The sequence below is a fragment of the Dama dama genome, chromosome 9 (genome assembly GCF_033118175.1).
Source record: "Dama dama isolate Ldn47 chromosome 9, ASM3311817v1, whole genome shotgun sequence".
In the NCBI taxonomy this organism is placed as follows: Eukaryota; Metazoa; Chordata; class Mammalia; order Artiodactyla; family Cervidae; genus Dama; species Dama dama.
Window position 1 is genome coordinate 2,092,347 of NC_083689.1, and position 571,245 is coordinate 2,663,591.

Below are 571,245 nucleotides of genomic sequence, written 5' to 3' on the forward strand. Positions count from 1 at the left end.
CCTGCATTCAATTCACTGCAGGGATATCCGGCCTTACTTCGAGTCAGAGCATCTCGGTGTCCATTCCACTTCAGGCCACAAACTCAGGGGCCCTCTCACATACCTGTAGCTGAGAGAAGCCTCCTCTTGAGGGGCTTGTGGAAAGTTGGTATTCCTCTTGAGTCGAAGCCAGAGACTAAGCTCTCATCTCAAGTTGATTTGGGGTCCACGGAGCCCTTTCGTGTTGCTCCAGTGACCTCAGGATCCCTCTAGACTTGAGACAGTGATCTTGGGTTTTCTCTGGAGTGCCATCAAGGAAATCAAGGCTCCTTTCACGTTTGATGTGGAACACGGAATTGCTCTACACGCAGTGCAGGGGAATCGGGCCTCATGTCGTGGCGAGGGGGAAGTCTCATGGTTTTTCTCGAGTTCCGGCCGGAACCTGGGGTATATTCTCGAGTTTCGACGGGGAGGGCCCTTCCAGACACGTGTTTGTTCAGCGACGTCAGGACTCCTGCCTAGGTGCGAGGGACACCTCGGGATTCTCCTCGAGTCTTGGCATGGCAATTGGGACGCGTCTCCACGTGAGGCGGGAGACCCAGGGTCCCTTTCCACGTGCCACAGGGATCCTGGGACTCCTATCCATTTTCAAGAGGAGTCAGGCATCATATCCTTCGGAAGCATTGATCTCCGCGGACCTCTCGAGCTTTCAAAGATGTGAGGCCTCCGGTCGCGATGAGGTGGAGGACTAGTTCTTTCTCTGTGGTCTCCACAGGGGATTCAGACAACCCTTCGTCTTGGGAGATGCAAGACGAGCCTGCATCACTTCACTGCAGGGATATCCGGCATTACTTCGAGTCAGAGCATCTCGGTGTCCATTCCACTTGAGGCCACAAACTCAGGGTCCTTCTCACATACCTGTTGCTGAGAGAAGCCTCCTCTTGAGGTTCTTGTGGAAAGTTGGTATTCCTCTTGAGTCGAAGCCAGGGACTAAGCTCTCATTTCGAGTTGATTTGGGGCCCACGGAGCCCTTTAGTGTTGCTCCAGTGACCTCAGGATCCCTCTAGACTTGAGACAGTGATCTTGGGTTTTCTCTGGAGTGCCATCAAGGAAATCAAGGCTCCTTTCACGTTTGATGTGGAACACGGAATTGCTCTGCACGCAGTGCAGGGGAATCGGACCTCATCTCGCGGCGAGGGGGAAGTCTCATGGTTTTTCTCGAGTTGCGGCCGGAACCTGGGTATATTCTCGAGTTACGACGGGGAGAGCCCTTCCAGACACGTGTTTGTTCAGCGACGTCAGGACTCCTGCCTAGGTGCGAGGGACACCTCGGGATTCTCCTCGAGTCTTGGCATGGCAATTGGGACGCGTCTCCACGTGAGGCGGGAGACCCAGGGTCCCTTTCCACGTGCCACAGGGATCCTGGGACTCCTATCCATTTTCAAGAGGAGCCAGGCATCGTCTCCTTTGGAAGCATTGATCTGCGCAGACCTCTCGAATTTTCAAAGGATGTGAGGCCTCCGGTCGAGATGAGGCGGGGGACTAGGTCTTTCTCTGTGGTCTCCACAGCGGATTCAGACATCTCTTCGCCTTGGGAGATGCAAGACGAGCCTGCATTCACTTCACTGCAGGGATATCCGGCCTTACTTCGAGTCAGAGCATCTCGGTGTCCATTCCACTTGAGGCCACAAACTCAGGGTCCCACTCACATAACTGTAGCTGAGAGAATCCTCCTCTTGAGGTTCTTGTGGAAAGTTGGTATTCCTCTTGAGTCAAAGCCAGGGACTAAGCTCTCATCTCGAGTTGATTTGGGGTCCACGGAGCCCTTTCGTGTTGCTCCAGTGACCTCAGGATCCCTCTAGACCTGAGACAGTGATCTTGGGTTTTCTCTGGAGTGCCATCAAGGAAATCAAGGCTCCTTTCACGTTTGATGTGGAACACGGAATTGCTCTGCACGCAGTGCAGGGGAATCGCGCCTCATGTCGCGGCGAGGGGGAAGTCTCATGGTTTTTCTCGAGTTGCGGCCGGAACCTGGGTTATATTCTTGAGTTACGACGGGGAGGGCCCTTCCAGACACGTGTTTGTTCAGCGACGTCAGGACTCCTGCCTAGGTGCGAGGGACACCTCGGTATTCTCCTCGAGTCTTGGCATGGCAATTGGGACGCGTCTCCACGTGAGGCGGGAGACCAAGGGTCCCTTTCCACGTGCCACAGGGATCCTGGGACTCCTATCCATTTTCAAGAGGAGTCAGAAATGGTCTCCTTTGGAAGCATTGATCTCCGCGGACCTCTCGAGTTTTCAAAGGATGTGAGGCCTCCGCTCGCGGTTAGGCGGAGAATTATGGCTTTCCCTGTGGTCTCCACAGGGGATTCAGACATCCCTTCGTCTTGGGAGATGCAAGACGAGCCTGCATTCAATTCACTGCAGCAATATCCGGCCTTACTTCGAGTCAGAGCATCTCGGTGTCCATTCCACTTGAGGCCACATACTCAGGGGCCCTCTCACATACCTGTAGCTGAGAGAAGCCTCCTCTTGAGGTGCTTGTGGAAAGTTGGTATTCCTCTTGAGTCGAAACCAGGGACTAAGCTCTCATCTCGAGTTGATTTGGGGTGCACGGAGCCCTTTCGTGTTGCTACAGTTACCTCAGGATCCCTCTAGACTTGAGACAGAGATCTTGGGTTTTCTCTGGAGTGCCATCAAGGAAATCAAGGCTCCTTTCACTTTTGATGTGGAACATGGAATTGCTCTGCACGCAGGGCAGGGGAATCAGGCCTCATCTCGCGGCGAGGGGGAAGTCTCATGGTTTTTCTCGAGTTGCAGCCGGAACCTGGGGTATATTCTCGAGTTACGACGGGGAGGGCCCTTCCAGACACGTGTTTGTTCAGCGACGTCAGGACTCCTGCCTAGGTGCGAGGGACACCTCGGGATTCTCCTCGAGTCTTGTCATGGCAATTGGGACGCGTCTCCACATGAGGCGGGAGACCCAGGGTCCCTCTCCACGTGCCACAGGGATCCTGGGACTCCTATCCATTTTCAAGAGGAGTCAGGCATCGTCTCCTTTGGAAGCATTGATCTCCGCGGACCTCTCAAGCTTTCAAAGATGTGAGGCCTCCGGTCGCGATGATGCGGAGAACTCGGTCTTTCTCTGTGGTCTCCACAGGGGATTCAGACATCCCTTCGTCTTGGGAGATGCAAGACGAGCCTGCATTCACTTCACTGCAGGGATATCCGGCCTTACTTCGAGTCAGAGCATCTCGGTGTCCATTCCATTTTAGGACACAAACTCAGGGTTCCTCTCACATACCTGCAGCTGAGAGAAGCCTCCTCTAGGTGCTTGTGGAAAGTTGGTATTCCTCTTGAGTCGAAGCCAGGGACTAAGCTCTCATCACGAGTTGATTTCGGGTCCACGGAGCCCTTTCTTGTTGCTCCAGTGACCTCAGGATCCCTCTAGACTTGAGACAGTGATCTTGGGTTTTCTCTGGAGTGCCATCAATGAAATCAAGGCTCCTTTCATTTTTGATGTGGAAGACGGAATTGCTCTGCACGCAGTGCAGGGGAATCGGGCCTCATCTCGCGGCGAGGGGGAAGTCTCATGGTTTTTCTCGAGTTGCGGCCGGAACTTGGGGTATATTCTCGAGTTACGACGGGGAGGGCCTTTCCAGACACCTGTTTGTTCAGCGACGTCAGGACTCCTGCCAAGGTGCGAGGGACACCTCGGGATTCTCCTTGAGTCTTGGCATGGCAATTGGGAAGCGTCTCCACGTGAGGCGGGAGACCCAGGGTCCCTTTCCACGTGCCACAGGGATCCTGGGACTCCTATCCATTTTCAAGAGGAGTCAGGCATCGTCGCCTTTGGAAGCATTGATCTCCGCGGACCTCTCGAGTTTTCAAAGATGTGAGGCCTCCGGTTGCGATGAGGCAGAGGACTAGGTCTTTCTCTGTGGTCTCCACAGCGGATTCAGACATCTCTTCGCCTTGGGAGATGCAAGACGAGCCTGCATTCACTTCACTGCAGGGATATCCGGCCTTACTTCGAGTCAGAGCATCTCGGTGTCCATTGCACTTGAGGCCACAAACTCAGGGTCCCACTCACATAACTCTAGCTGAGAGAAGCCTCCTCTTGAGGTTCTTGTGGAAAGTTGGTATTCCTCTTGAGTCGAAGCCAGGGACTAAGCTCTCATCTCGAGTTGATTTGGGGTCCACGGAGCCCTTTCGTGTTGCTCCAGTGACCTCAGGATCCCTCTAGACTTGAGACAGTGATCTTGGGTTTTCTCTGGAGTGCCATCAAGGAAATCAAGGCTCCTTTCACGTTTGATGTGGAACACGGAATTGCTCTGCACGCAGTACAGGGGAATCGCGCCTCATGTCGCGGCGAGGGGGAAGTCTCATGGTTTTTCTCGAGTTGCGGCCGGAACCTGGGTTATATTCTCGAGTTAGAAGGGGAGGGCCCTTCCAGACACGTGTTTGTTCAGCGACGTCAGGACTCCTGCCTAGGTGCGAGGGACACCTCGGTATTCTCCTCGAGTCTTGGCATGGCAATTGGGACACGTCTCCCGTGAGGCGGGAGACCAAGGGTCCCTTTCCACGTGCCACAGGGATCCTGGGACTCATATCCATTTTCAAGAGGAGTCAGAAATGGTCTCCTTTGGAAGCATTGATCTCCGCGGACCTCTCGAGTTTTCAAAGGATGTGAGGCCTCCGCTCGCGGTTAGGCGGAGAATTACGTCTTTCCCTGTGGTCTACACAGGGGATTCAGACATCCCTTCGTCTTGGGAGATGCAAGACGAGCCTGCATTCAATTCACTGCAGCGATATCCGGCCTTACTTCGAGTCAGAGCATCTCGGTGTCCATTCCACTTGAGGCCACATACTCAGGGGCCCTCTCACATAGCTGTAGCTGAGAGAAGCCTCCTCTTGAGGTGCTTGTGGAAAGTTGGTATTCCTCTTGAGTCGAAGCCAGGGACTAAGTTCTCATCTCGAGTTGATTTGGGGTGCACGGAGCCCTTTCGTGTTGCTACAGTTACCTCAGGATCCCTCTAGACTTGAGACAGTGATCTTGGGTTTTCTCTGGAGTGCCATCAAGGAAATCAAGGCTCCTTTCACTTTTGATGTGGAACATGGAATTGCTCTGCACGCAGGGCAGGGGAATCGGGCCTCATCTTGCGGCGAGGGGGAAGTCTCATGGTTTTTCTCGAGTTGCAGCCGGAACCTGTGGTATATTCTTGAGTTACGACGGGGAGGGCCCTTCCAGACACGTGTTTGTTCAGCGACGTCAGGACTCCTGCCTAGGTGCGAGGGACACCTCGGGATTCTCCTCGAGTCTTGGCATGGCAATTGGGACGCGTCTCCACATGAGGCGGGAGACCCAGGGTCCCTCTCCACGTGCCACAGGGATCCTGTTACTCCTATCCATTTTCAAGAGGAGTCAGGCATCGTCTCCTTTGGAAGCATTGATCTCCGCGGACCTCTCGAGCTTTCAAAGATGTGAGGCCTCCGGTCGCGATGATGCGGAGAACTCGGTCTTTCTCTGTGGTCTCCACAGGGGATTCAGACATCCCTTCGTCTTGGGAGATGCAAGACGAGCCTGCATTCAATTCACTGCAGGGATATCCGGCCTTACTTCGAGTCAGAGCATCTCGGTGTCCATTCCACTTGAGGCCACAAACTCAGGGTCCTTCTCACATATCTGTTGCTTAGAGAAGCCTCCTCTTGAGGTGATTGTGGAAAGTTGGTATTCCTCTTGAGTCGAAGACAGGGACTAAGCTCTCATTTCGAGTTGATTTGGGGCCCACGGAGCCCTTTAGTGTTGCTCCAGTGACCTCAGGATCCCTCTAGACTTGAGACAGTGATCTTGGGTTTTCTCTGGAGTGCCATCAAGGAAATCAAGGCTCCTTTCACGTTTGATGTGGAACACGGAATTGCTCTGCACGCAGTGCAGGGGAATCGGGCCTCATCTCGCGGCGAGGGGGAAGTCTCATGGTTTTTCTCGAGTTGCGGCCGGAACCTGGGTATATTCTCGAGTTACGACGGGGAGAGCCCTTCCAGACACTTGTTTGTTCAGCGACGTCAGGACTCCTGCCTAGGTGCGACGGATACCTCGGGATTCTCCTCGAGTCTTGGCATGGCAATTGGGACGCATCTCCACGTGAGGCGGGAGACCCAGGGTCCCTTTCCCCGTGCCACAGGGATCCTGGGACTCCTATCCATTTTCAAGAGGAGTCAGGCATCGTCTCCTTTGGAAGCATTGATCTCCGCAGACCTCTTGAGTTTTCAAAGAATGTGAGGCCTCCGGTCACGAAGAGGCGGAGAACTCGGTCTTTCTCTGTTGTCTCCACAGGGGATTCAGACATCCCTTCGTCTTGGGAGATAGAAGACGAGCCTGCATTCAATTCACTGCAGGGATATCAGGCCTTACTTCGAGTCAGAGCATCTCTGTGTCCATTGCACTTGAGGCCACAAACTCAGGGTCCCTCTCACATACCTGTAGCTGAGAGAAGCCTCCTCTTGAGGTGTTTATGGAAAGTTGGTATTTCTCTTGAGTCGAAGCCAGGGACTAAGCTCTCATCTCGAGTTGATTTGGTGTCCACGCAGCCCTTTCGTGTTGCTCCAGTGACCTCAGGATCCCTCTAGACTTATGACAGTGATCTTGGGTTTTCTCTGGAGTGCCATCAAGGAAATCGAGGCTCCTTTCACGTTTGATGTGGAACACGGATTTGCTCGGCATGCAGTGCAGGGGAATCGGGCCTCAACTCGCGGCGAGGGGGAAATCTCATGGTTTTTCGCGAGTTGCGGCCGGAACCTGGGATATATTCTCGATTTACGACGGGGAGGGCCCTTCCAGACACGTGTTTGTTCAGCGACGTCAGGACTCCTGCCTAGGTGCGAGGGATACCTCGGAATTCTCGTCAAGTCTTGGCATGGCAATTGGGACGCATCTCCACGTGAGGCGGGAGTCCCAGGGTTCCTTTCCACGTGCCACAGGGATCCTGGAACTCCTATCCATTTTCAAGAGGATTCAGACATCGTCTCCTTTGGAAGCATTGATCACCGCGGACCACTTGAGTTTTCAAAGGATGTGAGGCTTCCGGTCGCGAAGAGGCGGAAAACTAGGTCTTTCTCTGTGGTCTCCAAAGGGGATTCAGACATCCCTTCGTCTTGGGAGATGCAAGACGAGCCTGCATTCAACTCACTGCAGGGATATCCGACCTTACTTCGAGTCAGAGCATCTCGGTGTCCATTCCACTTGAGGCACAAACTCAGGGTCCTTCTCACATACCTGTGGCTGAGAGAACCCTCCTCTTGAGGGGCTTGTGGAAAGTTGGTATTTCTCTTGAGTCGAAGCCAGGGACTAAGCTCTCATCTCGAGTTGATTTGGGGTCCACGGAGCCCTTTCGTGTTGCTCCAGTGACCTCAGGATCCCTCTAGACTTGAGACAGTGATCTTGGGTTTTCTCTGGAGTGCCATCAAGGAAATCAAGGCTCCTTTCCCGTTTGATGTGGAACACGGAATTGCTCTGCACGCAGTCCAGGGGAATCGGGCCTCATCTCGCGGCGAGGGGGAAGTATCATGGTTTTTCTCCAGTTGCGGCCGGAACCTGGGGTATATTCTCGAGTTACCACGGGGAGGCCCCTTCCAGACACGTGTTTCTTCAGCGACGTCAGGACTCCTGCCTAGGTGCGAGGGACACCTCGGGATTCTCCTCGAGTCTTGGCATGGCAATTGGGACACGTCTCCACGTGAGGCGGGAGACCCAGGGTTCTTTCCACGTGCCACAGGTATCCTGGGACTCCTATCCATTTTCAAGAGGAGTCAGGCATTGTCTCCTTTGGAAGCATTGATCTCCGCAGGCCTCTCGAGTTTTAAAAGGATGTGAGGCCTCCGGTCGCGATGAGGCGGAGGACTACGTCTTTCTCTGTCGTCTCCACAGGGGATTCAGACATCCCTTCGTCTTGGGAGATGCAAGACGAGCCTGCATTCAATTCACTGCAGGGATATCCGGCCTTACTTTGAGTCAGAGCATCTCGGTGTACATTCCACTTGAGGCCACAAATTCAGGGTCCCTCTCACATACCTGTAGCTGAGAGAAGCCTCCTCTTGAGGTGCTTGTGGAAAGTTGGTATTCCTCTTGAGTCGAAGCCAGGGACTAAGCTCTCATCTCGAGTTGATTTGGGGTCCACGGAGCCCTTTCGTGTTGCTCCAGTGACCTCAGGATCCCTCTAGTCTTGAGACAGTGATCTTGGGTTTTCTCTGGAGTGCCATCAAGGAAATCAAGGCTCCTTTCAAGTTTGATGTGGAACACGGAATTGCTCTGCACGCAGGGCAGAGGAATCGGGCCTCATCTCGCGGCGAGGGGGAAGTCTCATTGTTTTTCTCGAGTTGCGGCCGGAACCTGGGGTATATTCTAGAGTTACGACAGGGAGGGCCATTCCAGACACGTGTTTGTTCAGCGACGTCAGGACACCTGCCTAGGTGCTAGGGACACCCGGGATTCTCCTCGAGTCTCGGCATGGCAATAGGGACGCGTCTCCACGTGAGGCGGGAGACCCATGGTCCCTTTCCACGTGCCACAGGGATCCTGGGACTCCTATCCATTTTCAATAGGACTCAGGCATCGTCTCCTTTGAAAGCATTGATCTCCGCGGACCTCTCGAGTTTTCAAAGCATGTGAGGATTCCGGTCGAGATGAGGCGGAGAACTAGGTCTTTCTCTGTGGTCTCCACAGGGGATTCAGACATCACTTCGTCTTGGGAGATGCAAGACGAGCCTGCATTCAATTTACTGCAGGGATATCTGGCCTTACTTCGAGTCAGAGCATCTCGATGTCCATTTCACTTCAGGCCACAAACTCAGGGTCCCTCTCACATACCTGCAGCTGAGAGAAGCCTCCTCTTGAGGTGCTTGTGGAACGTTGGTATACCTCTTGAGTCGAAGTCAGGGACTAAGCTCTCATCTCGTGTTGATTTCGGGTCCACGGAGCCCTTTCATGTTGCTCCAATGACCTCAGGATCCCTCTAGACTTGAGACAGTGATCTTGGGTTTTCTCTGGAGTGCCATCAAGGAAATCAAGGCTCCTTTCACGTTTGATGTGGAACACGGAATTGCTCTGCACGCAGTGCAGGGGAATCGGGCCTCATGTCGCGGCGAGGGGGAAGTCTCATGGTTTTTCTCGAGTTGCGGCCGGAACCTGGGGTATATTCTCGAGTAACGACGGGGAGGTCCCTTCCAGACACGTGTTTGTTCAGGGACGTCAGGACTCCTGCCTAGGTGCGAGGGACACCTCGGTATTCTCCTCGAGTCTTGGCATGGCAATTGCAAGGCGTCTCCACGTGAAAGGGAGACCCAGGGTCCCTTTCCCCGTGCCACAGGGATCCTGGGACTCCTATCAATTTTAAAGAGGAGTCAGGCATCCTCTCCTTTGGAAGCATTGATCTCCGCGGACCTCTCGAGTTTTCAAAGGATGTGAGTCCTCCGCTCACGATGTGGCGAGAACTAGTTCTTTCTCTGTGGTATCCTCAGGGGATTCAGACATCCCTTCATCTTGGGAGATGCAAGACGAGCCTGCATTCAATTCACTGCAGGGATATCGGGCCTTACTTCGAGTCACAGCGTCTCGGTGTCCATTCCACTTGAGGCCACAAACTCAGGGTCCCTCTCACATACCTGTAGCTGAGAGAAGCCTCCTCTTGAGCTGCTTGTGGAAAGTTGGTATTCCCCTTGAGTCGAAGCCAGGGACTAAGCTCTCATCTCGAGTTGACTTGGGGTCCACGGAGCGCTTTCTTGTTGCTACAGTGACCTCAGGATCCCTCTAGACTTTAGACAGTGATCTTGGGTTTTGTATGGAGTGCCATCAAGGAAATCAAGGCTCCTTTCACGTTTGATGTGGAACACGGAATTGCTCTGCACGCAGTGCAGAGGAATCGGGCCTCATCTCGCGGCGAGTGGGAATTCTCATGGTTGTTCTCGAGTTGCGGCCGGAACCTGCGGTATATTCTCGATTTACGACGGGGAGGGTCTTTCCAGACACGTGTTTGTTCAGCGACCTCAGGTCCCCTGCCTAGGGGCGAGGGACACCTCGGGATTCTCCTCGAGTCTTGGCATGGCAATTGGGATGCGTCTCCACGTGAGGCGGGAGCCCCAGAGTCCCTTTCCACGTGCCACAGGGATCCTGGGACTCCTATCCATTTTCAAGAATAGTCAGGAATCGTCTCCTTTGAAAGCATTGATCTCTGTGGACCTCTTGAATTTTCAAAGGATGTGAGGCCTCCGGTCGCAATGAGAGGGAGAACTAGGTCTTTCTCTGTGGTCTCCACAGGGGATTCAGACATCCCTTCATCTTGGGAGATGCAAGACGAGCCTGCATTCAATTCACTGCAGGGATAACCGGCCTTACTTCGAGTCAGAGCATCTCGGTGTCCATTCCACTTGAGGCCACAAACTGCGGGTCCCTCTCACATACCTGTAGCTGAGAGAAGCCTCCTCTTGAGGTGCTTGTGGAAGCGTGGTATTCCTCTTGAGTCGAAGCCAGGGACTAAGCTCTCATCTCGAGTTGATTTTGGGTCCACGGAGCCCTTTCGTGTTGCTACAGTGACCTCAGGATCCCTCTAGACTTGAGACAGTGATCTTGGGTTTTCTCTGGAATGCCATCAAGGAAATCAAGGCTCCTTTCACGTTTGATGTGGAACACCGAATTGCTCTGCATGCATTGCAGGGGAATCGGGCCTCATCTCGCGGCGAGGGGGAAGTATCATGCTTTTTCTCGAGTTGCGGCCGGAACCTGGGGTATATTCTCGAGTTACGACGGGGAGGGCCCTTCCAGAAACGTGTTTGTTCAGCGACGTCAGGACTCCTGCCTAGGGGCGAGGGACACCTCGGGATTCTCCTCGAGTCTTGGCATGGCAATTGGGGCGCGTCTCCACATGAGGCGGGAGACCCAGGGTCCCTTTCCACGTGCCACAGGGATCCTGGGACTCCTATCCATTTTCAAGAGGAGTCAGGCATCGTCTCCTTTGGAAGCATTGATCTCCGCGGACCTCTCGAGTTTTCAAAGGATGTGGGCCTCCGCTCGCGATGAGGTGGAGGACTAGGTCTTTCTCTGTGGTCTCCACAGGGGATTCAGACAACCCTTCGTCTTGGGAGATGCAAGACGAGCCTGCATTCAATTCACTGCAGGGATATCCGGCCTTACTTCGAGTCAGAGCATCTCGGTGTCCATTCCACTTGAGGCCACAAACTCAGGGTCCCTCTCACATACCTGTAGCTGAGAGAAGCCTCCTCTTGAGGTGCTTGTGGAAAGTTGGTATTCCTCTTGAGTCGAAGCCAGGGACTAAGCTCTCATCTCGAGTTGATTTGGGGTCCACGGAGCCCTTTTGTGTTGCTCCAGTGACCTCAGGATCCCTCTAGACTTGAGACAGTGATCTTGGGTTTGCTCTGGAGTGCCATCAAGGAAATCAAGGCTCCTTTCACGTTTGATGTGGAACACGGAATTGCTCTGCACGCAGTGCAGGGGATTAGGGCCTCATCTCGCGGCGAGGGGGAATTTCACGGTTTGTCTCGAGTTGCGGACAGAACCTGGGGTATATTCTCGAGTTACGACGGGGAGGGCCCTTCCAGACACGTGTTTGTTCAGCGACGTCAGGACCCCTGCCTAGGTGCGAGGGACACCTCGGGATTCTCCTCGATTCTTGGCATGGCAATTGGGACGCGTCTCCACGTGAGGCGGGAGACCCAGGGTCCCTTTCCACGTGCCACAGGGATCCTGGGACTCCTATCCATTTTGAAGAGGAGTCAGGCATGGTCTCCTTTGGAAGGATTGATCTCCGCGGACCTCTCGAGTTTTCAAAGGATGTGAGGCCTCCGGTCGCGATGAGGCAGAGAACTAGGTCTTTCTCTGTGGTCTCCACAGGGGATTCAGACATCCCTTCGTCTTGGGAGATGCAAGATGAGCCTGCTTTCAATTCACTGCAGGGATATCCGGCCTTACTTCGAGTCAGAGCATCTCCGTGTCCATTCTACTTGAGGCCACAACCTCAGGGTCCCTCTCACTTTCCTGTAGCTGAGAGAAGCCTCCTCTTGAGGTGCTTGTGGAAAGTTGGTATTCCTCTTGAGTCGAAGCCAGGGACTAAGCTCTCATCTCGAGTTGATTTGGGGTCCACGGAGCCCTTTCGTGTTGCTCCAGTGACCTCAGGATCCCTCTAGACTTGAGACAGTGATCTTGGGTTTTCTCTGGAGTGCCATCAAGGAAATCAAGCCTCCTTTCACGTTTGATGTGGAACACGGAATTGCTATGCATGCAGTGCAGGGGAATCGGACCTCAACTCGCGGCGAGGAAGAAATCTCATGGTTTTTCTCGAGTTGCGGCCGGAACCTTGGGTATATTCTCGAGTTACGATGGGGAGGGCCCTTCCAGACACGTGTTTGTTCAGCGACGTCAGGACTCCTGCCTTGGTGCGAGGGACACCTCGGGATTCTCCTCGAGTCTTGGCATGGCAATTGGGACGCGTTTCCACGTGAGGCGGGAGACCCAGGGTCCCTTTCCACGTGCCACAGGGATCCTGGGACTCCTATCCATTTTCAAGAGGAGTCAGGCATCCTCTCCTTTGGAAGCATTGATCTCCGCTGACCTCTTGAGTTTTCAAAGGATGTGAGGCCTCCGGTCGCAATGAGGCGGAGAACTAGGTCTTTCTCTGTGGTCTCCACAGGGGATTCAGACATCCCTTCGTCTTGGGAGATGCAAGAAGAGCCTGCATTCAATTCACTGCAGGGATATCTGGCCTTACTTCGAGTCAGAGCATCTCGGTGTCCATTCCACTTGAGGCCACAAACTCAGGGTCCTTCTCACATACCTTTGGCTGAGAGAACCCTCCTCTTGAGGTGCTTGTCGAAAGTTGGCATTCCTCTTGAGTCGAATCCAGGTACTAAGCTCTCATCTCGAGTTGATTTGGGGTCCACGGAGCCCTTTCGTGTTGCTCCAGTGACCTCAGGATCCCTCTAGACTTGAGACAGTGATCCTGGGTTTTATCTGGAGTGCCATCAAGGAAATCAAGGCTCCTTTCAGGTTGGATGTGGAACACGGAATTGCTCTGCACGCAGTCCAGGGGAATCGGGCCTCATCTCGCGGCGAAGGGGAAGTCTCCTGGTTTTTCTCGAGTTGCGGCCGGAACCTGGGGTATATTCTCGAGTTACGACGGGGAGGGCCCTTCCAGACACGTGTTTGTTCAGCGACGTCAGGACTCCTGCCTAGGTGCGAGGGACACCTCGGGATTCTCCTCGAGTCTTGGCATGGCAATTGGGATGCGTATCCACGTGAGGCGGGAGACCCATGGTCCCTTTCCACGTGCCACAGGGATCCTGGGACTCCTATCCATTTTCAAGAGGAGTCAGGCATCGTCTCCTTTGGAAGAATTGATCTCCGCGGATCTCTCGAGTTTTCTAAGGATGTGAGGCCTCCGGTCGCGAAGAGGCGGAGGACTAGGTCTTTCTCTGTGGTCTCCACAGCGGATTCAGACATCCCTTCGTCTTGGGAGATGCAAGACGAGCCTGCATTCAATTCACTGCAGGGATATCCGGCCTTACTTCGAGTCAGAGCATCTCGGTATCCATTCCACTTGAGGCCACAAACTCAGGGTCCCTCTCACATACCTGTAGCTGAGAGAAGCCTCCTCTTGAGGTGCTTTTGGAAAGTTGGTATTCCTCTTGACTCGAAGCCAGGGACTAAGCTCTCATCTCGAGTTGATTTGGGGTCCACGGAGAACTTTCTTGTTGCTCCAGTGACCTCAGGATCCCTCTAGGCTTGAGACAGTGATCTTGGGTTTTCTCTGGAGTGCCATCAAGGAAATCAAGGCTCCTTTCACGTTTGATGTGGAACTCAGAATTGCTCTGCACGCAGTGCAGGGGAATCGGGCTTCATCTCGCGGCGAGGGGGAAGTCTCATGGTTTTTCTGGAGTTGCGGCCGGAACCTGGGGTATATTCTCGAGTTACGACGGGGAGGGCCCTTCCAGAAACGTGTTTGTTCAGCGACGTCAGGACTCCTGCCTAGGTGCGAGGGACACCCCGGGATTGTCCTCGAGTCTTGGCATGGCAATTGGGACGCGTCTCCACGTGAGGCGGGAGACCCAGGGTCCCTTTCCACGTGCCACAGGTATCCTGGGACTCCTATCCTTTTTCAAGAGGTGTCAGGCATCGTCTCCTTTGGAAGCATTGATCTCCGCGGACCTCTCGAGTTTTCAAAGATGGGAGGCCTCCGGTCACAATGAGGAGGAGAACTAGGTATTTCTCTGTGGTCTCCACAGGGGATTCAGACATCCCTTCGTCTTGGGAGATGCAAGACGAGCCTGCACTCAATTCACTACACGAATATCTGGCCTTACTTCGAGTCAGAGCATCTCGGTGTCCATTCCACCTGAGGCCACAAACTCAGGCTCCCTCTCACATACCTGTAGCTGAGAGAAGCCTCGTCTTGATGTGCTTGTGGAAACACGGTATTCCTCTTGACTCGAAGCCAGGGACTAAGCTCTCATCTCGAGGTGATTTGGGGTCCACGGAGCCCTGTCGTGGTGCTCCAGTGACCTCAGGATCCCTCTAGACTTGAGACAGTGATCTTGGGTTTTCTCTGGAGTGCCATCAAGGAAATCAAGGCTCCTTTCACGTTCGATGTGGTTCACGGAATTGCTCTGCACGCACTGCAGGGGAATCGGGCCTCATCTCGCGGCGAGGGAGAAGTCTCATGGTTGTTCTCGAGTTGCGGCCAAAACCTGCGGTATATTCTCGATTTATGACGGGGAGGGTCTTTCCAGACACGTGTTTGTTCAGCGACGTCAGGACCCCTGCCAAGGTGCGAGGGACAACTCGGGATACTCCTCGAGTCTTGGCATGGCAATTGGGACGCGTCTCCACGTGAGGCGGGAGACCCAGGGTCCCTTTCGACGTGCCACAGGGATCCTGGGACTACTATCCATTTTCAAGAGGAGTCAGGCATCGTCTCCTTTGGAAGCATTGATCTCCGTGGACCTCTCGAGTTTTCAAAGGATGTGAGGCCTCCGGTCGCGATGAGAGTGAGAACTAGGTCTTTCTCTGTGGTCTCCACAGGGGATTCAGACATCCCTTCGTCTTGGGAGATGCAAGACGAGCCTGCATTCTATTCACTGCAGGGATAACCGGCCTTACTTCGAGTCAGAGCCTCTCGGTGTCCATTCCAATTGTGGCCACAAATTCAGGGTAACTCTCACATACTTGTAGCTGAGAGAAGCCTCCTCTTGAGGTGCTTGTGGACAGTTGGTATTCCTCTTGAGTCGAAGCCAGGGACTAAGCTCTCATCTCGAGTTCATTTGGGGTCCACGGAGCCCTTTCGTATTGATCCAGTGACCTCAGCATCCCTCTAGACTTGAGACAGTGATCTTGGGTTTTCTCTGGAGTGCCATCAAGGAAATCAAGGGTCCTTTCTCATTTGATGTGGAACACGGAATTGCTCTGCATGCATTGCAGGGGAATCGGGCCTCATCTCGCGGCGAGGGGGAAGTCTCATGGTTTTTCTCGAGTTGCGGCCGGAACCTGGGGTATATTCTCGAGTTACGACGGGGAGGGCCCTTCCAGACACGTGTTTGTTCAGCGACGTCAGGACTCCTGCCTAGGTGCGAGGGACACCTCGGGATTCTCCTCGAGTCTTGGCATGGAAATTGGGACGCGTCTCCACATGAGGCGGGAGACTCAGGGTCCCTTTCCACGTGCCACAGGGATCCTGGGACTCCTATCCATTTTCAAGAGGAGTCAGGCATCGTCTCCTTTGGAAGCATTGATCTCCGCGGACCTCTCGAGTTTTCAAAGGATGTGAGGCGTCCGCTCGCGATGAGGCGGAGGACTAGGTCTTTCTCTGTGGTCTCCAGAGGGGATTCAGACAACCCTTCGTCTTGGGAGATGCAAGACGAGCCTGCATTCAATTCACTGCAGGGATATCCGGCCTTACTTCGAGTCAGCGCATCTCGGTGTCCATTCCACTTGAGGCCACAAACTCAGGGTCCCTCTCACATACCTGTAGCTGAGAGAAGCCTCCTCTTGAGGTGATTGTGGAAAGTTGGTATTCCTCTTGAGTCGAAGCCAGGGACTAAACTCTCATCTCGAGTTGATTTGGGGTCCACGGAGCCCTTTCGTGTTGCAACAGTGACCTCAGGATCCCTCTAGACTTGAGACAGTGATGTTTGGTTTGCTCTGGAGTGCCATCAAGGAAATCAAGGCTCCTTTCACGTTCGATGTGGTACACGGAATTGCTCTGCACGCAGTGCAGGGGATTCGGGCCTCATCTCGCGGCGAGGGGGAATTTCATAGTTTGTCTCGAGTTGCGGACAGAACCTGGTGTATATTCTCGAGTTACGACGGGGAGGGCCCTTCCAGACACGTGTTTGTTCAGCGACGTCAGGACCCCTGCCTAGGTGCGAGGGTCACCTCGGGATTCTCCTCGATTCTTGGCATGGCAATTGGGACGTGTCTCCACGTGAGGCGGGAGACCCAGGTTCCCTTTCCACATGCCACAGGGATCCTGGGACTCCTATCCATTTTCAAGAGGAGTCAGGCATCGTCTCCTTTGGAAGCATTTATTTCCGCGGACCTCTCGAATTTTCAAAGGACGTGAGGCCTCCGGTCGCGATGAGGCAGAGAACTAGGTCTTTCTCTGTGGTCTCCACAGGGGATTCAGACATCCCTTCATCTTGCGAGATGCAAGACAAGCCTGCATTCAATTCACTGCAGGGATATCCGGCCTTACTTCGAGTCAGAGCATCTCGGTGTCCATTTCACTTGAGGCCACAAACTCAGGGTCCCTCTCACATACCTGTAGCTGAGAGAAGCCTCCTCTTGAGGTGCTTGTGGAAAGTTGGTATTCCTCTTGAGTCGAAGCCAGCGACAAAGCTCTCATCTCGAGGTGATATCGGGTCCATGGAGCCCTTTGGTCTTCCTCCAGTAACCTCAAGATCCCTCTAGACTTGAGACAGTGTTCTTCGGTTTTCTCTGCAGCGCCATGAAGGAAATCAAGGCTCCTTTCACGTGTGATGTGGAACACGGAATTGCTCTGCACGCAGTGCAGGGGAATCGGGCCTCATCTCGCGGCGAGGGGGAAGTCTCATGGTTTTTCTCGAGTTGCGGCCGGAACCTGGGGTATATTCTCGAGTTACGACGGCGACGACCCTTCCAGACACGTGTTTGTTCAGCGATGTCAGGACTCGGGCCTAGGTGCGAGGGACACCTCGGGATTCTCCTCGAGTCTTGGCATGGCAATTGGGACTCGTCTCCACGTGTGGCGGGAAACCCAGTGTCCCTTTCCACATGTCACAGGGATCCTGGGACTCCTATCCATTTTCAAGAGGAGTCAGGCATCGTCTCCTATGAAAGCATTGATCTCCTCGGACCTCTCGAGTTTTCAAAGGATGTGAGGCCTCTGCTCGCGATGAAGCAGAGAACTAGGTCTTTCTCTGTGGTCCCCACAGGGGATTCAGACATCCCTTCGTCTTGGGAGCCGCAAGATGAGCCTGCATTCAATTCACTGTTGGGATATCCGGCTTACTTCGAGTCAGAGCATCTCGGTGTAAATTCCACTTGAGGCCACAAACTCAGTGTATCTCTCAGATACCTGTAGCTGAGAGAAGCCTCCTCTAGAGGTGCTTGTGGAAAGTTGGTATTCCTCTTTAGTCGAAGCCAGGGACTAAGCTCTCATCTCGAGTTGATTTCTGGTCCACGGAGCCCTTTCGTGTTGCTCCAGTGACCTCAGGATCCCTCTAGACTTGAGACAGTGATCTTGGGTTTCCTCTGGAGTGCCATCAAGGAAATCAAGGCTCCTTTCACGTTTGATGTGGAACACGGAATTGCTCTGCACGCAGTGCATGGGAATCGGGCCTCATCTCGCAGCGAGGGGGAAGTCTCATGGTTTTTTTCGAGTTGCGGCCGGAACCTGGGGTATATTCTCGAGTTAGAAGGGGAGGGCCCTTCCAGACACGTGTTTTTTTCAGCGAAGTCAGGACTCCTGCCTTGGTGCAAGGGACACCTCGGGATTCTCTTCGAGTCTTTGCATGGCAATTATGACGCGTCTCCAAGTGAGTCGGGAGACCCAGTGTCCCTTTCCAAGTTCCACAGGTGTCCTGGAACTCCTATCCATTTTCAAGAGGAGTCAGGCATCGTCTGCTTTGGAGGCATTGATCTCCGCGGACCTCTCGAGTTTTCAAAGGATGTGAGGCCTCCGGTCGCGATGAGGCGGAGACCTAGGTCTTTTTCTGTGGTCTCCACAGGGGATTCAGACATCCCTTCGTCTTGGGAGATGCAAGACGAGCCTGCATTCAATTCACTGCAGGGATATCCGGCCTTACTTCGAGTCAGAGCATCTCGGTGTCCATTCCACTTGAAGCCACAAACTCAGGGGCCCTCTCACATACCTGTAGCTGAGAGAAGCCTCCTCTTGAGGTGCTTGTGGAAAGTTGGTATTCCTCTTGAGTCGAAGCCAGGGACTAAGCTCTCATCTCGAGTTGATTTGGCGTCCACGGAGCCCTTTCCTGTTGCTCCAGTGACCTCAGGTTCCCTCTATACTTGAGACAGTGATCTTGGGTTTTGTCTGGAGTGCCATCAAGGAAATCAAGGCTCCTTTCACGTTTGATGTGGAACACGGAATTGCTCTGCACGCAGTGCAGGGGAATCGGGCCTCATCTCGCGGCGAGAGGGAAGTCTCATGATTTTTCTCGTGTAGCGGCCGGAACCTGGGGTATATTCTCGAGTTACGACGGGGAGGGCCCTTCCAGACACGTGTTTGTTCAGCGACGTCAGGACTCCTGCCTAGGTGCGAGGGACACCTCGGGATTCTCCTCGAGTTTTGGCATGGCTATTGGGACGCGTCTCCTCGTGAGGCGGCAGACCCAGGGTCCCTTTCCACATGCCACAGGGATCCTGGGACTCCTATCCATTTTCAAGAGGAGTCAGGCATCGTCTCCTTTGGAAGCATTGATCTCCGCGGACCTCTCGAATTTTCAAAGGATGGGAGGCCTCCGGATGCGATGAGGCGGAGAACTAGGTCTTTCTCTGTGGTCTCCACAGGGGATTCAGACATCCCTTCGTCTTGGGAGATGCAAGAGGTGCCTGCTTTAAATTCACTGCAGGGATATCCGGCCTTACTTCGAGTCAGAGCATCTCTGTGTCCATTCCACTTGAGGCCAAAAACTCAGGGTCCCTCTCACATACCTGTAGCTGAGAGAAGCCTCCTCTTGAGCTGCTTGTGGAAAGTTGGTATTCCTCTTGAGTCGAAGCCAGCGACGAAGCTCTCATCTCGAGGTGATATGGGGTCCATGGAGCCCTTTCGTCTTGCTCCAGTAAGCTCAAGATTCCTCTAGACTTGAGACAGTGATCTTCGGTTTTCTCTGCAGCGCCATGAAGGAAATCAAGGCTCCTTTCACGTGTGATGTGGAACACGGAATTGCTCTGCACGCAGTGCAGGTGAATCGGGCCTCATCTCGCGGCGAGGGGGAAGTCTCATGGTTTTTCTCGAGTTGCGGCCGGAACCTGGGGTATATTCTCGAGTTACGACGGGGATGACCCTTCCAGACACGTGTTTGTTCAGCGATGTCAGGACTCGGGCCTAGGTGCGAGGGACACCTCGGGATTCTCCTCGAGTCTTGGCATGGCAATTGGGACTCGTCTCTACGTGTGGCGGGAAACCCAGTGTCCCTTTCCACATGCCACAGGGATCCTGGGACTCCTATCCATTTTCAAGAGGAGTCAGGCATCGTCTCCTTTGGAAGCATTGATCTCCTCGTCCCTCTCGAGTTTTCAAATGATGTGAGGCCTCTGCTCGCGATGAAGCAGAGAACTAGGTCTTTCTCTGTGGTCCCCACAGGGGATTCAGACATCCCTTCGTCTTGGGAGATGCAAGATGAGCCTGCATTCAATTCACTGTTGGGATATCACGCTTACTTCGAGTCAGAGCATCTCGGTGTAAATTCCACTTGAGGCCACAAACTCAGTGTCCCTCTCAGATACCTCTAGCTGAGAGAAGCCTCCTCTAGAGGTGCTTGTGGAAAGTTGGTATTCCTCTTTAGTCGAAGCCAGGGACTAAGCTCTCATCTCGAGTTGATTTCGGGTCCACGGAGCCCTTTCGTGTTGCTACAGTGACCTCAGGATCCCTCTAGACTTGAGACAGTGATCTTGGGTTTCCTCTGGAGTGCCATCAAGGAAATCAAGGCTCCTTTCACGTTTGATGTGGAACACGGAATTGCTCTGCACGCAGTGCATGGGAATCGGGCCTCATCTCGCAGCGAGGGTGAAGTCTCATGGTTTTTTTCGAGTTGCGGCCGGAACCTGGGGTATATTCTCGAGTTAGAGGGGGTGGGCCCTTCCAGACATGTGTTTTTTCAGCGAAGTCAGGACTCCTGCGTTGGTGCGAGGGACACCTCGGGATTCTCTTCGAGTCTTTGCATGGCAATTATGACGCGTCTCCAAGTGAGTCGGGAGACCCAGTGTCCCTTTCCAAGTTCCACAGTTGTCCTGGAACTCCTATCCATTTTCAAGAGGAGTCAGGCATCGTCTCCTTTGGAAGCATTGATCTCCGCGGACCTCTCGAGTTTTCAAAGGATGTGAGGCCTCCGCTCGCGATGAGGCGGAGACCTAGGTCTTTCTCTGTGGTCTCCACAGGGGATTCAGACATCCCTTCGTCTTGGGAGATGCAAGACGAGCCTGCATTCAATTCACTGCAGGGATATCCGCCCTTACTTCGAGTCAGAGCATCTCGGTGTCCATTCCACTTGAAGCCACAAACTCAGGGTCCCTCTCACATACCTGTAGCTGAGAGAAGCCTCCTCTTGAGGTGCTTGTGGAAAGTTGGTATTCCTCTTGAGTCGAAGCCAGGGACTAAGCTCTCATCTCGAGTTGATTTGGGGTCCACGGAGCCCTTTCCTGTTGCTCCAGTGACCTCAGGTTCCCTCTAGACTTTAGACAGTGATCTTGGGTTTTCTCTGGAGTGCCATCAAGGAAATCAAGGCTCCTTTCACGTTTGATGTGGAACACGGAATTGCTCTGCACGCAGTGTAGGAAAATCGGGCCTCATCTCGCGGCGAGGGGGAAGTCTCATGTTTTTTCTCCAGTTGCGGAAGGACCTGGGGTATATTCTCGAGTTACGACGGGGAGGGTCCTTCCAGACTCGTGTTTGTTCAGGGACTTCAGGACTCGGGCCTAGGTGCGAGGGACACCTACGGATTCTCCTCGAGTCTTGGCATGGCAATTGGGACGCGTCTCCACGTGAGGCGGGAGACCCAGGGTCCCTTTCCACGTGCCACAGGGATCCTGGGACTCCTATCCAATTTCAAGAGGAGTCAGGCATCGTCTCCTTTGGAAGCATTGATCTCCGCGGACCTCTCGAGTTTTCAAAGGATGTGAGGCCTCCGGTCGCGATGAGGCGGAGCACTAGGTCTTTCTCTGTCGTCTCCACAGGGGATTCAGACATCCCTTCGTCTTGGGAGATGCAAGACGAGCCTGCATTCAATTCACTGCAGGGATATCCGGCCTTACTTCGAGTCAGAGCATCTCGGTGTCCATTCCACTTGAGGCCACAAACTCAGGGTCCCTCTCACATACCTGTAGCTGAGAGAAGCCTCCTCTTGAGGTGCTTGTGAAAAGTTGGTATTCCTCTTGAGTCGAAGCCAGGGACTAAGCTCTCATCTCGAGTTGATTTGGGGTCCACGGAGCCCTTTCGTGTTGCTCCAGTCACCTCAGGATCCCTCTAGACTTGAGAGTGTGATCTTGGGTTTTCTCTGGAGTGCCATCAAGGAAATCAAGGCTCCTTTCACGTTTGATGTGGAACACGGAATTACTCTGCACGCAGTACATGGGAATCAGGCCTCATCTCGCGCCGAGGGGAAAGTCTCATGGTTTTTCTCGAGTAGGGGCCAGAACCTGGGGTATCTTCTCGAGTTATGATGGAGAGGGCCCTTCCAGACACGTGTTTGTTCACCGACGTCAGGACTCCTGCCTAGGTGCGAGGGACAACTCAGGATTCTCCTCGAGTCTTGGCATGGCAATTGGGACGCGTCTCCACGTGAGGCGTGAGACCCAGGGTCCCTTTCCACGTGCCACAGGGATCCTGGGACTCCTATCCATTTTCAAGTCATCGTCTCCTTTGAAAGCATTGATCTCCGTGGACCTCTCTAATTTTCAAAGGACGTGAGGCCTCCGTTCGCGTTGAGGCTGAGAACTATGTCTTTCTCTGTGGACTCAACAGGTGATTCAGACAAACCTTCGTCTTGTGAGATGCAAGACGAGCCTGCATTCAATTCACTGCAGGGATATCCGGCTTTACTTCGAGTCAGAGCATCTCGGTGTCCATTCCACTTGAGGCCACAAACTCAGGGGCCCTCTCACATACCTGTAGCTGAGAGAAGCCTCCTCTTGAAGTGCTTGTGGAAAGTTGGTATTCCTCTTGAGTCGAAGCCAGGGACTAAGCTCTCATCTCGAGTTGATTTGGGGTCCACTGAGCCCTTTGGTGTTGCTCCAGTGACCTCAGGATCCCTCTAGAATTGAGACAGTGATCTTGGGTTTTCTCTGGAGTGCCATCAAGGAAATCAAGGTTCCTTTCACGTTTCATGTGGAACACGGAATTGCTCTGCATGCAGTGCAGGGGAATCGGGCCTCATCTCGCGGCGAGGGGGAAGTCTCATGGTTTTTCTTGAGTTGCGGCCAAAACCTGGGGTATATTCTCGAGTTACGACGGGGATGACCCTTCCAGACACGTGTTTGTTCAGCGATGTCAGGACTCGGGCCTAGGTGCGAGGGACACCTCGGGATTCTCCTCGAGTCTTGGCATGGCAATTGGGACTCGTCTCCACGTGTGGCGGGAAACCCAGTGTCCCTTTCCACATGCCACAGGGATCCTGGGACTCCTATCCATTTTCAAGAGGAGTCAGGCATCGTCTCCTTTGGAAGCATTGATCTCCTCGTCCCTCTCGAGTTTTCAAATGATGTGAGGCCTCTGCTCGCGATGAAGCAGAGAACTAGGTCTTTCTCTGTGGTCCCCACAGGGGATTCAGACATCCCTTCGTCTTGGGAGCCGCAAGATGAGCCTGCATTCAATTCACTGTTGGGATATCACGCTTACTTCGAGTCAGAGCATCTCGGTGTAAATTCCACTTGAGGCCACAAACTCAGTGTCCCTCTCAGATACCTCTAGCTGAGAGAAGCCTCCTCTAGAGGTGCTTGTGGAAAGTTGGTATTCCTCTTTAGTCGAAGCCAGGGACTAAGCTCTCATCTCGAGTTGATTTCGGGTCCACGGAGCCCTTTCGTGTTGCTACAGTGACCTCAGGATCCCTCTAGACTTGAGACAGTGATCTTGGGTTTCCTCTGGAGTGCCATCAAGGAAATCAAGGCTCCTTTCACGTTTGATGTGGAACACGGAATTGCTCTGCACGCAGTGCATGGGAATCGGGCCTCATCTCGCAGCGAGGGTGAAGTCTCATGGTTTTTTTCGAGTTGCGGCCGGAACCTGGGGTATATTCTCGAGTTAGAGGGGGTGGGCCCTTCCAGACATGTGTTTTTTCAGCGAAGTCAGGACTCCTGCGTTGGTGCGAGGGACACCTCGGGATTCTCTTCGAGTCTTTGCATGGCAATTATGACGCGTCTCCAAGTGAGTCGGGAGACCCAGTGTCCCTTTCCAAGTTCCACAGTTGTCCTGGAACTCCTATCCATTTTCAAGAGGAGTCAGGCATCGTCTCCTTTGGAAGCATTGATCTCCGCGGACCTCTCGAGTTTTCAAAGGATGTGAGGCCTCCGGTCGCGATGAGGCGGAGACCTAGGTCTTTCTCTGTGGTCTCCACAGGGGATTCAGACATCCCTTCGTCTTGGGAGATGCAAGACGAGCCTGCATTCAATTCACTGCAGGGATATCCGCCCTTACTTCGAGTCAGAGCATCTCGGTGTCCATTCCACTTGAAGCCACAAACTCAGGGTCCCTCTCACATACCTGTAGCTGAGAGAAGCCTCCTCTTGAGGTGCTTGTGGAAAGTTGGTATTCCTCTTGAGTCGAAGCCAGGGACTAAGCTCTCATCTCGAGTTGATTTGGGGTCCACGGAGCCCTTTCCTGTTGCTCCAGTGACCTCAGGTTCCCTCTAGACTTTAGACAGTGATCTTGGGTTTTCTCCGGAGTGCCATCAAGGAAATCAAGGCTCCTTTCACGTTTGATGTGGAACACGGAATTGCTCTGCACGCAGTGTAGGAAAATCGGGCCTCATCTCGCGGCGAGGGGGAAGTCTCATGTTTTTTCTCCAGTTGCGGAAGGACCTGGGGTATATTCTCGAGTTACGACGGGGAGGGTCCTTCCAGACTCGTGTTTGTTCAGGGACTTCAGGACTCGGGCCTAGGTGCGAGGGACACCTACGGATTCTCCTCGAGTCTTGGCATGGCAATTGGGACGCGTCTCCACGTGATGCGGGAGACCCAGGGTCCCTTTCCACGTGCCACAGGGATCCTGGGACTCCTATCCAATTTCAAGAGGAGTCAGGCATCGTCTCCTTTGGAAGCATTGATCTCCGCGGACCTCTCGAGTTTTCAAAGGATGTGAGGCCTCCGGTCGCGATGAGGCGGAGCACTAGGTCTTTCTCTGTCGTCTCCACAGGGGATTCAGACATCCCTTCGTCTTGGGAGATGCAAGACGAGCCTGCATTCAATTCACTGCAGGGATATCCGGCCTTACTTCGAGTCAGAGCATCTCGGTGTCCATTCCACTTGAGGCCACAAACTCAGGGGCCCTCTCACATACCTGTAGCTGAGAGAAGCCTCCTCTTGAGGTGCTTGTGAAAAGTTGGTATTCCTCTTGAGTCGAAGCCAGGGACTAAGCTCTCATCTCGAGTTGATTTGGGGTCCACGGAGCCCTTTCGTGTTGCTCCAGTCACCTCAGGATCCCTCTAGACTTGAGAGTGTGATCTTGGGTTTTCTCTGGAGTGCCATCAAGGAAATCAAGGCTCCTTTCACGTTTGATGTGGAACACGGAATTACTCTGCACGCAGTACACGGGAATCAGGCCTCATCTCGCGCCGAGGGGAAAGTCTCATGGTTTTTCTCGAGTAGGGGCCAGAACCTGGGGTATCTTCTCGAGTTATGATGGAGAGGGCCCTTCCAGACACGTGTTTGTTCACCGACGTCAGGACTCCTGCCTAGGTGCGAGGGACAACTCAGGATTCTCCTCGAGTCTTGGCATGGCAATTGGGACGCGTCTCCACGTGAGGCGTGAGACCCAGGGTCCCTTTCCACGTGCCACAGGGATCCTGGGACTCCTATCCATTTTCAAGTCATCGTCTCCTTTGAAAGCATTGATCTCCGTGGACCTCTCTAATTTTCAAAGGACGTGAGGCCTCCGTTCACGTTGAGGCTGAGAACTATGTCTTTCTCTGTGGACTCAACAGGTGATTCAGACAAACCTTCGTCTTGTGAGATGCAAGACGAGCCTGCATTCAATTCACTGCAGGGATATCCGGCTTTACTTCGAGTCAGAGCATCTCGGTGTCCATTCCACTTGAGGCCACAAACTCAGGGGCCCTCTCACATACCTGTAGCTGAGAGAAGCCTCCTCTTGAGGTGCTTGTGAAAAGTTGGTATTCCTCTTGAGTCGAAGCCAGGGACTAAGCTCTCATCTCGAGTTGACTTGGGGTCCACTGAGCCCTTTGGTGTTGCTCCAGTGACCTCAGGATCCCTCTAGAATTGAGACAGTGATCTTGGGTTTTCTCTGGAGTGCCATCAAGGAAATCAAGGTTCCTTTCACGTTTCATGTGGAACACGGAATTGCTCTGCATGCAGTGCAGGCGAATCGGGCCTCATCTCGCGGCGAGGGGGAAGTCTCATGGTTTTTCTTGAGTTGCGGCCAAAACCTGGGGTATATTCTCGAGTTACGACGGGGAGGGCCCTTCCATACACGTGTTTGTTCAGCGACGTCAGGACTCCTGCCTACGTGCGAGGGACACCTCGGGATTCTCCTCGAGTCGTAGCATGGCAATTGGGACGCGTCTCCCCGTGAGGCGGGAGACCCAGGGTCCCTTTCCATGTGCCACAGGGATCCTGGGACTCCTATCCATTTTCGAGAGGAGTCAGGCATCGTCTCCTTTGGGAGCATTGATCTCCGCGGACCTCTCGAGTTTTCAAAGGATGTGAGGCCTCCGGTCGCGTTGAGGCGGCGGACTCAGTCTTTCTCTGTGGTCTAGACAGGGGATTCAAACCTCCCTTCGTCTTGGGAGATGAAAGACGAACCTGCATTCAATTCACTGCAGGGATATCCGGCCTTACTTCGAGTCAGAGCATCTCGGTGTCCATTCCACTTGAGGCCACAAACTCAGGGTCCCTCTCACATACCTGTAGCTGAGAGAAGCCTCCTCTTGAGGTGCTTGTGGAAAGTTGGTATTCCTCTTGAGTAGAAGCCAGGGACTAAGCTCTCATCTCGAGTTGATTTGGGGTCCACGGAGCCCTTTCCTGTTGCTCCAGTGACCTCAGGATCCCTCTAGACTTGGGACAGTGATCTTGGGTTTTCTCTGGAGTGCCATCAAGGAAATCAAGGCTCCTTTCACGTTTGATGTGGAACTCGGAATTGCTCTGCACGCAGTGCAGGTGAATCGGGCCTCATCTCGCGGCGAGGGGGAAGTCTCATGGTTTTTCTCGAGTTGCGGCCGGAACCTGAGGTATATTCTCGAGTTACGACGGGGAGGGCCCTTCCAGAAACGTGTTTGTTCAGCGACTTCAGGACTCCTGCCTAGGTGCGAGGGACACCTCGGGATTCTCCTCGAGTCTTGGCATGGCAATTGGGACGCGTCTCCACGTGAGGCGGGAGACCCAGGGTCCCTTTGCACATGCCACAGGGATCCTGGGACTCCTATCCATTTTCAAGAAGAGTCAGGCATTGTCTCCTTTGGAAGCATTGATCTCCGCAGATCTCTCGAGTTTTCAAAGGATGTCAGGCCTCCGGTCGCGATGAGGCGGAGGACTAGGTCTTTCTCTGTGGTCTAGACAGGGGATTCAGACCTCCCTTCGTCTTGGGAGATGCAAGATGAGCCTGCATTCAATTCACTGCAGGGATATCCGGCCTTACTTCGAGTCAGAGCATCTCGGTGTCCATTCCACTTGAGGCCAAAAACGCAGGGTCCCTCTCACATACCTGTAGCTGAGAGAAGCCTCCTCTTGAGGTGCTTGTGAAAAGTTGGTATTCCTCTGGAGTCGAAGCCAGGGACTAAACTCTCATCTCGAGTTGATTTGGTTTCCACGGAGCCCTTTCGTGTTGCTACAGTGACCTCAGGATCCCTCTAGACTTGAGACAGGGATCTTGGGTTTTCTCTGGATTGCCATCAAGGAAATCAAGGCTCCTTTCACGTTTGATGTGGAACACGGATTTGCTCTGCACGCAGTTCAGTTGAATCGGGTCTCATCTCGCGGCGAGGGGGAAGTCTCATGGTTGTTCTCGAGTTGCGGTCGGAAACTGGGTTATATTCTCGAGTAACGACGGGGAGGGCCCTTCCAGAAACGTGTTTGTTCAGCGACGTCAGGACTCCTGCCTATGTGCGAGGGACTCCTCGGGATTCTCCTCGAGTCTTGGCATGGCAATTGGGACGCGTATCAACGTGAGGCGGGAGACCCAGGGTCCATTTACACGTGCCATAGGGATCCTGGGACTCCTATCTATTTTCAAGAGAGTCAGGCATCGTCTCCTTTGGAAGCATTGATCTGCGTGGACCTCTCGAGTTGTCAAAGGATGTGAGGCCTACGGTCGCGATGAGGCGGAGGACTAGGTCTTTCTCTGTGGTCTCCACAGGGGATTCAGACATCCCTTCGTCTTGGGAGATGCAAGACGAGCCTGCATTCAATTCACTGCAGGGATATCCGGCCTTACTTCGATTCAGAGCATCTCGTTGTCCATTCGACTTGAGGCCACAAACTCAGGGTCCCTCTCACATACCTGTAGCTGAGAGAAGCCTCCTCTTGAGGTGCTTGTGGAAAGTTGGTATTCCTCTTGAGTCGAAGCCAGGGACTAAGCTCTCATCTCGAGTTGATTTGGGGTCCACGGAGCCCTTTCGTGTTGCTCCAGTGACCTCAGGATCCCTCTAGACTTGAGACAGTGATCTTGGGTTTTCTCTGGAGTGCCATCAAGAAATCAAGGCTCCTTTCAAGTTTGATGTGGAACACGGAATTGCCCTGCATGCAGTGCAGGGGAATCGGGCCTCATCTCGTGGCAAGGGGGATGTCTTATGGATTTTCTCAAGTTGTTGCCGGAACATGGGGTATATTCTCGAGTTACGACGGGGAGGGCCCTTCCAGACACGTGTTTGTTCAGTGACGTCAGGACTCCTACCTAGGTGTGAGGGACAACTCAGGATTCTCCTCGAGTCTCGGCATGGCCATAGGGACGCGTCTCCACGTGAGGCGGGAGACCCAGGGTCCCTTTCCACGTGCCACAGGGATCCTGGGACTCCTATCCATTTTCAAGTCATCGTCTCCTTTGGAAGCATTGATCTCCGCCGACCTCTCTAGTTTTCAAAGGACGTGAGGCCTCCGTTCGCTTTGAGGCGGAGGACTAGGTCTTTCTCTGTGGACTCCACAGGGGATTCAGACAACCCTTCGTCTTGGGAGATGCAAGACGAGCCTGCATTCAATTCACTGCAGGGATATTCGGCTTTACTTCGTGTCAGATCATCTCGGTGTCCATTCCACTTGAGACCACAAACTCAGGGGCCCTCTCACATACCTGTAGCTGAGAGAAGCCTCCTCTTGAGGTGCTTGTGGAAAGTTGGTATTCCTCTTGAGTCGAAGCCAGGGACTAAGCTCTCATCTCGAGTTGATTTGGGGTCCACTGAGCCCTTTGGTGTTGCTCCAGTGACCTCAGGATCCCTCTAGACTTCAGAGTGTGATCTTGGGTTTTCTCTGGAGTGCCATCAAGGAAATCAAGGCTCCTTTCACGTTTGATGTGAAACACGGAATTGCTCTGCATGCAGTGCAGGTGAATCGGGCCTCATCTCGCGGCCAGGGGGAAGTCTCATGGTTTTTCTCGAGTTGCGGCCGGAGCCTGGGATATATTCTCGAGTTACGACGGGGAGGGCCCTTCCAGACACGTGTTTGTTCAGCGACGTCAGGAATCCTGCCTAGGTGCGAGGGACACCTCGGGATTCTCCTTGAGTCTTGGCATGGCAATTGGGACGCGTCTCCACGTGAGGCGGGAGACCCAGGGACACTTTCCATGGGCCACAGGGATCCTGGGACTCCTATCCATTTTCAAGAGGAGTCAGGCATCGTCTCCTTTGGAAGCATTGATCTCCGCAGACCTCTCGAGTTTTCAAAGGATGTGAGGCCTCCGGTCGCGTTGAGACGGAGGACTAGGTCTTTCTTGTGGTCTCCACAGGAGATTCAGACATCCCTTCGTCTTGGGAGATGCAAGACGAGCCTGCATTCAATTCACTGAAGGGATATCCGGCCTTACTTCTAGTCAGAGCATCTCGGTGTCCATTCAACTTGAGGCCACAAACTCAGGGTCCCTCTCACATACATGTATCTGAGAGAAGCCTTCTCTTGAGGGGCTTGTGGAAAGTTGGTATTCCTCTTGAGTCGAAGCCAAGGAATAAGCTCTCATCTCAAGTTGATTTGGGGTCCACGGAGCCCTTTCGTGTTGGTACAGTGACCTTAGGATCCCTCTAGACTTGAGAAAGTGATCTTGGGTTTTCTCTGGAGTGCCATCAAGGAAATCAAGGCTCCTTTCATGTTTGATGTGGAACACGGCATTGCTCTGCACACAGTGCAGGGGAATCGGGCCTCATCTCGCGGCGAGGGGGAAGTCTCATGGTTTTTCTCGAGTTGCGGTCGGAACCTGGGGTATATTCTCGAGTTACGACGGGGAGGGCCCTTCCAGCCATGTGTTTGTTCAGCGACGTCAGGACTCCTGCCTAGGTGCGAGGGACACCTCGGGATTCTCCTCGAGTCTTGGCATGGCAATTGGGACGCGTCCCCACGTGAGGCGGGAGCCCCAGAGTCCCTTTCCATGTGCCACAGGGATCCTGGGACTCCTATCCATTTTCAAGAGGAGTCATTCATGGTCTCCTTTGGAAGCATTGATCTCCGCTGACCTCTCGAATTTTCAAAGGATGTGAGGACTCCGGTCCTGATGAGGCGGAGGACTAGGTCTTTCTCTGTCGTCTCCACAGGGGATTCAGACATCCCTTCGTCTTGGGAGATGCAAGACGAGCCTGCATTCAATTCACTGCAGGGATATCCAGCCTTACTTCGAGTCAGAGCATCTCGGTGTCCATTCCACTTGAGGCCACAAACTCAGGGTCCCTCTCACATTCCTGTAGCTGAGAGAAGCCTCCTCTTGAGGTGCTTGTGGAAAGTTGATATTCCTCTTGAGTCAAAGCCAGGGACTAAGCTCTCATCTCGAGTTGATTTGGGGTCCCAGGAGCCCTTTAGTGATGCTCCAGTGACCTCAGGATCCCTCTAGACTTGAAACAGTGATCTTGGGTTTTCTCTGGAGTGCCATCAAGGAAATCAAGGCTCCTTTCACGTTTGATGTGGAACACGGAATTGCTCTGCACGCAGTACACGGGAATCGGGCCTCATCTTGCGCCGAGGGGAAATTCTCATGGTTTTTCTCGAGTTGAGGCCAGAACCTGGGGTATCTTCTCGAGTTATGACGGGGAGGGCCCTTCCAGACACGTGTTTGTTCAGCGACGTCAGGACTCCTGCCTAGGTGCGAGGGACAACTCAGGATTCTCCTCGAGTCTTGGCATGGCAATTGGGACGCGTCTCCACGTGAGGCGGGAGACCCAGGGTCCCTTTCCACGTGCCACAGGGATCCTGGGACTCCTATCCATTTTCAAGTCATCGTCTCCTTTGGAAGCATTGATCTCCGCGGACCTCTCTAATTTTCAAAGGACGTGAGACCTCCGTTCGCGTTGAGGCTGAGAACTATGTCTTTCTCTGTGGACTCCACAGGGGATTCAGCAAACCTTCGTCTTGGAAGATGCAAGACGAGCCTGCATTCAATTCACTGCAGGGATATCCGGCTTTACTTCGAGTCAGAGCATCTCGGTGTCCATTGCACTTGAGGCCACAAAATCACGGACCCTCTCACATACCTGTAGCTGAGAGAAGCCTCCTCTTGAGGTGCTTGTGGAAAGTTGGTATTCCTCTTGAGTCGAAGCCAGGGACGAAGCTCTCATCTCGAGTTGATTTGGGGTCCACTGAGCCCTTTGGTGTTGCTCCAGTGACCTCAGGATCCCTCTAGAATTGAGACAGTGATCTTGGGTTTTCTCTGGAGTGCCATCAAGGAAATCAAGGTTCCTTTCACGTTCCATGTGGAACACGGAATTGCTCTGCACGCAGCGCAGGGGAATCGGGCCTCATCTCGCGGCGAGGGGGAAGTCTCATGGTTTTTCTCGAGTTGCGGCCGGAACCTGGGGTATATTCTCGAGTTACGACGGGGAGGGCCCTTCCATACACGTGTTTGTTCAGCGACGTCAGGACTCCTGCCTAGGTGCGAGGGACACCTCGGGATTCTCCTCTAGTCTTGCCATGGCAATTGAGACGCGTCTCCACGTGAGGCGGGAGACCCAGGGTCCCTTTCCATATGCCACAGGGATCCTGGGACTCCTATCCATTTTCAAGAGGAGTCAGGCAACGTCTCCTTTGGAAGCATTGATCTCCGCAGACCTCTCGAATTTTCAAAGGGTGTGAGGCCTCCGGTCGCAATGAGGCGGAGGACTTGGTCTTTCTCTGTGGTCTCGACAGGGAATTCAGACATCCCTTCGTCTTGGGAGATGCAAGACGAGCCTGCATTCAATTCACTGCAGGGATATCCGGCCTTACTTCGAGTCAGAGCATCTCGGTGTCCATTCCACTTGAGCCCACAAACTCAGGGTCCCTCTCACATACCTGTAGCTGAGAGAAGCCTCCTCTTGAGGTGCTTGTGGAAAGTTGGTATTCCTCTTGAGTCGAAGCCAGGGACTAAGTTCGCATCTCGAGTTGATTTGGGGTCCACGGATCTCTTTCGTGTTGCTCCAATGACCTCAGGATCCCTCTAGACTTGAGACAGTGATCTTGGGTTTTCTCTGGAGTGCCGTCAAGGAAATCAAGGCTCCTTTCACGTTTGATGTGGAACACGGAATTGCTCTGCACGCAGTGCAGGGGAATCGGGCCTCATCTCGCGGCGAGGGGGAAGTCTCATGGTTTTTCTCGAGTTGCGGCCGGAACCTGGGGTATATTCTCGAGTTACGACGGGGAGGGCCCTTCCAGACACGTGTTTGTTCAGCGACGTTAGAACTCCTGCCTAGGTGCGAGGGAAACCTCGGGATTCTCCTCGAGTCTTGGCATGGCAATTGGGACGCGTCTCCACGTCAGGCGGGAGACCCAGGGTCCCTTTCCACGTGCCACAGGGATCCTGGGACTCCTATCCATTTTCGAGAGGAGTCAGGCATCGTCTCCTTTGGAAGCATTGATCTCCGCGGACTTCTCGAGTTTTCAAAGGATGTGAGGCCTCCGTTCGCGTTGAGGCGGAGGACTAGGTCTTTCTCTGTGGTCTGAACAGGGGATTCAGACAACCCTTCCTCTTGGGAGATGCAAGACGAGCCTGCATTCAATTCACTGCAGGGATATCCGGCCTTACTTCGAGTCAGAGCATCTCGGTGTCCATTCCACTTGAGGCCAAAAACTCAGGGTCCCTCTCACATACCTGTAGCTGAGAGAAGCCTCCTCTAGAGGTGCTTGTGGAAAGTTGGTTTTCCTCTTGAGTCGAAGCCAGGGACTAAGCTCTCATCTCGAGTTGATTTGGGGTCCACAAATCTCTTTCGTGTTGCTCCAATGACCTCAGGATCCCTCTAGACTTGAGACAGTGATCTTGGGTTTTCTCTGGAGTGCCATCAAGGAAATCAAGGCTCCTTTCACGTTTGATGTGGAACACAGAATTGCTCTGCACGCAGTTCAGAGGAATCGGGCCTCATCTCGCGGCGAGGGGGAAGTCTCATGGTTTTTCTCGAGTTGTGGCCGGAACCTGTGGTGTATTGTCGAGTTACGACGGGGAGGGCCCTTCCAGACACGTGTTTGTTCAGCGACGTCAGGACTCCTGCCTAGGTGCGAGGGACACTTCGGGATTCTCCTCGAGTCCTGGCATGGCAATTGGGACGCGTCTCCACGTGAGGCGAGAGACCCAGGGTCCCTTTCGACGTGCCACAGGGATCCTGGGACTCCTATCCATTTTCAAGAGGAGTCAGGCATCGCCTCCTTTGGAAGCATTGATCTCCGCGGACTTCTCGAGTTTTCAAAGGATGTGAGGCCTCCGCTCGCGTTGAGGCGGAGGACTAGGTCTTTCTCTGTGGTCTCCACAGGGGATCAGACATCCCTTCGTCCTGGGAGATGCAAGACGAGCCTGCATTCAATTCACTGCAGGGATATTCGGCCTTACTTCGAGTCAGAGCATCTCCGTGTCCATTCCACTTGAGGCCACAAACACAGGGTCCCTCTCACATGCCTGTAGCTGAGAGAAGCCTCCTCTTGAGGTGCTTGTGGAAAGTTGGTATTCCTCTTGAGTCGAAGCCAGGGACTAAGCTCTCATCTCGAGTTGATTTGGGGTCCACGGAGCCTTTCGTGTTGCTCCAGTGACCTCACGATCCCTCTAGACTTGAGACAGTGATCTTGGGTTTTCTCTGGAGTGCCATCAAGGAAATCAAGGCTCCTTTCACGTTTGATGTGGAACACGGAATTGCTCTGCACGCAGTGAAGGGGAATCGGGCCTCATCTCGCAGCGAGGGGGAAGGCTCATGGTTTTTCTCGAGTTGCGGCCGGAACCTGGGGTATACTCTCGAGTTACGACGGGGGGGGCCCTTCCAGACACGTGTTTGTTCAGCGACGTCAGGACTCCTGCCTAGGTGCGAGGGACACCTCGGGATTCTCCTCGAGTCTTGGCATGGCAATTGAGAAGCGTCTCCACGTGAGGCGGGAGACCCAGGGTCCCTTTCCACGTGCCACAGTGATCCTGGGGCTCCTAGCCATTTTCAAGAGGAGTCAGGCATCGTCTCCTTTGGAAGCATTGATCTCCGCGGACCTCTCGAGTTTACAAATGGTTTGAGGTCTCCGGTCGCAATGGGGCGGAGGACTAGGTCTTTCTCTGTGGTCTCCACAGGGGATTCAGACATCCCTTCGTCTTGGGAGATGCAAGACGAGCCTGCATTCAATTCACTGCAGGGATATCTGGCCTTACTTCGAGTCAGAGCATCTCGGTGTCCATTCCACTTGAGGCCACAAACTCAGGGTCCCTCTCACATACCTGTAGCTGAGAGAAGCCTCCTCTTGAGGAGCTTTTGGAAAGTTGGTATTCTTCTTGAGTCGAAGCCAGGGACTAAGCTCTCATCTCGAGTTGATTTGGGGTCCACGGAGCCCTTTCGTGTTGCTCCAGTGACCTCAGGATCCCTCTAGACTTGAGACAGTGATCTTGGGTTTTCCCTGGAGTGCCGTCAAGGAAATCAAGGCTCCTTTCACGTTTGATGTGGAACACGGAATTGCTCTGCACGCAGTGCAGGGGAATCGGGCCTCATCTCGCGGCGAGGGGGAAGTCTCATGGTTTTTCTCGAGTTGCGGCCGGAACCTGGGGTATATTCTCGAGTTACGACGGGGAGGGCCCTTCCTGACACGTGTTTGTTCATCCACGTCAGGACTCCTGCCTAGGTGCGAGGGACACCTCGTGATTCTCCTCGAGTCTTGGCATGGCAATTGGGACGCGTCTCCACGTGAGGCGGGAGACCCAGGGTCCCTTTCCACGTGCCACAGGGATCCTGGGACTCCTATCCATTTTCAAGAGGAGTCAGGCAACGTCTCCTTTGGAAGCATTGATCTCCGCGGACCTCTCGAATTTTCAAAGGGTGTGAGGCCTCCGGTCGCAATGAGGCGGAGGACTTGGTCTTTCTCTGTGGTCTCGACAGGGAATTCAGACATCCCTTCGTCTTGGGAGATGCAAGACGAGCCTGCATTCAATTCACTGCAGGGATATCCGGCCTTACTTCGAGTCAGAGCATCTCGGTGTCCATTCCACTTGAGGCCACAAATTCAGGGGCCCTCTCACATACCTGTAGCTGAGAGAAGCCCCCTCTTGAGGTGCTTGTGGAAAGTTAGTATTCCTCTTGAGTCGAAGCCAGGGACTAAGCTCTCATCTCGAGTTGATTTGGGGTCCACGGAGCCCTTTCTTGTTGCTCCAGTGACCTCAGGATCCCTCTAGACTTGAGACAGTGATCTTGGGTTTTCTCTGGAGTGCCATCAAGGAAATCAAGGCTCCTTTCTTTTTTGATGTGGATTACGGAATTTCTCTGCACGCAGTCCAGGGGAATCGGGCCTCATCTCACGGCGAGGGGGAAGTCTCATGGTTTTTCTCGAGTTGCGGCTGGAACCTGGGGTATATTCTCGAGTTACGACGGGGAGGGCCCTTCCAGACATGTGTTTGTTCAGCGACCTCAGGACTCCTGCCTAGGTGCGAGGGACACCTCGGGATTCTCCTCGAGTCTTGGCATGGCAATTGGGACGCGTCTCCACGTGAGGCGGGAGACCCAGGGTATCTTTCCACGTGCCACAGGGATCCTGGGACTCCTATCCATTTTCAAGAGGAGTCAGGCATCGTCTCCTTTGGAAGTATTGATCTCCGCGGACCTCTCGAGTTTTCAAAGGATGTGAGCCCTCCGCTCACGATGAGGCGGAGAATTAGGTCTTTCTCTGTGGTCTCCACAGGGGATTCAGACATCCCTTCGTCTTGGGAGATGCAAGACGAGCCTGCATTCAATTCACTGCAGGGATATCCGGCCTTACTTCGAGTCAGAGCATCTCGGTGTCCATTCCACTTGAGGCCACAAAATCAGGGGCCCTCTCACATACCTGTAGCTGAGAGAAGCCTCCTCTTGAGGTGCTTGTGGAAAGTTGGTATTCCTCTTGAGTCGAAGGCAGGGACTAAGCTATCATCTCGAGTTGATTGGGGGTCCACGGAGACTTTTAGTGTTGCTCCAGTGACCTCAGGATCCCTCTAGACTTGAGACACTGATCTTGGGTTTTCTCTGGAGTGCCATCAAGGAAATCAAGGCTCCTTTCACGTTTGATGTGGAACACGGAATTGCTCTGCACGCAGTGCAGGGGTATTGGGCCTCATCTCGCGGCGAGGGGGAAGTCTCATGGTTTTTCTCGAGTTGCGGCCAGAACCTGGGGTATATTCTCGAGTTACGACAGGGAGGGCCCATCCAAACACGTGTTTGTTCAGCGACGTCAGGACTCCTGCCTAGGTGCGAGGGACACCTCGGGATTCTCCTCAAGTCTTGGCATAGCAATTGGGACGCGACTCCACGTGAGGCGGGAGACCCAGGTTACCTTTCCACGTGCAACAGGGATCCTCGGACTCCTATCCATTTTCAAGAGGAGTCAGTCATCGTCTCCTTTGGAAGCATTGATCTCCGCGGACCTCTCCATTTTTCAAAGGATGTGAGGACTCCAGTGGCGATGATACGGAGAACTAGGTCTTTCTCTGTGGTCTCCACAGGGGATTCAGACATGCCTTCGTCTTGGGAGATGCAAGACGAGCCTGCATTCAATTCACTGCAGGGATATCTGGCCTTACTTCGAGTCAGAACACCTCGATGTCCATTCCACTTGAGGCCACAAACTCAGGGTCCCTCTCACATACCTGCAGCTGAGAGAAGCCTCCTCTTGAGGTGCTTGTGGAAAGTTGGTATTGCTCTTGAGTCGAAGCCAGGGACTAAGCTCTCATCTCGAGTTGATTTCGGGTCCTCGGAGCCCTTTCATGTTGCTACAGTGACCTCAGGATCCCTCTAGACTTGAGACAGTGATCTTGGGTTTTCTCTGGAGTGCCATCAAGGAAATCAAGGCTCCTTTCACGTTTGATGTGGAACACGGAATTGCTCTGCAGCCAGTCCAGGGAAATCGGGCCTCATCTCGCGGCGAGGGGGAAGTCTCATGGTTTTTCTCGAGTTGCGGCCGGATCCTGGGGTATATTCTCGAGTTACGACGGGGAGGGCCCTTCCAGACACGTGTTTGTTCAGCGACGTCAGGACTCCGGCCTTGGTGTGAGGGACACCTCGGGATTCACCTCGAGTCTTGGCATGGCAATTGCCTCGCGTCTCCACGTGAGGCGGGAGACCCAGGGTCCCTTTACACGTGCCACAGGGATCCTGGGACTCCTATACATTTTCAAGAGGAGTCAGGCATCATCTCCTTTGGAAGCATTGAACTCCACGGACCTCTCCAGTTTTCAAAGGATGTGAGACCTCCGGTCGCGATGTGGCGAGAACTAGGTCTTTCTCTGTGGTCTCCACAGGGGATTCAGACATCCCTTCGTTTTGGGAGATGCAAGTCGAGCCTGCACTCAATTCACTGCAGGGATATACGGCCTTACTTCGAGTCAGAGCATCTCGGTGTCCATTCCAATTGAGGCCACAAACTCAGGGTCCCTCTCACATACATGTAGCTGAAAAAAGCCTCCTCTTGAGGTGCTTGTAGAAAGTTGGTATTCCTCTTGACTCGAAGCCAGGGACTAAGCTCTCATCTCGAGTTGATTTGGGGTCCACGGAGCCCTTTCGTGTTGCTACAGTGACCTCAGGATCCCTCTAGACTTGAAACAGTGATCTTGGGTTTTCTCTGGAGTGCCATCAAGGAAATCAAGGCTCCTTTCACGTTTGATGTGGAACACAGAATTGCTCTGCCCGCAGTGCAGGGGAATCGGGCCTCATCTCGCGGCGAGGCGGAAGTCTCATGGTTTTACTCCACTTGTGGCCGGAACCTGGGGTATATTCTCGAGTTACGACGTGGGTGGCCCTTCCAGAAACGTGTTTGTTTAACGACGTCAGAACTCCTGCCTTGGTTCGATGGACAACTCGGGATTCTCCCCGAGTCTTGGCATGGCAATTTGGACGTGTCTCCACGTGTGGCGGGAGACCCAGGTTCCCTTTCCACGTGCCAAAGGGATCCTGGGACTCCTATCCATTTTCAAGAGGAGTCAGGCATCGTCTCCTTTGGAAGCATTGATCTCCGCGGACCTCTCGAATTTTCAAAGGATGTGAGGCCTCCAGTCGCGATGTGGCGAGAACTAGGTCTTTCTCTGTGGTCTCCACAGGGGATTCAGACATCCAGTCTTCTTGGGAGATTCAAGACGAGCCTGCATTCAATTCACTGCAGGGATATCCGGCCTTACTTCGAGGCAGAGTATCTCGGTGTCCATTCCACTTGAGGCCACAAACTCAGGGTCCGTCTCACATACCTGTAGCTGAGAGAAGCCTCCTCTTGAGGTGCTTGTGGAAAGTTGGTATTCCTCTTGAGTCGAAGCCAGGGACTTAGCTCTCATCTCGAGGTGATTTGGGGTCCACGAAGCCCTTTCGAGTTGCTACAGTGACCTGAGTATACCTCTAGACTTGAGACAGTGATCTTGGGTTTTCTCTGGAGTGCCATCAAGGATATCAAGGCTCCTTTCACGTTTGATGTGGAACACGGAATTGCTCCGCACGCAGTGCAGGGGAATCGGGCCTCATCTCGCGGCGAGGGGGAACTCTCATGGTTGTTCTCGAGTTGCGGCCGGAACCTGCGGTATATTCTCGATTTACAACGGGGAGGGTCTTTCCAGACACGTGTTTGTTCAGCGACCTCAGGGCCCCTGCCTAGGGGCGAGGGACACCTCGGGATTCTCCTCGAGTCTTGGCATGGCAATTGGGATGCGTCTCCACGTGAGGCGGGAGCCCCAGAGTCGCTTTCCACGTGCCACAGTGATCCTGGGACTCCTATCCATTTTCAAGAGGAGTCAGGAATCGTCTCCTTTGAAAGCATTGATCTCTGTGGACCTCTTGAATTTTCAAAGGATGTGAGGCCTCCGGTCGCAATGAGAGGGAGAACTAGGTCTTTCTCTGTGGTCTCCACAGGGGATTCAGACATCCCTTCGTCTTGGGAGATGCAAGACGAGCCTGCATTCAATTCACTGCAGGGATAACCGGCCTTACTTCGAGTCAGAGCATCTCGGTGTCCATTCCACTTGAGGCCACAAACTGCGGGTCCCTCTCACATACCTGTAGCTGAGAGAAGCCTCCTCTTGAGGTGCTTGTGGAAACGTGGTATTCCTCTTGAGTCGAAGCCAGGGACTAAGCTCTCATCTCGAATTGATTTTGGGTCCACGGAGCCCTTTCGTGTTGCTACAGTGACCTCAGGATCCCTCTAGACTTGAGACAGTGATCTTGGGTTTTCTCTGGAGTGCCATCAAGGAAATCAAGGCTCCTTTCACGTTTGATGTGGAACACGGAATTGCTCTGCACACAGTGCAGGGGAATCGGGCCTCATCTCGCGGCGAGGGGGAAGTCTCATGGTTTTTCTCTAGTTGCAGCCGGAACCTGGGGTATATTCTCGAGTTACGACGGGGAGGGCCCTCCCAGATACGTGTTTGTTCAGCGACGTCAGAACTCCTGCCTAGGTGCGAGGGACACATCGGGATTCTCGTCGAGTCTTGCCATGGCAATTGGGACGCGTCTCCACGTGAGGCGGGAGACCAAGGGTCCCTTTCCACGTGCCACAGGGATCCTGGGACTCCTATCCATTTTCAAGAGGAGTCAGGCATCGTCTCCTTTGGAAGCATTGATGTCCGCGGACCTCTCGAGTTTTCAAAGGATGTGAGGCCTCCGGTCGCGATGAGGCGGAAACTAGGTCTTTCTCTGTGGTCTCCAGAGGGGTTTCAGACATCCCTTCGTCTTGGGAGATGCAAGACGAGCCTGCATTCAATTCACTGCAGGGATATCCGGCCTTACTTCGAGTCACAGCGCGTTGGTGTCCATTCCACTTGAGGCCACAAACTCAGGGTCCCTCTCACATACGTGTAGCTGAGAGAAGCCTCCTCTTGAGGTGCTTGGGGAAAGTTGGTTTTCCACTTGAGTCGAAGCCAGGGACTAAGCTCTCATCTCGAGTTGATTTGGGGTCCACGGAGCCCTTTCGAGTTGCTACAGTGACTTCAGGATCCCTCTAGACTTGAGACAGTGATCTTGGTTTTCTCTGGAGTGCCATCAAGGAAATCACGGCTCCTTTCATATTTGATTTGGAACACGGAATTGCTCTGCATGCAGTGCAGGGGAATCGTGGCTCATCTCACGGCGAGGGGGAAGTCTCATAGTTTTTCTCGAGTTGCGGCCGGAACCTGGGGTATATTCTCGAGTTACGATGGCGAGGGCCCTTCCAGACACGTGTTTGTTCAGCGACATCAGGACTCCTGCCTAGGTGCAAGGGACACCTCGGGATTTTCCACGAGTATTGGCATGGCAATGGGGACGCGTCTCCACGTGAGGCGTGAGACCCAGGGTCCCTTTCCACGTGCCACAGGGATCCTGGGACTCCTATCCATTTTCAGGAGGAGTTAGGCATCGTCTCCTTTGGAAGCATTGATCTCCGCGCACCTCTCGAATTTTCAAAGGATGTGAGGCCTCCGGAGGCGATGAGGCGGAGGACTAGTTCTTTCTGAGTCGTCTCCACAGGGGATTCAGACATCCCTTCGTCTTGGGAGATGCAAGACGAGCCTGCATTCAATTCACTGCAGGGATATCCGGCCTTACTTCGAGTCAGAGCATCTCTGTGTCCATTCCACATGAGGCCGCAAACTCAGGGTCCCTATCACTTACCTGTAGCTGAAAGAAGCCTCCTCTTGAGGTGCTTGTCAAAAGCTAGTATTCCTCCAGAGTCGAAGCCAGGGACTAAGCTCTCATCTCGATTCGATTTGGGGTCCACGGAGCCCTTTTGTGTTGCTACAGTGACCTCAGGATCCCTCTAGACTTGAGAGAGTGATCTTGGGTTTCCTCTGGAGTGCCATCAAGGAAATCAAGGCTCCTTTCACGTTTGATGTGGAACACGGAATTGCTCTGCACGCAGTGCATGGGAGTCGGGCCTCATCTCGCAGCGAGGGGGAAGTCTCATGGTTTTTCGCGAGTTGCGGCCGGAACCTGGGGTATATTCTCAAGTTACGACGGGGATGGCCCTTCCAGACACGTGTTTGTTCAGCGACGTCAGGACTCCTGCCTAGGTGCGAGGGACACCTCAGGATTCTCCTCGAGTCTTGCCATGGCAAATGGGATGCGTCTCCACGTGAGGCGGGAGACCAGGGTCCCTTTCCACGTGCCACAGGGATCCTGGGACTCCTATCCATTTTCAAGAGGAGTCAGGCATTGGCTCCTTTGGAAGCATTGATCTCCGCGCACCTCTCGAATTTTCAAAGGATGTGAGGCCTCTGGTCGCGATGAGGCGGGGGACTAGGTCTTTCTCTGTGGTCTACACAGCGGATTCAGACATCTCTTCGTCTTGGGAGATGCAAGACGAGGCTGCATTCACTTCACTGCAGGGATATCCGGCCTTACTTCGAGTCAGAGCATCTCGGTGTCCATTCCCCTTGAGGCCACAAACTCAGGGTCCCTCTCACATACCTGTAGCTGAGAGAAGCCTCCTCTTGAGGTGCTTGTGGAAAGTTGGTATTCCTCTTGAGTCGAAGCCAGGGACTAAGCTCTCATCTCGAGTTGATTTGGGGTCCAAGGAGCCCTTTCGGGTTGCTCCAGTGTCGTCAGGATACCTCTAGACTTGTGACAGTGATCTTGGGTTTTCTCTGGAGTGCCATCAAGGAAATCAAGGCTCCTTTCACGTTTGATGTGGAACACGGAATTGCTCGGCATGCAGTGCAGGGGAATCGGGCCTCACATCGCGGCGAGGGGGAAATCTCATGGTTTTTCTCGAGTTGCGGCAGGAACCTGGGGTATATTCTCGATTTACGACGGGGAGGGCCCTTCCAGACACGTGTTTGTTCAGCGACGTCAGGACTCCTGCCTAGGTGCGAGGGACACCTCGGGATTCTCGTCAAGTCTTGGCATGGCAATTGGGACGCGTCTCCACGTGAGGCGGGAGTCCCAGGGTCCCTTTCCACGTGCCACAGGGATCCTGGGACTCCTATCCATTTTCAAGAGGAGTCAGACATCGTCTCCTTTGGAAGCATTGATCTCCACGGACCTCTCGAGTTTTCAAAGGATGTGAGGCCTCCGGTCGCGATGAGGCGAAGAACTAGGACTTTCTCTGTGGTGTCCACAGGGGATTCAGACATCCCTTCGTCTTGGGAGATGCAAGACGAGCCTGCATTCAATTCACTGCAGGGATATCCGGCCTTACTTCGAGTCAGAGCATCTCGGTGTCCATTCCACTTGAGGCCACAAACTCAGGGGCCCTCTCACATACCTGTAGCTGAGAGAACCCTCCTCTTCAGGTGCTTGTGGAAAGTTGGTATTCCTCTTGTGTCGAAGCCAGGTACTAAGCTCTCATCTCGAGTTGATTTGGGGTCTGAGGAGCCCTTTCGTGTTGCTCCAGTGACCTCAGGATCCCTCTAGACTTGAGACAGTGATCTTGGGTTTTCTCTGGAGTGCCATCAAGGAAATCAAGGCTCCTTTCACGTTTGATGTGGAACACGGAATTGCTCTGCACGCAGTGCAGGGGAATCGGGCCTCATCTCGCGGCGAGGGGGAAGTCTCATGGTTTTTCTCGAGTTGCGGCCGGAACCTGGGGTATATTCTCGATTTACGACGGGGAGAGCCCTTCCAGACACGTGTTTGTTCAGCGACGTCGGGACTCCTGCCTAGGTGCGAGGGACAACTCGGGATTCTCCACGAGTCTTGGCATGGCAACTGGGACGCGTCTCCACGTGAGGCGGGAGACCCAGGGTCCCTTTCCACGTGCCACAGGGATCCTGGGACTCCTATCCATTTTCAAGAGGAGTCAGGCATCGTCTCCTTTGGAAGCATTGATCTCCAAGGACCTTTCGAGTTTTCAAAGGATGTGAAGACTCCGCTCGCGGTTAGGCGGAAAATTATGTCTTTCTCTGTGGTCTCCACAGGGGATTCAGACATCCCTTCGTCTTGGGAAATGCAAGACGAGCCTGCATTCAATTCACTGCAGGGATATCCGGCCTTACTTCGAGTCAGAGCATCTCGGCGTCCATTCCACTTGAGGCCACAAACTCAGGGGCCCGCTCACATACCTGTAGCTGAGAGAAGCCTCCTTTTGAGGTCCTTGTGGAAAGTTGGTATTCCTCTTGAGTCGAAGCCAGGGACTAAGCTCTCATCTCGAGTTGATTTGGGGTCCATGGAGCCCTTTCGAGTTGCTACAGTGACTTCAGGATCCCTCTAGACTTGAGACAGTGATCTTGGGTTTTCTCTAGAGTGCCATTAAGGAAATCAAGGCTCCTTTCACGTTTGATGTGGAACACGGAATTGCTCTGCACGCAGTGCAGGGGAATCGGGCCTCATCTCGCGGGGTAGGTGAAGAGTCATGGTTTTTCTCGAGTTGCGGCCGGAACTTGGGGATATTCTCGAGTTACGACGGGGAGGGCCCTTCCAGACACGTGTTTGTTCAGCGACGTCAGGACTCCTGCCTAGGTGCGAGGGACACCTCGGGATTCTCCTCGAGTCTTGGCATGGCAATTGGGACGCGTCTCCACGTGAGGCGGGAGACCCAGGGTCCCTTTCCACGTGCCACAGGGATCCTGGGACACCTATCCATTTTCAAGAGGAGTCAGGCATCGTCTCCTTTGGAAGCATTGATCTCCGCGGACCTCTCGAGTTTTCAAAGGATGTGAGGCCTCCGGTCGCGATGAGGCGGAGAATTAGGTCTTTCTCTGTGGTCTCCACAGCGGATTCAGACATCCCTTCTTCTTGGGAGATGCAAGACGAGCCTGCATTCAATTCACTATTGGGATATCCGGCCTTACTTCTAGTCAGAGCATCTCGGTGTCCATTCCACTTGATGCCACAAACTCAGTGTCCCTCTCACATACCTGTAGCTGAGAGAAGCCTCCTCTTGAGGTGCTTGTGGAAAGTTGGTACTACTCTTGAGTCGAGGCCAGGGACTAAGCTCTCATCTCGAGTTGATTTGGGGTCCACGGAGACCTTTCGGGTTGCTCCAGTGACCTCAGGATCCCTCTAGACTTGAGACAGTGATCTTGGGTTTTCTCTGGAGTGCCATCAAGGAAATCAAGGCTCCTTTCACTTTTGATGTCGAACACGGAATTGCTCTGCACGCAGTGCAGGGGAATTGGGCCTCATCTCGCGGCGAAGGGGAAGTCTCGTGGTTTTTCTCGAGTTGCGGCCGGAACCTGGGGTATATTCGAGAGTTACGACGGGGAGGGCCCTTCCAGACACGTGTTGTTCAGCGACGTCAGGACTCCTGCCTAGGTGCGAGGTACACCTCGGGATTCTCCTCGAGTCTTGGCATGGCAATTGGGACCCGTCTCCACGTGAGGCGGGAGACCCAGTGTCCCTTTCCACGTGCCACAGGGATCCCGGGACTCCTATCCATTTTCAAGAGGAGTCAGGCATCGTCTCCTTTGGAAGCATTGATCTCCGCAGACATCTCGAATTTTCAAAGGATGTGAGGCCTCCGGTCGCGATGAGGCGGAGGACTAGGTCTTTCTCTGTCGTCTCCACAGGGCATTCAGACATCACTTCGTCTTGGGAATTGCAAGACGAGCCTGCATTCAATTCACTGCAGGGATATCCGGCCTTACTTCGAGTCAGAGCATCTCCGTGTCCATTCCACTTGAGGCCACAAACTCAGGGTCCCTCTCACATACCTGTAGCTGAGAGAAGCCTCATCTTGAGGTGCTTGTGGAAATTGGTATTCCTCTTGAGTCGAAGCCAGGGACTAAGCTCTCATCTCGAGTTGATTTGGGGTCCACGGAGCCCTTTCTTGTTGCTCCAGTGACCTCAGGATCCCTCTAGACTTGAGACAGTGATCTTGTGTTTTCTCTGGGGTGCCATCAAGGAAATCAAGGCTCCTTTCAGCTTTGATGTGGAACACGGAATTGCTCTGCATGCACTGCAGGGGAATCGGGCCTCATCTCGCGGCGAGGGGGAAATCTCATGGTTTTTCTCGAGTTGCGGCCAGAACCTCGGTTATATTCTCGAGTTACGACTGGGAGGGCCCTTCCTGACACCTGTTTGTTCAGCGACGTCAGGACTCCTGCCTAGGTGCGAGGGACACCTCGGGATTCTCCTCGAGTCTTGGCATGGCAATTGGGACGCGTCTCCACGTGAGGCGGGAGACCCAGGGTCCCTTTCCACGTGCCACAGGGATCCTGGGACACCTATCCATTTTCAAGAGGAGTCAGGCATCGTCTCCTTTGGAAGCATTGATCTCCGCAGACATCTCGAATTTTCAAAGAATGTGAGGCCTCCGGTCGCGATGAGGCGGAGGACTAGGTCTTTCTCTGTCGTCTCCACAGGGCATTCAGACATCCCTTCGTCTTGGGAGATGCAAGACGAGCCTGCATTCAATTCACTGCAGGGATATCCGGCCTTACTTCGAGTCAGAGCATCTCGGTGTCCATTGCATTTGAGGCCACAAATTCAGGGTTCCTCTCACATACCTGTAGCTGAGAGAAGCCTCCTCTTGAGGTGCTTGTGGAAAGTTGGTATTCCTCTTGAGTCGAAACCAGGGACTAAGCTCTCATCTCGAGTTGATTTTGGGTCCTTGGAGCCCTTTCGTGTTGCTCCAGTGACCTCAGGATCCCTCTAGACTTGAGAAACTGATCTTGGGTTTTCTCTGGAGTGCCATCAAGGAAATCAAGGCTCCTTTCATTTTTGATGTGGAATACGGAATTGCTCTGCACGCAGTGCAGGGGAATCGGGCCTCATCTCGCGGCGAGGGGGAAGTCTCATGGTTTTTCTCGAGTTGCGGCCGGAACCTGGGGTATATTCTCGAGTTACGACGGGGAGGTCCCTTCCAGACATGTGTTTGTTCAGCGACGTCAGGACTCCTGCCTAGGTGCGAGGGACACCTCGGGATTCTCCTCGAGTCTGGCATGGCAATTGGGACGTGTCTCCATGTGAGGCGGGAGACCCAGGTTCCCTTTCCAAGTGCGACAGAGATCCTGGGACTCCTATCCATTTTCAAGAAGAGTCAGGCATCGTCTCCTTTAGAAGCATTGATCTCTTCAGACCTCTCGAGTTTTCAAAGGATGTGAGGCCTCCGGTCGCAATGAGGCGGAGGAGTAGGTCTTTCTCTGTGGTCTCCACAGGGGATTCAGACAACCCTTCGTCTTGGGAGATGCAAGACGAGCCTGCATTCAATTCACTGCAGGGATATCCGGTCTTACTTCGAGTCAGAGCATCTCGGTGTCCTTTCCACTTGAGGCCACAAACTCAGGGTCCCTCAAATATACCTGTAGCTGAGAGAAGCCTCCTCTTGAGGTGCTTGTGGAAAGTTGGTATTCCTCTTGAGTCTAAGCCAGGAACTAAGCTCTCATCTCGAGTTGATTTGGGGTCCACGGAGCCATTTCATGTTGCTCCAGTGACCTCAGGATCCCTCTAGACTTGAGACAGTGATCTTGGGTTTTCTCTGGAGTGCCATCAAGGAAATCAAGGCTCCTTTCACGTTTGATGTGGAACACGGAATTGCTCTGCATGCAGTGCAGGGGAATCGGGCCTCAACTCGCGGCGAGGGGAAAATCTCATGGTTTTTCTCGAGTTGCGGCCGGAACCTGGGGTATATTCTCGAGTTACGACGGGGAGGTCCCTTCCAGACACGTGTTTGTACAGCGACGTCAGGACTCCTGCCTAGGTGCGAGGGACACCTCGGGATTCTCCTCGAGTCTGGCATGGCAATTGGGACGTGTTCCACGTGAGGCGGGAGACCCAGGGTCCCTTTCAAAGTGCCACAGTGATCCTGGAACTCCTATCCATTTTCAAGAAGAGTCAGGCATCGTCTCCTTTAGAAGCATTGATCTCTGCAGACCTCTCGAGTTTTCAAAGGATGTGAGGCCTCCGGTCGCGATGAGGCGGAGGAGTAGGTCTTTCTCTGTGGTCTCCACAGGGGATTCAGACATCCCTTCGTCTTGGGAGATGCAAGACGAGCCTGCATTCAATTCACTGCAGGGATATCCGGCCTTACTTCGAGTCAGAGCATCTCGGTGTCCATTCCACTTGAGGCCACAAACTCAGGGTCCCTCTCACATACCTGTAGCTGAGAGAAGCCTCCTCTTGAGTTGCTTGTGGAAAGTTGGTATTCCACTTGTGTCGAAGCCAGGGACTAAGCTCTCATCTCGAGTTGATTTGGGGTCCATGGAGCCCTTTCATGTTGCTCCAGTGACCTCAGGATCCCTCTAGACTTGAGACAGTGATCTTGCGTTTTCTCTGGAGTGCCATCAAGGAAATCAAGGCTACTTTCACGTTTGATGTGGAAGACGGAATTGCTCTGCATGCAGTGCAGGGGAATCGGGCCTCAACTCGCGGCGAGGGGGAAATCTCATGGTTTTTCTCGAGTTGCGGCCAGAACCTGGGGTATATTCTCGAGTTACGACGGGGAGGGCCCTTCCAGACACGTGTTTGTTCAGCGACGTCAGGACTCCTGCCTAAGTGCGAGGGACACTTCGGGATTCTCCTCGAGTCTTGGCATGGCAATTGGGACGTGTTCCACGTGAGGCGGGAGACCCAGGGTCCCTTTCAAAGTGCCACAGTGATCCTGGAACTCCTATCCATTTTCAAGAAGAGTCAGGCATCGTCTCCTTTAGAAGCATTGATCTCTGCAGACCTCTGGAGTTTTCAAAGGATGTGAGGCCTCCGGTCGCGATGAGGCGGAGGAGTAGGTCTTTCTCTGTGGTCTCCACAGGGGATTCAGACATCCCTTCGTCTTGGGAGATGCAAGACGAGCCTGCATTCAATTCACTGCAGGGATATCCGGCCTTACTTCGAGTCAGAGCATCTCGGTGTCCATTCCACTTGAGGCCACAAACTCAGGGTCCCTCTCACATACGTGTAGCTGAGAGAAGCCTCCTCTTGAGTTGCTTGTGGAAAGTTGGTATTCCACTTGTGTCGAAGCCAGGGACTAAGCTCTCATCTCGAGTTGATTTGGGGACCATGGAGCCCTTTCATGTTGCTCCAGTGACCTCAGGATCCCTCTAGACTTGAGACAGTGATCTTGCGTTTTCTCTGGAGTGCAATCAAGGAAATCAAGGCTCCTTTCACGTTTGATGTGGAAGACGGAATTGCTCTGCATGCAGTGCAGGGGAATCGGGCCTCAACTCGCGGTGAGGGGGAAATCTCATGGTTTTTCTCGAGTTGCGGCCAGAACCTGGGGTATATTGTCGAGTTACCACGGGGAGGGCCCTTCCAGACACGTGTTTGTTCAGAGACGTCAGGACTCCTGCCTAAGTGCGAGGGACACTTCGGGATTCTCCTCGAGTCTTGGCATGGCAATTGGGACGCGTCTCCACGTGAGGCGGGAGACCCAGTGTCCCTTTCCACGTGCCACAGGGATCCTGGGACTCCTATCCATTTTCAAGAGGAGTCAGGCATCGTCTCCTTTGGAAGCATTGATCTCCGCAGACCTCTCGAGTTTTCAAAGGATGTGAGGCCTCTGGTCGCGATGAGGCGGAGAACTCGGTCTTTCTCTGTGGTCTCCACAGGGGATTCAGACATCCCTTCTTCTTGGGAGATGCAAGACGAGCCTGCATTCAATTCACTGCAGGGATATCCGGCCTTACTTCGAGTCAGAGCATCTCGGTGTCCTTTCCACTTGAGGCCACAAACTCAGGGTCCCTCAAATATACCTGAAGCTGAGAGAAGCCTCCTCTTGAGATGCTTGTGGAAAGTTGGTATTCCTCTTGAGTCTAAGCCAGGGACTAAGCTCTCATCTCGAGTTGGTTTGGGGTCCAAGGAGCCATTTCATGTTGCTCCAGTGACCTCAGGATCCCTCTAGACTTGAGACAGTGATCTTGCGTTTTCTCTGGAGTGCCATCAAGGAAATCAAGGCTCCTTTCACGTTTGATGTCGAACACGGAATTGCTCTGCATGCAGTGCAGGGGAATCGGGCCTCAACTCGCGGCGAGGGGTAAATCTCATGGTATTTTTCAGTTGCGGCCGGAACCTGGGATATATTCTCGAGTTACGACAAGGAGGGCCCTTCCAGACACGTGTTTGTTGAGCGACGTCAGGACTCCTGCCTAGGTGCGAGGGACACCTCGGGATTCTCCTCGAGTCTTGCCATGGCAATGGGGACGCGTCTCCACGTGAGGCGGGAGACCCAGGGTCCCTTTTCACGTGCCACAGATATCCTGGGACTCCTATCCATTTTCAAGAGGAGTCAGGCATCGTCTCCTTTGGAAGCATTGATCTCCGGGGACCTCTCGAGTTTTCAAAGGATGTGAGGCCTCCGGTCGCGATGAGGCGGAGAACTCGTTCTTTCTCTGTGGTCTCCACAGGGGATTCACACATCCCTTCGTCTTGGGAGAGGCAAGACGAGCCTGCATTCAATTCACTGCAGGAATATCCGGCCTTATTTCGAGTCAGAGCATCTCGGTGTCCATTCCACTTGAGGCCACAAACTCAGGGTCCCTCTCACATACCTGTAGCTGAAAGAAGGCTCCTCTTGAGGTGCTTGTAGAAAGTTGGCATTTCTCTTTTGTCGAAGCCAGGGACTAAGCTCTCATCTCGAGTTGACTTGGGGTCCACGGAGCCCTTTCGTGTTGCTACAGTGACCTCAGGATCCCTCTAGACTTGAGACAGTTATCTTGCGTTTTCTCTGGAGTGCCATCAAGGAAATCAAGGCTCCTTTCACGTTTGATGTGGAACACGGAATTTCTCTGCACGCAGTGCAGGGGAATCGAGCCTCATCTCGCGGTGAGGGGGAAGTCTCATGGTTTTTCTCGAGTTGCGGCCGGAACCTGGGGTATATTCTCGAGTTACGACGGGGAGGGCCCTTCCAGACACGTGTTTGTTCAGCGACGTCAGGACTCCTGCCTAGGTGCGAGGGACACCTCGGGATTCTCCTCGAGTCTTGGCATGGCAATTGGGACGCTCTCCACTTGAGGCGGGAGACCCAGGGTCCCTTTCCACGTGCCACAGGGATCCTGGGACTGCTATCCATTTTCAAGAGGAGTCAGGCATTGTCTCCTTTGGAAGCATTGATCTCCGCAGACCTCTCGAGTTTTCAAGGGATGTGAGGCCTCCGGTCGCTATGAGGCGGAGGACTAGGTCTTTCTCTGTTGTCTCCACAGGGGATTCAGACATCCCTTCGTCTTCGGAGATGCAAGACGAGCCTGCATTCAATTCACTGCAGGGATATCCGGCCTTACTTCGAGTCAGAGCATCTCGGTGTCCATTCCATTTGAGGCCACAAACTCAGGGTCCCTCTCACATACCTGTAGCTGAGAGAAGCCTCCTCTTGAGGTGCTTGTGGAAAGTTGGTATTCCTCTTGAGTCGAGGCCAGGGACTAAGCTCTCATCTCGAGTTGATTTGGGGTCCACGGAGCCCTTTCGTGTTGCTACAGTGACCTCAGGATCCCTCTAGACCTGAGACAGTGATCTTGGGTTTTCTCTGGAGTGCCATCAAGGAAATCAAGGCTCCTTTCACGTTTGATGTCGAACACGGAATTTCTCTGCACGCAGTGCAGGGGAATCGGGCCTCATCTCGCGGCGAGCGGGAAGTCTCAGGGTTTTTCTCGAGTTGCGGCCGGAATCTGGGTTATATTCTCGAGTTACGACGGGGAGGGCCCTTCCAGACACCTGTTTGTTCAGCAACGTCAGGACTCGGGCCTAGGTGCGAGGGACACCTCGGGATTCTCCTCGAGCCTTGGCATGGCAATTTGGACGCGTCTACACGTGAGGCGGGAGATCCAGGTTCTCTTTCCACGTGCCACAGGGATCCTGGGACTCCTATCCATTTTCAAGAGGAGTCAGGCATCGTCTCCTTTGGAAGCATTGATCTCCGAGGACCTCTCGAGTTTTCAAAGGATGTGAGGTCTCCGGTCACTGTGTGGCGAGAACTAGGTCTTTCTCTGTGGTCTCCTCAGGGGATTCAGACATCGCTTCGTCTTGGGAGAGGCAAGAAGAGCCTGCACTCAATTCACTGCATGGATATCCGGCCTTACTTCGAATGAGAGCATCTCGGTGTCCATTACACTTGAGGCCACAAACACAGGGTCCCTCTCACATACCTGTAGCTGAGAGAAGCCTCCTCTTGAGGTGCTTGGGGAAAGTTGGTATTCCAGTTGAGTCGAACACAGGGACTAAGCTCTCATCTCGAGTTGATTTGGGGTCCACGGAGACCTTTCGTGTTGCTACAGTCACCTGAGGATCCCTCTAGACTTGAGACAGTGATCTTGGGTTTTCTCTGGAGTGCCATCAAGGAAATCAAGGCTCCTTTCACGTTTGATGTGGAACACGGAATTGCTCTGCACGCAGTGCAGGGGATTCGGGCGTCATCTCGCAGCGAAGCGGATGTCTCATGGTTTTTCTCCACTTGTGGCCGGAACATGGGGTATATTCTCGAGTTACGACGAGGGGGGCCCTTCCAGACACGTGATTGTTCAGCGACGTCAGGACTCCTGCCTAGGTGCGAGGGACACCTCAGGATTCTCCTCGAGTCTTGGCATGGCAATTGGGACGCTTCTCTACGTGAGGCGGGAGACCCAGGGTCCGTTTCCACGTGCCACAGGGATTCTGGGACTCATATCCATTTTCAAGAGGAGTCAGGCATCGTCTCCTTTGGAAGCATTGATGTCCGTGGACCTCTCGAGTTTTCAAAGGATGTGAGGCCTCCGGTCGCATTGAGGCGGAGGACTAGGTCATTCTTTGTGGTCTCCACAGGGGATTCAGACATCCCTTCGTCTTGGGAGATGCAAGACGAGCCTGCACTGAATTCACTGCAGGGCTATCCGGCCTTACTTCGAGTCAGAACATCTCGGTGTCCATTCCATTTGAGGCCACAAACTCAGGGTCCCTCTCACATACCTGTAGCTGAGAGAAGCCTCCTCTTGAGGTGCTTGTGGAAAGTTGGTATTCCACTTGAGTCGAAGCCAGGAACTAAGCTCTCATCTCGAGTTGATTTGGGGTCCACGGAGCCCTTTCGTGTTGCTCCAGTGACGTCAGGATCCCTCTAGACTTGAGACAGTGATCTTGGGTTTTCTCTGGAGTGCCATCAAGGAAATCAAGGCTCCTTTCACGTTTGATGTGGAACACGGAATTGCTCTGCACGCAGTGCAGGGGAATCGGGCCTCATCTCGCGGCGAGGGGGAAGTCTCATGGTTTTTCTCGAGTTGCGGCCGGAACCTGGGGTATATTCTCGATTTACGATGGGGAGGGCCCTTCCAGACATGTGTTTGTTCAGCGACGTCAGGACTCCTGCCTAGGTGCGAGGGACACCTCGGGATTCTGCTCGAGTCTTGGCATGGCAATTCGGACGCGTCTCCACGTGTGGCGGGAGACCCAGTGTCCCTTTCAACGTGCCACAGGGATCCTGGGACTCCTATCCATTTTCAAGAGGAGCCAGGCTTCGTCTCCTTTGGAAGCATTGATCTCCGCGGACCTCTCGAGTTTCCAAAGGACGTGAGGCCTCCGGTCGCATTGAGGCGGAGGGCTAGGTCTTTCTCTCTGGTCTCCACAGGAGATTCAGACATCCCTTCGTCTTGGGAGATGCAAGACGAGCCTGCATTCAATTCACTGCAGGGATATCCAGCCATACTTCGAGTCAGAGCATCTCGGTGTCCATTCCACTTGAGGAAACAAACTCAGGGTCCCTCTCACATAACTGTAGCTGAGAGAAGCCTCCTCTTGAGGTGCTTGTGGAAAGTTGGTATTCCTCTTGAGTCGAAGCCAGGGACTAAGCTATCATCTCGAGTTAATTGTGGGTCCACGGAGCCTTTTAGTGTTGCTCCAGTGACCTCAGGATCCCTCTAGACTTGAAACAGTGATCTTGGGTTTTCTCTGGAGTGCCATCAAGGAAATCAAGGCTCCTTTCACGTTTGATGTGGAACACGGAACTGCTCTGCACGCAGTGCAGGGGAATCGGGCCTCATCTCGCGGTGAAGGGGAAATCTCATGGTTTATCTCGAGTTGTGGCCGGAACCTGCGGTATATTCTCGAGTTACAACGGGGAGGGCCGTTCCAGACAAGTGTTTGTTCAGCGATGTCAGGACTCCTGCCTAGGTGCGAGGGACACCTCGGGATTCTCCTCGAGTCTTGGCATGGCAATTGGGACGCGTCTCCACGTGAGGCGGGAGACCCAGTGTCCCTTTCCACGTGCCACAGGGATCCTGGGACTGCTATCTATTTTCAAGAACAGTCAGGCATCGTCTCCTTTGGAAGCATTCATCTCTGCAGACCTCTCGAGTTTTCAAAGGATGTGAGTCCTCCGGACGCGATGAGGCAGAGTACTAGTTCTTTCTCTGTCCTCTCCACAGGGGATTCAGACATCCCTTCGTCTTGGGAGATGCAAGACGAGGCTGCATTCAATTCACTGCAGGGATATCCGGGCTTACTTCGAGTCAAAGCATCTCGGTGTCCATTGCACTTGAGGCCACAAACTCAGGGTCCCTCTCACATACCTGTAGCTGAGAGAAGCCTCCTCTTGAGGTGCTTGTGGAAAGTTGGTATTCCTCTTGAGTCGAAGCCAGGGACTAAGCTCTCATCTCGAGTTGATTTGGGGTCCACGGAGCCCTTTCGTGTTGCTAAAGTGACATCAGGATCCCTCTCGACTTGAGACAGTGATCTTGGGTTTTCTCTAGAGTGCCATCAAGGAAATCAAGGCTCCTTTCACGTTTGATGTGGAACACGGAATTGCTCTGCATGCAGTGCAGGGGAATCGGGCCTCATCTTGCAGCGAGGGGGAAGGCTCATGGTTTTTCTCGAGTTACGGCCGGAACCTGGGGTATATTCTCGAGTTACGACGGGGAGGGCCCTTCCAGACACGTGTTTGTTCAGCGACGTCAGGACTCCTGCCTAGGTGCGAGGGACACCTCGGGATTCTCCTCGAGTTTTGGCATGGCAATTGGGTCGCATGTCCACGTGAGGCGGGAGACCCAGGGTCCCTTTCCACATGCCACAGGGATCCTGGGACTCATATCCATTTTCAAGAGGAGTCAGGCATCGTCTCCTTTGGAAGCATTGATCTCCGCGGACCTCTCGAGTTTTCAAAGGATGTGAGGCCTCCGGTCGAGATGAGGCGGAGAACTAGGTCTTTCTCTGTGGTCTTCACAGGGGATTCAGACATCCCTTCGTCTTCGGAGATGCAATACGAGCCTGCATTCAATACCCTGCAGGGATATCCGGGCTTACTTCAAGTCAGAGCATCTCGGTGTCCATTCCACTTGAGGCCACAAACTCAGGGTCCCTCTCACATACCTGTAGCTGAGAAAAGCCTCCTCTTGAGGTGCTTGTAGAAAGTTGGCATTTCTCTTTTGTCGAAGCCAGGGACTAAGCTCTCATCTCGAGTTGATTTGGGGTCCACGGAGCCCTTTCGTGTTGCTACAGTGACCTCAGGATCCCTCTAGACTTGAGACAGTGATCTTGGGTTTTCTCTTTAATGCCATCAAGGAAATCAAGGCTCCTTTCACGTTTGATGTGGAACACGGAATTGCTCTGCATGCAGTGCAGGGGAATCGGGCCTCAACTCGCGGCTAGGTGGAAATCTCATGGTTTTTCTCGAGTTGCGGCCCGAACCTGGGGTATATTCTCGAGTTACGATTGGGAGGACCCTTCCAGACACGTGTTTGTTCAGCGACGTCAGGACTCCTACCTAGGTGCGAAGGACACCTCGGGATTCTCCTCGAGTCTTGGCATGGCAATTGGTACGCGTCTCCACGTGAGGCGGGAGACCCAGGGTCCCTTTCCACGTGCCACAGGGATCCTGGGACTCCTATCCATTTTCAAGAGGAGTCAGGCATCGTCTCCTTTGGAAGCATTGATCTCCGCGGACCTCTCGAGTTTTCAAAGGATGTGAGGCCTCCGGTCGCGTTGAGGCGGAGGACTAGGTCTTTATCTGTGGTCTCCACAGGGGCTTCAGACATCCCTTTGTCTTGGGAGATGCAAGACGAGCCTGCATTCAATTCACTGCAGGGATATCCGGCCTAACTGCGAGTCAGAGCATCTCGGTTTCCTTTCCACTTGAGGCCACAAACTCAGGGTCCCTCTCACATACTTGTAGCTGAGAGAAGCCTCCTCTTGAGGGGCTTGTGGAAAGTTGGTATTCCTCTTGAGTCGATGCCAGGGACTAAGCTCTCATCTCGAGTTGATTTGGGGTCCACGGAGCCCTTTCGTGTTGCTCCAGTGACCACAGGATCCCTCTAGACTTGAGACAGTGATCTTGGGTTTTCTCTGGAATGCCATCAAGGAAATCAAGGCTCCTTTCACTTTTGATGTGGAACACGGAATTGCTCTGCACGCAGTGCAGGGTAATCGGGACTCATCTCGCAGCGAGGGGGAAGTCTCATGGTTTTTCTCGAGTTGCTGCGGAACCTGGGGTATATTCTCGAGTTACAACAGGGAGGGCCCTTCCAGACACTTGTTTGTTCAGCGACGTCAGGACTCCTGCCTAGGTGCGAGGGACACCTCGGGATTCTCCTCGAGTCTTGGCATGGCAATTGGGACGCGTCTCCACGTGAGGCGGGAGACCCAGGGTCCCTTTCCACGTGCCACAGGGATCCTGGGACTCCTATCCATTTTCAAGAGGAGTCAGGCATCGTCTCCTTTGGAAGCATTGATCTCCGCGGACCTCTCGAGTTTTCAAAGGATATGAGGCCTCCGGTCGCGATGAGGCGGAGAACTCGGTCTTTCTCTGTGGTCTTCACAGGGGATTCAGACATCCCTTCGACTTGGGAGATGCAAGACGAGCCTGCATTCAATTCACTGCAGGGATATCCAGCCTTACTTCGAGTCAGAGCATCTCGGTGTCCATTGCACTTGAGGCCACAAACTCAGGGTCCCTCTCACATACTTGTAGCTGAGAGAAGCCTTCTCTTGAGGTGCTTGTGGAAAGTTGGTATTCCTCTTGAGTCGAAGCCAGGGACTAAGCTCTCATCTCGAGTTGATTTGCGGTCCACGGAGACCTTTCGTGTTGGTCCAGTGACCTCAGGATCCCTCTAGAATTGAGACAGTGATCTTGGGTTTTCTCTGGAGTGCCATCAAGGAAATCAAGGCTCCTATCACTTTTGATGTGGAACACGGAATTGCTCTGCACGCAGTGCAGGGGTATTGGGCCTCATCTCGCGGCGAGGGGGAAGTCTCATGGTTTTTCTCGAGTTGCGGCCAGAACCTGGGGTATATTCTCGAGTTACGACAGGGAGGGCCCTTCCAAACACGTGTTTGTTCAGCGACGTCAGGACTCCTCCCTAGGTGCGAGGGACACCTCGGGATTCTCCTCAAGTCTTGGCATAGCAATTGGGACGCGACTCCACGTGAGGCGGGAGGCCCAGGGTCCCTTTCCACGTGCCAGAGGGATCCTGGGACTCCTATCCATTTTCAAGAGTAGTCAGGCATCGTCTCCTTTGGAAATATTGATCTCCGCGGACCTCTCGAGTTTTCAAAGGATGTGAGGCCTGCGGTCGCGATGAGGCGGAGAACTAGGACTTTCTCTGTCGTCTCCACAGGGGATTCAGACATCCCTTCGTCTTGGGAGATGCAAGACGAGCCTGCATTCAATTCACTGCAGGGATATCCAGCCATACTTCGAGTCAGAGCATCTCGGTGTCCATTCCACTTGAAGCCACAAACTCAGGGTCCCTCTCACATACCTGTAGCTGAGAGAAGCCTCCTCTTGAGGTGCTTGTGGAAAGTTGGTATTCCTCTTGAGTCGAAGCCAGGGACTAAGCTCTCATCTCGAGATGATTTGGGGTCCACGGATCCCTTTCTTTTTGCACCAGTGACCTCAGGATCCCTCTAGACTAGAGACAGTGACTTTGCGTTTTCTCTGGAGTGCCATCAAGGAAATCAAGGCTCCTTTCACGTTTGATGTGGAACACGGAATTGCTCTGCACGCAGTGCAGGGGAATCGGGCCTCATCTCGCAGCGAGGGCGAAGTCTCATGGTTTTTCTCGAGTTGCGACCGCAACCTGGGGTATATTCTCGAGTTACGACGGGGAGGGCCCTTCCAGAAACGTGTTTGTTCAGCGACGTCAGGACTCCTGCCTAGGTGGGAGGGACACCCGGGATTCTCCGCGAGTCTCGTCATGGCAATTGGCTCGCGTCTCCACGTGAGGCGGGAGACCCAGGTTACCTTTCCACGTGCAACAGGGATCCTCGGACTCCTATCCATTTTCAAGAGGAGTCAGTCATCGTCTCCTTTGGAAGCATTGAACTCCGCGGACCTCTCCATTTTTCAAAGGATGTGAGGACTCCAGTGGCGATGATGCGGAGAACTAGGTCTTTCTCTGTGGTCTCCACAGGGGATTCAGACATGCCTTCGTCTTGGGAGATGCAAGACGAGCCTGCATTCAATTCACTGCAGGGATATCTGGCCTTACTTCGAGTCAGAACACCTCGATGTCCATTCCACTTGAAGCCACAAACTCAGGGTCCCTCTCACATACCTGTAGCTGAGAGAAGCCTCCTCTTGAGGTGCTTGTGGAAAGTTGGTATTGCTCTTGAGTCGAAGCCAGGGACTAAGCTCTCATCTCGAGTTGATTTCGGGTCCTCGGAGCCCTTTCATGTTGCTACAGTGACCTCAGGATCCCTCTAGACTTGAGACAGTGATCTTGGGTTTTCTCTGGAGGGCCATCAAGGAAATCAAGGCTCCTTTCACGTTTCATGTGGAACACGGAATTGCTCTGCAGCAAGTCCAGGGAAATCGGGCCTCATCTCGCGGCGAGGGGGAAGTCTCATGGTTTTTCTCGAGTTGCGGCCGGATCCTGGGGTATATTCTCGAGTTACGACGGGGAGGGCCCTTCCAGACACGTGTTTGTTCAGCAACGTCAGGACTCCGGCCTTGGTGTGAGGGACACCTCGGGATTCACCTCGAGTCTTGGCATGGCAATTGGCTCGCGTCTCCACGTGAGGCGGGAGACCCAGGGTCCCTTTACACGTGCCACAGGGATCCTGGGACTCCTATCCATTTTCAAGAGGAGTCAGGCATCATCTCCTTTGAAAGCATTGAACTCCACGGACCTCTCCAGTTTTCAAAGGATGTGAGGCCTCCTGTCGCGATGAGGAGGAGAACTAGGTCTTTCTCTGTGGTCTCCACAGGGGATTCAGACATCCCTTCGTTTTGGGAGATGCAAGTCGAGCCTGCACTCAATTCACTGCAGGGATATACGGCCTTACTTCGAGTCAGAGCATCTCGGTGTCCATTCCAATTGAGGCCACAAACTCAGGGTCCCTCTCACATACATGTAGCTGAGAAAAGCCTCCTCTTGAGGTGCTTGTAGAAAGTTGGTATTCCTCTTGACTCGAAGCCAGGGACTAAGCTCTCATCTCGAGTTGATTTGGGGTCCATGGAGCCCTTTCGTGTTGCTACAGTTTCCTCAGGATCCCTCTAGACTTGAAACAGTTATCTTGGGTTTTCTCTGGAGTGCCATCAAGGAAATCAAGGCTCCTTTCACGTTTGATGTGGAACACAGAATTGCTCTGCCCGCAGTGCAGGGGAATCGGGCCTCATCTCGCGGCGAGGCGGAAGTCTCATGGTTTTACTCCACTTGTGGCCGGAACCTGGGGTATATTCTCGAGTTACGACGTGGGTGGCCCTTCCAGAAACGTGTTTGTTTAACGACGTCAGAACTCCTGCCTTGGTTCGATGGACAACTCGGGATTCTCCCCGAGTCTTGGCATGGCAATTTGGACGCGTCTCCACGTGTGGCGGGAGACCCAGGTTTCCTTTCCACGTGCCAAAGGGATCCTGGGACTCCTATCCATTTTCAAGAGGAGTCAGGAATCGTCTCCTTTGGAAGCATTGATCTCCGCGGACCTCTCGAATTTTCAAAGGATGTGAGGCCTCCAGTCGCGATGTGGCGAGAACTAGGTCTTTCTCTGTGGTCTCCACAGGGGATTCAGACATCCAGTCTTCTTGGGAGATGCAAGACGAGCCTGCATTCAATTCACTGCAGGGATAGACGGCCTTACTTCGAGGCAGAGTATCTCGGTGTCCATTCCACTTGAGGCCACAAACTCAGGGTCCCTCTCACATACCTGTAGCTGAGAGAAGCCTCCTCTTGAGGTGCTTGTGGAAAGTTGGTATTCCTCTTGAGTCGAAGCCAGGGACTAAGCTCTCATCTCGAGGTGATTTGGGGTCCACGAAGCCCTTTCGAGTTGCTACAGTGACCTGAGTATACCTCTAGACTTGAGACAGTGATCTTGGGTTTTCTCTGGAGTGCCATCACGGATATCAAGGCTCCTTTCACGTTTGATGTGGAACACGGAATTGCTCCGCACGCAGTGCAGGGGAATCGGGCCTCATCTCGCGGCGAGGGGGAACTCTCATGGTTGTTCTCGAGTTGCGGCCGGAACCTGCGGTATATTCTCGATTTACGACGGGGAGGGTCTTTCCAGACACGTGTTTGTTCAGCGACCTCAGGACCCCTGCCTAGGGGCGAGGGACACCTCGGGATTCTCCTCGAGTCTTGGCATGGCAATTGGGATGCGTCTCCACGTGAGGCGGGAGCCCCAGAGTCCCTTTCCACGTGCCACAGTGATGCTGGGACTCCTATCCATTTTCAAGAGGAGTCAGGAATCGTCTCCTTTGAAAGCATTGATCTCTGTGTACCTCTTGAATTTTCAAAGGATGTGAGGCCTCCGGTCGCAATGAGAGGGAGAACTAGGTCTTTCTCTGTGGTCTCCACAGGGGATTCAGACATCCCTTCGTCTTGGGAGATGCAAGACGAGCCTGCATTCAATTCACTGCAGGGATAACCGGCCTTACTTCGAGTCAGAGCATCTCGGTGTCCATTCCACTTGAGGCCACAAACTGCGGGTCCCTCTCACATACCTGTAGCTGAGAGAAGCCTCCTCTTGAGTTGCTTGTGGAAACATGGTATTCCTCTTGAGTCGATGCCAGGGACTAAGCTCTCATCTCGAATTGATTTTGGGTCCACGGAGCCCTTTCGTGTTGCTACAGTGACCTAAGGATCCCTCTAGACTTGAGACAGTGATCTTGGGTTTTCTCTGGAGTGCCATCAAGGAAATCAAGGCTCCTTTCACGTTTGATGTGGAACACGGAATTGCTCTGCACACAGTGCAGGGGAATCGGGCCTCATCTCGCGGCGAGGGGGAAGTCTCATGGTTTTTCTCTAGTTGCAGCCGGAACCTGGGGTATATTCTCGAGTTACGACGGGGAGGGCGCTCCCAGATACGTGTTTGTTCAGCGACGTCAGAACTCCTGCCTAGGTGCGAGGGACACATCGGGATTCTCGTCGAGTCTTGCCATGGCAATTGGGACGCGTCTCCACGTGAGACGGGAGACCAAGGGCCCCTTTCCACCTTCCACAGGGATCCTGGGACTCCTACCCATTTTCAAGAGGAGTCAGGCATCGTCTCCTTTGGAAGCATTGATCTCCGTGGACCTCTCGAGTTTTCAAAGGATGTGAGGCCTCTGGTCGCGATGAGGCGGAGAACTAGTTCTTTCTCTGTGGTCTCCACAGTGGATTCAGACATCCCTTCGTCTTGGGAGATGCAAGACGAGCCTGCATTCAATTCACTGCAGGGATATCCGGCCTTACTTCGAGTCAGAGCCTCTCGGTGTCCATTCCACTTGTGGCCACAAACTCAGGGTAACTCTCACATACTTGTAGCTGAGAGAAGCCTCCTCTTGAGGTGCTTGTGGAAAGTTGGTATTCCTCTTGAGTCGAAGCCAGGGACTAAGCTCGCATCTCGAGTTCATTTGGGGTCCACGGAGCCCTTTCGTGTTCCTCCAGTGACCTCAGGATCCCTCTAGACTTGAGACAGTGATCTTGGGTTTTCTCTGGAGTTCCATCAAGGAAATCAAGGGTCCTTTCTCATTTAATGTGGAATTCGGAATTGCTCTGCACGCACTGCAGTGAAATCTGGCCTCATCTCGCGGCGAGTGGGAAGTCTCATAATTTTTCTAGATTTGTGGCCAGAACTTGGGGTATATTCTTTAGTTACGATGGGGAGGGCCCTTCCAGACACGTGTTTGTTCAGCGACATCAGGACTCCTGCCTAGGTGCGAGGGACACCTCGGGATTCTCCTCGAGTCTTGCCATGGCAATTGGGAGGCGTCTACACATGAGGCGGGAGACCCAGGGCCCCTTTCCACGTGCCACAGGGATCCTGGGACTCCTATCCATTTTCAAGAGGAGTCAGGCATCGTCCTCTTTGGAAGCATTAATCTCTGTGGACCTCTCGAATTTTCAAAGGATGTGAGGCCTCCGGTTGCGATGAGGGGAAGAATTAGGTCTTTCTCTGTGGTCTCCACAGGGGATTCAGACATCCCTTCGTCTTGGGAGATGCAAGACGAGCGTGCATTCAATTCCCTGCAGGGATATCCGGCCTTACATCGAGTCAGAGCATCTCAGTGTCCATTCCACTTGAAGCCACAAAATCATGGTCGCTATCACATACCTGTAGCTCAGAGAAGCCTCCTCTTGAGGTGCTTGTGGAAACTTGGTATTCCTCTTCAGTTAAAGCCAGGGACTAAGATCTCATCTCGAGTTGATTTGGGGTCCACGGAGCCCTTTCGTGTTACTCCAGGGACCTCAGGATCCCTCTAGACTTGAGACAGTCATCTTGAGTTTTCTCTGGAGTGCCATCAAGGAAATCAAGGCTCCTTTCACGTTTGATGTCGAACACGGAATTGTGCTGCACGCAGTGCAAGGGAAGCGGGCCTCATCTCGGGGCGAGGGGGAAGTCTCATGGTTTTTCTCGAGTTGCGGCCGGAACCTGGGGTATATTCTTGAGTTACGACGGGGAGGGCCCTTCCAGACACGTGTTTGTTCAGCGACGTCAGGACTCCTGCCTAGGTGCGAGGGACACCTCGGGGTTCTCCTCGAGTCTTGGCATGGCAATTGGGACGCGTCCCCACGTGAGGCGGGAGACCCAGGGACCCTTTCCACGTGCCACAGGGATCCTGGGTCTCCTATCAATTTTCAAGAGGAGTCAGGCATCCTCTCCTTTGGAAGCATTGATCTAAGCGGACCTCTCGAGTTTTCAAAGGATGCGAGACCTCCGGTCGCGATGAGGCGGAGAAGTAGGTCTTTCTCTGTGGTCTCCACAGGGGATTCAGACATCCCTTCGTCTTGGGAGATGCAAGACGAGCCTGCATTCAATTCACTACAGCGATATCCGGCCTTACTTCAAGTCAGAGCATCTCGGTGTACATTCCACTTGAGGCCACAGACTCAGGGTCCCTCTCACATACCTGTAGCTGAGAGAGGCCTCCTCTTGAGGTGCTTGTGGAAAGTTGGTATTCCTCTTGAGTCGAAGCCAGGGACTAAAGCTCTCATCTCGTGTTGATTTGGGGTCACGGAGCCCTTTCATGTTGCTCCAGTGACCTCAGGATCCCTCTAGTCTTGAGACAGTGATCTTGGGTTTTCTCTGGAGTGCCATCAAGGAAATCAAGGCTCCTCTCATGTTTGATGTGGAACACGGATATGCTCTGCACGCAGTGCAGGGGAATCGGGCCTCATCTCGCGGCAAGGGGGAAGTCTCATGGTTTTTCTCGAGTTGCGGCCGGAACCTGGGGTATATTCTCGAGTTACGACGGGGAGGGCCCTTCCAGACACATGTTTATTCAGCGACGTCAGGACTCCTGCCTAGGTGCGAGGCACACCTTGGTATTCTCCTCGAGTCTTGGCATGGCAATTGGGACGCGTCTCCAAGTGAGGCGGGAGACCCAGGGTCCCTTTCCACGTGCCACAGGGGTCCTGGGACTCCTATCCATGTTCAAGAGGAGTCAGGCATCGTCTCCTTTGGAAGCATTGATGTCCGCGGACCTCTCGAGTTTTCAAAGGATGTGAGGCCTCTGGTCGCGATGAGGCGGAGAACTAGGTCTTTCTCTGTGGTCTCCAGAGGGGTTTCAGACATCCCTTCGTCTTGGGAGATGCAAGAAGAGCCTGCATTCAATTCACTGCAGGGATATCCGGCCTTACTTCGAGTCACAGCGCGTCGGTGTCCATTCCACTTGAGGCCACAAACTCAGGGTCCCTCTCACATACGTGTAGCTGAGAGAAGCCTCCTCTTGAGGTGCTTGGGGAAAGTTGTTATTCCACTTGAGTCGAAGCCAGGGACTAAGCTCTCATCTCGAGTTGATTTGGGGTCCACGGAGACCTTTCATGTTGCTACAGTCACCTGAGGATCCCTCTAGACTTGAGACAGTGATCTTGGGTTTTCTCTGGAGTGCCATCAAGGAAATCAAGGCTCCTTTCACGTTTGATGTGGAACACGGAATTGCTCTGCACGCAGTGCAGGGGATTCGGGCCTCATCTCGCAGCGAAGCGGATGTCTCATGGTTTTTCTCCACTTGTGGCCGGAACCTGGGGTATATTCTCGAGTTACGACGTGGGGGGCCCTTCCAGACACGTGATTGTTCAGCGACGTCAGGATTCCTGCCTAGGTGCGAGGGACACCTCAGGATTCTCCTCGAGTCTTGGCATGGCAATTGGGACACTTCTCTACGTGAGGCGGGAGACCCAGGGTCCGTTTCCACGTGCCACAGGGATCCTGGGACTCCTATCCATTTTCAAGAGGAGTCAGGCATCGTCTCCTTTGGAAGCATTGATGTCCGCGGACCTCTCGAGTTTTCAAAGGAAGTGAGGCCTCCGGTCGCGATGAGGCGGAGAACTATGTCTTTCTTTGTGGTCTCCACAGGGGATTCAGACATCCCTTCGTCTTGGGAGATGCAAGACGAGCCTGCACTCAATTCACTGCAGGGCTATCCAGCCTTACTTCGAGTCAGAACATCTCACTGTCCATTCCATTTGAGGCCACAAACTCAGGGTCCCTCTCACATACCTGTAGCTGAGAGAAGCCTCCTCTTGAGGTGCTTGTGGAAAGTTGGTATTCCACTTGAGGCGAAGCCAGGGACTAAGCTATCATCTCGAGTTGATTGGGGGTCCACGGAGCCTTTTAGTGTTGCTCCAGTGACCTCAGGATCCCTCTAGACTTGAGACACTGATCTTGGGTTTTCTCTGGAGTGCCATCAAGGAAATCAAGGCTCCTTTCACGTTTGATGTGGAATACGGAATTGCTCTGCACGCAGTGCAGGGGAATCGGGCCTCATCTCGCGGTGAAGGGGAAATCTCATGGTTTATCTCGAGTTGTTGCCAGAACCTGGGGTATATTCTCGATTTACGACGGGGAGGACCCTTCCAGACACGTGATAGGTGCGAGGGACACCTCGGGATTCTCCTAAAGTCTTGGCATGGCAATTGGAACGCGTCTCCACATGAGTCGGGAGACCCAGGGTCCCTTTCCACGTGCCACAGGGATCCTGGGACTCCTATCCATTTTCAAGAGGAGTCAGGCATCGTCTCTTTGTAAGCAATGATCTCCGCGGACCTCTCGAGTTTTCAAAGGATGTGAGGCCTCCGGTCGCGATGAGGCGGAGGACTTGGTCTTTCTCTGCGGTCTCCGCAGGGGATTCAGACATCCCTTCGTCTTGGGAGATGCAAGACGAGCCTGCATTCAATTCACTGCAGGGATATGCGGCCTTACTTCGAGTCAGAGCATCTCGGTGTCTATTCCACCTGAGGCCACAAACTCAGGGTCCCTCTCACATACTTTTAGCAGAGAGAAGCCTCCTCTTGAGGTGCTTGTGGAAAGTTAGTATTCCTCTTGACTCGAAACCAGGATCTAAGCTCTCATCTCGAGTTGATTTGTGGTCCATGGAGCCCTTTCGTGTTGCTCCAGTGACATCAGGATCCCTCTAGACTTGATACAGTGATCTTGGGTTTTCTCTGGAGTGCCATCAAGGAAATCAAGGCTCCTTTCCCATTTGATGTGGAACACGGAATTGCTCTGCACGCAGTGCAGGGGAATCGGGCCTCATCTCGCGGCGAGGGGGAAGTCTCATGGTTTTTCTCGAGTTGCGGCCGGAACCTTTGGTATATTTTCGAGTTACAACGGGGAGGGCCCTTCCAGACACGTGTTTGTTCAGCGATGTCAGGACTCCTGCCTAGGTGCGAGGGACATCTCGGGATTCTCCTCGAGTCTTGGCATGGCAATTGGGACGCGTCTCCACGTGAGGCGGGAGACCCAGGGTACCTTTCCACGTGCCACAGGGATCCTGGGACTCCTATCCATTTTCAAGAGGAGTCAGGCATCGCCTCCTTTGAAAGCATTGATCTCCACGGACCTCTCGAGTTTTCAAAGAATGTGAGGCCTTCGCTCGCGATGAGGCGAGAACTAGGTCTTTCTTGTGGTCTCCACAGGGGATTCAGACATCCCTTCGTCTTGGGAGATGCAAGACGAGCCTGCATTTAATTCACTGCAGGGATATCCGGCCTTACTTAAGTCAGAGCATCTCGGTGTACATTCCACTTGAGGCCAAAAACTCAGGGTCCCTCTCACATACATGTAGCTGAGAGAAACCTCCTCTTGAGGTGCTTGTGGAAACTAGGTATTCCTCTTGAGTCGAAGCCAGGGACTAAGCTCTCATCTCGAGCAGATTTGGGGTCCACGGAGCCCTTTGGTGTTGCTCCAGTGACCGCAGGATCCCTCTAGACTTGAGACAGTGATCTTGTGTTTTCTCTGGAGTGCCATCAAGGAAATCAAGGCTCCTTTCACTTTTGATGTGGAACACGGAATTGCTCTGCACGCAGTGTAGGGGAATCAGGCCTCATCTCGCGGCGAGGGGGAAGTCTCATTTTTTTTTCTCGAGTTGCGGCCGGAACCTGGGGTATATTCTCGAGTTACGACGGGGAGGGCCCTTCCAGACACGTGTTTGTTCAGCGACGTCAGTACTCCTGCCTAGGTGCGAGGGACACCTCGGGATTCTCCTCGAGTCTTGGCATGGCAATTGGGACGCGTCTCCACGTGAGGCGGGAGACCCAGGCTCCCTTTCCACGTGCCACAGGGATCCTGGGACTCCTATCCATTTTCAAGAGGAGTCAGGCATCGTCTCCTGTGGAAGCATTGATCTCCGCGGACCTCTCCAGTTTTCAAAAGATGTGAGGCCTCCGGTCGCGATTAGGCGGAGAACTAGGTCTTTCTCTGTGGTCTCCACAGTGGATTCAGACATCCCTTCGTCTTGGGAGATGCAAGACCCGCCGGCATTCAATTCTCTGCAGGGATATCCGGCCTTACTTCGAGTCACAGCATCTCAGGGTCCATTCCACCTGAGGCCACAAACTCACGGACCCACTCACATACCTGTAGCTGAGAGAAACCTCCTCTTGATGTGCTTGTGGAAAGTTGGTATTCCTCTTGAGTCGAAGCCAGGGACTAAGCTCTCATCACGAGTTGATTTGGGGTCCACGGAGCCTTTTCGTGTTGCTCCAGTGACCTCAGGATCCCTCTAGACTTGAGACAGTGATCTTGGGTTTTCTCTGGAGTGCCATCAAGGAAATCAAGGCTCCTTTCACGCTTAATGTGAAACACGGAATTGCTCTGCACGCAGTGCAGGGGAATCGGGCCTCATCTCTTGGTGAGGGGGAAGTCTCATGGTTTTTCTCGAGTTGCGGCCGGAACCTGGGGTATATTATCGAGTTACGACTGGGAGGGCCCTTCCAGACACGTGTTTGTTCAGCGACGTCAGGACTCCTGCCTAGGTGTGAGGGACACCTCGGGATTCTCCTCGAGTCTTGGCATGGCAATTGGGACGCGTCTCCACGTGAGGCGGGAAACCCAGGGTCCCTTTCCACGTGCCACAGGGATCCTGGGACTGCTATCCATTTTCAAGAGGAGTCAGGCATCGTCTCCTTTGGAAGCATTGATCTCCGCGGACCTCTCGAGTTTTCAAAGGATGTGAGGCCTCCGGTCGCGATGGGGGGAGAACTAAGTCTTTCTCTGTGGTCTCCACAGGAGATTCAGACCCCCCTTCGTCTTGGGAGATGCAAGACGAGCCTGCATTCAATTCACTGCAGGGATATCCGGCCTTATTTCGAGTCAGAGCATCTCGGTGTCCATTCCACTTGAGGCCACAAACTCAGGGTCCCTCTCACATACCTGTAGCTCAGAGAAGCCTCCTATTGAGGTGCTTGTGGAAAGTTGGTATTCCTCTTGAGTCGAAGCCAGGGACTAAGCTCTCATCTCGAGTTGATTTGGGGTGCACGGAGCCCTTTCGTGTTGCTCCAGTGACCTCAGGATCCCTCTTGACTTGAGACAGTGATCTTGGGTTTTCTCTGGGGTGCCATCAAAGAAGTCAAGGCTCCTTTCACGTTTGATGTGGAACACGGAATTGCTCTGCACGCAGTCCAGGGGAATCGGGCCTCATCTCGCGGCGAAGGGGAAGTCTCATCATTTTTCTCGAGTTGCGGCCGGAACCTGGGGTATATTCTCGAGTTACGACGGGGAGGGCCCTTCCAGACACGTGTTTGTTCAGCGACGTCAGGACCCCTGCCTAGGTGCGAGGGAGAACTCGGGATTCTCCTCGAGTCTTGGCATGGCAATTGGGACGCTTTTCCACATGAGGCGGGAGACCCAGGGTCCCTTTCCACGTGCCAGAGATATCCTGGGACTCCTATCCATTTTCAAGAGGAGTCAGGCAACGTCTCCTTTGGAAGCATTGATCCCCGTGGACCTCTCGAGTTTTCAAAGGATGTGAGGCCTCTGGTCGCGATGAGGCGGAGAACTCGGTCTTTCTCTGTGGTCTCCACAGGGGATTCAGACATCCCTTCTTCTTGGGAGATGCAAGACGAGCCTGCATTCAATTCACTGCAGGGATATCCAGCCTTACTTCGAGTCAGAGCATCTCGGTGTCCATTCCACTTGAGGCCACAATCTCAGGGTCCCTCTCACATACCTGTAGTTGAGAGAAGCTTCCACTTGAGGTGCTTGTGGAAAGTTGGTATTCCTCTTGAGTCTAAGCCAGGGACTAAGCTCTCATCTCGAGTTGATTTGGGGTCCACGAAGCCCTTTCCTGTTGGTCCACTGACCTCTGGATACCTCTAGACTTCAGACAGTCATCTTGAGTTTTCTCTGGAGTGCCATCAAGGAAATCAAGGCTCCTTTCACGTTTGATGTGGAACACGGCATTGCTCTGCATGCAGTGCAGGGGAATCGGGCCTCAACTCGCGGCGAACGGGAAATCTCATGGTTTTTCTCGAGTTGCGGCCGGAAACTTGGGTATATTCTCGAGTTACGATGGGGAGGGCCCTTCCAGACACGTGTTTGTTCAGCGACGTCAGGACTCCTGCCTAGGTGCGAGGGACACCTCGTGATTCTCCTCGAGTCTTGGCATGGCAATTGGGACGCGTCTCCACGTGAGGCGGGAGACCCAGGGTCCCTTCCCACGTGCCACAGGGATCCTGGGACTCCTATCCATTTTCAAGAGGAGTCAGGCATCGTCTCCTTTGGAAGCATTGATCTCCGCAGACCTCTTGAGTTTTCAAAGGATGTGAGGCCTCCGGTCGCAATGAGGCGGTGAACTAGGTCTTTCTCTGTGGTCTCCACAGGGGATTCAGACATCCCTTCGTCTTGGGAGATGCAAGACGAGCCTGCATTCCATTCACAGCAGGGATATCCGGCCTTTCTTCGAGTAAGAGCATCTCGGTGTCCATTCCACTTGAGGCCACAAACTCAGGGTCCCTCTCACATACCTGTAGCTGAGAGAAGCCTCCTCTTGAGGTGCTTGTGGAAAGTTGGTATTCCTCTTGAGTCGAAGCCAGGGACTAAGCTCTCATCTCGAGTTGATTTGGGGTCGATGGAGCCCTTTCGTGTTGCTCCAGTGACCTCAGGATCCCTCTAGAGTTGAGACAGTGATCTTGGGTTTTCTCTGGAGTGCCATCAAGGAAATCAAGGCTCCTTTCACGTTTGATGTGGAACACGGAATTGCTCTGCATGCAGTGCAGGGGAATCAGGCCTCATCTCGCTGCGAGGGGGAAGTCTCATGGTTTTTCTTGAGTTGCGGCCGGAACCTGGGGTATATTCTCGAGTTACGACGGGGAGGGCCCTTCCAGAAACGTGTTTGTTCAGCGACGTCAGGACTCCTTCCTAGGTGCGAGGGACACCTCGGGATTCTCCTCGAGTCTTGGCATGGCAATTGGGACGGGTCTCCACGTGAGGCGGGAGACACAGGGTCCCTTTCCACGTGCCACAGGGATCCTGGGACTCCTATCCATTTTCAGGAGGAGTCAGGCATCTTCTCCTTTGGAAGCATTGATCTCCGCATACCTCTCGAATTTCCAAAGATGTGAGGCCTCCGGTCGCGTTGAGGCGGAGAACTAAGTCTTTCTCTGTGGTCTCCACAGCGGATTCAGACATCTCTTCGTCTTGGGAGATGCAAGACGAGCCTGCATTCACTTCACTGCAGGGATATCCGGCCTTACTTCGAGTCAGAGCATCTCGGTGTCCATTCCACTTGAGGCCACAAACTCAGGGTCCCTCTCACATACCTGTAGCTGAGAGAAGCCTCCTAATGAGGTGCTTGTGGAAAGTTGGTATTTCTCTTGAGTCGAAACCAGGGACTAAGCTCTCATCTCGAGTTGATTTGAGGTCCACAGAGCCCTTTCGTGTTGCTCCAGTGACCTCAGGATCCCTCTAGACTTGAGACAGTGATCTTGGGTTTTCTCTGGAGTGCCATCAAGGAAATCAAGGCTCCTTTCACGTTTGATTTGGAACACGGAATTGCTCTGCACGCAGTGCAGGGGAATCGGGCCTCATCTTTCGGCGAGGGGGAAGTCTCATGGTTTTTCTCGAGTTTCGGCCGGAACCTCGGGTATATTTTCGAGTTATGACGAGGAGGGCCCTTCCAGACACGTGTTTGTTCAGCGACGTCAGGACTCCTGCCTAGGTGCGAGGGACACCTCGGGATTCACCTCAAGTCTTGGAATAGCAATTGGGACGCGTCTTCACGTGAGGCGCGAGACCCAGGGTCCCTTTCCACGTGCCACAGCGATCCTGGGACTCCTATCCATTTTCAAGAGGAGTCAGGCATCGTCTCCTTTGGAAGCATTGATCTCCGCTGACTTGTTAAGTTTTCAAAGAATGTGAGGCCACAGGTCGCGATGAGGCGGAGAACTAGGTCTTTCTCTGTGGTCTACACAGGGGATTCAGACATGCCTTCGTCTTGGGAGATGCAAGACGAGCCTGCATTCCATTCACTGCAGGGATATCCGGCCTTATTTCGAGTCAGAGCATCTCGGTGTCCATTCCACTTGAGGCCACAAACTCAGGGTCCCTGTCACATACATGTAGCTGAGAGAAGCCTCCTCTTGAGGTGCTTGTGGAAAGTTGGTATTCTTCTTGAGTCGAAGCCAGGGACTAAGCTCTCATCTCGAGTTGATTTGGGGTCCCGGAGCCGTTTCGTGTTGCTCCAGTGACCTCAGGATCCCTCTAGACTTGAGACAGTGATCTTGGGTTTTCTCTGGAGTGCCATCAAGGAAATCAAGGCTCCTTTCACGTTTGATGTGGAACACGGAATTGCTCTGCATGCAGTGCAGGGGAATCGGGCCTCATCTCGCGGCGAGGAGTAAGTCTAATGGTTTTTCTCGAGTTGCGGCCGGAACCTGGGGTATATTCTCGAGTTATGACGGGGAGGGCCCTTCCAGACACGTGTTTGTTCAGCGACGTCAGGACTCCTGCCTAGGTGCGAGGGACACCTCGGGATTCTCCAAGAGTCTTGGCATGGTAATTGGGACGTGTCTCCACATGATGCGGGAGACCCAGGGTCCCTTTCCACGTGCCACAGGGATCCTGGGAGTCCTATCCATTTTCAAGAGGAGTCAGGCAACGTCTCATTTGGAATCATTGATCTCCGCGCACCTCTCGAGTTTTCAAAGGATGTGAGGCCTCCGCTCGCGGTGAGGCGGAGAATTATGTCTTTCTCTGTGGTCTCCACAGGGGATTCAGACATCCCTTCGTCTTGGGAGATGCAAGACGAGCCTGCATTCAATTCACTGCAGGGATATCCGGCCTTTCTTCGAGTCAGAGCATCTCGGTGTCCATTCCACTTGAGGCCACAAACTCAGGGGCCCTCTCACATACCTGTAGCTGAGAGAAGCCTCCTCTTGAGGTGCTTGTGGAAAGTTGGTATTCCTCTTGAGTCGAAGCCAGGGACTAAGCTCTCATCTCGAGTTGATGTGGGGTCCACGCAGCCCTTTCTTGTTGCTCCAGTGACCTCAGGATCCCTCTAGACTTGAGACAGTGATCTTGGGTTTTCTCTGGAGTGCCATCAAGGAAATCAAGGCTCCTTTCACGTTTGATGTGGAACTCGGAATTGCTCTGCACGCAGTGCAGGGGAATCGGGCCTCATCTCGCGGCGAGGGGGAAGTCTCATGGTTTTTCTCGAGTTGCGGCCGGAACCTGGGTATATTCTCGAGTTACGACGGGGAGGGCCCTTCCAGACACGTGTTTCTTCAGCGACATCAGGACTCATGCCTAGGTGCTAGGGACACCTCGGGATTCTCCTCGAGTCTTGGCATGGCAATTGGGACGCGTCTCCACGTGAGGCGGGAGACCCAGGCTCCCTTTCCACGTGCCACAGGGATCCTGGGACTCCTATCCATTTTCAAGAGGAGTCAGGCATCGTCTCCTTTGGAAGCATTGATCACCGCGGACCTCTCGAGTTTTCAAAGAATTTGAGGCCTCCGGTCGTTAAGAGGCGGAGAACTCGGTCTTTCTCTGTGGTCTCCACAGGGGATTCAGACATCCCTTTGTCTTGGGAGATAGAAGACGAGCCTGCATTCAATTCACTGCAGGGATATCTGGCCTTACTTCGAGTCAGAGCATCTCGGTGTCCATTCCACTTGAGGCCACAAACTCAGGGTCCCTTTCACATACCTGTAGCTGAGAGAAGCCTCCTCTTGAGGTGCTTGTGGAAAGTTGATATTCCTCTTGAGTCGAAGCCAGGGACTAAGCTCTCATCTCGAGTTGATGTGGGGTCCACGGAGACCTTTCGTGTGGCTCCAGTGACCTCAGGATCCCTCTAGACTTGAGACAGTGATCTTGGGTTTTCTCTGGAGTGCCATCAAGGAAATCAAGGCTCCTTTCACGTTTGATGTGGAACACGGAATTGCTCTGCACGCAGTGCAAGGGAATCGCGCCTCATCTCGCGGCGAGGGGGAAGTCTCATGGTTTTTCTCGAGTTGCGGCCGGAACCTGGGGTATATTCTCGAGTTACGACGGGGAGGGCCCTTCCAGACACGTGTTTGTTCAGCGACGTCAGGACTCCTGCCTAGGTGCGAGGGACACCTCAGGATTCTCCTCGAGTCTTGCCATGGCAATTGGGACGCGTCTCCACGTGAGGCGGGAGACCCAGGGTCCCTTTCCACGTGCCACAGGGATCCTGGGACTCCTATCCATTTTCAGGAGGAGTCAGGCATCGTCTCCTTTGGAAGCATTGATCTCCGCACACCTCTCGAGTTTTCAAAGGATGTGAGGACTCAGGTCACGTTGAGGCAGAGGACTAGGTCTTTCTCTGTCGTCTGCACAGGGGATTCAGACATCCCTTCGTCTTGGGAGATGCAAGACGAGCCTGCATTCAATTCACTGCAGGGATATCCGGGCTTACTTCGAGTCAAAGCATCTCGGTGTCCATTCCACTTGAGGCCACAAACTCAGGGGCCCTCTCACATACCTGTAGCTGAGAGAAGCCTCCTCTTGAGGTGCTTGTGGAAACTTGGTATTCCTCTTGAGTCGAAGCCAGGGACTAAGCTCTCATCTCGAGTTGATTTGGGGTCCACGCAGCCCTTTCTTGTTGCTCCAGTGACCTCAGGTTCCCTCTAGACTTGAGACAGTGATCTTGGGTTTTCTCTGGAGTGCCATCAAGGAAATCAAGGCTCCTTTCACGTTTGATGTGGAACACGGAATTGCTCTGCACGCAGTGCAAAGGAATCGGGGCTCATCTCTCGGCGAGTGGCAAGTCTCATGGTTTTTCTCGTGTTGCGGCCAGAACCTAGGGTATATTCTCGAGTTACGACGGGGAGGGCCCTTCCAGACACGTGTTTGTTCAGCGACGTCAGGACTCCTGCCTAGGTGCGAGGGACACCTCGATTTTCTCCTCGAGTCTTGGCATGGCAATTGGGACGCGTCTCCACGTGAGGCGGGAGACGCAGGGTCCCTTTCCACGTGCCACAGGGATCCTGGTACTCCTTTCCATTTTCAAGAGGAGTCAGGCATCGTCTCCTTTGGAAGCATTGATCTCTGTGGACCTCTCGAATTTTCAAAGGATGTGAGGCCTCCGGTCGCGATGAGGCGGGGGACTAGGTCTTTCTCTGTGGTCTCCACAGCAGATTCAGACATCTCTTCGTCTTGGGAGATGCAAGACGAGCCTGCATTCACTTCACTGCAGGGATATCCGGCCTTACTTCGAGTTAGAGCATCTCGGTGTCCATTCCCCTTGAGGCCACAAACTCAGGGTCCCTCTCACATACCTGTAGCTGAGAGAAGCCTCCTCTTGAGGTGCTTGTGGAAAGTTGGTATTCCTCTTGAGTCGAAGCCAGGGACTAAGCTCTCATCTCGAGTTGACTTGGGGTCCACGGAGCCCTTTCGTGTTGCTCCAGTGACCTCAGGATACCTCTAGACTTGTGACAGTGATCTTGGGTTTTCTCTGGAGTGCCATCAAGGAAATCAAGGTTCCTTTCACGTTTGATGTGGAACACGGAATTGCTCGGCATGCAGTGCAGGGGAATCGGGCCTCAAATCGCGGCGAGGGGGAAATCTCATGGTTTTTCTCGAGTTGCGGCCGGAACCTGGGGTATATTCTCGATTTACGATGGGGAGGGCCCTTCCAGACACGTGTTTGTTCAGCGACGTCAGGACTCCTGCCTAGGTGCGAGGGACAACTCGGGATTTTCCACGAGTCTTGGCATGGCAATTGGGACGCGTCTCCACGTGAGGCGGGAGACCCAGGGTCCCTTTCCACGTGCCACAGGGATCCTGGGACTCCTATCCATTTTCAAGAGGAGTCAGGCATCGTCTCCTTTGGAAGCATTGATCTCCGAGGACCTCTCGAGTTTTCAAAGGATGTGAGGCCTCTGCTCGCGGTGAGGCGGAAAATTATGTCTTTCTCTGTGGTCTCCACAGGGGATTCAGACATCCCTTCGTCTTGGGAAATGCAAGACGAGCCTGCATTCAATTCACTGCAGGGATATCCGGCCTTACTTCGAGTCAGAGCATCTCGGTGTCCATTCCACTTGAGGCCACAAATTCAGGGTCCCTCTCACATACCTGTAGCTGAGAGAAGCCTCCTCTTGAGGTGCTTGTGGAAAGTTGGTATTCCTCTTGAGTCGAAGCCAGGGACTAAGCTCTCATCTCGAGTTGATTTGGGGTCCAGGGAGCCCTTTCGAGTTGCTACAGTGACCTCAGGATCCCTCTAGACTTGAGACAGTGATCTTGGGTTTTCTCTGGAGTGCCATTAAGGAAATCAAGGCTCCTTTCACGTTTGATGTGGAACACGGAATTGCTCTGCACGCAGTGCAGGGGAATCGGGCCTCATCTCGCGGCGTTGGGGAAGTCTCATGGTTTTTCTCGTGTTGCGGCCGGAACTTGGGTATATTCACGAGTTACGACGGGGAGGGCCCTTCCAGACACGTGTTTGTTCAGCGACGTCAGGACTCCTGCCTAGGTGTGAGGGACACCTCGGGATTCTCCTCGAGTCTTGGCATGGCAATTGGGACGCGTCTCCACGTGAGGCGGGAGACCCAGGGTCCCTTTCCACGTGCCACAGGGATCCTGGGACTCCTATCCATTTTCAAGAGGGTCAGGCATCGTCTCCTTTGGAAGCATTGATCTCCGCGGACCTCTCGAGTTTTCAAAGAATGTGAGGCCTCCGGTCGCGAAGAGGCGGAGAACTCGGTCTTTCTCTGTGGTCTCCACAAGGGATTCAGACATCACTTTGTCTTGGGAGATAGAAGACGAGCCTGCATTCAATTCACTGCAGGGATATCTGGCCTTACTTCGAGTCAGAGCATCTCGGTGTCCATTCCACTTGAGGCCACAAACTCAGGGTCCCTCTCACATACCTGTAGCTGAGAGAAGCCTCCTCTTGAGGTGCTTGTGGAAAGTTGGTATTCCTCTTGAGTCGAAGCCAGGGACTAAGCTCTCATCTCGAGTTGATGTGGGGTCCACGGAGACCTTTCGTGTTGCTCCAGTGACCTCAGGATCCCTCTAGACTTGAGACAGTGATCTTGGGTTTTCTCTGGAGTGCCATCAAGGAAATCAAGGCTCCTTTCACGTTTGATGTGGAACACGGAATTGCTCTGCACGCAGTGCAGGGGAATCGGGCCTCATCTCGCGGCGAGGGGGAAGTCTCATGGTTTTTCTCGAGTTGCGGCCGGAACCTGGGGTATATTCTCGAGTTACGACGGGGAGGGCCCTTCGAGACACGTGTTTGTTCAGCGATATCAGGACTCATGCCTAGGTGCTAGGGACACCTCGGGATTCTCCTCGAGTCTTGGCATGGCAATTGGGACGCGTCTCCACGTGAGGCGGGAGACCCAGGGTCCCTTTCCACGTGCCACAGGGATCCTGGGACTACTATCCATTTTCAAGAGGAGTCAGGCATCGTCTCCTTTGGAAGCATTGATCTCCGCGCACCTCTCGAGTTTTCAAAGGATGTGAGGCCTCCGGACGCGATGAGGCGGAGGACTAGTTCTTTCTCAGTCGTCTCCACAGGGGATTCAGACATCCCTTCGTCTTGGGAGATGCAAGACGAGCCTGCATTCAATTCACTGCAGGGATATCCGGCCTTACTTCGAGTCAGAGCATCTCCGTGTCCATTCCACTTGTGGCCACAAACTCAGGGGCCCTCTCACATACCTGTAGCTGAGAGAAGCCTCCTCTTGAGGTGCTTGTGGAAACTTGGTATTCCTCTTGAGTCGAAGCCAGGGACTAAGCTCTCATCTCGAGTTGATTTGGGGTCCACGCAGCCCTTTCTTGTTGCTCCAGTGACCTCAGGTTCCCTCTAGACTTGAGACAGTGATCTTGGGTTTTCTCTGGAGTGCCATCAAGGAAATCAAGGCTCCTTTCACGTTTGATGTGGAACACGGAATTGCTCTGCACGCAGTGCAAAGGAATCGGGGCTCATCTCTCGGCGAGTGGCAAGTCTCATGGTTTTTCTCGTGTTGCGGCCAGAACCTAGGGTATATTCTCGAGTTACGACGGGGAGGGCCCTTCCAGACACGTGTTTGTTCAGCGACGTCAGGACTCCTGCCTAGGTGCGAGGGACACCTCGATTTTCTCCTCGAGTCTTGGCATGGCAATTGGGACGCGTCTCCACGTGAGGCGGGAGACGCAGGGTCCCTTTCCACGTGCCACAGGGATCCTGGTACTCCTTTCCATTTTCAAGAGGAGTCAGGCATCGTCTCCTTTGGAAGCATTGATCTCCGCGCACCTCTCGAATTTTCAAAGGATGTGAGGCCTCCGGTCGCGATGAGGCGGGGGACTAGGTCTTTCTCTGTGGTCTCCACAGCAGATTCAGACATCTCTTCGTCTTGGGAGATGCAAGACGAGCCTGCATTCACTTCACTGCAGGGATATCCGGCCTTACTTCGAGTTAGAGCATCTCGGTGTCCATTCCCCTTGAGGCCACAAACTCAGGGTCCCTCTCACATACCTGTAGCTGAGAGAAGCCTCCTCTTGAGGTGCTTGTGGAAAGTTGGTATTCCTCTTGAGTCGAAGCCAGGGACTAAGCTCTCATCTCGAGTTGACTTGGGGTCCACGGAGCCCTTTCGTGTTGCTCCAGTGACCTCAGGATACCTCTAGACTTGTGACAGTGATCTTGGGTTTTCTCTGGAGTGCCATCAAGGAAATCAAGGTTCCTTTCACGTTTGATGTGGAACACGGAATTGCTCGGCATGCAGTGCAGGGGAATCGGGCCTCAAATCGCGGCGAGTGGGAAATCTCATGGTTTTTCTCGAGTTGCGGCCGGAACCTGGGGTATATTCTCGATTTACGATGGGGAGGGCCCTTCCAGACACGTGTTTGTTCAGCGACGTCAGGACTCCTGCCTAGGTGCGAGGGACAACTCGGGATTTTCCACGAGTCTTGGCATGGCAATTGGGACGCGTCTCCACGTGAGGCGGGAGACCCAGGGTCCCTTTCCACGTGCCACAGGGATCCTGGGACTCCTATCCATTTTCAAGAGGAGTCAGGCATCGTCTCCTTTGGAAGCATTGATCTCCGAGGACCTCTCGAGTTTTCAAAGGATGTGAGGCCTCTGCTCGCGGTGAGGCGGAAAATTATGTCTTTCTCTGTGGTCTCCACAGGGGATTCAGACATCCCTTCGTCTTGGGAAATGCAAGACGAGCCTGCATTCAATTCACTGCAGGGATATCCGGCCTTACTTCGAGTCAGAGCATCTCGGTGTCCATTCCACTTGAGGCCACAAATTCAGGGTCCCTCTCACATACCTGTAGCTGAGAGAAGCCTCCTCTTGAGGTGCTTGTGGAAAGTTGGTATTCCTCTTGAGTCGAAGCCAGGGACTAAGCTCTCATCTCGAGTTGATTTGGGGTCCAGGGAGCCCTTTCGAGTTGCTACAGTGACCTCAGGATCCCTCTAGACTTGAGACAGTGATCTTGGGTTTTCTCTGGAGTGCCATTAAGGAAATCAAGGCTCCTTTCACGTTTGATGTGGAACACGGAATTGCTCTGCACGCAGTGCAGGGGAATCGGGCCTCATCTCGCGGCGTTGGGGAAGTCTCATGGTTTTTCTCGTGTTGCGGCCGGAACTTGGGTATATTCACGAGTTACGACGGGGAGGGCCCTTCCAGACACGTGTTTGTTCAGCGACGTCAGGACTCCTGCCTAGGTGTGAGGGACACCTCGGGATTCTCCTCGAGTCTTGGCATGGCAATTGGGACGCGTCTCCACGTGAGGCGGGAGACCCAGGGTCCCTTTCCACGTGCCACAGGGATCCTGGGACTCCTATCCATTTTCAAGAGGGTCAGGCATCGTCTCCTTTGGAAGCATTGATCTCCGCGGACCTCTCGAGTTTTCAAAGAATGTGAGGCCTCCGGTCGCGAAGAGGCGGAGAACTCGGTCTTTCTCTGTGGTCTCCACAGGGGATTCAGACATCACTTTGTCTTGGGAGATAGAAGACGAGCCTGCATTCAATTCACTGCAGGGATATCTGGCCTTACTTCGAGTCAGAGCATCTCGGTGTCCATTCCACTTGAGGCCACAAACTCAGGGTCCCTCTCACATACCTGTAGCTGAGAGAAGCCTCCTCTTGAGGTGCTTGTGGAAAGTTGGTATTCCTCTTGAGTCGAAGCCAGGGACTAAGCTCTCATCTCGAGTTGATGTGGGGTCCACGGAGACCTTTCGTGTTGCTCCAGTGACCTCAGGATCCCTCTAGACTTGAGACAGTGATCTTGGGTTTTCTCTGGAGTGCCATCAAGGAAATCAAGGCTCCTTTCACGTTTGATGTGGAACACGGAATTGCTCTGCACGCAGTGCAGGGGAATCGGGCCTCATCTCGCGGCGAGGGGGAAGTCTCATGGTTTTTCTCGAGTTGCGGCCGGAACCTGGGGTATATTCTCGAGTTACGACGGGGAGGGCCCTTCGAGACACGTGTTTGTTCAGCGATATCAGGACTCATGCCTAGGTGCTAGGGACACCTCGGGATTCTCCTCGAGTCTTGGCATGGCAATTGGGACGCGTCTCCACGTGAGGCGGGAGACCCAGGGTCCCTTTCCACGTGCCACAGGGATCCTGGGACTACTATCCATTTTCAAGAGGAGTCAGGCATCGTCTCCTTTGGAAGCATTGATCTCTGCGCACCTCTCGAGTTTTCAAAGGATGTGAGGCCTCCGGACGCGATGAGGCGGAGGACTAGTTCTTTCTCAGTCGTCTCCACAGGGGATTCAGACATCCCTTCGTCTTGGGAGATGCAAGACGAGCCTGCATTCAATTCACTGCAGGGATATCCGGCCTTACTTCGAGTCAGAGCATCTCCGTGTCCATTCCACTTGAGGCCACAAACTCAGGGTCCCTATCACATACCTGTAGCTGAGAGAACCCTCCTCTTCAGGTGCTTGTGGAAAGTTGGTATTCCTCTTGAGTCGAAGCCAGGGACTAAGCTCTCATCTCGAGTTGATTTGGGGTCCACGGAGCCCTTTCGAGTTGCTACAGTGACCTCAGGATCCCTCTAGACTTGAGACAGTGATCTTGGGTTTTCTCTAGAGTGCCATTCAGGAAATCAAGGCTCCTTTCACGTTTGATGTGGAACACGGAATTGCTCTGCACGCAGTGCAGGGGAATCGGGCCTCATCTCGCGGCGTAGGGGAAGTCTCATGGTTTTTCTCGAGTTGCGGCCGGAACTTGGGGATATTCTCGAGTTACGACGGGGAGAGCCCTTCCAGACACGTGTTTGTTCAGCGACGTCAGGACTCCTCCCTAGGTGCGAGGGACACCTCGGGATTCTCCTCGAGTCTTGGCATGGCAATTGGGACGCGTCTCCATGTGAGGCGGGAGACCCAGGGTCCCTTTCCACGTGCCACAGGGATCCTGGGACACCTATCTATTTTCAAGAGGAGTCAGGCATCGTCTCCTTTGGAAGCATTGATCTCCGCGGACCTCTCGAGTTTTCAAAGGATGTGAGGCCTCCGGTCGCGATGAGGCCGAGAATTAGGTCTTTCTCTGTGGTCTCCACAGGGATTTCAGACATCCCTTCGTCTTGGGAGATGCAAGACGAGCCTGCATTCAATTCACTGCAGGGATATCAGGCCTTACTTCGAGTCAGAGCATCTCGGTGTCCATTACACTTGAGGCCACAAATTCAGGGTCACTCTCACATACCTGTAGCTGAGAGAAGCCTCCTCTTGAGGTGCTTATGGAAAGTTGGTATTCCACTTGAGTCGAAGCCAGGGACTAAGCTCTCATCTCGAGTTGATTTGGGGTCCACGGAGCCCTTTCGTGTTGGTACAGTGACCTCAGGATCCCTCTAGACTTGAGACAGTTATCTTGTGTTTTGTCTGGAGTGCCCTCAAGGAAATCAAGGCTCCTTTCAGCTTTGATGTGGAACACGGAATTGCTCTGCACGCAGTGCAGGGGAATTGGGCCTCATCTCGCGGCGAAGGGGAAGTCTCATGGTTTTTCTCGAGTTGCGGCCGGAACCTGGGGTATATACTCGAGTTACGACGGGGAGGGCCCTTCCAGACACGTGTTTGCTCAGCGACGTCAGGACTCCTGCCTAGGTGCGAGGTACACCTCGGGATTCTCCACGAGTCTTGGCAAGGCAACTGGGACGCGTCTCCACGTGAGGCGGGAAACCCAGGGTCCCTTTCCCCGTGCCACAGGGATCCTGGGACTCCTATCCATTTTCAAGAGGAGTCAGGCATCATCTCCTTTGGATGCATTGATCTCCGCAGACCTCTCGAGTTTTCAAAGGATGTGAGGCCTCCGGTCTTGATGAGGCGGAGGACTAAGTCTTTCTCTGTCGTCTCCACAGGGGATTCAGACATCCCTTTGTCTTGGGAGATGCAAGACGAGCCTGCATTCAATTCACTGCAGGGATATCCGGCCTTACTTCGAGTCAGAGCATCTCGGTGTCCATTCCACTTGAGGCCACAAACTCAGGGTCACTCTCACATTCCTGTAGCTGAGAGAAGCCTCCTCTTGAGGTGCTTGTGGAAAGTTGGTATTCCTCTTGAGTCGAAGCCAGGGACTAAGCTCTCATCTCGAGTGGATTTGGGGTCCGAGGAGCCCTTTAGTGTTGCTCCAGTGACCTCAGGATCCCTCTAGACTTGAAACAGTGATCTTGGGTTTTCTCTGGAGTGCCATCAAGGAAATCAAGGCTCCTTTCACGTTTGATGTGGAACACGGAATTGCTCTGCACGCAGTACACGGGAATCGGGCCTAATCTCGCGCCGAGGGGAAAGTCTCATGGTTTTTCTCGATTTGCGGCCAGAACCTGGGGTATCTTCTCGAGTTTTGACGGAGAGGGCCCTTCCAGACACGTGTTTGTTCAGCGACGTCAGGACTCCTGCCTAGGTGCGAGGGACAACTCAGGATTCTCCTCGAGTCTTGGCATGGCAATTGGGACGCGTCTCCAGGTGAGGCGGGAGACCCAGGGTCCCTTTCCACGTGCCACAGGGATCCTGGGACTCCTATCCATTTTCAAGTCATCGTCTCCTTTGGAAGCATTGATCTCCGCGTACCTCTCTAATTTTCAAAGGACGTGAGGCCTCCGTTCGCGTTGAGGCTGAGAACTATGTCTTTCTCTGTGGACTCCACAGGGGATTCAGACAAACCTTCGTCTTGGAAGATGCAAGACGATCCTGCATTCAATTCACTGCAGGGATATCCGGCTTTACTTCGAGTCAGAGCATCTCGGTGTCCATTCCACTTGAGGCCAAAAACTCAGGGTCCCTCTCACATACCTGTAGCTGAGAGAAGCCTCCTCTTCAGGTGCTTGTGGAAAGTTGGCATTCCTCTTGAGTCGAAGCCAGACACTAAGCTCTCATCTCGAGTTGATTTGGGGTCCACGGAGCCCTTTCGTGTTGCTCCAGTGACCTCAGGATCCCTCTAGACTTGAGACAGTGATCTTGGGTTTTCTCTGGAGTGCCATCAAGGAAATCAAGGCTCTTTTCACGTTTGATGTGGAACACGGAATTGCTCTGCACGCAGTGCAGGGGAATCGGGCCTCATCTCGCGGCGAGGGGGAAGTCTCATGGTTTTTCTCGAGTTGCGGCAGGAACCTGGGGTATATTCTCGAGTTACGACAGGGAGGGCCCTTCCAGACACGTGTTTGTTCAGTGACGTCAGGACTCCTGCCTAGGTGCGAGGGACCTCGGGATTCTCCTCGAGTCTTGGCATGGCAATTGGGACGCGTCTCCACGTGAGGCGGGAGACCCAGAGTCCCTTTCCACGTGGCACAGGGATCCTGGGGCTCCTATCCATTTTCAAGAGGAGTCAGGCATCGTCTCCTTTGGAAGCATTGATCTCCGCGGACCTCTCGAGTTTTCAAAGGATGTGAGGCCTCCGGTCGCAATGAGGCGGAGGACTAGGTTTTTCTCTGTGGTCTCCACAGGGGATTCAGACATCCCTTCGCCTTGGGAGACGCAAGACGAGCCGGCATTCAATTCACTGCAGGGATATCCGGCCTTACTTCGAGTCAGAGCATCTCAGTGTCCATTCCACTTGAGGCCACAAACTCAGGGTCCCTCTCACATATCTGTAGGGGAGAGAAGCCTCCTCTTGAGGTGCTTATGGAAATTTGGTATTCCTCTTGAGTCGAAGCCAGCGACGAAGCTCTCATCTCGAGTTGATTTGGGGTCCACGGAGCCCTTTCGGGTTGCTCCAGTGACCTCAGGATCCCTCTAGACTTGAGACAGTGATCTTGGGTTTTCTCTGGAGTGCCATCAAGGAAATCAAGGCTCCTTTCACTTTTGATGTGGAACACGGAATTGCTCTGCACGCAGTGCAGGGGAATCGGGCCTCATCTCGCGGCGAGGGGGAAGTCTCATGGTTTTTCTCGAGTTGCGGCCGGAACCTGGGGTATATTCTCGAGTTAGAAGGGGAGTTTCCTTCCATAGACGTGTTTGTTCAGCGACGTCAGGACTCCTGCCTAGGTGCGAGGGACACCTCGGGATTCTGCTCGAGTCTTGGCATGGCAATTGGGACACGTCTCCACGTGAGGCGGGAGACCCAGTGTCCCTTTCGACGTGCCACAGGGATCCTGGGACTCCTATCCATTTTCAAGAGGAGTCAGGCATCGTCTCCTTTGGAAGCATTGATCTCCGCGGACTTCTCGAGTTTTCAAAGGATGTGAGGCCTCCGTTTGCGTTGAGGCGGAGGACTAGGTCTTTCTCTGTGGCCTCCACAGGGGATTCAGACATCCCTTCGTCTTGGGAGATGCAAGACGAGCCTGCATTCAATTCACTGCAGGGATATCCGGACTTACTTCGAGTCAGAGCATCTCGGTGTCCATTGCACTTGAGGCCACAAACTCAGGGTCCCTCTCACATACCTGTAGCTGAGAGAAGCCTCCTCTTGAGGTGCTTGTGGAAAGTTGGTATTCCTCTTGCGTCGAAGCCAGGGACTAAGCTCTCATCTCGAGTTGATTTGGGGTCCACGGAGCCTTTCATGTTGCTCCAGTGACCTCAGGATCCCTCTAGACTTGAGACAGTGATCTTGGGTTTTCTATGGAGTGCCATCAGGGAAATCAAGGCTCCTTTCACTTTTGATGTCGAACACGGAATTGCTCTGCACGCAGTACAGGGGAATAGGGCCTCATCTCGCCGTGAGGGGGAAGTCTCATGGTTTTTCTCGAGTTGCGGCCGGAACCTGGGGTATATTCTCGAGTTACGACGGGGAGGGCCCTTCCAGACACGTGTTTGTTCAGCGACATCAGGACTCCTGCCTAGGTGCGAGGGACACCTCGGGATTCTCCTCGAGTCTTGGCATGGCAATTGGGATGCGTCTCCACATGAGGCGGGAGACCCAGGGTCCCTTTCCACGTGCCACAGTGATCCTGGGACTCCTATGCATTTTCAAGAGGAGCCAGGCAACGTATCCTTTGGAAGCATTGATCTCTGCAGACCTCTCGAGTTTTCAAAGGATGTGAGGCCTCCGCTCGCGATGAGGCGGAGGACTAGGTTTTTCTCTGTGGTCTCCACAGGGGATTCAGACATCCCTTCGTCTTGGGAGATGCAAGACGAGCCTGCATTCAATTCACTGCAGGGATATCCGGACTTACTTCGAGTCAGAGCATCTCGGTGTCCATTGCACTTGAGGCCACAAACTCAGGGTCCCTCTCACATACCTGTAGCTGAGAGAAGCCTCCTCTTGAGGTGCTTGTGGAAAGTTGGTATTCCTCTTGCGTCGAAGCCAGGGACTAAGCTCTCATCTCGAGTTGATTTGGGGTCCACGGAGCCCTTTCATGTTGCTCCAGTGACCTCAGGATCCCTCTAGACTTGAGACAGTGATCTTGGGTTTTCTCTGGAGTGCCATCAGGGAAATCAAGGCTCCTTTCACGTTTGATGTGGAACACGGAATTGCTCTGCACGCAGTGCACGGGAATCGGGCCTCATGTCGCGGCCAGTGGGAAGTCTCATGGTTTTTCTCGAGTTGCGGCCGGAACCTGGGGTATATTCTCGAGTTACGACGGCGAGGGCCCTTCCAGACATTTGGTTGTTCAGCGACATCAGGACTCCTGCCTAGGTGCGAGGGACACCTCGGGATTCTCCTCGAGTCTTGGCATGGCAATTGGGACTCGTCTCCACGTGAGGCGGGAGACCCAGTGTCGCTTTCCACGTGCCACAGGGATCCTGGGACTCCTATCCATTTTCAAGAGGAGTCAGGCATAGTCTCCTTTGGAAGCATTGATCTCCGCGGACGTCTTGAGTTTTCAAAGGATGTGAGGCCTCCGGTCGCGATAAGGCGGAGAACTAGGTCTTTCTCTGTGGTCTCCACAGGGGATTCAGACATCCCTTCGTCTTGGGAGATGCAAGACGAGCCTGCATTCAATTCACTGCAGGGATATCCGGCCTTACTTCGAGTCAGAGCATCTCGGTGTCCATTCCACTTGAGTCCACAAACTCAGGGGCCCTCTCACATACCTGTAGCTGAGGGAACCCTCCTCTTGAGGTGCTTGTGGAAAGTTGGTATTCCTCTTGAGTCTAAGCCAGGGACTAAGTTCTCATCTCGAGTTAATTTGGGGTCCACGGAGACGTTTCGTGTTTCCCCAGTGACCTCAGGATCCCTCTAGACTTGAGACAGTGATCTTGGGTTTTCTTTGGAGTGCTATCAAGGAAATCAAGGCTCCTTTCACTTTTGATGTCGAACACGGAATGCTCTGCACGCAGTACAGGGGAATCGGGCCTCATCTCGCGGCGAGGGGGAAGTCTCATGGTTTTTCTCGAGTTGCGGCCGGAACCTGGGTTATATTCCCGAGTTACGACGGGGAGGGCCCTTCCAGACACGTGTTTGTTCAGCGACGTCAGGACCCCTGCCTAGGTGCGAGGGAAACCTCGGGATTCTCCTCGAGTCTTGGCATGGCAATTGGGACGCGTCTCCACGTGAGGCGGGAGACACAGGGTCCCTTTCCTCGTGCCACAGGGATCCTGGTACTCCTATCCATTTTCAAGAGGAGTCAGTCATCGTCTCCTTTGGAAGCATTGATCTCCGCGGACCTCTCGAGTTTTCAAAGGATGTGAGGCCTCCGGTCGCGATGAGGCGGAGAACTAGGTCTTTCTCTGTGGTCTCTGCAGGGGATTCAGACATCCCTTCGTCTTGGGAGATGCAAGACGAGCCTGCATTCAATTCACTGCAGGGATATCCGGCCTTACATCGAGTCAGAGCATCTCCGTGTCCATTCCACTTGAGGCCACAAACTCAGGGTCCCTCTCACATACCTGTAGCTGAGAGAAGCCTCCTCTTGAGGAGCTTGTGGAAAGTTGGTATTCCTCTTGAGTCGAAGCCAGGGTCTAAGCTCTCATCTCGAGTTGATTTGGGGTCCACGGAGCCCTTTCGTGTTGCTCCAGTGACCTCAGGATCCCTCTAGACTTGAGACAGTGATCTTGGGTTTTCTCTGGAGTGCCATAAAGGAAATCAAGGCCCCTTTCACGTTTGATGTGGAACACGGAATTGCTCTGCACGCAGTGCCAGGGAATCGGGCCTCATCTTCCAGCGAGGGGGAAGTCTCATGGTTTTTCTCGCGTTGCGGCGGGAAACTGGGTTACATTCTCGAGTTACGACAGGGAGGGCCTTTCCAGACACGTGTTTGTTCAGCGACGTCAGGACTCCTGCCTAGGTGCGAGGGACACCTCGGGATTCTCCTCAAGTCTTGGCATGGCAATTGGGACGCGTCTCCACGTGAGGCGGGAGACCCAGTGTCCCTTTCCACGTGCCACAGGGATCCTGGAACTCCTATACATTTTCAAGAGGAGTCAGGCATCGTCTCCTTTGGGAGCATTGATCTCCGCGGACCTCTCGAGTTTTCAAAGGATGTGAGGCCTCCGGTCGCGTTGAGGCGGCGGACTCGGTCTTTCTCTTTTGTCTCCACAGGGGATTCAGACATCCCTTCGTCTTGGGAGATGCAAGAAGAGCCTGCATTCAATTCACTGTTGGGATATCCGGCCTTACTTCGAGTCAGAGCATCTCGGTGTCCATTGCACTTGAGGCAACAAATTCAGGGTCCCTCTCACATTCCTGTAGCTGAGAGAAGCCTCCTCTTGAGGTGCTTGTGGAAAGTTGGTATTCCTCTTGAGTCGAAGCCAGGGACTAAGCTCTCATCTCGAGTTGATTTGGGTTCCACGGAGCCCTTTCCTGTTGCTCCAGTGACCTCAGGATCCCTCTAGACTTGAGACACTGATCTTGGGTTTTCTCTGGAGTGCAATCAAGGAAATCAAGGCTCCTTTCACGTTTGATGTGGAACGCGGAATTGCTCTGCACGCAGTGCAGGGGAATCGGGCCTCATCTCGCGGCGAGGGGGAAGTCTCATGGTTTTTCTCGAGTTGCGGCCGGAACCTGGGGTATATTCTCGAGTTACGACGGGGAGGGCCCTTCCAGAAACGTGTTTGTTCAGCGACGTCAGGACTCCTGCCTAGGTGCGAGGGACACCTCGGGATTCTCCTCGAGTCTTGGCATGTCAATTGGGACGCGGCTCCACGTGAGGCGGGAGACCCAGGGTCCCTTTGCACGTGCCACAGGGATCCTGGGACTCCTATCCATTTTCAAGAAGAGTCAGGCATTGTCTCCTTTGGAAGCATTGATCTCCGCAGATCTCTCAAGTTTTCAAAGGATGTCAGGCGTCCGGTCGCGATGAGGCGGAGGACTAGGTCTTTCTCTGTGGTCTAGACAGGGGATTCAGACCTCCCTTCGTCTTGGGAGATGCAAGACGAGCCTGCATTCAATTCACTGCAGGGATATCCGGCCTTACTTCGAGTCAGAGCATCTCGGTGTCCATTCCACTTGAGGCCACAAACTCAGGGTCCCTCTCACATACCTGTAGCTGAGAGAAGCCTCCTCTTGAGTTGCTTGTGGAAAGTTGGTATTCCTCTTGAGTCGAAGCCAGGGACTAAGCTCTCATCTCGAGTTGATTTGGGTTCCACGGAGCCCTTTCGTGTTGCTCCAGTGACCTCAGGATCCCTCTAGACTTGAGACAGTGATTTTGGGTTTTCTCTGGAGTGCCATCAAGGAAATCAAGGCCCCTTTCACGTTTGATGTGGAACACGGAATTGCTCTGCACGCAGTGCCAGGGAATCGGGCCTCATCTTGCAGCGAGGGGGAAGTCTCATGGTTTTTCTCGCGTTGCGGCGGGAACCTGGGTTACATTCTCGAGTTACGACGGGGAGGGCCCTTCCAGACACGTGTTTGTTCAGCGACGTCAGGACTCCTGCCTAGGTGCGAGGGACACCTCGGGATTATCCACGAGTCTTGGCATGGTAATTGGGACACGTCTCCACGTGATGCGGTAGACCCAGGGTCCCTTTCCACGTGCCACAGGGATTCTGGGACTCCTATCCATTTTCAAGAGGAGTCAGGCATCGTCTCCTTTGGAAGCATTGATCTCCGCGGACCTCTCGAGTTTTCAAAGGATGTGAGGCCTCCGCTCGCGGTGAGGCGGAGAATTATGTCTTTCCCTGTGGTCTCCACAGGGGATTCGGACATCCCTTCGTCTTGGGAGATGCAAGACGAGCCTGCATTCAATTCACTGCAGGGATATCCGGCCTCACTTCGAGTCAGAGCATCTCGGTGTCCATTCCACTTGAGGCCACAAACTCAGGGTCCCTCTCACATACCTGTACCTGAGAGAAGCCTCCTCTTGAGGTGCTTGTGGAAAGTTGGTATTCCTCTTGCGTCGAAGCCAGGGAGTAAGTTCTCATCTCGAGTTGATTTGGGGTCCACGGAGCCCTTTCGTGTTGCTCCAGTGACCTCAGGATCCCTCTAGACTTGAGACAGTGATCTTGGGTTTTCTCTGGACTGCCATCAAGGAAATCAAGGCTCCTTTCACTTTTGATGTCGAACACGGAATTGCTCTGCACGCAGTACAGGGTAATCGGGCCTCATCTCGCCGTGAGGGGGAAGTCTCATGGTTTTTCTCTAGTTGCGGCCGGAACCTGGGGTATATTCTCGAGTTACGACGGGGAGGGCCCTTCCACACACGTGTTTGTTCAGCGACGTCAGGACTCCTGCCTAGGTGCGAGGGACACCTCGGGATTCTCCTCGAGTCTTGGCATGGCAATTGGGACGCGTCTCCACGTGAGGCGGGAGACCCAGGGTCCCTTTCCACGTGGCACAGGGATCCTGGGACTCCTATCCATCTTCAAGAGGAGTCAGGCATCGTCTCCTTTGGAAGCATTGATCTCCGCTGACCTCTCGAGTTTTCAAAGAATGTGAGGCCTCCGTTTGCGTTGAGGCGGAGAACTAGGTCTTTCTCTGTGGTCTCCACAGGGGATTCAGATATCCCTTCGTCTTGGGAGATGCAAGACGAGCCTGCATTCCATTCACTGCAGGGATATCCGGCCTTACTTCGAGTCAGAGCATCTCGGTGTCCATTCCACTTGAGGCCACAAACTCAGGGTCCCTCTCACATACCTGTAGCTGAGAGAGGTGCTTGTGGAAAGTTGGTATTCCTCTTGAGTCGAAGCCAGGGACTAAGCTCTCATCTCGAGTTGATTTGGGGTCCACGGAGCCCTTTCCTGTGGCTCCAGTGACCTCAGGATCCCTCTAGACTTGAGACAGTGATCTTGGGTTTTCTCTGGAGTGCCATCAAGGAAATCAAGGCTCCTTTCACGTTTGATGTGGAACACGGTATTGCTCTGCACGCAGTGCAGGGGAATCGGGCCTCTTCTCGCAGCGAGGGGGAAGTCTCATGGTTTTTCTCGAGTTGCGGCCGGAACCTGGGGTATAATCTCGAGTTATGACGGGGAGGGCCCATCCAGACACGTGTTTGTTCAGCGACGTCAGGACTCCTGCATAGGTGCGAGGGACACCTGGAATTCTCCTCGAGTCTTGGCATGGCAATTGGGACACGTCTCCACGTGAGGCGGGAGACCCAGGGTCCCTTTCCACGTGCCACAGGGATCCTGGTACTCCTATCAATTTTCAAGAGGAGTCAGGCATCGTCTCCATTGGAAGCATTGATCTCTGCGGATCTCTCGAGTTTTCAAAGGATGTGAGGCTTGCCGTGGCGATGAGGCGGAGAACTATGTCTTTCTCTGTGGTCTCCACAGGGGATTCAGACCGCCTTTCGTCTTGGGAGATGCAAGACGAGCCTGCATTCAATTCACTGCAGGGATATCCGGCCTTTCTTAAGTCAGAGCATCTCGGTGTCCATTTCACTTGAGGCCACAAACTCAGGGTCCCTGTCACATACATGTAGCTGAGAGAAGCCTCCTCTTGATGTACTTGTGGAAAGTTGGCATTCCTCTTGAGTCGAAGACAGGGAATTAGCTCTCATCTCGAGTTGATTTGGGGTCCACGGAGCCCTTTCCTGTGGCTCCAGTGACCTCAGGATCCCTCTAGACTTGAGACAGTGATCTTGGGGTTCTCTGGAGTGCCATCAAGGAAATCAAGGCTCCTTTCACGTTTGATGTGGAACACGGAATTGCTCTGCATGCAGTGCAGGGAAATCGGGCCTCATCTCGCGGCGAGGAGGAAATCTCATGGTTTTTCTCGAGGTGCGGCTGGAACCTGGGGTATATTCTCGAGTTACAACGTGTAGGGCCCTTCCAGACACGTGTTTGTTCAGCGACGTCAGGACTGCTGCCTAGGTGCGAGGGACACCTCCGGATTCTCCTCGAGTCTTGGCATGGCAATTGGGATGCGTCTCCACGTGAGGCGGGAGACCCAGGGTCCCTTTCCACGTTCCACAGGCATCCTGGGACTCCTATCCATTTTCAAGAGGAGTCAGGCATCGTCTCCTTTGGAAGCATTGATATTCGCGGACCTCTCGAGTTTTCAAAGGATGTGAGGCCTCCGGTCGCGATGATGCGGAGAACTAGGTCTTTCTCTGTGGTCTCCACAGGGGATTCAGACATCCCTTCGTCTTGGGAGATGCAAGACGAGCTTGCATTCAATTCACTGCCGGGATATCCGGCCTTACTTCGAGTCAGGGCATCTCGGTGTCCATTCCACTTGAGGCCACAAAGTCAGGGTACCTCTCACATCCATGTAGCTGGGAGAAGCCTCCTATTGAGGTGCTTGTGGAAACTTGGTATTCCTTTTGAGTCGAAGCCAGGGACGAAGCTCTCATCTCGAGTTGATTTGTGGTCCACGGAGCCCTTTCTTGTTGCTCCAGTGACCTCAGGATCCCTCTAGACTTGAGACAGTGATCTTGGGTTTTCTCTGGAATGCCATCAAGGAAATCAAGGCTCCTTTCACGTTTGATGTGGAACACGGAATTGCTCTGCACGCATTGCAGGGGAGTCGGGCCTCATCTCGCGGCGAGTGGGAAGTCTCATGGTTTTTCGCGAGTTGAGGCCGGAACCTGGTGGATATTCTCGAGTTACGACGGGGAGGGCCCTTCCAGACACGTGTTTGTTCAGCGACGTCAGGACTCCTGCCTAGGTGCGAGGGACACCTCGGAATTCTCCTCTAGTCTTGGCATGGCAATTGGGACGCGTCTCTACGTGAGGCGGGAGACCCAGGGTCCCTTTAAACGTGCCACAGGGATCCTGGGACTCCTATCCATTTTCAAGAGGAGTCAGGCATCGTCTCCTTTGGAAGCATTGATCTCCGCGGACCTCTCGACTTTTCAAAGGATGTGAGTCCTCCGGACACGATGTGGCGAGAACTAGGTCTTTCTCTGTGGTCTCCACAGGGGATTCAGACATCCCTTCGTCTTGGGAGATGCAAGACGAGCCTGCATTCAATTCACTGCAGGGATATCCGGCCTTACTTCGAGTCAGAGCATCTCGGTGTCCATTCCACTTGAGGCCACAAACTCAGGGTCCCTCTCACATACCTGTAGCTGAGAGAAGCCTCCTCTTGAGGTGCTTGTGGAAAGTTGGTATTCCTCTTGAGTCGAAGCCAGGGACTAAGCTCTCATCTCGAGTTGATTTGGGGTCCACGGAGCCGTTTCGAGTTGCTACAGTGACCTCAGAATCCCTCTAGACTTGAGACAGTGATCTTGGGTTTTCTCTGGAGTGCCATTAAGGAAATAAAGTCTCCTTTCACGTTTGATGTGGAACACGGAATTGCTCTGCACGCAGTCCAGGGGAATCGGGCCTCATGTCGCGGCCAGGGGGAAGTCTCATGGTTTTTCTCGAGTTGCGGCCGGAACCTGGGTATATTCTCGAGTTACGAAGGGGAGGGCCCTTCCAGACACGTGTTTCTTCAGCGACGTCAGGACTCCTGCCTAGGTGCGAGGGACACCTCGGGATTCTCCTCGAGTCTTGGCATGGCATTTGGGACGCGTCTCCACGTGAGGCGGGAGACCCAGGGTCCCATTCCACGTGCCACAGGGATCCTGGGACTCCTATCCATTTTCAAGAAGAGTCAGGCATCGTCTCCTTTGGAAGCATTGATCTCCGCGGACCTCTCGAGTTTTCAAAGAATGTGAGGCCTCCGGTCGCGAAGAGGCGGAGAACTCGGTCTTTCTCTGTGGTCTCCACAGGGGATTCAGACATCCCTTCGTCTTGGGAGATGCAAGACGAGCCTGCATTCAATTCACTGCAGGGATATCCGGCCTTACTTCGAGTCAGAGCATCTCGGTGTCCATTCCACTTGAGGCCACAAACTCAGGGTCCCTCTCACATACCTGTAGCTGAGAGAAGCCTCCTCTTGCGGTGCTTGTAGAAAGTTGGGATTCCTCTTGAGTCTAAGCCAGGGACTAAGCTCTCATCTCGAGTTGATTTCAGGTCCACGGAGCCCTTTCGTGTTGCTACAGTGACTTCAGGATCCCTCTAGACTTGAGACAGTCATCTTGGGTTTTCTCTGGAGTGCCATCAAGGAAATCAAGGCTCCTTTCACGTTTGATGTGGAACACGGAATTGCTCTGCACGCAGTGCAGGGGAGTCGGGCCTCATCTCGTAGCGAGAGGGAAGTCTCATGGTTTTTCGCGAGTTGCGGCCGGAACCTGGGGTATATTCTCGAGTTACGACGGGAAGGGTCCTTCCAGACACGTGTTTGTTCAGCGACGTCAGGACTCCTGCCTAGGTGCGAGGGATACCTCGGGATTCTCCTCGAGTCTTGGCATGGCAATTGGAACGCGTCTCCACATGAGGCGGGAGACCCAGGCTCCCTTTCCACGTGCCACAGTGATCCTGGGACTCCTATCCATTTTCAAGAGGAGTCAGGCATCGGCTCCTTTGGAAGCATTGATCTCCGCAGACCTCTCGAGTTTTCAAAGGATGTGAGGCCTCAGGTCGCGTTGAGGCGGAGGACTAGGTCTTTCTCTGTGGTCTGCACAGGGGTTTCAGACATCCCTTCGTCTTGGGAGATGCAAGACGAGCCTGCATTCAATTCACTGCAGGGATATCCGGCCTTACTTCGAGTCAGAGCATCTCGGTGTCCATTCCACTTGAGGCCACAAACTCAGGGTCCCTCTCACATACCTGTAGATGAGAGAAGCCTCCTCTTGAGGTGCTTGTGGAAAGTTCGTATTCCTCTTGAGTCGAAGCCAGGGACTAAGCTCTCATCTCGAGTTGATTTGGGGTCCCGGAGCCCTTTCCTGTTGCTACAGTGACCTCAGGATCCCTCTAGACTTGAGACAGTGATCTTGGGTTTTCTCTGGAGTGCCATCAAGGAAATCAAGGCTCCTTTCACGTTTGATGTGAAACACGGAATTGCTCTGCACGCACTGCAGGGGAATCGGGCCTCATCTCGCGGCGAGGAGTAATTCTCATGGTTTTTCTCGAGTTGCGGCCGGAACCTGGAGTATATTCTCGAGTTACGACGGGGAGGGCCCCTCCAGACACGTGTTTGTTCAGCGACGTCAGGACTCCTGCCTAGGTGCGAGGGACACCTCGGGATTCTCCACGAGTCTTGGCATGGTAATTGGGACGCGTCTCCACATGAGACGGGAGACCCAGGGTCCCTTTGGACGTGCCACAGGGATCCTGGAACTCCTATCCATTTTCAAGAGGAGTCAGACATCGTCTCCTTTGGAAGCATTGATCTCCGCGGACCTTTCGAGTTTTCAAAGGATGTGAGGCCTCCGTTCCCGTTGAGGCGGAGAACTCGGTCTTTCTCTGTGGTCTCCACAGGGGATTCAGATATTCCTTCGCCTTCGGAGATGCAAGACGAGCCTGCATTCAATTCACTGCAGGGATATCCGGCCTTACTTCGAGTCAGAGCATCTCGGTGTCCATTCCACTTGAGGCCACAAACTCAGGGTCCCTCTCACATACCTGTAGCTGAGAGAGGTGCTTGTGGAAAGTTGGTATTCCTCTTGAGTCGAAGCCAGGGACTAAGCTCTCATCTCGACTTGATTTGGGGTCCACGGAGCCCTTTCCTGTTGGTACAGTGACCTCAGGATCCCTCTAGACTTGAGACAGTGATCTTGGGGTTTCTCTGGAGTGCCATCAAGGAAATCAAGGCTCCTTTCCCTTTTGATGTGGAATAGGGAATTGCTCTGCACGCAGGGCAGCTGAATCGGGCCTCATCTCGCGGCGAGGGGGAAGTCTCATGGTTTTTCTAGAGTTGCGGCCGGAACATGGGGTATATTCTCGAGTTACGACGGCGAGGGCCCTTCCAGACACGTGTTTGTTCAGCGACCTCAGGACTCCTGCCTAGGTGCGAGGGACACCTCGGGATTCTCCTCGAGTCTTGGCATGGCAACTGGGACGCGTCTCCACGGGAGGCGGGAGACCCAGTGTCCCTTTCCACGTGCCACAGGGATCCTGGGACTCCTATCCATTTTCAAGAGGAGTCAGACATCGTCTCCTTTGGAAGCATTGATCTCCGCGGACCTCTCGAGTTTTCAAAGGATGTGAGGCCTCCGGTCGCGATGAGGCGGAGAACTAGGTCTTTCTCTGTGGTCTCCACAGGGGATTCAGACATCCCTTCGTCTTGGGAGATGCAAGCCGAGCCTGCATTCAATTCACTGCAGGGATATCCGGCCTTACTTCGAGTCAGAGCATCTCGGTGTCCATTCCACTTGAGGCCACAAACTCAGGGTCCCTCTCACATACCTGTAGCTGAGAGAAGCTTCCTCTTGAAGTGCTTGTGGAAAGTTGGTATTCCTCTTGAGTCGAAGCCAGGGACTAAGCTCTCATCTCGAGTTGATTTGGGGTCCACGGAGCCCTTTCCTGTGGCTCCAGTGACCTCAGGATCCCTCTAGACTTGAGACAGTGATCTTGGGTTTTCTCTGGAGTGCCATCAAGGAAATCAAGGCTCCTTTCACGTTTGATGTGGAACACGGTATTGCTCTGCACGCAGTGCAGGGGAATCGGGCCTCTTCTCGCAGCGAGGGGGAAGTCTCATGGTTTTTCTCGAGTTGCAGCCGGAACCTGGGGTATAATCTCGAGTTATGACGGGGAGGGCCCATCCAACACGTGTTTGTTCAGCGACGTCAGGACTCCTGCATAGGTGCGAGGGACACCTGGAAATCTCCTCGAGTCTTGGCATGGCAATTGGGACACGTCTCCACGTGAGGCGGGAGACCCAGGTTCCCTTTCCACGTGCCACAGGGATCCTGGTACTCCTATCCATTTTCAAGAGGAGTCAGGCATCGTCTCCATTGGAAGCATTGATCTCCGCGGACCTCTCGAGTTTTCAAAGGATGTGAGGCTTGCCGTGGCGATGAGGCGGAGAACTATGTCTTTCTCTGTGGTCTCCAATGGGGATTCAGACCGCCTTTCGTCTTGGGAGATGCAAGACGAGCCTGCATTCAATTCACTGCAGGGATATCCGGCCTTTCTTAAGTCAGAGCATCTCGGTGTCCATTTCACTTGAGGCCACAAACTCAGGGTCCCTGTCACATACATGTAGCTGAGAGAAGCCTCCTCTTGATGTACTTGTGGAAAGTTGGCATTCCTCTTGAGTCGAAGACAGGGAATAAGCTCTCATCTCGAGTTGATTTGGGGTCCACGGAGCCCTTTCCTGTGGCTCCAGTGTCCTCAGGATCCCTCTAGACTTGAGACAGTGATCTTGTGGTTCTCTGGAGTGCCATCAAGGAAATCAAGGCTCCTTTCACGTTTGATGTGGAACACGGAATTGCTCTGCGTGCAGTGCAGGGGAATCGGGCCTCATCTCGCGGCGAGGAGTAATTCTCATGGTTTTTCTCGAGGTGCGGCTGGAACCTGGGGTATATTCTCGAGTTACAACGTGTAGGGCCCTTCCAGAAACGTGTTTGTTCAGCGACGTCAGGACTCCTGCCTAGGTGTGAGGGACACCTCCGGATTCTCCTCGAGTCTTGGCATGGCAATTGGGACACGTCTCCACGTGAGGCGGGAGACCCAGGGTCCCTTTCCACGTTCTGCAGGCATCCTGGGACTCCTATCCATTTTCAAGAGGAATCAGGCATCGTCTCCTTTGGAAGCATTGATATTCGCGGACCTCTCGAGTTTTCAAAGGATGTGAGGCCTCCGGTCGCGATGATGCGGAGAACTAGGTCTTTCTCTGTGGTCTCCACAGGGGATTCAGACATCCCTTCGTCTTGGGAGATGCAAGACGAGCTTGCATTCAATTCACTGCTGGGATATCCGGCCTTACTTCGAGTCAGGGCATCTCGGTGTCCATTCGACTTGATGCCACAAACTCAGGGTACCTCTCACATCCATGTAGCTGGGAGAAGCCTCCTATTGAGGTGCTTGTGGAAACTTGGTATTCCTCTTGAGTCGAAGCCAGGGACGAAGCTCTCATCTCGAGTTGATTTGGGGTCCACGGAGCCCTTTCTTGTTGCTCCAGTGACCTCAGGATCCCTCTAGACTTGAGACAGTGATCTTGGGTTTTCTCTGGAGTGCCATCAAGGAAATCAAGGTTTCTTTCACTTTTGATGTGGAATAGGGAATTGCTCTGCACGCAGGGCAGGTGAATCGGGCCTCATCTCGCGGCGAGGGGGAAGTCTCATGGTTTTTCTAGAGTTGCGGCCGGAACCTGGGGTATATTCTCGAGTTACGACGGCGAGGGCCCTTCCAGACACGTGTCTGTTCAGCAACGTCAGGACTCCTGCCTAGGTGCGAGGGACACCTCGGGATTCTCCTCGAGTCTTGGCATGGCAACTGGGACGCGTCTCCAGGTGAGGCGGGAGACCCAGTGTCCCTTTCCACGTGCCACAGGGATCCTGGGACTCCTATCCATTTTCAAGAGGAGTCAGGCATCGTCTCCTTTGGAAGCATTGATCTCCGCGGACCTCTCGAGTTTTCAAAGGATGTGAGGCCTCCGGTCGCGATGAGGCGGAGAACTAGGTCTTTCTCTGTGGTCTCCACAGGGGATTCAGACAACCCTTCGTCTTGGGAGATGCAAGCCGAGCCTGCATTCAATTCACTGCAGGGATATCCGGCCTTACTTCGAGTCAGAGCATCTCGGTGTCCATTCCACTTGAGGGCACAAACTCAGGGTCCCTCTCACATACCTGTAGCTGAGAGAAGCCTCCTCTTGAGGTGCTTGTGGAAAGTTGGTATTCCTCTTGAGTCGAAGCCAGGGACTAAGCTCTCATCTCGAGTTGATTTGGGTTCCACTGAGCCCTTTCGTGTTGCTCCAGTGACCTCAGGATCCCTCTAGACTTGAGACAGTGATCTTTGGTATTCTCTAGAGTGCCATCAAGGAAATCAAGGCTCCTTTCACGTTTGATGTGGAACACGGAATTACTCTGCACGCAGTGCAGGGGAATCGGGCCTCATGTCGCGGCCAGGGGGAATTCTCATGGTTTTTCTCGAGTTGCGGCCGGAACCTGGGGTATATTCTCGAGTTACGACGGGGAGGGCCCTTCCAGACACGTGTTTGTTCAGCGACGTCAGGACTCCTGCCTAGGTGCGAGGGACACCTCGGGATTCTCCTCGAGTCTTGGCATGGCAATTGGGACGCGTCTCCACATGAGGCGGGAGACCCAGGGTCCCTTTTCATGTGCCACAGGGATCCTGGGACTCCTATCCATTTTCAAGAGGAGTCAGGCATCGTCTCCTTTGGAAGCATTGATCTCCGCGGACCTCTCGAGTTTTCAAAGGATGTGAGGCCTCCGGTCGCGATGAGGCGGAGGACCAGGTCTTACTCTGTGGTCTGCACAGCGGATTCAGACATCCCTTTGTCTTGGGAGAGGCAAGACGAGCCTGCATTCAATTCACTGTAGGGATATCTGGCCTTACTTCGAGTCAGAGCATCTCAGTGTCCATTCCACTTGAGGCCACAAACTCAGGGTCCCTCTCACATACCTGTAGCTGAGAGAAGCCTCCTCTTGAAGTGCTTGTGGAAAGTTGGTATTCCTCTTGAGTCGAAGCCAGGGACTAAGCTCTCATCTCCAGTTGATTTGGGGTCCACGGAGCCCTTTCCTGTGGCTCCAGTGACCTCAGGATCCCTCTAGACTTGAGACAGTGATCTTGGGTTTTCTCTGGAGTGCCATCAAAGAAATCAAGGCTCCTTTCACGTTTGATGTGGAACACGGTATTGCTCTGCACGCAGTGCAGGGGAATCGGGCCTCTTCTCGCAGCGAGGAGGAAATCTCATGGTTTTTCTCGAGGTGCGGCTGGAACCTGGGGTATATTCTCGAGTTACAACGTGTAGGGCCCTTCCAGACACGTGTTTGTTCAGCGACGTCAGGACTGCTGCCTAGGTGCGAGGGACACCTCCGGATTCTACTCGAGTCTTGGCATGGCAATTGGGACGCGTCTCCACGTGAGGCGGGAGACCCAGGGTCCCTTTAAACGTGCCACAGGGATCCTGGGACTCCTATCCATTTTCAAGAGGAGTCAGGCATCGTCTCCTTTGGAAGCATTGATCTCCGCGGACCTCTCGACTTTTCAAAGGATGTGAGTCCTCCGGACACGATGTGGCGAGAACTAGGTCTTTCTCTGTGGTCTCCACAGGGGATTCAGACATCCCTTCGTCTTGGGAGATGCAAGACGAGCCTGCATTCAATTCACTGCAGGGATATCCGGCCTTACTTCGAGTCAGAGCATCTCGGTGTCCATTCCACTTGAGGCCACAAACTCAGGGTCCCTCTCACATACCTGTAGCTGAGAGAAGCCTCCTCTTGAGGTGCTTGTGGAAAGTTGGTATTCCTCTTGAGTCGAAGCCAGGGACTAAGCTCTCATCTCGAGTTGATTTGGGGTCCACGGAGCCGTTTCGGGTTGCTACAGTGACCTCAGGATACCTCTAGACTTGAGACAGTGATCTTGGGTTTTCTCTGGAGTGCCATTAAGGAAATAAAGTCTCCTTTCACGTTTGATGTGGAACACGGAATTGCTCTGCACGCAGTCCAGGGGAATCGGGCCTCATGTCGCGGCCAGGGGGAAGTCTCATGGTTTTTCTCGAGTTGCGGCTGGAACCTGGGTATATTCTCGAGTTACGAAGGGGAGGGCCCTTCCAGACACGTGTTTGTTCAGCGACGGCAGGACTCCTGCCTAGGTGCGAGGGACATCTCGGGATTCTCCTCGAGTCTTGGCATGGCATTTGGGACGCGTCTCCACGTGAGGCGGGAGACCCAGGGTCCCATTCCACGTGCTACAGGAATCCTGGGACTCCTATCCATTTTCAAGAGGAGTCAGGCATCGTCTCCTTTGGAAGCATTGATCTCCGCGGACCTCTCGAGTTTTCAAAGAATGTGAGGCCTCCGGTCGCGAAGAGGCGGAGAACTCGGTCTTTCTCTGTGGTCTCCACAGGGGATTCAGACATCCCTTCGTCTTGGGAGATGCAAGACGAGCCTGCATTCAATTCACTGCAGGGATATCCGGCCTTACTTCGAGTCAGAGCATCTCGGTGTCCATTCCACTTGAGGCCACAAACTCAGGGTCCCTCTCACATACCTGTAGCTGAGAGAAGCCTCCTCTTGCGGTGCTTGTAGAAAGTTGGGATTCCTCTTGAGTCTAAGCCAGGGACTAAGCTCTCATCTCGAGTTGATTTCAGGTCCAGGGAGCCCTTTCGTGTTGCTACAGTGACTTCAGGATCCCTCTAGACTTGAGACAGTCATCTTGGGTTTTCTCTGGAGTGCCATCAAGGAAATCAAGGCTCCTTTCACGTTTGATGTGGAACACGGAATTGCTCTGCACGCAGTGCAGGGGAGTCGGGCCTCATCTCGTAGCGAGAAGGAAGTCTCATTGTTTTTCGCGAGTTGCGGCCGGAACCTGGGGTATATTCTCGAGTTACGACGGGGAGGGCCCTTCCAGACACGTGTTTGTTCAGCGACGTCAGGACTCCTGCCTAGGTGCGAGGGACACCTCGGGATTCTCCACGAGTCTTGGCATGGTAATTGGGACGCGTCTCCACATGAGACGGGAGACCCAGGGTCCCTTTGGACGTGCCACAGGGATCCTGGAACTCCTATCCATTTTCAAGAGGAGTCAGACATCGTCTCCTTTGGAAGCATTGATCTCCGCGGACCTTTCGAGTTTTCAAAGGATGTGAGGCCTCCGTTCCCGTTGAGGCGGAGAACTCGGTCTTTCTCTGTGGTCTCCACAGGGGATTCAGACATTCCTTCGCCTTCGGAGATGCAAGACGAGCCTGCATTCAATTCACTGCAGGGATATCCGGCCTTACTTCGAGTCAGAGCATCTCGGTGTCCATTCCACTTGAGGCCACAAACTCAGGGTCCCTCTCACCTACCTGTAGCTGAGAGAGGTGCTTGTGGAAAGTTGGTATTCCTCTTGAGTCGAAGCCAGGGACTAAGCTCTTATCTCGACTTGATTTGGGGTCCACGGAGCCCTTTCGTGTTGGTACAGTGACCTCAGGATCCCTCTAGACATGAGACAGTGATCTTGGGTTTTCTCTGGAGTGCCATCAAGGAAATCAAGGCTCCTTTCACTTTTGATGTGGAATAGGGAATTGCTCTGCACGCAGGGCAGGTGAATCGGGCCTCATCTCGCGGCGAGGGGGAAGTCTCATGGTTTTTCTAGAGTTGCGGCCGGAACATGGGGTATATTCTCGAGTTACGACGGCGAGGGCCCTTCCAGACACGTGTTTGTTCAGCGACCTCAGGACTCCTGCCTAGGTGCGAGGGACACCTCGGGATTCTCCTCGAGTCTTGGCATGGCAACTGGGACGCGTCTCCACGGGAGGCGGGAGACCCAGTGTCCCTTTCCACGTGCCACAGGGATCCTGGGACTCCTATCCATTTTCAAGAGGAGTCAGGCATCGTCTCCTTTGGAAGCATTGATCTCCGCGGACCTCTCGAGTTTTCAATGGATGTGAGGCCTCCGGTCGCGATGAGGCGGAGAACTAGGTCTTTCTCTGTGGTCTCCACAGGGGATTCAGACATCCCTTCGTCTTGGGAGATGCAAGCCGAGCCTGCATTCAATTCACTGCAGGGATATCCGGCCTTACTTCGAGTCAGAGCATCTCGGTGTCCATTCCACTTGAGGCCACAAACTCAGGGTCCCTCTCACATACCTGTAGCTGAGAGAAGCTTCCTCTTGAAGTGCTTGTGGAAAGTTGGTATTCCTCTTGAGTCGAAGCCAGGGACTAAGCTCTCATCTCGAGTTGATTTGGGGTCCACGGAGCCCTTTCCTGTGGCTCCAGTGACCTCAGGATCCCTCTAGACTTGAGACAGTGATCTTGGGTTTTCTCTGGAGTGCCATCAAGGAAATCAAGGCTCCTTTCACGTTTGATGTGGAACACGGTATTGCTCTGCACGCAGTGCAGGGGAATCGGGCCTCTTCTCGCAGCGAGGGGGAAGTCTCATGGTTTTTCTCGAGTTGCAGCCGGAACCTGGGGTATAATCTCGAGTTATGACGGGGAGGGCCCATCCAACACGTGTTTGTTCAGCGACGTCAGGACTCCTGCATAGGTGCGAGGGACACCTGGAAATCTCCTCGAGTCTTGGCATGGCAATTGGGACACGTCTCCACGTGAGGCGGGAGACCCAGGGTCCCTTTCCACGTGCCACAGGGATCCTGGTACTCCTATCCATTTTCAAGAGGAGTCAGGCATCGTCTCCATTGGAAGCATTGATCTCCGCGGACCTCTCGAGTTTTCAAAGGATGTGAGGCTTGCCGTGGCGATGAGGCGCAGAACTATGTCTTTCTCTGTGGTCTCCAAAGGGGATTCAGACCGCCTTTCGTCTTGGGAGATGCAAGACGAGCCTGCATTCAATTCACTGCAGGGATATCCGGCCTTTCTTAAGTCAGAGCATCTCGGTGTCCATTTCACTTGAGGCCACAAACTCAGGGTCCCTGTCACATACATGTAGCTGAGAGAAGCCTCCTCTTGATGTACTTGTGGAAAGTTGGCATTCCTCTTGAGTCGAAGACAGGGAATAAGCTCTCATCTCGAGTTGATTTGGGGTCCACGGAGCCCTTTCCTGTGGCTCCAGTGTCCTCAGGATCCCTCTAGACTTGAGACAGTGATCTTGTGGTTCTCTGGAGTGCCATCAAGGAAATCAAGGCTCCTTTCACGTTTGATGTGGAACACGGAATTGCTGTGCATGCAGTGCAGGGGAATCGGGCCTCATCTCGCGGCGAGGAGGAAATCTCATGGTTTTTCTCGAGGTGCGGCTGGAACCTGGGGTATATTCTCGAGTTACGACGGGGAGGGCCCTTCCAGACACGTGTTTGTTCAGCGACCTCAGGACTCCTGCCTAGGTGTGAGGGACACCTCCGGATTCTCCTCGAGTCTTGGCATGGCAATTGGGACACGTCTCCACGTGAGGCGGGAGACCCAGGGTCCCTTTCCACGTTCTGCAGGCATCCTGGGACTCCTATCCATTTTCAAGAGGAATCAGGCATCGTCTCCTTTGGAAGCATTGATATTCGCGGACCTCTCGAGTTTTCAAAGGATGTGAGGCCTCCGGTCGCGATGATGCGGAGAACTAGGTCTTTCTCTGTGGTCTCCACAGGGGATTCAGACATCCCTTCGTCTTGGGAGATGCAAGACGAGCTTGCATTCAATTCACTGCCGGGATATCCGGCCTTACTTCGAGTCAGGGCATCTCGGTGTCCATTCGACTTGATGCCACAAACTCAGGGTACCTCTCACATCCATGTAGCTGGGAGAAGCCTCCTATTGAGGTGCTTGTGGAAACTTGGTATTCCTCTTGAGTCGAAGCCAGGGACTAAGCTCTCATCTCGAGTTGATTTGGGGTCCACGGAGCCCTTTCTTGTTGCTCCAGTGACCTCAGGATCCCTCTAGACTTGAGACAGTGATCTTGGGTTTTCTCTGGAATGCCATCAAGGAAATCAAGGCTCCTTTCACGTTTGATGTGGAACACGGAATTGCTCTGCACGCAGTGCAGGGGAATCGGGCCTCATGTCAGGGCGAGGGGGAAGTCTCATGGTTTTTCTCGAGTTGCGGCCGGAACCTGGTGTATATTCTCGAGTTAAGACGGGGAGGGCCCTTCCAGACACGTGTTTCTTCAGCGACGTCAGGACTCCTGCCTAGGTGCGAGGGACACCTCGGGATTCTCCTCGAGTCTTGGCATGGCAATTGGGACGCGTCTCCACGTGAGGCCGGAGACCCAGGGTCCCTTTCCACGTGCCACAGGGATCCTGGGACTCCTATCCATTTTCAAGAGGAGTCAGGCATCGTCTCCTTTGGAAGCATTGATATCCGCAGACCTCTCGAGTTTTCAAAGGATGTGAGGCCTCCGGTCGCGTTGAAGCGGAGGACTAGGTCATTCTCTGTCGTCTCCACAGGGGACTCAGACATCCCTTCGTGTTGGGAGATGCAAGACGAGCCTGCATTCAATTCACTGCTGGGATATCCGGCCTTACTTCGAGTCAGAGCATCTCGGTGTCCATTCCACTTGAGGCCACAAACTCAGGGTCCCTCTCACATACCTGTAGCTGAGAGAAGCCTCCTCTTGAGGTGCTTGTGGAAAGTTGGTATTGCTCTTGAGTCGAAGCCAAGGACTAAGCTCTCATCTCGAGTTGATTTGGGGTCCACGGAGCCCTTTCGTGTTGCTCCAGTGACCTCAGGAACCCTCTAGACTTGAGACAGTGATCTTGGGTTTTCTCTGGAGTGCCATCAAGGAAAGCAAGGCTCCTTTCACGTTTGATGTGGAACACGGAATTGCTCTGCACGCAGTGCAGGGGAATCGGGCCTCATCTTGCGGCGAGGGGGAAGTCCTATGTTTTTTTTTCGAGTTGCGGCCGGGACCTGGGGTATATTCTCGAGTTACGACGGCGAGGGCCCTTCCAGACACGTGTTTGTTCAGCGACGTCAGGACTCCTGCCTAGGAGCGAGGGACACCTCGGGATTCTGCTCGAGTCTTGGCATGGCAATTGGGAGGCGTCTCCACGTGAGGCGGGAGACCCAGGTTCCCTTTCCACGTGCCACAGGGATCCTGGGACTCCTATCCATTTTCAAGAGGAGTCAGGCATCGTCTCCTTTGGAAGAATTGATCTCCCCGGACCTCTCGAGTTTTCAAAGGATGTGAGGCCTCCGCTCGCGATGAGGCGGAGAACTCGGTCTTTCTCTGTGGTCTCCACAGGGGATTCAGACATCCCTTCGTCCTGGGAGATGCAAGACGAGCCTGCATTCAATTCACTGCAGGGATATCCGGCCTTACTACGAGTCAAAGCATCTCGGTGTCCATTCCACTTGAGGCCACAAACTCAGGGTCCCTCTCACATACCTGTAGCTGAGAGAAGCCTCCTCTTGAGGTGCTTGTGGAAAGTTCGTATTCCTCTTGAGTCGAAACCAGGGACTAAGCTCTCATCTCGAGTTGATTTGGGGTCCATGGAGCCCTTTCCTTTTGCTCCAGTGACCTCAGGATCCCTCTAGACTTGAGACAGTGATCTTGAGTTTTCTCTGGAGTGCCATCAAGGAAATCAAGGCTCCTTTCAAGTTTGATGTGGAACACGGAATTGCTCTGTACGCAGTGCAGTGGATTCGGCCTCATCTCGCGGCAAGGGGGATGTCTCATGGTTTTTCTCAAGTTGCGGCCGGAACCTGGGGTATATTCTCGAGTTACGACGGGGAGAGCCCTTCCAGACACGTGTTTGTTCAGCGACGTCAGGACTCCTGCCTAGGTGCGAGGGACACCTCGGGATTCTCCTCGAGTCTTGACATGGCAATTGGGACGCGTCTCCACGTGAGGCGGGATACCCAGGGTCCCTTTCCACGTGCCACAGGGATCCTGGGACTCCTATCCATTTTCAAGAAGAGTCAGGCATCTTCTCCTTTGGAAGCATTGATCTCCGCGGACCTCTCGAGTTTTCAAATGATGTGAGGCCTCCGGTCTCGATGAGGCAGAGAACTAGGTCTTTCTCTGTGGTCTCCACAGGGGATTCAGGCATCCCTTCGTGTGGGAGATGCAAGACGAGCCTGCATTCAATTCACTGCAGGGATATCCGGCCTTACTTCGAGTCAGAGCATCTCGGCGTCCATTCCACTAGAGGCCACAAACTCGGGGTCCCTCAAATATACCTGTAGCTGAGAGAAGCCTCCTCTTGAGGTGCTTGTGGAAAGTTGGTATTCCTCTTGACTCAAAGCCAGGGACTAAGCTCTCATCTCGAGTTGATTTGGGGTCCACGGAGCCCTTTCCTGTTGGTCCAGTGACCTCAGGATCCCTCTAGACTTGAGACAGTGATCTTGGGTTTTCTCTGAAGTGCCATCAAGGAAATCAAGGCTCCTTTCACGTTTGATGTGGAACACGGAATTGCTCTGCACCCAGTCCAGAGGAATCGGGCCTCATGTCGCGGCGAGGGGGAAGTCTCATGGTTTTTCTCGAGTTGCGGCCGGAACCTGCGGTATATTCTCGAGTTACGACGGGGAGGGCCCTTCCAGACACGTGTTTGTTCAGCGACGTCAGGACTCCTGCCTAGGAGCGGGGGACACCTCGGGATTCTCCTCGAGTCTTGGCATGGCAATTGGGAGGCATCTCCACGTGAGGCGGGAGACCCAGGGTCCCTTTCCACGTGCCACAGGGATCCTGTGACTCCTATCCATTTTCAAGAGGAGTCAGGCATTCTCTCCTTTGGAAGCATTGATCTCCGCGGACCACTCGAGTTTTCAAAGGATGTGAGGCCTCCGCTCGCGATGAGGCGGAGAACTCGGTCTTTCTCTGTCATCTCCACAGGGGATTCAGACATCCCTTCGTCTTGGGAGATTTAAGACGAGCCTGCATTCAATTCACTGCAGGGATATCCGGCCTTACTTCGAGTCAGAGCATCTCGGTGTCCATTCCACTTGAGGCAACAAACTCAAGGACCCTCTCACATACCTGTAGCTGAGAGAAGCCTCCTCTTGAGGTGCTTGTGGAAGTTGGTATTCCTCTTGAGTCGAAGCCAGGGACTAAGCTCTCATCTCGAGTTGATTTGTGGTCCACGGAGCCCTTTCGTGTTACTCCAGTGACCTCAGGATCCCTCTAGACTTCAGACAGTTAACTTGGGTTTTCTCTGGAGTGCCATCAATGAAATCAAGGCTCCTTTCACGTTTGATGTGGAAAACGGAATTGCTCTGCATGCAGGGCAGGGGAACAGGGCCTCATCTCGCGGCGAGGGGGAAGTCTCATGGTTTTTCTCGAGTTGCGGCCGGAACCTGGGGTATATTCTCGAGTTACGACGGGGAGGGCCCTTCCAGACACGTGTTTGTTCAGCGACGTCAGGACTCCTGCCTAGGTGCGAGGGACACCTCGGGATTCTCCTCGAGTCTTGGCATGGCAATTGGGACGTGTCTCCACGTGAGGCGGGAGACCCAGGGTCCCTTTCCACGTGCCACAGGGATCCTGGGACTCCTATCCATTTTCAAGAGGAGTCAGGCATCGTCTCCTTCGGAAGTATTGATCTCTGCGGACCTCTCGAGTTTTCAAAGGATATGAGGCCTCCGGTTGCGTTGAGGTGGAGGACTAGGTCTTTCTCTGTGGTCTCCACAGGGGATTCAGACATCCCTTCGTCTTGGGAGATGCAAGACGAGCCTGCATTCAATTCACTGCAGGGATATCCGGCCTTACTTCGAGTCAGAGCATCTCGGTGTCCATTCCACTTGAGGCCACAAACTCAGGGTCCCTCTCACATACCTGTAGCTGAGAGAACCCTCCTCTTGAGGTGCTTGTGGAAAGTTGGTATTCCTCTTGAGTCGAAGCTAGGGACTAAGCTCTCATCTCGAGTTGATTTGGGGTCCACGGAGTCCTTTCGTGTTGCTACAGTGACCTCAGGATCCCTCTAGACTTGAGACAGTGATCTTGGGTTTTCTCTGGAGTGCCATCAAGGAAATCAAGGCTCCTTTCACTTTTGATGTGGAACATGGAATTGCTCTGCATGCAGTGCAGGGGAATCCGGCCTCCACTCGCGGCGAGGGGGAAATCTCATGGTTTTTCTCGAGTTGTGGCCCGAACCTGGGGTATATTCTCGTGTTACGACGGGGAGGGCCCTTCCAGACACGTGTTTGTTCAGCGACGTCAGGACTCCTGCCTAGGTGCGAGGGACACCTCGGGATTCTCCTCGAGTCTTGGCATGGCAATTGGGACACGTCTCCACGTGAGGCGGGAGACCCAGGGTCCTTTTCCACGTGCCACAGGGATTCTGGGACTCCTATCCATTTTCAAGAGGAGTCAGGCATCCTCTCCTTTGGAAGAATTGATCTCCGCGGACCTCTCGAGTTTTCAAAGGATGTGAGGCCTCCGGTCGTGATGAGGCAGAGAACTCGGTCTTTCTCTGTGGTCTCCACAGGGGATTCAGACATCCCTTCGTCTTGGGAGATGCAAGACGAGCCTGCATTCAATTCCCTGCAGGGATATCCGGCCTTACTTCGAGTCAGAGCATCTCGGTGTCCATTCCACTTGAGGCCACAAACTCAGGGTCCCTCTCACATACCTGTAGCTGAGAGAAGCCTCCTCTTGAGTTGCTTGTGGAAAGTTGGTATTCCTCTTGAGTCGAAGCCAGGGACTAAGCTCTCATCTCGAGTTGATTTGGGGTCCACGGAGCCCTTTCGTGATGCTCCAGTGACCTCAGGATCCCTCTAGACTTGAGACAGTGATCTTGAGTTTTCTCTGGAGTGCCATCAAGGAAATCAAGGCTCCTTTCAAGTTTGATGTGGAACAGGGAATTGCTCTGCACGCAGTGCAGGGGAATCGAGCCTCAACTCCTGGCGAGGGGAATGTCTCATGGTTTTTCTCAAGTTGCGGCCGAAACCTGGGGTATATTCTCGAGTTACGATGCGGAGGGCCCTTCCAGACACTTGTTTGTTCAGCGACATCAGGACTCCTGCCAAGGTGCGAGGGACACCTCGGGATTCTCCTCGAGTCTTGGCATGGCAATTGGGACGCGTCTCCAGGTGACGAAGGAGACCCAGGTACCCTTTCCACGTGCCACAGGGATCCTGAGACTCCTATCCATTTTCAAGAGTAATCAGGCATCGTCTCCTTTGGAAGCATTCATCTCCGCGGACCTCTCGAGTTCTCAAAGGATGTGAGGCCTCCGCTCGCGATGAGGCGGAGAACTCGGTCTTTCTCTGTGGTCTCCACAGGGGATTCAGACATCCCTTCGTCTTGGGAGATGCAAGACGAGCCTGCATTCAATTCACTGCAGGGATATCCGGCCTGACGTAGAGTCAGAGCATCTCGGTGTCCATTCCACTTGAGGCCACAAACTCAGGGTCCCTCTCACATACCCGTAGCTGAGAGAAGCCTCCCCTTGAGGTGCATGTGGAAAGTTGGTATTCCTCTTGAGTCGAAGCCAGGGACTAAGCTCTCATCTCGAGTTGATTTGGGGTCCACGGAGCCCTTTCGTGTTGCTCCAGTGACCTCAGGATCCCTCTAGACTTGAGACAGTGATCTTGGGTTTTCTCTGGAGTGCCATCAAGGAAATCAAGGCTCCTTTCACGTTTGATGTGGAACACGGAATTGTTCTGCACGCAGTGCAGGGGAATCGGGTCTCATCTCGAGGCGAGGGGGAGATCTCATTGTTTTTCTCGAGTTGCGGCTGGAACCAGGGGTATATTCTTGAGTAACGACGGGGAGGGCCCTTCCAGACACGTGTTTGTTCAGCGACGTCAGGACTCCTGCCTAGCTGCGGGGACAGCTCGGGATTCTCCTCGAGTCCCGGCATGGCAATTGGGACGCGTCTCCACGTGAGGCGGGAGACCCAGGGTCCCTTTCCACGTGCCACAGGGATCCTGGGACTCCTATCCATTTTCAAGAGGAGTCAGGCATCGTCTCCTTTGGAAGCATTGATCTCCGCGGACCTCTTGAGTTTTCAAAGGATGTGAGGCCTCCGCTCGCGATGAGGCGGAGAATTAGGTTTTTCTCTGTGGTCTCCACAGGGGATTCAGACATCCCTTCGTCATGGGAGATTCAAGACGAGCCTGCATTCAATTCACTGCAGGGATATCCGGCCTTACTTCGAGTCAGAGCATCTCGGTGTCCATTCCACTTGAGGCCACAAACTCAGGGGCCCTCTCACGTACCTGTAGCTGAGAGAAGCCTCCTCTTGAGCTGCTTGTGGAAATTTGGTATTCCTCTTGAGTCGAAGCCAGGGACTACGCTCTCATTTCGAGTTGATTTGGGGTCCACGGAGCCCTTTCGTGTTGCTACAGTGACCTCAGGATCCTTCTAGACTAGGGACAGTGATCTTGGGTTTTCTCTGGAGTGCCATCAAGGAAATCAAGGCTCCTTTCACATTCGATGTGGAATACGGAATTGCCCTGCACGCAGGGCAGGGGAATCGGGCCTCATCTCGCGGCGATGGGGAAGGCTCATGGTTTTACTCGAGTTGCGGCCAGAACCTGGGGTATATTCTCGAGTTACGACGGGGAGGTCCCTTCCAGACACGTGTTTGTTCAGCGACGTCAGGACTCCTGCCTAGGTTTCGAGGGACACCTCGGGATTCTCCTCGAGTCTTGGCATGGCAATTGGGATTCGTCTCCACGTGAGGCATGAGACCCAGGGTCCCTTTCCACGTGCCACAGGGATCCTGGGACTCCTATCCATTTTCAAGAGGAGTCAGGCATCGTCTCCTTTGGAAGCATTGATCTCCGCGGACCTCTCGAGTTCTCAAAGGATGTGAGGCCTCCCCTCGCGATGAGGCGGAGAACACGGTCTTTCTCTGTGGTCTCCACAGGGGATTCAGACATCCCTTCGTCTTGGGAGATGCAAGACGAGCCTGCATTCAATTCACTGCAGGGATATCCGGCCTGACTTAGAGTTAGAGCATCTCGGTGTCCATTCCACTTGAGGCCACAAACTCAGGGTCCCTCTCACATACCTGTAGCTGAGAGAAGCCTCCCCCTGAGGTGCTTGTGGAAAGTTGGTATTCCTCTTGAGTCGAAGCCAGGGACTAAGCTCTCATCTCGAGTTGATTTGGGGTCCACGGAGCCCTTTCGTGTTGCTCCAGTGACCTCAGGATCCCTCTAGACTTGAGACAGTGATCTTGGGTTTTCTCTGGAGTGCCATCAAGGAAATCAAGGCTCCTTTCCCGTTTGATGTGGAACACGGAATTGTTCTGCACGCAGTGCAGGGGAATCGGGCTTCATCCAGTGGCGAGGGGGAAGTCTCATGGTTTTTCTCGAGTTGCGGCCGGAACCTGGGTTATATTCTCAAGTTACGACAGGGAGAGCCCTTCCAGACACGTGTTTGTTCAGCGACGTCAGGACTCCTGCCTAGGTGCAAGGGACACCTTGGGATTCTCCTCAAATCTTGGCATGGCAAAGGGGACGCGTCTCCACGGGAGGCGGGTGACCCAGGGTCCCTTTCCACGTGCCACAGGGATCCTGGGACTCCTCTCCATTTTCAAGAGGAGTCAGGCATCGTCTCCTTTAGAAGCATTGATCTCCGCGGACCTCTCGAATTTTCAAAGCATGTGAGGCCTCTGGTCGCGATGAGGCAGAAAATTAGGGCTTTCTCTGTGGTCTCCACAGGGGATTCAGACATCCCTTCGTCTTGGGAGATGCAAGACGAGCCTGCATTCAATTCACTGCAGGGATATCCGGCCTTACTTCGAGTCAGAGCATCTCGGTGTCCATTCCACTTGAGGCCACAAACTCAGGGTCCCTCTCACATACTTGTAGCTGAGAGAAGCCTCCTCTTGAGGTGCTTGTGGAAAGTTGATATTCCTCTTGAGTCTAAGCCAGGGACTAAGCTCTCATCTCGAGTTGATTTGGGGTCCACGGAGGCCTTTCTTGTTGCTCCAGTGACCTCAGGATCCCTCTAGACTTGAGACAGTGATCTTGGGTTTTCTCTGGAGTGCCATCAAGTAAATCAAGGCTCCTTTCACGTTTGATGTGGAACACGGAATTGCTCTGCATGCAGTGCAGGGGAATCGGGCCTCAACTCGCGGCGAGGGGGAAATCTCATGGTTTTTCTCGAGTTGCGGCCCAAACTTGGGGTGTACTCTCGAGTTACGACGGGGAGGGCCCTTCCAGACACGTGTTTGTTCAGCGAGTTCAGGACTCCTGCCTAGGTGCGAGGGACACCTCGGGATTCTCCTCGAGTCTTGGCATGGCAATTGTGACGCGTCTCCACGTGAGGCGGTTGACCCAGGGTCCCTTTCCACGTGCCACAGGGATCCTGGGACTCCTATCCATTTCAAGAGGAGTCAGCCATCGTCTCCTTTGGAAGCATTGATCTCCGCGAACCTCTCAAGTTTTCAAAGGATGTGAGGCCTCCGCTCGCAATGAGGCGGAGAATTAGGTTTTGCTCTGTGGTCTCCACAGGGGATTCAGACATCCCTTCGTCATGGGAGATGCAAGACGAGCCTGCATTCAATTCATTGCAGGGATATCCGGCCTTACGTCGAGTCAGAGCATCTCGGTGTCCATTCCACTTGAGGCCACAAACTCTGGGGCCCACTCACATACCTGTAGCTGAGAGAAGCCTCCTCTTGAGCTGCTTGTGGAAAGTTGGTATTCCTCTTGAGTCGAAGCCAGGGACTAGGCTCTCATCTCGAGTTGATTTGGGGTCCATGGAGCCCTTTCGTGTTGCTACAGTGACCTCAGGATCCCTCTAAACTAGGGACAGTGATCTTGGGTTTTCTCTGGAGTGCCATCAAGGAAATCAAAGCTCCTTTCACTTTTGATGTGGAATACGGAATTGCTCTGCACGCAGGGCAGGGGAATCGGGCCTCATCTCGCGGCAAGGGGGAAGGCTCATGGTTTTACTCGAGTTGCGGCCAGAACCTGGGGTATATTCTCGAGTTACGACGAGGAGGTCCCTTCCAGACACGTGTTTGTTCAGTGACGTCAGGACTCCTGCCTAGGTGCGAGGGACACCTCGGGATTCTCCTCGAGTCTTGGCATGGCAATTTGGACGCGTCTCCACGAGAGGCGGGAGACCCAGTGTCCCTTTCCACGTGCCACAGGGATCCTGGGACTCCTGTCAATTTTCAAGAGGATTCAGGCATCGTCCCCTTCGGAAGCATTGATCTCCGCGGACCTCTCGATTTTCAAAGGATGTGAGGCCTCTGGTCGCGATGAGGCGGAGGACTAGGTCTTTCACTGTCGTCTCCACAGGGGATTCAGACATCCCTTCGTCTTGGGAGATGCAAGACGAGCCTGCATTCAATTCACTGCAGGGATATCCGGCCTTACTTGGAGTCAGAGCAACTCGGTGTCCATTCCACTTGAGGCCACAAACTCAGGGGCCCTCTCACCTACCTGTAGCTGAGAGAAGCCTCCTCTTGAGGTGCTTTTGGAAAGTTGGTATTCCTCTTGAGTGGAAGCCAGGGACTAAGATCTCATCTCGAGTTGATTTGGGGTCCACGGAGGACTTTCGTGTTGCTCCAGTGACCTCAGGATCCCTCTAGGCTTGAGACAGTGATCTTGGGTTTTCTCTGGAGTGCCATCAAGGAAATCAAGGCTCCTTTCACGTTTGATGTGGAACTCGGAATTGCTCTGCACGCAGTGCAGGGGAATCGGGCCTCATCTCGCGGCGAGGGGGAAGCCTCATGGTTTTTCTCGAGTTGCGGCCCGAACCTGGGGTATATTCTCGAGTTACGACGGGGAGGGACCTTCCAGACACGTGTTTGTTCAGCGACGTCAGGACTCCTGCCTAGGTGTGAGGGACACCTCGGGATTCTCCTCGAGTCTTGGCATGGCAATTTGGACGCGTATCCACGTGAGGCGGGAGACCCAGGGTCCCTTTCCACGTGCCACAGGGATCCTGGGACTCCTATCCATTTTCAAGAGGAGTCAGGCATCGTCTCCTTTGGAAGCATTGATCTCCGCGGACCTCTCGAGTTTTCAAAGGATGTGAGACCTCCGGTCGCGATGAGGCGGAGAACTCGGTCTTTCTCTGTGGTCTCCACAGGGGATTCAGACATCCCTTCGTCTTGGGAGACGCAAGACGAGCCTGCATTCAATTCACTGCAGGGATATCCGGCCTTACTTCGAGTCAGAGCATCTCGGTGTACATTCCACTTGAGGCCACAAACTCAGGGTCCCTCTCACATACCTGTAGCTGAGAGAAGCCTCCTCTTGAGGTGCTTGTGGAAAGTTGGTATTCCTCTTGAGTCGAAGCCAGGGACTAAGCTCTCATCTCGAGTTGATTTGGGGTCCACGGAGAACTTTCATGTTGCTCCAGTGACCTCAGGATCCCTCTAGACTTGAGACAGTGATCTTGGGTTTTCTCTGGAGTGCCATCAAGGAAATCAAGGCTCCTTTCACGTTTGATGTGGAACACGGAATTGTTCTGCACGCAGTGCAGGGGAATCGGGCCTCATCTCGCGGCGAGGGGGAAGTCTCATGGTTTTTCTCGAGTTGCGGCCGGAATCTGGGGTATATTCTCGAGTTACGACGGGGAGGGCCCTTCCAGACACGTGTTTGTTCAGCGACGTTAGGACTCCTGCCTAGGTGCGAGGGACACCTCGGGATTCTCCTCGAGTCTTGGCAAGGCAATGGGGACGTGTCTCCACGTGAGGCGGGAGACCCAGGGTCCCTTTCCACGTGCCACAGGGATCCTGGGACTCCTATCCATTTTCAAGAGGAGTCAGGCATCGTCTCCTTTGGAAGCATTGATCTCCGCGGACCTCTCGAGTTTTCAAAGGATGTGAGGCCTCCGCTCGCGATGAGGCGGAGAATTAGGTTTTTCTCTGTGGTGTCCACAGGGGATTCAGACATCCCTTCGTCTTGGGAGATGCAAGACGAGCCTGCATTCAATTCACTGCAGGGATATCCGGCCTTACATCGAGTCAGAGCATTTCGGTGTCCATTCCACTTGAGGCCACAAACTCAGGGGCCCTCTCACATACCTGTAGTTGAGAGAAGCCTCCTCTTGAGGTGCTTGTGGAAAGTTGGTATTCCTCTTGAGTCGAAGCCAGGGACTAAGCTCTCATCTCGAGTTGATTTGGGGTCCACGGAGCACTTTCGTGTTGCTACAGTGACCTCAGGATCCCTCTAGACTAGAAAAAGTGATCTTGGGTTTTCTCTGGAGTGCCATCAAGGAAATCAAGGCTCCTTTCACTTTTGATGTGGAATACGGAATTGCTCTGCACGCAGGGCAGGGGAATCGGGCCTCATCTCGCGGCGAGGGGGAAGTCTCATGGTTTTTCTCGAGTTGCGGCCGGAACCTTGGGTATATTCTCGAGTTACGACGGGGAGGGACCTTCCAGACACGTGTTTGTTCAGCGACATCAGGACTCCTGCCTAGGTGCGAGGGACACCTCGGGATTCTCCTCGAGTCTTGGCATGGCAATTGGGACGCGTCTCCACGTGAGGCGGGAGACCCAGGGTCCCATTCCACGTGCCACAGGGATCCTGGGACTCCTATCCATTTTCAAGAGGAGTCAGGCATCGTCTCCTTTGGAAGCATTGATCTCTGCGGACCTCTCGAGTTTTCAAAGGATGTGAGACCTCTGGTCACGATGAGGCGGAGAACTCGGTCTTTCTCTGTGGTCTCCACAGGGGATTCAGACATCCCTTCGTCTTGGGAGACGCAAGACGAGCCTGCATTCAATTCACTGCAGGGATATCCGGCCTGACTTAGAGTCACAGCATCTCGGTGTCCATTCCACTTGAGGCCACAAACTCAGGGTCCCTCTCACATACCTGTAGCTGAGAGAAGCCTCCTCTTGAGGTGCTTGTGGAAAGTTGGTATTCCTCTTGAGTCGAAGCCAGGGACTAAGCTCTCATCTCGAGTTGATTTGGGGTCCACGGAGAACTTTCATGTTGCTCCAGTGACCTCAGGATCCCTCTAGACTTGAGACAGTGATCTTGGGTTTTCTCTAGAGTGCCATCAAGGAAATCAAGGTTCCTTTCACGTTTGATGTAGAACACGGAATTGCTCTGCACGCAGTGCAGGGGAATCGGGCCTCATCTCGCGGCTAGGTGGAAGTCTCATGGTTTTTCTCGAGTTGAGGCCGGAACCTGGGGTATATTCTCGAGTTACAACGACGAGGGCCCTTCCAGACACGTGTTTGTTCAGCGACGTCAGGACTCCTGCCTAGGTGTGAGGGACACCTCGGGATTCTCCTCGAGTCTTGGCATGGCAATTGGGACGCGTCTCCACGTGAGGCGGGAGACCCAGGGTCCCTTTCCACGTGCCACAGGGATCCTGAGACTCCTATCCATTTTCAAGAGGAGTCAGGCATCGTCTCCGTTGGAAGCATTGATCTCCGCGGACCTCTCGAGTTTTCAAAGGATGTGAGGCCTCCGCTCGCGATGGGGCGGAGAATTAGGTTTTTCTCTGTGGTCTCCACAGGGGATTCAGATATCCCTTCGTCATGGGAGATGCAAGACGAGCCTGCATTCAATTCCCTGTAGGGATATCCGGCCTTACTTCGAGTCAGAGCATCTCGGTGTCCATTCCACTTGAGGCCACAAACTCAGGGGCCCTCTCACATACCTGTAGCTGAGAGAAGCCTCCTCTTGAGGTGCTTGTGGAAAGTTGGTATTCCTCTTGAGTCGAAGCCAGGGACTAAGCTCTCATCTCGAGTTGATTTGGGGTCCATGGAGCCCATTCGTGTTGCTACAGTGACCTCAGGATCCCTCTAGACTAGGGACAGTGATTTTGGGTTTTCTCTGGAGTGCCATCAAGGAAATCAAGGCTCCTTTCACTTTTGATGTGGAACACGGAATTGCTCTGCACGCAGTGCAGGGGAATCGGGCCTCATCTCGCGGCGAGGGGGAAGTCTCATGGTTTTTCTCGAGTTGCGGGCGGAACCTGGGGTATATTCTCGAGTTACGACGGGGAGGGCCCTTCCAGACACGTGGTGTTAAGCGACATCAGGACTCCTGCCTAGGTGCGAGGGACACCTCGGGATTCTCCTCGAGTCTTGGCATGGCAATTTGGACGCGTCTCCACGTGAGGCGGGAGACCCAGGGTCGCTTTCCACGTGCCACAGGGATCCTGGGACTCCTATCCATTTTCAAGAGGAGTCAGGCATCGTCTCCTTTGGAAGCATTGATCTCCGCGGACTTCTCGAATTTTCAAAGGATGTGAGGCCTCTGGTCGCGATGAGGCGGAGGACTAGGTCTTTCACTGTCGTCTCCACAGGGGATTCAGACATCCCTTCGTCTTGGGAGATGCAAGACGAGCCTACATTCAATTCACTGCAGGGATATCCGGCCTTACTTCGAGTCAGAGCATCTCGGTGTGTTTCCACTTGAGGCCACAAACTCAGGGTCCCTCTCACATACCTGTAGCTGAGAGAAGACTCCTCTTGAGGTGCTTGTGGAAAGTTGGTATTCCTATTGAGTCGAAGCCAGGGACTAAGCTCTCATCTCGAGTTGATTTGGGGTCCACGGAGCCCTTTCGTGTTGCTCCAGTGACCTCAGGATCCCTCTAGACTTGAGACAGTGATCTTGGGTTTTCTCTGGAGTGCCATCAAGGAAATCAAGTCTCCTTTCACGTTTGATGTGGAACACGGAATTGCTCTGCACGCAGTGCAGGGGAATCCGGCCTCATCTCGCGGCGAGGGGGAAGTCTCATGGTTTTTCTCAAGTTGCGGCCGGAGCCTGGGGTATATTCTCGAGTTACGACGGGAAGGGCCCTTCCAGACACGTGTTTGTTCAGCGACGTCAGGACTACTCCCTAGGTGGGAGGGACACCCGGGATTCTCCTCGAGTCTTGGCATTGCAATTGGCACGCGTCTACACGTGAGGCGGGAGACCCAAGTTCCCTTTCCCCGTGCCACAGTGATCCTGGGACTCCTATCCATTTTCAAGAGGAGTCAGGCATCGTCTCCTTTGGAAGCATTGATCTCCGCGGACCTCTTGAGTTTTCAAAATATGTGAGGCCTCCGTTCGCGATGAGGCGGAGAACTAGGTCTTTCTTTGTGGTCTCCACTGGGGATTCAGACATCCCTTCACCTTCGGAGATGCAAGGCGAGCCTGCATTCAATTCACTGCAGGGATATCAGGCCTTACTTCGAGCTAGAACATCTCGGTGTCCATTCTACTTGAGGCCACAAACTCAGGGTAACTCTCACATACTTGTACCTGAGAGAAGCCTCCTCTCGAGGTGCTTGTGGAAAGTTGGTATTCCTCTTGAGTCAAAGCCAGGGACTAAGCTCTCATCTCGAGTTGATTTGGGGTCCACGGAGCACTTTCGTGTTGCTACAGTGACCTCAGGGTCCCTCTAGACTTGAGACAGTGATCTTGGGTTTTCTCCGGAGTGCCATCAAGGAAATCAAGGCTCCTTTCTCGTTTGATGTGGAACACGGAATTGCTCTGCACAGAGTGCAGGGGAATCGGGCCTCATCTCGCGGCGAGGGGGAAGTCTCATGGTTTTTCTCGAGTTGCGGCCGGAACCTGGGGTATATTCTCGAGGTACGACGCGGAGGGCCCTTCCAGACACGTGTTTGTTCAGCGACGTCAGGACTCCTCCCTAGGTGGGAGGGACACCCGGGATTCTCCTCGAGTCTTGGCATTGAAATTGGCACGCGTCTACACGTGAAGCGGGAGACCCAGGGACCCTTTCCACGTGCCACAGGGATCCTGGGACTCCTATCCATTTTCAAGAGGAGTCAGGCATCGTCTCCTTTGGAAGCATTGATCTCCGCGGACCTCTCGAGTTTTCAAAGGATGTGAGGCCTCCGGGCGCAATGAGGCCGAGAATTAGGTTTTTCTCTGTGGTCTCCACAGGAGATTCAGACATACCTTCGTCTTGTGAGATGCAAGACGAGCCTGCATTCAATTCACTGCAGGGATATCCGGCCTTACTTCGAGTCAGAGCATCTCGGTGTCCATTCCACTTGAGGCCACAAACTCAGGGGCCCTCTCACATACCTGTAGCTGAGAGAATCCTCCTCTTGAGGTGCTTGTGGAAAGTTGGTATTCCTCTTGAGTCGAAGCCAGGGACTAAGCTCTCATCTCGAGTTGATTTGGGGTCCATGGAGCCCTTTCGTGTTGCTACAGTGAGCTCAGGATCCCTCTAGACTAGGGACAGTGATCTTGGGTTTTCTCTGGAGTGCCATCAAGGAAATCAAGGCTCCTTTCACTTTTGATGTGGAATACGGAATTGCTCTGCATGCAGGGCAGGGGAATCGGGCCTCATCTCGCGGCGAGGGGGAAGTCTCATGGTTTTTCTCGAGTTGCGGCCGGAACCTGGGGTATATTCTCGAGTTACGACGGGGAGGGCCCTTCCAGACACGTGTTTGTTCAGCGACGTCAGGACTCCTGCCTAGGTGCGAGGGACACCTCGGGATTCTCCTCGAGTCTTGGCATGGCAATTGGGACGCGTCTCCACGTGAGGCGGGAGACCCAGGGTCCCATTCCACGTGCCACAGGGATCCTGGGACTCCTATCCATTTTCAAGAGGAGTCAGTCATCATCTCCTTTGGAAGCAATGATCTCCGCCGACCTCTCGAGTTTTCAAAGGATGTGAGGCCTCCGCTCACGATGAGGCGGAGAATTAGGTTTTTCTCTGTGTTCTGCACAGGGGATTCAGACATCCCTTCGTCTTGGGAGATGCAAGACGAGCCTGCATTCAATTCACTGCAGGGATATCCGGCCTTACTTCGAGTCTGAGCATCCCGGTGTCCATTCCACTTGAGGCCACAAACTCGGGGTCCCTCAAATATACATGTAGCTGAGAGAAGCCTCCTCTTGAGGTGCTTGTGGAAAGTTGGTATGACTCTTGAGTCTAAGCCAGGGACTAAGCTCTCATCTCTAGTTGATTTCGGTCCACGGAGCCCCTTCCTGTTGGTCCAGTGACCTCAGGATCCCGCTAGACTTAAGACAGTGATCTTGGGTTTTGTATGGAGTGTCATCAAGGAAATCAAGGCTCCTTTCACGTTTGATGTGGAACACGGAATTGCTCTGCATGCAGTGCAGGGGAATCGAGCCTCAACTCGCGGCGAGGGGGAAATCTCATGGTTTTTCTCGAGTTGCGGCCCGAACCTGGGGTATATTCTCGAGTTACGACGGGGAGGGCCCTTCCAGACATGTGTTTGTTCAGCGACGTCAGGACTCCTGCCTAGGTGCGAGGGACACCTCGGGATTCTCCTCGAGTCTTGGCATGGCAATTTGGACGCGTCTCCACGTTAGGCGGGAGACCCAGGGTCCCTTTCCACGTGCCACAGGGATCCTGGGACTCCTATCCATTTTCAAGAAGAGTCAGGCATCGTCTCCTTTGGAAGCATTGATTTCCGCGGACCTCTCGAGTTTTCAAAGGATGTGAGTCCTCCGGTCGCGATGAGGCGGAGAACTAGGTATTTTTCTGTGGTCTCCACAGGGGATTCAGACAACCCTTCGTCTTGGGAGATGCAAGACGAGCCTGCATTCAATTCACTGCAGGGATATCCGGCCTTACTTCGAGTCAGAGCATCTCGGTGTCCATTCCACTTGAGGCCACAAACTCAGGGTCCCTCTCACATACCTGTAGCTGAGAGAAGCCTCCTCTTGAGGTGCTTGTGGAAAGTTGGTATTCCTCTTGAGTCGAAGCCAGGGAATAAGCTCTCATCCTGAGTTGATTTGGGGTCCACGGAGCCCTGTCATGTTGTTCCAGTGACCTCAGGATCCCTCTAGACTTGAGACAGTGATCTTGGGTTTTCTCTGGAGTGCCATCAAGGAAATCAAGTCTGCGTTCACGTTTGATGTGGAACTCGGAACTGCTCTGCACGCAGTGCAGGGGAATCGGGCCTCATTTCATGGCGTGGGGAAGTCTCATGGTTTTTCTCGATTTGCGGCCCGATCCTGGGGTATATTCTCGAGTTACGACGGGGAGGGCCCTTCAAGACACGTGTTTGTTCACCGACATCATCACTCCTGCCTAGGTGCGAGTGACACCTCGGGATTCGCCAGCAGTATTGGCATGGCAATTTGGACGCGTCTCCACGTGAGGTGGGAGACCCAGGGACCCTTTCCACGTGCACAGGGATCCTCGGACTCCTATCCACTTTCAAGAGGAGTCAGGAATCGTCTCCTTTGGAAGCATTGATCTCCGCGGACCTCTCGAGTTTTCAAAGGATGTGAGGCCTCCGCTCACGATGAGGCGGAGAATTAGGTTTTTCTCTGTGTTCTGCACAGGGGATTCAGACATCCCTTCGTCTTGGGAGATGCAAGGCGAGCCTGCATTCAATTCACTGCAGGGATATCAGGCCTTACTTCGAGCTAGAACATCTCGGTGTCCATTCTACTTGAGGCCACAAACTCAGGGTAACTCTCACATACTTGTAGCTGAGAGAAGCCTCCTCTCGAGGTGCTTGTGGAAAGTTGGTATTCCTCTTGAGTCAAAGCCAGGGACTAAGCTCTCATCTCGAGTTGATTTGGGGTCCACGGAGCACTTTCGTGTTGCTACAGTGACCTCAGGGTCCCTCTAGACTTGAGACAGTGATCTTGGGTTTTCTCCGGAGTGCCATCAAGGAAATCAAGGCTCTTTTCTCGTTTGATGTGGAACACGGAATTGCTCTGCACAGAGTGCAGGGGAATCGGGCCTCATCTCGCGGCGAGGGGGAAGTCTCATGGTTTTTCTCGAGTTGCGGCCGGAACCTGGGGTATATTCTCGAGGTACGACGCGGAGGGCCCTTCCAGACACGTGTTTGTTCAGCGACGTCAGGACTCCTCCCTAGGTGGGAGGGACACCCGGGATTCTCCTCGAGTCTTGGCATTGAAATTGGCACGCGTCTACACGTGAAGCGGGAGACCCAGGGACCCTTTCCACGTGCCACAGGGATCCTGGGACTCCTATCCATTTTCAAGAGGAGTCAGGCATCGTCTCCTTTGGAAGCATTGATCTCCGCGGACCTCTCGAGTTTTCAAAGGATGTGAGGCCTCCGGGCGCAATGAGGCCGAGAATTAGGTTTTTCTCTGTGGTCTCCACAGGAGATTCAGACATACCTTCGTCTTGCGAGATGCAAGACGAGCCTGCATTCAATTCACTGCAGGGATATCCGGCCTTACTTCGAGTCAGAGCATCTCGGTGTCCATTCCACTTGAGGCCACAAACTCAGGGGCCCTCTCACATACCTGTAGCTGAGAGAAGCCTCCTCTTGAGGTGCTTGTGGAAAGTTGGTATTCCTCTTGAGTCGAAGCCAGGGACTAAGCTCTCATCTCGAGTTGATTTGGGGTCCATGGAGCCCTTTCGTGTTGCTACAGTGAGCTCAGGATCCCTCTAGACTAGGGACAGTGATCTTGGGTTTTCTCTGGAGTGCCATCAAGGAAATCAAGGCTCCTTTCACTTTTGATGTGGAATACGGAATTGCTCTGCATGCAGGGCAGGGGAATCGGGCCTCATCTCGCGGCGAGGGGGAAGTCTCATGGTTTTTCTCGAGTTGCGGCCGGAACCTGGGGTATATTCTCGAGTTACGACGGGGAGGGCCCTTCCAGACACGTGTTTGTTCAGCGACGTCAGGACTCCTGCCTAGGTGCGAGGGACACCTCGGGATTCTCCTCGAGTCTTGGCATGGCAATTGGGACGCGTCTCCACGTGAGGCGGGAGACCCAGGGTCCCTTTCCACGTGCCACAGGGATCCTGGGACTCCTATCCATTTTCAAGAGGAGTCAGTCATCATCTCCTTTGGAAGCAATGATCTCCGCCGACCTCTCGAGTTTTCAAAGGATGTGAGGCCTCCGCTCACGATGAGGCGGAGAATTAGGTTTTTCTCTGTGTTCTGCACAGGGGATTCAGACATCCCTTCGTCTTGGGAGATGCAAGACGAGCCTGCATTCAATTCACTGCAGGGATATCCGGCCTTACTTCGAGTCTGAGCATCCCGGTGTCCATTCCACTTGAGGCCACAAACTCGGGGTCCCTCAAATATACATGTAGCTGAGAGAAGCCTCCTCTTGAGGTGCTTGTGGAAAGTTGGTATGACTCTTGAGTCTAAGCCAGGGACTAAGCTCTCATCTCTAGTTGATTTCGGTCCACGGAGCCCCTTCCTGTTGGTCCAGTGACCTCAGGATCCCGCTAGACTTAAGACAGTGATCTTGGGTTTTGTATGGAGTGTCATCAAGGAAATCAAGGCTCCTTTCACGTTTGATGTGGAACACGGAATTGCTCTGCATGCAGTGCAGGGGAATCGAGCCTCAACTCGCGGCGAGGGGGAAATCTCATGGTTTTTCTCGAGTTGCGGCCCGAACCTGGGGTATATTCTCGAGTTACGACGGGGAGGGCCCTTCCAGACATGTGTTTGTTCAGCGACGTCAGGACTCCTGCCTAGGTGCGAGGGACACCTCGGGATTCTCCTCGAGTCTTGGCATGGCAATTTGGACGCGTCTCCACGTGAGGCGGGAGACCCAGGGTCCCTTTCCACGTGCCACAGGGATCCTGGGACTCCTATCCATTTTCAAGAAGAGTCAGGCATCGTCTCCTTTGGAAGCATTGATTTCCGCGGACCTCTCGAGTTTTCAAAGGATGTGAGTCCTCCGGTCGCGATGAGGCGGAGAACTAGGTATTTTTCTGTGGTCTCCACAGGGGATTCAGACAACCCTTCGTCTTGGGAGATGCAAGACGAGCCTGCATTCAATTCACTGCAGGGATATCCGGCCTTACTTCGAGTCAGAGCATCTCGGTGTCCATTCCACTTGAGTCCACAAACTCAGGGTCCCTCTCACATACCTGTAGCTGAGAGAAGCCTCCTCTTGAGGTGCTTGTGGAAAGTTGGTATTCCTCTTGAGTCGAAGCCAGGGAATAAGCTCTCATCCTGAGTTGATTTGGGGTCCACGGAGCCCTGTCATGTTGTTCCAGTGACCTCAGGATCCCTCTAGACTTGAGACAGTGATCTTGGGTTTTCTCTGGAGTGCCATCAAGGAAATCAAGTCTGCGTTCACGTTTGATGTGGAACTCGGAACTGCTCTGCACGCAGTGCAGGGGAATCGGGCCTCATTTCATGGCGTGGGGAAGTCTCATGGTTTTTCTCGATTTGCGGCCCGATCCTGGGGTATATTCTCGAGTTACGACGGGGAGGGCCCTTCAAGACACGTGTTTGTTCACCGACATCATCACTCCTGCCTAGGTGCGAGTGACACCTCGGGATTCGCCAGCAGTATTGGCATGGCAATTTGGACGCGTCTCCACGTGAGGTGGGAGACCCAGGGACCCTTTCCACGTGCACAGGGATCCTCGGACTCCTATCCACTTTCAAGAGGAGTCAGGAATCGTCTCCTTTGGAAGCATTGATCTCCGCGGACCTCTCGAGTTTTCAAAGGATGTGAGGCCTCCGGTCCCGATGAGGCGGAGAACAAGGTCTTTCTCTGTGGTCTCCACAGGGGATTCAGACATCCCTTCGTTTTGGGAGATGCAAGACGAGCCTGCATTCAATTCACTGCAGGGATATCTGGCCTTACTTCGAGTCAGAGAATCTTGGTGTCCATTCCATTTGAGGCCACAAACTCAGGGTCCCTTTCACATACCTGTAGCTGAGAGAAGCCTCCTCTTGAGGTGCTTGTGGAAAGTTGGTATTCCTCTTGATTCGAATCCAGGGACTAAGCTCTCATCTCGAGTTGATTTGGGGTCAACGGAGCCCTGTCATGTTGCTCCAGTGACCTCAGGATCCCTCTAGACTTGAGACAGTGATCTTGGGTTTTCTCTGGAGTGCCATCAAGGAAATCAAGGCTCCTTTCACATTTGATGGGGAACACGGAATTGCTCTGCACGCAGTGCAAGGGAATCGGGCCTCATCTCCCGGCGAGGGGGAAGTCTCATGGTTTTACTCGAGTTGCGGCTGGAACCTGATGTATATTCTCGAGTTACAACGGGGAGGGACCTTGCAGACACGTGTTTGTTCAGCGACGTCAGGATTCATGCCTAGGTGCGAAGGACACCTCGGGATTCTCCCCGAGTCTTGGCATGGCAATTGGGACACGTCTCCACATGAGGCGGGAGACCAAGTGTCCCTTTCCACGTGCCACAGGGATCCTGGGACTCCTATCCATTTTCAAGAGGAGTCAGGCATCGTCTCTTTTGGAAGCATTGATCTCCGCATACCTCTCGAGTTTTCAAAGGATGTGAGACCTCCGGTCTCGATGTGGCGAGAACTAGGTCTTTCTCTGTGGTCTCCACAGGTGATTCAGACATCCCATCTTCTTGGGAGATGCAAGACGAGCCTGCATTGAATTCACTGCAGGGATATCCGGCCTTACTTCGAGGCAGTGTATCTCGGTGTCCATTCCACTTGAGGCCACAAACTCAGGGTCCCTCTCTCATACCTGTAGCTGAGAGAAGCCTCCTCCTGAGGTGCTTGAGGAAAGTTGGAATTCCTCTTGAGTCGAAGCCAGGGACTAAGCTCTCTTCTTGAGTTGTTTTGGGGTCCACGGTGCCTTTTCGTGTTCCTACAGTTACCTCAGGATCCCTCTAGACTTGAGACAGTGATATTGGGTTTTCTTTGGAGTGCCATCAAGGAAATCAAGGCTCCTTTCACGTTTGATGTGGAACACGGAATTGCTCTGCACGCAGTGCAGGGTAATCAGGTCTCATCTCACGGCGAGGGGGAAGTCTCATGGTTTTTCTCGAGTTGCGGCCGGAACCTGGGGTATATTCTCGAGTTACGACGGGGAGGGCCCTTCCAGACACGTGTTTGTTCAGCGACGTCAGGACTCCTGCCTAGGAGCGAGGGACACCTCGGGATTCTCCTCGAGTCTTGGCATGGCAATTGGGACACGTCTCCACATGAGGCGGGAGACCAAGTGTCCCTTTCCACGTGCCACAGGGATCCTGGGACTGCTATCCATTTTCAAGAAGAGTCAGGCATCGTCTCCTTTGGAAGCATTGATCTCCGCGGACCTCTTGAGTTTTCAAAATATGTGAGGCCTCCGTTCGCGATGAGGCGGAGAACTAGGTCTTTCTCTGTGGTCTCCACTGGGGATTCAGACATCCCTTCACCTTCAGAGATGCAAGGCGAGCCTGCATTCAATTCACTGCAGGGATATCAGGCCTTACTTCGAGCTAGAACATCTCGGTGTCCATTCTACTTGAGGCCACAAACTCAGGGTAACTCTCACATACCTGTAGCTGAGAGAAGCCTCCTCTCGAGGTGCTTGTGGAAAGTTGATATTCCTCTTGAGTCGAAGCCAGGGACTAAGCTCTCATCTCGAGTTGATTTGGGGTCCACGGAGCCCTTTCGTGTTGCTCCAGTGACCTCAGGATCCCTCTAGACTTGAGACAGTGATCTTGGGTTTTCTCTGGAGTGCCATCAAGGAAATCAAGGCTCCTTTCCCGTTTGAGTTGGAACACGGAATTGCTCTGCATGCAGTGCAGGGGAATCGGGCCTCAACTAGCGGCGAGGGGGAAATGTCATGCTTTTACTCGAGTTGCGGCCGGAACCTGGGGTATATTCTCGAGTTACCACGGGGAGGGCCCTTCGAGACACGTGTTTGTTCAGCGACGTCAGGACCCCTGCCTAGGTGCGAGGGACAACTCGGGATTCTCCTCGAGTCTTTGCATTGCAATTGGGACGCGTCTCCACGTGAGGCGGGAGACCCAGGGTCCCTTTCCACGTGCCACAGATATCCTGGGACTCCTATCCATTTTCGAGAGGAGTCAGGCATCGTCTCCTTCGGAAGTATTGATCCTAGCGGACCTCTCGAGTTTTCAAAGGTTATGACGCCTCCGGTCGCGAGGAGGTGGAGGACTAGGTCTTTCTCTGCGGTCTCCACAGGGGATTCAGACAACCCTTCGTCTTGGGAGATGCAAGACGAGCCTGCATTCAATTCACTGCAGGGATATCTGGCCTTACTTCGAGTCAGAGCATCTCGGGGTCCATTCCACTTGAGGCCACAAACTCAGGGTCCCTCTCACATACCTGTAGCTGAGAAAAGCCTCCTCTTGAGGTGCTTGAGGAAAGTTGGCATTCCTCTTGAGTCGAAGCCAGGGACTAAGCTCTCATCTCGAGTTGATTTGGGGTCCACAGAGCCCTTTCGTGTTGCTACAGTGACCTCAGGATCCCTCTAGACTTGAGACAGTGATCTTGGGTTTTCTCTGGAGTGCCATCAAGGAAATCAAGGCTCCTTTCACGTTTGATGTGGAACACGGAATTGCTCTGCATGCAGTCCAGGGGAATCGGGCCTCATCTCGCGGCGAGGGGGAAGTCTCATGGGTTTTCTCGAGTTGCGGCCGGAACCTGGGGTATATTCTCGAGTTACGACGGGGAGGGCCCTTCCAGACACGTGTTTGTTCAGCGACGTCAGGACTCCTGCCTAGGAGCGAGGGACACCTCGGGATTCTCCTCGAGTCTTGGCATGGCAATTGGGAGGCGTCTCCACGTGAGGCGGTAGACCCAGGGTCCCTTTCCACGTGCCACAGGGATCCTGGGACTCCTATCCATTTTCAAGAGGAGTCAGGCATCGTCTCCTTTGGAAGCATTGATCTCCGCGGACCTCTCGAGTTTTCAAAGATGTGATGCCTCCGGTCGCGATGAGGCGGAGAACTAGGTCTTTCTCTGTGGTCTCCACAGGGGATTCAGACATCCCTTCGTCTTGGGAGATGCAAGACGAGCCTGCATTCAATTCACTGCACGGATATCCAGCCTTACATCGAGTCAGAGCATCTCGGTGTCTATTCCACTTGAGGCCACAAACTCAGGGTCCCTCTCACATACCTGTAGCTGAGAGAAGCCTCCTCTTGAGGTGCTTGTGGAAAGTTGATATTCCTCTTGAGTCGAAGCCAGGTACTAAGCTCTCATCTCGAGTTGATTTGGGGTCCACGGAGCCCTTTCCTGTTGCTCCATTGACCTCAGGATCCCTCTAGACTTGAGACAGTGATCTTGGGTTTTCTCTGGAGTGCCATCAAGGAAATCAAGGCTCCTTTCACTTTTGATGTGGAAAACGGAATTGCTTTGCACGCAGTGCAGGGGAATCAGGCCTCATCTCGCGGCGAGGGGGAAGTCTCATGGTTTTTCTCGAGTTGCGGCCCGAACCTGGGGTATATTCTCGAGTTACGACGGGGAGGGCCCTTCCAGACACGTGTTTGTTCAGCGACGTCAGGACTCCTGCCTAGGTGCGAGGGACACCTCGGGATTCTCCTCGAGTCTTGGCATGGCAATTGGGACGCGTCTCCACGTGAGGCGGGAGACCCAGGGTCCCTTTCCACGTGCCACAGGGATCCTGGGACTCCTATCCATTTTCAAGAAGAGTCAGGCATCGTCTCCTTTGGAAGCAATGATCTCCGCGGACCTCTCGAGTTTTCAAAGGATGTGAGACCTCTGCTCGTGATGAGGCGGAGAATTAGGTTTTTCTCTGTGGTCTCCACAGGAGATTCAGACATCCCTTTGTCTTGGGAGATGCAAGACGAGCCTGCATTCAATTCACTGCAGGAATATCCGGCCTTACTTCGAGTCAGAGCATCTCGGTGTCCATCCACTTGAGGCCACAAACTCAGGGGCCCTCTCACATACCTGTAGCTGAGAGAAGCCTCCTCTTGAGGTGCTTGTCGAAAGTTGGTATTCGTCTTGAGCCGCAGCCAGGGACTAAGCTCTCATCTCGAGTTGATTTGGGGTGCACGGAGCCCTTTCCTGTTGCTCCAGTGACCTCAGGATCCCTCTAGACTTGAGACAGTGATCTTGGGTTTTGTACGGAGTGCCATCAAGGAAATCAAGGCTCCTTTCACGTTTGATGTGGAACACGGAATTGTTCTGCACGCAGTGCAGGGGAATCGGGCTTCATCCAGGGGCGAGGGGGAAGTCTCATGGTTTTTCTCGAGTTGCGGCCGGAACCTGGGGTATATTCTCGAGTTACGACGGGGAGGGCCCTTCCAGACACGTGTTTGTTCAGCGACGTCAGGACTCCTGCCTAGGTGCGAGGGACACCTCGGGATTCTCCTCGAGTCTTGGCATGGCAATGCGGACGCGTCTCCACGTGAGGCGGGGACCTAGGGTCCCTTTCCACGTGCCACAGGGATCCTGGGACTCCTATCCATTTTCAAGAGGAGTCAGGCATCGTCACCTTTGGAAGCATTGATCTCTGTGGACCTCTCGAATTTTCAAAGATGTGAGGCCTCCGGTCGCGATGAGGGGGAGAATTAGGTCTTTCTCTGTGGTCTCCACAGGGTATTCAGACATCCCTTCATCTTGGGAGATGCAAAACGAGCCTGCATTCAATTCACTGCAGGAATATCCGGCCTTACTTCGAGTCAGAGAATCTTGGTGTCCATTCCATTTGAGGCCACAAACTCAGGGTCACTCTCACATACCTGTAGCTGAGAGAAGCCTCCTCGTGAGGTGCTTGTGGAAAGTTGGTATTCCTCTTGATTCGAATCCAGGGACTAAGCTCTCATCTCGAGTTGATTTGGGGTCAACGGAGCCCTGTCATGTTGCTCCAGTGACCTCAGGATCCCTCTAGACTTGAGACAGTGATCTTGGGTTTTCTCTGGAGTGCCATCAAGGAAATCAAGGCTCCTTTCACATTTGATGGGGAACACGGAATTGCTCTGCACGCAGTGCAGGGGAATCGGGCCTCATTTCGCGGCGAGGGGGAAGTCTCATGGTTTTTCTCGAGTTGCGGCTGGAACCTGATGTATATTCTCGAGTTACAACGGGGAGGGACCTTACAGACACGTGTTTGTTCAGCGACGTCAGGATTCATGCCTAGGTGCGAAGGACACCTCGGGATTCTCCCCGAGTCTTGGCATGGCAATTGGGACGCGTCTCCACATGAGGCGGGAGACCAAGTGTCCCTTTCCACGTGCCACAGGGATCCTGGAACTCCTGTCCATTTTCAAGAGGAGTCAGGCATCGTCCCTTTTGGAAGCATTGATCTCCACGGTCCTCTCGAGTTTTCAAAGGATGTGAGACCTCCGGTCGCGATGTGGCGAGAACTAGGTCTTTCTCTGTGGTCTCCACAGGTGATTCAGACATCCCATCTTCTTGGGAGATGCAAGACGAGCCTGCATTCAATTCACTGCAGGGATATCCGGCCTTACTTCGAGGCAGTGTATCTCGGTGTCCATTCCACTTGAGGCCACAAACTCAGGGTCCCTCTCTCATACCTGTAGCTGAGAGAAGCCTCCTCCTGAGGTGCTTGAGGAAAGTTGGAATTCCTCTTGAGTCGAAGCCAGGGACTAAGCTCTCATCTTGAGTTGTTTTGGGGTCCACGGTGCCTTTTCGTGTTCCTACAGTTACCTCAGGATCCCTCTAGACTTGAGACAGTGATCTTGGGTTTTCTTTGGAGTGCCATCAAGGAAATCAAGGCTCCTTTCACGTTTGATGTGGAACACGGAATTGCTCTGCACGCAGTGCAGGGGAATCGGGTCTCATCTCACGGCGAGGGGGAAGTCTCATGGTTTTTCTCCACTTGTGGCCGGAATCTGGGGTATATTCTCGAGTTATGACGGGGAGGGCCCTTCAAGACACGTGTTTGTTCAGCGACGTCAGGACTCCTGCCTTGGTGTGAGGGACACCTCGTGATTCTCCTCGAGTCTTGGCATGGCAATTGGGATGCGTCTCCTCGTGAAGCGGGAGACCCAGGGTCCCTTTCCACGTGCCACAGTGATCCTGGGACTCTTATCCATTTTCAAGAGGAGTCAGTCATCGTCTCCTTTGGAAGCATTGATCTCCGCGGACCTCTCGAGTTTTCAAAGGATGTGAGGGCTCCGGTCGCGATGAGGCGGAGAATTAGGTCTTTCTCTGTGGTCTCCACAGGGGAATCACACATCCCTTCGTCTTGGGAGATGCAAGACGAGCCTGCATTCAATTCACTGCAGGGATATCCGGCCTTACTTCGAGTCAGAGCATCTCGGTGTCCATTCCACTTCAGGCCACAAACTCAGGGTCCCTCTCACATACCTGTAGCTGAGAGAAGCCACCTCTTGAGGTGCTTGTGGAAAGTTGGTATTCCTCTTGAGTCGAGGCCAGGAACTAAGCTCTCATCTCGAGTTGATTTGGGGTCCCCGGACACCTTTCGTGTTACTCCAGTGACCTCAGGATCCCTCTAGACTTGAGACAGTGATGTTGGGTTTTCTCTGGAGTGCCATCAAGGAAATCAAGGCTCCTTTCACTTTTGATGATGAACACGGAATTGCTCTGCACGCAGTGCAGGGGAATCGGGCCTCATCTCGCGGCGAGGGGGAAGTCTCATGGTTTTTCTCGAGTTGCGGCTGGAACCTGGGGTATATTCTCGAGTTACGACGGGGAGGGCCCTTCCAGACACGTGTTTGTTCAGCGACGTCAGGACTCCTGCCTAGGTGCGAGGGACACCTTGGGATTCTCCTCGAGTCTTGGCATGGCAATTGGGACACGTCTCCACTTGAGGCGGGAGACCCAGGGTCCCTTTCCACGTGCGACAGGGATCCTGGGACTCCTATCCATTTTCAAGAGGAGTCAGGCATTGTCTCCTTTGGAAGCATTGATCTCCGCAGACCTCTCGAGTTTTCAAAGGATGTGAGGCCTCCGGTCGCGATGAGGCAGAGAACTAGGTCTTTCTCTGTCGTCTCCACAGGGCTTTCAGACATCCCTTCGTCTTGGGAGATGCAAGACGAGCCTGCATTCAATTCACTGCAGGGATATCCGGCCTTACTTCGAGTCAGAGCATCTCGGTGTCCATTACACTTGAGGCCACAAATTCAGGGTCACTCTCACATACCTGTAGCTGAGAGAAGCCTCCTCTTGAGGTGCTTATGGAAAGTTGGTATTCCTCTTGATTTGAAGCCAGGGACTAAGCTCTCATCTCGAGTTGATTTGGGGTCCACGGAGCCCTTTCGAGTTGCTCCAGTGACCTCAGGATCCCTCTAGACTTGAGACAGTGATCTTGGGTTTTCTCTGGAGTGCCATCAAGGAAATCAAGGCTCCTTTCACGTTGAATGTGGAACACGGAATTGCTCTGCATGCAGTGCAGGGGAATCGGGCCTCATCTCACGGCGAGGGGGAAGTCTCATGGTTTTTCTCGAGTTGCGGCCGGAACCTGGGGTATATTCTCGAGTTACGACGGGGAGGGCCCTTCCAGACACGTGTTTGTTCAGCGACGTCAGCACTCCCGCCTAGGTGCGAGGGACACCTCGGGATTCTCCTAGAGTCTTGGCATGGCAATTGGTACCCGTCTCCACGTGAGGCGGGAGACACAGGGTCCCTTTCCACGTGCCACAGGGATCCTGGGACTCCTATCCATTTTCAAGAGGAGTCAGGCATCGTCTCCTTTGGAAGCATTGATCTCCGCAGACATCTCTAGTTTTCAAAGGATGTGAGGCCTCCGGTCGCGATGAGGCGGAGGACTAGGACTTTCTCTGTGGTCTCCACAGGGGATTCAGACATCCCTTCGTCTACGGAGATGCAAGACGAGCCTGCATTCAATTCACTGCAGGGATATCCGGCCTTACTTCGAGTCAGAGCATCACGGTGTCCATTCCACTTGAGGCCACAAACTCAGGGTCCCTCTCACATACCTGTAGCTGAGAGAAGCCTCCTCTTGAGGTGCTTGTGGAAAGGTGGTATTCCTCTTGAGTCGAAGCCAGGAACTAAGCTCTCATCACGAGTTGATATGGGGTCCATGGAGCCCTTTGCTGTTGCTCCAGTGACCTCAGGATCCATCTAGACTTGAGACAGTGATCTTGGGTTTTCTCTGGAGTGCCATCAAGGAAATCAAGGCTCCTTTCACGTTTCATGTGGAACACGGAATTGCTCTGCACGCAGTGCAGGGGAATCGGGCCTCATCTCGCGGAGAGGGGGATGTCTCATGGTGTTTCTCGAGTTGCGGCCGAAACCTGGGGTATATTCTCGAGTTACGACGGGGAGGGCCCTTCCAGACACGTGTTTGTTCAGCGACGTCAGGACTCCTGCCTAGGTGCGAGGGACAGCTCGGGATTCTCCTCGAGTCTTGGCATGGCAATTGGGCCGCGTCTCCACGTGAGGCGGGAGACCCAGGGTCCCTTTCCACGTGCCACAGGGATCCTGGGACTCCTATCCATTTTCAAGAGTAGTCAGGCATCTTCTCCTTTGGAAGCATTGATCTCCGCGGACCTCTCGAGTTTTCAAAGGATGTGAGGCCTCCGGTCGCGATGAGGCGGAGGACTAGGTCTTTCTCTGTCGTCTCCACAAGGGATTCAGACATCCCTTCATCTTGGGAGATGCAAGACGAGCCTGCATTCAATTCACTGCAGGGATATCCGGCCTTACGTCGAGTCAGAGCATCTCGGTGTCCATTCCACTTGAGGCCACAAACTCAGGGTCACTCTCACATACCTGTAGCTGAGAGAAGCCTCCTCTTGAGGTGCTTATGGAAAGTTGGTATTCCTCTTGAGTCGAAGCCAGGGACTAAGCTCTCATCTCGAGTTGATTTGGGGTCCACGGAGCCCTTTCTTGTTGCTCCAGTGACCTCAGGATACCTCTAGACATGAGACAGTGATCTTGGGTTTTCTCTGGAGTGCCATCAAGGAAATCAAGGCTCCTTTCAAGTTTGATGTGGAACACGGAATTGCTCTGCACACAGTGCATGGGAATCGGGCCTCATCTCGCGGCAAGGGGGATGGCTCATGGTTTTTCTCAAGTTACGGTCGGAACCTAGGGTACATTCTCGAGTTACGACGGGGAGGGCCCTTCCAGACACGTGTTTGTTCAGCGACGTCAGGACTCCTGCCTAGGTGCGAGGGACACCTCGGGATTCTCCTCGAGTCTTGGCATGGCAATTGGGCCGCGTCTCCACGTGAGGCGGGAGACCCAGGGTCCCTTTCCACGTGCCACAGGGATCCTGGGACTCCTATCCATTTTCAGGAGGAGTCAGGCATCTTCTCCTTTGGAAGCATTGATCTCCGCATACCTCTCGAATTTCCAAAGATGTGAGGCCTCCGGTCGCGTTGAGGCGGAGAACTAAGTCTTTCTCTGTGGTCTCCACAGGGGATTCAGACATCCCTTCGTCTTGGGAGATGCAAGACGAGCCTGCATTCAATTCACTGCAGGGATATCCGGCCTTACTTCGAGTCAGAGCATCTCGGTGTCCATTCCACTTGAGGCCACAAACTCAGGGGCCCTCTCACATACCTGTAGCTGAGAGAAGCCTCCTCTTGAGGTGCTTGTGGAAAGTTGGTATTCCTCGTGAGTCGAAGCCAGGGACTAGCTCTCATCACGAGTTGATTTGGGGTCCATGGAGCCCTTTGGTGTTGCTCCAGTGACGTCAGGATCCCTCTAGACTTGAGACAGTGATCTTGGGTTTCTCTGGAGTGCCATCAAGGAAATCAAGGCTCCTTTCACGTTTGATGTGGAACACGGAATTGCTCTGCACGAAATGCAGGGGAATCGGGCCTCATCTCGCGGCGAGGGGGAAATCTCATGGTTTTTCTCGAGTTGCGGCCGGAACCAGGGGTATATTCTCGAGTTAAGACGGGGAGGGCCCTTCCAGACACGTGTTTGTTGAGCGACGTCAGGACTCCTGCCTAGGTGCAAAGGACATCTCGGGATTCTCCTCGAGTCTTGGCATGGCAATTGGGACTCGTCTCCACGTGAGGCGGGAGACCCAGGGTCCCTACCACGTGCCACAGGAATCCTGGGACTCCTATCCATTTTCAAGAAGAGTCAGGCATCGTCTCCTTTGGAAGTATTGACCTCCGCAGACCTCTCGACTTTTTAAAGGATGTGAGGCCTCCGGCCTCGATGAGGCGGAGGACAGGTCTTTCTCTGTCGTCTCCACAGGGGATTCAGACATCTCTTCATCTTGGGAGATGCAAGACGAGCCTGCATTCAATTCACTATTGGGATATCCGGCCTTACTTCGAGTCAGAGCATCTCGGTGTCCATTCCACTTGAGGCCACAAACTCAGGGTCCCTCTCACATACTTGTAGCTGAGAGAAGCCTCCTCTTGAGGTGCTTGTGGAAAGTTGGTATTCCTCTTGAGTCGAAACCACGGACTAAGCTCTCATCTCGAGTTGATTTGGGGTCTACGGAACCCTTTCGTGTTGCTCCAGTGACCTCAGGATTCCTCTAGACTTGAGACAGTGATCTTGGGTTTTCTCTGGAGTGCCATCAAGGAAATCAAGGCTCCTTTCAAGTTTGATGTGGAACACGGAATTGCTCTGCACGCAGTGCAGGGGAATCGGGACTCATCTCGCGGCGAGGGGGAAGTCCCATGGTTTTATTCGAGTTGCGGCCGGAACCTGGGGTATATTCTCGAGTTACGACGGGGAGGGCCCTTCCAGACACGTGTTTGTTCAGCACGTCAAGACTCCTGCCTAGGTGCGAGGGACTTCTCGGGATTCTCCTCGAGTCTTGGCATGGCAATTGGGACGCGTCTCCACGTGAGGCGGGAGACCCAGGGTCCCTTTCCACGTGCCACAGGGATCCTGGGACTCCTATCCATTTTCAAGAGGAGTCAGGCATCGTCTCCTTTGGAAGCATTGATCTCCGTGGACCTCTCGAGTTTTCAAAGGATGTGAGGCCTCCGGTCTCGATGAGGCGGAGAACTCGGTCTTTCTCTGTGGTCTCCACAGGGTATTCAGACATCCCTTCATCTTGCGAGATGCAAGACGAGCCTGCATTCAATTCACTGCAGGAATATCCGGCCTTACTTCGAGTCAGAGCATCACGGTGTCCATTCCATTTGAGGCCACAAACTCAGGGTCGCTCTCACATACCTGTAGCTGAGAGAAGCCTCCTCTTGAGGTGCTTGTGGAAAGTTGGTATTCCTCTTGACTCCAAGCGACGGACTAAGCTCTCATCTCGAGTTGATTTGGGGTCCACGGAGCCCTTTCGTGTTGCTCCAGTGACCTCAGGATCCCTCTAGACTTGAGACAGTGATCTTGGGTTTTCTCTGGAGTGCCATCAAGGAAATCAAGGCTCCTTTCACGTTTGATGTGGAACACGTAATTGCTCTGCACGCTGTGCAGGGGAATCGGGCCTCATCACGCGGCGAAGGGTAAGTCTCATGGTTTTTCTCGAGTTGCGGCTAGAACCTGGGGTATATTCTCGAGTTACGATGGGGAGGTCCCTTCCTGCCACGTGTTTGTTCAGCGACGTCAGGACTCCTGTCTAGGTGTGAGGGACACCTCGGGATTCTCCTTGAGTCTTGGCATGGCAACTGGGACGCGTCTCCACGTGAGGCGGGAGACCCAGTGTCCCTTTCCACGTGCCACAGGGATCCTGGGACTCCTATCCATTTTCAAGAGGAGTCAGGCATCGTCTCCTTTGGAAGCACTGATCTCCGCGGACCTCTCGAGTTTTCAAAGGATGTGAGGCCTCCGGTCGCGATGAGGCGGAGAACTAGTTCTTTCTCTGTGGTCTCCACAGGGGATTCAGACATCCCTTCGTCTTCGGAGATGCAAGACGAGCCTGCATTCAATTCACTGCAGGGATATCCGGCCTTACTTCGAGTCAGAGCATCACGGTGTCCATTCCACTTGAGGCCACAAACTCAGGGTCCCTCTCACATACCTGTAGCTGAGAGAAGCCTCCTCTTGAGGTGCTTGTGGAAAGGTGGTATTCCTCTTGAGTCGAAGCCAGGAACTAAGCTCTCATCACGAGTTGATATGGGGTCCATGGAGCCCTTTGCTGTTGCTCCAGTGACCTCAGGATCCCTCTAGACTTGAGACAGTGATCTTGGGTTTTCTCTGGAGTGCCATCAAGGAAATCAAGGCTCCTTTCACGTTTCATGTGGAACACGGAATTGCTCTGCACGCAGTGCAGGGGAATCGGGCCTCATCTCGCGGAGAAGGGGATGTCTCATGGTGTTTCTCGAGTTGCGGCCGAAACCTGGGGTATATTCTCGAGTTACGACGGGGAGGGCCCTTCCAGACACGTGTTTGTTCAGCGACGTCAGGACTCCTGCCTAGGTGCGAGGGACAGCTCGGGATTCTCCTCGAGACTTGGCATGGCAATTGGGCCGCGTCTCCACGTGAGGCGGGAGACCCAGGGTCCCTTTCCACGTGCCACAGGGATCCTGGGACTCCTATCCATTTTCAAGAGTAGTCAGGCATCTTCTCCTTTGGAAGCATTGATCTCCGCAGACCTCTCGAGTTTTCAAAGGATGTGAGGCCTCCGGTCGCGATGAGGCGGAGGACTAGGTCTTTCTCTGTCGTCTCCACAAGGGATTCAGACATCCCTTCATCTTGGGAGATGCAAGACGAGCCTGCATTCAATTCACTGCAGGGATATCCGGCCTTACGTCGAGTCAGAGCATCTCGGTGTCCATTCCACTTGAGGCCACAAACTCAGGGTCACTCTCACATACCTGTAGCTGAGAGAAGCCTCCTCTTGAGGTGCTTATGGAAAGTTGGTATTCCTCTTGAGTCGAAGCCAGGGACTAAGCTCTCATCTCGAGTTGATTTGGGGTCCACGGAGCCCTTTCTTGTTGCTCCAGTGACCTCAGGATACCTCTAGACATGAGACAGTGATCTTGGGTTTTCTCTGGAGTGCCATCAAGGAAATCAAGGCTCCTTTCAAGTTTGATGTGGAACACGGAATTGCTCTGCACACAGTGCATGGGAATCGGGCCTCATCTCGCGGCAAGGGGGATGGCTCATGGTTTTTCTCAAGTTACGGTCGAAACCTAGGGTACATTCTCGAGTTACGACGGGGAGGGCCCTTCCAGAAACGTGTTTGTTCAGCGACGTCAGGACTCCTGCCTAGGTGCGAGGGACACCTCGGGATTCTCCTCGAGTCTTGGCATGGCAATTGGGACGCGTCTCCACGTGAGGCGGGAGACCCAGGGTCCCTTTCCACGTGCCACAGGGATCCTGGGACTCCTATCCATTTTCAGGAGGAGTCAGGCATCTTCTCCTTTGGAAGCATTGATCTCCGCATACCTCTCGAATTTCCAAAGATGTGAGGCCTCCGGTCGCGTTGAGGCGGAGAACTAAGTCTTTCTCTGTGGTCTCCACAGGGGATTCAGACATCCCTTCGTCTTGGGAGATGCAAGACGAGCCTGCATTCAATTCACTGCAGGGATATCCGGCCTTACTTCGAGTCAGAGCATCTCGGTGTCCATTCCACTTGAGGCCACAAACTCAGGGGCCCTCTCACATACCTGTAGCTGAGAGAAGCCTCCTCTTGAGGTGCTTGTGGAAAGTTGGTATTCCTCGTGAGTCGAAGCCAGGGACTAGCTCTCATCACGAGTTGATTTGTGGTCCATGGAGCCCTTTGGTGTTGCTCCAGTGACGTCAGGATCCCTCTAGACTTGAGACAGTGATCTTGGGTTTCTCTGGAGTGCCATCAAGGAAATCAAGGCTCCTTTCACGTTTGATGTAGAACACGGAATTGCTCTGCACACAGTGCAGGGGAATCGGGCCTCATCTCGCGGTGAAGGGGAAATCTCATGGTTTTTCTCGAGTTGCGGACGGAACCAGGGGTATATTCTCGAGTTACGACGGGGAGGGCCCTGCCAGACACGTATTTGTTCACCGAAGTCAGGACTCCTGCCTAGGTGCGAGGGACACCTCGGGATTCTCCTCGAGTCTTGGCATGGCAATTGGGACGCGTCTTCACGTGAGGCGGGAGACCCACGGTCCCTTTCCACGTGCCACAGGGATCCTGGGACTCCTATCCATTTTCAAGAGGAGTCAGGCATTGTATCCTTTGGAAGCATTGATCTCCGCAGACCTCTCGAATTTTCAAAGGATGTGAGGCCTCCGGTCGCGATGAGGCGGAGGACTAGGTCTTTCTCTGTGGTCTGCACAGGTGTTTCAGACATCCCTTCGTCTTGGGAGATGCAAGACGAGCCTGCATTCAATTCACTGCAGGGATATCCGTTCTTCCTTCAAGTCATAGCATCTCGGTGTCCAATACACTTGAGGCCACAAATTCAGGGTCACTCTCACATACCTGTAGCTGAGAGAAACCTCCTCTTGAGGTGCTTATGGAAAGTTGTTATTCCTCTTGAGTCAAAGCCAGGGACTAAGCTCTCATCTCGAGTTGATTTGGGGTCCACGGAGCCCTTTCTTGTTGCTCCAGTTACCTCAGGATACCTCTAAACTTGAGACAGTGATCTTGGGTTTTCTCTGGAGTGCCATCAAGGAAATCAAGGCTCCTTTCAAGTTTGATGTGGAACACGGAATTGCTCTGCACACAGTGCATGGGAATCGGGCCTCATCTCGCGGCAAGGGGGATGTCTCATGGTTTTTCTTAAGTTACGGTCGGAACCTGGGGTATATTCTCGAGTTACGACGGGGAGGGCCCTTCCAGACACGTGTTTGTTCAGCGACGTCAGGACTCCTGCCTAGGTGCGAGGGACACCTCGGGATTCTCCTCGAGTCTTGGCGTGGCAATTGGGACGCGTCTCCACGTTAGGAGGGAGACCCAGTGTCCCTTTCCACGTGCCACAGGGATCCTAGGACACCTATCCATTTTGAAGAGGAGTCAGGCATCGTCTCCTTTGGAAGCATTGATCTCCGCGGACCTCTCGAGTTTTCAAAGGATGTGAGGCCTCCGGTCGCGAGGAGGCGGAGAACTAGGTCTTTCTCTGTGGTTTCCACAGGGGATTCAGACATCCCTTCGTCTTGGGAGATGCAAGACGAGCCTGCATTCAATTCACTGCAGGGATATCCGGCCTTACTTCGAGTCAGAGCATCTCGGTGTCCATTCCACTTGAGGCCACAAACTCAGGGTCCCTCTCACATACCTGTAGCTGAGAGAAGCCTCCTCTTGAGGTGCTTGTGGAAAGTTGGTATTCCTCTTGAGTCGAAGCCAGGGACTAAGCTCTCATCTCCAGGTGATTTGGGGTCCACGGAGCCCTTTCGTGTTGCTCCAGTGACCTCAGGATCCCTCTAGACTTGAGACAGTTATCTTGGGTTTTCTCTGGAGTGCCATCAAGGAAATCAAGGCTCCTTTCACGTTTGATGTGGAACACGGAATTGCTCTGCACGAAATGCAGGGGAATCGGGCCTCATCTCGCGGCGAGGGGGAAATCTCATGGTTTTTCTCGAGTTGCGGCCGGAACCAGGGGTATATTCTCGAGTTAAGACGGGGAGGGCCCTTCCAGACACGTGTTTGTTGAGCGACGTCAGGACTCCTGCCTAGGTGCAAAGGACACCTCGGGATTCTCCTCGAGTCTTGGCATGGCAATTGGGACTCGTCTCCACGTGAGGCGGGAGACCCAGGGTCCCTTTCCACGTGCCACAGGAATCCTGGGACTCCTATCCATTTTCAAGAAGAGTCAGGCATCGTCTCCTTTGGAAGTATTGACCTCCGCAGAACTCTCGACTTTTTAAAGGATGTGAGGCCTCCGGTCTCGATGAGGCGGAGGACAGGTCTTTCTCTGTCGTCTCCACAGGGGATTCAGACATCTCTTCATCTTGGGAGATGCAAGACGAGCCTGCATTCAATTCACTGCAGGGATATCCGGCCTTACTTCGAGTCAGAGCATCTCGGTGTCCATTCCACTTGAGGCCACAAACTCAGGGTCCCTCTCACATACTTGTAGCTGAGAGAAGCCTCCTCTTGAGGTGCTTGTGGAAAGTTGGTATTCCTCTTGAGTCGAGCCAGGGACTAAGCTCTCATCTCGAGTTGATTTGCGGTCCACGGAGACCTTTCGTGTTGCTCCAGTGACCTCAGGATCCCTCTAGACTTGAGACAGTGATCTTGGGTTTTCTCTGGAGTGCCATCAAGGAAATCAAGGCTCCTTTCACGTTTGTTTTGGAACACGAAATTGCTCTGCACGCAGTGCAGGGGAATCGGGACTCATCTCGCGGCGAGGGGGAAGTCTCATGGTTTTATTCGAGTTGCGGCCGGAACCTGGGGTATATTCTCGAGTTACGACGGGGAGGGCCCGTCCAGACACGTGTTTGTTCAGCACGTCAAGACTCCTGCCTAGGTGCGAGGGACTTCTCGGGATTCTCCTCGAGTCTTGGCATGGCAATTGGGACGCGTCTCCACGTGAGGCGGGAGACCCAGTGTCCCTTTCCACGAGCCACAGGAATCCTGGGACTCCTATCCATTTTCAAGAAGAGTCAGGCATCGTCTCCTTTGGAATCATTGATCTCCTCGGACCTCTCGAGTTTTCAAAGGATGTGAGGCCTCCGGTCGCGATGAGGCGGAGGACTAGGTCTTTCTCTGTCGTCTCCACAGGGGATTCAGACATCCCTTCGTCTTGGGAGATGCAAGACGCGCCTGCATTCAATTCACTGCAGGGATATCCGGCCTTACTTCGAGTCAGACCATCTCGGTGTCCATTCCACTTGAGGCCACAAACTCAGGGTCCCTCTCACATACCTGTAGCTGAGAGAAGCCTCCTCTTGAGGTGCTTGTGGAAAGTTGGTATTCCTCTTGAGTCGAAACCACGGACTAAGCTCTCATCTCGAGTTGATTTGGGGTCTACGGAACCCTTTCGTGTTGCTCCAGTGACCTCAGGATCCCTCTAGACTTGAGACAGTGATCTTGGGTTTTCTCTGGAGTGCCATCAAGGAAATCAAGGCTCCTTTCAAGTTTGATGTGGAACACGGAATTGCACTGCACGCAGTGCAGGGGAATCGGGCCTCATCTCGCGGCGAGGGGGAAATCTCATGGTTTTTCTCGAGTTGCGGCCGGAACCTGGGGTATATTCTCGAGTTACGACGGGGAGGGCCCTTCCAGACACGTGTTTGTTCAGCGACGTCAGGACTCCTGCCTAGGTGCGAGGGACACCTCGGGATTCTCCTCGAGTCTTGGCATGGCAATTGGGACGCGTCTCCACGTGAGGCGGGAGACCCAGGGTCCCTTTCCACGTGCCACAGGGATCCTGGGACTCCTATCCATTTTCAAGAGGAGTCAGGCATCGTCTCCTTTCGAAGCATTGATCTCCGTGGACCTCTCGAGTTTTCAAAGGATGTGAGGCCTCCGGTCTCGATGAGGCGGAGAACTCGGTCTTTCTCTGTGGTCTCCACAGGGTATTCAGACATCCCTTCATCTTGCGAGATGCAAGACGAGCCTGCATTCAATTCACTGCAGGAATATCCGGCCTTACTTCGAGTCAGAGCATCTCGGTGTCCATTCCATTTGAGGCCACAAACTCAGGGTCGCTCTCACATACCTGTAGCTGAGAGAAGCCTCCTCTTGAGGTGCTTGTGGAAAGTTGGTATTCCTCTTGACTCCAAGCGACGGACTAAGCTCTCATCTCGAGTTGATTTGGGGTCCACGGAGCCCTTTCGTGTTGCTCCAGTGACCTCAGGATCCCTCTAGACTTGAGACAGTGATCTTGGGTTTTCTCTGGAGTGCCATCAAGGAAATCAAGGCTCCTTTCACGTTTGATGTGGAACACGTAATTGCTCTGCACGCTGTGCAGGGGAATCGGGCCTCATCACGCGGCGAAGGGTAAGTCTCATGGTTTTTCTCGAGTTGCGGCTAGAACCTGGGGTATATTCTCGAGTTACGATGGGGAGGTCCCTTCCAGCCACGTGTTTGTTCAGCGACGTCAGGACTCCTGTCTAGGTGCGAGGGACACCTCGGGATTCTCCTTGAGTCTTGGCATGGCAACTGGGACGCGTCTCCACGTGAGGCGGGAGACCCAGTGTCCCTTTCCACGTGCCACAGGGATCCTGGGACTCCTATCCATTTTCAAGAGGAGTCAGGCATCGTCTCCTTTGGAAGCACTGATCTCCGCGGACCTCTCGAGTTTTCAAAGGATGTGAGGCCTCCGGTCGCGATGAGGCGGAGAACTAGTTCTTTCTCTGTGGTCTCCACAGGGGATTCAGACATCCCTTCGTCTTCGGAGATGCAAGACGAGCCTGCATTCAATTCACTGCAGGGATATCCGGCCTTACTTCGAGTCAGAGCATCTCGGTGTCTATTCCACTTGAGGCCACAAACTCAGGGTCCCTCTCACATACCTGTAGCTGAGAGAAGCCTCCTCTTGAGGTGCTTGTGGAAATTTGGTATTCCTCTTGAGTCGAAGCCAGGGACTAAGCTCTCATCTCGAGTTGATTTGGGCTCCAGGGAGCCCTTTCGTGTTGCTCCAATGACCTCAGGATCCCTCTAGACTTGAGACAGTGATCTTGGGTTTTCTCTGGAGTGCCATCAAGGAAATCAAGGCTCCTTTCACGTTTGATGTGGAACACGGAATTGCTCTGCATGCAGTGCAGGGGAATCGGGCCTCATTTCACGGCGAGGGGAAGTCTCATGTTTTTTCTCGAATGTGGCCGGAACCTGGGGTATATTCTCGAGTTACGACGGGGAGGGCCCTTCAAGACAAGTGTTTGTTCACCGACATCATCACTCCTGCCTAGGTGCGAGGGACACCTCGGGATTCGCCTGGAGTCTTGGCATGGCAATTGGGACGCGTCTCCACGTGAGACGGGAAACCCAGGGACCCTTTCCACGTGCCACAGGGATCCTGGGACTCCTATCCACTTTCAAGAGGAGTCAGGCATCGTCTCCTTTGGAAGCATTGTTCTCCGCGGACCTCTTGAGTTTTCAAAATATGTGAGGCCTCCGTTCGCGATGAGGCGGAGAACTAGGTCTTTCTTTGTGGTCTCCACTGGGGATTCAGACATCCCTTCACCTTCGGAGATGCAAGGCGAGCCTGCATTCAATTCACTGCAGGGATATCAGGCCTTACTTCGAGCTAGAACATCTCGGTGTCCATTCTACTTGAGGCCACAAACTCAGGGTAACTCTCACATACTTGTAGCTGAGAGAAGCCTCCTCTCGAGGTGCTTGTGGAAAGTTGGTATTCCTCTTGAGTCAAAGCCAGGGACTAAGCTCTCATCTCGAGTGGATTTGGGGTCCACGGAGCACTTTCGTGTTGCTACAGTGACCTCAGGGTCCCTCTAGACTTGAGACAGTGATGTTGGGTTTTCTCCGGAGTGCCATCAAGGAAATCAAGGCTCCTTTCTCGTTTGATGTGGAACACGGAATTGCTCTGCACGCAGTGCAGGGGAATCGGGCCTCATCTCGCGGCGAGGGGGAAGTCTCATGGTTTTTCTCGAGTTGCGGCCGGAACCTGGGGTATATTCTCGAGGTACGACGCGGAGGGCCCTTCCAGACACGTGTTTGTTCAGCGACGTCAGGACTCCTCCCTAGGTGGGAGGGACACCCGGGATTCTCCTCGAGTCTTGGCATTGAAATTGGCACGCGTCTACACGTGAAGCGGGAGACCCAGGGACCCTTTCCACGTGCCACAGGGATCCTGGGACTCCTATCCATTTTCAAGAGGAGTCAGGCATCGTCTCCTTTGGAAGCATTGATCTCCGCGGACCTCTCGAGTTTTCAAAGGATGTGAGGCCTCCGGGCGCAATGAGGCCGAGAATTAGGTTTTTCTCTGTGGTCTCCACAGGAGATTCAGACATACCTTCGTCTTGCGAGATGCAAGACGAGCCTGCATTCAATTCACTGCAGGGATATCCGGCCTTACTTCGAGTCAGAGCATCTCGGTGTCCATTCCACTTGAGGCCACAAACTCAGGGGCCCTCTCACATACCTGTAGCTGAGAGAAGCCTCCTCTTGAGGTGCTTGTGGAAATTTGGTATTCCTCTTGAGTCGAAGCCAGGGACTAAGCTCTCATCTCGAGTTGATTTGGGGTCCATGGAGCCCTTTCGTGTTGCTACAGTGAGCTCAGGATCCCTCTAGACTAGGGACAGTGATCTTGGGTTTTCTCTGGAGTGCCATCAAGGAAATCAAGGCTCCTTTCACTTTTGATGTGGAATACGGAATTGCTCTGCATGCAGGGCAGGGGAATCGGGCCTCATCTCGCGGCGAGGGGGAAGTCTCATGGTTTTTCTCGAGTTGCGGCCGGAACCTGGGGTATATTCTCGAGTTACGACGGGGAGGGCCCTTCCAGACACGTGTTTGTTCAGCGACGTCAGGACTCCTGCCTAGGTGCGAGGGACACCTCGGGATTCTCCTCGAGTCTTGGCATGGCAATTGGGACGCGTCTCCACGTGAGGCGGGAGACCCAGGGTCCCTTTCCACGTGCCACAGGGATCCTGGGACTCCTATCCATTTTCAAGAGGAGTCAGGCATCGTCTCCTTTCGAAGCATTGATCTCCGTGGACCTCTCGAGTTTTCAAAGGATGTGAGGCCTCCGGTCTCGATGAGGCGGAGAACTCGGTCTTTCTCTGTGGTCTCCACAGGGTATTCAGACATCCCTTCATCTTGCGAGATGCAAGACGAGCCTGCATTCAATTCACTGCAGGAATATCCGGCCTTACTTCGAGTCAGAGCATCTCGGTGTCCATTCCATTTGAGGCCACAAACTCAGGGTCGCTCTCACATACCTGTAGCTGAGAGAAGCCTCCTCTTGAGGTGCTTGTGGAAAGTTGGTATTCCTCTTGACTCCAAGCGACGGACTAAGCTCTCATCTCGAGTTGATTTGGGGTCCACGGAGCCCTTTCGTGTTGCTCCAGTGACCTCAGGATCCCTCTAGACTTGAGACAGTGATCTTGGGTTTTCTCTGGAGTGCCATCAAGGAAATCAAGGCTCCTTTCACGTTTGATGTGGAACACGTAATTGCTCTGCACGCTGTGCAGGGGAATCGGGCCTCATCACGCGGCGAAGGGTAAGTCTCATGGTTTTTCTCGAGTTGCGGCTAGAACCTGGGGTATATTCTCGAGTTACGATGGGGAGGTCCCTTCCAGCCACGTGTTTGTTCAGCGACGTCAGGACTCCTGTCTAGGTGCGAGGGACACCTCGGGATTCTCCTTGAGTCTTGGCATGGCAACTGGGACGCGTCTCCACGTGAGGCGGGAGACCCAGTGTCCCTTTCCACGTGCCACAGGGATCCTGGGACTCCTATCCATTTTCAAGAGGAGTCAGGCATCGTCTCCTTTGGAAGCACTGATCTCCGCGGACCTCTCGAGTTTTCAAAGGATGTGAGGCCTCCGGTCGCGATGAGGCGGAGAACTAGTTCTTTCTCTGTGGTCTCCACAGGGGATTCAGACATCCCTTCGTCTTCGGAGATGCAAGACGAGCCTGCATTCAATTCACTGCAGGGATATCCGGCCTTACTTCGAGTCAGAGCATCTCGGTGTCTATTCCACTTGAGGCCACAAACTCAGGGTCCCTCTCACATACCTGTAGCTGAGAGAAGCCTCCTCTTGAGGTGCTTGTGGAAATTTGGTATTCCTCTTGAGTCGAAGCCAGGGACTAAGCTCTCATCTCGAGTTGATTTGGGCTCCAGGGAGCCCTTTCGTGTTGCTCCAATGACCTCAGGATCCCTCTAGACTTGAGACAGTGATCTTGGGTTTTCTCTGGAGTGCCATCAAGGAAATCAAGGCTCCTTTCACGTTTGATGTGGAACACGGAATTGCTCTGCATGCAGTGCAGGGGAATCGGGCCTCATTTCACGGCGAGGGGAAGTCTCATGTTTTTTCTCGAATGTGGCCGGAACCTGGGGTATATTCTCGAGTTACGACGGGGAGGGCCCTTCAAGACAAGTGTTTGTTCACCGACATCATCACTCCTGCCTAGGTGCGAGGGACACCTCGGGATTCGCCTGGAGTCTTGGCATGGCAATTGGGACGCGTCTCCACGTGAGACGGGAAACCCAGGGACCCTTTCCACGTGCCACAGGGATCCTGGGACTCCTATCCACTTTCAAGAGGAGTCAGGCATCGTCTCCTTTGGAAGCATTGTTCTCCGCGGACCTCTTGAGTTTTCAAAATATGTGAGGCCTCCGTTCGCGATGAGGCGGAGAACTAGGTCTTTCTTTGTGGTCTCCACTGGGGATTCAGACATCCCTTCACCTTCGGAGATGCAAGGCGAGCCTGCATTCAATTCACTGCAGGGATATCAGGCCTTACTTCGAGCTAGAACATCTCGGTGTCCATTCTACTTGAGGCCACAAACTCAGGGTAACTCTCACATACTTGTAGCTGAGAGAAGCCTCCTCTCGAGGTGCTTGTGGAAAGTTGGTATTCCTCTTGAGTCAAAGCCAGGGACTAAGCTCTCATCTCGAGTGGATTTGGGGTCCACGGAGCACTTTCGTGTTGCTACAGTGACCTCAGGGTCCCTCTAGACTTGAGACAGTGATGTTGGGTTTTCTCCGGAGTGCCATCAAGGAAATCAAGGCTCCTTTCTCGTTTGATGTGGAACACGGAATTGCTCTGCACGCAGTGCAGGGGAATCGGGCCTCATCTCGCGGCGAGGGGGAAGTCTCATGGTTTTTCTCGAGTTGCGGCCGGAACCTGGGGTATATTCTCGAGGTACGACGCGGAGGGCCCTTCCAGACACGTGTTTGTTCAGCGACGTCAGGACTCCTCCCTAGGTGGGAGGGACACCCGGGATTCTCCTCGAGTCTTGGCATTGAAATTGGCACGCGTCTACACGTGAAGCGGGAGACCCAGGGACCCTTTCCACGTGCCACAGGGATCCTGGGACTCCTATCCATTTTCAAGAGGAGTCAGGCATCGTCTCCTTTGGAAGCATTGATCTCCGTGGACCTCTCGAGTTTTCAAAGGATGTGAGGCCTCCGGGCGCAATGAGGCCGAGAATTAGGTTTTTCTCTGTGGTCTCCACAGGAGATTCAGACATACCTTCGTCTTGCGAGATGCAAGACGAGCCTGCATTCAATTCACTGCAGGGATATCCGGCCTTACTTCGAGTCAGAGCATCTCGGTGTCCATTCCACTTGAGGCCACAAACTCAGGGGCCCTCTCACATACCTGTAGCTGAGAGAAGCCTCCTCTTGAGGTGCTTGTGGAAAGTTGGTATTCCTCTTGAGTCGAAGCCAGGGACTAAGCTCTCATCTCGAGTTGATTTGGGGTCCATGGAGCCCTTTCGTGTTGCTACAGTGAGCTCAGGATCCCTCTAGACTAGGGACAGTGATCTTGGGTTTTCTCTGGAGTGCCATCAAGGAAATCAAGGCTCCTTTCACTTTTGATGTGGAATACGGAATTGCTCTGCATGCAGGGCAGGGGAATCGGGCCTCATCTCGCGGCGAGGGGGAAGTCTCATGGTTTTTCTCGAGTTGCGGCCGGAACCTGGGGTATATTCTCGAGTTACGACGGGGAGGGCCCTTCCAGACTCGTGTTTGTTCAGCGACGTCAGGACTCCTGCATAGGTGCGAGGGACACCTCGGGATTCTCCTCGAGTCTTGGCATGGCAATTGGGACGCGTCTCCACGTGAGGCGGGAGACCCAGGGTCCCTTTCCACGTGCCACAGGGATCCTGGGACTCCTATCCATTTTCAAGAGGAGTCAGTCATCATCTCCTTTGGAAGCAATGATCTCCGCCGACCTCTCGAGTTTTCAAAGGATGTGAGGCCTCCGCTCACGATGAGGCGGAGAATTAGGTTTTTCTCTGTGTTCTGCACAGGGGATTCAGACATCCCTTCGTCTTGGGAGATGCAAGACGAGCCTGCATTCAATTCACTGCAGGGATATCCGGCCTTACTTCGAGTCTGAGCATCCCGGTGTCCATTCCACTTGAGGCCACAAACTCGGGGTCCCTCAAATATACATGTAGCTGAGAGAAGCCTCCTCTTGAGGTGCTTGTGGAAAGTTGGTATGACTCTTGAGTCTAAGCCAGGGACTAAGCTCTCATCTCTAGTTGATTTCGGTCCACGGAGCCCCTTCCTGTTGGTCCAGTGACCTCAGGATCCCGCTAGACTTAAGACAGTGATCTTGGGTTTTGTATGGAGTGTCATCAAGGAAATCAAGGCTCCTTTCACGTTTGATGTGGAACACGGAATTGCTCTGCATGCAGTGCAGGGGAATCGAGCCTCAACTCGCGGCGAGGGGGAAATCTCATGGTTTTTCTCGAGTTGCGGCCCGAACCTGGGGTATATTCTCGAGTTACGACGGGGAGGGCCCTTCCAGACATGTGTTTGTTCAGCGACGTCAGGACTCCTGCCTAGGTGCGAGGGACACCTCGGGATTCTCCTCGAGTCTTGGCATGGCAATTTGGACGCGTCTCCACGTTAGGCGGGAGACCCAGGGTCCCTTTCCACGTGCCACAGGGATCCTGGGACTCCTATCCATTTTCAAGAAGAGTCAGGCATCGTCTCCTTTGGAAGCATTGATTTCCGCGGACCTCTCGAGTTTTCAAAGGATGTGAGTCCTCCGGTCGCGATGAGGCGGAGAACTAGGTATTTTTCTGTGGTCTCCACAGGGGATTCAGACAACCCTTCGTCTTGGGAGATGCAAGACGAGCCTGCATTCAATTCACTGCAGGGATATCCGGCCTTACTTCGAGTCAGAGCATCTCGGTGTCCATTCCACTTGAGGCCACAAACTCAGGGTCCCTCTCACATACCTGTAGCTGAGAGAAGCCTCCTCTTGAGGTGCTTGTGGAAAGTTGGTATTCCTCTTGAGTCGAAGCCAGGGACTAAGCTCTCATCCTGAGTTGATTTGGGGTCCACGGAGCCCTGTCATGTTGTTCCAGTGACCTCAGGATCCCTCTAGACTTGAGACAGTGATCTTGGGTTTTCTCTGGAGTGCCATCAAGGAAATCAAGTCTGCGTTCACGTTTGATGTGGAACTCGGAACTGCTCTGCACGCAGTGCAGGGGAATCGGGCCTCATTTCATGGCGTGGGGAAGTCTCATGGTTTTTCTCGATTTGCGGCCCGATCCTGGGGTATATTCTCGAGTTACGACGGGGAGGGCCCTTCAAGACACGTGTTTGTTCACCGACATCATCACTCCTGCCTAGGTGCGAGTGACACCTCGGGATTCGCCTGCAGTATTGGCATGGCAATTTGGACGCGTCTCCACGTGAGGTGGGAGACCCAGGGACCCTTTCCACGTGCACAGGGATCCTCGGACTCCTATCCACTTTCAAGAGGAGTCAGGAATCGTCTCCTTTGGAAGCATTGATCTCCGCGGACCTCTCGAGTTTTCAAAGGATGTGAGGCCTCCGGTCCCGATGAGGCGGAGAACAAGGTCTTTCTCTGTGGTCTCCACAGGGGATTCAGACATCCCTTCGTTTTGGGAGATGCAAGACGAGCCTGCATTCAATTCACTGCAGGGATATCTGGCCTTACTTCGAGTCAGAGAATCTTGGTGTCCATTCCATTTGAGGCCACAAACTCAGGGTCCCTTTCACATACCTGTAGCTGAGAGAAGCCTCCTCTTGAGGTGCTTGTGGAAAGTTGGTATTCCTCTTGATTCGAATCCAGGGACTAAGCTCTCATCTCGAGTTGATTTGGGGTCAACGGAGCCCTGTCATGTTGCTCCAGTGACCTCAGGATCCCTCTAGACTTGAGACAGTGATCTTGGGTTTTCTCTGGAGTGCCATCAAGGAAATCAAGGCTCCTTTCACATTTGATGGGGAACACGGAATTGCTCTGCACGCAGGGCAGGGGAATCGGGCCTCATCTCCCGGCGAGGGGGAAGTCTCATGGTTTTACTCGAGTTGCGGCTGGAACCTGATGTATATTCTCGAGTTACAACGGGGAGGGACCTTGCAGACACGTGTTTGTTCAGCGACGTCAGGATTCATGCCTAGGTGCGAAGGACACCTCGGGATTCTCCCCGAGTCTTGGCATGGCAATTGGGACTCGTCTCCACATGAGGCGGGAGACCAAGTGTCCCTTTCCACGTGCCACAGGGATCCTGGGACTCCTATCCATTTTCAAGAGGAGTCAGGCATCGTCTCTTTTGGAAGCATTGATCTCCCCGGACCTCTCGAGTTTTCAAAGGATGTGAGACCTCCGGTCTCGATGTGGCGAGAACTAGCTCTTTCTCTGTGGTCTCCACAGGTGATTCAGACATCCCATCTTCTTGGGAGATGCAAGACGAGCCTGCATTGAATTCACTGCAGGGATATCCGGCCTTACTTCGAGGCAGTGTATCTCGGTGTCCATTCCACTTGAGGCCACAAACTCAGGGTCCCTCTCTCATACCTGTAGCTGAGAGAAGCCTCCTCCTGAGGTGCTTGAGGAAAGTTGGAATTCCTCTTGAGTCGAAGCCAGGGACTAAGCTCTCATCTTGAGTTGTTTTGGGGTCCACGGTGCCTTTTCGTGTTCCTACAGTTACCTCAGGATCCCTCTAGACTTGAGACAGTGATATTGGGTTTTCTTTGGAGTGCCATCAAGGAAATCAAGGCTCCTTTCACGTTTGATGTGGAACACGGAATTGCTCTGCACGCAGTGCAGGGTAATCAGGTCTCATCTCACGGCGAGGGGGAAGTCTCATGGTTTTTCTCGAGTTGCGGCCGGAACCTGGGGTATATTCTCGAGTTACGACGGGGAGGGCCCTTCCAGACACGTGTTTGTTCAGCGACGTCAGGACTCCTGCCTAGGAGCGAGGGACACCTCGGGATTCTCCTCGAGTCTTTGCATGGCAATTGGGACACGTCTCCACATGAGGCGGGAGACCAAGTGTCCCTTTCAACGTGCCACAGGGATCCTGGGACTGCTATCCATTTTCAAGAAGAGTCAGGCATCGTCTCCTTTGGAAGCATTGATCTCCGCGGACCTCTTGAGTTTTCAAAATATGTGAGGCCTCCGTTCGCGATGAGGCGGAGAACTAGGTCTTTCTTTGTGGTCTCCACTGGGGATTCAGACATCCCTTCACCTTCGGAGATGCAAGGCGAGCCTGCATTCAATTCACTGCAGGGATATCAGGCCTTACTTCGAGCTAGAACATCTCGGTGTCCATTCTACTTGAGGCCACAAACTCAGGGTAACTCTCACATACTTGTAGCTGAGAGAAGCCTCCTCTCGAGGTGCTTGTGGAAAGTTGATATTCCTCTTGAGTCGAAGCCAGGGACTAAGCTCTCATCTCGAGTTGATTTGGGGTCCACGGAGCCCTTTCGTGTTGCTCCAGTGACCTCAGGATCCCTCTAGACTTGAGACAGTGATCTTGGGTTTTCTCTGGAGTGCCATCAAGGAAATCAAGGCTCCTTTCCCGTTTGAGGTGGAACACGGAATTGCTCTGCATGCAGTGCAGGGGAATCGGGCCTCAACTAGCGGCGAGGGGGAAATGTCATGCTTTTTCTCGAGTTGCGGCCGGAACCTGGGGTATATTCTCGAGTTACCACGGGGAGGGCCCTTCGAGACACGTGTTTGTTCAGCGACGTCAGGACCCCTGCCTAGGTGCGAGGGACAACTCGGGATTCTCCTCGAGTCTTTGCATTGCAATTGGGACGCGTCTCCACGTGAGGCGGGAGACCCAGGGTCCCTTTCCACGTGCCACAGATATCCTGGGACTCCTATCCATTTTCGAGAGGAGTCAGGCATCGTCTCCTTCGGAAGTATTGATCCTAGCGGACCTCTCGAGTTTTCAAAGGTTATGACGCCTCCGGTCGCGAGGAGGTGGAGGACTAGGTCTTTCTCTGTGGTCTCCACAGGGGATTCAGACAACCCTTCGTCTTGGGAGATGCAAGACGAGCCTGCATTCAATTCACTGCAGGGATATCTGGCCTTACTTCGAGTCAGAGCATCTCGGGGTCCATTCCACTTGAGGCCACAAACTCAGGGTCCCTCTCACATACCTGTAGCTGAGAAAAGCCTCCTCTTGAGGTGCTTGAGGAAAGTTGGCATTCCTCTTGAGTCGAAGCCAGGGACTAAGCTCTCATCTCGAGTTGATTTGGGGTCCACAGAGCCCTTTCGTGTTGCTACAGTGACCTCAGGATCCCTCTAGACTTGAGACAGTGATCTTGGGTTTTCTCTGGAGTGCCATCAAGGAAATCAAGGCTCCTTTCACGTTTGATGTGGAACACGGAATTGCTCTGCATGCAGTCCAGGGGAATCGGGCCTCATCTCGCGGCGAGGGGGAAGTCTCATGGGTTTTCTCGAGTTGCGGCCGGAACCTGGGGTATATTCTCGAGTTACGACGGGGAGGGCCCTTCCAGACACGTGTTTGTTCAGCGACGTCAGGACTCCTGCCTAGGAGCGAGGGACACCTCGGGATTCTCCTAGAGTCTTGGCATGGCAATTGGGACCCGTCTCCACGTGAGGCGGGAGACACAGGGTCCCTTTCCACGTGCCACAGGGATCCTGGGACTCCTATCCATTTTCAAGAGGAGTCAGGCATCGTCTCCTTTGGAAGCATTGATCTCCGCGGACCTCTCGAGTTTTCAAAGGATGTGAGGCCTCCGGTCGCGATGAGGCGGAGAACTAGGTCTTTCTCTGTGGTCTCCACAGGGGATTCAGACATCCCTTCGTCTTGGGAGATGCAAGACGAGCCTGCATTCAATTCACTGCACGGATATCCAGCCTTACATCGAGTCAGAGCATCTCGGTGTCTATTCCACTTGAGGCCACAAACTCAGGGTCCCTCTCACATACCTGTAGCTGAGAGAAGCCTCCTCTTGAGGTGCTTGTGGAAAGTTGATATTCCTCTTGAGTCGAAGCCAGGTACTAAGCTCTCATCTCGAGTTGATTTGGGGTCCACGGAGCCCTTTCCTGTTGCTCCATTGACCTCAGGATCCCTCTAGACTTGAGACAGTGATCTTGGGTTTTCTCTGGAGTGCCATCAAGGAAATCAAGGCTCCTTTCACTTTTGATGTGGAAAACGGAATTGCTTTGCACGCAGTGCAGGGAAATCAGGCCTCATCTCGCGGCGAGGGGGAAGTCTCATGGTTTTTCTCGAGTTGCGGCCCGAACCTGGGGTATATTCTCGAGTTACGACGGGGAGGGCCCTTCCAGACACGTGTTTGTTCAGCGACGTCAGGACTCCTGCCTAGGTGCGAGGTACACCTCGGGATTCTCCTCGAGTCTTGGCATGGCAATTGGGACGCGTCTCCACGTGAGGCGGGAGACCCAGGGTCCCTTTCCACGTGCCACAGGGATCCTGGGACTCCTATCCATTTTCAAGAAGAGTCAGGCATCGTCTCCTTTGGAAGCAATGATCTCCGCGGACCTCTCGAGTTTTCAAAGGATGTGAGACCTCTGCTCGTGATGAGGCGGAGAATTAGGTTTTTCTCTGTGGTCTCCACAGGAGATTCAGACATCCCTTTGTCTTGGGAGATGCAAGACGAGCCTGCATTCAATTCACTGCAGGAATATCCGGCCTTACTTCGAGTCAGAGCATCTCGGTGTCCATCCACTTGAGGCCACAAACTCAGGGGCCCTCTCACATACCTGTAGCTGAGAGAAGCCTCCTCTTGAGGTGCTTGTCGAAAGTTGGTATTCCTCTTGAGCCGCAGCCAGGGACTAAGCTCTCATCTCGAGTTGATTTGGGGTGCACGGAGCCCTTTCCTGTTGCTCCAGTGACCTCAGGATCCCTCTAGACTTGAGACAGTGATCTTGGGTTTTGTACGGAGTGCCATCAAGGAAATCAAGGCTCCTTTCACGTTTGATGTGGAACACGGAATTGTTCTGCACGCAGTGCAGGGGAATCGGGCTTCATCCAGGGGCGAGGGGGAAGTCTCATGGTTTTTCTCGAGTTGCGGCCGGAACCTGGGGTATATTCTCGAGTTACGACGGGGAGGGCCCTTCCAGACACGTGTTTGTTCAGCGACGTCAGGACTCCTGCCTAGGTGCGAGGGACACCTCGGGATTCTCCTCGAGTCTTGGCATGGCAATGCGGACGCGTCTCCACGTGAGGCGGGGACCCAGGGTCCCTTTCCACGTGCCACAGGGATCCTGGGACTCCTATCCATTTTCAAGAGGAGTCAGGCATCGTCACCTTTGGAAGCATTGATCTCTGTGGACCTCTCGAATTTTCAAAGATGTGAGGCCTCCGGTCGCGATGAGGGGGAGGACTAGGTCTTTCTCTGTGGTCTCCACAGGGTATTCAGACATCCCTTCATCTTGGGAGATGCAAAACGAGCCTGCATTCAATTCACTGCAGGAATATCCGGCCTTACTTCGAGTCAGAGAATCTTGGTGTCCATTCCATTTGAGGCCACAAACTCAGGGTCACTCTCACATACCTGTAGCTGAGAGAAGCCTCCTCGTGAGGTGCTTGTGGAAAGTTGGTATTCCTCTTGATTCGAATCCAGGGACTAAGCTCTCATCTCGAGTTGATTTGGGGTCAACGGAGCCCTGTCATGTTGCTCCAGTGACCTCAGGATCCCTCTAGACTTGAGACAGTGATCTTGGGTTTTCTCTGGAGTGCCATCAAGGAAATCAAGGCTCCTTTCACGTTTCATGTGGAACACGGAATTGCTCTGCACGCAGTGCAGGGGAATCGGGCCTCATCTCGCGGAGAGGGGGATGTCTCATGGTGTTTCTCGAGTTGCGGCCGAAACCTGGGGTATATTCTCGAGTTACGACGGGGAGGGCCCTTCCAGACACGTGTTTGTTCAGCGACGTCAGGACTCCTGCCTAGGTGCGAGGGACAGCTCGGGATTCTCCTCGAGTCTTGGCATGGCAATTGGGCCGCGTCTCCACGTGAGGCGGGAGACCCAGGGTCCCTTTCCACGTGCCACAGGGATCCTGGGACTCCTATCCATTTTCAAGAGTAGTCTGGCATCTTCTCCTTTGGAAGCATTGATCTCCGCGGACCTCTCGAGTTTTCAAAGGATGTGAGGCCTCCGGTCGCGATGAGGCGGAGGACTAGGTCTTTCTCTGTCATCTCCACAAGGGATTCAGACATCCCTTCATCTTGGGAGATGCAAGACGAGCCTGCATTCAATTCACTGCAGGGATATCCGGCCTTACGTCGAGTCAGAGCATCTCGGTGTCCATTCCACTTGAGGCCACAAACTCAGGGTCACTCTCACATACCTGTAGCTGAGAGAAGCCTCCTCTTGAGGTGCTTATGGAAAGTTGGTATTCCTCTTGAGTCGAAGCCAGGGACTAAGCTCTCATCTCGAGTTGATTTGGGGTCCACGGAGCCCTTTCTTGTTGCTCCAGTGACCTCAGGATCCCTCTAGACATGAGACAGTGATCTTGGGTTTTCTCTGGAGTGCCATCAAGGAAATCAAGGCTCCTTTCAAGTTTGATGTGGAACACGGAATTGCTCTGCACACAGTGCATGGGAATCGGGCCTCATCTCGCGGCAAGGGGGATGGCTCATGGTTTTTCTCAAGTTACGGTCGGAACCTAGGGTACATTCTCGAGTTACGTCGGGGAGGGCCCTTCCAGACACGTGTTTGTTCAGCGACGTCAGGACTCCTGCCTAGGTGCGAGGGACACCTCGGGATTCTCCTCGAGTCTTGGCATGGCAATTGGGACGCGTCTCCACGTGAGGCGGGAGACCCAGGGTCTCTTTCCACGTGCCACAGGGATCCTGGGACTGCTATCCATTTTCAAGAAGAGTCAGGCATCGTCTCCTTGGGAAGCATTGATCTCCGCGGACCTTTCGAGTTTTCAAAGGATGGGAAGACTCCGGACTCGATGACGCGGAGAACTAGGTCTTTCTCTGTGGTCTCCACAGGGGATTCAGACATCCCTTCGTCTTGGGAGATGCAAGACGAGCCTGCATTCAATTCACTGCAGGGATATCCGGCCTTACTTCGAGTCAGAGCATCTCGGTGTCCATTCCACTTGAGGCCACAAACTCAGGGGCCCTCTCACATACCTGTAGCTGAGAGAAGCCTCCTCTTGAGGTGCTTGTGGAAAGTTGGTATTCCTCGTGAGTCGAAGCCAGGGACTAGCTCTCATCACGAGTTGATTTGGGGTCCATGGAGCCCTTTAGTATTGCTCCAGTGACGTCAGGATCCCTCTAGACTTGAGACAGTGATCTTGGGTTTCTCTGGAGTGCCATCAAGGAAATCAAGGCTCCTTTCACGTTTGATGTAGAACACGGAATTGCTCTGCACACAGTGCAGGGGAATCGGGCCTCATCTCGCGGTGAAGGGGAAATCTCATGGTTTTTCTCGAGTTGCGGCCGGAACCAGGGGTATATTCTCGAGTTACGACGGGGAGGGCCCTGCCAGACACGTATTTGTTCACCGAAGTCAGGACTCCTGCCTAGGTGCGAGGGACACCTCGGGATTCTCCTCGAGTCTTGGCATGGCAATTGGGACGCGTCTTCACGTGAGGCGGGAGACCCAGGGTCCCTTTCCACGTGCCACAGGGATCCTGGGACTCCTATCCATTTTCAAGAAGAGTCAGGCATCGTCTCCTTTGGAAGCATTGATCTCCGCGGACCTCTCGAGTTTTCAAAGGATGTGAGGCCTCCGGTCGCGAGGAGGCGGAGAACTAGGTCTTTCTCTGTGGTTTCCACAGGGGATTCAGACATCCCTTCGTCTTGGGAGATGCAAGACGAGCCTGCATTCAATTCACTGCAGGGATATCCGGCCTTACTTCGAGTCAGAGCATCTCGGTGTCCATTCCACTTGAGGCCACAAACTCAGGGTCCCTCTCACATACCTGTAGCTGAGAGAAGCCTCCTCTTGAGGTGCTTGTGGAAAGTTGGTATTCCTCTTGAGTCGAAGCCAGGGACTAAGCTCTCATCTCCAGGTGATTTGGGGTCCACGGAGCCCTTTCGTGTTGCTCCAGTGACCTCAGGATCCCTCTAGACTTGAGACAGTTATCTTGGGTTTTCTCTGGAGTGCCATCAAGGAAATCAAGGCTCCTTTCACGTTTGATGTGGAACACGGAATTGCTCTGCACGAAATGCAGGGGAATCGGGCCTCATCTCGCGGCGAGGGGGAAATCTCATGGTTTTTCTCGAGTTGCGGCCGGAACCAGGGGTATATTCTCGAGTTAAGACGGGGAGGGCCCTTCCAGACACGTGTTTGTTGAGCGACGTCAGGACTCCTGCCTAGGTGCAAAGGACACCTCGGGATTCTCCTCGAGTCTTGGCATGGCAATTGGGACTCGTCTCCACGTGAGGCGGGAGACCCAGGGTCCCTTTCCACGTGCCACAGGAATCCTGGGACTCCTATCCATTTTCAAGAAGAGTCAGGCATCGTCTCCTTTGGAAGTATTGACCTCCGCAGACCTCTCGACTTTTTAAAGGATGTGAGGCCTCCGGTCTCGATGAGGCGGAGGACAGGTCTTTCTCTGTCATCTCCACAGGGGATTCAGACATCTCTTCATCTTGGGAGATGCAAGACGAGCCTGCATTCAATTCACTATTGGGATATCCGGCCTTACTTCGAGTCAGAGCATCTCGGTGTCCATTCCACTTGAGGCCACAAACTCAGGGTCCCTCTCACATACTTGTAGCTGAGAGAAGCCTCCTCTTGAGGTGCTTGTGGAAAGTTGGTATTCCTCTTGAGTCGAGCCAGGGACTAAGCTCTCATCTCGAGTTGATTTGCGGTCCACGGAGACCTTTCGTGTTGCTCCAGTGACCTCAGGATCCCTCTAGACTTGAGACAGTGATCTTGGGTTTTCTCTGGAGTGCCATCAAGGAAATCAAGGCTCCTTTCACGTTTGTTTTGGAACACGAAATTGCTCTGCACGCAGTGCAGGGGAATCGGGACTCATCTCGCGGCGAGGGGGAAGTCTCATGGTTTTATTCGAGTTGCGGCCGGAACCTGGGGTATATTCTCGAGTTACGACGGGGAGGGCCCTTCCAGACACGTGTTTGTTCAGGGACGTCAGGACTCGGGCCTAGATGCGAGGGACACCTACGGATTCTCCTCGAGTCTTGGCATGGCAATTGGGACGCGTCTCCACGTGAGGCGGGAGACCCAGGGTCCCTTTCCACGTGCCACAGGGATCCTGGGACTCCTATCTATTTTCAAGAGAGTCAGGCATCGTCTCCTTTGGAAGCATTGATCTCCGTGGACCTCTCGAGTTGTCAAAGGATGTGAGGGCTACGGTCGCGATGATGCGGAGGACTAGGTCTTTTTCTGTGGTCTCCACAGCGGATTCAGACATCCCTTCGTCTTGGGAGATGCAGGACGAGCCTGCATTCAATTCACTGCAGGGATATCCGGCCTTATTTCGAGTCAGAGCATCTCGGTGTCCATTCCACTTGAGGCCACAAACTCAGGGTCCCTCTCACACACCTGTAGCTGAGAGAAGCCTCCTCTTGAGGTGCTTGTGGAAAGTTGGTATTCCTCTTGAGTCGAAGCCAGACACTAAGTTCTCATCTCCAGTTGATTTGGGGTCCACTGAGCCCTTTCTCTTGCTCCAGTGACCTCAGAATCCCTCTAGACTTCAGAGTGTGATCTTGGGTTTTCTCTGGAGTGCCATCAAGGAAATCAAGGCTCCTTTCACGTTTGATGTGAAACACGGAATTGCTCTGCATGCAGTGAAGGTGAATCGGGCCTCATCTCGCGGCCAGGGGGAAGTCTCATGATTTTTCTCGAGTTGCGGCCGGAACCTGGGATATATTCTCGAGTTACGACGGGGAGGGCCCTTCCAGACACGTGTTTGTTCAGCGACGTCAGGAATCCTGCCTAGGTGCGAGGGACACCTCGGGATTCTCCTCGAGTCTTGGCATGGCAATTGGGACGCGTCCCCACGAGAGGCGGGAGACCCAGTGTCCCTTTCGACGTGCCACAGGGATCCTGGGACTCCTATCCATTTTGAAGAGGAGTCAGGCATGGTCTCCTTTGGAAGCAATGATCTCCGCTGACCTCTCGAGTTTTCAAAGGATTTGAGGCCTCCGGTCGCTATGAGGCGGAGGACTAGGTCTTTCTCTGTCGTCTCCACAGGGGATTCAGACATCCCTTCGTCTTGGAACATGCAAGACGAGCCTGCTTTCAATTCACTGCAGGGATATCCGGCCTTACTTCGAGTCAGAGCATCTCGGTTTCCATTCCACTTGAGGCCACAAACTCAGGGTCCCTCTCACATACCTGTAGCTGAGAGAAGCCTCCTCTTGAGGTGCTTGTGGAAAGTTGGTATTCCTCTTGAGTCGAAGCCAGGGACTAAGCTCTCAATTCGAGTTGATTTGGGGTCCACGGAGCCCTTTCGTGTTGCTCCATTGACCTCAGGATCCCTCTAGACTTGAGAGTGTGATCTTGGGTTTTCTCTGGAGTGCCATCAAGGAAATCAAGGCTCCTTTCACGTTTGATGTGGAACACGGAATTGCTCTGCACGCAGTACACGGGAATCGGGCCTCATCTCGTGCCGAGGGGAAAGTCTCATGGTTTTTCTCGAGTTGCGGCCAGAACCTGGGGTATCTTCTCGAGTTATGACGGAGAAGGCCCTTCCAGACACGTGTTTGTTCAGCGACGTCAGGACTCCTGCCTAGGTGCGAGGGACAACTCAGGATTCTCCTCGAGTCTTGGCATGGCAATTGGGACGTGTCTCCACGTGAGGCGGGAGACCCAGGGTCCCTTTCCACATGCCACAGGGATCGTGGAACTCCTATCCATTTTCAAGAGGAGTCAGGCATCGTCTCCTTTGGAAGCATTGATCTCCACGGACCTCTCGAGTTTTCAAAGGATGTGTGGCCTCTGCTCACGATGAGGTGGAGAATTAGGTCTTTCTCTGTGGTCTACACAGGGGATTCAGACATCCCTTCGTCTTGGGAGATGCAAGACGAGCCTGCATTCAATTCACTGCAGGGATATCCAGCCTTACTTCGAGTCAGAGCATCTCGGTGTCCATTCCACTTGAGGCCACAAACTCAGGGGCCCTCTCACATACCTGTAGCTGATAGAAGCCTCCTCTTGAGGTGCTTGTGGAAAGTTGGTATTCCTCTTGAGTCGAAGACAGGGACTAAGCTCTCATCTCGAGTTGATTTGCAGTCCACGGAGCCCTTTCTTGTTGTTCCTGTGACCTCAGGATCCCTCTACACTTGAGACAGTGTTCTTGGGTTTTCACTGGAGTGCCATCAAGGAAATCAAGGCTCCTTTCACGTTTGATGTGGAACACTGAATTGCTCTACACGCAGTGCAGGGGAATCGGGACTCATGTCGCGGCGAGGGGGAAGTCTCATGGTTTTTCTCGAGTTGCGGCCAGAACCTGGGGTATATTCTCGAGTTACGATGGGGAGGGCCCTTCCAGACACCTGTTTGTTCAGCGACATCAGGACTCCTGCCTAGGTGCGAGGGACACCTCGGGATACTCCTCGAGTATTGGCGTGGCAATTGGGACGCGTCTCCACTCGAGGTGGGAGACCCAGGGTCCCTTTCCACGTGCCACAGAGATCCTGGGACTCCTATCCATTTTCAAGAGGAGTCAGGCATCCTCTCCTTCAGAAGTATTGATCTCCGCGGACCTCTCGAATTTTCAAAGGATATGAGGCCTCCGATTGCGTTGAGGCGGAGGACTAGGTCTTTCTCTGTGGTCTGCACAGGGGATTCAGACAACCCTTCGTCTTGAGAGATGCAAGACGAGCCTGCATTCAATTCACTGCAGGGATATCCAGCCTTACTTCATGTCAGAGCATCTCGGTGTCCATTCCACTTGAGGCCACAAACTCAGGGTCCCTCTCACATACCTGTAGCTGAGAGAAGCCTCCTTTTGAGGTGCTTGTCGAAAGTTGTTATTCCTCTTGAGTCTAAGCCAGGGACTAAGCTCTCATCTCGAATTGATTTGGGGTCCACGGAGCCCTTTCATGTTGCTACAGTGACCTCAGGATCCCTCTAGACTTGAGACAGTGATCTTGGGTTTTCTCTGCAGTGCCATCAAGGAAATCAAGGCTCCTTTCACGTTTGATGTGGAACACGGAATTGCTCTGCATGCAGTCCAGGGGAATCGGTCCTCAACTCGCGGCGAGGGGGAAATCTCATGGTTTTTCTCGAGTTTCGGCCGGAACCAGGGGTATATTCTCGAGTTACGACGGGGAGGGCCCTTCCAGACACGTGTTTGTTCAGCGACGTGAGGACTCCTGCCGAGGTGCGAGGGACACCTCGGGATTCTCCTCGAGTCTTGGCATGGCAATTGGGATGCGTCTCCACGTGAGGCGGGAGACCCAGTGTCCCTCTCCACGTGCCAAAGGGATCCGGGGACTCCTATCCATTGTCAACAAGAGTCAGGTATCGTTTCCTTTGGAAGCATTGATTTCCCCGGACCTCTCGAGTTTTCAAAGGATGTGAAGCCTCCGGTCTCGATGAGGCGGAGAACTAGGTCTTTCTCTGCTGTCTCCACAGGGGATCCAGACATCCCTTCGTCTTGGGAGATGCAAGACGAGCCTGCTTTCTATTCACTGCAGGGATATCCGGCCTTACTTCGAGTCAGAGCATCTCGGTGTCCATTCCACTTGAGGCCACACACTCAGGGTCCATCTCACATACTTATAGCTGAGGGAAGCCTTCTCTTGAGGTGCTTGTGGAAAGTTGGTATTTCTCTTGAGTCGAACCCAGGGACTAAGCTCTCATCTCGAGTTGATTTCGGGTCCACGGAGCCCTTTCGTGTTGCTACAATGACCTCAGGTTCCCTCTAGACTTGAGACAGTGATCTTGGGTTTTCTCTGGAGTGCCATCAAGGAAATCAAGGCTCCTTTCAGGTTTGATGTGGAACACGGAATTGCTCTGCACGCAGTGCAGGGGAATCGGGCCTCATCTCGCGGCGAGGGGGAAGTCTCATGGTTTTTCTCGAGTTGCGGCCGGAACCTGGGATATATTCTCGAGTTACGACGGGGAGGTCCCTTCCAGACACGTGTTTGTTCAGGGAGGTCAGGACTCCTCCCTAGGTGCGAGGGACACCTCTGTATTCTCCTCGAGTCTTGGCATGGCAATTGCGAGGCGTCTCCACGTGAAAGGGAGACCCAGGTTCCCTTTCCCCGTGCCACAGGGATCCTGGGACTCCTATCAATTTTCAAGAGGAGTCAGGCATCCTCTCCTTTGGAAGCATTGATCTCCGCGGACCTCTCGAGTTTTCAAAGGATGTGAGTTCTCCGCTCACGATGTGGCGAGAACTAGGTCTTTCTCTGTGGTGTCCTCAGGGGATTCAGACATCCCTTCATCTTGGGAGATGCAAGACGAGCCTGCATTCAATTCACTGCAGGGATATCCGGCCTTACTTCGAGTCACAGCGTCTCGGTGTCCATTCCACTTGAGGCCACAAACTCAGGGTCCCTCTCACATACCTGTAGCTGAGAGAAGCCTCCTCTTGAGGTGCTTGTGGAAAGTTGGTATTCCCCTTGAGTCGAAGCCAGGGACTAAGCTCTCATCTCGAGTTGATTTGGGGTACACGGAGCCCTTTCTTGTTGCTACAGTGACCTCAGGATCCCTCTAGACTTTAGACAGTGATCTTGGGTTTTCTCTGGAGTGCCATCAAGGAAATCAAGGCTCCTTTCACGTTTGATGTGGAACACGGAATTGCTCTGCACGCAGTGCAGGGGAATCGGGTCTCATCTCCCGGCGAGTGGGAAGTCTCATGGTTGTTCTCGAGTTGTGGCCGGAACCTGCGGTATATTCTCGATTTACAACGGGGAGGGTCTTTCCAGACACGTGTTTGTTCAGCGACCTCAGGACCCCTGCCTAGGTGCGAGGGACACCTCGGGATTCTCCTCGAGTCTTGGCATGGCAATTGGGAAGCGTCTCCACGTGAGGCGGGAGACGCAGGGTCCCTTTCCACGTGCCACAAGGATCCTGGGACTCCTATCCATTTTCAAGAGGAGTCAGGCATCGTCTCCTTTGGAAGCATTGATCTCCGTGGACCTCTCGAGTTTTCAAAGGATGTGAGGCCTCCGGTCGCGATAAGGCGGAGAACTAGGTCTTTTTCTGCGGTCTCCACAGGGGATTCAGACATCCCTTCGTCTTCGGAGATGCAAGACGAGCCTGCATTCAATTCACTGCAGGGATATCCGGCCTTACTTCGAGTCAGAGCATCTCGGTATACATTCCACTTGAGGCCAGAAACTCAGGGTCCCTCTCACATACCTGTAGCTGAGAGAAGCCTCCTCTTGAGGTACTTGTGGAAAGTTGGTATGACTCTTGAATCGAAGCCAGGAACTAAGCTCTCATCTCGAGTTGATTTGGGGTCCACGGAGCCCTTTCCTGTTGCTCCAGTGACCTCAGGATCCCTCTAGACTTGAGACAGTGATTTTGGGTTTTATCTGGAGTGCCATCAAGGAAATCAAGGCTCCTTTCACGTTTGATGTGGAACACGGAATTGCTCTGCACGCAGTGCAGGGGAATCGGGCCTCATCTCGAGGAGAGGCGGAAGTCTCATGGTTTTTCTCGAGTTGCGGCCGGAACCTGGGGTATATTCTCGAGTTACGACGGGGAGGGCTCTTCCAGACACGTGTTTGTTCAGCGACGTCAGGACTCCTGCCTAGGTGCGAGGGACACCTCGGGATTCTCCTCGAGTCTTGGCATGGCAATTGGGACGCGTCTCCACGTGAGGCCGGAGACCCAGGGTCCCTTTCCACGTGCCAGAGGGATCCTGGGTCTCCTATCAATTTTCAAGAGCAGTCAGGCATCGTCTCCTTTGGAAGCATTGATCTCCGCGGACCTCTCGAGTTTTCAAAGGATGCGAGGCCGCCGCTCGCGATGTGGCAGAGAAGTAGGTCTTTCTCTGTGGTCTCCACAGGGGATTCAGACATCCCTTCGTCTTGGGAGATGCAAGACGAGCCTGCATTCCATTCACTGCCAGGATATCCGGCCTTACTTCAAGTCAGAGCATCTCGGTGTACATTCCACTTGAGGCCACAAACTCAGCGTCCCTCTCACATACCTGTAACTGAGAGAGGCCTCCTCTTGAGGTGCTTGTGGAAAGTTGGTATTCCTCTTGAGTCGAAGCCAGGGACTAAAGCTCTCATCTCGTGTTGATTTGGGTTCCACGGAGCCCTTTCATGTTGCTCCAGTGACCTCAGGATCCCTCTAGTCTTGAGACAGTGATCTTGGGTTTTCTCTGGAATGCCATCAAGGAAATCAAGGCTCCTCTCATGTTTGATGTGGAACACGGATATGCTCTACACGCAGTGCAGGGGAATCGGGCCTCATCTCGCGGCGAGTGGGAAGTCTCATGGTTTTTCTCGAGTTGCGGCCGGAACCTGGGGTATATTCTCGAGTTACGACGTGGAGGGCCCTTCCAGACACGTGTTTGTTCAGCGACGTCAGGACTCCTGCCTAGGTGTGAGGGACACCTCGGGATTCTCCTCGAGTCTTCGCATGGCAATTGGGACGCGTCTCCACGTGAGGCGGGAGACCCAGGGTCCCTTTCCACGTGCCACAGGGATCCTGGGACTCCTATCCATTTTCAAGAGGAGTCAGGCATCGTCTCCGTTGGAAGCATTGATGTCCTCGGAGCTCTCGAGTTTTCAAAGGATGTGAGGCCTCCGGTCGCGATGAGGTGGAGAACTAGGTCTTTATCTGTGGTTTCCACAGGGGATTCAGACATCCTTTCGTCTTCGGAGATGCAAGACGAGCCTGAATTCAATTCACTGCAGGGATATCCGGCCTAACTTCGAGTCAGAGCTTCTCGGTGTCCATTCCACTTGAGGCCACAAACTCAGGGTCCCTCTCACATACCTGTAGCTGAGAGAAGCCTCCTCTTGAGGTGCTTGTGGAAAGTTGGTATTCCTCTTGAGTCGAAGCCAGGGACTAAGCTCTCATCTCGAGTTGATTTGTGGTCCACGGAGCCCTTTCTTGTTGCTACAGTGACCTCAGGATCCCTCTAGACTTTAGACAGTGATTTTGGGTTTTCTCTGGAGTGTCATCAAGGAAATCAAGGCTCCTTTCACGTTTGAGGTGGAACACGGATTTGACCTGCACGCAGTGCAGGGGAATCGGGCCTCATCTCGCGGCAAGGCCGAAGTCTCATGGTTTTTCTCGAGTTGCGGCCGGAACCTGGGGTATATTCTAGAGTTACGACGGGGAGGGCCCTTCCAGACACGTGTTTGTTCAGCGACGTCAGCACTCCTGCCTAGGTGCGAGGGACACCTCGGGATTCTCCTAGAGTCTTGACATGGAAATTGGGACGCGTCTCCACGTGAGGTGGGAGACCCAGGGTCCCTGTCCACGTGCGACAGGGATCCTGGGACTCCTATCCCTTTTCAAGAGGAGTCAGGCATCGTCTCCTTTGGAAGCATTGATCTCCGCGGACCTCTCGAGTTTTCAAAGGATGTGAGGCCTCCGGTCGCGATGAGGCGGAGAACTAGGTCTTTCTCTGTGGTCTCCACAGGGGATTCAGACATCCCTTCGCCTTGGGAGATGCAAGACAAGCCTGCATTCAATTCACTGCAGGGATATCCGGCCTTACTTCGAGTCAGAGCATCTCGGTGTCCATTCCACTTTAGGCCACAAACTCAGGGTCCCTCTCACATACCTGTAGCTGAGAGAAGCCTCCTCTTGAGGTGCTTGTGGAAAGTTGGTATTCCTCTTGAGTCGAATCCAGGGACTAAGCTCTCATCTCGAGTTGATTTGGGGTCCATGGAGCCCTTTCGTGTTGCTCCAGTGACCTCAGGATCCCTCTAGTCTTGAGACAGTGATCTTGGGTTTTCTCTGGAGTGCCATCAAGGAAATCAAGGCTCCTTTCACGTTTGATGTGGAACACGGAATTTCTCTGCACGCAGTGCAGGGGAATCGGGCCTCATCTCGCGGCGAGCGGGAAGTCTCAGGGTTTTTCTCGAGTTGGGGCCGGAACCTGGGGTATATTCTCGAGTTACGACCGGGAGGGCCCTTCCAGACACCTGTTTGTTCAGCAACGTCAGGACTCGGGCCTAGGTGCGAGGGACACCTCGGGATTCTCCTCGAGTCTTGGCATGGCAATTTGGAAGCGTCTCCACATGAGGCGGGAGATCAAGGGTCTCTTTCCACGGGCCAGAGTGATCCTGGGACTCCTATCCATTTTCAAGAGGAGTCAGGCATCGTCTCCTTTGGAAGCATTGATCTCCGCCGACCTCTCGAGTTTTCAAAGGATGTGAGGTCTCCGATCGCGTTGAGGCGGACAACTAGGTCTTTCTCTGTGGTCTCCACAGGGGATTCAGACATCCCTTCGTCTTCGGAGATGCAAGACGAGCCTGCATTCAATTCACTGCAGGGATATCCGGCCTTACTTCGAGTCAGAGCATCTCAGTGTCCATTCCACTTGAGGCCGCAAACTCAGGGTCCCTCTCACATACCTGTAGCTGAGAGAAGCCTCTTCTTGAGGTGCTTGTGGAAAGTTGGCATTCCTCTTGATTCGAAGCCGGGGACTAAGCTCTCATCTCGAGTTGATTTGGGCTCCAGGGAGCCCTTTCGTTTTGCTCCAATGACCTCAGGTCCCTGTAGACTTGAGACAGTGATCTTGGGTTTTCTCTGGAGTGCCATCAAGGAAATCAAGGCTCCGTTCACGTTTGATGTGGAACACGGAATTGCTCGGCACGCAGTGCAGGGGACTAGGGCCTCATTTCACGGCGAGGGGAAGTCTCATGGTTTTTCTCGAGTTGCGGCCGGAACCTGGGGTATATTCTCGAGTTACGACGGGGAGGGCCGTACAAGAAAAGTGTTTGTTCACTGACATCATCACTCCTGCCTAGGTGCGAGGGACACCTCGGGATTCGCCTGGAGTCTTGGCATGGCAATTGGGACGGGTCTCCACGTGAGGCGGGAGACCCAGGGACCCTTTCCACGTGCCACAGGGATCCTGGGACTCCTATTCACTTTCAAGAGGAGTCAGGCATCGTCTCCTTTGGAAGCATTAATCTCCGCGGACCTCTCGAGTTTTCAAAAGATGTGAGGCCTCCGGTCGCGATGAGGCGAGGACTATGTCTCTCTGTGGTCTCCACAGGGGATTCAGACATGCCTTCGTCTTGGGAGATGCAAGACCAGCCTGCATTCAATTCACTGCAGGGATATCCGGCCTTACTTCGAATCAGAGTATCTCGGTGTATATTCCACTTGAGGCCACAAATTCAGGGTCCCTCTCACATACCTGTATCAGAGAGAAGCCTCTTCTTGAGGTGCTTGTGGAAAGTTGGTATTCCTCTTGAGTCAAAGCCAGGGACTAAGCTATCATCTCGAGTTGATTTGGGGTCCACAGAGCCCTTTCGTGTTGCTACAGTGACCTCAGGGTCCCTCTAGACTTGAGACAGTGATCTTGGGTTTTCTCTGGAGTGCCATCAAGGAAATCAAGGCTCCTTTCACGTTTGATGTGGAACACAGAATTGCTCTGCACGCAGTGCAGGGAAATCGGGCCTCATCTCGCGGCGAGGTGGATCTCATGGTTTTTCTCGAGTTGCGGCCGGAACCTGGGGTATATTCTTGAGTTACGACAGGAAGGGCCCTTCCAGACACGTGTTTGTTCAGCGACGTCAGGACTCCTGCCTAGGTGCGAGGGACACCTCGGGATTCTCCTCGAGTCTTGGCATGGCAATTGGGACACGTCTCCACGTGCGGCGGGAGACCCAGGCTCCCTTTCCACGTGCCACACGGATCCTGGGACTGCTATCCATTTTCAAGAGTAGTCAGGCATCTTCTCCTTTATAAGCATTGATCTCCGAGGACCCCTCGAATTTTCAAAGGATGTGAGGCCTCCAGTCGCGATGTGGCGAGAACTAGGTCTTTCTTATGGTCTCCACAGGGGACTCAGACATCCCTTCGTCTTGGGAGATGCAAGACGATCCTGCATTCAATTCACTGCAGGAATATCCGGCCTTACTTCGAGTCAGAGCATCTCGGTGTCCATTCCACTTGAGGCCACAAACTCAGGGTCCCTCTCACATACCTGTAGCTGAGAGAAGCCTCCTCTTGAGGTGCTTGTGGAAAGTTGGTATTCCTCTTGAGTCGAAGCCAGGGACTAAGCTCTCATCTCGAGTTGATTTGGGGTCCACGGAGCCCTTTCGTGTTGCTACAGTGACCTCAGGATCCCTCTAGACTTGAGACAGTGATCTTGGGTTTTCTCTGGAGTGCCATCAAGGAAATCAAGGCTTTTTTCTGGTTTGATGTGGAACACAGAATTGCTCTACACGCAGTGCAGGGGAATCGGGCCTCATCTCGCGGCAAGGGGGATGTCTCATGGTTTTTCTCAAGTTGCGGCCGGAACCTGGGGTAAATTCTCGAGTTACGACGGGGAGGGCCCTTCCAGACACCTGTTTGTTCAGCAACGTCAGGACTCCTGCCTAGGTGGGAGGGACACCTCGGGATTCTCCTCGAGTCTTGGAATGGCAATTGGGACGCGTCTCCACGTGAGGCCGGAGACCCAGGGTCCCTTTCCACATGCCACAGGGATCCTGGAATTCCTATCCATTTTCAAGAAGAGTCAGGAATCTTCTCCTTTGGAAGCATTGATCTCCGCGGACCTCTCGAGTTTTCAAAGGATGTGAGGTCTCCGGTCTCGATGAGGCGGAGAACTAGGTCTTTCTCTGTGGTCTCCACAGGGGATTCAGACATCACTTCGTCTTGGGAGATGCAAGACGAGCCTGCATTCAATTTACTGCAGGGATATCTGGCCTTACTTCGAGTCAGAGCATCTCGATGTCCATTTCACTTCAGGCCACAAACTCAGGGTCCCTCTCACATACCTGCAGCTGAGAGAAGCCTCCTCTTGAGGTGCTTGTGGAACGTTGGTATACCTCTTGAGTCGAAGTCAGGGACTAAGCTCTCATCTCGTGTTGATTTCGGGTCCACGGAGCCCTTTCATGTTGCTCCAATGACCTCAGGATCCCTCTAGACTTGAGACAGTGATCTTGGGTTTTCTCTGGAGTGCCATCAAGGAAATCAAGGCTCCTTTCACGTTTGATGTGGAACACGGAATTGCTCTGCACGCAGTGCAGGGGAATCGGGCCTCATGTCGCGGCGAGGGGGAAGTCTCATGGTTTTTCTCGAGTTGCGGCCGGAACCTGGGGTATAATCTCGAGTAACGACGGGGAGGTCCCTTCCAGACACGTGTTTGTTCAGGGACGTCAGGACTCCTGCCTAGGTGCGAGGGACACCTCGGTATTCTCCTCGAGTCTTGGCATGGCAATTGCAAGGCGTCTCCACGTGAAAGGGAGACCCAGGGTCCCTTTCCCCGTGCCACAGGGATCCTGGGACTCCTATCAATTTTAAAGAGGAGTCAGGCATCCTCTCCTTTGGAAGCATTGATCTCCGCGGACCTCTCGAGTTTTCAAAGGATGTGAGGCGTCCGCTCGCGATGAGGCGGAGGACTAGGTCTTTCTCTGTGGTCTCCAGAGGGGATTCAGACAACCCTTCGTCTTGGGAGATGCAAGACGAGCCTGCATTCAATTCACTGCAGGGATATCCGGCCTTACTTCGAGTCAGAGCATCTCGGTGTCCATTCCACTTGAGGCCACAAACTCAGGGTCCTTCTCACATACCTGTAGCTGAGAGAAGCCTCCTCTTGAGGTGATTGTGGAAAGTTGGTATTCCTCTTGAGTCGAAGCCAGGGACTAAGCTCTCATCTCGAGTTGATTTGGGGTCCACGGAGCCCTTTCGTGTTGCAACAGTGACCTCAGGATCCCTCTAGACTTGAGACAGTGATGTTTGGTTTGCTCTGGAGTGCCATCAAGGAAATCAAGGCTCCTTTCACGTTCGATGTGGTACACGGAATTGCTCTGCACGCAGTGCAGGGGATTCGGGCCTCATCTCGCGGCGAGGGGGAATTTCATGGTTTGTCTCGAGTTGCGGACAGAACCTGGTGTATATTCTCGAGTTACGACGGGGAGGGCCCTTCCAGACACGTGTTTTTTCAGCGACGTCAGGACCCCTGCCTAGGTGCGAGGGTCACCTCGGGATTCTCCTCGATTCTTGGCATGGCAATTGGGACGTGTCTCCACGTGAGGCGGGAGACCCAGGTTCCCTTTCCACATGCCACAGGGATCCTGGGACTCCTATCCATTTTCAAGAGGAGTCAGGCATCGTCTCCTTTGGAAGCATTTATTTCCGCGGACCTCTCGAATTTTCAAAGGACGTGAGGCCTCCGGTCGCGATGAGGCAGAGAACTAGGTCTTTCTCTGTGGTCTCCACAGGGGATTCAGACATCCCTTCATCTTGCGAGATGCAAGACAAGCCTGCATTCAATTCACTGCAGGGATATCCGGCCTTACTTCGAGTCAGAGCATCTCGGTGTCCATTTCACTTGAGGCCACAAACTCAGGGTCCCTCTCACATACCTGTAGCTGAGAGAAGCCTCCTCTTGAGGTGCTTGTGGAAAGTTGGTATTCCTCTTGAGTCGAAGCCAGCGACGAAGCTCTCATCTCGAGGTGATATCGGGTCCATGGAGCCCTTTGGTCTTCCTCCAGTAACCTCAAGATCCCTCTAGACTTGAGACAGTGTTCTTCGGTTTTCTCTGCAGCGCCATGAAGGAAATCAAGGCTCCTTTCACGTGTGATGTGGAACACGGAATTGCTCTGCACGCAGTGCAGGGGAATCGGGCCTCATCTCGCGGCGAGGGGGAAGTCTCATGGTTTTTCTCGAGTTGCGGCCGGAACCTGGGGTATATTCTCGAGTTACGACGGCGACGACCCTTCCAGACACGTGTTTGTTCAGCGATGTCAGGACTCGGGCCTAGGTGCGAGGGACACCTCGGGATTCTCCTCGAGTCTTGGCATGGCAATTGGGACTCGTCTCCACGTGTGGCGGGAAACCCAGTGTCCCTTTCCACATGTCACAGGGATCCTGGGACTCCTATCCATTTTCAAGAGGAGTCAGGCATCGTCTCCTATGAAAGCATTGATCTCCTCGGACCTCTCGAGTTTTCAAAGGATGTGAGGCCTCTGCTCGCGATGAAGCAGAGAACTAGGTCTTTCTCTGTGGTCCCCACAGGGGATTCAGACATCCCTTCGTCTTGGGAGCCGCAAGATGAGCCTGCATTCAATTCACTGTTGGGATATCCGGCTTACTTCGAGTCAGAGCATCTCGGTGTAAATTCCACTTGAGGCCACAAACTCAGTGTATCTCTCAGATACCTGTAGCTGAGAGAAGCCTCCTCTAGAGGTGCTTGTGGAAAGTTGGTATTCCTCTTTAGTCGAAGCCAGGGACTAAGCTCTCATCTCGAGTTGATTTCTGGTCCACGGAGCCCTTTCGTGTTGCTCCAGTGACCTCAGGATCCCTCTAGACTTGAGACAGTGATCTTGGGTTTCCTCTGGAGTGCCATCAAGGAAATCAAGGCTCCTTTCACGTTTGATGTGGAACACGGAATTGCTCTGCACGCAGTGCATGGGAATCGGGCCTCATCTCGCAGCGAGGGGGAAGTCTCATGGTTTTTTTCGAGTTGCGGCCGGAACCTGGGGTATATTCTCGAGTTAGAAGGGGAGGGCCCTTCCAGACACGTGTTTTTTTCAGCGAAGTCAGGACTCCTGCCTTGGTGCAAGGGACACCTCGGGATTCTCTTCGAGTCTTTGCATGGCAATTATGACGCGTCTCCAAGTGAGTCGGGAGACCCAGTGTCCCTTTCCAAGTTCCACAGGTGTCCTGGAACTCCTATCCATTTTCAAGAGGAGTCAGGCATCGTCTGCTTTGGAGGCATTGATCTCCGCGGACCTCTCGAGTTTTCAAAGGATGTGAGGCCTCCGGTCGCGATGAGGCGGAGACCTAGGTCTTTTTCTGTGGTCTCCACAGGGGATTCAGACATCCCTTCGTCTTGGGAGATGCAAGACGAGCCTGCATTCAATTCACTGCAGGGATATCCGGCCTTACTTCGAGTCAGAGCATCTCGGTGTCCATTCCACTTGAAGCCACAAACTCAGGGGCCCTCTCACATACCTGTAGCTGAGAGAAGCCTCCTCTTGAGGTGCTTGTGGAAAGTTGGTATTCCTCTTGAGTCGAAGCCAGGGACTAAGCTCTCATCTCGAGTTGATTTGGCGTCCACGGAGCCCTTTCCTGTTGCTCCAGTGACCTCAGGTTCCCTCTATACTTGAGACAGTGATCTTGGGTTTTGTCTGGAGTGCCATCAAGGAAATCAAGGCTCCTTTCACGTTTGATGTGGAACACGGAATTGCTCTGCACGCAGTGCAGGGGAATCGGGCCTCATCTCGCGGCGAGAGGGAAGTCTCATGATTTTTCTCGTGTAGCGGCCGGAACCTGGGGTATATTCTCGAGTTACGACGGGGAGGGCCCTTCCAGACACGTGTTTGTTCAGCGACGTCAGGACTCCTGCCTAGGTGCGAGGGACACCTCGGGATTCTCCTCGAGTTTTGGCATGGCTATTGGGACGCGTCTCCTCGTGAGGCGGCAGACCCAGGGTCCCTTTCCACATGCCACAGGGATCCTGGGACTCCTATCCATTTTCAAGAGGAGTCAGGCATCGTCTCCTTTGGAAGCATTGATCTCCGCGGACCTCTCGAATTTTCAAAGGATGGGAGGCCTCCGGATGCGATGAGGCGGAGAACTAGGTCTTTCTCTGTGGTCTCCACAGGGGATTCAGACATCCCTTCGTCTTGGGAGATGCAAGAGGTGCCTGCTTTAAATTCACTGCAGGGATATCCGGCCTTACTTCGAGTCAGAGCATCTCTGTGTCCATTCCACTTGAGGCCAAAAACTCAGGGTCCCTCTCACATACCTGTAGCTGAGAGAAGCCTCCTCTTGAGCTGCTTGTGGAAAGTTGGTATTCCTCTTGAGTCGAAGCCAGCGACGAAGCTCTCATCTCGAGGTGATATGGGGTCCATGGAGCCCTTTCGTCTTGCTCCAGTAACCTCAAGATTCCTCTAGACTTGAGACAGTGATCTTCGGTTTTCTCTGCAGCGCCATGAAGGAAATCAAGGCTCCTTTCACGTGTGATGTGGAACACGGAATTGCTCTGCACGCAGTGCAGGTGAATCGGGCCTCATCTCGCGGCGAGGGGGAAGTCTCATGGTTTTTCTCGAGTTGCGGCCGGAACCTGGGGTATATTCTCGAGTTACGACGGGGATGACCCTTCCAGACACGTGTTTGTTCAGCGATGTCAGGACTCGGGCCTAGGTGCGAGGGACACCTCGGGATTCTCCTCGAGTCTTGGCATGGCAATTGGGACTCGTCTCCACGTGTGGCGGGAAACCCAGTGTCCCTTTCCACATGCCACAGGGATCCTGGGACTCCTATCCATTTTCAAGAGGAGTCAGGCATCGTCTCCTTTGGAAGCATTGATCTCCTCGTCCCTCTCGAGTTTTCAAATGATGTGAGGCCTCTGCTCGCGATGAAGCAGAGAACTAGGTCTTTCTCTGTGGTCCCCACAGGGGATTCAGACATCCCTTCGTCTTGGGAGCCGCAAGATGAGCCTGCATTCAATTCACTGTTGGGATATCACGCTTACTTCGAGTCAGAGCATCTCGGTGTAAATTCCACTTGAGGCCACAAACTCAGTGTCCCTCTCAGATACCTCTAGCTGAGAGAAGCCTCCTCTAGAGGTGCTTGTGGAAAGTTGGTATTCCTCTTTAGTCGAAGCCAGGGACTAAGCTCTCATCTCGAGTTGATTTCGGGTCCACGGAGCCCTTTCGTGTTGCTACAGTGACCTCAGGATCCCTCTAGACTTGAGACAGTGATCTTGGGTTTCCTCTGGAGTGCCATCAAGGAAATCAAGGCTCCTTTCACGTTTGATGTGGAACACGGAATTGCTCTGCACGCAGTGCATGGGAATCGGGCCTCATCTCGCAGCGAGGGTGAAGTCTCATGGTTTTTTTCGAGTTGCGGCCGGAACCTGGGGTATATTCTCGAGTTAGAGGGGGTGGGCCCTTCCAGACATGTGTTTTTTCAGCGAAGTCAGGACTCCTGCGTTGGTGCGAGGGACACCTCGGGATTCTCTTCGAGTCTTTGCATGGCAATTATGACGCGTCTCCAAGTGAGTCGGGAGACCCAGTGTCCCTTTCCAAGTTCCACAGTTGTCCTGGAACTCCTATCCATTTTCAAGAGGAGTCAGGCATCGTCTCCTTTGGAAGCATTGATCTCCGCGGACCTCTCGAGTTTTCAAAGGATGTGAGGCCTCCGCTCGCGATGAGGCGGAGACCTAGGTCTTTCTCTGTGGTCTCCACAGGGGATTCAGACATCCCTTCGTCTTGGGAGATGCAAGACGAGCCTGCATTCAATTCACTGCAGGGATATCCGCCCTTACTTCGAGTCAGAGCATCTCGGTGTCCATTCCACTTGAAGCCACAAACTCAGGGTCCCTCTCACATACCTGTAGCTGAGAGAAGCCTCCTCTTGAGGTGCTTGTGGAAAGTTGGTATTCCTCTTGAGTCGAAGCCAGGGACTAAGCTCTCATCTCGAGTTGATTTGGGGTCCACGGAGCCCTTTCCTGTTGCTCCAGTGACCTCAGGTTCCCTCTAGACTTTAGACAGTGATCTTGGGTTTTCTCTGGAGTGCCATCAAGGAAATCAAGGCTCCTTTCACGTTTGATGTGGAACACGGAATTGCTCTGCACGCAGTGTAGGAAAATCGGGCCTCATCTCGCGGCGAGGGGGAAGTCTCATGTTTTTTCTCCAGTTGCGGAAGGACCTGGGGTATATTCTCGAGTTACGACGGGGAGGGTCCTTCCAGACTCGTGTTTGTTCAGGGACTTCAGGACTCGGGCCTAGGTGCGAGGGACACCTACGGATTCTCCTCGAGTCTTGGCATGGCAATTGGGACGCGTCTCCACGTGAGGCGGGAGACCCAGGGTCCCTTTCCACGTGCCACAGGGATCCTGGGACTCCTATCCAATTTCAAGAGGAGTCAGGCATCGTCTCCTTTGGAAGCATTGATCTCCGCGGACCTCTCGAGTTTTCAAAGGATGTGAGGCCTCCGGTCGCGATGAGGCGGAGCACTAGGTCTTTCTCTGTCGTCTCCACAGGGGATTCAGACATCCCTTCGTCTTGGGAGATGCAAGACGAGCCTGCATTCAATTCACTGCAGGGATATCCGGCCTTACTTCGAGTCAGAGCATCTCGGTGTCCATTCCACTTGAGGCCACAAACTCAGGGGCCCTCTCACATACCTGTAGCTGAGAGAAGCCTCCTCTTGAGGTGCTTGTGAAAAGTTGGTATTCCTCTTGAGTCGAAGCCAGGGACTAAGCTCTCATCTCGAGTTGATTTGGGGTCCACGGAGCCCTTTCGTGTTGCTCCAGTCACCTCAGGATCCCTCTATACTTGAGAGTGTGATCTTGGGTTTTCTCTGGAGTGCCATCAAGGAAATCAAGGCTCCTTTCACGTTTGATGTGGAACACGGAATTACTCTGCACGCAGTACACGGGAATCAGGCCTCATCTCGCGCCGAGGGGAAAGTCTCATGGTTTTTCTCGAGTAGGGGCCAGAACCTGGGGTATCTTCTCGAGTTATGATGGAGAGGGCCCTTCCAGACACGTGTTTGTTCACCGACGTCAGGACTCCTGCCTAGGTGCGAGGGACAACTCAGGATTCTCCTCGAGTCTTGGCATGGCAATTGGGACGCGTCTCCACGTGAGGCGTGAGACCCAGGGTCCCTTTCCACGTGCCACAGGGATCCTGGGACTCCTATCCATTTTCAAGTCATCGTCTCCTTTGAAAGCATTGATCTCCGTGGACCTCTCTAATTTTCAAAGGACGTGAGGCCTCCGTTCACGTTGAGGCTGAGAACTATGTCTTTCTCTGTGGACTCAACAGGTGATTCAGACAAACCTTCGTCTTGTGAGATGCAAGACGAGCCTGCATTCAATTCACTGCAGGGATATCCGGCTTTACTTCGAGTCAGAGCATCTCGGTGTCCATTCCACTTGAGGCCACAAACTCAGGGTCCCTCTCACATACCTGTAGCTGAGAGAAGCCTCCTCTTGAGGTGCTTGTGGAAAGTTGGTATTCCTCTTGAGTAGAAGCCAGGGACTAAGCTCTCATCTCGAGTTGATTTGGGGTCCACGGAGCCCTTTCCTGTTGCTCCAGTGACCTCAGGATCCCTCTAGACTTGGGACAGTGATCTTGGGTTTTCTCTGGAGTGCCATCAAGGAAATCAAGGCTCCTTTCACGTTTGATGTGGAACTCGGAATTGCTCTGCACGCAGTGCAGGTGAATCGGGCCTCATCTCGCGGCGAGGGGGAAGTCTCATGGTTTTTCTCGAGTTGCGGCCGGAACCTGAGGTATATTCTCGAGTTACGACGGGGAGGGCCCTTCCAGAAACGTGTTTGTTCAGCGACTTCAGGACTCCTGCCTAGGTGCGAGGGACACCTCGGGATTCTCCTCGAGTCTTGGCATGGCAATTGGGACGCGTCTCCACGTGAGGCGGGAGACCCAGGGTCCCTTTGCACATGCCACAGGGATCCTGGGACTCCTATCCATTTTCAAGAAGAGTCAGGCATTGTCTCCTTTGGAAGCATTGATCTCCGCAGATCTCTCGAGTTTTCAAAGGATGTCAGGCCTCCGGTCGCGATGAGGCGGAGGACTAGGTCTTTCTCTGTGGTCTAGACAGGGGATTCAGACCTCCCTTCGTCTTGGGAGATGCAAGATGAGCCTGCATTCAATTCACTGCAGGGATATCCGGCCTTACTTCGAGTCAGAGCATCTCGGTGTCCATTCCACTTGAGGCCAAAAACTCAGGGTCCCTCTCACATACCTGTAGCTGAGAGAAGCCTCCTCTTGAGGTGCTTGTGAAAAGTTGGTATTCCTCTGGAGTCGAAGCCAGGGACTAAACTCTCATCTCGAGTTGATTTGGCTTCCACGGAGCCCTTTCGTGTTGCTACAGTGACCTCAGGATCCCTCTAAACTTGAGACAGGGATCTTGGGTTTTCTCTGGATTGCCATCAAGGAAATCAAGGCTCCTTTCACGTTTGATGTGGAACACGGATTTGCTCTGCACGCAGTTCAGTTGAATCGGGTCTCATCTCGCGGCGAGGGGGAAGTCTCATGGTTGTTCTCGAGTTGCGGTCGGAAACTGGGTTATATTCTCGAGTAACGACGGGGAGGGCCCTTCCAGAAACGTGTTTGTTCAGCGACGTCAGGACTCCTGCCTATGTGCGAGGGACTCCTCGGGATTCTCCTCGAGTCTTGGCATGGCAATTGGGACGCGTATCAACGTGAGGCGGGAGACCCAGGGTCCATTTACACGTGCCATAGGGATCCTGGGACTCCTATCTATTTTCAAGAGAGTCAGGCATCGTCTCCTTTGGAAGCATTGATCTGCGTGGACCTCTCGAGTTGTCAAAGGATGTGAGGCCTACGGTCGCGATGAGGCGGAGGACTAGGTCTTTCTCTGTGGTCTCCACAGGGGATTCAGACATCCCTTCGTCTTGGGAGATGCAAGACGAGCCTGCATTCAATTCACTGCAGGGATATCCGGCCTTACTTCGATTCAGAGCATCTCGTTGTCCATTCGACTTGAGGCCACAAACTCAGAGTCCCTCTCACATACCTGTAGCTGAGAGAAGCCTCCTCTTGAGGTGCTTGTGGAAAGTTGGTATTCCTCTTGAGTCGAAGCCAGGGACTAAGCTCTCATCTCGAGTTGATTTGGGGTCCACGGAGCCCTTTCGTGTTGCTCCAGTGACCTCAGGATCCCTCTAGACTTGAGACAGTGATCTTGGGTTTTCTCTGGAGTGCCATCAAGAAATCAAGGCTCCTTTCAAGTTTGATGTGGAACACGGAATTGCCCTGCACGCAGTGCAGGGGAATCGGGCCTCATCTCGTGGCAAGGGGGATGTCTTATGGATTTTCTCAAGTTGTTGCCGGAACATGGGGTATATTCTCGAGTTACGACGGGGAGGGCCCTTCCAGACACGTGTTTGTTCAGTGACGTCAGGACTCCTACCTAGGTGTGAGGGACAACTCAGGATTCTCCTCGAGTCTCGGCATGGCAATAGGGACGCGTCTCCACGTGAGGCGGGAGACCCAGGGTCCCTTTCCACGTGCCACAGGGATCCTGGGACTCCTATCCATTTTCAAGTCATCGTCTCCTTTGGAAGCATTGATCTCCGCCGACCTCTCTAGTTTTCAAAGGACGTGAGGCCTCCGTTCGCTTTGAGGCGGAGGACTAGGTCTTTCTCTGTGGACTCCACAGGGGATTCAGACAACCCTTCGTCTTGGGAGATGCAAGACGAGCCTGCATTCAATTCACTGCAGGGATATTCGGCTTTACTTCGTGTCAGATCATCTCGGTGTCCATTCCACTTGAGACCACAAACTCAGGGGCCCTCTCACATACCTGTAGCTGAGAGAAGCCTCCTCTTGAGGTGCTTGTGGAAAGTTGGTATTCCTCTTGAGTCGAAGCCAGGGACTAAGCTCTCATCTCGAGTTGATTTGGGGTCCACTGAGCCCTTTGGTGTTGCTCCAGTGACCTCAGGATCCCTCTAGACTTCAGAGTGTGATCTTGGGTTTTCTCTGGAGTGCCATCAAGGAAATCAAGGCTCCTTTCACGTTTGATGTGAAACACGGAATTGCTCTGCATGCAGTGCAGGTGAATCGGGCCTCATCTCGCGGCCAGGGGGAAGTCTCATGGTTTTTCTCGAGTTGCGGCCGGAGCCTGGGATATATTCTCGAGTTACGACGGGGAGGGCCCTTCCAGACACGTGTTTGTTCAGCGACGTCAGGAATCCTGCCTAGGTGCGAGGGACACCTCGGGATTCTCCTCGAGTCTTGGCATGGCAATTGGGACGCGTCTCCACGTGAGGCGGGAGACCCAGGGACACTTTCCATGGGCCACAGGGATCCTGGGACTCCTATCCATTTTCAAGAGGAGTCAGGCATCGTCTCCTTTGGAAGCATTGATCTCCGCAGACCTCTCGAGTTTTCAAAGGATGTGAGGCCTCCGGTCGCGTTGAGACGGAGGACTAGGTCTTTCTTGTGGTCTCCACAGGAGATTCAGACATCCCTTCGTCTTGGGAGATGCAAGACGAGCCTGCATTCAATTCACTGAAGGGATATCCGGCCTTACTTCTAGTCAGAGCATCTCGGTGTCCATTCAACTTGAGGCCACAAACTCAGGGTCCCTCTCACATACATGTATCTGAGAGAAGCCTTCTCTTGAGGGGCTTGTGGAAAGTTGGTATTCCTCTTGAGTCGAAGCCAAGGAATAAGCTCTCATCTCAAGTTGATTTGGGGTCCACGGAGCCCTTTCGTGTTGGTACAGTGACCTTAGGATCCCTCTAGACTTGAGAAAGTGATCTTGGGTTTTCTCTGGAGTGCCATCAAGGAAATCAAGGCTCCTTTCATGTTTGATGTGGAACACGGCATTGCTCTGCACACAGTGCAGGGGAATCGGGCCTCATCTCGCGGCGAGGGGGAAGTCTCATGGTTTTTCTCGAGTTGCGGTCGGAACCTGGGGTATATTCTCGAGTTACGACGGGGAGGGCCCTTCCAGCCATGTGTTTGTTCAGCGACGTCAGGACTCCTGCCTAGGTGCGAGGGACACCTCGGGATTCTCCTCGAGTCTTGGCATGGCAATTGGGACGCGTCCCCACGTGAGGCGGGAGCCCCAGAGTCCCTTTCCATGTGCCACAGGGATCCTGGAACTCCTATCCATTTTCAAGAGGAGTCATTCATGGTCTCCTTTGGAAGCATTGATCTCCGCTGACCTCTCGAATTTTCAAAGGATGTGAGGACTCCGGTCCTGATGAGGCGGAGGACTAGGTCTTTCTCTGTCGTCTCCACAGGGGATTCAGACATCCCTTCGTCTTGGGAGATGCAAGACGAGCCTGCATTCAATTCACTGCAGGGATATCCAGCCTTACTTCGAGTCAGAGCATCTCGGTGTCCATTCCACTTGAGGCCACAAACTCAGGGTCCCTCTCACATTCCTGTAGCTGAGAGAAGCCTCCTCTTGAGGTGCTTGTGGAAAGTTGGTATTCCTCTTGAGTCAAAGCCAGGGACTAAGCTCTCATCTCGAGTTGATTTGGGGTCCCAGGAGCCCTTTAGTGATGCTCCAGTGACCTCAGGATCCCTCTAGACTTGAAACAGTGATCTTGGGTTTTCTCTGGAGTGCCATCAAGGAAATCAAGGCTCCTTTCACGTTTGATGTGGAACACGGAATTGCTCTGCACGCAGTACACGGGAATCGGGCCTCATCTTGCGCCGAGGGGAAATTCTCATGGTTTTTCTCGAGTTGAGGCCAGAACCTGGGGTATCTTCTCGAGTTATGACGGGGAGGGCCCTTCCAGACACGTGTTTGTTCAGCGACGTCAGGACTCCTGCCTAGGTGCGAGGGACAACTCAGGATTCTCCTCGAGTCTTGGCATGGCAATTGGGACGCGTCTCCACGTGAGGCGGGAGACCCAGGGTCCCTTTCCACGTGCCACAGGGATCCTGGGACTCCTATCCATTTTCAAGTCATCGTCTCCTTTGGAAGCATTGATCTCCGCGGACCTCTCTAATTTTCAAAGGACGTGAGACCTCCGTTCGCGTTGAGGCTGAGAACTATGTCTTTCTCTGTGGACTCCACAGGGGATTCAGCAAACCTTCGTCTTGGAAGATGCAAGACCCGCCGGCATTCAATTCTCTGCAGGGATATCCGGCCTTACTTCGAGTCACAGCATCTCAGGGTCCATTCCACCTGAGGCCACAAACTCACGGACCCACTCACATACCTGTAGCTGAGAGAAACCTCCTCTTGATGTGCTTGTGGAAAGTTGGTATTCCTCTTGAGTCGAAGCCAGGGACTAAGCTCTCATCACGAGTTGATTTGGGGTCCACGGAGCCTTTTCGTGTTGCTCCAGTGACCTCAGGATCCCTCTAGACTTGAGACAGTGATCTTGGGTTTTCTCTGGAGTGCCATCAAGGAAATCAAGGCTCCTTTCACGTTTAATGTGAAACACGGAATTGCTCTGCACGCAGTGCAGGGGAATCGGGCCTCATCTCTTGGTGAGGGGGAAGTCTCATGGTTTTTCTCGAGTTGCGGCCGGAACCTGGGGTATATTCTCGAGTTACGACTGGGAGGGCCCTTCCAGACACGTGTTTGTTCAGCGACGTCAGGACTCCTGCCTAGGTGTGAGGGACACCTCGGGATTCTCCTCGAGTCTTGGCATGGCAATTGGGACGCGTCTCCACGTGAGGCGGGAAACCCAGGGTCCCTTTCCACGTGCCACAGGGATCCTGGGACTGCTATCCATTTTCAAGAGGAGTCAGGCATCGTCTCCTTTGGAAGCATTGATCTCCGCGGACCTCTCGAGTTTTCAAAGGATGTGAGGCCTCCGGTCGCGATGGGGGGAGAACTAAGTCTTTCTCTGTGGTCTCCACAGGAGATTCAGACCCCCCTTCGTCTTGGGAGATGCAAGACAAGCCTGCATTCAATTCACTGCAGGGATATCCGGCCTTATTTCGAGTCAGAGCATCTCGGTGTCCATTCCACTTGAGGCCACAAACTCAGGGTCCCTCTCACATACCTGTAGCTCAGAGAAGCCTCCTATTGAGGTGCTTGTGGAAAGTTGGTATTCCTCTTGAGTCGAAGCCAGGGACTAAGCTCTCATCTCGAGTTGATTTGGGGTGCACGGAGCCCTTTCGTGTTGCTCCAGTGACCTCAGGATCCCTCTTGACTTGAGACAGTGATCTTGGGTTTTCTCTGGGGTGCCATCAAAGAAATCAAGGCTCCTTTCACGTTTGATGTGGAACACGGAATTGCTCTGCACGCAGTCCAGGGGAATCGGGCCTCATCTCGCGGCGAAGGGGAAGTCTCATCATTTTTCTCGAGTTGCGGCCGGAACCTGGGGTATATTCTCGAGTTACGACGGGGAGGGCCCTTCCAGACACGTGTTTGTTCAGCGACGTCAGGACCCCTGCCTAGGTGCGAGGGAGAACTCGGGATTCTCCTCGAGTCTTGGCATGGCAATTGGGACGCTTTTCCACATGAGGCGGGAGACCCAGGGTCCCTTTCCACGTGCCAGAGATATCCTGGGACTCCTATCCATTTTCAAGAGGAGTCAGGCAACGTCTCCTTTGGAAGCATTGATCGCCGTGGACCTCTCGAGTTTTCAAAGGATGTGAGGCCTCTGGTCGCGATGAGGCGGAGAACTCGGTCTTTCTCTGTGGTCTCCACAGGGGATTCAGACATCCCTTCTTCTTGGGAGATGCAAGACGAGCCTGCATTCAATTCACTGCAGGGATATCCAGCCTTACTTCGAGTCAGAGCATCTCGGTGTCCATTCCACTTGAGGCCACAATCTCAGGGTCCCTCTCACATACCTGTAGTTGAGAGAAGCTTCCACTTGAGGTGCTTGTGGAAAGTTGGTATTCCTCTTGAGTCTAAGCCAGGGACTAAGCTCTCATCTCGAGTTGATTTGGGGTCCACGAAGCCCTTTCCTGTTGGTCCACTGACCTCTGGATACCTCTAGACTTCAGACAGTCATCTTGAGTTTTCTCTGGAGTGCCATCAAGGAAATCAAGGCTCCTTTCACGTTTGATGTGGAACACGGCATTGCTCTGCATGCAGTGCAGGGGAATCGGGCCTCAACTCGCGGCGAACGGGAAATCTCATGGTTTTTCTCGAGTTGCGGCCGGAAACTTGGGTATATTCTCGAGTTACGATGGGGAGGGCCCTTCCAGACACGTGTTTGTTCAGCGACGTCAGGACTCCTGCCTAGGTGCGAGGGACACCTCGTGATTCTCCTCGAGTCTTGGCATGGCAATTGGGACGCGTCTCCACGTGAGGCGGGAGACCCAGGGTCCCTTCCCACGTGCCACAGGGATCCTGGGACTCCTATCCATTTTCAAGAGGAGTCAGGCATCGTCTCCTTTGGAAGCATTGATCTCCGCAGACCTCTTGAGTTTTCAAAGGATGTGAGGCCTCCGGTCGCAATGAGGCGGTGAACTACGTCTTTCTCTGTGGTCTCCACAGGGGATTCAGACATCCCTTCGTCTTGGGAGATGCAAGACGAGCCTGCATTCCATTCACAGCAGGGATATCCGGCCTTTCTTCGAGTAAGAGCATCTCGGTGTCCATTCCACTTGAGGCCACAAACTCAGGGTCCCTCTCACATACCTGTAGCTGAGAGAAGCCTCCTCTTGAGGTGCTTGTGGAAAGTTGGTATTCCTCTTGAGTCGAAGCCAGGGACTAAGCTCTCATCTCGAGTTGATTTGGGGTCGATGGAGCCCTTTCGTGTTGCTCCAGTGACCTCAGGATCCCTCTAGAGTTGAGACAGTGATCTTGGGTTTTCTCTGGAGTGCCATCAAGGAAATCAAGGCTCCTTTCACGTTTGATGTGGAACACGGAATTGCTCTGCATGCAGTGCAGGGGAATCAGGCCTCATCTCGCGGCGAGGGGGAAGTCTCATGGTTTTTCTTGAGTTGCGGCCGGAACCTGGGGTATATTCTCGAGTTACGACGGGGAGGGCCCTTCCAGAAACGTGTTTGTTCAGCGACGTCAGGACTCCTTCCTAGGTGCGAGGGACACCTCGGGATTCTCCTCGAGTCTTGGCATGGCAATTGGGACGGGTCTCCACGTGAGGCGGGAGACACAGGGTCCCTTTCCACGTGCCACAGGGATCCTGGGACTCCTATCCATTTTCAGGAGGAGTCAGGCATCTTCTCCTTTGGAAGCATTGATCTCCGCATACCTCTCGAATTTCCAAAGATGTGAGGCCTCCGGTCGCGTTGAGGCGGAGAACTAAGTCTTTCTCTGTGGTCTCCACAGCGGATTCAGACATCTCTTCGTCTTGGGAGATGCAAGACGAGCCTGCATTCACTTCACTGCAGGGATATCCGGCCTTACTTCGAGTCAGAGCATCTCGGTGTCCATTCCACTTGAGGCCACAAACTCAGGGTCCCTCTCACATACCTGTAGCTGAGAGAAGCCTCCTAATGAGGTGCTTGTGGAAAGTTGGTATTTCTCTTGAGTCGAAACCAGGGACTAAGCTCTCATCTCGAGTTGATTTGAGGTCCACAGAGCCCTTTCGTGTTGCTCCAGTGACCTCAGGATCCCTCTAGACTTGAGACAGTGATCTTGGGTTTTCTCTGGAGTGCCATCAAGGAAATCAAGGCTCCTTTCACGTTTGATTTGGAACACGGAATTGCTCTGCACGCAGTGCAGGGGAATCGGGCCTCATCTTTCGGCGAGGGGGAAGTCTCATGGTTTTTCTCGAGTTTCGGCCGGAACCTCGGGTATATTTTCGAGTTATGACGAGGAGGGCCCTTCCAGACACGTGTTTGTTCAGCGACGTCAGGACTCCTGCCTAGGTGCGAGGGACACCTCGGGATTCACCTCAAGTCTTGGAATAGCAATTGGGACGCGTCTTCACGTGAGGCGCGAGACCCAGGGTCCCTTTCCACGTGCCACAGCGATCCTGGGACTCCTATCCATTTTCAAGAGGAGTCAGGCATCGTCTCCTTTGGAAGCATTGATCTCCGCTGACTTGTTAAGTTTTCAAAGAATGTGAGGCCACAGGTCGCGATGAGGCGGAGAACTAGGTCTTTCTCTGTGGTCTACACAGGGGATTCAGACATGCCTTCGTCTTGGGAGATGCAAGACGAGCCTGCATTCCATTCACTGCAGGGATATCCGGCCTTATTTCGAGTCAGAGCATCTCGGTGTCCATTCCACTTGAGGCCACAAACTCAGGGTCCCTGTCACATACATGTAGCTGAGAGAAGCCTCCTCTTGAGGTGCTTGTGGAAAGTTGGTATTCTTCTTGAGTCGAAGCCAGGGACTAAGCTCTCATCTCGAGTTGATTTGGGGTCCCGGAGCCGTTTCGTGTTGCTCCAGTGACCTCAGGATCCCTCTAGACTTGAGACAGTGATCTTGGGTTTTCTCTGGAGTGCCATCAAGGAAATCAAGGCTCCTTTCACGTTTGATGTGGAACACGGAATTGCTCTGCATGCAGTGCAGGGGAATCGGGCCTCATCTCGCGGCGAGGAGTAAGTCTAATGGTTTTTCTCGAGTTGCGGCCGGAACCTGGGGTATATTCTCGAGTTATGACGGGGAGGGCCCTTCCAGACACGTGTTTGTTCAGCGACGTCAGGACTCCTGCCTAGGTGCGAGGGACACCTCGGGATTCTCCAAGAGTCTTGGCATGGTAATTGGGACGTGTCTCCACATGATGCGGGAGACCCAGGGTCCCTTTCCACGTGCCACAGGGATCCTGGGAGTCCTATCCATTTTCAAGAGGAGTCAGGCAACGTCTCATTTGGAAGCATTGATCTCCGCGCACCTCTCGAGTTTTCAAAGGATGTGAGGCCTCCGCTCGCGGTGAGGCGGAGAATTATGTCTTTCTCTGTGGTCTCCACAGGGGATTCAGACATCCCTTCGTCTTGGGAGATGCAAGACGAGCCTGCATTCAATTCACTGCAGGGATATCCGGCCTTTCTTCGAGTCAGAGCATCTCGGTGTCCATTCCACTTGAGGCCACAAACTCAGGGGCCCTCTCACATACCTGTAGCTGAGAGAAGCCTCCTCTTGAGGTGCTTGTGGAAAGTTGGTATTCCTCTTGAGTCGAAGCCAGGGACTAAGCTCTCATCTCGAGTTGATGTGGGGTCCACGCAGCCCTTTCTTGTTGCTCCAGTGACCTCAGGATCCCTCTAGACTTGAGACAGTGATCTTGGGTTTTCTCTGGAGTGCCATCAAGGAAATCAAGCCTCCTTTCACGTTTGATGTGGAACTCGGAATTGCTCTGCACGCAGTGCAGGGGAATCGGGCCTCATCTCGCGGCGAGGGGGAAGTCTCATGGTTTTTCTCGAGTTGCGGCCGGAACCTGGGTATATTCTCGAGTTACGACGGGGAGGGCCCTTCCAGACACGTGTTTCTTCAGCGACATCAGGACTCATGCCTAGGTGCTAGGGACACCTCGGGATTCTCCTCGAGTCTTGGCATGGCAATTGGGACGCGTCTCCACGTGAGGCGGGAGACCCAGGCTCCCTTTCCACGTGCCACAGGGATCCTGGGACTCCTATCCATTTTCAAGAGGAGTCAGGCATCGTCTCCTTTGGAAGCATTGATCTCCGCGGACCTCTCGAGTTTTCAAAGAATTTGAGGCCTCCGGTCGTTAAGAGGCGGAGAACTCGGTCTTTCTCTGTGGTCTCCACAGGGGATTCAGACATCCCTTTGTCTTGGGAGATAGAAGACGAGCCTGCATTCAATTCACTGCAGGGATATCTGGCCTTACTTCGAGTCAGAGCATCTCGGTGTCCATTCCACTTGAGGCCACAAACTCAGGGTCCCTTTCACATACCTGTAGCTGAGAGAAGCCTCCTCTTGAGGTGCTTGTGGAAAGTTGATATTCCTCTTGAGTCGAAGCCAGGGACTAAGCTCTCATCTCGAGTTGATGTGGGGTCCACGGAGACCTTTCGTGTGGCTCCAGTGACCTCAGGATCCCTCTAGACTTGAGACAGTGATCTTGGGTTTTCTCTGGAGTGCCATCAAGGAAATCAAGGCTCCTTTCACGTTTGATGTGGAACACGGAATTGCTCTGCACGCAGTGCAAGGGAATCGCGCCTCATCTCGCGGCGAGGGGGAAGTCTCATGGTTTTTCTCGAGTTGCGGCCGGAACCTGGGGTATATTCTCGAGTTACGACGGGGAGGGCCCTTCCAGACACGTGTTTGTTCAGCGACGTCAGGACTCCTGCCTAGGTGCGAGGGACACCTCAGGATTCTCCTCGAGTCTTGCCATGGCAATTGGGACGCGTCTCCACGTGAGGCGGGAGACCCAGGGTCCCTTTCCACGTGCCACAGGGATCCTGGGACTCCTATCCATTTTCAGGAGGAGTCAGGCATCGTCTCCTTTGGAAGCATTGATCTCCGCACACCTCTCGAGTTTTCAAAGGATGTGAGGACTCAGGTCACGTTGAGGCAGAGGACTAGGTCTTTCTCTGTCGTCTGCACAGGGGATTCAGACATCCCTTCGTCTTGGGAGATGCAAGACGAGCCTGCATTCAATTCACTGCAGGGATATCCGGGCTTACTTCGAGTCAAAGCATCTCGGTGTCCATTCCACTTGAGGCCACAAACTCAGGGGCCCTCTCACATACCTGTAGCTGAGAGAAGCCTCCTCTTGAGGTGCTTGTGGAAACTTGGTATTCCTCTTGAGTCGAAGCCAGGGACTAAGCTCTCATCTCGAGTTGACTTGGGGTCCACGGAGCCCTTTCGTGTTGCTCCAGTGACCTCAGGATACCTCTAGACTTGTGACAGTGATCTTGGGTTTTCTCTGGAGTGCCATCAAGGAAATCAAGGTTCCTTTCACGTTTGATGTGGAACACGGAATTGCTCGGCATGCAGTGCAGGGGAATCGGGCCTCAAATCGCGGCGAGGGGGAAATCTCATGGTTTTTCTCGAGTTGCGGCCGGAACCTGGGGTATATTCTCGATTTACGATGGGGAGGGCCCTTCCAGACACGTGTTTGTTCAGCGACGTCAGGACTCCTGCCTAGGTGCGAGGGACAACTCGGGATTTTCCACGAGTCTTGGCATGGCAATTGGGACGCGTCTCCACGTGAGGCGGGAGACCCAGGGTCCCTTTCCACGTGCCACAGGGATCCTGGGACTCCTATCCATTTTCAAGAGGAGTCAGGCATCGTCTCCTTTGGAAGCATTGATCTCCGAGGACCTCTCGAGTTTTCAAAGGATGTGAGGCCTCTGCTCGCGGTGAGGCGGAAAATTATGTCTTTCTCTGTGGTCTCCACAGGGGATTCAGACATCCCTTCGTCTTGGGAAATGCAAGACGAGCCTGCATTCAATTCACTGCAGGGATATCCGGCCTTACTTCGAGTCAGAGCATCTCGGTGTCCATTCCACTTGAGGCCACAAATTCAGGGTCCCTCTCACATACCTGTAGCTGAGAGAAGCCTCCTCTTGAGGTGCTTGTGGAAAGTTGGTATTCCTCTTGAGTCGAAGCCAGGGACTAAGCTCTCATCTCGAGTTGATTTGGGGTCCAGGGAGCCCTTTCGAGTTGCTACAGTGACCTCAGGATCCCTCTAGACTTGAGACAGTGATCTTGGGTTTTCTCTGGAGTGCCATTAAGGAAATCAAGGCTCCTTTCACGTTTGATGTGGAACACGGAATTGCTCTGCACGCAGTGCAGGGGAATCGGGCCTCATCTCGCGGCGTTGGGGAAGTCTCATGGTTTTTCTCGTGTTGCGGCCGGAACTTGGGTATATTCACGAGTTACGACGGGGAGGGCCCTTCCAGACACGTGTTTGTTCAGCGACGTCAGGACTCCTGCCTAGGTGTGAGGGACACCTCGGGATTCTCCTCGAGTCTTGGCATGGCAATTGGGACGCGTCTCCACGTGAGGCGGGAGACCCAGGGTCCCTTTCCACGTGCCACAGGGATCCTGGGACTCCTATCCATTTTCAAGAGGGTCAGGCATCGTCTCCTTTGGAAGCATTGATCTCCGCGGACCTCTCGAGTTTTCAAAGAATGTGAGGCCTCCGGTCGCGAAGAGGCGGAGAACTCGGTCTTTCTCTGTGGTCTCCACAGGGGATTCAGACATCACTTTGTCTTGGGAGATAGAAGACGAGCCTGCATTCAATTCACTGCAGGGATATCTGGCCTTACTTCGAGTCAGAGCATCTCGGTGTCCATTCCACTTGAGGCCACAAACTCAGGGTCCCTCTCACATACCTGTAGCTGAGAGAAGCCTCCTCTTGCCGTGCTTGTGGAAAGTTGGTATTCCTCTTGAGTCGAAGCCAGGGACTAAGCTCTCATCTCGAGTTGATGTGGGGTCCACGGAGACCTTTCGTGTTGCTCCAGTGACCTCAGGATCCCTCTAGACTTGAGACAGTGATCTTGGGTTTTCTCTGGAGTGCCATCAAGGAAATCAAGGCTCCTTTCACGTTTGATGTGGAACACGGAATTGCTCTGCACGCAGTGCAGGGGAATCGGGCCTCATCTCGCGGCGAGGGGGAAGTCTCATGGTTTTTCTCGAGTTGCGGCCGGAACCTGGGGTATATTCTCGAGTTACGACGGGGAGGGCCCTTCGAGACACGTGTTTGTTCAGCGATATCAGGACTCATGCCTAGGTGCTAGGGACACCTCGGGATTCTCCTCGAGTCTTGGCATGGCAATTGGGACGCGTCTCCACGTGAGGCGGGAGACCCAGGGTCCCTTTCCACGTGCCACAGGGATCCTGGGACTACTATCCATTTTCAAGAGGAGTCAGGCATCGTCTCCTTTGGAAGCATTGATCTCCGCGCACCTCTCGAGTTTTCAAAGGATGTGAGGCCTCCGGACGCGATGAGGCGGAGGACTAGTTCTTTCTCAGTCGTCTCCACAGGGGATTCAGACATCCCTTCGTCTTGGGAGATGCAAGACGAGCCTGCATTCAATTCACTGCAGGGATATCCGGCCTTACTTCGAGTCAGAGCATCTCCGTGTCCATTCCACTTGAGGCCACAAACTCAGGGGCCCTCTCACATACCTGTAGCTGAGAGAAGCCTCCTCTTGAGGTGCTTGTGGAAACTTGGTATTCCTCTTGAGTCGAAGCCAGGGACTAAGCTCTCATCTCGAGTTGATTTGGGGTCCACGCAGCCCTTTCTTGTTGCTCCAGTGACCTCAGGTTCCCTCTAGACTTGAGACAGTGATCTTGGGTTTTCTCTGGAGTGCCATCAAGGAAATCAAGGCTCCTTTCACGTTTGATGTGGAACACGGAATTGCTCTGCACGCAGTGCAAAGGAATCGGGGCTCATCTCTCGGCGAGTGGCAAGTCTCATGGTTTTTCTCGTGTTGCGGCCAGAACCTAGGGTATATTCTCGAGTTACGACGGGGAGGGCCCTTCCAGACACGTGTTTGTTCAGCGACGTCAGGACTCCTGCCTAGGTGCGAGGGACACCTCGATTTTCTCCTCGAGTCTTGGCATGGCAATTGGGACGCGTCTCCACGTGAGGCGGGAGACGCAGGGTCCCTTTCCACGTGCCACAGGGATCCTGGTACTCCTTTCCATTTTCAAGAGGAGTCAGGCATCGTCTCCTTTGGAAGCATTGATCTCCGCGCACCTCTCGAATTTTCAAAGGATGTGAGGCCTCCGGTCGCGATGAGGCGGGGGACTAGGTCTTTCTCTGTGGTCTCCACAGCAGATTCAGACATCTCTTCGTCTTGGGAGATGCAAGACGAGCCTGCATTCACTTCACTGCAGGGATATCCGGCCTTACTTCGAGTTAGAGCATCTCGGTGTCCATTCCCCTTGAGGCCACAAACTCAGGGTCCCTCTCACATACCTGTAGCTGAGAGAAGCCTCCTCTTGAGGTGCTTGTGGAAAGTTGGTATTCCTCTTGAGTCGAAGCCAGGGACTAAGCTCTCATCTCGAGTTGACTTGGGGTCCACGGAGCCCTTTCGTGTTGCTCCAGTGACCTCAGGATACCTCTAGACTTGTGACAGTGATCTTGGGTTTTCTCTGGAGTGCCATCAAGGAAATCAAGGTTCCTTTCACGTTTGATGTGGAACACGGAATTGCTCGGCATGCAGTGCAGGGGAATCGGGCCTCAAATCGCGGCGAGGGGGAAATCTCATGGTTTTTCTCGAGTTGCGGCCGGAACCTGGGGTATATTCTCGATTTACGATGGGGAGGGCCCTTCCAGACACGTGTTTGTTCAGCGACGTCAGGACTCCTGCCTAGGTGCGAGGGACAACTCGGGATTTTCCACGAGTCTTGGCATGGCAATTGGGACGCGTCTCCACGTGAGGCGGGAGACCCAGGGTCCCTTTCCACGTGCCACAGGGATCCTGGGACTCCTATCCATTTTCAAGAGGAGTCAGGCATCGTCTCCTTTGGAAGCATTGATCTCCGAGGACCTCTCGAGTTTTCAAAGGATGTGAGGCCTCTGCTCGCGGTGAGGCGGAAAATTATGTCTTTCTCTGTGGTCTCCACAGGGGATTCAGACATCCCTTCGTCTTGGGAAATGCAAGACGAGCCTGCATTCAATTCACTGCAGGGATATCCGGCCTTACTTCGAGTCAGAGCATCTCGGTGTCCATTCCACTTGAGGCCACAAATTCAGGGTCCCTCTCACATACCTGTAGCTGAGAGAAGCCTCCTCTTGAGGTGCTTGTGGAAAGTTGGTATTCCTCTTGAGTCGAAGCCAGGGACTAAGCTCTCATCTCGAGTTGATTTGGGGTCCAGGGAGCCCTTTCGAGTTGCTACAGTGACCTCAGGATCCCTCTAGACTTGAGACAGTGATCTTGGGTTTTCTCTGGAGTGCCATTAAGGAAATCAAGGCTCCTTTCACGTTTGATGTGGAACACGGAATTGCTCTGCACGCAGTGCAGGGGAATCGGGCCTCATCTCGCGGCGTTGGGGAAGTCTCATGGTTTTTCTCGTGTTGCGGCCGGAACTTGGGTATATTCACGAGTTACGACGGGGAGGGCCCTTCCAGACACGTGTTTGTTCAGCGACGTCAGGACTCCTGCCTAGGTGTGAGGGACACCTCGGGATTCTCCTCGAGTCTTGGCATGGCAATTGGGACGCGTCTCCACGTGAGGCGGGAGACCCAGGGTCCCTTTCCACGTGCCACAGGGATCCTGGGACTCCTATCCATTTTCAAGAGGGTCAGGCATCGTCTCCTTTGGAAGCATTGATCTCCGCGGACCTCTCGAGTTTTCAAAGAATGTGAGGCCTCCGGTCGCGAAGAGGCGGAGAACTCGGTCTTTCTCTGTGGTCTCCACAGGGGATTCAGACATCACTTTGTCTTGGGAGATAGAAGACGAGCCTGCATTCAATTCACTGCAGGGATATCTGGCCTTACTTCGAGTCAGAGCATCTCGGTGTCCATTCCACTTGAGGCCACAAACTCAGGGTCCCTCTCACATACCTGTAGCTGAGAGAAGCCTCCTCTTGAGGTGCTTGTGGAAAGTTGGTATTCCTCTTGAGTCGAAGCCAGGGACTAAGCTCTCATCTCGAGTTGATGTGGGGTCCACGGAGACCTTTCGTGTTGCTCCAGTGACCTCAGGATCCCTCTAGACTTGAGACAGTGATCTTGGGTTTTCTCTGGAGTGCCATCAAGGAAATCAAGGCTCCTTTCACGTTTGATGTGGAACACGGAATTGCTCTGCACGCAGTGCAGGGGAATCGGGCCTCATCTCGCGGCGAGGGGGAAGTCTCATGGTTTTTCTCGAGTTGCGGCCGGAACCTGGGGTATATTCTCGAGTTACGACGGGGAGGGCCCTTCGAGACACGTGTTTGTTCAGCGATATCAGGACTCATGCCTAGGTGCTAGGGACACCTCGGGATTCTCCTCGAGTCTTGGCATGGCAATTGGGACGCGTCTCCACGTGAGGCGGGAGACCCAGGGTCCCTTTCCACGTGCCACAGGGATCCTGGGACTACTATCCATTTTCAAGAGGAGTCAGGCATCGTCTCCTTTGGAAGCATTGATCTCCGCGCACCTCTCGAGTTTTCAAAGGATGTGAGGCCTCCGGACGCGATGAGGCGGAGGACTAGTTCTTTCTCAGTCGTCTCCACAGGGGATTCAGACATCCCTTCGTCTTGGGAGATGCAAGACGAGCCTGCATTCAATTCACTGCAGGGATATCCGGCCTTACTTCGAGTCAGAGCATCTCCATGTCCATTCCACTTGAGGCCACAAACTCAGGGTCCCTATCACATACCTGTAGCTGAGAGAACCCTCCTCTTCAGGTGCTTGTGGAAAGTTGGTATTCCTCTTGAGTCGAAGCCAGGGACTAAGCTCTCATCTCGAGTTGATTTGGGGTCCACGGAGCCCTTTCGAGTTGCTACAGTGACCTCAGGATCCCTCTAGACTTGAGACAGTGATCTTGGGTTTTCTCTAGAGTGCCATTCAGGAAATCAAGGCTCCTTTCACGTTTGATGTGGAACACGGAATTGCTCTGCACGCAGTGCAGGGGAATCGGGCCTCATCTCGCGGCGTAGGGGAAGTCTCATGGTTTTTCTCGAGTTGCGGCCGGAACTTGGGGATATTCTCGAGTTACGACGGGGAGAGCCCTTCCAGACACGTGTTTGTTCAGCGACGTCAGGACTCCTCCCTAGGTGCGAGGGACACCTCGGGATTCTCCTCGAGTCTTGGCATGGCAATTGGGACGCGTCTCCATGTGAGGCGGGAGACCCAGGGTCCCTTTCCACGTGCCACAGGGATCCTGGGACACCTATCTATTTTCAAGAGGAGTCAGGCATCGTCTCCTTTGGAAGCATTGATCTCCGCGGACCTCTTGAGTTTTCAAAGGATGTGAGGCCTCCGGTCGCGATGAGGCCGAGAATTAGGTCTTTCTCTGTGGTCTCCACAGGGATTTCAGACATCCCTTCGTCTTGGGAGATGCAAGACGAGCCTGCATTCAATTCACTGCAGGGATATCAGGCCTTACTTCGAGTCAGAGCATCTCGGTGTCCATTACACTTGAGGCCACAAATTCAGGGTCACTCTCACATACCTGTAGCTGAGAGAAGCCTCCTCTTGAGGTGCTTATGGAAAGTTGGTATTCCACTTGAGTCGAAGCCAGGGACTAAGCTCTCATCTCGAGTTGATTTGGGGTCCACGGAGCCCTTTCGTGTTGGTACAGTGACCTCAGGATCCCTCTAGACTTGAGACAGTTATCTTGTGTTTTGTCTGGAGTGCCCTCAAGGAAATCAAGGCTCCTTTCAGCTTTGATGTGGAACACGGAATTGCTCTGCACGCAGTGCAGGGGAATTGGGCCTCATCTCGCGGCGAAGGGGAAGTCTCATGGTTTTTCTCGAGTTGCGGCCGGAACCTGGGGTATATACTCGAGTTACGACGGGGAGGGCCCTTCCAGACACGTGTTTGCTCAGCGACGTCAGGACTCCTGCCTAGGTGCGAGGTACACCTCGGGATTCTCCACGAGTCTTGGCAAGGCAACTGGGACGCGTCTCCACGTGAGGCGGGAAACCCAGGGTCCCTTTCCCCGTGCCACAGGGATCCTGGGACTCCTATCCATTTTCAAGAGGAGTCAGGCATCATCTCCTTTGGATGCATTGATCTCCGCAGACCTCTCGAGTTTTCAAAGGATGTGAGGCCTCCGGTCTTGATGAGGCGGAGGACTAAGTCTTTCTCTGTCGTCTCCACAGGGGATTCAGACATCCCTTTGTCTTGGGAGATGCAAGACGAGCCTGCATTCAATTCACTGCAGGGATATCCGGCCTTACTTCGAGTCAGAGCATCTCGGTGTCCATTCCACTTGAGGCCACAAACTCAGGGTCACTCTCACATTCCTGTAGCTGAGAGAAGCCTCCTCTTGAGGTGCTTGTGGAAAGTTGGTATTCCTCTTGAGTCGAAGCCAGGGACTAAGCTCTCATCTCGAGTGGATTTGGGGTCCGAGGAGCCCTTTAGTGTTGCTCCAGTGACCTCAGGATCCCTCTAGACTTGAAACAGTGATCTTGGGTTTTCTCTGGAGTGCCATCAAGGAAATCAAGGCTCCTTTCACGTTTGATGTGGAACACGGAATTGCTCTGCACGCAGTACACGGGAATCGGGCCTAATCTCGCGCCGAGGGGAAAGTCTCATGGTTTTTCTCGATTTGCGGCCAGAACCTGGGGTATCTTCTCGAGTTTTGACGGAGAGGGCCCTTCCAGACACGTGTTTGTTCAGCGACGTCAGGACTCCTGCCTAGGTGCGAGGGACAACTCAGGATTCTCCTCGAGTCTTGGCATGGCAATTGGGACGCGTCTCCAGGTGAGGCGGGAGACCCAGGGTCCCTTTCCACGTGCCACAGGGATCCTGGGACTCCTATCCATTTTCAAGTCATCGTCTCCTTTGGAAGCATTGATCTCCGCGGACCTCTCTAATTTTCAAAGGACGTGAGGCCTCCGTTCGCGTTGAGGCTGAGAACTATGTCTTTCTCTGTGGACTCCACAGGGGATTCAGACAAACCTTCGTCTTGGAAGATGCAAGACGATCCTGCATTCAATTCACTGCAGGGATATCCGGCTTTACTTCGAGTCAGAGCATCTCGGTGTCCATTCCACTTGAGGCCAAAAACTCAGGGTCCCTCTCACATACCTGTAGCTGAGAGAAGCCTCCTCTTCAGGTGCTTGTGGAAAGTTGGCATTCCTCTTGAGTCGAAGCCAGACACTAAGCTCTCATCTCGAGTTGATTTGGGGTCCACGGAGCCCTTTCGTGTTGCTCCAGTGACCTCAGGATCCCTCTAGACTTGAGACAGTGATCTTGGGTTTTCTCTGGAGTGCCATCAAGGAAATCAAGGCTCTTTTCACGTTTGATGTGGAACACGGAATTGCTCTGCACGCAGTGCAGGGGAATCGGGCCTCATCTCGCGGCGAGGGGGAAGTCTCATGGTTTTTCTCGAGTTGCGGCAGGAACCTGGGGTATATTCTCGAGTTACGACGGGGAGGGCCCTTCCAGACACGTGTTTGTTCAGTGACGTCAGGACTCCTGCCTAGGTGCGAGGGACCTCGGGATTCTCCTCGAGTCTTGGCATGGCAATTGGGACGCGTCTCCACGTGAGGCGGGAGACCCAGAGTCCCTTTCCACGTGGCACAGGGATCCTGGGGCTCCTATCCATTTTCAAGAGGAGTCAGGCATCGTCTCCTTTGGAAGCATTGATCTCCGCGGACCTCTCGAGTTTTCAAAGGATGTGAGGCCTCCGGTCGCAATGAGGCGGAGGACTAGGTTTTTCTCTGTGGTCTCCACAGGGGATTCAGACATCCCTTCGCCTTGGGAGACGCAAGACGAGCCGGCATTCAATTCACTGCAGGGATATCCGGCCTTACTTCGAGTCAGAGCATCTCAGTGTCCATTCCACTTGAGGCCACAAACTCAGGGTCCCTCTCACATATCTGTAGGGGAGAGAAGCCTCCTCTTGAGGTGCTTATGGAAATTTGGTATTCCTCTTGAGTCGAAGCCAGCGACGAAGCTCTCATCTCGAGTTGATTTGGGGTCCACGGAGCCCTTTCGGGTTGCTCCAGTGACCTCAGGATCCCTCTAGACTTGAGACAGTGATCTTGGGTTTTCTCTGGAGTGCCATCAAGGAAATCAAGGCTCCTTTCACTTTTGATGTGGAACACGGAATTGCTCTGCACGCAGTGCAGGGGAATCGGGCCTCATCTCGCGGCGAGGGGGAAGTCTCATGGTTTTTCTCGAGTTGCGGCCGGAACCTGGGGTATATTCTCGAGTTAGAAGGGGAGTTTCCTTCCATAGACGTGTTTGTTCAGCGACGTCAGGACTCCTGCCTAGGTGCGAGGGACACCTCGGGATTCTGCTCGAGTCTTGGCATGGCAATTGGGACACGTCTCCACGTGAGGCGGGAGACCCAGTGTCCCTTTCGACGTGCCACAGGGATCCTGGGACTCCTATCCATTTTCAAGAGGAGTCAGGCATCGTCTCCTTTGGAAGCATTGATCTCCGCGGACTTCTCGAGTTTTCAAAGGATGTGAGGCCTCCGTTTGCGTTGAGGCGGAGGACTAGGTCTTTCTCTGTGGCCTCCACAGGGGATTCAGACATCCCTTCGTCTTGGGAGATGCAAGACGAGCCTGCATTCAATTCACTGCAGGGATATCCGGACTTACTTCGAGTCAGAGCATCTCGGTGTCCATTGCACTTGAGGCCACAAACTCAGGGTCCCTCTCACATACCTGTAGCTGAGAGAAGCCTCCTCTTGAGGTGCTTGTGGAAAGTTGGTATTCCTCTTGCGTCGAAGCCAGGGACTAAGCTCTCATCTCGAGTTGATTTGGGGTCCACGGAGCCTTTCATGTTGCTCCAGTGACCTCAGGATCCCTCTAGACTTGAGACAGTGATCTTGGGTTTTCTATGGAGTGCCATCAGGGAAATCAAGGCTCCTTTCACTTTTGATGTCGAACACGGAATTGCTCTGCACGCAGTACAGGGGAATAGGGCCTCATCTCGCCGTGAGGGGGAAGTCTCATGGTTTTTCTCGAGTTGCGGCCGGAACCTGGGGTATATTCTCGAGTTACGACGGGGAGGGCCCTTCCAGACACGTGTTTGTTCAGCGACGTCAGGACTCCTGCCTAGGTGCGAGGGACACCTCGGGATTCTCCTCGAGTCTTGGCATGGCAATTGGGATGCGTCTCCACATGAGGCGGGAGACCCAGGGTCCCTTTCCACGTGCCACAGTGATCCTGGGACTCCTATGCATTTTCAAGAGGAGCCAGGCAACGTATCCTTTGGAAGCATTGATCTCTGCAGACCTCTCGAGTTTTCAAAGGATGTGAGGCCTCCGCTCGCGATGAGGCGGAGGACTAGGTTTTTCTCTGTGGTCTCCACAGGGGATTCAGACATCCCTTCGTCTTGGGAGATGCAAGACGAGCCTGCATTCAATTCACTGCAGGGATATCCGGACTTACTTCGAGTCAGAGCATCTCGGTGTCCATTGCACTTGAGGCCACAAACTCAGGGTCCCTCTCACATACCTGTAGCTGAGAGAAGCCTCCTCTTGAGGTGCTTGTGGAAAGTTGGTATTCCTCTTGCGTCGAAGCCAGGGACTAAGCTCTCATCTCGAGTTGATTTGGGGTCCACGGAGCCCTTTCATGTTGCTCCAGTGACCTCAGGATCCCTCTAGACTTGAGACAGTGATCTTGGGTTTTCTCTGGAGTGCCATCAGGGAAATCAAGGCTCCTTTCACGTTTGATGTGGAACACGGAATTGCTCTGCACGCAGTGCACGGGAATCGGGCCTCATGTCGCGGCCAGTGGGAAGTCTCATGGTTTTTCTCGAGTTGCGGCCGGAACCTGGGGTATATTCTCGAGTTACGACGGCGAGGGCCCTTCCAGACATGTGGTTGTTCAGCGACATCAGGACTCCTGCCTAGGTGCGAGGGACACCTCGGGATTCTCCTCGAGTCTTGGCATGGCAATTGGGACTCGTCTCCACGTGAGGCGGGAGACCCAGTGTCGCTTTCCACGTGCCACAGGGATCCTGGGACTCCTATCCATTTTCAAGAGGAGTCAGGCATAGTCTCCTTTGGAAGCATTGATCTCCGCGGACGTCTTGAGTTTTCAAAGGATGTGAGGCCTCCGGTCGCGATAAGGCGGAGAACTAGGTCTTTCTCTGTGGTCTCCACAGGGGATTCAGACATCCCTTCGTCTTGGGAGATGCAAGACGAGCCTGCATTCAATTCACTGCAGGGATATCCGGCCTTACTTCGAGTCAGAGCATCTCGGTGTCCATTCCACTTGAGTCCACAAACTCAGGGGCCCTCTCACATACCTGTAGCTGAGGGAACCCTCCTCTTGAGGTGCTTGTGGAAAGTTGGTATTCCTCTTGAGTCTAAGCCAGGGACTAAGTTCTCATCTCGAGTTAATTTGGGGTCCACGGAGACCTTTCGTGTTTCCCCAGTGACCTCAGGATCCCTCTAGACTTGAGACAGTGATCTTGGGTTTTCTTTGGAGTGCTATCAAGGAAATCAAGGCTCCTTTCACTTTTGATGTCGAACACGGAATGCTCTGCACGCAGTACAGGGGAATCGGGCCTCATCTCGCGGCGAGGGGGAAGTCTCATGGTTTTTCTCGAGTTGCGGCCGGAACCTGGGTTATATTCCCGAGTTACGACGGGGAGGGCCCTTCCAGACACGTGTTTGTTCAGCGACGTCAGGACCCCTGCCTAGGTGCGAGGGAAACCTCGGGATTCTCCTCGAGTCTTGGCATGGCAATTGGGACGCGTCTCCACGTGAGGCGGGAGACACAGGGTCCCTTTCCTCGTGCCACAGGGATCCTGGTACTCCTATCCATTTTCAAGAGGAGTCAGTCATCGTCTCCTTTGGAAGCATTGATCTCCGCGGACCTCTCGAGTTTTCAAAGGATGTGAGGCCTCCGGTCGCGATGAGGCGGAGAACTAGGTCTTTCTCTGTGGTCTCTGCAGGGGATTCAGACATCCCTTCGTCTTGGGAGATGCAAGACGAGCCTGCATTCAATTCACTGCAGGGATATCCGGCCTTACATCGAGTCAGAGCATCTCCGTGTCCATTCCACTTGAGGCCACAAACTCAGGGTCCCTCTCACATACCTGTAGCTGAGAGAAGCCTCCTCTTGAGGAGCTTGTGGAAAGTTGGTATTCCTCTTGAGTCGAAGCCAGGGTCTAAGCTCTCATCTCGTGTTGATTTGGGGTCCACGGAGCCCTTTCGTGTTGCTCCAGTGACCTCAGGATCCCTCTAGACTTGAGACAGTGATCTTGGGTTTTCTCTGGAGTGCCATAAAGGAAATCAAGGCCCCTTTCACGTTTGATGTGGAACACGGAATTGCTCTGCACGCAGTGCCAGGGAATCGGGCCTCATCTTGCAGCGAGGGGGAAGTCTCATGGTTTTTCTCGCGTTGCGGCGGGAAACTGGGTTACATTCTCGAGTTACGACAGGGAGGGCCTTTCCAGACACGTGTTTGTTCAGCGACGTCAGGACTCCTGCCTAGGTGCGAGGGACACCTCGGGATTCTCCTCAAGTCTTGGCATGGCAATTGGGACGCGTCTCCACGTGAGGCGGGAGACCCAGTGTCCCTTTCCACGTGCCACAGGGATCCTGGAACTCCTATACATTTTCAAGAGGAGTCAGGCATCGTCTCCTTTGGGAGCATTGATCTCCGCGGACCTCTCGAGTTTTCAAAGGATGTGAGGCCTCCGGTCGCGTTGAGGCGGCGGACTCGGTCTTTCTCTTTTGTCTCCACAGGGGATTCAGACATCCCTTCGTCTTGGGAGATGCAAGAAGAGCCTGCATTCAATTCACTGTTGGGATATCCGGCCTTACTTCGAGTCAGAGCATCTCGGTGTCCATTGCACTTGAGGCAACAAATTCAGGGTCCCTCTCACATTCCTGTAGCTGAGAGAAGCCTCCTCTTGAGGTGCTTGTGGAAAGTTGGTATTCCTCTTGAGTCGAAGCCAGGGACTAAGCTCTCATCTCGAGTTGATTTGGGTTCCACGGAGCCCTTTCCTGTTGCTCCAGTGACCTCAGGATCCCTCTAGACTTGAGACACTGATCTTGGGTTTTCTCTGGAGTGCAATCAAGGAAATCAAGGCTCCTTTCACGTTTGATGTGGAACGCGGAATTGCTCTGCACGCAGTGCAGGGGAATCGGGCCTCATCTCGCGGCGAGGGGGAAGTCTCATGGTTTTTCTCGAGTTGCGGCCGGAACCTGGGGTATATTCTCGAGTTACGACGGGGAGGGCCCTTCCAGAAACGTGTTTGTTCAGCGACGTCAGGACTCCTGCCTAGGTGCGAGGGACACCTCGGGATTCTCCTCGAGTCTTGGCATGTCAATTGGGACGCGGCTCCACGTGAGGCGGGAGACCCAGGGTCCCTTTGCACGTGCCACAGGGATCCTGGGACTCCTATCCATTTTCAAGAAGAGTCAGGCATTGTCTCCTTTGGAAGCATTGATCTCCGCAGATCTCTCAAGTTTTCAAAGGATGTCAGGCGTCCGGTCGCGATGAGGCGGAGGACTAGGTCTTTCTCTGTGGTCTAGACAGGGGATTCAGACCTCCCTTCGTCTTGGGAGATGCAAGACGAGCCTGCATTCAATTCACTGCAGGGATATCCGGCCTTACTTCGAGTCAGAGCATCTCGGTGTCCATTCCACTTGAGGCCACAAACTCAGGGTCCCTCTCACATACCTGTAGCTGAGAGAAGCCTCCTCTTGAGTTGCTTGTGGAAAGTTGGTATTCCTCTTGAGTCGAAGCCAGGGACTAAGCTCTCATCTCGAGTTGATTTGGGTTCCACGGAGCCCTTTCGTGTTGCTCCAGTGACCTCAGGATCCCTCTAGACTTGAGACAGTGATTTTGGGTTTTCTCTGGAGTGCCATCAAGGAAATCAAGGCCCCTTTCACGTTTGATGTGGAACACGGAATTGCTCTGCACGCAGTGCCAGGGAATCGGGCCTCATCTTGCAGCGAGGGGGAAGTCTCATGGTTTTTCTCGCGTTGCGGCGGGAACCTGGGTTACATTCTCGAGTTACGACGGGGAGGGCCCTTCCAGACACGTGTTTGTTCAGCGACGTCAGGACTCCTGCCTAGGTGCGAGGGACACCTCGGGATTATCCACGAGTCTTGGCATGGTAATTGGGACACGTCTCCACGTGATGCGGTAGACCCAGGGTCCCTTTCCACGTGCCACAGGGATCCTGGGACTCCTATCCATTTTCAAGAGGAGTCAGGCATCGTCTCCTTTGGAAGCATTGATCTCCGCGGACCTCTCGAGTTTTCAAAGGATGTGAGGCCTCCGCTCGCGGTGAGGCGGAGAATTATGTCTTTCCCTGTGGTCTCCACAGGGGATTCGGACATCCCTTCGTCTTGGGAGATGCAAGACGAGCCTGCATTCAATTCACTGCAGGGATATCCGGCCTCACTTCGAGTCAGAGCATCTCGGTGTCCATTCCACTTGAGGCCACAAACTCAGGGTCCCTCTCACATACCTGTACCTGAGAGAAGCCTCCTCTTGAGGTGCTTGTGGAAAGTTGGTATTCCTCTTGCGTCGAAGCCAGGGAGTAAGTTCTCATCTCGAGTTGATTTGGGGTCCACGGAGCCCTTTCGTGTTGCTCCAGTGACCTCAGGATCCCTCTAGACTTGAGACAGTGATCTTGGGTTTTCTCTGGACTGCCATCAAGGAAATCAAGGCTCCTTTCACTTTTGATGTCGAACACGGAATTGCTCTGCACGCAGTACAGGGTAATCGGGCCTCATCTCGCCGTGAGGGGGAAGTCTCATGGTTTTTCTCTAGTTGCGGCCGGAACCTGGGGTATATTCTCGAGTTACGACGGGGAGGGCCCTTCCACACACGTGTTTGTTCAGCGACGTCAGGACTCCTGCCTAGGTGCGAGGGACACCTCGGGATTCTCCTCGAGTCTTGGCATGGCAATTGGGACGCGTCTCCACGTGAGGCGGGAGACCCAGGGTCCCTTTCCACGTGGCACAGGGATCCTGGGACTCCTATCCATCTTCAAGAGGAGTCAGGCATCGTCTCCTTTGGAAGCATTGATCTCCGCTGACCTCTCGAGTTTTCAAAGAATGTGAGGCCTCCGTTTGCGTTGAGGCGGAGAACTAGGTCTTTCTCTGTGGTCTCCACAGGGGATTCAGATATCCCTTCGTCTTGGGAGATGCAAGACGAGCCTGCATTCCATTCACTGCAGGGATATCCGGCCTTACTTCGAGTCAGAGCATCTCGGTGTCCATTCCACTTGAGGCCACAAACTCAGGGTCCCTCTCACATACCTGTAGCTGAGAGAGGTGCTTGTGGAAAGTTGGTATTCCTCTTGAGTCGAAGCCAGGGACTAAGCTCTCATCTCGAGTTGATTTGGGGTCCACGGAGCCCTTTCCTGTGGCTCCAGTGACCTCAGGATCCCTCTAGACTTGAGACAGTGATCTTGGGTTTTCTCTGGAGTGCCATCAAGGAAATCAAGGCTCCTTTCACGTTTGATGTGGAACACGGTATTGCTCTGCACGCAGTGCAGGGGAATCGGGCCTCTTCTCGCAGCGAGGGGGAAGTCTCATGGTTTTTCTCGAGTTGCGGCCGGAACCTGGGGTATAATCTCGAGTTATGACGGGGAGGGCCCATCCAGACACGTGTTTGTTCAGCGACGTCAGGACTCCTGCATAGGTGCGAGGGACACCTGGAATTCTCCTCGAGTCTTGGCATGGCAATTGGGACACGTCTCCACGTGAGGCGGGAGACCCAGGGTCCCTTTCCACGTGCCACAGGGATCCTGGTACTCCTATCAATTTTCAAGAGGAGTCAGGCATCGTCTCCATTGGAAGCATTGATCTCTGCGGATCTCTCGAGTTTTCAAAGGATGTGAGGCTTGCCGTGGCGATGAGGCGGAGAACTATGTCTTTCTCTGTGGTCTCCACAGGGGATTCAGACCGCCTTTCGTCTTGGGAGATGCAAGACGAGCCTGCATTCAATTCACTGCAGGGATATCCGGCCTTTCTTAAGTCAGAGCATCTCGGTGTCCATTTCACTTGAGGCCACAAACTCAGGGTCCCTGTCACATACATGTAGCTGAGAGAAGCCTCCTCTTGATGTACTTGTGGAAAGTTGGCATTCCTCTTGAGTCGAAGCCAGGGACTAAGCTCTCATCTCGAGTTGATTTGGGGTCCACGGAGCCCTTTCCTGTGGCTCCAGTGACCTCAGGATCCCTCTAGACTTGAGACAGTGATCTTGGGTTTTCTCTGGAGTGCCATAAAGGAAATCAAGGCCCCTTTCACGTTTGATGTGGAACACGGAATTGCTCTGCACGCAGTGCCAGGGAATCGGGCCTCATCTTGCAGCGAGGGGGAAGTCTCATGGTTTTTCTCGCGTTGCGGCGGGAAACTGGGTTACATTCTCGAGTTACGACAGGGAGGGCCTTTCCAGACACGTGTTTGTTCAGCGACGTCAGGACTCCTGCCTAGGTGCGAGGGACACCTCGGGATTCTCCTCAAGTCTTGGCATGGCAATTGGGACGCGTCTCCACGTGAGGCGGGAGACCCAGTGTCCCTTTCCACGTGCCACAGGGATCCTGGAACTCCTATACATTTTCAAGAGGAGTCAGGCATCGTCTCCTTTGGGAGCATTGATCTCCGCGGACCTCTCGAGTTTTCAAAGGATGTGAGGCCTCCGGTCGCGTTGAGGCGGCGGACTCGGTCTTTCTCTTTTGTCTCCACAGGGGATTCAGACATCCCTTCGTCTTGGGAGATGCAAGAAGAGCCTGCATTCAATTCACTGTTGGGATATCCGGCCTTACTTCGAGTCAGAGCATCTCGGTGTCCATTGCACTTGAGGCAACAAATTCAGGGTCCCTCTCACATTCCTGTAGCTGAGAGAAGCCTCCTCTTGAGGTGCTTGTGGAAAGTTGGTATTCCTCTTGAGTCGAAGCCAGGGACTAAGCTCTCATCTCGAGTTGATTTGGGTTCCACGGAGCCCTTTCCTGTTGCTCCAGTGACCTCAGGATCCCTCTAGACTTGAGACACTGATCTTGGGTTTTCTCTGGAGTGCAATCAAGGAAATCAAGGCTCCTTTCACGTTTGATGTGGAACGCGGAATTGCTCTGCACGCAGTGCAGGGGAATCGGGCCTCATCTCGCGGCGAGGGGGAAGTCTCATGGTTTTTCTCGAGTTGCGGCCGGAACCTGGGGTATATTCTCGAGTTACGACGGGGAGGGCCCTTCCAGAAACGTGTTTGTTCAGCGACGTCAGGACTCCTGCCTAGGTGCGAGGGACACCTCGGGATTCTCCTCGAGTCTTGGCATGTCAATTGGGACGCGGCTCCACGTGAGGCGGGAGACCCAGGGTCCCTTTGCACGTGCCACAGGGATCCTGGGACTCCTATCCATTTTCAAGAAGAGTCAGGCATTGTCTCCTTTGGAAGCATTGATCTCCGCAGATCTCTCAAGTTTTCAAAGGATGTCAGGCGTCCGGTCGCGATGAGGCGGAGGACTAGGTCTTTCTCTGTGGTCTAGACAGGGGATTCAGACCTCCCTTCGTCTTGGGAGATGCAAGACGAGCCTGCATTCAATTCACTGCAGGGATATCCGGCCTTACTTCGAGTCAGAGCATCTCGGTGTCCATTCCACTTGAGGCCACAAACTCAGGGTCCCTCTCACATACCTGTAGCTGAGAGAAGCCTCCTCTTGAGTTGCTTGTGGAAAGTTGGTATTCCTCTTGAGTCGAAGCCAGGGACTAAGCTCTCATCTCGAGTTGATTTGGGTTCCACGGAGCCCTTTCGTGTTGCTCCAGTGACCTCAGGATCCCTCTAGACTTGAGACAGTGATTTTGGGTTTTCTCTGGAGTGCCATCAAGGAAATCAAGGCCCCTTTCACGTTTGATGTGGAACACGGAATTGCTCTGCACGCAGTGCCAGGGAATCGGGCCTCATCTTGCAGCGAGGGGGAAGTCTCATGGTTTTTCTCGCGTTGCGGCGGGAACCTGGGTTACATTCTCGAGTTACGACGGGGAGGGCCCTTCCAGACACGTGTTTGTTCAGCGACGTCAGGACTCCTGCCTAGGTGCGAGGGACACCTCGGGATTATCCACGAGTCTTGGCATGGTAATTGGGACACGTCTCCACGTGATGCGGTAGACCCAGGGTCCCTTTCCACGTGCCACAGGGATCCTGGGACTCCTATCCATTTTCAAGAGGAGTCAGGCATCGTCTCCTTTGGAAGCATTGATCTCCGCGGACCTCTCGAGTTTTCAAAGGATGTGAGGCCTCCGCTCGCGGTGAGGCGGAGAATTATGTCTTTCCCTGTGGTCTCCACAGGGGATTCGGACATCCCTTCGTCTTGGGAGATGCAAGACGAGCCTGCATTCAATTCACTGCAGGGATATCCGGCCTCACTTCGAGTCAGAGCATCTCGGTGTCCATTCCACTTGAGGCCACAAACTCAGGGTCCCTCTCACATACCTGTACCTGAGAGAAGCCTCCTCTTGAGGTGCTTGTGGAAAGTTGGTATTCCTCTTGCGTCGAAGCCAGGGAGTAAGTTCTCATCTCGAGTTGATTTGGGGTCCACGGAGCCCTTTCGTGTTGCTCCAGTGACCTCAGGATCCCTCTAGACTTGAGACAGTGATCTTGGGTTTTCTCTGGACTGCCATCAAGGAAATCAAGGCTCCTTTCACTTTTGATGTCGAACACGGAATTGCTCTGCACGCAGTACAGGGTAATCGGGCCTCATCTCGCCGTGAGGGGGAAGTCTCATGGTTTTTCTCTAGTTGCGGCCGGAACCTGGGGTATATTCTCGAGTTACGACGGGGAGGGCCCTTCCACACACGTGTTTGTTCAGCGACGTCAGGACTCCTGCCTAGGTGCGAGGGACACCTCGGGATTCTCCTCGAGTCTTGGCATGGCAATTGGGACGCGTCTCCACGTGAGGCGGGAGACCCAGGGTCCCTTTCCACGTGGCACAGGGATCCTGGGACTCCTATCCATCTTCAAGAGGAGTCAGGCATCGTCTCCTTTGGAAGCATTGATCTCCGCTGACCTCTCGAGTTTTCAAAGAATGTGAGGCCTCCGTTTGCGTTGAGGCGGAGAACTAGGTCTTTCTCTGTGGTCTCCACAGGGGATTCAGATATCCCTTCGTCTTGGGAGATGCAAGACGAGCCTGCATTCCATTCACTGCAGGGATATCCGGCCTTACTTCGAGTCAGAGCATCTCGGTGTCCATTCCACTTGAGGCCACAAACTCAGGGTCCCTCTCACATACCTGTAGCTGAGAGAGGTGCTTGTGGAAAGTTGGTATTCCTCTTGAGTCGAAGCCAGGGACTAAGCTCTCATCTCGAGTTGATTTGGGGTCCACGGAGCCCTTTCCTGTGGCTCCAGTGACCTCAGGATCCCTCTAGACTTGAGACAGTGATCTTGGGTTTTCTCTGGAGTGCCATCAAGGAAATCAAGGCTCCTTTCACGTTTGATGTGGAACACGGTATTGCTCTGCACGCAGTGCAGGGGAATCGGGCCTCTTCTCGCAGCGAGGGGGAAGTCTCATGGTTTTTCTCGAGTTGCGGCCGGAACCTGGGGTATAATCTCGAGTTATGACGGGGAGGGCCCATCCAGACACGTGTTTGTTCAGCGACGTCAGGACTCCTGCATAGGTGCGAGGGACACCTGGAATTCTCCTCGAGTCTTGGCATGGCAATTGGGACACGTCTCCACGTGAGGCGGGAGACCCAGGGTCCCTTTCCACGTGCCACAGGGATCCTGGTACTCCTATCAATTTTCAAGAGGAGTCAGGCATCGTCTCCATTGGAAGCATTGATCTCTGCGGATCTCTCGAGTTTTCAAAGGATGTGAGGCTTGCCGTGGCGATGAGGCGGAGAACTATGTCTTTCTCTGTGGTCTCCACAGGGGATTCAGACCGCCTTTCGTCTTGGGAGATGCAAGACGAGCCTGCATTCAATTCACTGCAGGGATATCCGGCCTTTCTTAAGTCAGAGCATCTCGGTGTCCATTTCACTTGAGGCCACAAACTCAGGGTCCCTGTCACATACATGTAGCTGAGAGAAGCCTCCTCTTGATGTACTTGTGGAAAGTTGGCATTCCTCTTGAGTCGAAGACAGGGAATTAGCTCTCATCTCGAGTTGATTTGGGGTCCACGGAGCCCTTTCCTGTGGCTCCAGTGACCTCAGGATCCCTCTAGACTTGAGACAGTGATCTTGGGGTTCTCTGGAGTGCCATCAAGGAAATCAAGGCTCCTTTCACGTTTGATGTGGAACACGGAATTGCTCTGCATGCAGTGCAGGGAAATCGGGCCTCATCTCGCGGCGAGGAGGAAATCTCATGGTTTTTCTCGAGGTGCGGCTGGAACCTGGGGTATATTCTCGAGTTACAACGTGTAGGGCCCTTCCAGACACGTGTTTGTTCAGCGACGTCAGGACTGCTGCCTAGGTGCGAGGGACACCTCCGGATTCTCCTCGAGTCTTGGCATGGCAATTGGGATGCGTCTCCACGTGAGGCGGGAGACCCAGGGTCCCTTTCCACGTTCCACAGGCATCCTGGGACTCCTATCCATTTTCAAGAGGAGTCAGGCATCGTCTCCTTTGGAAGCATTGATATTCGCGGACCTCTCGAGTTTTCAAAGGATGTGAGGCCTCCGGTCGCGATGATGCGGAGAACTAGGTCTTTCTCTGTGGTCTCCACAGGGGATTCAGACATCCCTTCGTCTTGGGAGATGCAAGACGAGCTTGCATTCAATTCACTGCCGGGATATCCGGCCTTACTTCGAGTCAGGGCATCTCGGTGTCCATTCCACTTGAGGCCACAAAGTCAGGGTACCTCTCACATCCATGTAGCTGGGAGAAGCCTCCTATTGAGGTGCTTGTGGAAACTTGGTATTCCTTTTGAGTCGAAGCCAGGGACGAAGCTCTCATCTCGAGTTGATTTGTGGTCCACGGAGCCCTTTCTTGTTGCTCCAGTGACCTCAGGATCCCTCTAGACTTGAGACAGTGATCTTGGGTTTTCTCTGGAATGCCATCAAGGAAATCAAGGCTCCTTTCACGTTTGATGTGGAACACGGAATTGCTCTGCACGCATTGCAGGGGAGTCGGGCCTCATCTCGCGGCGAGTGGGAAGTCTCATGGTTTTTCGCGAGTTGAGGCCGGAACCTGGTGGATATTCTCGAGTTACGACGGGGAGGGCCCTTCCAGACACGTGTTTGTTCAGCGACGTCAGGACTCCTGCCTAGGTGCGAGGGACACCTCGGAATTCTCCTCTAGTCTTGGCATGGCAATTGGGACGCGTCTCTACGTGAGGCGGGAGACCCAGGGTCCCTTTAAACGTGCCACAGGGATCCTGGGACTCCTATCCATTTTCAAGAGGAGTCAGGCATCGTCTCCTTTGGAAGCATTGATCTCCGCGGACCTCTCGACTTTTCAAAGGATGTGAGTCCTCCGGACACGATGTGGCGAGAACTAGGTCTTTCTCTGTGGTTTCCACAGGGGATTCAGACATCCCTTCGTCTTGGGAGATGCAAGACGAGCCTGCATTCAATTCACTGCAGGGATATCCGGCCTTACTTCGAGTCAGAACATCTCGGTGTCCATTCCACTTGAGGCCACAAACTCAGGGTCCCTCTCACATACCTGTAGCTGAGAGAAGCCTCCTCTTGAGGTGCTTGTGGAAAGTTGGTATTCCTCTTGAGTCGAAGCCAGGGACTAAGCTCTCATCTCGAGTTGATTTGGGGTCCACGGAGCCGTTTCGAGTTGCTACAGTGACCTCAGGATCCCTCTAGACTTGAGACAGTGATCTTGGGTTTTCTCTGGAGTGCCATTAAGGAAATAAAGTCGCCTTTCACGTTTGATGTGGAACACGGAATTGCTCTGCACGCAGTCCAGGGGAATCGGGCCTCATGTCGCGGCCAGGGGGAAGTCTCATGGTTTTTCTCGAGTTGCGGCCGGAACCTGGGTATATTCTCGAGTTACGAAGGGGAGGGCCCTTCCAGACACGTGTTTCTTCAGCGACGTCAGGACTCCTGCCTAGGTGCGAGGGACACCTCGGGATTCTCCTCGAGTCTTGGCATGGCATTTGGGACGCGTCTCCACGTGAGGCGGGAGACCCAGGGTCCCATTCCACGTGCCACAGGGATCCTGGGACTCCTATCCATTTTCAAGAGGAGTCAGGCATCGTCTCCTTTGGAAGCATTGATCTCCGCGGACCTCTCGAGTTTTCAAAGAATGTGAGGCCTCCGGTCGCGAAGAGGCGGAGAACTCGGTCTTTCTCTGTGGTCTCCACAGGGGATTCAGACATCCCTTCGTCTTGGGAGATGCAAGACGAGCCTGCATTCAATTCACTGCAGGGATATCCGGCCTTACTTCGAGTCAGAGCATCTCGGTGTCCATTCCACTTGAGGCCACAAACTCAGGGTCCCTCTCACATACCTGTAGCTGAGAGAAGCCTCCTCTTGCGGTGCTTGTAGAAAGTTGGGATTCCTCTTGAGTCTAAGCCAGGGACTAAGCTCTCATCTCGAGTTGATTTCAGGTCCACGGAGCCCTTTCGTGTTGCTACAGTGACTTCAGGATCCCTCTAGACTTGAGACAGTCATCTTGGGTTTTCTCTGGAGTGCCATCAAGGAAATCAAGGCTCCTTTCACGTTTGATGTGGAACACGGAATTGCTCTGCACGCAGTGCAGGGGAGTCGGGCCTCATCTCGTAGCGAGAGGGAAGTCTCATGGTTTTTCGCGAGTTGCGGCCGGAACCTGGGGTATATTCTCGAGTTACGACGGGGAGGGCCCTTCCAGACACGTGTTTGTTCAGCGACGTCAGGACTCCTGCCTAGGTGCGAGGGATACCTCGGGATTCTCCTCGAGTCTTGGCATGGCAATTGGAACGCGTCTCCACATGAGGCGGGAGACCCAGGCTCCCTTTCCACGTGCCACAGTGATCCTGGGACTCCTATCCATTTTCAAGAGGAGTCAGGCATCGGCTCCTTTGGAAGCATTGATCTCCGCAGACCTCTCGAGTTTTCAAAGGATGTGAGGCCTCAGGTCGCGTTGAGGCGGAGGACTAGGTCTTTCTCTGTGGTCTGCACAGGGGTTTCAGACATCCCTTCGTCTTGGGAGATGCAAGACGAGCCTGCATTCAATTCACTGCAGGGATATCCGGCCTTACTTCGAGTCAGAGCATCTCGGTGTCCATTCCACTTGAGGCCACAAACTCAGGGTCCCTCTCACATACCTGTAGATGAGAGAAGCCTCCTCTTGAGGTGCTTGTGGAAAGTTCGTATTCCTCTTGAGTCGAAGCCAGGGACTAAGCTCTCATCTCGAGTTGATTTGGGGTCCCGGAGCCCTTTCCTGTTGCTACAGTGACCTCAGGATCCCTCTAGACTTGAGACAGTGATCTTGGGTTTTCTCTGGAGTGCCATCAAGGAAATCAAGGCTCCTTTCACGTTTGATGTGAAACACGGAATTGCTCTGCACGCACTGCAGGGGAATCGGGCCTCATCTCGCGGCGAGGAGTAATTCTCATGGTTTTTCTCGAGTTGCGGCCGGAACCTGGAGTATATTCTCGAGTTACGACGGGGAGGGCCCCTCCAGACACGTGTTTGTTCAGCGACGTCAGGACTCCTGCCTAGGTGCGAGGGACACCTCGGGATTCTCCACGAGTCTTGGCATGGTAATTGGGACGCGTCTCCACATGAGACGGGAGACCCAGGGTCCCTTTGGACGTGCCACAGGGATCCTGGAACTCCTATCCATTTTCAAGAGGAGTCAGACATCGTCTCCTTTGGAAGCATTGATCTCCGCGGACCTTTCGAGTTTTCAAAGGATGTGAGGCCTCCGTTCCCGTTGAGGCGGAGAACTCGGTCTTTCTCTGTGGTCTCCACAGGGGATTCAGATATTCCTTCGCCTTCGGAGATGCAAGACGAGCCTGCATTCAATGCACTGCAGGGATATCCGGCCTTACTTCGAGTCAGAGCATCTCGGTGTCCATTCCACTTGAGGCCACAAACTCAGGGTGCCTCTCACATACCTGTAGCTGAGAGAGGTGCTTGTGGAAAGTTGGTATTCCTCTTGAGTCGAAGCCAGGGACTAAGCTCTCATCTCGACTTGATTTGGGGTCCACGGAGCCCTTTCCTGTTGGTACAGTGACCTCAGGATCCCTCTAGACTTGAGACAGTGATCTTGGGGTTTCTCTGGAGTGCCATCAAGGAAATCAAGGCTCCTTTCCCTTTTGATGTGGAATAGGGAATTGCTCTGCACGCAGGGCAGCTGAATCGGGCCTCATCTCGCGGCGAGGGGGAAGTCTCATGGTTTTTCTAGAGTTGCGGCCGGAACATGGGGTATATTCTCGAGTTACGACGGCGAGGGCCCTTCCAGACACGTGTTTGTTCAGCGACCTCAGGACTCCTGCCTAGGTGCGAGGGACACCTCGGGATTCTCCTCGAGTCTTGGCATGGCAACTGGGACGCGTCTCCACGTGAGGCGGGAGACCCAGTGTCCCTTTCCACGTGCCACAGGGATCCTGGGACTCCTATCCATTTTCAAGAGGAGTCAGACATCGTCTCCTTTGGAAGCATTGATCTCCGCGGACCTCTCGAGTTTTCAAAGGATGTGAGGCCTCCGGTCGCGATGAGGCGGAGGACTAGGTCTTTCTCTGTGGTCTCCACAGGGGATTCAGACATCCCTTCGTCTTGGGAGATGCAAGCCGAGCCTGCATTCAATTCACTGCAGGGATATCCGGCCTTACTTCGAGTCAGAGCATCTCGGTGTCCATTCCACTTGAGGCCACAAACTCAGGGTCCCTCTCACATACCTGTAGCTGAGAGAAGCTTCCTCTTGAAGTGCTTGTGGAAAGTTGGTATTCCTCTTGAGTCGAAGCCAGGGACTAAGCTCTCATCTCGAGTTGATTTGGGGTCCACGGAGCCCTTTCCTGTGGCTCCAGTGACCTCAGGATCCCTCTAGACTTGAGACAGTGATCTTGGGTTTTCTCTGGAGTGCCATCAAGGAAATCAAGGCTCCTTTCACGTTTGATGTGGAACACGGTATTGCTCTGCACGCAGTGCAGGGGAATCGGGCCTCTTCTCGCAGCGAGGGGGAAGTCTCATGGTTTTTCTCGAGTTGCAGCCGGAACCTGGGGTATAATCTCGAGTTATGACGGGGAGGGCCCATCCAACACGTGTTTGTTCAGCGACGTCAGGACTCCTGCATAGGTGCGAGGGACACCTGGAAATCTCCTCGAGTCTTGGCATGGCAATTGGGACACGTCTCCACGTGAGGCGGGAGACCCAGGTTCCCTTTCCACGTGCCACAGGGATCCTGGTACTCCTATCCATTTTCAAGAGGAGTCAGGCATCGTCTCCATTGGAAGCATTGATCTCCGCGGACCTCTCGAGTTTTCAAAGGATGTGAGGCTTGCCGTGGCGATGAGGCGGAGAACTATGTCTTTCTCTGTGGTCTCCAAAGGGGATTCAGACCGCCTTTCGTCTTGGGAGATGCAAGACGAGCCTGCATTCAATTCACTGCAGGGATATCCGGCCTTTCTTAAGTCAGAGCATCTCGGTGTCCATTTCACTTGAGGCCACAAACTCAGGGTCCCTGTCACATACATGTAGCTGAGAGAAGCCTCCTCTTGATGTACTTGTGGAAAGTTGGCATTCCTCTTGAGTCGAAGACAGGGAATAAGCTCTCATCTCGAGTTGATTTGGGGTCCACGGAGCCCTTTCCTGTGGCTCCAGTGTCCTCAGGATCCCTCTAGACTTGAGACAGTGATCTTGTGGTTCTCTGGAGTGCCATCAAGGAAATCAAGGCTCCTTTCACGTTTGATGTGGAACACGGAATTGCTCTGCGTGCAGTGCAGGGGAATCGGGCCTCATCTCGCGGCGAGGAGTAATTCTCATGGTTTTTCTCGAGGTGCGGCTGGAACCTGGGGTATATTCTCGAGTTACAACGTGTAGGGCCCTTCCAGAAACGTGTTTGTTCAGCGACGTCAGGACTCCTGCCTAGGTGTGAGGGACACCTCCGGATTCTCCTCGAGTCTTGGCATGGCAATTGGGACACGTCTCCACGTGAGGCGGGAGACCCAGGGTCCCTTTCCACGTTCTGCAGGCATCCTGGGACTCCTATCCATTTTCAAGAGGAATCAGGCATCGTCTCCTTTGGAAGCATTGATATTCGCGGACCTCTCGAGTTTTCAAAGGATGTGAGGCCTCCGGTCGCGATGATGTGGAGAACTAGGTCTTTCTCTGTGGTCTCCACAGGGGATTCAGACATCCCTTCGTCTTGGGAGATGCAAGACGAGCTTGCATTCAATTCACTGCAGGGATATCCGGCCTTACTTCGAGTCAGGGCATCTCGGTGTCCATTCGACTTGATGCCACAAACTCAGGGTACCTCTCACATCCATGTAGCTGGGAGAAGCCTCCTATTGAGGTGCTTGTGGAAACTTGGTATTCCTTTTGAGTCGAAGCCAGGGACGAAGCTCTCATCTCGAGTTGATTTGGGGTCCACGGAGCCCTTTCTTGTTGCTCCAGTGACCTCAGGATCCCTCTAGACTTGAGACAGTGATCTTGGGTTTTCTCTGGAGTGCCATCAAGGAAATCAAGGCTTCTTTCACTTTTGATGTGGAATAGGGAATTGCTCTGCACGCAGGGCAGGTGAATCGGGCCTCATCTCGCGGCGAGGGGGAAGTCTCATGGTTTTTCTAGAGTTGCGGCCGGAACCTGGGGTATATTCTCGAGTTACGACGGCGAGGGCCCTTCCAGACACGTGTCTGTTCAGCAACGTCAGGACTCCTGCCTAGGTGCGAGGGACACCTCGGGATTCTCCTCGAGTCTTGGCATGGCAACTGGGACGCGTCTCCAGGTGAGGCGGGAGACCCAGTGTCCCTTTCCACGTGCCACAGGGATCCTGGGACTCCTATCCATTTTCAAGAGGAGTCAGGCATCGTCTCCTTTGGAAGCATTGATCTCCGCGGACCTCTCGAGTTTTCAAAGGATGTGAGGCCTCCGGTCGCGATGAGGCGGAGAACTAGGTCTTTCTCTGTGGTCTCCACAGGGGATTCAGACAACCCTTCGTCTTGGGAGATGCAAGCCGAGCCTGCATTCAATTCACTGCAGGGATATCCGGCCTTACTTCGAGTCAGAGCATCTCGGTGTCCATTCCACTTGAGGGCACAAACTCAGGGTCCCTCTCACATACCTGTAGCTGAGAGAAGCCTCCTCTTGAGGTGCTTGTGGAAAGTTGGTATTCCTCTTGAGTCGAAGCCAGGGACTAAGCTCTCATCTCGAGTTGATTTGGGTTCCACTGAGCCCTTTCGTGTTGCTCCAGTGACCTCAGGATCCCTCTAGACTTGAGACAGTGATCTTTGGTATTCTCTAGAGTGCCATCAAGGAAATCAAGGCTCCTTTCACGTTTGATGTGGAACACGGAATTGCTCTGCACGCAGTGCAGGGGAATCGGGCCTCATGTCGCGGCCAGGGGGAATTCTCATGGTTTTTCTAGAGTTGCGGCCGGAACCTGGGGTATATTCTCGAGTTACGACGGGGAGGGCCCTTCCAGACACGTGTTTGTTCAGCGACGTCAGGACTCCTGCCTAGGTGCGAGGGACACCTCGGGATTCTCCTCGAGTCTTGGCATGGCAATTGGGACGCGTCTCCACATGAGGCGGGAGACCCAGGGTCCCTTTTCATGTGCCACAGGGATCCTGGGACTCCTATCCATTTTCAAGAGGAGTCAGGCATCGTCTCCTTTGGAAGCATTGATCTCCGCGGACCTCTCGAGTTTTCAAAGGATGTGAGGCCTCCGGTCGCGATGAGGCGGAGGACCAGGTCTTACTCTGTGGTCTGCACAGCGGATTCAGACATCCCTTTGTCTTGGGAGAGGCAAGACGAGCCTGCATTCAATTCACTGTAGGGATATCTGGCCTTACTTCGAGTCAGAGCATCTCAGTGTCCATTCCACTTGAGGCCACAAACTCAGGGTCCCTCTCACATACCTGTAGCTGAGAGAAGCCTCCTCTTGAAGTGCTTGTGGAAAGTTGGTATTCCTCTTGAGTCGAAGCCAGGGACTAAGCTCTCATCTCCAGTTGATTTGGGGTCCACGGAGCCCTTTCCTGTGGCTCCAGTGACCTCAGGATCCCTCTAGACTTGAGACAGTGATCTTGGGTTTTCTCTGGAGTGCCATCAAAGAAATCAAGGCTCCTTTCACGTTTGATGTGGAACACGGTATTGCTCTGCACGCAGTGCAGGGGAATCGGGCCTCTTCTCGCAGCGAGGAGGAAATCTCATGGTTTTTCTCGAGGTGCGGCTGGAACCTGGGGTATATTCTCGAGTTACAACGTGTAGGGCCCTTCCAGACACGTGTTTGTTCAGCGACGTCAGGACTGCTGCCTAGGTGCGAGGGACACCTCCGGATTCTACTCGAGTCTTGGCATGGCAATTGGGACGCGTCTCCACGTGAGGCGGGAGACCCAGGGTCCCTTTAAACGTGCCACAGGGATCCTGGGACTCCTATCCATTTTCAAGAGGAGTCAGGCATCGTCTCCTTTGGAAGCATTGATCTCCGCGGACCTCTCGACTTTTCAAAGGATGTGAGTCCTCCGGACACGATGTGGCGAGAACTAGGTCTTTCTCTGTGGTCTCCACAGGGGATTCAGACATCCCTTCGTCTTGGGAGATGCAAGACGAGCCTGCATTCAATTCACTGCAGGGATATCCGGCCTTACTTCGAGTCAGAGCATCTCGGTGTCCATTCCACTTGAGGCCACAAACTCAGGGTCCCTCTCACATACCTGTAGCTGAGAGAAGCCTCCTCTTGAGGTGCTTGTGGAAAGTTGGTATTCCTCTTGAGTCGAAGCCAGGGACTAAGCTCTCATCTCGAGTTGATTTGGGGTCCACGGAGCCGTTTCGGGTTGCTACAGTGACCTCAGGATACCTCTAGACTTGAGACAGTGATCTTGGGTTTTCTCTGGAGTGCCATTAAGGAAATAAAGTCTCCTTTCACGTTTGATGTGGAACACGGAATTGCTCTGCACGCAGTCCAGGGGAATCGGGCCTCATGTCGCGGCCAGGGGGAAGTCTCATGGTTTTTCTCGAGTTGCGGCTGGAACCTGGGTATATTCTCGAGTTACGAAGGGGAGGGCCCTTCCAGACACGTGTTTGTTCAGCAACGGCAGGACTCCTGCCTAGGTGCGAGGGACATCTCGGGATTCTCCTCGAGTCTTGGCATGGCATTTGGGACGCGTCTCCACGTGAGGCGGGAGACCCAGGGTCCCATTCCACGTGCTACAGGAATCCTGGGACTCCTATCCATTTTCAAGAGGAGTCAGGCATCGTCTCCTTTGGAAGCATTGATCTCCGCGGACCTCTCGAGTTTTCAAAGAATGTGAGGCCTCCGGTCGCGAAGAGGCGGAGAACTCGGTCTTTCTCTGTGGTCTCCACAGGGGATTCAGACATCCCTTCGTCTTGGGAGATGCAAGACGAGCCTGCATTCAATTCACTGCAGGGATATCCGGCCTTACTTCGAGTCAGAGCATCTCGGTGTCCATTCCACTTGAGGCCACAAACTCAGGGTCCCTCTCACATACCTGTAGCTGAGAGAAGCCTCCTCTTGCGGTGCTTGTAGAAAGTTGGGATTCCTCTTGAGTCTAAGCCAGGGACTAAGCTCTCATCTCGAGTTGATTTCAGGTCCACGGAGCCCTTTCGTGTTGCTACAGTGACTTCAGGATCCCTCTAGACTTGAGACAGTCATCTTGGGTTTTCTCTGGAGTGCCATCAAGGAAATCAAGGCTCCTTTCACGTTTGATGTGGAACACGGAATTGCTCTGCACGCAGTGCAGGGGAGTCGGGCCTCATCTCGTAGCGAGAAGGAAGTCTCATTGTTTTTCGCGAGTTGCGGCCGGAACCTGGGGTATATTCTCGAGTTACGACGGGGAGGGCCCTTCCAGACACGTGTTTGTTCAGCGACGTCAGGACTCCTGCCTAGGTGCGAGGGACACCTCGGGATTCTCCTCGAGTCTTGGCATGGCAATTGGAACGCGTCTCCACATGAGGCGGGAGACCCAGGCTCCCTTTCCACGTGCCACAGTGATCCTGGGACTCCTATCCATTTTCAAGAGGAGTCAGGCATCGGCTCCTTTGGAAGCATTGATCTCCGCAGACCTCTCGAGTTTTCAAAGGATGTGAGGCCTCAGGTCGCGTTGAGGCGGAGGACTAGGTCTTTCTCTGTAGTCTGCACAGGGGTTTCAGACATCCCTTCGTCTTGGGAGATGCAAGACGAGCCTGCATTCAATTCACTGCAGGGATATCCGGCCTTACTTCGAGTCAGAGCATCTCGGTGTCCATTCCACTTGAGGCCACAAACTCAGGGTCCCTCTCACATACCTGTAGATGAGAGAAGCCTCCTCTTGAGGTGCTTGTGGAAAGTTCGTATTCCTCTTGAGTCGAAGCCAGGGACTAAGCTCTCATCTCGAGTTGATTTGGGGTCCCGGAGCCCTTTCCTGTTGCTACAGTGACCTCAGGATCCCTCTAGACTTGAGACAGTGATCTTGGGTTTTCTATGGAGTGCCATCAAGGAAATCAAGGCTCCTTTCACGTTTGATGTGAAACACGGAATTGCTCTGCACGCACTGCAGGGGAATCGGGCCTCATCTCGCGGCGTGGAGTAATTCTCATGGTTTTTCTCGAGTTGCGGCCGGAACCTGGAGTATATTCTCGAGTTACGACGGGGAGGGCCCTTCCAGACACGTGTTTGTTCAGCGACGTCAGGACTCCTGCCTAGGTGCGAGGGACACCTCGGGATTCTCCACGAGTCTTGGCATGGTAATTGGGACGCGTCTCCACATGAGACGGGAGACCCAGGGTCCCTTTGGACGTGCCACAGGGATCCTGGAACTCCTATCCATTTTCAAGAGGAGTCAGACATCGTCTCCTTTGGAAGCATTGATCTCCGCGGACCTTTCGAGTTTTCAAAGGATGTGAGGCCTCCGTTCCCGTTGAGGCGGAGAACTCGGTCTTTCTCTGTGGTCTCCACAGGGGATTCAGACATTCCTTCGCCTTCGGAGATGCAAGACGAGCCTGCATTCAATTCACTGCAGGGATATCCGGCCTTACTTCGAGTCAGAGCATCTCGGTGTCCATTCCACTTGAGGCCACAAACTCAGGGTCCCTCTCACCTACCTGTAGCTGAGAGAGGTGCTTGTGGAAAGTTGGTATTCCTCTTGAGTCGAAGCCAGGGACTAAGCTCTTATCTCGACTTGATTTGGGGTCCACGGAGCCCTTTCGTGTTGGTACAGTGACCTCAGGATCCCTCTAGACATGAGACAGTGATCTTGGGTTTTCTCTGGAGTGCCATCAAGGAAATCAAGGCTCCTTTCACTTTTGATGTGGAATAGGGAATTGCTCTGCACGCAGGGCAGGTGAATCGGGCCTCATCTCGCGGCGAGGGGGAAGTCTCATGGTTTTTCTAGAGTTGCGGCCGGAACATGGGGTATATTCTCGAGTTACGACGGCGAGGGCCCTTCCAGACACGTGTTTGTTCAGCGACCTCAGGACTCCTGCCTAGGTGCGAGGGACACCTCGGGATTCTCCTCGAGTCTTGGCATGGCAACTGGGACGCGTCTCCACGGGAGGCGGGAGACCCAGTGTCCCTTTCCACGTGCCACAGGGATCCTGGTACTCCTATCCATTTTCAAGAGGAGTCAGGCATCGTCTCCATTGGAAGCATTGATCTCCGCGGACCTCTCGAGTTTTCAAAGGATGTGAGGCTTGCCGTGGCGATGAGGCGGAGAACTATGTCTTTCTCTGTGGTCTCCAAAGGGGATTCAGACCGCCTTTCGTCTTGGGAGATGCAAGACGAGCCTGCATTCAATTCACTGCAGGGATATCCGGCCTTTCTTAAGTCAGAGCATCTCGGTGTCCATTTCACTTGAGGCCACAAACTCAGGGTCCCTGTCACATACATGTAGCTGAGAGAAGCCTCCTCTTGATGTACTTGTGGAAAGTTGGCATTCCTCTTGAGTCGAAGACAGGGAATAAGCTCTCATCTCGAGTTGATTTGGGGTCCACGGAGCCCTTTCCTGTGGCTCCAGTGTCCTCAGGATCCCTCTAGACTTGAGACAGTGATCTTGTGGTTCTCTGGAGTGCCATCAAGGAAATCAAGGCTCCTTTCACGTTTGATGTGGAACACGGAATTGCTGTGCATGCAGTGCAGGGGAATCGGGCCTCATCTCGCGGCGAGGAGGAAATCTCATGGTTTTTCTCGAGGTGCGGCTGGAACCTGGGGTATATTCTCGAGTTACGACGGGGAGGGCCCTTCCAGACACGTGTTTGTTCAGCGACCTCAGGACTCCTGCCTAGGTGTGAGGGACACCTCCGGATTCTCCTCGAGTCTTGGCATGGCAATTGGGACACGTCTCCACGTGAGGCGGGAGACCCAGGGTCCCTTTCCACGTTCTGCAGGCATCCTGGGACTCCTATCCATTTTCAAGAGGAATCAGGCATCGTCTCCTTTGGAAGCATTGATATTCGCGGACCTCTCGAGTTTTCAAAGGATGTGAGGCCTCCGGTCGCGATGATGCGGAGAACTAGGTCTTTCTCTGTGGTCTCCACAGGGGATTCAGACATCCCTTCGTCTTGGGAGATGCAAGACGAGCTTGCATTCAATTCACTGCCGGGATATCCGGCCTTACTTCGAGTCAGGGCATCTCGGTGTCCATTCGACTTGATGCCACAAACTCAGGGTACCTCTCACATCCATGTAGCTGGGAGAAGCCTCCTATTGAGGTGCTTGTGGAAACTTGGTATTCCTCTTGAGTCGAAGCCAGGGACTAAGCTCTCATCTCGAGTTGATTTGGGGTCCACGGAGCCCTTTCTTGTTGCTCCAGTGACCTCAGGATCCCTCTAGACTTGAGACAGTGATCTTGGGTTTTCTCTGGAATGCCATCAAGGAAATCAAGGCTCCTTTCACGTTTGATGTGGAACACGGAATTGCTCTGCACGCAGTGCAGGGGAATCGGGCCTCATGTCAGGGCGAGGGGGAAGTCTCATGGTTTTTCTCGAGTTGCGGCCGGAACCTGGTGTATATTCTCGAGTTAAGACGGGGAGGGCCCTTCCAGACACGTGTTTCTTCAGCGACGTCAGGACTCCTGCCTAGGTGCGAGGGACACCTCGGGATTCTCCTCGAGTCTTGGCATGGCAATTGGGACGCGTCTCCACGTGAGGCCGGAGACCCAGGGTCCCTTTCCACGTGCCACAGGGATCCTGGGACTCCTATCCATTTTCAAGAGGAGTCAGGCATCGTCTCCTTTGGAAGCATTGATATCCGCAGACCTCTCGAGTTTTCAAAGGATGTGAGGCCTCCGGTCGCGTTGAAGCGGAGGACTAGGTCATTCTCTGTCGTCTCCACAGGGGACTCAGACATCCCTTCGTGTTGGGAGATGCAAGACGAGCCTGCATTCAATTCACTGCTGGGATATCCGGCCTTACTTCGAGTCAGAGCATCTCGGTGTCCATTCCACTTGAGGCCACAAACTCAGGGTCCCTCTCACATACCTGTAGCTGAGAGAAGCCTCCTCTTGAGGTGCTTGTGGAAAGTTGGTATTGCTCTTGAGTCGAAGCCAAGGACTAAGCTCTCATCTCGAGTTGATTTGGGGTCCACGGAGCCCTTTCGTGTTGCTCCAGTGACCTCAGGAACCCTCTAGACTTGAGACAGTGATCTTGGGTTTTCTCTGGAGTGCCATCAAGGAAAGCAAGGCTCCTTTCACGTTTGATGTGGAACACGGAATTGCTCTGCACGCAGTGCAGGGGAATCGGGCCTCATCTTGCGGCGAGGGGGAAGTCCTATGTTTTTTTTTCGAGTTGCGGCCGGGACCTGGGGTATATTCTCGAGTTACGACGGCGAGGGCCCTTCCAGACACGTGTTTGTTCAGCGACGTCAGGACTCCTGCCTAGGAGCGAGGGACACCTCGGGATTCTGCTCGAGTCTTGGCATGGCAATTGGGAGGCGTCTCCACGTGAGGCGGGAGACCCAGGTTCCCTTTCCACGTGCCACAGGGATCCTGGGACTCCTATCCATTTTCAAGAGGAGTCAGGCATCGTCTCCTTTGGAAGAATTGATCTCCCCGGACCTCTCGAGTTTTCAAAGGATGTGAGGCCTCCGCTCGCGATGAGGCGGAGAACTCGGTCTTTCTCTGTGGTCTCCACAGGGGATTCAGACATCCCTTCGTCCTGGGAGATGCAAGACGAGCCTGCATTCAATTCACTGCAGGGATATCCGGCCTTACTACGAGTCAAAGCATCTCGGTGTCCATTCCACTTGAGGCCACAAACTCAGGGTCCCTCTCACATACCTGTAGCTGAGAGAAGCCTCCTCTTGAGGTGCTTGTGGAAAGTTCGTATTCCTCTTGAGTCGAAACCAGGGACTAAGCTCTCATCTCGAGTTGATTTGGGGTCCATGGAGCCCTTTCCTTTTGCTCCAGTGACCTCAGGATCCCTCTAGACTTGAGACAGTGATCTTGAGTTTTCTCTGGAGTGCCATCAAGGAAATCAAGGCTCCTTTCAAGTTTGATGTGGAACACGGAATTGCTCTGTACGCAGTGCAGTGGATTCGGCCTCATCTCGCGGCAAGGGGGATGTCTCATGGTTTTTCTCAAGTTGCGGCCGGAACCTGGGGTATATTCTCGAGTTACGACGGGGAGAGCCCTTCCAGACACGTGTTTGTTCAGCGACGTCAGGACTCCTGCCTAGGTGCGAGGGACACCTCGGGATTCTCCTCGAGTCTTGACATGGCAATTGGGACGCGTCTCCACGTGAGGCGGGAGACCCAGGGTCCCTTTCCACGTGCCACAGGGATCCTGGGACTCCTATCCATTTTCAAGAAGAGTCAGGCATCTTCTCCTTTGGAAGCATTGATCTCCGCGGACCTCTCGAGTTTTCAAATGATGTGAGGCCTCCGGTCTCGATGAGGCAGAGAACTAGGTCTTTCTCTGTGGTCTCCACAGGGGATTCAGGCATCCCTTCGTGTGGGAGATGCAAGACGAGCCTGCATTCAATTCACTGCAGGGATATCCGGCCTTACTTCGAGTCAGAGCATCTCGGCGTCCATTCCACTAGAGGCCACAAACTCGGGGTCCCTCAAATATACCTGTAGCTGAGAGAAGCCTCCTCTTGAGGTGCTTGTGGAAAGTTGGTATTCCTCTTGACTCAAAGCCAGGGACTAAGCTCTCATCTCGAGTTGATTTGGGGTCCACGGAGCCCTTTCCTGTTGGTCCAGTGACCTCAGGATCCCTCTAGACTTGAGACAGTGATCTTGGGTTTTCTCTGAAGTGCCATCAAGGAAATCAAGGCTCCTTTCACGTTTGATGTGGAACACGGAATTGCTCTGCACCCAGTCCAGAGGAATCGGGCCTCATGTCGCGGCGAGGGGGAAGTCTCATGGTTTTTCTCGAGTTGCGGCCGGAACCTGCGGTATATTCTCGAGTTACGACGGGGAGGGCCCTTCCAGACACGTGTTTGTTCAGCGACGTCAGGACTCCTGCCTAGGAGCGGGGGACACCTCGGGATTCTCCTCGAGTCTTGGCATGGCAATTGGGAGGCATCTCCACGTGAGGCGGGAGACCCAGGGTCCCTTTCCACGTGCCACAGGGATCCTGTGACTCCTATCCATTTTCAAGAGGAGTCAGGCATTCTCTCCTTTGGAAGCATTGATCTCCGCGGACCACTCGAGTTTTCAAAGGATGTGAGGCCTCCGCTCGCGATGAGGCGGAGAACTCGGTCTTTCTCTGTCATCTCCACAGGGGATTCAGACATCCCTTCGTCTTGGGAGATTTAAGACGAGCCTGCATTCAATTCACTGCAGGGATATCCGGCCTTACTTCGAGTCAGAGCATCTCGGTGTCCATTCCACTTGAGGCAACAAACTCAAGGACCCTCTCACATACCTGTAGCTGAGAGAAGCCTCCTCTTGAGGTGCTTGTGGAAGTTGGTATTCCTCTTGAGTCGAAGCCAGGGACTAAGCTCTCATCTCGAGTTGATTTGTGGTCCACGGAGCCCTTTCGTGTTACTCCAGTGACCTCAGGATCCCTCTAGACTTCAGACAGTTAACTTGGGTTTTCTCTGGAGTGCCATCAATGAAATCAAGGCTCCTTTCACGTTTGATGTGGAAAACGGAATTGCTCTGCATGCAGGGCAGGGGAACAGGGCCTCATCTCGCGGCGAGGGGGAAGTCTCATGGTTTTTCTCGAGTTGCGGCCGGAACCTGGGGTATATTCTCGAGTTACGACGGGGAGGGCCCTTCCAGACACGTGTTTGTTCAGCGACGTCAGGACTCCTGCCTAGGTGCGAGGGACACCTCGGGATTCTCCTCGAGTCTTGGCATGGCAATTGGGACGTGTCTCCACGTGAGGCGGGAGACCCAGGGTCCCTTTCCACGTGCCACAGGGATCCTGGGACTCCTATCCATTTTCAAGAGGAGTCAGGCATCGTCTCCTTCGGAAGTATTGATCTCTGCGGACCTCTCGAGTTTTCAAAGGATATGAGGCCTCCGGTTGCGTTGAGGTGGAGGACTAGGTCTTTCTCTGTGGTCTCCACAGGGGATTCAGACATCCCTTCGTCTTGGGAGATGCAAGACGAGCCTGCATTCAATTCACTGCAGGGATATCCGGCCTTACTTCGAGTCAGAGCATCTCGGTGTCCATTCCACTTGAGGCCACAAACTCAGGGTCCCTCTCACATACCTGTAGCTGAGAGAACCCTCCTCTTGAGGTGCTTGTGGAAAGTTGGTATTCCTCTTGAGTCGAAGCTAGGGACTAAGCTCTCATCTCGAGTTGATTTGGGGTCCACGGAGTCCTTTCGTGTTGCTACAGTGACCTCAGGATCCCTCTAGACTTGAGACAGTGATCTTGGGTTTTCTCTGGAGTGCCATCAAGGAAATCAAGGCTCCTTTCACTTTTGATGTGGAACATGGAATTGCTCTGCATGCAGTGCAGGGGAATCCGGCCTCCACTCGCGGCGAGGGGGAAATCTCATGGTTTTTCTCGAGTTGTGGCCCGAACCTGGGGTATATTCTCGTGTTACGACGGGGAGGGCCCTTCCAGACACGTGTTTGTTCAGCGACGTCAGGACTCCTGCCTAGGTGCGAGGGACACCTCGGGATTCTCCTCGAGTCTTGGCATGGCAATTGGGACACGTCTCCACGTGAGGCGGGAGACCCAGGGTCCTTTTCCACGTGCCACAGGGATTCTGGGACTCCTATCCATTTTCAAGAGGAGTCAGGCATCCTCTCCTTTGGAAGAATTGATCTCCGCGGACCTCTCGAGTTTTCAAAGGATGTGAGGCCTCCGGTCGCGATGAGGCAGAGAACTCGGTCTTTCTCTGTGGTCTCCACAGGGGATTCAGACATCCCTTCGTCTTGGGAGATGCAAGACGAGCCTGCATTCAATTCCCTGCAGGGATATCCGGCCTTACTTCGAGTCAGAGCATCTCGGTGTCCATTCCACTTGAGGCCACAAACTCAGGGTCCCTCTCACATACCTGTAGCTGAGAGAAGCCTCCTCTTGAGTTGCTTGTGGAAAGTTGGTATTCCTCTTGAGTCGAAGCCAGGGACTAAGCTCTCATCTCGAGTTGATTTGGGGTCCACGGAGCCCTTTCGTGATGCTCCAGTGACCTCAGGATCCCTCTAGACTTGAGACAGTGATCTTGAGTTTTCTCTGGAGTGCCATCAAGGAAATCAAGGCTCCTTTCAAGTTTGATGTGGAACAGGGAATTGCTCTGCACGCAGTGCAGGGGAATCGAGCCTCAACTCCTGGCGAGGGGAATGTCTCATGGTTTTTCTCAAGTTGCGGCCGAAACCTGGGGTATATTCTCGAGTTACGATGCGGAGGGCCCTTCCAGACACGTGTTTGTTCAGCGACATCAGGACTCCTGCCAAGGTGCGAGGGACACCTCGGGATTCTCCTCGAGTCTTGGCATGGCAATTGGGACGCGTCTCCAGGTGACGAAGGAGACCCAGGTACCCTTTCCACGTGCCACAGGGATCCTGGGACTCCTATCCATTTTCAAGAGTAATCAGGCATCGTCTCCTTTGGAAGCATTCATCTCCGCGGACCTCTCGAGTTCTCAAAGGATGTGAGGCCTCCGCTCGCGATGAGGCGGAGAACTCGGTCTTTCTCTGTGGTCTCCACAGGGGATTCAGACATCCCTTCGTCTTGGGAGATGCAAGACGAGCCTGCATTCAATTCACTGCAGGGATATCCGGCCTGACGTAGAGTCAGAGCATCTCGGTGTCCATTCCACTTGAGGCCACAAACTCAGGGTCCCTCTCACATACCCGTAGCTGAGAGAAGCCTCCCCTTGAGGTGCATGTGGAAAGTTGGTATTCCTCTTGAGTCGAAGCCAGGGACTAAGCTCTCATCTCGAGTTGATTTGGGGTCCACGGAGCCCTTTCGTGTTGCTCCAGTGACCTCAGGATCCCTCTAGACTTGAGACAGTGATCTTGGGTTTTCTCTGGAGTGCCATCAAGGAAATCAAGGCTCCTTTCACGTTTGATGTGGAACACGGAATTGTTCTGCACGCAGTGCAGGGGAATCGGGTCTCATCTCGAGGCGAGGGGGAGATCTCATTGTTTTTCTCGAGTTGCGGCTGGAACCAGGGGTATATTCTTGAGTAACGACGGGGAGGGCCCTTCCAGACACGTGTTTGTTCAGCGACGTCAGGACTCCTGCCTAGCTGCGGGGACAGCTCGGGATTCTCCTCGAGTCCCGGCATGGCAATTGGGACGCGTCTCCACGTGAGGCGGGAGACCCAGGGTCCCTTTCCACGTGCCACAGGGATCCTGGGACTCCTATCCATTTTCAAGAGGAGTCAGGCATCGTCTCCTTTGGAAGCATTGATCTCCGCGGACCTCTTGAGTTTTCAAAGGATGTGAGGCCTCCGCTCGCGATGAGGCGGAGAATTAGGTTTTTCTCTGTGGTCTCCACAGGGGATTCAGACATCCCTTCGTCATGGGAGATTCAAGACGAGCCTGCATTCAATTCACTGCAGGGATATCCGGCCTTACTTCGAGTCAGAGCATCTCGGTGTCCATTCCACTTGAGGCCACAAACTCAGGGGCCCTCTCACGTACCTGTAGCTGAGAGAAGCCTCCTCTTGAGCTGCTTGTGGAAATTTGGTATTCCTCTTGAGTCGAAGCCAGGGACTACGCTCTCATTTCGAGTTGATTTGGGGTCCACGGAGCCCTTTCGTGTTGCTACAGTGACCTCAGGATCCTTCTAGACTAGGGACAGTGATCTTGGGTTTTCTCTGGAGTGCCATCAAGGAAATCAAGGCTCCTTTCACATTCGATGTGGAATACGGAATTGCCCTGCACGCAGGGCAGGGGAATCGGGCCTCATCTCGCGGCGATGGGGAAGGCTCATGGTTTTACTCGAGTTGCGGCCAGAACCTGGGGTATATTCTCGAGTTACGACGGGGAGGTCCCTTCCAGACACGTGTTTGTTCAGCGACGTCAGGACTCCTGCCTAGGTTTCGAGGGACACCTCGGGATTCTCCTCGAGTCTTGGCATGGCAATTGGGATTCGTCTCCACATGAGGCATGAGACCCAGGGTCCCTTTCCACGTGCCACAGGGATCCTGGGACTCCTATCCATTTTCAAGAGGAGTCAGGCATCGTCTCCTTTGGAAGCATTGATCTCCGCGGACCTCTCGAGTTCTCAAAGGATGTGAGGCCTCCGCTCGCGATGAGGCGGAGAACACGGTCTTTCTCTGTGGTCTCCACAGGGGATTCAGACATCCCTTCGTCTTGGGAGATGCAAGACGAGCCTGCATTCAATTCACTGCAGGGATATCCGGCCTGACTTAGAGTTAGAGCATCTCGGTGTCCATTCCACTTGAGGCCACAAACTCAGGGTCCCTCTCACATACCTGTAGCTGAGAGAAGCCTCCCCCTGAGGTGCTTGTGGAAAGTTGGTATTCCTCTTGAGTCGAAGCCAGGGACTAAGCTCTCATCTCGAGTTGATTTGGGGTCCACGGAGCCCTTTCGTGTTGCTCCAGTGACCTCAGGATCCCTCTAGACTTGAGACAGTGATCTTGGGTTTTCTCTGGAGTGCCATCAAGGAAATCAAGGCTCCTTTCACGTTTGATGTGGAACACGGAATTGTTCTGCACGCAGTGCAGGGGAATCGGGCTTCATCCAGTGGCGAGGGGGAAGTCTCATGGTTTTTCTCGAGTTGCGGCCGGAACCTGGGTTATATTCTCAAGTTACGACAGGGAGAGCCCTTCCAGACACGTGTTTGTTCAGCGACGTCAGGACTCCTGCCTAGGTGCAAGGGACACCTTGGGATTCTCCTCAAATCTTGGCATGGCAAAGGGGACGCGTCTCCACGGGAGGCGGGTGACCCAGGGTCCCTTTCCACGTGCCACAGGGATCCTGGGACTCCTCTCCATTTTCAAGAGGAGTCAGGCATCGTCTCCTTTAGAAGCATTGATCTCCGCGGACCTCTCGAATTTTCAAAGCATGTGAGGCCTCTGGTCGCGATGAGGCAGAAAATTAGGGCTTTCTCTGTGGTCTCCACAGGGGATTCAGACATCCCTTCGTCTTGGGAGATGCAAGACGAGCCTGCATTCAATTCACTGCAGGGATATCCGGCCTTACTTCGAGTCAGAGCATCTCGGTGTCCATTCCACTTGAGGCCACAAACTCAGGGTCCCTCTCACATACTTGTAGCTGAGAGAAGCCTCCTCTTGAGGTGCTTGTGGAAAGTTGATATTCCTCTTGAGTCTAAGCCAGGGACTAAGCTCTCATCTCGAGTTGATTTGGGGTCCACGGAGCCCTTTCTTGTTGCTCCAGTGACCTCAGGATCCCTCTAGACTTGAGACAGTGATCTTGGGTTTTCTCTGGAGTGCCATCAAGTAAATCAAGGCTCCTTTCACGTTTGATGTGGAACACGGAATTGCTCTGCATGCAGTGCAGGGGAATCGGGCCTCAACTCGCGGCGAGGGGGAAATCTCATGGTTTTTCTCGAGTTGCGGCCCAAACTTGGGGTGTACTCTCGAGTTACGACGGGGAGGGCCCTTCCAGACACGTGTTTGTTCAGCGAGTTCAGGACTCCTGCCTACGTGCGAGGGACATCTCGGGATTCTCCACGAGTCTTGGCATGGCAATTTGGACGCATCTCCACGTGAGGCGGGAGACCCAGGGTCCCTTTCCACGTGCCACAGGGATCCTGGGACTCCTATCCATTTTCAAGAGGAGTCAGGCATCGTCTCCTTTGGAAGCATTGATCTCCCTGGACCTCTCGAGTTTTCAAAGGATGTGAGACCTCCGGTCGCGATGAGGCGGAGAACTCGGTCTTTCTCTGTGGTCTCCACAGGGGATTCAGACATCCCTTCGTCATGGGAGATGCAAGACGAGCCTGCATTCAATTCATTGCAGGGATATCCGGCCTTACTTCGAGTCAGAGCATCTCGGTGTCCATTCCACTTGAGGCCACAAACTCTGGGGCCCACTCACATACCTGTAGCTGAGAGAAGCCTCCTCTTGAGCTGCTTGTGGAAAGTTGGTATTCCTCTTGAGTCGAAGCCAGGGACTAGGCTCTCATCTCGAGTTGATTTGGGGTCCATGGAGCCCTTTCGTGTTGCTACAGTGACCTCAGGATCCCTCTAAACTAGGGACAGTGATCTTGGGTTTTCTCTGGAGTGCCATCAAGGAAATCAAAGCTCCTTTCACTTTTGATGTGGAATACGGAATTGCTCTGCACGCAGGGCAGGGGAATCGGGCCTCATCTCGCGGCAAGGGGGAAGGCTCATGGTTTTACTCGAGTTGCGGCCAGAACCTGGGGTATATTCTCGAGTTACGACGAGGAGGTCCCTTCCAGACACGTGTTTGTTCAGTGACGTCAGGACTCCTGCCTAGGTGCGAGGGACACCTCGGGATTCTCCTCGAGTCTTGGCATGGCAATTTGGACGCGTCTCCACGAGAGGCGGGAGACCCAGTGTCCATTTCCACGTGCCACAGGGATCCTGGGACTCCTGTCAATTTTCAAGAGGATTCAGGCATCGTCCCCTTCGGAAGCATTGATCTCCGCGGACCTCTCGATTTTCAAAGGATGTGAGGCCTCTGGTCGCGATGAGGCGGAGGACTAGGTCTTTCACTGTCGTCTCCACAGGGGATTCAGACATCCCTTCGTCTTGGGAGATGCAAGACGAGCCTGCATTCAATTCACTGCAGGGATATCCGGCCTTACTTGGAGTCAGAGCAACTCGGTGTCCATTCCACTTGAGGCCACAAACTCAGGGGCCCTCTCACCTACCTGTAGCTGAGAGAAGCCTCCTCTTGAGGTGCTTTTGGAAAGTTGGTATTCCTCTTGAGTGGAAGCCAGGGACTAAGATCTCATCTCGAGTTGATTTGGGGTCCACGGAGGACTTTCGTGTTGCTCCAGTGACCTCAGGATCCCTCTAGGCTTGAGACAGTGATCTTGGGTTTTCTCTGGAGTGCCATCAAGGAAATCAAGGCTCCTTTCACGTTTGATGTGGAACTCGGAATTGCTCTGCACGCAGTGCAGGGGAATCGGGCCTCATCTCGCGGCGAGGGGGAAGCCTCATGGTTTTTCTCGAGTTGCGGCCCGAACCTGGGGTATATTCTCGAGTTACGACGGGGAGGGACCTTCCAGACACGTGTTTGTTCAGCGACGTTAGGACTCCTGCCTAGGTGCGAGGGACACCTCGGGATTCTCCTCGAGTCTTGGCAAGGCAATGGGGACGTGTCTCCACGTGAGGCGGGAGACCCAGGGTCCCTTTCCACGTGCCACAGGGATCCTGGGACTCCTATCCATTTTCAAGAGGAGTCAGGCATCGTCTCCTTTGGAAGCATTGATCTCCGCGGACCTCTCGAGTTTTCAAAGGATGTGAGGCCTCCGCTCGCGATGAGGCGGAGAATTAGGTTTTTCTCTGTGGTGTCCACAGGGGATTCAGACATCCCTTCGTCTTGGGAGATGCAAGACGAGCCTGCATTCAATTCACTGCAGGGATATCCGGCCTTACATCGAGTCAGAGCATTTCGGTGTCCATTCCACTTGAGGCCACAAACTCAGGGGCCCTCTCACATACCTGTAGTTGAGAGAAGCCTCCTCTTGAGGTGCTTGTGGAAAGTTGGTATTCCTCTTGAGTCGAAGCCAGGGACTAAGCTCTCATCTCGAGTTGATTTGGGGTCCACGGAGCACTTTCGTGTTGCTACAGTGACCTCAGGATCCCTCTAGACTAGAAACAGTGATCTTGGGTTTTCTCTGGAGTGCCATCAAGGAAATCAAGGCTCCTTTCACTTTTGATGTGGAATACGGAATTGCTCTGCACGCAGGGCAGGGGAATCGGGCCTCATCTCGCGGCGAGGGGGAAGTCTCATGGTTTTTCTCGAGTTGCGGCCGGAACCTTGGGTATATTCTCGAGTTACGACGGGGAGGGACCTTCCAGACACGTGTTTGTTCAGCGACATCAGGACTCCTGCCTAGGTGCGAGGGACACCTCGGGATTCTCCTCGAGTCTTGGCATGGCAATTGGGACGCGTCTCCACGTGAGGCGGGAGACCCAGGGTCCCATTCCACGTGCCACAGGGATCCTGGGACTCCTATCCATTTTCAAGAGGAGTCAGGCATCGTCTCCTTTGGAAGCATTGATCTCTGCGGACCTCTCGAGTTTTCAAAGGATGTGAGACCTCTGGTCACGATGAGGCGGAGAACTCGGTCTTTCTCTGTGGTCTCCACAGGGGATTCAGACATCCCTTCGTCTTGGGAGACGCAAGACGAGCCTGCATTCAATTCACTGCAGGGATATCCGGCCTGACTTAGAGTCACAGCATCTCGGTGTCCATTCCACTTGAGGCCACAAACTCAGGGTCCCTCTCACATACCTGTAGCTGAGAGAAGCCTCCTCTTGAGGTGCTTGTGGAAAGTTGGTATTCCTCTTGAGTCGAAGCCAGGGACTAAGCTCTCATCTCGAGTTGATTTGGGGTCCACGGAGAACTTTCATGTTGCTCCAGTGACCTCAGGATCCCTCTAGACTTGAGACAGTGATCTTGGGTTTTCTCTGGAGTGCCATCAAGGAAATCAAGGTTCCTTTCACGTTTGATGTAGAACACGGAATTGCTCTGCACGCAGTGCAGGGGAATCGGGCCTCATCTCGCGGCTAGGTGGAAGTCTCATGGTTTTTCTCGAGTTGAGGCCGGAACCTGGGGTATATTCTCGAGTTACAACGACGAGGGCCCTTCCAGACACGTGTTTGTTCAGCGACGTCAGGACTCCTGCCTAGGTGTGAGGGACACCTCGGGATTCTCCTCGAGTCTTGGCATGGCAATTGGGACGCGTCTCCACGTGAGGCGGGAGACCCAGGGTCCCTTTCCACGTGCCACAGGGATCCTGAGACTCCTATCCATTTTCAAGAGGAGTCAGGCATCGTCTCCGTTGGAAGCATTGATCTCCGCGGACCTCTCGAGTTTTCAAAGGATGTGAGGCCTCCGCTCGCGATGGGGCGGAGAATTAGGTTTTTCTCTGTGGTCTCCACAGGGGATTCAGATATCCCTTCGTCATGGGAGATGCAAGACGAGCCTGCATTCAATTCCCTGTAGGGATATCCGGCCTTACTTCGAGTCAGAGCATCTCGGTGTCCATTCCACTTGAGGCCACAAACTCAGGGGCCCTCTCACATACCTGTAGCTGAGAGAAGCCTCCTCTTGAGGTGCTTGTGGAAAGTTGGTATTCCTCTTGAGTCGAAGCCAGGGACTAAGCTCTCATCTCGAGTTGATTTGGGGTCCATGGAGCCCATTCGTGTTGCTACAGTGACCTCAGGATCCCTCTAGACTAGGGACAGTGATTTTGGGTTTTCTCTGGAGTGCCATCAAGGAAATCAAGGCTCCTTTCACTTTTGATGTGGAACACGGAATTGCTCTGCACGCAGTGCAGGGGAATCGGGCCTCATCTCGCGGCGAGGGGGAAGTCTTATGGTTTTTCTCGAGTTGCGGGCGGAACCTGGGGTATATTCTCGAGTTACGACGGGGAGGGCCCTTCCAGACACGTGGTGTTAAGCGACATCAGGACTCCTGCCTAGGTGCGAGGGACACCTCGGGATTCTCCTCGAGTCTTGGCATGGCAATTTGGACGCGTCTCCACGTGAGGCGGGAGACCCAGGGTCGCTTTCCACGTGCCACAGGGATCCTGGGACTCCTATCCATTTTCAAGAGGAGTCAGGCATCGTCTCCTTCGGAAGCATTGATCTCCGCGGACTTCTCGAATTTTCAAAGGATGTGAGGCCTCTGGTCGCGATGAGGCGGAGGACTAGGTCTTTCACTGTCGTCTCCACAGGGGATTCAGACATCCCTTCGTCTTGGGAGATGCAAGACGAGCCTACATTCAATTCACTGCAGGGATATCCGGCCTTACTTCGAGTCAGAGCATCTCGGTGTCCTTTCCACTTGAGGCCACAAACTCAGGGTCCCTCTCACATACCTGTAGCTGAGAGAAGACTCCTCTTGAGGTGCTTGTGGAAAGTTGGTATTCCTATTGAGTCGAAGCCAGGGACTAAGCTCTCATCTCGAGTTGATTTGGGGTCCACGGAGCCCTTTCGTGTTGCTCCAGTGACCTCAGGATCCCTCTAGACTTGAGACAGTGATCTTGGGTTTTCTCTGGAGTGCCATCAAGGAAATCAAGTCTCCTTTCACGTTTGATGTGGAACACGGAATTGCTCTGCACGCAGTGCAGGGGAATCCGGCCTCATCTTGCGGCGAGGGGGAAGTCTCATGGTTTTTCTCAAGTTGCGGCCGGAGCCTGGGGTATATTCTCGAGTTACGACGGGAAGGGCCCTTCCAGACACGTGTTTGTTCAGCGACGTCAGGACTACTCCCTAGGTGGGAGGGACACCCGGGATTCTCCTCGAGTCTTGGCATTGCAATTGGCACGCGTCTACACGTGAGGCGGGAGACCCAAGTTCCCTTTCCCCGTGCCACAGGGATCCTGGGACTCCTATCCATTTTCAAGAGGAGTCAGGCATCGTCTCCTTTGGAAGCATTGATCTCCGCGGACCTCTTGAGTTTTCAAAATATGTGAGGCCTCCGTTCGCGATGAGGCGGAGAACTAGGTCTTTCTTTGTGGTCTCCACTGGGGATTCAGACATCCCTTCACCTTCGGAGATGCAAGGCGAGCCTGCATTCAATTCACTGCAGGGATATCAGGCCTTACTTCGAGCTAGAACATCTCGGTGTCCATTCTACTTGAGGCCACAAACTCAGGGTAACTCTCACATACTTGTAGCTGAGAGAAGCCTCCTCTCGAGGTGCTTGTGGAAAGTTGGTATTCCTCTTGAGTCAAAGCCAGGGACTAAGCTCTCATCTCGAGTTGATTTGGGGTCCACGGAGCACTTTCGTGTTGCTACAGTGACCTCAGGGTCCCTCTAGACTTGAGACAGTGATCTTGGGTTTTCTCCGGAGTGCCATCAAGGAAATCAAGGCTCCTTTCTCGTTTGATGTGGAACACGGAATTGCTCTGCACAGAGTGCAGGGGAATCGGGCCTCATCTCGCGGCGAGGGGGAAGTCTCATGGTTTTTCTCGAGTTGCGGCCGGAACCTGGGGTATATTCTCGAGTTACGACGGGGAGGGCCCTTCCAGACACGTGTTTGTTCAGCGACGTCAGGACTCCTCCCTAGGTGGGAGGGACACCCGGGATTCTCCTCGAGTCTTGGCATTGAAATTGGCACGCGTCTACACGTGAAGCGGGAGACCCAGGGACCCTTTCCACGTGCCACAGGGATCCTGGGACTCCTATCCATTTTCAAGAGGAGTCAGGCATCGTCTCCTTTGGAAGCATTGATCTCCGCGGACCTCTCGAGTTTTCAAAGGATGTGAGGCCTCCGGGCGCAATGAGGCCGAGAATTAGGTTTTTCTCTGTGGTCTCCACAGGAGATTCAGACATACCTTCGTCTTGCGAGATGCAAGACGAGCCTGCATTCAATTCACTGCAGGGATATCCGGCCTTACTTCGAGTCAGAGCATCTCGGTGTCCATTCCACTTGAGGCCACAAACTCAGGGGCCCTCTCACATACCTGTAGCTGAGAGAAGCCTCCTCTTGAGGTGCTTGTGGAAAGTTGGTATTCCTCTTGAGTCGAAGCCAGGGACTAAGCTCTCATCTCGAGTTGATTTGGGGTCCATGGAGCCCTTTCGTGTTGCTACAGTGAGCTCAGGATCCCTCTAGACTAGGGACAGTGATCTTGGGTTTTCTCTGGAGTGCCATCAAGGAAATCAAGGCTCCTTTCACTTTTGATGTGGAATACGGAATTGCTCTGCATGCAGGGCAGGGGAATCGGGCCTCATCTCGCGGCGAGGGGGAAGTCTCATGGTTTTTCTCGAGTTGCGGCCGGAACCTGGGGTATATTCTCGAGTTACGACGGGGAGGGCCCTTCCAGACACGTGTTTGTTCAGCGACGTCAGGACTCCTGCCTAGGTGCGAGGGACACCTCGGGATTCTCCTCGAGTCTTGGCATGGCAATTGGGACGCGTCTCCACGTGAGGCGGGAGACCCAGGGTCCCTTTCCACGTGCCACAGGGATCCTGGGACTCCTATCCATTTTCAAGAGGAGTCAGTCATCATCTCCTTTGGAAGCAATGATCTCCGCCGACCTCACGAGTTTTCAAAGGATGTGAGGCCTCCGCTCACGATGAGGCGGAGAATTAGGTTTTTCTCTGTGTTCTGCACAGGGGATTCAGACATCCCTTCGTCTTGGGAGATGCAAGACGAGCCTGCATTCAATTCACTGCAGGGATATCCGGCCTTACTTCGAGTCTGAGCATCCCGGTGTCCATTCCACTTGAGGCCACAAACTCGGGGTCCCTCAAATATACATGTAGCTGAGAGAAGCCTCCTCTTGAGGTGCTTGTGGAAAGTTGGTATGACTCTTGAGTCTAAGCCAGGGACTAAGCTCTCATCTCTAGTTGATTTCGGTCCACGGAGCCCCTTCCTGTTGGTCCAGTGACCTCAGGATCCCGCTAGACTTAAGACAGTGATCTTGGGTTTTGTATGGAGTGTCATCAAGGAAATCAAGGCTCCTTTCACGTTTGATGTGGAACACGGAATTGCTCTGGATGCAGTGCAGGGGAATCGAGCCTCAACTCGCGGCGAGGGGGAAATCTCATGGTTTTTCTCGAGTTGCGGCCCGAACCTGGGGTATATTCTCGAGTTACGACGGGGAGGGCCCTTCCAGACATGTGTTTGTTCAGCGACGTCAGGACTCCTGCCTAGGTGCGAGGGACACCTCGGGATTCTCCTCGAGTCTTGGCATGGCAATTTGGACGCGTCTCCACGTTAGGCGGGAGACCCAGGGTCCCTTTCCACGTGCCACAGGGATCCTGGGACTCCTATCCATTTTCAAGAAGAGTCAGGCATCGTCTCCTTTGGAAGCATTGATTTCCGCGGACCTCTCGAGTTTTCAAAGGATGTGAGTCCTCCGGTCGCGATGAGGCGGAGAACTAGGTATTTTTCTGTGGTCTCCACAGGGGATTCAGACAACCCTTCGTCTTGGGAGATGCAAGACGAGCCTGCATTCAATTCACTGCAGGGATATCCGGCCTTACTTCGAGTCAGAGCATCTCGGTGTCCATTCCACTTGAGGCCACAAACTCAGGGTCCCTCTCACATACCTGTAGCTGAGAGAAGCCTCCTCTTGAGGTGCTTGTGGAAAGTTGGTATTCCTCTTGAGTCGAAGCCAGGGAATAAGCTCTCATCCTGAGTTGATTTGGGGTCCACGGAGCCCTGTCATGTTGTTCCAGTGACCTCAGGATCCCTCTAGACTTGAGATAGTGATCTTGGGTTTTCTCTGGAGTGCCATCAAGGAAATCAAGTCTGCGTTCACGTTTGATGTGGAACTCGGAACTGCTCTGCACGCAGTGCAGGGGAATCGGGCCTCATTTCATGGCGTGGGGAAGTCTCATGGTTTTTCTCGATTTGCGGCCCGATCCTGGGGTATATTCTCGAGTTACGACGGGGAGGGCCCTTCAAGACACGTGTTTGTTCACCGACATCATCACTCCTGCCTAGGTGCGAGTGACACTTCGGGATTCGCCTGCAGTATTGGCATGGCAATTTGGACGCGTCTCCACGTGAGGTGGGAGACCCAGGGACCCTTTCCACGTGCACAGGGATCCTCGGACTCCTATCCACTTTCAAGAGGAGTCAGGAATCGTCTCCTTTGGAAGCATTGATCTCCGCGGACCTCTCGAGTTTTCAAAGGATGTGAGGCCTCCGGTCCCGATGAGGCGGAGAACAAGGTCTTTCTCTGTGGTCTCCACAGGGGATTCAGACATCCCTTCGTTTTGGGAGATGCAAGACGAGCCTGCATTCAATTCACTGCAGGGATATCTGGCCTTACTTCGAGTCAGAGAATCTTGGTGTCCATTCCATTTGAGGCCACAAACTCAGGGTCCCTTTCACATACCTGTAGCTGAGAGAAGCCTCCTCTTGAGGTGCTTGTGGAAAGTTGGTATTCCTCTTGATTCGAATCCAGGGACTAAGCTCTCATCTCGAGTTGATTTGGGGTCAACGGAGCCCTGTCATGTTGCTCCAGTGACCTCAGGATCCCTCTAGACTTGAGACAGTGATCTTGGGTTTTCTCTGGAGTGCCATCAAGGAAATCAAGGCTCCTTTCACATTTGATGGGGAACACGGAATTGCTCTGCACGCAGTGCAAGGGAATCGGGCCTCATCTCCCGGCGAGGGGGAAGTCTCATGGTTTTACTCGAGTTGCGGCTGGAACCTGATGTATATTCTCGAGTTACAACGGGGAGGGACCTTGCAGACACGTGTTTGTTCAGCGACGTCAGGATTCATGCCTAGGTGCGAAGGACACCTCGGGATTCTCCCCGAGTCTTGGCATGGCAATTGGGACACGTCTCCACATGAGGCGGGAGACCAAGTGTCCCTTTCCACGTGCCACAGGGATCCTGGGACTCCTATCCATTTTCAAGAGGAGTCAGGCATCGTCTCTTTTGGAAGCATTGATCTCCCCGGACCTCTCGAGTTTTCAAAGGATGTGAGACCTCCGGTCTCGATGTGGCGAGAACTAGGTCTTTCTCTGTGGTCTCCACAGGTGATTCAGACATCCCATCTTCTTGGGAGATGCAAGACGAGCCTGCATTGAATTCACTGCAGGGATATCCGGCCTTACTTCGAGGCAGTGTATCTCGGTGTCCATTCCACTTGAGGCCACAAACTCAGGGTCCCTCTCTCATACCTGTAGCTGAGAGAAGCCTCCTCCTGAGGTGCTTGAGGAAAGTTGGAATTCCTCTTGAGTCGAAGCCAGGGACTAAGCTCTCTTCTTGAGTTGTTTTGGGGTCCACGGTGCCTTTTCGTGTTCCTACAGTTACCTCAGGATCCCTCTAGACTTGAGACAGTGATATTGGGTTTTCTTTGGAGTGCCATCAAGGAAATCAAGGCTCCTTTCACGTTTGATGTGGAACACGGAATTGCTCTGCACGCAGTGCAGGGTAATCAGGTCTCATCTCACGGCGAGGGGGAAGTCTCATGGTTTTTCTCGAGTTGCGGCCGGAACCTGGGGTATATTCTCGAGTTACGACGGGGAGGGCCCTTCCAGACACGTGTTTGTTCAGCGACGTCAGGACTCCTGCCTAGGAGCGAGGGACACCTCGGGATTCTCCTCGAGTCTTGGCATGGCAATTGGGACACGTCTCCACATGAGGCGGGAGACCAAGTGTCCCTTTCCACGTGCCACAGGGATCCTGGGACTGCTATCCATTTTCAAGAAGAGTCAGGCATCGTCTCCTTTGGAAGCATTGATCTCCGCGGACCTCTTGAGTTTTCAAAATATGTGAGGCCTCCGTTCGCGATGAGGCGGAGAACTAGGTCTTTCTTTGTGGTCTCCACTGGGGATTCAGACATCCCTTCACCTTCAGAGATGCAAGGCGAGCCTGCATTCAATTCACTGCAGGGATATCAGGCCTTACTTCGAGCTAGAACATCTCGGTGTCCATTCTACTTGAGGCCACAAACTCAGGGTAACTCTCACATACCTGTAGCTGAGAGAAGCCTCCTCTCGAGGTGCTTGTGGAAAGTTGATATTCCTCTTGAGTCGAAGCCAGGGACTAAGCTCTCATCTCGAGTTGATTTGGGGTCCACGGAGCCCTTTCGTGTTGCTCCAGTGACCTCAGGATCCCTCTAGACTTGAGACAGTGATCTTGGGTTTTCTCTGGAGTGCCATCAAGGAAATCAAGGCTCCTTTCCCGTTTGAGGTGGAACACGGAATTGCTCTGCATGCAGTGCAGGGGAATCGGGCCTCAACTAGCGGCGAGGGGGAAATGTCATGCTTTTTCTCGAGTTGCGGCCGGAACCTGGGGTATATTCTCGAGTTACCACGGGGAGGGCCCTTCGAGACACGTGTTTGTTCAGCGACGTCAGGACCCCTGCCTAGGTGCGAGGGACAACTCGGGATTCTCCTCGAGTCTTTGCATTGCAATTGGGACGCGTCTCCACGTGAGGCGGGAGACCCAGGGTCCCTTTCCACGTGCCACAGATATCCTGGGACTCCTATCCATTTTCGAGAGGAGTCAGGCATCGTCTCCTTCGGAAGTATTGATCCTAGCGGACCTCTCGAGTTTTCAAAGGTTATGACGCCTCCGGTCGCGAGGAGGTGGAGGACTAGGTCTTTCTCTGCGGTCTCCACAGGGGATTCAGACAACCCTTCGTCTTGGGAGATGCAAGACGAGCCTGCATTCAATTCACTGCAGGGATATCTGGCCTTACTTCGAGTCAGAGCATCTCGGGGACCATTCCACTTGAGGCCACAAACTCAGGGTCCCTCTCACATACCTGTAGCTGAGAAAAGCCTCCTCTTGAGGTGCTTGAGGAAAGTTGGCATTCCTCTTGAGTCGAAGCCAGGGACTAAGCTCTCATCTCGAGTTGATTTGGGGTCCACAGAGCCCTTTCGTGTTGCTACAGTGACCTCAGGATCCCTCTAGACTTGAGACAGTGATCTTGGGTTTTCTCTGGAGTGCCATCAAGGAAATCAAGGCTCCTTTCACGTTTGATGTGGAACACGGAATTGCTCTGCATGCAGTCCAGGGGAATCGGGCCTCATCTCGCGGCGAGGGGGAAGTCTCATGGGTTTTCTCGAGTTGCGGCCGGAACCTGGGGTATATTCTCGAGTTACGACGGGGAGGGCCCTTCCAGACACGTGTTTGTTCAGCGACGTCAGGACTCCTGCCTAGGAGCGAGGGACACCTCGGGATTCTCCTCGAGTCTTGGCATGGCAATTGGGAGGCGTCTCCACGTGAGGCGGTAGACCCAGGGTCCCTTTCCACGTGCCACAGGGATCCTGGGACTCCTATCCATTTTCAAGAGGAGTCAGGCATCGTCTCCTTTGGAAGCATTGATCTCCGCGGACCTCTCGAGTTTTCAAAGGATGTGATGCCTCCGGTCGCGATGAGGCGGAGAACTAGGTCTTTCTCTGTGGTCTCCACAGGGGATTCAGACATCCCTTCGTCTTGGGAGATGCAAGACGAGCCTGCATTCAATTCACTGCACGGATATCCAGCCTTACATCGAGTCAGAGCATCTCGGTGTCTATTCCACTTGAGGCCACAAACTCAGGGTCCCTCTCACATACCTGTAGCTGAGAGAAGCCTCCTCTTGAGGTGCTTGTGGAAAGTTGATATTCCTCTTGAGTCGAAGCCAGGTACTAAGCTCTCATCTCGAGTTGATTTGGGGTCCACGGAGCCCTTTCCTGTTGCTCCATTGACCTCAGGATCCCTCTAGACTTGAGACAGTGATCTTGGGTTTTCTCTGGAGTGCCATCAAGGAAATCAAGGCTCCTTTCACTTTTGATGTGGAAAACGGAATTGCTTTGCACGCAGTGCAGGGGAATCAGGCCTCATCTCGCGGCGAGGGGGAAGTCTCATGGTTTTTCTCGAGTTGCGGCCCGAACCTGGGGTATATTCTCGAGTTACGACGGGGAGGGCCCTTCCAGACACGTGTTTGTTCAGCGACGTCAGGACTCCTGCCTAGGTGCGAGGGACACCTCGGGATTCTCCTCGAGTCTTGGCATGGCAATTGGGACGCGTCTCCACGTGAGGCGGGAGACCCAGGGTCCCTTTCCACGTGCCACAGGGATCCTGGGACTCCTATCCATTTTCAAGAAGAGTCAGGCATCGTCTCCTTTGGAAGCAATGATCTCCGCGGACCTCTCGAGTTTTCAAAGGATGTGAGACCTCTGCTCGTGATGAGGCGGAGAATTAGGTTTTTCTCTGTGGTCTCCACAGGAGATTCAGACATCCCTTTGTCTTGGGAGATGCAAGACGAGCCTGCATTCAATTCACTGCAGGAATATCCGGCCTTACTTCGAGTCAGAGCATCTCGGTGTCCATCCACTTGAGGCCACAAACTCAGGGGCCCTCTCACATACCTGTAGCTGAGAGAAGCCTCCTCTTGAGGTGCTTGTCGAAAGTTGGTATTCCTCTTGAGCCGCAGCCAGGGACTAAGCTCTCATCTCGAGTTGATTTGGGGTGCACGGAGCCCTTTCCTGTTGCTCCAGTGACCTCAGGATCCCTCTAGACTTGAGACAGTGATCTTGGGTTTTGTACGGAGTGCCATCAAGGAAATCAAGGCTCCTTTCACGTTTGATGTGGAACACGGAATTGTTCTGCACGCAGTGCAGGGGAATCGGGCTTCATCCAGGGGCGAGGGGGAAGTCTCATGGTTTTTCTCGAGTTGCGGCCGGAACCTGGGGTATATTCTCGAGTTACGACGGGGAGGGCCCTTCCAGACACGTGTTTGTTCAGCGACGTCAGGACTCCTGCCTAGGTGCGAGGGACACCTCGGGATTCTCCTCGAGTCTTGGCATGGCAATGCGGACGCGTCTCCACATGAGGCGGGGACCTAGGGTCCCTTTCCACGTGCCACAGGGATCCTGGGACTCCTATCCATTTTCAAGAGGAGTCAGGCATCGTCACCTTTGGAAGCATTGATCTCTGTGGACCTCTCGAATTTTCAAAGATGTGAGGCCTCCGGTCGCGATGAGGGGGAGAATTAGGTCTTTCTCTGTGGTCTCCACAGGGTATTCAGACATCCCTTCATCTTGGGAGATGCAAAACGAGCCTGCATTCAATTCACTGCAGGAATATCCGGCCTTACTTCGAGTCAGAGAATCTTGGTGTCCATTCCATTTGAGGCCACAAACTCAGGGTCACTCTCACATACCTGTAGCTGAGAGAAGCCTCCTCGTGAGGTGCTTGTGGAAAGTTGGTATTCCTCTTGATTCGAATCCAGGGACTAAGCTCTCATCTCGAGTTGATTTGGGGTCAACGGAGCCCTGTCATGTTGCTCCAGTGACCTCAGGATCCCTCTAGACTTGAGACAGTGATCTTGGGTTTTCTCTGGAGTGCCATCAAGGAAATCAAGGCTCCTTTCACATTTGATGGGGAACACGGAATTGCTCTGCACGCAGTGCAGGGGAATCGGGCCTCATTTCGCGGCGAGGGGGAAGTCTCATGGTTTTTCTCGAGTTGCGGCTGGAACCTGATGTATATTCTCGAGTTACAACGGGGAGGGACCTTACAGACACGTGTTTGTTCAGCGACGTCAGGATTCATGCCTAGGTGCGAAGGACACCTCGGGATTCTCCCCGAGTCTTGGCATGGCAATTGGGACGCGTCTCCACATGAGGCGGGAGACCAAGTGTCCCTTTCCACGTGCCACAGGGATCCTGGAACTCCTGTCCATTTTCAAGAGGAGTCAGGCATCGTCCCTTTTGGAAGCATTGATCTCCACGGTCCTCTCGAGTTTTCAAAGGATGTGAGACCTCCGGTCGCGATGTGGCGAGAACTAGGTCTTTCTCTGTGGTCTCCACAGGTGATTCAGACATCCCATCTTCTTGGGAGATGCAAGACGAGCCTGCATTCAATTCACTGCAGGGATATCCGGCCTTACTTCGAGGCAGTGTATCTCGGTGTCCATTCCACTTGAGGCCACAAACTCAGGGTCCCTCTCTCATACCTGTAGCTGAGAGAAGCCTCCTCCTGAGGTGCTTGAGGAAAGTTGGAATTCCTCTTGAGTCGAAGCCAGGGACTAAGCTCTCATCTTGAGTTGTTTTGGGGTCCACGGTGCCTTTTCGTGTTCCTACAGTTACCTCAGGATCCCTCTAGACTTGAGACAGTGATCTTGGGTTTTCTTTGGAGTGCCATCAAGGAAATCAAGGCTCCTTTCACGTTTGATGTGGAACACGGAATTGCTCTGCACGCAGTGCAGGGGAATCGGGTCTCATCTCACGGCGAGGGGGAAGTCTCATGGTTTTTCTCCACTTGTGGCCGGAATCTGGGGTATATTCTCGAGTTATGACGGGGAGGGCCCTTCAAGACACGTGTTTGTTCAGCGACGTCAGGACTCCTGCCTTGGTGTGAGGGACACCTCGGGATTCTCCTCGAGTCTTGGCATGGCAATTGGGATGCGTCTCCTCGTGAAGCGGGAGACCCAGGGTCCCTTTCCACGTGCCACAGTGATCCTGGGACTCTTATCCATTTTCAAGAGGAGTCAGTCATCGTCTCCTTTGGAAGCATTGATCTCCGCGGACCTCTCGAGTTTTCAAAGGATGTGAGGGCTCCGGTCGCGATGAGGCGGAGAATTAGGTCTTTCTCTGTGGTCTCCACAGGGGAATCACACATCCCTTCGTCTTGGGAGATGCAAGACGAGCCTGCATTCAATTCACTGCAGGGATATCCGGCCTTACTTCGAGTCAGAGCATCTCGGTGTCCATTCCACTTCAGGCCACAAACTCAGGGTCCCTCTCACATACCTGTAGCTGAGAGAAGCCACCTCTTGAGGTGCTTGTGGAAAGTTGGTATTCCTCTTGAGTCGAGGCCAGGAACTAAGCTCTCATCTCGAGTTGATTTGGGGTCCCCGGACACCTTTCGTGTTACTCCAGTGACCTCAGGATCCCTCTAGACTTGAGACAGTGATGTTGGGTTTTCTCTGGAGTGCCATCAAGGAAATCAAGGCTCCTTTCACTTTTGATGATGAACACGGAATTGCTCTGCACGCAGTGCAGGGGAATCGGGCCTCATCTCGCGGCGAGGGGGAAGTCTCATGGTTTTTCTCGAGTTGCGGCTGGAACCTGGGGTATATTCTCGAGTTACGACGGGGAGGGCCCTTCCAGACACGTGTTTGTTCAGCGACGTCAGGACTCCTGCCTAGGTGCGAGGGACACCTTGGGATTCTCCTCGAGTCTTGGCATGGCAATTGGGACGCGTCTCCACTTGAGGCGGGAGACCCAGGGTCCCTTTCCACGTGCGACAGGGATCCTGGGACTCCTATCCATTTTCAAGAGGAGTCAGGCATTGTCTCCTTTGGAAGCATTGATCTCCGCAGACCTCTCGAGTTTTCAAAGGATGTGAGGCCTCCGGTCGCGATGAGGCAGAGAACTAGGTCTTTCTCTGTCGTCTCCACAGGGCTTTCAGACATCCCTTCGTCTTGGGAGATGCAAGACGAGCCTGCATTCAATTCACTGCAGGGATATCCGGCCTTACTTCGAGTCAGAGCATCTCGGTGTCCATTACACTTGAGGCCACAAATTCAGGGTCACTCTCACATACCTGTAGCTGAGAGAAGCCTCCTCTTGAGGTGCTTATGGAAAGTTGGTATTCCTCTTGATTTGAAGCCAGGGACTAAGCTCTCATCTCGAGTTGATTTGGGGTCCACGGAGCCCTTTCGAGTTGCTCCAGTGACCTCAGGATCCCTCTAGACTTGAGACAGTGATCTTGGGTTTTCTCTGGAGTGCCATCAAGGAAATCAAGGCTCCTTTCACGTTGAATGTGGAACACGGAATTGCTCTGCATGCAGTGCAGGGGAATCGGGCCTCATATCACGGCGAGGGGGAAGTCTCATGGTTTTTCTCGAGTTGCGGCCGGAACCTGGGGTATATTCTCGAGTTACGACGGGGAGGGCCCTTCCAGACACGTGTTTGTTCAGCGACGTCAGCACTCCCGCCTAGGTGCGAGGGACACCTCGGGATTCTCCTAGAGTCTTGGCATGGCAATTGGTACCCGTCTCCACGTGAGGCGGGAGACACAGGGTCCCTTTCCACGTGCCACAGGGATCCTGGGACTCCTATCCATTTTCAAGAGGAGTCAGGCATCGTCTCCTTTGGAAGCATTGATCTCCGCAGACATCTCTAGTTTTCAAAGGATGTGAGGCCTCCGGTCGCGATGAGGCGGAGGACTAGGACTTTCTCTGTGGTCTCCACAGGGGATTCAGACATCCCTTCGTCTACGGAGATGCAAGACGAGCCTGCATTCAATTCACTGCAGGGATATCCGGCCTTACTTCGAGTCAGAGCATCACGGTGTCCATTCCACTTGAGGCCACAAACTCAGGGTCCCTCTCACATACCTGTAGCTGAGAGAAGCCTCCTCTTGAGGTGCTTGTGGAAAGGTGGTATTCCTCTTGAGTCGAAGCCAGGAACTAAGCTCTCATCACGAGTTGATATGGGGTCCATGGAGCCCTTTGCTGTTGCTCCAGTGACCTCAGGATCCATCTAGACTTGAGACAGTGATCTTGGGTTTTCTCTGGAGTGCCATCAAGGAAATCAAGGCTCCTTTCACGTTTCATGTGGAACACGGAATTGCTCTGCACGCAGTGCAGGGGAATCGGGCCTCATCTCGCGGAGAGGGGGATGTCTCATGGTGTTTCTCGAGTTGCGGCCGAAACCTGGGGTATATTCTCGAGTTACGACGGGGAGGGCCCTTCCAGACACGTGTTTGTTCAGCGACGTCAGGACTCCTGCCTAGGTGCGAGGGACAGCTCGGGATTCTCCTCGAGTCTTGGCATGGCAATTGGGCCGCGTCTCCACGTGAGGCGGGAGACCCAGGGTCCCTTTCCACGTGCCACAGGGATCCTGGGACTCCTATCCATTTTCAAGAGTAGTCAGGCATCTTCTCCTTTGGAAGCATTGATCTCCGCGGACCTCTCGAGTTTTCAAAGGATGTGAGGCCTCCGGTCGCGATGAGGCGGAGGACTAGGTCTTTCTCTGTCGTCTCCACAAGGGATTCAGACATCCCTTCATCTTGGGAGATGCAAGACGAGCCTGCATTCAATTCACTGCAGGGATATCCGGCCTTACGTCGAGTCAGAGCATCTCGGTGTCCATTCCACTTGAGGCCACAAACTCAGGGTCACTCTCACATACCTGTAGCTGAGAGAAGCCTCCTCTTGAGGTGCTTATGGAAAGTTGGTATTCCTCTTGAGTCGAAGCCAGGGACTAAGCTCTCATCTCGAGTTGATTTGGGGTCCACGGAGTCCTTTCTTGTTGCTCCAGTGACCTCAGGATACCTCTAGACATGAGACAGTGATCTTGGGTTTTCTCTGGAGTGCCATCAAGGAAATCAAGGCTCCTTTCAAGTTTGATGTGGAACACGGAATTGCTCTGCACACAGTGCATGGGAATCGGGCCTCATCTCGCGGCAAGGGGGATGGCTCATGGTTTTTCTCAAGTTACGGTCGGAACCTAGGGTACATTCTCGAGTTACGACGGGGAGGGCCCTTCCAGACACGTGTTTGTTCAGCGACGTCAGGACTCCTGCCTAGGTGCGAGGGACACCTCGGGATTCTCCTCGAGTCTTGGCATGGCAATTGGGACGCGTCTCCACGTGAGGCGGGAGACCCAGGCTCCCTTTCCACGTGCCACAGGGATCCTGGGACTCCTATCCATTTTCAGGAGGAGTCAGGCATCTTCTCCTTTGGAAGCATTGATCTCCGCATACCTCTCGAATTTCCAAAGATGTGAGGCCTCCGGTCGCGTTGAGGCGGAGAACTAAGTCTTTCTCTGTGGTCTCCACAGGGGATTCAGACATCCCTTCGTCTTGGGAGATGCAAGACGAGCCTGCATTCAATTCACTGCAGGGATATCCGGCCTTACTTCGAGTCAGAGCATCTCGGTGTCCATTCCACTTGAGGCCACAAACTCAGGGGCCCTCTCACATACCTGTAGCTGAGAGAAGCCTCCTCTTGAGGTGCTTGTGGAAAGTTGGTATTCCTCGTGAGTCGAAGCCAGGGACTAGCTCTCATCACGAGTTGATTTGGGGTCCATGGAGCCCTTTGGTGTTGCTCCAGTGACGTCAGGATCCCTCTAGACTTGAGACAGTGATCTCGGGTTTCTCTGGAGTGCCATCAAGGAAATCAAGGCTCCTTTCACGTTTGATGTGGAACACGGAATTGCTCTGCACGAAATGCAGGGGAATCGGGCCTCATCTCGCGGCGAGGGGGAAATCTCATGGTTTTTCTCGAGTTGCGGCCGGAACCAGGGGTATATTCTCGAGTTAAGACGGGGAGGGCCCTTCCAGACACGTGTTTGTTGAGCGACGTCAGGACTCCTGCCTAGGTGCAAAGGACACCTCGGGATTCTCCTCGAGTCTTGGCATGGCAATTGGGACTCGTCTCCACGTGAGGCGGGAGACCCAGGGTCCCTTTCCACGTGCCACAGGAATCCTGGGACTCCTATCCATTTTCAAGAAGAGTCAGGCATCGTCTCCTTTGGAAGTATTGACCTCCGCAGACCTCTCGACTTTTTAAAGGATGTGAGGCCTCCGGCCTCGATGAGGCGGAGGACAGGTCTTTCTCTGTCGTCTCCACAGGGGATTCAGACATCTCTTCATCTTGGGAGATGCAAGACGAGCCTGCATTCAATTCACTATTGGGATATCCGGCCTTACTTCGAGTCAGAGCATCTCGGTGTCCATTCCACTTGAGGCCACAAACTCAGGGTCCCTCTCACATACTTGTAGCTGAGAGAAGCCTCCTCTTGAGGTGCTTGTGGAAAGTTGGTATTCCTCTTGAGTCGAGCCAGGGACTAAGCTCTCATCTCGAGTTGATTTGCGGTCCACGGAGACCTTTCGTGTTGCTCCAGTGACCTCAGGATCCCTCTAGACTTGAGACAGTGATCTTGGGTTTTCTCTGGAGTGCCATCAAGGAAATCAAGGCTCCTTTCACGTTTGTTTTGGAACACGAAATTGCTCTGCACGCAGTGCAGGGGAATCGGGACTCATCTCGCGGCGAGGGGGAAGTCCCATGGTTTTATTCGAGTTGCGGCCGGAACCTGGGGTATATTCTCGAGTTACGACGGGGAGGGCCCTTCCAGACACGTGTTTGTTCAGCACGTCAAGACTCCTGCCTAGGTGCGAGGGACTTCTCGGGATTCTCCTCGAGTCTTGGCATGGCAATTGGGACGCGTCTCCACGTGAGGCGGGAGACCCAGTGTCCCTTTCCACGAGCCACAGGAATCCTGGGACTCCTATCCATTTTCAAGAAGAGTCAGGCATCGTCTCCTTTGGAATCATTGATCTCCTCGGACCTCTCGAGTTTTCAAAGAATGTGAGGCCTCCGGTCGCGATGAGGCGGAGGACTAGGTCTTTCTCTGTCGTCTCCACAGGGGATTCAGACATCCCTTCGTCTTGGGAGATGCAAGACGCGCCTGCATTCAATTCACTGCAGGGATATCCGGCCTTACTTCGAGTCAGACCATCTCGGTGTCCATTCCACTTGAGGCCACAAACTCAGGGTCCCTCTCACATACCTGTAGCTGAGAGAAGCCTCCTCTTGAGGTGCTTGTGGAAAGTTGGTATTCCTCTTGAGTCGAAACCACGGACTAAGCTCTCATCTCGAGTTGATTTGGGGTCTACGGAACCCTTTCGTGTTGCTCCAGTGACCTCAGGATTCCTCTAGACTTGAGACAGTGATCTTGGGTTTTCTCTGGAGTGCCATCAAGGAAATCAAGGCTCCTTTCAAGTTTGATGTGGAACACGGAATTGCTCTGCACGCAGTGCAGGGGAATCGGGCCTCATCTCGCGGCGAGGGGGAAATCTCATGGTTTTTCTCGAGTTGCGGCCGGAACCTGGGGTATATTCTCGAGTTACGACGGGGAGGGCCCTTCCAGACACGTGTTTGTTCAGCGACGTCAGGACTCCTGCCTAGGTGCGAGGGACACCTCGGGATTCTCCTCGAGTCTTGGCATGGCAATTGGGACGCGTCTCCACGTGAGGCGGGAGACCCAGGGTCCCTTTCCACGTGCCACAGGGATCCTGGGACTCCTATCCATTTTCAAGAGGAGTCAGGCATCGTCTCCTTTGGAAGCATTGATCTCCGTGGACCTCTCGAGTTTTCAAAGGATGTGAGGCCTCCGGTCTCGATGAGGCGGAGGACTAGGTCTTTCTCTGTCGTCTCCACAGGGTATTCAGACATCCCTTCATCTTGCGAGATGCAAGACGAGCCTGCATTCAATTCACTGCAGGAATATCCGGCCTTACTTCGAGTCAGAGCATCACGGTGTCCATTCCATTTGAGGCCACAAACTCAGGGTCGCTCTCACATACCTGTAGCTGAGAGAAGCCTCCTCTTGAGGTGCTTGTGGAAAGTTGGTATTCCTCTTGACTCCAAGCGACGGACTAAGCTCTCATCTCGAGTTGATTTGGGGTCCACGGAGCCCTTTCGTGTTGCTCCAGTGACCTCAGGATCCCTCTAGACTTGAGACAGTGATCTTGGGTTTTCTCTGGAGTGCCATCAAGGAAATCAAGGCTCCTTTCACGTTTGATGTGGAACACGTAATTGCTCTGCACGCTGTGCAGGGGAATCGGGCCTCATCACGCGGCGAAGGGTAAGTCTCATGGTTTTTCTCGAGTTGCGGCTAGAACCTGGGGTATATTCTCGAGTTACGATGGGGAGGTCCCTTCCTGCCACGTGTTTGTTCAGCGACGTCAGGACTCCTGTCTAGGTGTGAGGGACACCTCGGGATTCTCCTTGAGTCTTGGCATGGCAACTGGGACGCGTCTCCACGTGAGGCGGGAGACCCAGTGTCCCTTTCCACGTGCCACAGGGATCCTGGGACTCCTATCCATTTTCAAGAGGAGTCAGGCATCGTCTCCTTTCGAAGCACTGATCTCCGCGGACCTCTCGAGTTTTCAAAGGATGTGAGGCCTCCGGTCGCGATGAGGCGGAGAACTAGTTCTTTCTCTGTGGTCTCCACAGGGGATTCAGACATCCCTTCGTCTTCGGAGATGCAAGACGAGCCTGCATTCAATTCACTGCAGGGATATCCGGCCTTACTTCGAGTCAGAGCATCACGGTGTCCATTCCACTTGAGGCCACAAACTCAGGGTCCCTCTCACATACCTGTAGCTGAGAGAAGCCTCCTCTTGAGGTGCTTGTGGAAAGGTGGTATTCCTCTTGAGTCGAAGCCAGGAACTAAGCTCTCATCACGAGTTGATATGGGGTCCATGGAGCCCTTTGCTGTTGCTCCAGTGACCTCAGGATCCCTCTAGACTTGAGACAGTGATCTTGGGTTTTCTCTGGAGTGCCATCAAGGAAATCAAGGCTCCTTTCACGTTTCATGTGGAACACGGAATTGCTCTGCACGCAGTGCAGGGGAATCGGGCCTCATCTCGCGGAGAGGGGGATGTCTCATGGTGTTTCTCGAGTTGCGGCCGAAACCTGGGGTATATTCTCGAGTTACGACGGGGAGGGCCCTTCCAGACACGTGTTTGTTCAGCGACGTCAGGACTCCTGCCTAGGTGCGAGGGACAGCTCGGGATTCTCCTCGAGACTTGGCATGGCAATTGGGCCGCGTCTCCACGTGAGGCGGGAGACCCAGGGTCCCTTTCCACGTGCCACAGGGATCCTGGGACTCCTATCCATTTTCAAGAGTAGTCAGGCATCTTCTCCTTTGGAAGCATTGATCTCCGCAGACCTCTCGAGTTTTCAAAGGATGTGAGGCCTCCGGTCGCGATGAGGCGGAGGACTAGGTCTTTCTCTGTCGTCTCCACAAGGGATTCAGACATCCCTTCATCTTGGGAGATGCAAGACGAGCCTGCATTCAATTCACTGCAGGGATATCCGGCCTTACGTCGAGTCAGAGCATCTCGGTGTCCATTCCACTTGAGGCCACAAACTCAGGGTCACTCTCACATACCTGTAGCTGAGAGAAGCCTCCTCTTGAGGTGCTTATGGAAAGTTGGTATTCCTCTTGAGTCGAAGCCAGGGACTAAGCTCTCATCTCGAGTTGATTTGGGTTCCACGGAGCCCTTTCTTGTTGCTCCAGTGACCTCAGGATACCTCTAGACATGAGACAGTGATCTTGGGTTTTCTCTGGAGTGCCATCAAGGAAATCAAGGCTCCTTTCAAGTTTGATGTGGAACACGGAATTGCTCTGCACACAGTGCATGGGAATCGGGCCTCATCTCGCGGCAAGGGGGATGGCTCATGGTTTTTCTCAAGTTACGGTCGGAACCTAGGGTACATTCTCGAGTTACGACGGGGAGGGCCCTTCCAGAAACGTGTTTGTTCAGCGACGTCAGGACTCCTGCCTAGGTGCGAGGGACACCTCGGGATTCTCCTCGAGTCTTGGCATGGCAATTGGGACGCGTCTCCACGTGAGGCGGGAGACCCAGGGTCCCTTTCCACGTGCCACAGGGATCCTGGGACTCCTATCCATTTTCAGGAGGAGTCAGGCATCTTCTCCTTTGGAAGCATTGATCTCCGCATACCTCTCGAATTTCCAAAGATGTGAGGCCTCCGGTCGCGTTGAGGCGGAGAACTAAGTCTTTCTCTGTGGTCTCCACAGGGGATTCAGACATCCCTTCGTCTTGGGAGATGCAAGACGAGCCTGCATTCAATTCACTGCAGGGATATCCGGCCTTACTTCGAGTCAGAGCATCTCGGTGTCCATTCCACTTGAGGCCACAAACTCAGGGGCCCTCTCACATACCTGTAGCTGAGAGAAGCCTCCTCTTGAGGTGCTTGTGGAAAGTTGGTATTCCTCGTGAGTCGAAGCCAGGGACTAGCTCTCATCACGAGTTGATTTGTGGTCCATGGAGCCCTTTGGTGTTGCTCCAGTGACGTCAGGATCCCTCTAGACTTGAGACAGTGATCTTGGGTTTCTCTGGAGTGCCATCAAGGAAATCAAGGCTCCTTTCACGTTTGATGTAGAACACGGAATTGCTCTGCACACAGTGCAGGGGAATCGGGCCTCATCTCGCGGTGAAGGGGAAATCTCATGGTTTTTCTCGAGTTGCGGACGGAACCAGGGGTATATTCTCGAGTTACGACGGGGAGGGCCCTGCCAGACACGTATTTGTTCACCGAAGTCAGGACTCCTGCCTAGGTGCGAGGGACACCTCGGGATTCTCCTCGAGTCTTGGCATGGCAATTGGGACGCGTCTTCACGTGAGGCGGGAGACCCACGGTCCCTTTCCACGTGCCACAGGGATCCTGGGACTCCTATCCATTTTCAAGAGGAGTCAGGCATTGTATCCTTTGGAAGCATTGATCTCCGCAGACCTCTCGAATTTTCAAAGGATGTGAGGCCTCCGGTCGCGATGAGGCGGAGGACTAGGTCTTTCTCTGTGGTCTGCACAGGTGTTTCAGACATCCCTTCGTCTTGGGAGATGCAAGACGAGCCTGCATTCAATTCACTGCAGGGATATCCGTTCTTCCTTCGAGTCATAGCATCTCGGTGTCCAATACACTTGAGGCCACAAATTCAGGGTCACTCTCACATACCTGTAGCTGAGAGAAACCTCCTCTTGAGGTGCTTATGGAAAGTTGTTATTCCTCTTGAGTCAAAGCCAGGGACTAAGCTCTCATCTCGAGTTGATTTGGGGTCCACGGAGCCCTTTCTTGTTGCTCCAGTTACCTCAGGATACCTCTAAACTTGAGACAGTGATCTTGGGTTTTCTCTGGAGTGCCATCAAGGAAATCAAGGCTCCTTTCAAGTTTGATGTGGAACACGGAATTGCTCTGCACACAGTGCATGGGAATCGGGCCTCATCTCGCGGCAAGGGGGATGTCTCATGGTTTTTCTTAAGTTACGGTCGGAACCTGGGGTATATTCTCGAGTTACGACGGGGAGGGCCCTTCCAGACACGTGTTTGTTCAGCGACGTCAGGACTCCTGCCTAGGTGCGAGGGACACCTCGGGATTCTCCTCGAGTCTTGGCGTGGCAATTGGGACGCGTCTCCACGTTAGGAGGGAGACCCAGTGTCCCTTTCCACGTGCCACAGGGATCCTAGGACACCTATCCATTTTGAAGAGGAGTCAGGCATCGTCTCCTTTGGAAGCATTGATCTCCGCGGACCTCTCGAGTTTTCAAAGGATGTGAGGCCTCCGGTCGCGAGGAGGCGGAGAACTAGGTCTTTCTCTGTGGTTTCCACAGGGGATTCAGACATCCCTTCGTCTTGGGAGATGCAAGACGAGCCTGCATTCAATTCACTGCAGGGATATCCGGCCTTACTTCGAGTCAGAGCATCTCGGTGTCCATTCCACTTGAGGCCACAAACTCAGGGTCCCTCTCACATACCTGTAGCTGAGAGAAGCCTCCTCTTGAGGTGCTTGTGGAAAGTTGGTATTCCTCTTGAGTCGAAGCCAGGGACTAAGCTCTCATCTCCAGGTGATTTGGGGTCCACGGAGCCCTTTCGTGTTGCTCCAGTGACCTCAGGATCCCTCTAGACTTGAGACAGTTATCTTGGGTTTTCTCTGGAGTGCCATCAAGGAAATCAAGGCTCCTTTCACGTTTGATGTGGAACACGGAATTGCTCTGCACGAAATGCAGGGGAATCGGGCCTCATCTCGCGGCGAGGGGGAAATCTCATGGTTTTTCTCGAGTTGCGGCCGGAACCAGGGGTATATTCTCGAGTTAAGACGGGGAGGGCCCTTCCAGACACGTGTTTGTTGAGCGACGTCAGGACTCCTGCCTAGGTGCAAAGGACACCTCGGGATTCTCCTCGAGTCTTGGCATGGCAATTGGGACTCGTCTCCACGTGAGGCGGGAGACCCAGGGTCCCTTTCCACGTGCCACAGGAATCCTGGGACTCCTATCCATTTTCAAGAAGAGTCAGGCATCGTCTCCTTTGGAAGTATTGACCTCCGCAGAACTCTCGACTTTTTAAAGGATGTGAGGCCTCCGGTCTCGATGAGGCGGAGGACAGGTCTTTCTCTGTCGTCTCCACAGGGGATTCAGACATCTCTTCATCTTGGGAGATGCAAGACGAGCCTGCATTCAATTCACTGCAGGGATATCCGGCCTTACTTCGAGTCAGAGCATCTCGGTGTCCATTCCACTTGAGGCCACAAACTCAGGGTCCCTCTCACATACTTGTAGCTGAGAGAAGCCTCCTCTTGAGGTGCTTGTGGAAAGTTGGTATTCCTCTTGAGTCGAGCCAGGGACTAAGCTCTCATCTCGAGTTGATTTGCGGTCCACGGAGACCTTTCGTGTTGCTCCAGTGACCTCAGGATCCCTCTAGACTTGAGACAGTGATCTTGGGTTTTCTCTGGAGTGCCATCAAGGAAATCAAGGCTCCTTTCACGTTTGTTTTGGAACACGAAATTGCTCTGCACGCAGTGCAGGGGAATCGGGACTCATCTCGCGGCGAGGGGGAAGTCTCATGGTTTTATTCGAGTTGCGGCCGGAACCTGGGGTATATTCTCGAGTTACGACGGGGAGGGCCCGTCCAGACACGTGTTTGTTCAGCACGTCAAGACTCCTGCCTAGGTGCGAGGGACTTCTCGGGATTCTCCTCGAGTCTTGGCATGGCAATTGGGACGCGTCTCCACGTGAGGCGGGAGACCCAGTGTCCCTTTCCACGAGCCACAGGAATCCTGGGACTCCTATCCATTTTCAAGAAGAGTCAGGCATCGTCTCCTTTGGAATCATTGATCTCCTCGGACCTCTCGAGTTTTCAAAGGATGTGAGGCCTCCGGTCGCGATGAGGCGGAGGACTAGGTCTTTCTCTGTCGTCTCCACAGGGGATTCAGACATCCCTTCGTCTTGGGAGATGCAAGACGCGCCTGCATTCAATTCACTGCAGGGATATCCGGCCTTACTTCGAGTCAGACCATCTCGGTGTCCATTCCACTTGAGGCCACAAACTCAGGGTCCCTCTCACATACCTGTAGCTGAGAGAAGCCTCCTCTTGAGGTGCTTGTGGAAAGTTGGTATTCCTCTTGAGTCGAAACCACGGACTAAGCTCTCATCTCGAGTTGATTTGGGGTCTACGGAACCCTTTCGTGTTGCTCCAGTGACCTCAGGATCCCTCTAGACTTGAGACAGTGATCTTGGGTTTTCTCTGGAGTGCCATCAAGGAAATCAAGGCTCCTTTCAAGTTTGATGTGGAACACGGAATTGCTCTGCACGCAGTGCAGGGGAATCGGGCCTCATCTCGCGGCGAGGGGGAAATCTCATGGTTTTTCTCGAGTTGCGGCCGGAACCTGGGGTATATTCTCGAGTTACGACGGGGAGGGCCCTTCCAGACACGTGTTTGTTCAGCGACGTCAGGACTCCTGCCTAGGTGCGAGGGACACCTCGGGATTCTCCTCGAGTCTTGGCATGGCAATTGGGACGCATCTCCACGTGAGGCGGGAGACCCAGGGTCCCTTTCCACGTGCCACAGGGATCCTGGGACTCCTATCCATTTCCAAGAGGAGTCAGGCATCGTCTCCTTTCGAAGCATTGATCTCCGTGGACCTCTCGAGTTTTCAAAGGATGTGAGGCCTCCGGTCTCGATGAGGCGGAGAACTCGGTCTTTCTCTGTGGTCTCCACAGGGTATTCAGACATCCCTTCATCTTGCGAGATGCAAGACGAGCCTGCATTCAATTCACTGCAGGAATATCCGGCCTTACTTCGAGTCAGAGCATCTCGGTGTCCATTCCATTTGAGGCCACAAACTCAGGGTCGCTCTCACATACCTGTAGCTGAGAGAAGCCTCCTCTTGAGGTGCTTGTGGAAAGTTGGTATTCCTCTTGACTCCAAGCGACGGACTAAGCTCTCATCTCGAGTTGATTTGGGGTCCACGGAGCCCTTTCGTGTTGCTCCAGTGACCTCAGGATCCCTCTAGACTTGAGTCAGTGATCTTGGGTTTTCTCTGGAGTGCCATCAAGGAAATCAAGGCTCCTTTCACGTTTGATGTGGAACACGTAATTGCTCTGCACGCTGTGCAGGGGAATCGGGCCTCATCACGCGGCGAAGGGTAAGTCTCATGGTTTTTCTCGAGTTGCGGCTAGAACCTGGGGTATATTCTCGAGTTACGATGGGGAGGTCCCTTCCAGCCACGTGTTTGTTCAGCGACGTCAGGACTCCTGTCTAGGTGCGAGGGACACCTCGGGATTCTCCTTGAGTCTTGGCATGGCAACTGGGACGCGTCTCCACGTGAGGCGGGAGACCCAGTGTCCCTTTCCACGTGCCACAGGGATCCTGGGACTCCTATCCATTTTCAAGAGGAGTCAGGCATCGTCTCCTTTGGAAGCACTGATCTCCGCGGACCTCTCGAGTTTTCAAAGGATGTGAGGCCTCCGGTCGCGATGAGGCGGAGAACTAGTTCTTTCTCTGTGGTCTCCACAGGGGATTCAGACATCCCTTCGTCTTCGGAGATGCAAGACGAGCCTGCATTCAATTCACTGCAGGGATATCCGGCCTTACTTCGAGTCAGAGCATCTCGGTGTCTATTCCACTTGAGGCCACAAACTCAGGGTCCCTCTCACATACCTGTAGCTGAGAGAAGCCTCCTCTTGAGGTGCTTGTGGAAATTTGGTATTCCACTTGAGTCGAAGCCAGGGACTAAGCTCTCATCTCGAGTTGATTTGGGCTCCAGGGAGCCCTTTCGTGTTGCTCCAATGACCTCAGGATCCCTCTAGACTTGAGACAGTGATCTTGGGTTTTCTCTGGAGTGCCATCAAGGAAATCAAGGCTCCTTTCACGTTTGATGTGGAACACGGAATTGCTCTGCATGCAGTGCAGGGGAATCGGGCCTCATTTCACGGCGAGGGGAAGTCTCATGTTTTTTCTCGAATGTGGCCGGAACCTGGGGTATATTCTCGAGTTACGACGGGGAGGGCCCTTCAAGACAAGTGTTTGTTCACCGACATCATCACTCCTGCCTAGGTGCGAGGGACACCTCGGGATTCGCCTGGAGTCTTGGCATGGCAATTGGGACGCGTCTCCACGTGAGACGGGAAACCCAGGGACCCTTTCCACGTGCCACAGGGATCCTGGGACTCCTATCCACTTTCAAGAGGAGTCAGGCATCGTCTCCTTTGGAAGCATTGTTCTCCGCGGACCTCTTGAGTTTTCAAAATATGTGAGGCCTCCGTTCGCGATGAGGCGGAGAACTAGGTCTTTCTTTGTGGTCTCCACTGGGGATTCAGCCATCCCTTCACCTTCGGAGATGCAAGGCGAGCCTGCATTCAATTCACTGCAGGGATATCAGGCCTTACTTCGAGCTAGAACATCTCGGTGTCCATTCTACTTGAGGCCACAAACTCAGGGTAACTCTCACATACTTGTAGCTGAGAGAAGCCTCCTCTCGAGGTGCTTGTGGAAAGTTGGTATTCCTCTTGAGTCAAAGCCAGGGACTAAGCTCTCATCTCGAGTTGATTTGGGGTCCACGGAGCACTTTCGTGTTGCTACAGTGACCTCAGGGTCCCTCTAGACTTGAGACAGTGATGTTGGGTTTTCTCCGGAGTGCCATCAAGGAAATCAAGGCTCCTTTCTCGTTTGATGTGGAACACGGAATTGCTCTGCACGCAGTGCAGGGGAATCGGGCCTCATCTCGCGGCGAGGGGGAAGTCTCATGGTTTTTCTCGAGTTGCGGCCGGAACCTGGGGTATATTCTCGAGGTACGACGCGGAGGGCCCTTCCAGACACGTGTTTGTTCAGCGACGTCAGGACTCCTCCCTAGGTGGGAGGGACACCCGGGATTCTCCTCGAGTCTTGGCATTGAAATTGGCACGCGTCTACACGTGAAGCGGGAGACCCAGGGACCCTTTCCACGTGCCACAGGGATCCTGGGACTCCTATCCATTTTCAAGAGGAGTCAGGCATCGTCTCCTTTGGAAGCATTGATCTCCGCGGACCTCTCGAGTTTTCAAAGGATGTGAGGCCTCCGGGCGCAATGAGGCCGAGAATTAGGTTTTTCTCTGTGGTCTCCACAGGAGATTCAGACATACCTTCGTCTTGCGAGATGCAAGACGAGCCTGCATTCAATTCACTGCAGGGATATCCGGCCTTACTTCGAGTCAGAGCATCTCGGTGTCCATTCCACTTGAGGCCACAAACTCAGGGGCCCTCTCACATACCTGTAGCTGAGAGAAGCCTCCTCTTGAGGTGCTTGTGGAAAGTTGGTATTCCTCTTGAGTCGAAGCCAGGGACTAAGCTCTCATCTCGAGTTGATTTGGGGTCCATGGAGCCCTTTCGTGTTGCTACAGTGAGCTCAGGATCCCTCTAGACTAGGGACAGTGATCTTGGGTTTTCTCTGGAGTGCCATCAAGGAAATCAAGGCTCCTTTCACTTTTGATGTGGAATACGGAATTGCTCTGCATGCAGGGCAGGGGAATCGGGCCTCATCTCGCGGCGAGGGGGAAGTCTCATGGTTTTTCTCGAGTTGCGGCCGGAACCTGGGGTATATTCTCGAGTTACGACGGGGAGGGCCCTTCCAGACTCGTGTTTGTTCAGCGACGTCAGGACTCCTGCCTAGGTGCGAGGGACACCTCGGGATTCTCCTCGAGTCTTGGCATGGCAATTGGGACGCGTCTCCACGTGAGGCGGGAGACCCAGGGTCCCTTTCCACGTGCCACAGGGATCCTGGGACTCCTATCCATTTTCAAGAGGAGTCAGGCATCGTCTCCTTTCGAAGCATTGATCTCCGTGGACCTCTCGAGTTTTCAAAGGATGTGAGGCCTCCGGTCTCGATGAGGCGGAGAACTCGGTCTTTCTCTGTGGTCTCCACAGGGTATTCAGACATCCCTTCATCTTGCGAGATGCAAGACGAGCCTGCATTCAATTCACTGCAGGAATATCCGGCCTTACTTCGAGTCAGAGCATCTCGGTGTCCATTCCATTTGAGGCCACAAACTCAGGGTCGCTCTCACATACCTGTAGCTGAGAGAAGCCTCCTCTTGAGGTGCTTGTGGAAAGTTGGTATTCCTCTTGACTCCAAGCGACGGACTAAGCTCTCATCTCGAGTTGATTTGGGGTCCACGGAGCCCTTTCGTGTTGCTCCAGTGACCTCAGGATCCCTCTAGACTTGAGACAGTGATCTTGGGTTTTCTCTGGAGTGCCATCAAGGAAATCAAGGCTCCTTTCACGTTTGATGTGGAACACGTAATTGCTCTGCACGCTGTGCAGGGGAATCGGGCCTCATCACGCGGCGAAGGGTAAGTCTCATGGTTTTTCTCGAGTTGCGGCTAGAACCTGGGGTATATTCTCGAGTTACGATGGGGAGGTCCCTTCCAGCCACGTGTTTGTTCAGCGACGTCAGGACTCCTGTCTAGGTGCGAGGGACACCTCGGGATTCTCCTTGAGTCTTGGCATGGCAACTGGGACGCGTCTCCACGTGAGGCGGGAGACCCAGTGTCCCTTTCCACGTGCCACAGGGATCCTGGGACTCCTATCCATTTTCAAGAGGAGTCAGGCATCGTCTCCTTTGGAAGCACTGATCTCCGCGGACCTCTCGAGTTTTCAAAGGATGTGAGGCCTCCGGTCGCGATGAGGCGGAGAACTAGTTCTTTCTCTGTGGTCTCCACAGGGGATTCAGACATCCGTTCGTCTTCGGAGATGCAAGACGAGCCTGCATTCAATTCACTGCAGGGATATCCGGCCTTACTTCGAGTCAGAGCATCTCGGTGTCTATTCCACTTGAGGCCACAAACTCAGGGTCCCTCTCACATACCTGTAGCTGAGAGAAGCCTCCTCTTGAGGTGCTTGTGGAAATTTGGTATTCCTCTTGAGTCGAAGCCAGGGACTAAGCTCTCATCTCGAGTTGATTTGGGCTCCAGGGAGCCCTTTCGTGTTGCTCCAATGACCTCAGGATCCCTCTAGACTTGAGACAGTGATCTTGGGTTTTCTCTGGAGTGCCATCAAGGAAATCAAGGCTCCTTTCACGTTTGATGTGGAACACGGAATTGCTCTGCATGCAGTGCAGGGGAATCGGGCCTCATTTCACGGCGAGGGGAAGTCTCATGTTTTTTCTCGAATGTGGCCGGAACCTGGGGTATATTCTCGAGTTACGACGGGGAGGGCCCTTCAAGACAAGTGTTTGTTCACCGACATCATCACTCCTGCCTAGGTGCGAGGGACACCTCGGGATTCGCCTGGAGTCTTGGCATGGCAATTGGGACGCGTCTCCACGTGAGACGGGAAACCCAGGGACCCTTTCCACGTGCCACAGGGATCCTGGGACTCCTATCCACTTTCAAGAGGAGTCAGGCATCGTCTCCTTTGGAAGCATTGTTCTCCGCGGACCTCTTGAGTTTTCAAAATATGTGAGGCCTCCGTTCGCGATGAGGCGGAGAACTAGGTCTTTCTTTGTGGTCTCCACTGGGGATTCAGACATCCCTTCACCTTCGGAGATGCAAGGCGAGCCTGCATTCAATTCACTGCAGGGATATCAGGCCTTACTTCGAGCTAGAACATCTCGGTGTCCATTCTACTTGAGGCCACAAACTCAGGGTAACTCTCACATACTTGTAGCTGAGAGAAGCCTCCTCTCGAGGTGCTTGTGGAAAGTTGGTATTCCTCTTGAGTCAAAGCCAGGGACTAAGCTCTCATCTCGAGTTGATTTGGGGTCCACGGAGCACTTTCGTGTTGCTACAGTGACCTCAGGGTCCCTCTAGACTTGAGACAGTGATGTTGGGTTTTCTCCGGAGTGCCATCAAGGAAATCAAGGCTCCTTTCTCGTTTGATGTGGAACACGGAATTGCTCTGCACGCAGTGCAGGGGAATCGGGCCTCATCTCGCGGCGAGGGGGAAGTCTCATGGTTTTTCTCGAGTTGCGGCCGGAACCTGGGGTATATTCTCGAGGTACGACGCGGAGGGCCCTTCCAGACACGTGTTTGTTCAGCGACGTCAGGACTCCTCCCTAGGTGGGAGGGACACCCGGGATTCTCCTCGAGTCTTGGCATTGAAATTGGCACGCGTCTACACGTGAAGCGGGAGACCGAGGGACCCTTTCCACGTGCCACAGGGATCCTGGGACTCCTATCCATTTTCAAGAGGAGTCAGGCATCGTCTCCTTTGGAAGCATTGATCTCCGCGGACCTCTCGAGTTTTCAAAGGATGTGAGGCCTCCGGGCGCAATGAGGCCGAGAATTAGGTTTTTCTCTGTGGTCTCCACAGGAGATTCAGACATACCTTCGTCTTGCGAGATGCAAGACGAGCCTGCATTCAATTCACTGCAGGGATATCCGGCCTTACTTCGAGTCAGAGCATCTCGGTGTCCATTCCACTTGAGGCCACAAACTCAGGGGCCCTCTCACATACCTGTAGCTGAGAGAAGCCTCCTCTTGAGGTGCTTGTGGAAAGTTGGTATTCCTCTTGAGTCGAAGCCAGGGACTAAGCTCTCATCTCGAGTTGATTTGGGGTCCATGGAGCCCTTTCGTGTTGCTACAGTGAGCTCAGGATCCCTCTAGACTAGGGACAGTGATCTTGGGTTTTCTCTGGAGTGCCATCAAGGAAATCAAGGCTCCTTTCACTTTTGATGTGGAATACGGAATTGCTCTGCATGCAGGGCAGGGGAATCGGGCCTCATCTCGCGGCGAGGGGGAAGTCTCATGGTTTTTCTCGAGTTGCGGCCGGAACCTGGGGTATATTCTCGAGTTACGACGGGGAGGGCCCTTCCAGACTCGTGTTTGTTCAGCGACGTCAGGACTCCTGCATAGGTGCGAGGGACACCTCGGGATTCTCCTCGAGTCTTGGCATGGCAATTGGGACGCGTCTCCACGTGAGGCGGGAGACCCAGGGTCCCTTTCCACGTGCCACAGGGATCCTGGGACTCCTATCCATTTTCAAGAGGAGTCAGTCATCATCTCCTTTGGAAGCAATGATCTCCGCCGACCTCTCGAGTTTTCAAAGGATGTGAGGCCTCCGCTCACGATGAGGCGGAGAATTAGGTTTTTCTCTGTGTTCTGCACAGGGGATTCAGACATCCCTTCGTCTTGGGAGATGCAAGACGAGCCTGCATTCAATTCACTGCAGGGATATCCGGCCTTACTTCGAGTCTGAGCATCCCGGTGTCCATTCCACTTGAGGCCACAAACTCGGGGTCCCTCAAATATACATGTAGCTGAGAGAAGCCTCCTCTTGAGGTGCTTGTGGAAAGTTGGTATGACTCTTGAGTCTAAGCCAGGGACTAAGCTCTCATCTCTAGTTGATTTCGGTCCACGGAGCCCCTTCCTGTTGGTCCAGTGACCTCAGGATCCCGCTAGACTTAAGACAGTGATCTTGGGTTTTGTATGGAGTGTCATCAAGGAAATCAAGGCTCCTTTCACGTTTGATGTGGAACACGGAATTGCTCTGCATGCAGTGCAGGGGAATCGAGCCTCAACTCGCGGCGAGGGGGAAATCTCATGGTTTTTCTCGAGTTGCGGCCCGAACCTGGGGTATATTCTCGAGTTACGACGGGGAGGGCCCTTCCAGACATGTGTTTGTTCAGCGACGTCAGGACTCCTGCCTAGGTGCGAGGGACACCTCGGGATTCTCCTCGAGTCTTGGCATGGCAATTTGGACGCGTCTCCACGTTAGGCGGGAGACCCAGGGTCCCTTTCCACGTGTCACAGGGATCCTGGGACTCCTATCCATTTTCAAGAAGAGTCAGGCATCGTCTCCTTTGGAAGCATTGATTTCCGCGGACCTCTCGAGTTTTCAAAGGATGTGAGTCCTCCGGTCGCGATGAGGCGGAGAACTAGGTATTTTTCTGTGGTCTCCACAGGGGATTCAGACAACCCTTCGTCTTGGGAGATGCAAGACGAGCCTGCATTCAATTCACTGCAGGGATATCCGGCCTTACTTCGAGTCAGAGCATCTCGGTGTCCATTCCACTTGAGGCCACAAACTCAGGGTCCCTCTCACATACCTGTAGCTGAGAGAAGCCTCCTCTTGAGGTGCTTGTGGAAAGTTGGTATTCCTCTTGAGTCGAAGCCAGGGACTAAGCTCTCATCCTGAGTTGATTTGGGGTCCACGGAGCCCTGTCATGTTGTTCCAGTGACCTCAGGATCCCTCTAGACTTGAGACAGTGATCTTGGGTTTTCTCTGGAGTGCCATCAAGGAAATCAAGTCTGCGTTCACGTTTGATGTGGAACTCGGAACTGCTCTGCACGCAGTGCAGGGGAATCGGGCCTCATTTCATGGCGTGGGGAAGTCTCATGGTTTTTCTCGATTTGCGGCCCGATCCTGGGGTATATTCTCGAGTTACGACGGGGAGGGCCCTTCAAGACACGTGTTTGTTCACCGACATCATCACTCCTGCCTAGGTGCGAGTGACACCTCGGGATTCGCCTGCAGTATTGGCATGGCAATTTGGACGCGTCTCCACGTGAGGTGGGAGACCCAGGGACCCTTTCCACGTGCACAGGGATCCTCGGACTCCTATCCACTTTCAAGAGGAGTCAGGAATCGTCTCCTTTGGAAGCATTGATCTCCGCGGACCTCTCGAGTTTTCAAAGGATGTGAGGCCTCCGGTCCCGATGAGGCGGAGAACAAGGTCTTTCTCTGTGGTCTCCACAGGGGATTCAGACATCCCTTCGTTTTGGGAGATGCAAGACGAGCCTGCATTCAATTCACTGCAGGGATATCTGGCCTTACTTCGAGTCAGAGAATCTTGGTGTCCATTCCATTTGAGGCCACAAACTCAGGGTCCCTTTCACATACCTGTAGCTGAGAGAAGCCTCCTCTTGAGGTGCTTGTGGAAAGTTGGTATTCCTCTTGATTCGAATCCAGGGACTAAGCTCTCATCTCGAGTTGATTTGGGGTCAACGGAGCCCTGTCATGTTGCTCCAGTGACCTCAGGATCCCTCTAGACTTGAGACAGTGATCTTGGGTTTTCTCTGGAGTGCCATCAAGGAAATCAAGGCTCCTTTCACATTTGATGGGGAACACGGAATTGCTCTGCACGCAGGGCAGGGGAATCGGGCCTCATCTCCCGGCGAGGGGGAAGTCTCATGGTTTTACTCGAGTTGCGGCTGGAACCTGATGTATATTCTCGAGTTACAACGGGGAGGGACCTTGCAGACACGTGTTTGTTCAGCGACGTCAGGATTCATGCCTAGGTGCGAAGGACACCTCGGGATTCTCCCCGAGTCTTGGCATGGCAATTGGGACTCGTCTCCACATGAGGCGGGAGACCAAGTGTCCCTTTCCACGTGCCACAGGGATCCTGGGACTCCTATCCATTTTCAAGAGGAGTCAGGCATCGTCTCTTTTGGAAGCATTGATCTCCCCGGACCTCTCGAGTTTTCAAAGGATGTGAGACCTCCGGTCTCGATGTGGCGAGAACTAGCTCTTTCTCTGTGGTCTCCACAGGTGATTCAGACATCCCATCTTCTTGGGAGATGCAAGACGAGCCTGCATTGAATTCACTGCAGGGATATCCGGCCTTACTTCGAGGCAGTGTATCTCGGTGTCCATTCCACTTGAGGCCACAAACTCAGGGTCCCTCTCTCATACCTGTAGCTGAGAGAAGCCTCCTCCTGAGGTGCTTGAGGAAAGTTGGAATTCCTCTTGAGTCGAAGCCAGGGACTAAGCTCTCATCTTGAGTTGTTTTGGGGTCCACGGTGCCTTTTCGTGTTCCTACAGTTACCTCAGGATCCCTCTAGACTTGAGACAGTGATATTGGGTTTTCTTTGGAGTGCCATCAAGGAAATCAAGGCTCCTTTCACGTTTGATGTGGAACACGGAATTGCTCTGCACGCAGTGCAGGGTAATCAGGTCTCATCTCACGGCGAGGGGGAAGTCTCATGGTTTTTCTCGAGTTGCGGCCGGAACCTGGGGTATATTCTCGAGTTACGACGGGGAGGGCCCTTCCAGACACGTGTTTGTTCAGCGACGTCAGGACTCCTGCCTAGGAGCGAGGGACACCTCGGGATTCTCCTCGAGTCTTTGCATGGCAATTGGGACACGTCTCCACATGAGGCGGGAGACCAAGTGTCCCTTTCAACGTGCCACAGGGATCCTGGGACTGCTATCCATTTTCAAGAAGAGTCAGGCATCGTCTCCTTTGGAAGCATTGATCTCCGCGGACCTCTTGAGTTTTCAAAATATGTGAGGCCTCCGTTCGCGATGAGGCGGAGAACTAGGTCTTTCTTTGTGGTCTCCACTGGGGATTCAGACATCCCTTCACCTTAGGAGATGCAAGGCGAGCCTGCATTCAATTCACTGCAGGGATATCAGGCCTTACTTCGAGCTAGAACATCTCGGTGTCCATTCTACTTGAGGCCACAAACTCAGGGTAACTCTCACATACTTGTAGCTGAGAGAAGCCTCCTCTCGAGGTGCTTGTGGAAAGTTGATATTCCTCTTGAGTCGAAGCCAGGGACTAAGCTCTCATCTCGAGTTGATTTGGGGTCCACGGAGCCCTTTCGTGTTGCTCCAGTGACCTCAGGATCCCTCTAGACTTGAGACAGTGATCTTGGGTTTTCTCTGGAGTGCCATCAAGGAAATCAAGGCTCCTTTCCCGTTTGAGGTGGAACACGGAATTGCTCTGCATGCAGTGCAGGGGAATCGGGCCTCAACTAGCGGCGAGGGGGAAATGTCATGCTTTTTCTCGAGTTGCGGCCGGAACCTGGGGTATATTCTCGAGTTACCACGGGGAGGGCCCTTCGAGACACGTGTTTGTTCAGCGACGTCAGGACCCCTGCCTAGGTGCGAGGGACAACTCGGGATTCTCCTCGAGTCTTTGCATTGCAATTGGGACGCGTCTCCACGTGAGGCGGGAGACCCAGGGTCCCTTTCCACGTGCCACAGATATCCTGGGACTCCTATCCATTTTCGAGAGGAGTCAGGCATCGTCTCCTTCGGAAGTATTGATCCTAGCGGACCTCTCGAGTTTTCAAAGGTTATGACGCCTCCGGTCGCGAGGAGGTGGAGGACTAGGTCTTTCTCTGTGGTCTCCACAGGGGATTCAGACAACCCTTCGTCTTGGGAGATGCAAGACGAGCCTGCATTCAATTCACTGCAGGGATATCTGGCCTTACTTCGAGTCAGAGCATCTCGGGGTCCATTCCACTTGAGGCCACAAACTCAGGGTCCCTCTCACATACCTGTAGCTGAGAAAAGCCTCCTCTTGAGGTGCTTGAGGAAAGTTGGCATTCTTCTTGAGTCGAAGCCAGGGACTAAGCTCTCATCTCGAGTTGATTTGGGGTCCACGGAGCCCTTTCGAGTTGCTCCAGTGACCTCAGGATCCCTCTAGACTTGAGACAGTGATCTTGGGTTTTCTCTGGAGTGCCATCAAGGAAATCAAGGCTCCTTTCACGTTGAATGTGGAACACGGAATTGCTCTCCATGCAGTGCAGGGGAATCGGGCCTCATCTCACGGCGAGGGGGAAGTCTCATGGTTTTTCTCGAGTTGCGGCCGGAACCTGGGGTATATTCTCGAGTTACGACGGGGAGGGCCCTTCCAGACACGTGTTTGTTCAGCGACGTCAGCACTCCCGCCTAGGTGAGAGGGACACCTCGGGATTCTCCTAGAGTCTTGGCATGGCAATTGGGACCCGTCTCCACGTGAGGCGGGAGACACAGGGTCCCTTTCCACGTGCCACAGGGATCCTGGGACTCCTATCCATTTTCAAGAGGAGTCAGGCATCGTCTCCTTTGGAAGCATTGATCTCCGCAGACATCTCTAGTTTTCAAAGGATGTGAGGCCTCCGGTCGCGATGAGGCGGAGGACTAGGACTTTCTCTGTGGTCTCCACAGGGGATTCAGACATCCCTTCGTCTACGGAGATGCAAGACGAGCCTGCATTCAATTCACTGCAGGGATATCCGGCCTTACTTCGAGTCAGAGCATCACGGTGTCCATTCCACTTGAGGCCACAAACTCAGGGTCCCTCTCACATACCTGTAGCTGAGAGAAGCCTCCTCTTGAGGTGCTTGTGGAAAGGTGGTATTCCTCTTGAGTCGAAGCCAGGAACTAAGCTCTCATCACGAGTTGATATGGGGTCCATGGAGCCCTTTGCTGTTGCTCCAGTGACCTCAGGATCCCTCTAGACTTGAGACAGTGATCTTGGGTTTTCTCTGGAGTGCCATCAAGGAAATCAAGGCTCCTTTCAAGTTTGATGTGGAACACGGAATTGCTCTGCACGCAGTGCAGGGGAATCGGGCCTCATCTCGCGGAGAGGGGGATGTCTCATGGTGTTTCTCGAGTTGCGGCCGAAACCTGGGGTATATTCTCGAGTTACGACGGGGAGGGCCCTTCCAGACACGTGTTTGTTCAGCGACGTCAGGACTCCTGCCTAGGTGCGAGGGACAGCTCGGGATTCTCCTCGAGTCTTGGCATGGCAATTGGGCCGCGTCTCCACGTGAGGCGGGAGACCCAGGGTCCCTTTCCACGTGCCACAGGGATCCTGGGACTCCTATCCATTTTCAAGAGTAGTCAGGCATCTTCTCCTTTGGAAGCATTGATCTCCGCGGACCTCTCGTGTTTTCAAAGGATGTGAGGCCTCCGGTCGCGATGAGGCGGAGGACTAGGTCTTTCTCTGTCGTCTCCACAAGGGATTCAGACATCCCTTCATCTTGGGAGATGCAAGACGAGCCTGCATTCAATTCACTGCAGGGATATCCGGCCTTACGTCGAGTCAGAGCATCTCGGTGTCCATTCCACTTGAGGCCACAAACTCAGGGTCACTCTCACATACCTGTAGCTGAGAGAAGCCTCCTCTTGAGGTGCTTATGGAAAGTTGGTATTCCTCTTGAGTCGAAGCCAGGGACTAAGCTCTCATCTCGAGTTGATTTGGGGTCCACGGAGCCCTTTCTTGTTGCTCCAGTGACCTCAGGATACCTCTAGACATGAGACAGTGATCTTGGGTTTTCTCTGGAGTGCCATCAAGGAAATCAAGGCTCCTTTCAAGTTTGATGTGGAACACGGAATTGCTCTGCACACAGTGCATGGGAATCGGGCCTCATCTCGCGGCAAGGGGGATGGCTCATGGTTTTTCTCAAGTTACGGTCGGAACCTAGGGTACATTCTCGAGTTACGACGGGGAGGGCCCTTCCAGACACGTGTTTGTTCAGCGACGTCAGGACTCCTGCCTAGGTGCGAGGGACACCTCGGGATTCTCCTCGAGTCTTGGCATGGCAATTGGGACGCGTCTCCACGTGAGGCGGGAGACCCAGGGTCCCTTTCCACGTGCCACAGGGATCCTGGGACTGCTATCCATTTTCAAGAAGAGTCAGGCATCGTCTCCTTTGGAAGCATTGATCTCCGCGGACCTTTCGAGTTTTCAAAGGATGGGAAGCCTCCGGTCTCGATGACGCGGAGAACTAGGTCTTTCTCTGTGGTCTCCACAGGGGATTCAGACATCCCTTCGTCTTGGGAGATGCAAGACGAGCCTGCATTCAATTCACTGCAGGGATATCCGGCCTTACTTCGAGTCAGAGCATCTCGGTGTCCATTCCACTTGAGGCCACAAACTCAGGGGCCCTCTCACATACCTGTAGCTGAGAGAAGCCTCCTCTTGAGGTGCTTGTGGAAAGTTGGTATTCCTCGTGAGTCGAAGCCAGGGACTAGCTCTCATCACGAGTTGATTTGGGGTCCATGGAGCCCTTTGGTGTTGCTCCAGTGACGTCAGGATCCCTCTAGACTTGAGACAGTGATCTTGGGTTTCTCTGGAGTGCCATCAAGGAAATCAAGGCTCCTTTCACGTTTGATGTAGAACACGGAATTGCTCTGCACACAGTGCAGGGGAATCGGGCCTCATCTCGCGGTGAAGGGGAAATCTCATGGTTTTTCTCGAGTTGCGGCCGGAACCAGGGGTATATTCTCGAGTTACGACGGGGAGGGCCCTGCCAGACACGTATTTGTTCACCGAAGTCAGGACTCCTGCCTAGGTGCGAGGGACACCTCGGGATTCTCCTCGAGTCTTGGCATGGCAATTGGGACGCGTCTTCACGTGAGGCGGGAGACCCACGGTCCCTTTCCACGTGCCACAGGGATCCTGGGACTCCTATCCATTTTCAAGAGGAGTCAGGCATTGTATCCTTTGGAAGCATTGATCTCCGCAGACCTCTCGAATTTTCAAAGGATGTGAGGCCTCCGGTCGCGATGAGGCGGAGGACTAGGTCTTTCTCTGTGGTCTGCACAGGTGTTTCAGACATCCCTTCGTCTTGGGAGATGCAAGACGAGCCTGCATTCAATTCACTGCAGGGATATCCGTCCTTCCTTCGAGTCATAGCATCTCGGTGTCCAATACACTTGAGGCCACAAATTCAGGGTCACTCTCACATACCTGAAGCTGAGAGAAACCTCCTCTTGAGGTGCTTATGGAAAGTTGTTATTCCTCTTGAGTCAAAGCCAGGGACTAAGCTCTCATCTCGAGTTGATTTGGGGTCCACGGAGCCCTTTCTTGTTGCTCCAGTTACCTCAGGATACCTCTAAACTTGAGACAGTGATCTTGGGTTTTCTCTGGAGTGCCATCAAGGAAATCAAGGCTCCTTTCAAGTTTGATGTGGAACACGCAATTGCTCTGCACACAGTGCATGGGAATCGGGCCTCATCTCGCGGCAAGGGGGATGTCTCATGGTTTTTCTTAAGTTACGGTCGGAACCTGGGGTATATTCTCGAGTTACGACGGGGAGGGCCCTTCCAGACACGTGTTTGTTCAGCGACGTCAGGACTCCTGCCTAGGTGCAAAGGACACCTCGGGATTCTCCTCGAGTCTTGGCATGGCAATTGGGACTCGTCTCCACGTGAGGCGGGAGACCCAGGGTCCCTTTCCACGTGCCACAGGGATCCTGGGACTCCTATCCATTTTCAAGAAGAGTCAGGCATCGTCTCCTTTGGAAGTATTGACCTCCGCAGACCTCTCGACTTTTTAAAGGATGTGAGGCCTCCGGTCTCGATGAGGCGGAGGACAGGTCTTTCTCTGTCGTCTCCACAGGGGATTCAGACATCTCTTCATCTTGGGAGATGCAAGACGAGCCTGCATTCAATTCACTATTGGGATATCCGGCCTTACTTCGAGGCAGAGCATCTCGGTGTCCATTCCACTTGAGGCCACAAACTCAGGGTCCCTCTCACATACTTGTAGCTGAGAGAAGCCTCCTCTTGAGGTGCTTGTGGAAAGTTGGTATTCCTCTTGAGTCGAGCCAGGGACTAAGCTCTCATCTCGAGTTGATTTGCGGTCCACGGAGACCTTTCGTGTTGCTCCAGTGACCTCAGGATCCCTCTAGACTTGAGACAGTGATCTTGGGTTTTCTCTGGAGTGCCATCAAGGAAATCAAGGCTCCTTTCACGTTTGTTTTGGAACACGAAATTGCTCTGCACGCAGTGCAGGGGAATCGGGACTCATCTCGCGGCGAGGGGGAAGTCTCATGGTTTTATTCGAGTTGCGGCCGGAACCTGGGGTATATTCTCGAGTTACGACGGGGAGGGCCCTTCCAGACACGTGTTTGTTCAGCACGTCAAGACTCCTGCCTAGGTGCGAGGGACTTCTCGGGATTCTCCTCGAGTCTTGGCATGGCAATTGGGACGCGTCTCCACGTGAGGCGGGAGACCCAGTGTCCCTTTCCACGAGCCACAGGAATCCTGGGACTCCTATCCATTTTCAAGAAGAGTCAGGCATCGTCTCCTTTGGAATCATTGATCTCCTCGGACCTCTCGAGTTTTCAAAGGATGTGAGGCCTCCGGTCGCGATGAGGCGGAGGACTAGGTCTTTCTCTGTCGTCTCCACAGGGGATTCAGACATCCCTTCGTCTTGGGAGATGCAAGACGCGCCTGCATTCAATTCACTGCAGGGATATCCGGCCTTACTTCGAGTCAGACCATCTCGGTGTCCATTCCACTTGAGGCCACAAACTCATGGTCCCTCTCACATACCTGTAGCTGAGAGAAGCCTCCTCTTGAGGTGCTTGTGGAAAGTTGGTATTCCTCTTGAGTCGAAACCACGGACTAAGCTCTCATCTCGAGTTGATTTGGGGTCTACGGAACCCTTTCGTGTTGCTCCAGTGACCTCAGGATCCCTCTAGACTTGAGACAGTGATCTTGGGTTTTCTCTGGAGTGCCATCAAGGAAATCAAGGCTCCTTTCAAGTTTGATGTGGAACACGGAATTGCTCTGCACGCAGTGCAGGGGAATCGGGCCTCATCTCGCGGCGAGGGGGAAATCTCATGGTTTTTCTCGAGTTGCGGCCGGAACCTGGGGTATATTCTCAAGTTACGACGGGGAGGGCCCTTCCAGACACGTGTTTGTTGAGCGACGTCAGGACTCCTGCCTAGGTGCAAGGGACACCTCGGGATTCTCCTCGAGTCTTGGCATGGCAATTGGGACTCGTCTCCACGTGAGGCGGGAGACCCAGAGTCCCTTTCCACGTGCCACAGGGATCCTGGGACTCCTATCCATTTTCAAGAGGAGTCAGGCATCGTCTCCTTTGGAATTATTGATCTCCGCAGACCTCTCGAGTTTTCAAAGGATATGAGGTCTCCGGTTGCGTTGAGGCGGAGGACTAGATCTTTCTCTGTGGTCTCCATAGGGGATTCAGACAACCCTTCGTCTTGGGAGATGCAAGACAAGCCTGCATTCAATTCACTGCAGGCATATCCAGCCTTACTTCGAGTCAGAGCATCTCGGTTTCCATTCCACTTGAGGCCACAAATTCAGGGTCCCTCTCACATACCTGTAGCTGAGAGAAGCCTCCTCTTGAGGTGCTTGTGGAAAGTTGGTATTCCTCTTGAGTCGAAGCCAGGGACTAAGCTCTCATCTCGAGTTAATTGGGGTCCACGAAGCCCTTTCTTGTTGCTGCAGTGACCTCAGGATCCCTCTAGACTTGAGACAGTGGTCTTGGGTTTCTCTGGAGTGCCATCAAGGAAATCAAGGCTCCTTTCCCGTTTGATGTGGAACACGGAATTGCTCTGCACGCAGTGCAGGGGAATCGGGCCTCAACTCGCGGCGAGGGGGAAGTCTCATGGTTTTTCGCGAGTTGCGGCCGGAACCTGGGGTATATTATCGAGTTACGACGTGGAGGGCCCTTCCAGACACGTGTTTGTTCAGCGACGTCAGGACTCCTGCCTAGGTGCGAGGGACACCTCGGGATTCTCCTCGAGTATTGGCATGGCAATTGGGACGCGTTTCCACGTGAGGCGGGAGACCCAGGGTCCCTTTCCACGTGCCACAGGGATCCTGGGACTCCTATCCATTTTCAAGAGGAGTCAGGCATCGTCTCCTTTGGAAGCATTGATCTCCGCGGACCTCTCGAGTTTTCAAAGGATGTGAGGCCTCTGGTCGCGATGAGGCGGAGAACTAGGTCTTTCTCTGTGGTCTCCACAGGGGATTCAGTCATCCCTTCGCCTTGGGAGATGCAAGACGAGCCTGCATTCAATTCCCTGCAGGGATATCCGGCCTTACTTCGAGTCAGAGCATCTCGGTGTCCATTCCACTTGAGGCCACAAACTCAGGGTCCCTCTCACATTCCTGTAGCTGAGAGAAACCTCCTCTTGAGTTGCTTGTGGAAAGTTGGTATGACTCTTGAGTCGAAGCCAGGGACTAAGCTCTCATCTCGAGTTGATTTGGGGTCCACGGAGCCCTTTCATGGTGCTCCAGTGACCTCAGGATCCCTCTAGACTTGAGACAGTGATCTTGGGTTCTCTCTGGAGTGCCATCAAGGAAATCAAGGCTCCTTTCACGTTTGATGTGGAACACGGAATTGCTCTGCAAGCAGTGCAGGGGAATCGGGCCTCATCTCGCGGCGAGGGGGAAGTCTCATGGTTTTTCTCGAGTTGCGGCCGGAACCTGGGGTATATTCTCGAGTTACGATGGGGAGGGCCCTTCCAGACACGTGTTTGTTCAGCGACGTCAGAACTCCTTCCTAGGTGCGAGGGACACTTCGGGATTCTCCTCGAGTCTTGGCATGGCAATTGGGACGCGTCTCCACGTGAGGCGGGAGACCCAGGGTCCCTTTCCACGTTCCACAGAGATCCTGGGACTCCTATCCATTTTCAAGAGGAGTCAGGCATCGTCTCCTTTGGAAGCATTTATCTCTGCAGACCTCTCGAGTTTTCAAATGATGTGAGGCCTCCGGTCACGATGAGGCGGATGACTTGGTCTTTCTCTGTGGTCTCCACAGGGGATTCAGACATCCCTTCGTCTTGGGAGATGCAAGATGAGCCTGCATTCAATTCACTGCAGGGATATCCGGCCTTACTTCGAGTCAGAGCATCTCGGTGTCCATTGCACTTGAGGCCACAAACTCAGGGTCCCTCTCACATACCTGTAGCTGAGAGAAGCCTCCTCTTGAGGTGCTTGTGGAAAGTTGGTATTCCTCTCGAGTCGAAGCCGGGGACTAAGCTCTCATCTCGAGTTGATTTGGGGTCCACGGAGCACTTTCGTGTTGCTCCAGTGACCTCAGGATCCCTCTAGACTTGAGACAGTGATCTTGGGTTTTCTCTGGAGTGCCATCAAGGAAATCAAGGCTCCTTTCCCGTTTGATGTGGAACACGGAATTGTTCTGCACGCAGTGCAGGGGAATCGGGCCTCATCTCGCAGCGAGGGGGAATTCTCATGGTTTTTCTCGAGTTGCGGCCGGAACCTGGGGTATATTTTCGAGTTATGATGGGGAGGGCCCTTCCAGACACGTGTTTGTTCAGCGACGTCAGGACTCCTGCCTAGGTGCGAGGGACACCTCGGGATTCTCCTCGAGTCTTGGCATGGCAATTGGGACGCGTCTCCACGTGAGGCGGGAGACCCAGGGTCCCTTTCCACGTGCCACAGGGATCCTGGGACTCCTATCCATTTTCAAGAGGAGTCAGGCATCGTCTCCTTTGGAAGCATTGATCTCCGCTGACCTCTCGAGTTTTCAAAGAATGTGAGGCCACAGGTCGCGATGAGGAGGAGGACTATGTCTTTCTCTGTGGTCTGCACAGGGGTTTCAGACATCCCTTCATCTTGGGAGATGCAAGACGAGCCTGCATTCAATTCACTGCAGGGATATCTGGACTTACTTCGAGTCAGAGCATCTCGGTGTCCATTCCACTTGAGGCCACAAACTCAGGGTCCCTCTCACATACCATTAGTTGAGAGTAGCCTCCTCTTGAGGTGCTTGTGGAAAGTTGGTATTCCTCTTGAGTCGAAGCCAGGGACTAAGCTCTCATCTCGAGTTGATTTGGGGTCCACGGAGCCCTTTCTTGTTGCTCCAGTGACCTCAGGATCCCTCTAGACTTGAGACAGTGATCTTGGCTTTTCTCTGGAGTGCCATCAAGGAAATCAAGGCTCCTTTCCCTTTTGATATGGAACACGGAATTGCTCTGCATGCAGTGCAGGGGAATGGGCCTCAACTCGCGGCGAGGGGGAAATCTCATGGTTTTTCTCAAGTTGCGGCCCGAACCTGGGGTATATTCTCGAGTTACGACGGGGAGGGCCCTTCCAGACACGTGTTTGTTCAGCGACGTCAGGACTCCTGCCTAGGTGCGAGGGACACCTCGGGATTCTCCTCGAGTCTTGGCATGGCAATTGGGACGCGTCTCCACGTGAGGCGGGAGACCCAGGGTCCCTTTCCACGTGCCACAGGGATCCTGGGACTCCTATCCATTTTCAAGAGGAGTCAGGCATCGTCTCCTTTGGAAGCATTGATCTCCGCAGACCTCTCGAGTTTTCAAAGGATGTGAGGCCTACGTTCACGATGAGGCGGAGAACTAGGTCTTTCTCTGTGGTCTCCACATGGGATTCAGACATCCCTTCGTCTTGGGAGATGCAAGACGAGCCTGCATTCAATTCACTGCAGGGATATCTGGACTTACTTCGAGTCAGAGCATCTCGGTGTCCATTCCACTTGAGGCCACAAACTCAGGGTCCTTCTCACATACCATTAGTTGAGAGTAGCCTCCTCTTGAGGTGCTTGTGGAAAGTTGGTATTCCTCTTGAGTCGAAGCCAGGGACTAAGCTCTCATCTCGAGTTGATTTGGGGTCCACGGAGCCCTTTCTTGTTGCTCCAGTGACCTCAGGATCCCTCTAGACTTGAGACAGTGATCTTGGCTTTTCTCTGGAGTGCCATCAAGGAAATCAAGGCTCCTTTCCCGTTTGATGTGGAACACGGAATTGCTCTGCATGCAGTGCAGGGGAATGGGCCTCAACTCGCGGCGAGGGGGAAATCTCATGGTTTTTCTCAAGTTGCGGCCCGAACCTGGGGTATATTCTCGAGTTACGACGGGGAGGGCCCTTCCAGACACGTGTTTGTTCAGCGACGTCAGGACTCCTGCCTAGGTGCGAGGGACACCTCGGGATTCTCCTCGAGTCTTGGCATGGCAATTGGGACGCGTCTCCACGTGAGGCGGGAGACCCAGGGTCCCTTTCCACGTGCCACAGGGATCCTGGGACTCCTATCCATTTTCAAGAGGAGTCAGGCATCGTCTCCTTTGGAAGCATTGATCTCCGTGGACCTCTCGAGTTTTCAAAGGATGTGAGGCCTCCGGTCGCGATGAGACGGAGAACTCGGTCTTTCTCTGTGGTCTCCACAGGGGATTCAGACATCCCTTCATCTTGGGAGATGCAAGACGAGCCTGCATTCAATTCACTGCAGGGATATCAGGCCTTACTTCGAGTCAGAGCATCTCGGTGTCCATTCCACTTGAGGCCACAAACTCAGGGTCCCTCTCACATACCTGTAGCCGAGAGAAGCCTCCCCTTGAGGTGCTTGTGGAAAGTTGGTATTCCTCTTGAGTCGAAGCCAGGGACTAAGCTCTCATCTCGAGTTGATTTGGGGTCCACGGAGCCCTTTCGTGTTGCTGCAGTGACCTCAGGATACCTCTAGACTTGAGACAGTGATCTTGGGTTTTCTCTGGAGTGCCATCAAGGAAATCAAGGCTTCTTTCACGTTTGATGTGGAACACGGAATTGTTCTGCACGCAGTGCAGGGGAATCGGGCTTCATCCAGCGGCGAGGGTGAAGTCTCATGGTTTTTCTCGAGTTGCGGCCGGAACCTGGGGTATATTCTCGAGTTACGACAGGGAGGGCCCTTCCAGACACGTGTTTGTTCAGCGACGTCAGGACTCCTTCCTAGGTGCGAGGGACACCTCGGGATTCTCCTCGAGTCTTGGCATGGCAATTGGGAAGCGTCTCCACGTGAGGCGGGAGACCCAGGGTCCCTTTCCATGTGCCACAGGGATCCTGGGACTCCCATCCATTTTCAAGAGGAGTCAGGCATCGTCTCCTTTGGAAGCATTGATCTCCGCGGACCTCTCGAATTTTCAAAGGATGTGAGGCCTTTGGTCGCGATGAGGCGGAGGACTAGGTCTTTCTCTGTGGTCTCCACAGGGGATTCAGACATCCCTTCGTCTTGGGAGATGCAAGACGAGCCTGCATTCAATTCACTGCAGGGATATCCGGCCTTACTTCGAGTCAGAGCATCTCGGTGTCCATTCCACTTGAGGCCACAAACTCAGGGGCCCTCTCACATACCTGTAGCTGAGAGAAGCCTCCTCTTGAGGTGCTTGTGGAAAGTTGATATTCCTCTTGAGTCGAAGCCAGGGACTAAGCTCTCATCTCGAGTTGATTTGGGGTCCACGGAGCCCTTTCGTGTTGCTCCAGTGACCTCAGGATCCCTCTAGACTTGAGACAGTGATCTTGGGTTTTCTCTGGAGTGCCATCAAGGAAATCAAGGCTCCTTTCCCGTTTGAGGTGGAACACGGAATTGCTCTGCATGCAGTGCAGGGGAATCGGGCCTCAACTAGCGGCGAGGGGGAAATGTCATGCTTTTTCTCGAGTTGCGGCCAGAACCTGGGGTATATTCTCGAGTTACCACGGGGAGGGCCCTTCGAGACACGTGTTTGTTCAGCGACGTCAGGACCCCTGCCTAGGTGCGAGGGACAACTCGGGATTCTCCTCGAGTCTTTGCATTGCAATTGGGACGCGTCTCCACGTGAGGCGGGAGACCCAGGGTCCATTTCCACGTGCCACAGATATCCTGGGACTCCTATCCATTTTCGAGAGGAGTCAGGCATCGTCTCCTTCGGAAGTATTGATCCTAGCGGACCTCTCGAGTTTTCAAAGGTTATGACGCCTCCGGTCGCGAGGAGGTGGAGGACTAGGTCTTTCTCTGTGGTCTCCACAGGGGATTCAGACAACCCTTCGTCTTGGGAGATGCAAGACGAGCCTGCATTCAATTCACTGCAGGGATATCTGGCCTTACTTCGAGTCAGAGCATCTCGGGGTCCATTCCACTTGAGGCCACAAACACAGGGTCCCTCTCACATACCTGTAGCTGAGAAAAGCCTCCTCTTGAGGTGCTTGAGGAAAGTTGGCATTCCTCTTGAGTCGAAGCCAGGGACTAAGCTCTCATCTCGAGTTGATTTGGGGTCCACAGAGCCCTTTCGTGTTGCTACAGTGACCTCAGGATCCCTCTAGACTTGAGACAGTGATCTTGGGTTTTCTCTGGAGTGCCATCAAGGAAATCAAGGCTCCTTTCACGTTTGATGTGGAACACGGAATTGCTCTGCATGCAGTCCAGGGGAATCGGGCCTCATCTCGCGGCGAGGGGGAAGTCTCATGGGTTTTCTCGAGTTGCGGCCGGAACCTGGGGTATATTCTCGAGTTACGACGGGGAGGGCCCTTCCAGACACGTGTTTGTTCAGCGACGTCAGGACTCCTGCCTAGGAGCGAGGGACACCTCGGGATTCTCCTCGAGTCTTGGCATGGCAATTGGGAGGCGTCTCCACGTGAGGCGGTAGACCCAGGGTCCCTTTCCACGTGCCACAGGGATCCTGGGACTCCTATCCATTTTCAAGAGGAGTCAGGCATCGTCTCCTTTGGAAGCATTGATCTCCGCGGACCTCTCGAGTTTTCAAAGGATGTGAGGCCTCCGGTCGCGATGAGGCGGAGAACTAGGTCTTTCTCTGTGGTCTCCACAGGGGATTCAGACATCCCTTCGTCTTGGGAGATGCAAGACGAGCCTGCATTCAATTCACTGCACGGATATCCAGCCTTACATCGAGTCAGAGCATCTCGGTGTCTATTCCACTTGAGGCCACAAACTCAGGGTCCCTCTCACATACCTGTAGCTGAGAGAAGCCTCCTCTTGAGGTGCTTGTGGAAAGTTGATATTCCTCTTGAGTCGAAGCCAGGTACTAAGCTCTCATCTCGAGTTGATTTGGGGTCCACGGAGCCCTTTCCTGTTGCTCCATTGACCTCAGGATCCCTCTAGACTTGAGACAGTGATCTTGGGTTTTCTCTGGAGTGCCATCAAGGAAATCAAGGCTCCTTTCACTTTTGATGTGGAAAACGGAATTGCTTTGCACGCAGTGCAGGGAAATCAGGCCTCATCTCGCGGCGAGGGGGAAGTCTCATGGTTTTTCTCGAGTTGCGGCCCGAACCTGGGGTATATTCTCGAGTTACGACGGGGAGGGCCCTTCCAGACACGTGTTTGTTCAGCGACGTCAGGACTCCTGCCTAGGTGCGAGGTACACCTCGGGATTCTCCTCGAGTCTTGGCATGGCAATTGGGACGCGTCTCCACGTGAGGCGGGAGACCCAGGGTCCCTTTCCACGTGCCACAGGGATCCTGGGACTCCTATCCATTTTCAAGAAGAGTCAGGCATCGTCTCCTTTGGAAGCAATGATCTCCGCGGACCTCTCGAGTTTTCAAAGGATGTGAGACCTCTGCTCGTGATGAGGCGGAGAATTAGGTTTTTCTCTGTGGTCTCCACAGGAGATTCAGACATCCCTTTGTCTTGGGAGATGCAAGACGAGCCTGCATTCAATTCACTGCAGGAATATCCGGCCTTACTTCGAGTCAGAGCATCTCGGTGTCCATCCACTTGAGGCCACAAACTCAGGGGCCCTCTCACATACCTGTAGCTGAGAGAAGCCTCCTCTTGAGGTGCTTGTCGAAAGTTGGTATTCCTCTTGAGCCGCAGCCAGGGACTAAGCTCTCATCTCGAGTTGATTTGGGGTGCACGGAGCCCTTTCCTGTTGCTCCAGTGACCTCAGGATCCCTCTAGACTTGAGACAGTGATCTTGGGTTTTGTACGGAGTGCCATCAAGGAAATCAAGGCTCCTTTCACGTTTGATGTGGAACACGGAATTGTTCTGCACGCAGTGCAGGGGAATCGGGCTTCATCCAGGGGCGAGGGGGAAGTCTCATGGTTTTTCTCGAGTTGCGGCCGGAACCTGGGGTATATTCTCGAGTTACGACGGGGAGGGCCCTTCCAGACACGTGTTTGTTCAGCGACGTCAGGACTCCTGCCTAGGTGCGAGGGACACCTCGGGATTCTCCTCGAGTCTTGGCATGGCAATGCGGACGCGTCTCCACGTGAGGCGGGGACCCAGGGTCCCTTTCCACGTGCCACAGGGATCCTGGGACTCCTATCCATTTTCAAGAGGAGTCAGGCATCGTCACCTTTGGAAGCATTGATCTCTGTGGACCTCTCGAATTTTCAAAGATGTGAGGCCTCCGGTCGCGATGAGGGGGAGGACTAGGTCTTTCTCTGTGGTCTCCACAGGGTATTCAGACATCCCTTCATCTTGGGAGATGCAAAACGAGCCTGCATTCAATTCACTGCAGGAATATCCGGCCTTACTTCGAGTCAGAGAATCTTGGTGTCCATTCCATTTGAGGCCACAAACTCAGGGTCACTCTCACATACCTGTAGCTGAGAGAAGCCTCCTCGTGAGGTGCTTGTGGAAAGTTGGTATTCCTCTTGATTCGAATCCAGGGACTAAGCTCTCATCTCGAGTTGATTTGGGGTCAACGGAGCCCTGTCATGTTGCTCCAGTGACCTCAGGATCCCTCTAGACTTGAGACAGTGATCTTGGGTTTTCTCTGGAGTGCCATCAAGGAAATCAAGGCTCCTTTCACATTTGATGGGGAACACGGAATTGCTCTGCACGCAGTGCAGGGGAATCGGGCCTCATTTCGCGGCGAGGGGGAAGTCTCATGGTTTTTCTCGAGTTGCGGCTGGAACCTGATGTATATTCTCGAGTTACAACGGGGAGGGACCTTACAGACACGTGTTTGTTCAGCGACGTCAGGATTCATGCCTAGGTGCGAAGGACACCTCGGGATTCTCCCCGAGTCTTGGCATGGCAATTGGGACGCGTCTCCACATGAGGCGGGAGACCAAGTGTCCCTTTCCACGTGCCACAGGGATCCTGGAACTCCTGTCCATTTTCAAGAGGAGTCAGGCATCGTCCCTTTTGGAAGCATTGATCTCCACGGTCCTCTCGAGTTTTCAAAGGATGTGAGACCTCCGGTCGCGATGTGGCGAGAACTAGGTCTTTCTCTGTGGTCTCCACAGGTGATTCAGACATCCCATCTTCTTGGGAGATGCAAGACGAGCCTGCATTCAATTCACTGCAGGGATATCCGGCCTTACTTCGAGGCAGTGTATCTCGGTGTCCATTCCACTTGAGGCCACAAACTCAGGCTCCCTCTCTCATACCTGTAGCTGAGAGAAGCCTCCTCCTGAGGTGCTTGAGGAAAGTTGGAATTCCTCTTGAGTCGAAGCCAGGGACTAAGCTCTCATCTTGAGTTGTTTTGGGGTCCACGGTGCCTTTTCCTGTTCCTACAGTTACCTCAGGATCCCTCTAGACTTGAGACAGTGATCTTGGGTTTTCTTTGGAGTGCCATTAAGGAAATCAAGGCTCCTTTCACGTTTGATGTGGAACACGGAATTGCTCTGCACGCAGTCCAGGGGAATCGGGTCTCATCTCACGGCGAGGGGGAAGTCTCATGGTTTTTCTCCACTTGTGGCCGGAATCTGGGGTATATTCTCGAGTTATGACGGGGAGGGCCCTTCAAGACACGTGTTTGTTCAGCGACGTCAGGACTCCTGCCTTGGTGTGAGGGACACCTCGGGATTCTCCTCGAGTCTTGGCATGGCAATTGGGATGCGTCTCCTCGTGAAGCGGGAGACCCAGGGTCCCTTTCCACGTGCCACAGTGATCCTGGGACTCTTATCCATTTTCAAGAGGAGTCAGTCATCGTCTCCTTTGGAAGCATTGATCTCCGCGGACCTCTCGAGTTTTCAAAGGATGTGAGGGCTCCGGTCGCGATGAGGCGGAGAATTAGGTCTTTCTCTGTGGTCTCCACAGGGGAATCACACATCCCTTCGTCTTGGGAGATGCAAGACGAGCCTGCATTCAATTCACTGCAGGGATATCCGGCCTTACTTCGAGTCAGAGCATCTCGGTGTCCATTCCACTTGAGGCCACAAACTCAGGGTCCCTCTCACATACCTGTAGCTGAGAGAAGCCACCTCTTGAGGTGCTTGTGGAAAGTTGGTATTCCTCTTGAGTCGAGGCCAGGAACTAAGCTCTCATCTCGAGTTGATTTGGGGTCCCCGGACACCTTTCGTGTTACTCCAGTGACCTCAGGATCCCTCTAGACTTGAGACAGTGATCTTGGGTTTTCTCTGGAGTGCCATCAAGGAAATCAAGGCTCCTTTCACTTTTGATGTCGAACACGGAATTGCTCTGCACGCAGTGCAGGGGAATCGGGCCTCATCTCGCGGCGAGGGGGAAGTCTCATGGTTTTTCTCGAGTTGCGGCTGGACCCTGGGGTATATTCTCGAGTTACGACGGGGAGGGCCCTTCCAGACACGTGTTTGTTCAGCGACGTCAGGACTCCTGCCTAGGTGCGAGGGACACCTTGGGATTCTCCTCGAGTCTTGGCATGGCAATTGGGACGCGTCTCCACTTGAGGCGGGAGACCCAGGGTCCCTTTCCACGTGCGACAGGGATCCTGGGACTCCTATCCATTTTCAAGAGGAGTCAGGCATTGTCTCCTTTGGAAGCATTGATCTCCGCAGACCTCTCGAGTTTTCAAAGGATGTGAGGCCTCCGGTCGCGATGAGGCAGAGAACTAGGTCTTTCTCTGTCGTCTCCACAGGGCTTTCAGACATCCCTTCGTCTTGGGAGATGCAAGACGAGCCTGCATTCAATTCACTGCAGGGATATCCGGCCTTACTTCGAGTCAGAGCATCTCGGTGTCCATTACACTTGAGGCCACAAATTCAGGGTCACTCTCACATACCTGTAGCTGAGAGAAGCCTCCTCTTGAGGTGCTTATGGAAAGTTGGTATTCCTCTTGATTTGAAGCCAGGAACTAAGCTCTCATCTCGAGTTGATTTGGGGTCCACGGAGCCCTTTCGAGTTGCTCCAGTGACCTCAGGATCCCTCTAGACTTGAGACAGTGATCTTGGGTTTTCTCTGGAGTGCCATCAAGGAAATCAAGGCTCCTTTCACGTTGAATGTGGAACACGGAATTGCTCTGCATGCAGTGCAGGGGAATCAGGCCTCATCTCACGGCGAGGGGGAAGTCTCATGGTTTTTCTCGAGTTGCGGCCGGAACCTGGGGTATATTCTCGAGTTACGACGGGGAGGGCCCTTCCAGACACGTGTTTGTTCAGCGACGTCAGCACTCCCGCCTAGGTGCGAGGGACACCTCGGGATTCTCCTAGAGTCTTGGCATGGCAATTGGGACCCGTCTCCACGTGAGGCGGGAGACACAGGGTCCCTTTCCACGTGCCACAGGGATCCTGGGACTCCTATCCATTTTCAAGAGGAGTCAGGCATCGTCTCCTTTGGAAGCATTGATCTCCGCAGACATCTCTAGTTTTCAAAGGATGTGAGGCCTCCGGTCGCGATGAGGCGGAGGACTAGGACTTTCTCTGTGGTCTCCACAGGGGATTCAGACATCCCTTCGTCTACGGAGATGCAAGACGAGCCTGCATTCAATTCACTGCAGGGATATCCGGCCTTACTTCGAGTCAGAGCATCACGGTGTCCATTCCACTTGAGGCCACAAACTCAGGGTCCCTCTCACATACCTGTAGCTGAGAGAAGCCTCCTCTTGAGGTGCTTGTGGAAAGGTGGTATTCCTCTTGAGTCGAAGCCAGGAACTAAGCTCTCATCACGAGTTGATATGGGGTCCATGGAGCCCTTTGCTGTTGCTCCAGTGACCTCAGGATCCCTCTAGACTTGAGACAGTGATCTTGGGTTTTCTCTGGAGTGCCATCAAGGAAATCAAGGCTCCTTTCACGTTTCATGTGGAACACGGAATTGCTCTGCACGCAGTGCAGGGGAATCGGGCCTCATCTCGCGGAGAGGGGGATGTCTCATGGTGTTTCTCGAGTTGCGGCCGAAACCTGGGGTATATTCTCGAGTTACGACGGGGAGGGCCCTTCCAGACACGTGTTTGTTCAGCGACGTCAGGACTCCTGCCTAGGTGCGAGGGACAGCTCGGGATTCTCCTCGAGTCTTGGCATGGCAATTGGGCCGCGTCTCCACGTGAGGCGGGAGACCCAGGTTCCCTTTCCACGTGCCACAGGGATCCTGGGACTCCTATCCATTTTCAAGAGTAGTCTGGCATCTTCTCCTTTGGAAGCATTGATCTCCGCGGACCTCTCGAGTTTTCAAAGGATGTGAGGCCTCCGGTCGCGATGAGGCGGAGGACTAGGTCTTTCTCTGTCATCTCCACAAGGGATTCAGACATCCCTTCATCTTGGGAGATGCAAGACGAGCCTGCATTCAATTCACTGCAGGGATATCCGGCCTTACGTCGAGTCAGAGCATCTCGGTGTCCATTCCACTTGAGGCCACAAACTCAGGGTCACTCTCACATACCTGTAGCTGAGAGAAGCCTCTTCTTGAGGTGCTTATGGAAAGTTGGTATTCCTCTTGAGTCGAAGCCAGGGACTAAGCTCTCATCTCGAGTTGATTTGGGGTCCACGGAGCCCTTTCTTGTTGCTCCAGTGACCTCAGGATCCCTCTAGACATGAGACAGTGATCTTGGGTTTTCTCTGGAGTGCCATCAAGGAAATCAAGGCTCCTTTCAAGTTTGATGTGGAACACGGAATTGCTCTGCACACAGTGCATGGGAATCGGGCCTCATCTCGCGGCAAGGGGGATGGCTCATGGTTTTTCTCAAGTTACGGTCGGAACCTAGGGTACATTCTCGAGTTACGTCGGGGAGGGCCCTTCCAGACACGTGTTTGTTCAGCGACGTCAGGACTCCTGCCTAGGTGCGAGGGACACCTCGGGATTCTCCTCGAGTCTTGGCATGGCAATTGGGACGCGTCTCCTCGTGAGGCGGGAGACCCAGGGTCTCTTTCCACGTGCCACAGGGATCCTGGGACTGCTATCCATTTTCAAGAAGAGTCAGGCATCGTCTCCTTTGGAAGCATTGATCTCCGCGGACCTTTCGAGTTTTCAAAGGATGGGAAGACTCCGGACTCGATGACGCGGAGAACTAGGTCTTTCTCTGTGGTCTCCACAGGGGATTCAGACATCCCTTCGTCTTGGGAGATGCAAGACGAGCCTGCATTCAATTCACTGCAGGGATATCCGGCCTTACTTCGAGTCAGAGCATCTCGGTGTCCATTCCACTTGAGGCCACAAACTCAGGGGCCCTCTCACATACCTGTAGCTGAGAGAAGCCTCCTCTTGAGGTGCTTGTGGAAAGTTGGTATTCCTCGTGAGTCGAAGCCAGGGACTAGCTCTCATCACGAGTTGATTTGGGGTCCATGGAGCCCTTTAGTATTGCTCCAGTGACGTCAGGATCCCTCTAGACTTGAGACAGTGATCTTGGGTTTCTCTGGAGTGCCATCAAGGAAATCAAGGCTCCTTTCACGTTTGATGTAGAACACGGAATTGCTCTGCACACAGTGCAGGGGAATCGGGCCTCATCTCGCGGTGAAGGGGAAATCTCATGGTTTTTCTCGAGTTGCGGCCGGAACCAGGGGTATATTCTCGAGTAACGACGGGGAGGGCCCTGCCAGACACGTATTTGTTCACCGAAGTCAGGACTCCTGCCTAGGTGCGAGGGACACCTCGGGATTCTCCTCGAGTCTTGGCATGGCAATTGGGACGCGTCTTCACGTGAGGCGGGAGACCCAGGGTCCCTTTCCACGTGCCACAGGGATCCTGGGACTCCTATCCATTTTCAAGAAGAGTCAGGCATCGTCTCCTTTGGAAGCATTGATCTCCGCGGACCTCTCGAGTTTTCAAAGGATGTGAGGCCTCCGGTCGCGAGGAGGCGGAGAACTAGGTCTTTCTCTGTGGTTTCCACAGGGGATTCAGACATCCCTTCGTCTTGGGAGATGCAAGACGAGCCTGCATTCAATTCACTGCAGGGATATCCGGCCTTACTTCGAGTCAGAGCATCTCGGTGTCCATTCCACTTGAGGCCACAAACTCAGGGTCCCTCTCACATACCTGTAGCTGAGAGAAGCCTCCTCTTGAGGTGCTTGTGGAAAGTTGGTATTCCTCTTGAGTCGAAGCCAGGGACTAAGCTCTCATCTCCAGGTGATTTGGGGTCCACGGAGCCCTTTCGTGTTGCTCCAGTGACCTCAGGATCCCTCTAGACTTGAGACAGTTATCTTGGGTTTTCTCTGGAGTGCCATCAAGGAAATCAAGGCTCCTTTCACGTTTGATGTGGAACACGGAATTTCTCTGCACGAAATGCAGGGGAATCGGGCCTCATCTCGCGGCGAGGGGGAAATCTCATGGTTTTTCTCGAGTTGCGGCCGGAACCAGGGGTATATTCTCGAGTTAAGACGGGGAGGGCCCTTCCAGACACGTGTTTGTTGAGCGACGTCAGGACTCCTGCCTAGGTGCAAAGGACACCTCGGGATCTCCTCGAGTCTTGGCATGGCAATTGGGACTCGTCTCCACGTGAGGCGGGAGACCCAGGGTCCCTTTCCACGTGCCACAGGAATCCTGGGACTCCTATCCATTTTCAAGAAGAGTCAGGCATCGTCTCCTTTGGAAGTATTGACCTCCGCAGACCTCTCGACTTTTTAAAGGATGTGAGGCCTCCGGTCTCGATGAGGCGGAGGACAGGTCTTTCTCTGTCGTCTCCACAGGGGATTCAGACATCTCTTCATCTTGGGAGATGCAAGACGAGCCTGCATTCAATTCACTATTGGGATATCCGGCCTTACTTCGAGTCAGAGCATCTCGGTGTCCATTCCACTTGAGGCCACAAACTCAGGGTCCCTCTCACATACTTGTAGCTGAGAGAAGCCTCCTCTTGAGGTGCTTGTGGAAAGTTGGTATTCCTCTTGAGTCGAGCCAGGGACTAAGCTCTCATCTCGAGTTGATTTGCGGTCCACGGAGACCTTTCGTGTTGCTCCAGTGACCTCAGGATCCCTCTAGACTTGAGACAGTGATCTTGGGTTTTCTCTGGAGTGCCATCAAGGAAATCAAGGCTCCTTTCACGTTTGTTTTGGAACACGAAATTGCTCTGCACGCAGTGCAGGGGAATCGGGACTCATCTCGCGGCGAGGGGGAAGTCTCATGGTTTTATTCGAGTTGCGGCCGGAACCTGGGGTATATTCTCGAGTTACGACGGGGAGGGCCCTTCCAGACACGTGTTTGTTCAGGGACGTCAGGACTCGGGCCTAGATGCGAGGGACACCTACGGATTCTCCTCGAGTCTTGGCATGGCAATTGGGACGCGTCTCCACGTGAGGCGGGAGACCCAGGGTCCCTTTCCACGTGCCACAGGGATCCTGGGACTCCTATCTATTTTCAAGAGAGTCAGGCATCGTCTCCTTTGGAAGCATTGATCTCCGTGGACCTCTCGAGTTGTCAAAGGATGTGAGGGCTACGGTCGCGATGATGCGGAGGACTAGGTCTTTTTCTGTGGTCTCCACAGCGGATTCAGACATCCCTTCGTCTTGGGAGATGCAGGACGAGCCTGCATTCAATTCACTGCAGGGATATCCGGCCTTATTTCGAGTCAGAGCATCTCGGTGTCCATTCCACTTGAGGCCACAAACTCAGGGTCCCTCTCACACACCTGTAGCTGAGAGAAGCCTCCTCTTGAGGTGCTTGTGGAAAGTTGGTATTCCTCTTGAGTCGAAGCCAGACACTAAGTTCTCATCTCCAGTTGATTTGGGGTCCACTGAGCCCTTTCTCTTGCTCCAGTGACCTCAGAATCCCTCTAGACTTCAGAGTGTGATCTTGGGTTTTCTCTGGAGTGCCATCAAGGAAATCAAGGCTCCTTTCACGTTTGATGTGAAACACGGAATTGCTCTGCATGCAGTGAAGGTGAATCGGGCCTCATCTCGCGGCCAGGGGGAAGTCTCATGATTTTTCTCGAGTTGCGGCCGGAACCTGGGATATATTCTCGAGTTACGACGGGGAGGGCCCTTCCAGACACGTGTTTGTTCAGCGACGTCAGGAATCCTGCCTAGGTGCGAGGGACACCTCGGGATTCTCCTCGAGTCTTGGCATGGCAATTGGGACGCGTCCCCACGAGAGGCGGGAGACCCAGTGTCCCTTTCGACGTGCCACAGGGATCCTGGGACTCCTATCCATTTTGAAGAGGAGTCAGGCATGGTCTCCTTTGGAAGCAATGATCTCCGCTGACCTCTCGAGTTTTCAAAGGATTTGAGGCCTCCGGTCGCTATGAGGCGGAGGACTAGGTCTTTCTCTGTCGTCTCCACAGGGGATTCAGACATCCCTTCGTCTTGGAACATGCAAGACGAGCCTGCTTTCAATTCACTGCAGGGATATCCGGCCTTACTTCGAGTCAGAGCATCTCGGTTTCCATTCCACTTGAGGCCACAAACTCAGGGTCCCTCTCACATACCTGTAGCTGAGAGAAGCCTCCTCTTGAGGTGCTTGTGGAAAGTTGGTATTCCTCTTGAGTCGAAGCCAGGGACTAAGCTCTCAATTCGAGTTGATTTGGGGTCCACGGAGCCCTTTCGTGTTGCTCCATTGACCTCAGGATCCCTCTAGACTTGAGAGTGTGATCTTGGGTTTTCTCTGGAGTGCCATCAAGGAAATCAAGGCTCCTTTCACGTTTGATGTGGAACACGGAATTGCTCTGCACACAGTACACGGGAATCGGGCCTCATCTCGTGCCGAGGGGAAAGTCTCATGGTTTTTCTCGAGTTGCGGCCAGAACCTGGGGTATCTTCTCGAGTTATGACGGAGAAGGCCCTTCCAGACACGTGTTTGTTCAGCGACGTCAGGACTCCTGCCTAGGTGTGAGGGACAACTCAGGATTCTCCTCGAGTCTTGGCATGGCAATTGGGACGTGTCTCCACGTGAGGCGGGAGACCCAGGGTCCCTTTCCACATGCCACAGGGATCGTGGAACTCCTATCCATTTTCAAGAGGAGTCAGGCATCGTCTCCTTTGGAAGCATTGATCTCCACGGACCTCTCGAGTTTTCAAAGGATGTGTGGCCTCTGCTCACGATGAGGTGGAGAATTAGGTCTTTCTCTGTGGTCTACACAGGGGATTCAGACATCCCTTCGTCTTGGGAGATGCAAGACGAGCCTGCATTCAATTCACTGCAGGGATATCCAGCCTTACTTCGAGTCAGAGCATCTCGGTGTCCATTCCACTTGAGGCCACAAACTCAGGGGCCCTCTCACATACCTGTAGCTGATAGAAGCCTCCTCTTGAGGTGCTTGTGGAAAGTTGGTATTCCTCTTGAGTCGAAGACAGGGACTAAGCTCTCATCTCGAGTTGATTTGCGGTCCACGGAGCCCTTTCTTGTTGTTCCTGTGACCTCAGGATCCCTCTACACTTGAGACAGTGTTCTTGGGTTTTCACTGGAGTGCCATCAAGGAAATCAAGGCTCCTTTCACGTTTGATGTGGAACACTGAATTGCTCTACACGCAGTGCAGGGGAATCGGGACTCATGTCGCGGCGAGGGGGAAGTCTCATGGTTTTTCTCGAGTTGCGGCCAGAACCTGGGGTATATTCTCGAGTTACGATGGGGAGGGCCCTTCCAGACACCTGTTTGTTCAGCGACATCAGAACTCCTCCCTAGGTGCGAGGGACACCTCGGGATACTCCTCGAGTATTGGCGTGGCAATTGGGACGCGTCTCCACTCGAGGTGGGAGACCCAGGGTCCCTTTCCACGTGCCACAGAGATCCTGGGACTCCTATCCATTTTCAAGAGGAGTCAGGCATCCTCTCCTTCAGAAGTATTGATCTCCGCGGACCTCTCGAATTTTCAAAGGATATGAGGCCTCCGATTGCGTTGAGGCGGAGGACTAGGTCTTTCTCTGTGGTCTGCACAGGGGATTCAGACAACCCTTCGTCTTGAGAGATGCAAGACGAGCCTGCATTCAATTCACTGCAGGGATATCCAGCCTTACTTCATGTCAGAGCATCTCGGTGTCCATTCCACTTGAGGCCACAAACTCAGGGTCCCTCTCACATACCTGTAGCTGAGAGAAGCCTCCTTTTGAGGTGCTTGTCGAAAGTTGTTATTCCTCTTGAGTCTAAGCCAGGGACTAAGCTCTCATCTCGAATTGATTTGGGGTCCACGGAGCCCTTTCATGTTGCTACAGTGACCTCAGGATCCCTCTAGACTTGAGACAGTGATCTTGGGTTTTCTCTGCAGTGCCATCAAGGAAATCAAGGCTCCTTTCACGTTTGATGTGGAACACGGAATTGCTCTGCATGCAGTCCAGGGGAATCGGTCCTCAACTCGCGGCGAGGGGGAAATCTCATGGTTTTTCTCGAGTTTCGGCCGGAACCAGGGGTATATTCTCGAGTTACGACGGGGAGGGCCCTTCCAGACACGTGTTTGTTCAGCGACGTCAGGACTCCTGCCGAGGTGCGAGGGACACCTCGGGATTCTCCTCGAGTCTTGGCATGGCAATTGGGATGCGTCTCCACGTGAGGCGGGAGACCCAGTGTCCCTCTCCACGTGCCAAAGGGATCCGGGGACTCCTATCCATTGTCAACAAGAGTCAGGTATCGTTTCCTTTGGAAGCATTGATTTCCCCGGACCTCTCGAGTTTTCAAAGGATGTGAAGCCTCCGGTCTCGATGAGGCGGAGAACTAGGTCTTTCTCTGCTGTCTCCACAGGGGATCCAGACATCCCTTCGTCTTGGGAGATGCAAGACGAGCCTGCTTTCTATTCACTGCAGGGATATCCGGCCTTACTTCGAGTCAGAGCATCTCGGTGTCCATTCCACTTGAGGCCACACACTCAGGGTCCATCTCACATACTTATAGCTGAGGGAAGCCTTCTCTTGAGGTGCTTGTGGAAAGTTGGTATTTCTCTTGAGTCGAACCCAGGGACTAAGCTCTCATCTCGAGTTGATTTCGGGTCCACGGAGCCCTTTCGTGTTGCTACAATGACCTCAGGTTCCCTCTAGACTTGAGACAGTGATCTTGGGTTTTCTCTGGAGTGCCATCAAGGAAATCAAGGCTCCTTTCAGGTTTGATGTGGAACACGGAATTGCTCTGCACGCAGTGCAGGGGAATCGGGCCTCATCTCGCGGCGAGGGGGAAGTCTCATGGTTGTTCTCGAGTTGCGGCCGGAACCTGCGGTATATTCTCGATTTACAACGGGGAGGGTCTTTCCAGACACGTGTTTGTTCAGCGACCTCAGGACCCCTGCCTAGGTGCGAGGGACACCTCGGGATTCTCCTCGAGTCTTGGCATGGCAATTGGGAAGCGTCTCCACGTGAGGCGGGAGACCCAGGGTCCCTTTCCACGTGCCACAAGGATCCTGGGACTCCTATCCATTTTCAAGAGGAGTCAGGCATCGTCTCCTTTGGAAGCATTGATCTCCGTGGACCTCTCGAGTTTTCAAAGGATGTGAGGCCTCCGGTCGCGATAAGGCGGAGAACTAGGTCTTTTTCTGCGGTCTCCACAGGGGATTCAGACATCCCTTCGTCTTCGGAGATGCAAGACGAGCCTGCATTCAATTCACTGCAGGGATATCCGGCCTTACTTCGAGTCAGAGCATCTCGGTATACATTCCACTTGAGGCCAGAAACTCAGGGTCCCTCTCACATACCTGTAGCTGAGAGAAGCCTCCTCTTGAGGTACTTGTGGAAAGTTGGTATGACTCTTGAATCGAAGCCAGGAACTAAGCTCTCATCTAGAGTTGATTTGGGGTCCACGGAGCCCTTTCCTGTTGCTCCAGTGACCTCAGGATCCCTCTAGACTTGAGACAGTGATTTTGGGTTTTATCTGGAGTGCCATCAAGGAAATCAAGGCTCCTTTCACGTTTGATGTGGAACACGGAATTGCTCTGCACGCAGTGCAGGGGAATCGGGCCTCATCTCGAGGAGAGGCGGAAGTCTCATGGTTTTTCTCGAGTTGCGGCCGGAACCTGGGGTATATTCTCGAGTTACGACGGGGAGGGCTCTTCCAGACACGTGTTTGTTCAGCGACGTCAGGACTCCTGCCTAGGTGCGAGGGACACCTCGGGATTCTCCTCGAGTCTTGGCATGGCAATTGGGACGCGTCTCCACGTGAGGCCGGAGACCCAGGGTCCCTTTCCACGTGCCAGAGGGATCCTGGGTCTCCTATCAATTTTCAAGAGCAGTCAGGCATCGTCTCCTTTGGAAGCATTGATCTCCGCGGACCTCTCGAGTTTTCAAAGGATGCGAGGCCGCCGCTCGCGATGTGGCAGAGAAGTAGGTCTTTCTCTGTGGTCTCCACAGGGGATTCAGACATCCCTTCGTCTTGGGAGATGCAAGACGAGCCTGCATTCCATTCACTGCCAGGATATCCGGCCTTACTTCAAGTCAGAGCATCTCGGTGTACATTCCACTTGAGGCCACAAACTCAGCGTCCCTCTCACATACCTGTAACTGAGAGAGGCCTCCTCTTGAGGTGCTTGTGGAAAGTTGGTATTCCTCTTGAGTCGAAGCCAGGGACTAAAGCTCTCATCTCGTGTTGATTTGGGTTCCACGGAGCCCTTTCATGTTGCTCCAGTGACCTCAGGATCCCTCTAGTCTTGAGACAGTGATCTTGGGTTTTCTCTGGAATGCCATCAAGGAAATCAAGGCTCCTCTCATGTTTGATGTGGAACACGGATATGCTCTACACGCAGTGCAGGGGAATCGGGCCTCATCTCGCGGCGAGTGGGAAGTCTCATGGTTTTTCTCGAGTTGCGGCCGGAACCTGGGGTATATTCTCGAGTTACGACGTGGAGGGCCCTTCCAGACACGTGTTTGTTCAGCGACGTCAGGACTCCTGCCTAGGTGTGAGGGACACCTCGGGATTCTCCTCGAGTCTTCGCATGGCAATTGGGACGCGTCTCCACGTGAGGCGGGAGACCCAGGGTCCCTTTCCACGTGCCACAGGGATCCTGGGACTCCTATCCATTTTCAAGAGGAGTCAGGCATCGTCTCCGTTGGAAGCATTGATGTCCTCGGAGCTCTCGAGTTTTCAAAGGATGTGAGGCCTCCGGTCGCGATGAGGTGGAGAACTAGGTCTTTATCTGTGGTTTCCACAGGGGATTCAGACATCCTTTCGTCTTCGGAGATGCAAGACGAGCCTGAATTCAATTCACTGCAGGGATATCCGGCCTAACTTCGAGTCAGAGCTTCTCGGTGTCCATTCCACTTGAGGCCACAAACTCAGGGTCCCTCTCACATACCTGTAGCTGAGAGAAGCCTCCTCTTGAGGTGCTTGTGGAAAGTTGGTATTCCTCTTGAGTCGAAGCCAGGGACTAAGCTCTCATCTCGAGTTGATTTGTGGTCCACGGAGCCCTTTCTTGTTGCTATAGTGACCTCAGGATCCCTCTAGACTTTAGACAGTGATTTTGGGTTTTCTCTGGAGTGTCATCAAGGAAATCAAGGCTCCTTTCACGTTTGAGGTGGAACACGGATTTGACCTGCACGCAGTGCAGGGGAATCGGGCCTCATCTCGCGGCAAGGCCGAAGTCTCATGGTTTTTCTCGAGTTGCGGCCGGAACCTGGGGTATATTCTAGAGTTACGACGGGGAGGGCCCTTCCAGACACGTGTTTGTTCAGCGACGTCAGCACTCCTGCCTAGGTGCGAGGGACACCTCGGGATTCTCCTAGAGTCTTGACATGGAAATTGGGACGCGTCTCCACGTGAGGTGGGAGACCCAGGGTCCCTGTCCACGTGCGACAGGGATCCTGGGACTCCTATCCCTTTTCAAGAGGAGTCAGGCATCGTCTCCTTTGGAAGCATTGATCTCCGCGGACCTCTCGAGTTTTCAAAGGATGTGAGGCCTCCGGTCGCGATGAGGCGGAGAACTAGGTCTTTCTCTGTGGTCTCCACAGGGGATTCAGACATCCCTTCGCCTTGGGAGATGCAAGACAAGCCTGCATTCAATTCACTGCAGGGATATCCGGCCTTACTTCGAGTCAGAGCATCTCGGTGTCCATTCCACTTTAGGCCACAAACTCAGGGTCCCTCTCACATACCTGTAGCTGAGAGAAGCCTCCTCTTGAGGTGCTTGTGGAAAGTTGGTATTCCTCTTGAGTCGAATCCAGGGACTAAGCTCTCATCTCGAGTTGATTTGGGGTCCATGGAGCCCTTTCGTGTTGCTCCAGTGACCTCAGGATCCCTCTAGTCTTGAGACAGTGATCTTGGGTTTTCTCTGGAGTGCCATCAAGGAAATCAAGGCTCCTTTCACGTTTGATGTGGAACACGGAATTTCTCTGCACGCAGTGCAGGGGAATCGGGCCTCATCTCGCGGCGAGCGGGAAGTCTCAGGGTTTTTCTCGAGTTGGGGCCGGAACCTGGGGTATATTCTCGAGTTACGACGGGGAGGGCCCTTCCAGACACCTGTTTGTTCAGCAACGTCAGGACTCGGGCCTAGGTGCGAGGGACACCTCGGGATTCTCCTCGAGTCTTGGCATGGCAATTTGGAAGCGTCTCCACATGAGGCGGGAGATCAAGGGTCTCTTTCCACGGGCCAGAGTGATCCTGGGACTCCTATCCATTTTCAAGAGGAGTCAGGCATCGTCTCCTTTGGAAGCATTGATCTCCGCCGACCTCTCGAGTTTTCAAAGGATGTGAGGTCTCCGATCGCGTTGAGGCGGACTACTAGGTCTTTCTCTGTGGTCTCCACAGGGGATTCAGACATCCCTTCGTCTTCGGAGATGCAAGACGAGCCTGCATTCAATTCACTGCAGGGATATCCGGCCTTACTTCGAGTCAGAGCATCTCAGTGTCCATTCCACTTGAGGCCGCAAACTCAGGGTCCCTCTCACATACCTGTAGCTGAGAGAAGCCTCCTCTTGAGGTGCTTGTGGAAAGTTGGTATTCCTCTTGATTCGAAGCCGGGGACTAAGCTCTCATCTCGAGTTGATTTGGGCTCCATGGAGCCCTTTCGTTTTGCTCCAATGACCTCAGGTCCCTGTAGACTTGAGACAGTGATCTTGGGTTTTCTCTGGAGTGCCATCAAGGAAATCAAGGCTCCGTTCACGTTTGATGTGGAACACGGAATTGCTCGGCACGCAGTGCAGGGGACTAGGGCCTCATTTCACGGCGAGGGGAAGTCTCATGGTTTTTCTCGAGTTGCGGCCGGAACCTGGGGTATATTCTCGAGTTACGACGGGGAGGGCCGTACAAGAAAAGTGTTTGTTCACTGACATCATCACTCCTGCCTAGGTGCGAGGGACACCTCGGGATTCGCCTGGAGTCTTGGCATGGCAATTGGGACGGGTCTCCACGTGAGGCGGGAGACCCAGGGACCCTTTCCACGTGCCACAGGGATCCTGGGACTCCTATTCACTTTCAAGAGGAGTCAGGCATCGTCTCCTTTGGAAGCATTAATCTCCGCGGACCTCTCGAGTTTTCAAAAGATGTGAGGCCTCCGGTCGCGATGAGGCGAGGACTATGTCTCTCTGTGGTCTCCACAGGGGATTCAGACATGCCTTCGTCTTGGGAGATGCAAGACCAGCCTGCATTCAATTCACTGCAGGGATATCCGGCCTTACTTCGAATCAGAGTATCTCGGTGTATATTCCACTTGAGGCCACAAATTCAGGGTCCCTCTCACATACCTGTATCAGAGAGAAGCCTCTTCTTGAGGTGCTTGTGGAAAGTTGGTATTCCTCTTGAGTCAAAGCCAGGGACTAAGCTATCATCTCGAGTTGATTTGGGGTCCACAGAGCCCTTTCGTGTTGCTACAGTGACCTCAGGGTCCCTCTAGACTTGAGACAGTGATCTTGGGTTTTCTCTGGAGTGCCATCAAGGAAATCAAGGCTCCTTTCACGTTTGATGTGGAACACAGAATTGCTCTGCACGCAGTGCAGGGAAATCGGGCCTCATCTCGCGGCGAGGTGGATCTCATGGTTTTTCTCGAGTTGCGGCCGGAACCTGGGGTATATTCTTGAGTTACGACAGGAAGGGCCCTTCCAGACACGTGTTTGTTCAGCGACGTCAGGACTCCTGCCTAGGTGCGAGGGACACCTCGGGATTCTCCTCGAGTCTTGGCATGGCAATTGGGACACGTCTCCACGTGCGGCGGGAGACCCAGGCTCCCTTTCCACGTGCCACACGGATCCTGGGACTGCTATCCATTTTCAAGAGTAGTCAGGCATCTTCTCCTTTATAAGCATTGATCTCCGAGGACCCCTCGAATTTTCAAAGGATGTGAGGCCTCCAGTCGCGATGTGGCGAGAACTAGGTCTTTCTTATGGTCTCCACAGGGGACTCAGACATCCCTTCGTCTTGGGAGATGCAAGACGATCCTGCATTCAATTCACTGCAGGAATATCCGGCCTTACTTCGAGTCAGAGCATCTCGGTGTCCATTCCACTTGAGGCCACAAACTCAGGGTCCCTCTCACATACCTGTAGCTGAGAGAAGCCTCCTCTTGAGGTGCTTGTGGAAAGTTGGTATTCCTCTTGAGTCGAAGCCAGGGACTAAGCTCTCATCTCGAGTTGATTTGGGGTCCACGGAGCCCTTTCGTGTTGCTACAGTGACCTCAGGATCCCTCTAGACTTGAGACAGTGATCTTGGGTTTTCTCTGGAGTGCCATCAAGGAAATCAAGGCTTTTTTCTGGTTTGATGTGGAACACAGAATTGCTCTACACGCAGTGCAGGGGAATCGGGCCTCATCTCGCGGCAAGGGGGATGTCTCATGGTTTTTCTCAAGTTGCGGCCGGAACCTGGGGTAAATTCTCGAGTTACGACGGGGAGGGCCCTTCCAGACACCTGTTTGTTCAGCAACGTCAGGACTCCTGCCTAGGTGGGAGGGACACCTCGGGATTCTCCTCGAGTCTTGGAATGGCAATTGGGACGCGTCTCCACGTGAGGCCGGAGACCCAGGGTCCCTTTCCACATGCCACAGGGATCCTGGAATTCCTATCCATTTTCAAGAAGAGTCAGGAATCTTCTCCTTTGGAAGCATTGATCTCCGCGGACCTCTCGAGTTTTCAAAGGATGTGAGGTCTCCGGTCTCGATGAGGCGGAGAACTAGGTCTTTCTCTGTGGTCTCCACAGGGGATTCAGACAACCCTTCGTCTTGGGAGATGCAAGACGAGCCTGCTTTCAATTCACTGCAGGGATATCCTGCCTTACTTCAAGTCAGAGCATCTCGGTGTCCATTCCACTTGAGGCCACAAACTCAGGGTCCCTCTCACATACCTGTAGCTGAGAGAAGCCTCCTCTTGAGGTGCTTGTGGAAAGTTGGTATTCCTCTTGAGTCGAAGCCAGGGACTAAGCTCTCATCTCGAGTTGATTTGGGGTCCACGGAGCCCTTTCGTGTTGCTACATTGACCTCAGTATCCCTCGACACTTGAGACAGTGATCTTCGGTATTCTCTGGAGTGCCATCACGGAAATCAAGGCTCCTTTCACGTTTGATGTGGAACACGGAATTGCTCTGCACGCAGTGCAGGGGAATCGGGCCTCATCTCGCGTCGAGGGGGAAGTCTCATGGTTTTTCTCGAGTTGCGGCCCGAACATGGGGAATATTCCCGAGTTACGACGGGGAGGGCCCTTCCAGACACATGTTTGTTCAGCGACGTCAGCACTCCTGCCTAGGTGCGAGGGACACCTCGGGATTCTCCTCGAGTCTTGGCATGGCAATTGGGACGCGTCTCCACGTGAGGCGGGAGACCCAGTGTCCCTTTCCACGTGCCACAGGGATCCTGGGACTCCTATCCATTTTCAAGAGTAGTCAGGCATCGTCTCCTTTATAAGCATTGATCTCCGAGGACCCCTCGAATTTTCAAAGGATGTGAGGCCTCCGGTCACGATGTGGCGAGAACTAGGTCTTTCTTACGGTCTCCACAGGGGACTCAGACATCCCTTCGTCTTGGGAGATGCAAGACGAGCCTGCATTCAATTCACTGCAGGGATATCCGGCCTTACTTCGAGTCAGAGCATCTCGGTGTCCATTCCACTTGAGGCCACAAACTCAGGGTCCCTCTCACATACCTGTAGCTGAGAGAAGCCTCCTCTTGAGGTGCTTGAGGAAAGTTGGTATTCCTCTTGAGTCGAAGCCAGGGACTAAGCTCTCATCTCGAGTTGATTTGGGGTCCACGGAGCACTTTCGTGTTGCTACAGTGACCTCAGGATCCCTCTAGACTTGAGACAGTGATCTTGGGTTTTCTCTGGAGTGCCATCAAGGAAATCAAGGCTTTTTTCTCGTTTGATGTGGAACACAGAATTGCTCTACACGCAGTGCATGGGAATCGGGCCTCATCTCGCGGCAAGGGGGATGTCTCATGGTTTTTCTTAAGTTGCGGCCGGAACCTGGGGTATATTCTCGATTTTCGACGGGGAGGGCCCTTCCAGACACCTGTTTGTTCAGCGACGTCAGGACTCCTGCCTAGGTGCGAGGGACACCTCGGGATTCTCCTCGAGTCTTGGCATGGCAATTGGGACGCGTCTCCACGTGAGGCGGGAGACCCAGGGTCACTTTCCACATGCCACAGGGATCCTGGGATTCCTATCCATTTTCAAGAAGAGTCAGGAATCTTCTCCTTTGGAAGCATTGATCTCCGTGGACCTCTCGAGTTTTCAAAGGATGTGAGGTCTCCGGTCTCGATGAGGCGGAGAACTAGGTTTTTCTCTGTGGTCTCCACAGGGGATTCAGACATCCCTTCGTCGTGGGAGATGCAAGACGAGCCTGCTTTCAATTCACTGCAGGGATATCCGGCCTTACTTCGAGTCAGAGCATCTCGGTGTCCATTCCACTTGAGGCCACCATATCAGGGTCCCTCTAACATACCTGTAGCTGAGAGAAGCCTCATCTTGAGGTGCTTGTGGAAAGTTGGTATTTCTCTTGAGTCGAAGCCAGGGACTAAGCTCGCATCTCGAGTTGATTTGGGGTCCACGGAGACCTTTCGTGTTTCTACAGTGACCTCAGGATCCCTCTAGACTAGAGAGAGTGATCTTGGGTTTTCTCTGGAGTACCATCAAGGAAATCAAGGCTCACATCATGTTTGATGTGGAACACGGAATTGCTCTGCACGCAGTGCAGGGAAATTGGGCCTCATCTCACGGCGAGTTGGAAGTCTCATGGTTTTTCTCGAGTTGCGCCCGGAACCTGGGGTATATTCTAGAGTTACGACGGGGAGGGCCCTTCCAGACACGTGTTTGTTCAGCGACGTCAGGACTCCTGCCTAGGTGCGAGGGACACCTTGGGATTCTCCTCGAGTCTTGGCATGGCCATTGGGACCCGTCTCCACGTGAGGCGGGAGACCCAGTGTCCCTTTCCACGTGCCACAGGGATCCTGGGACTCCTATCCCTTTTCAAGAGGAGTCAGGCATCGTCTCCTTTGGAAGCATTGATCTCCGCGGACCTCTTGAGTTTTCAAAGGATGTGAGGCCTCCGGTCGAGATGAGGCGGAGAATTAGGTCTTTCTCTGTGGTCTCCACAGGGGATTCAGACATCCCTTCATCTTGGGAGATGCAAGACGAGCCTGCATTCAATTCACTGCAGGGATATCCTGCCTTACTTCGAGTCAGAGCATCTCGGTGTCCATTCCACTTGAGGCCACAAACTCAGGGTACCTCTCACATACCTGTAGCTGAGAGAAGCCTCCTCTTGAGGTGCTTGTGGAAAGTTGGTATTCCTCTTGAGTCGAATCCAGGGACTAAGCTCTCATCTCGAGTTGATTTGGGGTCCACGAACACTTTCGTGTTGCTCCAGTGACCTCAGGATCCCTCTAGACTTGAGACAGTGATCTTGGGTATTCTCTGGAGTGCCATCAAGGAAATCAAGGCTCCTTTCACGTTTGATGTGGAACACGGAATTGCTCTGCACGCAGTGCAGGGGAATCGGGCCTCATCTCGCGGTGAGGGGGAAGTCTCATGGTTTTTCTCGAGTTGCGGCCGGAACCTGGGGTATATTCTCGAGTTACGACGGGGAGGGCCCTTCCAGACACCTGTTTGTTCAGCGACGTCAGGACTCCTGCCTAGGTGCGAGGGACACCTCGGGATTCTCCTCGAGTCTTGGTATGGCAATTGGGACGCGTCTCCACGTGAGGCGGGAGACCCAGGGTCCCTTTCCACGTGCCTCAGGGATCCTGGGACTCTTATCCATTTTCAAGAAGAGTCAGGCATCGTCTCCTTTGGAAACATTGATCTCCGCAGACCTCTCGAGTTTTCAAAGGATGTGAGGCGTCCGTTCGCGATGAGGCGGAGAACTAGGTCTTTCTCTGTGGTCTCCACAGGGATTCAGACATCCCTTCGTCTTGGGAGATGCAAGACGAGCCTGCATTCAATTCACTGCAGGGATATCCGGCCTTATTTCGAGTCAGAGCATCCCGGTGTCCATTCAACTTGAGGCCACAACCTCAGGGCCCTCTCACAAACATGTAGCTGAGAGAAGCCTCCTCTTGAGGTGCTTGTGGAAAGTTGGTATTCCTCTTGAGTCGAAGCCAGGGACTAAGCTCTCATCTCGAGTTGATTTGGGGTCCACGGAGCCCTTTCGTATTGCTACAGTGACCTCAGGATCCCGCTAGACTTGAGACAGTGATCTTGGCTTTTCTCTGGAGTACCACCAAGGAAATCGAGGCTCCTTTCACGTTTGATGTGGAACACGGAATTGCTCTGCACGCAGTGCAGGGGAATCGGGCCTCATCTCGCGGCAAGTGGGAAGTTTCATGTTTTAAATAAAGTTGCGTTCGGAACCTGGGGTATATTCTCGAGTTATGACGGGGAGGGCCCTTCCAGAAACGTGTTTGTTCACCGACGTCAGGACTCCTGCTTAGGTGCGAGGGACACCTCGGGATTCCCCTCGAGTCTTGGCATGGCAATTGGGACGCGTATCCACGTGAGGCGTGAGACCCAGGGTCCCTTTCCATGTGCCACAGGGATCCTGGGACTCCTATCCATTTTCAAGAGGAGTCAGGCATCCTCTCCTTTGGAAGCATTGATCTCCGTGGACCTCTCGAGTTTTCAAAGGATGTGAGGCCTCTGGTCGCGATGAGGCGGAGGACTAGGTCTGATTCTGTGGTCGCCCCAGCGGATTCAGACATTCCTTCGTCATGGGAGATGCAAGACGAGCCTGCTTTCAATTCACTGCAGGGATATCCGGCGTTACTTGGAGTCAGAGCATCTCGGTGTCCATTCCACTTGAGGCCACAAACTCAGGGTCCCTCTCACATACCTGTAGCTGAGATAAGCCTCCTCTTGAGGAGCTTGTGAAAAGTTGGTATTCCTCTTGAGTCGAAGCCAGGGACTAAGCTCTCATCTCGAGTTGATTTGGCGTCCACGGAGCCCTTTTGTATTTCCCCAGTGACCTCAGGATCCCTCTAGACTTGAGACAGTGATCTTGGGTTTTCTCTGGAGTGCCATCAAGGAAATCAAGTCTCCTTTGATGTTTGATGTGGATCACGGAATTGCTCTGCACGCAGTGCAGGGGAATCGGGTCTCATCTCGCGGCGAGGGGGAAGTCTCATGGTTTTTCTCGAGTTGCGGCCGGAACCTGGGGTATATTCTCGAGTTACGACGGGGAGGGCCCTTCCAGACACGTGTTTGTTCAGCGACGTCAGGACTCCTGCCTAGGTGCGAGGGACACCTCGGGATTCTCCTCGAGTCTTGGCATGGCAATTGGGACGCGTCTCCACGTGAGGCGGGAGACCCAGTGTCCCTTGCCACGTGCCACAGGGATCCTGGGACTCCTATCCATTTTCAAGAAGAGTGAGGCATCATCTCCCTTGGAAGCATTGATCTCCGCAGACGTCTCGAGTTTTCAAAGGAAGTGAGGCCTCCGGTCACGATGAGGCGGAGGACTAGGTCTTTCTCTGTCGTCTCCACAGGGGATTCAGACATCCCTTCGTCTTGGGAGATGCAAGGCGAGCCTGCATTCAATTCACTGTTGGGATATCCGGCCTTACTTCGAGTCAGAGCATCTCGGTGTCCATTCCACTTGAGGCCACAAACTCAGGGTCCCTCTCACATACCTGTAGCTGAGAGAAGCCTCCTCTTGAGGTGCTTGTGGAAAGTTGGTATTCCTCTTGAGTCGAAACCAGGGACTAAGCTCTCATCTCGAGTTGATTTGGGGTCCACAGAGCCCTTTCGTGTTGCTCCAGTGACCTCAGGATCCCTCTAGACTTGAGACAGTGATCTTGGGTTTTCTCTGGAGTGCCATCAAGGAAATCAAGGCTCCTTTCCCGTTTGATGTAGAACACGGAATTGCTCTGCACTCAGTGCAGGGGAATCGGGCCATATCTTTCGGCGAGGGGAAAGTCTCATGGTGAAAGACTTGCGGCCGGAACCTGGGGTATATTCTCGAGTTACGACGGGGAGGGCCCTTCCAGACACTTGTTTGATCAGCGACGTCAGGACTCCTGCCTAGGTGCGAGGGACACCTCGGGATTCTCCTCGAGTCTTGGCATGGCAATTGGGACGCATATCCACGTGAGGCGGGAGACCCAGGGTCCCTGTCCACGTGCCACAGGGATCCTGGGACTCCTATCCCTTTTCAAGAGGAGTCAGGCATCGTCTACTTTGGAAGCATTGATCTCCGCGGACCTCTCGAGTTTTCAAAGGATGTGAGGCCTCCGGACGCGATGAGGCGGAGAACTAGGTCTTTCTCTGTGGTCTCCACAGGGGATTCAGACATCCCTTCGCCTTGGAAGATACAAGACAAGCCTGCATTCAATTCACTGCAGGGATATCCGGCCTTACTTCGAGTCAGAGCATCTCGGTGTCCATTCCACTTGAGGCCACAAACTCAGGGTCCCTCTCACATACCTGTAGCTGAGAGAAGCCTCCTCTTGAGGTGCTTGTGGAAAGTTGGTATTCCTCTTGAGTCGAATCCAGGGACTAAGCTCTCATCTCGAGTTGATTTGGGGTCCATGGAGCCCTTTCGTGTTGCTCCAGTGACCTCAGGATCCCTCTAGTCTTGAGACAGTGATCTTGGGTTTTCTCTGGAGTGCCATCAAGGAAATCAAGGCTCCTTTCACGTTTGATGTGGAACACGGAATTTCTCTGCACGCAGTGCAGGGGAATCGGGCCTCATCTCGCGGCGAGCGGGAAGTCTCAGGGTTTTTCTCGAGTTGGGGCCGGAACCTGGGGTATATTCTCGAGTTACGACGGGGAGGGCCCTTCCAGACACCTGTTTGTTCAGCAACGTCAGGACTCGGGCCTAGGTGCGAGGGACACCTCGGGATTCTCCTCGAGTCTTGGCAAGGCAATTTGGAAGCGTCTCCACGGGAGGCGGGAGATCAAGGGTCTCTTTCCACGGGCCAGAGTGATCCTGGGACTCCTATCCATTTTCAAGAGGTGTCAGGCATCGTCTCCTTTGGAAGCATTGATCTCCGCCGACCTCTCGAGTTTTCAAAGGATGTGAGGTCTCCGATCGCGTTGAGGCGGACGACTAGGTCTTTCTCTGTGGTCTCCACAGGGGATTCAGACATCCCTTCGTCTTCGGAGATGCAAGACAAGCCTGCATTCAATTCACTGCAGGGATATCCGGCCTTACTTCGAGTCAGAGCATCTCAGTGTCCATTCCACTTGAGGCCGCAAACTCAGGGTCCCTCTCACATACCTGTAGCTGAGAGAAGCCTATTCTTGAGGTGCTTGTGGAAAGTTGGTATTCCTCTTGATTCGAAGCCAGGGACTAAGCTCTCATCTCGAGTTGATTTGGGCTCCAGGGAGCCCTTTCGTTTTGCTCCAATGACCTCAGGTCCCTGTAGACTTGAGACAGTGATCTTGGGTTTTCTCTGGAGTGCCATCAAGGAAATCAAGGCTCCGTTCACGTTTGATGGGGAACACGGAATTGCTCGGCACGCAGTGCAGGGGAATAGGGCCTCATTTCACGGCGAGGGGAAGTGTCATGGTTTTTCTCGAGTTGCGGCCGGAACCTGGGGTATATTCTCGAGTTACGACGGGGAGGGCCGTGCAAGAAAAGTGTTTGTTCACTGACATCATCACTCCTGCCTAGGTGCGAGGGACACCTCGGGATTCGCCTAGAGTCTTGGCATGGCAATTGGGACGGGTCTCCACGTGAGGCGGGAGACCCAGGGACCCTTTCCACGTGCCACAGGGATCCTGGGACTCCTATTCACTTTCAAGAGGAGTCAGGCATCGTCTCCTTTGGAAGCATTAATCTCCGCGGACCTCTCGAGTTTTCAAAGGATGTGAGGCCTCCGGTCGCGATGAGGCGAGGACTATGTCTCTCTGTGGTCTCCACAGGGGATTCAGACATGCCTTCGTCTTGGGAGATGCAAGACCAGCCTGCATTCAATTCACTGCAGGGATATCCGGCCTTACTTCGAATCAGAGTATCTCGGTGTATATTCCACTTGAGGCCACAAATTCAGGGTCCCTCTCACATACCTGTATCAGAGAGAAGCCTCCTCTTGAGGTGCTTGTGGAAAGTTGTTATTCCTCTTGAGTCAAATCCAGGGACTAAGCTATCATCTCGAGTTGATTTGGGGTCCACAGAGCCCTTTCGTGTTGCTACAGTGACCTCAGGGTCCCTCTAGACTTGAGACAGTGATCTTGGATTTTCTCTGGAGTGCCATCAAGGAAATCAAGGCTCCTTTCACGTTTGAGGTGGAACACGGATTTGACCTGCACGCAGTGCAGGGAAATCGGGCCTCATCTCGCGGCGAGGTGGAAGTCTCATGGTTTTTCTCGAGTTGCGGCCGGAACCTGGGGTATATTCTTGAGTTACGACAGGAAGGGCCCTTCCAGACACGTGTTTGTTCAGCGACGTCAGGACTCCTGCCTAGGTGCGAGGGACACCTCGGGATTCTCCTCGAGTCTTGGCATGGCAATTGGGACACGTCTCCACGTGCGGCGGGAGACCCAGGCTCCCTTTCCACGTGCCACACGGATCCTGGGACTGCTATCCATTTTCAAGAGTAGTCAGGCATCTTCTCCTTTATAAGCATTGATCTCCGAGGACCCCTCGAATTTTCAAAGGATGTGAGGCCTCCAGTCGCGATGTGGCGAGAACTAGGTCTTTCTTATGGTCTCCACAGGGGACTCAGACATCCCTTCGTCTTGGGAGATGCAAGACGATCCTGCATTCAATTCACTGCAGGAATATCCAGCCTTACTTCGAGTCAGAGCATCTCGGTGTCCATTCCACTTGAGGCCACAAACTCAGGGTCCCTCTCACATACCTGTAGCTGAGAGAAGCCTCCTCTTGAGGTGCTTGTGGAAAGTTGGTATTCCTCTTGAGTCGAAGCCAGGGACTAAGCTCTCATCTCGAGTTGTTTTGGGGTCCACGGAGCCCTTTCGTGTTGCTACAGTGACCTCAGGATCCCTGTAGACTTGAGACAGTGATCTTGGGTTTTCTCTGGAGTGCCATCAAGGAAATCAAGGCTTTTTTCTGGTTTGATGTGGAACACAGAATTGCTCTACACGCAGTGCAGGGGAATCGGGCCTCATCTCGCGGCAAGGGGGATGTCTCATGGTTTTTCTCAAGTTGCGGCCGGAACCTGGGGTAAATTCTCGAGTTACGACGGGGAGGGCCCTTCCAGACACCTGTTTGTTCAGCAACGTCAGGACTCCTGCCTAGGTGGGAGGGACACCTCGGGATTCTCCTCGAGTCTTGGAATGGCAATTGGGACGCGTCTCCACGTGAGGCCGGAGACCCAGGGTCCCTTTCCACATGCCACAGGGATCCTGGGATTCCTATCCATTTTCAAGAAGAGTCAGGAATCTTCTCCTTTGGAAGCATTGATCTCCGCGGACCTCTCGAGTTTTCAAAGGATGTGAGGTCTCCGGTCTCGATGAGGCGGAGAACTAGGTCTTTCTCTGTGGTCTCCACAGGGGATTCAGACAACCCTTCGTCTTGGGAGATGCAAGACGAGCCTGCTTTCAATTCACTGCAGGGATATCCTGCCTTACTTCAAGTCAGAGCATCTCGGTGTCCATTCCACTTGAGGCCACAAACTCAGGGTCCCTCTCACATACCTGTAGCTGAGAGAAGCCTCCTCTTGAGGTGCTTGTGGAAAGTTGGTATTCCTCTTGAGTCGAAGCCAGGGACTAAGCTCTCATCTCGAGTTGATTTGGGGTCCACGGAGCCCTTTCGTGTTGCTACATTGACCTCAGTATCCCTCGACACTTGAGACAGTGATCTTCGGTATTCTCTGGAGTGCCATCACGGAAATCAAGGCTCCTTTCACGTTTGATGTGGAACACGGAATTGCTCTGCACGCAGTGCAGGGGAATCGGGCCTCATCTCGCGTCGAGGGGGAAGTCTCATGGTTTTTCTCGAGTTGCGGCCCGAACATGGGGAATATTCCCGAGTTACGACGGGGAGGGCCCTTCCAGACACATGTTTGTTCAGCGACGTCAGCACTCCTGCCTAGGTGCGAGGGACACCTCGGGATTCTCCTCGAGTCTTGGCATGGCAATTGGGACGCGTCTCCACGTGAGGCGGGAGACCCAGTGTCCCTTTCCACGTGCCACAGGGATCCTGGGACTCCTATCCATTTTCAAGAGTAGTCAGGCATCGTCTCCTTTATAAGCATTGATCTCCGAGGACCCCTCGAATTTTCAAAGGATGTGAGGCCTCCGGTAACGATGTGGCGAGAACTAGGTCTTTCTTACGGTCTCCACAGGGGACTCAGACATCCCTTCGTCTTGGGAGATGCAAGACGAGCCTGCATTCAATTCACTGCAGGGATATCCGGCCTTACTTCGAGTCAGAGCATCTCAGTGTCCATTCCACTTGAGGCCACAAACTCAGGGTCCCTCTCACATACCTGTAGCTGAGAGAAGCCTCCTCTTGAGGTGCTTGAGGAAAGTTGGTATTCCTCTTGAGTCGAAGCCAGGGACTAAGCTCTCATCTCGAGTTGATTTGGGGTCCACGGAGCACTTTCGTGTTGCTACAGTGACCTCAGGATCCCTCTAGACTTGAGACAGTGATCTTGGGTTTTCTCTGGAGTGCCATCAAGGAAATCAAGGCTTTTTTCTCGTTTGATGTGGAACACAGAATTGCTCTACACGCAGTGCATGGGAATCGGGCCTCATCTCGCGGCAAGGGGGATGTCTCATGGTTTTTCTTAAGTTGCGGCCGGAACCTGGGGTATATTCTCGATTTTTGACGGGGAGGGCCCTTCCAGACACCTGTTTGTTCAGCGACGTCAGGACTCCTGCCTAGGTGCGAGGGACACCTCGGGATTCTCCTCGAGTCTTGGCATGGCAATTGGGACGCGTCTCCACGTGAGGCGGGAGACCCAGGGTCACTTTCCACATGCCACAGGGATCCTGGGATTCCTATCCATTTTCAAGAAGAGTCAGGAATCTTCTCCTTTGGAAGCATTGATCTCCGTGGACCTCTCGAGTTTTCAAAGGATGTGAGGTCTCCCGTCTCGATGAGGCGGAGAACTAGGTTTTTCTCTGTGGTCTCCACAGGGGATTCAGACATCCCTTCGTCGTGGGAGATGCAAGACGAGCCTGCTTTCAATTCACTGCAGGGATATCCGGCCTTACTTCGAGTCAGAGCATCTCGGTGTCCATTCCACTTGAGGCCACCATATCAGGGTCCCTCTAACATACCTGTAGCTGAGAGAAGCCTCATCTTGAGGTGCTTGTGGAAAGTTGGTATTTCTCTTGAGTCGAAGCCAGGGACTAAGCTCGCATCTCGAGTTGATTTGGGGTCCACGGAGACCTTTCGTGTTTCTACAGTGACCTCAGGATCCCTCTAGACTAGAGAGAGTGATCTTGGGTTTTCTCTGGAGTACCATCAAGGAAATCAAGGCTCACATCATGTTTGATGTGGAACACGGAATTGCTCTGCACGCAGTGCAGGGAAATTGGGCCTCATCTCACGGCGAGTTGGAAGTCTCATGGTTTTTCTCGAGTTGCGCCCGGAACCTGGGGTATATTCTAGAGTTACGACGGGGAGGGCCCTTCCAGACACGTGTTTGTTCAGCGACGTCAGGACTCCTGCCTAGGTGCGAGGGACACCTTGGGATTCTCCTCGAGTCTTGGCATGGCCATTGGGACCCGTCTCCACGTGAGGCGGGAGACCCAGTGTCCCTTTCCACGTGCCACAGGGATCCTGGGACTCCTATCCCTTTTCAAGAGGAGTCAGGCATCGTCTCCTTTGGAAGCATTGATCTCCGTGGACCTCTTGAGTTTTCAAAGGATGTGAGGCCTCCGGTCGAGATGAGGCGGAGAATTAGGTCTTTCTCTGTGGTCTCCACAGGGGATTCAGACATCCCTTCATCTTGGGAGATGCAAGACGAGCCTGCATTCAATTCACTGCAGGGATATCCTGCCTTACTTCGAGTCAGAGCATCTCGGTGTCCATTCCACTTGAGGCCACAAACTCAGGGTACCTCTCACATACCTGTAGCTGAGAGAAGCCTCCTCTTGAGGTGCTTGTGGAAAGTTGGTATTCCTCTTGAGTCGAATCCAGGGACTAAGCTCTCATCTCGAGTTGATTTGGGGTCCACGAACACTTTCGTGTTGCTCCAGTGACCTCAGGATCCCTCTAGACTTGAGACAGTGATCTTGGGTTTTCTCTGGAGTGCCATCAAGGAAATCAAGGCTCCTTTCACGTTTGATGTGGAACACGGAATTGCTCTGCACGCAGTGCAGGGGAATCGGGCCTCATCTCGCGGTGAGGGGGAAGTCTCATGGTTTTTCGCGAGTTGCGGCCGGAACCTGGGGTATATTCTCGAGTTACGACGGGGAGGGCCCTTCCAGACACCTGTTTGTTCAGCGACGTCAGGACTCCTGCCTAGGTGCGAGGGACACCTCGGGATTCTCCTCGAGTCTTGGTATGGCAATTGGGACGCGTCTCCACGTGAGGCGGGAACCCAGGGTCCCTTTCCACGTGCCTCAGGGATCCTGGGACTCTTATCCATTTTCAAGAAGAGTCAGGCATCGTCTCCTTTGGAAACATTGATCTCCGCAGACCTCTCGAGTTTTCAAAGGATGTGAGGCGTCCGGTCGCGATGAGGCGGAGAACTAGGTCTTTCTCTGTGGTCTCCACAGGGATTCAGACATCCCTTCGTCTTGGGAGATGCAAGACGAGCCTGCATTCAATTCACTGCAGGGATATCCGGCCTTATTTCGAGTCAGAGCATCCCGGTGTCCATTCAACTTGAGGCCACAACCTCAGGGCCCTCTCACAAACATGTAGCTGAGAGAAGCCTCCTCTTGAGGTGCTTGTGGAAAGTTGGTATTCCTCTTGAGTCGAAGCCAGGGACTAAGCTCTCATCTCGAGTTGATTTGGGGTCCACGGAGCCCTTTCGTATTGCTACAGTGACCTCAGGATCCCGCTAGACTTGAGACAGTGATCTTGGCTTTTCTCTGGAGTACCACCAAGGAAATCGAGGCTCCTTTCACGTTTGATGTGGAACACGGAATTGCTCTGCACGCAGTGCAGGGGAATCGGGCCTCATCTCGCGGCAAGTGGGAAGTTTCATGTTTTTAATAAAGTTGCGTTCGGAACCTGGGGTATATTCTCGAGTTATGACGGGGAGGGCCCTTCCAGAAACGTGTTTGTTCACCGACGTCAGGACTCCTGCTTAGGTGCGAGGGACACCTCGGGATTCCCCTCGAGTCTTGGCATGGCAATTGGGACGCGTATCCACGTGAGGCGTGAGACCCAGGGTCCCTTTCCATGTGCCACAGGGATCCTGGGACTCCTATCCATTTTCAAGAGGAGTCAGGCATCCTCTCCTTTGGAAGCATTGATCTCCGTGGACCTCTCGAGTTTTCAAAGGATGTGAGGCCTCTGGTCGCGATGAGGCGGAGGACTAGGTCTGATTCTGTGGTCGCCCCAGCGGATTCAGACATTCCTTCGTCATGGGAGATGCAAGACGAGCCTGCTTTCAATTCACTGCAGGGATATCCGGCGTTACTTGGAGTCAGAGCATCTCGGTGTCCATTCCACTTGAGGCCACAAACTCAGGGTCCCTCTCACATACCTGTAGCTGAGAGAAGCCTCCTCTTGAGGAGCTTGTGAAAAGTTGGTATTCCTCTTGAGTCGAAGCCAGGGACTAAGCTCTCATCTCGAGTTGATTTGGCGTCCACGGAGCCCTTTTGTATTTCCCCAGTGACCTCAGGATCCCTCTAGACTTGAGACAGTGATCTTGGGTTTTCTCTGGAGTGCCATCAAGGAAATCAAGTCTCCTTTGATGTTTGATGTGGATCACGGAATTGCTCTGCACGCAGTGCAGGGGAATCGGGTCTCATCTCGAGGCGAGGGGGAAGTCTCATGGTTTTTCTCGAGTTGCGGCCGGAACCTGGGGTATATTCTCGAGTTACGACGGGGAGGGCCCTTCCAGACACGTGTTTGTTCAGCGACGTCAGGACTCCTGCCTAGGTGCGAGGGACACCTCGGGATTCTCCTCGAGTCTTGGCATGGCAATTGGGACGCGTCTCCACGTGAGGCGGGAGACCCAGTGTCCCTTGCCACGTGCCACAGGGATCCTGGGACTCCTATCCATTTTCAAGAAGAGTGAGGCATCATCTCCCTTGGAAGCATTGATCTCCGCAGACGTCTCGAGTTTTCAAAGGAAGTGAGGCCTCCGGTCACGATGAGGCGGAGGACTAGGTCTTTCTCTGTCGTCTCCACAGGGGATTCAGACATCCCTTCGTCTTGGGAGATGCAAGGCGAGCCTGCATTCAATTCACTGTTGGGATATCCGGCCTTACTTCGAGTCAGAGCATCTCGGTGTCCATTCCACTTGAGGCCACAAACTCAGGGTCCCTCTCACATACCTGTAGCTGAGAGAAGCCTCCTCTTGAGGTGCTTGTGGAAAGTTGGTATTCCTCTTGAGTCGAAACCAGGGACTAAGCTCTCATCTCGAGTTGATTTGGGGTCCACAGAGCCCTTTCGTGTTGCTCCAGTGACCTCAGGATCCCTCTAGACTTGAGACAGTGATCTTGGGTTTTCTCTGGAGTGCCATCAAGGAAATCAAGGCTCCTTTCCCGTTTGATGTGGAACACGGAATTGCTCTGCACTCAGTGCAGGGGAATCGGGCCATATCTTTCGGCGAGGGGGAAGTCTCATGGTGAAAGACTTGCGGCCGGAACCTGGGGTATATTCTCTAGTTACGACGGGGAGGGCCCTTCCAGACACGTGTTTGATCAGCGACGTCAGGACTCCTGCCTAGGTGCGAGGGACACCTCGGGATTCTCCTCGAGTCTTGGCATGGCAATTGGGACGCATATCCACGTGAGGCGGGAGACCCAGGGTCCCTGTCCACGTGCCACAGGGATCCTGGGACTCCTATCCCTTTTCAAGAGGAGTCAGGCATCGTCTACTTTGGAAGCATTGATCTCCGCGGACCTCTCGAGTTTTCAAAGGATGTGAGGCCTCCGGACGCGATGAGGCGGAGAACTAGGTCTTTCTCTGTGGTCTCCACAGGGGATTCAGACATCCCTTCGCCTTGGGAGATGCAAGACAAGCCTGCATTCAATTCACTGCAGGGATATCCGGCCTTACTTCGAGTCAGAGCATCTCGGTGTCCATTCCACTTGAGGCCACAAACTCAGGGTCCCTCTCACATACCTGTAGCTGAGAGAAGCCTCCTCTTGAGGTGCTTGTGGAAAGTTGGTATTCCTCTTGAGTCGAATCCAGGGACTAAGCTCTCATCTCGAGTTGATTTGGGGTCCATGGAGCCCTTTCGTGTTGCTCCAGTGACCTCAGGATCCCTCTAGTCTTGAGAAAGTGATCTTGGGTTTTCTCTGGAGTGCCATCAAGGAAATCAAGGCTCCTTTCACGTTTGATGTGGAACACGGAATTTCTCTGCACGCAGTGCAGGGGAATCGGGCCTCATCTCGCGGCGAGCGGGAAGTCTCAGGGTTTTTCTCGAGTTGCGGCCGGAACCTGGGGTATATTCTCGAGTTACGACGGGGAGGGCCCTTCCAGACACCTGTTTGTTCAGCAACGTCAGGACTCGGGCCTAGGTGCGAGGGACACCTCGGGATTCTCCTCGAGTCTTGGCAAGGCAATTTGGAAGCGTCTCCACGGGAGGCGGGAGATCAAGGGTCTCTTTCCACGGGCCAGAGTGATCCTGGGACTCCTATCCATTTTCAAGAGGAGTCAGGCATCGTCTCCTTTGGAAGCATTGATCTCCGCCGACCTCTCGAGTTTTCAAAGGATGTGAGGTCTCCGATCGCGTTGAGGCGGACGACTAGGTCTTTCTCTGTGGTCTCCACAGGGGATTCAGACATCCCTTCGTCTTCGGAGATGCAAGACAAGCCTGCATTCAATTCACTGCAGGGATATCCGGCCTTACTTCGAGTCAGAGCATCTCAGTGTCCATTCCACTTGAGGCCGCAAACTCAGGGTCCCTCTCACATACCTGTAGCTGAGAGAAGCCTATTCTTGAGGTGCTTGTGGAAAGTTGGTATTCCTCTTGATTCGAAGCCAGGGACTAAGCTCTCATCTCGAGTTGATTTGGGCTCCAGGGAGCCCTTTCGTTTTGCTCCAATGACCTCAGGTCCCTGTAGACTTGAGACAGTGATCTTGGGTTTTCTCTGGAGTGCCATCAAGGAAATCAAGGCTCCGTTCACGTTTGATGGGGAACACGGAATTGCTCGGCACGCAGTGCAGGGGAATAGGGCCTCATTTCACGGCGAGGGGAAGTCTCATGGTTTTTCTCGAGTTGCGGCCGGAACCTGGGGTATATTCTCGAGTTACGACGGGGAGGGCCGTGCAAGAAAAGTGTTTGTTCACTGACATCATCACTCCTGCCTAGGTGCGAGGGACACCTCGGGATTCGCCTAGAGTCTTGGCATGGCAATTGGGACGGGTCTCCACGTGAGGCGGGAGACCCAGGGACCCTTTCCACGTGCCACAGGGATCCTGGGACTCCTATTCACTTTCAAGAGGAGTCAGGCATCGTCTCCTTTGGAAGCATTAATCTCCGCGGACCTCTCGAGTTTTCAAAGGATGTGAGGCCTCCGGTCGCGATGAGGCGAGGACTATGTCTCTCTGTGGTCTCCACAGGGGATTCAGACATGCCTTCGTCTTGGGAGATGCAAGACCAGCCTGCATTCAATTCACTGCAGGGATATCCGGCCTTATTTCGAATCAGAGTATCTCGGTGTATATTCCACTTGAGGCCACAAATTCAGGGTCCCTCTCACATACCTGTATCAGAGAGAAGCCTCCTCTTGAGGTGCTTGTGGAAAGTTGGTATTCCTCTTGAGTCAAAGCCAGGGACTAAGCTATCATCTCGAGTTGATTTGGGGTCCACAGAGCCCTTTCGTGTTGCTACAGTGACCTCAGGGTCCCTCTAGACTTGAGACAGTGATCTTGGGTTTTCTCTGGAGTGCCATCAAGGAAATCAAGGCTCCTTTCACGTTTGAGGTGGAACACGGATTTGACCTGCACGCAGTGCAGGGAAATCGGGCCTCATCTCGCGGCGAGGTGGAAGTCTCATGGTTTTTCTCGAGTTGCGGCCGGAACCTGGGGTATATTCTTGAGTTACGACAGGAAGGGCCCTTCCAGACACGTGTTTGTTCAGCGACGTCAGGACTCCTGCCTAAGTGCGAGGGACACCTCGGGATTCTCCTCGAGTCTTGGCATGGCAATTGGGACACGTCTCCACGTGCGGCGGGAGACCCAGGCTCCCTTTCCACGTGCCACACGGATCCTGGGACTGCTATCCATTTTCAAGAGTAGTCAGGCATCTTCTCCTTTATAAGCATTGATCTCCGAGGACCCCTCGAATTTTCAAAGGATGTGAGGCCTCCAGTCGCGATGTGGCGAGAACTAGGTCTTTCTTATGGTCTCCACAGGGGACTCAGACATCCCTTCGTCTTGGGAGATGCAAGACGATCCTGCATTCAATTCACTGCAGGAATATCCAGCCTTACTTCGAGTCAGAGCATCTCGGTGTCCATTCCACTTGAGGCCACAAACTCAGGGTCCCTCTCACATACCTGTAGCTGAGAGAAGCCTCCTCTTGAGGTGCTTGTGGAAAGTTGGTATTCCTCTTGAGTCGAAGCCAGGGACTAAGCTCTCATCTCGAGTTGATTTGGGGTCCACGGAGCCCTTTCGTGTTGCTACAGTGACCTCAGGATCCCTCTAGACTTGAGACAGTGATCTTGGGTTTTCTCTGGAGTGCCATCAAGGAAATCAAGGCTTTTTTCTGGTTTGATGTGGAACACAGAATTGCTCTATACGCAGTGCAGGGGAATCGGACCTCATCTCGCGGCAGGGGGATGTCTCATGGTTTTTCTCAAGTTGCGGCCGGAACCTGGGGTAAATTCTCGAGTTACGACGGGGAGGGCCCTTCCAGACACCTGTTTGTTCAGCAACGTTAGGACTCCTGCCTAGGTGGGAGGGACACCTCGGGATTCTCCTCGAGTCTTGGAATGGCAATTGGGACGCGTCTCCACGTGAGGCGGGAGACCCAGGGTCCCTTTCCACATGCCACAGGGATCCTGGGATTCCTATCCATTTTCAAGAAGAGTCAGGAATCTTCTCCTTTGGAAGCATTGATCTCCGCGGACCTCTCGAGTTTTCAAAGGATGTGAGGTCTCCGGTCTCGATGAGGCGGAGAACTAGGTCTTTCTCTGTGGTCTCCACAGGGGATTCAGACAACCCTTCGTCTTGGGAGATGCAAGACGTGCCTGCTTTCAATTCACTGCAGGGATATCCTGCCTTACTTCGAGTCAGAGCATCTCGGTGTCCATTCCACTTGAGGCCACAAACTCAGGGTCCCTCTCACATACCTGTAGCTGAGAGAAGCCTCCTCTTGAGGTGCTTGTGGAAAGTTGGTATTCCTCTTGAGTCGAAGCCAGGGACTAAGCTCTCATCTCGAGTTGATTTGGGGTCCACGGAGCCCTTTCGTGTTGCTACATTGACCTCAGGATCCCTCGACACTTGAGACAGTGATCTTCGGTATTCTCTGGAGTGCCATCACGGAAATCAAGGCTCCTTTCACGTTTGATGTGGAACACGGAATTGCTCTGCACGCAGTGCAGGGGAATCGGGCCTCATCTCGCGTCGAGTGGGAAGTCTCATGGTTTTTCTCGAGTTGCGGCCCGAACATGGGGTATATTCTCGAGTTACGACGGGGAGGGCCCTTCCAGACACATGTTTGTTCAGCGACGTCAGCACTCCTGCCTAGGTGCGAGGGACACCTCGGGATTATCCTCGAGTCTTGGCATGGCAATTGGGACGCGTCTCCACGTGAGGCGGGAGACCCAGTGTCCCTTTCCACGTGCCACAGGGATCCTGGGACTTCTATCCATTTTCAAGAGTAGTCAGGCATCGTCTCCTTTATAAGCATTGATCTCCGAGGACCCCTCGAATTTTCAAAGGATGTGAGGCCTCCGGTCACGATGTGGCGAGAACTAGGTCTTTCTTACGGTCTCCACAGGGGACTCAGACATCCCTTCGTCTTGGGAGATGCAAGGCGAGCCTGCATTCAATTCACTGTTGGGATATCCGGCCTTACTTCGAGTCAGAGCATCTCGGTGTCCATTCCACTTGAGGCCACAAACTCAGGGACCCTCTCACATACCTGTAGCTGAGAGAAGCCTCCTCTTGAGGTGCTTGTGGAAAGTTGGTATTCCTCTCGAGTCGAAGCCGGGGACTAAGCTCTCATCTCGAGTTGATTTGGGGTCGACGGAGCCCTTTCGTGTTGCTCCAGTGACCTCAGGATCCCTCTAGACTTGAGACAGTGATCTTGGGTTTTCTCTGGAGTGCCATCAAGGAAATCAAGGCTCCTTTCTTTTTTAATGTGTAATACGGAATTCCTCTGCACGCAGGGCTGGGGAATCGGGCCTCATCTCGCGGCGAGCGGGAAGTCTCATGGTTTTTCTCGAGTTGCGGCCGGAACTTGGGGTATATTCTCGAGTTACGACGGGGAGGGCCCTTCCAGACATGTGTTTGTTCAGCGACGTCAGGACTCCTGCCTAGGTGCGAGGGACACCTCGGGATTCTCCTCTAGTCTTGGCATATCAATTGGGCCGCGTCTCCACGTGTTCCGGGAGACCCAGTGTCCCTTTCCACGTTCCACAGTAATCCTGGGACTCCTATCCATTTTCAAGAGGAGTCAGGCATCGTCTCCTTTGGAAGCATTGATCTCCGCAGACCTCTCGAGTTTTCAAAGGATGTGAGGCCTCCGTTCACGATGAGGCGGAGGACTAGGTCTTTCTCTGTGGTCTCCAAAGGGGATTCAGACATCCCTCCTTCTTGGGAGATGCAAGAGGAGCCTGCATTCAATTCACTGCAGGGATATCCGGCCTTACTTCGAGTCAGAGCATCTCGGTGTCCTTTCCACTTGAGGCCACAAACTCGGGGTCCCTCAAATATACCTGTAGCTGAGAGAAGCCTCCTCTTGAGGTGCTTGTGGAAAGTTGGTATTCCTCTTGAGTCGAAGCCAGGGACTAAGCTCTCATCTCGAGTTGATTTGGGGTCCACGGAGCCATTTCATGTTGCTCCAGTGACCTCAGGATCCCTCTAGACTTGAGACAGTGATCTTGGGTTTTCTCTGGAGTGCCATCAAGGAAATCAAGGCTCCTTTCACGTTTGATGAGGAACACGGAATTGCTCTGCATGCAGTGCAGGGGAATCGGGCCTCAACTCGCGGCGAGGGGGAAATCTCATGGTTTTTCTCGAGTTGCGGCCGGAACCTGAGGTATATTCTCGAGTTACGAGGGGGAGGGCCCTTCCAGACACGTGTTTGTTCAGCGACGTCAGGATTCCTGCCTAGGTGCGAGGGACACTTCGGGATTCTCCTCGAGTTTTGGCATGGCAATTGAGACGCGTCTCCACGTGAGGCGGGAGACCCAGTGTCCCTTTCCACGTGCCACATCGATCCTGGGACTCCTATCCATTTTCAAGAGGAGTCAGGCATCGTCTCCTTTGGAAGCATTGATCTCCGAGGACCTCTTGAGTTTTCAAAGGATGTGAGGCCTCTGCTCGCGATGAGGCGGAGAACTAGGTCTTTCTCTGTGGTCTCCACAGGGGATTCAGACATCCCTTCGTCTTGGGAGATTCAAGACGGGCCGGCATTCAATTCACTGAAGGGATATCCGGCCTTACTTCGAGTCAGAGCATCTCGGTGTCCATTCCACATGAGGCCACAAATACAGGGTCCCTCTCACATACCTGTAGCTGAGAGAAGCCTCCTCTTGAGGTGCTTGTGGAAACTTGGTATTCCTCTTGAGTCGAAGCCAGGGACTAAGCTCTCATCTCGAGTTGATTTGGGTTCCATGGAGCCCTTTGGTGTTGCAACAGTGACCTCAGGATCCCTCTAGACTTGAGACAGTGATCTTGGGTTTTCTCTGGAGTGCCACCAAGGAAATCAAGTCTCCTTTCACGTTTGATGTGGAACACGGAATTGCTCTGCACGCAGTGCAGGGGCATCGGGCCTGATCTCGCGCCGAGGGGGAAGTCTCATGGTTTTTCTCGAGTTGCGGCCGGAACCTGGGGTATATTCTCGAGTTACGACGGGGAGGGCCCTTCCAGACAAGTGTTTGTTCAGCGACGTCAGGACTCCTGCCTAGGTGCCAGGGACACCTCTGGATTCTCCTCGAGTCTTGACATGGCAATTGGGACGCGTCTCCACGTGAGGCGGGAGACCCAGGGTCCCTTTCCACGTGCCACACGGATCCTGGGACTCCTATCCATTTTCACGAGGAGTCAGGAATTGTCTCCTTTGGAAGCATTGATCTCCGCGGTCCTCACGAGTTTTCAAAGGATGTGAGGCTTCCCGTCGCGATGAGGCGGAGAACTGGGTCTTTCTCTGTGGTCTCCACAGGGGATTCAGATATCCCTTCGTCTTGGGAGATGCAAGACGAGCCTGCATTCAATTCACTGCAGGGATATCCGGCCTAACTTCGAGTCAGAGCTTCTCGGTGTCCATTCCACTTGAGGTCACAAACTCAGGGTCCCTCTCACATACCTGTAGCTGAGAGAAGCCTCCTCTTGAGGTGCTTGTGGAAAATTGGTATTCCTCTTGAGTCTAAGCCAGGGACTAAGCTCTCATCTCAAGTTGATTTGGGGTCCACGGAGCCATTTCGTGTTGCTACAGTGACCTCAGGATCCCTCTAGACTTGAGACAGTGATCTTGGGTTTTCCCTGGAGTGCCATCAAGGAAATCAAGGCTCCTTTCATTTTTGATGTGGAATACGGAATTGCTCTGCACGCAGGGCAGGGGAATTGGGCCTCATGTCGGGGCGAGGGGGAAGTCTCATGGTTTTTCTCGAGTTGCGGCCGGAACCTGGGGTATATTCTCGAGTTACGACGGGGAGGTCCCTTCCAGACACGTGTTTGTTCAGCGACGTCAGGACTCCTGCCTAGGTGCGAGGGACACCTCGGGATTCTCCTCGAGTCTGGCATGGCAATTGGGACGTGTCTCCACGTGAGGCGGGAGACCCAGGGTCCCTTTCCAAGTGCCACAGTGATCCTGGGACTCCTATCCATTTTCAAGAAGAGTCAGGCATCGTATCCTTTAGAAGCATTGATCTCTGCAGACCTCTCGAGGTTTCAAAGGATGTGAGGCCTCCGGTCGCGATGAGGCGGAGGAGTAGGTCTTTCTCTGTGGTCTCCACAGGGGATTCAGACATCCCTTCGTCTTGGGAGATGCAAGACGAGCCTGCATTCAATTCACTGCAGGGATATCCGGCCTTACTTCGAGTCAGAGCATCTCGGTGTCCATTCCACTTGAGGCCACAAACTCAGAGTCCCTCTCACATACCTGTAGCTGAGAGAAGCCTCCTCTTGAGTTTCTTGTGGAAAGTTGGTATTCCACTTGTGTCGAAGCCAGGGACTAAGCTCTCATCTCGAGTTGATTTGGGGTCCATGGAGCCCTTTCATGTTGCTCCAGTGACCTCAGGATCCCTCTAGACTTGAGACAGTGATCTTGGGTTTTCTCTGGAGTTCCATAAAGAAAATCAAGTCTACTTTCACGTTTGATGTGGAAAACGGAATTGCTCTGCATGCAGTGCAGGGGAATCGGGCCTCAACTCGCGGCGAGGGGGAAATCTCATGGTTTTTCTCGAGTTGCGCCCGGAACCTGGGGTATATTCTCGAGTTACGACGGGGAGGGCCCTTCCAGACACGTGTTTGTTCAGTGACGTCAGGACTCCTGCCTAAGTGCGAGGGACACTTCGGGATTCTCCTCAGTCTTGGCATGGCAATTGGGACGCGTCTCCACGTGAGGCGGGAGACCCAGTGTCCCTTTCCACGTGCCACAGGGATCCTGGGACTCCTATCCATTTTCAAGAGGAGTCAGGCATCGTCTCCTTTGGAAGCATTGATCTCCGCAGACCTCTCGAGTTTTCAAAGGATGTGAGGCCTCTGGTCGCGATGAGGCGGAGAACTCGGTCTTTCTCTGTGGTCTCCACAGGGGATTCAGACATCCCTTCTTCTTGGGAGATGCAAGACGAGCCTGCATTCAATTCACTGCAGGGATATCCGGCCTTACTTCGAGTCAGAGCATCTCGGTGTCCTTTCCACTTGAGGCCACAAACTCGGGGTCCCTCAAATATACCTGAAGCTGAGAGAAGCCTCCTCTTCAGATGCTTGTGGAAAGTTGGTATTCCTCTTGAGTCTAAGCCAGGGACTCAGCTCTCATCTCGAGTTGATTTGGGGTCCACGGAGCCATTTCATGTTGCTCCAGTGACCTCAGGATCCCTCTAGACTTGAGTCAGTGATCTTGGGTTTTCTCTGGAGTGCCATCATGCAAGTCAATGCTCCTTTCACGTTTGATGTGGAAAACGGAATTGCTCTGCATGCAGTGCAGGGGAATCGGGCCTCATCTCGCGGCGAGGGGGAAGTCTCATGGTTTTCCTCGAGTTGCGGCCGGAACTTGGGGTATATTCTCGAGTTACGACGGGGAGGGCCCTTCCAGACATGTGTTTGTTCAGCGACGTCAGGACTCCTGCCTAGGTGCGAGGGACACCTCGGGATTCTCCTCGAGTCTTGGCATGGCAATTGGGCCGCGTCTCCACGTGTGGCGGGAGACCCAGTGTCCCTTTCCACGTGCCACAGTAATCCTGGGAATCCTATCCATTTTCAAGAGGAGTCAGGCATCGTCTCCTTTGGAAGCATTGATCTCTGCAGACCTCTCGAGTTTTCAAAGGATGTGAGGCCTCCGGTCACGATGAGGCGGAGGACTAGGTCTTTCTCTGTGGTCTCCACAGGGGATTCAGACATCCCTTCGTCTTGGGAGATGCAAGACGAGCCGGCATTCAATTCACTGCAGGGATATCCGGCCTTACTTCGAGTCAGAGCATCTCGGTGTCCATTGCACTTGAGGCCACAAATTCAGGGTTCCTCTCACATACCTGTAGCTGAGAGAAGCTTCCTCTTGAGGTGCTTGTGGAAAGTTGGTATTCCTCTTGAGTCTAAGCCAGGGACTAAGCTCTCATCTCGAGTTGATTTGGGGTCCTTGGAGCCCTTTCGTGTTGCTCCAGTGACCTCAGGATCCCTCTAGACTTGAGACACTGATCTTGGGTTTTCTCTGGAGTGCCATCAAGGAAATCAAGGCTCCTTTCATTTTTGATGTGGAATACGGAATTGCTGTGCACGCAGGGCAGGGGAATCGGCCCTCATCTCGCGTCGAGGGGGAAGTCTCATGGTTTTTCTCGAGTTGCGGCCGGAACCTGGGGTATATTCTCGAGTTAAGATGGGGAGGGCCCTTCCAGACACGTGTTTGTTCAGCGACGTCAGGACTCCTGCCTAGGTGCGAGGGACACCTCGGGATTCTCCTCGAGTCTTGCATGGCAATTGGGATGTGTCTCCACGTGAGGCGGGAGACCCAGGGTCCCTTTCCAAGTGTCACATTGATCCTGGGACCCCTATCCATTTTCAAGAAGAGTCAGGCATCGTCTCCTTTATAAGCATTGATCTCTTCAGACCTCTCGAGTTTTCAAAGGATGTGAGGCCTCCGGTCGCGATGAGGCGGAGGAGTAGGTCTTTCTCTGTGGTCTCCACAGGGGATTCAGACAACCCTTCGTCTTGGGAGATGCAAGACGAGCCTGCATTCAATTCACTGCAGGGATATCCGGCCTTACTTCGAGTCAGAGCATCTCGGTGTCCATTCCACTTGAGGCCACAAACTCAGGGTCCCTCTCACATACCTGTAGCTGAGAGAAGCCTCCTCTTGAGTTGCTTGTGGAAAGTTGGTATTCCTCTTGTGTCGAAGCCAGGGACTAAGCTCTCATCTCGAGTTGATTTGGGGTCCATGGAGCCCTTTCATTTTGCTCCAGTGACCTCAGGATCCCTCTAGACTTGAGACAGTGATCTTGGGTTTTCTCTGGAGTGCCATCAAGGAAATCAAGGCTACTTTCACGTTTGATGTGGAAAACGGAATTGCTCTGCATGCAGTGCAGGGGAATCGGGCCTCATGTCGCGTCGAGGGGGAAGTCTCATGGTTTTTCTCGAGTTGCGGCCGGAAACTGGGGTATATTCTCGAGTTACGACGGGGAGGGCCCTTCCAGACACGTGTTTGTTCAGCGACGTCAGGACTCCTGCCTAGGTGCGATGGACACCTCGGGATTCTCCTCGAGTCTTGGCATGGCAATTGGGACGCGTCTCCACGTGAGGCGGGAGACCCAGTGTCCCTTTCCACGTGCCACAGGGATCCTGGGACTCCTATCCATTTTCAAGAGGAGTCAGGCATCGTCTCCTTTGGAAGCATTGATCTCCGCAGACCTCTCGAGTTTTCAAAGGATGTGAGGCCTCTGGTCGCGATGAGGCGGAGAACTCGGTCTTTCTCTGTGGTCTCCACAGGGGATTCAGACATCCCTTCTTCTTGGGAGATGCAAGACGAGCCTGCATTCAATTCACTGCAGGGATATCCGGCCTTACTTCGAGTCAGAGCATCTCGGTGTCCTTTCCACTTGAGGCCACAAACTCGGGTTCCCTCAAATATACCTCTTGCTGAGAGAAGCCTCCTCTTGAGGTGCTTGTGGAAAGTTGGTATTCCTCTTGAGTCGAAGCCAGGGACTAAGCTCTCATCTCGAGTTGATTTGGGGTCCACGGAGCCATTTCATGTTGCTCCAGTGACCTCAGGATCCCTCTAGACTTGAGACAGTGATCTTGGGTTTTCTCTGGTGTGCCATCAAGGAAATCAAGGCTCCTTTCACGTTTGATGTGGAACACGGAATTGCTCTGTATGCTGTGCAGGGGAATCGGGTCTCAACTCGCGGCGAGGGGGAAATCTCATGGTTTTTCTCGAGTTGCGGCCGGAACCTGGGGTATATACTCGAGTTACGATGGGGAGGGCCCTTCCTGACACGTGTTTGTTCAGCGACGTCAGGACTCCTGCCTAGGTGCGAGGGACACCTCGGGATTCTGCTCGAGTCTTGGCATGGCAATTGGGACGCCTCTCCACGTGAGGCGGGAGACCCAGTGTCCCTTTCCACGTGCCACAGGGATCCTGGGACTCCTATCCATTTTCAAGAGGAGTCAGGCATCGTTTCCTTTGGAAGCATTGATCTCCGTGGACCTCTCGAGTTTTCAAAGGATGTGAGGCCTCCGCTCGCGATGAGGCGGAGAATTAGGTCTTTCTCTGTGATCTCCACAGGGGATTCAGACATCCCTTCGTCTTGGGAGATGCAAGATGAGCCTGCATTCAATTCACTGCAGGGATATCCGGTCTTACTTCGAGTCAGAGCATCTCGGGGTCCATTCCACTTGATGCCACAAACTCAGGGTCCCTCTCACATACCTGTAGCTGAGAGAAACCTCCTCTTGAGGGGCTTGTGGAAAGTTCGTATTCCTCTTGAGTTGAAGCCAGGGACTAAGCTCTCATCTCGAGTTGATTTGGGGTCCACGGAGCCATTTCCTGTTGGTCCAGTGACCTCAGGATCCCTCTAGACTTGAAACAGTGATCTTGGGTTTTCTCTGGAGTGCCATCAAGGAAATCAAGGCTCCTTTCACGTTTGATGTCGAACACGGAATTTCTCTGCATGCAGTGCAGGGGAATCGGGCCTCAACTCGCGGCGAGGGGTAAATCTAATGGTATTTTTCAGTTGCGGCCGGAACCTGGGATATATTCTCGAGTTACGACAGGGAGGGCCCTTCCAGACACGTGTTTGTTGAGCGACATTAGGACTCCTGCCTAGGTGCGAGGGACACCTCGGGATTCTCCTCGAGTCTTGCCCTGGCAATGGGGACGCGTGTCCACGTGAGGCGGGAGACCCAGGATCCCTTTTCACGTGCCACAGGAATCCTGGGACTCCTATCCATTTTCAAGTGGAGTCAGGCATCGTCTCCTTTGGAAGCATTGATCTCCGGGGACCTCTCAAGTTTTCAAAGGATGTGAGGCCTCCGGTCGCGATGAGGCGGAGAACTCGGTCTTTCTCTGTGGTCTCCACAGGGGATTCACACATCCCTTCGTCTTGGGAGATGCAAGACGAGCCTGCATTCAATTCACTGCAGGAATATCCGGCCTTACTTCGAGTCAGAGCATCTCGGTGTCCATTCCACTTGAGGCCACTAACTCAGGGTCCCTCAAATATACATGTAGCTGAGAGAAGCCTCCTCTTGAGGTGCTTGTGGAAAGTTGGTATTCCTCTTGAGTCAAAGCCAGGGACTAAGCTCTCATCTCGAGTTGATTTGGGGTCCACGGAGCCCTTTCTTGTTGCTCCAGTGACCTCAGGATCCCTCTAGACTTGACACAGTGATCTTGGGTTTTCTCTGGAGTGCCATCAAGGAAATCAAGGCTCCTTTCTTTTTTGATGTGGAACACGGAATTGCTCTGCACGCAGGGCAGGGGAAATGGGCCTCATCCCACGGCGAGGGGGATGTCTCATGGTTTTTCTCGAGTTGCGGCCGGAACCTGGGGTATATTCTCGAGTTACGACGGGGAGGGCCCTTCCAGACACGTGTTTGTTCAGCGACGTCAGGACTCCTGCCTAGGTGCGAGGGACACCTCGGGATTCTCCTGGAGTTTTGGCATGGCAATTGAGACGCGTCTCCACGTGAGGCGGGAGACCCAGGGTCCCTTTCCACGTGCCACACGGATCCTGGGACTCCTATCCATTTTCAAGAGGAGTCAGGCATCGTCTCCTTTGGAAGCATTGATCTCCGAGGACCTCTTGAGTTTTCAAAGGATCCGAGGCCTCCGTTCGCAATTAGGCGGAGAACTAGGTCTTTCTCTGTGGTCTCCACAGGGGATTCAGACATCCCTTCGTCTTGGGAGATGCAAGACGGGCCGGCATTCAATTCACTGAAGGGATATCCGGCCTTACTTCGAGTCAGAGCATCTCGGTGTCCATTCCACATGAGGCCACAAATTCAGGGTCCCTCTCACTTTCCTGTAGCTGAGAGAAGCCTCCTCTTGAGGTGCTTGTGGAAACTTGGTATTCCTCTTGAGTCGAAGCCAGGGACTAAGCTCTCATCTCGAGTTGATTTGGGTTCCACGGAGCCCTTTGGTGTTGCAACAGTGACCTCAGGATCCCTCTAGACTTGAGACAGTGATCTTGGGTTTTCTCTGGAGTGCCACCAAGGAAATCAAGTCTCCTTTCACGTTTGATGTGGAACACGGAATTGCTCTGCACGCAGTGCAGGGGCATCGGGCCTCATCTCGCGCCGAGGGGGAAGTCTCATGGTTTTTCTCGAGTTGCGGCCGGAACCTGGGGTATATTCTCGAGTTACGACGGGGAGGGCCCTTCCAGACAAGTGTTTGTTCAGCGACGTCAGGACTCCTGCCTAGGTGCCAGGGACACCTCTGGATTCTCCTCGAGTCTTGACATGGCAATTGAGACGCGTCTCCACGTGAGGCGGGAGACCCAGGGTCACTTTCCACGTGCCACACGGATCCTGGGACTCCTATCCATTTTCAAGAGGAGTCAGGCATCGTCTCCTTTGGAAGCATTGATCTCCGCGGTCCTCTCGAGTTTTCAAAGGATGTGAGGCTTCCCGTCGTGATGAGGCGGAGAACTGGGTCTTTCTCTGTGGTCTCCACAGGGGATTCAGATATCCCTTCGTCTTGGGAGATGCAAGACGAGCCTGCATTCAATTCACTGCAGGGATATCCGGCCTAACTTCGAGTCAGAGCTTCTCGGTGTCCATTCCACTTGAGGTCACAAACTCAGGGTCCCTCTCACATACCTGTAGCTGAGAGAAGCCTCCTCTTGAGGTGCTTGTGGAAAATTGGTATTCCTCTTGAGTCGAAGCCAGGGACTAAGCTCTCATCTCGAGTTGATTTGGGGTCCACGGAGCCATTTCGTGTTGCTACAGTGACCTCAGGATCCCTCTAGACTTGAGACACTGATCTTGGGTTTTCTCTGGAGTGCCATCAAGGAAATCAAGGCTCCTTTCATTTTTGATGTGGAATACGGAATTGCTCTGCACGCAGGGCAGGGGAATTGGGCCTCATCTCGCGGCGAGGGGGAAGTCTCATGGTTTTTCTGGGGTTGCGGCCGGAACCTGGGGTATATTCTCGAGTTACGACGGGGAGGTCCCTTCCAGACACGTGTTTGTTCAGCGACGTCAGGACTCCTGCATAGGTGCGAGGGACACCTCGGGATTCTCCTCGAGTCTGTCATGGCAATTGGGACGTGTCTCCACGTGAGGCGGGAGACCCAGGGTCCCTTTCCAAGTGCCACAGTGATCCTGGGACTCCTATCCATTTTCAAGAAGAGTCAGGCATCGTATCCTTTAGAAGCATTGATCTCTGCAGACCTCTCGAGTTTTCAAAGGATGTGAGGCCTCCGGTCGCGATGAGGCGGAGGAGTAGGTCTTTCTCTGTGGTCTCCACAGGGGATTCAGACATCCCTTCGTCTTGGGAGATGCAAGACGAGCCTGCATTCAATTCACTGCAGGGATATCCGGCCTTACTTCGAGTCAGAGCATCTCGGTGTCCATTCCACTTGAGGCCACAAACTCAGGGTCCCTCTCACATACCTGTAGCTGAGAGAAGCCTCCTCTTGAGTTGCTTGTGGAAAGTTGGTATTCCACTTGTGTCGAAGCCAGGGACTAAGCTCTCATCTCGAGTTGATTTGGGGTCCATGGAGCCCTTTCATGTTGCTCCAGTGACCTCAGGATCCCTCTAGACTTGAGACAGTGATCTTGGGTTTTCTCTGGAGTTCCATCCAGGGAATCAAGGCTACTTTCACGTTTGATGTGGAAAACGGAATTGCTCTGCATGCAGTGCAGGGGAATCGGGCCTCAACTCGCGGCGAGGGGGAAATCTCATGGTTTTTCTCGAGGTGCGCCCGGAACCTGGGGTATATGCTCGAGTTACGACGGGGAGGGCCCTTCCAGACACGTGTTTGTTCAGCGACGTCAGGACTCCTGCCTAAGTGAGAGGGACACTTCGGGATTCTCCTCGAGTCATGGCATGGCAATTGGGACGCGTCTCCACGTGAGGCGGGAGACCCAGTGTCCCTTTCCACGTGCCACAGGGATCCTGGGACTCCTATCCATTTTCAGGAGGAGTCAGGCATCGTCTCCTTTGGAAGCATTGATCTCCGCAGACCTCTCGAGTTTTCAAAGGATGTGAGGCCTCTGGTCGCGATGAGGCGGAGAACTCGGTCTTTCTCTGTGGTCTCCACAGGGGATTCAGACATCCCTTCTTCTTGGGAGATGCAAGACGAGCCTGCATTCAATTCACTGCAGGGATATCTGGCCTTACTTCGAGTCAGAGCATCTCGGTGTCCTTTCCACTTGAGGCCACAAACTCGGGGTCCCTCAAATATACCTGAAGCTGAGAGAAGCCTCCTCTTGAGATGCTTGTGGAAAGTTGGTATTCCTCTTGAGTCTAAGCCAGGGACTAAGCTCTCATCTCGAGTTGATTTGGGGTCCACGGAGCCATTTCATGTTGCTCCAGTGACCTCAGGATCCCTCTAGACTTGAGACAGTGATCTTGGGTTTTCTCTGGAGTGCCATCATGCAAGTCAAGGCTCCTTTCACGTTTGATGTGGAAAACGGAATTGCTCTGCATGCAGTGCAGGGGAATCGGGCCTCATCTCGCGGCGAGGGGGAAGTCTCATGGTTTTCCTCGAGTTGCGGCCGGAACTTGGGGTATATTCTCGAGTTACGACGGGGAGGACCCTTCCAGACATGTGTTTGTTCAGCGACGTCAGGACTCCTGCCTAGGTGCGAGGGACACCTCGGGATTCTCCTCGAGTCTTGGCATGGCAATTGGGCCGCGTCTCCACGTGTGGCGGGAGACCCAGTGTCCCTTTTCACGTGCCACAGTAATCCTGGGAATCCTATCCATTTTCAAGAGGAGTCAGGCATCGTCTCCTTTGGAAGCATTGATCTCTGCAGACCTCTCGAGTTTTCAAAGGATGTGAGGCCTCCGGTCACGAAGGGGCGGAGGACTAGGTCTTTCTCTGTGGTCTCCACAGGGGATTCAGACATCCCTTCGTCTTGGGAGATGCAAGACGAGCCTGCATTCAATTCACTGCCGGGATATCCGGCCTTACTTCGAGTCAGAGCATCTCGGTGTCCATTGCACTTGAGGCCACAAATTCAGGGTTCCTCTCACATACCTGTAGCTGAGAGAAGCTTCCTCTTGAGGTGCTTGTTCAAAGTTGGTATTCCTCTTGATTCTAAGCCAGGGACTAAGCTTTCATCTCGAGTTGATTTGGGGTCCTTGGAGCCCTTTCGTGTTGCTCCAGTGACCTCAGGATCCCTCTAGACTTGAGACACTGATCTTGGGTTTTCTCTGGAGTGCCATCAAGGAAATCAAGGCTCCTTTCATTTTTGATGTGGAATACGGAATTGCTCTGCCGCAGGGCAGGGGAATCGGGCCTCATCTCGCGGCGAGGGGGAAGTCTCATGGTTTTTCTCGAGTTGCGGCCGGAACCTGGGGTATATTCTCGAGTTAAGATGGGGAGGGCCCTTCCAGACACGTGTTTGTTCAGCGACGTCAGGACTCCTGCCTAGGTGCGAGGGACACCTCGGGATTCTCCTCGAGTCTTGCATGGCAATTGGGACGTGTCTCCACGTGAGGCGGGAGACCCAGGGTCCCTTTCCAAGTGTCACAGTGATCCTGGAACCCCTATACATTTTCAAGAAGAGTCAGGCATCGTCTCCTTTATAAGCATTGATCTTTTCAGACCTCTCGAGTTTTCAAAGGATGTGAGGCCTCCGGTCGCGATGAGGCGGAGGAGTAGGTCTTTCTCTGTGGTCTCCACAGGGGATTCAGACAACCCTTCGTCTTGGGAGATGCAAGACGAGCCTGCATTCAATTCACTGCAGGGATATCCGGCCTTACTTCGAGTCAGAGCATCTCGGTGTCCATTCCACTTGAGGCCACAAACTCAGGGTCCCTCTCACATACATGTAGCTGAGAGAAGCCTCCTCTTGAGTTGCTTGTGGAAAGTTGGTATTCCTCTTGTGTCGAAGCCAGGGACTAAGCTCTCATCTCGAGTTGATTTGGGGTCCATGGAGCCCTTTCGTGTTGCTCCAGTGACCTCAGGATCCCTCTAGACTTGAGACAGTGATCTTGGGTTTTCTCTGGAGTGTCATCAAGGAAATCAAGGCTACTTTCACGTTTGATGTGGAAAACGGAATTGCTCTGCATGCAGTGCAGGGGAATCGGGCCTCATGTCGCGTCGAGGGGGAAGTCTCATGGTTTTTCTCGATTTGCGGCCGGAATCTGGGGTATATTCTCGAGTTACGACGGGGAGGGCCCTTCCAGACACGTGTTTGTTCAGCAACGTCAGGACTCCTGCCTAGGTGCGTCGGACACCTCGGGATTCTCCTCGAGTCTTGGCATGGCAATTGGGTCGCGTCTCCACGTGAGGCGGGAGACCCAGTGTCCCTTTCCACGTGCCACAGGGATCCTGGGACTCCTATCCATTTTCAAGAGGAGTCAGGCTTCGTCTCCTTTGGAAGCATTGATCTCCGCAGACCTCTCGAGTTTTCAAAGGATGTGAGGCCTCTGGTCGCGATGAGGCGGAGAACTCGGTCTTTCTCTGTGGTCTCCACAGGGGATTCAGACAACCCTTCTTCTTGGGAGATGCAAGACGAGCCTGCATTCAATTCACTGCAGGGATATCCGGCCTTACTTCGAGTCAGAGCATCTCGGTGTCCTTTCCACTTGAGGCCACACACTCGGGGTCCCTCAAATATACCTGTAGCTGAGAGAAGCCTCCTCTTGAGGTGCTTGTGGAAAGTTGGTATTCCTCTTGAGTCGAAGCCAGGGACTAAGCTCTCATCTCGAGTTGATTTGGGGTCCACGGAGCCCTTTCGTGTTGCTCCAGTGACCTCAGGATCCCTCTAGACTTGAGACAGTGATCTTGGGTTTTCTCTGGAGTGCCATCAAGGAAATCAAGGCTCCTTTCACGTTTGATGTGGAACACGGAATTGCTCTGCATGCAGTGCAGGGGAATCGGGCCTCAACTCGCGGCGAGGGGGAAATCTCATGGTTTTTCTCGAGTTGCGGCCGGAACCTGGGGTATATTCTCGAGTTACGATTGGGAGGACCCTTCCAGACACGTGTTTGTTCAGCGACGTCAGGACTCCTGCCTAGGTGCGAGGGACACCGCGGGATTCTCCTCGAGTTTTGGCATGGCAATTGGGTCGCGTCTCCACGTGAGGTGGGAGACCCAGGGTCCCTTTCCATGTGCCACAGGGATCCTGGGACTCCTATCCATTTTCAAGAGGATTCAGGCATCGTATCCTTTGGAAGCATTTATCTCCGCGGACCTCTCGAGTTTTCAAAGGATGTGAGGCCTCCGGTCGCGAGTTGGCAGAGAACTAGGTCTTTCTCTGTGGTCTCCACAGGGGATTCAGACATCCCTTCGTCTTGGGAGATGCAAGACGAGCCTGCATTCAATTCACTGAAGGGATATCCGGCCTTACTTCGAGTCAGAGCATCTCGGTGTCCATTCCATTTGAGGCCACAAACTCAGGGTGCTTCTCACATACCTGTAGCTGAGAGAAGCCTCCTCTTGAGGTGCTTGTGGAAAGTTGGTATTCCTCTTGAGTCGAAGCCAGGGACTAAGCTCTCATCTCGAGTTGATTTGGGGTCCACGGAGCCCTTTCGTGTTGCTCCAGTGACCTCAGGATCCCTCTAGACTTGATACAGTGATCTTGGGTTTTCTCTGGAGTGCCATCAAGGAAATCAAGTCTCCTTTCACGTTTCATGTGGAACACGGAATTGCTCTGCAGGCAGTGCAGGGAAATCGGGCCTCAACTCCCGGCGAGGCGGAAATCTCATGGTTTTTCTCGATTTGCGGCCGGACCCTGGGGTATATTCTCGAGTTACGATTGGGAGGACCCTTCCAGACACGTGTTTTTTCAGCGACCTCAGGACTCCTGCCTAGGTGCGAGGGAAACCTCGGGATTCTCCCCGAGTCTTGGCATGACAAATGGGACGCGTCTCCACGTGAGGCGGGAGACCCAGGGTCCCTTTCCACGTGCAACAGGGATCCTGGGACTCCATTCCATTTTCAAGAGGAGTCAGGCATCGTTTCCTTTGGAAGCATTCATCTCCGCGGACCTCTCGAGTTTTCAAAGGTTGTGAGGCCTCCGGTCGCGATGAGGCGGAGGACTAGGACTTTCTCTGTGGTCTCCACAGGGGATTCAGACATCCCTTCGTCTTGGGAGATGCAAGACGAGCCTGCATTCAATTCACTGCAGGGATATCCGGCCTTACTTTGAGTCAGAGCATCTCGGTGTACATTACACTTGAGGCCACAAATTCAGGGTCCCTCTCACATACCTGTAGCTGAGAGAAGCCTCCTCTTGAGGTGCTTGTGGAAATTGGTATTCCTCTTGAGTCGAAGCCAGGGACTAAGCTCTCATCTCGAGTTGATTTGGGGTCCACGGAGCCCTTTCGTGTTGCTCCAGTGACCTCAGGATCCCTCTAGACTTGAGACAGTGATCTTGGGTTTTCTCTGGAGTGCCATCAAGGAAATCAAGGCTCCTTTCAAGTTTGATGTGGAACACGGAATTGCTCTGCACGCAGGGCAGGGGAATCGGGCCTCATCTCGCGGCGAGGGGGAAGTCTCATTGTTTTTCTCAAGTTGCGGCCGGAACCTGGGGTATATTCTCGAGTTACGACGGGGAGGGCTCTTCGAGAGACGTGTTTGTTCAGCGACGTCAGGACTCCTGCCTAGGTGTGAGGGACACATCGGGATTCTCCTCGAGTCTTGCCATGGCAATTGGGACGCGTCTCCACGTGAGGCGGGAGACCAAGGACCCCTTTCCACCTTCCACAGGGATCCTGGGACTCCTATCCATTTTCAAGAGGAGTCAGGCATCGTCTCCTTTGGAAGCATTGATCTCCGCGGACCTCTCGAGTTTTCAAAGGATGTGAGGCCTCTGGTCGCGATGAGGCGGAGAACTAGTTCTTTCTCTGTGGTCTCCACTGTGGATTCAGACATCCCTTCGTCTTGGGAGATGCAAGACGAGCCTGCATTCAAGTCACTGCAGGGATATCCGGCCTTACTTCGAGTCAGAGCCTCTCGGTGTCCATTCCACTTGTGGCCACAAACTCAGGGTAACTCTCACATACTTGTAGCTGAGAGAAGCCTCCTCTTGAGTTGCTTGTGGAAAGTTGGTATTCCTCTTGAGTCGAAGCCAGGGACTAAGCTCGCATCGCGAGTTCATTTGCGGTCCACGAAGCCCTTTCGTGTTGCTCCAGTGACCTCAGGATCCCTCTAGACTTGAGACAGTGATCTTGGGTTTTCTCTGGAGTTCAATCAAGGAAATCAAGTGTCCTTTCTCATTTGATGTGGAACACGGAATTGCTCTGCACGCACTGCAGTGAAATCTGGCCTCATCTCGCGGCGAGGGGGAAGTCTCATAATTTTTCTAGAGTTGTGGCCAGAACCTGGGGTATATTCTTGAGTTACGACGGGGAGGGCCCTTCCAGACACGTGTTTGTTCAGCGACATCAGGACTCCTGCCTAGGTGCGAGGGACACCTCGGGATTCTCCTCGAGTCTTGCCATGGCAATTGGGAGGCGTCTACACGTGAGGCGGGAGACCCAGGGCCCCTTTCCACGTGCCACAGGGATCCTGGGACTCCTATCCATTTTCAAAGGAGTCAGGCATCGTCCTCTTTGGAAGCATTAATCTCTGTGGACCTCTCGAATGTTCAAAGGATGTGAGGCCTCCGGTTGCGATGAGGGGAGAATTAGGACTTTCTCTGTGGTCTCCACAGGGGATTCAGACATCCCTTCGTCTTGGGAGATGCAAGACGAGCGTGCATTCAATTCCCTGCAGGGATATCCGGCCTTACATCGAGTCAGAGCATCTCGGTGTCCATTCCACTTGAGGCCACAAACTCAGGGTCGCTATCACATACCTGTAGCTGAGAGAAGCCTCCTCTTGAGGTGCTTGTGGAAATTTGGTATTCCTCTTGAGTCGAAGCCAGGGACTAAGCTCTCATCTCGAGTTGATTTGGGGTCCACGGAGCCCTTTCGTGTTGCTCCAGTGACCTCAGGATCCCTCTAGACTTGAGACAGTCATCTTGAGTTTTCTCTGGAGTGCCATCAAGGAAATCAAGGCTCCTTTCACTTTTGATGTCGAACACGGAATTGTGCTGCACGCAGTGCAAGGGAATCGGGCCTCATCTCGGGGCGAGGGGGAAGTCTCATGGTTTATCTCGAGTTGCGGCCGGAACCTGGGGTATATTCTTGAGTTACGACGGGGAGGGCCCTTCCAGACACGTGTTTGTACAGCGACGTCAGGACTCCTGCCTAGGTGCGAGGGACACCTCGGGTTTCTCCTCGAGTCTTGGCATGACAAATTGGACGCGTCTCCACGTGAGGCGGGAGACCCAGGGTCCCTTTCCACGTGCCACAGGGATCCTGGGACTCCATTCCATTTTCAAGAGGAGTCAGGCATCGTTTCCTTTGGAAGCATTGATCTCCGCGGACCTCTCGAGTTTTCAAAGGTTGTGAGGCCTACGGTCGCGATGAGGCAGAGGACTAGGACTTTCTCTGTGGTCTCCACAGGGGATTCAGACATCCCTTCGTCTTGGGAGATGCAAGACGAGCCTGCATTCAATTCACTGCTGGGATATCCGGCCTTACTTCGAGTCAGAGCATCTCGGTGTCCATTCCATTTGAGGCCACAAACTCAGGGTCCCTCTCACATACCTGTAGCTGAGAGAAGCCTCCTCTTGAGGTGCTTGTGGAAAGTTGGTATTCCTCTTGAGTCGAGGCCAGGGACTAAGCTCTCATCTCGAGTTGATTTGGGGTCCACGGAGCCCTTTCGTGTTGCTACAGTGACCTCAGGATCCCTCTTGACTTGAGACAGTGGTCTTGGGTTTTCTCGGGAGTGCCATCAAGGAAATCAAGGCTCCTTTCACTTTTGATGTGGAACACGGAATTGCTCTGCACGCAGGGCAGGGGAATCGGGCCTCATCTCGCGGTGAGGGGGAAGTCTCATGGTTTTTCTCGAGTTGCGGCCGGAACCTGGGGTATATTCTCGAGTTACGACAGGGAGGGCCCTTCCAGACACATCTTTGTTCAGCGACGTCAGGACTCCTGCCTAGGTGCGAGGGACACCTCGGGATTCTCCTCGAGTCTTGGCATGGAAATTGGGACGCGTCTCCACGTGAGGCGGGAGACCCAGGGTCCCTTTCCACGTGCTACAGGGATCCTGGGACTCCTAACCATTTTCAAGAGGAGTCAGGCATGGTCTCCTTTGGAAGCATTGATCTTCGCAGACCTCTCGAGTTTTCAAAGGATGTGAGGCCTCCGGTCGCGATGAGGCGGAGGACTAGGACTTTCTCTGTGGTCTCCACAGGGGATTCAGACATCCCTTCGTCTTGGGAGATGCAAGACAAGCCTGCATTCAATTCACTGCAGGGATATCCGGCCTTACTTCGAGTCAGAGCATCTCGATGTCCATTCCATTTGAGGCCACAAACTCAGGGTCCCTCTCACATACCTGTAGCTGAGAGAAGCCTCCTATTGAGGTGCTTGTGGAAAGTTGGTATTCTTCTTGAGTCGAAGCCAAGGACTAATCTCTCATCACGAGTTGATTTGGGGACCACGGAGCCCTTTGGTGTTGCTCCAGTGACCTCAGGATCCCTCTAGACTTGAGACAGTGATCTTGGGTTTTCTCTGGAGTGCCATCAAGGAAATCAAGGCTCCTTTCACGTTTAATGTGGAACACGGAATTGCTCTGCACGCAGTGCAGGGGAATCGGGCCTCATGTATTGGCGAGGGGGAAGTCTCATGGTTTTTCTCGAGTTGTGGCCGGAACCTGGCCTATATTCTCGAGTTACGACGGGCAGGGCCCTTCCAGACACGTGTTTGTTCAGCGACGTCAGGACTCCTGCCTAGGTGCGAGGGACAACTCGAGATTCTCCTCGAGTCTTGGCATGGCAATTGGGACGCGTCTCCACGTGTGGCGGGAGACCCAGTGTCCCTTTCAATGTGCCACAGGGATCCTGGGACTCCTATCCATTTTCAAGAGGAGCCAGGCTTCGTCTCCTTTGGAAGCATTGATCTCCGCGGACCTATCGAGTTTTCAAAGGATTTGAGGCCTCCGGTCGCGTTGAGGCGGAGGACTTGGTCTTTCTCTGTGGTCTCCACAGGAGATTCAGACATCCCTTCGTCTTGGGAGATGCAAGACGAGCCTCCATTCAATTCACTGCAGGGATATCCAGCCATACTTCGAGTCAGAGCATCTCGGTGTCCATTCCACTTGAGGACACAAACTCAGGGTCCCTCTCACATAACTGTAGCTGAGAGAAGCCTCCTCTTGAGGTGCTTGTGGAAAGTTGGTATTCCTCTTGAGTCGAAGCCAGGGACTAAGCTATCATCTCGAGTTGATTGGGGGTCCACAGAGCCTTTTAGTGTTGCTCCAGTGACCTCAGGATCCCTCTACACTTGAGACACTGATCTTGGGTTTTCTCTGGAGTGCCATCAAGGAAATCAAGGCTCCTTTCACTTTTGATGTCGAACACGGAATTGCTCTGCACGCACTGCAGTGAAATCTGGCCTCATCTCGCGGCGAGGGGGAAGTCTCATAATTTTTCTAGAGTTGTGGCCAGAACCTGGGGTATATTCTTGAGTTACGACGGGGAGGGCCCTTCCAGACACGTGTTTGTTCAGCGACATCAGGACTCCTGCCTAGGTGCGAGGGACACCTCGGGATTCTCCTCGAGTCTTGCCATGGCAATTGGGAGGCGTCTACACGTGAGGCGGGAGACCCAGGGCCCCTTTCCACGTGCCACAGGGATCCTGGGACTCCTATCCATTTTCAAGAGTAGTCAGGCATCATCTCCTTTGGAAGCATTGAACTCCACGGACCTCTCCAGTTTTCAAAGGATGTGAGGCCTCCTGTCGCGATGAGGAGGAGAACTAAGTCTTTCTCTGTGGTCTCCACAGGGGATTCAGACATCCCTTCGTTTTGGGAGATGCAAGTCGAGCCTGCGCTCAATTCACTGCAGGGATATCCGGCCTTACTTCGAGTCAGAGCATCTCGGTGTCCATTCCACTTGAGGCCACAAACTCAGGGTCCCTCTCACATACATGTAGCTGAAGAAAGCCTCCTCTTGAGGTTCTTGGGGAAAGTTGGTATTCCTCTTGACTCGAAGCCAGGGACTAAGCTCTCATCTCGAGTTGATTTGGGGTCCACGGAGCCCTTTCGTGTTGCTACAGTGACCTGAGTATACCTCTAGACTTGAGACAGCGATCTTGGGTTTTCTCTGGAGTGCCATCAAGGATATCAAGGCTCCTTTCACGTTTGATGTGGAACACGGAAAGCTCCGCACGCAGTGCAGGGGAATCGGGCCTCATCTCGCGGCGAGGGGTAACTCTCATGGTTGTTCTCGAGTTGCGGCCGGAACCTGCGGTATATTCTCGATTTACGACGGGGAGGGTCTTCCAGACACGTGTTTGTTCAGCGACCTCAGGACCCCTGCCTAGGGGCGAGGGACACCTCGGGATTCTCCTCGAGTCTTGGCATGGCAATTGGGATGTGTCTCCACGTGAGGCGGGAGCCCCAGAGTCCCTTTCCACGTGCCACAGGGATCCAGGGACTCCTATCCATTTTCAAGAGGAGTCAGGAATCGTCTCCTTTGGAAGCATTGATCTCTGTGGACCTCTTGAATTTTCAAAGGATGTGAGGCCTCCGGTCGCAATGAGAGGGAGAACTAGGTCTTTCTCTGTGGTCTCCACAGGGGATTCAGACATCCCTTCATCTTGGGAGATGCAAGACGAGCCTGCATTCAATTCACTGCAGGGATAACCGGCCTTACTTCGAGTCAGAGCATCTCGGTGTCCATTCCACTTGAGGCCACAAACTGCGGGTCCCTCTCACATACCTGTAGCTGAGAGAAGCCTCCTCTTGAGGTGCTTGTGGAAACGTGGCATTCCCCTTGAGTCGAAGCCAGGGACTAAGCTCTCATCTCGAATTGATTTTGGGTCCACGGAGCCCTTTCGTGTTGCTCCAGTGACCTCAGGATCCCTCTAGACTTGAGACAGTGATCTTGGGTTTTCTCTGGAGTGCCATCAAGGAAATCAGGGCTCCTCTCATGTTTGATGTGGAACACGGATATGCTCTGCACGCAGTGCAGGGGAATCGGGCCTCATCTCGCGGCGAGGGGCAAGTCTCATGGTTTTTCTCCACTTGTGGCCGGAACCTTGGGTATATTCTCGAGTTACGATGGGGAGGGCCCTTCCAGACACGTGTTTGTTCAGCGACGTCAGGACTCCTGCCTAGGTGCGAGGGACACCTCGGGATTCTCCTCGAGTCTTGGCATGGCAATTGGGACGCGTCTCCACGTGAGGCGGGAGACCCAGGGCACCTTCCCACGTGCCACAGGGATCCTGGGACTCCTATCCATTTTCAAGAGGAGTCAGGCATCGTCTCCTTTGGAAGCATTGATCTCCGCGGACCTCTTGAGTTTTCAAAGGATGTGAGGCCTCCGGTCGCAATGAGGCGGGGAACTAGGTCTTTCTCTGTGGTCTCCACAGGGGATTCAGACATCCCGTCTTCTTGGGAGATCCAAGACGAGCCTCCCTTCAATTCACTGCAGGGATATCCGGCCTTACTTCGAGGCAGAGTATCTCGGTGTCCATTCCACTTGAGGCCACAAACTCAGGGTCCCTCTCACATACCTGTAGCTGAGAGAAGCCTCCTCTTGAGGTGCTTGTGGAAAGTTGGTATTCCTCTTGAGTCGAAGCCAGGGACTTAGCTCTCATCTCGAGTTGATTTGGGGTCCACGAAGCCCTTTCGAGTTGCTACAGTGACCTGAGTATACCTCTAGATTTGAGACAGTGATCTTGGGTTTTCTCTGGAGTGCCATCAAGGATATCAAGGCTCCTTTCACGTTTGATGTGGAACACGGAATTGCTCCGCATGCAGTGCAGGGGAATCGGGCCTCATCTCGCGGCGAGGGGGAACTCTCATGGTTTTTCTCGAGTTGCGGCCGGAACCTGGGGTATATTCTCGAGTTACGACCGGGAGGGCCCTTCCAGACACGTGTTTGTTCAGCGACGTCAGGACTCCTGCCTTGGTGCGAGGGACACCTCGGGATTCTCCTCGAGTCATGGCATTGCAATTGGGATGCGTCTCCACGTGAGGCGGGAGACCCAGGGTCCCGGTCCACGTGCCACAGGGATCCTGGGACTCCTATCCATTTTCAAGAGGAGTCAGGCATCGTCTCCTTTGGAAGCATTGATCTCCTTGGACCTCTCGAGTTTTCAAAGGATGTGAGGCCTCCGGTCTCGATGAGGCGGAGAACTAGGTCTTTATCTGTGGTCTCCACATGGGATTCAGACATCCGTTCGTCTTGGGAGATGCAAGACGAGCCTGCATTCAATTCACTGCAGGGATATCCGGCCTTACTTCGAGTCAGAGCATCTCGGTGTCCATTCCACTTGAGGCCACAAACTCATGGTCCCTCTCACATACTTGTAGCTGAGAGAAGCCTCCTATAGATGCTTATGGAAATTTGGTATTCCTCTTGAGTCGAAGCCAGGGACTAAGCTCCCATCTCGGGTTGATTTGGGGTCCACGGAGCCCTTTCGTGTTGCTCCAGTGACCTCAGGATCCCTCTAGACTTGAGACAGTGATCTTGGGTTTTATCTGGAGTGCCATTAAGTAAATCAAGGCTCCTTTCACGTTTGATGTGGAACACGGAATTGCTCTACACACAGTTCAGGGGAATCAGGCCTCATCTCGCGGCGAGGCGGAAGTCTCATGGTTTTTCTCGACTTGCGGTCGGAACCTGCGGTATATTCTCGAGTTACGACAGGGAGGGCCCTTCCAGACCCGTGTTTGTTCAGCGACGTCAGGACTCCTGCCTAGGTGCTAGGGACACCCGGGATTCTCCTCGAGTCTCGGCATGGCAATTGGGAAGCGTCTCCACGTGAGGCGGGAGACCCATGGTCCCTTTCCAAGTGCCACAGGGATCCTGGGACTCCTATCCATTTTCAAGAGGACTCAGGCATCGTCTCCTTTGAAAGCATTGATCTCCGCGGACCTCTCGAGTTTTCAAAGGATGCGAGGCCTCCGGTCGCGATGAGGCAGAGAAGTAGGTCTTTCTCGGTGGTCTCCACAGGGGATTCAGACATCCCTTCGCCTTGGGAGATGCAAGACGAGCCTGCATTCTATTCACTGCAGGGATATCCGGCCATACTTCGAGTCAGAGCATCTCGGCGTCCATTCCACTTGAGGCCACATTCTCAGGGTCCCTCTCACATACCTGTAGCTGAGAGAAGCCTCCTCTTGAGGTGCTTGTGGAAAGTTGGTATTCCTCTTAAGTTGAAGCCAGGGACTAAGCTCTCATCTCGAGTTGATTTGGGGTCCACGGAACCCTTTCGTGTTGCTCCAGTGACCTCAGGATCCCTCTAGACTTGAGACAGTGATCTTGGGTATTCTCTGGAGTGCCATCAAGGAAATCAAGGCTCCTTTCATTTTTGATGTGGAACACGGAATTGCTCTGCACGCAGTGCAGGGGAATCGGGCCTCATCTCGCGGCGAGGGGGAAGTCTCATGGTTTTTCTCGAGTTGCGGCCGGAACCTGGGGTATATTCTCGAGTTACGACGGGGAGGGCCCTTCCAGACACGTGTTTGTTCAGCGACGTCAGGACTCCTGCCTAGGTGCGAGGGACACCTCGGGATTCTCCTCGAGTCTTGGCATGGCATTTGGGACGCGTCTCCACGTGAGGCGGGAGACCCAGGGTCCATTTCCACGTGCCACAGGGATCCTGAGACACCTATCCATTTTCAAGAGGAGTCAGGCATCGTCTCCTTTGGAAGCATTGATCTCCGCGGACCTCTCGAGTTTTTAAAGGATGTGAGGCCTCCGGTCGCGATGAGGCGGAGGACTAGGACTTTCTCTGTGGTCTCCACAGGGGATTCAGACATCCCTTCGTCTTGGGAGATGCAAGACGAGCCTGCATTCAATTCACTGCAGGGATATCCGGCCTTATTTCGAGTCAGAGCATCTCGTTGTCCATTCCACTTGAGGCCACAAACTTAGGGTCCCTCTCACATACCTGTAGCTCAGAGAAGCCTCCTATTGAGGTGCTTGTGGAAAGTTGGTATGACTCTTGAGTCGAAGCCAGGGACTAAGCTCTCATCTCGAGTTGATTTGGGGTCCACGGAGCCCTTTCGTGTTGCTACAGTGACCTCAGGATCCCTCTAGACTTGAGACAGTGATCTTGGGTTTCCTCTGGAGTGCCATCAAGGAAATCAAGGCTCCTTTCACGTTTGATGTGGAACACGGAATTGCTCTGCACGCAGTGCAGGGGATTCGGGCCTCATCTCGCGGCGAGGGGGTAGTCTCATGGTTTTTCTCGAGTTGCGGCCGGAACATGGGGTATATTCTCGAGTTACGACGGGAAGGGCCCTTCCAGACACGTGTTTGTTCAGCGACGTCAGGACTCCTGCCTAGGTGCGAGGGACACCTCGGGTTTCTCCTCGAGTCTTGGCATGGCAATTGGGACGCGTCTCCACGTGAGGCGGGAGACCCACTGTCCCTTTCCACATGTCACAGGGATCCTGGGACTCCTATCCATTTTCAAGAGTAGTCAGGCATCGTCTCCTTTGGAAACATTGATCTCTGCGAACCTCTCGAGTTTTCAAAGGATGTGAGTCCACCGGTCGCGATGAAGCGGAGAACTAGGTCTTTCTCTGTTGTCTCCACAGGGGATTCAGATATCCCTTCGTCTTGGGAGATGCAAGACGAGCCTGCATTCAATTCACTGCAGGGATATCCGGCCTTATTTTGAGTCAGAGCATCACGGTGTCCATTCCACTTGAGGCCACAAACTCAGGGTCCCGCTCTCATACCTGTAACTGAGAGAAACCTCCTCTTCAGGTGCTTTTGGAAAGTTGGTATTTCTCCTGAGTCAAAGCCAGGGACTAGGCTCTCATCTCGAGTTGATTTGGGGTCCACGGAGCCCTTTCGTGTTGCTACAGTGTCCTCAGAATGCCTCTAGACTTGAGACAGTGATCTTGGGTTTTCATTGAAGTGCCATCAAGGATATCAAGGCTCTTTCACGTTTGATGTTTAACACGGAATTGCTCTGCACGCAGTGCTGGGGAATCCGGCCTCATCTCGCGGCGAGGGGGAAGTCTCATGGTTTTTCTCAACTTGCGGCCAGAAACTGGGGTATATTCTCGAGTTACGACGGGTAGGGCCCTTCCAGACACATGTTTGTTCAGCGACGTCAGGACTCCTGCCTAGGTGCGAGGGACACCTCGGGATTCTCCTCGAGTCTTGGCATGGCAATTGGGAGGCGTCTCCACGTGAGGCGGGAGACCCAGGGTCCCTTTCCACGTGCCACAAATATCCTGGGACTCCTATCCATTTTCAAGAGGAGTCAGGCATCGTCTCCGTTGGAAGCATTGATCTCCGCGGACCTCTCGAGTTTTCAAAGGATGTGAGGCCTCCTGTCGCGATGAGGCGGAGAACTAGGTCTTTCTCTGTGGTCTCCACAGGGGATTCAGACATCCCTTCGTCTTGGGAGATGCGAGACGAGCCTGCATTCTATTCACTGCAGGGATATCCGGCCTTATTTCGAGTCAGAGCATCTCGGTGTCCATTCCACTTGAGGACACAAACTCAGGGTGCTTCTCACATACCTGTAGCTGAGAGAAGCCTCCTCTTGAGGTGCTTGTGGAAAGTTGGTATGCCTGTTGAGTCGAAGCCATGGACTAAGCTCTCACCTCGAGTTGATTGGGGGTTCACGGAGCCCTTTCGTGTTGCTCCAGTGACCTCAGGATCTAGACTTGAGACAGTGATCTTGGGTTTGCTCTGGAGTGCCATCAAGGAAATCAAGGCTCCTTTCACGTTTGATGTGGAACACGGAATTGCTCTGCATGCAGTGCAGGGGAATCGGGCCTCAACTCGCGGCGAGGGGGAAATCTCATGGTTTTTCTCGAGTTGCGGCCGGAACCTTGGGTATATTCACGAGTTACGATGGGGAAGGCCATTCCAGACACGTGTTTTTTCAGCGACCTCAGGACTCCTGCCTAGGTGCGAGGGACACCTCGGGATTCTCCTCGAGTCTTGGCATGACAAATGGGACGCGTCTCCACGTGAGGCGGGAGACGCAGGGTCCCTTTCCACGTGCCACAGGGATCCTGGGACTCCATTCCATTTTCAAGAGGAGTCAGGCATCGTTTCCTTTGGAAGCATTGATCTCCGCGGACCTCTCGAGTTTTCAAAGGTTGTGAGGCCTCCGGTCGCGATGAGGCAGAGGACTAGGTCTTTCTCTGTGGTCTCCACAGGGGATTCAGACATTCCTTCGTCTTGGGAGATGCAAGACGAGCCTGCATTCAATTCACTGCAGGGATATCCGGCCTTACTTCGAGTCAGAACATCTCGGTGTCCATTCCATTTGAGGCCACAAACTCAGGGTCCCTCTCACATACCTGTAGCTGAGAGAAGCCTCCTCTTGAGGTGCTTGTGGAAAGTTGGTATTCCTCTTGAGTCGAGGCCAGGGACTAAGCTCTCATCTCGAGTTGATTTGGGGTCCACGGAGCCCTTTCGTGTTGCTACAGTGACCTCAGGATCCCTCTAGACTTGAGACAGTGATCTTGGGTTTTCTCTGGAGTGCCATCAAGGAAATCAAGGCTCCTTTCACTTTTGATATCGAACACGGAATTGCTCTGCACGCAGGGCAGAGGAATCCGTCCTCTTCTCGCGGCGAGGGGTAGTCTCATGGTTTTTCTCGAGTTGCGGCCGGAACCTGGGGTATATTCTCGAGTTACGACGGGCAGGGCCCTTCCAGACACGTGTTTGTTCAGCGACGTCAGGACTCCTGCCTAGGTGCGAGGGACAACTCGAGATTCTCCTCGAGTCTTGGCATGGCAATTGGGACGCGTCTCCATGTGTGGCGGGAGACCCAGTGTCCCTTTCAACGTGCCACAGGGATCCTGGGACTCCTATCCATTTTCAAGAGGAGCCAGGCTTCGTCTCCTTTGGAAGCAGTGATCTCCGCGGACCTATCGAGTTTTCAAAGGATGTGAGGCCTCCGGTCGCGTTGAGGCGGAGGACTAGGTCTTTCTCTGTGGTCTCCACAGGAGATTCAGACATCCCTTCGTCTTGGGAGATGCAAGACGAGCCTGCATTCAATTCACTGCAGGGATATCCAGCCATACTTCGAGTCAGATCATCTCGGTGTCCATTCCACTTGAGGACACAAACTCAGGGTCCCTCTCACATAACTGTAGCTGAGAGAAGCCTCCTCTTGAGGTGCTTGTGGAAATTGGTATTCCTCTTGAGTCGAAGCCAGGGACTAAGCTCTCATCTCGAGATGATTTGGGGTCCACGGATCCCTTTCTTTTTGCACCTGTGACCTCAGGATCCCTCTAGACTAGAGACAGTGGCTTTGGGTTTTCTCTGGAGTGCCATCAAGGAAATCAAGGCTCCTTTCACGTTTGATGTGGAACACGGAATTGCTCTGCACGCAGTGCAGGGGAATCGGGCCTCATCTCGCGGCGAGGGCGAAGTCTCATGGTTTTTCTCGAGTTGCGACCGCAACCTGGGGTATATTCTCGAGTTACGACGGGGAGGGCCCTTCCAGACACGTGTTTGTTCAGCGACGTCAGGACTCCTGCCTAGGTGGGAGGGACACCCGGGATTCTCCTCGAGTCTCGTCATGGCAATTGGCTCGCGTCTCCACGTGAGGCGGGAGACCCAGGGTCCCTTTCCACGTGCAACAGGGATCCTCGGACTCTTATCCATTTTCAAGAGGAGTCAGTCATCGTCTCCTTTGGAAGCATTGATCTCCGCGGACCTTTCCATTTTTCAAAGGATGTGAGGCCTCCAGTGGCGATGATGCGGAGAACTAGGTCTTTCTCTGTGGTCTCCACAGGGGATTCAGACATTGCCTTCGTCTTGGGAGATGCAAGACGAGCCTGCATTCAATTCACTGCAGCGAAATCCAGCCTTACTTCGAGTCAGAGCATCTCGGTGTCCATTCCACTTGAGGCCACAAACTCAGGGTCCCTCTCACATACATGTAGCTGAGAGAAGCTTCCTCTTGAGGTTCTTGGGGAAAGTTGGTATTCCTCTTGACTCGAAGCCAGGGACTAAGCTCTCATCTCGAGTTGATTTGGGGTCCACGGAGCCCTTTCGTGTTGCTACTGTGACCTCAGGATCCCTCTAGACTTGAAACAGTGATCTTGGGTTTTCTCTGGAGTGCCATCAAGGAAATCAAGGCTCCTTTCACGTTTGATGTGGAACACAGAATTGCTCTGCCCGCAGTGCAGGGGAATCGGGCCTCATCTCGCGGCGAGGCGGAAGTCTCATGGTTTTACTCCACTTGTGGCCGGAACCTGGGGTATATTCTCGAGTTACGACGTGGGTGGCCCTTCCAGACACGTGATTGTTCAGCGACGTCAGGACTCCTGCCTCGGTGCGAGGGACACCTCGGGATTCTCCTCGAGTCTTGGCATGGCAATTGGGACGCATCTCCACGTGAGGCGGGAGACCCAGGGTCCCTTTCCACGTGCCACATTGATCCTGGGACTCCTATCCATTTTCAGAGGAGTCAGGCATCGTCTCCTTTGGAAGCATTGATCTCTGCAGACCTCTCGAGTTTTCAAAGGATGTGAGGCCTCCGGTCGCGATGAGGCGGAGGACTAGTTCTTTCTCTGTGGTCTCCACAGGGGATTCAGACATCCCTTCATCTTGGGAGATGCAAGACGAGCCTGCATTCAATTCACTGCAGGGATATCCGGCCTTACTTCGAGTCAGAGCATCTCGGTGTCCATTCCACTTGAGGCCACAAACTCAGGGTCCTTCTCACATACCTGTGGTTGAGAGAACCCACCTCTTGAGGTGCTTGTGGAAAGTTGGTATTCCTCTTGAGTCGAATCCAGGTACTAAGCTCTCATCTCGAGTTGATTTGGGGTCCACGGAACCCTTTCTTGTTGCTCCAGTGACCTCTGGATCCCTCTAGACTTGAGACAGTGATCTTGGGTTTTCTCTGGAGTGCCATCAAGGAAATCAAGGCTCCTTTCACGTTTGATGTGGAACACGGAATTGCTCTGCACCCAGTGCAGGGGAATCGGGCCTCATCTCGCGGCGAGGGGGAAGTCTCATGGTTTTTCTCGAGTTGCGGCCGGAACCTGGGGTATATTCTCGAGTTACGACGGGGAGGGCCCTTCCAGACACGTGTTTCTTCAGCGACGTCAGGACTCCTGCCTAGGTGCGAGGGACAACTTGGGATTCTCCTCGAGTCTTGGCATGGAAATTGGGACGCGTCTCCACGTGAGGCGGGAGACCCAGGGTCCCTTTCCACGTGCCACAGGGATCCTGGGACTCCTGTCCATTTTCAAGAGGAGTCAGGCAGCGTCTGCTTTGGAAGCATTGATCTCAGCGGACCTCTAGAGTTTTCAAAGGATGTGAGGCCTCCGGTCGCGATGAGGCGGAGAACGAGGTCTTTCTCTGTGGTCTCCACAGGGGATTCAGACATCCCTTCGTCTTGGGAGATGCAAGACGAGCCTGCATTCAATTCACTGCAGGGATATCCGGCCTTACTTCGAGTCAGAGCATCTCGGTGTCCCTTCCACTTGAGGCCACAAACTCAGGGTCCCTCTCACATACCTGTAGCTGAGAGAAGCCTCCTCTTAAGGGGCTTGTGGAAAGTTCATATTCCTCTTGAGTTGAAGCCAGGGACTAATCTCTCATCTCGAGTTGATTTGGGGTTCACGGAGCCCTTTCCTGTTGCTCCAGTGACCTCAGGATCCCTCTAGGCTTGAGACAGTGATCTTGGGTTTTCTCTTGAGTGCCATCAAGGAAATCAAGGCTCCTTTCAGGTTTGATGTGGAACACGGAATTGCTCTGCATGCATTGCAGGGGAATCGGGCCTCATCTCGCGGCGAGGGGGAAGTCTCATGGTTTTTCTCGAGTTGCGGCCGGAACCTGGGGTATATTCGAGAGTTACGTCGGGGAGGGCCCTTCCAGACACCTGTTTGTTCAGCGACGTCAGGACTCCTGCCTAGGTGCGAAGGACACCTCGGGATTCTCCTCGAGTCTTGGCATAGCAATTGGGATGCGTCTCCACGTGAGGCGGGAGACCCAGGGTCCCTTTCCACGTGCCATAGGGATCCTGCGACTCCTGTCCATTTTCAAGAGGAGTCAGGCATCGTCTCCTGTGGAAGCATTGATCTCCGCGGACCTCTCCAGTTTTCAAAAGATGTGAGGCCTCCGGTCGCGATGAGGCGGAGAACTAGGTCTTTCTCTGTGGTCTGCACAGGTGATTAAGATATCCCTTCGTCTTGGGAGATGCAAGACTCGCCTGCATTCAATTCACTGCAGGGATATCCGGCCTTACTTCGAGTCACAGCATCTCAGGGTCCATTCCAATTGAGGCCACAAACTCAGGGACCCTCTCACATACCTGTAGCTGAGAGAAACCTCCTCTTGAGGTGATTGTGGATAGTTGGTATGACCCTTGAGTCGAAGGAAGGGACTAAGCTCTCATCTCGAGTTGATTTGGGGTTCATGGAGCCATTTCGTTTTGCCACAGTGACCTCAGGATCCCTCTAGACTTGAGACAGTGATCTTGAGTTTTCTCTGGAGTGCCATCAAGGAAATCAAGGCTCCTTTCACGTTTGATGTGGAACACGGAATTGCTCTGCACGCATTGCAGGAGAATGGGGCCTCATCTCGCGGCGAGGGGGAAGTCTCATGATTTTTCTCGAGTTGCGGCCAGAACCTGGGGTATATTCTCGAGTTACGACGGGGAGGGCCCTTCCAGACACGTGTTTGTTCAGCGACGTCAGGACTCCTGCCTAGGTGCGAGGGACACATCGGGATTCTCCTCGAGTCTTGGCATGGCAATTGGGACGCGTCTCCACGTGAGGCGGGAGACCCAGAGTCCCTTTCCACGTGCCACAGGGATCCTGGGACTCCTATCCATTTTCAAGAGGAGTCAGGCATCGTCTCCTTCGAAAGCATTGATATCTGCGGACCTCTCGACTTTTCAAAGGATGTGAGGACTCCGGTTGCGATGAGGCGCAGAACTAGGTCTTTCTCTGTGGTCTCCACAGGGGATTCAGACATCCTTTCGTCTTGGGAGATGCAAGACGAGCCTGCATTCAATTCACTGCAGGGATATCCGGCCTTAATTCGAGTCAGAGCATCTCGGTGTCCATTCCACTTGAGGCCACAAACTCAGGGTCCCTCTCACATTCCTGTAGCTGAGAGAAGCCTGCTATTGAGGTGCTTATGGAAAGTTGGTATTCCTCTTGAGTCGAAGCCAGGGACGAAGCTCTCATCTCTAGTTGATTTGGGGTCCACGCAGCCCTTTTGTGTTGCTACAGTGACCTCAGGATCCCTCTCGACTTGAGACAGTGATCTTGGGTTTTCTCTGGAGTGCCATCAAGGAAATCAAGGCTCCTTTCACGTTTGCTGTGCAACACGGAATTGCTCTGCACGCAGTGCAGGGGAATTGGGCCTCATCTCGCGGCGAGGGGGAAGTCTCATGGTTTTTCTCGAGTTGCGGCCAGAACCTGGGGTATATTCTCGAGTTACGACGGGGAGGGCCCTTCCAGACACGTGTTTGTTCAGCGACGTCAGGACTCCGCCTAGGTGCGAGGGACACCTCGGGATTCTTCTCGAGTCTTGACATGGCAATTGGGACGTGTCTCCACGTGAGGCGGGAGACCCAGGGTCCCTTTCCTCGTGCCACAAGTATGCTGGGACTCCTATCCATTTTCAAGAGGAGTCAGGCATCGTCTCCTTTGGAAGCATTGATCTCCGCGGACCTCTCGAATTTTCAAAGGATGTGAGGGCTCCGGTCGCGATGAGGCGGAGAACTAGATCTTTCTCTGTGTTCTCCACAGGGGATTCAGACATCCTTTCTTCTTGGGAGATGCAAGACGAGCCTGCATTCAATTCACTGCAGGGATATCTGGCCTTACTTCGAGTCAGAGCATCTCGGTGTCCATTCCACTTGAGGCCACAAACTCAGGGTCCTTCTCACATACCTGAAGCTGAGAGAAGCCTCCTCTTGAGGTGCTTGTGGAAAGTTGGTATTCCTCTTGATTCGAAGCCAGGTACTAAGCTCTCATCTTGAGTTGATTTGGGGTCCACGGAGCCCTTTCGTGTTGCTCCTGTGACCTCAGGATCCCTCTAGACTTGAGACAGTGATCCTGGGTTTTCTCTGGAGTGCCATCAAGGAAATCAAGGCTCCTTTCAGTTTGGATGTGGAACACGGAATTGCTCTGCACGCAGTCCAGGGGAATCGGGCCTCATCTCGCGGCGAAGGGGAAGTCTCATGGTTTTTCTCGAGTTGCGACCGGAACCTGGGTTATATTCTCGAGTTAGGACGGGGAGGGCCCTTCCAGACACGTGTTTGTTCAGCGACGTCAGGACCCCTGCCTAGGTGCGAGGGAGAACTCGGGATTCTCCTCGAGTCTTGGCATGGCAATTGGGACGCTTTTCCACATGAGGCGGGAGACCCAGTGTCCCTTTCCACGTGCCACAGATATCCTGGGACTCCTATCCATTTTCAAGAGGAGTCAGGCATCGTCTCCTTTGGAAGCATTGATCCCAGTGGACCTCTCGAGTTTTCAAAGGATGTGAGGCCTCTGGTCGCGATGAGGCGGAGAACTCGGTCTTTCTCTGTGGTCTCCACAGGGGATTCAGACATCCCTTCTTCTTGGGAGATGCAAGACGAGCCTGCATTCAATTCACTGCAGGGATATCCGGCCTTACTTCGAGTCAGAGCATCTCGGTGTCCATTCCACTTGAGGCCACAAACTCAGGGTCCCTCTCACATACCTGTAGTTGAGAGAAGCTTCCACTTGAGGTGCTTGTGGAAAGTTGGTATTCCTCTTGAGTCTAAGCCAGGGACTAAGCTCTCATCTTGAGTTGATTTGGAGTCCACGAAGCCCTTTCCTGTTGGTCCAGTGACCTCAGGATACCTCTAGACTTGAGACAGTCATCTTGAGTTTTCTCTGGAGTGCCATCAAGGAAATCAAGGCTCTTTTCACGTTTGATGTGGAACACGGAATTGCTCTGCATGCAGTGCAGGGGAATCGGGCCTCAACTCGCGGCGAACGGGAAATCTCATGGTTTTTCTCGAGTTGCGGCCCGAACCTGGGGTATATTCTCGAGTTACGACGGGGAAGGCCCTTCCAGACACGTGTTTGTTCAGCGACGTCAGGACTCCTGCCTAGGTGCCAGGGACACCTCGGGATTCTCCTCGAGTCTTGGCATGGCAATTGGGACGCGTCTCCACGTGAGGCGGGAGACCCAGGGTCCCTTTCCACGTGCCACAGGGATCCTGGGACTCCTATCCATTTTCAAGAGGAGTCAGGCATCGTCTCCTTTGGAAGTATTGATCTCCGCGGACCTCTCGAGTTTTCAAACGATGTGAGGCCTCCGGTCGCGATGAGGCGGAGAACTCGGTCTTTCTCTGTGGTCTCCACAGGGGATTCAGACATCCCATCGTCTTGGGAGATGCAAGACGAGCCTGCATTCAATTCACTGCAGGGATATCCGGCCTTACTTCGAGTCATAGCATCTCGGTTTCCATTCCACTTGAGGCCACAAACTCAGGGTCCCTCTCACATACCTGTACCTGAGAGAAGCCTCCTATTGAGGTGCTTGTGGAAACTTGGTATTCCTCTTGACTCGAAGCCAGGGACTAAGCTCTCATCTCGAGTTGATTTGGGGTCCACGGAGCCCTTTCGTGGTGCTCCAGTGACCTCAGGATCCCTCTAGACTTGAGACAGTGATCTTGGGTTTTCTCTGGAGTGCCATCAAGGAAATCAAGGCTCCTTTCACGTTTGATGTGGAACACGGAACTGCTCTGCACGCAGTGCAGGGAAATCGGCCCTCATCTCGCGGCGAGGGGGAAGTCTCATGGTTTTTCTCGAGTTGCAGCCAGGACCTGGGGTATATTCTCGAGTTACAACGGGGAGGGCCCTTCCAGACACGTGTTTGTTCAGCGACGTCAGGACTCCTGCCAAGTGCCAGGGACACCTCGGGATTCTCCTCGAGTCTTGGCATGGCAATTGGGACGCGTCTCCACGTGAGGCGGGAGACCCAGGGTCCCTTTCCACGTGCCACAGGGATCCTGGGACTCCTATCCATTTTCCAGAGTAGTCAGGCATCGTCTCCTTTGGAAGCATTGATCTCTGCAGGCCTCTCGAGTTTTCAAAGGATATGAGGCCTCCGGTCACAAAGAGGCGGAGGACTAGGTCTTTCTCTGTGGTCTCCACAGGGGATTCAGACATCCCTTTGTCTTGGGAGATGCAAGACGAGCCTGCATTCAATTCACTGCAGGGATATCCGGCCTTACTTCGAGTCAGAGCATCTCGGTGTCCATTCCACTTGAGGCCACAAACTCAGGGTCCTTCTCACATAACTGTAGCTGAGAGAACCCACCTCTTGAGGTGCTTGTGGAAAGTTGGTATTCCTCTTGAGTCGAAGCCAGGGACTAAGCTCTCATCACGAGTTGATTTGGGGTCCACGGAGCCCTTTCATATTGCTCCAGTGACCTCAGGATCCGTCTAGACTTGAGACAGTGATCTTGGGTTTTCTCTGGAGTGCCATCAAGGAAATAAAGGCTCCTTTCACGTTTGATGTGGAACACGGAATTGCTCTGCACGCAGTGCAGGGGAATCGGGCCTCATCTCGCGGCGAGGGGGAAGTCTCATGGTTTTTCTCGAGTTGCGGACGGAACCTGGGGTATATTCTCGAGTTACGACGGGGAGGGCCCTTCCAGACACGTGTTTCTTCAGCGACGTCAGGACTCCTTCCTAGGTGGGAGGGACACTTCGGGATTCTCCTCGAGTCTTGGCATGGCAATTGGGACGCGTCTCCCCGTGAGGCGGGAGACCCAGGCTCCCTTTCCACGTGCCACAGGGATCCTGGGTCTCCTATCCATTTTCAAGAGGAGTCAGGCATCGTCTCCTGTGGAAGCATTGATCTCCGCGGACCTCTCCAGTTTTCAAAAGATGTGAGGCCTCCGGTCGCGATGAGGCGGAGAACTAGGTCTTTCTCTGTGGTCTCCACAGGGGATTCAGACATCCCTTCGTCTTGGGAGATGAAGACGAGCCTGCATTCAATTCTCTGCAGGGATATCCGGCCTTCCTTCGAGTCAGAGCATCTCGGTGTCCATTGCACTTGAGGCCACAAACTCAGGGTCCCTCTCACATACCTGTAGCTGAGAGAAGCCTCCTCTTGAGGTGCTTGTGGAAAGTTGGTATTCCTCTCGAGTCGAAGCTGGGGACTAAGCTCTCATCTCGAGTTGATTTGGGGTCCACGGAGCCCTTTCGTGTTGCTCCAGTGACCTCAGGATCCCTCTAGACTTGAGACAGTGATCTTGGGTTTTCTCTGGAGTGCCATCAAGGAAATCAAGGCTCCTTTCCCGTTTGATGTGGAACACGGAATTGCTCTGCACGCAGTGCAGGGGAATCGGGCCTCATCTCGCGGCGAGGAGGAAGTCTCATGGTTTTTCTCGAGTTGCGGCCGGAACCTGGGGTATATTCTCGAGTTATGACGGGGAGGGCCCTTCCAGACACGTGTTTGTTCAGCGACGTCAGCACTCCTGCCTAGGTGCGAGGGACACCTCGGGATTTTCCTCGAGTCTTGGCATGGCAATTGGGACGCGTCTCCACGTGAGGCGGAAGACCCAGGGTCCCTTTCCACGTGCCACAAATATCCTGGGACTCCTATCCATTTTCAAGAGGAGTCAGGCATCGCCTCCTTTGAAAGCATTGATCTCCACGGACCTCTCGAGTTTTCAAAGAATGTGAGGCCTTCGCTCGCGATGAGGCGGAGAACTAGGTCTTTCTTGTGGTCTCCACAGGGGATTCAGACATCCCTTCGTCTTGGGAGATGCAAGACGAGCCTGCATTCAATTCACTGCAAGCATATCCGGCCTTACTTAAGTCAGAGCATCTCGGTGTCCATTCCACTTGAGGCCAAAAATTCAGGGTCCCTCTCACATACATGTAGCTGAGAGAAACCTCCTCTTGAGGTGCTTGTGGAAACTAGGTATTCCTCTTGAGTCGAAGCCAGGGATTAAGCTCTCATCTCGATCAGATTTGGGGTCCACGGAGCCCTTTGGTGTTGCTCCAGTGACCGCAGGATCCCTCTAGACTTGAGACAGTGGTCTTGCGTTTTCTCTGGAGTGCCATCAAGGAAATCAAGGCTCCTTTCCCGTCTGATGTGGAACACGGAATTGCTCTGCACGCAGTGCAGGGGAATCGGGCCTCATCTCGCGGCGAGGGGGAAGTCTCATGGTTTTTCTCGAGTTGCGGCCGGAACCTGGGGTATATTCTCGAGTTATGACGGGGAGGGCCCTTCCAGACACGTGTTTGTTCAGCGACGTCAGCACTCCTGCCTAGGTGCGAGGGACACCTCGGGATTTTCCTCGAGTCTTGGCATGGCAATTGGGACGCGTCTCCACGTGAGGTGGAAGACCCAGGGTCCCTTTCCACGTGCCACAGGGATCCTGGGACTCCTATCCATTTTCAAGAGGAGTCAGGCATCGTCTCCTTTGGAAGCATTGATCTCCGCTGACCTCTCGAGTTTTCAAAGAATGTGAGGCCACAGGTCGCGATGAGGAGGAGGACTAGGTCTTTCTCTGTCGTCTCCACAGGGGATTCAGACATCCCTTCGTCTTGGGAGATGCAAGACGAGCCTGCATTCTATTCACTGCAGGGATATCCGGCCTTATTTCGAGTCAGAGCATCTCAGTGTCCATTCCACTTGAGGCCACAAACTCAGGGTCCCTCTCACATACCATTAGCTGAGAGAAGCCTCCTCTTGAGGTGCTTGTGGAAAGTTGGTATTCCTCTTGAGTCGAAGCCAGGGACTAAGCTCTCATCTCGAGTTGATTTGGGGTCCGCGGAGCCCTTTCGTGTTGCTCCAGTGACCTCAGGATCCCTCTAGACTTGAGACAGTGATCTTGGGTTTTCTCTGGAGTTCCATCAAAGAAATCAAGGCTCCTTTCATTTTTGATGTGGAATACGGAATTGCTCTGCATGCAGTTCAGGGGAATCGGGCCTCATCTCTCGGCGAGGGGGAAGTCTCATGGTTTTTCTCGAGTTGCGGTCGGAACCTGGGGTATATTCTCGAGTTACGACGGGGAGGGCCCTTCCAGACACGTGTTTGTTCAGCAACGTCAGGACTCCTGCCTAGGTGCGAGGGACACCTCGGGATTCACCTCGAGTCTTGGCATGGCAATTGGGACGCGTCTCCACGTGAGGCGGGAGACCCAGGGTACCTTTCCACGTGCCACAGGGATCCTGGGACTCCTATCCATTTTCAAGAGGAGTCAGGCATCGTCTCCTTTGGAAGCATTGATCTCCGCGGACCTCTCGAGTTTTCAAAGGATGTGAGGCCTCCGGTAGCGATGAGGCAGAGAACTAGGTCTTTCTCTGTGGTGTGCACAGTGGTTTCAGACATCCCTTCGTCTTGGCAGATGCAAGGCGAGCCTGCATTCCATTCACTGCAGGGATATCCGGCCTTATTTCGAGTCAGAGCATCTCGGTGTCCATTCCACTTGAGGCCACAAACTCAGGGTCCCTCTCACATACCATTAGCTGAGAGAAGCCTCCTCTTGAGGTGCTTGTGGAAAGTTGGTATTCCTCTTGAGTCGAAGCCAGGGACTAAGCCCTCATCTCGAGTTGATTTGGGGTCCACGGAGCCCTTTCGTGTTGCTCCAGTGACCTCAGGTTCCCTCTAGACTTGAGACAGTGATCTTGGGTTTTCTCTGGAGTGCCATCAAAGAAATCAAGGCTCCTTTCATTTTTGATGTGGAATACGGAATTGCTCTGCATGCAGTGCAGGGGAATCGGGCCTCATCTCTCGGCGAGGGGGAAGTCTCATGGTTTTTCTCGAGTTGCGGCCGGAACCTGGGGTATATTCTCGAGTTACGACGGGGAGGGCCCTTCCAGACACGTGTTTGTTCAGCAACGTCAGGACTCCTGCCTAGGTGCGAGGGACACCTCGGGATTCTCCTCGAGTCTTGGCATGGCAATTGGGACGCGTCTCCACGTGAGGCGGGAGACCCAGGGTACCTTTCCACGTGCCACAGGGATCCTGGGACTCCTATCCATTTTCAAGAGGAGTCAGGCATCGTCTCCTTTGGAAGCATTGATCTCCGCGGACCTCTTGAGTTTTCAAAGGATGTGAGGCCTCCGGTCGCGATGAGGCGGAGAACTAGGTCTTTCTCTGTGGTCTCCACACGGGATTCATACATCCCTTCGTCTTGGGAGATGCAAGACGAGCCTGCATTCAATTCACTGCAGGGATATCCGGCCTTACTTCGAGTCAGAGCATCTCGGTGTCCATTCCATTTGAGGCCACAAACTCAGGGTCCCTCTCACATACCTGTAGCTGAGAGAAGCCTCCTCTTGAGGTGCTTGTGGAAAGTTGGTATTCCTCTTGAGTCGAGGCCAGGGACTAAGCTCTCATCTCGAGTTGATTTGGGGTCCACGGAGCCCTTTCGTGTTGCTCCAGTGACCTCAGGATCCCTCTAGACTTGAGACAGTGATCTTGGGTTTTCTCTGGAGTGCCATCAAGGAAATCAAGGCTCCTTTCAATTTTGATGTCGAACACGGAATTGCTCTGCACGCAGGGCAGGGGAATCGGGCCTCATCTCTCGGCGAGGGGGAAGTCTCATGGTTTTTCTCGAGTTGCGGCCGGAACCTGGGGTATATTCTCGAATTACAACGGGGAGGGCCCTTCCAGACACATGTTCGTTCAGCGACGTCAGGACTCCTGCCTCGGTGCGAGGGACACCTCGGGATTCTCCTCGAGTGTTGGCATGGCAATTGGGACGCGTCTCCACGTGAGGCGGTAGACCCAGGGTCCCTTTCCACGTGCTACAGGGATCCTGGGACTCCTATCCATTTTCAAGAGGAGTCAGGCATCGTCTCCTTTGGAAGCATTGATCTTCGCAGACCTCTCGAGTTTTCAAAGGATGTGAGGCCTCCGGTCGCGATGAGGCGGAGGACTAGGACTTTCTCTGTGGTCTCCACAGGGGATTCAGACATCCCTTCGTCTTGGGAGATGCAAGACGAGCCTGCATTCAATTCACTGCAGGGATATCCGGCCTTACTTCGAGTCAGAGCATCTCGATGTCCATTCCACATGAGGCCACAAACTCAGGGTCCCTCTCACATACCTGTAGCTGAGAGAAGCCTCCTATTAAGGTGCTTGTGGAAAGTTGGTATTCCTCTTGAGTCGAAGCCAAGGACTAATCTCTCATCACGAGTTGATTTGTGGACCACGGAGCCCTTTGGTGTTGCTCCAGTGACCTCAGGATCCCTCTAGACTTGAGACAGTGATCTTGGGTTTTCTCTGGAGTGCCATCAAGGAAATCAAGGCTCCTTTCACGTTTGATGTGGAACACGGAATTGCTCTGCATGCAGTGCAGGGGAATCGGGCCTCAACTCGCGGCGAGGGGGAAATCTCATGGTTTTTCTCGAGTTGCGGCCAGAACCTTGGGTATATTCTCGAGTTACGATGGGGAGGGACCTTCCAGACACGTGTTTGTTCAGGGACGTCAGGACTCCTGCCTAGGTGCGAGGGACACCTCGGGATTCTCCTCGAGTCTTGGTATGGCAATTGGGACGCGTCTCCACGTGAGGCGGGAGACCCAGGGTCCCTTTCCACGTGCCACAGGGATCCTGGGACTCCTATCCATTTTCAAGAGGAGTCAGGCATCGTCTCCTTTGGAAGCATTGATCTCCGCGGACCTCTTGAGTTTTCAAAGGATGTGAGGCCTCCGGTCGCAATAAGGCGGAGAACTAGGTCTTTCTCTGTGGTCTCCACAGGGTGTTCAGACATCCCTTCGTCTTGGGAGATGCAAGACGAGCCTGCATTCAATTCACTGCAGGGATATCTGGCCTTACTTCGAGTCAGAGCATCTCGGTGTCCATTCCACTTGAGGCCACAAACTCAGGGTCCTTCTCACATACCTGTGGCTGAGAGAAGCCTCCTCTTGAGGTGCTTGTGGAAAGTTGGTATTCCTCTTGAGTCGAAGCCAGGGACTAAGCTCTCATCTTGAGCTGATTTGGGGTCCACGGAGCCCTTTCGTGTTGCTCCAGTAACCTCAGGATCCCTCTAGACTTGAGACAGTGATCCTGGGTTTTCTCTGGAGTGCCATCAAGGAAATCAAGGCTCCTTTCATGTTTGATGTGGAACACGGAATTGCTCTGCACGCAGTCCAGGGGAATCGGGCCTCATCTCGCGGCGAAGGGGAAGTCTCATGGTTTTTCTCGAGTTGCGGCCGGAACCTGGGGTATATTCTCGAGTTACGACGGGGAGGGCCCTTCCAGACACGTGCTTCTTCAGCGACGTCAGGACCCCTGCCTAGGTGCGAGGGAGAATTCGGGATTCTTCTCGAGTCTTGGCATGGCAATTGGGACGCTATTCCACATGAGGCGGGAGACCCAGGGTCCCTTTCCACGTGCCACAGATATCCTGGGACTCCTATCCATTTTCAAGAGGAGTCAGCCATCCTCTCCTTTGGAAGCATTGATCCCCGTGGAACTCTCGAGTTTTCAAAGGATGTGAGGCTTCTGTTCGCGATGAGGCGGAGAACTCGGTCTTTCTCTGTGGTCTCCACAGGGGATTCAGACACCCCTTCTTCTTGGGAGATGCAAGACGAGCCTGCATTCAATTCACTGCAGCGATATCCGGCCTTACTTCGAGTCAGAGCATCTCGGTGTCCATTCCACTTGAGGCCACAAACTCAGGGTCCCTCTCACATACCTGTAGTTGAGAGAAGCTTCCTCTTGAGGTGCTTGTGGAAAGTTGGTATTCCTCTTGAGTCTAAGCCAGGGACTAAGCTCTCATCTCGTGTTGATTTTGGGTCCACGAAGCCCTTTCCTGTTGGTCCAGTGACCTCAGGATACCTCTAGACTTGAGACAGTTATCTTGGGTTTTCTCTGGAGTGCCATCAAGGAAATCAAGGCCCCTTTCACGTTTGATGTGGAACACGGAATTGCTCTGCAGGCAGTGCAGGGGAATCGGGCTTCAACTCGCGGCGAACGGGAAATCTCATGGTTTTTCTTGAGTTGCGGCCCGAACCTGGGGTATATTCTCGAGTTACGACGGGGAAGGCCCTTCCAGACACGTGTTTGTTCAGCGACGTCAGGACTCCTGCCTAGGTGCGAGGGACACCCCGGGATTCTCCTTGAGTCTTGGCATGGCAATTGGGACGCGTCTCCACGTGAGGCGGGAGACCCAGAGTCCCTTTCCATGTGCCACAGGCATCCTGGGACTCCTATCCTTTTTCAAGAGGAGTCAGGCATCGTCTCCTTTGGAAGCATTGATCTCCGCGGACCTCTCGAGTTTTCAAAGATGGGAGGCCTCCGGTCGCAATGAGGAGGAGAACTAGGTATTTCTCTGTGGTCTCCACAGGGGATTCAGACATCCCTTCGTCTTGGGAGATGCAAGACGAGCCTGCATTCAATTCACTGCAGGGATATCCGGCCTTATTTCGAGTCAGAGCATCTCGGTGTCCATTCCACTTGAGGCCACAAATTCAGGGTCCCTCTCACATACCTGTAGCTCAGAGAAGCCTCCTATTGAGGTGCTTGTGGAAAGTTGGTATTCCTCTTGAGTCAAAGCCAGGGACTAAGCTCTCATCTCGAGTTGATTTGGGGTCCACGGAGCCCTTTCGTGTTGCTCCAGTGACCTCAGGATCCCTCTAGACTTGAGACAGTGATCTTGGGTTTTCTCTGGAGTGCCATCAAGGAAATCAAGGCTCCTTTCAATTTTGATGTCGAACACGGAATTGCTCTGCACGCAGTGCAGGGGAATTGGGCCTCATCTCGCAGCGAGGGGGAAGTCTCATGGTTTTTCGCGAGTTGTGGCCGGAACCTGGGGTATATTCTCGAGTTACGACGGGCAGGGCCCTCCCAGACACGTGTTTGTTCAGCGACGTCAGGACTCCTGCCTAGGTGCGAGGGACAACTCGAGATTCTCCTCGAGTCTTGGCATGGCAATTGGGACGCGTCTCCACGTGTGGCGGGAGACCCAGTGTCCCTTTCAACGTGCCACAGGGATCCTGGGACTCCTATCCATTTTCAAGAGGAGCCAGGCTTCCTCTCCTTTGGAAGCATTGATCTCCGCGGACCTCTCGAGTTTTCAAAGGATGTGAGGCCTCCGGTCGCGTTGAGGCGGAGGACTAGGTCTTTCTCTGTGGTCTCCACAGGAGATTCAGACATCCCTTCGTCTTGGGAGATGCAAGACGAGCCTGCATTCAATTCACTGCAGGGATATCCAGCCATACTTCGAGTCAGAGCATCTCGGTGTCCATTCCACTTGAGGACACAAACTCAGGGTCCCTCTCACATAACTGTGGCTGAGAGAAGCCTCCTCTTGAGGTGCTTGTGGAAAGTTGGTATTCCTCTTGAGTTGAAGCCAGGGACTAAGCTATCATCTCGAGTTGATTTGGGGTCCACGGAGCCCTTTCGTGTTGCTCCAGTGACCTCAGGATCCCTCTAGTCTTGAGACAGTGATCTTGGGTTTTCTCTGGAGTGCCATCAAGAAAATCAAGGCTCCTTTCAAGTTTGATGTGGAACACGGAATTGCTCTGCACGCAGTGCAGGGGGTTCGGGCCTCATCTCGCGGCGAGGGGGAAGTCTCATTGTTTTTCTCGAGTTGCGGCCGGAACATGGGGTATATTCTCGAGTTACGACGGGAAGGGCCCTTCCAGACACGTGTTTGTTCAGCGACGTCAGGACTCCGGCCTAGGTGCGAGGGACACCACGGGTTTCTCCTCGAGTCTTGGCATGGCAATTGGGACGCATCTCCACGTGAGGCGGGAGACCCACTGTCCCTTTCCACATGTCACAGGGATCCTGGGACTCCTATCCATTTTCAAGAGTAGTCATGCATCGTCTCCTTTGGAAACATTGATCTCCGCGGACCTCTCTAGTTTTCAAAGGATGTGAGTCCACCGGTCGCGATGAAGCGGAGAACTAGGTCTTTCTCTGTTGTCTCCACAGGGGATTCAGATATCCCTTCGTCGTGGGAGATGCAAGACAAGCCTGCATTCAATTCACTGCAGGGATATCCGGCCTTATTTCGAGTCAGAGCATCTCGGTGTCCATTCCACTTGAGGCCACAAACTCAGGGTCCCGCTCTCATACCTGTAGCTGAGAGAAACCTCCTCTTCAGGTGCTTGTGGAAAGTTGGTATTTCTCCTGAGTCAAAGCCAGGGACTAGGCTCTCATCTCGAGTTGATTTGGCGTCCACGGAGCCCTTTCGTGTTGCTACAGTGACCTCAGAATGCCTCTAGACTTGAGACAGTGATCTTGGGTTTTCTCTGGAGTGCCATTAAGGATATCAAGGCTCCTTTCACGTTTGATGTTTAACACGGAATTGCTCTGCACGCAGTGCTGGGGAATCGGGCCTAATCTCGCGGCGAGGGGGAAGTCTCATGGTTTTTCTCAACTTGCGGCCAGAAACTGGGGTATATTCTCGAGTTACGACGGGTAGGGCCCTTCCAGACACATGTTTGTTCAGCGACGTCAGGACTCCTGCCTAGGTGCCAGGGACACCTCGGGATTCTCCTCGAGTCTTGGCATGGCAATTGGGAGGCGTCTCCAAGTGAGGCGGGAGACCCAGGGTCCCTTTCCACGTGCCACAAATATCCTGGGACTCCTATCCATTTTCAAGAGGAGTCAGGCATCGTCTCCGTTGGAAGCATTGATCTCCGCGGACCTCTCGAGTTTTCAAAGGATGTGAGGCCTCCAGTCGCGATGAGGCGGAGAACTAGGTCTTTCTCTGTGGTCTCCACAGGGGATTCAGACATCCCTTCGTCTTGGGAGATGCAAGACGAGCCTGCATTCAATTCACTGCAGGGATATCCGGCCTTACTTCGAGTCAGAGCATCTCGGTGTCCATTCCACTTGAGGACACAAACTCAGGGTGCTTCTCACATACCTGTAGCTGAGAGAAGCCTCCTGTTGAGGTGCTTGTGGAAAGTTGGTATGCCTGTTGAGTCGAAGCCATGGACTAAGCTCTCATCTCGAGTTGATAGGGGGTTCACGGAGCCCTTTCGTGTTGCTCCAGTGACCTCAGGATCTAGACTTGAGACAGTGATCTTGGGTTTGCTCTGGAGTGCCATCAAGGAAATCAAGGCTCCTTTCACGTTCGATGTGGAACACGGAATTGCTCAGCACGCAGTGCAGGGGATTCGGGCCTCATCTCGGGGCGAGGGGGAATTTCATGGTTTGTCTCGAGTTGCGGACAGAACCTGGGGTATATTCTCGAGTTACGACGGGGAGGGCCCTTCCAGACACGTGTTTGTTCAGCGACGTCAGGAATCCTGCCTAGGTGCGAGGGACACCTCGGGATTCTCCTCGAGTCTTGGCATGGCAATTGGGACTTGTCTCCACGTGAGGCGGGAGACCCAGTGTCCCTTTCGACGTGCCACAGGGATGCTGGGACTCCTATCCATTTTGAAGAGGAGTCAGGCATGGTCTCCTTTGGAAGCATTGATCTCCGCTGACCTCTCGAGTTTTCAAAGGATGTGAGGCCTCCGGTCGCGATGAGGCAGAGAACTAGGTCTTTCTCTGTGGTCTACACAGGGGATTCAGACATCCCTTCGTCTTGGGAGATGCAAGACGAGCCTGCATTCAATTCACTGCAGGGATATCCGGCCTTACGTGGAGTCAGAGCATCTCGGTGTCCATTCCACTTGAGGCCACAAACTCAGGGTCCCTCTCACTTTCCTGTAGCTGAGAGAAGCCTCCTCTTGAGGTGCTTGTGGAAAGTTGGTATTCCTCTTGAGTCGAAGCCAGGGACTAAGCTCTCATCTCGAGTTGATTTGGGGTCCACGGAGCCCTTTCGTGTTGCTCCAGTGACCTCAGGATCCCTCTAGACTTGAGACAGTGATCTTGGGTTTTCTCTGGAGTGCCATCAAGGAAATCAAGGCTCCTTTCACGTTTGATGTGGAACACGGAATTGCTCTGCATGCAGTGCAGGGGAATCGGGCCTCAACTCGCGGCGAGGGGGAAATCTCATGGTTTTTCTCGAGTTGCGGCTGGAACCTTGGGTATATTCTCGAGTTACGATGGGGAGGGCCCTTCCAGACACGTGTTTGTTCAGCGACGTCAGGACGCCTGCCTAGGTGCGAGGGACACCTCGGGATTCTCCTCGAGTCTTGACATGGCAATTGGGACGCGTCTCCACGTGAGGCGCGAGACCCAGGGTCCCTTTCCACGTGCCACAGGGATCCTGGGACTCCTATCCATTTTCAAGAGGAGTCAGGCATCGTCTCCTTTGGAAGCATTGATCTCCGCGGACCTCTGTGAGTTTTCAAAGGATGTGAGGCCTCCGGTCGCAATGAGGCGGAGAACTAGGTCTTTCTCTGTGGTCTCCACAGGGTGTTCAGAAATCCCTTCGTCTTGGGAGATGCAAGACGAGCCTGCATTCAATTCACTGCAGGGATATCTGGCCTTACTTCGAGTCAGAGCATCTCGGTGTCCATTCCACTTAAGGCCACAAACTCAGGGTCCTTCTCACATACCTGTGGCTGAGAGAAGCCTCCTCTTGAGGTGCTTGTGGAAAGTTGGTATTCCTCTTGAGTCGAAGCCAGGTACTAAGCTCTCATCTTGAGCTGATTTGGGGTCCACGGAGCCCTTTCGTGTTGCTCCAGTGACCTCAGGATCCCTCTAGACTTGAGACAGTGATCCTGGGTTTTCTCTGGAGTGCCATCAAGGAAATCAAGTCTCCTTTCAGGTTGGATGTGGAACACGGAATTGTTCTGGACGCATTGCAGGGGAATCGGGCTTCATCTCGCGGCGAGGGGGAAGTCTCATGGTTTTTCTCGAGTTGCGGCCGGAACCTGGGGTATATTCTCGAGTTACGACGGGGAGGGCCCTTCCAGACACGTGTTTCTTCAGCGACGTCAGGACCCCTGCCTAAGTGCGAGGGAGAAGTCGGGATTCTTCTCGAGTCTTGGCATGGCAATTGGGACGCGTCTCCACGTGAGGCGGGAGACCCAGGGTCCCTTTCCACGTGCCACAGGGATCCTGGGACTCCTATCCATTTTCAAGAGGAGTCAGGCATCGTCTCCTTTGGAAGCATTGATCTCCGCGGACCTCTCGAGTTTTCAAACGATGTGAGGCCTCCGGTCGCGATGAGGCGGAGAACTCGGTCTTTCTCTGTGGTCTCCACAGGGGATTCAGACATCCCTTCGTCTTGGGAGATGCAAGACGAACCTGCACTCAATTCACTGCACGGATATCCGGCCTTACTTCGAGTCAGAGCATCTCGGTGTCCATTCCATTTGAGGCGACAAACTCAGGGTCCCTCTCACATACCTGTAGCTGAGAGAAGCCTCCTCTTGAGGTGCTTGTGGAAAGTTGGTATTCCTCTTGAGTCGAAGCCAGGGACTAAGCTCTCATCTCGAGTTGATTTGGGGTCCACGGAGCCCTTTCGTGTTGCTCCAGTGACCTCAGGATCCCTCTAGACTTGAGACAGTGATCTTGGGTATTCTCTGGAGTGCCATCAAGGAAATCATTGCTCCTTTCACGTTTAATGTGGAACACGGAATTGCTCTGCACGCAGTGCAGGGGAATCGGGCATCATCTCTTGGTGAGGGTGAAGTCTCATGGTTTTTCTCGAGTTGTGGCCAGAACCTGGGGTATATTCTCGAGTTACGATGGGGAGGGCCCTTCCAGACACGTGTTTGTTCAGCGACGTCAGGACTCCTGCCTAGGTGCGAGGGACACCTCGGGATTCTCCTCGAGTCTTGGCATGGCAATTGGGACGCGTCTCCACGTGAGGCGGGAAACCCAGGGTCCCTTTCCACGTGCCACAGGGATCCTGGGACTCCTATCCATTTTCAAGAGGAGTCAGGCATCGTCTCCTTTGGAAGCATTGATCTCCGCGGACCTCTCGAGTTTTCAAAATATGTGAGGCCTCCGGTCGCGATGAAGGGGAGAACTAAGTCTTTCTCTGTGGTCTCCACAGGAGATTCAGACCTCCCTTCCTCTTGGGAGATGCAAGACGAGCCTGCATTCAATTCACTGCAGGGATATCCGGCCTTATTTCGAGTCAGAGCATCTCGGTGTCCATTCCACTTGAGGCCACAAATTCAGGGTCCCTCTCACATACCTGTAGCTCAGAGAAGCCTCCTATTGAGGTGCTTGTGGAAAGTTGGTATTCCTCTTGAGTCGAAGCCAGGGACTAAGCTCTCATCTCGAGTTGATTTGGGGTCCACGGAGCCCTTTCGTGTTGCTCCAGTGACCTCAGGATCCCTCTAGACTTGAGACAGTGATCTTGGGTTTTCTCTGGAGTGCCATCAAGGAAATCAAGGCTCCTTTCACTTTTGATGTGGAACACGGAATTGCTCTGCAGGCAGTGCAGGGTAATCGGCCTCATCTCGGGGCGAGGGGGAAGTCTCATGGTTTTTCTCGAGTTGCTGCGGAACCTGGGGTATATTCTCGAGTTACGACGGGGAGGGCCCTTCCAGACACGTGTTTGTTCAGCGACGTCAGGACTCCTGCCTAGGTACGAGGGACACCTCGGGATTCTCCTCGAGTCTTCGGATGGCAATTGGGAGGCGTCTCCACGTGAGGCGGGAGACCCAGGGTCCCTTTCCACGTGCCACAGGGATCCTGGGACTCCTATCCATTTTCAAGAGGAGTCAGGCATCGTCTCCTTTGGAAGCATTGATCTCCGCGGACCTCTCGAGTTTTCAAAGGATGTGAGGCCTCCGGTCGCGATGAGGCGGAGAACTCGGTCTTTCTCTGTGGTCTCACCAGCGGATTCAGACATCCCTTCGTCTTGGGAGATGCAAGATGAGTCTGCATTCAATTCACTGCAGGGATATCCAGCCTTACTTCGAGTCAGAGCATCTCGGTGTCCATTCCACTTGAGGCCACAAACTCAGGGACCCTCTCACATACCTGTAGCTGAGAGAAGCCTCCTCTTGAGGTGCTTGTGGAAAGTTGGTATTCCTCTTGAGTCGAAGCCAGGGACTAAGCTCTCATCTCGAGTTGATTTGGGGTCCACGGAGCCCTTTCTTGTTGCTCCAGTGACCACAGGATCCCTCTAGACTTGAGACAGTGATCTTGGGTTTTCTCTGGAGTGCCATCAAGGAAATCAAGGCTCCTTTCTTTTTTGATGTGGAATACGGAATTCCTCTGCACGCAGGGCAGGGGAATCGGGCCTCATCTCGCGGCGAGGGGGAAGTCTCATGGTTTTTCTCAAGTTGCGGCCGGAACTTGGGGTATATTCTCGAGTTACGACGGGGAGGGCCCTTCCAGACACGTGTTTGTTCAGCGACGTCAGGACTCCTGCCTAGGTGCGAGGGACACCTCGGGATTCTCCTCGAGTCTTGGCATGGCAATTAGGCCGCGTCTCCACGTGTGGCGGGAGACCCAGTGTCCCTTTCCACGTGCCACAGTAATCCTGGGACTCCTATCCATTTTCAAGAGGAGTCAGGCATCGTCTCCTTTGGAAGCATTGATCTCTGCAGACCTCTCGAGTTTTCAAAGGATGTGAGGCCTCCGGTCACGATGAGGCGGAGGACTAGGTCTTTCTCTGTGGTCTCCACAGGGGATTCAGACATCCCTTCGTCTTAGGAGATGCACGACGAGCCTGAATTCAATTCACTGCAGGGATATCCGGGCTTACTTCGAGTCAGAGCATCTCGGTGTCCATTCCACTTGAGGCCACAAACTCAGGGTCCCTCAAATATACCTGTAGCTGAGAGAAGCCTCCTCTTGTGGTGCTTGTGGAAAGTTGGTATTCCACTTGAGTTGAAGCCAGGTACTAAGCTCTCATCTCGAGTTGATTTGGGGTCCACGGAGCCCTTTCGTGTTGCTCCAGTGACCTCAGGATCCCTCTAGACTTGAGACAGTGATCTTGGGTTTTCTCTGGAGTGCCATCAAGGAAATCAAGGCTCCTTTCAAGTTTGATGTGGAACACGGAATTGCTCTGCACACAGTGCAGGGGAATAGGGCATCATCTCGTGGCAAGGGGGATTACTCATGGTTTTTCTCAAGTTGCGGCTGAAACCTGGGGTATATTCTCGAGTTACCACGAGGAGGGCCCTTCCAGACACGTGTTTGTTCAGGGACGTCAGGACTCCTGCCTAGGTGCGAGGGACACCTCGGGATTCCCCTCGAGTCTTGGCATGGCAATTGGGATGCGTCTCCACGTGAGGCGGGAGACCCAGGGTCCCTTTCCACGTGCCACAGGGATCCTGGGACTCCTATCCATTTTCAAGAAGAGTCAGGCATCTTCTCCTTTGGAAGCATTGATCTCCGCGGACCTCTCGAGTTTTCAAAGGATGTGAGGCCTTCGGTCTCGATGAGGCGGAGAATGAGGTCTTTCTCTGTGGTCTCCACAGGGGATTCAGACAACCCTTCGTCTTGGGAGATGCAAGACGATCCTGCATTCAATTCACTGCAGGGATATCCGGCCTTACTTCGAGTCAGAGCATCTCGGTGTCCATTCCACTTGAGGCCACAAACTCAGGGTCCCTCTCACATACCTGTAGCTGAGAGAAGCCTCCTCTTGAGGTGCTTGTGGAAAGTTGGTATTCCTCTTGAGTCGAAGCCAGGGACTAAGCTCTCATCTCGAGTTGATTTGGGGTCCACGGAGCCCTTTCTTGTTGCTCCAGTGACCTCAGGATCCCTCTAGACTTGAGACAGTGATCTTGGGTTTTCTCTGGAGTGCCATCAAGGAAATCAAGGTTCCTTTCACGTTTGATGTGGAACACGGAATTGCTCTGTATGCAGTGCAGGGGAATCGGGTCTCAACTCGCGGCGAGGGGGAAATCTCATGGTTTTTCTCGAGTTGCGGCCGGAACCTGGGGTATATACTCGAGTTACGATGGGGAGGGCCCTTCCAGACACGTGTTTGTTCAGCGACGTCAGGACTCCTGCCTAGGTGCGAGGGACACCTCGGGATTCTGCTCGAGTCTTGGCATGGCAATTGGGACGCGTCTCCACGTGAGGCGGGAGACCCAGGGTCCCTTTCCACGTGCCACAGGGATCCTGGGACTCCTATCCATTTTCAAGAGGAGTCAGGCATCGTCTCCTTTGGAAGCATTGATCTCCGTGGACCTCTCGAGTTTTCAAAGGATGTGAGGCCTCCGCTCGCGATGAGGCGGAGAATTAGGTCTTTCTCTGTGGTCTCCACAGGGGATTCAGACATCCCTTCGTCTTGGGAGATGCAAGATGAGCCTGCATTCAATTCACTGCAGGGATATCCGGTCTTACTTCGAGTCAGAGCATCTCGGGGTCCATTCCACTTGATGCCACAAACTCAGGGTCCCTCTCACATACCTGTAGCTGAGAGAAGCCTCCTCTTGAGGGGCTTGTGGAAAGTTCGTATTCCTCTTGAGTTGAAGCCAGGGACTAAGCTCTCATCTCGAGTTGATTTGGGGTCCACGGAGCCATTTCCTGTTGGTCCAGTGACCTCAGGATCCCTCTAGACTTGAAACAGTGATCTTGGGTTTTCTCTGGAGTGCCATCAAGGAAATCAAGGCTCCTTTCACGTTTGATGTCGAACACGGAATTTCTCTGCATGCAGTGCAGGGGAATCGGGCCTCAACTCGCGGCGAGGGGTAAATCTAATGGTATTTTTCAGTTGCGGCCGGAACCTGGGATATATTCTCGAGTTACGACAGGGAGGGCCCTTCCAGACACGTGTTTGTTGAGCGACATCAGGACTCCTGCCTAGGTGCGAGGGACACCTCGGGATTCTCCTCGAGTCTTGCCCTGGCAATGGGGACGCGTCTCCACGTGAGGCGGGAGACCCAGGGTCCCTTTTCACGTGCCACAGGAATCCTGGGACTCCTATCCATTTTCAAGTGGAGTCAGGCATCGTCTCCTTTGGAAACATTGATCTCCGGGGACCTCTCGAGTTTTCAAAGGATGTGAGGCCTCCGGTCGCGATGAGGCGGAGAACTCGGTCTTTCTCTGTGGTCTCCACAGGGGATTCACACATCCCTTCGTCTTGGGAGATGCAAGACGAGCCTGCATTCAATTCACTGCAGGAATATCCGGCCTTACTTCGAGTCAGAGCATCTCGGTGTCCATTCCACTTGAGGCCACTAACTCAGGGTCCCTCAAATATACCTGTAGCTGAGAGAAGCCTCCTCTTGAGGTGCTTGTGGAAAGTTGGTATTCCTCTTGAGTCAAAGCCAGGGACTAAGCTCTCATCTCGAGTTGATTTGGGGTCCACGGAGCCCTTTCTTGTTACTCCAGTGACCTCAGGATCCCTCTAGACTTGAGACAGTGATCTTGGGTTTTCTCTGGAGTGCCATCAAGGAAATCAAGGCTCCTTTCTTTTTTGATGTGGAATACGGAATTGCTCTGCACGCAGGGCAGGGGAATCGGGCCTCATCTCGCGGCGAGGGGGAAGTCTCATGGTTTTTCTCGAGTTGCGGCCGGAACCTGGGGTATATTCTCGAGTTACGACGGGGAGGGCCCTTCCAGACACGTGTTTGTTCAGTGACGTCAGGACTCCTGCCTAGGTGCGAGGGACACCTCGGGATTCTCCTCGAGTCTTGGCATGGCAATTGGGACGCCTCTCCACGTGAGGCGGGAGACCCAGTGTCCCTTTCCACGTGCCACAGGGATCCTGGGACTCCTATCCATTTTCAAGAGGAGTCAGGCATCGTTTCCTTTGGAAGCATTGATTTCCGCGGACCTCTCGAGTTTTCAAAGGATATGAGGCCTCCGCTCGCGATGAGGCGGAGAATTAGGTCTTTCTCTGTGGTCTCCACAGGGGATTCAGACATCCCTTCGCCTTGGGAGATGCAAGACGAGCCTGCATTAAATTCACTGCAGGGATATCCGGCCTTACTTCGAGTCAGAGCATCTCGGTGTCCATTCCATTTGAGGCCACAAACTCAGGGGCCCTCTCACATACCTGTAGCTGAGAGAAGCCTCCTCTTGAGGTGCTTGTGGAAAGTTGGTATTCTTCTTGAGTCGAAGCCAGGGACTAAACTCTCAACTCGAGTTGATTTCGGGTCCACAGAGCCCTTTCGTGTTGCTCCAGTGACCTCAGGATCCCTCTAGACTTGAGACAGTGATCTTGGGTTTTCTCTGGAGTGCCATCAAGGAAATCAAGGCTCCTTTCACGTTTGATGTGGAACACGGAATTGCTCTGCACGCAGGGCAGGGGAAATGGGCCTCATCCCGCGGCGAGGGGGAAGTCTCATGGTTTTTCTCGAGTTGCGGCCGGAACCTGGGGTATATTCTCGAGTTACGACGGGCAGGGCCCTTCCAGACACGTGTTTGTTCAGCGACGTCAGGACTCCTGCCTAGGTGCGACGGACAACTCGGGATTCTCCTCGAGTTTTGGCATGGCAATTGAGACGCGTCTCCACGTGAGGCGGGAGACCCAGTGTCCCTTTCCACGTGCCACACGGATCCTGGGACTCCTATCCATTTTCAAGAGGAGTCAGGCATCGTATCCTTTGGAAGCATTGATCTCCGAGGACCTCTTGAGTTTTCAAAGGATCCGAGGCCTCCGTTCGCGATTAGGCGGAGAACTAGGTCTTTCTCTGTGGTCTCCACAGGGGATTCAGACATCCCTTCGTCTTGGGAGATGCAAGACGGGCCGGCATTCAATTCACTGAAGGGATATCCGGCCTTACTTCGAGTCAGAGCATCTCGGTGTCCATTCCACATGAGGCCACAAATTCAGGGTCCCTCTCACATACCTGTAGCTGAGAGAAGCCTCCTCTTGAGGTGCTTGTGGAAACTTGGTATTCCTCTTGAGTCGAAGCCAGGGACTAAGCTCTCATCTCGAGTTGATTTGGGTTCCACGGAGCCCTTTGGTGTTGCAACAGTGACCTCAGGATCCCTCTAGACTTGAGACAGTGATCTTGGGTTTTCTCTGGAGTGCCACCAAGGAAATCAAGTCTCCTTTCACGTTTGATGTGGAACACGGAATTGCTCTGCACGCAGTGCAGGGGCATCGGGCCTCATCTCGCGCCGAGGGGGAAGTCTCATGGTTTTTCTCGAGTTGCGGCCGGAACCTGGGGTATATTCTCGAGTTACGACGGGGAGGGCCCTTCCAGACAAGTGTTTGTTCAGCGACGTCAGGACTCCTGCCTAGGTGCCAGGGACACCTCTGGATTCTCCTCGAGTCTTGACATGGCAATTGGGACGCGTATCCACGTGAGGCGGGAGACCCAGGGTCCCTTTCCACGTGCCACAGGGATCCTGGGACTCCTATCCATTTTAAAGAGGAGTCAGGATTCGTCTCCTTTGGAAGCATTGATCTCCGCGGACCTCTCGAGTTTTCAAAGGATGTGAGGCCTCCGGTCGTGAAGAGGTGGAGAACTAGGTCTTCTCTGTAGTCTCCACAGGGGATTCAGACATCCCTTCATCTTGGGAGATGGAAGACGAGCCTGCATTCAATTCACTGCAGGGATATCCGGACTTACTTAGAGTCAGAGCATCTCGGTGTCCATTCCACTTGAGGCCACAAACTCAGGGTCCCTCTCACATACCTGTAGCTGAGAGAAGCCTCCTCTTGAGGTGCTTGTGGAAAGTTGGTATTCCTCTTGAGTCGAAGCCAGGGACTAAGCTCTCATCTCGAGTTGATTTGGGGTCCACGGAGGCCTTTCCTGTTGCTCCAGTGAACTCAGGATCCCTCTAGACTTGAGACAGTGATCTTGGGTTTTCTCTGGAGTGCCATCAAGGAAATCAAGACTCCTTTCAAGTTTGATGTGGAACACGGAATTGCTCTGCAAGCAGTGCAGGGGAATCGGGCCTCATCTCGCGGCGAGGGGTAAGTCTCATGGTTTTTCTCGAGTTGCGGCCGGAACCTGGGGTATATTCTCGAGTTACGACTGGGAGGGCCCTTCCAGACTCGTGTTTGTTCAGCGACGTCAGGACTCCTGCCTAGGTGCGAGGGACACCTCGGGATTCTCTTCGATTCTTGGCATGGCAATTGAGACGCGTCTCCACATGAGGCGGGAGACCCAGGGTCCCTTTCCACGTGCCACAGGGATCCTGGGACTCCTATCCATTTTCAAGAGGAGTCAGGCATCGTCTCCTTTGGAAGCATTGATCTCCGCGGACCTCTCGAGTTTTCAAAGGATGTGAGGTCTCCGATCGCGATGAGGCGGAGAACTCGGTCTATCTCTGAGATCTCCACAGGTGATTCAGACATCCCTTCGTCTTGGGAGATGCAAGAAGAGCCTGCATTCAATTCACTGCAAGGATATCCGGCCTTTCTTCGAGTCAGAGCATCTCGGTGTCCATTCCACTTGAGACCACAAACTCAGGGTCCCTCTCACATACATGTAGCTGAGAGAAGCCTCCTATTGAGGTGCTAGTGGAAAGTTGGTATTCCTCTTGAGTCGAAGCCCGGGAATAAGCCCTCATCTCGAGTTGATTTGGGGTCCACGGAGCCCTTTCGTGTTGCTCCAGTGACCTGAGGATCCCTCTAGACTTGAGACAGTGATCTTGGGTTTTCTCTGGAGTGCCATCAAGGAAATCAAGGCTCCTTTCTTTTTTGATGTGTAATACGGAATTCCTCTGCACGCAGGGCAGGGGAATCGGGCCTCATCTCGCGGCGAGGGGGAAGTCTCATGGTTTTTCTCGAGTTGCGGCCGGAACTTGGGGTATATTCTCGAGTTACGACGGGGAGGGCCCTTCCAGACACGTGTTTGTTCAGCGACGTCAGGACTCCTGCCTAGGTGCGAGGGACACCTCGGGATTCTCCTCTAGTCTTGGCAGGGCAATTGGGTCGCGTCTCCACGTGTTGTGGGAGACCCAGTGTCCCTTTCCACGTGCCACAGTAATCCTGGGACTCCTATCCATTTTCAAGAAGAGTCAGGCATCGTCTCCTTTGGAAGCATTGATCTCTGCAGACCTCTCGAGTTTTCAAAGGATGTGAGGCCTCCGGTCACGATGAGGCGGAGGACTAGGTCTTTCTCTGTGGTCTCCACAGGGGATTCAGACATCCCTTCTTCATGGGAGATGCAAGACGAGCCTGCATTCAATTCACTGCAGGGATATCCGGCCTTACTTCGAGTCAGAGCATCTCGGTGTCCTTTCCACTTGAGGCCACAAACTCGGGGTCCCTCAAATATACCTGTAGCTGAGAGAAGCCTCCTCTTGAGGTGCTTGTGGAAAGTTGGTATTCCTCTTGAGTCGAAGCCAGGGACTAAGATCTCATCTCGAGTTGATTTGGGGTCCACGGAGCCATTTCATGTTGCTCCAGTGACCTCAGGATCCCTCTAGACTTGAGACAGTGATCTTGGGTTTTCTCTGGAGTGCCATCAAGGAAATCAAGGTTCCTTTCACGTTTGATGAGGAACACGGAATTGCTCTGCATGCAGTGCAGGGGAATCGGGCCTCAACTCGCGGCGAGGGGGAAATCTCATGGTTTTTCTCGAGTTGCGGCCGGAACCTGGGGTATATTCTCGAGTTACGACGGGGAGGGCCCTTCCAGACACGTGTTTGTTCAGCGACGTCAGGACTCCTGCCTAGGTGCGAGGGACACCTCGGGATTTTCCTCGAGTCTTGGCATGGCAATTGGGACGCGTCTCCACGTGAGGCGGGAGACCCAGGTTCCCTTTCCACGTGCCACAGGGATCCTGGGACTCCTATCCATTTTCAAGAGGAGTCAGGCATCGTCTCCTTTGGAAGCATTGATCTCCGCGGACCTCTCGAGTTTTCAAAGGATGTGAGGCCTCCGGTCGCGATGAGGCGGAGAACTCGGTCTTTCTCTGTGGTCTCACCAGCGGATTCAGACATCCCTTCGTCTTGGGAGATGCAAGATGAGTCTGCATTCAATTCACTGCAGGGATGTCCAGCCTTACTTCGAGTCAGAGCATCTCGGTGTCCATTCCACTTGAGGCCACAAACTCAGGGACCCTCTCACATACCTGTAGCTGAGAGAAGCCTCCTCTTGAGGTGCTTGTGGAAAGTTGGTATTCCTCTTGAGTCGAAGCCAGGGACTAAGCTCTCATCTCGAGTTGATTTGGGGTCCACGGAGCCCTTTCTTGTTGCTCCAGTGACCACAGGATCCCTCTAGACTTGAGACAGTGATCTTGGGTTTTCTCTGGAGTGCCATCAAGGAAATCAAGGCTCCTTTCTTTTTTGATGTGGAATACGGAATTCCTCTGCACGCAGGGCAGGGGAATCGGGCCTCATCTCGCGGCGAGGGGGAAGTCTCATGGTTTTTCTCAAGTTGCGGCCGGAACTTGGGGTATATTCTCGAGTTACGACGGGGAGGGCCCTTCCAGACACGTGTTTGTTCAGCGACGTCAGGACTCCTGCCTAGGTGCGAGGGACACCTCGGGATTCTCCTCGAGTCTTGGCATGGCAATTAGGCCGCGTCTCCACGTGTGGCGGGAGACCCAGTGTCCCTTTCCACGTGCCACAGTAATCCTGGGACTCCTATCCATTTTCAAGAGGAGTCAGGCATCGTCTCCTTTGGAAGCATTGATCTCTGCAGACCTCTCGAGTTTTCAAAGGATGTGAGGCCTCCGGTCACGATGAGGCGGAGGACTAGGTCTTTCTCTGTGGTCTCCACAGGGGATTCAGACATCCCTTCGTCTTAGGAGATGCACGACGAGCCTGAATTCAATTCACTGCAGGGATATCCGGGCTTACTTCGAGTCAGAGCATCTCGGTGTCCATTCCACTTGAGGCCACAAACTCAGGGTCCCTCAAATATACCTGTAGCTGAGAGAAGCCTCCTCTTGAGGTGCTTGTGGAAAGTTGGTATTCCACTTGAGTTGAAGCCAGGTACTAAGCTCTCATCTCGAGTTGATTTGGGGTCCACGGAGCCCTTTCGTGTTGCTCCAGTGACCTCAGGATCCCTCTAGACTTGAGACAGTGATCTTGGGTTTTCTCTGGAGTGCCATCAAGGAAATCAAGGCTCCTTTCAAGTTTGATGTGGAACACGGAATTGCTCTGCACACAGTGCAGGGGAATAGGGCATCATCTCGTGGCAAGGGGGATTACTCATGGTTTTTCTCAAGTTGCGGCTGAAACCTGGGGTATATTCTCGAGTTACCACGAGGAGGGCCCTTCCAGACACGTGTTTGTTCAGGGACGTCAGGATTCCTGCCTAGGTGCGAGGGACACCTCGGGATTCTCCTCGAGTCTTGGCATGGCAATTGGGATGCGTCTCCACGTGAGGCGGGAGACCCAGGGTCCCTTTCCACGTGCCACAGGGATCCTGGGACTCCTATCCATTTTCAAGAAGAGTCAGGCATCTTCTCCTTTGGAAGCATTGATATCCGCGGACCTCTCGAGTTTTCAAAGGATGTGAGGCCTTCGGTCTCGATGAGGCGGAGAATGAGGTCTTTCTCTGTGGTCTCCACAGGGGATTCAGACAACCCTTCGTCTTGGGAGATGCAAGACGATCCTGCATTCAATTCACTGCAGGGATATCCGGCCTTACTTCGAGTCAGAGCATCTCGGTGTCCATTCCACTTGAGGCCACAAACTCAGGGTCCCTCTCACATACCTGTAGCTGAGAGAAGCCTCCTCTTGAGGTGCTTGTGGAAAGTTGGTATTCCTCTTGAGTCGAAGCCAGGGACTAAGCTCTCATCTCGAGTTGATTTGGGGTCCACGGAGCCCTTTCTTGTTGCTCCAGTGACCTCAGGATCCCTCTAGACTTGAGACAGTGATCTTGGGTTTTCTCTGGAGTGCCATCAAGGAAATCAAGGTTCCTTTCACGTTTGATGTGGAACACGGAATTGCTCTGTATGCAGTGCAGGGGAATCGGGTCTCAACTCGCGGCGAGGGGGAAATCTCATGGTTTTTCTCGAGTTGCGGCCGGAACCTGGGGTATATACTCGAGTTACGATGGGGAGGGCCCTTCCAGACACGTGTTTGTTCAGCGACGTCAGGACTCCTGCCTAGGTGCGAGGGACACCTCGGGATTCTGCTCGAGTCTTGGCATGGCAATTGGGACGCGTCTCCACGTGAGGCGGGAGACCCAGGGTCCCTTTCCACGTGCCACAGGGATCCTGGGACTCCTATCCATTTTCAAGAGGAGTCAGGCATCGTCTCCTTTGGAAGCATTGATCTCCGTGGACCTCTCGAGTTTTCAAAGGATGTGAGGCCTCCGCTCGCGATGAGGCGGAGAATTAGGTCTTTCTCTGTGGTCTCCACAGGGGATTCAGACATCCCTTCGTCTTGGGAGATGCAAGATGAGCCTGCATTCAATTTACTGCAGGGATATCCGGTCTTACTTCGAGTCAGAGCATCTCGGGGTCCATTCCACTTGATGCCACAAACTCAGGGGCCCTCTCACATACCTGTAGCTGAGAGAAGCCTCCTCTTGAGGGGCTTGTGGAAAGTTCGTATTCCTCTTGAGTTGAAGCCAGGGACTAAGCTCTCATCTCGAGTTGATTTGGGGTCCACGGAGCCATTTCCTGTTGGTCCAGTGACCTCAGGATCCCTCTAGACTTGAAACAGTGATCTTGGGTTTTCTCTGGAGTGCCATCAAGGAAATCAAGGCTCCTTTCACGTTTGATGTCGAACACGGAATTTCTCTGCATGCAGTGCAGGGGAATCGGGCCTCAACTCGCGGCGAGGGGTAAATCTAATGGTATTTTTCAGTTGCGGCCGGAACCTGGGATATATTCTCGAGTTACGACAGGGAGGGCCCTTCCAGACACGTGTTTTTTGAGCGACATCAGGACTCCTGCCTAGGTGCGAGGGACACCTCGGGATTCTCCTCGAGTCTTGCCCTGGCAATGGGGACGCGTCTCCACGTGAGGCGGGAGACCCAGGGTCCCTTTTCACGTGCCACAGGAATCCTGGGACTCCTATCCATTTTCAAGTGGAGTCAGGCATCGTCTCCTTTGGAAACATTGATCTCCGGGGACCTCTCGAGTTTTCAAAGGATGTGAGGCCTCCGGTCGCGATGAGGCGGAGAACTCGGTCTTTCTCTGTGGTCTCCACAGGGGATTCACACATCCCTTCGTCTTGGGAGATGCAAGACGAGCCTGCATTCAATTCACTGCAGGAATATCCGGCCTTACTTCGAGTCAGAGCATCTCGGTGTCCATTCCACTTGAGGCCACTAACTCAGGGTCCCTCAAATATACCTGTAGCTGAGAGAAGCCTCCTCTTGAGATGCTTGTGGAAAGTTGGTATTCCTCTTGAGTCAAAGCCAGGGACTAAGCTCTCATCTCGAGTTGATTTGGGGTCCACGGAGCCCTTTCTTGTTGCTCCAGTGACCTCAGGATCCCTCTAGACTTGAGACAGTGATCTTGGGTTTTCTCTGGAGTGCCATCAAGGAAATCAAGGCTCCTTTCTTTTTTGATGTGGAATACGGAATTGCTCTGCACGCAGGGCAGGGGAATCGGGCCTCATCTCGCGGCGAGGGGGAAGTCTCATGGTTTTTCTCGAGTTGCGGCCGGAACCTGGGGTATATTCTCGAGTTACGACGGGGAGGGCCCTTCCAGACACGTGTTTGTTCAGTGACGTCAGGACTCCTGCCTAGGTGCGAGGGACACCTCGGGATTCTCCTCGAGTCTTGGCATGGCAATTGGGACGCCTCTCCACGTGAGGCGGGAGACCCAGTGTCCCTTTCCACGTGCCACAGGGATCCTGGGACTCCTATCCATTTTCAAGAGGAGTCAGGCATCGTTTCCTTTGGAAGCATTGATCTCCGCGGACCTCTCGAGTTTTCAAAGGATGTGAGGCCTCCGCTCGCGATGAGGCGGAGCATTAGGTCTTTCTCTGTGGTCTCCACAGGGGATTCAGACATCCCTTCGCCTTGGGAGATGCAAGACGAGCCTGCATTAAATTCACTGCAGGGATATCCGGCCTTACTTCGAGTCAGAGCATCTCGGTGTCCATTCCATTTGAGGCCACAAACTCAGGGGCCCTCTCACATACCTGTAGCTGAGAGAAGCCTCCTCTTGAGGTGCTTGTGGAAAGTTGGTATTCTTCTTGAGTCGAAGCCAGGGACTAAACTCTCAACTCGAGTTGATTTCGGGTCCACAGAGCCCTTTCGTGTTGCTCCAGTGACCTCAGGATCCCTCTAGACTTGAGACAGTGATCTTGGGTTTTCTCTGGAGTGCCATCAAGGAAATCAAGGCTCCTTTCACGTTTGATGTGGAACACGGAATTGCTCTGCACGCAGGGCAGGGGAAATGGGCCTCATCCCGCGGCGAGGGGGAAGTCTCATGGTTTTTCTCGAGTTGCGGCCGGAACCTGGGGTATATTCTCGAGTTACGACGGGCAGGGCCCTTCCAGACACGTGTTTGTTCAGCGACGTCAGGACTCCTGCCTAGGTGCGACGGACAACTCGGGATTCTCCTCGAGTTTTGGCATGGCAATTGAGACGCGTCTCCACGTGAGGCGGGAGACCCAGTGTCCCTTTCCACGTGCCACACGGATCCTGGGACTCCTATCCATTTTCAAGAGGAGTCAGGCATCGTATCCTTTGGAAGCATTGATCTCCGAGGACCTCTTGAGTTTTCAAAGGATCCGAGGCCTCCGTTCGCGATTAGGCGGAGAACTAGGTCTTTCTCTGTGGTCTCCACAGGGGATTCAGACATCCCTTCGTCTTGGGAGATGCAAGACGGGCCGGCATTCAATTCACTGAAGGGATATCCGGCCTTACTTCGAGTCAGAGCATCTCGGTGTCCATTCCACATGAGGCCACAAATTCAGGGTCCCTCTCACATACCTGTAGCTGAGAGAAGCCTCCTCTTGAGGTGCTTGTGGAAACTTGGTATTCCTCTTGAGTCGAAGCCAGGGACTAAGCTCTCATCTCGAGTTGATTTGGGTTCCACGGAGCCCTTTGGTGTTGCAACAGTGACCTCAGGATCCCTCTAGACTTGAGACAGTGATCTTGGGTTTTCTCTGGAGTGCCACCAAGGAAATCAAGTCTCCTTTCACGTTTGATGTGGAACACGGAATTGCTCTGCACGCAGTGCAGGGGCATCGGGCCTCATCTCGCGCCGAGGGGGAAGTCTCATGGTTTTTCTCGAGTTGCGGCCGGAACCTGGGGTATATTCTCGAGTTACGACGGGGAGGGCCCTTCCAGACAAGTGTTTGTTCAGCGACGTCAGGACTCCTGCCTAGGTGCCAGGGACACCTCTGGATTCTCCTCGAGTCTTGACATGGCAATTGGGACGCGTCTCCACGTGAGGCGGGAAACCCAGGGTGCCTTTCCACGTGCCACACGGATCCTGGGACTCCTATCCATTTTCAAGAGGAGTCAGGCATCGTCTCCTTTGGAAGCATTGATCTCCGCGGTTCTCTCGAGTGTTCAAAGGATGTGAGGCTTCCCGTCGTGATGAGGCGGAGAACTGGGTCTTTCTCTGTGGTCTCCACAGGGGATTCAGATATCCCTTCGTCTTGGGAGATGCAAGACGAGCCTGCATTCAATTCACTGCAGGGATATCCGGCCTAACTTCGAGTCAGAGCTTCTCGGTGTCCATTCCACTTGAGGTCACAAACTCAGGGTCCCTCTCACATACCTGTAGCTGAGAGAAGCCTCCTCTTGAGGTGCTTGTGGAAAATTGGTATTTCTCTTGAGTCGAAGCCAGGGACTAAGCTCTCATCTCGAGTTGATTTGGGGTCCACGGAGCCATTTCGTGTTGCTACAGTGACCTCAGGATCCCTCTAGACTTGAGACACCGATCTTGGGTTTTCTCTGGAGTGCCATCAAGGAAATCAAGGCTCCTTTCATTTTTGATGTGGAATACGGAATTGCTCTGCACGCAGGGCAGGGGAATTGGGCCTCATCTCGCGGCGAGGGGGAAGTCTCATGGTTTTTCTCGAGTTGCGGCCGGAACCTGGGGTATATTCTCGAGTTATGACGGGGAGGTCCCTTCCAGACACGTGTTTGTTCAGCGACGTCAGGACTCCTGCCTAGGTGCGAGGGACACCTCGGGATTCTCCTCGAGTCTGGCATGGCAATTGGGACGTGTCTCCACGTGAGGCGGGAGACAAAGGGTCCCTTTCCAAGTGCCACAGTGATCCTGGGACTCCTATCCATTTTCAAGAAGAGTCAGGCATCGTATCCTTTAGAAGCATTGATCTCTGCAGACCTCTCGAGTTTTCAAAGGATGTGAGGCCTCCGGTCGCGATGAGGCGGAGGAGTAGGTCTTTCTCTGTGGTCTCCACAGGGGATTCAGACATCCCTTCGTCTTGGGAGATGCAAGACGAGCCTGCATTCAATTCACTGCAGGGATATCCGGCCTTACTTCGAGTCAGAGCATCTCGGTGTCCATTCCACTTGAGGCCACAAACTCAGGGTCCCTCTCACATACCTGTAGCTGAGAGAAGCCTCCTCTTGAGTTGCTTGTGGAAAGTTGGTATTCCACTTGTGTCGAAGCCAGGGACTAAGCTCTCATCTCGAGTTGATTTGGGGTCCATGGAGCCCTTTCATGTTGCTCCAGTGACCTCAGGATCCCTCTAGACTTGAGACAGTGATCTTGGGTTTTCTCTGGAGTTCCATCCAGGAAATCAAGGCTACTTTCACGTTTGACGTGGAAAACGGAATTGCTCTGCATGCAGTGCAGGGGAATCGGGCCTCAACTCGCGGCGAGGGGGAAATCTCATGGTTTTTCTCGAGTTGCGCCCGGAACCTGGGGTTTATTCTCGAGTTACGACGGGGAGGGCCCTTCCAGACACGTGTTTGTTCAGCGACGTCAGGACTCCTGCCTAAGTGCGAGGGACACTTCGGGATTCTCCTTGAGTCTTGGCATGGCAATTGGGATGCGTCTCCACGTGAGGCGGGAGACCCAGTGTCCCTTTCCACGTGCCACAGGGATCCTGGGACTCCTATCCATTTTCAAGAGGAGTCAGGCATCGTCTCCTTTGGAAGCATTGATCTCCGCAGACCTCTCGAGTTTTCAAAGGATGTGAGGCCTCTGGTCGCGATGAGGCGGAGAACTCGGTCTTTCTCTGTGGTCTCCACAGGGGATTCAGACATCCCTTCTTCTTGGGAGTTGCAAGACGAGCCTGCATTCAATTCACTGCAGGGATATCCGGCCTTACTTCGAGTCAGAGCATCTCGGTGTCCTTTCCACTTGAGGCCACAAACTCGGGGTCCCTCAAATATACCTGAAGCTGAGAGAAGCCTCCTCTTGAGATGCTTGTGGAAAGTTGGTATTCCTCTTGAGTCTAAGCCAGGGACTAAGCTCTCATCTCGAGTTGATTTGGGGTCCACGGAGCCATTTCATGTTGCTCCAGTGACCTCAGGATCCCTCTAGACTTGAGTCAGTGATCTTGGGTTTTCTCTGGAGTGCCATCATGCAAGTCAAGGCTCCTTTCGCGTTTGATGTGGAAAACGGAATTGCTCTGCATGCAGTGCAGGGGAATCGGGCCTCATCTCGCGGCGAGGGGGAAGTCTCATGGTTTTCCTCGAGTTGCGGCCGGAACCTGGGGTATATTCTCGAGTTAAGATGGGGAGGGCCCTTCCAGACACGTGTTTGTTCAGCGACGTCAGGACTCCTGCCTAGGTGCGAGGGACACCTCGGGATTCTCCTCGAGTCTTGCATGGCAATTGGGACGTGTCTCCACGTGAGGCGGGAGACCCAGGGTCCCTTTCCAAGTGTCACATTGATCCTGGGACCCCTATCCATTTTCAAGAAGAGTCAGGCATCGTCTCCTTTGGAAGCATTGATCTCCGCAGACCTCTCGAGTTTTCAAAGGATGTGAGGCCTCTGGTCGCGATGAGGCGGAGAACTCGGTCTTTCTCTGTGGTCTCCACAGGGGATTCAGACATCCCTTCTTCTTGGGAGATGCAAGACGATCCTGCATTCAATTCACTGCAGGGATATCCGGCCTTATTTCGAGTCAGAGCATCTCGGTGTCCTTTCCACTTGAGGCCAAAAACTCGGGGTCCTTCAAATATACCTGTAGCTGAGAGAAGCCTCCTCTTGAGGTGCTTGTGGAAAATTGGTATTCCTCTTGAGTCGAAGCCAGGGACTAAGCTCTCATCTCGAGTTGATTTGGGGTCCACGGAGCCATTTCATGTTGCTCCAGTGACCTCAGGATCCCTCTAGACTTGAGACAGTGATCTTGGGTTTTCTCTGGAGTGCCATCAAGGAAATCAAGGCTCCTTTCACGTTTGATGTGGAACACGGAATTGCTCTGTATGCCATGCAGGGGAATCGGGTCTCAACTCGCGGCGAGGGGGAAATCTCATGGTTTTTCTCGAGTTGCGGCCGGAACCTGGGGTATATACTCGAGTTACGATGGGGAGGGCCCTTCCAGACACGTGTTTGTTCAGCGACGTCAGGACTCCTGCCTAGGTGCGAGGGACACCTCGGGATTCTGCTCGAGTCTTGGCTAGGCAATTGGGACGCGTCTCCACATGAGGCGGGAGATCCAGTGTCCCTTTCCACGTGCCACAGGGATCCTGGGACTCCTATCCATTTTCAAGAGGAGTCAGGCATCGTCTCCTTTGGAAGCATTGATCTCCGTGGACCTCTCGAGTTTTCAAAGGATGTGAGGCCTCCGCGCGCGATGCGGCGGAGAATTAGGTCTTTCTCTGTGGTCTCCACAGGGGATTCAGACATCCCTTCGTCTTGGGAGATGCAAGATGAGCCTGCATTCAATTCACTGCAGGGATATCCGGTCTTACTTCGAGTCAGAGCATCTCGGGGTCCATTCCACTTGATGCCACAAACTCAGGGTCCCTCTCACATACCTGTAGCTGAGAGAAGCCTCCTCTTGAGGGGCTTGTGGAAAGTTCGTATTCCTCTTGAGTTGAAGCCAGGGACTAAGCTCTCATCTCGAGTTGATTTGGGGTCCACGGAGCCATTTCCTGTTGGTCCAGTGACCTCAGGATCCCTCTAGACTTGAAACAGTGATCTTGGGTTTTCTCTGGAGTGCCATCAAGGAAATCAAGGCTCCTTTCACGTTTGATGTCGAACACGGAATTTCTCTGCATGCAGTGCAGGGGAATCGGGCCTCAACTCGCGGCGAGGGGTAAGTCTAATGGTATTTTTCAGTTGCGGCCGGAACCTGGGATATATTCTCGAGTTACGACAGGGAGGGCCCTTCTAGACACGTGTTTGTTGAGCGACATCAGGACTCCTGCCTAGGTGCGAGGGACACCTCGGGATTCTCCTCGAGTCTTGCCCTGGCAATGGGGATGGGTCTCCACGTGAGGCGGGAGACCCAGGGTCCCTTTTCACGTGCCACAGGAATCCTGGGACTCCTATCCATTTTCAAGAGGAGTCAGGCATCGTCTCCTTTGGAAGCATTGATCTCCGGGGACCTCTCGAGTTTTCAAAGGATGTGAGGCCTCCGGTCGCGATGAGCGGAGAACTCGGTCTTTCTCTGTGGTCTCCACAGGGGATTCACACATCCCTTCGTCTTGGGAGATGCAAGACGAGCCTGCATTCAATTCACTGCAGGAATATCCGGCCTTACTTCGAGTCAGAGCATCTCGGTGTCCATTCCACTTGAGGCCACTAACTCAGGGTCCCTCAAATATACCTGTAGCTGAGAGAAGCCTCCTCTTGAGGTGCTTGTGGAAAGTTGGTATTCCTCTTGAGTCAAAGCCAGGGACTAAGCTCTTATCTCGAGTTGATTTGGGGTCCACGGAGCCCTTTCTTGTTGCTCCAGTGACCTCAGGATCCCTCTAGACTTGAGACAGTGATCTTGGGTTTTCTCTGGAGTGCCATCAAGGAAATCAAGGCTCCTTTCTTTTTTGATGTGGAATACGGAATTGCTCTGCACGCAGGGCAGGGGAATCGGGCCTCATCTCGCGGCGAGGGGGAAGTCTCATGGTTTTTCTCGAGTTGCGGCCGGAACCTGGGGTATATTCTCGAGTTACGACGGGGAGGGGCCTTCCAGACACGTGTTTGTTCAGTGACGTCAGGACTCCTGCCTAGGTGCGAGGGACACCTCGGGATTCTCCTCGAGTCTTGGCATGGCAATTGGGACGCCTCTCCACGTGAGGCGGGAGACCCAGTGTCCCTTTCCACGTGCCACAGGGATCCTGGGACTCCTATCCATTTTCAAGAGGAGTCAGGCATCGTTTCCTTTGGAAGCATTGATCTCCGCTGACCTCTCGAGTTTTCAAAGGATGTGAGGCCTCCGGTCGCGATGAGGCGGAGAATTAGGTCTTTCTCTGTGGTCTCCACAGGGGATTCAGACATCCCTTCGCCTTGGGAGATGCAAGACGAGCCTGCATTCAATTCACTGCAGGGATATCCGGCCTTACTTCGAGTCAGAGCATCTCGGTGTCCATTCCATTTGAGGCCACAAACTCAGGGGCCCTCTCACATACCTGTAGCTGAGAGAAGCCTCCTCTTGAGGTGCTTGTGGAAAGTTGGTATTCTTCTTGAGTCGAAGCCAGGGACTAAACTCTCATCTCGAGTTGATTTCGGGTCCACAGAGCCCTTTCGTGTTGCTCCAGTGACCTCAGGATCCCTCTAGACTTGAGACAGTGATCTTGGGTTTTCTCTGGAGTGCCATCAAGGAAATCAAGGCTCCTTTCACGTTTGATGTGGAACACGGAATTGCTCTGCACGCAGGGCAGGGGAAATGGGCCTCATCCCGCGGCGAGGGGGATGTCTCATGGTTTTTCTCGAGTTGCGGCCGGAACCTGGGGTATATTCTCGAGTTACGACGGGGAGGGTCCTTCCAGACACGTGTTTGTTCAGCGACGTCAGGACTCCTGCCTAGGTGCGAGGGACAACTCGGGATTCTCCTCGAGTTTTGGCATGGCAATTGAGACGCGTCTCCACGTGAGGCGGGAGACCCAGTGTCCCTTTCCACGTGCCACACGGATCCTGGGACTCCTATCCATTTTCAAGTGGAGTCAGGCATCGTCTCCTTTGGAAGCATTGATCTCCGAGGACCTCTTGAGTTTTCAAAGGATCCGAGGCCTCCGTTCGCGATTAGGCGGAGAACTAGGTCTTTCTCTGTGGTCTCCACAGGGGATTCAGACATCCCTTCGTCTTGGGAGATGTAAGACGGGCCGGCATTCAATTCACTGAAGGGATATCCGGCCTTACTTCGAGTCAGAGCATCTCGGTGTCCATTCCACATGAGGCCACAAATTCAGGGTCCCTCTCACATACCTGTAGCTGAGAGAAGCCTCCTCTTGAGGTGCTTGTGGAAACTTGGTATTCCTCTTGAGTCGAAGCCAGGGACTAAGCTCTCATCTCGAGTTGATTTGGGTTCCACGGAGCCCTTTGGTGTTGCAACAGTGACCTCAGGATCCCTCTAGACTTGAGACAGTGATCTTGGGTTTTCTCTGGAGTGCCACCAAGGAAATCAAGTCTCCTTTCACGTTTGATGTGGAACGCGGAATTGCTCTGCACGCAGTGCAGGGGCATCGGGCCTCATCTCGCGCCGAGGGGGAAGTCTCATGGTTTTTCTCGAGTTGCGGCCGGAACCTGGGGTATATTCTCGAGTTACGACGGGGAGGTCCCTTCCAGACAAGTGTTTGTTCAGCGACGTCAGGACTCCTGCCTAGGTGCCAGGGACACCTCTGGATTCTCCTCGAGTCTTGACATGGCAATTGGGACGCGTCTCCACGTGAGGCGGGAGACCCAGGGTCCCTTTCCACGTGCCACACGGATCCTGGGACTCCTATCCATTTTCAAGAGGAGTCAGGCATCGTCTCCTTTGGAAGCATTGATCTCCGCGGTCCTCTCGAGTTTTCAAAGGATGTGAGGCTTCCCGTCGTGATGAGGCGGAGAACTGGGTCTTTCTCTGTCGTCTCCACAGGGGATTCAGATATCCCTTCGTCTTGGGAGATGCAAGACGAGCCTGCATTCAATTCACTGCAGGGATATCCGGCCTAACTTCGAGTCAGAGCTTCTCGGTGTCCATTCCACTTGAAGTCACAAACTCAGGGTCCCTCTCACATACCTGTAGCTGAGAGAAGCCTCCTCTTGAGGTGCTTGTGGAAAATTGGTATTCCTCTTGAGTCGAAGCCAGGGACTAAGCTCTCATCTCGAGTTGATTTGGGGTCCACGGAGCCATTTCGTGTTGCTACAGTGACCTCAGGATCCCTCTAGACTTGAGACACTGATCTTGGGTTTTCTCTGGAGTGCCATCAAGGAAATCAAGGCTCCTTTCATTTTTGATGTGGAATACGGAATTGCTCTGCACGCAGGGCAGGGGAATTGGGCCTCATCTCGCGGCGAGGGGGAAGTCTCATGGTTTTTCTCGAGTTGCGGCCGGAACCTGGGGTATATTCTCGAGTTACGACGGGGAGGTCCCTTCCAGACACGTGTTTGTTCAGCGACGTCAGGACTCCTGCCTAGGTGCGAGGGACACCTCGGTATTCTCCTCGAGTCTGTCATGGCAATTGGGACGTGTCTCCACGTGAGGCGGGAGACCCAGGGTCCCTTTCCAAGTGCCACAGTGATCCTGGGACTCCTATCCATTTTCAAGAAGAGTCAGGCATCGTATCCTTTAGAAGCATTGATCTCTGCAGACCTCTCGAGTTTTCAAAGGATGTGAGGCCTCCGGTCGCGATGAGGCGGAGGAGTAGGTCTTTCTCTGTGGTCTCCACAGGGGATTCAGACATCCCTTCGTCTTGGGAGATGCAAGACGAGCCTGCATTCAATTCACTGCAGGGATATCCGGCCTTACTTCGAGTCAGAGCATCTCGGTGTCCATTCCACTTGAGGCCACAAACTCAGGGTCCCTCTCACATACCTGTAGCTGAGAGAAGCCTCCTCTTGAGTTGCTTGTGGAAAGTTGGTATTCCACTTGTGTCGAAGCCAGGGACTAAGCTCTCATCTCGAGTTGATTTGGGGTCCATGGAGCCCTTTCATGTTGCTCCAGTGACCTCAGGATCCCTCTAGACTTGAGACAGTGATCTTGGGTTTTCTCTGGAGTTCCATCCAGGAAATCAAGGCTACTTTCACGTTTGATGTGGAAAACGGAATTGCTCTGCATGCAGTGCAGGGGAATCGGGCCTCAACTCGCGGCGAGAGGGAAATCTCATGGTTTTTCTCGAGTTGCGCCCGGAACCTGGGGTATATTCTCGAGTTACGACGGGGAGGGCCCTTCCAGACACGTGTTTGTTCAGCGACGTCAGGACTCCTGCCTAAGTGCGAGGGAAACTTCGGGATTCTCCTCGAGTCTTGGCATGGCAATTGGGACGCGTCTCCACGTGAGGCGGGAGACCCAGTGTCCCTTTCCACGTGCCACAGGGATCCTGGGACTCCTATCCATTTTCAGGAGGAGTCAGGCATCGTCTCCTTTGGAAGCATTGATCTCCGCAGACCTCTCGAGTTTTCAAAGGATGTGAGGCCTCTGGTCGCGATGAGGCGGAGAACTCGGTCTTTCTCTGTGGTCTCCACAGGGGATTCAGACATCCCTTCTTCTTGGGAGATGCAAGACGAGCCTGCATTCAATTCACTGCAGGGATATCTGGCCTTACTTCGAGTCAGAGCATCTCGGTGTCCTTTCCACTTGAGGCCACAAACTCGGGGTCCCTCAAATATACCTGAAGCTGAGAGAAGCCTCCTCTTGAGATGCTTGTGGAAAGTTGGTATTCCTCTTGAGTCTAAGCCAGGGACTAAGCTGTCATCTCGAGTTGATTTGGGGTCCACGGAGCCATTTCATGTTGCTCCAGTGACCTCAGGATCCCTCTAGACTTGAGACAGTGATCTTGGGTTTTCTCTGGAGTGCCATCATGCAAGTCAAGGCTCCTTTCACGTTTGATGTGGAAAACGGAATTGCTCTGCATGCAGTGCAGTGGTATCGGGCCTCATCTCGCGGCGAGGGGGAAGTCTCATGGTTTTCCTCGAGTTGCGGCCGGAACTTGGGGTATATTCTCGAGTTACGACGGGGAGGGCCCTTCCAGACATGTGTTTGTTCAGCGACGTCAGGACTCCTGCCTAGGTGCGAGGGACACCTCGGGATTCTCCTCGAGTCTTGACATGGCAATTGGGCCGCGTCTCCACGTGTGGCGGGAGACCCAGTGTCCCTTTCCACGTGCCACAGTAATCCTGGGAATCCTATCCAATTTCAAGAGGAGTCAGGCATCGTCTCCTTTGGAAGCATTGATCTCTGCAGACCTCTCGAGTTTTCAAAGGATGTGAGGCCTCCGGTCACGATGAGGCGGAGGACTAGGTCTTTCTCTGTGGTCTCCACAGGGGATTCAGACATCCCTTCGTCTTGGGAGATGCAAGACGAGCCTGCATTCAATTCACTGCCGGGATATCCGGCCTTACTTCGAGTCAGAGCATCTCGGTGTCCATTGCACTTGAGGCCACAAATTCAGGGTTCCTCTCACATACCTGTAGCTGAGAGAAGCTTCCTCTTGAGGTGCTTGTTCAAAGTTGGTATTCCTCTTGATTCTAAGCCAGGGACTAAGCTCTCATCTCGAGTTGATTTGGGGTCCTTGGAGCCCTTTCGTGTTGCTCCAGTGACCTCAGGATCCCTCTAGACTTGAGACACTGATCTTGGGTTTTCTCTGGAGTGCCATCAAGGAAATCTAGGCTCCTTTCATTTTTGATGTGGAATACGGAATTGCTCTGCCGCAGGGCAGGGGAATCGGGCCTCATCTCGCGGCGAGGGGGAAGTCTCATGGTTTTTCTCGAGTTGCGGCCGGAACCTGGGGTATATTCTCGAGTTAAGATGGGGAGGCCCCTTCCAGACACGTGTTTGTTCAGCGACGTCAGGACTCCTGCCTAGGTGCGAGGGACACCTCGGGATTCTCCTCGAGTCTTGCATGGCAATTGGGACGTGTCTCCACGTGAGGCGGGAGACCCAGGGTCCCTTTCCAAGTGTCACAGTGATCCTGGGACCCCTATCCATTTTCAAGAAGAGTCAGGCATCGTCTCCTTTATAAGCATTGATCTTTTCAGACCTCTCGAGTTTTCAAAGGATGTGAGGCCTCCGGTCGCGATGAGGCGGAGGAGTAGGTCTTTCTCTGTGGTCTCCACAGGGGATTCAGACAACCCTTCGTCTTGGGAGATGCAAGACGAGCCTGCATTCAATTCACTGCAGGGATATGCGGCCTTACTTCGAGTCAGAGCATCTCGGTGTCCATTCCACTTGAGGCCACAAACTCAGGGTCCCTCTCACATACCTGTAGCTGAGAGAAGCCTCCTCTTGAGTTGCTTGTGGAAAGTTGGTATTCCTCTTGTGTCGAAGCCAGGGACTAAGCTCTCATCTCGAGTTGATTTGGGGTCCACGGAGACCTTTCGTGTTGCTCCAGTGACCTCAGGATCCCTCTAGACTTGAGACAGTGATCTTGGGTTTTCTCTGGAGTGCCATCAAGGAAATCAAGGCTACTTTCACGTTTGATGTGGAAAACGGAATTGCTCTGCATGCAGTGCAGGGGAATCGGGACTCATGTCGCGTCGAGGGGGAAGTCTCATGGTTTTTCTCGAGTTGCGGCCGGAACCTGGGGTATATTCTCGAGTTACGACGGGGAGGGCCCTTCCAGACACGTGTTTGTTCAGCAACGTCAGGACTCCTGCCTAGGTGCGTCGGACACCTCGGGATTCTCCTCGAGTCTTGGCATGGCAATTGGGACGCGTCTCCACGTGAGGCGGGAGACCCAGGGTCCCTTTCCACGTGCCACAGGGATCCTGGGACTCCTATCCATTTTCAAGAGGAGTCAGGCTTCGTCTCCTTTGGAAGCATTGATCTCCGCAGACCTCTCGAGTTTTCAAAGGATGTGAGGCCTCTGGTCGCGATGAGGCGGAGAACTCGGTCTTTCTCTGTGGTCTCCACAGGGGATTCAGACAACCCTTCTTCTTGGGAGATGCAAGACGAGCCTGCATTCAATTCACTGCAGGGATATCCGGCCTTACTTCGAGTCAGAGCATCTCGGTGTCCTTTCCACTTGAGGCCACACACTCGGGGTCCCTCAAATATACCTGTAGCTGAAGAAGCCTCCTCTTGAGGTGCTTGTGGAAAGTTGGTATTCCTCTTGAGTCGAAGCCAGGGACTAAGCTCTCATCTGGAGTTGATTTGGGGTCCACGGAGCCCTTTCGTGTTGCTCCAGTGACCTCAGGATCCCTCTAGACTTGAGACAGTGATCTTGGGTTTTCTCTGGAGTACCATCAAGGAAATCAAGGCTCCTTTCACGTTTGATGTGGAACACGGAATTGCTCTGCATGCAGTGCAGGGGAATCGGGCCTCAACTCGCGGCGAGGGGGAAATCTCATGGTTTTTCTCGAGTTGCGGCCGGAACCTGGGGTATATTCTCGAGTTACGATTGGGAGGACCCTTCCAGACACGTGTTTGTTCAGCGACGTCAGGACTCCTTCCTAGGTGCGAGGGACACCTCGGGATTCTCCTCGAGTTTTGGCATGGCAATTGGGTCGCGTCTCCACGTGAGGTGGGAGACCCAGGGTCCCTTTCCATGTGCCACAGGGATCCTGGGACTCCTATCCATTTTCAAGAGGATTCAGGCATCGTATCCTTTGGAAGCATTTATCTCCGCGGACCTCTCGAGTTTTCAAAGGATGTGAGGCCTCCGGTCGCGAGTTGGCAGAGAACTAGGTCTTTCTCTGTGGTCTCCACAGGGGATTCAGGCATCCCTTCGTCTTGGGAGATGCAAGACGAGCCTGCATTCAATTCACTGAAGGGATATCCGGCCTTACTTCGAGTCAGAGCATCTCGGTGTCCATTCCATTTGAGGCCACAAACTCAGGGACCCTCTCACATACCTGTAGCTGAGAGAAGCCTCCTCTTGAGGTGCTTGTGGAAAGTTGGTATTCCTCTTGAGTCGAAGCCAGGGACTAAGCTCTCATCTCGAGTTGATTTGGGGTCCACGGAGCCATTTCATGTTGCTCCAGTTACCTCAGGATCCCTCTAGACTTGAGACAGTGATCTTGGGTTTTCTCTGGAGTGCCATCAAGGAAATCAAGGCTCCTTTCACGTTTGATGAGGAACACGGAATTGCTCTGCATGCAGTGCAGGGGAATCGGGCCTCAACTCGCGGCGAGGGGGAAATCTCATGGTTTTTCTCGAGTTGCGGCCGGAACCTGGGGTATATTCTCGAGTTACGACGGGGAGGGCCCTTCCAGACACGTGTTTGTTCAGCGACGTCAGGACTCCTGCCTAGGTGCGAGGGACACCTCGGGATTTTCCTCGAGTCTTGGCATGGCAATTGGGACGCGTCTCCACGTGAGGCGGGAGACCCAGGTTCCCTTTCCACGTGCCACAGGGATCCTGGGACTCCTATCCATTTTCAAGAGGAGTCAGGCATCGTCTCCTTTGGAAGCATTGATCTCCGCGGACCTCTCGAGTTTTCAAAGGATGTGAGGCCTCCGGTCGCGATGAGGCGGAGAACTCGGTCTTTCTCTGTGGTCTCACCAGCGGATTCAGACATCCCTTCGTCTTGGGAGATGCAAGATGAGTCTGCATTCAATTCACTGCAGGGATATCCAGCCTTACTTCGAGTCAGAGCATCTCGGTGTCCATTCCACTTGAGGCCACAAACTAGGGACCCTCTCACATACCTGTAGCTGAGAGAAGCCTCCTCTTGAGGTGCTTGTGGAAAGTTGGTATTCCTCTTGAGTCGAAGCCAGGGACTAAACTCTCATCTCGAGTTGATTTGGGGTCCACGGAGCCCTTTCTTGTTGCTCCAGTGACCACAGGATCCCTCTAGACTTGAGACAGTGATCTTGGGTTTTCTCTGGAGTGCCATCAAGGAAATCAAGGCTCCTTTCTTTTTTGATGTGGAATACGGAATTCCTCTGCACGCAGGGCAGGGGAATCGGGCCTCATCTCGCGGCGAGGGGGAAGTCTCATGGTTTTTCTCAAGTTGCGGCCGGAACTTGGGGTATATTCTCGAGTTACGACGGGGAGGGCCCTTCCAGACACGTGTTTGTTCAGCGACGTCAGGACTCCTGCCTAGGTGCGAGGGACACCTCGGGATTCTCCTCGAGTCTTGGCATGGCAATTAGGCCGCGTCTCCACGTCTGGCGGGAGACCCAGTGTCCCTTTCCACGTGCCACAGTAATCCTGGGACTCCTATCCATTTTCAAGAGGAGTCAGGCATCGTCTCCTTTGGAAGCATTGATCTCTGCAGACCTCTCGAGTTTTCAAAGGATGTGAGGCCTCCGGTCACGATGAGGCGGAGGACTAGGTCTTTCTCTGTGGTCTCCACAGGGGATTCAGACATCCCTTCGTCTTAGGAGATGCACGACGAGCCTGAATTCAATTCACTGCAGGGATATCCGGGCTTACTTCGATTCAGAGCATCTCGGTGTCCATTCCACTTGAGGCCACAAACTCAGGGTCCCTCAAATATACCTGTAGCTGAGAGAAGCCTCCTCTTGAGGTGCTTGTGGAAAGTTGGTATTCCACTTGAGTTGAAGCCAGGTACTAAGCTCTCATCTCGAGTTGATTTGGGGTCCACGGAGCCCTTTCGTGTTGCTCCAGTGACCTCAGGATCCCTCTAGACTTGAGACAGTGATCTTGGGTTTTCTCTGGAGTGCCATCAAGGAAATCAAGGCTCCTTTCAAGTTTGATGTGGAACACGGAATTGCTCTGCACACAGTGCAGGGGAATAGGGCATCATCTCGTGGCAAGGGGGATGACTCATGGTTTTTCTCAAGTTGCGGCTGAAACCTGGGGTATATTCTCGAGTTACCACGAGGAGGGCCCTTCCAGACACGTGTTTGTTCAGGGACGTCAGGATTCCTGCCTAGGTGCGAGGGACACCTCGGGATTCTCCTCGAGTCTTGGCATGGCAATTGGGATGCGTCTCCACGTGAGGCGGGAGACCCAGGGTCCCTTTCCACGTGCCACAGGGATCCTGGGACTCCTATCCATTTTCAAGAAGAGTCAAGCATCTTCTCCTTAGGAAGCATTGATCTCCGCGGACCTCTCGAGTTTTCAAAGGATGTGAGGCCTTCGGTCTCGATGAGGCGGAGAATGAGGTCTTTCTCTGTGGTCTCCACAGGGGATTCAGACATCCCTTCGCCTTGGGAGATGCAAGACGATCCTGCATTCAATTCACTGCAGGGATATCCGGCCTTACTTCGAGTCAGAGCATCTCGGTGTCCATTCCACTTGAGGCCACAAACTCAGGGTCCCTCTCACATACCTGTAGCTGAGAGAAGCCTCCTCTTGAGGTGCTTGTGGAAAGTTGGTATTCCTCTTGAGTCGAAGCCAGGGACTAAGCTCTCATCTCGAGTTGATTTGGGGTCCACGGAGCCCTTTCTTGTTGCTCCAGTGACCTCAGGATCCCTCTAGACTTGAGACAGTGATCTTGGGTTTTCTCTGGAGTGCCATCAAGGAAATCAAGGTTCCTTTCACGTTTGATGTGGAACACGGAATTGCTCTGTATGCAGTGCAGGGGAATCGGGCCTCAACTCGCGGCGAGGGGTAAATCTAATGGTATTTTTCAGTTGCGGCCGGAACCTGGGATATATTCTCGAGTTACGACAGGGAGGGCCCTTCCAGACACGTGTTTGTTGAGCGACATCAGGACTCCTGCCTAGGTGCGAGGGACACCTCGGGATTCTCCTCGAGTCTTGCCCTGGCAATGGGGACGCGTCTCCACGTGAGGCGGGAGACCCAGGGTCCCTTTTCACGTGCCACAGGAATCCTGGGACTCCTATCCATTTTCAAGTGGAGTCAGGCATCGTCTCCTTTGGAAGCATTGATCTCCGGGGACCTCTCGAGTTTTCAAAGGATGTGAGGCCTCCTGTCGCGATGAGGCGGAGAACTCGGTCTTTCTCTGTGGTCTCCACAGGGGATTCACACATCCCTTCGTCTTGGGAGATGCAAGACGAGCCTGCATTCAATTCACTGCAGGAATATCCGGCCTTACTTCGAGTCAGAGCATCTCGGTGTCCATTCCACTTGAGGCCACTAACTCAGGGTCCCTCAAATATACCTGTAGCTGAGAGAAGCCTCCTCTTGAGGTGCTTGTGGAAAGTTGGTATTCCTCTTGAGTCAAAGCCAGGGACTAAGCTCTCATCTCGAGTTGATTTGGGGTCCACGGAGCCCTTTCTTGTTGCTCCAGTGACCTCAGGATCCCTCTAGACTTGAGACAGTGATCTTGGGTTTTCTCTGGAGTGCCATCAAGGAAATCAAGGCTCCTTTCTTTTTTGATGTGGAATACGGAATTGCTCTGCACGCAGGGCAGGGGAATCGGGCCTCATCTCGCGGCGAGGGGGAAGTCTCATGGTTTTTCTCGAGTTGCGGCCGGAACCTGGGGTATATTCTCGAGTTACGACGGGGAGGGCCCTTCCAGACACGTGTTTGTTCAGCGACGTCAGGACTCCTGCCTAGGTGCGACGGACAACTCGGGATTCTCCTCGAGTTTTGGCATGGCAATTGAGACGCGTCTCCACGTGAGGCGGGAGACCCAGTGTCCCTTTCCACGTGCCACACGGATCCTGGGACTCCTATCCATTTTCAAGAGGAGTCAGGCATCGTATCCTTTGGAAGCATTGATCTCCGAGGACCTCTTGAGTTTTCAAAGGATCCGAGGCCTCCGTTCGCGATTAGGCGGAGAACTAGGTCTTTCTCTGTGGTCTCCACAGGGGATTCAGACATCCCTTCGTCTTGGGAGATGCAAGACGGGCCGGCATTCAATTCACTGAAGGGATATCCGGCCTTACTTCGAGTCAGAGCATCTCGGTGTCCATTCCACATGAGGCCACAAATTCAGGGTCCCTCTCACATACCTGTAGCTGAGAGAAGCCTCCTCTTGAGGTGCTTGTGGAAACTTGGTATTCCTCTTGAGTCGAAGCCAGGGACTAAGCTCTCATCTCGAGTTGATTTGGGTTCCACGGAGCCCTTTGGTGTTGCAACAGTGACCTCAGGATCCCTCTAGACTTGAGACAGTGATCTTGGGTTTTCTCTGCAGTGCCACCAAGGAAATCAAGTCTCCTTTCACGTTTGATGTGGAACACGGAATTGCTCTGCACGCAGTGCAGGGGCATCGGGCCTCATCTCGCGCCGAGGGGGAAGTCTCATGGTTTTTCTCGAGTTGCGGCCGGAACCTGGGGTATATTCTCGAGTTACGACGGGGAGGGCCCTTCCAGACAAGTGTTTGTTCAGCGACGTCAGGACTCCTGCCTAGGTGCCAGGGACACCTCTGGATTCTCCTCGAGTCTTGACATGGCAATTGGGACGCGTCTCCACGTGAGGCGGGAAACCCAGGGTGCCTTTCCACGTGCCACACGGATCCTGGGACTCCTATCCATTTTCAAGAGGAGTCAGGCATCGTCTCCTTTGGAAGCATTGATCTCCGCGGTCCTCTCGAGTGTTCAAAGGATGTGAGGCTTCCCGTCGTGATGAGGCGGAGAACTGGGTCTTTCTCTGTGGTCTTCACAGGGGATTCAGATATCCCTTCGTCTTGGGAGATGCAAGACGAGCCTGCATTCAATTCACTGCAGGGATATCCGGCCTAACTTCGAGTCAGAGCTTCTCGGTGTCCATTCCACTTGAGGTCACAAACTCAGGGTCCCTCTCACATACCTGTAGCTGAGAGAAGCCTCCTCTTGAGTTGCTTGTGGAAAGTTGGTATTCCACTTGTGTCGAAGCCAGGGACTAAGCTCTCATCTCGAGTTGATTTGGGGTCCATGGAGCCCTTTCATGTTGCTCCAGTGACCTCAGGATCCCTCTAGACTTGAGACAGTGATCTTGGGTTTTCTCTGGAGTTCCATCCAGGAAATCAAGGCTACTTTCACGTTTGACGTGGAAAACGGAATTGCTCTGCATGCAGTGCAGGGGAATCGGGCCTCAACTCGCGGCGAGGGGGAAATCTCATGGTTTTTCTCGAGGTGCGCCCGGAACCTGGGGTTTATTCTCGAGTTACGACGGGGAGGGCCCTTCCAGACACGTGTTTGTTCAGCGACGTCAGGACTCCTGCCTAAGTGCGAGGGACACTTCGGGATTCTCCTTGAGTCTTGGCATGGCAATTGGGACGCGTCTCCACGTGAGGCGGGAGACCCAGTGTCCCTTTCCACGTGCCACAGGGATCCTGGGACTCCTATCCATTTTCAAGAGGAGTCAGGCATCGTCTCCTTTGGAAGCATTGATCTCCGCAGACCTCTCGAGTTTTCAAAGGATGTGAGGCCTCTGGTCGCGATGAGGCGGAGAACTCGGTCTTTCTCTGTGGTCTCCACAGGGGATTCAGACATCCCTTCTTCTTGGGAGATGCAAGACGAGCCTGCATTCAATTCACTGCAGGGATATCCGGCCTTACTTCGAGTCAGAGCATCTCGGTGTCCTTTCCACTTGAGGCCACAAACTCGGGGTCCCTCAAATATACCTGAAGCTGAGAGAAGCCTCCTCTTGAGATGCTTGTGGAAAGTTGGTATTCCTCTTGAGTCTAAGCCAGGGACTAAGCTCTCATCTCGAGTTGATTTGGGGTCCACGGAGCCATTTCATGTTGCTCCAGTGACCTCAGGATCCCTCTAGACTTGAGTCAGTGATCTTGGGTTTTCTCTGGAGTGCCATCATGCAAGTCAAGGCTCCTTTCGCGTTTGATGTGGAAAACGGAATTGCTCTGCATGCAGTGCAGGGGAATCGGGCCTCATCTCGCGGCGAGGGGGAAGTCTCATGGTTTTCCTCGAGTTGCGGCCGGAACCTGGGGTATATTCTCGAGTTAAGATGGGGAGGGCCCTTCCAGACACGTGTTTGTTCAGCGACGTCAGGACTCCTGCCTAGGTGCGAGGGACACCTCGGGATTCTCCTCGAGTCTTGCATGGCAATTGCGACGTGTCTCCACGTGAGGCGGGAGACCCAGGGTCCCTTTCCAAGTGTCACATTGATCCTGGGACCCCTATCCATTTTCAAGAAGAGTCAGGCATCGTCTCCTTTGGAAGCATTGATCTCCGCAGACCTCTCGAGTTTTCAAAGGATGTGAGGCCTCTGGTCGCGATGAGGCGGAGAACTCGGTCTTTCTCTGTGGTCTCCACAGGGGATTCACACATCCCTTCTTCTTGGGAGATGCAAGACGAGCCTGCATTCAATTCACTGCAGGGATATCCGGCCTTACTTCGAGTCAGAGCATCTCGGTGTCCTTTCCACTTGAGGCCAAAAACTCGGGGTCCTTCAAATATACCTGTAGCTGAGAGAAGCCTCCTCTTGAGGTGCTTGTGGAAAATTGGTATTCCTCTTGAGTCGAAGCCAGGGACTAAGCTCTCATCTCGAGTTGATTTGGGGTCCACGGAGCCATTTCATGTTGCTCCAGTGACCTCAGGATCCCTCTAGACTTGAGACAGTGATCTTGGGTTTTCTCTGGAGTGCCATCAAGGAAATCAAGGCTCCTTTCACGTTTGATGTGGAACACGGAATTGCTCTGTATGCCATGCAGGGGAATCGGGTCTCAACTCGCGGCGAGGGGGAAATCTCATGGTTTTTCTCGAGTTGCGGCCGGAACCTGGGGTATATACTCGAGTTACGATGGGGAGGGCCCTTCCAGACACGTGTTTGTTCAGCGACGTCAGGACTCCTGCCTAGGTGCGAGGGACACCTCGGGATTCTGCTCGAGTCTTGGCATGGCAATTGGGACGCGTCTCCACGTGAGGCGGGAGACCCAGTGTCCCTTTCCACGTGCCACAGGGATCCTGGGACTCCTATCCATTTTCAAGAGGAGTCAGGCATCGTCTCCTTTGGAAGCATTGATCTCCGTGGACCTCTCGAGTTTTCAAAGGATGTGAGGCCTCCGCGCGCGATGAGGCGGAGAATTAGGTCTTTCTCTGTGGTCTCCACAGGGGATTCAGACACCCCTTCGTCTTGGGAGATGCAAGATGAGCCTGCATTCAATTCACTGCAGGGATATCCGGTCTTACTTCGAGTCAGAGCATCTCGGGGTCCATTCCACTTGATGCCACAAACTCAGGGTCCCTCTCACATACCTGTAGCTGAGAGAAGCCTCCTCTTGAGGGGCTTGTGGAAAGTTCGTATTCCTCTTGAGTTGAAGCCAGGGACTAAGCTCTCATCTCGAGTTGATTTGGGGTCCACGGAGCCATTTCCTGTTGGTCCAGTGACCTCAGGATCCCTCTAGACTTGAAACAGTGATCTTGGGTTTTCTCTGGAGTGCCATCAAGGAAATCAAGGCTCCTTTCACGTTTGATGTCGAACACGGAATTTCTCTGCATGCAGTGCAGGGGAATCGGGCCTCAACTCGCGGCGAGGGGTAAGTCTAATGGTATTTTTCAGTTGCGGCCGGAACCTGGGATATATTCTCGAGTTACGACAGGGAGGGCCCTTCTAGACACGTGTTTGTTGAGCGACATCAGGACTCCTGCCTAGGTGCGAGGGACACCTCGGGATTCTCCTCGAGTCTTGCCCTGTCAATGGGGATGGGTCTCCACGTGAGGCGGGAGACCCAGGGTCCCTTTTCACGTGCCACAGGAATCCTGGGACTCCTATCCATTTTCAAGAGGAGTCAGGCATCCTCTCCTTTGGAAGCATTGATCTCCAGGGACCTCTCGAGTTTTCAAAGGATGTGAGGCCTCCGGTCGCGATGAGGCGGAGAACTCGGTCTTTCTCTGTGGTCTCCACAGGGGATTCACACATCCCTTCGTCTTGGGAGATGCAAGACGAGCCTGCATTCAATTCACTGCAGGAATATCCGGCCTTACTTCGAGTCAGAGCATCTCGGTGTCCATTCCACTTGAGGCCACTAACTCAGGGTCCCTCAAATATACCTGTAGCTGAGAGAAGCCTCCTCTTGAGGTGCTTGTGGAAAGTTGGTATTCCTCTTGAGTCAAAGCCAGGGACTAAGCTCTTATCTCGAGTTGATTTGGGGTCCAAGGAGCCCTTTCTTGTTGCTCCAGTGACCTCAGGATCCCTCTAGACTTGAGACAGTGATCTTGGGTTTTCTCTGGAGTGCCATCAAGGAAATCAAGGCTCCTTTCTTTTTTGATGTGGAATACGGAATTGCTCTGCACGCAGGGCAGGGGAATCGGGCCTCATCTCGCGGCGAGGGGGAAGTCTCATGGTTTTTCTCGAGTTGCGGCCGGAACCTGGGGTATATTCTCGAGTTACGACGGGGAGGGGCCTTCCAGACACGTGTTTGTTCAGTGACGTCAGGACTCCTGCCTAGGTGCGAGGGACACCTCGGGATTCTCCTCGAGTCTTGGCATGGCAATTGGGACGCCTCTCCACGTGAGGCGGGAGACCCAGTGTCCCTTTCCACGTGCCACAGGGATCCTGGGACTCCTATCCATTTTCAAGAGGAGTCAGGCATCGTTTCCTTTGGAAGCATTGATCTCCGCTGACCTCTCGAGTTTTCAAAGGATGTGAGGCCTCCGGTCGCGATGAGGCGGAGAATTAGGTCTTTCTCTGTGGTCTCCACAGGGGATTCAGACATCCCTTCGCCTTGGGAGATGCAAGACGAGCCTGCATTCAATTCACTGCAGGGATATCCGGCCTTACTTCGAGTCAGAGCATCTCGGTGTCCATTCCATTTGAGGCCACAAACTCAGGGGCCCTCTCACATACCTGTAGCTGAGAGAAGCCTCCTCTTGAGGTGCTTGTGGAAAGTTGGTATTCTTCTTGAGTCGAAGCCAGGGACTAAACTCTCATCTCGAGTTGATTTCGGGTCCACAGAGCCCTTTCGTGTTGTTCCAGTGACCTCAGGATCCCTCTAGACTTGAGACAGTGATCTTGGGTTTTCTCTGGAGTGCCATCAAGGAAATCAAGGCTCCTTTCACGTTTGATGTGGAACACGGAATTGCTCTGCACGCAGGGCAGGGGAAATGGGCCTCATCCCGCGGCGAGGGGGATGTCTCATGGTTTTTCTCGAGTTGCGGCCGGAACCTGGGGTATATTCTCGAGTTACGACGGGGAGGGTCCTTCCAGACACGTGTTTGTTCAGCGACGTCAGGACTCCTGCCTAGGTGCGAGGGACAACTCGGGATTCTCCTCGAGTTTTGGCATGGCAATTGAGACGCGTCTCCACGTGAGGCGGGAGACCCAGTGTCCCTTTCCACGTGCCACACGGATCCTGGGACTCCTATCCATTTTCAAGTGGAGTCAGGCATCGTCTCCTTTGGAAGCATTGATCTCCGAGGACCTCTTGAGTTTTCAAAGGATCCGAGGCCTCCGTTCGCGATTAGGCGGAGAACTAGGTCTTTCTCTGTGGTCTCCACAGGGGATTCAGACATCCCTTCGTCTTGGGAGATGCAAGACGGGCCGGCATTCAATTCACTGAAGGGATATCCGGCCTTACTTCGAGTCAGAGCATCTCGGTGTCCATTCCACATGAGGCCACAAATTCAGGGTCCCTCTCACATACCTGTAGCTGAGAGAAGCCTCCTCTTGAGGTGCTTGTGGAAACTTGGTATTCCTCTTGAGTCGAAGCCAGGGACTAAGCTCTCATCTCGAGTTGATTTGGGTTCCACGGAGCCCTTTGGTGTTGCAACAGTGACCTCAGGATCCCTCTAGACTTGAGACAGTGATCTTGGGTTTTCTCTGGAGTGCCACCAAGGAAATCAAGTCTCCTTTCACGTTTGATGTGGAACACGGAATTGCTCTGCACGCAGTGCAGGGGCATCCGGCCTCATCTCGCGCCGAGGGGGAAGTCTCATGGTTTTTCTCGAGTTGCGGCCGGAACCTGGGGTATATTCTCGAGTTACGACGGGGAGGTCCCTTCCAGACAAGTGTTTGTTCAGCGACGTCAGGACTCCTGCCTAGGTGCCAGGGACACCTCTGGATTCTCCTCGAGTCTTGACATGGCAATTGGGACGCGTCTCCACGTGAGGCGGGAGACCCAGGGTCCCTTTCCACGTGCCACACGGATCCTGGGACTCCTATCCATTTTCAAGAGGAGTCAGGCATCGTCTCCTTTGGAAGCATTGATCTCCGCGGTCCTCTCGAGTTTTCAAAGGATGTGAGGCTTCCCGTCGTGATGAGGCGGAGAACTGGGTCTTTCTCTGTGGTCTCCACAGGGGATTCAGATATCCCTTCGTCTTGGGAGATGCAAGACGAGCCTGCATTCAATTCACTGCAGGGATATCCGGCCTAACTTCGAGTCAGAGCTTCTCGGTGTCCATTCCACTTGAGGTCACAAACTCAGGGTCCCTCTCACATACCTGTAGCTGAGAGAAGCCTCCTCTTGAGGTGCTTGTGGAAAATTGGTATTCCTCTTGAGTCGAAGCCAGGGACTAAGCTCTCATCTCGAGTTGATTTGGGGTCCACGGAGCCATTTCGTGTTGCTACAGTGACCTCAGGATCCCTCTAGACTTGAGACACTGATCTTGGGTTTTCTCTGGAGTGCCATCAAGGAAATCAAGGCTCCTTTCATTTTTGATGTGGAATACGGAATTGCTCTGCACGCAGGGCAGGGGAATTGGGCCTCATCTCGCGGCGAGGGGGAAGTCTCATGGTTTTTCTCGAGTTGCGGCCGGAACCTGGGGTATATTCTCGAGTTACGACGGGGAGGTCCCTTCCAGACACGTGTTTGTTCAGCGACGTCAGGACTCCTGCCTAGGTGCGAGGGACACCTCGGTATTCTCCTCGAGTCTGTCATGGCAATTGGGACGTGTCTCCACGTGAGGCGGGAGACCCAGGGTCCCTTTCCAAGTGCCACAGTGATCCTGGGACTCCTATCCATTTTCAAGAAGAGTCAGGCATCGTATCCTTTAGAAGCATTGATCTCTGCAGACCTCTCGAGTTTTCAAAGGATGTGAGGCCTCCGGTCGCGATGAGGCGGAGGAGTAGGTCTTTCTCTGTGGTCTCACAGGGGATTCAGACATCCCTTCGTCTTGGGAGATGCAAGACGAGCCTGCATTTAATTCACTGCAGGGATATCCGGCCTTACTTCGAGTCAGAGCATCTCGGTGTCCATTCCACTTGAGGCCACAAACTCAGGGTCCCTCTCACATACCTGTAGCTGAGAGAAGCCTCCTCTTGAGTTGCTTGTGGAAAGTTGGTATTCCACTTGTGTCGAAGCCAGGGACTAAGCTCTCATCTCGAGTTGATTTGGGGTCCATGGAGCCCTTTCATGTTGCTCCAGTGACCTCAGGATCCCTCTAGACTTGAGACAGTGATCTTGGGTTTTCTCTGGAGTTCCATCCAGGAAATCAAGGCTACTTTCACGTTTGATGTGGAAAACGGAATTGCTCTGCATGCAGTGCAGGGGAATCGGGCCTCAACTCGCGGCGAGAGGGAAATCTCATGGTTTTTCTCGAGTTGCGCCCGGAACCTGGGGTATATTCTCGAGTTACGACGGGGAGGGCCCTTCCAGACACGTGTTTGTTCAGCGACGTCAGGACTCCTGCCTAAGGGCGAGGGAAACTTCGGGATTCTCCTCGAGTCTTGGCATGGCAATTGGGACGCGTCTCCACGTGAGGCGGGAGACCCAGTGTCCCTTTCCACGTGCCACAGGGATCCTGGGACTCCTATCCATTTTCAGGAGGAGTCAGGCATCGTCTCCTTTGGAAGCATTGATCTCCGCAGACCTCTCGAGTTTTCAAAGGATGTGAGGCCTCTGGTCGCGATGAGGCGGAGAACTCGGTCTTTCTCTGTGGTCTCCACAGGGGATTCAGACATCCCTTCTTCTTGGGAGATGCAAGACGAGCCTGCATTCAATTCACTGCAGGGATATCTGGCCTTACTTCGAGTCAGAGCATCTCGGTGTCCTTTCCACTTGTGGCCACAAACTCGGGGTCCCTCAAATATACCTGAAGCTGAGAGAAGCCTCCTCTTGAGATGCTTGTGGAAAGTTGGTATTCCTCTTGAGTCTAAGCCAGGGACTAAGCTCTCATCTCGAGTTGATTTGGGGTCCACGGAGCCATTTCATGTTGCTCCAGTGACCTCAGGATCCCTCTAGACTTGAGACAGTGATCTTGGGTTTTCTCTGGAGTGCCATCATGCAAGTCAAGGCTCCTTTCACGTTTGATGTGGAAAACGGAATTGCTCTGCATGCAGTGCAGTGGTATCGGGCCTCATCTCGCGGCGAGGGGGAAGTCTCATGGTTTTTCTCAAGTTGCGGCCGGAACGTGGGGTATATTCTCGAGTTACGACGGGGAGGGCCCTTCCAGACACGTGTTTGTTAAGCGACGTCAGGACTCCTGCCTAGGTGCGAGGGACACCTCGGGATTCTCCTCGAGTCTTGACATGGCAATTGGGCCGCGTCTCCACGTGTGGCGGGAGACCCAGTGTCCCTTTCCACGTGCCACAGTAATCCTGGGAATCCTATACATTTTCAAGAGGAGTCAGGCATCGTCTCCTTTGGAAGCATTGATCTCTGCAGACCTCTCGAGTTTTCAAAGGATGTGAGGCCTCCGGTCACGATGAGGCGGAGGACTAGGTCTTTCTCTGTGGTCTCCACAGGGGATTCAGACATCCCTTCGTCTTGGGAGATGCAAGACGAGCCTGCATTCAATTCACTGCCGGGATATCCGGCCTTACTTCGAGTCAGAGCATCTCGGTGTCCATTGCACTTGAGGCCACAAATTCAGGGTTCCTCTCACATACCTGTAGCTGAGAGAAGCTTCCTCTTGAGGTGCTTGTTTAAAGTTGGTATTCCTCTTGATTCTAAGCCAGGGACTAAGCTCTCATCTCGAGTTGATTTGGGGTCCTTGGAGCCCTTTCGTGTTGTTCCAGTGACCTCAGGATCCCTCTAGACTTGAGACACTGATCTTGGGTTTTCTCTGGAGTGCCATCAAGGAAATCTAGGCTCCTTTCATTTTTGATGTGGAATACGGAATTGCTCTGCCGCAGGGCAGGGGAATCGGGCCTCATCTCGCGGCGAGGGGGAAGTCTCATGGTTTTTCTCGAGTTGCGGCCGGAACCTGGGGTATATTCTCGAGTTAAGATGGGGAGGACCCTTCCAGACACGTGTTTGTTCAGCGACGTCAGGACTCCTGCCTAGGTGCGAGGGACACCTCGGGATTCTCCTCGAGTCTTGCATGGCAATTGGGACGTGTCTCCACGTGAGGCGGGAGACCCAGGGTCCCTTTCCAAGTGTCACAGTGATCCTGGGACCCCTATCCATTTTCAAGAAGAGTCAGGCATCGTCTCCTTTATAAGCATTGATCTTTTCAGACCTCTCGAGTTTTCAAAGGATGTGAGGCCTCCGGTCGCGATGAGGCGGAGGAGTAGGTCTTTCTCTGTGGTCTCCACAGGGGATTCAGACAACCCTTCGTCTTGGGAGATGCAAGACGAGCCTGCATTCAATTCACTGCAGGGATATCCGGCCTTACTTCGAGTCAGAGCATCTCGGTGTCCATTCCACTTGAGGCCACAAACTCAGGGTCCCTCTCACATACCTGTAGCTGAGAGAAGCCTCCTCTTGAGTTGCTTGTGGAAAGTTGGTATTCCTCTTGTGTCGAAGCCAGGGACTAAGCTCTCATCTCGAGTTGATTTGGGGTCCACGGAGACCTTTCGTGTTGCTCCAGTGACCTCAGGATCCCTCTGACTTGAGACAGTGATCTTGGGTTTTCTCTGGAGTGCCATCAAGGAAATCAAGGCTACTTTCACGTTTGATGTGGAAAACGGAATTGCTCTGCATGCAGTGCAGGGGAATCGGGACTCATGTCGCGTCGAGGGGGAAGTCTCATGGTATTTCTCGAGTTGCGGCCGGAACCTGGGGTATATTCTCGAGTTACGACGGGGAGGGCCCTTCCAGACACGTGTTTGTTCAGCAACGTCAGGACTCCTGCCTAGGTGCGTCGGACACCTCGGGATTCTCCTCGAGTCTTGGCATGGCAATTGGGACGCGTCTCCCCGTGAGGCGGGAGACCCAGGGTCCCTTTCCACGTGCCACAGGGATCCTGGGACTCCTATCCATTTTCAAGAGGAGTCAGGCTTCGTCTCCTTTGGAAGCATTGATCTCCGCAGACCTCTCGTGTTTTCAAAGGATGTGAGGCCTCTGGTCGCGATGAGGCGGAGAACTCGGTCTTTCTCTGTGGTCTCCACAGGGGATTCAGACAACCCTTCTTCTTGGGAGATGCAAGACGAGCCTGCATTCAATTCACTGCAGGGATATCCGGCCTTACTTCGAGTCAGAGCATCTCGGTGTCCTTTCCACTTGAGGCCACACACTCGGGGTCCCTCAAATATACCTGTAGCTGAAGAAGCCTCCTCTTGAGGTGCTTGTGGAAAGTTGGTATTCCTCTTGAGTCGAAGCCAGGGACTAAGCTCTCATCTCGAGTTGATTTGGGGTCCACGGAGCCCTTTCGTGTTGCTCCAGTGACCTCAGGATCCCTCTAGACTTGAGACAGTGATCTTGGGTTTTCTCTGGAGTGCCATCAAGGAAATCAAGGCTCCTTTCACGTTTGATGTGGAACACGGAATTGCTCTGCATGCAGTGCAGGGGAATCGGGCCTCAACTCGCGGCGAGGGGGAAATCTCATGGTTTTTCTCGAGTTGCGGCCGGAACCTGGGGTATATTCTCGAGTTACGATTGGGAGGACCCTTCCAGACACGTGTTTGTTCAGCGACGTCAGGACTCCTGCCTAGGTTGGAGGGACACCTCGGGATTCTCCTCGAGTTTTGGCATGGCAATTGGGTCGCGTCTCCACGTGAGGTGGGAGACCCAGGGTCCCTTTCCATGTGCCACAGGGATCCTGGGACTCCTATCCATTTTCAAGAGGATTCAGGCATCGTATCCTTTGGAAGCATTTATCTCCGCGGACCTCTCGAGTTTTCAAAGGATGTGAGGCCTCCGGTCGCGAGTTGGCAGAGAACTAGGTCTTTCTCTGTGGTCTCCACAGGGGATTCAGGCATCCCTTCGTCTTGGGAGATGCAAGACGAGCCTGCATTCAATTCACTGAAGGGATATCCGGCCTTACTTCGAGTCAGAGCATCTCGGTGTCCATTCCATTTGAGGCCACAAACTCAGGGTGCTTCTCACATACCTGTAGCTGAGAGAAGCCTCCTCTTGAGGTGCTTGTGGAAAGTTGGTATTCCTCTTGAGTCGAAGCCAGGGACTAAGCTCTCATCTCGAGTTGATTTGGGGTCCACGGAGCCATTTCGTGTTGCTCCAGTGACCTCAGGATCCCTCTAGACTTGAGACAGTGATCTTGGGTTTTCTCTGGAGTGCCATCAAGGAAATCAAGTCTCCTTTCACGTTTCATGTGGAACACGGAATTGCTCTGCATGCAGTGCAGGGAAATCGGGCCTCAACTCGCGGCGAGGTGGAAATCTCATGGTTTTTCTCGATTTGCGGCCGGACCCTGGGGTATATTCTCGAGTTACGATTGGGAGGACCCTTCCAGACACGTGTTTTTTCAGCTACCTCAGGACTCCTGCCTAGGTGCGAGGGAAACCTCGGGATTCTCCTCGAGTCTTGGCATGACAAATGGGACGCGTCTCCACGTGAGGCGGGAGACCCAGGGTCCCTTTCCACGTGCAACAGGAATCCTGGGACTCCATTCCATTTTCAAGAGGAGTCAGGAATCGTTTCCTTTGGAAGCATTCATCTCCGCGGACCTCTCGAGTTTTCAAAGGTTGTGAGGCCTCCGGTCGCGATGAGGCGGAGGACTAGGACTTTCTCTGTGGTCTCCACAGGGGATTCAGACATCCCTTCGTCTTGGGAGATGCAAGACGAGCCTGCATTCAATTCCCTGCAGGGATATCCGGCCTTACTTCAAGTCAGAGCATCTCGGTGTCCATTCCACTTGAGGCCACAAACTCAGGGTCCCTCTCATATACCTGTAGCTGAGAGAAGACTCCTCTTGAGGTGCTTGTAGAAAGTTGGCATTTCTCTTTTGTCGAAGCCAGGGACTAAGCTCTCATCTCGAGTTGATTTGGGGTCCACGGAGCCCTTTCGTGTTGCTACAGTGACCTCAGGATCCCTCTAGACTTGAGACAGTTATCTTGGGTTTTCTCTTGAATGCCATCAAGGAAATCAAGGCTCCTTTCACGTTTGATGTGGAACACGGAATTGCTCTGCATGCAGTGCAGGGGAATCGGGCCTCAACTCGCGGCGAGGGGGAAATCTCATGGTTTTTCTCGATTTGCGGCCGGAACCTGGGGTATATTCTCGAGTTACGATTGGGAGGACCCTTCCAGACACGTGTTTGTTCAGCGACGTCAGGACTCCTGCCTAGGTGCGAAGGACACCTCGGGATTCTCCTCGAGTCTTGGCATGGCAATTGGGACGCGTCTCCACGTGAGGCGGGAGACCCAGGGTCCCTTTCCACGTGCCACAGGGATCCTGGGACTCCTATCCATTTTCAAGAGGAGTCAGGCATCGTCTCCTTTGGAAGCATTGAACTCCGCGGACCTCTCGAGTTTTCAAAGGATGTGAGGCCTCTGGTCGCAATGAGGCGGAGGACTAGGTTTTTCTCTGTGGTCTCCACAGGGGAATCAGACATCCCTTCGTCTTGGGAGATGCAAGACGTGCCTGCATTCAATTCACTGCAGGGATATCCGGCCTTACTTCGAGTCAGAGCATCTCGGTGTCCATTCCACTTGAGGCCACAAACTCAGGGTCCCTCTCACATACCTGTAGCTGAGAGAAGCCTCCTCTTGAGGTGCTTGTGGCAAGTTGGTATTCCACTTGAGTCGAAGCCAGGGACTAAGCTCTCATCTTGAGTTGATTTGGGGTGCACGGAGCCCTTTCGTGTTGCTCCAGTGACCTCAGGATCCCTCTAGACTTGAGACAGTGATCTTGGGTTTTCTCTGGAGTGCCATCAAGGAAATCAAGGCTCCTTTCAGGTTTGATGTGGAACACGGAATTGCTCTGCACGCAGTGCAGGGGAATCGGGCCTCATGTCGCGGCGAGGGGGAAGTCTCATGGTTTTTCTCGAGTTGCGGCCGGAACCTGGGGTATATTCTCGAGTTACGAGGGGGAGGGCCCTTCCAGACACGTGTTTGTTCAGCGACGTCAGGACTCCTGCCTAGGTGCGAGGGACCTCGGGATTCTCCTCGAGTCTTGGCATGGCAATTGGGACGCGGCTCCACGTGAAGCGGGAGACCCAGGATCCCTTTCCACGTGCCACAGGGATCCTGGGACTCCTATCCATTTTCAAGAGGAGTCAGGCATCGTATCCTTCATAAGTAGTGATCTCCGCGTACCCCTCGAGTTTTCAAAGGATGTGAGGCCTCCGGTCGCATTGAGGCGGAGGACTAGGTCTTTCATTGTCGTCTCCACAGGGGATTCAGATAACCCTTCGTCTTGGGAGATGCAAGACGAGCCTGCATTCAATTCACTGCAGGGATATCCGGCCTTACTTCAAGTCAGACCATCTCGGTGTCCATTCCACTTGAGGTCAGCAAATCAGGGTCCCTCTCACATACCTGTAGCTGAGAGAAGCCTCCTCTTGAGGTGCTTGTGGAAATTTGGTATTCCTCTTGACTCGAAGCCAGGGACTAAGCTCTCATCTCGAGTTGATTTGGCGTCCACTGAGCCCTTTCGTGTTGCTCCAGTGACCTCAGGATCCCTCTAGTCTTGAGACAGTGATCTTGGGTTTTCTCTGGAGTGTCATCAAGGAAATCAAGGCTCCTTTCACGTTTGATGTGGAACACGGAATTGTTCTGGATGCAGTGCAGGGTAATCGGGCCTCATCTGGCGGCGAGGGTAAGTCTCATGGTTTTTCTCGAGTTGCGGCCGGAACCTGGGTTATATTCTCGAGTTACGACGGGGAGGTCCCTTCCATACACGTGTTTGTTCAGCGACTTAAGGACTCCAGCCTAGGTGCGAGGGACACCTCGGGATTTTCCTCGAGTCTTGGCATGGCAATTGAGACGCGTCTCCACGTGAGGCGGGAGACCCAGTGTCCCTTTCCATGTGCAACAGTGATCCTGGGACTCCTATCCATTTTCAAGAGGAGTCAGGCATCGTCTCCTTTGGAAGCATTGATCTCCGCAGAACTCTCGAGTTTTCAAAGGATGTGAGGCCTCTGGTCGCGTTGAGGCGGAGGACTAGGTCTTTCTCTGTGGTCTCCACAGGGGATTCAGACAACCCTTCGTCTTGGGAGATGCAAGACGAGCCTGCATTCAATTCACTGCAGGGATATCTGGCCTTTCTTCGAGTCAGAGCATCTCGGTGTCCATTCCACTTGAGGTCACAAACTCAGGGTCCCTCTCACATACCTGTAGCTGAGAGAAGCCTCCTGTTGAGGTGCTTTTGGAAAGTTGGTATTCCTCTTGAGTCGAAGCCAGGGACTAAGCTCTCATCTCGAGTTGATTTGGGGTCCACGGAGCCCTTTCGTGTTGCTCCAGTGACCTCAGGATCCCTCTAGACTTGAGACAGTGATCTTGGGTTTTCTCTGGAGTGCCATCAAGGAAATCAAGGCTCCTTTCACGTTTGATGTGGAACACGGAATTGCTCTGCACGCAGTGCAGGGGAATCGGGCCTCATCTCGCGGCGAGGGGGAAGTCTCATGGTTATTCTCGAGTTGCGACCGGAACCTGGGGTGTATTCTCGAGTTACGACGGGGAGGGCCCTTCCAGACACGTGTTTGTTCAGCGACGTCAGGACTCCAGCCTAGGTGCGAGGGACACCTCGGGATTCTCCTCGAGTCTTCGCATGGCAATTGGGACGCGTCTCCACGTGAGGCGGGAGATGCAGGGTCCCTTTCCACGTGCCACAGGGATCCTGGGACTCCTATCCATTTTCAAGAGGAGTCAGGCATCGTCTGCTTTGGAAGCATTGATCTCCGCGGACGTCTCGAGTTTTCAAAGGATGTGAGGCCTCCGGTCGCGTTGAGGCGGAGGACTAGGTCTTTCTCTGTGGTCTCCACAGGGGATTCAGACAACCCTTCGTCTTGGGAGATGCAAGACGAGCCTGCATTCAATTCACTGCAGGGATATCCGGCCTTACTTCGAGTCAGAGCATCTCGGTGTCCATTCGACTTGAGGCCACAAACTCAGGGTCCCTCTCACATACATGTAGTTGAGAGAAGCCTCCTCTTGAGGTGCTTGTGGAAAGTTGGTATTCCTCTTGAGTCGAAGCCAGGGACTAAGCTCTCATCTCGAGTTGATTTGGGGTCCACGGAGCCCTTTCGTGTTGCTCTAGTGACCTCAGGATCCCTCTAGACTTGAGACAGTGACCTTGGGTTTTCTCTGGAGTGCCATCAAGGAAATCAAGGCTCCTTTCACGTTTGATGTGGAACACGGAATTGCTCTGCACGCAGTGCAGGGGAATCGGACCTCATCTCGCTGCGAGGGGGAAGTCTCATGGTTTATCTCGAGTTGCGGCTGGAACCTGGGGTATATTCTCGAGTTACGACGGGGAGGGCCCTTCCTTACACGTGTTTGTTCAGCGATGTCAGGACTCCTGCCTAGGTGCGAGGGACACCTCGGGATTCTCCTCGAGTCTTGGCATGGCAATTGGGACGTGTCTCCACGTGAGGCGGGAGACCCAGGGTCCCTTTCCACGTGCCACAGGGATCCTGGGACTCCTATCCATTTTCAAGAGGAGTCAGGCATCGTCTCCTTTGGAAGCATTGATCTCCGCGGACCTCTCGAGTTTTCAAAGGATGTGAGGCCTCCGGTCGCGATGAGGCGGAGGACTAGGTCTTTCTCTGTGGACTCCACAGGGGATTCAGACATCCCTTCGTCTTGGGAGATGCAAGATGAGCCTGCATTCAATTCACTGCAGGGAAATCCGGCCTTACTTCGAGTCAGAGCATCTCGGTGTCCATTCCACTTGAGGCCACAAACTCAGGGTCCCTCTCACATACCTGTAGCTGAGAGAAGCCTCCTCTTGAGGTGCTTGTGGGAAGTTGGTATTCCTCTTCAGTCGAAGCCAGGGACTAAGCTCTCATCTCGAGTTGACTTGGGGTCCACGGAGCCCTTTCGTGTTGCTCCAGTGACCTCAGGATCCCTCTAGACTTGAGACAGTGATCTTGGGTTTTCTGTGGAGTGCCATCAAGAAAATCAAGGCTCCTTTCACGTTTGATGTGGAACACAGAATTGCTGTGCACGCAGTGCAGGGGAATCGGGCCTCATCTCGCGGCGAGGGGGAAGTCTCATGGTTTTTCTCGAGTTGCGGCCGGAACCTGGGGTATATTCTCGAGTTATGTCGGGGAGGGCCCTTCCAGACACGTGTTTGTTCAGCGACGTCAGGACTCCTGCCTAGGTGCGAGGGACATCTCGGGATTCTCCTCGAGCCTTGGCATGGCAATTGGGACGCGTCTCCACGTGAGGCGGGAGACCCAGTGTCCCTTTCCACGAGCCACAGGGATCCTGGGACTCCTATCCATTTTCAAGAGGAGTCAGGCATCGTCTCCTTTGGAAGCATTGATCTCCGCGGACCTCTCGAGTTTTCAAAGGATGTGAGGCCCCCGGTCGCGATGAGGCGGAGGACTAGGTTTTTCTCTGTGGACTCCACAGGGGATTCAGACATCCCTTCGTCTTGGGAGATGCAAGACGAGCCTGCATTCAATTCACTGCAGGGATATCCGGCCTTACTTCGAGTCAGAGCATCTCGGTGTCCATTCCACTTGAGGCCACAAACTCAGGGTCCCTCTCACATACCTGTAGCTGTGAGAAGCCTCCTCTTGAGGTGCTTGTGGAAAGTTGGTATTCCTCTTGAGTCGAAGCCAGGGACTAAGCTCTCATCTCGAGTTGATTTGGTGTCCACGAATCCCTTTCATGTTGCTCCAGTGACCTCAGGATCCCTCTAGACTTGAGACAGTGATCTTGGGTTTTCTCTTGAGTGCCATCAAGGAAATCAAGGCTCCTATCACGTTTGATGTGGAATACGGAATTGCTCTGCACGCAGTGCAGGGGAATCGGGGCTCATCTCGCGTCGAGGGGGAAGTCTCATGGTTTTTCTCGAGTTGCGGCCGGAACCTGAGGTAAAATCTCGAGTTACGACGGGGAGGGCCCTTCCAGACACGTGTTTGTTCAGCGACGTCAGGACTCCTGCCTAGGTGCGAGGGACAACTCGGGATTCTCCTCGAGTCTTGGCATGGCAATTGGGACGCGTCTCCACGTGAGGCGGGAGATCCAGGGTCCCTTCCCACGTGCCACAGGGATCCTGGGACTCCTATCCATTTTCAAGAGGAGTCAGGCATCGTCTCCTTTGGAAGCATTGATCTCCGCGGACGTCTCGAGTTTTCAAAGGATGTGAGGCCTCCAGTCGTGAAGAGGTGGAGAACTAGGTCTTCTCTGTGGTCTCCACAGGGGATTCAGACATCCCTTCATCTTGGGAGATGGAAGACGAGTCTGCATTCAATTCACTGCAGGGATATCCGGCCTTACTTCGAGTCACAGCATCTCGCTGTCCATTCCACATGAGGCCACAAACTCAGGGTCCCTCTCACATACCTGTAGCTGAGAGAAGACTCCTCTTGAGGTGCTTGTGGAAAGTTGGTATTCCTCTTGAGTCGAAGCCAGGGACTAAGCTCTCATCTCGAGTTGATTTGGGGTCCACGGAGCCCTTTCGTGTTGCTCCAGTGACCTCAGGATCCCTCTAGACTTGAGACAGTGATCTTGGGTTTTCTCTGGAGTGCCATCAAGGAAATCAAGGCTCCTTTCATGTTTGATGTGGAACACGGAATTGCTCTGCACGCAGTGCAGGGGAATCGGGCCTCATCTCGCGGCGAGGGGGAAGTCTCATGGTTTTTCTCGAGTTGCGGCCGGAACCTGGTGTATATTCTAGAGTTACGACGGGGAGGGCCCTCCCAGACACGTGTTTGTTCAGCGACGTCAGGACTCCTGCCTAGGTGCGAGGGACACCTCGGGATTCTTCTCGAGTCTTGGCATGGCAATTGCGACGCCTCTCCATGTGAGGCGGGAGACCCAGGGTCCCTTTCCACGTGCCACAGGGATCCTGGGACTCCTATCCATTTTCAAGAGGAGTCAGGCATCGTCTCCTTTGGAAGCATTGATTTCCGCGGACGTCTCGATTTTTCAAAGGATGTGGGGCCTTCGGGCTCGATGACGCGGAGAACGATGTCTTTCTCTGTGGTCTCCACAGGGGATTCAGACAACCCTTCGTCTTGGGAGATGCAAGACGATCCTGCATTCAATTCACTGCAGGGATATCCGGCCTTACTTCGAGTCAGAGCATCTCGGTGTCCATTCCACTTGAGGCCACAAACTCAGGGTCCCTCTCACATACCTGTAGCTGAGAGAAGCCTCCTCTTGAGGTGCTTGTGGAAAGTTGGTATTCCTCTTGAGTCGAAGCCAGGGACTAAGCTCTCATCTCGAGTTGATTTGGGGTCCACGGAGCCCTTTCTTGTTGCTCCAGTGACCACAGGATCCCTCTAGACTTGAGACAGTGATCTTGGGTTTTCTCTGGAGTGCCATCAAGGAAATCAAAGCTCCTTTCTTTTTTGATGTGGAATACGGAATTCCTCTGCACGCAGGGCAGGGGAATCGGGCCTCATCTCGCAGCGAGGGCGAAGTCTCATGGTTTTTCTCAAGTTGCGGCCGGAACTTGGGGTATATGCTCGAGTTACGACGGGGAGGGCCCTTCCAGACACGTGTTTGTTCAGCGACGTCAGGACTCCTGCCTAGGTGCGAGGGACACCTCGGGATTCTCCTCGAGTCTTGGCATGGCAATTGGGCCGCGTCTCTACGTGTGGCGGGAGACCCAGTGTCCCTTTCCACGTGCCACAGTAATCCTGGGACTCCTATCCATTTTCAAGAGGAGTCAGGCATCGTCTCCTTTGGAAGCATTGATCTCTGAAGACCTCTCGAGTTTTCAAAGGATGTGAGGCCTCCGGTCACGATGAGGCGGTGGACTAGGTCTTTCTCTGTGGTCTCCACAGGGGATTCAGACATCCCTTCGTCTTGGGAGATGCACGACGAGCCTGCATTCAATTCACTGCAGGGATATCCGGCCTTACTTCGAGTCAGAGCATCTCGGTGTCCATTGCATTTGAGGCCACAAATTCAGGGTTCCTCTCACATACCTGTAGCTGAGAGAAGCCTCCTCTTGAGGTGCTTGTGGAAAGTTGGTATTCCTCTTGAGTCTAAGCCAGGGACTAAGCTCTCATCTCGAGTTGATTTGGGGTCCTTGGAGCCCTTTCGTGTTGCTCCAGTGACCTCAGGATCCCTCTAGACTTGAGACACTGATCTTGGGTTTTCTCTGGAGTGCCATCAATTAAATCAAGGCTCCTTTCATTTTTGATGTGGAATACGGAATTGCTCTGAACGCAGGGCAGGGGAATCGGGCCTCATCTCGCGGCAAGGGGGAAGTCTCATGGTTTTTCTCGAGTTGCGGCCGGAACCTGGGGTATATTCTCGAGTTACGACGGGGAGGTCCCTTCCAGACATGTGTTTGTTCAGCGACGTCAGGATTCCTGCCTAGGTGCGAGGGAGACCTCGGGATTCTCCTCGAGTCTGGCATGGCAATTGGGACGTGTCTCCATGTGAGGCGGGAGACCCAGGTTCCCTTTCCAAGTGCCACAGAGATCCTGGGACTCCTATCCATTTTCAAGAAGAGTCAGGCACCGTCTCCTTTAGAAGCATTGATCTCTTCAGACCTCTCCAGTTTTCAAAGGATGTGAGGCCTCCGGTCGCGATGAGGCGGAGGAGTAGGTCTTTCTCTGTGGTCTCCACAGGGGATTCAGACAACCCTTCGTCTTGGGAGATGCAAGACGAGCCTGCATTCAATTCACTGCAGGGATATCCGGTCTTACTTCGAGTCAGAGCATCTCGGTGTCCATTCCATTTGAGGCCACAAAATCCGGGGCCCTCTCACATACCTGTAGCTGAGAGAAGCCTCCTCTTGAGGTGCTTGTGGAAAGTTGGTATTCTTCTTGAGACGAAGCCAGGGACTAAACTCTCATCTCGAGTTGATTTCGGGTCCACAGAGCCCTTTCGTGTTGCTACAGTGACCTCAGGATCCCTCTAGACTTGAAACAGTGATCTTGGGTTTTCTCTGGAGTGCCATCAAGGAAATCAAGGCTCCTTTCACGTTTGATGTCGAACACGGAATTGCTCTGCATGCAGTGCAGGGGAATCGGGCCTCAACTCGCGGCGAGGGGTAAATCTCATGGTTTTGTTCAGTTGCGGCCGGAACCTGGAATACATTCTCGAGTTACGACGGGGAGGGCCCTTCCAGACACGTGTTTGTTGAGCGACGTCAGGACTCCTGCCTAGGTGCGAGGGACACCTCGGGATTCTCCTCGAGTCTTGGCATGGCATTTCGGACGCGTCTCCACGTGAGGCGGGAGACCCAGGGTGCCTTTTCACGTGCCACAGAGAACCTGGGACTGCTATCCATTTTCAATAGGAGTCAGGCATCGTCTCCTTTGGAAGCATTGATCTCCTCGGACCTCTCGAGTTTTCAAAGGATGTGAGGCCTCCGGTCGCGATGAGGCGGAGAACTCGGTCTTTCTCTGTGGTCTCCCCAGCGGATTCAGACATCCCTTCGTCTTGGGAGATGCAAGATGAGCCTGCATTCAATTCACTGCAGGGATATCCGGCCTTACTTCGAGTCAGAGCATCTCGGTGTCCATTCCACTTGAGGCAACAAACTCAGGGTCCCTCTCACATACCTTTAGCTGAGAGAAGCCTCCTCTTGAGGTGCTTGAGAAAGTTCGTATTCCTCTTGAGTCGAAGCCAGGGACTAAGCTCTCATCTCGAGTTGATTTGGGGTCCATGGAGCCCTTTGGTGTTGCTCCAGTGACCTCAGGATCCCTCTAGACTTGAGACAGTGATCTTGGGTTTTCTCTGGAGTGCCATCAAGGAAATCAAGGCTCCTTTCACGTTTGATGTGGAACACGGAATTGCTCTGCACGCAGGGCAGGGGAAATGGGCCTCATCCCGCGGCGAGGGGGAAGTCTCATGGTTTTTCTCGAGTTGCGGCCGGAACCTGGGGTATATTCTCGAGTTACGACGGGGAGGGCCCTTCCAGACACGTGTTTGTTCAGCGACGTCAGGACTCCTGCCTAGGTGCGAGGGACAACTCGGGATTCTCCTCGAGTTTTGGCATGGCAATTGAGACGCGTCTCCACGTGAGGCGGGAGACCCAGTGTCCCTTTCCACGGGCCACACGGATCCTGGGACTCCTATCCATTTTCAAGAGGAGTCAGGCATCGTCTCCTTTGGAAGCATTGATCTCCGAGGACCTCTTGAGTTTTCAAAGGATCCGAGGCCTCCGTTCGCGATGAGGCGGAGAACTAGGTCTTTCTCTGTGGTCTCCACAGGGGATTCAGACATCCCTTCGTCTTGGGAGATTCAAGACGGGCCGGCATTCAATTCACTGAAGGGATATCCGGCCTTACTTCGAGTCAGAGCATCTCGGTGGCCATTCCACATGAGGCCACAAATTCAGGGTCCCTCTCACATACCTGTAGCTGAGAGAAGCCTCCTCTTGAGGTGCTTGTGGAAACTTGGTATTCCTCTTGATTCGAAGCCAGGGACTAAGCTCTCATCTCGAGTTGATTTGGGTTCCACGGAGCCCTTTGGTGTTGCAACAGTGACCTCAGGATCCCTCTAGACTTGAGACAGTGATCTTGGGTTTTCTCTGGAGTGCCACCAAGGAAATCAAGTCTCCTTTCACGTTTGATGTGGAACACGGAATTGCTCTGCACGCAGTGCAGGGGCATCGGGCCTCATCTCGCGGCGAGGGGGAAGTCTCATGGTTTTTCTCGAGTTGCGGCCGGAAACTGGGGTATATACTCGAGTTACGACGGGGAGGGCCCTTCCAGACAAGTGTTTGTTCTGCGACGTCAGGACTCCTGCCTAGGTGCCAGGGACACCTCTGGATTCTCCTCGAGTCTTGACATGGCAATTGGGACGTGTCTCCACGTGAGGCGGGAGACCCAGGGTCCCTTTCCACGTGCCACACGGATCCTGGGACTCCTATCCATTTTCAAGAGGAGTCAGGCATCGTCTCCTTTGGAAGCATTGATCTCCGCGGTCCTCTCGAGTTTTCAAAGGATGTGAGGCTTCCCGTCGCGATGAGGCGGAGAACTGGGTGTTTCTCTGTGGTCTCCACAGGGGATTCAGACATCCCTTCGTCTTGGGAGATGCAAGACGAGCCTGCATTCAATTCACTGCAGGGATATCCGGCCTAACTTCGAGTCAGAGCTTCTCGGTGTCCATTCCACTTGAGGTCACAAACTCAGGGTCCCTCTCACATACCTGTAGCTGAGAGAAGCCTCCTCTTGAGGTGCTTGTGGAAAATTGGTATTCCTCTTGAGTCGAAGCCAGGGACTAAGCTCTCATCTCGAGTTGATTTGGGGTCCACGGAGCCATTTCGTGTTGCTACAGTGACCTCAGGATTCCTCTAGACTTGAGACACTGATCTTGGGTTTTCTCTGGAGTGCCATCAAGGAAATCAAGGCTCCTTTCATTTTTGATGTGGAATACGGAATTGCTCTGCACGCAGGGCAGGGGAATTGGGCCTCATCTCGCAGCGATGGGGAAGTCTCATGGTTTTTCTCGAGTTGCGGCCGGAACCTGGGGTATATTCTCGAGTTACGATGGGGAGGGCCCTTCCAGACACGTGTTTGTACAGCGACGTCAGGACTCCTGCCTAGGTGCGAGGGACACCTCGGGATTCTCCTCGAGTCTGGCATGGCAATTGGGACGTGTCTCCACGTGAGGCGGGAGACCCAGGGTCCCTTTCCAAGTGCCACAGTGATCCTGGGACACCTATCCATTTTCAAGAAGAGTCAGGCATCGTCTCCTTTAGAAGCATTGATCTCTGCAGACCTCTCGAGTTTTCAAAGGATGTGAGGCCTCCGGTCGCGATGAGGCGGAGGAGTAGGTCTTTCTCTGTGGTCTCCACAGGGGATTCAGACATCCCTTCGTCTTGGGAGATGCAAGACGAGCCTGCATTCAATTCACTGCAGGGATATCCGGCCTTACTTCGAGTCAGAGCATCTCGGTGTCCATTCCACTTGAGGCCACAAACTCAGGGTCCCTCTCACATACCTGTAGCTGAGAGAAGCCTCCTCTTGAGTTGCTTGTGGAAAGTTGGTATTCCACTTGTGTCGAAGCCAGGGACTAAGCTCTCATCTCGAGTTTATTTGGGGTCCATGGAGCCCTTTCATGTTGCTCCAGTGACCTCAGGATCCCTCTAGACTTGAGACAGTGATCTTGCGTTTTCTCTGGAGTGCCATCAAGGAAATCAAGGCTACTTTCACGTTTGATGTGGAAGACGGAATTGCTCTGCATGCAGTGCAGGGGAATCGGGCCTCATCTCGCGGCGAGGGAGAAATCTCATGGTTTTTCTCGAGTTGCGGCCGGAACCTGGGGTATATTCTCGAGTTACGACGGGGAGGTCCCTTCCAGACATGTGTTTGTTCAGCGACGTCAGGACTCCTGCCTAAGTGCGAGGGAATCTTCGGGATTCTCCTCGAGTCTTGGCATGGCAATTGGGACGCGTCTCCACGTGAGGCGGGAGACCCAGTGTCCCTTTCCACGTGCCACAGGGATCCTGGGACTCCTATCCATTTTCAAGACGAGTCAGGCATCGTCTCCTTTGGAAACATTGATCTCCGCAGACCTCTCGAGTTTTCAAAGGATGTGAGGCCTCTGGTCGCGTTGAGGCGGAGAACTCGGTCTTTCTCTGTGGTCTCCACAGGGGATTCAGACATCCCTTCTTCTTGGGAGATGCAAGACGAGCCTGCATTCAATTCACTGCAGGGATATCCGGCCTTACTTCGAGTCAGAGCATCTCGGTGTCCTTTCCACTTGAGGCCGCAAACTCGGGGTCCCTCAAATATACCTGAAGCTGAGAGAAGCCTCCTCTTGAGATGCTTGTGGAAAGTTGGTATTCTTCTTGAGTCTAAGCCAGGGACTAAGCTCTCATCTCGAGTTGATTTGGGGTCCACGGAGCCATTTCTTGTTGCTCCAGTGACCTCAGGATCCCTCTAGACTTGAGTCAGTGATCTTGGGTTTTCTCTGGAGTGCCATCAAGGAAATCAAGGCTCCTTTCACGTTTGATGTGGAAAACGGAATTGCTCTGCACGCAGTGCAGGGTAATCGGGCCTCATCTCGCGGCGAGGGGGAAGTCTCATGGTTTTCCTCGAGTTGCGGCCGGAACTTGGGGTATATTCTCGAGTTACGACGGGGAGGGCCCTTCCAGACATGTGTTTGTTCAGCGACGTCAGGACTCCTGCCTAGTTGCGAGGGACACCTCGGGATTCTCCTCGAGTCTTGGCATGGCAATTGGGCCGCGTCTCCACGTGTGGCGGGAGACCCAGTGTCCCTTTCCACGTGCCACAGTAATCCTGGGACTCCTATCCATTTTCAAGAGGAGTCAGGCATCGTCTCCTTTGGAAGCATTGATCTCTGCAGACCTCTCGAGTTTTCAAAGGATGTGAGGCCTCCGGTCACGATGAGGCGGAGGACTAGGTCTTTCTCTGTGGTCTCCACAGGGGATTCAGACATCCCTTCGTCTTGGGAGATGCAAGACGAGCCTGCATTCAATTCACTGCAAGGATATCCGGCCTTACTTCGAGTCAGAGCATCTCGGTGTCCATTGCACTTGAGGCCACAAATTCAGGGTTCCTCTCACATAACTGTAGCAGAGAAGATTCCTCTTGAGGTGCTTGTGCAAAGTTGGTATTCCTCTTGAGTCTAAGCCAGGGACTAAGCTCTCATCTCGAGTTGATTTGGGGTCCTTGGAGCCCTTTCGTGTTGCTCCAGTGACCTCAGGATCCCTCTAGACTTGAGACACTGATCTTGGGTTTTCTCTGGAGTGCCATCAAGGAAATCAAGGCTCCTTTCATTTTTGATGTGGAATACGGAATTGCTCTGCCCGCAGGGCAGGGGAATCGGGCCTCATCTCGCGGCGAGGGGGAAGTCTCATGGTTTTTCTCGAGTTGCGGCCGGAACCTGGGGTATATTCTCGAGTTACGATTGGGAGGACCCTTCCAGACACGTGTTTGTTCAGCGACGTCAGGACTCCTACCTAGGTGCGAGGGACACCTCGGGATTCTCCTCGAGTCTTGGCATGGCAACTGGGATGCGTATCCACGTGAGGCGGGAGACGCAGGGTCCCTTTCCACGTGCCACAGGGATCCTGGGACTCCTCTCCATTTTCAAGAGGAGTCAGGCATCGTCTCCTTTGGAAGCATTGATCTCCGCAGGCCTCTCGAGTTTTCAAAGGATGTGAGGCCTCCGGTCGCGATGAGGCGGAGGACTAGGACTTTCTCTGTGGTCTCCACAGGGGATTCAGACATCCCTTCGTCTTGGGAGATGCAAGACGAGCCTGCATTCAATTCACTGCAGGGATATCCAGCCTAACTTCGAGTCAGAGCACATCGATGTCCATTCCACTTGAGGCCACAAACTCAGGGTCCCTCACACATACCTGTAGCTGAGAGAAGCCTCCTATTGAGGTGCTTGTGGAAAGTTTGTATCCCTCTTGAGTCGAAGCCAGGGACTAATCTCTCATCACGAGTTGATTTGGGGACCACGGAGCCCTTTGGTGTTGCTCCAGTGACCTCAGGATCCCTCTAGACTTGAGACAGTGATCTTGGGTTTTCTCTGGAGTGCCATCAAGGAAATCAAGGCTCCTTTCACGTTTAATGTGGAACACGGAATTGCTCTGCACGCAGTGCAGGGGAATTGGGCCTCATCTCACGGCGCGGGGGAAGTCTCATGGTTTTTCTCGAGTTGTGGCCGGAACCTGGGGTATATTCTCGAGTTACGACGGACAGGGCCCTTCCAGACACGTGTTTGTTCAGCGACGTCAGGACTCCTGCCTAGGTGCGAGGGACAACTCTAGATTCTCCTCGAGTCTTGGCATGGCAATTGGGACGCGTCTCCACGTGAGGCGGGAGACCCACTGTCCCTTTCCACATGTCACAGGGATCCTGGGACTCCTATCCATTTTCAAGAGTAGTCAGGCATCGTCTCCTTTGGAAACATTGATCTCCGCGGACCTCTCGAGTTTTCAAAGGATGTGAGGCCACCGGTCGCGATGAAGCGGAGATCTAGGTCTTTCTCTGTTGTCTCCACAGGGGATTCAGATATCCCTTCGTCTTGGGAGATGCAAGACGAGCCTGCATTCAATTCACTGCAGGGATATCCGGCCTTACTTCGAGTCAGAGCATCTCGGTGTCCATTCCACTTGAGGCCACAAACTCAGGGTCCCTCTCACATACCTGTAGTTGAGAGAAGCTTCCACTTGAGGTGCTTGTGGAAAGTTGGTATTCCTCTTGAGTCTAAGCCAGGGACTAAGCTCTCATCTTGAGTTGATTTGGGGTCCACGAAGCCCTTTCCTGTTGGTCCAGTGACCTCTGGATACCTCTAGACTTGAGACAGTCATCTTGAGTTTTCTCTGGAGTGCCATCAAGGAAATCAAGGCTCCTTTCACGTTTGATGTGGAACACGGCATTGCTCTGCATGCAGTGCAGGGGAATCGGGCCTCAACTCGCGGCGAACGGGAAATCTCATGGTTTTTCTCGAGTTGCGGCCCGAACCTGGGGTATATTCTCGAGTTACGACGGGGAAGGCCCTTCCAGACACGTGTTTGTTCAGCGACGTCAGCACTCCTGCCTAGGTGCGAGGGACACCTCGGGATTCTCCTCGAGTCTTGGCATGGCAATTGGGACGCGTCTCCACGTGAGGCGGGAGACCCAGTGTCCCTTTCCACGTGCCACAGGGATCCTGGGACTCCTATCCATTTTCAAGAGTAGTCAGGCATCGTCTCCTTTGGAAACATTGATCTCCGCGGACCTCTCGAGTTTTCAAAGGATGTGAGGCCACCGGTCGCGATGAAGCGGAGAACTAGGTCTTTCTCTGTTGTCTCCACAGGGGATTCAGATATCCCTTCGTCTTGGGAGATGCAAGACGAGCCTGCATTCAATTCACTGCAGGGATATCCGGCCTTATTTCGAGTCAGAGCATCTCGGTGTCCATTCCACTTGAGGCCACAAACTCAGGGTCCCGCTCTCATACCTGTAGCTGAGAGAAACCTCCTCTTCAGGTGCTTGTGGAAAGTTGGTATTTCTCCTGAGTCAAAGCCAGGGACTAGGCTCTCATCTAGAGTTGATTTGTGGTCCACGGAGCCCTTTCGTGTTGCTACAGTGACCTCAGAATGCCTCTAGACTTGAGACAGTGATCTTGGGTTTTCTCTGGAGTGCCATCAAGGATATCAAGGCTCCTTTCACGTTTGATGTTTAACACGGAAATGCTCTGCACGCAGTGCTGGGGAATCGGGCCTCATCTCGCGGCGAGGGAGAATTCTCATGGTTTTTCTCAACTTGCGGCCAGAAACTGGGGTATATTCTCGAGTTACGACGGGTAGGGCCCTTCCAGACACATGTTTGTTCAGCGACGTCAGGACTCCTGCCTAGGTGCGAGGGACACCTCGGGATTCTCCTCGAGTCTTGGCATGGCAATTGGGAGGCGTCTCCACGTGAGGCGGGAGACCCAGGGTCCCTTTCCACGTGCCACAAATATCCTGGGACTCCTATCCATTTTCAAGAGGAGTCAGGCAACGTCTCCTTTGGAAGCATTGATCCCCGTGGACCTCTCGAGTTTTCAAAGGATGTGAGGCCTCTGGTCGCGATGAGGCGGAGAACTCGGTCTTTCTCTGTGGTCTCCACAGGGGATTCAGACATCCCTTCTTCTTGGGAGATGCAAGACGAGCCTGCATTCAATTCACTGCAGGGATATCAGGCCTTACTTCGAGTCAGAGCATCTCGGTGTCCATTCCACTTGAGGCCACAAACTCAGGGTCCCTCTCACATACCTGTAGCTGAGAGAAGCCTCCTCTTGAGGTGCTTGTGGAAAGTTGGTATGCCTGTTGAGTCGAAGCCATGGACTAAGCTCTCATCTCGAGTTGATTGGGGGTTCACGGAGCCCTTTCGTGTTGCTCCAGTGACCTCTGAATCTAGACTTGAGACAGTGATCTTGGGTTTGCTCTGGAGTGCCATCAAGGAAATCAAGGCTCCTTTCACGTTCGATGTGGAACACGGAATTGCTCAGCACGCAGTGCAGGGGATTCGGGCCTCATCTCGCGGCGAGGGGGAATTTCATGTTTTGTCTCGAGTTGCGGACAGAACCTGGTGTATATTCTCGAGTTACGACGGGGAGGGCCCTTCCAGACATGTGTTTGTTCAGCGACGTCAGGACTCCTGCCTAGTTGCGAGGGACACCTCGGGATTCTCCTCGAGTCTTGGCATGGCAATTGGGCCGCGTCTCCACGTGTGGCGGGAGACCCAGTGTCCCTTTCCACGTGCCACAGTAATCCTGGGACTCCTATCCATTTTCAAGAGGAGTCAGGCATCGTCTCCTTTGGAAGCATTGATCTCTGCAGACCTCTCGAGTTTTCAAAGGATGTGAGGCCTCCGGTCACGATGAGGCGGAGGACTAGGTCTTTCTCTGTGGTCTCCACAGGGGATTCAGACATCCCTTCGTCTTGGGAGATGCAAGACGAGCCTGCATTCAATTCACTGCAAGGATATCCGGCCTTACTTCGAGTCAGAGCATCTCGGTGTCCATTGCACTTGAGGCCACAAATTCAGGGTTCCTCTCACATAACTGTAGCAGAGAAGATTCCTCTTGAGGTGCTTGTGCAAAGTTGGTATTCCTCTTGAGTCTAAGCCAGGGACTAAGCTCTCATCTCGAGTTGATTTGGGGTCCTTGGAGCCCTTTCGTGTTGCTCCAGTGACCTCAGGATCCCTCTAGACTTGAGACACTGATTTTGGGTTTTCTCTGGAGTGCCATCAAGGAAATCAAGGCTCCTTTCATTTTTGATGTGGAATACGGAATTGCTGTGCCCGCAGGGCAGGGGAATCGGGCCTCATCTCGCGGCGAGGGGGAAGTCTCATGGTTTTTCTCGAGTTGCGGCCGGAACCTGGGGTATATTCTCGAGTTACGATTGGGAGGACCCTTCCAGACACGTGTTTGTTCAGCGACGTCAGGACTCCTACCTAGGTGCGAGGGACACCTCGGGATTCTCCTCGAGTCTTGGCATGGCAACTGGGATGCGTATCCACGTGAGGCGGGAGACGCAGGGTCCCTTTCCACGTGCCACAGGGATCCTGGGACTCCTCTCCATTTTCAAGAGGAGTCAGGCATCGTCTCCTTTGGAAGCATTGATCTCCGCAGGCCTCTCGAGTTTTCAAAGGATGTGAGGCCTCCGGTCGCGATGAGGCGGAGGACTAGGACTTTCTCTGTGGTCTCCACAGGGGATTCAGACATCCCTTCGTCTTGGGAGATGCAAGACGAGCCTGCATTCAATTCACTGCAGGGATATCCAGCCTAACTTCGAGTCAGAGCACATCGATGTCCATTCCACTTGAGGCCACAAACTCAGGGTCCCTCACACATACCTGTAGCTGAGAGAAGCCTCCTATTGAGGTGCTTGTGGAAAGTTTGTATCCCTCTTGAGTCGAAGCCAGGGACTAATCTCTCATCACGAGTTGATTTGGGGACCACGGAGCCCTTTGGTGTTGCTCCAGTGACCTCAGGATCCCTCTAGACTTGAGACAGTGATCTTGGGTTTTCTCTGGAGTGCCATCAAGGAAATCAAGGCTCCTTTCACGTTTAATGTGGAACACGGAATTGCTCTGCACGCAGTGCAGGGGAATTGGGCCTCATCTCACGGCGCGGGGGAAGTCTCATGGTTTTTCTCGAGTTGTGGCCGGAACCTGGGGTATATTCTCGAGTTACGACGGACAGGGCCCTTCCAGACACGTGTTTGTTCAGCGACGTCAGGACTCCTGCCTAGGTGCGAGGGACAACTCTAGATTCTCCTCGAGTCTTGGCATGGCAATTGGGACGCGTCTCCACGTGAGGCGGGAGACCCACTGTCCCTTTCCACATGTCACAGGGATCCTGGGACTCCTATCCATTTTCAAGAGTAGTCAGGCATCGTCTCCTTTGGAAACATTGATCTCCGCGGACCTCTCGAGTTTTCAAAGGATGTGAGGCCACCGGTCGCGATGAAGCGGAGATCTAGGTCTTTCTCTGTTGTCTCCACAGGGGATTCAGATATCCCTTCGTCTTGGGAGATGCAAGACGAGCCTGCATTCAATTCACTGCAGGGATATCCGGCCTTACTTCGAGTCAGAGCATCTCGGTGTCCATTCCACTTGAGGCCACAAACTCAGGGTCCCTCTCACATACCTGTAGTTGAGAGAAGCTTCCACTTGAGGTGCTTGTGGAAAGTTGGTATTCCTCTTGAGTCTAAGCCAGGGACTAAGCTCTCATCTTGAGTTGATTTGGGGTCCACGAAGCCCTTTCCTGTTGGTCCAGTGACCTCTGGATACCTCTAGACTTGAGACAGTCATCTTGAGTTTTCTCTGGAGTGCCATCAAGGAAATCAAGGCTCCTTTCACGTTTGATGTGGAACACGGCATTGCTCTGCATGCAGTGCAGGGGAATCGGGCCTCAACTCGCGGCGAACGGGAAATCTCATGGTTTTTCTCGAGTTGCGGCCCGAACCTGGGGTATATTCTCGAGTTACGACGGGGAAGGCCCTTCCAGACACGTGTTTGTTCAGCGACGTCAGCACTCCTGCCTAGGTGCGAGGGACACCTCGGGATTCTCCTCGAGTCTTGGCATGGCAATTGGGACGCGTCTCCACGTGAGGCGGGAGACCCAGTGTCCCTTTCCACGTGCCACAGGGATCCTGGGACTCCTATCCATTTTCAAGAGTAGTCAGGCATCGTCTCCTTTGGAAACATTGATCTCCGCGGACCTCTCGAGTTTTCAAAGGATGTGAGGCCACCGGTCGCGATGAAGCGGAGAACTAGGTCTTTCTCTGTTGTCTCCACAGGGGATTCAGATATCCCTTCGTCTTGGGAGATGCAAGACGAGCCTGCATTCAATTCACTGCAGGGATATCCGGCCTTATTTCGAGTCAGAGCATCTCGGTGTCCATTCCACTTGAGGCCACAAACTCAGGGTCCCGCTCTCATACCTGTAGCTGAGAGAAACCTCCTCTTCAGGTGCTTGTGGAAAGTTGGTATTTCTCCTGAGTCAAAGCCAGGGACTAGGCTCTCATCTAGAGTTGATTTGTGGTCTACGGAGCCCTTTCCTGTTGCTACAGTGACCTCAGAATGCCTCTAGACTTGAGACAGTGATCTTGGGTTTTCTCTGGAGTGCCATCAAGGATATCAAGGCTCCTTTCACGTTTGATGTTTAACACGGAAATGCTCTGCACGCAGTGGTGGGGAATCGGGCCTCATCTCGCGGCGAGGGAGAATTCTCATGGTTTTTCTCAACTTGCGGCCAGAAACTGGGGTATATTCTCGAGTTACGACGGGTAGGGCCCTTCCAGACACATGTTTGTTCAGCGACGTCAGGACTCCTGCCTAGGTGCGAGGGACACCTCGGGATTCTCCTCGAGTCTTGGCATGGCAATTGGGAGGCGTCTCCACGTGAGGCGGGAGACCCAGGGTCCCTTTCCACGTGCCACAAATATCCTGGGACTCCTATCCATTTTCAAGAGGAGTCAGGCAACGTCTCCTTTGGAAGCATTGATCCCCGTGGACCTCTCGAGTTTTCAAAGGTTGTGAGGCCTCTGGTCGCGATGAGGCGGAGAACTCGGTCTTTCTCTGTGGTCTCCACAGGGGATTCAGACATCCCTTCTTCTTGGGAGATGCAAGACGAGCCTGCATTCAATTCACTGCAGGGATATCCGGCCTTACTTCGAGTCAGAGCATCTCGGTGTCCATTCCACTTGAGGCCACAAACTCAGGGTCCCTCTCACATACCTGTAGCTGAGAGAAGCCTCCTCTTGAGGTGCTTGTGGAAAGTTGGTATGCCTGTTGAGTCGAAGCCATGGACTAAGCTCTCATCTCGAGTTGATTGGGGGTTCACGGAGCCCTTTCGTGTTGCTCCAGTGACCTCTGAATCTAGACTTGAGACAGTGATCTTGGGTTTGCTCTGGAGTGCCATCAAGGAAATCAAGGCTCCTTTCACGTTCGATGTGGAATACGGAATTGCTCAGCACGCAGTGCAGGGGATTCGGGCCTCATCTCGCGGCGAGGGGGAATTTCATGTTTTGTCTCGAGTTGCGGACAGAACCTGGTGTATATTCTCGAGTTACGACGGGGAGGGCCCTTCCAGACACGTGTTTGTTCAGCGACGTCAGGACTCCTGCCTAGGTGCGAGGAACACCTCGGGATTCTCCTCGATTCTTGGCATGGCAATTGGGACTCGTCTCCACGTGAGGCGGGAGACCCAGGGTCCCTTTCCACGTTCCACAGGGATCCTGGGACTCCTCTCCATTTTCAAGAGGAGTCAGGCATCGTCTCCTTTGGACGCATTGATCTCCGCTGACCTCTCGAGTTTTCAAAGAATGTGAGGCTACAGGTCGCGATGAGGAGGAGGACTATGTCTTTCTCTGTGGTCTGCACAGGGGTTTCAGACATCCCTTCGTCTTGGGAGATGCAAGACGAGCCTGCATTCCATTCACTGCAGGGATATCCGGCCTTATTTCGAGTCAGAGCATCTCGGTGTCCATTCCACTTGAGGCCACAAACTCAGGGTCCCTCTCACATACCTGTAGCTGAGAGAAGCCTCCTCTTGAGGTGCTTGTGGAAAGTTGGTATTCCTCTTGAGTCGAAGCCAGGGACTAAGCTCTCATCTCGAGTTGATTTATGGTCCACGGAGCCCTTTCCTGTTGCTCCAGTGACCTCAGGATCCCTCTAGACTTGAGACAGTGATCTTGGGTTTTCTCTGGAGTGCCATCAAGGAAATCAAGGCTACTTTCACGTTTGATGTGGAACACAGAATTGCTCTGCACGCAGTGCAGGGGAATCGGGCCTCATCTCGCGGCCAGGGGGAAGTCTCATGGTTTTTCTCGAGTTGCGGCCGGAACATGGGGTATATTCTCGAGTTACGACGGGAAGGGCCCTTCCAGACACGTGTTTGTTCAGCGACGTCAGGACTCCTGCCTAGGTGCGAGGGACAAGTCGGGTTTCTCCTCGAGTCTTGGCATGGCAATTGGGACGCGTCTCCACGTGAGGCGGGAGACCCACTGTCCCTTTCCACATGTCACAGGGATCCTGGGACTCCTATCCATTTTCAAGAGTAGTCAGGCATCGTCTCCTTTGGAAACATTGATCTCCGCGGACCTCTCGAGTTTTCAAAGGATGTGAGGCCACCGTTCGCGATGAAGCGGAGAACAAGGTTTTTCTCTGTTGTCTCCACAGGGGATTCAGATATCCCTTCGTCTTGGGAGATGCAAGACGAGCCTGCATTCAATTCACTGCAGGGATATCCGGCCTTATTTCGAGTCAGAGCATCTCGGTGTCCATTCCACTTGAGGCCACAAACTCAGGGTCCCGCTCTCATACCTGTAGCTGAGAGAAACCTCCTCTTCAGGTGCTTGTGGAAAGTTGGTATTTCTCCTGAGTCAAAGCCAGGGACTAGGCTCTCATCTCGAGTTGATTTGTGGTCCACGGAGCCCTTTCGTGTTGCTACAGTGACCTCAGAATGCCTCTAGACTTGAGACAGTGATCTTGGGTTTTCTTTGGAGTGCCATCAAGGAAATCAAGGCTCCTTTCACGTTTGATGTTTAACACGGAATTGCTCTGCACGCAGTGCTGGGGAATCGGGCCTCATCTCACGGCGAGGGAGAAGTCTCATGGTTTTTCTCAACTTGCGGCCAGAAACTGGGGTATATTCTCGAGTTACGACGGGTAGGGCCCTTCCAGACACATGTTTGTTCAGCGACGTCAGGACTCCTGCCTAGGTGCGAGGGACACCTCGGGATTCTCCTCGAGTCTTGGCATGGCAATTGGGAGGCGTCTCCACGTGAGGCGGGAGACCCAGGGTCCCTTTCCACGTGCCACAAATATCCTGGGACTCCTATCCATTTTCAAGTGGAGTCAGGCATCGTCTCCTTTGGAAGCATTGATCTCCGCGGACCTCTCGAGTTTTCAAAGGATGTGAGGCCTCCGGTCGCGATGAGGCAGAGAACTAGGTCTTTCTCTGTGGTCTACACAGGGGATTCAGACATCCCTTCGTCTTGGGAGATGCAAGACGAGCCTGCATTCAATTCACTGCAGGGATATCCGGCCTTACTTCGAGTCAGAGCATCTCGGTGTCCATTCCACTTGAGGCCACAACCTCAGGGTCCCTCTCACTTTCCTGTAGCTGAGAGAAGCCTCCTCTTGAGGTGCTTGTGGAAAGTTGGTATTCCTCTTGAGTCGAAGCCAGGGACTAAGCTCTCATCTCGAGTTGATTTGGGGTCCACGGAGCCCTTTCGTGTTGGTCCAGTGACCTCAGGATCCCTCTAGACTTGAGACAGTGATCTTGGGTTTTCTCTGGAGTGCCATCAAGGAAATCAAGGCTCCTTTCACGTTTGATGTGGAACACGGAATTGCTCTGCATGCAGTGCAGGGGAATCGGGCCTCAACTCGCGGCGAGGGGGAAATCTCATGGTTTTTCTCTAGTTGCGGCCGGAACCTTGGGTATATTCTCGAGTTACGATGGGGAGGGCCCTTCCAGACACGTGTTTGTTCAGCGACGTCAGGACTCCTGCCTAGGTGCGAGGGACACCTCGGGATTCTCCTCGAGTCTTGCCATGGCAATTGGGACGCGTCTCCACGTGAGGCGGGAGACCCAGGTTCCCTTTCCACGTGCCACAGGGATCCTGGAACTCCTATCCATTTTCAAGAGGAGTCAGGCATCGTCTCCTTTGGAAGCATTGATCTCCGCGGACCTCTTGAGTTTTCAAAGGATGTGAGGACTCCGGTCGCAATGAGGCGGAGAACTAGGTCTTTCTCTGTGGTCTCCACAGGGTGTTCAGACATCCCTTCGTCTTGGTAGATGCAAGACGAGCCTGCATTCAATTCACTGCAGGGATATCTGGCCTTACTTCGAGTCAGAGCATCTCGGTGTCCATTCCACTTGAGGCCACAAACTCAGGGTCCTTCTCACATACCTGTGGCTGAGAGAAGCCTCCTCTTGAGGTGCTTGTGGAAAGTTGGTATTCCTCTTGAGTCGAAGCCAGGTACTAAGCTCTCTTCTTGAGTTGATTTGGGGTCCACGGAGCCCTTTCGTGTTGCTCCAGTGACCTCAGGATCCCTCTAGACTTGAGACAATGATCCTGGGTTTTCTCTGGAGTGCCATCAAGGAAATCAAGGCTCCTTTCAGGTTGGATGTGGAACACGGAATTGCTCTGCACGCAGTCCAGGGGAATCGGGCCTCATCTCGCGGCGAAGGGGAAGTCTCATCGTTTTTCTCGAGTTGCGGCCGGAACCTGGGGTATATTCTCGAGTTACGACGGGGAGGGCCCTTCCAGACACGTGTTTGTTCAGCGACGTCAGGACCCCTGCCTAGGTGCGAGGGAGAACTCGGGATTCTCCTCGAGTCTTGGCATGGCAACTGGGAGGCTTTTCCACATGAGGCGGGAGACCCAGGGTGCCTTTCCACGTGCCAGAGATATCCTGGGACTCCTATCCATTTTCAAGAGGAGTCAGGCAACGTCTCCTTTGGAAGCATTGATCCCCGTGGACCTCTCGAGTTTTCAAAGGATGTGAGGCCTCTGGTCGCGATGAGGCGGAGAACTCGGTCTTTCTCTGTGGTCTCCACAGGGGACTCAGACATCCCTTCTTCTTGGGAGATGCAAGACGAGCCTGCATTCAATTCACTGCAGGGATATCCGGCCTTACTTCGAGTCAGAGCATCTCGGTGTCCATTCCACTTGAGGCCACAAACTCAGGGTCCCTCTCACATACCTGTAGTTGAGAGAAGTTTCCACTTGAGGTGCTTGTGGAAAGTTGGTATTCCTCTTGAGTCTAAGCCAGGGACTAAGCTCTCATCTCGAGTTGATTTGGGGTCCACGAAGCCCTTTCCTGTTGGTCCAGTGACCTCTGGATACCTCTAGACTTGAGACAGTCATCTTGAGTTTTCTCTGGAGTGCCATCAAGGAAATCAAGGCTCCTTTCACGTTTGATGTGGAACACGGCATTGCTCTGCATGCAGTGCAGGGGAATCGGGCCTCAACTCGCGGCGAACGGGAAATCTCATGGTTTTTCTCGAGTTGCGGCCCGAACCTGGGGTATATTCTCGAGTTACGACGGGGAAGGCCCTTCCAGACACGTGTTTGTTCAGCGACGTCAGCACTCCTGCCTAGGTGCGAGGGACACCTCGGGATTCTCCTCGAGTCTTGGCATGGCAATTGGGACGCGTCTCCACGTGAGGCGGGAGACCCAGGGTCCCTTTCCACGTGCCACAGGGATCCTGGGACTCCTATCCATTTTCAAGAGGAGTCAGGCATCGTCTCCTTTGGAAGCATTGATCTCCGCGGACTTCTCGAGTTTTCAAAGGACGTGAGGCCTCCGGTCGCGATGAGGCGGAGAACTAGGTCTTTCTCTGTGGTCTCCACAGGGGATTCAGACATTCCTTCGTCTTGAGAGATGCAAGACGAGCCTGCATTCAATTCATTGCAGGGATATCTGGCCTTACTTCGAGTCAGAGCATCTCGGTGTCCATTCCACTGGAGGCCACAAACTCAGGGTCCTTCTCACATACCTGTGGCTGAGAGAACCCTCCACTTGGGGTGCTTGAGGAGAGTTGGTATTCCTCTTGAGTTGAAGCCAGGGACTAAGCTCCCATCTCGAGTTGATTTGGGGTCCACGGAGCCATTTCGTGTTGCTCCAGTGACCTCAGGATCCCTCTAGACTTGAGACAGTGATCCTGGGTTTTCTCTGGAGTGCCATCAAGGAAATCAAGTCTCCTTTCAGGTTTGATGTGGAACACGGAATTGCTCTGCACGCAGTCCAGGGGAATCGGGCCTCATCTCGCGTCGAGGGGAAAGTCTCATGGTTTTTCTCGAGTTGCGGCCGGAACCTGGGGTATATTCTCGATTTACGACGGGGAGGACCCTTCCAGACACGTAATAGGTGCGAGGGACACCTCGGGATTCTCCTCGAGTCTTGGCATGGCAATTGGGAGGCGTCTCCAAGTGAGGCGGGAGACCCAGGGTCCCTTTCCACGTGCCACAGATATCCTGGGACTCCTATCCATTTTCAAGAGGAGTCAGGCAACGTCTCCTTTGGAAGCATTGATCCCCGTGGACCTCTCGAGTTTTCAAAGGATGTGAGGCCTCTGGTCGCGATGAGGCGGAGAACTCGGTCTTTCTCTGTGGTCTCCACAGGGGATTCAGACATCCCTTCTTCTTGGGAGATGCAAGACGAGCCTGCATTCAATTCACTGCAGGGATATTCGGCCTTACTTCGAGTCAGAGCATCTCGGTGTCCATTCCACTTGAGGCCACAAACTCAGGGTCCCTCTCACATACCTGTAGTTGAGAGAAGCTTCCACTTGAGGTGCTTGTGGAAAGTTGGTATTCCTCTTGAGTCTAAGCCAGGGACTAAGCTCTCATCTTGAGTTGATTTGGGGTCCACGAAGCCCTTTCCTGTTGGTCCAGTGACCTCTGGATACCTCTAGACTTGAGACAGTCATCTTGAGTTTTCTCTGGAGTGCCATCAAGGAAATCAAGGCTCCTTTCACGTTTGATGTGGAACACGGCATTGCTCTGCATGCAGTGCAGGGGAATCGGGCCTCAACTCGCGGCGAACGGGAAATCTCATGGTTTTTCTCGAGTTGCGGCCCGAACCTGGGGTATATTCTCGAGTTACGACGGGGAAGGCCCTTCCAGACACGTGTTTGTTCAGCGACGTCAGCACTCCTGCCTAGGTGCGAGGGACACCTCGGGATTCTCCTCGAGTCTTGGCATGGCAATTGGGACGCGTCTCCACGTGAGGCGGGAGACCCAGGGTCCCTTTCCACGTGCCACAGGGATCCTGGGACTCCTATCCATTTTCAAGAGTAGTCAGGCATCGTCTCCTTTGGAAACATTGATCTCCGCGGACCTCTCGAGTTTTCAAAGGATGTGAGGCCACCGGTCGCGATGAAGCGGAGAACTAGGTCTTTCTCTGTTGTCTCCACAGGGGATTCAGATATCCCTTCGTCTTGGGAGATGCAAGACGAGCCTGCATTCAATTCACTGCAGGGATATCCGGCCTTATTTCGAGTCAGAGCATCTCGGTGTCCATTCCACTTGAGGCCACAAACTCAGGGTCCCGCTCTCATACCTGTAGCTGAGAGAAACCTCCTCTTCAGGTGCTTGTGGAAAGTTGGTATTTCTCCTGAGTCAAAGCCAGGGACTAGGCTCTCATCTAGAGTTGATTTGTGGTCCACGGAGCCCTTTCGTGTTGCTACAGTGACCTCAGAATGCCTCTAGACTTGAGACAGTGATCTTGGGTTTTCTCTGGAGTGCCATCAAGGATATCAAGGCTCCTTTCACGTTTGATGTTTAACACGGAATTGCTCTGCACGCAGTGCTGGGGAATCGGGCCTCATCTCGCGGTGAGGGAGAATTCTCATGGTTTTTCTCAACTTGCGGCCAGAAACTGGGGTATATTCTCGAGTTACGACGGGTAGGGCCCTTCCAGACACATGTTTGTTCAGCGACGTCAGGACTCCTGCCTAGGTGCGAGGGACACCTCGGGATTCTCCTCGAGTCTTGGCATGGCAATTGGGAGGCGTCTCCACGTGAGGCGGGAGACCCAGGGTCCCTTTCCACGTGCCACAAATATCCTGGGACTCCTATCCATTTTCAAGAGGAGTCAGGCATCGTCTCCTTTGGAAGCATTGATCTCCGCGGACCTCTCGAGTTTTCAAAGGATGTGAGGCCTCCGGTCGCGATGAGGCGGAGAACTAGGTCTTTCTCTGTGGTCTCCACAGGGGATTCAGACATCCCTTCGACTTGGGAGATGCGAGACGAGCCTGCATTCAATTCACTGCAGGGATATCCGGCCTTACTTCGAGTCAGAGCATCTCGGTGTCCATTCCACTTGAGGACACAAACTCAGGGTCCCTCTCACATACCTGTAGCTGAGAGAAGCCTCCTCTTGAGGTGCTTGTGGAAAGTTGGTATGCCTGTTGAGTCGAAGCCATGGACTAAGCTCTCATCTCGAGCTGATTGGGGGTTCACGGAGCCCTTTCGTGTTGCTCCAGTGACCTCTGGATCTAGACTTGAGACAGTGATCTTGGGTTTGCTCTGGAGTGCCATCAAGGAAATCAAGGCTCCTTTCACGTTCGATGTGGAACACGGAATTGCTCAGCACGCAGTGCAGGGGATTCGGGCCTCATCTCGCGGCGAGGGGGAATTTCATGTTTTGTCTCGAGTTGCGGACAGAACCTGGTGTATATTCTCGAGTTACGACGGGGAGGGCCCTTCCAGACACGTGTTTGTTCAGCGACGTCAGGACTCCTGCCTAGGTGCGAGGAACACCTCGGGATTCTCCTCGATTCATGGCATGGCAATTGGGACTCGTCTCCACGTGAGGCGGGAGACCCAGGGTCCCTTTCCACGTGCCACAGGGATCCTGGGACTCCTATCCATTTTCAAGAGGAGTCAGGCATCGTCTCCTTTGGACGCATTGATCTCCGCTGACCTCTCGAGTTTTCAAAGAATGTGAGGCCACAGGTCGCGATGAGGAGGAGGACTATGTCTTTCTCTGTGGTCTGCACAGGGGTTTCAGACATCCCTTCGTCTTGGGAGATGCAAGACGAGCCTGCATTCCATTCACTGCAGGGATATCCGGCCTTATTTCGAGTCAGAGCATCTCGGTGTCCATTCCACTTGAGGCCACAAACTCAGGGTCCCTCTCACATACCTGTAGCTGAGAGAAGCCTCCTCTTGAGGTGCTTGTGGAAAGTTGGTATTCCTCTTGAGTCGAAGCCAGGGACTAAGCTCTCATCTCGAGTTGATTTGTGGTCCACGGAGCCCTTTCCTGTTGCTCCAGTGACCTCAGGATCCCTCTAGACTTGAGACAGTGATCTTGGGTTTTCTCTGGAGTGCCATCAAGGAAATCAAGGCTACTTTCACGTTTGATGTGGAACACGGAATTACTCTGCACGCAGTGCAGGGGAATCGGGCCTCATCTCGCGGCCAGGGGGAAGTCTCATGGTTTTTCTCGAGTTGCGGCCGGAACATGGGGTATATTCTCGAGTTACGACGGGAAGGGCCCTTCCAGACACGTGTTTGTTCAGCGACGTCAGGACTCCTGCCTAGGTGCGAGGGACAAGTCGGGTTTCTCCTCGAGTCTTGGCATGGCAATTGGGACGCGTCTCCACGTGAGGCGGGAGACCCACTGTCCCTTTCCACATGTCACAGGGATCCTGGGACTCCTATCCATTTTCAAGAGTAGTCAGGCATCGTCTCCTTTGGAAACATTGATCTCCGCGGACCTCTCGAGTTTTCAAAGGATGTGAGGCCACCGTTCGCGATGAAGCGGAGAACTAGGTTTTTCTCTGTTGTCTCCACAGGGGATTCAGATATCCCTTCGTCTTGGGAGATGCAAGACGAGCCTGCATTCAATTCACTGCAGGGATATCCGGCCTTATTTCGAGTCAGAGCATCTCGGTGTCCATTCCACTTGAGGCCACAAACTCAGGGTCCCGCTCTCATACCTGTAGCTGAGAGAAACCTCCTCTTCAGGTGCTTGTGGAAAGTTGGTATTTCTCCTGAGTCAAAGCCAGGGACTAGGCTCTCATCTCGAGTTGATTTGTGGTCCACGGAGCCCTTTCGTGTTGCTACAGTGACCTCAGAATGCCTCTAGACTTGAGACAGTGATCTTGGGTTTTCTTTGGAGTGCCATCAAGGAAATCAAGGCTCCTTTCACGTTTGATGTTTAACACGGAATTGCTCTGCACGCAGTGCTGGGGAATCGGGCCTCATCTCACGGCGAGGGAGAAGTCTCATGGTTTTTCTCAACTTGCGGCCAGAAACTGGGGTATATTCTCGAGTTACGACGGGTAGGGCCCTTCCAGACACATGTTTGTTCAGCGACGTCAGGACTCCTGCCTAGGTGCGAGGGACACCTCGGGATTCTCCTCGAGTCTTGGCATGGCAATTGGGAGGCGTCTCCACGTGAGGCGGGAGACCCAGGGTCCCTTTCCACGTGCCACAAATATCCTGGGACTCCTATCCATTTTCAAGTGGAGTCAGGCATCGTCTCCTTTGGAAGCATTGATCTCCGCGGACCTCTCGAGTTTTCAAAGGATGTGAGGCCTCCGGTCGCGATGAGGCGGAGAACTAGGTCTTTCTCTGTGGTCTCCACAGGGGATTCAGACATCCCTTCGTCTTGGGAGATGCAACACGAGCCTGCATTCAATTCACTGCAGGGATATCCGGCCTTACTTCGAGTCAGAGCATCTCGGTGTCCATTCCACTTGAGGACACAAACTCAGGGTCCCTCTCACATACCTGTAGCTGAGAAAAGCCTCCTCTTGAGGTGCTTGTGGAAAGTTGGTATGCCTGTTGAGTCGAAGCCATGGACTAAGCTCTCATCTCGAGTTGATTGGGGGTTCACGGAGCCCTTTCGTGTTGCTCCAGTGACCTCAGGATCTAGACTTGAGACAGTGATCTTGGGTTTGCTCTGGAGTGCCATCAAGGAAATCAAGGCTCCTTTCACGTTTGATGTGGAACACGCAATTGCTCTGCACGCAGTGCAGGGGAATCGGGCCTCATGTCGCGGCGAGGGGGAAGTCTCATGGTTTTTCTCGAGTTGCGGCCGGAACCTGGGTTATATTCTCGAGTTACGATGGGGAGGGCCCTTCTAGACACGTGTTTGTTCAGTGATGTCATGACACCTGCCTAGGTGCGAGGGACACCTTGGGATTCTCCTCGAGTCTTGGCATGGCAATTGGGACGCGTCTCCACGTGAGGCGGGAGACCCAGGGTCCCTTTCCACGTGCCACAGGGATCCTGGGACTCCTATCCATTTTCAAGAGGAGGGAGGCATCGTCTCCTTTGGAAGCATTGATCTACGCGGACCTCTCGAGTTTTCAAAGGTTGAGGCCTCAGGTCGCGATGAAGTGGAGGACTAGGTCTTTCTCTGTGGTCTCCACAGGGGATTCAGACATCCCTTCGTCTTGGGAGATGCAAGAAGAACCTGCATTCAATTCACTGCAGGGATATCCAGCCTTAGTTCGAGTCAGAGCATTTCGGTGTCCATTCCACTTGAGGCCACAAACTCAGGGTCCCTCTCACATACCTGTAGCTGAGAGAAGCCTCCTCTTGAGGTGCTTGTGGAAAGTTGGTATTCCTCTTGAGTCGAAGCCAGGGACTAAGCTCTCATCTCGAGTTGATTTGGGGTCCACGGAGCCCTTTCGTGTTGCTCCAGTGACCTCAGGATCCCTCTAGACTTGAGACAGTGATCTTGGGTTTTCTCTGGAGTACCATCAAGGAAATCAAGGCTCCTTTCACGTTTGATGTGGAACACTAAATTGCTCTGCACTCAGTGCAGGGGAATCAGGCCTCATCTCGCGGCGAGAGGGAAGTCTCATGGTTTTTCTCGAGTTGCGGCCGGAACCTGGGGTATATTCTCGAGTTACGACGGGGAGGGCCCTTCCTGACAAGTGTTTGTTCAGCGACGTCAGGACTCCTGCCTAGGTGCGAGGGACACCTCGGGATTCTCCTCGAGTCTTGGCATGGCAATTGGGACGCGTCTCCACGTGAGGCGGGAGACCCAGGGTCCCTTTCCACTTGCCACAGGGATCCTGGGACTCCTATCCATTTTCAAGAGGAGTCAGGCATCGTCTCCTTTGGAAGCATTGATCTCCGCATACCTCTCGAATTTTCAAAGGATGTGAGGCCTCCGGTCGCGATGAGGAGGAGGACTAGGTCTTACTCTGTGGTCTCCACAGCAGATTCAGACATCTCTTCGTCTTGGGAGATGCAGGACGAGCCTGCATTCACTTCACTGCAGGGATATCCGGCCTTACTTCCAGTCAGAGCATCTCGATGTCCATTCCACTTGAGGCCACAAACTCAGGGTCCCTCTCACATACGTGTAGCTGAGAGAAGCCTCCTCTTGAGGTGCTTGTGGAAAGTTGGTATTCGTCTTGAGTCGAAGCCAGGGACTAAGCTCTCATCTCGAGTTGATTTGGGGTCCACGGAGCCCTTTCGTGTTGCTACAGTGACCTCAGGATCCCTCTAGACTTGAGACAGTGATCTTGGGTTTTCTCTGGAGTGCCATCAAGGAAATCAAGGCTCCTTTCACGTTTGATGTGGAACAGGGAATTGCTCTGCACGCAGTGCAGGGGAATCGGGCCTCATCTCGCGGCGAGGGGGAAGTCTCATGGTTTTTCTCGAGTTGCGGCCGGAACCTGGGTTATATTCTCGAGTTACGACGGAGAGGGACCATCCAGACACGTGTTTGTTCAGCGACGTCAGGACTCCTGCCTAGGTGCGAGGGACACCTCGGGATTCTCCTCGAGTCTTGGCATGGCAATTGGGACGCGTCTACACGCGAGGAGGGAGACCCAGGGTCCCTTTCCACGTGCCACAGGGATCCTGGGACTCCTATGCATTTTCAAGAGGAGTCAGGCATCCTCTCCTTCGGAAGTATTGATCTCCGCCGACCTCTCGAGTTTTCAAAGGATATGAGGCTTCCGGTTGCGTTGAGGCGGAGGACTAGGTCTTTCTCTGTGGTCTCCACAGGGGATTCAGACAACCCTTCGTCTTGGGAGACGCAAGATGACCTGTATTCAATTCACTGCAGGGATATCCGGCCTTACTTCGAGTCAGAGCATCACGGTGTCCATTCCACTTGAGGCCACAAACTCAGGGTCCCTTTCACATACCTGTAGCTGAGAGAAGCCTACTCTTGAGGTGATTGTGGAAAGTTGGGATTCCTCTTGAGTCGAAGCCAGGGACTAAGATCCCATCTCGAGTTGATTTGGGCTCCACGGAGCCGTTTCGTGTTGCTCCAGTGACGTCAGGATCCCTCTAGACTTGAGACAGTGATCTTGGGTTTTCTCTGGAGTGCCATGAAGGAAATCAAGGCTCCTTTCACGTTTGATGTGGAACACTAAATTGCTCTGCACTCAGTGCAGGGGAATCAGGACTCATCTCGCGGCGAGAGGGAAGTCTCATGGTTTTTCTCGAGTTGCGGCCGGAACCTGGGGTATATTCTCGAGTTACGACGGGGAGGGCCCTTCCTGACACGTGTTTCTTCAGCGACGTCAGGACTCCTGCCTAGGTGCGAGGGACACCTCGGGATTCTCCTCGAGTCTTGGCATGGCAATTGGGACTCGTCTCCACGTGAGGCGGGAGACCCAGGGTCCCTTTCCACGTGCCACAGGGATCCTGGGACTCCTATTCATTTTCAAGAAGAGTCAGGCATCGTCTCCTTTGGAAGCATTGATCTCCGCAGACCTCTCGAGTTTTCAAAGGATGTGATGCCTCCGGTCTCGATGAGGCGGAGGACTAGGTCTTTCTCTGTCGTCTCCACAGGGGATTCAGACATCCCTTCGTCTTGGGAGATGCAAGACGAGCCTGCATTCAATTCACTGCAGGGATATCCGGCCTTACTTCGAGTCAGAGCATCTCGGTGTCCATTCCACTTGAGGCCACAAACTCAGGGTCCCTCAAATATACCTGGAGATGAGAGAAGCCTCCTCTTGAGTTGCTTGTGGAAAGTTGGTATTCCTCTTGAGTCTAAGCCAGGGACTAAGCTCTCATCTCGAGTTGATTTGGGGTCGACGGAGCCCTTTCATGTTGGTCCAGTGACCTCAGGATCCCTCTAGACTTGAGACAGTGATCTTGGGTTTTCTCTGGAGTGCCATCAAGGAAATCAAGGCTCCTTTCACGTTTGATGTCGAACACGGAATTGCTCTGCACGCAGTGCAGGGGAATCGGGCCTCATCTCGCGGCGAGGGGAAGTCTAATGATTTTTCTCGAGTTGCGTTCAGAACCTGGGGTATATTCTCGAGTTATGACGGGGAGGGCCCTTCCAGACACGCGTTTGTTCAGCGACGTCAGGACTCCTGCCTAGGTGCGAGGGACAACTCGGGATTCTCCTCGAGTCTTGTCATGGCAATTGGGACGCGTCTCCACGTGAGGCGAGAGACCCAGGGTCCCTTTCCACGTGCCACAGGGATCCTGGGACTCCTATCCATTTTCAAGAGGAGTCAGGCATCCTCTCCTTCGGAAGTATTGATCTCCGCGGACCTCTCGAGTTTTCAAATTATATGAGGCCTCCGGTTGCGTTGAGGCGGAGGACTAGGTCTTTCTCTGTGGTCTCCACAGGGGATTCAGACAACCCTTCGTCTTGGGAGATGCAAGACGAGCCTGCATTCAATTCACTGCAGGGATATCCGGCCTTACTTCGAGTCAGAGAATCTCGGTGTCCATTCGACTTGAGGCCACTAACTCAGGGTCCCTCAAATATACCTGTAGCTGAGAGAAGCCTCCTCTTGAGGTGCTTGTGGAAAGTTGGTATTCCTCTTGAGTCTAAGCCAGGGACTAAGCTCTCATCTCGAGTTGATTTGGGGTCGACGGAGCCCTTTCATGTTGGTCCAGTGACCTCAGGATCCCTCTAGACTTGAGACAGTGATCTTGGGTTTTCTCTAGAGTGCCATCAAAGAAATCAAGGCTCCTTTCACGTTTGATGTGGAACACGGAATTGCTCTGAACGCAGTGCAGGTGAATCGGGCCTCATCTCGCGGCGAGGGGGAAGTCTCATGGTTTTTCTCGAGTTGCGGCCGGAACCTGGGGTATATTCTCGAGTTACGACGGGGAGGGCCCTTCCAGACACGTGTTTGTTGAGCGACGTCAGGACTCCTGCCTAGGTGCGAGGGACACCTCGGGATTCTCCTCGAGTCTTGGCATAGCATTTTGGACGCGTCTCCACGTGAGGCGGGAGACCCAGGGTCCCTTTTCACGTGCCACAGGGATCCTGGGACTCCTATCCATTTTCAAGAGGAGTCAGGCATCGTCTCCTTTGGAAGCATTGATCTCCTCGGACCTCTCGAGTTTTCAAAGGATGTGAGGCCACCGGTCGCGATGAGGCGGAGAACTCGGTCTTTCTCTGTGGTCTCCCCAGCGGATTCAGACATCCCTTCGTCTTGGGAGATGCAAGATGACCTGTATTCAATTCACTGCAGGGATATCCAGCCTTACTTCGAGTCAGAGCATCTCGGTGTCCTTTCCACTTGAGGCCACAAACTCAGGGTCCCTCTCACATACCTGTAGCTGAGAGAAGCCTACTCTTGAGGTGCTTGTGGAAAGTTGGGATTCCTCTTGAGTCGAAGCCAGGGACTAAGATCTCATCTCGAGTTGATTTGGGCTCCACGGAGCCGTTTCTTGTTGCTCCAGTGACGTCAGGATCCCTCTAGACTTGAGACAGTGATCTTGGGTTTTCTCTGGAGTGCCATGAAGGAAATCAATGCTCCTTTCACGTTTGATGTGGAACACGGAATTGCTCTGCACGCAGTGCAGGGGCATCGGGCCTCATCTCGCGCCAAGGGGGAAGTCTCATGGTTTTTCTCGAGTTGCGGCCGGAACCTGGGGTATATACTCGAGTTACGACGGGGAGGGCCCTTCCAGACAAGTGTTTGTTCAGCGACGTCAGGACTCCTGCCTAGGTGCCAGGGACACCTCTGGATTCTCCTCGAGTCTTGACATGGCATTTGGGACGCGTCTCCACGTGAGGCGGGAGACCCAGGGTCCCTTTCCAAGTGCCACAGTGATCCTGGGACTCCTATCCATTTTCAAGAAGAGTCAGGCATCGTCTCCTTTAGAAGCATTGATCTCTGCAGACCTCTCGAGTTTTGAAAGGATGTGAGGCCACCGGTCGCGATGAGGCGGAGGAGTAGGTCTTTCTCTGTGGTCTCCACAGGGGTTTCAGACATCCCTTCGTCTTGGGAGATGCAAGACGAGCCTGCATTCAATTCACTGCAGGGATATCCGGCCTTACTTCGAGTCAGAGCATCTCGGTGTCCATTCCACTTGAGGCCACAAACTCAGGGTCCCTCTCACATACCTGTAGCTGAGAGAAACCTCCTCTTGAGTTGCTTGTGGAAAGTTGCTATTCCACTTGTGTCGAAGCCAGGGACTAAGCTCTCATCTCGAGTTGATTTGGGGTCCATGGAGCCCTTTCGTGTTGCTCCAGTGACCTCAGGATCCCTCTAGACTTGAGACAGTGATCTTGCGTTTTCTCTGGAGTGCCATCAAGGAAATCAAGGCTCCTTTCACGTTTGATGTGGAAAACGGAATTGCTCTGCATGCAGTGCAGGGGAATCGGGCCTCAACTCGCGGCGAGGGGGAAATCTCATGGTTTTTCTCGAGTTGCGGCCGGATCCTTGGGTATATTCTCGAGTTGCGACGGGGAGGGCCCTTCCAGACACGTGTTTGTTCAGCGACGTCAGGACTCCTGCCTAAGTGCGAGGGACACCTCGGGATTCTCCTCGAGTCTTGGCATGGCAATTGGGACGCGTCTCCACGTGAGCCGGGAGACCCAGTGTCCCTTTCCACGTGCCAGAGGGATCCTGGGAATCCTATCCATTTTCAAGAGGAGTCAGGCATCGTCTCCTTTGGAAGCATTGATCTCCACAGACCTCTCGAGTTTTCAAAGGATGTGAGGCCTATGGTCGTGATGAGGCGGAGAACTCGGTCTTTCTCTGTGGTCTCCACAGGGGATTCAGACATCCCTTCGTCTTGGGAGATGCAAGACGAGCCTGCATTCAATTCACTGCAGGGATATCCGGCCTTACTTCGAGTCAGAGCATCTCGGTGTCCTTTCCACTTGAGGCCACAAACTCGGGGTCCCTCAAATATACCTGAAGCTGAGAGAAGCCTCCTCTTGAGATGCTTGTGGAAAGTTGGTATTCCTCTTGAGTCTAAGCCAGGGACTAAGCTCTCATCTCGAGTTGATTTGGGGTCCACGGAGCCATTTCATGTTGCTCCAGTGACCTCAGGATCCCTCTAGACTTGAGTCAGTGATCTTGGGTTTTCTCTGGAGTGCCATCAAGGAAATCAAGGCTCCTTTCACGTTTGATGTGGAAAACGGAATTGCTCTGCACGCAGTGCAGGGGAATCGGGCCTCATCTCGCGGCGAGGGGGAAGTCTCATGGTTTTCCTCGAATTGCGGCCGGAACTTGGGGTATATTCTCGAGTTACGACGGGGAGGGCCCTTCCAGACATGTGTTAGTTCAGCGACGTCAGGACTCCTGCCTAGGTGCGAGGGACACCTTGGGATTCTCCTCGAGTCTTGGCATGGCAATTGGGCCGCGTCTCCACGTGTGGCGGGAGACCCAGTGTCCCTTTCCAAGTGCCACAGTAATCCTGGGACTCCTATCCATTTTCAAGAGGAGTCAGGCATCGTCTCCTTTGGAAGCATTGATCTCTGCAGACCTCTCGAGTTTTCAAAGGATGTGAGGCCTCCGGTCACGATGAGGCGGAGGACTAGGTCTTTCTCTGTGGTCTCCACAGGGGATTCAGACATCCCTTCGTCTTGGGAGATGCAAGACGAGCCTGCATTCAATTCACTGCAGGGATATCCGGCCTTACTTCGAGTCAGAGCATCTCGGTGTCCATTGCACTTGAGGCCACAAATTCAGGGTTCCTCTCACATACCTGTAGCTGAGAGAAGCTTCCTCTTGAGGTGCTTGTGGAAAGTTGCTATTCCACTTGTGTCGAAGCCAGGGACTAAGCTCTCATCTCGAGTTGATTTGGGGTTCACGGAGCCCTTTCGTGTTGCTCCAGTGACCTCAGTATCCCTCTACACTTGAGACAGTGATCCTGGGTTTTCTCTGGAGTGCCATCAAGGAAATCAAGGCTCCTTTCACGTTTGATGTGGAACACTAAATTGCTCTGCACGCAGTGCAGGGGAATCAGGCCTCATCTCGCGGTGATGGGGAAGTCTCATGGTTTTTCTCGAGTTGCAGCCGGAACCTGGGGTATATTCTCGAGTTACGACGGGGAGGGCCCTTCCAGACACGTGTTTGTTCAGCGACGTCAGGACTCCTGCCTAGGTGCGAGGGACACCTCGGGATTCTCCTCGAGTCTTGGAAAGGCAATTGGGACGCGTCTCCACGTGAGGCGAGAGACCCCGGGTCCCTTTCCACTTGCCACAGGGATCCTGGGACTCCTATCCATTTTCAAGAGGAGTCAGGCATCGTCTCCTTTGGAAGCATTGATCTCCGCATACCTCTCGAATTTTCAAAGGATGTGAGGCCTCCGGTCGGGATGAGGCGGAGAACTAGGTCTTTCTCTGTGGTTTCCACAGGGGATTCAGACATCCCTTCGTCTTGGGAGATGCAAGACGAGCCTGCATTCAATTCACTGCAGGGATATCCGGCCTTACTTCGAGTCAGAGCATCTCGGTGTCCATTCCACTTGAGGCCACAAACTCAGGGTCCCTCAAATATACCTGGAGCTGAGAGAAGCCTCCTCTTGAGGTGCTTGTGGAAAGTTGGTATTCCTCTTGAGTCGAAGCCAGGGACTAAGCTCTCATCTCGAGTTGATTTGGGGTCGACGGAGCCCTTTCATGTTGGTTCAGTGACCTCAGGATCCCTCTAGACTTGAGACAGTGATCTTGGGTTTTCTCTGTAGTGCCATCAAGGAAATCAAGGCTCCTTTCACGTTTGATGTGGAACACGGAATTGCTCTGCACGCAGTGCAGGGGAATCGTGCGTCATCTCGCGGCGAGGGGGAAGTCTCATGGTTTTTCTCGAGTTGCGGCCGGAACCTGGGTTGTATTCTCGAGTTACGACGGGGAGGGCCCTTCCAGACACGTGATTGTTCAGCGACGTCAGGACTCCTGCCTAGGTGCGAGGGACACCTCGGGATTCTCCTCGAGTCTTGGAAAGGCAATTGGGACGCGTCTCCACGTGAGGCGGGAGACCCAGGGTCCCTTTCCACGTGCCACAGGGATCCTGGGACTCCTATCCATTTTCAAGAGGAGTCAGGCATCGTCTCCTTTGGAAGCATTGATCTCCTCGGACCTCTCGAGTTTTCAAAGGATGTGAGGCCTCCGGTCGCGATGAGGCGGAGAACTAGGTCTTTCTCTGTGGTTTCCACAGGGGATTCAGACATCCCTTCGTCTTGGGAGATGCAAGACGAGCCTGCATTCAATTCACTGCAGGGATATCCGGCCTTACTTCGAGTCAGAGCATCTCGGTGTCCATTCCACTTGAGGCCACAAACTCAGGGTCCCTCAAATATACCTGGAGCTGAGAGAAGCCTCCTCTTGAGTTGCTTGTGGAAAGTTGGTATTCCTCTTGAGTCTAAGCCAGGGACTAAGCTCTCATCTCGAGTTGATTTGGGGTCGACGGAGCCCTTTCATGTTGGTTCAGTGACCTCAGGATCCCTCTAGACTTGAGACAGTGATCTTGGGTTTTCTCTGGAGTGCCATCAAGGAAATCAAGGCTCCTATCATGTTTGATGTGGAACACGGAATTGCTCTGCACGCAGTGCAGGGGAATCGGGCCTCATCTCGCGGCGAGGGGAAGTCTCATGATTTTTCTCGAGTTGCGGCCAGAACCTGGGGTTTATTCTCGAGTTATGACGGGGAGGGCCCTTCCAGACACGCGTTTGTTCAGCGACGTCAGGACTCCTGCCTAGGTACGAGGGACACCTCGGGATTTTCCTCGAGTCTTGGGATGGCAATTGGGACGCGTCTCCACGCGAGGAGGGAGACCCAGGGTCCCTTTCCACCTGCCGTAGGGATCCTCGGACTCCTATCCATTTTCAAGAGGAGTCAGGCATCCTCTCCTTCGGAAGTATTGATCTCCGCGGACCTCTCGAGTTTTCAAAGGATATGAGGCCTCCGGTTGCGTTGAGGCGGAGGACTAGGTCTTTCTCTGTGGTCTGCACAGGGGATTCAGACAACCCTTCGTCTTGGGAGATGCAAGACGAGCCTGCATTCAATTCACTATTGGGATATCCGGCCTTACTTCGAGTCAGAGCATCTCGGTGTCCATTCCACTTGAGGCCACAAACTCAGGGTCCCTCTCACATACCTGTAGCTGAGAGAAGCCTCCTCTTGAGGTGCTTGTGGAAAGTTGGTATTCCTCTTGAGTCGAAGCCAGGGACTAAGCTCACATCTCGAGTTGATTTGGGGTCCACGGAGCCCTTTCGTGTTGCTACAGTGACCTCAGGATCCCTCTAGACTTGAGACAGTGATCTTGGGTTTTCTCTGGAGTGCCATCAAGGAAATCAAGGCTCCTTTCACGTTTGATGTGGAACACGGAATTGCTCTGCACGCAGTGCAGGGGAATCGGGCGTCATCTCGCGGCGAGGGGGAAGTCTCATGGATTTTCTCGAGTTGCGGCCGGAACCTGGGTTGTATTCTCGAGTTACGACGGGGAGGGCCCTTCCAGACACGTGTTTGTTCAGCGACGTCAGGACTCCTTCCTAGGTGCGAGGGACACCTCGGGATTCTCCTCGAGTCTTGGCATGGAAATTGGGACGCATCTCCACGTGAGGCGGGAGACCCAGGGTCCCTTTCCACGTGCCACAGGGATCCTGGGACTCCTATCCATTTTCAAGAGGAGTCAGGCATCGTCTCCTTTGGAAACATTGATCTCCTCAGACCTCTCGAGTTTTCAAAGGATTTGAGGCCTTCGGTCGCAATGAGGCGGAGAATTAGGTCTTTCTCTGTGGTCTCCACAGGGGATTCAGACATCCCTTCGTCTTGGGAGATGCAAGACGAGCCTGCATTCAATTCACTGCAGGGATATCCGGGCTTACTTCGAGTCAGAGCATCTCGGTGTCCATTCCACTTGAGGCCACAAACTCAGGGTCCCTCTCACATACCTGTAGCTGAGAGAAGCCTCCTCTTGAGGTGCTTGTGGAAAGTTGGTATTCCTCTTGAGTCGAAGCCAGGGACTAAGCTCTCGTCTCGAGTTGATTTGGGGTCCACGGAGCCATTTCGTGTTGCTACAGTGACCTCAGGATCCCTCTAGACTTGAGACAGTGATCTTGGGTTTTCTCTGGAGTGCCATCAAGGAAATCAAGGCTCCTTTCACGTTTGATGTGGAACACGGAATTGCTCTGCACGCAGTGCAGGGGAATCGGGACTCATGTCGCGGCGAGGGGGAAGTCTCATGGTTTTTCCCGAGTTGCGGCCGGAACCTGGGTTATATTCTCGAGTTACGATGGGGAGGGCCCATCCAGACACGTGTTTTTTCAACGACGTCAGGACTCCTGCCTAGGTGTGAGGGACAACTCGGGATACTCCTCGAGTCTTGGCATGGCAATTGGGACGCATCTCCCCGTTAGGAGGGAGACCCAGGGTCCCTTTCCACGTGCCACAGGGATCCTGGGACTCCTATCCATTTTCAAGAGGAGTCAAGCATCCTCTCCTTCGGAAGTATTGATCTCCGCGGACCTCTCGAGTTTTCAAATTATATGAGGCCTCCGGTTGCGTTGAGGCGGAGGACTAGGTCTTTCTCTGTGGTCTCCACAGGGGATTCAGACAACCCTTCGTCTTGGGAGATGCAAGACGAGCCTGCATTCAATTCACTGCAGGGATATCCGGCCTTACTTCGAGTCAGAGCATCTCGGTGTCCATTCCACTTGAGGCCACAAACTCAGGGTCCCTCTCACATACCTGTAGCTGAGAGAAGCCTCCTCTTGAGGTGCTTGTGGAAAGTTGGTATTCCTCTTGAGTCGAAGCCAGGGACTAAGCTCTCATCTCGAGTTGATTTGGGGTCCACGGAGCCCTTTCGTGTTGCTCCAGTGACCTCAGGATCCCTCTAGACTTGAGACAGTGATCTTGGGTTTTCTCTGGAGTGCCATCAAGGAAATCAAGGCTCCTTTCACGTTTGATGTGGAACACGGAATTGCTCTGCACGCAGTGCAGGGGAATCGGGCGTCATCTCGCGGCGAGGGGGAAGTCTCATGGATTTTCTCGAGTTGCGGCCGGAACCTGGGTTGTATTCTCGAGTTACGACGGGGAGGGCCCTTCCAGACACGTGTTTGTTCAGCGACGTCAGGACTCCTGCCTAGGTGCGAGGGACACCTCGGGATTCTCCTCGAGTCTTGGCATGGCAATTGGGACGCGTCTCCACGTGAGGCGGGAGACCCAGGGTCCCTTTCCACTTGCCACAGGGATCCTGGGACTCCTATCCATTTTCAAGAGGAGTCAGGCATCGTCTCCTTTGGAAGCATTGATCTCCTCGGACCTCTCGAGTTTTCAAAGGATGTGAGGCCTTCGGTCGCAATGAGGCGGAGAATTAGGTCTTTCTCTGTGGTCTCCACAGGGGATTCAGACATCCCTTCGTCTTGGGAGATGCAAGACGAGCCTGCATTCAATTCACTGCAGGGATATCCGGGCTTACTTCGAGTCAGAGCATCTCGGTGTCCATTCCACTTGAGGCCACAAACTCAGGGTCCCTCTCACATACCTGTAGCTGAGAGAAGCCTCCTCTTGAGGTGCTTGTGGAAAGTTGGTATTCCTCTTGAGTCGAAGCCAGGGACTAAGCTCTCGTCTCGAGTTGATTTGGGGTCCACGGAGCCATTTCGTGTTGCTACAGTGACCTCAGGATCCCTCTAGACTTGAGACAGTGATCTTGGGTTTTCTCTGGAGTGCCATCAAGGAAATCAAGGCTCCTTTCACGTTTGATGTGGAACACGGAATTGCTCTGCACGCAGTGCAGGGGAATCGGGACTCATGTCGCGGCGAGGGGGAAGTCTCATGGTTTTTCCCGAGTTGCGGCCGGAACCTGGGTTATATTCTCGAGTTACGATGGGGAGGGCCCATCCAGACACGTGTTTTTTCAACGACGTCAGGACTCCTGCCTAGGTGTGAGGGACACCTCGGGATACTCCTCGAGTCTTGGCATGGCAATTGGGACGCATCTCCCCGTTAGGAGGGAGACCCAGGGTCCCTTTCCACGTGCCACAGGGATCCTGGGACTCCTATCCATTTTCAAGAGGAGTCAGGCATCCTCTCCTTCGGAAGTATTGATCTCCGCGGACCTCTCGAGTTTTCAAATTATATGAGGCCTCCGGTTGCGTTGAGGCGGAGGACTAGGTCTTTCTCTGTGGTCTCCACAGGGGATTCAGACAACCCTTCGTCTTGGGAGATGCAAGACGAGCCTGCATTCAATTCACTGCAGGGATATCCGGCCTTACTTCGAGTCAGAGCATCTCGGTGTCCATTCCACTTGAGGCCACTAACTCAGGGTCCCTCTCACATACCTGTAGCTGAGAGAAGCCTCCTTTTGAGGTGCTTGTGGAAAGTTGGTATTCCTCTTGAGTCGAAGCCAGGGACTAAGCTCTCATCTCGAGTTGATTTGGGGTCCACGGAGCCCTTTCGTGTTGCTCCAGTGACCTCAGGATCCCTCTAGACTTGAGACAGTGATCTTGGGTTTTCTCTGGAGTGCCATCAAGGAAATCAAGGCTCCTTTCACGTTTGATGTGGAACACGGAATTGCTCTGCACGCAGTGCAGGGGAATCGGGCGTCATCTCGCGGCGAGGGGGAAGTCTCATGGTTTTTCTCGAGTTGCGGCCGGAACCTGGGTTGTATTCTCGAGTTACGACGGGGAGGGCCCTTCCAGACACGTGTTTGTTCAGCGACGTCAGGACTCCTGCCTAGGTGCGAGGGACACCTCGGGATTCTCCTCGAGTCTTGGCATGGCAATTGGGACGCGTCTCCACGTGAGGCGGGAGACCCAGGGTCCCTTTCCACGTGCCACAGGGATCCTGGGACTCCTATCCATTTTCAAGAGGAGTCAGGCATCGTCTCCTTTGGAAGCATTGATCTCCTCGGACCTCTCGAGTTTTCAAAGGATGTGAGGCCTTCGGTCGCAATGAGGCGGAGAATTAGGTCTTTCTCTGTGGTCTCCACAGGGGATTCAGACATCCCTTCGTCTTGGGAGATGCAAGACGAGCCTGCATTCAATTCACTGCAGGGATATCCGGGCTTACTTCGAGTCAGAGCATCTCGGTGTCCATTCCACGTGAGGCCACAAACTCAGGGTCCCTCTCACATACCTGTAGCTGAGAGAAGCCTCCTCTTGAGGTGCTTGTGGAAAGTTGGTATTCCTCTTGAGTCGAAGCCAGGGACTAAGCTCTCGTCTCGAGTTGATTTGGGGTCCACGGAGCCCTTTCGTGTTGCTACAGTGACCTCAGGATCCCTCTAGACTTGAGACAGTGATCTTGGGTTTTCTCTGGAGTGCCATCAAGGAAATCAAGGCTCCTTTCACATTTGATGTGGAACACGGAATTGCTCTGCACGCAGTGCAGGGGAATCGGGACTCATGTCGCGGCGAGGGGGAAGTCTCATGGTTTTTCCCGAGTTGCGGCCGGAACCTGGGTTATATTCTCGAGTTACGATGGGGAGGGCCCATCCAGACACGTGTTTTTTCAACGACGTCAGGACTCCTGCCTAGGTGCGAGGGACAACTCGGGATACTCCTCGAGTCTTGGCATGGCAATTGGGACGCGTCTCCCCATGAGGAGGGAGATCCAGGGTTCCTTTCCACGTGCCACAGGGATCCTGGGACTCCTATCCATTTTCAAGAGGAGTCAGGCATCCTCTCCTTCGGAAGTATTGATCTCCGCTAACCTCTCGAGTTTTCAAATTATATGAGGCCTCCGGTTGCGTTGAGGCGGAGGACTAGGTCTTTCTCTGTGGTCTCCACAGGGGATTCAGACAACCCTTCGTCTTGGGAGATGCAAGACGAGCCTGCATTCAATTCACTGCAGGGATATCCGGCCTTACTTCGAGTCAGAGCATCTCGGTGTCCATTCCACTTGAGGCCACTAACTCAGGGTCCCTCAAATATACCTGTAGCTGAGAGAAGCCTCCTCTTGAGGTGCTTGTGGAAAGTTGGTATTCCTCTTGAGTCTAAGCCAGGGACTAAGCTCTCATCTCGAGTTGATTTGGGTTCGACGGAGCCCTTTCATGTTGGTCCAGTGACCTCAGGATCCCTCTAGACTTGAGACAGTGATCTTGGGTTTTCTCTAGAGTGCCATCAAAGAAATCAAGGCTCCTTTCAGGTTTGATGTGGAACACGGAACTGCTCTGAACGCAGTGCAGGTGAATCGGGCCTCATCTCGCGGCGAGGGGGAAGTCTCATGGTTTTTCTCGAGTTGCGGCCGGAACCTGGGGTATATTCTCGAGTTACGACGGGGAGGGCCCTTCCAGACACGTGTTTGTTGAGCGACGTCAGGACTCCTGCCTAGGTGCGAGGGACACCTCGGGATTCTCCTCGAGTCTTGGCATGGCATTTTGGACGCGTCTCCACGTGAGGCGGGAGACCCAGGTTCCCTTTCCACGTGCCACAGGGATCCTGGGACTCCTATCCATTTTCAAGAGGAGTCAGGCATCGTCTCCTTTGGAAGCATTGATCTCCGCGGACCTCTCGAGTTTTCAAAGGATGTGAGGCCTCCGGTCGCGATGAGGCGGAGAACTCGGTCTTTCTCTGTGGTCTCCCCAGCGGATTCAGACATCCCTTCGTCTTGGGAGATGCAAGACGAGTCTGCATTCAATTCACTGCAGGGATATCCGGCCTTACTTCGAGTCAGAGCATCTCGGTGTCCATTCCACTTGAGGCAACAAACTCAGGGTCCCTCTCACATACCTGTAGCTGAAAGAAGCCTCCTCTTGAGGTGCTTGTGGAAAGTTCGTATTCCTCTTGAGTCGAAGCCAGGGACTAAGTTCTCATCTCGAGTTGATTTGGGGTCCATGGAGCCCTTTGGTGTTGCTCCAGTGACCTCAGGATCCCTCTAGACTTGAGACAGTGATCTTGGGTTTTCTCTGGAGTGCCATCAAGGAAATCAAGGCTCCTTTCAAGTTTGATGTGGAACACGGAATTGCTCTGCACGCAGGGCAGGGGAAATGGGCCTCATCCCGCGGCGAGGGGGAAGTCTCATGGTTTTTCTCGAGTTGCGGCCGGAACCTGGGGTATATTCTCGAGTTACGACGGGGAGGGCCCTTCCAGACACGTGTTTGTTCAGCGACGTCAGGACTCCTGCCTAGGTGCGAGGGACACCTCGGGATTCTCCTCGAGTCTGGCATGGCAATTGGGACGTGTCTCCACGTGAGGCGGGAGACCCAGGGTCCCTTTCCAAGTGCCACAGTGATCCTGGGACTCCTATCCATTTTCAAGAAGAGTCACGCATCGTCTCCTTTAGAAGCATTGATCTCTGCAGACCTCTCGAGTTTTCAAAGGATGTGAGGCCTCCGGTCGCGATGAGGGGGAGGAGTAGGGCTTTCTCTGTGGTCTCCACAGGGGATTCAGACATCCCTTCGTCTTGGGAGATGCAAGACGAGCCTGCATTCAATTCACTGCAGGGATATCCGGCCTTACTTCGAGTCAGAGCATCTCGGTGTCCATTCCACTTGAGGCCACAAACTCAGGGTCCCTCTCACATACCTGTAGCTGAGAGAAGCCTCCTCTTGAGTTGCTTGTGGAAAGTTGGTATTCCTCTTGTGTCGAAGCCAGGGACTAAGCTCTCATCTCGAGTTGATTTGGGGTCCATGGAGCCCTTTCATGTTACTCCAGTGACCTCAGGATCCCTCTAGACTTGAGACAGTGATCTTGCGTTTCTCTGGAGTGCCATCAAGGAAATCAAGGCTACTTTCACGTTTGATGTGGAAAACGGAATTGCTCTGCATGCAGTGCAGGGGAATCGGGCCTCAACTCGCGGCGAGGGGGAAATCTCATGGTTTTTCTCGAGTTGCGGCCGGAACCTGGGGTATATTCTCGAGTTACGACGGGGAGGGCCCTTCCAGACACGTGTTTGTTCAGCGACGTCAGGACTCCTGCCTAAGGGCGAGGGACACTTCGGGATTCTCCTCGAGTCTTGGCATGGCAATTGGGACGCGTCTCCACGTGAGGCGGGAGACCCAGGGTCCCTTTCCACGTGCCACAGGGATCCTGGGACTCCTATCCATTTTCAAGAGGAGTCAGGCATCGTCTCCTTTGGAAGCATTGATCTCCGCATACCTCTCGAATTTTCAAAGGATGTGAGGCCTCCGGTCGGGATGAGGCGGAGAACTAGGTCTTTCTCTGTGGTCTCCACAGGGGATTCAGACATCCCTTCGTCTTGGGAGATGCAAGACGAGCCTGCATTCAATTCACTGCAGGGATATCCGGCCTTACTTCGAGTCAGAGCATCTCGGTGTCCATTCCACTTGAGGCCACAAACTCAGGGTCCCTCAAATATACCTGGAGCTGAGAGAAGCCTCCTCTTGAGGTGCTTGTGGAAAGTTGGTATTCCTCTTGAGTCGAAGCCAGGGACTAAGCTCTCATCTCGAGTTGATTTGGGGTCGACGGAGCCCTTTCATGTTGGTTCAGTGACCTCAGGATCCCTCTAGACTTGAGACAGTGATCTTGGGTTTTCTCTGTAGTGCCATCAAGGAAATCAAGGCTCCTTTCACGTTTGATGTGGAACACGGAATTGCTCTGCACGCAGTGCAGGGGAATCGGGCGTCATCTCGCGGCGAGGGGGAAGTCTCATGGTTTTTCTCGAGTTGCGGCCGGAACCTGGGTTGTATTCTCGAGTTACGACGGGGAGGGCCCTTCCAGACACGTGATTGTTCAGCGACGTCAGGACTCCTGCCTAGGTGCGAGGGACACCTCGGGATTCTCCTCGAGTCTTGGAAAGGCAATTGGGACGCGTCTCCACGTGAGGCGGGAGACCCAGGGTCCCTTTCCACGTGCCACAGGGATCCTGGGACTCCTATCCATTTTCAAGAGGAGTCAGGCATCGTCTCCTTTGGAAGCATTGATCTCCTCGGACCTCTCGAGTTTTCAAAGGATGTGAGGCCTCCGGTCGCGATGAGGCGGAGAACTAGGTCTTTCTCTGTGGTTTCCACAGGGGATTCAGACATCCCTTCGTCTTGGGAGATGCAAGACGAGCCTGCATTCAATTCACTGCAGGGATATCCGGCCTTACTTCGAGTCAGAGCATCTCGGTGTCCATTCCACTTGAGGCCACAAACTCAGGGTCCCTCAAATATACCTGGAGCTGAGAGAAGCCTCCTCTTGAGTTGCTTGTGGAAAGTTGGTATTCCTCTTGAGTCTAAGCCAGGGACTAAGCTCTCATCTCGAGTTGATTTGGGGTCGACGGAGCCCTTTCATGTTGGTTCAGTGACCTCAGGATCCCTCTAGACTTGAGACAGTGATCTTGGGTTTTCTCTGGAGTGCCATCAAGGAAATCAAGGCTCCTATCATGTTTGATGTGGAACACGGAATTGCTCTGCACGCAGTGCAGGGGAATCGGGCCTCATCTCGCGGCGAGGGGAAGTCTCATGATTTTTCTCGAGTTGCGGCCAGAACCTGGGTTGTATTCTCGAGTTACGACGGGGAGGGCCCTTCCAGACACGTGTTTGTTCAGCGACGTCAGGACTCCTGCCTAGGTACGAGGGACACCTCGGGATTTTCCTCGAGTCTTGGGATGGCAATTGGGACGCGTCTCCACGCGAGGAGGGAGACCCAGGGTCCCTTTCCACCTGCCGTAGGGATCCTCGGACTCCTATCCATTTTCAAGAGATGTCAGGCATCCTCTCCTTCGGAAGTATTGATCTCCGCGGACCTCTCGAGTTTTCAAAGGTTATGAGGACTCCGGTTGCGTTGAGGCGGAGGACTAGGTCTTTCTCTGTGGTCTGCACAGGGGATTCAGACAACCCTTCGTCTTGGGAGATGCAAGACGAGCCTGCATTCAATTCACTATTGGGATATCCGGCCTTACTTCGAGTCAGAGCATCTCGGTGTCCATTCCACTTGAGGCCACAAACTCAGGGTCCCTCTCACATACCTGTAGCTGAGAGAAGCCTCCTCTTGAGGTGCTTGTGGAAAGTTGGTATTCCTCTTGAGTCGAAGCCAGGGACTAAGCTCTCATCTCGAGTTGATTTGGGGTCCACGGAGCCCTTTCGTGTTGCTACAGTGACCTCAGGATCCCTCTAGACTTGAGACAGTGATCTTGGGTTTTCTCTGGAGTGCCATCAAGGAAATCAAGGCTCCTTTCACGTTTGATGTGGAACACGGAATTGCTCTGCACGCAGTGCAGGGGAATCGGGCGTCATCTCGCGGCGAGGGGGAAGTCTCATGGATTTTCTCGAGTTGCGGCCGGAACCTGGGTTGTATTCTCGAGTTACGACGGGGAGGGCCCTTCCAGACACGTGTTTGTTCAGCGACGTCAGGACTCCTTCCTAGGTGCGAGGGACACCTCGGGATTCTCCTCGAGTCTTGGCATGGAAATTGGGACGCATCTCCACGTGAGGCGGGAGACCCAGGGTCCCTTTCCACGTGCCACAGGGATCCTGGGACTCCTATCCATTTTCAAGAGGAGTCAGGCATCGTCTCCTTTGGAAACATTGATCTCCTCAGACCTCTCGAGTTTTCAAAGGATTTGAGGCCTTCGGTCGCAATGAGGCGGAGAATTAGGTCTTTCTCTGTGGTCTCCACAGGGGATTCAGACATCCCTTCGTCTTGGGAGATGCAAGACGAGCCTGCATTCAATTCACTGCAGGGATATCCGGGCTTACTTCGAGTCAGAGCATCTCGGTGTCCATTCCACTTGAGGCCACAAACTCAGGGTCCCTCTCACATACCTGTAGCTGAGAGAAGCCTCCTCTTGAGGTGCTTGTGGAAAGTTGGTATTCCTCTTGAGTCGAAGCCAGGGACTAAGCTCTCGTCTCGAGTTGATTTGGGGTCCACGGAGCCATTTCGTGTTGCTACAGTGACCTCAGGATCCCTCTAGACTTGAGACAGTGATCTTGGGTTTTCTCTGGAGTGCCATCAAGGAAATCAAGGCTCCTTTCACGTTTGATGTGGAACACGGAATTGCTCTGCACGCAGTGCAGGGGAATCGGGACTCATGTCGCGGCGAGGGGGAAGTCTCATGGTTTTTCCCGAGTTGCGGCCGGAACCTGGGTTATATTCTCGAGTTACGATGGGGAGGGCCCATCCAGACACGTGTTTTTTCAACGACGTCAGGACTCCTGCCTAGGTGTGAGGGACAACTCGGGATACTCCTCGAGTCTTGGCATGGCAATTGGGACGCATCTCCCCGTTAGGAGGGAGACCCAGGGTCCCTTTCCACGTGCCACAGGGATCCTGGGACTCCTATCCATTTTCAAGAGGAGTCAGGCATCCTCTCCTTCGGAAGTATTGATCTCCGCGTACCTCTCGAGTTTTCAAATTATATGAGGCCTCCGGTTGCGTTGAGGCGGAGGACTACGTCTTTCTCTGTGGTCTCCACAGGGGATTCAGACAACCCTTCGTCTTGGGAGATGCAAGACGAGCCTGCATTCAATTCACTGCAGGGATATCCGGCCTTACTTCGAGTCAGAGCATCTCGGTGTCCATTCCACTTGAGGCCACAAACTCAGGGTCCCTCTCACATACCTGTAGCTGAGAGAAGCCTCCTCTTGAGGTGCTTGTGGAAAGTTGGTATTCCTCTTGAGTCTAAGCCAGGGACTAAGCTCTCATCTCGAGTTGATTTGGGGTCCACGGAGCCCTTTCGTGTTGCTCCAGTGACCTCAGGATCCCTCTAGACTTGAGACAGTGATCTTGGGTTTTCTCTGGAGTGCCATCAAGGAAATCAAGGCTCCTTTCACGTTTGATGTGGAACACGGAATTGCTCTGCACGCAGTGCAGGGGAATCGGGCGTCATCTCGCGGCGAGGGGGAAGTCTCATGGTTTTTCTCGAGTTGCGGCCGGAACCTGGGTTGTATTCTCGAGTTACGACGGGGAGGGCCCTTCCAGACACGTGTTTGTTCAGCGACGTCAGGACTCCTGCCTAGGTGCGAGGGACACCTCGGGATTCTCCTCGAGTCTTGGCATGGCAATTGGGACGCGTCTCCACGTGAGGCGGGAGACCCAGGGTCCCTTTCCACGTGCCACAGGGATCCTGGGACTCCTATCCATTTTCAAGAGGAGTCAGGCATCGTCTCCTTTGGAAGCATTGATCTCCTCGGACCTCTCGAGTTTTCAAAGGATGTGAGGCCTTCGGTCGCAATGAGGCGGAGAATTAGGTCTTTCTCTGTGGTCTCCACAGGGGATTCAGACATCCCTTCGTCTTGGGAGATGCAAGACGAGCCTGCATTCAATTCACTGCAGGGATATCCGGGCTTACTTCGAGTCAGAGCATCTCGGTGTCCATTCCACTTGAGGCCACAAACTCAGGGTCCCTCTCACATACCTGTAGCTGAGAGAAGCCTCCTCTTGAGGTGCTTGTGGAAAGTTGGTATTCCTCTTGAGTCTAAGCCAGGGACTAAGCTCTCATCTCGAGTTGATTTGGGTTCGACGGAGCCCTTTCATGTTGGTCCAGTGACCTCAGGATCCCTCTAGACTTGAGACAGTGATCTTGGGTTTTCTCTAGAGTGCCATCAAAGAAATCAAGGCTCCTTTCAGGTTTGATGTGGAACACGGAACTGCTCTGAACGCAGTGCATTTGAATCGGGCCTCATCTCGCGGCGAGGGGGAAGTCTCATGGTTTTTCTCGAGTTGCGGCCGGAACCTGGGGTATATTCTCGAGTTACGACGGGGAGGGCCCTTCCAGACACGTGTTTGTTGAGCGACGTCAAGACTCCTGCCTAGGTGCGAGGGACACCTCGGGATTCTCCTCGAGTCTTGGCATGGCATTTTGGACGCGTCTCCACGTGAGGCGGGAGACCCAGGTTCCCTTTCCACGTGCCACAGGGATCCTGGGACTCCTATCCATTTTCAAGAGGAGTCAGGCATCGTCTCCTTTGGAAGCATTGATCTCCGCGGACCTCTCGAGTTTTCAAAGGATGTGAGGCCTCCGGTCGCGATGAGGCGGAGAACTCGGTCTTTCTCTGTGGTCTCCCCAGCGGATTCAGACATCCCTTCGTCTTGGGAGATGCAAGACGAGTCTGCATTCAATTCACTGCAGGGATATCCGGCCTTACTTCGAGTCAGAGCATCTCGGTGTCCATTCCACTTGAGGCAACAAACTCAGGGTCCCTCTCACATACCTGTAGCTGAAAGAAGCCTCCTCTTGAGGTGCTTGTGGAAAGTTCGTATTCCTCTTGAGTCGAAGCCAGGGACTAAGTTCTCATCTCGAGTTGATTTGGGGTCCATGGAGCCCTTTGGTGTTGCTCCAGTGACCTCAGGATCCCTCTAGACTTGAGACAGTGATCTTGGGTTTTCTCTGGAGTGCCATCAAGGAAATCAAGGCTCCTTTCAAGTTTGATGTGGAACACGGAATTGCTCTGCACGCAGGGCAGGGGAAATGGGCCTCATCCCGCGGCGAGGGGGAAGTCTCATGGTTTTTCTCGAGTTGCGGCCGGAACCTGGGGTATATTCTCGAGTTACGACGGGGAGGGCCCTTCCAGACACGTGTTTGTTCAGCGACGTCAGGACTCCTGCCTAGGTGCGAGGGACACCTCGGGATTCTCCTCGAGTCTGGCATGGCAATTGGGACGTGTCTCCACGTGAGGCGGGAGACCCAGGGTCCCTTTCCAAGTGCCACAGTGATCCTGGGACTCCTATCCATTTTCAAGAAGAGTCACGCATCGTCTCCTTTAGAAGCATTGATCTCTGCAGACCTCTCGAGTTTTCAAAGGATGTGAGGCCTCCGGTCGCGATGAGGGGGAGGAGTAGGGCTTTCTCTGTGGTCTCCACAGGGGATTCAGACATCCCTTCGTCTTGGGAGATGCAAGACGAGCCTGCATTCAATTCACTGCAGGGATATCCGGCCTTACTTCGAGTCAGAGCATCTCGGTGTCCATTCCACTTGAGGCCACAAACTCAGGGTCCCTCTCACATACCTGTAGCTGAGAGAAGCCTCCTCTTGAGTTGCTTGTGGAAAGTTGGTATTTCACTTGTGTCGAAGCCAGGTACTAAGCTCTCATCTCGAGTTGATTTGGGGTCCATGGAGCCCTTTCATGTTACTCCAGTGACCTCAGGATCCCTCTAGACTTGAGACAGTGATCTTGCGTTTCTCTGGAGTGCCATCAAGGAAATCAAGGCTACTTTCACGTTTGATGTGGAAAACGGAATTGCTCTGCATGCAGTGCAGGGGAATCGGGCCTCAACTCGCGGCGAGGGGGAAATCTCATGGTTTTTCTCGAGTTGCGGCCGGAACCTGGGGTATATTCTCGAGTTACGACGGGGAGGGCCCTTCCAGACACGTGTTTGTTCAGCGACGTCAGGACTCCTGCCTAAGGGCGAGGGACACTTCGGGATTCTCCTCGAGTCTTGGCATGGCAATTGGGACGCGTCTCCACGTGAGGCGGGAGACCCAGGGTCCCTTTCCACGTGCCACAGGGATCCTGGGACTCCTATCCATTTTCAAGAGGAGTCAGGCATCGTCTCCTTTGGAAGCATTGATCTCCACAGACCTCTCGAGTTTTCAAAGGATGTGAGGCCTCTGATCGCGATGAGGCGGAGAACTCGGTCTTTCTCTGTGGTCTCCACAGGGGATTCAGACATCCCTTCGTCTTGGGAGATGCAAGACGAGCCTGCATTCAATTCACTGCAGGGATATCCGGCCTTACTTCAGTCAGAGCATCTCGGTGTCCTTTCCACTTGAGGCCACAAACTCGGGGTCCCTCAAATATACCTGAAGCTGAGAGAAGCCTCCTCTTGAGATGCTTGTGGAAAGTTGGTATTCCTCTTGAGTCTAAGCCAGGGACTAAGTTCTCATCTCGAGTTGATTTGGGGTCCACGGAGCCATTTCATGTTGCTCCAGTGACCTCAGGATCCCTCTAGACTTGAGTCAGTGATCTTGGGTTTTCTCTGGAGTGCCATCAAGGAAATCAAGGCTCCTTTCACGTTTGATGTGGGAAACGGAATTGCTCTGCATGCAGTGCAGGGGAATCGGGCCTCATCTCGCGGCGAGGGGGAGTCTCATGGTTTTCCTCGAGTTGCGGCCGGAACTTGGGGTATATTCTCGAGTTACGACGGGGAGGGCCCTTCCAGACATGTGTTTGTTCAGCGACGTCAGGACTCCTGCCTAGGTGCGAGGGACACCTCGGGATTCTCCTCGAGTCTTGGCATGGCAATTGGGCCGCGTCTCCACGTGTGGCGGGAGACCCAGTGTCCCTTTCCACGTGCTACAGGGATCCTGGGACTCCTATCCATTTTCAAGAGGAGTCAGGCATCGTCTCCTTTGGAAGCATTGATCTTCGCAGACCTCTCGAGTTTTCAAAGGATGTGAGGCCTCCGGTCGCGATGAGGCGGAGGACTAGGACTTTCTCTGTGGTCTCCACAGGGGATTCAGACATCCCTTCATCTTGGGAGATGCAAGACGAGCCTGCATTCAATTCACTGCAGGGATATCCGGCCTTACTTCGAGTCAGAGCATCTCGGTGTCCATTCCACTTGAGGCCACAAAATCAGGGTCCCTCTCACATACCTGTAGCTGAGCGAAGCCTCCTATTGAGGTGCTTGTGGAAAGTTGGTATTCCACTTTAGTCGAAGCCAAGGACTAATCTCTCATCACGAGTTGATTTGGGGACCACGGAGCCCTTTGGTGTTGCTCCAGTGACCTCAGGATCTCTCTAGACTTGAGACACTGATCTTGGGTTTTCTCTGGAGTGCCATCAAGGAAATCAAGGCTCCTTTCATGTTTGATGTGGAACACGGAATTGCTCTGCACGCAGTGCAGGGGAATTGGGCCTCATCTCACGGCGAGGGGAAAGTCTCATGGTTTTTCTCGAGTTGTGGCCGGAACCTGGGGTATATTCTCGAGTTACGACGGGCAGGGCCCTTCCAGACACGTGTTTGTGCAGCGACGTCAGGACTCCTGCCTAGGTGCGAGGGACAACTCGAGATTCTCCTCGAGTCTTGGCATGGCAATATGGACGCGTCTCCACGTGTGGCGGGAGACCCAGTGTCCCTTTCAACGTGCCACAGGGATCCTGGGACTCCTATCCATTTTCAAGAGGAGCCAGGCTTCGTCTCCTTTGGAAGCATTGATCTCCGCGGACCTCTCGAGTTTTCAAAGGATGTGAGGCCTCCGGTCGCGTTGAGGCGGAGGACTAGGTCTTTCTCTGTGGTCTCCACAGGAGATTCAGACATCCCTTCGTCTTGGGAGATGCAAGACGAGCCTGCATTCAATTCACTGCAGGGATATCCAGCCATACTTCGAGTCAGAGCATCTCGGTGTCCATTCCACTTGAGGCCACAAACTCAGGGTCCCTCTCACATACCTGTAGCTGAGAGAAGCCTCCTCTTGAGGTGCTTGTGGAAAGTTGGTATTCCTCTTGAGTCGAAGCCAGGGACTAAGCTCTCATTTCGAGTTGATTTGGGGTCCACGGAGCCCTTTCGTGTTGCTCCAGTGACCTCAGGATCCCTCTAGACTTGAGACAGTAATCTTGGGTTTTCTCTGGAGTGCCATCAAGGAAATCAAGGCTCCTTTCACTTTTGATGTCGAACACGGAATTGCTCTGCACGCAGGGCAGGGGAATCGGGCCTCATCTCGCGGTGAGGGGGAAGTCTCATGGTTTTTCTCGAGTTGCGGCCGGAACCTGGGGTATATTCTCGAGTTACGACGGGGAGGGCCCTTCCAGACACATGTTTGTTCAGCGACGTCAGGACTCCTGCCTAGGTGCGAGGGACACCTCGGGATTCTCCTCGAGTCTTGGCATGGAATTGGGACGCGTCTCCACGTGAGGCGGGAGACCCAGGGTCCCTTTTCACGTGCTACAGGGATCCTGGGACTCCTAACCATTTTCAAGAGGAGTCAGGCATCGTCTCCTTTGGAAGCATTGATCTTCGCAGACCTCTCGAGTTTTCAAAGGATGTGAGGCCTCCGGTCGCGATGAGGCGGAGGACTAGGACTTTCTCTGTGGTCTCCACAGGGGATTCAGACATCCCTTAGTCTTGGGAGATGCAAGACAAGCCCGCATTCAATTCACTGCAGGGATATCCGGCCTTACTTCGAGTCAGAGTATCTCGATGTCCATTCCATTTGAGGCCACAAACTCAGGGTCCCTCTCACATACCTGTAGCTGAGAGAAGCCTCCTCTTGAGGTGCTTGTGGAAAGTTGGTATTCTTCTTGAGTCGAAGCCAAGGACTAATCTCTTATCACGAGTTGATTTGGGGACCACGGAGCCCTTTGGTGTTGCTCCAGTGACCTCAGGATCCCTCTAGACTTGCGACACTGATCTTGGGTTTTCTCTGGAGTGCCATCAAGGAAATCAAGGCTCCTTTCACGTTTAATGTGGAACACGGAATTGCTCTGCACGCAGTGCAGGGGAATCGGGCCTCATCTCGCGGCGAGGGGGAAGTCTCATGGTTTTTCTCGAGTTGTGGCCGGAACCTGGGGTATATTCTCGAGTTACGACGAGCAGGGCCCTTCCAGACACGTGTTTGTTCAACAACGTCAGGACTCCTGCCTAGGTGCGAGGGACAACTCGAGATTCTCCTCGAGTCTTGGCATGGCAATTGGGACGCGTCTCCACGTGTGGCGGGAAACCCAGTGTCCCTTTCCACGTGCCACAGGGATCCTGGGACTCCTATCCATTTTCAAGAGGAGCCAGGCTTCGTCTCCTTTGGAAGCATTGATCTCCGCGGACCTCTCGAGTTTTCAAAGGATGTGAGGCCTCCGGTCGCGTTGAGGCGGAGGACTAGGTCTTTATCTGTGGTCTCCACAGGAGATTCAGACATCCCTTCGTCTTGGGAGATGCAAGACGAGCCTGCATTCAATTCCCTGCAGGGATATCCAGCCATACTTCGAGTCAGAGCATCTCGGTGTCCATTCCACTTGAGGCCAAAAACTCAGGGTCCGTCTCACATACCTGTAGCTGAGAGAAGCCTCCTCTTGAGGTGCTTGTGGAAAGTTGGTATTCCTCTTGATTCGAAGCCAGGCCATAAATTCTCATCTCGAGTTGATTTGGGGTCCAGGGAGCCCTTTCGTGTTGCTCCAGTGACCTCAGGATCCCACTAGACTTGAGACAGTGATCTTGGGTTTTCTCTGCAGTGCCATGAAGGAAATCAAGGCTCCTTTTACGTTTGATGTGGAACATGGAATTGCTCTGCATGCAGTGCAGGGGAATCGGGCCTCATCTCGCACCGAGGAGGAAGTCTCATAGTTTTTCTCGAGTAGCAGCCGGAACCAGGGTTATATTCTCGAGTTACGATGGGGAGGGCCCTTCCAGACACGTGTTTCTTCAGCGACGTAAGGACTCGGGCCTAGGTGCAAGGGACACCTCGGGATTCTCCTCGAGTCTTGGCATGGCAATTGGGACTCGTCTCCACGTCTGGAAGGCGACCCAGGGTCCCTTTCCACGTGCCACAGGGATCCTGGGACTCCTATCCATTTTCAAGAGGAGTCAGGCATCGTCTCCTTTGGAAGCATTGATCTCCGCGTACCTCTCGAGTTTTCAAAGGATATGAGGCCTCTGCTCGCGATGGAGTAGAGAACTAGGTCTTTCTCTGTGGTCACCACAGGGCATTCAGACATCCCTTCGGATTGGGAGATGCAAGACGTGCCTGCATTCAATTCACTGCAGGGATATCCGGCCTTACTTCGAGTCAGAGCATCTCGGTGTCCATTCCACTTGAGTCCACCAACTCAGGAACCCTCTCACATACATGTAGCTGAGAGAAGCCTCCTCTTGAGGTGCTTGTGGAAAGTTGGTATTCCTCTTCAGTGGAAGCCAGGGACTAAGCTCTCATCTCGAGTTGATTTGGGGTCCACGGAGCCCTTTCGTGTTGCTCCAGGGACCTCAGGATCCCTCTAGACTTGAGACAGTGATGTTGAGTTTCCTCTGGAGTGCCATCAAGGAAATCAAGGCTCCTTTCACATTTGATGTGGAACACGGAATTGCTCTGCACACAGTGCAGGGGAATCGGGCCTCATCTCGCGGCGAGGGGGAAGTCTCATGGTTTTTCTCGAGTTGCGGCCGGAACCTGGGGTATATTCTCGAGTTACGACGGGGAGGGCCCTTCCAGACACGTGTTTGTTCAGCGACGTCAGGACTCCTGCCTAGGTGCGACGGACACCTCGGTATTCTCCACGAGTCTTGGCATGACAATGGGGACGTGTCTCCACGTGAGGCGGGAGACCCAGTGTCCCTTTCCACGTGTCACAGGGATCCTGGGACTCCTATCCATTTTCAAGTGGAGTCAGGCATCGTCTCCTTTGGAAGCATTGATCTCCGCGGACCTCTCGAGTTTTCAAAGGATGTGAGGCCTCCGGTCGCGATGAGGCGGAGAACTAGGTCTTCATCAGTGGTCTCCACAGGGGATTCAGACATCCCTTCGGATTGGGAGATGCAAGACGAGCCTGCATTCAATTCACTGCAGGGATATCTGGCCTTACTGCGAGTCAGAGCATCTCGGTGTCCATTCCAGTTGAGGCCACAATCTCAGGGTCCCTCTCACATACCTGTAGCTGAGAGAAGGCTCCTCTTGAGGTGCTTGTGAAAAGTTGGTATTCCTCTTGAGTCGAAGCCAGGGACTAAGCTCTAATCTCGAGTTGATTTGGGGTCCACGTAGCCCTTTCGTGTTGCTCCAGTGACCTCAGGATCCCTCTAGCATTGAACCAGTGATTTTGGGTTTTCTCTGGAGTTCCATCAAGTAAATCAAGGCTCCTTTCACGTTTGATGTGGATCACGGAATTACTCTGCACGCAGTGCAGGGGAATCGGGCCTCATCTCCCGGCGAGGGGGAAGTCTCATGGTTTTTCTCGAGTTGCGGCCGGAACCTGGGGTATATTCTCGAGTTACGACGGGGAGGGCCCTTCCAGATACGTGTTTGTTCAGCGACGTCAGGACTCCTGCCTAGGTGCGAGGGACACCTCGGGATTCTCCTCGAGTCTTGGCATGGCAATTGGGACGCGTCTCCACATGAGGCGGGAGACCCAGGGTCCCTTTCCACGTGCAACAGGGATCCTGGATCTCCTATCCATTTTCAAGAGGAGTCAGGCATCGTCTCCTTTGGAAGCATTGATCTCCGCAGACCTCTCGAGTTTTCAAAGGATGTGAGGCCTCCGGTCGCGATGAGGAGGAGGACTAGGTCTTTTTCTGTGGTCTCCACAGCGGATTCAGACATCCCTTCGTCTTGGGAGATGCAAGACGAGCCTGCTTTCAATTCACTGCACGGATATCCGGCCTGACTTCGAGTCAGAGCATCTCGGTGTCCATTCCACTTGAGGCCACAAACTCAGGGTCCCTCTCACATACCTGTAGCTGAGAGAAGCCTCCTCTTGAAGTGCTTGTGGAAAGTTGGTATTCCTCTTGAGTGGAAGCCAGGGACTAAGCTCTCATCTCGAGTTGATTTGGGGTCCACGGAGACCTTTCGTGTTGCTACAGTGACCTCAGGATCCCTCTAGACTTGAGACAGTGATCTTGGGTTTTCTCTGGAGTGCCATCAAGGAAATCAAGGCTCCTTTCACGTTTGATGTGGAACACGGAATTGCTCTGCACGCAGTGCAGGGGAATCGGGTCTCATCTCGCGGCGAGGGGGAAGTCTCATGGTTTATCTCGAGTTGCGGCCGGAACCTGGGGTATATTCTCGAGTTACGACGGGGAGGGCCCTTCCAGACACGTGTTTGTTCAGTGACGTCAGGACCCCTGCCTAGGTGCGAGGGACAATTCGGGATTCTCCTCGAGTCTTTGCATTGCAATTGGGACGCGTCTCCACGTGAGGCGGGAGACCCAGGTTCCCTTTCGACGTGCCACAGGGATCCTGGGACTCCTATCCAATTTCAAGAGGAGTCAGGCATCGTCTCCTTTGGAAGCATTGTTCTCCGCGGACCTCTCGAGTTTTCAAAGGATGTGAGGCCTCCGCTCGCGATGAGGCGAAGAACTCGGTCTTTCTCTGTCGTCTCCACAGGGGATTCAGACAACCCTTCGTCTTGGGAGATGCAAGACGAGCCTGCAGTCAATTCACTGCAGGGATATCCGGCCTTACTTCGAGTCAGAGCATCTCGGTGTCCATTCCACTTGAGGCCACAAACTCAGGGTCCCTCTCACATACCTGTAGCTGAGAGAAACCTCCTCTTCAGGTGGTTGTGGAAAGTTGGTATTTCTCCTGAGTCAAAGCCAGGGACTAGGCTCTCATCTCGAGTTGATTTGGGGTCCACGGAGCCCTTTCGTGTTGCTACAGTGACCTCAGAATGCCTCTAGACTTGAGACAGTGATCTTGGGTTTTCTCTGGAGTGCCATCAAGAATATCAAGGCTCCTTTCACGTTTGATGTTTAACACGGAATTGCTCTGCACGCAGTGCTGGGGAATCGGGCCTCATCTCGCGGTGAGGGGGAAGTCTCATGGTTTTTCTCAACTTGCGGCCAGAACCTGCGTATATACTCGAGTTACGACGGGTAGGGCCCTTCCAGACACATGTTTGTTCAGCGACGTCAGGACTCCTGCCTAGGTGCGAGGGACACCTCGGGATTCTCCTCGAGTCTTGGCATGGCAATTGGGAGGCGTCTCCACGTGAGGCGGGAGACGCAGGGTCCCTTTCCACGTGCCACAGATATCCTGGGACTCCTATCCATTTTCAAGAGGAGTCAGGCATCGTCTCCTTTGGAAGTATTGATCTCCCCGGACCTCTCGAATTTTCAAAGGATGTGAGGCCTCCGGTCGCGATGAGGCGGAGAACTAGGTCTTTCTCTGTGGTCTCCACAGGGGATTCAGACATCCCTTCGTCTTGGGAGATGCGAGACGAGCCTGCATTCAATTCACTGCAGGGATATCCGGCCTTACTTCGAGTCAGAGCATCTCGGTGTCCATTCCACTTGAGCCCACAACCTCAGGGTCCCTCTCACTTTCCTGTAGCTGAGAGAAGCCTCCTCTTGAGGTGCTTGTGGAAAGTTGGTATTCCTCTTGAGTCGAAGCCAGGGACTAAGCTCTCATCTCGAGTTGATTTGGGGTCCGAGGAGCCCTTTAGTGTTGCTCCAGTGACCTCAGGATCCCTCTAGACTTGAGACAGTGATCTTGGGTTTTCTCTGGAGTGCCATCAAAGAAATCAAGGCTCCTTTCATTTTTGATGTGGAATACGGAATTGCTCTGCATGCAGTGCAGGGGAATCGGGCCTCATCTCGCGGCGAGGGGGAAGTCTCATGGTTTTTCTCGAGTTGCAGCCGGAACCTGGGGTATATTCTCGAGTTACGACGGGGAGGGCCCTTCCAAACACGTGTTTGTTCAGCGACGTCAGGACTCCTGCCTAGGTGCGAGGGACACCTCGGGATTCTCCTCGAGTCTTGGCATGGCAATTGGGAGGCGTCTCCACGTGAGGCGGGAGACCCAGGGTCCGTTTCCACGTGCCACAGATATCCTGGGACTCCTATCCATTTTCAAGAGGAGTCAGGCATCGTCTCCTTTGGAAGCATTGATCTCCGCGGACCTCTCGAGTTTTCAAAGGATGTGAGGCCTCCGGTCGCGATGAGGCGGAGAAGTAGGTCTTTCTCTGTGGTCTCCACAGGGGATTCAGACATCCCTTCGTCTTGGGAGATGCGAGACGAGCCTGCATTTAATTCACTGCAGGGATATCCGGGCTTACTGCGAGTCAGAGCATCTCGGTGACCATTCTACTTGAGGACACAATCTCAGGGTCCCTCTCACATACCTGTAGCTGAGAGAAGCCTCCTCTTGAGGTGCTTGTGGAAAGTTGGTATGCCTGTTGAGTCGAAGCCATGGACTAAGCTCTCATCTCGAGTTGATTGGGGGTTCACGGAGCCCTTTCGTGTTGCTCCAGTGACCTCAGGATCTAGACTTGAGACAGTGATCTTGGGTTTGCTCTGGAGTGCCATCAAGGAAATCAAGGCTCCTTTCACGTTCGATGTGGAACACGGAATTGCTCAGCACGCAGTGCAGGGGATTCGGGCCTCATCTCACGGCGAGGGGGAATTTCATGGTTTGTCTCGAGTTGCGGACAGAACCTGGGGTATATTCTTGAGTTACGACGGGGAGGCCCTTCCAGACACGTGTTTGTTCAGCGACGTCAGGACTCCTGCCTAGGTGCCAGGGACAACTCAGGATTCTCCTCGAGTCTCGGCATGGCAATTGGGACGTGTCTCCACGTGAGGCGGTAGACCCAGGGTCCCTTTCCACGTGCCACAGGGTTCCTGGGACTCCTATCCATTTTCAAGTCATCGTCTCCTTTGGAAGCATTGATCTCCGCGGACCTCTCTAATTTTCAAAGGACGTGAGGCCTCCGTTCGCGTTGAGGCGGAGGACTAGGTCTTTCTCTGTGGACTCCACAGGGGATTCAGACAACCCTTCGTCTTGGGAGATGCAAGACGAGCCTGCATTCAATTCACTGCAGGGATATCCGGCTTTACTTCGAGTCAGATCATCTCAGTGTCCATTCCACTTGAGGCCACAAACTCAGGGTCCCTCTCACATTCCTGTAGCTGAGAGAAGCCTCCTCTTGAGGTGCTTGTGGAAAGTTGGTATTCCTCTTGAGTCGAAGCCAGACACTAAGTTCTCATCTCCAGTTGATTTGGGGTCCACGGATCGCTTTCGTGTTGCTCCAGTGACCTCAGGATCCCTCTAGACTTCAGACAGTGATCTTGGGTTTTCTCTGGAGTGCCATCAAGGAAATCAAGGCTCCTTTCACGTTTGATGTGGAACACGGCATTGCTCTGCACGCAGTGCAGGGGAATCGGGTCTCATCTCGCTGCGAGGGGGAAGTCTCATGGTTTTGCTCGAGTTACGGCCGGAACCTGGGGTATATTCTCGAGTTACGACGGGGAGGGCCCTTCCATACACGTGTTTGTTCAGCGACGTCAGGACTCCTGCCTAGGTGCGAGGGACACCTCGGGATTCTCCTCGAGTCTTGGCATGGCAATTGGGACGCGTCTCCACGTGAGGCGGGAGACCCAGTGTCCCTTTCCACGTGTCACAGAGAACCTGGGACTCCTATCCATTTTCAAGAGGAGTCAGGCATCGTCTCCTTTGGAAGCATAGTCCTCCGCGGACCTCTCTAGTTTTCAAAGGACGTGAGGCCTCCGTTCGGGTTGAGGCGGAGGACTAGGTCTTTCTCTGTGGACTCCACAGGGGATTCAGACAACCCTTCGTCTTGGGAGATGCAAGACGAGCCTGCATTCAATTCACTGCAGGGATATCCGGCTTTACTTCGAGTCAGAGCATCTCGGTGTCCATTCCACTTGAGGCCACAAACTCAGGGGCCCTCTCACATACCTGTAGCTGAGAGAAGCCTCCTCTTGAGGTGCTTGTGGAAAGTTGGTATTCCTCTTGAGTCGAAGCCAGGGACTAAGCTCTCATCTCGAGTTGATTTGGGGTCCACTGAGCCCTTTCGTGTTGCTCCAGTGACCTCAGGATCCCTCTAGACTTCAGAGTGTGATCTTGGGTTTTCTCTGGAGTGCCATCAAGGAAATCAAGGCTCCTTTCACGTTTGATGTGAAACACGGAATTGCTCTGCATGCAGTGCAGGTGAATCGGGCCTCATCTCGCAGCCAGGGGGATGTCTCATGGTTTTTCTCGAGTTGCGGCCGAAACCTGGGATATATTCTTGAGTTACGACGGGGAGGCCCCTTCCAGACACGTGTTTGTTCAGCGACGTCAGGAATCCTGCCTAGGGGCGAGTGACACCTCGGGATTCTCCTCGAGTCTTGGCATGGCAATTGGGACGCGTCTCCACGTGAGGCGGGAGACCCAGTGTCCCTTTCCACGTGCCACAGGGAACCTGGGACTCCTATCCATTTTCAAGAGGAGTCAGGCATCGTCTCCTTTGGAAGCATTGATTTCCGCAGACCTCTCGAGTTTTCAAAGGATGTGAGGCCTCCGGTCACGTTGAGGCGGAGGACTAGGTATTTCTCTGTCGTCTCCACAGGGGATTCAGACATCCCTTCGTCTTGGGAGATGCAAGACGAGCCTGCATTCAATTCACTGCAGGGATATCCGGCCTTACTTCGAGTCATAGCATCTTGGTGTCCATTCCACTTGAGGTCACAAACTCAGGGTCCCTCTCACATACCTGTAGCTGAGAGAAGCCTCCTCTTTAGGTGCTTGTGGAAAGTTGGTATTCCTCTTGAGTCGAAGCCAGACACTAAGCTCTCATCTCCAGTTGATTTGGGGTCCACGGAGCCCTTTCGTGTTGCTCCAGTGACCTCAGGATCCCTCTAGACTTGAGACAGTGATCTTGGGTTTTCTCTGGAGTGCCATCAAGGAAATCAAGGCTCCTTTCACGTTTGATGTGGAACACGGCATTGCTCTGCACACAGTGCAGGGGAATTGGGCCTCATCTCGCGGCGAGGGGGAAGTCTCATGGTTTTTCTCGAGTTGCGGCCGGAACCTGGGGTATAGTCTCGAGTTACGACGGGGAGGGCCCTTCCAGACATGTGTTTGTTCAGCGACGTCAGGACTCCTGCCTAGGTGCGAGGGACACCTCGGGATTCTCCTCGAGTCTTGGCATGGCAATTGGGACGCGTCCCCACGTGAGGCGGGAGACCCAGTGTCCCTTTCCACGTGCCACAGGGATCCTGGGACTCCTATCCATTTTCAAGAGGAGTCAGGCATCGTCTCCTTTGGAAGCATTGATCTCCGCTGACCTCTCGAGTTTTCAAAGGATGTGAGGCCTCCGGTCGCGATGAGGCGGAGGACTAGGTCTTTCTCTGTCGTCTCCACAGGGGATTCAGACATCCCTTCGTCTTGGGAGATGCAAGACGAGCCTGCATTCAATTCACTGCAGGGATATCCGGCTTTACTTCGAGTCAGAGCAGCTCAGTGTCCATTCCACTTGAGGCCACAAACTCAGGGGCCCTCTCACATACCTGGAGCTGAGAGAAGCCTCCTCTTGAGGTGCTTGTGGAAAGTTGGTATTCCTCTTGAGTCGAAGCCAGGAACTAAGCTCTCATCTCGAGTTGATTTGAGGTCCATGGAGCCCTTTCGTGTTGCCACAGTGACCTCAGGATCCCTCTAGACTGGGGACAGTGATCTTGGGTTTTCTCTGGAGTGCCATCAAGGAAATCAAGGCTCCTTTCACTTTTGATGTGGAATACGGAATTGCTCTGCATGCAGGGCAGGGGAATCGGGCCTCATCTCGCGGCGAGGGGGAAGTCTCATGGTTTTCCTCGAGTTGCAGCCGGAACCTGGGGTATATTCTCGAGTTACGACAGGGAGGGCCCTTCCAGATACGTGTTTGTTCAGCGACGTCAGGACTCCTGCCTAGGTGCGAGGGACACCTCGGGATTCTCCTTGAGTCTTGGCATGGCAATTGGGACGCGTCTCCACGTGAGGCGGGAGACCCAGGGTCCCTTTCCACGTGCCACAGGGAACCTGGGACTCCTATCCATTTTCAAGAGGAGTCAGGCATCATCTCCTTTGGATGCATTGATCTCCGCAGACCTCTCGAGTTTTCAAAGGATGTGAGGCCTCCGTTCGCGTTGAGGCGGAGGACTAGGTCTTTCTCTGTCGTCTCCACAGGGGATTCAGACATCCCTTCGTCTTGGGAGATGCAAGACGAGCCTGCATTCAATTCACTGCAGGGATATCCGGCCTTACTTCGAGTCAGAGCATCTCGGTGTCCATTCCACTTGAGGCCACAAACTCAGGGTCCCTCTCACATTCCTGTAGCTGAGAGAAGCCTCCTCTTGAGGTACTTGTGGAAAGTTGGTATTCCTCTTGAGTCGAAGCCAGGGACTAAGCTCTCATCTCGAGTTGATTTGGGGTCCGAGGAGCCCTTTAGTGTTGCTCCAGTGACCTCAGGATCCCTCTAGACTTGAAACAGTGATCTTGGGTTTTCTCTGGAGTGCCATCAAGAAAATCAAGGCTCCTTTCACGTTTGATGTGGAACACGGAATTGCTCTGCACGCAGTACACGGGAATCGGGCCTCATCTCGTGCCGAGGGGAAAGTCTCATGGTTTTTCTCGAGTTGCGGCCAGAACCTGGGGTATCTTCTCGAGTTATGACGGAGAGGGCCCTTCCAGACACGTGTTTGTTCAGCGACGTCAGGACTCCTGCCTAGGTGCGAGGGACAACTCAGGATTCTCATCGAGTCTTGGCATGGCAATTGGGACGCGTCTCCACGTGAGGCGGGAGACCCAGTGTCCCTTTCCACGTGCCACAGGGAACCTGGGACTCCTATCCATTTTCAAGAGGAGTCAGGCATCGTCTCCTTTGGAAGCATTGATTTCCGCAGACCTCTCGAGTTTTCAAAGGATGTGAGGCCTCCGGTCGCGTTGAGGCGGAGGACTAGGTATTTCTCTGTCGTCTCCACAGGGGATTCAGACATCCCTTCGTCTTGGGAGATGCAAGACGAGCCTGCATTCAATTCACTGCAGGGATATCCGGCCTTACTTCGAGTCATAGCATCTTGGTGTCCATTCCACTTGAGGTCACAAACTCAGGGTCCCTCTCACATACCTGTAGCTGAGAGAAGCCTCCTCTTTAGGTGCTTGTGGAAAGTTGGTATTCCTCTTGAGTCGAAGCCAGACACTAAGCTCTCATCTCCAGTTGATTTGGGGTCCACGGAGCCCTTTCGTGTTGCTCCAGTGACCTCAGGATCCCTCTAGACTTGAGACAGTGATCTTGGGTTTTCTCTGGAGTGCCATCAAGGAAATCAAGGCTCCTTTCACGTTTGATGTGGAACACGGCATTGCTCTGCACACAGTGCAGGGGAATTGGGCCTCATCTCGCGGCGAGGGGGAAGTCTCACGGTTTTTCTCGAGTTGCGGCCGGAACCTGGGGTATAGTCTCGAGTTACGACGGGGAGGGCCCTTCCAGACATGTGTTTGTTCAGCGACGTCAGGACTCCTGCCTAGGTGCGAGGGACACCTCGGCATTCTCCTCGAGTCTTGGCATGGCAATTGGGACGCGTCCCCACGTGAGGCGGGAGACCCAGTGTCCCTTTCCACGTGCCACAGGGATCCTGGGACTCCTATCCATTTTCAAGAGGAGTCAGGCATCGTCTCCTTTGGAAGCATTGATCTCCGCTGACCTCTCGAGTTTTCAAAGGATGTGAGGCCTCCGGTCGCGATGAGGCGGAGGACTAGGTCTTTCTCTGTCGTCTCCACAGGGGATTCAGACATCCCTTCGTCTTGGGAGATGCAAGACGAGCCTGCATTCAATTCACTGCAGGGATATCCGGCTTTACTTCGAGTCAGAGCAGCTCAGTGTCCATTCCACTTGAGGCCACAAACTCAGGGGCCCTCTCACATACCTGTAGCTGAGAGAAGCCTCCTCTTGAGGTGCTTGTGGAAAGTTGGTATTCCTCTTGAGTCGAAGCCAGGGACTAAGCTCTCATCTCGAGTTGATTTGGGGTCCATGGAGCCCTTTCGTGTTGCCACAGTGACCTCAGGATCCCTCTAGACTGGGGACAGTGATCTTGGGTTTTCTCTGGAGTGCCATCAAGGAAATCAAGGCTCCTTTCACTTTTGATGTGGAATACGGAATTGCTCTGCATGCAGGGCAGGGGAATCGGGCCTCATCTCGCGGCGAGGGGGAAGTCTCATGGTTTTCCTCGAGTTGCAGCCGGAACCTGGGGTATATTCTCGAGTTACGACAGGGAGGGCCCTTCCAGATACGTGTTTGTTCAGCGACGTCAGGACTCCTGCCTAGGTGCGAGGGACACCTCGGGATTCTCCTTGAGTCTTGGCATGGCAATTGGGACGCGTCTCCACGTGAGGCGGGAGACCCAGGGTCCCTTTCCACGTGCCACAGGGAACCTGGGACTCCTATCCATTTTCAAGAGGAGTCAGGCATCATCTCCTTTGGATGCATTGATCTCCGCAGACCTCTCGAGTTTTCAAAGGATGTGAGGCCTCCGTTCGCGTTGAGGCGGAGGACTAGGTCTTTCTCTGTCGTCTCCACAGGGGATTCAGACATCCCTTCGTCTTGGGAGATGCAAGACGAGCCTGCATTCAATTCACTGCAGGGATATCCGGCCTTACTTCGAGTCAGAGCATCTCGGTGTCCATTCCACTTGAGGCCACAAACTCAGGGTCCCTCTCACATTCCTGTAGCTGAGAGAAGCCTCCTCTTGAGGTACTTGTGGAAAGTTGGTATTCCTCTTGAGTCGAAGCCAGGGACTAAGCTCTCATCTCGAGTTGATTTGGGGTCCGAGGAGCCCTTTAGTGTTGCTCCAGTGACCTCAGGATCCCTCTAGACTTGAAACAGTGATCTTGGGTTTTCTCTGGAGTGCCATCAAGAAAATCAAGGCTCCTTTCACGTTTGATGTGGAACACGGAATTGCTCTGCACGCAGTACACGGGAATCGGGCCTCATCTCGTGCCGAGGGGAAAGTCTCATGGTTTTTCTCGAGTTGCGGCCAGAACCTGGGGTATCTTCTCGAGTTATGACGGAGAGGGCCCTTCCAGACACGTGTTTGTTCAGCGACGTCAGGACTCCTGCCTAGGTGCGAGGGACAACTCAGGATTCTCATCGAGTCTTGGCATGGCAATTGGGACGCGTCTCCACGTGAGGCGTGAGACCCAGGGTCCCTTTCCACGTGCCACAGGGATCCTGGGACACCTATCCATTTTCAAGAGGAGTCAGTCATCGTCTCTTTTGGAAGCATTGATCTCCGCGGACCTCTCGAGTTTTCAAAGGATGTGAGGCCTCCGGTCGCGATGAGGCGGAGAACTAGGTCTTTCTCTGTGGTCTCTGCAGGGGATTCAGACATCCCTTCGTCTTGGGAGATGCAAGACGAGCCTGCATTCAATTCACTGCAGGGATATCCGGCCTTACATCGAGTCAGAGCATCTCCGTGTCCATTCCACTTGAGGCCACAAACTCAGGGTCCCTCTCACATACCTGTAGCTGAGAGAAGCCTCCTCTTGAGGAGCTTGTGGAAAGTTGGTATTCCTCTTGAGTCGAAGCCAGGGTCTAAGCTCTCATCTCGAGTTGATTTGGGGTCCACGGAGCCCTTTCGTGTTGCTCCAGTCACCTCAGGATCCCTCTAGACTTGAGACAGTTATCTTGGGTTTTCTCTGGAGTGCCATCAAGGAAATCAAGGCCCCTTTCACGTTTGATGTGGAACACGGAATTGCTCTGCACGCAGTGCCAGGGAATCGGGCCTCATCTTGCAGCGAGGGGGAAGTCTCATGGTTTTTCTCGCGTTGCGGCGGGAACCTGGGTTACATTCTCAAGTTATGACGGGGAGGGCCTTTCCAGACACGTGTTTGTTCAGCGACGTCAGGACTCCTGCCTAGGTGCGAGGGACACCTCGGGATTCTCCTCAAGTCTTGGCATGGCAATTGGGACGCGTCTCCACGTGAGGTGGGAGACCCAGTGTCCCTTTCCACGTGCCACAGGGATCCTGGAACTCCTATACATTTTCAAGAATAGTCAGGCATCGTCTCCTTTGGGAGCATTGATCTCCGCGGACCTCTCGAGTTTTCAAAGGATGTGAGGCCTCCGGTCGCGTTGAGGCGGCGGACTCGGTCTTTCTCTGTTGTCTCCACAGGGGATTCAGACATCCCTTGTCTTGGGAGATGCAAGAAGAGCCTGCATTCAATTCACTGTTGGGATATCCGGCCTTACTTCGAGTCAGAGCATCTCGGTGTCCATTCCACTTGAGGCCACAAATTCAGGGTCCCTCTCACATTCCTGTAGCTGAGAGAAGCCTCCTCTTGAGGTGCTTGTGGAAAGTTGGTATTCCTCTTGAGTCGAAGCCAGGGACTAACCTCTCATCTCGAGTTGATTTGGGGTCCACGGAGCCCTTTCCTGTTGCTCCAGTGACCTCAGGATCCCTCTAGACTTGAGACACTGATCTTGGGTTTTCTCTGGAGTGCCATCAAGGAAATCAAGGCTCCTTTCACGTTTGATGTGGAACGCGGAATTGCTCTGCATGCAGTGCAGGGGAATCGGGCCTCATCTCGCGGCGAGGGGGAAGTCTCATGGTTTTTCTCGAGTTGCGGCCGGAACCTGGGGTATATTCTCGAGTTACGACGGGGAGGGCCCTTCCAGAAACGTGTTTGTTCAGCGACGTCAGGACTCCTGCCTAGGTGCGAGGGACACCTCGGGATTCTCCTCGAGTCTTGGCATGTCAATTGGGACGCGTCTCCACGTGAGGCGGGAGACCCTGGGTCCCTTTGCACGTGCCACAGGGATCCTGGGACTCCTATATATTTTCAAGAAGAGTCAGGCATTGTCTCCTTGGAAGCATTGATCTCCGCAGATCTCTCAAGTTTTCAAAGGATGTCAGGCGTCCGGTCGCGATGAGGCGGAGGACTAGGTCTTTCTCTGGGGTCTAGACAGGGGATTCAGACATCCCTTCGTCTTGGGAGATGCAAGACGAGCCTGCATTCAATTCACTGCAGGGATATCCGGCCTTACTTCGAGTCAGAGCATCTCGGTGTCCATTCCACTTGAGGCCACAAACTCAGGGTCCCTCTCACATACCTGTAGCTGAGAGAAGCCTCCTCTTGAGGTGCTTGTGGAAAGTTGGTATTCCTCTTAAGTTGAAGCCAGGGACTAAGCTCTCATCTCGAGTTGATTTGGGTTCCACGGAGCACTTTCGTGTTGCTCCAGTGACCTCAGGATCCCTCTAGACTTGAGACAGTGATCTTGGGTTTTCTCTGGAGTGCCATCAAGGAAATCAATGCTCCTTTCAAGTTTGATGTGGAACACGGAATTGCTCTGCACGCAGTGCAGGGGAATCGGGCCTCATGTCGTGGCAAGGGGGATGTCTCATTGTTTTTCTCAAGTTGCGGCCGGAACCTGGTGTATATTCTCGAGTTACGACGGGGAGGGCCCTTCCAGACACGTGTTTGTTCAGTGACGTCAAGACTCCTACCTAGGTGTGAGGGACAACTCAGGATTCTCCTCGAGTCTCGGCATGGCAATTGGGACCCGTCTCCACGTGAGGCGGGAGACCCAGGGTCCCTTTCCACGTGCCACAGGGAACCTGGGACTCCTATCCATTTTCAAGAGGAGTCAGGCATCGTCTCCTTTGGAAGCATTGACCTCCGCGGACCTCTCTAGTTTTCAAAGGACGTGAGGCCTCCGTTCGCGTTGAGGCGGAGGACTAGGTCTTTCTCTGTGGACTCCACAGGGGATTCAGACAACCCTTCGTCTTGGGAGATGCAAGACGAGCCTGCATTCAATTCACTGCAGGGATATCCGGCTTTACTTCGAATCAGAGCATCTCGGTGTCCATTGCACTTGAGGCCACAAACTCAGGGGCCCTCTCACATACCTGTAGCTGAGAGAAGCCTCCTCTTGAGGTGCTTGTGGAAAGTTGGTATTCCTCTTGAGTTGAAGCCAGACACTAAGCACTCATCTCCAGTTGATTTGGGGTCCACGGAGCCCTTTCGTGTTGCTCCAGTGACCTCAGAATCCCTCTAGACTTGAGACAGTGATCTTGGGTTTTCTCTGGAGTGCCATCAAGGAAATCAAGGCTCCTTTCACCTTTGATGTGGAACACGGAATTGCTCTGCATGCAGTGCAGGGTTATCGGGCCTCATCTCGCGGCGAGGGGGAAGTTTCATGGTTTCTCTCGAGTTGCGGCCGGAACCTGTGGTATATTCTCGAGTTACGACGGGGAGGGCCCTTCCAGACACGTGTTTGTTCAGCGACGTCAGGACTCCTGCCTAGGTGGGAGGGACACCTCGGGATTCTCCTTGAGTCTTGCCATGGCAATTGGGACGCGTCTCCACGTGAGGCGGGAGACCCAGGGTCCCTTTCCATGTGCCACAGGGAACCTGGGACTCCTATCCATTTTCAAGAGGAGTCAGGCATCATCTCCTTTGGATGCATTGATCTCCGCAGACCTCTCGAGTTTTCAAAGGATGTGAGGCCTCCGGTCTTGATGAGGCGGAGGACTAGGTCTTTCTCTGTCGTCTCCACAGGGGATTCAGACATCCCTTCGTCTTGGGAGATGCAAGACGAGCCTACATTCAATTCAATGCAGGGATATCCGGCCTTACTTCGAGTCAGAGCATCTCGGTGTGCATTCCACTTGAGGCCACACACTCAGGGTCACTCTCACATTCCTGTAGCTGAGAGAAGCCTCCTCTTGAGGTGCTTGTGGAAAGTTGGTATTCCTCTTGAGTCGAAGCCAGGGACTAAGCTCTCATCTCGAGTGGATTTGGGGTCCGAGGAGCCCTTTAGTGTTGCTCCAGTGACCTCAGGATCCCTCTAGATTTGAAACAGTGATCTTGGGTTTTCTCTGGAGTGCCATCAAGGAAATCAAGGCTCCTTTCACGTTTGATGTGGAACACGGAATTGCTCTGCACGCAGTACACGGGAATCGGGCCTCATCTCGCGCCGAGGGGAAAGTCTCATGGTTTTTCTCGAGTTGCGGCCAGAACCTGGGGTATATTCTCGAGTTACGACGGGGAGGGCCCTTCCATACACGTGTTTGTTCAGCGACGTCAGGACTCCTGCCTAGGTGCGAAGGACACCTCGGGATTCTCCTCGAGTCTTGGCATGGCAATTGGGACGCGTCTCCACGTAAGGCGGGAGACCCAGGGTCCCTTTCCATGAGCCACAGGGATCCTGAGACTCCTATCCATTTTCAAGAGGAGCCAGGCATCGTCTCCTTTGGAAGCATTGATCTCCGCGGACCTCTCGAGTTTTCAAAGGATGTGAGGCCTCCGGTCGCGTTGAGGAGGAGGACTAGGTCTTTCTCTGTCGTCTCCACAGGGGATTCAGACATCCCTTCGTCTTGGGAGATGCAAGACGAGCCTGCATTCAATTCACTGCAGGGATATCCGGCCTTACTTCGAGTCAGAGCATCTCGGTGTCCATTCCACTTGAGGCCACAAACTCATGGTCCCTCTCACATACTTGTAGCTGAGAGAAGCCTCCTATAGATGCTTATGGAAATTTGGTATTCCTCTTGAGTCGAAGCCAGGGACTAAGCTCCCATCTCGGGTTGATTTGGGGTCCACCGAGCCCTTTCGTGTTGCTACAGTGACCTCAGGATCCCTCTAGACTTGAGACAGTGATCTTGGGTTTTATCTGGAGTGCCATTAAGGAAATCAAGGCTCCTTTCACGTTTGATGTGGAACACGGAATTGCTCTACACACAGTTCAGGGGAATCACGCCTCATCTCGCGGCGAGGGGGAAGTCTCATGGTTTTTCTCGAGTTGCGGCCGGAACCTGGGGTATATTCTCGAGTTACGACAGGGAGGGCCCTTCCAGACACGTGTTTGTTCAGCGACGTCAGGACTCCTGCCTAGGTGCTAGGCACACCCGGGATTCTCCTCGAGTCTCGGCATGGCAATTGGGAAGCGTCTCCACGTGAGGCGGGAGACCCACGGTCCCTTTCCACGTGCCACAGGGATCCTGGGACTCCTATCCATTTTCAAGAGGACTCAGGCATCGTCTCCTTTGAAAGCATTGATCTCCGCGGACCTCTCGAGTTTTCAAATGATGTGAGGATTCCGGTCGAGATGAGGCGGAGAACTAGGTCTTTCTCTGTGGTCTCCACAGGGGATTCAGACATCCCTTCGTCTTGGGAGATGCAAGACGAGCCTGCATTCAATTTACTGCAGGGATATCTGGCCTTACTTCGAGTCAGAGCATCTCGATGTCCATTTCACTTCAGGCCACAAACTCAGGGTCCCTCTCACATACCTGCAGCTGAGAGAAGCCTCCTCTTGAGGTGCTTGTGGAACGTTGGTATACCTCTTGAGTCGAAGTCAGGGACTAAGCTCTCATCTCGAGTTGATTTCGGGTCCACGGAGCCCTTTCTTGTTGCTCCAATGACCTCAGGATCCCTCTAGACTTGAGACAGTGATCTTGGGTTTTCTCTGGAGTGCCATCAAGGAAATAAAGGCTCCTTTCACGTTTGATGTGGAACACGGAATTGCTCTGCACGCAGTGCAGGGGAATCGGGCCTCATGTCGCGGCGAGGGGGAAGTCTCATGGTTTTTCTCGAGTTGCGGCTGGAACCTGGGGTATATTCTCGAATTACGACGGGGAGGTCCCTTCCAGACACGTGTTTGTTCAGGGACGTCAGGACTCCTGCCTAGGTGCGAAGGACACCTCGTTATTCTCCTCGAGTCTTGGCATGGCAATTGCGAGGCGTCTCCACGTGAAAGGGAGACCCAGGGTCCCTTTCCCCGTGCCACAGGGATCCTGGGACTCCTATCAATTTTCAAGAGGAGTCAGGCATCCTCTCCTTTGGAAGCATTGATCTCCGCGGACCTCTCGAGTTTTCAAAGGATGTGAGTCCTCCGCTCACGATGTGGCGAGAACTAGAAAGTTGGTATTCCCCTTGAGTCGAAGCCAGGGACTAAGCTCTCATCTCGAGTTGATTTGGGGTCCACGGAGCCCTTTCTTGTTGCTACAGTGACCTCAGGATCCCTCTAGACTTTAGACAGTGATCTTGGGTTTTGTATGGAGTGCCATCAAGGAAATCAAGGCTCCTTTCACGTTTGATGTGGAACACGGAATTGCTCTGCACGCGGTGCAGAGGAATCGGGCCTCATATCGCGGCGAGTGGGCAGTCTCATGGTTGTTCTCGAGTTGCGGCCGGAACCTGCGGTATATTCTCGATTTACGACGGGGAGGGTCTTTCCAGACACGTGTTTGTTCAGCGACCTCAGGACGCCTGCCTAGGGGCGAGGGACACCTCGGGATTCTCCTCGAGTCTTGGCATGGCAATTGGGATGCGTCTCCACATGAGGCGGGAGACCCAGAGTCCCTTTCCACGTGCCACAGGGATCCTGGGACTCCTATCCATTTTCAAGAGGAGTCAGAAATCGTCTCCTTTGAAAGCATTGATCTCTGTGGACCTCTTGAATTTTCAAAGGATGTGAGGCCTCCGGTCGCAATGAGAGGGAGAACTAGGTCTTTCTCTGTGGTCTCCACAGGGGATTCAGACATCCCTTCATCTTGGGAGATGCAAGACGAGCCTGCATTCAATTCACTGCAGGGATAACCGGCCTTACTTCGAGTCAGAGCATCTCGGTGTCCATTCCACTTGAAGCCACAAACTGCGGGTCCCTCTCACATACCTGTAGCTGAGAGAAGCCTCCTCTTGAGGTGCTTGTGGAAACGTTGTATTCCTCTTGAGTCGAAGCCAGGGACTAAGCTCTCATCTCGAGTTGATTTTGGGTCCACGGAGCCCTTTCGTGTTGCTAGAGTGACCTCAGGATCCCTCTAGACTTGAGACAGTGATCTTGGGTTTTCTCTGGAGTGCCATCAAGGAAATCAAGGCTCCTTTCACGTTTGATGTGGAACACGGAATTGCTCTGCACGCAGTGCAGGGGAATCGGGCCTCATCTCGCGGCGAGGGGGAAGTCTCATGGTTTTTCTCGAGTTGCGGCCGTAACCTGGGGTATATTCTCGAGTTACGACGGGGAGGGCCCTCCCAGACGCGTGATTATTCAGCGACGTCAGGACTCCTGCCTAGGTGCGAGGGACACCTCGGGATTCTCCTCAAGTCTTGGCATGGCAATTGGGACGCGTCTCCACGTGAGGTGGGAGACCCAGTGTCCCTTTCCACGTGCCACAGGGATCCTGGAACTCCTATACATTTTCAAGAATAGTCAGGCATCGTCTCCTTTGGGAGCATTGATCTCCGCGGACCTCTCGAGTTTTCAAAGGATGTGAGGCCTCCGGTCGCGTTGAGGCGGCGGACTCGGTCTTTCTCTGTTGTCTCCACAGGGGATTCAGACATCCCTTGTCTTGGGAGATGCAAGAAGAGCCTGCATTCAATTCACTGTTGGGATATCCGGCCTTACTTCGAGTCAGAGCATCTCGGTGTCCATTCCACTTGAGGCCACAAATTCAGGGTCCCTCTCACATTCCTGTAGCTGAGAGAAGCCTCCTCTTGAGGTGCTTGTGGAAAGTTGGTATTCCTCTTGAGTCGAAGCCAGGGACTAACCTCTCATCTCGAGTTGATTTGGGGTCCACGGAGCCCTTTCCTGTTGCTCCAGTGACCTCAGGATCCCTCTAGACTTGAGACACTGATCTTGGGTTTTCTCTGGAGTGCCATCAAGGAAATCAAGGCTCCTTTCACGTTTGATGTGGAACGCGGAATTGCTCTGCATGCAGTGCAGGGGAATCGGGCCTCATCTCGCGGCGAGGGGGAAGTCTCATGGTTTTTCTCGAGTTGCGGCCGGAACCTGGGGTATATTCTCGAGTTACGACGGGGAGGGCCCTTCCAGAAACGTGTTTGTTCAGCGACGTCAGGACTCCTGCCTAGGTGCGAGGGACACCTCGGGATTCTCCTCGAGTCTTGGCATGTCAATTGGGACGCATCTCCACGTGAGGCGGGAGACCCTGGGTCCCTTTGCACGTGCCACAGGGATCCTGGGACTCCTATCCATTTTCAAGAAGAGTCAGGCATTGTCTCCTTGGAAGCATTGATCTCCGCAGATCTCTCAAGTTTTCAAAGGATGTCAGGCGTCCGGTCGCGATGAGGCGGAGGACTAGGTCTTTCTCTGGGGTCTAGACAGGGGATTCAGACATCCCTTCGTCTTGGGAGATGCAAGACGAGCCTGCATTCAATTCACTGCAGGGATATCCGGCCTTACTTCGAGTCAGAGCATCTCGGTGTCCATTCCACTTGAGGCCACAAACTCAGGGTCCCTCTCACATACCTGTAGCTGAGAGAAGCCTCCTCTTGAGGTGCTTGTGGAAAGTTGGTATTCCTCTTAAGTTGAAGCCAGGGACTAAGCTCTCATCTCGAGTTGATTTGGGTTCCACGGAGCACTTTCGTGTTGCTCCAGTGACCTCAGGATCCCTCTAGACTTGAGACAGTGATCTTGGGTTTTCTCTGGAGTGCCATCAAGGAAATCAATGCTCCTTTCAAGTTTGATGTGGAACACGGAATTGCTCTGCACGCAGTGCAGGGGAATCGGGCCTCATGTCGTGGCAAGGGGGATGTCTCATTGTTTTTCTCAAGTTGCGGCCGGAACCTGGTGTATATTCTCGAGTTACGACGGGGAGGGCCCTTCCAGACACGTGTTTGTTCAGTGACGTCAAGACTCCTACCTAGGTGTGAGGGACAACTCAGGATTCTCCTCGAGTCTCGGCATGGCAATTGGGACCCGTCTCCACGTGAGGCGGGAGACCCAGGGTCCCTTTCCACGTGCCACAGGGAACCTGGGACTCCTATCCATTTTCAAGAGGAGTCAGGCATCGTCTCCTTTGGAAGCATTGACCTCCGCGGACCTCTCTAGTTTTCAAAGGACGTGAGGCCTCCGTTCGCGTTGAGGCGGAGGACTAGGTCTTTCTCTGTGGACTCCACAGGGGATTCAGACAACCCTTCGTCTTGGGAGATGCAAGACGAGCCTGCATTCAATTCACTGCAGGGATATCCGGCTTTACTTCGAATCAGAGCATCTCGGTGTCCATTGCACTTGAGGCCACAAACTCAGGGGCCCTCTCACATACCTGTAGCTGAGAGAAGCCTCCTCTTGAGGTGCTTGTGGAAAGTTGGTATTCCTCTTGAGTTGAAGCCAGACACTAAGCACTCATCTCCAGTTGATTTGGGGTCCACGGAGCCCTTTCGTGTTGCTCCAGTGACCTCAGAATCCCTCTAGACTTGAGACAGTGATCTTGGGTTTTCTCTGGAGTGCCATCAAGGAAATCAAGGCTCCTTTCACGTTTGATGTGGAACACGGAATTGCTCTGCATGCAGTGCAGGGTTATCGGGCCTCATCTCGCGGCGAGGGGGAAGTTTCATGGTTTTTCTCGAGTTGCGGCCGGAACCTGTGGTATATTCTCGAGTTACGACGGGGAGGGCCCTTCCAGACACGTGTTTGTTCAGCGACGTCAGGACTCCTGCCTAGGTGGGAGGGACACCTCGGGATTCTCCTTGAGTCTTGCCATGGCAATTGGGACGCGTCTCCACGTGAGGCGGGAGACCCAGGGTCCCTTTCCATGTGCCACAGGGAACCTGGGACTCCTATCCATTTTCAAGAGGAGTCAGGCATCATCTCCTTTGGATGCATTGATCTCCGCAGACCTCTCGAGTTTTCAAAGGATTTGAGGCCTCCGGTCTTGATGAGGCGGAGGACTAGGTCTTTCTCTGTCGTCTCCACAGGGGATTCAGACATCCCTTCGTCTTGGGAGATGCAAGACGAGCCTGCATTCAATTCACTGCAGGGATATCCGGCCTTACTTCGAGTCAGAGCATCTCGGTGTGCATTCCACTTGAGGCCACACACTCAGGGTCACTCTCACATTCCTGTAGCTGAGAGAAGCCTCCTCTTGAGGTGCTTGTGGAAAGTTGGTATTCCTCTTGAGTCGAAGCCAGGGACTAAGCTCTCATCTCGAGTGGATTTGGGGTCCGAGGAGCCCTTTAGTGTTGCTCCAGTGACCTCAGGATCCCTCTAGATTTGAAACAGTGATCTTGGGTTTTCTCTGGAGTGCCATCAAGGAAATCAAGGCTCCTTTCACGTTTGATGTGGAACACGGAATTGCTCTGCACGCAGTACACGGGAATCGGGCCTCATCTCGCGCCGAGGGGAAAGTCTCATGGTTTTTCTCGAGTTGCGGCCAGAACCTGGGGTATATTCTCGAGTTACGACGGGGAGGGCCCTTCCATACACGTGTTTGTTCAGCGACGTCAGGACTCCTGCCTAGGTGCGAAGGACACCTCGGGATTCTCCTCGAGTCTTGGCATGGCAATTGGGACGCGTCTCCACGTAAGGCGGGAGACCCAGGGTCCCTTTCCATGAGCCACAGGGATCCTGAGACTCCTATCCATTTTCAAGAGGAGCCAGGCATCGTCTCCTTTGGAAGCATTGATCTCCGCGGACCTCTCGAGTTTTCAAAGGATGTGAGGCCTCCGGTCGCGTTGAGGAGGAGGACTAGGTCTTTCTCTGTCGTCTCCACAGGGGATTCAGACATCCCTTCGTCTTGGGAGATGCAAGACGAGCCTGCATTCAATTCACTGCAGGGATATCCGGCCTTACTTCGAGTCAGAGCATCTCGGTGTCCATTCCACTTGAGGCCACAAACTCATGGTCCCTCTCACATACTTGTAGCTGAGAGAAGCCTCCTATAGATGCTTATGGAAATTTGGTATTCCTCTTGAGTCGAAGCCAGGGACTAAGCTCCCATCTCGGGTTGATTTGGGGTCCACCGAGCCCTTTCGTGTTGCTACAGTGACCTCAGGATCCCTCTAGACTTGAGACAGTGATCTTGGGTTTTATCTGGAGTGCCATTAAGGAAATCAAGGCTCCTTTCACGTTTGATGTGGAACACGGAATTGCTCTACACACAGTTCAGGGGAATCACGCCTCATCTCGCGGCGAGGGGGAAGTCTCATGGTTTTTCTCGAGTTGCGGCCGGAACCTGGGGTATATTCTCGAGTTACGACAGGGAGGGCCCTTCCAGACACGTGTTTGTTCAGCGACGTCAGGACTCCTGCCTAGGTGCTAGGCACACCCGGGATTCTCCTCGAGTCTCGGCATGGCAATTGGGAAGCGTCTCCACGTGAGGCGGGAGACCCACGGTCCCTTTCCACGTGCCACAGGGATCCTGGGACTCCTATCCATTTTCAAGAGGACTCAGGCATCGTCTCCTTTGAAAGCATTGATCTCCGCGGACCTCTCGAGTTTTCAAATGATGTGAGGATTCCGGTCGAGATGAGGCGGAGAACTAGGTCTTTCTCTGTGGTCTCCACAGGGGATTCAGACATCCCTTCGTCTTGGGAGATGCAAGACGAGCCTGCATTCAATTTACTGCAGGGATATCTGGCCTTACTTCGAGTCAGAGCATCTCGATGTCCATTTCACTTCAGGCCACAAACTCAGGGTCCCTCTCACATACCTGCAGCTGAGAGAAGCCTCCTCTTGAGGTGCTTGTGGAACGTTGGTATACCTCTTGAGTCGAAGTCAGGGACTAAGCTCTCATCTCGAGTTGATTTCGGGTCCACGGAGCCCTTTCTTGTTGCTCCAATGACCTCAGGATCCCTCTAGACTTGAGACAGTGATCTTGGGTTTTCTCTGGAGTGCCATCAAGGAAATAAAGGCTCCTTTCACGTTTGATGTGGAACACGGAATTGCTCTGCACGCAGTGCAGGGGAATCGGGCCTCATGTCGCGGCGAGGGGGAAGTCTCATGATTTTTCTCGAGTTGCGGCTGGAACCTGGGGTATATTCTCGAATTACGACGGGGAGGTCCCTTCCAGACACGTGTTTGTTCAGGGACGTCAGGACTCCTGCCTAGGTGCGAAGGACACCTCGTTATTCTCCTCGAGTCTTGGCATGGCAATTGCGAGGCGTCTCCACGTGAAAGGGAGACCCAGGGTCCCTTTCCCCGTGCCACAGGGATCCTGGGACTCCTATCAATTTTCAAGAGGAGTCAGGCATCCTCTCCTTTGGAAGCATTGATCTCCGCGGACCTCTCGAGTTTTCAAAGGATGTGAGTCCTCCGCTCACGATGTGGCGAGAACTAGAAAGTTGGTATTCCCCTTGAGTCGAAGCCAGGGACTAAGCTCTCATCTCGAGTTGATTTGGGGTCCACGGAGCCCTTTCTTGTTGCTACAGTGACCTCAGGATCCCTCTAGACTTTAGACAGTGATCTTGGGTTTTGTATGGAGTGCCATCAAGGAAATCAAGGCTCCTTTCACGTTTGATGTGGAACACGGAATTGCTCTGCACGCGGTGCAGAGGAATCGGGCCTCATATCGCGGCGAGTGGGCAGTCTCATGGTTGTTCTCGAGTTGCGGCCGGAACCTGCGGTATATTCTCGATTTACGACGGGGAGGGTCTTTCCAGACACGTGTTTGTTCAGCGACCTCAGGACGCCTGCCTAGGGGCGAGGGACACCTCGGGATTCTCCTCGAGTCTTGGCATGGCAATTGGGATGCGTCTCCACATGAGGCGGGAGACCCAGAGTCCCTTTCCACGTGCCACAGGGATCCTGGGACTCCTATCCATTTTCAAGAGGAGTCAGAAATCGTCTCCTTTGAAAGCATTGATCTCTGTGGACCTCTTGAATTTTCAAAGGATGTGAGGCCTCCGGTCGCAATGAGAGGGAGAACTAGGTCTTTCTCTGTGGTCTCCACAGGGGATTCAGACATCCCTTCATCTTGGGAGATGCAAGACGAGCCTGCATTCAATTCACTGCAGGGATAACCGGCCTTACTTCGAGTCAGAGCATCTCGGTGTCCATTCCACTTGAAGCCACAAACTGCGGGTCCCTCTCACATACCTGTAGCTGAGAGAAGCCTCCTCTTGAGGTGCTTGTGGAAACGTTGTATTCCTCTTGAGTCGAAGCCAGGGACTAAGCTCTCATCTCGAGTTGATTTTGGGTCCACGGAGCCCTTTCGTGTTGCTAGAGTGACCTCAGGATCCCTCTAGACTTGAGACAGTGATCTTGGGTTTTCTCTGGAGTGCCATCAAGGAAATCAAGTCTCCTTTCACGTTTGATGTGGAACACGGAATTGCTCTGCACGCAGTGCAGGGGAATCGGGCCTCATCTCGCGGCGAGGGGGAAGTCTCATGGTTTTTCTCGAGTTGCGGCCGTAACCTGGGGTATATTCTCGAGTTACGACGGGGAGGGCCCTCCCAGACGCGTGATTGTTCAGCGACGTCAGGACTCCTGCCTAGGTGCGAGGGACACCTCGGGATTCTCCTCAAGTCTTGGCATGGCAATTGGGACGCGTCTCCACGTGAGGTGGGAGACCCAGTGTCCCTTTCCACGTGCCACAGGGATCCTGGAACTCCTATACATTTTCAAGAATAGTCAGGCATCGTCTCCTTTGGGAGCATTGATCTCCGCGGACCTCTCGAGTTTTCAAAGGATGTGAGGCCTCCGGTCGCGTTGAGGCGGCGGACTCGGTCTTTCTCTGTTGTCTCCACAGGGGATTCAGACATCCCTTGTCTTGGGAGATGCAAGAAGAGCCTGCATTCAATTCACTGTTGGGATATCCGGCCTTACTTCGAGTCAGAGCATCTCGGTGTCCATTCCACTTGAGGCCACAAATTCAGGGTCCCTCTCACATTCCTGTAGCTGAGAGAAGCCTCCTCTTGAGGTGCTTGTGGAAAGTTGGTATTCCTCTTGAGTCGAAGCCAGGGACTAACCTCTCATCACGAGTTGATTTGGGGTCCACGGAGCCCTTTCCTGTTGCTCCAGTGACCTCAGGATCCCTCTAGACTTGAGACACTGATCTTGGGTTTTCTCTGGAGTGCCATCAAGGAAATCAAGGCTCCTTTCACGTTTGATGTGGAACGCGGAATTGCTCTGCATGCAGTGCAGGGGAATCGGGCCTCATCTCGCGGCGAGGGGGAAGTCTCATGGTTTTTCTCGAGTTGCGGCCGGAACCTGGGGTATATTCTCGAGTTACGACGGGGAGGGCCCTTCCAGAAACGTGTTTGTTCAGCGACGTCAGGACTCCTGCCTAGGTGCGAGGGACACCTCGGGATTCTCCTCGAGTCTTGGCATGTCAATTGGGACGCATCTCCACGTGAGGCGGGAGACCCTGGGTCCCTTTGCACGTGCCACAGGGATCCTGGGACTCCTATCCATTTTCAAGAAGAGTCAGGCATTGTCTCCTTGGAAGCATTGATCTCCGCAGATCTCTCAAGTTTTCAAAGGATGTCAGGCGTCCGGTCGCGATGAGGCGGAGGACTAGGTCTTTCTCTGGGGTCTAGACAGGGGATTCAGACATCCCTTCGTCTTGGGAGATGCAACACGAGCCTGCATTCAATTCACTGCAGGGATATCCGGCCTTACTTCGAGTCAGAGCATCTCGGTGTCCATTCCACTTGAGGCCACAAACTCAGGGTCCCTCTCACATACCTGTAGCTGAGAGAAGCCTCCTCTTGAGGTGCTTGTGGAAAGTTGGTATTCCTCTTAAGTTGAAGCCAGGGACTAAGCTCTCATCTCGAGTTGATTTGGGTTCCACGGAGCACTTTCGTGTTGCTCCAGTGACCTCAGGATCCCTCTAGACTTGAGACAGTGATCTTGGGTTTTCTCTGGAGTGCCATCAAGGAAATCAATGCTCCTTTCAAGTTTGATGTGGAACACGGAATTGCTCTGCACGCAGTGCAGGGGAATCGGGCCTCATGTCGTGGCAAGGGGGATGTCTCATTGTTTTTCTCAAGTTGCGGCCGGAACCTGGTGTATATTCTCGAGTTACGACGGGGAGGGCCCTTCCAGACACGTGTTTGTTCAGTGACGTCAAGACTCCTACCTAGGTGTGAGGGACAACTCAGGATTCTCCTCGAGTCTCGGCATGGCAATTGGGACCCGTCTCCACGTGAGGCGGGAGACCCAGGGTCCCTTTCCACGTGCCACAGGGAACCTGGGACTCCTATCCATTTTCAAGAGGAGTCAGGCATCGTCTCCTTTGGAAGCATTGACCTCCGCGGACCTCTCTAGTTTTCAAAGGACGTGAGGCCTCCGTTCGCGTTGAGGCGGAGGACTAGGTCTTTCTCTGTGGACTCCACAGGGGATTCAGACAACCCTTCGTCTTGGGAGATGCAAGACGAGCCTGCATTCAATTCACTGCAGGGATATCCGGCTTTACTTCGAATCAGAGCATCTCGGTGTCCATTGCACTTGAGGCCACAAACTCAGGGGCCCTCTCACATACCTGTAGCTGAGAGAAGCCTCCTCTTGAGGTGCTTGTGGAAAGTTGGTATTCCTCTTGAGTTGAAGCCAGACACTAAGCACTCATCTCCAGTTGATTTGGGGTCCACGGAGCCCTTTCGTGTTGCTCCAGTGACCTCAGAATCCCTCTAGACTTGAGACAGTGATCTTGGGTTTTCTCTGGAGTGCCATCAAGGAAATCAAGGCTCCTTTCACGTTTGATGTGGAACACGGAATTGCTCTGCATGCAGTGCAGGGTTATCGGGCCTCATCTCGCGGCGAGGGGGAAGTTTCATGGTTTTTCTCGAGTTGCGGCCGGAACCTGTGGTATATTCTCGAGTTACGACGGGGAGGGCCCTTCCAGACCCGTGTTTGTTCAGCGACGTCAGGACTCCTGCCTAGGTGGGAGGGACACCTCGGGATTCTCCTTGAGTCTTGCCATGGCAATTGGGACGCGTCTCCACGTGAGGCGGGAGACCCAGGGTCCCTTTCCATGTGCCACAGGGAACCTGGGACTCCTATCCATTTTCAAGAGGAGTCAGGCATCATCTCCTTTGGATGCATTGATCTCCGCAGACCTCTCGAGTTTTCAAAGGATTTGAGGCCTCCGGTCTTGATGAGGCGGAGGACTAGGTCTTTCTCTGTCGTCTCCACAGGGGATTCAGACATCCCTTCGTCTTGGGAGATGCAAGACGAGCCTGCATTCAATTCACTGCAGGGATATCCGGCCTTACTTCGAGTCAGAGCATCTCGGTGTGCATTCCACTTGAGGCCACAAACTCAGGGTCACTCTCACATTCCTGTAGCTGAGAGAAGCCTCCTCTTGAGGTGCTTGTGGAAAGTTGGTATTCCTCTTGAGTCGAAGCCAGGGACTAAGCTCTCATCTCGAGTGGATTTGGGGTCCGAGGAGCCCTTTGTGTTGCTCCAGTGACCTCAGGATCCCTCTAGACTTGAAACAGTGATCTTGGGTTTTCTCTGGAGTGCCATCAAGGAAATCAAGGCTCCTTTCACGTTTGATGTGGAACACGGAATTGCTCTGCACGCAGTACACGGGAATCGGGCCTCATCTCGCGCCGAGGGGAAAGTCTCATGGTTTTTCTCGAGTTGCGGCCAGAACCTGGGGTATATTCTCGAGTTACGACGGGGAGGGCCCTTCCATACACGTGTTTGTTCAGCGACGTCAGGACTCCTGCCTAGGTGCGAAGGACACCTCGGGATTCTCCTCGAGTCTTGGCATGGCAATTGGGACGCGTCTCCACGTAAGGCGGGAGACCCAGGGTCCCTTTCCATGAGCCACAGGGATCCTGAGACTCCTATCCATTTTCAAGAGGAGCCAGGCATCGTCTCCTTTGGAAGCATTGATCTCCGCGGACCTCTCGAGTTTTCAAAGGATGTGAGGCCTCCGGTCGCGTTGAGGAGGAGGACTAGGTCTTTCTCTGTCGTCTCCACAGGGGATTCAGACATCCCTTCGTCTTGGGAGATGCAAGACGAGCCTGCATTCAATTCACTGCAGGGATATCCGGCCTTACTTCGAGTCAGAGCATCTCGGTGTCCATTCCACTTGAGGCCACAAACTCATGGTCCCTCTCACATACTTGTAGCTGAGAGAAGCCTCCTATAGATGCTTATGGAAATTTGGTATTCCTCTTGAGTCGAAGCCAGGGACTAAGCTCCCATCTCGGGTTGATTTGGGGTCCACCGAGCCCTTTCGTGTTGCTACAGTGACCTCAGGATCCCTCTAGACTTGAGACAGTGATCTTGGGTTTTATCTGGAGTGCCATTAAGGAAATCAAGGCTCCTTTCACGTTTGATGTGGAACACGGAATTGCTCTACACACAGTTCAGGGGAATCACGCCTCATCTCGCGGCGAGGGGGAAGTCTCATGGTTTTTCTCGAGTTGCGGCCGGAACCTGGGGTATATTCTCGAGTTACGACAGGGAGGGCCCTTCCAGACACGTGTTTGTTCAGCGACGTCAAGACTCCTGCCTAGGTGCTAGGCACACCCGGGATTCTCCTCGAGTCTCGGCATGGCAATTGGGAAGCGTCTCCACGTGAGGCGGGAGACCCACGGTCCCTTTCCACGTGCCACAGGGATCCTGGGACTCCTATCCATTTTCAAGAGGACTCAGGCATCGTCTCCTTTGAAAGCATTGATCTCCGCGGACCTCTCGAGTTTTCAAATGATGTGAGGATTCCGGTCGAGATGAGGCGGAGAACTAGGTCTTTCTCTGTGGTCTCCACAGGGGATTCAGACATCCCTTCGTCTTGGGAGATGCAAGACGAGCCTGCATTCAATTTACTGCAGGGATATCTGGCCTTACTTCGAGTCAGAGCATCTCGATGTCCATTTCACTTCAGGCCACAAACTCAGGGTCCCTCTCACATACCTGCAGCTGAGAGAAGCCTCCTCTTGAGGTGCTTGTGGAACGTTGGTATACCTCTTGAGTCGAAGTCAGGGACTAAGCTCTCATCTCGAGTTGATTTCGGGTCCACGGAGCCCTTTCTTGTTGCTCCAATGACCTCAGGATCCCTCTAGACTTGAGACAGTGATCTTGGGTTTTCTCTGGAGTGCCATCAAGGAAATAAAGGCTCCTTTCACGTTTGATGTGGAACACGGAATTGCTCTGCACGCAGTGCAGGGGAATCGGGCCTCATGTCGCGGCGAGGGGGAAGTCTCATGGTTTTTCTCGAGTTGCGGCTGGAACCTGGGGTATATTCTCGAATTACGACGGGGAGGTCCCTTCCAGACACGTGTTTGTTCAGGGACGTCAGGACTCCTGCCTAGGTGCGAAGGACACCTCGTTATTCTCCTCGAGTCTTGGCATGGCAATTGCGAGGCGTCTCCACGTGAAAGGGAGACCCAGGGTCCCTTTCCCCGTGCCACAGGGATCCTGGGACTCCTATCAATTTTCAAGAGGAGTCAGGCATCCTCTCCTTTGGAAGCATTGATCTCCGCGGACCTCTCGAGTTTTCAAAGGATGTGAGTCCTCCGCTCACGATGTGGCGAGAACTAGAAAGTTGGTATTCCCCTTGAGTCGAAGCCAGGGACTAAGCTCTCATCTCGAGTTGATTTGGGGTCCACGGAGCCCTTTCTTGTTGCTACAGTGACCTCAGGATCCCTCTAGACTTTAGACAGTGATCTTGGGTTTTGTATGGAGTGCCATCAAGGAAATCAAGGCTCCTTTCACGTTTGATGTGGAACACGGAATTGCTCTGCACGCGGTGCAGAGGAATCGGGCCTCATATCGCGGCGAGTGGGCAGTCTCATGGTTGTTCTCGAGTTGCGGCCGGAACCTGCGGTATATTCTCGATTTACGACGGGGAGGGTCTTTCCAGACACGTGTTTGTTCAGCGACCTCAGGACGCCTGCCTAGGGGCGAGGGACACCTCGGGATTCTCCTCGAGTCTTGGCATGGCAATTGGGATGCGTCTCCACATGAGGCGGGAGACCCAGAGTCCCTTTCCACGTGCCACAGGGATCCTGGGACTCCTATCCATTTTCAAGAGGAGTCAGAAATCGTCTCCTTTGAAAGCATTGATCTCTGTGGACCTCTTGAATTTTCAAAGGATGTGAGGCCTCCGGTCGCAATGAGAGGGAGAACTAGGTCTTTCTCTGTGGTCTCCACAGGGGATTCAGACATCCCTTCATCTTGGGAGATGCAAGACGAGCCTGCATTCAATTCACTGCAGGGATAACCGGCCTTACTTCGAGTCAGAGCATCTCGGTGTCCATTCCACTTGAAGCCACAAACTGCGGGTCCCTCTCACATACCTGTAGCTGAGAGAAGCCTCCTCTTGAGGTGCTTGTGGAAACGTTGTATTCCTCTTGAGTCGAAGCCAGGGACTAAGCTCTCATCTCGAGTTGATTTTGGGTCCACGGAGCCCTTTCGTGTTGCTAGAGTGACCTCAGGATCCCTCTAGACTTGAGACAGTGATCTTGGGTTTTCTCTGGAGTGCCATCAAGGAAATCAAGGCTCCTTTCACGTTTGATGTGGAACACGGAATTGCTCTGCACGCAGTGCAGGGGAATCGGGCCTCATCTCGCGGCGAGGGGGAAGTCTCATGGTTTTTCTCGAGTTGCGGCCGTAACCTGGGGTATATTCTCGAGTTACGACGGGGAGGGCCCTCCCAGACGCGTGATTGTTCAGCGACGTCAGAACTCCTGCCTAGGTGCGAGGGACACATCGGGATTCTCCTCGAGTCTTGGCATGGCAATTGGGACGCGTCTCCACGTTAGGCGGGAGACCCAGGGTCCCTTTCCACGTGCCACAGGGATCCTGGGACTCCAATGCATTTTCAAGAGGAGTCAGGCATCGTCTCCTTTGGAAGCATTGATCTCCGCGGACCTCTCGAGTTTTCAAAGGATGTGAGGCCTCTGGTTGCGATGAGGCGGAGAACTAGTTCTTTCTCTGTGGTCTCCACAGGGGATTCAGACATCCCTTCGTCTTGGGAGATGCAAGACGAGCCTGCATTCCATTCACTGCAGGGATATCCGGCCTTACTTCGAGTCAGAGCCTCTCGGTGTCCATTCCACTTGTGGCCACAAACTCAGGGTAACTCTCACATACTTGTAGCTGAGAGAAGCCTCCTCTTGAGGTGCTTGTGGAAAGTTGGTATTCCTCTTGAGTCGAAGCCAGGGACTAAGCTCGCATCTCGAGTTCATCTGGGGTCCACGGAGCCCTTTCGTGTTGCTCCAGTGACCTCAGGATCCCTCTAGACTTGAGACAGTGATCTTGGGTTTTCTCTGGAGTTCCATCAAGGAAATCAAGGGTCCTTTCTCATTTGATGTGGAACACGGAATTGCTCTGCACGCACTGCAGTGAAATCTGGCCTCATCTCGCGGCGAGGAGGAAGTCTCATAATTTTTCTAGAGTTGTGGCCAGAACTTGGGGTATATTCTTGAGTTACGACGGGGAGGGCTCTTCCAGACACGTGTTTGTTCAGCGACATCAGGACTCCTGCCTAGGTGCGAGGGACACCTCGGGATTCTCCTCGAGTCTTGCCATGGCAATTGGGAGGCGTCTACACGTGAGGCGGGAGACCCAGGGCCCCTTTCCACGTGCCACAGGGATCCTGGGACTCCTATCAATTTTCAAGAGGAGTCAGGCATCGTCCTCTTTGGAAGCATTAATCTCTGTGGACCTCTCGAATTTTCAAAGGATGTGAGGCCTCCGGTGCGATGAGGGGAAGAATTAGGTCTTTCTCTGTGGTCTTCACAGGGGATTCAGACATCCCTTCGTCTTGGGAGATGCAAGACGAGCGTGCATTCAATTCCCTGCAGGGATAGCCGGCCTTACATCGAGTCAGAGCATCTCAGTGTCCATTCCACTTCAGGCCACAAAATCATGGTCGCTATCACATACATGTAGCTCAGAGAATCCTCCTCTTGAGGTGCTTGTGGAAACTTGGTATTCCTCTTCAGTTGAAGCCAGGGACTAAGCTCTCATCTCGAGTTGATTTGGGGTCCACGGAGCCCTTACGTGTTGCTCCAGTGACCTCAGGATCCCTCTAGACTTGAGACAGTCATCTTGAGTTTTCTCTGGAGTGCCATCAAGGAAATCAAGGCTCCTTTCACGATTGATGTCGAACACGGAATTGTGCTGCACCAGTGCAAGGGAATCGGGCCTCATCTCGGGGCGAGGGGGAAGTCTCATGGTTTTTCTCGAGTTGCGGCCGGAACCTGGGGTATATTCTTGAGTTACGACGGGGAGGGCCCTTCCAGACACGTGTTTGTTCAGCGACGTCAGGACTCCTGCCTAGGTGCGAGGGACACCTCGGGGTTCTCCTCGAGTCTTGGCATGGCAATTGGGACGCGTCCCCACGTGAGGCGGGAGACCCAGGTTCCCTTTCCACGTGCCACAGGGATCCTGGGTCTCCTATCAATTTTCAAGAGGAGTCAGGCATCGTCTCCTTTGGAAGCAATGATCTCCGCGGACCTCTCGAGTTTTCAAAGGATGCGAGGCCTCCGGTCGCGATGAGGCGGAGAAGTAGGTCTTTCTCTGTGGTCTCCACAGGGGATTCAGACATCCCTTCGTCTTGGGAGATGCAAGACGAGCCTGCATTCAATTCACTGCAGTGATATCCGGCCTTACTTCAAGTCAGAGCATCTCAGTGTACATTCCACTTGAGGCCACAGACTCAGGGTCCCTCTCACATACCTGTAGCTGAGAGAGGCCTCCTCTTGAGGTGCTTGTGGAAAGTTGGTATTCCTCTTGAGTCGAAGCCAGGGACTAAAGCTCTCATCTCGTGTTGATTTGGGGTCCACGGAGCCCTTTCATGTTGCTCCAGTGACCTCAGGATCCCTCTAATCTTGAGACAGTGATCTTGGGTTTTCTCTGGAGTGCCATCAAGGAAATCAAGGCTCCTCTCATGTTTGATGTGGAACACGGATATGCTCTGCATGCAGTGCAGGGGAATCGGGCATCATCTCGTGGCGAGGGGGAAGTCTCATGGTTTTTCTCGAGTTGCGGCCGGAACCTGGGGTATATTCTCGAGTTACGACGGGGAGGGCCCTTCCAGACACGTGTTTGTTCAGCGACGTCAGGACTCCTGCCTAGGTGTGAGGGACACCTCGGGATTCTCCTCGAGTCTTGGCATGGCAATTGGGACGCGTCTCCAAGTGAGGCGGGAGACCCAGGGTCCCTTTCCACGTGCCACAGGGATCCTGGGACTCCTATCCATTTTCAAGAGGAGTCAGGCATCGTCCTCTTTGGAAACATTGATGTCCGCGGACCTCTCGAGTTTTCAAAGGATGTGAGGCCTCCGGTCGCAATGAAGCGGAGAACTAGGTCTTTCTCTGTGGTCTCCAGAGGGGTTTCAGACATCCCTTCGTCTTGGGAGATGCAAGACGAGCCTGCATTCAATTCACTGCAGGGATATCCGGCCTTACTTCGAGTCACAGTGCCTCGGTGTCCATTCCACTTGAGGCCACAAACTAAGGGTCCCTCTCACATACCTGTAGCTGAGAGAAGCCTCCTCTTGAGGTGCTTGGGGAAAGTTGGTATTCCACTTGAGTCGAAGCCAAGGACTAAGCTCTCATCTCGAGTTGATTTGGGGTTCACGGAGACCTTTCATGTTGCTACAGTCACCTGAGGATCCCTCTAGACTTGAGACAGTGATCTTGGGTTTTCTCTGGAGTGCCATCAAGGAAATCAAGGCTCCTTTCACGTTTGATGTGGAACACAGAATTGCTCTGCACGCAGTGCAGGGGATTCGGGCCTCATCTCACAGCGAAGCGGATGTCTCATGGTTTTTCTCCACTTGTGGCCGAAACCTGGGGTATATTCTCGAGTTACGACGTGGGGGGCCCTTCCAGACACGTGATTGTTCAGCGACGTCAGGACTCCTGCCTACGTGCGAGGGACACCTCAGGATTCTCCTCGAGTCTTGGCATGGCAATTGGGAGGCTATTCTACGTGAGGCGGAAGACCCAGGGTCCGTTTCCACGTGCCACAGGGATCCTGGGACTCCTATCCATTTTCAAGAGGAGTCAGGCATCATCTCCTTTGGAAGCATTGATGTCCGCGGACCTCTCGAGTTTTCAAAGGAAGTGAGGCCTCCGGTCGCGATGAGGCGGAGAACTATGTCTTTCTTTGTGGTCTCCACAGGGGATTCAGACATCCCTTCGTCTTGGGAGATGCAAGACGAGCCTGCACTCAATTCACTGCAGGGCTATCCGGCCTTACTTCGAGTCAGAATATCTCGGTGTCCATTCCATTTGAGGCCACAAACTCAGGGTCCCTCTCACATACCTGTAGCTGAGAGAAGCCTCCTCTTGAGGTGATTGTGGAAAGTTGGTATTCCACTTGAGTCGAAGCCAGGAACTAAGCTCTCATCTCGAGTTGATTTGGGGTCCACGGAGCCCTTTCGTGTTGCTACAGTGACCTCAGGATCCCTCTAGACTTGAGACAGTGATCTTGGTTTTCTCTGGAGTCTCATCAAGGAAATCAAGTCTCCTTTCACGTTTGATGTGGAACACGGAATTGCTCTGCACGCAGTGCAGGGGAATCGGGCCTCATCTCGTGGCGAGGGGGAAGTCTCATGGTTTTTCTCGAGTTGCGGCCGGGACCTGGGGTATACTCTCGAGTTACGACGGGGAGGGCCCTCCCAGACAAGTGTTTGTTCAGCGACGTCAGGACTCCTGCCTAGGTGCGAGGGACACCTCGGGATTCTCCTCGAGTCTTGGCATGGCAATTGGGACGCGTCTCCACGTGAGGCGGGAGACCCAGGGTCCCTTTCCACGTGCCACAGGGATCCTGGGACTCCTATCCATTTTCAAGAGGAGTCAGGCATCGTCTCCTTTGGAAGCATTGATCTCTGCAGACCTCTCGAGTTTTCAAAGGATATGAGGCCTCCGGTCACGATGAGGCGGAGGACTAGGTCTTTCTCTGTGGTCTCCACAGGGGATTCAGACATCCCTTCGTCTTGGGAGATGCAAGACGAGCCTGCATTCAATTCACTGCAGGGATATCCGGACTTACTTCAGGTCAGAGCATCTCGGTGTCCATTGCACTTGAGGCCACAAACTCAGGGTCCCTCTCACATACCTGTAGCTGAGAGAAGCCTCCTCTTGAGGTGCTTGTGGAAAGTTGGTATTCCTCTTGAGTCGAAGCCAGGGACTAAGCTCTCATCTCGAGTTGATTTGGGGTCCACGGAGCCCTTTCATGTTGCTCCAGTGACCTCCGGATCCCTCTAGACTTGAGACAGTGATCTTGGGTTTTCTCTGGAGTGCCATCAAGGAAATCAAGGCTCCTTTCACGTTTGATGTGGAACACGGAATTGCTCTGCACGCAGTGCAGGGGAATCGGGCCTCATCTCGCGGCGAGGGGGAAGTCTCATGGTTTTTCTCGAGTTGCGGCCGGAACCTGGGGTATATTCTCGAGTTACGACGGGGAGGGCCCTTCCAGACACGTGTTTGTTCAGCGACGTCAGGACTCCTTCCTAGGTGCGAGGGACACCTCGGGATTCTCCTCTAGTCTTGGCATGGCAATTGGGACGCGTCTCCACGTGAGGCGGGAGACCCAGGGTCCCTTTCCACGTGCCACAGTGATCCTGGGACTCCTATCCATTTTCAAGAGGAGTCAGGCATCGTCTCCTTGGGAGCATTGATCTCTGCAGACCTCTCGAGTTTTCAAATGATCTGAGGCCTCCGGTCACGATGAGGCGGAGGACTTGGTCTTTCTCTGTGGTCTCCACAGGGGATTCAAACATCCCTTCGTCTTGGGAGATGCAAGACGAGCCTGCATTCAATTCACTGCAGGGATATCCGGCCTTACTTCGAGTCAGAGCATCTCGGTGTCCATTCCACTTGAGGCCACAAACTCAGGGGCCCTCTCACATACCTGTAGCTGAGAGAAGCCTCCTCTTGAGGTGCTTGTGGAAAGTTGGTATTTCTCTTGAGTCGAAGCCGGGGACTAAGCTCTCATCTCGAGTTGATTTGGGGTCCACGGAGCCCTTTCCTGTTGCTCCAGTGACCTCAGGATCCCTCTAGACTTGAGACAGTGATCTTGGGTTTTCTCTGGACTGCCATCAAGGAAATCAAGGCTCCTTTCACTTTTGATGTCGAACACGGAATTGCTCTGCACGCAGTATATGGGAATCGGGCCACATCTCGCCGTGAGGGGGAAGTCTCATGGTTTTTCTCGAATTGCGTCCGGAACCTGGGGTATATTCTCTAGTTACGACGGGGAGGGCCCTTCCAGACACGTGTTTGTTCAGCGACGTCAGGACTCCTGCCTAGGTGCGAGGGACACCTCGGGATTCTCCTCGAGTCTTGCCATGGCAATTGGGACGCGTCTCCACGTGAGGGGGGAGACCCAGGGTACCTTTCCACGTGCCACAGTGATCCTGGGACTCCTATGCATTTTCAAGAGGAGTCAGGCATCGTCTCCTTTTGAAGCATTGATCTCTGCAGACCTCTCGAGTTTTCAAAGGATATGAGGCCTCCGGTCACGATGAGGCGGAGGACTAGGTCTTTCTCTGTGGTCTCCACAGGGGATTCAGACATCCCTTCGTCTTGGGAGATGCAAGACGAGCCTGCATTCAATTCACTGCAGGGATATCCGGACTTACTTCAGGTCAGAGCATCTCGGTGTCCATTGCACTTGAGGCCACAAACTCAGGGTCCCTCTCACATACCTGTAGCTGAGAGAAGCCTCCTCTTGAGGTGCTTGTGGAAAGTTGGTATTCCTCTTGAGTCGAAGCGAGGGACTAAGCTCTCATCTCGAGTTGATTTGGGGTCCACGGAGCCCTTTCATGTTGCTCCAGTGACCTCCGGATCCCTCTAGACTTGAGACAGTGATCTTGGGTTTTCTCTGGAGTGCCATCAAGGAAATCAAGGCTCCTTTCACGTTTGATGTGGAACACGGAATTGCTCTGCACGCAGTGCAGGGGAATCGGGCCTCATCTCGCGGCGAGGGGGAAGTCTCATGGTTTTTCGCGAGTTGCGGCCGGAACCTGGGGTATATTCTCGAGTTACGACGGTGAGGGCCCTTCCAGACACGTGTTTGTTCAGCGACGTCAGGACTCCTACCTAGGTGCGAGGGACACCTCGGGATTCTCCTCTAGTCTTGGCATGGCAATTGGGACGCGTCTCCACGTGAGGCGGGAGACCCAGGGTCCCTTTCCACGTGCCACAGTGATCCTGGGACTCCTATCCATTTTCAAGAGGAGTCAGGCATCGTCTCCTTGGGAGCATTGATCTCTGCAGACCTCTCGAGTTTTCAAATGATCTGAGGCCTCCGGTCACGATGAGGCGGAAGACTTGGTCTTTCTCTGTGGTCTCTACAGGGGATTCAAACATCCCTTCGTCTTGGGAGATGCAAGACGAGCCTGCATTCAATTCACTGCAGGGATATCCGGCCTTACTTCGAGTCAGAGCATCTCAGTGTCCATTGCACTTGAGGCCACAAACTCAGGGTCCCTCTCACATACCTGTAGCTGAGAGAAGCCTCCTCTTGCGGTGCTTGTGGAAATTTGGTATTCCTCTTGACTCTAAGCCAGGGACTAAGCTCTCATCTCGAGTTGATTTGGGGTCCACGGAGCCCTTTCGTGTTGCTCCAGTGACCTCAGGATCCCTCTAGAATTGAGACAGTGATCTTGGGTTTTCTCTGGAGTGCCATCAAGGAAATCAAGGCTCCTTTCCCGTTTGATGTGGAACACGGAATTGCTCTGCATGCAGTGCAGGGGAATCGGGCCTCATCTCGCGGCGAGGAGTAAGTCTCATTGTTTTTCTCGAGTTGCGGCCGGAACCTGGGGTATATTCTCGAGTTATGACGGGGAGGGCCCATCCAGACAAGTGTTTGTTCAGCGACGTCAGGACTCCTCCCTAGGTGCGAGGGACACCTCGAGATTCTCCTCGAGTCTTGGCATGGTAATTGGGACACGTCTCCACGTGATGCGGGAGATCCACGTTCCCTTTCCACGTGCCACAGGGATCCTGGGACTCCTATCCATTTTCAAGAGGAGTCAGGCAACGTCTCCTTTGGAAGTATTGTTCTCCGCGCACCTCTCGAGTTTTCAAAGGATGTGAGGCCTCCGTTCGCGTTGAGGCGGAGAACTAGGTCTTTCTCTGTGGTCTCCACAGGGGATTCAGACATCCCTTCCTCTTGGGAGATGCAAGACGAGCCTGCATTCAATTCACTGCAGGGATATCCGTCCTTACTTGGAGTCAGAGCATCTCGGTGTCCATTCCACTTGAGGCCACAAACTCAGGGTCCCTCTCACATACCTGTAGCTGAGAGAAGCCTCCTCTTGAGGTGCTTGTGGAAAGTTGGTATTTCTCTTGAGTCGAAACCAGGGACTAAGCTCTCATCTCGAGTTGATATGGGGTCCACGGAGCCCTTTCCTTTTGCTCCAGTGACCTCAGGATCCCTCTAGACTTGAGACAGTGATCTTGGGTTTTCTCTGGAGTGCCATCAAGGAAATCAAGGCTCCTTTCACTTTTGATTTGGAACACGGAATTGCTCTGCATGCAGTGCAGGGGAATCGGGGCTCATGTCGCTGCGAGGGGGAAGTTTCATAGTTTTTCTCGAGTTGCGGCCGGAACCTGGGGTATATTCTCGAGTTACGATGGGGAGGGCCCTTCCAGACACGTGTTTGTTCAGCGACGTCAGGACTCCTGCCTAGGTGCGAGGGACACATCGGGATTCTCCTCGAGTCTTGGCATGGTATTGGGACGCGTCTCCACATGAGGCGGGAGACCCAAGGTCCCTTTCCACGTGCAACAGGGATACTGGGACTCCTATCCATTTTCAAGAGTAGTCAGGCATCATCTCCTTTGGAAGTATTGATCTCCGCGGACCTCTCGAGTTTTCAAAGAATATGAGGCCTCCGGTTGCGTTGAGGCGGAGGACTAGGTCTTTCTCTGTGGTCTCCACAGGGGATTCAGACATCCCTTCGTCTTGGGAGATGCAAGACGAGCCTGCATTCAATTCACTGCAGGGATATCCGGCCTTATTTCGAGTCAGAGCATCTCGGTGTCCATTCCACTTGAGGCCACAAACTCAGGGTCCCTCTCACATAACTGTAGCTGAGAGAAGCCTCCTCTTGAGGTGCTTGTGGAAAGTTGGTATTCTTCTTGAGTCGAAGCCAGGGACTAAGCTCTCATCTCGACTTTATTTGGGGTCACTTAGCCCTTTCGTGTTGCTCCAGTGACCTCAGGATCCCTCTAGACTTGAGACAGTGATCTTGGGTTTTCTCTGGAGTGCCATCAAGGAAATCAAGGCTCCTTTCACGTTTGATGTGGAACACGGAATTGCTCTGCACGCAGTGCAGGGGAATCGGGCCTCATCTCGCGGCGAGGAGTAAGTCTCATGGTTTTTCTCGAGTTGCGGCCGGAACTTGGGTATATTCTCGAGTTATGTCGGGGAGGGCCCTTCCAGACACGTGTTTGTTCAGCGACGTCAGGACTCCTGCCTAGGTGCGAGGGACACCTCGGGATTCTCCTCGAGTCTTGGCATGGTAATTGGGACACGTCTCCACGTGATGCGGGAGACCCAGGGTCCCTTTCCACGTGCCACAGGGATCCTGGGACACCTATCCATTTTCAAGAGGAGTCAGGCATCGTCTCCTTTGGAAGCATTGATCTCCGCGGACCTCTCGAGTTTTCAAAGGATGTGAGGCCTCCGCTCGCGGTGAGGTGGAGAATTATGTCTTTCCCTGTGGTCTCCACAGGGGATTCAGACATCCCTTCGTCTTGGGAGATGCAAGACGAGCCTGCATTCAATTCACTGCAGGGATATCCGGCCTTACTTCGAGTCAGAGCATCTCAGTGTCTATTCCACTTGAGGCCACAAACTCAGGGGCCCTCTCACATACCTGTAGCTGAGAGAAGCCTCCTCTTGAGGAGCTTGTGGAAAGTTGGTATTCCTCTTGCGTCGAAGCCAGGGACTAAGCTCTCATCTCGAGTTGATTTGGGGTCCACGGAGCCCTTTCTTGGTGCTCCAGTAACCTCAGGATCTCTCTAGACTTGAGACAGTGATCTTGAGTTTTCTCTGGAGTGCCATCAAGGAAATCAAGGCTCCTTTCACGTTTGATTTGGAACACGGAATTGCTCTGCACGCAATGAAGGGGAATCGGGCATCATGTCGCGGAGAGGGGGAAGTCTCATGGTTTTTCTCGAGTTGCGGCCGGAACCTGGGGTATGTTCTCGATTTACGATGGGGAGGGCCCTTCCAGACACGTGTTTGTTCAGCGACGTCAGGACTCCTGCCTAGGTGCGAGGGACACCTAGGGATTCTGCTCGAGTCTTGGCATGGCAATTGGGACGCGTCTCCACGTGAGGCGGGAGACCCAGTGTCCCTTTCCACGTGCCACAGGGATCCTGGGACTCCTATCCATTTTCAAGAGGAGTCAGGCATCGTCTCCTTTGGAAGCATTGATCTCCGCGGACCTCTCGAGGTTTCAAAGGATGTGAGGCCTCCGCTCGCGGTGAAGCCGAGAATTATGTCTTTCCTTGTGGCCTCCACAGGGGATTCAGACATTCCTTTGTCTTGCGAGATGCAAGACGAGCCTGCATTCAATTCACTGCAGGGATATTCGGCCTTACTTCGAGTCAGAGCATCTCGGTGTCCATTCCACTTGAGGCCACAAACTCAGGGTCCCTCTCACATACTTGTGGCTGAGAGAAGCCTCCTCTTGAGGTGCTTGTGGAAAGTTGGTATTCCTCTTGAGTCGAAGCCGGGGACTAAGTTCTCATCTCGAGTTGATTTGGGGTCCACGGAGCCCTTTCGTGTTGCTCCAGTGACCTCAGGATCCCTCTAGACTTGAGACAGTGATCTTGGGTATTCTCTGGAGTGCCATCAAGGAAATCAAGGATCCTTTCAATTTGATGTCGAACACGGAATTGCTCTGCACGCAGTACAGGGGAATCGGGCCTCATCTCGCCGTGAGGGGGAAGTCTCATGGTTTTTCTCGAGTTGTGGCCGGAACCTGAGGTATATTCTCGAGTTACGACGGGGAGGGCCCTTCCAGACACGTGTTTGTTCAGCGACGTCAGGACTCCTGCCTAGGTGCAAAGGACCCCTCGGGATTCTCCTCGAGTCTTGGCATGGCAATTGGGATGCGTCTCTACGTGAGGCGGGAGACCCAGGGTCCCTTTCCACGTGCCACAGTGATCCTGGGACTCCTATGCATTTTCAAGAGGAGTCAGGCATCGTCTCCTTTGGAAGCATTGATCTCTGCGCACCTCTCGAGTTTTCAAAGGATGTGAGGCCTCCGTTCGCGTTGAGGCGGAGAACTCGGTCTTTCTCTGTGGTCTCCACAGGGGATTCAGACATCCCTTCGTCTTGGGAGATGCAAGACGAGCCTGCACTCAATTCACTGCACGGATATCCGGCCTTACTTCGAGTCAGAGCATCTCGGTATCCATTCCACCTGAGGCCACAAACTCAGGGTCCCTCTCACATACCTGTAGCTGAGAGAAGCCTCGTCTTGGTGTGCTTGTGGAAACTTGGTATTCCTCTTGACTCGAAGCCAGGGACTAAGCTCTCATCTCGAGTTGATTTGGGGTCCAAGGAGCCCTTTCTTGGTGCTCCAGTGACCTCAGGATCCCTCTAGACTTGAGACAGTGATCTTGGGTTTTCTCTGGAGTGCCATCAAGGAAATCAAGGCTCCTTTCACGTTTGATGTGGAACACGGAACTGCTCTGCAAGCGGTGCAGGGAAATCGGCCCTCATCTCGCGGCGAGGGGGAAGTCTCATGGTTTTTCTCGAGTTGCAGCCAGAACCTTGGGTATATTCTCGAGTTACAACGGGGAGGGCCCTTCCAGACACGTGTTTGTTCAGCGACGTCAGGACTCCTGCCTTGGTGCGAGGGACACCTCGGGATTCTCCTAAAGTCTTGGCATGGCAATTGGAACGCGTCTCCACATGAGGCGGGAGACCCAGGGTCCCTTTCCACGTGCCACAGGGATCCTGGGACTCCTATCCATTTTCAAGAGGAGTCAGGCATCGTCTCTTTGGAAGCATTGATCTCCGCGGACCTCTCGAGTTTTCAAAGGATGTGAGGCCACCGGTCGCGATGAGGCGGAGGACTAAGTCTTTCTCTGCGGTCTCCTCAGGGTGTTCAGACATCCCTTCGTCTTGGGAGATGCAAGACGAGCCTGCATTCAATTCACTGCAGGGATATCCGGCCTTACTTCGAGTCAGAGCATCTCAGTGTCCATTGCACTTGAGGCCACAAACTCAGGGTCCCTCTCACATACCTGTAGCTGAGAGAAGCCTCCTCTTGCGGTGCTTGTGGAAATTTGGTATTCCTCTTGACTCTAAGCCAGGGACTAAGCTCTCATCTCGAGTTGATTTGGGGTCCACGGAGCCCTTTCGTGTTGCTCCAGTGACCTCAGGATCCCTCTAGAATTGAGACAGTGATCTTGGGTTTTCTCTGGAGTGCCATCAAGGAAATCAAGGCTCCTTTCCCGTTTGATGTGGAACACGGAATTGCTCTGCACACAGTGCATGGGAATCGGGCCTCATCTCGCGGCGAGGGGGAAGTCTCATTGTTTTTCTCGAGTTGCGGCCGGAACCTGGCGTATATTCTCGAGTTATGACGGGGAGGGCCTTACAGACACGTGTTTGTTCAGCGACGTCAGGACTCCTGCCTAGGTGCGAGGGACACCTCGGGATTCTCCTCGATTCTTTGCATGGCAATTGGGACGCGTCTCCACGTGAGGCGGGAGACGCAGCATCCCTTTCCACGTGCCACAGGGATCCTGGGACTCCTATCCATTTTCAAGAGGAGTCAGGCATCGGCTCCTATGGAAGCATTGATCTCTGCAGACCTCTCGAATTTTCAAAGGATGTGAGGGCTCCGGTCGCGATGAGGCGGGGGACTAGGTCTTTCTCTGTGGTCTCCACAGCGGATTCAGACATCTCTTCGTCTTGGGAGATGCAAGACGAGCCTGCATTCACTTCACTGCAGGGATATCTGGCCTTACTTCGAGTCAGAGCATCTCGGTGTCCATTCCACTTGAGGCCACAAACTCAGGGTCCCTCTCACATAACTGTTGCTGAGAGAAGACTCCTCTTGAGGTGCTTGTGGAAAGTTGGTATTCCTCTTGAGTCGAAGCCAGGGACTAAGCTCTCATCTCGAGTTGTTTTGGGGTCCACGGAGCCCTTTCGAGTTGCTCCAGTGACCTCAGGATCCCTCTGGACTTGAGACAGTGATCTTGGGTTTTCTCTGGAGTGCCATCACGGAAATCAAGGCTACTTTCACTATTGATTTGGAACACGGAATTGCTCTGCATGCAGTGCTGGGAAATCGGGGCCAATGTCGCGGCGAGGGGAAGTCTCATAGTTTTTCTCGAGTTGCGGCCGGAACCTGGGGTATATTCTCGAGTTACGATGGGGAGGGCCCTTCCAGACACGTGTTTGTTCAGCGACGTCAGGACTCCTGCCTAGGTGCGAGGGACACCTCGGGATTCTCCTCGAGTCTTGGCATGGCAATTGGGACGCGTCTCCACGTGCGGCGGGAGACCCAGGGTCCCTTTCCACGTGCCACAGGGATCCTGGGACTCCTATCCATTTTCAAGAGGAGTCAGGCATCGTCTCCTTTGGAAGCATTGGTCTCCGCTGACCTCTCGAGTTTTCAAAGAATGTGAGGCCACAGGTCGCGATGAGGAGGAGGACTAGGTCTTTCTCTGTGGTCTGCACTGGGGTTTCAGACATCCCTTCGTCTTGGGAGATGCAAGACGAGCCTGCATTCCATTCACTGCAGGGATATCCAGCCTTATTTCGAGTCAGAGCATCTCGGTGTCCATTCCACCTGAGGCCACAAACTCAGGGTCCCTCTCACATACCATTAGCTGAGAGAAGCCTCCTCTTGAGGTGCTTGTGGAAAGTTGGTATTCCTCTTGAGTCTAAGCCAGGGACTAAGCTCTCATCTCGAGTTGATTTGGGGTCCATGGAGCCCTTTCGTGTTGCTCCAGTGACCTCAGGATCCCTCTAGACTTGAGACAGTGATCTTGGGTTTTCTCTACAGCCATCAAAGAAATCAAGGCTCCTTTCATTTTTGACGTGGAATACGGAATTGCTCTGCATGCAGTGCGGGGGAATCGGGCCTCATGTTGGCGAGGGGGAAGTCTCATGGTTTTTCTCGAGTTGCGGCCGGAACCTAGGGTATATTCTCGAGTTACGACGGGGAGGGCCCTTCCAGACACGTGTTTGTTCAGCGACGTCAGGACTCCTGCCTAGGTGCGAGGGACACCTCGGTATTCTCCTCGAGTCTTGGCATGGCAATTGGGACGCGTCTCCACGTGAGGCGGGAGACCCAGGGTCCCTTTCCACGTGCCACAGGGATCCTGGGACTCCTATCAATTTTCAAGAAGAGGCAGGCATCGTCTCCTTTGGAAGCATTGATCTCCGCGGACCTCTTGAATTTTCAAAGGATGTGAGGCCTCCGGTCGCGATGAGGCGGAGAAGTAGGTCTTTCTCTGTGGTCTACACAGGGGATTCAGACATTCCTTCGTCTTGAGAGATGCAAGACGAGCCTGCATTCAATTCACTGCAGGGATATCTGGCCTTACTTCGAGTCAGAGCATCTCGGTGTCCATTCCACTTGAGGCCACAAACTCAGGGTCCTTCTCACATACCTGTGGCTGAGAGAACATTCCTCTTGGGGTGCTTGTGGAGAGTTGGTATTCCTCCAGCGTCGAAGCCAGGTACTAAGCTCTCATCTCGAGTTGATTTGGGGTCCACGGAGGCTTTTCGTGTTGCTCCAGTGACCTCAGGATCCCTCTAGACTTGAGACAGTGATCCTGGGTTTTCTCTGGAGTGCCATCAAGGAAATCAAGGCTCCTTTCAGGTTTTATGTGGAACACGGAATTGCTCTGCACGCAGTCCAGGGGAATCGGGCCTCATCTCGCGGCGAGGGGAAAGTCTCATGGTTTTTCTCTAGTTGCGGCCGGAACCTGCTGTATATTCTCGATTTACGACGGGGAGGACCCTTCCAGACACGTGATTGGTGCGAGGGACACCTCGGGATTCTCCTAAAGTCTTGGCATGGCAATTGGAACGCGTCTCCACATGAGTCGGGAGACCCAGGGTCCCTTTCCACGTGCCACAGGGATCCTGGGACTCCTATCCATTTTCAAGAGGAGTCAGGCATCGTCTCTTTGGAAGCATTGATCTCCGCGGACGTCTCGAGTTTTCAAAGGATGTGAGGCCTCCGGTCGCGATGAGGCGGAGGACTAGGTCTTTCTCTGCGGTCTCCGCAGGGGATTCAGACATCCCTTCGTCTTGGGAGATGCAAGACGAGCCTGCATTCAATTCACTGCAGGGATATCCGGCCTTACTTCGAGTCAGAGCATCTCGGTGTCCAATCCACTTGAGGCCACAAACTCAGGGTCCCTCTCACATAACTGTTGCTGAGAGAAGACTCCTCTTGAGGTGCTTGTGGAAAGTTGGTATTCCTCTTGAGTCGAAGCCAGGGACTAAGCTCTCATCTCGAGTTGATTTGGGGTCCACGGAGCCCTTTCGTGTTGCTCAAGTGACCTCAGGATCCCTCTAGACTTGAGACAGTGATCTTGGGTTTTCTCTGGAGTGCCATCAAAGAAATCAAGGCTCCTTTCATTTTTGACGTGGAATACGGAATTGCTCTGCATGCAGTGCAGGGGAATCGGGCCTCATGTATTGGCGAGGGGGAAGTCTCATGGTTTTTCTCGAGTTGCGGCCGGAACCTGGGGTATATTCTCGAGTTACGACGGGGAGGGCCCTTCCAGACACGTGTTTGTTCAGCGACGTCAGGACTCCTGCCTAGGTGCGAGGGACACCTCGGGATTCTCGTCGAGTCTTGGCATGGCAATTGGGACGCGTCTCCACGTGAGGCGGGAGACCCAGGGTCCCTTTCCACGTGCCACAGGGATCCTGGGACTCCTATCAATTTTCAAGAGGAGTCAGGCATCGTCTCCTTTGGAAGCATTGATCTCCGCGGACCTCTTGAGTTTTCAAAGGATGTGAGGCCTCTGGTCGCGATGAGGCGGAGAAGTAGGTCTTTCTCTGTGGTCTCCACAGGGGATTCAGACATTCCTTCGTCTTGAGAGATGCAAGACAAGCCTGCATTCAATTCACTGCAGGGATATCTGGCCTTACTTCGAGTCAGAGCATCTCGGTGTCCATTCCACTTGAGGCCACAAACTCAGGGTCCTTCTCACATACCTGTGGCTGAGAGAACCCTCCTCTTGGGGTGCTTGTGGAGAGTTGGTGTTCCTCTTGCGTCGAAGCCAGGTACTAAGCTCTCATCTCGAGTTGATTTGGGGTCCACGGAGCCCTTTCGTGTTGCTCCAGTGACCTCAGGATCCCTCTAGACTTGAGACAGTGATCCTGGGTTTTCTCTGGAGTGCCATCAAGGAAATCAAGTCTCCTTTCAGGTTTGATGTGGAACACGGAATTGCTCTGCACGCAGTCCAGGGGAATCGGCCTCATCTCGCGGCGAGGGGAAAGTCTCAAGGTTTTTCTCTAGTTGCGGCCGGAACCTGGTGTATATTCTCGATTTACGACGGGGAGGGCCCTTCCAGACACGTGTTTGCTCAGCGACGTCAGGACTCCTGCCTAGGTGCGAGGGACACCACGGGATTCTCCTCGAGTCTTGGCATGGCAATTGGGACGCGTCTCCACGGGAGGCGGGAGACCCAGGGTCCCTTTCCACGTGCCACAGGGATCCTGGGACTCCTATCCTTTTTCAAGAGGAGTCAGGCATCCTCTCCTTTGGAAGCATTGATCTCCGCGGACCTCTTGAGTTTTCAAAGGATGTGAGGCCTCCGGTCGCAATGAGGCGGAGAACTAGGTCTTTCTCTGTGGTCTCCACAGGGGACTCAGACATCCCTTCGTCTTGGGAGATGGAAGACGAGCCGGCATTCAATTCACTGCAGGGATATCTGGCCTTACTTCGAGTCAGAGCATCTCGGTGTCCATTCCACTTGAGGCCACAAACTCAGGGTCCTTCTCACATACCTGTGGCTGAGAGAACCCTCCTCTTGAGGTGCTTGTGGAAAGTTGGTATTCCTCTTGAGGCGAAGCCAGGTACTAAGCTCTCATCTCGAGTTGATTTGGGGTCCACGGAGCCCTTTCGTGTTGCTCCAGTGACCTCAGGATCCCTCTAGACTTGAGACAGTGATCCTGGGTTTTCTCTGGAGTGTCATCAAGGAATTCAAGGCTCCTTTCAGGTTGGATGTGGAACACGGAATTGCTCTGCACGCAGTCCAGGGGAATCGGGCCTCATCTCGCGGCGAAGGGGAAGTCTCCTGGTTTTTTTCGAGTTGCGGCCGGACCTGGGGTATATTCTCGAGTTAGAAGGGGAGGGCCCTTCCAGACACGTGTTTTTTCAGCGAAGTCAGGACTCCTGCCTTGGTGCGAGGGACACCTCGGGATTCTCTTCGAGTCATTGCATGGCAATTGAGACGCGTCTCCTCGTGAGGCGGCAGACCCAGGGTCCCTTTCCACGTGCCACAGGGATCCTGGGACTCCTATCCATTTTGAAGAGGAGTCAGGCATTGTCTCCTTTGGAAGCATTGATCTTCGCGGACCTCTCGAGTTTTCAAAGGATGGGAGGCCTCCGGATGCGATGAGGCGGAGGACTAGGTCTTTCTCTGTGGTCTCCACAGTGGATTCAGACATCCCTTCGTCTTGGGAGATGCAAGACGAGCCTTCTTTCAATTCACTGTAGGGATATCCGGCCTTAATTCGAATGAGAGCATCTCGGTGTCCATTCCACTTGAGGCCACAAACTCAGGGTCCCTCTCACATACCTGTAGCTGAGAGAAGCCTCCTCTTGAGGTGCTTGAGGAAAGTTGGTATTCCTCTTGAGTCGAAGCCAGACACTAAGTTCTCATCTCCAGTTGATTTGGGGTCCACGGATCCCTTTCGTGTTGCTCCAGTGACCTCAGGATCCCTCTAGACTTCAGACAGTGATCTTGGGTTTTCTCTGGAGTGCCATCAAGGAAATCAAGGCTCCTTTCACGTTTGATGTGGAACACGGCATTGCTCTGCACACAGTGCAGGGGAATCGGGCCTCATCTCCCGGCGAGGGGGAAGTCTCATGGTTTTTCTCGAGTTGCGGCCGGAAGCTGGGGTATATTCTCGAGTTACTACGGGGAGGGCCCTTCCAGACACGTGTTTGTTCAGCGACGTCAGGACTCCTGCCTAGGTGCGAGGGACACCTCGGGATTCTCCTCGAGTCTTGGCATGGCAATTGGGACGCGTCCCCACGTGAGGCGGGAGACCCAGTGTCCCTTTCGACGTGCCACAGGGATCCTGGGTCTCCTATCCATTTTCAAGAGGAGTCAGGCATCGTCTCCTTTGGAAGCATTGATCTCCGCTGACCTCTCGAGTTTTCAAAGGATGTGAGGCCTCCGGTCGCGATGAGGCGGAGGACTAGGTCTTTCTCTGTCGTCTCCACAGCGGATTCAGACATCCCTTCGTCTTGGGAGATGCAAGACGAGCCTGCTTTCAATTCACTGCAGGGATATCCGGCCTTTCTTCGAGTCGGAGCATCTCGGTGTCCATTCCACTTGAGGCCACAAACTCGGGGTCCCTCTCACATACCTGTAGCTGAGAGAAGCCTCCTCTTGAGGTGCTTGTGGAAAGTTGGTATTCCTCTTGAGTCGAAGCCAGGGACTAAGCTCTCATCTCGAGTTGATTTGGGGTCCACGGAGCCCTTTCGTGTTGCTTCAGTGACCTCAGGATCCCTCTAGACTTGAGAGTGTGATCTTGGGTTTTCTCTGGAGTGCCATCAAGGAAATCAAGGCTCCTTTCACGTTTGATGTGGAACACGGAATTGCTCTGCATGCAGTGCAGGGTAATCGGGCCTCATCTCGCGGCGAAGGGGAAGTTTCATGGTTTTTCTCGAGTTGCGGCCGGAACCTGGTGTATATTCTCGAGTTACGACGGGGAGGGCCCTTCCAGACACGTGTTTGTTCAGCGACGTCAGGACTCCTGCCTAGGTGTGAGGGACACCTCGGGATTCTCCTTGAGTCTTGGCATGGCAATTGGGACGCGTCTCCACGTGAGGCGGGAGACCCAGTGTCCCTTTCCACGTGCCACAGGGAACCTGGTACTCCTATCCATTTTCAAGAGGAGTCAGGCATCATCTCCTTTGGATGCATTGATCTCCGCAGACCTCTCGAGTTTTCAAAGGATGTGAGGCCTCCGGGCGCAATGAGGCGGAGGACTAGGTCTTTCTCTGTGGTCTCCACAGGGGATTCAGACATCCCTTCGTCTTGGGAGATGCAAGACGAGCCTGCATTCAATTCACTGCAGGGATATCCGGCCTTACTTCGAGTCAGAGCATCTCGGTGTCCATTCCACTTGAGACCACAAACTCAGGGTCCCTCTCACATTCCTGTAGCTGAGAGAAGCCTCCTCTTGAGGTGCTTGTGGAAAGTTGGTATTCCTCTTGAGTCGAAGCCAGGGACTAAGCTCTCATCTCGAGTTGATTTGGGGTCTGAGGAGCCCTTTCGTGTTGCTCCAGTGACCTCAGGATCCCTCTAGACTTGAAACAGTGATCTTGGGTTTTCTCTGGAGTGCCATCAAGGAAATCAAGGCTCCTTTCACGTTTGATGTGGAACACGGAATTGCTCTGCACGCAGTACACGGGAATCGGGCCTCATCTCGCGCCGAGGGGAAAGTCTCATGGTTTTTCTCGAGTTGCGGCCAGAACCTGGGGTATCTTCTCGAGTTATGACGGAGAGGGCCCTTCCAGACACGTGTTTGTTCAGCGACGTCAGGACTCCTGCCTAGGTGCGAGGGACACCTCGGGATTCTCCTCGAGTCTTGGCATGGCAATTGGGACGCGTCTCCACGTGAGGCGGGAGACCCAGGGTCCCTTTCCACGTGCCACAGGGAACCTGGGACTCCTATCCATTTTCAAGAGGAGTCAGGCATCATCTCCTTTGGATGCATTGATCTCCCCAGACCTCTCGAGTTTTCAAAGGATGTGAGGCCTCCGGACGCAATGAGGCGGAGGACTAGGTCTTTCTCTGTCGTCTCCACAGGGGATTCAGACATCCCTTCGTCTTGGGAGATGCAAGACGAGCCTGCATTCAATTCACTGCAGGGATATCCGGCCTTACTTCGAGTCAGAGCATCTCGGTGTCCATTCCACTTGAGGCCACAAACTCAGGGTCCCTCTCACATTCCTGTAGCTGAGAGAAGCCTCCTCTTGAGGTGCTTGTGGAAAGTTTGGTATTCCTCTTGAGTCGAAGCCAGGGACTAAGCTCTCATCTCGAGTTGATTTGGGGTCCACGGAGGACTTTCGTGTTGATCCAGTGACCTCAGGATCCCTCTAGACTTGAAACAGTGTTCTTGGGTTTTCTCTGGAGTGCCATCAAGGAAATCAAGGCTCCTTTCACGTTTGATGTGGAACACGGAATTGCTCTGCACGCAGTACACGTGAATCGGGCCTCATCTCGCCGTGAGGGGGAAGTCTCATGGTTTTTCTCAAGTTGCGGCCAGAAACTGGGGTATCTTCTCGAGTTATGACGGAGAGGGCCCTTCCAGACACGTGTTTGTTCAGCGACGTCAGGACTCCTGCCTAGGTGCGAGGGACAACTCAGGATTCTCCTCGAGTCTTGGCATGGCAATTGGGACGTGTCTCCACGTGAGGCGGGAGATCCAGGGTCCCTTTCCACGTGCCACAGGGATCCTGGGACTCCTATCCATTTTCAAGTCATTGTCTCCTTTGGAAGCATTGACCTCCGCGGACCTCTCTAATTTTCAAAGGACGTGAGGCCTCCGTTCGCGTTGAGGATGAGAACTATGTCTTTCTCTGTAGACTCCACAGGGGATTCAGACAAACCTTCGTCTTGGGAGATGCAAGACGAGCCTGCATTCAATTCACTGCAGGGATATCCGGCCTTACTTCGAGTCAGAGCATCTCGGTGTCCATTCCACTTGAGGCCACAAACTCAGGGTCCCTCTCACATTCCTGTAGCTGAGAGAAGCCTCCTCATTAGGTGCTTGTGGAAAGTTGGTATTCCTCTTGAGTCGAAGCCAGGGACTAAGCTCTCATCTCGAGTTGATTTGGGGTCTGAGGAGCCCTTTCGTGTTGCTCCAGTGACCTCAGGATCCCTCTAGACTTGAAACAGTGATCTTGGGTTTTCTCTGGAGTGCCATCAAGGAAATCAAGGTTCCTTTCACGTTTCATGTGGAACACGGAATTGCTCTGCACGCAGTGCAGGGGAATCGGGCCTCATCTCGCGGCGAGGGGGAAGTCTCATGGTTTTTCTCGAGTTGCGGCCGGAACCTGGGGTATATTCTCGAGTTACGATGGGGAGGGCCCTTCCAGACACGTGTTTGTTCAGCGACGTCAGGACTCCTGACTTGGTGCGAGGGACACCTCAGGATTCTCTTCGAGTCTTTGCATGGCAATTATGACGCGTCTCCAAGTGAGTCGGGAGACCCAGTGTCCCTTTCCATGTTCCACAGGTGTCCTGGAACTCCTATCCATTTTCAAGAGGAGTCAGGCATCGTCTGCTTTGGAAGCATTGATCTCCGCGGACCTCTCGAGTTTTCAAAGGATGTGAGGCCTCCGGTCGCGATGAGGCGGAGATCTAGGTCTTTCTCTGTGGTCTCCACAGGGGATTCAGACATCCCTTCATCTTGGGAGATGCAAGACGAGCCTGCATTCAATTCACTGCAGGGATATCCGGCCTTACTTCGAGTCAGAGCATCTCGGTGTCCATTCCACTTGAGGCCACAAACTCAGTGTCCCTCTCACATACCTGTAGCTGAGAGAAGCCTCCTCTTGAGGTGCTTGTGGAAAGTTGGTATTCCTCTTGAGTCGATGCCAGGGATGAAGCTCTCATCTTGAGTTGATTTGGGGTCGACTGAGCCCTTTCGTGTTGCTCCAGTGACCTCAGGATCCCTCTAGACTTTAGACAGTGATCTTGGGTTTTCTCTGGAGTGCCATCAAGGAAATCAAGGCTCCTTTCACGTTTGATGTGGAACACGGAATTGCTCTGCACGCAGTGTAGGGGAATCGGGCCTCATCTCGCGGCGAGGGGGAAGTCTCATGGTTTTTCTCCAGTTGCGGAAGGACCCTGGGGTATATTCTCGAGTTACGACGGGGAGGGCCCTTCGAGACACGTGTTTGTTCAGGGACGTCAGGACTCGTGCCTAGGTGCGAGGGACAACTACGGATTCTCCTCGAGTATTTGCATGGCAATTGGGACGCGTCTCCACGTGAGGCGGGAGACCCAGGGTCCCTTTCCACGTGCCACAGGGATCCTGGGACTCCTATCCATTTTCAAGAGGAGTCAGGCATCGTCTCCTTTGGAAGCATTGATCTCCGCTGACCTCTCGAGTTTTCAAAGGATGTGAGGCCTCCGGTCGCGATGAGGCGGAGGACTAGGTCTTTCTCTGTCGTCTCCACAGCGGATTCAGACATCCCTTCGTCTTGGGAGATGCAAGACGAGCCTGCTTTCAATTCACTGCAGGGATATCCGGCCTTTCTTCGAGTCGGAGCATCTCGGTGTCCATTCCACTTGAGGCCACAAACTCGGGGTCCCTCTCACATACCTGTAGCTGAGAGAAGCCTCCTCTTGAGGTGCTTGTGGAAAGTTGGTATTCCTCTTGAGTCGAAGCCAGGGACTAAGCTCTCATCTCGAGTTGATTTGGGGTCCACGGAGCCCTTTCGTGTTGCTTCAGTGACCTCAGGATCCCTCTAGACTTGAGAGTGTGATCTTGGGTTTTCTCTGGAGTGCCATCAAGGAAATCAAGGCTCCTTTCACGTTTGATGTGGAACACGGAATTGCTCTGCATGCAGTGCAGGGTAATCGGGCCTCATCTCGCGGCGAAGGGGAAGTTTCATGGTTTTTCTCGAGTTGCGGCCGGAACCTGGTGTATATTCTCGAGTTACGACGGGGAGGGCCCTTCCAGACACGTGTTTGTTCAGCGACGTCAGGACTCCTGCCTAGGTGTGAGGGACACCTCGGGATTCTCCTTGAGTCTTGGCATGGCAATTGGGACGCGTCTCCACGTGAGGCGGGAGACCCAGTGTCCCTTTCCACGTGCCACAGGGAACCTGGTACTCCTATCCATTTTCAAGAGGAGTCAGGCATCATCTCCTTTGGATGCATTGATCTCCGCAGACCTCTCGAGTTTTCAAAGGATGTGAGGCCTCCGGGCGCAATGAGGCGGAGGACTAGGTCTTTCTCTGTGGTCTCCACAGGGGATTCAGACATCCCTTCGTCTTGGGAGATGCAAGACGAGCCTGCATTCAATTCACTGCAGGGATATCCGGCCTTACTTCGAGTCAGAGCATCTCGGTGTCCATTCCACTTGAGACCACAAACTCAGGGTCCCTCTCACATTCCTGTAGCTGAGAGAAGCCTCCTCTTGAGGTGCTTGTGGAAAGTTGGTATTCCTCTTGAGTCGAAGCCAGGGACTAAGCTCTCATCTCGAGTTGATTTGGGGTCTGAGGAGCCCTTTCGTGTTGCTCCAGTGACCTCAGGATCCCTCTAGACTTGAAACAGTGATCTTGGGTTTTCTCTGGAGTGCCATCAAGGAAATCAAGGCTCCTTTCACGTTTGATGTGGAACACGGAATTGCTCTGCACGCAGTACACGGGAATCGGGCCTCATCTCGCGCCGAGGGGAAAGTCTCATGGTTTTTCTCGAGTTGCGGCCAGAACCTGGGGTATCTTCTCGAGTTATGACGGAGAGGGCCCTTCCAGACACGTGTTTGTTCAGCGACGTCAGGACTCCTGCCTAGGTGCGAGGGACACCTCGGGATTCTCCTCGAGTCTTGGCATGGCAATTGGGACGCGTCTCCACGTGAGGCGGGAGACCCAGGGTCCCTTTCCACGTGCCACAGGGAACCTGGGACTCCTATCCATTTTCAAGAGGAGTCAGGCATCATCTCCTTTGGATGCATTGATCTCCCCAGACCTCTCGAGTTTTCAAAGGATGTGAGGCCTCCGGACGCAATGAGGCGGAGGACTAGGTCTTTCTCTGTCGTCTCCACAGGGGATTCAGACATCCCTTCGTCTTGGGAGATGCAAGACGAGCCTGCATTCAATTCACTGCAGGGATATCCGGCCTTACTTCGAGTCAGAGCATCTCGGTGTCCATTCCACTTGAGGCCACAAACTCAGGGTCCCTCTCACATTCCTGTAGCTGAGAGAAGCCTCCTCTTGAGGTGCTTGTGGAAAGTTTGGTATTCCTCTTGAGTCGAAGCCAGGGACTAAGCTCTCATCTCGAGTTGATTTGGGGTCCACGGAGGACTTTCGTGTTGATCCAGTGACCTCAGGATCCCTCTAGACTTGAAACAGTGTTCTTGGGTTTTCTCTGGAGTGCCATCAAGGAAATCAAGGCTCCTTTCACGTTTGATGTGGAACACGGAATTGCTCTGCACGCAGTACACGTGAATCGGGCCTCATCTCGCCGTGAGGGGGAAGTCTCATGGTTTTTCTCAAGTTGCGGCCAGAAACTGGGGTATCTTCTCGAGTTATGACGGAGAGGGCCCTTCCAGACACGTGTTTGTTCAGCGACGTCAGGACTCCTGCCTAGGTGCGAGGGACAACTCAGGATTCTCCTCGAGTCTTGGCATGGCAATTGGGACGTGTCTCCACGTGAGGCGGGAGATCCAGGGTCCCTTTCCACGTGCCACAGGGATCCTGGGACTCCTATCCATTTTCAAGTCATTGTCTCCTTTGGAGCATTGATCTCCGCGGACCTCTCTAATTTTCAAAGGACGTGAGGCCTCCGTTCGCGTTGAGGATGAGAACTATGTCTTTCTCTGTAGACTCCACAGGGGATTCAGACAAACCTTCGTCTTGGGAGATGCAAGACGAGCCTGCATTCAATTCACTGCAGGGATATCCGGCCTTACTTCGAGTCAGAGCATCTCGGTGTCCATTCCACTTGAGGCCACAAACTCAGGGTCCCTCTCACATTCCTGTAGCTGAGAGAAGCCTCCTCATTAGGTGCTTGTGGAAAGTTGGTATTCCTCTTGAGTCGAAGCCAGGGACTAAGCTCTCATCTCGAGTTGATTTGGGGTCTGAGGAGCCCTTTCGTGTTGCTCCAGTGACCTCAGGATCCCTCTAGACTTGAAACAGTGATCTTGGGTTTTCTCTGGAGTGCCATCAAGGAAATCAAGGTTCCTTTCACGTTTCATGTGGAACACGGAATTGCTCTGCACGCAGTGCAGGGGAATCGGGCCTCATCTCGCGGCGAGGGGGAAGTCTCATGGTTTTTCTCGAGTTGCGGCCGGAACCTGGGGTATATTCTCGAGTTACGATGGGGAGGGCCCTTCCAGACACGTGTTTGTTCAGCGACGTCAGGACTCCTGACTTGGTGCGAGGGACACCTCAGGATTCTCTTCGAGTCTTTGCATGGCAATTATGACGCGTCTCCAAGTGAGTCGGGAGACCCAGTGTCCCTTTCCATGTTCCACAGGTGTCCTGGAACTCCTATCCATTTTCAAGAGGAGTCAGGCATCGTCTGCTTTGGAAGCATTGATCTCCGCGGACCTCTCGAGTTTTCAAAGGATGTGAGGCCTCCGGTCGCGATGAGGCGGAGATCTAGGTCTTTCTCTGTGGTCTCCACAGGGGATTCAGACATCCCTTCATCTTGGGAGATGCAAGACGAGCCTGCATTCAATTCACTGCAGGGATATCCGGCCTTACTTCGAGTCAGAGCATCTCGGTGTCCATTCCACTTGAGGCCACAAACTCAGTGTCCCTCTCACATACCTGTAGCTGAGAGAAGCCTCCTCTTGAGGTGCTTGTGGAAAGTTGGTATTCCTCTTGAGTCGATGCCAGGGATGAAGCTCTCATCTTGAGTTGATTTGGGGTCGACTGAGCCCTTTCGTGTTGCTCCAGTGACCTCAGGATCCCTCTAGACTTTAGACAGTGATCTTGGGTTTTCTCTGGAGTGCCATCAAGGAAATCAAGGCTCCTTTCACGTTTGATGTGGAACACGGAATTGCTCTGCACGCAGTGTAGGGGAATCGGGCCTCATCTCGCGGCGAGGGGGAAGTCTCATGGTTTTTCTCCAGTTGCGGAAGGACCCTGGGGTATATTCTCGAGTTACGACGGGGAGGGCCCTTCGAGACACGTGTTTGTTCAGGGACGTCAGGACTCGTGCCTAGGTGCGAGGGACAACTACGGATTCTCCTCGAGTATTTGCATGGCAATTGGGACGCGTCTCCACGTGAGGCGGGAGACCCAGGGTCCCTTTCCACGTGCCACAGGGATCCTGGGACTCCTATCCATTTTCAAGAGGAGTCAGGCATCGTCTCCTTTGGAAGCATTGATCTCCGCGGACCTCTCGAGTTTTCAAAGGATGTGAGGCCTCCGGTCGCGATGATGCGGAGAACTAGGTCTTTCTCTGTGGTCTCCACAGGGGATTCAGACATCCCTTCGTCTTGGGAAATGCAAGACGAGCCTGCACTCAATTCACTGCAGTGATATCCGGCCTTACTTCCTGTCAGAGCATCTCGGTGTCCAGTCCACTTGAGGCCACAAACTCAGGGTCCCTCTCACATACCTGTAGCTGAGAGAAGCCTCCTCTTGAGGTGCTTGTGGAAAGTTGGTAATCCTCTTGAGTCGAAGCCAGACACTAAGCTCTCATCTCGAGTTGATTTGGGGTCCACGGAGCCCTTTCGTGTTACTCCAGTGACCTCAGGATCCCTCTAGACATGAGACAGTGATCTTGAGTTTTCTCTGGAGTGCCACCAAGGAAATCAAGGCTCCTTTCACGTTTGATGTGGAACACGGAATTGCTCTGCACGCAGTTCAGGGGAATCGGGTCTCATCTCGCGGCGAGGGGGAAGTCTCATGGTTCTTCTCGAGTTGCGGTCGGAAACTGGGTTATATTCTCCAGTAACGACGGAGAGGGCTCTTCCAGAAACGTGTTTGTTCAGCGACGTCAGGACTCCTGCCTAGGTGCGAGGGACACCTCGGGATTCTCCTCGAGTCTTCGCATGGCAATTGGGACGCGTATCCATGTGAGGCTGGAGACCCAGGGTCCCTTTACACGTGCCATAGGGATCCTGGGACTCCTATCTATTTTCAAGAGAGTCAGGCATCGTCTCCTTTGGAAGCATTGATCTCCGTGGACCTCTCGAGTTGTCAAAGGATGTGAGGCCTACGGTCGCGATGAGGCGGAGGACTAGGTCTTTCTCTGGGGTCTCCACAGCGGATTCAGACATCCCTTCGTCTTGGGAGATGCAAGACGAGCCTGCATTCAATTCACTGCAGGGATATCCGGCCTTACTTCGAGTCAGAGCATCTTGGTGTCCATTCCACTTGAGGCCACAAACTCAGTGTCCCTCTCACATACATGTAGCTGAGAGAAGCCTCCTCTTGAGGTGCTTGTGGAAAGTTGGTATTCCTCTTGTGTCGAAGCCAGGGACTAAGCTCTCATCTCGAGTTGATTTGGGGTCCACGGAGAACTTTCGTGTTGCTCCAGTGACCTCAGGATCCCTCTAGACGTGAGACAGTGATCTTGGGTTTTCTCTGGAGTGCCATCAAGGAAATCAAGGCTCCTTTCACGTTTGATGTGGAACACGGCATTGCTCTGCACACAGTGCAGGGGAATCGGGCCTCATCTCCCGGCGAGGGGGAAGTCTCATGGTTTTTCTCGAGTTGCGGCCGGAACCTGGTGTATATTCTCGAGTTGCGACGGGGAGGGCCCTTCCAGACACGTGTTTGTTCAGCGACGTCAGTACTCCTGCCTAGGTGCGAGGGACACCTCGGGATTCTCCTCGAGTCTTGGCATGGCAATTGGGACGCGTCTCCACGAGAGGCGGGAGACCCAGGGTCCCTTTCCACGTGCCACAGGGATCCTGGGACTCCTATCCATTTTCAAGAGGAGTCAGGCATCGTCTCCTTTGGAAGCATTGATCTCCGCAGACCTCTCGATTTTTCAAAGGATGTGATGTCTCCGGTCGCGATGAGGCTGAGGACTAGGTCTTTCTCTGTCGTCTCCACAGGGGATTCAGACATCCCTTCGTCTTGGGAGATGCAAGACGAGCCTGCATTCAATCCACTGCAGGGATATCCGGCCTTACTTCGAGTCAGAGCATCTCGGTGTCCATTCGACTTGAGGCCACAAACTCAGGGTCCCTCTCACATACCTGTAGCTGAGAGAAGCCTCCTCTTGAGGTGCTTGTGGAAAGTTGGTATTCCTCTCGAGTCGAAGCCAGGGACTAAGCTCTCATCTCGAGTTGATTTGGTTTCCACGGAGCCCTTTCGTGTTGCTCCAGTGACCTCAGGATCCCTCTAGACTTGAGACAGTGATCTTGGGTTTTCTCTGGAGTGCCATCAAGGAAATCAAGGCTCCTTTCACGTTTGATGTGGAACACGGAATTGCTCTGCATGCAGTACACGGGAATCGTTCCTCATCTCGCGCGGAGGGGAAAGTCTCATGGTTTTTCTCGAGTTGCGGCCAGAACCTGGGGTATCTTCTCGAGTTATGACGGAGAGGGCCCTTCCAGACACGTGTTTGTTCAGCGACGTCAGGACTCCTGCCTAGGTGCGAGGGACAACTCAGGATTCTCCTCGAGTCTTGGCATGGCATTTGGGACGTGTCTCCACGTGAGGCGGGAGACCCAGTGTCCCTTTCCAAGTGCCACAGGGATCCTGGGACTCCTATCCATTTTCAAGTCATCGTCTCCTTTGGAAGCATTGATCTCCGTGGACCTCTCTAGTTTTCAAAGGACGTGAGGCCTCCGTTCGCGTTGAGGCGGAGGACTAGGTCTTTCTCTGTGGACTCCACAGGGGATTCAGACAACCCTTCGTCTTGGGAGATGCAAGACGAGCCTGCATTCAATTCACTGCAGGGATATCCGGCTTTACTTCGGGTCAGATCATCTCGGTGTCCATTCCACTTGAGGCCACAAACTCAGGGGCCCTCTCACATACCTGTAGCTGAGAGAAGCCTCCTATTGAGGTGCTTGTGGAAAGTTGGTATTCCTCTTGAGTCGAAGCCAGGGACTAAGCTCTCATCTCGAGTTGATTTGTGGTCCACTGAGCCCTTTGGTGTTGCTCCAGTGACCTCAGGATCCCTCTAGACTTCAGAGTGTGATCTTGGGTTTTCTCTGGAGTGCCATCAAGGAAATCAAGGCTCCTTTCACGTTTGATGTGATACACGGAATTGCTCTGCATGCAGTGCAGGTGAATCGGGCCTCATCTCGCGGCCAGGGGGAAGTCTCATGATTTTTCTCGAGTTGGGGCCGGAACCTGGGATATATTCTCGAGTTGCGACGGGGAGGGCCCTTACAGACACGTGTTTGTTCAGCGACGTCAGGAATCCTGCCTAGGTGCGAGGGGCACCTCGGGATTCTCCTCGAGTCTTGGCATGGCAATTGTGACGCGTCTCCACATGAGGCGGGAGACCCAGGGACCCTTTCCACGTGCCACAGGGATCCTCGGACTCCTATCCATTTTCATGAGGAGTCAGGCATCGTCTCCTTTGGAAGCATTGATCTCCGCAGACCTCTCGAGTTTTCAAAGGATGTGAGGCCTCCGGTCGCGTTGAGGCGGAGGACTAGGTATTTCTCTGTGGTCTCCACAGGGGATTCAGACATCCCTTCGTCTTGGGAGATGCAAGACGAGCCTGCATTCAATTCACTGCAGGGATATCCGGTTTTACTTCGAGTCATAGCATCTTGGTGTCCATTCCACTTGAGGCCACAAACTCACGGTCCCTCTCACACACCTGTAGCTGAGAGAAGCCTCCTCTTGAGGTGCTTGTGGAAAGTTGGTATTCCTCTTGAGTCGAAGCCAGACACTAAGTTCTCATCTCCAGTTGATTTGTGGTCCACGGATCCCTTTCGTGTTGCTCCAGTGACCTCAGGATGCCTCTAGACTTCAGACAGTGATCTTTGGTTTTCTCTGGAGTGCCATCAAGGAAATCAAGGCTCCTTTCACGTTTGATGTGGAACACGGCATTGCTCTGCACACAGTGCAGGGGAATCGGGCCTCATCTCCCGGCGAGGGGGAAGTCTCATGGTTTTTCTCGAGTTGCGGCCGGAACCTGGGGTATAGTCTCGAGTTACGACGGGGAGGGCCCTTCCAGACATGTGTTTGTTCAGCGACGTCAGGACTCCTGCCTAGGTGCGAGGGACACCTCGGGATTCTCCTCGAGTCTTGGCATGGCAATTGGGACGCGTCCCCACGTGAGGCGGGAGACCCAGTGTCCCTTTCGACGTGCCACAGGGATCCTGGGACTCCTATCCATTTTGAAGAGGAGTCAGGCATCGTCTCCTTTGGAAGCACTGATCTCCGCAGACCTCTCGAGTTTTCAAAGGATGTGAGGCCTCCTGTCGCGTTGAGGCGGTGGACTAGGTCTTTCTCTGTGGTCTCCACAGGGGATTCAGACACCCCTTCATCTTGGGAGATGCAAGACGAGCCTGCATTCAGTTCACTGCAGGGATATCCGGCCTTACTTCGAGTCAAAGCATCTCGGTTTCCATTCCACTTGAGGCCACAAACTCAGGGGCCCTCTCACATACCTGTAGCTGAGAGAAGCCTCCTCTTGAGGTGTTGTGGGAAGTTGGTATTCCTCTTCAGTCGAAGCCAGGGACTAAGCTCTCATCTCGAGTTGACTTGGGGTCCACGGAGCCCTTTCGTGTTGCTCCAGTGACCTCAGGATACCTCTAGACTTGAGACAGTGATCTTGGGTTTTCTCTGGAGTGCCATCAAGGAAATCAAGGCTCCTTTCACTTTTGATGTGGAAAACGGAATTGCTCTGCACGCAGGGCAGGGTAATCGGGCCTCATCTCGCGGCGATTGGGAAGTCTCATGGTTTTTCTCGAGTTGCGGCCGGAACCTGGGGTATATTCTCGAAGTACGACGGCGAGGGCCCTTCCAGACTCGTGTTTGCTCAGCGACGTCAGGACTCCTGCCTAGGTGCGAGGGCCACCTCGGGATTCTCCTCGAGTCTTGGCATGGCAATTGGAACGCGTCTCCACGTGAGGCGGGAGACCCAGGGTCCCTTTCCACGTGGCACAGGGATCCTGGGACTCCTATCCATTTACAAGTCATCGTCTCCTTTGGAAGCATTGATATCCGCGGACCTCTCTAGTTTTCAAAGGACGTGAGGCCTCCGTTCGCGTTGAGGCGGAGGACTAGGTCTTTCTCTGTGGACTCCACAGGGGATTCAGACAACCCTTCGTCTTGGGAGATGCAAGACGAGCCTGCATTCAATTTACTGCAGGGATATCCGGCTTTACTTCGAGTCAGAGCATCTCGGTGTCCATTCCACTTGAGGCCACAAACTCAGGGGCCCTCTCACATACCTGTAGCTGAGAAAAGCCTCCTCTTGAGGTGCTTGTGGATAGTTGGTATTCCTCTTGAGTCGAAGCCAGGGACTAAGCTCTCATCTCGAGTTGATTTGGGGTCCACTGAGCCCTTTGGTGTTGCTTCAGTCACCTCAGGATCCCTCTAGACTTCAGAGTGTGATCTTGGGTTTTCTCTGGAGTGCCATCAAGGAAATCAAGGCTCCTTTCACGTTTGATGTGAAACACGGAATTGCTCTGCATGCAGTGCAGGTGAATCGGGCCTCATCTCGCGGCGAGGGGGAAGTCTCATGGTTTTTCTCGAGTTGTGGCCGGAACCTGGGATATATTCTCGAGTTACGACGGGGAGGGCCCTTCCAGACACGTGTTTGTTCAGCGACGTCAGGACTCCTGCCTAGGTGCGAGGGACACCTCGGGATTCTCCTCGAGTCTTGGCATGGCAATTGGGACGCGTCTCCACGTGAGGCCGGAGACCCAGTGTCCCTTTCCACGTGCCACAGGGATACTGGGACTCCTATCCATTTTCAAGAGGATTCAGGCATCGTCTCCTTTGGAAGCATTGATTTCCGCAGACCTCTCGAGTTTTCAAAGGATGTGAGGCCTCTGGTCGCGTTGAGGCGGAGGACTAGGTATTTCTCTGTCGTCTCCACAGGGGATTCAGACATCCCTTCTTCTTGGGAGATGCAAGACGAGCCTGCATTCAATTCACTGCAGGGATATCCGGCCTTACTTCGAGTCATAGCATCTTGGTGTCCATTCCACTTGAGGCCACAAACTCAGGGTCCCTCTCACATACCTGTAGCAGAGAGAAGCCTCCTCTTCAGGTGCTTGTGGAAAGTTGGTATTCCTCTTGAGTTGAAGCCAGACACTAAGCACTCATCTCCAGTTGATTTGGGGTCCACGGAGCCCTTTCCTGTTGCTCCAGTGACCTCAGGATATCTCTAGACTTGAGACAGTGATCTTGGGTTTTCTCTGGAGTGCCATCAAGGAAATCAAGGCTCCTTTCACGTTTGATGTGGAACACGGCATTGCTCTGCACACAGTGCAGGGGAATCGGGCCTCATCTCGCGGCGAGGGGGAAGTCTCATCGTTTTTCTCGAGTTGCGGCTGGAACCTGTGGTATATTCTCGAGTTACCACGGGGAGGGCCCTTCCAGACATGTGTTTGTTCAGCGACCTCAGGACTCCTGCCTAGGTGCGAGGGACACCTCGGGATTCTCCTCGAGTCTTGGCATGGCAATTGGGACGCGTCCCCACGTGAGGCGGGAGACCCAGTGTCCCTTTCGACGTGCCAGAGGGATCCTGGGACTCCAATCCATTTTCAAGAGGAGTCATTCATGGTCTCCTTTGGAAGCATTGATCTCCGCTGACCTCTCGAGTTTTCAAAGGATGTGAGGACTCCGGTCGGGATGAGGCGGAGGACTAGGTCTTTCTCTGTGGTCTCCACAGGGGATTCAGACATCCCTTCGTCTTGGGAGATGCAAGACGAGCCTGCATTCAATTCACTGCAGGGATATCCGGCCTTACTTCGAGTCAGAGCATCTCGGTGTCCATTCCACTTGAGGCCACAAACTCAGGGGCCCTCTCACATAGCTGTAGCTGAGAGAAGCCTCCTCTTGAGGTGCTTGTGGAAAGTTGGTATTCCTCTTGAGTCGAAGCCAGGGACTAAGCTCTCATCTCGAGTTGATTTGGGGACCACGGAGCCCTTTCGTGTTGCTCCAGTGACCTCAGGATCCCTCTAGACTTGAGACAGTGATCTTGGGTTTTCTCTGGAGTGCCATCAAGGAAATCAAGGCTCCTTTCACGTTTGATGTGGAACACGGAATTGCTCTGCACGCAGTGCAGGGGAATCGGGCCTCATGTCGCGCCCAGGGGGAAGTCTCATGGTTTTTCTCGAGTTGCGGCCGGAACCTGGGGTATATTCTCGAGTTACGACGGGGAGGGCCCTTCCAGACACGTGTTTGTTCAGCGACGTCAGGACTCCTGCCTAGGTGCGAGGGACACCTCGGGATTCTCCTCGAGTCTTGGCATGGCAATTGGGACTCGTCTCCACGGGAGGCGGGAGACTCAGGGTCCCTTTCCACGTGCCACAGGGATCCTGGGACTCCTATCCATTTTCAAGAGGAGTCAGGCATCGTCTCCTTTGGAAGCATTGATCTCCGCAGACCTCTCGAATTTTCAAAGGATGTGAGGCCTCCTGGCGCGATGAGGCGGGGGACTAGGTCTTTCTCTGTGGTCTCCACAGCGGATTCAGACATCTCTTCATCTTGGGAGATGCAAGACGAGCCTGCATTCACTTCACTGCAGGGATATCCGGCCTTACTTCAAGTCAGAGCATCTCGGTGTCCATTCCACTTGAGGCCACAAACTCACGGGCCCTCTCACATACCTGTAGCTGAGAGAAGCCTCCTCTTGAGGTGCTTGTGGAAAGTTGGTATTCCTCTTGAGTCGAAACCAGGGACTAAGCTCTCATCTCGAGTTGATTTGGGGTCCACGGAGCCCTTTCGTGTTGGTACAGTGACCTCAGGATCCCTCTAGACTTGAGACAGTGATCTTGGGTTTTCTCTGGAGTGCCATCAAGGAAATCAATGCTCCTTTCACTTTTGATGTCGAACATGGAATTGCTCTGCACGCAGTACAGGGGAATCAGGCCTCATCTCGCGGCGAGGGGGACGTCTCATGGTTTTTCTCGACTTGCGGCCGGATCCTGGGGTATATTCTCGAGTTACGATGGGGAGGGCCCTTCCAGACACGTGTTTGTTCAGTGACGTCAGGACTCCTGCCTACGTGGGAGGGACACCTCGGGATTCTCCTCGAGTCTTGGCATGGCAATTGGGACGCGTCTCCACGTGAGGCGGGAGACCCAGCGTTCCTTTTGACGTGCCACAGGGATCCTGGGACTCCTATCGATTTTCAAGAGGAGTCAGGCATCGTCTCCTTTGGAAGCATTGATCTCCGCGGACCTCTCGAGTTTTCAAAGGATGTGAGTCCTCCAGACACGATGTGGCGAGAACTAGGTCTTTCTCTGTGGTCTCCACAGGGGATTCAGACATCTCTTCGTCTTGGGAGATGCAAGACGAGCCTGCATTCAATTCACTGCAGGGATATCCGGCCTTACTTCGAGTCAGAGCATCTCGGTGTCCATACCACTTGAGGCCACAAACACAGGGTCCCTCTCACATACCTGTAGCTGAGAGAAGCCTCCTCTTGATGTGCTTGTGGAAAGTTGGTATTCCTCTTGAGTCGAAGCCAGGGACTAAGCTCTCATCTCGAGTTGATTTGGGGTCCACGGAGCCCTTTCGAGTTGCTACAGTGACCTCAGGATCCCTCTAGACTTGAGACAGTGATCTTGGGTTGTCTCTGGAGTGCCATTAAGGAAATAAAGTCTCCTTTCACGTTTGATGTGGAACACGGAATTGCTCTGCACGCAGTCCAGGGGAATCGGGCCTCATCTCGCGGCGAGGGGGAAGTCTCATGGTTTTTCTCGAGTTGCGGCCGGAACCTGGGTATATTGGCGAGTTACGAAGGGGAGGGCCCTTCCAGACACGTGTTTGTTCAGTGACGTCAGGACTCCTGCCTAGGTGCCAGGGACACCTCGGGATTCTCCTCTAGTCTTGGCATGGCATTTGGGACGCGTCTGCACGTGAGGCGGGAGACCCAGGGTCCCTTTCCACGTGCCACAGGGATCCTGGGACTCCTATCCATTTTCAAGAGGAGTCAGGCATCGTCTCCTTTGGAAGCATTGATCTCCGCTGACCTCTCGAGTTTTCAAAGAATGTGAGGCCTCTGGTCGCGAAGAGGCGGAGAACTCGGTCTTTCTCTGTGGTCTCCACAGGGGATTCAGACATCCCTTCGTCTTGGGAGATGCAAGACGAGCCTGCATTCAATTCACTGCAGGGATATCCGGCCTTACTTCGAGTCAGAGCATCTCGGTGTCCATTCCAGTTGAGGCCACAAACTCAGGGTCCCTCTCACATACCTGTAGCTGAGAGAAGCCTCCTCTTGCGGTGCTTGTAGAAAGTTGGTATTCCTCTTGAGTCTAAGCCAGGGACTACGCTCTCATCTCGAGTTGATTTGGGGTCCACGGAGCCCTTTCGTGTTGCTACAGTGACTTCAGGATCCCTCTAGACTTGAGACAGTGATCTTGGGTTTTCTCTGGAGTGCCATCAAGGAAATCAAGGCTCCTTTCACGTTTGATGTGGAACACGGAATTGCTCTGCACGCAGTGCAGGGGAGTCGGGCCTCATCTCTCAGCGAGGGGGAAGTCTCATGGTTTTTCGCGAGTTGCGGCCGGAACCTGGGGTATATTCGCGAGTTACGACGGGGAGGGCCCTTCCAGACACGTGTTTGTTCAGCGACGTCACGACTCCTGCCTAGGTACGAGGGACACCTCGGGATTCTCCTCGAGTCTTGGCATGGCAATTGGGACGCGTCCCCACGTGAGACGGGAGACCCAGGGTCCCTATCCACGTGCCACAGTGATCCTGGGACTCCTATCCATTTTCAAGACGAGTCAGGCATCGGCTCCTTTGGAAGCATTGATCTCCGCAGACCTCTCGAGTTTTCAAAGGATGTGAGGCCTCAGGTCGCGTTGAGGCGGAGGACTAGGTCTTTCTCTGTGGTCTGCACAGGGGTTTCAGACATCCCTTCGTCTTGGGAGATGCAAGACGAGCCTGCATTCAATTCACTGAAGGGATATCCGGCCTTACTTCGAGTGAGAGCATCTCGGTGTCCATTCCACTTGAGGCCACAAACTCAGGGTCCCTCTCACATACCTGTAGCTGAGAGAAGCCTCCTCTTGAGGTGCTTGTGGAAAGTTCGTATTCCTCTTGAGTCGAAGCCAGGGACTAAGCTCTCATCTCGAGTTGATTTGGGGTCCACGGAGCCCTTTCGAGTTGCTCCAGTGACCTCAGGATCCCTCTAGACTTGAGACAGTGATCTTGGGTTTTCTCTGGAGTGCCATCAAGGAAATCAAGGCTCCTTTCACTTTTGATGTAGAACACGGAATTGCTCTGCACGCAGTGCAGGGGAATCGGGCCTCATCTCGCGGCGAGGGGGAAGCCTCATGGTTTTTCTCGAGTTGCGGCCTGAACCTGGGGTATATTCTCGAGTTGCGATGGGGAGGGCCCTTCCAGACACGTGTTTGTTCAGCGACGTCAGGACTCCTGCCTAGGTGCGAGGGACACCTCGGGATTCTCCTCGAGTCTTGGCATGGCAATTGGGACGCGTCTCCACGTGAGGCGGGAGACCCAGGGTCCCTTTCCACGTGCCACAGGGATCCTGGGACTCCTATCCATTTTCAAGAGTAGTCAGGCATCGTCTCCTTTGGAAGCATTGATCTCCGCGGACCTCTCGAGTTTTCAAATGATGTGAGGCCTCCGGTCACGGTGAGGCTGAGGACTTGGTCTTTCTCTGTGGTCTCCACAGGGGATTTAGACATCCCTTCGTCTTGGGAGATGCAAGACGAGCCTGCATTCAATTCACTGCAGGGATATCCGGCCTTACTTCGAGTCAGAGCATCTCAGTGTCCATTGCACTTGAGGCCACAAACTCAGGGTCCCTCTCACATACCTGTAGCTGAGAGAAGCCTCCTCTTGAGGTGCTTGTGGAAATTTGGTATTCCACTCTAGTCGAAGCCGGGGACTAAGCTCTCATCTCGAGTTGATTTGGCGTCCACGGAGCCATTTCCTGTTCCTCCAGTGACCTCAGGATCCCTCTAGACTTGAGACAGTGATCTTGGGTTTTCTCTGGAGTGCCATCAAGGAAATCAAGGCTTCTTTCACTTTTGATGTTGAACACGGAATTGCTCTGCACGCAGTACATGGGAATCGGGCCTCATCTCGCCGAGAGGGGGAAGTCTCATGGTTTTTCACGAATTGCGGCCGGAACCTGGGGTATATTCTCGAGTTACGACGGGGAGGGCCCTTCCAGACACGTGTTTGTTCAGCGACGTCAGGACTCCTGCCTAGGTGCGAGTGACACCTCGGGATTCTCCTCTAGTCTTGGCATGGCAATTGTGACGCGTCTCCACGTGAGGCGGGAGACCCAGGGTCCCTTTCCACGTACCACAGTGATCCTGGGACTCCTATCCATTTTCAAGAGGAGTCAGGCATCGTCTCCTTGGGAGCATTGATCTCTGCAGACCTCTCGAGTTTTCAAATGATCTGAGGCCTCCGGTCACGATGAGGCGGAGGACTTGGTCTTTCTCTGTGGTCTCCACAGGGGATTCAAACATCCCTTCGTCTTCGGAGATGCAAGACGAGCCTGCATTCAATTCACTGCAGGGATATCCGGCCTTACTTCGAGTCAGAGCATCTCAGTGTCCATTGCACTTGAGGCCACAAACTCAGGGTCCCTCTCACATACCTGTAGCTGAGAGAAGCCTCCTCTTGAGGTGCTTGTGGAAATTTGGTATTCCTCTTGAGTCGAAGCCGGGGACTAAGCTCTCATCTCGAGTTGATTTGGGGTCCACGGAGCCCTTTCGTGTTGCTCCAGTGACCTCAGGATCCCTCTAGACTTGAGACAGTGATCTTGGGTTTTCTCTGGAGTGCCATCAAGGAAATCAAGGCTCCTTTCCCGTTTGATGTGGAACACGGAATTGCTCTGCACGCAGTGCATGGGAATCGGGCCTCATCTCGCGGCGAGGGGGAAGTCTCATGGTTTTTCTCGAGTTGCGGCCGGAACCTGGGGTATATTCTCGAGTTATGACGGGGAGGGCCTTCCAGACACGTGTTTGTTCAGCGACGTCAGCACTCCTGCCTAGGTGCGAGGGACACCTCCGGATTCTCCTCTAGTCTTGGCATGGCAATTGGGGCGCGTCTCCACGTGAGGCGGGAGACCCAGGGTCCCTTTCCACGTGCCACAGGGATCCTGGGACTCCTATCCATTTTCAAGAGGAGTCAGGCATCGTCTCCTTTGGAAGCATTGATTTCCGCGGACCTCTAGAGTTTTCAAAGGATGTGAGGCCTCCGCTCGCGGTGAGGCGGAGAATGATGTCTTTCCCTGTGGTCTCCACAGGGGATTCAGACATCCCTTCGTCTTGGGAGATGCAAGACGAGCCTGCATTCAATTCACTGCAGGGATATCCGGCCTTACTTCGAGTCAGAGCATCTCGGTGTCCATTCCACTTGAGGCTACAAACCCACGGGCCCTCTCACATACCTGTAGCTGAGAGAACCCTCCTCTTTAGGTGCGTGTGGAAAGTTGGTATTCCTCTTGAGTCGAAGCCAGGTACTAAGCTCTCATCTCGAGTTGATTTGGGGTTCACGGAGCCCTTTCCTGTTGCTCCAATGACCTCAGGATCCCTCTAGACTTGAGACAGTGATCTTGGGTTTTCTCTGGAGTGCCATCAAGGAAATCAAGGCTCCTTTCACGTTTGATGTGGAACACGGAATTGCTCTGCACGCAGTGCAGGGGAATCGGGCCTCATGTCGCGGCGAGGGGGAAGTCTCATGGTTTTTCTCGAGTTGCGGCCGGAACCTGGGGTATATTCTCGAGTTACGACGGGGAGCGCCCTTCCAGACACGTGTTTGTTCAGCGACGTCAGGACTCCTGCCTAGGTGCGAGGGACACCTCGGGATTCTCCTCGAGTCTTGGCATGGCAATTGTGACGCGTCTCCACGTGAGGCGGGAGACCCAGGGTCCCTTTCCACGTGCCACAGGGATCCTGGGACTCCTATCCATTTTCAAGAGTAGTCAGGCATCGTCTCCTTTGGAAGCATTGATCTCCGCGGACCTCTAGAGTTTTCAAAGGATGTGAGCCCTCCGCTCGCGGTGAGACGGAGAATTATGTCTTTCCCTGTGTTCTCCACAGGGGATTCAGACATCCCTTCGTCTTGGGAGATGCAAGACGAGCCTGCATTCAATTCACTGCAGGGATATCCGGCCTACTTCGAGTCAGAACATCTCGGTGTCCATTCCACTTGAGGCCACAAACTCACGGGCCCTCTCACATACCTGTAGATGAGAGAAGCCTCCTCTTGAGGTGCTTGTGGAAAGTTGGTATTCCTCTTGAGTCGAAACCAGGGACTAAGCTCTCATCTCGAGTTGATTTGGGGTCCACGGAGCCCTTTCGTGTTGGTACAGTGACCTCAGGATCCCTCTAGACTTGAGACAGTGATCTTGGCTTTTCTCTGGAGTGCCATCAAGGAAATCAAGGCTCCTTTCACTTTTGATGTCGAACATGGAATTGCTCTGCACGCAGTACAGGGGAATCGGGCCTCATCTCGCGGCGAGGGGGAAGTCTCATGGTTTTTCTCGACTTGCGGCCGGATCCTGGGGTATATTCTCGAGTTAGGATGGGGATGGCCCTTCCAGACACGTGTTTGTTCAGTGACGTCAGGACTCCTGCCTACGTGCGAGGGACACCTCGGGATTCTCCTCGAGTCTTGGCATGGCAATTGGGACGCGTCTCCACGTGAGGCGGGAGACCCAGCGTTCCTTTCGACGTGCCACAGGGATCCTGGGAATCCTATCCATTTTCAAGAGGAGTCAGGCATCGTCTCCTTTGGAAGCATTGATCTCCGCGGACCTCTCGAGTTTTCAAAGGATGTGAGGCCTCCGGTCGCGATGTTGCAGAGAACTAGGTCTTTCTCTGTTGTCTCCACCGGGGATTCAGACATCCCTTCGTCTTGGGAGATGCAAGACGAGCCTGCATTCAATTCCCTGTTGGGATAACCGGCCTTACTTCGAGTCAGAGCATCTCGGTGTCCATACCACTTGAGGCCACAAATTCAGGGTCCATCTCACATACCTGTAGCTGAGAGAAACCTCCTCTTGAGGTGCTTGTGGAAAGTTGGTATTCCTCTTGAGTCGAAGCCAGGGACTAAGCTCTCATCTCGAGTTGATTTGGGGTCCACGGAGCCCTTTCCTGTTGCTACAGTGACTTCAGGATCCCTCTAGACTTGAGACAGTGATCTTGGGTTTTCTCTGGAGTGCCATCAAGGAAATCAAGGCTCCTTTCACCATTGATGTGGAACACGGAAATGCTCTTCACGCACTGCAGGGGAGTCGGGCCTCATCTCGCGGCGATGGGGAAGGCTCATGGTTTTACTCGAGTTGCGGCCAGAACCTGGGGTATATTCTCGAGTTACGACGGGGAGGTCCCTTCCAGACACGTGTTTGTTCAGCGACGTCAGGACTCCTGCCTAGGTTTCGAGGGACACCTCGGGATTCTCCTCGAGTCTTGGCATGGCAATTGGGATGTGTCTCCACGTGAGGCATGAGACCCAGGGTCCCTTTCCACGTGCCACAGGGATCCTGGGACTCCTATCCATTTTCAAGAGGAGTCAGGCATCGTCTCCTTTGGAAGCATTGATCTCCGCGGACCTCTCGAGTTCTCAAAGGCTGTGAGGCCTCCGCTCGCGATGAGGCGGAGAACTCGGTCTTTCTCTGTGGTCTCCACAGGGGATTCAGACATCCCTTCGTCTTGGGAGATGCAAGACGAGCCTGCATTCAATTCACTGCAGTGATATCCGGCCTGACTTAGAGTCAGAGCATCTCGGTGTCCATTCCACTTGAGGCCACAAACTCAGGGTCCCTCTCACATACCTGTAGCTGAGAGAAGCCTCCCCTTGAGGTGCTTGTGGAAAGTTGGTATTCCTCTTGAGTCGAAGCCAGGGACTAAGCTCTCATCTCGAGTTGATTTGGGGTCCACGGAGACCTTTCGTGTTGTTCCAGTGACCTCAGGATCCCTCTAGACTTGAGACAGTGATCTTGGGTTTTCTCTGGAGTGCCATCAAGGAAATCAAGTCTCCTTTCACGTTTGATGTGGAACACGGAATTGTTCTGCACGCAGTGCAGGGTAATCGGGCTTCATCCAGCGGCGAGGGGGAAGTCTCATGGTTTTTCTCGAGTTGCGGCCGGAACCTGGGTTATATTCTCGAGTTACGACGGGGAGGGCCCTTCCAGACACGTGTTTGTTCAGCGACGTCAGGACTCCTGCCTAGGTGCGAGGGACACCTCGGGATTCTCCTCGAATCTTGGCATGGCAAAGGGGACGCATTTCCACGGGAGGCGGGAGACCCAGGGTCCCTTTCCACGTGCCACAGGAATCCTGGGACTCCTATCCATTTTCAAGAGGAGTCAGGCATCGTCTCCTTTGGAAGCATTGATCTCCGCGGACCTCTCGAATTTTCAAAGGATGTGAGGCCTCTGGTCGCGATGAGGCAGAAAATTAGGTCTTTCTCTGTGGTCTCCACAGGGGACTCAGACATCCCTTCGTCTTGGGAGATGCAAGACGAGCCTGCATTCAATTCACTGCAGGGATATCCGGCCTGACTTAAAGTCAGAGCATCTCGGTGTCCATTCCACTTGAGGCCACAAACTCAGGGTCCCTCTCACATAACTAGGCTGAGAGAAGCCTCCCCTTGAGGTGCTTGTGGAAAGTTGGTATTCCTCTTGAGTCGAAGCCAGGGCCTAAGCTCTCATCTCGAGTTGATTTGGGGTCCACGGAGCCCTTTCGTGTTGTTCCAGTGACCTCAGGATCCCTCTAGACTTGAGACAGTGATGTTGGGTTTTCTCTGGAGTGCCATCAAGGAAATCAAGGCTCCTTTCACGTTTGATGTGGAACTCGGAATTCCTCTGCACACAGTGCAGGGGAATAGGGCCTCGTCTTGCTGCGAGGGGGAAGTCTCATGGTTTTTCTCGAGTTGCGGGCGGAACCTGGGGTATATTCTCGAGTTACGACGGGGAGGTCCCTTTCGGACACGTGTTTGTTTAGCGACATCAGGACTCCTGCCTAGGTGCGAGGGACACCTCGGGATTCTCCTCGAGTCTTGGCATGGCAATGTGGACGCGTCTCCACGAGAGGCGGGAGACCCAGGGTCCCTTTCCACGTGCCACAGGGATCCTGGGACTCCTGTCCATTTTCAAGAGGAGTCAGGCATCGTCTCCTTCGGAAGCATTGATCTCCGCGCACCTCTCGAATTTTCAAAGGATGTGAGGCCTCTGGTCGCGATGAGGCAGAGGACTAGGTCTTTCACTGTCGTCTCCACAGGGGATTCAGACATCCCTTCGTCTTGGGAGATGCAAGACGAGCCTGCATTCAATTCACTGCAGGGATATCCGGCCTTACTTGGAGTCAGAGCAACTCGGTGTCCATTCCACTTGAGGCCACAAACTCAGGGTCCCTCTCACATACCTAGGCTGAGAGAAGCCTCCCCTTGAGGTGCTTGTGGAAAGTTGGTATTCCTCTTGAGTCGAAGCCAGGGACTAAGCTCTCATCTCGAGTTGATTTGGGGTCCACGGAGCCCTTTCGTGTTGTTCCAGTGACCTCAGGATCCCTCTAGACTTGAGAGAGTGATCTTGGGTTTTCTCTGGAGTGCCATCAAGGAAATCAAGGCTCCTTTCACGTTTGATGTGGAACTCGGAATTGCTCTGCACGCACTGCAGGGGAATCGGGCCTCATCTCGCGGCGAGGTGGAAGTCTCATGGTTTTTCTCGAGTTGCGGCCGGAACCTTGGGTATATTCTCGAGTTACGACGGGGAGGGCCCTTCCAGACACGTGTTTGTTCAGCGACGTCAGGACTCCTGCCTAGGTGCGAGGGTCAGCTCGGGATTCTCCTCGAGTCCTGGCATGGCAATGGGGACTCTTCTCCACGTGAGGCGGGAGACCCAGGGTCCCTTTCCACGTGCCACAGGGATCCTTGGACTCCTATCCATTTTCAAGAGGAGTCAGGCATCGTCTCCTTTGGAAGCATTGATCTCCGCGGACCTCTCGAGTTTTCAAAGGATGTGAGGCCTCCGCTCGCGATGAGGCAGAGAATTAGGTTTTTCTCCGTGGTCTCCACAGGGGATTCAGACATCCCTTCGTCTTGGGAGATGCAAGACGAGCCTGCATTCAATTCACTGCAGGGATATCCGGCCTTACGTCGAGTCAGAGCATCTCGGTGTCCATTCCACTTGAGGCCACAAACTCAGGGGCCCTCTCACATACCTGTAGCTGAGAGAAGCCTCCTCTTGAGGTGCTTGTGGAAAGTTGGTATTCCTCTTGAGTCGAAGCCAGGGACTAAGCTCTCATCTCGAGTTGATTTGGGGTCCATGGAGCCCATTCGTGTTGCTACAATGACCTCAGGATCCCTCTAGACTAGGGACAGTGATCTTGGGTTTTCTCTGGAGTGCCATCAAGGAAATCAAGGCTCGTTTCACGTTTGATGTGGAACACGGAATTGTTCTGCACGCAGTGCAGGGGAATCGGGCTTCATCCAGCGGCGAGGGGGAAGTCTCATGGTTTTTCTCGAGTTGCGGCCGGAACCTGTGGTATATTCTCGAGTTACGACGGGGAGGGCCCTTCCAGACACGTGTTTGTTCAGCGACGTCAGGACTCCTGCCTAGGTGCGAGGGACACCTCGGGATTCTCCTCGAGTTTTGGCATGGCAATGGGGACGCGTCTCCACATGAGACGAGAGACCCAGGGTCCCTTTCCACGTGCCACAGGGATCCTGGGACTCCTATCCATTTTCAAGAGGAGTCAGGCATCGTCTCCTTTGGAAGCATTGATCTAAGCGGACCTCTCGAATTTTGAAAGGATGTGAGGCCTCTGGTCGCGATGAGGCAGAAAATTAGGTCTTTCTCTGTGGTCTCCACAGGTGATTCAGACATCCCTTCGTCTTGCGAGATGCAAGACGAGCCTGCATTCAATTCACTGCTGGGATATCCGGCCTTACTTCGAGTCAGAGCATCTCGGTGTCCATTCCACTTGAGGCCACAAACTCAGGGGCCCTCTCACATACCTGTAGCTGAGAGAAGCCTCCTCTTGAGGTGCTTGTGGAAAGTTGATATTCCTCTTGAGTCGAAGCCAGGGACTAAGCTCTCATCTCGAGTTGATTTGGGGTCCAAGGAGCCCTTTCCTGTTGCTCCAGTGACCTCAGGATCCCTCTAGACTTGAGACAGTGATTTTGGGTTTTCTCTGGAGTGCCATCAAGGAAATCAAGGCTCCTTTCACTTTTGATGTGGAACACGGAATTGCTCTGCACGCAGTGCAGGGGAATCGGGCCTCATCTCGCGGCGAGGGGGAAGTCTCATGGTTTTTCTCGAGTTGCGGGCGGAACCTGCGGTATATTCTCGAGTTACGATGGGGAGGGCCCTTCCAGACACGTGTTTTTTAAGCGACATCAGGACTCCTGCCTAGGTGCGAGGGCCACCTCGGGATTCTCCTCGAGTCTTGGCATGGCAATTGGGACGCGTCTCCACGTGAGGCGTGAGACCCAGGGTCCCTTTCCACGTGCCACAGGGATCCTGGGACTCCTATCCATTTTCAAGAGGAGTCAGGCATCGTCTCCTTCGGAAGCATTGATCTCCGCGGACCTCTCGAATTTTCAAAGGATGTGAGGCCTCTGGTCGCGATGAGGCGGAGGACTAGGTCTTTCACTGTCGTCTCCACAGGGGATTCAGACATCCCTTCGTCTTGGGAGATGCAAGACGAGCCTGCATTCAATTCACTGCAGGGATATCCGGCCTTACTTCGAGTCAGAGCATCTCGGTGTCCATTCCACTTGAGGCCACAAACTCAGGGTCCCTCTCACATACCTGTAGCTGAGAGAAGCCTCCTCTTGAGCTGCTTGTGGAAAGTTGGTATTCCTCTTGAGTCGAAGCCAGGGACTAAGCTCTCATCTCGAGTTGATTTGGGGTCCATGGAGCCCTTTCGTGTTGCTACAGTGACCTCAGGATCCCTCTAGACTAGGGACAGTGATCTTGGGTTTTCTCTGGAGTGCCATCAAGGAAATCAAGGCTCCTTTCACTTTTGATGTGGAATACGGAATTGCTCTGCACGCAGGGCAGGGGAATCGGGCCTCATCTCGCGGGGAGGGCGAAGTTTCATGGTTTTTCTCGAGTTGCGGCCGGAACCTGGGGTATATTCTCGAGTTACGACGGGGAGGGCCCTTCCAGACACGTGTTTGTTCAGCGACGTCAGGACTCCTGCCTACGTGCGAGGGACACCTCGGGATTCTCCTCGAGTCTTGGCATGGCAATTGGGACGCGTCTCCACGTGAGGAGGGAGACCCAGGGTCCCTTTCCACGTGCCACAGGGATCCTGGGACTTCTATCCATTTTCAAGAGGAGTCAGGCATCGTCTCCTTTGGAAGCATTGATCTCCGCGGACCTCTCGAGTTTTCAAAGGATGTGAGGCCTCCGGTCGCGATGAGGCGGAGAATTAGGTCTTTCTCTGTGGTCTCCACAGGGGATTCAGACATCCCTTCGTCATGGGAGATGCAAGACGAGCCTGCATTCAATTCAGTGCAGGGATATCTGGCCTTACTTCGAGTCAGAGCATCTCGGTGTCCATTCCACTTGAGGCCACAAACTCAGGGGCCCTCTCACATATCTGTAGCTGAGAGAAGCCTCCTCTTGAGCTGCTTGTGGAAAGTTGGTATTCCTCTTGAGTCAAAGCCAGGGACTAAGCTCTCATCTCGACTTGATTTGGGGCCCATGAAGCCCTTTCGTGTTGCTACAGTGACCTCAGGATCCCTCTAGACTAGGGACAGTGATCTTGGGTTTTCTCTGGAGTGCCATCAAGGAAATCAAGGCTCCTTTCACTTTTGATGTGGAATACGGAATTGCTCTGCACGCAGGGCAGGGGAATCGGGCCTCATCTCGCGGCGATGGGGAAGGCTCATGGTTTTACTTGAATTGCGGCCAAAACCTGGGGTACATTCTCGAGTTACGACGGCGAGGTCCCTTCCAGACACGTGTTTGTTCAGCGACGTCAGGACTCCTGCCTAGGTTTCGAGGGACACCTCGGGATTCTCCTCGAGTCTTGGCATGGCAATTGGGATGTGTCTCCACGTGAGGCATGAGACCCAGGGTCCCTTTCCACGTGCCACAGGGATCCTGGGACTCCTATCCATTTTCAAGAGGAGTCGGGCATCGTCTCCTTTGGAAGCATTGATCTCTGCAGACCTCTCGAGTTTTCAAAGGATGTGAGGCCTCCGGTCGCGATGAGGCGGAGGACTAGGTCTTTCTCTGTGGTCTCCATAGGGGATTCAGACAACCCTTCGTCTTGGGAGATGCAAGACGAGCCTGCATTCAATTCACTGCAGGGATATCCGGCCTTACTTCGAGTCAGAACATCCCGGTGTCCATTCCACTTGAGGCCACAAACTCGGGGTCCTTCAAATATACCTGTAGCTGAGAGAAGCCTCCTCTTGAGGTGCTTGTGGAAAGTTGGTATTCCTCTTGAGTCTAAGCCAGGGACTAAGCTCTCATCTCGAGTTGATTTCGGTCCACGGAGACGTTTCCTTTTGGTCCAGTGACCTCAGGATCCCTCTAGACTTGAGACAGTGATCTTGGGTTTTCTCAGGAGTGCCATCAAGGAAATCAAGGCTCCTTTCACGTTTGATGTGGAACACGGAATTGTTCTGCACGCAGTGCAGGGGAATCGGGCTTCATCCAGCGGCGAGGGGGATGTCTCATGGTTTTTCTCGAGTTGCGGCCGGAACCCGGGGTATATTCTCGAGTTACGACGGGGAGGGCCCTTCCAGACACGTGTTTGTTCAGCGACGTCAGGATTCCTGCCTAGGTGCGAGGGACACCTCGGGATTCTTCTCGAGTCTTGGCATGGCAATGGGGACGCGTCTCCAAGTGAGGCGGGAGACCCAGGGTCCCTTTCCACGTGCCACAGGGATCCTGGGACTCCTATCCATTTTCAAGAGGAGTCAGGCATCGTCTCCTTTGGAAGCATTGATCTCCGCGGACCTCTCGAATTTTCAAAGGATGTGAGGCCTCTGGTCGCGATGAGGCAGAAAATTAGGTCTTTCTCTGTGGTCTCCACAGGGGATTCAGACATCCCTTCGTCTTGGGAGATGCAAGACGAGCCTGCATTCAATTCACTGCAGGGATATCCGGCCTTACTTGGAGTCAGAGCAACTCGGTGTCCATTCCACTTGAGGCCACAAACTCAGGGTCCCTCTCACATACCTGTAGCTGAGAGAAGCATCCTCTTGAGGTGCTTGCGGAAAGTTGATATTCCTCTTGAGTTGAAGCCAGGGACTAAGCTCTCATCTCGAGTTGATTTGGGGTCCACGGAGCCCTTTCGTGTTGATCCAGTGACCTCAGGATCCCTCTAGACTTGAGACAGTGATCTTGGGTTTTCTCTGGAGTGCCATCAAGGAAATCAAGGCTCCTTTCACGTTTGATGTGGAACACGGAATTGTTCTGCACGCAGTGCAGGGGAATCGGGTCTCATCTCGCGGCGAGGGGGAAATCTCATGGTTTTTCTCGAGTTGCGGCCGGAACCTGGGGTATATTCTCGAGTTACGACGGGGAGGGCCCTTCCAGACACGTGTTTGTTCAGCGACGTCAGGACTCCTGCCTAGGTGCGAGGGACACCTCGGGATTCTCCTCGAGTCTTGGCATGGCATTTGGGACGCGTCTCCATGTGAGGCGGGAGACCCAGGGTCCCTTTCCACGTGCCACAGGGATCCTGGGACTCCTATCCATTTTCAAGAGGAGTCAGGCATCGTCTCCTTTGGAAGCATTGATCTTCGCGGACCTCTCGAGTTTTCAAAGGATGTGAGGCCACCGGTCGGGATGAGGCGGAGGACTAGGTCTTTCTCTGTGGTCTCCACAGCGGATTCAGACTTCGCTTCGTCTTGGCAGATGGAAGACGAGCCTGCATTCAATTCACTGCAGGGATATCCGGCCTTACTTGGAGTCAGAGCAACTCGGTGTCCATTCCACTTGAGGCCACAAACTCAGGGTCCCTCTCACATACCTGTAGCTGAGAGAAGCCTCCTCTTGAGGTGCTTGCGGAAAGTTGATATTCCTCTTGAGTCGAAGCCAGGGACTAAGCTCTCATCTCGAGTTGATTTGGGGTCCACGGAGCCCTTTCGTGTTGCTCCAGTGACCTCAGGATCCCTCTAGACTTGAGACAGTTATCTTGGGTTTTCTCTGGAGTGCCATCAAGGAAATCAAGGCTCCTTTCACTTTTGATGTGGAACAAGGAATTGCTCTGCACGCAGTGCAGGGGAATCAGGCCTCATCTCGCGGCGAGGGCGAAGTCTCATGGTTTTTCTCGAGTTGCGGCCGGAACCTGGGGTATATTCTCGAGTTACGACGGGGAGGGCCCTTCCAGACACGTGTTTGTTCAGCGACGTCAGGACTCCTGATTAGGTGCGAGGGACACCTCGGGATTCTGCTCGAGTCTTGGCATGGCAATTGGGACACGTCTCCACGTGAGGCGGGAGACCCAGGGTCCCTTTCCACGTGCCACAGGGATCCTGAGACTCCTATCCATTTTCAAGAGGAGTCAGGCATCGTCTCCTTGGAAGCATTGATCTCCGCGGACCTCTCGAGTTTTCAAAGGATGTGAGGTCTCCGCTCGCGATGAGGCGGAGAACTCGGTCTTTCTCTGTGGTCTCCACAGGGGATTCAGACATCCCTTCGTCTTGGGAGATGCAAGACGAGCCTGCAGTCAATTCACTGAAGGGATATCCGGCCTTACTTCGAGTCAGAGCATCTCGGTGTCCATTCCACTTGAGGCCACAAACTCAGGGGCCCTCTCACATACCTGTAGCTGAGAGAAGCCTCCTCTTTAGGTGCTTGTGGAAAGTTGGTATTCCTCTTGACTCGAAGCCAGGGACTAAGCTCTCATCTCGAGTTGATTTGGGGTCCACGGAGAACTTTCATGTTGCTCCAGTGACCTCAGGATCCCTCTAGACTTGAGACAGTGATCTTGGGTTTTCTCTGGAGTGCCATCAAGGAAATCAAGGCTCCTTTCACGTTTAATGTGGAACACGGAATTGCTCTGCACACAGTGCAGGGGAATCGGGCCTCATCTCGAGGCGAGGGGGAAGTCTCATGGTTTTTCTCGAGTTGTGGCCGGAACCTGGGGTATATTCTCGAGTTACGACGGGGAGGGCCCTTCCAGACACGTGTTTGTTCAGCGACGTCAGGACTCCTGCCTAGGTGCGAGGGACACCTCGGGATTCTCCTCGAGTCTTGGCATGGGAATTGGGACGGGTCTCCACGTGAGGGTGGAGACCCAGGGTCCCTTTCCACGTGCCACAGGGATCCTGGGACTCCTATCCATTTTCAAGAGGAGTCAGGCATCGTCTCCTTTGGAAGCATTGATCTCCGCGGACCTCTCGAATTTTCAAAGGATGTGAGGCCTCCGCTCGCGATGAGGCGGAGAACTAGGTCTTTCTCTGTGGTCTCCACAGGGGATTCAGACATCCCTTCGTCATGGGAGATGCAAGACGAGCCTGCATTCAATTCACTGCAGGGATATCCGGCCTTACTTCGAGTCAGAGCATCTCGGTGTCCATTCCACTTGAGGCCACAAACTCAGGGGCCCTCTCACATACCTGTAGCTGAGAGAAGCCTCCTCTTGAGCTGCTTGTAGAAAGTTGGTATTCCTCTTGAGTCGAAGCCAGGGACTAAGCTCTCATCTCGAGTTGATTTGGGTCCACGGAGCCCTTTTGTGTTGCTACAGTGACCTCAGGATCCCTCTAGACTAGAGACAGTGATCTTGGGTTTTCTCTGGAGTGCCATCAAGGAAATCAAGGCTCCTTTCACTTTTGATGTGGAATACGGAATTGCTCTGCACGCAGGGCAGGGGAATCGGGCCTCCTCTCGCGATGAGGGGGAAGTCTAATGGTTTTTCTCGAGTTGCGGCCGGAACCTGGGGTATATTCTCGAGTTACGACGGGGAGGGCCCTTCCAGACACGTGTTTGTTCAGCGACGTCAGGACTCCTGCCTAGCTGCGGGGACAGCTCGGGATTCTCCTCGAGTCTTGGCATGGCAATTGGGATGCGTCTCCACGTGAGGCATGAGACCCAGGGTCCCTTTCCACGTGCCACAGGGATCCTGGGACTCCTATCCATTTTCAAGAGGAGTCGGGCATCGTCTCCTTTGGAAGCATTGATCTCCGCAGACCTCTCGAGTTTTCAAAGGATGTGAGTCCTCCGGTCGCGATGAGGCGGAGGACTAGGTCTTTCTCTGTGGTCTCCACAGGGGATTCAGACATCCCTTCGTCTTGGGAGATGCAAGACGAGCCTGCATTCAATTCACTGCAGGGATATCCAGCCTTACTTCGAGTCAGAGCATCCCGGTGTCCGTTCCACTTGAGGACACAAACTCGGGGTCCCTCAAATATACCTGTAGCTGAGAGAAGCCTCCTCTTGAGGTGCTTGTGGAAAGTTGGTATTCCTCTTGAGTCTAAGCCAGGGACTAAGCTCTCATCTCGAGTTGATTTCGGTCCACGGAGCCGTTTCCTTTTGGTCCAGTGACCTCAGGATCCCTCTAGACTTGAAACAGTGTTCTTGGGTTTTCTCTGGAGTGCCATCAAGGAAATCAAGGCTCCTTTCACTTTTGATGTGGAACATGGAATTGCTCTGCATGCAGTGCAGGGGAATCGGGCCTCATCTCGCGGCGAGGGGGAAGTCTCACGGTTTTTCTCGAGTTGCGGCCGGAACCTGGGGTATATTCTCGAGTTACGACGGGGAGGGCCCTTCCAGACACGTGTTTGTTCAGCGACGTCAGGACTCCTGCCTAGGTGCGAGGGACACCTCGGGATTCTCCTCGAGTCTTGGCATGGCAATTTGGACGCATCTCCACGTGAGGCGGGAGACCCAGGGTCCCTTTCCACGTGCCACAGGGATCCTGGGACTCCTATCCATTTTCAAGAGGAGTCAGGCATCGTCTCCTTTGGAAGCATTGATCTCCGCGGACCTCTCGAGTTCTCAAACGATGTGAGGCCTCCGGTCGCGATGAGGCGGAGAACTCGGTCTTTCTCTGTGGTCTCCACAGGGGATTCAGACATCCCTTCGTCTTGGGAGATGCAAGACGAGCCTGCATTCAATTCACTGCAGGGATATCAGGCCTTACTTCGAGTAAGAGCATCTCGGTGTCCATTCCACTTGAGGCCACAAACTCAGGGTCCCTCTCACATACCTGTAGCTGAGAGAAGCCTCCCCTGAGGTGCTTGTGGAAAGTTAGTATTCCTCTTGAGTCGAAGCCAGGGACTAAGCTCTCATCTCGAGTTGATTTGGGGTCCACGGAGCCCTTTCGTGTTGGTCCAGTGACCTCAGGATGCGTCTAAACTTGAGACAGGGATCTTGAGTTTTCTCTGGAGTGCCATCAAGGAAATCAAGGCTCCTTTCACGTTTGATGTGGAACACGGAATTGTTCTGCACGCAGTGCAGGGGAATCGGGCTTCATCCAGCGGCGAGGGGAAAGTATCATGGTTTTTCTCGAGTTGCGGCCGGAACCTGGGGTATATTCTCGAGTTACGATGGGGAGGGCCCTTCCAGACACGTGTTTGTTCAGCGACCTCAGGACTCCTGCCTAGGTGCGAGGGACACCTCGGGATTCTCCTCGAGTCTTGGCATGGCAATTTGGACGCTTCTCCACCTGAGGCGGGAGACCCAGGGTCCCTTTCCACGTGCCACAGGGATCCTGGGACTCCTATCCATTTTCAAGAGGAGTCAGGCATCGTCTCCTTTGGAAGCATTGATCTCCGCGGACCTCTCGAGTTCTCAAACGATGTGAGGCCTCCGGTCGCGATGAGGCGGAGAACTCGGTCTTTCTCTGTGGTCTCCACAGGGGATTCAGACATCCCTTCGTCTTGGGAGATGCAAGACGAGCCTGCATTCAATTCACTGCAGGGATATCAGGCCTTACTTCGAGTAAGAGCATCTCGGTGTCCATTCCACTTGAGGCCACAAACTCAGGGTCCCTCTCACATACCTGTAGCTGAGAGAAGCCTCCCCTGAGGTGCTTGTGGAAAGTTGGTATTCCTCTTGAGTCGAAGCCAGGGACTAAGCTCTCATCTCGAGTTGATTTGGGGTCCACGGAGCCCTTTCGTGTTGCTCCAGTGACCTCAGGATGCGTCTAAACTTGAGACAGGGATCTTGGGTTTTCTCTGGAGTGCCATCAAGGAAATCAAGGCTCCTTTCACGTTTGATGTGGAACACGGAATTGTTCTGCACGCAGTGCAGGGGAATCGGGCTTCATCCAGCGGCGAGGGGGAAGTATCATGGTTTTTTTCGAGTTGCGGCCGGAACCTGGGGTATATTCTCGAGTTACGATGGGGAGGGCCCTTCCAGACACGTGTTTGTTCAGCGACGTCAGGACTCCTGCCTAGGTGCGCGGGACACCTCGGGATTCTCCTCGAGTCTTGGCATGGCAATTTGGACGCTTCTCCACCTGAGGCGGGAGACCCAGGGTCCCTTTCCACGTGCCACAGGGATCCTGGGACTCCTATCCATTTTCAAGAGGAGTCAGGCATCGTCTCCTTCGGAAGCATTGATCTCCGCTGACCTCTCGAATTTTCAAAGGATGTGAGGCCTCCGGTCGCGATGAGGTGGACAACCAGGTCTTTCTCTGTGGTCTCCACAGGGGATTCAGACATCTCTTCGTCTTCGGAGATGCAACACGAGCCTGCATTCAATTCACTGCAGGGATATCTGGCCTTACTTCGAGTCAGAGCATCTCGGTGTCCATTCCACTTGAGGCCACAAACTCTGGGTGCCTCTCACATAACTGTAGCTGAGAGAAGCCTCCTCTTGAGGTGCTTGTGGACAGTTGGTATGACTCTTGAATCGAAGCCAGGGACTAAGCTCTCATCTCGAGTTGATTGTGGGTCCACGGAGCCTTTTCGTGTTTCTACAGTGACCTCAGGATCCCTCTACACTTGAGACAGTGATTTTAGGTTTTATCTGGAGTGCCATCAAGGAAATCAAGGCTCCTTTCACGTTTGATGTGGAACACGGAATTGCTCTGCACGCAGTGCAGGGGAATCAGGCCTCATCTCGAGGAGAGGCGGAAATCTCATGGTTTTTCTAGAGTTGCGGCCGGAACCTGGGGTATATTCTCGAGGTACGATGGGGCGGGCCCTTCCAGACATGTGTTTGTTCAGCCACCTCAGGACTCCTGCCTAGGTGCGAGGGACACCTCGGGATTCTCCTCGAGGCTTGCCATGGCAATTGGGACGCGTCTCCACGTGAGGCGGGAGACCAAGGGCCCCTTTCCACGTGCCACAGGGTCCTGAGACTCCTATCCATTTTCAAGAGGATTCAGGCATTGTCTCCTTTGGAAGCATTGATCTCCGCGGACCTCTCGAGTTTTCAAATGATGTGAGGCCTCAGCTCGCGATGAGGCGGAGAACTCGGTCTTTCTCTGTCATCTCCACAGGGGATTCAGACATCCCTTCGTCTTGGGACATGCAAGACGAGCCTGCATTCAATTCACTGCAGGGATATCCGGACTTACTGCGAGTCAGAGCATCTCGGTGTCCATTCCACTTGAGGCAACAAACTCAGGGTTCCTCTCACATACCTGTAGCTGAGAGAAGCCTCCTCTTGAGGTGCTTGTGGAAAGTTGGTATTCCTCTTGAGTCGAAGCCAGGGTCTAAGCTCTCATCTCGAGTTGATTTGTGGTCCACAGAGCCCTTTCGTGTTGCTCCAGTGACCTCAGGATCCCTCTAGACTTGAGACAGGGAACTTGGGTTTTCTCTAGAGTGCCACCAAGGAAATCAACTCTCCTTTCACGTTTGATGTGGATAACGGAATTGCTCTGCATGCAGGGCTGGGGAATCGGGCCTCATCTCGCGGCGAGGGGGAAGTCTCATGGCTTTTCTCGAGTTGCGGCCGGAACCTGGGGTATATTCTCGAGTTACGACGGGGAGGGCCCTTCCAGACACGTGTTTGTTCAGCGACGTCAGGACTCCTGCCTAGGTGCGAGGGACACCTCGGGATTCTCCTCGATTCTTGGCATGTCAATTGGGACGTGTCTCCACGTGAGGCGGGAGCCCCAGGGTCCCTTTCCACGTGCCACAGGGATCCTGGGACTCTTATCCATTTTCAAGAGGTGTCAGGCATCGTCTCCTTTGGAAGCATTGATCTCCGCGGACCTCTCGAGTTTTCATAGGATATGAGGCCTCCGGTTGCATTGAGGTGGAGGACTAGGTCTTTCTCTGTGGTCTCCACAGGGAATTCAGACACCCTTCGTCTTGGGAGATGTAAGACGAGCCTGCATTCAATTCACTGCAGGGATATCCGGCCTTACTTCGAGTCAGAGCATCTCGGTGTCCATTCCACTTGATGCCACAAACTCAGGGTGCCTCTCACATACCTGTAGCTGAGAGAAGCCTCCTCTTGAGGTGCTTGTGGAAAGTTGGTATTCCTCTTGAGTCGAAGCCAGGGACTAAGCTCTCATCTCGAGTTGATTTGGGGTTCACGGAGCCCTTTCATCTTGCTACAGTGACCTTAGGATCCCTCTAGACTTGAGACAGTGATCTTGGGTTTTCTCTGGAGTGCCATCAAGGAAATCAAGGCTCCTTTCACGTTTGATGTGGAACACGGAATTGCTCTGCATGCATTGCAGGGGAATCGGGCCTCATCTCGCGGCGAGGGGGAAGTCTCTTGGTTTTTCTCGAGTTGCGGCCGGAACCTGGGGTATATTCTCGAGTTACGACGGGGAGGGCCCTTCCAGACACGTGTTTGTTCAGCGTCGTCAGGACTCCTGCCTAGGTGCGAGGGACACCTCGGGATTCTCCTCGAGACTTGGCATGGAAATTGGGACACGTCTCCACGTGAGGCGGGAGACCCAGTGTCCCTTTCCACGTGCCACAGGGATCCTGGGACTCCTATCCATTTTCAAGAGGAGTCAGGCATCGTCTCCTTTGGAAGCATTGATTTCCGCGGACCTCTCGAGTTTTCAAAGGATGTGAGGCCTCCGGTCGCGATGAGGTGGAGAACTCGGTCTTTCTCTGTGGTCTCCACAGGTGATTCAGACATCCCTTCGTCTTGGGAGATGCAAGACGAGCCTGCATTCAATTCACTGCAGGGATATCCGGCCTTAATTCGAGTCAGAGCATCAAGGTGTCCATTCCACTTGAGGCCACAAACTCAGGGTACCTCTCACATACATGTAGCTGAGAGAAGCCTCCTCTTGACCTGCTTGTGGAAAGTTTGTATTCCTATTGAGTCGAAGCCAGGGACTAAGCTCTCATCTCGAGTTGATTTGGGGTCCTCGGAGCCATTTCATGTTGCTTCAGTGACCTCAGGATCCCTCTAGGCTTGAGACAGTGATCTTGGGTTTCCTCTGTAGTGCCGTTAAGGAAATCAAGGCTCCTTTCATGTTTGATGTGGATCACGGAATTGCTCTGCACGCAGTGCAGGGGAATCGGGCCTCATCTCGCGGCGAGGGGGAAGTCTCATGGTTTTTCTCAAGTTGCGGCCGGAACCTGGGGTATATTCTCGAGTTACGTCGGGGAGGGCCCTCCCAGACACGTGTGTGTTCTGCGACGTTAGGACTCCTGCCTAGGTGCGAGGGACACCTCGGGATTCTCCTCGAGTCTTGGCATGGTAGTTGGGACGCGACTCCACGTGAGGCCGGAGACCAAGGGTCCCTTTCCACGTGCCACAGGGATCCTGGGCCTCCTATCCATTTTCCAGAGGAGTCAGGCATTGTCTCCTTTGGAAGCATTGATCTCCGCGGACCTCTCGTCTTTTCAAAGTTTGTGAGGCCTCCGGTCCCCATGAGGTGGAGAACTAGGTCTTTCTCTGTGGTCTCCACAGGGGATTCAGACATCCCTTCGTCTTGGGAGATGGAAGCCGAGCCTGCATTCAATTCACTGCAGGGATATCCGGCCTTACTTCGAGTCAGAGCATCTCGGTGTCCATTCCACCTGAGGCCACAAACTCAGGGTCCCTCTCACATACCTGTAGCTGAGAGAAGCCTCCTCTTGAGGTGCTTGTGGAAAGTTGGTGTACCTCTTGAGTCGAAGCCCGGGGCTAAGCTCTCATCTCGAGTTGATTTGGGGTCCACGGGGCCCTTTCGTGTTGCTACAGTGACCTCAGGATCGCTCTAGACTTGAGACAGTGATCTTGGGTTTCCTCTGGAGTGCCATCAAGGAAATCAAGGCTCCTTTCATGTTTGATGTGGAACACGGAATTGCTCTGCACGCAGTGCATGGGAATCGGGCCTCATCTCGCGGCGAGGGGAAAGTCTCATGGTTTTTCTCGAGTTGCGGCCGGAACCTGTGTTATATTCTCGAGTTACGATGGGGAGGGCCCTTCAGGACGCGTGTTTTTTCAGCGACGTCAGGACTCCTGCCTAGGTGCGAGGGACTCCTCGGTATTCTCCTCGAGTCTTGGCATGGCAATTGGGACGCGTCTCCCCGTGAGGCTGGAGACCCAGGGTCCCTTTCCACGTGCCACAGGGATCCTGGGACTCCTATCCATTTTCAAGAGGAGTCAGGCATCGTCTCCTTTGGAAGCATTGATCTCCGCGGACCTCTCGAGTTTTCAAAGGATGTCAGGCCTCCGGTCCCGAAGAGGCGGAGAACTAGGTCTTTCTCTGTGGTCTCCACAGGGGATTCAGACATCCATTTGTCTTGGGAGATGCAAGACGAGCCTGCATTCAATTCACTGCAGGGATATCTGGCATTACTTCGAGTCAGAGCATTTCGGTGTCCTTTTCAGTTGAGGCCACAAACTCAGGGTCCCTCTCACATACCTGTAGTTGAGAGAAGCTTCCTCTTGAGATGCTTGTGGAAAGTTGGTATTCCTCTTGAGTCAAAGCCAGGGACTAAGCTCTCATCTCGAGTTGATTTGGGGTCCTCGGAGCCTTTTCTTGTTTCTCCAGTGACCTCAGGATCCCTCTAGACTTGACACAGTGATCTTGCTTTTTCTCTGGAGTGCCATCAAGGAAATCAAGCCTCCTTTCATGTTTGATGTGGATCACGGAATTGCTCTGCACACTGTGCAGGGGAATCGGGCCTCATCTCGTGGCTAGGGGGAGTCTCATGGTTTTTCTCGAGTTGCGGCCGGAACCTGGGGTGTATTCTCGAGTTACGATGGGGAGGGCCCTTCAGGACGCGTGTTTTTTCAGCGATGTCAGGACTCCTGCCTAGGTGCGAGGGACTCCTCGGGATTCTCCTGGAGTCTTGGCATGGCAATTGGGACGCGTCTCCACGTGAGGCTGGAGACCCAGGGTCCCTTTCCACGTGCCACAGGGATCCTGGGACTCCTATCCATTTTCAAGAGGAGTCAGGCATCGTCTCCTTTGGAAGCATTGATCTCCGCGGACCTCTCGAGTTTTCAAAGGATGTCAGGCCTCCGGTCCCGAAGAGGCGGAGAACTAGGTCTTTCTCTGTGGTCACCAGAGGGGATTCAGACATCCATTTGTCTTGGGAGATGCAAGACGAGCCTGCATTCAATTCACTGCAGGGATATATGGCCTTACTTCGAGTCAGAGCATCTCGGTGTCCATTCCACTTGATGCCACAAACTCAGGGTGCCTCTCACATACCTGTAGCTGAGAGAAGCCTCCTCTTGAGGTGCTTGTGGAAAGTTGGTATTCCTCTTGAGTCGAAGCCAGGGACTAAGCTCTCATCTCGAGTTGATTTGGGGTTCACGGAGCCCTTTCATCTTGCTACAGTGACCTTAGGATCCCTCTAGACTTGAGACAGTGATCTTGGGTTTTCTCTGGAGTGCCATCAAGGAAATCAAGGCTCCTTTCACGTTTGATGTGGAACACGGAATTGCTCTGCATGCATTGCAGGGGAATCGGGCCTCATCTCGCGGCGAGGGGGAAGTCTCTTGGTTTTTCTCGAGTTGCGGCCGGAACCTGGGGTATATTCTCGAGTTACGACGGGGAGGGCCCTTCCAGACACGTGTTTGTTCAGCGTCGTCAGGACTCCTGCCTAGGTGCGAGGGACACCTCGGGATTCTCCTCGAGACTTGGCATGGAAATTGGGACGCGTCTCCACGTGAGGCGGGAGACCCAGTGTCCCTTTCCACGTGCCACAGGGATCCTGGGACTCCTATCCATTTTCAAGAGGAGTCAGGCATCGTCTCCTTTGGAAGCATTGATCTCCGCGGACCTCTCGAGTTTTCAAAGGATGTGAGGCCTCCGGTCGCGATGAGGTGGAGAACTCGGTCTTTCTCTGTGGTCTCCACAGGTGATTCAGACATCCCTTCGTCTTGGGAGATGCAAGACGAGCCTGCATTCAATTCACTGCAGGGATATCCGGCCTTACTTCGAGTCAGAGCCTCTCGGTGTCCATTCCACTTGTGGCCACAAACTCAGCGTAACTCTCACATACTTGTAGCTGAAAGAAGCCTCCTCTTGAGGTGCTTGTGGAAAGTTGGTATTCCTCTTGAGTCGAAGCCAGTGACTAAGCTCTCATCTCGAGTTGATAATGGGTCCACAGAGCCCTTTCGTGTTGCTCCAGTGACCTCAGCATCCCTCTAGACTTGAGACAGTGATCTTGGGTTTTCTCTGGAGTGCCATCAAGGAAATCAAGGGTCCTTTCTCATTTTATGTGGAACACGGAATTGCTCTGTACGAACTGCAGTGAAATCTGGCCTCATCTCGCGGCAAGGGGGAAGTCTCATAATTTTTCTAGAGTTGTGGCCAGAACCTGGGGGATATTCTTGAGTTACGACCGGGAGGGCCTTTCCAGACCCGTGTTTGTTCAGTGACATCAGGACTCCTGCCTAGGTGCGAGGGACAACTCGGGATTCTCCTCGAGTCTTTGCATTGCAATTGGGACGCGTCTCCACGTGACGGGGGAGACCCAGGGTCTCTTTCCACGTGCCACAGATATCCTGGGACTCCTATCCATTTTCGAGAGGAGTCAGGCATCGTCTCCTTCGGAAGTATTGATCTCAGCGGACCTCTCGAGTTTTCAAAGGATATGAGGCCTCCGGTCGCGAGGAGGCGGAGGACTAGGTTTTTCTCTGTGGTCTCCACAGGGGATTCAGACATCCCTTCGTCTTGGGAGATGCAAGAGGAGCCTGCATTCAATTCACTGCAGGGATATCCGGCCTTACTTCGAGTCAGAGCATCTCGGTGTCCATTCCACTTGAGGCCACAAACTCAGGGTCCCTCTCACATACCTGTAGCTGAGAGAAGCCTCCTCTTGAGGTGCTTGTGGAAAGTTAGCATTCCTCTTGAGTCGAAGCCAGGGACTAAGCTCTCATCTCGAGTTGATTTGGGTTCCACGGAGCCCTTTCGTGTTGCTACCGTGACCTCAGGATCCGTCTAGACTTGAGACAGTGATCTTGGGTTTTCTCTGGAGTGCCATCAAGGAAATCAAGGCTCCTTTCACGTTTGATGTGGAACACGGAATTGCTCTGCACGCAGTCCAGGGGAATCGGGCCTCATCTCGCGGCGAGAGGGAAGTCTCATGGTTTTTCTCGAGTTGCAGACGGAACCTGGGGTATATTCCAAGTTACGACGGGGAGGGCCCTTCCAGACACGTGTTTGTTCAGGGACGTCAGGACTCCTGCCTAGGAGCGAGGGACACCTCGGTATTCTCCTCGAGTCTTGGGATGGCAATTGGGAGGCGTCTCCACGTGAGGCGGGAGACCCAGGGTCCCTTTCCACGTGCCACAGGGTCCTGGGACTCCTATCCATTTTCAAGAGGATTCAGACATTGTCTCCTTTGGAAGCATTGATCTCCGCGGACCTCTCGAGTTTTCAAAGAATGTGAGGCCTCAGCTCGCGATGAGGCGGAGAACTCGGTCTTTCTCTGTCATCTCCACAGGGGATTCAGACAACCCTTCGTCTTGGGACATGCAAGACGAGCCTGCATTCAATTCACTGCAGGGATATCCGGACTTACTGCGAGTCAGAGCATCTCGGTGTCCATTCCACTTGAGGCAACAAACTCAGGGTTCCTCTCACATACCTGTAGCTGAGAGAAGCCTCCTCTTGAGGTGCTTGTGGAAAGTTGGTATTCCTCTTGAGTCGAAGCCAGGGTCTAAGCTCTCATCTCGAGTTGATTTGTGGTCCACAGAGCCCTTTCGTGTTGCTCCAGTGACCTCAGGATCCCTCTAGATTTGAGACAGGGAACTTGGGTTTTCTCTAGAGTGCCACCAAGGAAATCAACTCTCCTTTCACGTTTGATGTGGATAACGGAATTGCTCTGCATGCAGGGCTGGGGAATCTAGCCTCATCTCGCGGCGAGGGGGAAGTCTCATGGTTTTTCTCGAGTTGCGGCCGGAACCAGGGGTATATTCTCGAGTTACGACGGGGAGGGCCCTTCCAGACACGTGTTTGTTCAGCGACGTCAGGACACCTGCCTAGGTGCGAGGGACACCTCGGGATTCTCCTCGATTCTTGGCATGTCAATTGGGACGTGTCTCCACGTGAGGCGGGAGCCCCAGGGTCCCTTTCCACGTGCCACAGGGATCCTGGGACTCTTATCCATTTTCAAGAGGTGTCAGGCATCGTCTCCTTTGGAAGTATTGATCTCCGCGGACCTCTCGAGTTTTCATAGGATATGAGGCCTCTGGTTGCATTGAGGTGGAGGACTAGGTCTTTCTCTGTGGTCTCCACAGGGAATTCAGACACCCTTCGTCTTGGGAGATGTAAGACGAGCCTGCATTCAATTCACTGCAGGGATATCCGGCCTTACTTCGAGTCAGAGCATCTCGGTGTCCATTCCACTTGATGCCACAAATCAGGGTGCCTCTCACATACCTGTAGCTGAGAGAAGCCTCCTCTTGAGGTGCTTGTGGAAAGTTGGTATTCCTCTTGACTCCAAGCCACGGACTAAGCTCTCATCTCGAGTTGATTTGGGGTTCACGGAACCCTTTCATGTTGCTACAGTGACCTCAGGATCCCTCTAGACTTGAGACAGTGATCTTGGGTTTTCTCTGGAGTGCCATCAAGGAAATCAAGGCTCCTTTCACGTTTGATGTGGAACACAGAATTGCTCTGCATGCATTGCAGGGGAATCGGGCCTCATCTCGCGGCGACGGGGAAGTCTCTTGGTTTTTCTCGAGTTGCGGCCGGAACCTGGGGTATATTCTCGAGTTACGACGGGGAGGGCCCTTCCAGACACGTGTTTGTTCAGCGTCGTCAGGACTCCTGCCTAGGTGTGAGGGACACCTCGGGATTCTCCTCGAGTCTTGGCATGGCAATTTGGACGCGTCTCCACGTGAGGCGGGAGACCCAGGGTCCCTTTCCACGTCCCACAGGGATCCTAGGACTCCTATCCATTTTCAAGAGGAGTCAGGCATCGTCTCCTTTGGAAGCATTGATCTCCGCGGACCTCTCGAGTTTTCAAAGAATGTGAGGCCTCCGGTCTCGATGAGGCGGAGAACTCGGTCTTTCTCTGTGGTCTCCACAGGGGATTCAGACATCCCTTCGTCTTGGGAGATGCAAGACGAGCCTGCATTCAATTCACTGCAGGGATATCCGGCCTTACTTCGAGTCAGAGCATCTCGGTGTCCATTCCACTTGAGGCAACAAACTCAGGGTTCCTCTCACATACCTGTAGCTGAGAGAAGCCTCCTCTTGAGGTGCTTGTGGAAAGTTGGTATTCCTCTTGAGTCGAAGCCAGGGTCTAATGCTCTCATCTCGAGTTGATTTGTGGTCCACAGAGCCCTTTCGTGTTGCTCCAGTGACCTCAGGATCCCTCTAGACTTGAGACAGGGAACTTGGGTTTTCTCTGGAGTGCCACCAAGGAAATCAACTCTCCTTTCACGTTTGATGTGGATAACGGAATTGCTCTGCACGCAGGGCTGGGGAATCGGGCCTCATCTCGCGGCGAGGGGGAAGTCTCATGGTTTTTCTCGAGTTGCGGCCGGAACCTGGGGTATATTCTCGAGTTACGACGGGGAGGGCCCTTCCAGACACGTGTTTGTTCAGCGACGTCAGGACTCCTGCCTAGGTACGAGGGACACCTCGGGATTCTCCTCGATTCTTGGCATGTCAATTGGGACGTGTCTCCACGTGAGGCGGGAGCCCCAGGGTCCCTTTCCACGTGCCACAGGGATCCTGGGACTCTTATCCATTTTCAAGAGGTGTCAGGCATCGTCTCCTTTGGAAGTATTGATCTCCGCGGACCTCTCGAGTTTTCATAGGATATGAGGCCTCCGGTTGCATTGAGGTGGAGGACTAGGTCTTTTCTGTGGTCTCCACAGGGTATTCAGACATCCCTTCGTCTTGGAAGATGTAAGACGAGCCTGCATTCAATTCACTGCAGGGATATCCGGCCTTACTGCGAGTCAGAGCATCTCGGTGTCCATTCCACTTGAGGCCACAAACTCAGGGTGCCTCTCACATACCTGTAGCTGAGAGAAGCCTCCTCTTGAGGTGCTTGTGGAAAGTTGGTATGACTCTTGAATCGAAGCCAGGGACTAAGCTCTCATTTCGAGTTGATTGGGGGTCCACGGAGCCTTTTCGTGTTTCTACAGTGACCTCAGGATCCCTCTACACTTGAGACAGTGATTTTAGGTTTTATCTGGAGTGCCATCAAGGAAATCAAGTCTCCTTTCACGTTTGATGTGGAACACGGAATTGCTCTGCACGCAGTGCAGGGGAATCAGGCCTCATCTCGAAGAGAGGCGGAAATCTCATGGTTTTTCTCGAGTTGCGGCCGGAACCTGGGGTATATTCTCGAGGTACGATGGGGCGGGCCCTTCCAGACATGTGTTTGTTCAGCCACCTCAGGACTCCTGCCTAGGTGCGAGGGACACCTCGGGATTCTCCTCGAGTCTTGCCATGGCAATTGGGACGCGTCTCCACGTGAGGCGGGAGACCAAGGGCCCCTTTCCACCTGCCACAGGGATCCTGGGACTCCTATCCATTTTCAAGAGGAGTCAGGCATCGGCTCCTTTGGAAGCATTGATCTCCGCGTACCTCTCGAGTTTTCAAAGGATGTGAGGCCTGTGGTCGCGATGAGGCGAGAACTAGCTCTTTCTCTGTGGTCTCCACAGGGGATTCAGACATCTCTTCGTCTTGGGAGATGCAAGACGAGCCTGCATTCAATTCACTGCAGGGATATCCGGCCTTACTTCGAGTCAGAGCATCTCGGTGTCCATTCCACTTGAGGCCACAAACTCAGGGTCCCTCTCACATACCTGTAGCTGAGAGAAGCCTCCTCTTGAGGTGCTTGTGGAAAGTTGGTATTCCTCTTGAGTCTAAGCCAGGGACTAAGCTCTCATCTCGAGTTGATTTGGGGTCCACGGAGCCCTTTCGTGTTGCTCCAGTGACCTCAGCATCCCTCTAGACTTGAGACAGTGATCTTGGGTTTTCTCTGGAGTGCCATCAAGGAAATCAAGGGTCCTTTCTCATTTGATGTGGAACACGGAATTGCTCTGTACGAACTGCAGTGAAATCTGGCCTCATCTCGCGGCAAGGGGGAAGTCTCATAATTTTTCTAGAGTTGTGGCCAGAACCTGGGGGATATTCTTGAGTTACGACCGGGAGGGCCTTTCCAGACCCGTGTTTGTTCAGTGACATCAGGACTCCTGCCTAGGTGCGAGGGACAACTCGGGATTCTCCTCGAGTCTTTGCATTGCAATTGGGACGCGTCTCCACGTGACGGGGGAGACCCAGGGTCCCTTTCCACGTGCCACAGATATCCTGGGACTCCTATCCATTTTCGAGAGGAGTCAGGCATCGTCTCCTTCGGAAGTATTGATCTCAGCGGACCTCTCGAGTTTTCAAAGGATATGAGGCCTCCGGTCGCGAGGAGGCGGAGGACTAGGTTTTTCTCTGTGGTCTCCACAGGGGATTCAGACATCCCTTCGTCTTGGGAGATGCAAGAGGAGCCTGCATTCAATTCACTGCAGGGATATCCGGCCTTACTTCGAGTCAGAGCATCTCGGTTTCCATTCCAATTGAGGCCACAAACTCAGGGTCCCTCTCACATACCTGTAGCTGAGAGAAGCCTCCTGTTGAGGTGCTTGTGGAAAGTTAGCATTCCTCTTGAGTCGAAGCCAGGGACTAAGCTCTCATCTCGAGTTGATTTGGGTTCCACGGAGCCCTTTCGTGTTGCTACCGTGACCTCAGGATCCGTCTAGACTTGAGACAGTGATCTTGGGTTTTCTCTGGAGTGCCATCAAGGAAATCAAGGCTCCTTTCACGTTTGATGTGGAACACGGAATTGCTCTGCACGCAGTCCAGGGGAATCGGGCCTCATCTCGCGGCGAGGGGGAAGTCTCATGGTTTTTCTCGAGTTGCAGACGGAACCTGGGGTATATTCCAAGTTACGACGGGGAGGGCCCTTCCAGACACGTGTTTGTTCAGGGACGTCAGGACTCCTGCCTAGGAGCGAGGGACACCTCGGTATTCTCCTCGAGTCTTGGGATGGCAATTGGGAGGCGTCTCCACGTGAGGCGGGAGACCCAGGGTCCCTTTCCACGTGCCACAGGGTGCTGGGACTCCTATCCATTTTCAAGAGGATTCAAACATTGTCTCCTTTGGAAGCATTGATCTCCGCAGACCTCTCGAGTTTTCAAAGAATGTGAGGCCTCAGCTCGCGATGAGGCGGAGAACTCGGTATTTCTCTGTCATCTCCACAGGGGATTCAGACATCCCTTCGTCTTGGGACATGCAAGACGAGCCTGCATTCAATTCACTGCAGGGATATCCGGACTTACTGCGAGTCAGAGCATCTCGGTGTCCATTCCACTTGAGGCAACAAACTCAGGGTTCCTCTCACATACCTGTAGCTGAGAGAAGCCTCCTCTTGAGGTGCTTGTGGAAAGTTGGTATTCCTCTTGAGTCGAAGCCAGGGTCTAAGCTCTCATCTCGAGTTGATTTGTGGTCCACAGAGCCCTTTCGTGTTGCTCCAGTGACCTCAGGATCCCTCTAGACTTGAGACAGGGAACTTGGGTTTTCTCTAGAGTGCCACCAAGGAAATCAACTCTCCTTTCACGTTTGATGTGGATAACGGAATTGCTCTGCATGCAGGGCTGGGGAATCGAGCCTCATCTCGCGGCGAGGGGGAAGTCTCATGGTTTTTCTCGAGTTGCGGCCGGAACCTGGGGTATATTCTCGAGTTACGACGGGGAGGGCCCTTCCAGACACGTGTTTGTTCAGCGACGTCAGGACACCTGCCTAGGTGCGAGGGACACCTCGGGATTCTCCTCGAGTCTTGGCATGTCAATTCGGACGTGTCTCCACGTGAGGCGGGAGCCCCAGGGTCCCTTTCCACGTGCCACAGGGATCCTGGGACTCTTATCCATTTTCAAGAGGTGTCAGGCATCGTCTCCTTTGGAAGTATTCATCTCCGCGGACCTCTCGAGTTTTCATAGGATATGAGGCCTCTGGTTGCATTGAGGTGGAGGACTAGGTCTTTCTCTGCGGTCTCCACAGGGAATTCAGACACCCTTCGTCTTGGGAGATGTAAGACGAGCCTGCATTCAATTCACTGCAGGGATATCCGGCCTTACTTCGAGTCAGAGCATCTCGGTGTCCATTCCACTTGATGCCCCAAATCAGGGTGCCTCTCACATACCTGTAGCTGAGAGAAGCCTCCTCTTGAGGTGCTTGTGGAAAGTTGGTATTCCTCTTGACTCCAAGCCACGGACTAAGCTCTCATCTCGAGTTGATTTGGGGTTCACGGGGCCCTTTCATGTTGCTACAGTGACCTCAGGATCCCTCTAGACTTGAGACAGTGATCTTGGGTTTTCTCTGGAGTGCCATCAAGGAAATCAAGGCTCCTTTCACGTTTGATGTGGAACACGGAATTGCTCTGCATGCATTGCAGGGGAATCGGGCCTCATCTCGCGGCGAGCGGGAAGTCTCTTGGTTTTCCTCCAGTTGCAGACGGAACCTGGGGTATATTCCAAGTTACGACGGGGAGGGCCCTTCCAGACACGTGTTTGTTCAGGGACGTCAGGACTCCTGCCTAGGAGCGAGGGACACCTCGGGATTCTCCTCGAGTCTTGGGATGGCAATTGGGAGGCGTCTCCACGTGAGGCGGGAGACCCAGGGTCCCTTTCCACGTGCCACAGGGTCCTGGGACTCCTATCCATTTTCAAGAGGATTCAGACATTGTCTCCTTTGGAAGCAATGATCTCCGCGGACCTCTCGAGTTTTCAAAGAATGTGAGGCCTCAGCTCGCGATGAGGCGGAGAACTCGGTCTTTCTCTGTCATCTCCACAGGGGATTCAGACATCCCTTCGTCTTGGGACATGCAAGACGAGCCTGCATTCAATTCGCTGCAGGGATATCCGGACTTACTGCGAGTCAGAGCATCTCGGTGTCCATTCCACTTGAGGCAACAAACTCAGGGTTCCTCTCACATACCTGTAGCTGAGAGAAGCCTCCTCTTGAGGTGCTTGTGGAAAGTTGGTATTCCTCTTGAGTCGAAGCCAGGGTCTAAGCTCTCATCTCGAGTTGATTTGTGGTCCACAGAGCCCTTTCGTGTTGCTCCAGTGACCTCAGGATCCCTCTAGATTTGAGACAGGGAACTTGGGTTTTCTCTAGAGTGCCACCAAGGAAATCAACTCTCCTTTCACGTTTGATGTGGATAACGGAATTGCTCTGCATGCAGGGCTGGGGAATCTAGCCTCATCTCGCGGCGAGGGGGAAGTCTCATGGTTTTTCTCGAGTTGCGGCCGGAACCAGGGGTATATTCTCGAGTTACGACGGGGAGGGCCCTTCCAGACACGTGTTTGTTCAGCGACGTCAGGACACCTGCCTAGGTGCGAGGGACACCTCGGGATTCTCCTCGATTCTTGGCATGTCAATTGGGACGTGTCTCCACGTGAGGCGGGAGCCCCAGGGTCCCTTTCCACGTGCCACAGGGATCCTGGGACTCTTATCCATTTTCAAGAGGTGTCAGGCATCGTCTCCTTTGGAAGTATTGATCTCCGCGGACCTCTCGAGTTTTCATAGGATATGAGGCCTCTGGTTGCATTGAGGTGGAGGACTAGGTCTTTCTCTGTGGTCTCCACAGGGAATTCAGACACCCTTCGTCTTGGGAGATGTAAGACGAGCCTGCATTCAATTCACTGCAGGGATATCCGGCCTTACTTCGAGTCAGAGCATCTCGGTGTCCATTCCACTTGATGCCACAAATCAGGGTGCCTCTCACATACCTGTAGCTGAGAGAAGCCTCCTCTTGAGGTGCTTGTGGAAAGTTGGTATTCCTCTTGACTCCAAGCCACGGACTAAGCTCTCATCTCGAGTTGATTTGGGGTTCACGGAACCCTTTCATGTTGCTACAGTGACCTCAGGATCCCTCTAGACTTGAGACAGTGATCTTGCGTTTTCTCTGGAGTGCCATCAAGGAAATCAAGGCTCCTTTCACGTTTGATGTGGAACACAGAATTGCTCTGCATGCATTGCAGGGGAATCGGGCCTCATCTCGCGGCGACGGGGAAGTCTCTTGGTTTTTCTCGAGTTGCGGCCGGAACCTGGGGTATATTCTCGAGTTACGACGGGGAGGGCCCTTCCAGACACGTGTTTGTTCAGCGTCGTCAGGACTCCTGCCTAGGTGTGAGGGACACCTCGGGATTCTCCTCGAGTCTTGGCATGGCAATTTGGACGCGTCTCCACGTGAGGCGGGAGACCCAGGGTCCCTTTCCACGTCCCACAGGGATCCTAGGACTCCTATCCATTTTCAAGAGGAGTCAGGCATCGTCTCCTTTGGAAGCATTGATCTCCGCGGACCTCTCGAGTTTTCAAAGAATGTGAGGCCTCCGGTCTCGATGAGGCGGAGAACTCGGTCTTTCTCTGTGGTCTCCACAGGGGATTCAGACATCCCTTCGTCTTGGGAGATGCAAGACGAGCCTGCATTCAATTCACTGAAGGGATATCCGGCCTTACTTCGAGTCAGAGCATCTCGGTGTCCATTCCACTTGAGGCAACAAACTCAGGGTTCCTCTCACATACCTGTAGCTGAGAGAAGCCTCCTCTTGAGGTGCTTGTGGAAAGTTGGTATTCCTCTTGAGTCGAAGCCAGGGTCTAATGCTCTCATCTCGAGTTGATTTGTGGTCCACAGAGCCCTTTCGTGTTGCTCCAGTGACCTCAGGATCCCTCTAGACTTGAGACAGGGAACTTGGGTTTTCTCTGGAGTGCCACCAAGGAAATCAACTCTCCTTTCACGTTTGATGTGGATAACGGAATTGCTCTGCACGCAGGGCTGGGGAATCGGGCCTCATCTCGCGGCGAGGGGGAAGTCTCATGGTTTTTCTCGAGTTGCGGCCGGAACCTGGTGTATATTCTCGAGTTACGACGGGGAGGGCCCTTCCAGACACGTGTTTGTTCAGCGACGTCAGGACTCCTGCCTAGGTACGAGGGACACCTCGGGATTCTCCTCGATTCTTGGCATGTCAATTGGGACGTGTCTCCACGTGAGGCGGGAGACCCAGGGTCCCTTTCCACGTGCCACAGGGATCCTGGGACTCTTATCCATTTTCAAGAGGTGTCAGGCATCGTCTCCTTTGGAAGTATTGATCTCCGCGGACCTCTCGAGTTTTCATAGGATATGAGGCCTCCGGTTGCATTGAGGTGGAGGACTAGGTCTTTTCTGTGGTCTCCACAGGGTATTCAGACATCCCTTCGTCTTGGAAGATGTAAGACGAGCCTGCATTCAATTCACTGCAGGGATATCCGGCCTTACTGCGAGTCAGAGCATCTCGGTGTCCATTCCACTTGAGGCCACAAACTCAGGGTGCCTCTCACATACCTGTAGCTGAGAGAAGCCTCCTCTTGAGGTGCTTGTGGAAAGTTGGTATGACTCTTGAATCGAAGCCAGGGACTAAGCTCTCATTTCGAGTTGATTGGGGGTCCACGGAGCCTTTTCGTGTTTCTACAGTGACCTCAGGATCCCTCTACACTTGAGACAGTGATTTTAGGTTTTATCTGGAGTGCCATCAAGGAAATCAAGTCTCCTTTCACGTTTGATGTGGAACACGGAATTGCTCTGCACGCAGTGCAGGGGAATCAGGCCTCATCTCGAAGAGAGGCGGAAATCTCATGGTTTTTCTCGAGTTGCGGCCGGAACCTGGGGTATATTCTCGAGGTACGATGGGGCGGGCCCTTCCAGACATGTGTTTGTTCAGCCACCTCAGGACTCCTGCCTAGGTGCGAGGGACACCTCGGGATTCTCCTCGAGTCTTGCCATGGCAATTGGGACGCGTCTCCACGTGAGGCGGGAGACCAAGGGCCCCTTTCCACCTGCCACAGGGATCCTGGGACTCCTATCCATTTTCAAGAGGAGTCAGGCATCGGCTCCTTTGGAAGCATTGATCTCCGCGTACCTCTCGAGTTTTCAAAGGATGTGAGGCCTGTGGTCGCGATGAGGCGAGAACTAGCTCTTTCTCTGTGGTCTCCACAGGGGATTCAGACATCTCTTCGTCTTGGGAGATGCAAGACGAGCCTGCATTCAATTCACTGCAGGGATATCCGGCCTTACTTCGAGTCAGAGCATCTCGGTGTCCATTCCACTTGAGGCCACAAACTCAGGGTCCCTCTCACATACCTGTAGCTGAGAGAAGCCTCCTCTTGAGGTGCTTGTGGAAAGTTGGTATTCCTCTTGAGTCTAAGCCAGGGACTAAGCTCTCATCTCGAGTTGATTTGGGGTCCACGGAGCCCTTTCGTGTTGCTCCAGTGACCTCAGCATCCCTCTAGACTTGAGACAGTGATCTTGGGTTTTCTCTGGAGTGCCATCAAGGAAATCAAGGGTCCTTTCTCATTTGATGTGGAACACGGAATTGCTCTGTACGAACTGCAGTGAAATCTGGCCTCATCTCGCGGCAAGGGGGAAGTCTCATAATTTTTCTAGAGTTGTGGCCAGAACCTGGGGGATATTCTTGAGTTACGACCGGGAGGGCCTTTCCAGACCCGTGTTTGTTCAGTGACATCAGGACTCCTGCCTAGGTGCGAGGGACAACTCGGGATTCTCCTCGAGTCTTTGCATTGCAATTGGGACGCGTCTCCACGTGACGGGGGAGACCCAGGGTCCCTTTCCACGTGCCACAGATATCCTGGGACTCCTATCCATTTTCGAGAGGAGTCAGGCATCGTCTCCTTCGGAAGTATTGATCTCAGCGGACCTCTCGAGTTTTCAAAGGATATGAGGCCTCCGGTCGCGAGGAGGCGGAGGACTAGGTTTTTCTCTGTGGTCTCCACAGGGGATTCAGACATCCCTTCGTCTTGGGAGATGCAAGAGGAGCCTGCATTCAATTCACTGCAGGGATATCCGGCCTTACTTCGAGTCAGAGCATCTCGGTGTCCATTCCACTTGATGCCCCAAATCAGGGTGCCTCTCACATACCTGTAGCTGAGAGAAGCCTCCTCTTGAGGTGCTTGTGGAAAGTTGGTATTCCTCTTGACTCCAAGCCACGGACTAAGCTCTCATCTCGAGTTGATTTGGGGTTCACGGGGCCCTTTCATGTTGCTACAGTGACCTCAGGATCCCTCTAGACTTGAGACAGTGATCTTGGGTTTTCTCTGGAGTGCCATCAAGGAAATCAAGGCTCCTTTCACGTTTGATGTGGAACACGGAATTGCTCTGCATGCATTGCAGGGGAATCGGGCCTCATCTCGCGGCGAGCGGGAAGTCTCTTGGTTTTCCTCCAGTTGCAGACGGAACCTGGGGTATATTCCAAGTTACAACGGGGAGGGCCCTTCCAGACACGTGTTTGTTCAGGGACGTCAGGACTCCTGCCTAGGAGCGAGGGACACCTCGGGATTCTCTTCGAGTCTTGGGATGGCAATTGGGAGGCGTCTCCACGTGAGGCGGGAGACCCAGGGTCCCTTTCCACGTGCCACAGGGTCCTGGGACTCCTATCCATTTTCAAGAGGATTCAGACATTGTCTCCTTTGGAAGCAATGATCTCCGCGGACCTCTCGAGTTTTCAAAGAATGTGAGGCCTCAGCTCGCGATGAGGCGGAGAACTCGGTCTTTCTCTGTCATCTCCACAGGGGATTCAGACATCCCTTCGTCTTGGGACATGCAAGACGAGCCTGCATTCAATTCGCTGCAGGGATATCCGGACTTACTGCGAGTCAGAGCATCTCGGTGTCCATTCCACTTGAGGCAACAAACTCAGGGTTCCTCTCACATACCTGTAGCTGAGAGAAGCCTCCTCTTGAGGTGCTTGTGGAAAGTTGGTATTCCTCTTGAGTCGAAGCCAGGGTCTAAGCTCTCATCTCGAGTTGATTTGTGGTCCACAGAGCCCTTTCGTGTTGCTCCAGTGACCTCAGGATCCCTCTAGACTTGAGACAGGGAACTTGGGTTTTCTCTAGAGTGCCACCAAGGAAATCAACTCTCCTTTCACGTTTGATGTGGAACACGGAATTGCTCTGCATGCAGGGCTGGGGAATCGAGCCTCATCTCGAGGCGAGGGGGAAGTCTCATGGTTTTTCTCGAGTTGCGGCCGGAACCTGGGGTATATTCTCGAGTTACGACGGGGAGGGCCCTTCCAGATACGTGTTTGTTCAGCGACGTCAGGACTCCTGCCTAGATGCGAGGGACACCTCGGTATTCTCCTCGATTCTTGGCATGTCAATTCGGACGTGTCTCCACGTGAGGCGGGAGCCCCAGGGTCCCTTTCCACGTGCCACAGGGATCCTGGGACTCTTATCCATTTTCAAGAGGTGTCAGGCATCGTCTCCTTTGGAAGTATTGATCTCCGCGGACCTCTCGAGTTTTCATAGGATATGAGGCCTCAGGTTGCATTGAGGTGGAGGACTAGGTCTTTCTCTGTGGTCTCCACAGGGAATTCAGACACCCTTCGTCTTGGGAGATGTAAGACGAGCCTGCATTCAATTCACTGCAGGGATATCCGGCCTTACTTCGAGTCAGAGCATCTCGGTGTCCATTCCACTTGATGCCACAAACTCAGGGTGCCTCTCACATACCTGTAGCTGAGAGAAGCCTCCTCTTGAGGTGCTTGTGGAAAGTTGGTATTCCTCTTGACTCCAAGCCACGGACTAAGCTCTCATCTCGAGTTGATTTGGGGTTCACCGAGCCCTTTCATGTTGCTACAGTGACCTCAGGATCCCTCTAGACTTGAGACAGTGATCTTGGGTTTTCTCTGGAGTGCCATCAAGGAAATCAAGGCTCCTTTCACGTTTGATGTGGAACACGGAATTGCTCTGCATGCATTGCAGGGGAATCGGGCCTCATCTCGCGGCGAGGGGGAAGTCTCTTGGTTTTTCTCGAGTTGCGGCCGGAACCTGGGGTATATTCTCGAGTTACGACGGGGAGGGCCCTTCCAGACACGTGTTTGTTCAGCGTCGTCAGGACTCCTGCCTAGGTGCGAGGGACACCTCGGGATTCTCCTCGAGACTTGGCATGGAAATTGGGACGCGTCTCCACGTGAGGCGGGAGACCCAGTGTCCCTTTCCACGTGCCACAGGTATCCTGGGACTCCTATCCATTTTCAAGAGGAGTCAGGCATCGTCTCCTTTGGAAGCATTGATCTCCGCGGACCTCTCGAGTTTTCAAAGGATGTGAGGCCTCCGGTCGCGATGAGGTGGAGAACTCGGTCTTTCTCTGTGGTCTCCACAGGGGATTCAGACATCCCTTCGTCTTGGGAGATGCAAGACGAGCCTGCATTCCATTCACTGCAGGGATATCCGGCCTCACTTCGAGTCAGAGCATCCCGGTGTCCATTCCACTTGAGGCCACAAACTCAGGGTTCCTCTCACATACCTGTAGCTGAGAGAAGCCTCCTCTTGAGGTGCTTGTGGAAAGTTGGTATTCCTCTTGAGTCGAAGCCAGGGTCTAAGCTCTCATCTCGAGTTGATTTGTGGTCCACAGAGCCCTTTCGTGTTGCTCCAGTGACCTCAGGATCCCTCTAGACTTGAGACAGGGAACTTGGGTTTTCTCTGGAGTGCCACCAAGGAAATCAACTCTCCTTTCACGTTTGATGTGGATAACGGAATTGCTCTGCACGCAGGGCTGGGGAATCGAGCCTCATCTCGCGGCGAGGGGGAAGTCTCATGGTTTTTCTCGAGTTGCGGCCGGAACCTGGGGTATATTCTCGAGTTACGACGGGGAGGACCCTTCCAGACACGTGTTTGTTCAGCGACGTCAGGACTCCTGCCTAGGTGCGAGGGACACCTCGGTATTCTCCTCGATTCTTGGCATGTCAATTGGGACTTGTCTCCACGTGAGGCGGGAGACCCAGGGTCCCTTTCCACGTGCCACAGGGATCCTGGGACTCTTATCCATTTTCAAGAGGTGTCAGGCATCGTCTCCTTTGGAAGCATTGATCTCCGCGGACCTCTCGAGTTTTCATAGGATATGAGGCCTCAGGTTGCATTGAGGTGGAGGACTAGGTCTTTCTCTGTGGTCTCCACAGGGAATTCAGACAACCTTCGTCTTGGGAGATGTAAGACGAGCCTGCATTCAATTCACTGCAGGGATATCCGGCCTTACTTCGAGTCAGAGCATCTCGGTGTCCATTCCACTTGATGCCACAAACTCAGGGTGCCTCTCACATACCTGTAGCTGAGAGAAGCCTCCTCTTGAGGTGCTTGTGGAAAGTTGGTATTCCTCTTGACTCCAAGCCACGGACTAAGCTCTCATCTCGAGTTGATTTGGGGTTCACGGAGCCCTTTCATGTTGCTACAGTGACCTCAGGATCCCTCTAGACTTGAGACAGTGATCTTGGGTTTTCTCTGGAGTGCCATCAAGGAAATCAAGGCTCCTTTCACGTTTGATGTGGAACACGGAATTGCTCTGCATGCATTGCAGCGGAATCGGGCCTCATCTCGCGGCGAGGGGGAAGTCTCTTGGTTTTTCTCGAGTTGCGGCCGGAACCTGGGGTATATTCTCGAGTTACGACGGGGAGGGCCCTTCCAGACACGTGTTTGTTCAGCGTCGTCAGCACTCCTGCCTAGTTGCGAGGGACACCTCGGGATTCTCCTCGAGACTTGGCATGGAAATTGGGACGCGTCTCCACGTGAGGCGGGAGACCCAGTGTCCCTTTCCACGTGCCACAGGGATCCTGGGACTCCTATCCATTTTCAAGAGGAGTCAGGCATCGTCTCCTTTGGAAGCATTGATCTCTGCAGACCTCTCGAGTTTTCAAAGGATGTGAGGCCTCCGGTCGCGATGAGGTGGAGAACTCGGTCTTTCTCTGTGGTCTCCACAGGGGATTCAGACATCCCTTCGTCTTGGGAGATGCAAGACGAGCCTGCATTCAATTCACTGCAGGGATATCCGGCCTCACTTCGAGTCAGAGCATCCCGGTGTCCATTCCACTTGAGGCCACAAACTCGGGGTCCCTCAAATATACATGAGGCTGAGAGAAGCCTCCTCTTGAGGTGCTAGTGGAAAGTTGGTATTCCTCTTGAGTCAAAGCCAGGGTCTAAGCTCTCATCTCGAGTTGATTTGTGGTCCACAGAGCCCTTTCGTGTTGCTCCAGTGACCTCAGGATCCCTCTAGACTTGAGACAGGGAACTTGGGTTTTCTCTGGAGTGCCACCAAGGAAATCAACTCTCCTTTCACGTTTGATGTGGATAACGGAATTGCTCTGCACGCAGGGCTGGGGAATTGGGCCTCATGTCGCGGCGAGGGGGAAGTCTCATGGTTTTTCTCGAGTTGCGGCCGGAACCTGAGGTATATTCTCGAGTTGCGACAGGGAGGGCCCTTCCAGACACGTGTTTGTTCAGCGACGTCAGGACTCCTGCCTAGGTGTGAGGGACACCTCGCGATTCTCCTCGATTCTTGGCATGTCAATTGGGACGTGACTCCACGTGAGGCGGGAGCCCCAGGGTCCCTTTCCACATGCCACAGGGATCCTGGGACTCCTATCCATTTTCAAGAGGTGTCAGGCATCGTCTCCTTTGGAAGTATTGATCTCCGCGGACCTCTCGAGTTTTCATAGGATATGAGGCCTCCGGTTGCATTGAGGTGGAGGACTAGGTCTTTCTCTGTGGTCTCCACAGGGAATTCAGACATCCCTTCGTCTTGGGAGATGTAAGACGAGCCTGCATTCAATTCACTGCAGGGATATCCGGCCTTACTTCGAGTCAGAGCATCTCGGTTTCCATTCCACTTGATGCCACAAACTCAGGGTCCCTCTCACATACCTGTAGCTGAGAGAAGCCTCCTCTTGAGGTGCTTGTGGAAAGTTGGTATTCCTCTTGACTCCAAGCCACGGACTAAGCTCTCATCTCGAGTTGATCTGGGGTTCACGGAACCCTTTCATGTTGCTACAGTGACCTCAGGATCCCTCTAGACTTGAGACAGTGATCTTGGGTTTTCTCTGGAGTGCCATCAAGGAAATCAAGGCTCCTTTCACGTTTGATGTGGAACACGGAATTGCTCTGCATGCATTGCAGGGGAATCGGGCCTCATCTCGTGGCGAGGGGGAAGTCTCTTGGTTTTTCTCGAGTTGCGGCCGGAACCTGGGGTATATTCTCGAGTTACGATGGGGAGGGCCCTTCCAGGCACGTGTTTGTTCAGCGTCGTCAGGACTCCTGCCTAGGTGCGAGGGACACCTCGGGATTCTCCTCGAGTCTTGGCATGGAAATTGGGACGCGTATCCACGTGAGGTGGGAGACCCAGGGTCCCTTTCCACGTGCCACAGGGATCCTGGGACTCCTATCCATTTTCAAGAGGAGTCAGGCATCGTCTCCTTTGGAAGCATTGATCTCCGCGGACCTCTCGAGTTTTCAAAGGATGTGAGGCCTCCGGTCGCGATGAGGTGGAGAACTCGGTCTTTCTCTGTGGTCTCCACAGGGGATTCAGACATCCCTTCGTCTTGGGAGATGCAAGACGAGCCTGCATTCAATTCACTGCAGGGATATCCGGCCTTACTTCGAGTCAGAGCATCCCGGTGTCCATTCCACTTGAGGCCACAAACTCGGGGTCCCTCAAATATACATGTAGCTGAGAGAAGCCTCCTCTTGAGGTGCTTGTGGAAAGTTGGTATTCCTCTTGAGTCTACGCCAGGGACTAAGGTCTCATCTCGAGTGTATTTCGGTCCACGGATCCCTTTCCTGTTGGTCCAGTGACCTCAGGATCCCTCTAGACTTGAGACAGTGATCTTGGGTTTTCTCTGGAGTGTCATCAAGGAAATCAAGGCTCCTTTCACGTTTGATGTGGAACACGGAATTGCTCTGCATGCAGTGCAGGGGAATCCTGCCTCAACTCGCGGCGAGGGGGAAGTCTCATGGTTTTTCTCGAGTTGCGCCCGAACCTGGGGTATGTTCTCGAGTTACGACGGGGAGGGCCCTTCCAGACACGTGTTTGTTCAGCGACGTCAGGACTCCTGCCTAGGTGTGAGGGACACCTCGGGATTCTCCTCGAGTCTTGGCATGGCAATTTGGACGCGTCTCCACGTGAGGCGGGAGACCCAGGTTCCCTTTCCACGTCCCACAGGGATCCTGGGACTCCTAGCCATTTTCAAGAGGAGTCAGGCATCGTCTCCTTTGGAAGCATTGATCTCCGCGGACCTCTCGAGTTTTCAAAGGATGTGAGGCCTCCGGTCTCGATGAGGCGGAGAACTCGGTCTTTCTCTGTGGTCTCCACAGGGGATTCAGACATCCCTTCGTCTTGGGAGATGCAAGACGAGCCTGCATTCAATTCACTGCAGGGATATCCGGCCTTACTTCGAGTCAGAGCATCTCGGTGTCCATTCCACTTGAGGCCACAAACTCAGGGTCCCTCTCACATACCTGTAGCTGAGAGAAGCCTCCTCTTGAGGTGCTTGTGGAAAGTTGGTATTCCTCTTGAGTCTAAGCCAGGGACTAAGCTCTCATCTCGAGTTGATTTGGGGTCCACGGAGCCCTTTCGTGTTGCTCCAGTGACCTCAGGATCCCTCTAGACTTGAGACAGTGATCTTGGGTTTTCTCTGGAGTGCCATCAAGGAAATCAAGGCTCCTTTCACTTTTGATGTGGAACACGGAATTGTTCTGCACGCAGTGCAGGGGAATCGGGCTTCATCCAGCGGCGAGGGGGAAGTCTCATGGTTTTTCTCGAGTTGCGGCCGGAACCTGGGGTATATTCTCGAGTTACGACGGGAAGGGCCCTTCCAGACACGTGTTTGTTCAGCGACGTCAGGACTCCTGCCTAGGTGCGAGGGTCACCTCGGGATTCTCCTCGAGTCTTGGCATGGCAATGGGGACGCGTCTCCACGTGAGGCGGGCGACCCAGTGTCCCTTTCTACGTGCCACAGGGATCCTGGGACTCCTATCCATTTTCAAGAGGAGTCAGGCATCGTCTCCTTTGGAAGCATTGATCTCCGCGGACCTCTCGAATTTTCAAAGGATGTGAGGCCTCGGGTCGCGATGAGGCAGAAAGTTAGGTCTTTCTCTGTGGTCTCCACAGGGGATTCAGACATCCCTTCGTCTTGGGAGATGCAAGACGAGCCTGCATTCAATTCACTGCAGGGATATCCGGCCTTACTTCGAGTCAGAGCACCTCAGTGTACATTCCACTTGAGGCCACAAACTCAGGGTCCCTCTCACATACCTGTAGCTGAGAGAAGCATCCTCTTGAGCTGCTTGTGGAAAGTTGATATTCCTCTTGAGTCGAAGACAAGGACTAAGCTCTCATCTCGAGTTGATTTGGGGTCCACGGAGCCCTTTCGTGTTGCTCCAGTGACCTCAGGATCCCTCTAGACTTGAGACAGTGATCTTGGGTTTTCTCTGGAGTGCCATCAAGGAAATCAAGGCTCCTTTCAAATTTGATGTGGAACACGGAATTGCTCTGCATGCATTGCAGGGGAATCGGGCCTCATCTCGTGGCAAGGGGGATGTCTCATGGTTTTTCTCAAGTTGCAGCCGAAACCTAGGGTATATTCTCGAGTTACGACGGGGAGGGCCCTTCCAGACACGTGTTTGTTCAGCGACGTAAGGACTCCTGCCTAGGTGCGAGGGACACCTCGGGATTCTCCTCGAGTCTTGTCATGGCAATTGGGACGCGTCTCCATGTGAGGCGGGAGACCCCGGCTCCCTTTCCACGTGCCACAGGGATCCTGGGACTCCTATCCATTTTCAAGAGGAGTCAGGCATCGTCTCCTTTGGAAGCATTGATCTCCGCGGACCTCTCGAGTTTTCAAAGGATGTGAGGCCTCCGCTCGCGATGAGGCAGAGGACTAGCTCTTTCTCTGTCATCTCCACAGGGGATTCAGACATCCCTTCGTTTTGGGAGATGCATGGCGATCGTGCATTCAATTCACTGCAGGGATATACGGCCTTACTTCGAGTCAGAGCATCTCGGTGTCCATTCCACTTGAGGCCACAAACTCAAGGTCCCTCTCACATACCTGTAGCTGAGAGAAGCCTCCTCTTGAGGTGCTTGTGGAAAGTTGGTATTCCTCTTGAGTCGAAGCTAGGGACTAAGCTCTCATCTCGAGTTGATTTGTGGTCCACGGAGCCCTTTAGTGTTGCTCCAGTGACCTCAGGATCCCTCTAGACTTGAGACAGGGAACTTGGGTTTTCTCTGGAGTGCCATCAAGGAAATGAAGGCTCCTTTCACGTTTGATGTGGAAAACGGAATTGCTTTGCACGCAGGGCAGGGGAATCAGGCCTCATCTCGCGGCGAGGGGGAAGTCTCATGGTTTTTCTCTAGTTGCGGCCCGAACCTGGGGTATATTCTCGAGTTACGACGGGGAGGGCCCTTCCAGACACGTGTTTGTTCAGCGACGTCAGGACTCCTGCCTAGGTGCGAGGGACACCTCGGGATTCTCCTCGAGTCTTGGCATGGGAATTGGGACGCGTCTCCACGTGAGGCGGGAGACCCAGGGTCCCTTTCCACGTGCCACAGGGATCCTGGGACTCCTATCCATTTTCAAGAGGAGTCAGGCATCGTCTCCTTTGAAAGCATTGTTATCTGCGGAGCTCTCGAGTTTTCAAAGGATGTGAGGCCTCTGGTCGCGATGAGGCAGAAAGTTAGGTCTTTCTCTGTGGTCTCCTAAGGGGATCAGACATCCCTTCGTCTTGGGAGATGCAAGACGAGCCTGCATTCAATTCACTGCAGGGATATCCGGCCTTACGTCGAGTCAGAGCATCTCGGTGTCCATTCCACTTGAGGCCACAAACTCAGGGTCCCTCTCACATACCTGTTGCTGAGAGAAGCCTCCTGTTGAGGTTCTTGTGGAAAGTTAATATTCCTCTTGAGTCGAAGCCAGGGACTAAGCTCTCATCTCGAGTTGATTTGGGGTCCATGGAGCCGTTTCGTGTTGCTCCAGTGACCTCAGGATCCCTCTAGACTAGGGACAGTGATCTTGGGTTTTCTCTGGAGTGCCATCAAGGAAATCAAGGCTCCTTTCACTTTTGATGTGGAATACGGAATTGCTCTGCATGCAGGGCAGGGGAATCGGGCCTCATCTCGCGGCGAGGGGGAAATCTCATGGTTTTTCTCGAGTTGCGGCCGGAACCTGGGGTATATTCTCGAGTTACGACGGGGAGGGCCCTTCCAGACACGTGTTTGTTCAGCGACATCAGGACTCCTGCCTAGGTGCGAGGGACACCTCGGGATTCTCCTCGAGTCTTGGCATGGCAATTGGGACGCGTCTCCACGTGAGGCGGGAGACCCAGGGTCCCTTTCCACGTGCCACAGGGATCCTGGGACTCCTATCCATTTTCAAGAGGAGTCAGGCATCGTCTCCTTTGGAAGCATTGATCTCCGTGGACCTCTCGAGTTTTCAAAGGATGTGAGGCCTCCGGTCGCGATGAGACGGAGAACTCGGTCTTTCTCTGTGGTCTCCACAGGGGATTCAGACATCCCTTCGTCTTGGGAGATGCAAGACGAGCCTGCATTCAATTCACTGCAGGGATATCCGGCCTTACTTCGAGTCAGAGCATCTCGGTGTCCATTCCACTTGAGGCCACAAACTCAGGGTCCCTCTCACATACCTGTAGCTGAGAGAAGCCTCCCCTTGAGCTGCTTATGGAAAGTTGGTATTCCTCTTGAGTCGAAGCCAGGGACTAAGCTCTCATCTCGAGTTGATTTGGGGTCCACAGAGCCCTTTCGTGTTGCTCCAGTGACCTCAGGATCCCTCTAGACTTAGACAGTGATCTTGCGTTTTCTCTGCAGTGCCATCAAGGAAATCAAGGCTCCTTTCACGTTTGATGTGGAACACGGAATTGTTCTGCACGCAGTGCAGGGGAATCGGGCTTCATCCAGCGGCGAGGGGGAAGTCTCATTGTTTTTCTCGAGTTGCGGCCGGAACCTGGGGTATATTCTCGAGTTACGACGGGGAGGACCCTTCCAGACACGTGTTTGTTCAGCGTCGTCAGGGCTCCTGCCTAGGTGCGAGGGACACCTCGGGATTCTCCTCGAGTCTTGGCATGGCAATGGGGACGCGTCTCCATGTGAGGCGTGAAACCCAGTGTCCCTTTCCACGTGCCACAGGGATCCTGGGACTCCTATCCATTTTCAAGAGGAATCAGGTATCGTCTCCTTTGGAAGCATTGATCTCCGCGGACCTCTCGAATTTTCAAAGGATGTGAGGCCTCGTGTCGCGATGAGGCAGAAAGTTAGGTCTTTCTCTGTGGTCTCCACAGGGGATTCAGACATCCCTTCGTCTTGGGAGATGCAAGACGAGCCTACATTCAATTCACTGCAGGAATATCCGGCCTTACTTGGAGTCAGAGCATCTCGGTGTCCATTCCATTTGAGGCCACAAACTCAGGGTCCCACTCACATACCTGTAGCTCAGAGAAGCCTCCTCTTGAGGTGCTTGTGGAAAGTTAATATTCCTCTTGAGTCGAAGCCAGGGACTAAGCTCTCATCTCGAGTTGATTTGGGGTCCACGGAGCCCTTTCGTGTTGCTCCAGTGACCTCAGGATCCCTCTAGACTTGAGACAGTGATCTTGGGTTTTCTCTGGAGTGCCATCAAGGAAATCAAGGCTCCTTTCAAATTTGATGTGGAACACGGAAGAGCTCTGCAGGCAGTGCAGGGTAATCGGGCCTCATCTCGTGGCAAGGGGGATGTCTCATGGTTTTTTTCAAGTTGCGGCCGAAACCTGGGGTATATTCTCGAGTTACGACGGGGAGGGCCCTTCCAGACACGTGTTTGTTCAGCGACGTCAGGACTCCTGCCTAAGTGCGAGGGACACCTCGGGATTCTCCTCGAGTCTTGGCATGGCAATTGGGACGCGTCTCCACGTGAGGCGGGAGACCCAGGGTCCCTTTCCACGTGCCACAGGGATCCTGGGACTCCTATCCATTTTCAAGAGGAGTCAGGCATCGTCTCCTTTGGAAGCATTGATCTCCGCGGACCTCTCGAGTTTTCAAAGGATGTGAGGCCTCCGCTCGCGATGAGGCAGAGGACTAGCTCTTTCTCTGTGGTCTCCACAGGGGATTCAGACATCCCTTCGTCTTGGGAGATGCAAGACGAGCCTGCATTCAATTCACTGCAGGGATATCCGGCCTTACGTCGAGTCAGAGCATCTCGGTGTCCATTCCACTTGAGGCCACAAACTCAGGGTCCCTCTCACATACCTGTTGCTGAGAGAAGCCTCCTGTTGAGGTTCTTGTGGAAAGTTAATATTCCTCTTGAGTCGAAGCCAGGGACTAAGCTCTCATCTCGAGTTGATTTGGGGTCCATGGAGCCGTTTCGTGTTGCTCCAGTGACCTCAGGATCCCTCTAGACTAGGGACAGTGATCTTGGGTTTTCTCTGGAGTGCCATCAAGGAAATCAAGGCTCCTTTCACTTTTGATGTGGAATACGGAATTGCTCTGCATGCAGGGCAGGGGAATCGGGCCTCATCTCGCGGCGAGGGGGAAATCTCATGGTTTTTCTCGAGTTGCGGCCGGAACCTGGGGTATATTCTCGAGTTACGACGGGGAGGGCCCTTCCAGACACGTGTTTGTTCAGCGACATCAGGACTCCTGCCTAGGTGCGAGGGACACCTCGGGATTCTCCTCGAGTCTTGGCATGGCAATTGGGACGCGTCTCCACGTGAGGCGGGAGACCCAGGGTCCCTTTCCACGTGCCACAGGGATCCTGGGACTCCTATCCATTTTCAAGAGGAGTCAGGCATCGTCTCCTTTGGAAGCATTGATCTCCGTGGACCTCTCGAGTTTTCAAAGGATGTGAGGCCTCCGGTCGCGATGAGACGGAGAACTCGGTCTTTCTCTGTGGTCTCCACAGGGGATTCAGACATCCCTTCGTCTTGGGAGATGCAAGACGAGCCTGCATTCAATTCACTGCAGGGATATCCGGCCTTATTTCGAGTCAGAGCATCTCGGTGTCCATTCCACTTGAGGCCACAAACTCAGGGTCCCTCTCACATACCTGTAGCTGAGAGAAGCCTCCCCTTGAGCTGCTTATGGAAAGTTGGTATTCCTCTTGAGTCGAAGCCAGGGACTAAGCTCTCATCTCGAGTTGATTTGGGGTCCACAGAGCCCTTTCGTGTTGCTCCAGTGACCTCAGGATCCCTCTAGACTTAGACAGTGATCTTGCGTTTTCTCTGCAGTGCCATCAAGGAAATCAAGGCTCCTTTCACGTTTGATGTGGAACACGGAATTGTTCTGCACGCAGTGCAGGGGAATCGGGCTTCATCCAGCGGCGAGGGGGAAGTCTCATTGTTTTTCTCGAGTTGCGGCCGGAACCTGGGGTATATTCTCGAGTTACGACGGGGAGGACCCTTCCAGACACGTGTTTGTTCAGCGTCGTCAGGGCTCCTGCCTAGGTGCGAGGGACACCTCGGGATTCTCCTCGAGGCTTGGCATGGCAATGGGGACGCGTCTCCATGTGAGGCGTGAAACCCAGTGTCCCTTTCCACGTGCCACAGGGATCCTGGGACTCCTATCCATTTTCAAGAGGAATCAGGTATCGTCTCCTTTGGAAGCATTGATCTCCGCGGACCTCTCGAATTTTCAAAGGATGTGAGGCCTCGTGTCGCGATGAGGCAGAAAGTTAGGTCTTTCTCTGTGGTCTCCACAGGGGATTCAGACATCCCTTCGTCTTGGGAGATGCAAGACGAGCCTACATTCAATTCACTGCAGGAATATCCGGCCTTACTTGGAGTCAGAGCATCTCGGTGTCCATTCCATTTGAGGCCACAAACTCAGGGTCCCACTCACATACCTGTAGCTCAGAGAAGCCTCCTCTTGAGGTGCTTGTGGAAAGTTAATATTCCTCTTGAGTCGAAGCCAGGGACTAAGCTCTCATCTCGAGTTGATTTGGGGTCCACGGAGCCCTTTCGTGTTGCTCCAGTGACCTCAGGATCCCTCTAGACTTGAGACAGTGATCTTGGGTTTTCTCTGGAGTGCCATCAAGGAAATCAAGGCTCCTTTCAAATTTGATGTGGAACACGGAAGAGCTCTGCAGGCAGTGCAGGGTAATCGGGCCTCATCTCGTGGCAAGGGGGATGTCTCATGGTTTTTTTCAAGTTGCGGCCGAAACCTGGGGTATATTCTCGAGTTACGACGGGGAGGGCCCTTCCAGACACGTGTTTGTTCAGCGACGTCAGGACTCCTGCCTAAGTGCGAGGGACACCTCGGGATTCTCCTCGAGTCTTGGCATGGCAATTGGGACGCGTCTCCACGTGAGGCGGGAGACCCAGGGTCCCTTTCCACGTGCCACAGGGATCCTGGGACTCCTATCCATTTTCAAGAGGAGTCAGGCATCGTCTCCTTTGGAAGCATTGATCTCCGCGGACCTCTCGAGTTTTCAAAGGATGTGAGGCCTCCGCTCGCGATGAGGCAGAGGACTAGCTCTTTCTCTGTGGTCTCCACAGGGGATTCAGACATCCCTTCGTCTTGGGAGATGCAAGACGAGCCTGCATTCAATTCACTGCAGGGATATCCGGCCTTACTTGGAGTCAGAGCATCTCGGTGTCCATTCCACTTGAGGCCACAAACTCAGGGTCCCTCTCACATACCTGTAGCTGAGAGAAGCCTCCTCTTGAGGTGCTTGTCGAAAGTTGGTATTCCTCTTGAGCCGCAGCCATGGACTAAGCTCTCATCTCGAGTTGATTTGGGGTCCATGGAGCCCTTTCGTGTTGCTACAGTGAGCTCAGGATCCCTCTAGACTAGGGACAGTGGTCTTGGGTTTTCTCTGGAGTGCCATCAAGGAAATCAAGGCTCCTTTCATTTTTGATGTGGAATACGGAATTGCTCTGCATGCAGGGCAGGGGAATCGGGCCTCATCTCGCGGCGAGGGGGAAGTCTCATGGTTTTTCTCGAGTTGCGGCCGGAACCTGGGGTATATTCTCGAGTTACGACGGGGAGGGCCCTTCCAGACACGTGTTTGTTCAGCGACGTCAGGACACCTGCCTAGGTGCGAGGGACACTTCGGGATTCTCCTCGAGTCTTGGCATGGCAATTGGGACGCGTCTCCACGTGAGGCGGGAGACCCAGGGTCCCTTTCCACGTGCCACAGGGATCCTGGGACTCCTATCCATTTTCAAGAGGAGTCAGTCAACGTCTCCTTTGGAAGCAATGATCTCCGCGGACCTCTCGAGTTTTCAAAGGATGTGAGGCCTCCGCTCGCGATGAGGTGGAGAATTAGGTTTTTCTCTGTGGTCTCCACAGGGGATTCAGACATCCCTTCGTCTTGGGAGATGCAAGACGAGCCTGCATTCAATTCACCGCAGGGATATCCGGCCTTACTACGAGGCAGAGCATCCCGGTGTCCATTCCACTTGAGGCCACAAACTCGGGGTCCCTCAAATATACATGTAGCTGGGAGAAGCCTCCTCTTGAGGTGCTTGTGGAAAGTTGGTATTCCTCTTGAGTCTAAGTCAGGGACTAAGCTCTCATCTCGAGTTGATTTCGGTCCACGGAGCCCTTTCCTGTTGGTCCAGTGACCTCAGGATCCCTCTAGCCTTGAGACAGTGATCTTGGGTTTTCTCTGGAGTGTCATCAAGGAAATCAAGGCTCCTTTCACGTTTGATGTGGAACACGGAATTTCTCTGCATGCAGTGCAGGGGAATCGGACCTCAACTCGCGGCGAGGAGGAAATCTCATGGTTTTTCTCGAGTTGCGGCCCGAACCTGGGGTATATTCTCGAGTTACGACGGGGAGGTCCCTTCCAGACATGTGTTTTTTCAGCGACGTCAGGACTCCTGCCTAGGTGCGAGGGACAACTCGGGATTCTCCTCGAGTCTTGGCATGGCAATTTGGACGCGTCTCCACGTGAGGCGTGAGACCCAGGGTCCCTTTCCACGTGCCACAGGGATCCTGGGACTCCTATCCATTTTCAAGAGGAGTCAGGCATCGTCTCCTTTGGAAGCATTGATCTCCGCGGACCTCTCGAGTTTTCAAAGGATGTGAGGCCTCCGCTCGCGATGAGGCGGAGGACTAGCTCTTTCTCTGTCATCTCCACAGGGGATTCAGACATCCCTTCGTCTTGGGAGATGCAAGACGAGCCTGCATTCAATTCACTGCAGGGATATCCGGCCTTACTTCGAGTCAGAGCATCTCGGTGTCCATTCCACTTGAGGCCACAAACTCAGGGGCCCTCTCACATACATGTAGCTGATAGAAGCCTCCTCTTGAGGTGCTTGTCGAAAGTTGGTATTCCTCTTGAGTCGAAGCCAGGGACTAAGCTCTCATCTCGAGTTGATTTGTGGTCCACGGAGCCCTTTCGTGTTGCTCCAGTGACCTCAGGATCCCTCTAGACTTGAGACAGTGAACTTGGGTTTTCTCTGGAGTGCCATCAAGTAAATCAAGGCTCC